This window comes from Natrix helvetica (genome assembly GCF_964273705.1).
Source record: "Natrix helvetica genome assembly, chromosome: 7".
Classification (NCBI taxonomy): domain Eukaryota; kingdom Metazoa; phylum Chordata; class Lepidosauria; order Squamata; family Natricidae; genus Natrix; species Natrix helvetica.
Window position 1 is genome coordinate 31225895 of NC_138558.1, and position 566269 is coordinate 31792163.

The window sequence follows — 566269 nt, forward strand, 5'->3', positions numbered from 1 at the left end:
TAGCACTACCACCACTGTCCCTATAACCATTGACTCCTGCCTCAAACATCACAATCTGATCATACACATACATACATAAACACACACCAACACACATAGATAAGTTTCGTTGCCTTGAATTACCTTAGATTAGTCTGTGACTTGTTAATGAATTCCAATTAAGAATGTATACAGAATTTTGCTTTGGTTGCTTTTTCATTTGCCAGACAATTATGTGCATTTTTAATAGAGCCAACTTTCAAATTCCCCCTCCCCAGATTTTACAGGGCTGTTCTTAGCTGAACATTCACATACAAAAATACTGTAAGCCATACAGAATTGTACATTAAAGGAAAATCTATGTATTAAAATCAGTATGGTTTTTTTAGTATCTTTACATAAAAATGATACTTATATGCAATTCCTTTTCTTCTTGACCAGATTTTATTTTGTGGAAAGTGGCCCCGGATGCACCTCTAAGAAAGCGCTTATAGTTTCCCCCTTATAGTTTTCCCATTCCTACCCTACTAACCCAATAGTCTGAGTTAGTATAAGGCAGCTTGTATGTTTTAAACCAGGGGTCTCCAACCATGGCAACTTTAACCCTGGCAGACTTCAACTCCCAGCTGGCTGGGGAATTCTGGGAGTTGACGTCTGCCAGGCTTAAAGTTGCCATAGTTGGAGACCCCTGTTCTAAGCAGCTTGTGGGTCTCTGGTGGATGTTTTCCCAAAATCTCCTTGAAGTGCATTAACATTCTCAAAGATGATGTTAGGTCCCTTCTCAAAGGGGGAAGTAGATGTCTATTATTATAAGAGCAACCCTTTATGAAAAAAATTAAAAATTGAAAAAGTTGTTTAAAGAAGAGAAAATACGTTTAAATTGAGAGGCAGATTTAAATTATAATATGGTGAAGTTACTATTTTTATACCTACTAACCAGAGGTGGGTAGCTCCCGGTTTGGCCTGCTTCGGCTGAACCAATAGTGGAATTCAGGCCTGGGTCACCTGGCACGCCCCCAAACTGGTTCTCTCAGTAGTGGAATTCCCTGCTGGGCTACCGCCATTTTGGTTTTTAGTGACTGCGCGTGCGCAGTTCACTGTAAATTGCTCTGCGCATGCGCGAAGAACAATTTACATTGAACAGCATGAACGCAGTTTGCACGCAGGTTGTGTGCGGGTTGCGAACCAGTGGTAAAACCGGCAGCAACCCACCTCTGCTACTAACCCATTTTAAAAAAGCAGATGGAGTTTCTCTTGCCAGAACAAATGACTGGAGATAGGAAGAGAGTCTTTCAGCAGGCTTATAAGCAAAATCTCCAAAATCAATTTTCAGTGTGTCTAGATTTTTACTGATGTGACTAACTGTTCAAAAACTGAAATAACTATTTGGGCTGTGAGATGCTTAGCCTTACATTCAGTTGAGTCACCCTGTAAAAATATCTTCTCCCAGTCCTGCTTTTAAATTATCTTGTCATTTAGGGCAGAGGTGCAAACTCAAGGCCCAGGGGCTGGATCTGGCCTGTGCGGTGCTTAGATCTGGCCCGCAGGGTGCCCTGGAAATCATGAAGGGCTGGCAGTGCCCTGGAAATCATGAGAGGCACTGGCGGTGCCTCTGCCAGTGAAAATGGAGCTCGGAAGGGCTGCACGTGGCCCTCCCAAGCTCCATTTTCACTGGCAGAGGGTTGCAGGAGGCCATTGCAGCCAAAAACAGAGCTCGGGAGCCCGTTTGCTGCTGGCAGTGTTTGGGCCACCACAGGTGCCCCCTACAAGAGTGATGTTGAACTGGTCACACCCAACCTGGCCACGCTCACTCCGGCTCCTCGAGGTCAAACACAACCTTAATGAGGCCCTCAATGAAATTGAGTTTGACACCCCTGATTTAGGGATACCTGAAATGATTTAGAAAGAGGGGCATATCGAGGGTCTTGACTATTCATTTAGACTTTGCTTTAGGGAAGCTGAAAGATAACAATAGCAATTCTTTTGTCTACTTCCCTTTGCAATTCTCACTCAAACAGTTCTACTGGTATTAGAGTTTGGGATAGAATGAACAATAGAAGTAAAAGTAGGAATTGATTTACTTACAGTTTTTGCAGGCATAAGAAATTCTCAGTTGTTGCCTATTTGGCTGATTTTGAGAGAAATTGCCTTGTGCTTCTCCCTTTTGGTGTTTCTTCCTTTTGCCTGTCCTACCGATGTTGATTACCTCATGCAGCCTGTAATTTCTTCTCCTTTCCTTTCTTTCTGCCTCTCTGCTGCCCTTCTTTATTGATTTTTCCATCCAGCATGCTGACAATTGTGTGGATAGCCTGGACAGTTAATATAACCTTCTATGTTATCCTATAAACAGCATATAATGGCCAAAGGCAAGGACCACCTACAAATTGGATTTAACCAATCACTCTCTTGTTCTACCACCTGCAGCGATTAATGGTAAACATCTATTCAACAAAAAATATTAAGAAAAACGAGGGAGAAAAAAATACATGATTGAATGCCTGGCACAATTTAAAACTAAGAAGTTTGAACCTTGAATCATTTATTTCTCGTGGAAGAAGATTTTTGAAACTAGCAGCACTTCTTCCTCAGATTTGGGGAAGGGTGGGGGAGACAAGGGAATTAAATTCTTAATTGTGCACCAGCAATTATTTATTGTATTGCAAAATTGTAGACCCTGATTCTTTTGCAGCCTGTGAAAGGTCACAGGGGTTTCCAAATCCTTCTGGCAGAATAGGCTTGCAATGGTTCAAGGATTTGCTTTTGGAACTCCCCAGCTTTTGACTGCAGAAGTCAATATGATCAATTAGATGGAAGCAAAGAAATACGGAGTACTTTATCTCAAGAATTAAGGTGAATATACCCAGAATAATATTGGAGGATCTAAACTGAGTCAGTCACTGGGACCAGAGGATTTGTCTTTTCAGCTTTTGGACTCATGCTGGAGTCCATCCTTGGGGAACTTTTTGGTGTCTTCTCTGAAGAGGTTCCCAAACCTGTTCTCTGTGGGAACACAGAGAAGTTCCCCGAGGATGGACTCCAACACGAGTCCGAAAGCTTGGAAGACAAAAACCTCTGGTCCCAGTGACTAATCCAGATACTAACCCAGATGCAATACTTTATCTTTTTTGCAGTCATGAATGGTCATCCAGTGTTCCACAAATGGTTATCCTATTGTTAAAAGATAATTGCAGTTACTCAAGACACAATATTAGGAAGATGTGATGCAGAGGTGGTATTCAGCTGATTCGGAGCAGTTCAGGCGAACTGGTAGCACCGACAATCAGTTGGCCCCGCCCACCCGCTCCCGCCCTATCCTGTCCTTTCTTTCCTGCTTTCTAGCTCATCTCAATTGTGCGGCACAGCTGAATTCCTCCCCCTCGCTGTTCTACTTACCACTGCTGACTTGGAAGGTAAGCAGCTCAGCTTCTAAATGCTCCATTTTCAGTGCTGCGCACAAGCGCTTTAAGTGGATGTGGGTGCACTAAGTGCACGCTCACCTAACTGGTTGTTAAACCGGCAGCATCTCACTGATGTGATGGAATGTATCTATGAATGGGAAGGTGATGCGATAGACTACGGTTAACATAAAAGGTTCCCAGGAATTTATTTATTTATTTTATTTTATTAAATTTGTTAGCCGCTCCCTCTCCACAAAGGGACTCGGGGCGGCGTACAATAAATAAAACACATAATATAAAATTACACATTGTGCGGAGGAGGTATAAAAACACAATACATCATTATTACAACATAGAAATATTAAAATAAGTTAAAATTAGATACCCCATGGAGATTACAAAACCTTTGGTCCCAGTGACTAATCCAGATACCAGGAAGGAGGGAGCACATCCAAAGGAGAGAGGCAAAAAGAGACAGTGCAGCCTGGAGCTGGATCATGAGAACAGGAAGAGATGTAGGATAGTTCCTTCCTAAAATCTCACTGGGTATATCCATTAGCTTAGAGTGTTATAGGTTTACCTTGGCAAGTCTCTGTCAATATGGTATAAATAAATGTAAAAAACAACCATGAACTTTGACTGGATTGTGTTATGTTGTTCTTGGGCTGGGCCTGACAGAAAAGCTTTCAATGAGCAGTAATCATGCCTTGGATAAATGTCACTGATTACAATACTGCCACTGTATAAAAATCATGTCAGATGATATGGCATGCTGACTGTATCCAAATAGAGGAATACAGTATTACCACTATCATGTCTTTCATTTGCCAACCGAAATTTCCTATTACATCAGTAAATCTGGAAGATAATCTGGATCTGGACATCTATGCTGGTTTGTTTCTCATATCTATCATTTCTATTTGATAATAGTGATTCATTCAAGGCTGATTAATAAATGACAGAGGAACAAAGGAATATAAAGGAAAATATACTCTCTTGGAAAGAAAACTTTGATTTCACTTTCAACAGGAACACACAGAAAGCCAAGCTAGGTTTATCAGCTAATCCAAAGGTCAGAATTTTGTGGGGGCGGGGGGGAGGTTTACTTGAGCAAAGTACGGTATATAGCAATATCAAAGTAGGGATCAGACAGTTGTTTCCAAGAGAAAGATTCAAACCTGCCCCTTAAATCAGGCCACAGCCAGCTTTTAATTTAGACAATTACTGCCTTGCCTAGCAAGGAGCTTCACTGAGCTTCCTTGCTCTGCTCACAGAGTCCAAGACTTTGTGACTGTGGCTCATCATCTTAATGCTCCAGATGTTCTGATGGTGGTTGTGTATGATCAGCCTTAAGTAATTCCTGGCTCGGCGTTTCCTGAGGCTTACATTCCGGTGGAGCAACTTCTTCAGAGTCAGAATCTGAGTCTCGGTTCATGACAGAATGCAAGAGAATAGTAAAGAAACTCATTTTGGGGAATGGAGAACAGAATGAGAAAGAGTTTGAAGATAACTCCATCTTGTTTCTGCTTTGTATAAGAGAGGGCAGAGAGACACATTAGCAAGTTTTCAAGATTCTGTTATTATATCCTTCAACAATAAAGTAGAGTTCAAGTAGCACTTGCATTACATGACCTGTCCTGCCCTCAAAGACTGACACAATACCCTCATGGCAATTTTGCTTCAGGCTGCAGAAGAAAGTGAAACCTTAACGTTTAAAATAATATATAATCGCATAGTGCCTTAGTGGTGCTTTCTGAAGCACTTATTAAATGTTATAAAGGTAAAGGCAAAGGTCTCGCATATATGTGCTAGTCATTCCCGACTCAGGGGGTTGTGCTCATCGCCGTTACAAAGCTGAAGAGCCAGCGCTGTCCAAAGAAGTCTCTGTGGTCATGTGGCCAACATGACTAAATGCCAAAGGGACACGGAACAGTTACCTTCCCACCAAAGGTGGTCCCTATTTTTTCTACATGCATTTTTTACATGCTTTTGAACTGCTATGTTGGCAGAAGCTGGGACAATTAACGGGAGCTCGCTCCATTATGCGGCGTTAGGGATTCAAACCGCTGAACTGTCAACCTTTCTGATTGACAGGCTCAGAGTTTTAGCCCAAGCCACCCTGTCCCTTATTAAATGTTATGCAGGCTCATTATAAACCAAGGGTTATCATTTATTCGTTTAACAGCATTTATATACTGCCATAATATAAAACACCTCTTTTAAAAAGAGAACTAAAGCCTCTTGCTTATCTGATAGCACAGGAAACCAATTGATCAGAGAGTTCGGAGAGAGCTGCAGGGTTTAGCCTTGTAGATGAGAGAACATTGTTCCAGTTAATTGCTTCCCATTCCCATTCAAGTAATAATTTCCTCTCCCCTCTCTCTATGATTATATGCTGTTTTATTATATACTGTAAGTAATTATATAAAATTGTTATATGTATATAGATAATAGAAGATTATGAGCCATTTTTGTGCAGTAGTTAAGGCATCAGGCTAGAAACTGGGAGTCTGGGAGTTCTAGTCCGACTTCAGGCACAAAGCAAGCTGGGTGACCTTGGGTCAATCTCTCTCTCTCTCTCTTTAAGCCTTAGGAAGGAGGCAGTGGCAAATCACTTCTGAAAAGCCTTGACAAGAAAACTGCAGGGATTTGTTCAGGCAGTCTCCAAGAATCAAACATGAGTGAATGGAAATATATATTCATGTCACCTTACAACTGCTCCCCATGCCCCCACCAGCCACTCTGGCACCATCTTTTATACGTATATTTAGAGTTCCTCCCGTTCTACTTTGGAACAGCATAAATACATAATCAAGAAGAACTTACAGTTCAGTTAAGGAAGAACCACTGGACTCAGTTTTCTGAATCAGTGCCGTTTGGTTGGATTCAAGCAATATACCAAGATAAAAAGAACATTGTGGCTCAATATTATATGTGAAGCAGTGGTGGGTTCCTACTGGTTTGGACCGGTTCAGCCGAACCGGTAGTAGCTTGGTGGCCTGGGTCACTGGAACCTGCAGTGACCCAGGCCTGCCAAGCCCCTGAACTGGTTCTCCTGGCAGCTCCATAGGCGCCAATATCTTGTTTTTTGCTTCTGCGCATGCACAGAGCAATTTTAGTTGGACTATGTATGCGCATGTGATGCACATCAAGTGTGCGCAAAGTGCGCAATCGTGCGGCGCATCCCTGAGCGAATCTGCAGTCATCTCTGTCGGAACCCACCCCTGATGTGAAGCCAATCTGTGGGAAGGGCAGGGCAAAGTATTTGGAACACAAACATCTGGGGAAAGATGTAAAACTACTCTCCTAACACACACATTAGTCCTGATCCAAGCTGCAGCTCATAGGCTTCCTTTGGACCAATCTTGGCTACTTTAAGATGTCTGAATTCTGAGAATTGTCCAGATATCTTAAAGTTTCTAAGGTTGAGAAACACTGTTTTAGACTTTTGACCTTAAAAAGAGACGATGCTTATGTGTAATTTACATTTTGGAACTCTTCACCAACTACTCTACTAGGAAGAAGGTGTGCATTTTGGAATTACATGGAGCAATGGAAGAACTTCCTTTGATCCATCTCTGCTCTTTTGCATGTATAGCATGAGTTTCTCTGTGCAGTTATTCTGTGCAGTAGCAGGTTTAAGTTCAGCCTCCCCCTTCCTTTTATCCTTTGAGTTGACTGTAGCAGGCCAAGCATCACAAAAGCTGATTTATCTTACGGTGGTCATGTCAACAGTTTTCTATAGTGATATCTGAACTGTCAGCTCTTATTTCCTATATAAGTGTTCTTTTTTGCTAAGCTACCAGCAGATCCTGGTATTACTGGCCCCATTCTGTCATGCCTGCGGTATTTCCTACTGTTCCTTGTTCTGCTGCTGTCTTGGTGTCCCCTCCCCAACTTCACTCCTTTCACAAAAATTATGCAGTCAGCACATTATTCCCTTAATAGGACTTGTATGTGGAATTTTCCAAGTATGTCTTTTCTTAAAGTAGAATCTTGGCACCAAAGCATGCTTGTTCCTCAAAAGAGTAGCTCTTTGCATTTGGCCTACATGTGCATTTCCATCTTCACCATGTCATGAAGTGCATCAAGTTCTTTTCATACTGCATGTATCTACCAATGGGACAGCTAGAGTAGTATCTTCTTTAAGTCTACTGATTATGCATTTGTACCTAAAATAAGTTGGATGATATCCCACGATCCTTGCATTAGATACACTATGCTGATTTTCTCACCCCCCCCCCCAAGCGTATGGGTAGATAACACAGGCACGTTTCATCACATAGTGATATCTGGGTTAGTGGAGCTGCCATAAATGCTGCCAAAATGTGTTCTGTTGCTAGATAAAACTAAAATGTACCGTAATTAAATAGGATTGTCAGATTGAACAATACAACATAGTTCAGTACCTGTATTTTTTTATATAAAATATTACTTTTCTTGTTTATTTTTTTCCTAATAGATCCAACTGAAAATAATTTCTATTGCATTTAGTCTATTAGGAAAAAAAAATACGAAGTGTTTTGTGGTTCCTTTTTAACAGTTGGTACTTCCATGGCTGAAACCACAGCAATATGACTAATGTATGAATCTTTTTCACTAAAAATTGAGTTCGCTTACAAAAAGCTTAATCAATGGTGTGTCACCATTGCCTTTCTTTCTTTCTTTCTTTCTTTCTTTCTTTCTTTCTTTCTTTCTTTCTTTCTTTCTTTCTTTCTTTCTTTCTTTCTTTCTTTCTTTCTTTCTTTCCCCCATGAACTGAAGCATACATGCGTAATTCAAAGGTGGACAACATTTTTAAAAAATGTAATTTGCAACTTCTGACCACTTTAGGTTATCCAATCTGAATTGTAACCCAGATTCAACATTTTTTGAAATGGATTCTTCCTAAATGGCATGACTGAAACTGTGCAAATAACATATATGTGCATATAACTATTTCAGGTGGTTCATTATTAGTATAATGTTATCAGTATATCTGTTGAAGAAAGAAACAAGTTATTTTAAGTATTACTGCAATAACCTGTGTAGAAGGTGAAGGCAGCTATTTTAATGTTAACACAAGCAATATTATTGAAAGAGAAACACACAGTAGTAAACATTCAAGAGTTAAAGATCTAGTTATTAAACAGGGAGACTTATGCACTTTATCAGAAAATACTGAAAAATCTATGGCTATTGCTGTTCCTTAAAGCCCATATAATGAAATGCACTAATCCAAAGATTAAATTAGATTATTTCATATCAGAACACTAAAGTATAAAAGTTCCTCATTAATGTTGTTTTTGTTCTTATAATGGTAGTCAGCTGATATTTTGGGAAGTTTTAATTCACAATAATGAAATTCACATTGTCACACCAGATGGCATCACTTTGCAACTTTGATCTTGAAAAGTCAGTTTTGGCTATTATCTGGGTTGGAGAATTCCTAGAGCTAGAAAGTTAAATCTGTCTGTCTGTCTGTCTTTCTGTCTCTTCCTCCCTCTCTCTCTCTCCCACTCCCTCTCCCTCCCTCCCTCTTCCAGATTAAGACAAACCATTGTTTTCATCCTCCTCCTCCTCCTCCTTCTCCTCCTCCTCCTCCTCCTCCTCCTCCTCCTCCTCCTTCTCCTCCTCCTCCTCCTCCTCCTCCTCATCATCATTATTATTATTACTATTATTATTATTATTATACAATTGTATCACAGCAGCCAGTTGTTTCGCCAGATTTGGCATCGATTACTAGTCGGGCCCCACCCAGGGGCCTAGGACGTCGTAACGTATTTTCGGAATATACGTGCAGATCCAAGCAGTGCAGCCTTTTGCATTTGACTGATGGTGATTTTGTCAAGTTTTAACTGTTTTAAATGTAATTCCAGTGCTTTTGGAATAGTACCCAGTGTGCCGATTACCACTGGAATTACCACTGATGGTTTGTGCCATAATAGTTGAATTTCAATTTTTAGGTCCTGGTATTTCGCGATTTTTTCATGTTCCTTCTCGTCGACCCTGCTATCACCTGGTATTGCGATGTCTATGATTGTAACCTTATTTTTCTCAATCAGTGTGATGTCTGGTGTGTTATGCGCCAGTATTGTATACGAAAATCCCACAGGATCTTGACCATCTGATTTTCGGTGACTTTTTCAGGCTTATGTTCCCACCAGTTTGTTGTTGTTTTAATATTATAATTTTTGCACAAATTCCAGTAGATCATTTGTGCTACTGAATTGTGCCGTAATTTATAATCAGTCTGCATAATTTTTTTTTCAGCAGCTGAGTATGTGGTCAACAGTTTCATCAACTTCTTTGCAGAGTCTGCATTTGGCATCATCAAAGGATTTTTCGATTTTGGCCTTAATGGCATTTGTTCGGATAGCTTGTTCTTGCGCAGCCAGGATTAGTGACTCTGTTTCTTTCTTTAATGTACCTGTTGTTAACCATAACCAAGTTTTTTCACTGTCCACTTTATCTTTTATTTTTTCCAGAAATTGACCATGTAAGGCTTTGTTCTGCCAACTCTCCATTCTTGATTTTATCACATCTTTTCTGTATTCTTGTTTCGTCTGTTGGGCCTTCAGTAGATTTTTGTTCTTTACTTTGATTAATAGATGTTCTTGACTTTCTTTTAAATAATCAGCCAATGCATGTTTTTCTTCTTCAACTATTTGCTTCACTTGTAATAATCGTCTTCCACCTGATTTTTGGGGCAGGTATAGTCTATCAGTGTCACCGCGTGGATGTAAGCTGTAGTACATTGTCATTAGTTTCCTGGTTTTTCGGTCCAAAATGTCCAAATCAGCTTGTGTCCAGTTAACTATACCAGCTGTGTATCTTATAACTGGTATTGCCCAGGTATTTATGGCCTTGATTGTATTTCCACCATTTAATTTAGATTTCAAAATTTTCCTAACTCTGTTGGTGTACTCTCTCCTGACAATAGTTTTTACTTCTCTATGTTTGATGTTATCCAACTGCAGAATGCCTAAGTATTTGTAGGCTTCATTTTTGTTGCATTTAATTAGTTGGCCATTGGGCATTTAAATTCCCTCACACGCAATGATTGTGCCCCTTTTTATGGATACAGTGGTGAATTTTTCCATGCCAAACTGCATTGAAATATCGGTGCTGAATACTCTGACTGTGTTTGTCAGTGATTGGATTTCTATTTCTGACTTACCACAGAGTTTCAAATCATCCATCTCTCTCCCTCCCCCTCTCTCTCTCCCCCTCCCTCTTCCAGATTAAGACAAACCATTTATTATTATTATTATTATTATTATTATTATTATTATTATTATTATTATTATTATTATTATTATTATTGGTTAATCGCAGTCAGCCAATGTTCAGACTAGATTTGTCATTTTTCCCGCTACACTAACCCTTACCCTAATCCTAACCCTAACCCTAACCCTATCCTAAGGACCTGGGATGTGGATATTTGATGTTCTTAAAGGTATCATTGCAATGTATAAGCTGGTCTGAGCAAGCTACTTTTGCAATTGACTGATAGTGATTTTGTCAATGCCAATGGTGTTCAAGTGGTGCTCAAGATGTTTTGGGATTGCACCCAAGGTGCCTGTTATTATTGGTACTATTTTTGTTTTCTTTATCATCATAGTCTTTCTACTTCTATTTGCAGGTCTTTGTAGTTTGCATTTCCCCCCTCTTTTCATTCAGCTATCTCCAGCTATGTCCACATGCACCCTTTTATTTATGTATAACCCATCTTTATTATTTTTACAAATAGCTCAAGGCAGTGAACATATCCACTACACTTTTCTCCTCTTATTTTCCTCACAACAACGACAACCTGTGAGGTGGGTTGGGCTGAGAAAGAGAGTGACAGGTCCAAAGTCACCCAGCTGGCTTTCGTGACTAAGGCAGGACTTGAACTCATGGTTTCTCTTTTTTAAAGCTACATGGATGTGTCAGAGCTCTTATTTTGCATTGCTTTAATGATTGTGTGACATTTTCTCTATTCCTGGATTTAATAAGGATCTGTAAACTTCCTAGAAGTGTCAAGGATATTGGCTGTCTCCACACTACATGATTGTGCGCATATATAAAATGTGCACATTATTTTGCTCCAGCACTTTTATTATCTATAGCAACCAGTAGTTTTTCTCATGTTAGTGATAGTCATAATCCTTTTCAGTTTCCTTCCCAAAAAACCTTAATTGTCCTGGACATGCACACAGATGTTTCCTGTATCTGCAAGTATATTTTTAAAAATGAAAATAATATACTCTATATGGATGTCTGTACTTCCAAGATTTTAAAACATTACAGCTGCAGTTTTGTACTTTAGAAATTCTGGAATTTCTGTGGGCTGAAAAAGAAAAAAAAATACAGTGGAAACAATATTTAATTCATGCATGTTTGCTATCATTTTAATTATAATTATTTTATAACATAATTATTATATTTGTAAGCTGTCCAGAGTCACCTTGAAGTATGATGGTCAGCAAAGAGATCCAATAAACAAACAAACAAATAAATAAAATTTTCTGGATGTTGAAATGATTTTTAAGATTTTTATGCTGAAATTCTGAATTCAAGAAATAAAAAATGGGAGCATATCTGCTGGTTAAAATGATTACAGAATCACACAATATCAATTCCATGAGGATCACAAGTATAATTGTGGCACATGAGCTGAAATCTGCTCACACAAAGCAGGAATTTGAGGGATCTTCAGAGAAGGCTTTTAGGACAAAGGGGAAACTGAATAATTAAAGAAAATCCCTGTCTTTCTATTTTATTAGACAAACTTTCTTATTTTTCTACAAATATACAATTGGGCTGTACATATCAGATGTGGTATTCAGCAGGTTCTGACCAGTTCTGGAGAACCGGTAGCGGAAATTTTGAGTAATTCAAAGAACCGGTAAATACCACCTCTCACTGGCCCTGCCCCCATCTCTGCCTCCCAAGTCCCAGCTGATCAGGAGGAAATGGGGATTTTGCAGTAACCTTCCCCTGTCACGCCCACCAAGCCATGCCACGCCCATCAAGCCACACCCACAGAACTGGTAGTAAAAATGTTTGAATCCCACCACTGGTACATACTGTATGTAACTAGAATCACTGTAGCCTGTTAGTATTAATTCAGATTAACTAAATATTCTATAATAAAAAGTGGTCAGGAGATTTTGATTTCTCAAGTTGCAGGTCTTCTTCCTCAGGGATAGCTCTTTTCCTCTCAGAGACAACACAAATTGTCTCTCAATTTGCAGTTGAAACTTGCTTGGGTTCAGCTTAGCTGGTTTTATGTCATCAAGACCTTCCATGCTGACCTCTTCTCCCCCACATCAATTGGAATTGCCTATTGAGTAGGAATAGAATTGCCCCAAAATAGTGCTCAGCAAATAATCTAAAAGAATAGCCTGGTCAATGGTATCAAAAGCAGTTAACAAATCTAAATTAAAAAGCAAGGGTATACTCTTCACATACAGATTCCAGCAAAGATTCACAAGTGTGATCAAGGAAAAAGTCTAGATAATATGGATAATTTGTCCACAAAAATGAAGCTGCAAGTATAATAGCTAATAGAAGAAACCTTCCCATTAGAAAATGGGCCACAGAAATCTGCCTCAAAAAATCCTCCCTTGATTGTAGGTGACAAATAAGAACGCTGAATTAAATGGCATGGAAAAATGCTGCACTAGTTTGAACTGTTGAGGCAATAATTTGTTGTCCATCAGACTCATGAGGCTTAAGTAATGTTTTGTGAACCATATCAGCTAGAATATCCCATTTCTTCCATGATTTCCAGCCGGGGTGGGTTCCTGCCAGTTCTAACCTCTTCTATAGAAGAGGTTCCACAAATCTAGAGTGCCGTTTAGAACGGTTCCAGCTCCCTCCCCCCGCCCGTCTGCACATCATCAAGATGAAGAACGAGAGGAGGAATTCTGGGAGTTGAAGGCCACAAGTCTTAAAGCTGTCAAGTTTGAACACCCCTGGGTTTTTTTTCTAAAGGGTTAGGGGTGCAAGGATCTTGTAACTTGACAGCTTTAAGACTTGCACACTTCAATGCCAGAGTTTCTGAGCCAACATTTTGGTTGCTAAGCAAGAGCATTAAGTGAGTATCACCACATTTTACAAGTTGGCCACGCCCACCCGGTCACATGGCTGGTAAGCCACTCCCACCCAGTCACATGGTCGGAAAGCCACTCCCACCTGATCACACGGCCGGCAAGCCACTCCCAAAATGCAGGCCACACCTACAGAAGAAGTTCTTAAAAATTTTGAAACCCGCCACTGTTTCCAGCTGGTTAGCTTTTGACAAAAGAAAAAGTATTTTCAGTAAGGTAAAAATTCTGGAAGCCTTAATCAACTGACACATCAGAAATCTCTTCTGCAGTTCTCTGATTCATGAGGCTATATCTTGTCAGTATCATTTTCCTGTTGGAAGGGAACATTACTTTTCATTGTTTAATCCCCCCCCCTTTGTTTTCTATATTCACATGCAGAAAATAATGGGTTATTGCAGTTTCTCATTGAACTGTAGCTTTACTAGCAGGCTGGAGCTGATACCTCAAATGAAAACCTCTTTTTAAGGATGTTGTCAGTGTGGTCATTTAGTGGGTTGTTGCACTAGGCAAAATCATAGTGATTGTCTGGTTTTATGAACCCAGAGAATTATGGCTTATTCCATAATTTAAGGTGTGAACCTATTCCTATAGGGGAGAAATCTGCTTTCATACATTCGAATTGCATTATTGAAACCTGTTAATTTTTTAAAGTTTTTTTTAATATAATTATTTGACAGCTGTAGTCTCGAGTGAATACAGACAGAAGTACTATATCATTTTGAAGAACATACCTTTCAAAACTGTCTCGTAAAAATAGGACTCATATCATAGCCTGGACTGTAATATTGTGGAAGACCTTTCATGTGCATAGGCTAATAAACAAAATTCATTGTATAAAAATAAGGACAAATTTCCATCTTTATGGATGGTAAATGATATTAAATTTTTATTTAGGGGATTTTTTTTTTTGCCATGATGTGTGATGTTTCAAAACCCTCCCACCAAACTCCAAACTTCGAATTAGAAAGCATACATTTTGAGGATAATACTGTTGTTAAACATAATTAATGTTATTGTGAAATTATTTACAGTGTATATGAATGTGCCAATCTGAGAATAACATTTATTATGTTTAACAAAGTTTTTGTCAACAGCAGTATGCTCACAATCCATGCTTTCTAATTTGGAGTTTGATGGGAATGGTCTTCTATTATAATATGTCATGGTAATACCACAGATATGCAGGATGCCACTTAGTGCAAAGCTGTTCATAAATCAATCCACTTAATCAAGTGAACATAAAATTCAGGTGTTATTGTAACTCAAGAAGTGATACTTTCAGAAGAAATCTACCTAAGGTGGGGCCCAAAAACATCACAGACATCATGATATGATTGTGCAAATGTAAGTTATATCAGTTCCTCAGCTGATGCACATTATATAATTCACATTATTTGTTTCTACCATTTGCTTATGTCATTCACCTGCTAGGATGTAGGAATGCAGATATGAGTGAAGATGAAATAGTTAAAATTCAGTATGGAGTTGAGCCTCTATCAAGAAGCTGGATCTCTTAAATAAGCAAAACTATTGCAGGGGATAAACTTTTCACAGTCAATAACTGGATTCACACATTTCATTACTGTATTTTTCAGAGTATAAGACGCACCAAAGTTTTGAAGAGGCAATTTTAAAAAAATAGTAGGTAGGTAGATAGAGGGATAGAGAGGGAGAGAAAGAGAGAGAAATACAGTAGGTAGGTAGGGAGAGAGAGAGAGACAGAGAGAGAGTAGGTAGGTAGGTAGATGTTTCCAGGTGTATTTATCCATGTGCTGGTGAAGGAAATCGCTGACAATCTACAGCACCTAAGACTTTGTTTCTGCTGGCACAGCACTTGATCAATGTAATTCTCACCAATCAGTTAAAGAGCTTTCCAAAAGGAAAAAAAAAGTTTTTCCACTCTGCAAACCTCCCCAAAATGGCCCATTTTTTGTGAAAATGGACTCGTTTTTTAAAAAAAGGCATGAATAGTTGTGTGTGGGGGGGGCTTGCAGAGTGCTCCTGGGAGGGTGGGGGCCCCCAAAATGAGCAAAAAATGGGCCCATTTTTTGTCAAAAAAATTGCATGCATAGTTTTATGGAGGCTTATAGAGTGCTGCTGGGGGCTTGGGGAAGGGCAAAAAATGGCCCATTTTTTTGCTCATTTCTACCCTCCCCAGCCCCCAGGAGCTCTCTGAAAGCCTCCATAAGGGTATGCACGGCCATTTTGGTGAAGGGGGCGGAGCTTCGGGAAGCAAAAAATGCTGTATTTGATGTATAAGACGCACCCAGATTTTCAGCCTCTTTTTTGAGGAAAAAAGGTGCATCTTATACTCTGAAAAATATGGTAAGTTCAACTTTCTTTACTTGGGCAAGACATAATGGCTTGATTGACACATACCACAACGTGACCTATCAAGCCCCACTACAGTTAAGCACAGTACATAAGCCCAGCTCTTTAGGCACCAGACTATTTTTATTGCAGGAAAGGAAGAAGCAAAGATCCTTCATATTTTCCCCCTACTGCTGGAGTTACACCCAAGATACCAGAAATTCTAGAAAGTATAATTTCTGGTTATCTTGAGGAATAAAATGGAAAAATAAAGCCTTTTTAAAAATTTTTTACATACATTTATGAAGTCTAAAGGTGCTTTTGTAGATCTGTAGTAGCAAATGATTCTACTAGAACTCTTGTTAATAATAATGATAAAATTTGGGAAACACAGTGCAGTTCTAGATAGAAGGAGAAGAATTTAGGGATGTAAAACTGCACAAAGTATTGGCTGGTAAATATTTCAAATTGAGTCTTCCATAAAACTTTTGCTTGGCTTGGTCTTGCTTTTCTTTGCTGGGACATAGTGTTTTATTTTGTACTATAGATTTTCCATACATTAGCTTTTTCTCATTAAATAAATATTGCATTTGCCATTTTTTAAAAGAAAAAAACCACAATGCACCGAAGACCTTTTCTTTTACGAATTTTATCTAATTTGGAAGGACATCTTCTTTTGCTAGATGCAAGATAGTTTTGTGCTAAATGCTTTTACAGTTGGGATTCTTCTGACTTGCTAACTGGTAGTATTTTTGGGGTGGTGGTGGTTTGAGTTAATAATTTATATAAAGACTCTTGATAACATTTCTGCCTTAGCTTTTAACCAACATCAGACATTATTCTACATATGTAGATGTCTATTAGAATTCTAGCTTGTTCTCTAGCTTTTCCTGCAGGTATATTTGTTATAAATAAAAATCTTCAGAATTTAAGACAAATTGTTATGAATTTAGGCATAGATAATGTTAAAAAGCTTCTAAAAGGTAAATGTTTAATTATTCATTATGACATTCTATTCCAAATAGTTTTATTCAACCATTCTTTTACTTGACGCTTCATTTTCAGTTACTAAAATTAATTAAATCAAATGTAATTGATGAAAATGAACACCCAATTTGGCGTCGTGGTTAAGACATCAGACTATTTAACTGGAGAACAAGTTTTAATCCATTTTAGATATGAATGCAGACAATGACTTTGGAGCAGTCACACTCTCTCAGCTTAACCCAGCCTCACCTCACAGTGCTAGGTATGTTTGCTGCCTGGAGTTACTTATAAAAAGAATAAAGGTGAAATAAAAATAAATAAAATAAATAAACTGGCTGTATTCATGCAGTATACTAATCCCGAAGTTCAACTGAATTAACCCAACTGTCTGGTTCACAGAACGATCTACATTGATTGGTTTCAGGCCTTGCAAACCTGGCAAATTCGGGAAACAAGAAGCACTTGGATTTTTACTGCCAGTAGGGTAATATAACAGAATCTTGAATGCCTACAAAAGAAATTCTCTTACACACTAGTGTAATTAAAGCAGTTGTTCTGAATCTCTCAGTCTCTTTCTCATGCTTCCCTCCCTCTCCTGCTCTTGGTAATCTCTTCTATAATGGGCCTGTTCCCTCCATTAACTGTCTTAATGTTTCACAGTGGTTCCAAGGTCTATTAGAAATTCCCTCACAGTAGACCAGGCACAGCACTGTAATAAACTAGCCAAGCATATGTTAGCCTTGCCCTAGTATGCTGTTCTGAGCTCAGCCCAGAAGAAACTTTTCTAGAATTTGATACTTAAGATTCAAACCTTTATTTCTTTCTTTTTAAATCTTGTGTATATTATAATAGAACTAACCTATGGTATTACTGTAACATATCATAACTGCAGAGTTGCTTAGCAAGCGGGGGTTTCTTCTAGCATACAAAGCAGCAGATTTTGTCTGTGGTAGGCATTTTCTTTAAGTGTACAAACCAGTTACATGCGTTGTAGATATCATGATAAAAATATAAGTTATGTAGACTTATTCAAGTCAAATTACCTCTTGTGTGTTTGAGCATGATGTAAATATTATGCAGCTTGTTAATTATCCATATTTCAAGAGCTGTTTTTTCCTCAACTATTCTATTGTGCAGCTCTGCATTAGTTGTATATTAATAACACACACAAACATGCACACACATAAACAAAAAAAACACACACACATTGTAAACCTTCCTTATAAAATTATGTTTCACTTTTAACATACACAATTCATTTAAAATGAGAGAAAAAAGGTACTTAGAGTGAGAACCTATTATCCCTGATCCTAGTTTTACTTTAGCCCCCAAAGATTAGCTGTTTTACACTCTGGTGTTTCCAGAGAAACAATTGTTCTATTATCCAGATCATCTCATTTCATTACTAAAATGAAGCTGGGATTAACTGTGCTCCCCTAACTATTTCCACATCTGTTAGGTTTCTTAAAATACATCACTAAGTGGAAAGGTTTACATTTAGTCATAGAAGTCATAGAGAACCAACAGCTAATCAAGACTTAGTAATAGTTGCTCATACAGAAGTAGCAGTTAAGAGCTAGTAACTAATGCCTACTTCTGCTCTCTAATATATATTGCAAAGCAACTATGTTTCTTATAAAAAGGATGGTTAGGAGAGCAACCCAAATGCAATGTTTCTATAATGTAAGTATAAGGAAGAAAGAGGGAGAGGCAGAGAGGGACAGAGAGAGAGAGAGAGGAGAGGGAGAGAGACTTAAACTCACTTTTATCTTCTGAATTTGTATCCAGAAAGATATCCAGGAGCAGATTCATGACACCATTCAATAAAATTACAACAACTGACAAAGCAGATTTACAACCAGTCCTCAAATTATTTCTGACTGTTGCAATATCCACATGCTGACATGATCATGATCTTTTCTAGGCAATTGGCACACATCCACTATGATTGCAGCTTCAACTTTTGGGAATTTCACAGCTGGATTATGACAAAATCAATGGGAAAGTCAGCAGTAAGTCATGAGGTACAGTCACATGATCTCATTCTAAATGACTCATGATGATTTGGTTCATGACTGCAGTCAGAACTAACATAAAAACTGCTGTGGATTGTATATTTCACATGTCTGGGTTGTTAGTGAGAGAGTTCCTGGTGCCTATTGCAATCAGTAAGTTTGGACCCTCTGCATTATAGATGGCCCATGAAATAGTGGAACATTTTACTTCAATGGAAACATTCACAGCTAGGAATTTTCTGTTTAACCAAAAGTTTGAGATTACAATGATAAGTCATTTTGTTATAAATTATGAATATGCTGTAAAAGTGGGGGATAAATGGGGTTGTGAGAATTATTTCAAGAAAATTGCTGTCCCTCAAATATATCTCTGTCATTTTTTTAAAAAGCATTTGTGCATCTTCCCATCTTAAAATAATTTTGGGTGGCTTACAACCTAATAAACAATATAAAACTAACAGCAATAAAAACAGAAAAAGCCCTTTCTGTTTCAATTGGGCAATTTGGTGAATTGTGGATGCCTGGGGACTGCTTGGTTGGCTTAGAAGCCCAGAATTATTTTCCACCTTAAATCAAATGGAAACATTGATGATCATTACATATGCCATGTACCTGAAGAGTGTATGTGTAAGTATTACAAGCATTTGGGTAGACTGACGAATTCAAAGAAATTACTTGTATGAAATGGGCAGGCAAAAAAATTGAATGAATCAATGAACAAGCAACTTAAAGAAAAGTTCAGTGGATGCATTGACTAGGTCCGTGATGGCAAACCTATGGCACGCGTGCCAGAGGTGGCATGCAAGCCCTCTCTGCTGGCATGCGCGCCATCGCCCAGGTCAGATCTCCCTGGCATTTCTTTCGTGAGCTTCTGTTTCCCTACAAATGACAAAACAGAAGCTCATGAAAGAAAAAGATCTTACCTCTTGATGCGCTGCCAGTGTTGGGATGCCCATCTCCCGCCGCCAGCTGGTCTTTGAGTCTCTGTTCGTGCGCACGTGCATGTCCGTGCATGTGCACATTTGCGTACGCACACACCTTTCCGTGTTGGCATGCATGCACGCAGTTTGGGCACTCGGTGTCTAAAAGGTTCTCCATCACTGGACTAGGCAGATCTGATGCTAAGGAAAACCAAGCATTGTCAGGACCTTGGAGAGGTCATGAATGTCAGTATAAGAGGTGTTGTTTCTGGTACATGTCTATTGTCTAAGCTCTATTGGAGACATAAAAAACCTAATAGTCAAGTGATTTAGTGATTTCCCTTATTCTACATGGCTTATTTCTTATGAATTTGAGTAGTGATGCAATATAGTGAATTTATTAATAATTTTAATAATTAATACACTACGCCATTTAATAAATACATCTGTATCATTAATGTGATGCACAGTATGAATATATATCTAGTGAGAGACTATAAAATTGTAATTTTTACAATAAATACATATTGGGCTGTGCAACCAGCTATGGTCAAACAAGAGAAAGTGATTAGGAGCATCACTGAACTTAGGGCATCTTCTTAAATCAAAATATGTCTTTCCCTGAGGTTATGTAGAAGTAGCTATATAATCTCCAAAGCACACAGCTTTTGAGAAATTATCAACAGGTGCAATATGAGCTCCAATGTACATTCTGGTTCAACTTTTCAATCCAGATTGCTACAGAACTTTACAGCACCCCCAACCAATCAAAATAATAGTAAAAAACAGAATGGAGCATCTATTTTGTGTCATTCAAATCTAACATCAAGCTACTCTTTAAAATACTATTCGGCCTCAGATATAAAAGAATTACAATTTTGCACAGGGTAAAGTATGGAAATGGTTCAAGTAATAATCTATCAAAACGAATTGAAAAATTTGCTCTAAATATTGTTAGGAAAGTTTACTAACACATGATTACATGACACTGAATTACTAGAATGATATAACTGTGGTTACTGGAGTCTGAAAATCTTGGTGAAAGTATTATATTTCTTTTGTCAAAACAAGCTGATTGCATAGATGACATGTCATCAGTCTTTGTTATTTTGATTGCTTTTTTAAAAAAAATCTTTCAAATTCTTTTGCATGTTTGATATAACTAATTTGCTAACAAATGAAAATATGTTCAGCCAGTGAGAATATAGCACTTTTGTGATTTTTTTAAACTATAAATATATAAATAGTCTTTTGCTGTTAGCCATGGCAAAATTATAAATCAATATTCAATATTCAATATTCATTGACTTCCCTGGTGCTACCCCCCGCCGCGAGGAGGCGGAACCGGAAGGTATTAGATGGTTCCGCCCCAAGCGCCTGATGGAACCAGATAGGTTCCAGACGGAGCTTGGGCCACCTCCTGTGGACCTGACCCGCCCCCGAGTGGAGGACCTGGTGGACGCATGGAATAGTGCGACTACCGGGGCCCTAGACCGGGTGGCGCCTTTGCGGCCTCTCCTGTGGCGACGAACCACCCTGGCCCTTTGGTTTACCGAGGAGCTAAGGGTGATGAAACGCCACAAGAGATGCCTAGAGAGTCGTTGGACATCCTCCCGTTCCGAATTTGACCGAGCACAGGCACGAGCCTATTTGAGGACGTACCTTGTGGCATTAAGAGCGGCCAAACATCAACATTGCGCCGCTCTTATTGCGTCCGCAGATAACCGCCCTGCCGCCCTGTTTCGGGTGACTCGCTCCCTCTTGTTTGAGAGACCTCGGGAAGCCCCTTTACAGGGCAGAGCAGAGGAGTTTGGGAAATATCTACAGGACAAAGTCGCTCAAATCTGGATGGGATGGGCCCCTTTCAGTGGTCCAGTAGAGACGCCCGTGGCGAGTCTTGAGGGACCGCTTTGGGAGGAGTTTGACTCGGTTGCCATCGAGGATTTGGACAGGTTGCGTGGACGTCTGCGACCCACCACATGTTTATTGGACCCGTGTCCCTCCTGGCTTGTACTGGCATCCTGGGAGGTTACGCGCAACTGGCTCCTGGGCCTAGTGAACGCCTCGTTGGGTGAGGGGTTTCTACCGGCCGCCTTGAAAGAGGCGGTGGTGAGGCCCCTGCTCAAGAAGCCTTCCCTGGACCCAACGGACCTAGTCAATTATCGTCCAGTCTCCAACCTTCCTTTTTTAGCGAAGGTTGTAGAGAGTGTGGTGGCACAGCAGTTCCCACGTCACCTGGAGGAAAATGATTATCTAGACCCGCGCCAGTCCGGCTTCCGACCCGGGCACAGCATGGAGACGGCCTTGGTCGCATTGGTTGATGATCTCTGGAGGGCCAGAGATAGGGGTTGTTCCTCTATCCTGGTCCTATTAGATCTCTCGGCGGCGTTCGATACCATCGACCATGGTATCCTGTTGCACCGGCTAGAGGGGCTGGGAGTCAGGGGCACCGTTTTACGGTGGTTTGGCTCCTACCTCTCTGACCGGATGCAACGTGTGTTGGCAGGGGAGCAGAGATCGACCCGGAGGCCACTCACATGTGGAGTGCCACAGGGATCGGTGCTCTCGCCTCTCCTGTTCAACACATACATGAAACCGCTGGGCGAGATCATCCGTGGTTTTGGGGTGGGATATCATCTGTATGCTGATGATACTCAGCTATACATTTCCACCCCGAACCACCCCAATGAGGCCGTCGAAATGATGTCCCGGTGTTTGGAGGCCGTACGGGTCTGGATGGATGGCAACCGACTAAAACTCAACCCTTCCAAGACGGAGTGGCTGTGGCTTCCGGCCTCCCGGTTCAACCAGTTGCTTCCATCTCTGGCCATCGGGGGCGTGCAACTAGCCCCCATGGAACAGGTGCGCAATTTGGGCGTCCTCCTAGATGCCCGGCTGTCCATGGATGACCATGTAACAGCCGTGGCAAGGGGGGCGTTCCATCAGGTTCGCCTGATGCGCCAATTGCGCCCCTTATTGGACCGGGATGCCCTACGCACAGTCACCCATGCGCTAGTGACGTCTCGCCTGGACTACTGCAATGCTCTCTACATGGGGCTTCCCTTGAGATGCACTCGGAGACTGCAGTTGGTCCAGAACGCGGCCGCGCGGGTGATTATGGGGAGGACTAGATACTCCCCTGTAACACCTCTCCTGCGCGAGCTGCACTGGCTTCCTGTGGTCTACCGAGTGCGTTTCAAGGTTTTGATTATGATCTTTAAAGCGCTTCATGGCACAGGACCTAGTTACATGCAGGATCGCATCCTGCCCCACACATCCCTACGACCAATTCGCTCACACAGAGAGGGACTTCTCCGGGTGCCGTCCGCCAAACAGTGTTGGGGGGCAACACCCAGGAGCAGAGCCTTCTCTGTGATGGGCCCAACCCTCTGGAACGACCTCCCCCCTGATATTCGAACTACCACTGACCTCCGTTCCTTCTGTCAAAAGTTAAAGACTCACCTATTTCAATCAGCTGGCTTGGCACTTTCTTAGTTTTACCTCCCAGGGATTTATTTTAATTGGGTTTGGGGTTTTAATTGGGATGTTTTTAGGTATTTATTTCTTGTACAGTCTATCTCCCCCTCTAATGTATTTTAAATGTATTTTATTGTTATGTCTGTATTTTATGCACTGACTGTACACCGCCCCGAGTCCCTTTTTGGGAGAGGGGGCGGTTTAAAAATCTAAGAAATAAATAAATAAATAAACTTCCGATCTCCGCTCCTTCCGTGTACAGCTGAAGACCCACCTCTTTCAATTATCTGGCCTGGCTCAACCGTAATTTTTCTTACTCCTCCTGACTGTCTTTTTAAATTTTAAATTTTAATTGTACATTGGGTTTCTTACAATTGGGGTATTTTAATGGTGATTTTTAACTGTCTAAATGTTGTAATTTGTTACCTCCTCCGTGCATGTGTGTCTTTGTATATATGTATGTTTATGTGTTTGTACTCATGTTTTATGTTCTATATGCTCCATTGTACGCCGCCCCGAGTCCTGTCTGGAAAGGGAGCGGCTAATAAATTCAAATTATTATTATTATTATTATTATTATTATTATTATTATTATTATTATTATTATTATTATTATTATTATTATTATTATTATTAGAATCTTCCTCTTTTAACTTTTCCTAAATATTCTCATGCTGACTTTCTTTATGGAATATGACATTTATGCAAATACTGGATTATTTTGTAGATTCAGATAAAGCTTTTGTTATCTATATGGAACCCAGAGGTCTTTTTTGAAATATTTTATTTGGTGCTTTGGTTTATAGATGTGTACAACTGAAAGAATAGAAATATTAGCTTATAAAAGGCAACTCAATCCAGATGTGGAGAAATCTGGGGAAAAATCTTTTTTCTTGTTTTAATTTTATTATTCAGAATTTTACATGAAGTAACAGACTAATCTAAAGGAAAAGAAATAACAGTGATGGAAAAAAGTTCCAGGAAAAGAAAAAAGAAATTAAACTTATGAAATTTAATAACTTCCAACCTTCTCATCAACCAATAATTATATTGGTTATCCCTCTTACATATTATATAAATCCCTCCAACCACTCATTTAGGCCACTTCTTTTTTAATCTTTATACCCATCAATCATATCCTTTTTTCTTCTTTCAGTAAAAAGCCCATAAAAGTCTGCAGTCTTTTGGTTTCCAGATTTTTTTGTTAGAAAATTTTAAGAGTTCATTGGATTGACAATCATCCAGTTTACCCAGATGTCCCACTACAGGCCCATTTATGACTCAAATAAAAGTTTATTTAAGTCTGAACGGCATTATAAACCACTACATGAAAGTATCCTAGACCAAAATGTTATAGAATTTCTAGAAACCTGGCACTCTGACAAATTAGTCATCAATAACCATAGACATAAACAGTACATACTGTGCAAAATAGACAATCTACAAACCAAAAAGAAAAAGAAACAACCTCAAACCAAAATACCACCCCATCAACAATCAATGCCCAGATGACCATAGATTAACTCCAAGATTAACATCAGACCAACATCCAATACTCCAATCAAGGAACTGCCAAACAAGCTAACAATAAATAGCCCAACCCCAAAAACCTACAAGACCACTCCTACCAACACTGATAGGGCAAGTCAGCCACTAGCAATAGCAATAAGACTTATATACCACTTCTCAGTGCTTTTACAGCCCTCTCTATGTGGTTTACAGAATCAGTATATTGCCCCCAATAATGTGGGTCCTCATTTTACCCACCTCAGAAGGACGGAAGGCTTAAATCTGGTGAGATTCGATCTGCCAAATTGCAGTCAGCTGGCAATCAGCAGAAGTAGCCTGCAGTACTACATTTTAACCACTGTGACACTGTGGCTCACTAGAATATAATCTGAGAGCAAACCCCACTCCTTGGTAGAATTGATGGTGTTATCTAGTTTGGATAATGAACTGCCTGCAAGAAAACAACCAAGCTGATATATATATACATACATATGTAATATATATGTATATGTACATGCATGCATGCATGTACATATATGTGTGTATGTGTATATATATGTATATAGGATTGCATACACACACACATATTCACACACACAGTGTGTATATGTGTGTGTGTATATCTTGCCTTTATTATTTGTATAAATAATTCAAGGCAGTGAACACACTTAACACTTCTTCCTCATCCTATGTTCCCCACAATAGCACTCTGAGGTGGGTTGGATTGAGAGTGATGGGTCCAAAGTTACCCAGTTGGTTTTCATGACTAAGGTGGAACTAGAACTCACAGTATCCTGGCCTTCCTGGATTTACAATTACTAGTGAAAGAGAAATATCTTTTGCAGATTCAGCTAATGTGCCAGTTTCCTTTCTATCGAGTGTAGGAGGACATTAGTAGGGTGATTCATGCCTTCAGCACCAAATATACTCGGTGTAGGACTGTCTTTATATATCATTAAGTAACTGTAACTTGTATAGAATACAGTGATCATATGTTGTTTTTAATGTGTATCATGATCAATGCTGTAGGACTTGTACTAGTTGCATGTAAGTTTCAGAGTACAACTTAAAATGTTGATTTCAGCTTATAGCAACAGCACTTAGACTTATATACAGCTTTATAGTCCTTTGTAAATGGTTTAAAGAGTCAACATATTTTCCCCAGCAATCTAGGTCTCCAACTCTTTATGGCCTTGACACAGAGGTGAAATCAACACCTTCGCTACTGGTTCGCAAATGTGAGGGCACGTGCCACCTCTGTGCATGCGCAGGGCCTTCTGAGCATGTGCATAGCATCAAAAATAGGACATGATGATGTCTGGGCAGGTGGGCAGAGCCTCCCGCCACCACTGCTACCGGTTCACCCGAACCCGATAGAACCAGCTGAATTGCACCTCTGCCTTGACACCTGGATACATTGAAAACTGCTTTCTACATTAAACAGTAAACAGTAACAGAGTTGGAAGGGACCTTGAGTTCATCTATCCAAACCCCTGCTCATGCAGGAAACCTGTACTAGGGAGTCGAACAGCCGAACTGCCGACCTTTCTGATTGACAAGCTCAGTGTCTTAGCCATTGAGCCACCTAGGTTTGGACCTGCTTGAAGTGGTCTCCCATGAGAAAGCTACTTACACTGCTCCATTTTCAGAATGAGAGGGACTAAATCCTGGAAGTGCATCTTTTCCATTATGGTTGCTAATCTGAAACAGGAACATTCTTCTCTTGGAAGTAAAATTGACTTCCTTAGTACCGGTACTAGCCTATGTATATGTCAAATTGTTCTGAAAACCTTCCAGGAGTTAATGGTGATATCATCAATGACCGTTGTCATATGTGTAACTTCTAATTTCATGTAATGTATATGGCAGGGCTGTCAAACTTGCGGCCCATGAGCCAGATATGTCACATGCTGGCCACACCCACGCCTGGTTTAGCAAAGGGGAAAAAAGTCACGATATGTCACATCACGATGCCATGACGATGCACGTTTGACACCTCTGGTATATCATATTTTAACCTGGACATTTTAACTGATGTGTTTCCCAATGGCCATCAGGTTTTCAGGAAGTAGGATGTTATATAAATTTGATAAATACATGCATAGACAATGTTTATTAAGTACATTTGTACTGATAGTCCTTGACTTACAGCCATTCATTTAGTGACTATTCGAAGTTACAACTACACTCAAAAAGGAGACTTATGACCTTTTCTCACATTTACGACCATCACAGAATTCCCATGCTCATGCGATCAAAATTCAGATGCTTGGCAACTGACTTGTACGTATGACGGTTGCAATGTCCTAGGCACATGTGATCCCCTTTTGTGACCTTCTGATAAGCGAAGTCAATGGGAAAGCCAGGTTCGGTTAACAACCCTGTTACTGACTTAAAATCTGCAGTGATTCATTTAACAACCGTGGCAAAAATGGTGGTAAAAGGGGGAAAACTCACTTAACAACTGTCTTGTTTAGCAACAGAAATTTTGGGTTCAATTGGCTTTGTAAGCCGAGGACTACCTGTATCTGTATTTTTTATATAAGCTTATATATGAACATTCCCAGCAGACTATCAGATCCCAAGAAGATTTACTTTAACTTCAACAAGCTATTCAAAAAAACCTGTAGCTCGTTTGACATTTCATATTGCCCCCTGCTGCTAATTTTATCCTTAAAATTCACAGCCCAGTGCTGCGTATATCTCATTTAATACTGTTTGACAACTGACATCTCTTATCTGCGTACAACTCAGCAGGAAAGGAAATGGTTAGGCATATAGCACAGACCTTGCAAAGATATCTGCCATTTGTTCTTTAAAGTGTGTATGTTGGTTTGCTTCTGTAATTTCCTTTGGTAATCATTAGTTAATAATAAAAACAAGAATTGGATGCATTAGATAATCTAAACTGTAGACTTTATGCTATACAGACTTTTGAACAAGAGAACAGCAATTTTTTGCATAAATAACACTTTCTTTGGTTAATTGATATTAAAATAATTAGGTATGAATAAATGTTATTTATTACAAATTTCACAGAGGACCTAAGTGTAATAATATGACAAGCTTTCTTTAATTATCTGACAACTGAAGAACTGTAGAACAATTAGGTATTTTCCTTGTCTTATTTCATTACCATATGAGACTCATATGCAAAATATTCTTCATTCCTTAGGAAAGTATTTGAATTCTTGAGATTTTTCATATATATCTTTTCTTTTGTATTTTTAGATGAAATTCAGATTAGCTTTCTTGACTGGCCAATAAAATATTCCAATAAAAACCACAATGATACAATCCCTGATATGCAAATTTAATTATATATATAGTGTTTGTGCTGATAAATAAATAAAGGGAGACTTTTATCAGCACAAACACAAATGTAACAAAGGCAACATTAAAAATATGTTTTTCTGCCTGGGTGGTCTCCTGGAGTGAGCCGAAGGTCAGAAAAGGAAAGCAGAGTGATCCCTCCCATATTTGGGCATACTAGGGGTTGTGACACTATATATCCGTGATGGCGAACCTATGGCACGCGGAGCCATTTGTCAGGGCACGCGAGGCGCTGCCCTGTCAGCTGGCCAGCGCATATGCGCGTGCTGGCCAGCTGAGTTCACCTTTTTAAAAGCTATTTTTCGCCTTCCCCAGGCTCCAGAGGCTTTATAGGAGCCTGGGGAGGGCGAAAAGAGCCTCCCCTGCCTCCCCGGAGGCTTCAGGGACCGTCCCTGAAGCCTTCGGAATGCTTAAAACCACCCTCTGAGCAAACCGGAAGTGACTTCCGGGTTGCTCGGAGGGTCGTTTTAAGCGTTCCGAAGGCTTCAGGGACCGTCCGAGGCTTCCCTGATGCCTTCGGAACACTTAAAACCACCCTCCGAGCAACCCGGAAGTCACTTCCGGTTTGCTCGGAGGGTGGTTTTAAGCGCTCCGAAGGCTTCAGGGACCGTCCGAGGCTTCCCTGATGCCTTCGGAGCGCTTAAAACGACCCTCCGAGCATCCGGTTTGCTCGGAGGGTGGTTTTAAGCACTCCGAAGGCTTCAGGGACCGTCCGAGGCTTCCCTGATGCCTTCGGAGCGCTTAAAACGACCCTGCTTGGAGGGTGGTTTTAAGTGCTCGAAGGCTTCAGGGAAGCCTCCGGACAGTCCCTGAAGCCTCTGGAGGGTCGGGGGAGGCTCTTTTCGCCCTCCCCAGGTTCCTATAAAGCCCCTGGAGCCTGGGGAGGGCAAAAAAAACATGTAAAATGGGGGGGGGTCACGCGTTGTGCGCGCATGCGCACTGGGGGGGGTTGCGCATTGCATTATGGGTGCGGCACGCCCGCACTTGCCCCCCCTGCGCTCCCCCCACTTGTGGCACGCGAGCCAAAAAAGGTTCGCCATCACTGCTATATATATACATACATACATACATACATACATACATACACACACACACACACACACACACACACACACACTATGGTGGCACAGTCATTAGAATTCAGTATTGCAGGCTAATTCTGCCCACTGCCAGCAGTTTGATTCTTACCGGCTCAAGGTTGACTCAGTGTTCTATCCTTCTGAAAATGAGGACCCAGATTGTTGGGGGCAAAATGCTGACTCTTTAAACCACTTAGAGAGGGCTATAAAGCATTGTGAAGTCTTATATGTCTAAGTGATGTTATACCCAGTACAATATAAGTGGTAAAATATTAAATTAAGATAAAACCATAATAAAATCACCATGATATGGAACTATAGAAATGCAATGGGATTGATAAGGAAGGTCTCCATCCTTATGTATGAAGTATAAGAAGGGGTATGCAGTGTAGACAACCTTCACGATGTATACTGCAGGCAATGTTCTATCTTAACAGAGTGGCCGAAAGTCTATATACAGAGTGGCAGAATTGGATATTGCATCCCTCATGGTCAAAAACCACAATTCGACTGCAACATTTCTTTTAAGAAGGAAAGATATTGGTTAGATTAAGACATTATAGAAAGACATAATGTGATTTTGCTAGGTTTTTTCATTGTGGTTCTCATCCATCATACAGTAAATGTACAATTATGGTTTATAGCCTAGAATGGGTCAGGCAGATATTTCTAAGTGTGGTGTTTGAGTCCTACTACTGAATCCTTTTTAAAAAGTCTTGGTTCTGAATTTTGTATTTCTACCCTGAATCCCCTTACTAATTGCCTCCTAGCAGTTAAGATACACAAAATAGTTTCCAGTTATCATATCTTGTAGATATACACTGGTGATATTGGACTTCTACATTCTGGGCTCTAATTTGAATCCTGGGTTTCAGATTTAAGTCCTTTTTAAGCTAAGCAGATCCTTGGCTCTGCTCCATCCTGGGCAAGTGGCCCTTGTCTTTGGACTCTGCTTTATAAACAAATATTCCCACTATAACTGAGCCCAATTTTTAAAAGTATATTAAAGTGTTTACCAGCATAACCTGAAGAAAGACTCGAAGAAAGCACAAAGTAACTTATATGTCTTAAAAATCTGTCAAGAGGTGTGTTTTTTGGGGGGGGGTGGGGGGTGTCCGGATATGTCTTTTATTGTTGCTTGAATATCTGGAAATTACAGAATGCAATTATAGTAAAAAGACACTAGGGCAATATAATGCTATGAAGGATAGTTTCAATTTTTATTTGCTGGATCGCATGGTGAAAAAGAAGTGAAGCAGAGAATAAAGGTTTGGGGTATATTACTCTATAGCAGAAGAAACTCTAAAACAAGCCTGTTCGACATGCAGTCCACCCAGCAGTCTTGGGCAGCCCATTTGGGTTTTTAAAAAAAGCACTGGAACACATGCATGGCTGTCAGTGCCCTGAAAGAAATGCTGCTGAGTGTCATTGCTGTTCCACTACTATAGGCACCAAACAGCGGATCAGCAGCCCAAGAATTCTTTTGAGGACCATAAGGATTTTAAATTTATCAATTCGGTCCTTTCTTCTCTACAGGCTTGCTGTAAAAGTAGCAAAGAAACAAAGATGCTTTGGCCACTATCAAAATAAAAAAATAAAAAATCAAGGCATTCTGATGACCAAATTAATGCCACCTTTTAAATTGTGTGAATAGTGTAAAAATAGTAACTTTCAAAAGCATTTTTTGCAAATATCAGTGAACAATTCTTTCTTTCCTGAAAAACACAAATTCATGCATATTATTTCCTTTTAAAAATATCCTTCCTTCCTTCCTTCCTTCCTTCCTTCCTTCCTTCCTTCCTTCCTTCCTTCCTTCCTTCCTTCCTTCCTTCCTTCCTTCCTTCCTTCCTATCCAGCTAAGCCAGTAATACGAGTCCAGCTAGGATGATCAGTGCTGGCACCCTTTTCAGTGCTGTCAAGCTGAAGAGTTCTAAGCAGGACAATTTAAATGTTTGTGAAGAACCTGATAGACTAAGATATATTTTACTTTATACATTTACATTCCCTAAATTTCACTTAGGGAATTCTGAAATATTAAAATTTAAGTGGAACCCAATGTTTACGTTTACAGTGTTTGCAGTGTCCCTATGCTGCCCTAAAATAATACTATTCTGGGTTAAAGGTAAAGGTAAAATTATAGATCACCGCCACATTCAAAATAGTTGTTCATTCATGGAGGACATTATTCTAACTAACATGTTAGTTTATTCATCAAGATAAAAACTGGTTTATTATTATTATTATTGCAGCCAGACCCTACCCAGCTCTTCTTGCAAAACTGCATTTATTTACATATCCTCATATCTGTACCAGTATATACTTAAGATAGATAGACTAATACCAGGTTTAAGATAAATAAACAGGCTAGTCATACACTTGCAAGTAATAATAGAACAGAATAATAGAACTACCGACTCCATACAACCCAGCCACCGAGCACTGAAAATTCTATATGATGAGGTTTGATTGCTTTCTCGAAGCCAACGATGTCCTGGCTTCATTTCTGAAGGCTGGAAAAAGAACATGTTCCTGAGCTACTGTGGACCAGAGGTGTTCGAGACGGTGAAGGACTTGTCCGAGACAATGCCACTCCAATTGGTCGCTTGGTTGGTTCTACAACAGATGCTGAGGACACACTACGCTCCCAGACCGTCTAAACACATCCGGAGGCATGAATTCAACATCCATAACCAGAAGGAAAGGGAATCCATCAATGAATATGTTGCGGCGCTCAGAAAGGCCGCAGCGTACTGTGAGTTTAGAGACATTGATGAACTTCTACTTGACCGCATCATATGCAGTGTTCGGGACATTGGCCTGCAGAGGAGGTTATTAGCAAAAACTAATCTTATTCTCCAAATTGCCCTCGACGAAGCCAGGGATACGGAGTCCTCAATTAAATCTACAGAAACCCTGCAGCACCAAAATAATCCAAAGAGCATGCGGAAGAGCGCAGGTGTGCATGGCGAGGCTACAGAGCCTAAAGGCTTGGAGGGCGAAGATGACAGCTACTCCATGTGCAGTAATTGCACCAAGCCGGCACAGAAATTTTAACCGTGTTTCCCGCCTTGTGCCGGTTGTGGAGAAAACCACCTCAGAACACATTGCCATTTCTGACAACGATGACATCTGTCAACGCTGCAAATGCAAGGGGCACATCGCCAAGGTCTGCAGAAGCGATCGCCCCGCTACAGCCTGGAAGCCCAGAAGTATACCTAACCGCCAGCAGAGGCCCAACCAAGGGGCATGGCAGCCGCCACCATGGCGAACAGAAGGCAACACCAAAGTCACCTTAAGCCAAGTCTGCACGAAGCGGCCAAAAAAGCTGAAAGTCACAGTCTTCATTGAGGACTCTCCATGCAATATGGAGATTGACACGGGGTCATCCTTGACCATCATGTCTTGGGCAGCGCTCAAACGGGCTATCCCTAGCCTTAAAAAGTACCAGCTGTGGATTCCAGACATCCGCCTTTGCGACTACAAGGGGAACTGAGTCTCCATTGTGGGCCAAGGCACCTTCCGGGTGAGGTTCAAGACCTTCTGCGGCCAGCTACCAGTGACGGTAGTCAACAGAGACCTGCAGAGCTTCCTGGGGCTTGACTAGTTCAAAGCCCTGGGCCTAGAAGTGACTGGAATCAATGCCATACGAGATGAAAGCACTGAGGAATTCCTTAAGGAGTTTGAGGACGTCTTCGGCACCGGTCTAGGTAAGTATGAGGAGACTCCAATATTTTTTAACTTGGACCTCAATGTAGCCCCCATCAGCCTAAAACTCAGGAGAGTACCTTTCGCTCTCCGCCCTAAAATTGATTTGGAACTTGATTGGCCAGGGAATCCTAGATCACGCACGCTGGGAGACCCCTATAGTGACACCTGTCAAGCCTGATGGGTCTGTCCGCATCTGCGCAGATTACAAGTGCACATTAAATAAAGCTTTACAACAAAGCGCTTATCCTGTACCCATTGTACAGCATTTACTGCACTCATTAGGCCCCGGAAAAGTTTTTGCAAAATTAGATATGGCGCAGGCATACCAGCAGTTGCCTGTAGATGGTGCCACAGCAGAGGCCCAAACCATCGTGACGCACAGGGGTGCATTCAAATGCACCCGCCTTCAATTCGGAGTTAGTATCGCCCATGGACTGTTCCAAAGAGACATGGAACGGCTTTTGCAGGGGATCCCAGGAGTCGTCCCCTATTTTGATGACATATTGATATCGGCTGCAAATAAGGCACAATTATTTAAAAGATTGGGAACTGTTCTGGCCAGAATCAGAGACAAAGACCTCTGCCTCAAAAAAGAAAAATGCCAAATTAACGTGCCAAGGGTTGAATTCCTAGGGTACTTCAGAAACAGTACTAATGGTTTTCACCAAGGTACTCTGTTCTGGCCGGAACAGAGATCCAATCTGATTGGTCGAAGGGTCTGACAGCTCCCTTTAAAAGGACTGCTTTCAGACTGAACCTTCGCTGGATTGTACATAGTTGACTTGTACTAATAAAGAGCTGTTCGCTACTCTGAAGCCTGAGTGTGCCTTCATTTACCCGATCTAATAGTATGATATTCAGACTGATTTGCAAATAGACTATCTATTTTGGCATTTATATGAGAACATTCATTTTAGCCTGAATACGAAAGATGGAAATATTGTGATTCTTTGAAATCCCAGAATTCTGATGTAAAATTAACTAACCAACAATATACACACCTGCATACACTTCAGAAAACCTATAAGATTTAGAGGAATAGATGGAAGAGATTAAGGATAATAAATGTCCCTATTGTACTGTACTGGCTCTTCCGGAAACCTTTAGCAACGCCTCAATATCTTTAAAAAATATTAGAAGCAGAATAGTAGTGTCGGGGGGCGACACCCAGGAGCAGAGCCTTCTCTGTGATGGGCCCAGCCCTGTGGAATGACCTCCCCCGTGACATCAGGATTACTTCCGATCTCCGCTCCTTCCGTGTACAGCTGAAGACCCACCTCTTTCAATTATCTGGCCTGGCTCAACCGTAATTTTTCTTACTCCTCCTGACTGTCTTTTTAAATTTTTTAATTTTAAATTGGGTTTTTTACAATTGGGGTATTTTAATGGTGATTTTTAACTGTCTAAATGTGATGTAATTTGTTACCTCCTCCGTGCATGTATGTCTTTGTATATATGTATGTTTATGTGTTTGTACACATGTTTCATGTTTTATATGTTCCATTGTACGCCGCCCCGAGTCCTGTCTGGAAAGGGAGCGGCTAATAAATTCATATTTATTATTATTATTATTATTAGTGTTGGGGGAGACCTTGGAGGTCTTCTAGTTCAACCCCCTGTACAAATAGGGACCCTATATCTTTCTGGATAAATGGCTGTCCAATCTCCAGTGATGTAGCACCCCCCCCCCAACTTCTGGAGGTAAGTCATTCTACTGATTAATTATTCTGTCAGGAAATTTCTCCTTAGTTCTAGATTGAATGGCAGGAAAAAAAAGAGTCGGAAAGCACTTTGAAGGTCTTCTAGTCAACAACCTACATAAGACTTTCAGCTATACCATTTCAGACAAATGGTTGTCCAATCTCTTCTTTAAAAGCTCCAGTGATGGAGCACCCATAACCTCTGGAGGAGAGCTGTTGTTTTGTCAGGAAATTGCTCCTTAGTTCTCCTTAGTGTGGCTACAGTGAGATTCAGACATGCCGGAGGCTTTTTCTCATGAGCAACAGCCACAGTTTCCTGCTCTGTCTGAAGTGCTCCAGGGCACTTATCAAGTCTTTCTAATTCATCATCGCCCTTGTTGGATAATAAGCGGAAACAGAGCTCAAACACAGGCTGAAGATTCATAACAGACGCCAACACATGAATGCCCAATGCAATTATCATAAAAGAAATCCACCTGAAAACAACCTTTACTTCGTTTATCTCGGGTTTCATAAAGGTTGTTCAGAAAAATATTGACAAGGTGCGGACATATAGCTGCCTGCCAGGCAACTTTAGCAGATCATCACGGTTAGTCATTACTATTTCAGAAAAGCACGCCTCCAGCAGGGGTCTTCAACCTTGGCAACTTTAAGACTTGTGGACTGCAACTCCTAGAATTCCTCAGCCAGCTTTACTGGCTGAGGAATTCTGGGACTTGCAGTCCACAAGTCTTAAAGTTGCCAAGGTTGGAGACCCCTCGCCTAGGACACCGCCACGAAAATAGGAACTCAAGAGGCGGTGAAAAGCATTTTCTCCTTCCCGTCTTTGCTGGTCCAAAGAAAGCAGGAGCGGAGCTCCCTCTCGGCACCGGGAGGCAAATGACAAGCCTCCGCTTCTTCCTGTTCCTCTCCCCCGACTCCGGCTCTTGCACCAACGGCCACCTCAGAGAGCTGCTTTGCAGAGCCTACGAGAGAGAGAGAAAGCGAGGAGGAGGGTGGTGGTGGTAAACAGCCGAGCGCAGCGTGGCGCACCCGCTTTCCCGTCTCCTAAAGCGCCTGCGCCTTTCAAGCCCCTTCGCTCCATCCGAGCTCGGGAGACTCCGGCGGGTTGCGGTGACATTGTCGGAAGGAGGGGTGGGGGAAAGGGAGGAGACTTGGGAGGGTGGAGGCGGCGCCGAAGGGAAGAGCGCGCGCCTTGCTTTGCGCCCCTGGCTCGAGCGAGCGGCAGCTGCAGCAGCTGCGGGCCAGGAGGTAACTTATCCTCGCGGCGCGTGCGGCGGCTCCGGCGCTCGGGGAGAAGGCTCGGAGCCCGTCGCTTTGGCGGAGTCCTCCCATTTCCCGCCAGCCCCGCTTCCACTGGCCACTTCTCCTGCCCCGTGCTTGGCCGGAGTGCGCTGGAAGGAAGCTGCGGACTATAAATAGCTCCGGCTACGGACGCTGAGTGCAACGGACTGTCTGGGGAGGCACGGCTGACCGTGACGTCTCGGCTGGAAAGGAGGAACCGCCAGGTAAAAAAAAAAAAGTCAAATCACAGAAAAAGAAAAGAGAGCGAGAGAGCGAGAGCGAGAGAGCCGGGAGTTTGCTTTGGCCCTTTTCCCTCGGAGGACGCCCAGGTGCGACTTTGCACGAAGGGGCGGCCAGCTGTTGCTTCTGCAGCCGGCACCGTCTCTTTTAGGGCGAAGATCGTTCCCTCTTTGCCCCGACGTCGCTTCTGGATCCCCTTTCAAGTTTCTTCCTGTTGCAGTTTCGCTGGGAGCGCAAGTCTGGCTGGAGTCTGGGCTGGCGGGAGGGCCGAGGCGGCAGGCGGATCCACCTCCCCTCCCCATCCCCGAAATCGGTGGAAGGCTTTCCTTGGCGGAGGCGGGAGGGGAGTTGCGTTGGTGCCCGTGTAGGTCGCGGGCGCGGTTTTCAGTCGGAGACCGAAGGGCAAAGCGGGGCGCGGGTGTCTCGGCTTAGTGTTTTCCAAAGCTGGTGCCGGTGGTTTTTTTTTTTTTTTTAGTGCTTAGAGCTTGTTCTCCTTACCTGCAGTTGCTCTTTCCAAGGCGATCGTTTTTGTAGCTGCCTCCTCCTCTCTGGGGGGGAGGAGAAAGGAAGGGGCGAAGGAAGAAGGGAGTAAGCCTTGCCATCCTCTTTGATCCTCCGACTGCGTTGGGTTTTTTATTTATTTATTTATTCCCCTCCCCTCGGTCCCTTTGCCCAAGAAACTGCGCCTGTATTGAAGCGGAAAAGTCGCGGAGGTAAGCTGTTGTCGCGCAACTCTCGCGCTGAAACGAATTAAGCTTAACACGCTCAAGAAGGATCCTGAATTGCTTTCTAATAAGGCAGGATGCTCCGCGTGTCGGTCCTTTGTAACTGCGTTGTTTAAAAAAAACAAAAAAGCCAGCACCACCAGCAGCAGCAACACAGCAGCTGCATTTCAGTTCCTTTGGGTAGGCATGGAAAAAGAAAGAACAGATTGCTAATTCTGAAGTCTCCGCGTCTTGCTCGCTTGCTCCCCTTGATTAAGATATTTGGAAAAGAATCTGTCAGCAGCAGTGAGAGAGAACTAGAGGTAGAACTGAAAACAATCCCTTTCCCTTCGTTCTGGAGAATCTTGTGCAGGGGATTCAGGAAGCAAGAGTGGATTACTTGGTGCATACCTAATTTTTACTAAAAATCCCAGATGAAATCAACTAAAGGAAAAAAGATACATGCCCCTTCCAAGGACATGCATGCTGAAGTGCTACAACTGATTGCTCTGGAAGGAAAGTTAGAGATGACACTTGATGTGTCATGCTCTAGAATCTAGAAGCTCCTTATCTCTCCATCTAACCTTACAAGGAAATATTGCCCTGCATATATTTAGATATGAATCCATAAAGAATTTTGTGGCTACATTTGGGGGGAAAGTTGCTAGGTGAATCTCCATTATACAGTGGCCTCTTTGAAAAGCATCCATACTTTTCTACTGGAGTTGGACAGCATAATAATTGAATAAATTAAATAGTACTTGTTAATTGGGTAAAATATATGTTCTTAATACTAAGTATAGATTGCTAATGGCCTAATGTTGCATTGGGCAATAAACGGTATTCACAGCATTAAATGTCATTGTTTTATTCTGAAAGTATGATAGATGATTAATGTCATGGTCTGCAGTATTTCTTTTGTGGTTTCATAGCTGAAAGCTGCTTCACTGTAGTCTCAAAGCTTCTCAACCATCCTGGGAAAATGGTTTTTAAAATTATAATGATTTTGAGTAATAGACATTTTCTTCCAAATAAATATACAGGGTCAATAAATTATTACTGAGTACTAACAAAAAATAAAACATAATAACAAGCTGTTTGAAGTAGAAGCATGTCTGTGTTTGATCTGGACCTTTTTGTACATGGGATGTTATATAACCATTCATAAATATTCATTTGCAAACAGGAAAAACCCTGAATTGGTTCAAATAGATGCACACAAACAGGCTTATTATTGGAGTGAATATCATCTAATACTGGAGTCAAAGGCGGGATGACTCAGGGCATCAGATTAGTCATGCATAAAAAATCTATAGAATTGGGTTTTTAAAAAGCCATGGAAAGCACACAGAACGTGGTTTCTTAAATCCTTTTAAATCTTTTTAATAACAGCTCTATAACGTCATGCACCTGAGAGGGAGGAGGAGAGGCTTAGAATAAAGGCTTGGGCAACATTCCGAGCTGTTACCAACTTTTCCTCCTCTAGAGCAGATTCTTCAACCTTGGCAATTTTAAGACGTGTGGACTTCAGTTCCCAGAATTCCCCAGCCAGCATTCTGAGAATTGAAGTCCACATATATTAAAGTTGCCAGAGTTACAAAATACTGCTCCATGAATACATTAGCATGCAAGGATATTATTTTCCTCTGCAACCATCAGGATTCTGCCCATTTTCAAACCTAATCATTCTTTTGGTGCTTCTTCCCCCATTCTAAATGTGATCCCATTCTGTTTTGTTATAAAACAATTGTCATGCTAATAGGTAAAGTTCCAGCCCCTTTATTCTTTCACATTATCTATTGGGTTGGAAAGTATATAGGTACTCTTTGATTTATGACCACAATCGAGTCCAGAATTTCCATTGCTAAGCAAGGCAGTTGTTAAGTGAGTTTCCCTCCATTTTACGACCTTTTTTCTACAGTTGTTAAGATAATCATTGCAGTTGTTAAGTGAATCAGATGGTTGTTAAGCAAATCTGGCTTCCTCCACTGATTTAGCTTGTCCAAAACTGGCTGTGAAGGTTGCAAATAGTGGATAGTTTCCAAATGTACTAATTTTGATCATGTGACCATGGGGATGCTGCAACAGTGGTAAGGTGGGACACTCAGTCATAAATCATTTTTTTCAATGCCATTGTAACATCTTGCCCCCTGAAGTAAAGTTGGCCCAACCCTCCCGACCTTCTATAAGAGCCTAAAGAACTGGCTCTACCAGTTGGCTTGGGGGCTTCAATGGGGGAGTATCACATCAGATACCATTTCTCCTCCCGATTCATATTTTTATTGGGCTGCTGTCTTTGGCTCTGTGTAGTATTTTTATCATTTCATCTTTGCAGTTTTTATTTTTTATGATTGTAAGTGGTTCAGGGTAACCCCGAGGCACGGTGGGTGGCCAATACATTTTATAAATAATGTTAAATAAATAAATAAACTTTGAATTGTTGTAAGTCGAGGATTACCCGTAAACATTATGAATGAGTTTCTAGATTTTCTTCTGGAGTGCAGATAAGCAGATATTATATTCTACGTAGGACTTTATATCTAATATACAACTCTACATTTTAATTGTTAAATTGCATAGAGTGAGAAGATGCTATCATGCAAAGAAAGGGAAGCAGGATCTGAAAGTTCTGGGCTTTCATAGGGATGCATATGCTCTTTGGTACATTTGTTAAGATTTTCAGGGGAAAAATATTTTCTCTACATATTTTCAAAGCTACCTGGGAAAGTGTGTAGCTTGCATAGCCATCCTATGGGAACTGTAGCTCTTAGAATACATTGTTGTGTCTCTCTGAATATAAATCGGTATCACTGTCTATATCTACATTAATATAGCTATAGATACGTGGTTAGTATTTGGAGGGGGGAAAGAGAACAATGAAGAATATCAGAGGACCAGCTTTAGCGCAGCTTCTTCCAATAAGATGCTCTCTAGCTGGTTTGAATTATGTCCTATAATCTCTGGTCATGATATCCAAAAGCTGCTTTATGGATATCTGTCTAAGCCCATATGATGTGTGTATATATGCCCATCTCCTCGCTACTGGTGCTCCAGAATGAGACAGAGGTAGCATTAAGGGCATTGTAGGGCTTAGTTTGCATTAGGCCTGCATTCTTGTATATTCTTAGTTCTCTAAAATGAGAACTATTCTTGTCCTCATGCTAAGTACAGCTTTAGTATGATCCAGCAGGAAATACCTAGCTCTGAATGTGACTGTACTGACTGTACAGTGCTGCAAAGTAAGTAAAGTAAGTTTGATTCATCTTTGAAATGCAGTTTCAGAGGATGCAGGACTCATTGTAATGTATAGTTATTGTAAAGCTGAACAGTGAAGAGAAATAGTATTTTCACACATTGCTACAGATCATTTTCTTTTTATCTGTTCCTTGTGATACTGATTTAAGTATTCTCCATATATGAGAAAAAATTAAATTATGGGTTTTATTAAAAGTTTATAGCTCATATTACATAATAAAGCTGTTCTGAGACATTCTGGGCCCTGTGATTCAAAATAAGTTAGAATAGATTCAAAAGATGAGTAACAAGGTCTATAAACGTTTGAAAGAATTGGATACATTTAGCCATAAGACGATTTGAAGGGCAAAAAAGATACATGACAGCGCTCGTCAAATGACTGCCATAGAAAAGAGACCCTTATTTTTTCTACTGCAAGAATAGCAAGACTTAATTTAATGGTACTACGTTAGACGACAGCAGATTGTGCAGTAGTATAAGGATAAATGTACTCAGTCAGATGATTGAACTAATATGATGGGTAATGGATTTCTAATCCTCTGCCTTTTACCAGACAGATGTTAACAGTCATCTCTTGGGTATACTTTTAATTTGGAATTTGCTATACGGAATAGAGAATAGATAGTATGGATCTCTCCATGATCTTTAAATTTTCAACTGAATTTAGTACAACACATATTAAATAGTCTATGGCCTGGACATTGACTGCAATAAAGATTTTATTTGGTTCTGTTCTATTTCAAAGAGTTATTAGTAGTAATAGGCAATAGCTAGAAGTAGTTCAGTTGGTTCTGACCCAGGCTTTAAAATATGGGTTATGTCCCAAAAAATTAGGATCATGATGTGCAGGAAGAAGGTAGGAGTCTGATCCAGATGCATATTATTGATTATTACTATTACTGTTAATGGTTTTATTTTGATTGTCTTGTGTCTTGTGCCATCCAGGGTCATGTTGTTCAATTTGGAGGCCATATAACATTTTTAAAGAAACAAACAAAAACATGCAGTATTACACTTCTTTTTCTTATTCATACGTCTTCATTTTATTTTATGGTTAGGTAAGTCTGCAAATGAAAGAAAAGTTTCTGTATATTTATTAAAGAGTAAAACTCACATTGCTTAGTTCTTTTACTAAGATTTCAGCCTAACAGAATAAAGCTAAATATAAAGGTTGTTTCTTGGTAAACCAGAGCTTATAGAGCAGCGGTTCTCAACCTGTGGGTCGGGACCCCTTTGGGGGTCGAACAACCCTTTCATATTTTCGATGGTCTTAGGAACCGAGACACCAATTTGATGGTTGGGGGTCACCACAACACGAGGAACTGTATTAAAGGGAACCTTCCCAACTGCATTGGGAAGGTTGAGAACCACTGTTATAGAGGGTGTGTTTTACATAATGTATTTTGCAAATTAGATGAGCATTGCTAATTTTACATATTAGATGAACAGACAGTGGAGACACAGTTATTAAACAATAATTATAATTTTAGTGAACTAAAGAGACTAATCATAAATAATTGAAAATAAACAAATCTGTGGCTCTCCAGAGTTGTTGAGAACTTTCACAATCTTTTCCTACTGGGTTTGCATGGTTATCATTCAGGAATATCTGCATAACTGCAGGTTCCTATATCGGTTTTAAAAAATTCGGAGCTGATGGTTTGTTGTTTGTTTTTAAAGCTAATTTCATTGTGACATTGTGGGGTATTTTAAAGAATAATTAACATCAAATTAAAGACCAAATGTCTCAACCATAGCTGAAAGTTCAGTATGAAAAAGCTCAGATGTAAATCCAATAAAACTGCTTCTTAATAATTAAGTTCAAAACATATTTTAAAAAAATCAGCTATTAAAACCATTAAAATTAATTTTGTTGTAATTTAATTTATAATAACTTAAATTAATTGAAATGTAAATTGTTTAAGTTACCATAAATAGTATTTCTCATTTTGTTATTAATTTCCACATGAAGATTTCATATAAAAAAGTCCTATGGTATTTTTTTACGCAATGAAAAAACCTTTTTTATTACAATATAAAATATTAAGTTCAGTATGAAAAAGCTCAGATATAAATCCAATAAAATAAACAAATACTGCACTCTCTGATACACATAAATTCCCAAAATAATTACAAATAATTTTCCATTTTGATGGTCATTTTGAAATTATGACCATGCCAGTAGTTTTCTGGAATCAATTTTTAAATCATTGCCTATTTTCTAGACTTAAAAAATCTGCATATTTCAATGACTATTTTGTAATTTTTGATTAATGCTGATTCATAAAGGCCGTATCTTGCTATTTTGATTATTTTATTCTATTGGCCAACCACAGTTGAAAATGTGTAATTCAATGTCAAAGGGTTATTTTGTTGGTGGTCTTTCTTATCAGTGGTCCCCAATATGCTTACAGGAACAATGTTCTGTTGCTAGTTATCTTAATTTGCCATTTTTCTTTCTAATTGAAAGAAAAATCTTTTTTAAAAAGCCATTGTCCACTCCCATCCTAATTATCATGTGCTGGTTAAGTTTTAGAAATGCTGTATGAGATGTATGACTCAGCCAGGATTAATTGCGGTGCACTTCAATGATTTACTTTTATAGTCATTTTTTTATTAGAAATTCATGAATTATTATGGATTTAACTTGGAGCGTTATGCTCCATAGATAGAGTACCTAAGGGGCTGTAATTGTAGGGATGCCTACAGCTTTTAATGAAAGATAACAGCGTGAATAAAATGTACAGGTCAACGCACATTTTATCATAAATATATTACAAGTTTTTTGTAGATCTGGGAGTAATTAACAGATGAAGATATTTTTTGAATGTAGCATTTTATAATACTCTGGGGCAGATAAGGGTTCGCGTTTTCCCAGATATTTTATTCACGTATATTTTAGTATTACAGATGTTGTAAGTAGCATTAATTCTCTTACCCCTGACTTTGGTAATGGTATTTTTATTTGCTTATAGAAAAAAAGAAGGGATTGAATTTTTGTGAGAATATTATTTCATTGTTTCTAATACGTTTATACCTTTTGTCTGTGTAACTAGCAAAATTGAATATAGAGTATCATAAACCATAAAACAATAGCAAATAGCAATAGTCATAAAAATTATAGTCATAAAAAACATTAATCCAAAAATATAATATCACTAACAGTAATAAAGAACAATGAAGATGTTAAAAGCATTTTAAGAGGCCAGAAGCAAAAGTCCGATTCTTAAGGCCTTTTCTAAAACCAAAACTTTGGGGCAATTGTAACTTTTTCTCTCTCGTGTCTGATTATATTTCACTTGATTTTATTTATTTATTGAATTTATATGACTGTCCATCTCACACATACAACTTTCGATAGCTGCCATAATTGAAGAACACAATAGAAACAATAAAATGTAACAAAATTATAAATAACATGCAGGAAAAAACAACTAACACAGCATGAAAATAGACTTACCCAAACCCTTAGGCTGGAGAGCTTTGTGGCAAAATCTTGTCTTCAGGGCCTTACAAAAAGTTAGCAGGGTTGGATCAGCTCTAATATGTGGAGGAATAAGTTTCCAGATGGCAGGTACCATGACAGAAAAGCTTCCTGCCAGAGGATCAGATCACGGATGAAGCCAGCTTCATTATAAACTTGACCTGGTGTTCAGTAGCAGCAGCCCAAAATCCAGCTCCTTGAAGGATTGCTGACTGGGTCCACTGTTGATGCCAATTGGCTGAAATATGCCAGTGGAGTAACATTCCCAATTAATAACCCAATTTCATAATGAAACAGATTTTTAGATACATAAATATTAAAAGCAACACTCTAAATTAAGTCCTAAACAATTAGCAATCACTGGACTTTCACTATTGAGGTTATATAATCTCAGTGTTGTGCTCTGAAAGATTGCTGCATTTTTTACCAGTTGAAACGCTCAGATGCTTTTCATGGTTGCAGTAAACTAAACATGGGTTGCTGCAGTATAATAATACTTTTGTTTCAGTAAAAAAGGAACAACTAAAGAAAGCAGTTATCCAGGAAGATACTGTTTAACAAGTTCAAAAAATAAAATTCAGAAGAGAAGAAGAGAACAACTCACTACTCTTCCTGAATATTCTCATCGATTAGAGGAAATGGTGGCAAATTAGAAATACAAGTTTATTGAAAAACACCCACACTAATCAAGCTCTCCACTACCAAATTAACAATCACATTTCTCCCAAGAGCAGCTGTGTAAGAACATTATTCAAACAAGCACAAATCCACTGCAACAATCCAGAAGCCCAGAAAAAGGAAACAGACTGCCTATACAATATCTTCCATCAATATGGAACTTTTTCCCACGCAACTTTATCAAAAAGTGCCACCTAGCCCATTATAGCACTACCAACACAAGTTATGAAAAGGCTAACACCCCTCAAACATCTCAGAAACAATCAACAGACTATTACAACCACATGGCATAATCAGCACAAACCAACCAAATCCCACTAAAAACCATCTTAAGTAAAACAAAAGTAGATTCAAAAGCCAAAGAACAAAACATGTAAATATTTAAAGAATTATAACAGCCACTATGACAGATAGAAGATTGGAAGAGTGCATCCATGAACACAAACTAGCAGTCAGAAGACACAATGAAAACCATGATTTCAACTAGGAGACTGTGACTATCAAGACCAAGCTAAATCAAAAAATGCTAAAGAATTTCTGGAAGCCTGGCACTCTGACAAATCAGCCATCAACAGTTTATCTGTTGAAACTACATCTACATACCATTCAAAAGAAACAATAAAAAAGCTGAAAAGGAAACAAAAAGACCAGAACATCTCTTCATAAGTAATCAATACCCAGATAACCCGGGGATTAACAGCAATGTTAACATCAGATAAAGAAATAGGAAACAATACCCTAATCAATTAACAATTGCCACAGACAATCAATCAAGCAGTAAACAGCCTCAACAAGGTACTACAGGTAGTCCTCAACTTACAACCAGTCACTTAGCAACCTTTCAAAGTTACAAATGACCTCCCAAAAGGTACTTATGATCTGATTCTGACAGTTCTGACAGCAGGGCTGCCCGCTATAGTCACATGACTGCATTTCAGGCACTCGGCAACTGGGCCAAATTTACAGCCATTTGCAGTAGCCTGCGGTCACATGACTATGATTTACTATGTTTTTGCTGTGTTACTTTTGTTTTTTGGCAAAAGCACCATATAATAATAGCAATAAACTTATATATACCTCTTCATAGTGCTTTACAGCATTCTCTGAGCAGTTTACAGAATCAGCATTGTTGTTGTTAGTTGCAAAGTTGTGTCTGACTCATCGTGGCCCCATGGACGACTTCCTGCCCTCTAATCAGCATATCGCCCCCAACCATCTGGACTCTCATTTTACTGACCATGGAAGGTTGTGTCAACCTTGAATTGGTCAGGATTGAACTTCTGGCAGCAGGCAGATTCAGCCAGCAGTAGTATATTTTAACCACTGTGTCCCCATGGTTCTGGCCATGAACAATAGCTTCACTTAACAAACACGGATCTCTTAAGTGATTCACTTAATGATTGCTGCAAAAACGTTTTAAAATCAGGTCAATCATGTGATGACTCCCTTTATGACAGGGGTGTCCAAACTTGGGAACTTTAAGACTTGTGGACTTCAACTCCCAGAATTCCCCAGCCAGCATGGCTGGCTGGGGAATTCTGAGAGTTGAAGTCCACAAGTCTTAAAAGTTCCCAAGTTTGGACACCCCTGCTTTATGACTATCATAATTTATGACCATAATATCCAAGAAGAAAACAACATGACATTGACAGGGTGCGTTACTATATAAACAGAGCAAATTCTATTCCCTTCTAGCACGGAAGAGGTTTCCTAGTCTAGTAATGAGATGTCTGCAAGGAAACAACCAAGCTCAAAGAACCCCATTCTCCCTATTTTCAAGCTCAGGCAGGATTCATAAGTACTGAATTACTAGTGTTTTTAAAGCCCTGCTTTAAAAGTTCTGAGTGACCATTTCCAGTAGTTTCATGCAGAAATGGAAGAGCATAGAGGACATGATACAATCCCGTGGAACTGTCAAATCCCCTTTTTAGGTGGCTTAGCATATGCAAAGTAGACAGCATGGTACAGCTAGTGAAGAAGTTTTATTGCACACTTGAATTAAGCCTCTTAAATATTTGGTTACTGTCTGCTAAAATGAGGCTGAAATTCCACATTAACCACTGCAGGTAAAAGCCACTATTTTCTTCCAACTTCTTCCATGGTTTAATGACTACATGGTTTTGCATTTTTCACACTCGTTATGACGAAGCAATTGGTCACTTGATATAGTCAACCTTTCCTGGGTAAACTAACTTCCACTGTGTCTCTCATAGATTCCCTTTGTCACAAGTGGGACATTACCTGAATGACTGCATACCTTGGTTTATTGTTCTCAGTGCCGTTGCTTTGTTGTCAGTGTTGATGATGATATCATGGGGGGGGGGGGATTGATGTATTCCTAAAACCTTTTTGCCAATTTAGGCTGCTGTAAGCACACCTCTTCTTCCTCCATGCTACCTGAGGAAATGGTTCCTTAGGTAGCATGGACCCATTCCATGTAAAGTTTTAAATTGCACCCAGAAGCAAACTGGCAGTCAGAGTATCTTGCAGAACAGCAGTGTAATATGGGCTAAGCTAGAGGCCCCAAGAACTGTCCCCCGATGTTGCAGTCTGCACTAGTTTTAGCTTTTGAATACTCCTCATGAGTAGCCCCAGGTAGAGCTTATTAATGGAAGCAATTGGTGTTTCTTCCTCCCACTGGCAGATGACACTGGATGGGAATGCAAAAAAATGCAGTCAATACACCTTACCAATTACATGTGTAAATTGTCATACATTAAAGCTGTTAGAAACAGCTTCAATAGCTAGCCTTGTAATTGAGACAGAAAAGAGTCCATCTGTTGGGGCAAAAGACTGTATGCTTTTCTGCTAATTGAATGGGAGATTACACATTAACGTGGCCACGAGGAACAGCGAAGGAAACAAGTAATCCACATTTATTGCAGTGCAAATATTTATTTACTTTCTGATGTGGAAGGTCTTTCTTTCCTCTGAAGATGTGCTTTCATATTGAACTAAGTCTAATGACATGAGAGATTTGTACTTAGTGTGAATATTTGTAGAGAATCTACATGTTCTACAGGTTCTTCCTCCCAGCGTACCAGTTTTCAAATAGGTGGACCATTACCAGGAGAAAAACTTCGTCACTTAAAACCCCCAGAATTTTGCTATATTATTTGGTTATCTCTTCTGGATTTTAATCCTACTATATTTTAGTGGGACGAAATTGATGTTATAGTTGACATGCATAGGTAGTCAAATGGGTTCTTAAATTTTGCAAAATAAAATATACAAGTAAATCCTCCCTGTAATATCTGCTGATTTCTTTCAAGTTTATGTTGTAAAGCCTTTTTGAAGCTGTCTAATTGTAACAACTATAACAATGACATGGTGTCAAGTTTTTGGAGATACAGATTTGATCACCTGGTGGTTTGTAGCTTGGCACGCTGTATAATCTATTTTTGTTTCTTTTACTCTAACCTGAAGAAAAATAAGAGATGTAAAATAGTGGCTAAGATAGTGAACTATAGAGTCAGAGATTCTAATTATTTTTTCTCAAAAATAATTGAACTTGGTCGTCTAGCCAGAAATGATAGTGAAATGCCAATTCCATCCCACTACATTAGACCAGAGGTGAGTTGCTGCTGGTTTGGCCTGGTTCAGCCGAATCGGTAGTGGAAGTCAGGTCTGGGTCACAGAACTGGCAGTGACCCAGGCCTGCCATGCCCCCAAACTGGTTCCCTTGCCACCGCTGGGCTGCCACCATTTTGGATTTTAGTGACCGTGCGTGCACAGTTCACTGTAAATTGTTCTGCGCATGCACGCAGAACCATTTACATTGAACAGCGCACACGAGGGGCTGCGAACTGGCAGCAACCCACCCCTGCGTTAGACCCAACAGTAATGGAACAAAAGGCTGAAACTGTCAGAAGTATTGGTAGATATTTTACTTTGGATACTTTATTCCTGCTTTTATGTTCCATAGATTTTCCTGTGTGAGGATTAAATTTCATTTACTTTGCAGTTATTTTATAGGATGTCTCCTTTTTTTAAATAATTTTGTGATGAAAGGTAAAATTAAAATTCAGATAGGTTAACATTTTAAAATAATGTCAAGGTAACATTTCTACAATAAAGTGAGTTGTTTATTTTTACCAGAGCAGTTGCATTGCAACTGTTATTTGTTTAAAAGAAAGCAATTGTGATGTACTTTTGTGGTCACTTCCTGAGTTGATTACTGCAATGCACTCTATATGAGACTGTCCTCAAAGAACATCTGGAAGCTTTAGTTGGCCCAGAAAATAGTAGGAAGAGCAATTATAGGCATATCTAGGTAAATCTATGTTATAACCTTGCTTTGTGAACTGCCTTGGCTTCTGATAGGTTTATATATGCAACTGTAAGTGCTGCTTGTTATCTATAAAGCCTGAAATGACGCTGGAATATTTCATGGACTCTCTTTGTCTAATTGTCTCTATCCTCCCCATGAAATCTGGAAGAAAGTGGATCTTATGGATCCTGTCAATTAAAGATTACCACGTGGAAGGACCCAAGAAGTTGTCTGTTGCAATGCCTTCCATGCATTCAACCTGAAATTAGATTGAGGCGTAGTCTGTGGCTTCCTCAAAGCCTTTAAGACCTGGATCTGGCTCTCCATAGGGGTCAGGAGATAGTTAAGCAGCTGAATTGTATGAACTTGCTGTTATCATATATGCCTGTGGATATATGGAGTTTTGGGGCCGGTGAAGCTTATTCCAGGGTGGATTTGATTTAAATCATGATTTAAATCATTAGTAAAAAGGCTTGATTGAAATCAACTCGATTTAAATCATAATTTTTAAACAGCAACTGTTATCTCTGTCCCGCAGCGGCTCCTCCTCTAATCCACTGTTGACTCACCAACAATCCCAATATTGCAGAATATACAGCCTCATGCTACATAACTAATATCCATTTCATGCTGAATAAAATGGATTATTAATGTATCTTAAACAGAAAACTATCTTTAGATAGATTTTTACTCCAAAAGCATTTTATTGAAATAAATTTAATAAACAATAAATAAATTGTTTTAATTTTAAAAATCTGATTTAAATTTTTTAAAATCTTTTTTTAATTTTTTTTTAAAAAATCATTAGTTTTTATCCACCCTGGCTTATTCAGAGGGGGCACGTTTTTCTTGGCATTTTGATTAAGAAATTGAGGGTGGCTTATTTGCAGATGGGCTTATATGTGAATATAATGTATACTCTTATATTCTCCTTAGTTGCCATCTTTTTCATTTTCTTTTTTCATTATTATGGTGTTGTGTTATTTGTTAATATATTATGTTTTTATTAGGTTAGTTAATCAGAGTTGCTTTATGAATTGGATGGCTGTTATGTATCCAATAAAACAAACATACACTTTGAGGATTCATTAAGTGCCCATAATATTAAATAAACATTATAAAGTGGAAATTCTTTACTCTTTTTCTCTTCGCAGTTTGAAATGTTATTAACCCTCCAGTCCCATTCTTAATTTGATAAGGCAAGATGTAAAAACTGCAGGACAAGATAGACTACAAACGATTGTTTCAAATGAAATGAAATCATGTTTAAACAAATGGGCAAATCATGAACAGGCTTTTTAATTGCCTTTTATTTTTACATTTAAGGTCTATGGTGGGCAAGATGGGGCTGTAATTGTTATCATCAAAGGAGAAGCAAATGGGATTTCTTTCTCTATTTAATAATTTTGCAAGGATTGGGAGATGTTTTTTTCTTTGTGAAAGTATACTAAGCATTAAGAAGCTTATCACATCTATTTCCTTTACTCTTAAGCTAAAATTGATTAGAAATTGCAATAGGAGATTCTAGAGCAGTGGTATCAAACTGGCAGCCTGTGGGCCAGATGCATCACCCACAGGCCACGCCCACACCAGCTCCGTGAAGAGAAAAAACGTCACAATACGTGACGTGATGGCAATGTGATGCAGCGAGTTTGACACCCCATGTTCTAGAGTTACAAGTTAGGGATGCTGGTTAACTGTCCCTTTAAGGATCCTTTGTCAGGGAGTATTTTAAGTAGAATATGATTAAATACTTACTAGATACTAGATGTATTACTAGATACATATGAATAATTTAGTAAAGATTACATTTCTTCATGAATAATTAGTAAATAGAATTAAAATGTTATAGTTTTTCCTAGCAATTACATTATGTATCACATAATTCTGTATCTAATTCTAATTATGATAGTGTGAAGTAGTTCAGGTAAGTTTCACTTTAGCAATAAAATGCTTTAATTTGTTGATAAAATAAAAAGAGGTAATATTTCTTCTTTTCTTCTTTTGTGAATTACTCAATCTGAGCCTGAGTTTCATGGAACAGATTCAGATCTATGGGAAAAATATAAGAAAGAGAAAATCACGTTGCAGTATCCAAAATCCACTGGTGCAGTACATAGATAGTCCTTGACTTACAACAGTTCATTTAGTGACCATTCAAAGTTAGAACGTCACTGAAAAAAGTGACATGAACATTTTTCACCCTTGTGACCATTGCAGCATCAAAATTCAGACGCTTGGCAACTGATTCGTATTTATGAAGATTCAGCGTCCTGGGACTTTTGCAACCTTCTGACAAGCAAAGTCAATGGGGAAGATAGATGCATTTAACAACCATGTTACTTTCTTAACAATTGCAATGATTCACTTAACAACAGTGGCAAAAAAATCATAAAATGGGCAAAACCCACTTATATGTTTCACTTAGCAACATAAATTTTGGGCTTAATTGTGGTCATAAGCCAAGGACTACCTGTAATCAAAACCTTGTTGCTATATTAAATATTTTATGAACTGTTTTGCTCTTTAAAAAACTGTAAACTAGATGGCAATATACAGTACTTAACAATCTTATAGAACAGTGATGGCGAACCTATGGCACACGTGCCACAGGTGGCACGCGAGGTGCTGCCCTGTCAGCTGGCCAGCGCACATGTGTGCGCTGGCCAGCTGAGTTCACCCCTTTTTAAAGCCGTTTTTCGCCCTCCCCAGGCTCCAGAGGCTTTATAGGAGCCTGGGGAGGGCGAAAAGAGCTTCCCCCACTCCCCCGGAGGCCCTCCGGAGGCTTCATGAGCTTCCTTGATGCCTTTGGAACGCTGAAAACGGCCCTCCGAGCAAATCGGAAGTGACTTCCGGTTTGCTCGGAGGGTCGTTTTCAGCGCTCCGAAGGCGTCTGGGAGGCCTCCGGATGGTCCCTGAAGCCTCCGGAACACTTAAAACGACCTTCCAAGCAAACCAGAAGTCACTTCCGGTTTGCTCAGAGGGTCATTTTGAGCGCTCCGAAGGCGTGTGGGAGGCCTCCGGACGGTCCCTGAAGCCTTTGGAACACTTAAAACGACCCTCTGAGCAAACAGGAAGTCACTTCCGGTTTGCTCGGAGGGTCGCTTTGAGCGCTCTGAAGGCTTCAGGGACCATCCGGAGGCTTCCCTGATGCCTCCGGAGGGCATCTGGGGGGGTGAGGGAGGTTATTTTCACCCTCCCCAGGCTCCTATAAAGCCTCTGGAGCCTGAGGAGAGCGAAAAAAGCATGTAAAAATGGGGGGAGCACCTGTAGTGCGTGAATGAGCACTGGAGGGGGGTCGCACATTGCATTATGTGTGTGGCACGCCCGCACACAACCCCCCTGCGCTCCCCCCACTTATGGCACGTGAGCCAAAAAGGGTTCGCCATCGCTGTTATAGAACTTAAGTTGTTGGAAAGATACACACATACACAAACAAACACACATACACACATTTCAAATAATGAAAATATATATTGATAGAGTGATGTAATGTAATGTAAAAAGGGAAATTGATGTAAATGAGAGCCATGACAGAGTTTGTGTAATCAGTGTGCCTCTTTCTTGACTTATGATATTTTCTTATTTTGCATGTATTGTTGTCACAGAAGGAGAAATAACTAGAACAAGATTAGATAGAAATGCGTTGCAGCAATAAATAATAGAATACTTCCTACTTTTTATGTAATTCAAGAGATATTCTAATAGGCAGTTTCACCACAAAATCCATGCAGTAAAAAGAATTTATTAAATTATTTTAATATGGGTAGGGTACTTCTCTTTTTCTCTATATTTGCCCATTTAATTTTCAAATGCATTAGGTAGGATTAGTTCAATATAAGAATCTGAAAGAAAAAACAATTTTTTGAAAGCCAGAATTTGAGAACTCAGATTTCTGAAATTGAGTTACCTATTCAGAAATAAACAAGGTGTCATGAATTATCAGTAGCCTAACAAATATTATGTTGTGCTCTGTTGCTAAAGGGTTGGGTTAACAGAGGTGTTGAACTAGCAACCCATGGGCTGGATGCGTCACACGCAGGCCGCAGCCACCCTGGCTCCCCAAAGGCAAGGAATGTCCCAATACATCATGATACATCATGTGACGTGATCAAGTTTGACACCCGTGGGTTATATTTCCATGTTTCTTCATTTTTCTTTGTAATTAACTGGCAATAGCTTTTTAAATTAAGATTTATTAACTCTTACCAATGTAACAAACAGAAATTCCTAACCAGAATACACAATAATTAAATCTTCAAATTTTATAATTGGGAAGCTGAACTTTAGTTTTTCAATCACCTGTGTTAAACAAAAATGCATTTACATAGCAACAGTAAAATGCTTAAAATGCAAAAGGTTTTATCAATGTTGAATAATATATTGCTCTTGTATTTGCTTGTGAATATAATTATACTAAAAATAGTGTTTGGTAAAAGTGAATTCCATTTGATGCTCAGTTAGAATGAGCTGAATTGTTTACAGAGCCTTCTCCAATTTTATCCCTTCCAAATATACTGGAATTAAACTCCCATATCCTCCAGCTAGCAGAGCCAATGACAAGGTGCCTAAAGGAGTCTGGGAATTGAAATCAACATATTTGAAGGACATCAGAATGGGAAAGGTTGACTTAAGCAAATTTCCAATACAACATATGAAGTTATTCTGCAAATTTTATTAAGAGTAATCTTACCCATATAGAGCTGGTATTGTTGGCTTGAATATTTAAAATAAAAATGCAATATAGATTTAGCCTTTGCAACACAGTTGTTTTTCAGATTGGAAATACAAATGAAACTAGTAAAGTACATTTGTTTTTGTATGTGTGAATAAATGTTTCATATTGCATTAGGAGGCTACAGTAATTCATTACAGTTGTTTAATTCAGCATTTATTCAACTTGTTTAACAGTTCACTAATGAGATGTCATGGAGCTATTCATGAATATTTATTAGGCTTTATAGAAATAAAGAACAGATTAGTAGACTATTAAAAATGTGCCTTTTTACTTTTAAGGTATGATACAATTGCATCCTACATAGTTACTTTTGATGTGTTATATTGGAATATGTGGTTGGACATCTCTCTAAAAGCTGTGTTATACCTCTACCCCACTTTCTTATTTTTGTCCTTTCTTAGTTGGTTAATCAGAACAGTATTTGTCTAGTAAAAAAATAAAAGAATAATTACTGCTGAATTTGTTATGGAATGTGTACTATGAAGAATTCTGTTTTTATATTTGAAATATATTGTGAGTATGCCGTTAGACTACAAATAAAGTTTGCAGTTTCATTTTTGGGATATTTTGAGAACTGCACCCACCCTTCTGGCCTTCTGGAAGGGCATTAAAACTTAGTTTTGCTGGTTGGGAGCCTGAGGAGGGCGCTCACTGGCAGGTCTTAGGATATCCCTGTATCTTCTGTCTCTTGGTTCCTGGATTTATGCATAGTTTTTTTTAAAAAGTAATTTGTATACAATGGCACCTTACTACTCGTTAATTGGTTCCAGTAGGCCTGATGAATACTAAAACCAATGAATGCCAAATAAATCACATGATTTACTACATGACCCTTTATTTTGGCTGGGAAGGACTTCCTATCTGTCCCTTTTCTCTGCCAGCGACCTTCCCAGCATGGGTGATTTTCTGTCCACCCTCTGCAGCTGTCCCCCTTATCTAGATGAGCCTATATTAGCTTACGATGTAAAGGATTTATAATAACATAATCACATAAAAATGCAAACATTAAAAAATAAAATCTACTTTAAAAAAAACCACAGAAAAATACATTACAGTTAAATTTTGATATAAGGTGATCCTAAACTACCAAGGCTGTTTTAGCAATGAAGGTAATTATTGGATTGGCAGAAATTGATAAATCATTCTCTTCCGTCTTCGTGGTTTCCTAAGCCATATAGTCCAACTACATTTTCCTCCTTGATATTTCCAATTTTGGCATCCCAGTCTCCAACCACAAGCAGCACATTTTGCTGGCACATTGTATTCTGTTGATTTCAAATTGAATATCATCATAGAACTCATCAGCCACCTCTTCTTCTGCATCAAGGACAGGAGCATAAACTTCGTATTAAAGGATTATCATAAAAACTAACGTAATGTTTTTGCATCGTAGCCAAATACTGTTCCTTCCTAATTATGAAAGCAACATTGTTTCTTGTTTGGTAAACAAATGCACAGATATGTAAACACACACAGACACACATTCCAAAGGTGGTCTTTTTCCTCCTTCACTTTTCAAGTCAGTGAAAATTTTTGCTGTTCCTTTTTTTCTGATGTCCGATTGGGAGTTCCTGCTCATCATTTATTTCATTTTTCAAATAAAAGCAAGTGTCTGCCTATACGCATGTATGTGGAGAGAGATGAGATCAGCTATTGAAGTATTACTGCTCTCTGGTTAGAGAAGGAATTCTGGAGCACAGAGACGTTTTGCGAAAAACACACATTTTCTTAGTACCTCTTAACATATATTGCTAAGGCAGCTAGCTTTGCTTTTTCTATTCCTATTGCTCTTTTGCCTGATGCAGTCCAGATGTTATAAAGGTTAAATCTTTCCTGGCTAGAATGTTTAATTCAAAAGCATAGGATGGCAGAGTGGATTCTTTGGACCATGCCTTTCATGCCTATGGCAATTATGGTTATAAAAGCTAAAAGACTTTGTCACTGGATGACTCACTCTTCTCTAAAAGCTTCCGTCATGGACATGACCTACAGATGGGGAGATGATTTGTAGACTCTTTGGTCCCATTACTTTCTGAATTGCTGAGAAGGCTGAGGAATTATTCCCATGGCTGCCTCTAAAAATGCAGCTTTAACATTAAAAAAACAACAACCTCTACACAAGCTAATCCTCCCAGTACATCTGTGCAAAAAAGCAATGCTGAACTAATTCTAGAAAATCACTTCATTGGCATTTTGGCTCTGTTTATCTTCTGCTGTAAACATCTATTTGTGTATGTCATAATCAGAATAATCTGATTATTCAGATGGGGTTGTTGTAGTAGTCCTGCCTTCTAGAAACACAACATTTTATAGCTGAAGAGCAAAGAAACTAACCTGAATGCATTTGCACTCATAAATTATAAATAGGACATTATTATTTATTACTATTATTTATTTAGCTATGATAGGAGGACAATAATCTGGGGAACATATAAAGTCAGCAAAAGAAAGTGCAACATAATCAACAAGAAATAAAATAACATATAGGTAGTCCTTGTCCTATAACAGCAATGAGACTGGATTTTTACGTTACGACTGCATCGCTTAGTGATGGCAATTCCTGAAGTTCTAGTTGTCTTTGTTAACTGATACCATATTATTAGATGAGACAACTTCCTACTGGCTTCCCAAATCCAAAGTCAGTGGGGAACTTGGCAGGAAGTCGCAAGTGCCAGGCCTTCAGGCAGGTAAGTTTCTCCTGCCTGGTAGGAGAGTTTATGTGGGTATGAGGGGAGAGTCTGGGAGGCTGTGCAAGAGTGCGCGTGAGATGCTATCCAAATTGGGGAAGGTGCATAAAGTGCGAAGTGGGGCATGAGAGGTGTTAGGCGGGTGAGGAAGGGTGTGAGGAAGCAGATGATAGGCACTGCACGGTTCAAGGAGGTCATGTTGAACACACAAGGGTGTGTAAGAGACATAGCATTGATGGTCAGAAAGGATGCAAAGGGATATGCAAGAGGAATGGGTATGCAAGGAGCTTCATGAGAGACATAATGTGGATCCTGGAGGATGTGCGAGAGTTTGAGGGGATGTATGAGGAGTGCAGATTGGGAAGGGTGCGAGTAGGTGCATGAGAGATGCCATGCAGGTCAGAGAGGGTGCATGACAAGTGCCATATAGGTTAAAAGAGTATGTACAGGAGTGGAATGGTTTGGAAAAGGTATACGGGGATGCAGGAGAGTGGCCAGTATAGCACATCTTCAAGTGTCTGAGGGAGTGTGTGCCAATGGAAGACTTACAGTCAGAGTGTGCCAAAGTGACTTTAAAGACTTTAGAAATCATCTCTGCTTCCTTCCCTATTGATGTTCTGGAAAAATCAGCAGGGAAGGTTATAACTGGCAAACATGTGATGTGGGCACTTGACAATTACTCGTAAATGCAAATAGGTTGTTAAGCATCCAGATTGCAGTCACATGATAGTAGCAATAGCAATAGCAACAGTGCTTTACAGCCCTCTCCAAGTGGTTTATAGAGCCAGCATGTTGCCCCCATCAATCTGGGTCCCTATTTTTCCAATCTTGGAAGGATGGATGACGGAGTCAATCTTGAGTTTGTCAGGATCAAACTCCTGGCTTTGAGCAGAGTTAGCCTGCAATACTGCATTCTAACCACTGCACTACCATGGCTCTTGTATTCTGTAGGATTACCAGAATGGCTGGAACTCCAAAGACTTGTGATAACTACCATTTGTTGAATCCTGCCACAACCTGAAACAATTGCTTACCAAATACAAGTGGTCCTCGGTTTATGACCACAATTGAGTCCAAAATTTTTGATATTAAATGAGACATCTGTTAAGTGAGTATTTTATGACCTTTCTTGCCACAGCTGTTAAGTGAATCACTGTAACTATTCAGTTAATAACACGGTTGTTAAGTGAATCTGTCTTCCCCATTGACGTTGCTTGACAGAAGTTCGCAAAAGATGATCACATGACCCAAAGACACTGCAACCATCAAGTATGAGTCAGTTGCCAAGTGTCTGAATTGACCATGCTGCAATGTCATAAATAAAAAACAGTCACTTTTTTCAGTGTGTCTGTAACTTTGAACCATCACTAAATGAACTGTTAAAAGTTGAAGATTACTTGTAGTTGTAGGTCAAGAAATATTGCTACACGCAGTAGCAAACATGTATTCTGATTAATAATCTAGAGTGCAAATGAATACAATCTCACTACTCTTCCTAAATTTTCAGTTGATTGATCTGCTAATAGAAAGATTGCATAACCTTATATGATCTCCCTGGCTGGTTCATTAGGAGAGACATTAATACACTGAAATAGACTCAGCATCACAATAGTACACAGGAGATTGATTCAGTTGCCTGCTTTGAGAAATGGTCTTGTAAAACAATGTTGTGTTTCTTTTTCAAGTTTCCTTGAAGTCAAAATAATGCATCTAGCCAGGGGAAAGCCTCTCATTTTTGTGTCAGCAGAATATTTATCAGATATTGGTAAATATGAAGGATTGAGGTCCATAAAGCGGGACCTGTGATAAATGGCTCCAAACCTATATATGATTCTTCCCAGCAGTTTCATGTGGGTTATTAAATAAAACGGGACCAAATTAAACCTTGTGCAATTGTCCAGGAAAATTTCACCAAGCTGCAAAAAGCCTGAAATAGTGATTCAAACTGAAGCTGATGCATTTGGTGTTTGAATCAATATACTTGTATATTGCCAGAAAAATTACCTTTGCAATAAGCTCCTCCTTTTTTAAATTCTTTTTTTTTACTAATATATTCAGATTGAATGAATGGCAGTGATTAAAGCTTCTTTAAGATGACTAGTACAATTAACCATTGCATACTAAAAAAAAGCCAATTTGGATTGGCTTAGTATAATAGATTCTGAATTTCTGAAACTATAAAGTGACTGCTAAAATGTGAACTTTATAATTTGGCCAATGCTATGTTTTTTACTCTTGTGTTATCTTCTGCAATCCTCCATTTGGCTTGCACTCATCTTTTAATATAAAAATAAAACAGTCCCTGCAGGACATTTTTAAAATGGCTATTCCTGCTGATATGATACACTAAAACAAAACTAAGGAAAGACAAAAGGCAAAAACAACTCTGTTTAATTTTACCTTGTAAAAGTGATTTACCAGATTAAAAGTGATTTACCAGATTAAAAGTGATTTACAGGATTAAAAATGAGGTTATCAATTTTTGCTTAGATACTATTCTATTGATTTTCAGTACAGTACTATAATTGGGTAATTATGTTGGCTACATAGCTATCCATTTTTTTAATAGCTTGCAACCATGCAAATGTTCAAATAGCTTTTGAATACACATATCTCTTGGACCTTAAATCTTTATTTTTTCCCTCCTGTTAATGTTTCTTAGATTGTTAACTGGTAACATTTGGTTTCCTTCTTTAACATAATTGTGATAGAATTGTCAGTTTCTGAAGCTGTTAATACCTGAATACAAGTTGTGAAAAACTCTAATAAGACGGTCTCCATACAGTTAATTTACATCTGTGAGGAAATAATATTACTGGCCTTGACTTTAGCCTGCAGAAGGATAACTCAGCAATGAGATCAAAGATTTCCTTATGTCCTATATATATAATTTAATAAATTTGACTTTCACCTTTGCAATCTTTTTCTTTCATCAGCGTCAGGAAAAAAAAATGTTCAGGTTTTCATTCTTCCTGGCATAGATTTCAAATTATTTTTCTTCCCTAATGAAAGCTCTGCAACCTGAACTCATTACCAATCCATATCAATTTTGGGAATGTCACAATTATATTTGGATAGAAGGCTAAATCTCCATTCTTGCCTACTTCCCCCACCTAAATATTATTCTTTTTTTTTAACAATACGGTGATATCATTAAAAATACTTCTTTCCAGTGTGCCTTTGGTTTTTCTAATTAGTTACTTTGGTTTCATATCTGAGATAAAAAAGTTTATGCACATGATGGTTTTTCGAAAGGGTGTCACCTATGGAATTCTCCTCCTAAAGATACTTCACTAGTTTGCATACACATGAATAAATAGATATTTATCATCAATTTTTCTGTGCTGTCAAGCTTGGCAGCCAGCCAACAAGATAGCAAGCCAGATGCCTGCCACAGTTCAATGATAGGCAAAGCTCAGGCAGAACAGACTTTAGAGGAATCATAAAATGATAACTGAAACATCGTCAACAACCTTGGCATAGACTGAGACCAGGAATCCAATGAACAAATGACTAATCCAACGGGAAACACTGTTGTGAAACAGAATCCACACCACAGCAAGGTAAACGTGACAAAGCTGAGAATTCAAAAGTGATTTTTAACACCCGCTCTCATGGAGTGAGGCCCAAAAAAATCAATCATGCTCAGCCTCCACTAATACCCAGCTGAGGCACTCTACATCTTGGCATTGGTTGTTTTGTTAGCTTGTTTCTTGGCAAGTTTTTCAGCTCTCTCTTGTTGAATCTTTATCTCATAGCCATAGTGGGACTGGGTGCCTGAATTTCAGAGTCTAAGAGGTCCCAGGACCATCAGCCTTTCGTGACAGGAACCGTCAACAATCCTTCTCCAAACGTCCCTATCGCGGAGGGTCCAATTCCAGACCCTTCAGATGCTATAAGTGACCACCAGCAGATGGCTCCCATAGGAGGGCATCTACAGCTGTTCCTCGCCCAATGGAAGCAGATCACGTCAGACCAGTGGGTCCTTCAGACGACATGCATAGGTCTAACATTAGAGTTCATTTCTCCCCCTCCCCAACACTAGGTTCGGTGTCTTGACCCTCCTGTCCGGTCAAGAAGGTTCTCATGGAACAGGAGATCCTTCACCTCAGAGACATAAATGCCATAGAACCGGTTCCACCAGGTCAGGAAAGGACAGGGTTTTATTCAATACTCTTCCTTGTCCCAAAGAACTCCTGGGGTGGAGGGGGATCCTTGACCTAAAAAAGCTAAATCATCATATAGCATACCGGAGGTTCAAGATGCAGTCCCTTCAGTCAATTCTGGGTTGCATCAGGCCGGGAGATCTCATAACATCCATAGATCTCAAGGAGGCCTACCTCCACATCCCCATTCGCAAAGCTCACCGCAGGTTCCTGAGATTCTTTTATGCAGGCCGCCACTACCAGTACAGGGCTCTGCCATTCGGCCTGTTTTCGACACTTCGAACCTTTACAAAGATCCTAGCCACGGTGGCAGCTTTCCTGAGATATTGCCCAGTGCGCCTGCATTGCTACCTGGATGACATCCTCATCCAGTCATCGTCATGGCAACAAGCGGTACAGGACCTGCAGCACACTCTGCGAACCCTCCAACATCATGGGTTCTCCATCAACAAGGAAAAGAGTCATCTGCATCCGACCATCAGGCTGCAGCACCTGGGTGGCATCATCGACACCACCAGCTGCCAGGTCTCCCTGTCTCTGGAGCGCTTGGCAAGCATTAGAAGCCAGGTATTGCAGGTACTACACTCGTCAAAGGCATCGGTGGTGCAGCTGTCACAACTCCTCAGCAAGATGATTTCGTGCATGTCAATAGTTCCTTGGGCATGCTTTCATTCTTGACACCTACAATGGCTCCTCCTGCCCTACCAGAGGGCCAACATGAGCAACTCTCAACAGCTGATTTGAGTCTCACTGAAAGTACGTCAGTCCCTCCATTAGTGGCTGTCCCACGCGCTGGCGAAGGGCACCCTCTTCAAAGAGCCAGACTGTCTCACCATCACAACGGACGCCAGTCTATTTGGCTGGGGCGCTCATCTTCACAACCAGATTGCGCAGGGCAGATGGTCACCGCCTGAAGCGTCCCACAGTATCAACTGATTGGAATTGAGAGCTGTGTGGCTTGCACTCGTTCACCTCCGAGACCACATCAAGGGGCGTCACGTGAGAATCCTAACAGACAATGTGGCCACAAAGGCGCACATAAACCACCAAGTGGGCACCTGCTCCACGTCCCTGATGGAGGAATCAGAGCGCCTGGGAAGGTGGGCAGAAAGATACCTGTGCTCGATCCAAGTGGAGCACATCTCCGGGGTCCACAACATCCAGGCGGACTATCTGAGTAGGCCACTCAGAGTGGCGCCTGCACCCGGACCTGTTCCACCAGTTGTCTCAGAGGTTCGGCCGTCCTCTGGTCGACCTGTTTGCCTCCCCGGAGAATACACACCTCCCCAGGTTCTTATCCAGGTTCCGCATCCCACAAGCCAAGGGGCTCAACGCTCTCCACTCTCCGTAGCCACTGAGTCTGATGTACGCCTTCCCCCCATTTCCTCTTCTTCCCAGGGTGATTCGGAAAATTCTGTTGGAGGAGGGAGAAATTCTGCTCGTGGCTCCCTACTGGCTCAGAAGGACCTGGTTCGCCAACCTGGTGAGTCTCTCCATCAACTGTCCTTGGTGGATTCCCCGACATGAGGTCTCTCTCAGCCAGGGGGCACTTCAACATCCAGAGCCCCAGTGGCTACAACTAGCCGTCTGCCACTTGAGAGGGACCTCCTAAGTAGGGGTAGCCTTTCCACCATGGTCATTCACACCATTCAGGCATCCAGGCAGCCTTCTACAACCAGAATATACGATGCCACGTGGAAATCCTTTGACAGCTGGTGCAGAGAGCACGAGGCTGAGGTGACTAAGGCTACGATTTACCAGATCTTGGACTTCTCACAAGACGGACTTGACCAGGGCCTGGACTTGACTCTTAGATGGCAGGTGGTGGCCTTGTCCATGATTTTGACGGTAGAAGAGCACTCTTCCCTTGGTCATCATCCCATCATCCGCAGCTTCCTATGGGGTGCAACCAACCTGAGGTCTCCGGTTGTTCACAGATACCCCTCATAGGATCTCAATGTAGTGTTACGGGCTCTCATTGCCCCGCCCTTTGAGCCCCTCCGTTCGGCCAGCCTCAAACATCTGACATTTAAGACAGTCTTTTTGATTGCCATCACGTTTGCATGGCGAATTTCCGAATTGGCAGCACTGTCAATTCGCGAGGACTTGTGCTTGATTCAACCTGATTCAACAGAGTGATCCTCTGTTTGGACCTGGCATTTATACCGAAGATCAACTCTTGGTTTCACTGGGCCTAGGAGTCGTACTCCCGGATTTTTGTCCATACCCCAAACATCCCAAGGAGAAAAGGTGGCACATGCTCGATGTTCGTAGAGTGATACGTAAGTACATGAAACGCACAGCTGCCTTCCGTCGCTCTGAATCACTTTTTGTCGCGTTTCAACCTGCTTCCCTCGGCCGCAAAGTTTCTTCTCAGACCATCGGCCGCTGGCTATGGGCCTGTATCACCTCAGCCCACATTCTTCAATCTATTCCAGTGCCACGCCATATCACCGCACATTCTACAAGAAGCACTACCACTACGGCGGCCTGCCCAGGCACCGATAGATGAGATTTGCAAAGTTGCAACGTGGACTTCCTTGTCTCCCTTTGTTCGAAACTACAGACTGGACAGATTTGCTTCTGCGGAGGGGGCATTTGGGAGGCTAGTTCTCTAGGGCATTCATACCAGCGGAGAGACCCTGGATGCTTCCGCTTCCTGCCCTAGTGACACTTAGCTTGAGTATGTCCCATGCTTGGACTCTCCAGAGCAACACCCAGGAATCTTTCTTATTGACAATTGTTAAGGAGAATTGTTAAGGCCATGGTGTTATGTAGAAGGTGCTTGTCTGTCTGAATTCTAAAATCCCAGTGCAATTTAGCTTCTTCATTTTCTAAGACTTTCTCTGTTTTATGGTCCCACCAGTTCTTGCTTGCAGGTAAGTGATATTTCTTGCCGATCTTCCAGCACACTATTGTTTTTACTTTGTCATGCCATTGCTTGTAGTCAGTCTGGGCGATCTTCTGGCAGCAGTTAACCAGGTAGTTAGTATTATTTCAGCTGTCTTTGCAAAGACGGCATTTGCTATCTGTTGCTGTTTTCTCAATTCTGACTTTCTTTGCATTCGTTCTTAAGTCTTGGTCTTGTGCAGCCAGAATTAACCCATCAATCTCTTTCTTCAACTTTCCTGCTCTTAGCTGTTGTCGGTCTTGTTAGTGTTTGCTTTTCTTTTCTTTTTTTAAATTGGCTTTGTAGTGCTTTGTCTTGCCATGCTTCCTTTCTATTCTTCATTTGATCTTTCTTGTAGAACAGGTTGATCTCTCTAGTACTCAGTATGCCTTCCTGGTATACTAGTTTGAGTGCATCTTCACTGTCCTTCAGGTAGTTTCCAATGCTCTTTTCTTCAATCATCTGATGTACTTACAACATTCCACACCCACCTATTTTTCTTGATAGGTAGTCTGTCAATGTCACTGCGAGGATGAAGGGCATCATTCATTATCATTATATTTTTGGTCTTCCTATCCATTTCTTTTCATTTTTCTTAACCCCAGTCCGCTATTCCAGCTAAGTATCTAATGACTGGAATTGCCCATGTGTTTATAATGCCTGTTTGCATTTCCTTTGATTTGTACTTTAAGATCTTCTTCCCTCTCTTGATGTATTCACTTCTAACCTATTTCTTGACTTTAGTGTGTTTTATGTTATCTGCTTGAAGGATACCCAGGTATTTGTAGTGATAAGCTTCCATCCACTCTTGATGTTATTTCCATACAGCATCTTGATTTCTTCAGTTTTCCCTATTTGATGGTGAGTGTGGTGCATTTGTCCAGTCCAAACTCCATTACAATATCTTGGGTGTATATATGGACAGTGTTGAGCAGCAATTCTATTTATATACAGCTTCAGATCATCCATGTAAAGTAGGTAGATAGCCTGGTAAATGTTTGATATCTGTCAGTATTGCTGACAGAATAATCAGTACAATGATTTATTTATTTATTTATTTTAATTGGTCAACAAGTACAAGAAAATAAGTAGGAAAACCATATGAAAAAAATGGCACAAATAAATGGATAAAAATAAGCAAAATATAGCCATGAACACATAAAAAGAGTACATATACGTGAGACAGAAGAACAGGGACGGTAGGCATGCTGGTGCATATGCATGCCCTCCTTAGGGACCTCTTAAGAAATGTGTAAAGTCCACGGTAGACAGCTTAAGGTAAAAAGTATGGGGGCTAGAGGAAGTAACAACAGGATTGGATGATGATGATGACGATGATTAGCGTATGGTATTGTTACACTAACCAGGAAACCACAATGCTATTTCATAGTACCATGTTTCCCCCAAAATATGACATGGTCTGAAAATAAGGCCATGCCAGATTTTTGGGGTGGGCAAAAATATAAGCCCTCCCCCCAAAATAAGTCCCTTGGACAACCCCCCTTCCGGCCAGGCAGAGCGCCACTCACCGACCTAGCAGTATCCCGAAGGCGCCAAGGGAGCCCGAAGGGAGCTGGGGGGGGGCAAAGGCGCTCATGTGGCTTGGTACCTTCGGGATACCGCTAGGTCAATGAGTGGCGCTCTACCCAGCTGGAGAGGGGAATTGCCGGGCGACTGCTCATGAGTGTGGTCACCCCATGGCTGCTGTGTTGCACTGCTGCAACAACGCAACACAGCTATTCATCCCTGACGCTGTGCCCAGCTCTTCAGGAGCCCGCTCGCAAGAGAGCAGCTGCCCAGCAACCCCAAAACAATAAGCCCCCCAAATCTGTACTAGATTTGATCATGCTTGGTAACTTATTTACCAAGCTATTTTTTATTTTTTACTATTTCTCTGCCTGACTGATATCAAACTTGTCCTCACCTCATATTTGATGCTATTTGTGTAATAATATTTAATATTATGTTTCATGTGTATCAATAATAAAACTATATCTGGCAGTATTTTGGGATCAACAAGGAAAGTCTGTTAAATAGGACTTATCTTGTGAGTCATGTCAGAAGGTGTTCTGTCCTTGGGACATCAGTATATAATGATCTGTGTTCATGCTTCCAGAACACACTAGCTCATTAATTTAAATGCAAAGTTATTCCCTGTTGTTGGGGAAACATAGCAGCACTATTTTGCACAAAACAGTGAGCCTTAAGGTAACCAAAGGCATTGCAGCCCAGCATATTGTGTCAGTTCTGCCATAATTTTTAAAATACGTGGCAAGATGACCTTTTAAGTGATCTGACTTTAGAAATGTTCTTTAATTTATCTGTCTTTGGAAACCCTAATCTGGTACTACGAATTTCAGACTAAAACCTAACATAGCACTTTTAACATTTAAAATCAGTGTTATTTGTGTGAAAAAGCTTGAAAAACAGAATGTAAGGCAATAAGAAACTGGCAGTCACATGCATGTTATATGATTGTGTTCCAACAACATACTTGATTCAATCATCTAGCCAACCTAATGAATTTTCGTGAACAAAAAATACACTAATTATGACAATTCACAGTTTGGAATTTACTTAATCTCTTGCAGCAAGGGAGTGCTGCAAGGATATATCACTAGCTCCTTCTCCAATGGCCAAGCAGGAAATGCTATCTGAAAAGCAGGTTAACAGGAAGAGAAATAAAGTAAAGGACCCAAGCCCAAAAACAGCAGCAATGAAAGCACTGATCCAAAGACCAACAGTCTTCCACTTATTCACCAGCGCTTTGGGTTCCCTCCCATCATGCAACCCCTACTGTGCTATGTAGCTGTCAAGACTAATTCAGTTAAAAATAAAATGTCCGGTTCCAATAAATTGCCCATTTAAGGGGTGCCTTGATTGAGTGCTTGAGAGTGAATTATATAGCTTTGGCAAGAATGGAGGTTATCCGTTATTAGGGACAAAAGATTAGAGTATGGGATTTATTGCCATAGTGATGAATTATGATGAGCAGAGAAGTAAACCCTAAGAGAAAATATGTTCTAGCTATAGCGTTGATGGAGCAACCCAATGTGCTTGGAAGGGAGGAATTCATAGTCATGGAGACTGGAAGGTATTGCTAAGCCAATACACAGTAAGTGTCATTAACAAATATGGGTGTCATAAAGGGATAAAATCATCTGGAGATTTTTTAAAAAAAGACTTTTAAGAAAAGATACTGTTGTAGCTTGCTTTTTAAAAAAAAATCTCTATTTTGACTGCATCATCAAATAATACAGTGCAAACTATAGCTCACAGCTGTTGTATAAAAATCAGGAGTCTGAGCGCACATTTTCTAACCAAGAAATTTTATTAAAAGGTATAAAAGGTAGAAGATTCCATGAGGCATGTAACAAAATCGTTAGTCAGAAAAAAATGCTACCATAGACTAACATGGCTCTCCTTCTCCAAGGTAAATTTTATAACATTACTGAAGAAGAAGGTTTAAAGAACCACTGCAAAATTCCTTTTTCTATTTTTTTCCATAGACATACTTTCTTCCTCTCTCTGCCATCCATCATTAGTGCTACTGCATTGATTAGTTGTGAACGCTGCAGATCATGTAGTTTATTCTATAGAAGAACACAGGTTTTTGATTTTTTTTAGAAAATTGCATGACTCATTTTACTCTGCTAATGTAAGAAAGCAGTTTTAAAGCAAAACCAGTAATGCTTTCACTTTTCTTGCCGTCCTCCCATTTGGAACAGAAAAATTAAATTAGTATGAATCATGAGGAAGTGATCATTGTGGGGAATAGCAATCTAGCAAGATCTTTTTTGTTTATCTTGTCCTTTATGGGACTTAAAATATCCTATTACTATTTTCTGTCTGTCCTGAGATTTCATTGCTACTTCAGAAGCCTTCATTTCTTTTCATGTGTTTGAACAGTTGAATTGCAAATGACAGAAACAAATGGAATATATACAAAGGAAAAGTGGGGGAAGTGTACAGTTTGCACGTGAACCATGAAGGTAAACTTACAATTATTATAACTGTCACTGAACTGAATGAACAAGCCCAGCACTTCAACGTCAAAACATAATGACAGTTCTCTTTCTTTTGACATTCCGCTAGCAACATAGAAGCTATTTTAGAAGCGTATTGTTATTAACCAATATATAAAGAAAAACACTGAGGACTTGAATTATTCAATTAAATGTTTAAAGAGATTGTTTTTGTTTTTGAACATGTTTGAATGTTGCAATGCATAATTTTATGCTGCCTGCCCAACTGCGGTTCGTGCTCCCACCCACAAAAAGGGTACCTAACTTCAAGTGCTGCAAACCGTGTTACGTGGATTTATGCATGGTGTGAAATCATAATTTACAAGATTCAATGGCAAAGCCAAACAAAAAAATTGTACATTCTTAACAAGCGCAGTGTTTTTAATCCCAGGTTTATGGGATGCTGAATATATGAATTTAAAAAATGTGCCGATTGAAAGAAAATGTACTTATTAAAGTTATATGGGAAGTACGGGTTATTATGGGAAGTACTCGTTACTCCCACGTAACACCTCTCCTGCGCGAGCTGCACTGGCTACCTGTGGCCTTTCGGGTGCGTTTCAGGTACTGATTACCATCTTTAAAGCGCTCCATGGCATAGGACCTAGGTATCTGCAGGATCGCATCCTACCACACACGTCCCTGCGACCTATCCGCTCACACAGAGAGGGGCTCCTCCTGGTGCCGTCTGCTAGGCAATGCCAGCGGGCGACACCTAGGAGTAGATCCTTCTCTGTGATGGGCCCAACCCTCTGGAATGACCTCCCCCCAGACATTCGAACTACCACCGACCTCCGTTCCTTCCGGCAAAAGTTAAAGACTCACCTATTTCAATCAGCTGGCCTGGCACTTTCTTAGTTTTACCTCCCGGGGATTTATTCATTTTAATTGGGTTTGGGGTTTTAATAAGCTTTTAATGTACTATATTTATTATTCTATATACAGTCTTACAACCTCCTTCACCTACGTATTTAATTATTTAACTGTTTTATGTATGTATTTTATAACGCATTTTAATGACTGTACACCGCCCCGAGTCCCTTTCGGGAGAGGGGGCGGTCTATAAATATGAATAATAAATAATAATAATAAATCAGTGTCTATGAATGTAACATTATTGGAACCTTTTTGTATGTTACTTCCTTAATTAAACAAAGGGTTATAATTAGATAAAAAAGTATTATCACACCTTTTCTTTTGCCATGTGAACCCTCATATGAGTGACTTTAAAAAGCATTTTAAAATGTTTTTATTAACTGGTAAAACCAGGATGTTGTGTTTTAAACTTAACACTGAGTGCAACTCAGCATTAGGGCTAGAACAATCTAGGTCAGGGGTGTCAACCTGGCAGCTTGTCCGCTGGATACGTCCCGTGCAGGACACGCCCATCCCAGCTCGTGGGAAAAACATCGCGAAATGTGACAGCAACATGACGCTGCAAGTTTGACACCTGTGACCTATATTGATCCTATCTAGGGTATAATTGCACTGAATTTCTCACAATATTGCCTCTAGAACATGGGTGTCAAACTCGTGGTACCATGTTTCTGTCATGTGATGTATCGTGACATTTTCACCTTGCTGGGGTGGGCGTGGCCTGTGCATGCCACCAATTTGACACCCCTGCTCTAGAACTACCCCAACATTCAAGTTCTCAAGCAGATATCCTCTTTTTTTAGCTTTAAGAGAGGACATGTATTCATTAGTTATCGTACTTTCATGTTGTTCTCCTAGCAACGTTAATTGGGGAATTCTGGGAGCTGATGTCTATGGATCTGATGTCTATACAACTGAAAGTTGTCAAAGTTGAGAAACAGTGATCTATAGAATGAAGATAGCAGCTGGGATGCTGCTTAGTTTCAATGCTTGGAGCTGATTTTGAATACAGCAACATGGAAGTATAATAATTAATGAATAAATGCCCACTCTTAAAGCTAAAAACAAAGAGAACATCTACTTGATAACTCAGATGCTGTGACAGTTCTGCAGGCAACATTAGTGACTGAGAGATTCAGTGCAGTTGCGCCCTTGAGTAGGAATGACCTGGAATAGGAACTTGTGGTTTTGTGGTTTAAGATATTATTGTGAGGAATTTGAATGCCAATTCTGAGGAGATAAAGCAAGACATTTGCTTGTAACCATGTTGATTATGTATTATATGTGTTCGTAGTGTAGGGTCTAAGGCAGGGGTGTCAAACTGGATTTTTTCGAGGGCTAGATCAGCATCGTAGTTCTCCACGGGCCGGGGGGGGGGAAATGGGATAGACACCTCCCTGCTGGCCAAAATGGCACCACGGGCCAGTCTTATTTCCAGGCTGGCCCCACGCGCCAGATTTAAGAACCTTGCATGCAGGATCTGGCCCATGGCCTTGAATTTGATACCCCTGGTCTAATTTGGTAGTACCGTAAGTGGTTTCTATTATTTTAGGTTCAAAGATGAGTTTGGGGCACTTTGTTCTTCTGACAGAAACACTGGTTCCTTGTTACTTATCTTTTACTGTCATGTCAATACTACATTGCAATGATTATCTTAACAAATGAATATCATTATTGTTTACCTACTCTTCAGTTTTATTTAGCGAGGCCTTTCAAAAGCTTGTTGATTTTACTACCTATTGCTCTGCTGCTATTTTTCAGCTAGCTACCTTAAATGCTGTAAGATTAATGGACCATAGGTTACAAATAGAAATAGTCATTAAATAATAACAATGAACAAATGCATGCATAACTGGCCATTGTGTGTTTCAAATGTTTTCTAAAATTCCAAATTTTCTTTCTAGTGATTTCCAGAGGTTCGAGGTTTGAAAATTCAACTATTCTTGCAATTGATAATGCTTTTATCATGCCTATTAGACATTAACAAATAAATAATAACTTTAAAATATTGTTAGCCTTGACTATTTAAGTTTTAATGTCTGAAAACTAGAAGAGGAAAAGGACAGATAACAACTGTTTACTTGCTATATTTTTTTGTTATAGCAGCTCTAAATTAGCAAAGTTGGTATTGCTGAAAAGAAGAAATGCTGATTAGAGAAAGATTTCCTAATGTTTATGAGATGCAAGAATCTTTATAACCTAAAAAAGACATTTGCAGTAATGTTAATACCAGATTTAACTACTTTAAATTAAACTTAATGCTGATACAGCTCTAAAATGTTGTGATCCAATTTTGTCAGAGTTGAACATAGCTTTAAAGTATTTGATGTGAAAAATTGAAAGGCAAATGTCTAATGCTTTTTTATAATTGCAAATTATCATGAAAAGCAGAAATAACATTTGATTCTGTCCTTGTCATTGCTTTTCCTACCTCCCTGAAGAATTATCTTTAATTTTTAATTTAAATCTCTTACAGTTTAGCTGGAGTCCAGAAATCTTTTTTTGGCTTTATTGGCCAAAACGAACTCATGTTAGCCAACAAAAATGTAATAAATATGCCTCCTGATCCCTAGTAACTTTCAATTTTCCCCAGTTGGTGGAGACAGCAGTCAGGATGGGTTGTTTCTGTCCATTGACCAATCGGACTGAGTCTACAGATGTGACATCACTGATACCACTGGTGGCTCCTCCCAGCTTTAGACTCAGTCTGATCAGGACTCGATGCATAAATTTGTTCTCCCCCAAATTAATTAGTTAATTAGGTCATTTTTCCAAATTTAATTCTCTACAATTTTAATTGGTTTGTCTAAAGTTTGGCTGCTTCTCTTCTTCTATTGCAAATTGTAAATGACTTTACTATGCCTTCCTGACTTCGCGGGTGCCACGAGGTAACTCTGGAACACTCCGCGACTCCAAAGCGTCGGGCAAGCCTGCGGGCTGCAACCCAAGGGCCTCTGCCCATCATGAAGGCCACCTGTTCAACAATTTCATCGTTGTGGCTCGTCCGACGTATTTCGGCTGTGAAAAGCCTCCAGAGCAGTTTTTTCTCTTTTTGAAGCTCCGGGGCCATTTTAAAGTGTGCCAAAGCTCCGTTGGCCATTTTGAAGCTTCCTCAACCATTTAAATTGGTGCCAAACCTCTGCTCAGCTCCAAGCCTCTGCGGGTCCGTTGGAATTGGCACCAAACCCCTCTTCTGCGGCACAACCCTGTAGGGCACAGTGCAGCTCCTGGTGTGGTGAGTCACTGAAGCACCAATAATTATGGCCTCTCCAAGGGAGGATCAAAGCCAGACTCTCCCAGGCATTTCATCTCCTGATAGCCCAGTAGCAGGCCCTTCTGAGGTAACAACCTCTAAGAAAAGACAGGCCCCAGAACCTCGCCTAAAAGGCAGGCCTCCCAAAGTCTCCAAGGCTTCCCAAAAGGCTGAGGACCACAGGTTAAGCCAAGCTAAAGACATGGCACATATACAGTATTGTGATTGGCCATAACTGTTGGCTTTTCCTCTCTAAGACTACACTAGCCAACCAGTATCTCTAAGTAGTTGAGGGCCTAGCATAAAATCCTAGACACATTCATATTGGTAGCAACTCCAGAATCCAAGGAGTTATTTGCTAGCCATACAAATCAGGTAGAACAGCAGAAAAGGATGAGTAGACCGGTTCTCTGTCATTTAGAATCCATTGAAGTGTCTTGTGAACACCTGCACAGGAAGGAATGCTTCAATGTTTGCCTTGTTTTTAAATATTTTCATGTGTAATTTAACATTCAAAACCCTGTTGTTGTTCTTATTTGCAATAAGCCAAGATGCTAATCCACAAAAATAGACAGTAAATGAAACATATTGTTTAGGATGAGTATGACAGTTCTAACAACAATGTTGTACTTTAATATATATGGATTGTATGATTATTTTTTTTAATTTTTTTAATGCTTACTTTTTTATATCCTTAATTGTTATGGCCTCCCAGAGACATATATTTGAGATGGGCTGCTATATAAACTGAAGTAATAAATAAGAACAATTTTTACTTTATGTTGTAGTTGATCTTGCATGTTTTCAATCAACCCACTGTAATCTTTCTTTTAGTCCGAACTTTCTAACTCCTCTTCTTGAACAGCTGATTTATTTATTATATGATATGAAATCATTTTTGACTCCTAGAAACCACAGATATAGATTTCAGACAGTCTGTTACTAAAATTGATTTTGAGGTCTTCTGGCAATATCCCCTCGCCACTGTAACTCAGTGTATCCACTTTGCTGCTGGTTGTTCTCTTCCACTTTCCCAGCATTAGAACCTTTTCCAAAGATATTTGCATAATGTGTCTGAAGTAAGCAAATGAAATAAGCCTAATCACTTGTACCTATAGCAATAATGATTTTGTTAGTGATCCATTTGTTTTTGTTCACAATACTTTCAGGAGCCTTCTTTGACATCTGGTTTCCTTGGGAGGTGTTCGACATATAAATTGAATAAAGGAGGAGAGAATATACAGGTTGTTTCACTCTTTTACCAACCTGGGGTCACTCTGTTTTGCCATGGTTTGTTTGTCATTTGGCTTTTTGACCTGTGTATGGGTTTCTCATGAGGACAATGAGATGTTCTTGGATTTCCACTTTTCTAAGCACATTCCATAGTGTCTGATTTTGACAAGGAAGGAAATATGTAGAGGAGATATGCAGAATATTCAGGAATGGCAAATATAGAAGTAAAAATAACAGGCGATTACCAATTGTCTACAAACATGTGTTTGGCAGCTCTTGTCAGCTTACAGTCTTATTATCCACAGATTTCTCAGTATAATCCATTTTCTTCTTTGCTAATGGTTGAGTGCTGCTAAACATCTTTGAAGTGATTGCTCTTCTGCCATAGCTGTGGTGAATTAGGCTCATGCTGGCAGATTAGTCCTGCTATTATTGGCTGTTAACTGGATTATTATATATAGGTGAAATTTTTTTTGTATGTTTAATTTAGAAACAGAGTAGTCATATTCCCTGACATGGTTTTTAATGTAGGGTAGAAACAGATTAATGAAGCTAGAGGTACCCGGCTGAAGTTGTTATCTACAGGCAAATGTGTAGTTGCACAACTGAATATGTGGAACAAAGGTTAGGAACCTCCTCCAATCTTAAAATTAGTGTCTCTACTTAGATTTTTAGAGGATTTTATTATTTAAGTTATTGGAGCCTTGCTTTGCATGAAAAATGGCTACTTTTTCTACTGATTGCAAGCAAGAAGAAAATGTCCTACTTTGTTCAGTGAATAGATATGATTCACATATAATATACAGCTATAAAGTAATATTTTAAAATTTTAATTCATTGTGATATGTGTGGTTTGGAGAATCTAAATGCTAGCTTGGTGTGTAACAAAAGTGCCTCCTCCATGATTTTATCTTGGAGGAGGTCACAGATCTGACAAATTTTACTGATTTGGTCTAGAGGAGAGGTTACCCTCTCAGAAATTAGGTTCAGGTTTCCTACTTTGCACCAAACAAGAGTCCATGATGGGGAAGAAGGATGGCTGTTGTCATCCATGAATTGTTATAGGTTTTACTCATTCTGGCTGAAGTTGGACTTAAGGGAACAATTCATAGCCTCCATGGCCACCATGGACCTGTCCTGAGTCACTGATTATTCAACTTATACTACAGGCCACACATATTTATTTTTTTCTCAGGAACTTTGAGATATGATCTGGTAGTCGTCTTCTTCCTAGTGTACTCCTGCAAGTGCAGTGTCTGCTTTTCAGATAATTGAACACCACTTTGCACAGTCAGCTGTGTCTCCAGGGTGCAAACCCACAACTTGCATATCTTTAATATGATCTGGTAGTGGAGTATATTAATATTTGTCCATTGCCATGGACAAATTCCATTCTGGTTTTCTTTTAACTCACTGGTGTCATGCCTTCCTGCAGAGAGACAGGGCTTTTTTTGATCAGCCTGCTCTATACAATTGATGGATCAAATGGGATTCCAGAGAAAACTTGGGATTTTCCCCAGAAGTTCTGGTGGGCAATTTGGTTGAGGCCCTAATCTCTGCCTGGGATGGGTAAGTGGCAGAACCCTTGGATCATATTGCTCCTGTGTAGCCACTCTCGGCATGCTGATCCTGAGGTGCTCGTTGCCTGCAAATTAGGGACCACCTCAATAAGGATGGCAAAGCATCAATATTTCTTCAACCTTATTGCATCCACTGATAGCCATCCAGTAGCTTTGTTTAGGGCACCTAATCCCTATTGGGTATCTCAAACAAAAATGGACAATTATTTATGAGATACAAAAGGCAGAATTTGGGGGGTTTGGGGTGGGGTTTTTTTGGTAAATAAAGGCATTTAAAACCAGCCTAATGCCATACAGTCATCTAATTTTGCAAATATAATTGTTTGGTGGGGGGAGGTGTTCTATAGAATGGGATGGTAATAATAATAAATATTGTAGTGGACATATCACCTTGCTATACTGGATGTCATATTCATTCTGCTGCATAAAAGGCCTATGTAAAAATGTATCGTATATCAGCTACCAATGAAGCATATTTTTAATTAATGATTCCCCAGTTTTATTATTTTTAAGAATCAGTGCATCAAGGAAGACTATTCAAGCTGAAACTGTTTTTGTTCTACACAGAGCCAGAAGAGAAATGGTGTCATCTGAAAAGAAAACTGATCTTTCTAATGAAAAGTAAGCCAAAGGTAATTTATGTGACTTACCAGTTCATGTCTGTGCTTTTCCTCTGAATTCACCAGCTTCTTTTTATCTTTTTATCACTTGGTTTGTTTTTCTTAATAGAAAATTCTGCACTGTCCCAAAAGCTTTCCACTTGACTTTATAGTTGTTTTATAAAATGTGAGAGAATCTTCAACAGTATGTCTGGTCATTTTGAACAGTTTGTATCAGTAAAACAAAATAAACCACCACACAGCTATTTCCATAAAATAGCTACAAAATCACAATCAAATGTAAGAATTATTTTTAAGCACATGCAGTTGGACTACTACAGAGAGAAAGATATCATGATAAGCCTGACCCTAAGCTTTGCTTCAAAGGAGGAATTCAAAGTCTTTCTTTTTGGATGGAGAGCACTGAATAGGCAGATTCTATCTGAAGGTTTTTGGATAACAGGGAGCCAAGGCAGGTAGGAGTTTACAGGTTAAAACCAGCATTCAGTTCTATTCAGAAACCTGTTGATAAAAACACCATCCATGAAACTTTTGTTACCCAGACAGAGTGGCTTCACTGGCTCTCAGGTAGATTGCTCTGTATATGCTTGATATACTTCTGACTGCCCTTGAAAAACATTAAGAAACTTCATTGTAAAATAAAACTTTGAGATTATGAGGGCATGAGTCACTTTCAGCTTACCCTTAAAAAGGATGCAACTGATAAATTAGTAGAAGCTGGACAAACACTCCTTTTGTCTGCTGGGGTGAAGAAGTTGTGAATCCAGAACCCAAGTCTGATCCCATTCAGAATCCCATGAATGGGAACCTGATGGCATTTTGAATGTATGATAACATCACTGGCCCATCTTCTTTGCTATTTTACCAAGAATAGAGGTCCTCAATGGAATTATCAACCAGTATCACTTGGTAAGTCCTCCAGTCCATTCAGGAATAATTCCTTAGACTCCATAATTCTGTAAGAGCAGAGTATACCGGAGTTAGTATTCACTTGTGCAGGATTGGTTAGCCGTAGTTAACTCAAATTGAGTATATTCTGAACTACCCTTGTATGAATGCTTTTCAGATCCAACCAGTGATTTGAAACGTTATAGGAAGCATTTTCCATCAAAATCCCTATTCCTTGAGCCCAATCCCTATCGTCTTCAAAGAAAAGACCACTGAATCTGTAAAAACTTGTAGAGTCTAAATGGGTGGATTTACCAGAAGGAGCATACATTGTTTTTATTTTAAATGCTGGGTTGCTGTCCATTGTCCTGATCTTGAATCCTGAAGTTTTTAGCAGAATTCCTCTAATTCAGAATTCTGAATAGTCCTGGATGTATTGCTATTAGCTCTTCTACTTTGTCTCTTTTTGCCTGAGCCTTTATTATTTAGAACGCTGGAAAGTAAGCAGTCTGTATAGAAGACAATTTTCTTAAAATCTGTTTTTATATTTATAATGCTTTTCTATATTTCTATATTTTATTATATTGTATACTTCCCAGAACCACTGCAAAATGGTGAGATGGATCGTATATAAATGTAATCAATAAACGAAATAAATAAAAACTAAAACCTGGAACTATTCTCATATTATAGGGATTCCATTCTGTCTTCTGTTCAATTTCAAAATGGTTCACAGAGTTGTGTTAAGTGACATTAACTGATGTTTTATAAGCAAAAGGAATAGCGATACTAATTCTGTTTTTTCTACGAATTAACATCTCCTAAAACTGTTGTAATCTGAATAAACATACATTTGGAAGTGCTTTTTAAAGTCTGCATTTAATGCTTTACTTAACAGTAGGCTTGTGATTAATAGGCTGTAGTTACTTTTAAAAAATCGGCATTATTGTCTGTTGCAGTATATGTTTCTTAATTTTTAGCCAAATGATGTAATAATTGGAACTGATCTCATCTATTAGATCAGTTTGTTCCTTGTGTGTATGCTATTTTTATTTTGCTTATACCCTTCACTTTTGATTATTTGTACAGAGATAGAAAAATATTCTAAAATTGCATATTTTATTCATTCACTATAAAATATTTTTTATGAACTGCAAATGTCATAATAGGTTGCCATTATTCTGAATTAACTTAGATGAGTTTTACTTTAGGTTTTCAATACATTCATGAAGCTGCTCAGCATTGATTTTTACCAGTAACTAGTTGAAAATGTATCCCCAGAAAATAACTTTTTAAATTATTTTAAAAAACTTGCCATAATCTGCAGCACACATAAAACTATTTATAATGATTATTAGTTGATAGAAAGGCATTAGTAAAATAGTCCATTAGTTCATAAATCAATAACTATAAACTGTGTGTAGAACAAATATAAGTAAAATGGCTTATTTTAAATGTTGTAATTTCACTCCCATGGTAATTCCCAAAACAGATATGAAAAGAGTGCCAGCTGTTATACTATACTATGAAAAACATATGGAATTTATAGACTAAAAAGTCATTTAATCTATCTGGTTAGCAGTTTAAGGTGTACTTTGATTTCCTAGAATTAAAAACGCTGGTGGCATGTTGAAACATAGATATAATTTATATAGCTCTAAACTATGGATTATGTTGAACTATGGATTATGTTAAACTCAAAGAGTTATGAAATTTTGTGTGTAATCACATCAATAAAGTTCAGTTCCATCTGCTTTTCCTCTCCTATGGTGTGACTGAGAAAAGACACAAAGCTCTCCATATGCAACTAATTGCTTCCATATGCAACTAATTGTAGTTTAGCTTTGGCTGAATTCACCTTTTATGCTAAGCTAGTCTTTCTAGGCACCAGAATTTTCTACATTGTGATCTATTTGGCTGAGGAAATCTGCAGGTTAAAATCTATAAACCTGCAAGGTGCCTGGGTTAGGAAAGCTGTGCAGTAGAGCAGTTGAGAGATAACAAAAATGCAAGTGAAAAGGGCCTCTTGGTCCAGCCATTATTTAAACTCCAGACACTTGTGATTTCTTATTTTGACTAACCTAATTATTTATAATCCCCAGTTAATTTACAGATGGAAGTGAAATTTCTGACCTTTTGGCTATATTAGAAAAAGGGAATGCATTATCCCTAAGGCTCATTGACATAAAAATTACAGGTATTCCTTGACTTGTGACCACAATATGCTCCTTATTTCATTTAGTCCAGGGGTGTCCAAACTTGGGAACTTTAAGACTTGTGGACTTCAACTCCCAGAATTCCCCAGCCAGCCATGCTGGCTGGGGAATTCTGGGAGTTGAAGTCCACAAGTCTTAAAGTTCCCAAGTTTGGACACCCCTGATTTAGTCTAAGGATATGTACATTCAGTTGTGCCTGATATCAAATCATGAACAACGAATGAAATAACTATATTTCGGCAGAAGAAAACTTTAATTTCTATCCTTCATGGACTATAGTACCCATTGTTTACAAATAACATGGCCAATGAGCAGCTTATAGGAGAGTTACAATCCAAAGAATCAAGAGGAAACCAAATTATTGCTCTAGAGCAGTGCTTCTCAATTATTTTCTGTCATGCCCCCCCTAGGAAAAAGAAAACATTTCGCGCCTCCCGCGCGACTGTAAATAGTATCATTTGTCTATAAAATTGTTATAAGTACACCTCTGCATAACACTGTATCCTTACTAACGTATAAGAGAATAAAAAAAGAAAGAAATGTGGATCAATTTACAACAAAGAATAGCTTTATTAACTGTAGCAGAAAAGATTTAAAGGAGCACAGGATTTAAAGGAACACAATATTTAAAAAAAACTTTAACCTGCAAAACAAAAATATATAAAATAATTTGAGCTGAGCCCCCCTTTACGGAGCCTCGCGCCCCCCCTGGGGGGCCCGCCCCACTATTTGAGAAGCACTGCTCTAGAGCAGTGTTTCTCAACCTTGGGGACTTTAAGTCCTGTGGACTTCAACTCCCAGAATTCCCCAGCCAGCTGCTGGGGAATTCTGGGAGTTGAAGTCCACAGGACTTAAAGTCCCCAAGGTTGAGAAACACTGCTCTAGAGAATAAATACAAAGTTTTTTTCTGGTGGTTTGCTTTGGGAGAAAGGTACCTGTCCAGTAGTGGTTTTTGGCTCCCGTTGCAACCGGTATGCTGCAACGGGAGCCGGGCGTGCACCACAGGCACGTGTACTGCGCACCCGTGCACACCCACCACCTGTGACGCGCCAGCTGCTCAGCGGAGGGTTGTGCAGGCGCCATACGCTGCACGTGCATGCGCAGTTGGCCCGTATCCTTCAAATACATGTAAGGAACGGCGGCGGGCGGGCCCTCCAAAGCACCGTTCTGGTACGGTGGCTGCTGCTTCCAGCAGGCACTGGTACGCGTGTACCGGGGCGTACCGCCTGCAACCCACTACTGTACCTGTCCTTATTTAAGGGGCTCTTTCATAATCTGCTGTGTCAGGCTTAGAAGTTCTACTCTAATGACAACACTGATAAAGGATTTCTTTATGCAAGCTTTGCTCAGGAAGAAAACAGCATGGCCTAACTGAGGTAATTGGAGAGCTTTATAGAGGAGAAAGGAAAATAGTTCTTGTGTTGTTGTTTTTTTAAAAAACTAGCCTGGTAACATTTACTTCAAATAGTTTTCCGCTGCATTCTCTCGCTAGTGCTTTTTTCATTTCCTTCCTTTATTACTGCAGTGTTTTTATACAAGTCAGACATCACCTTTAGTTTTCTGTCTGTGTGAGTTGTAATTGCTGCTATTCTAGAGTGATTTTTTTCAAACCTATGCCTTTAGTGATAAACAAAATGCCACTATGTTATGAATTTTATTGCCAACATGTTTACAGTGATACAAGCTTTGGTATAGTAAAAGATATTATATAAACAGTAAATAAAATATATAAATTTATGATAGTATAGCAATATAGTAAATACAGTATATAAATGGTGTAGTAAAATATATATAAAATATATTTTTCCAGATCCTTATGTTAGCTTCAATTGGCAGTTGAGCATGCATATGACCAACAAGGGAGGTTGACAGCTGGGTAGGAGGATATTTTATGACATCGTAATGCAAACTTCAAATCTGAACATTAAAATTATCAACCAATCACAACACAAATTTCTGTAACACAAACTTTCAAATTTCTGTTCCAAAAAAGAAAAGGTTGGGGTTTTTTTTGTTTTTTTTTTTTGCTTTGGTTGAGCACTAAATAATGGGATCACGTTTTTTCTAAGATTTGGGCTTTATGATGATTTTGAAATGAGCAGGAAAACGAGGGAGAGCAAATTGGACACATCCAACGTGAAAAATCATTTCTTCTCATAATGTCTCACTTTCCTTCTCACAATTTTATTCTACTATTTCTCACCATATTCTTTTAAGTAACTATTTACTTGCTGAAAATTGGCAACAGTGAGAAAGGGCTGCAGGCTAGAGAAATATCTGGCAGAGATCTACATTCATATCGTACTAAGTCAGGGATGTCCAAACTTGGCAACTTTAAGACTTGTGGACTTCAACTCCCGGAATTCTGGGAGTTGAAGTCCACAAGTCTTAAAGTTGCCAAGTTTGGACACCCCTGTACTAAGTAGAATAATGCCAAACAAGCAAACACAGGTTTTAAAAGATGATAGAAGTACATTCGAATATTTAAACAACTATACTAGGCATGGAACGGTTTCTCTGCTCTGTGGCCCTTGTTCTCCCTTGCCCTACTTTTTTTCTTGTATGTATGATTGAAGAAGACTGGGAAACACATTGCCCTGCAGCTATGGCTGAATTACAACTTTCAGCAGCCTCAACCAGCATGATTAGTGATGGAAATGTATGGAAGCCTTAGCTGCTAATCTTTATCCACTATGACTCTTGGAGCTCCCCTGCCCCCACCAAAATACAGAGGGTCACATGTAAGCATGTAGTTGCCTCTTAATAACTAAATCTAAGTTATTTATCACATGATCATCTCAGGTTTTGCATGCTTACAACTACAAAAAAGCAGTGGAAATACAATGTGTAGTCTGATCGTGAATGAATTATTTGTATGTCGCAGCAGTGAGGCATGGCAACTCTGAATGATTTTGTAATCCTGATGTCAGTGTACTAAATAAGTTTCAAATAAAATGCCAAACATAATCCAAGTAGTTAGTAATTTGAGAAGTATTTGGCATAAGTAATAAGTACTATTTGGAGTTAATAAATATAGGTTGAAACTAAAGGTAAACTGGTATACTCTAATGTAAAAGAGAAATAGAATTTGTACATTTAGAAGGAATAGATATAGTTAGAAAAAGCAGTTGAGGAAGAGAGAAAAACAGGGGGGAAAATTGACCTCAAAGGAAAAATATGAGCTTACTTTGTCATTTCCTATTATCTGTTTTTAACAACATGGCTTTTATAGTGTATCAGAAAAAGAATCAGTTTGATTTAGAATGATGTATTCTCATTGATTTAGAATGTTGTGTTCAAATATGACTTGGCAATCTCTAAGAGATCTTACCTATTATCAGCAATTAATATAAGTCATTGTAAAATGAAATTAGAAATGAGAGTGCTGGCATGACAAATGGAAGACAGAATCTCTGGGAGTTGGGCAGCATAATAAATGTATTATTATGGCTGGTCATACAGTCCAGGTGCCTGACTTGAGAATAAGAATGGTTCAGTAACTATTCTAGTCTTTTGCTATTCCCTCCCTCTGGTTTGTCTGAGCTACTTCTGCAAGACTTCAGTTTCTTTGCCCGAGTAGACCTTTGCAGGTCTACTAGACCAATTCTGGTCTTGTAGACCTGCAAAGTAGTAGACCAATTCTGCTTCTGTGAATATTTTGTCCTGTTTTTTTCTCTTCTTTTCTCCTGTTTCTGGATAGCCCTGGTCACTATCCAGACTTTTTGTCTTTTTTTATAGAAAATGGTCTGAGGGGTTATGTGGCAGTCTAAAATCCCAGAGCATTTTAGCTGCTTCAGATGATATTTGCTGCAGATATTCCAATATACGATTATTACTATTTTGTCACATCATTTTTATAGCAAGTCTGTGTCTTCTTGAAGCACCTAACTAGGTGGTCCATAGTTTCTTCAGCTTCTTTGCAGTGGCAGCATTTGCCGTCTCTTGCTTTCTTCTCAATTCTGCTTTCTGTGCATTTGTTCTAAAGACTTGGTCTTGTGTGGCCAGAATTCGTCCCTCTGCCTTTCTTCAATTTTCCTGCACTTAACCATTCCCAGCTCTTGTTGTTATCTGCTTTGCCTGCATTTTTTGCATATGTGTATTATCCTGTCTTGCCATGTCATTTCTATTCTTCATTTGGTCTTTCTTGTAGGCCAGTTTGGTCTCTCCAGTACTGAATAAGCCATCATGGCATACTAGGTTCAGTGCATCTTTTTTACTCTCTTTCATATACTTTTCCAGTGCCATTTTTTCCCCTTCAACTATCTGGTGTACTTGTTACATTCCATGCCCATCACTTTCCTTAGTAATTAAAGTCTGTCAACATTGCTGTGTGGATGAAGGGCATTATTTAATTGTCATTATTTTTTGGTCTTCCTATTCAGGGCTTTTAGTTTTGCTGGAATCCAGTTCAGTATTCTAGCTGTGTATCTAATAACTGAAATTGCCTAGGTGTTAATTGCCTTGATGATATTTACTCCACTAAGTTTGGACTTTAAGATCTTTTTCAGTGTCATGATGGATTCACTTCTAATCTTGTTTTTGACTTTTGTGTGGTTGATGTTGTCAGTTTGAATGATACCCAGGATGTAATATTTTTCACCCAGAGTTTGGACTATTTCCAAGGTTTTAGATATATAGATCTAAAATTGTATGAATCAAACTTGTTGAATCAAGCCTATTTAGCAATAGCACTTAGAATTATATACTGCTTTACAGTGCTTTACAGCCCTCTCTAAGTGGTTTACAGAATCAGCATATTGCTCCCAATAATCTGGGTCTTCTTTTTATCCACCTTGGAAGGATGGAAGACTGAATCAACCTTGAGCCTGGTGAGATTTGAACTGCCAAATTGCAGTCAGCAACAATCAGCACTAACTTTTTAATTTTGTTCTTTGTTGTTTACTTGCTAAATTGTGTCCAGCTCCTCATGACCCCATGGTCCAAGCATGCCAGCCCCCCTTGTTCTCCACTGCCTAAACTCATGCCCACTGCACTGATAACACTATCTAACCATTTCATCCTCTTTTGTCCTCCTTTTGCCTTCAATCTATCCCAACATTAGGGTCTTTTCTGATGAATCTTCTCTTCTCATTTTGTGGCCAAAGTATTTGAGCTTCAGAGTCAGTATCTGACTCTAAAGAACAATCAGGGCTCAGGGTTGATTTCGTTTAAGATTGACCGATTTGATCTTCTTACAGTCCAAGGGACTCTCAAGAGTCTTCTCCAGCAACACAATTCAAAAGCATCCATTCTTCGATGCTTATGGTTCAACTCTCACATACAATTTTACTGGGAAAATTATAGCTTTCACTATGTCGACCTTTGTTTCACAAGGTGATGTTGCTGCTTTTTAATATGCTATCTAGGATAGTCATAGCTTTCTTCTCAAGTATCTTTTAATTTCATGACTGCAGTCTCCATCTGCAATGATCTTAAGAACCCAAGAAAATAAAATCTGTCACTGCTTCCATTTCTTTCCCTTATATTTGCCAGGAAGTGATTTGATTTAAAGTATGTATTCAAAGAATGCACAGAGTTTTATTTTGTTTGAAACTCACAGTGGATAAAGAAAGATTGAAACCTTGAGATTTACCGTATAGTGTTAGACTCACTTTGAAAATATTTGGAACTTACCTACAGTACTTTTAACTTAAAAAAAAAAGCTTCTTTGAAAGCATGTCAGAAAAAAGACTATTTTTCATTTTTATGTGTTAAAAGTGAATTGGATTTTCTATCTGCTCATGATATTGATTCTTTATCTCCCATAAACTCTGGGGAACCTTTAAATTGTTGGTGATCTGATGATTGCTGTGATTGAGATATATAAATCACAGTCTAGTGTATTTTTGAATGCTGGCTTGAATTGGTCATATCTTTGGGCAGAGTAAGGAACCCATATTGGGCATAGTTGCTATGAGATAGAAAGCAGAAGAAAGTATTGGAGCTCGATAAATTAACTCTCATAGTATTGACCATGGTGTGGGCTTTTTTTGTTTTAATGACAGGGCTTCGGGATTCTTATTTCTTCTCAGTGTTGGAGTGTTTATGTTTCCTGCATTCTACGGTATTTGAAAAGCATGTCAGTAGTGGTTTGTATTGCCTCCTTCCACTATAGTCCATTACAACAATAAGCTGTCCTATTCCCCTACCCAATTTCAGAAATGCAGCAATATTTGTATTTCCAGAAATTTAAATTGACAGGTATGCCACTTTCATACAGGAGCCAGTAAAGAATCATTATAAATAATATCCATGTAGGATCACACAATATAATATTTAAAGGTCACACAATAGTCTTAAAATAAAATGACCTTGATAAGAAATTCTCAGCCCCAAGTTCAGAGACATGTGTAATTCGTTCTCTGAGTTGATACAATGTTATGACTGGTTAGTATTTTTCTTACTTAAGATTAAAAAAAAGCAAAAGTATTTTGAGCATTGAGTCAAAAGAAAAAAACACTCAGGAAACCCTTTTTTCCTGCTTGTAGAGTTACAAAGACCAAACATGTATAGTTGGAATAGTTCTTTGTGCACCTAAAAAAAATCTGTTTTCACTGACAAACCTGACACCATGATTAAAAAACACATTTAAATTGATAGGACAGTCAATTTTTAAAAAAGATTAGTAGGTTAGTAAATTAGCTCTCTTATCAACCCTGCTAAAATAGATATGAAAAACCCTAAGCTTTGGAAATGTCTGCTTTTTATGCATTTCAATCCTTATATGATCCGTTTATTATATTCTCTGCTTGAATAGTTTGATTTGCCTAGAATGTATATTATGAATGATATGAAAAGAATATACTTCCTTTTCTTATTTTTTCATTTATTGATCTTTCATGAAGTTTGTACTAGTATAAGAGTACTGCTTATATAAAGGTGTTTTTGGGAGATTTATTTTTACTAGCAAATTTTGGGAGATGAATTTTAAAATCAGTTAAGAAGGAGTTAAATTTCCTGGGAGGAGTAAAATATGCTTCAGTAGTAAATAATGAATAAATATTCTAAGGCAGAGAGTTACATTTAAAAGGGTTTTTTGCCATATGACTGAAATGATACAATTCTTCATCTTAGAACAGTGCTTGTGGTATAGGTTGTATTATTACATAAACAATGTATTTTTGTTTTAGAATATGACTTTAATATGTTGTAAGCTTCCCTGGGAAAATCTGATTAATGGCAGTGTTGGGAATTGTATAAATATGCACCTACGCAGAAAAAAAGAAGAGAAGAATGGGAGGAAGAGTAGGGACATTTAAAAAAAGATTGGGAAAAATAAATTCTCCCTCTTGAGAAATAAAGGACTAGAGAGAACATAGAAGTAAATATGCTAATATTTTCAACTACACTACAAATAAAGGGGAATAAAGAAGGATAAGAAATGAAAGTTGGAATTAGAGAAAATAAGGACAGCAAAAAAACTTGAGTGAGAAAGAAGGGTAAAATATGAAGATTAAACATCAGGTAATGACAGAGAAAAACGTGAAAAATTAATTTGTTCTAATTATAACGTAGCTCAGCAAATCCTGAATGTAAATATATATTTATATAAGCTCCATGAATTATCAAATATTCTCTGGGCAAACACAATGCTTTAAAGTTGTCAATAAATGTGTGTTTAATTTATTTAGGACTTCAAAGATTTATACTATTGCTTCATCATGAAAGTTTTAGCAAAGTCTTGCAGATTGTTTGAAAGATCTGACTAATTGCTGTGTGATTGGCATTTGCTTATAGCAATAAACGGCTAAGAAATGTATTATTTTTTCTCAGAATGCATCTAGTTCTATTTTTCTCATACTAAAGATAATGTAAGTGTTAAGGGTATGAATGATTATTTCATATGGTTGGATACATAACTAAATAACGAGAAACTAGAACAGTTTATAATTTATATTATTTGGCAATAATGTATATCCTAATGCAAACAAAGTACGGTGCTAACAGTTACTCTTTTCTATTTGTATGACCTTATAGCTTCCATTGTACTAAGATAGTCTTGACCATACAATGAACTACAGTGTAGTGTATTATTTTTATAATTGCAGTATCCAATTATACATGATCAACGTCCACCTGCAGCAGCAATGGGGGAGACTTTTGGCAACATAGAACTTTCCCAAAAAGCGATCCTGATTAAAGGACTGCCTCTCCTGAGATGGGTGAGCAAGGGGAAGAGGTTCAGGGTAGCCTTACCCTAGAATTCCTTAGGATAGATCTAATTATTAAAAAGTTATAGCTTTAGTTTGGCAAGATTCTGTCCACTAAAGGTAAGCTAATAAAGGATTGAACTTAATTGGATTTTGCTGCCTTGTCTCTGGTCTTGAGCTGTCAATAATGTAACTTTACATTATATTCAACTATTATATAAGACTAAACACGTGGTTTGTCCTTTACTCTTCATGAAATGAGTTCTCAGACTGATATTACTATTTGTAATATAGAATTTACTCGAACTTTCCTGAATACTTGAGTATTAATAAAATTGTTTGACAAATGAAAACATTTTCTGTTGTCCAGGTGCTCAATTACTGGAAGGAAGAAGATGGGCTAATTTCCCATCATCTTAAATATCACCACTTTGGTGCTGATTAGCAGATGGATTGTGACTCAATTAGCCAAATAATCTGAGATTGGAAAAAAGAAAATTATGATTTACACTCATAGTGGAAGGATTTCTGTCTCTTTACTGTTAACCATGTCAATGCTCTAGGTAAGAATCTGAACTACTAACAGTCAAAGCAAATTGGAATTAGATAAGAATCAACAGAATTCAAGGTGTGCAGGGCTTAGATTTCTTGTGGATGCAAAGGGACTCGAGACTGATCATGCGCTTGACCCTCCCTTGTGCTCAGCCTAGTCAGCCTAGTCTAAAAATGCTAGATGGCAACACAATTAAACAGTGGCATTGCACACACGTGCAAAGGTAAAGGACTTTGATAGCACATTCACTGCTGTCAGCATTTTGACCCCATCCACCAGCATCACCCACCCACCAGCCCCACCCACTAGGCACCGTTGGCTTTATCAGAGCAGATTGTGACTTCTTTGAAAACGTTAGCCATAAAATTAAAGTAAATAAAGATAAGAATGATTGAGGCAGGAAAGTCAAAAGACCAGGGTTGGGTAGCAGTAATTCAACTTTAATAGGGCTGGAAATGTTCAAGTTGAAAAAAAGGTTTTAAAGCTAATTTCCTAAAATGGCATAAAACCAAACAGAAATAATGAGGTCAAGAAATTGTGGTATTTTTGTGTGTATGTGCATGCTAAAGTGCTACTGGGATTTGTTTTTATTCTCATAACAGATTATAACCATAATTAACTTCTCCAATATTAATACATTTTGCATAATTATTTCTCTTTGTCTTAATCTACACTAACAGAAAAGATTGTCATGAGCTTTAAAAGTAGTATATTGATTGATTTTTTCTTTTCCTGACAGTTATATAAAATGAAGGAAGATTAAATCTTGCTTAGAGACAGCTTGGCTATTATGATGTATGAGCTTAAGATACTTGATTTATTACATCTTTTGTATATTAAAATGTACACGTTCGGGAAAGATAAATTTTGCAGTTCTAATTCTGGAAATATAGCTTTGTAGGTCTATTTAATCCAAATTAATATTTCATATATAAAGCTCAAGAATTTTTGAACTTCCTTCAATTTGTTTAATAAACCAACAAATGTAAGCCCATGAAATTGGGTGATACCAGACCATTTAGTTTGCTAATAGCACACATAGAAGGAATAACTTTCAAAGAAAGACATAATAGAATGAGCTTTTCTTCAGTGATACCATATTCAATAGATACTGATATAACAAAATCTCTTCATGTTTCATAGGCATTGTGTCATGTACAGATATTTCAGTTTTGGACTTTGAAGCATTTTAAAGTAGAATTATATTTACATCTTAGCCACCTAACAAATTAGTGTCTAATTAGCTGCAGTACCTTAATCAGCTAGCATTACATTTGAATTGTTATCTCAAGACACCAGAGAAGAAAATCTCTTTAAATATATATTAGCCTATATTTGAGGATTTTATTTTAAACCATGTTGATGGTTAAGTGCAAACTTTATGTGATAAAGAGGTATGGTCAATAATAAGTGTGTGCTGAATGAATATGGATGTAGTGCATAAATGAATGGCTGGTATAAAGGAATGAGGATCAAATCTCAAAATAAATATACGAATGAAGATGAATGGATCAAGAAGAATAGGTAATAATGAAAGTTATGAGAAATTATAAGATCAAAAAGGAATAGTCCAGAGAGCAAAAAGCAGTAGGTAAACACTGTCTGGAAGTGGCGGAAACAAAAATGCTTCACAAGGACAAAAGGAATGAAATGATATAGTGAATTGTATTAGTAAAAATATTTCCAAGAATACATTGTTTTCTACTCTTATTTTTTTATCCTTCATTTGTGACTTTTTCTTGTTTGTGATTTTTGTTCTACATTATTCAGCTTATCTGAAAATACCATGCCTATGTAAATATCCACCCATCTTTTTCCTTTAGTTATTTTTTTCCCGCCTCTTAAAAGAATTTGGGCAAGAAATTATATAAAGGGTTCAGGACTTTCTCTCTGTGTGTGATTCCTATTCTGAAGAAAGAATAGGAATAAATTTGGTGTAGAGGAAAATCCAGAAAAACGTCCCTATTAAAATCAATTGCCACCCTTTGGAATGCTACGGACAGCTCCTATCTTAAGTCCTTTTTTTCTCTTTTCCCCTTCTCCCAGAGTTAAACTGCTATTGAGGAGTTGTATAAAATTCTGAATGCATTCTGCATGTTTTTCCTTCCTTGTCATAGTACCTATTTCAATTTCATAAGACTTTGAGGATAGGTCTAAGAGATACACACACTGCTGCAACCTTATAGTGTGTATTATTCTGATTTAGAAAATGAAGAAGAATTAGGTATAGGTACGTGCCTTGAATATATTTCTTTATTACATATTCAAGAATAGGAATACGTCCATAGGTGCAGAAATATATTTGACAGACAAGAAGAGCACTTTAGAATGAACAGTGGCATTTATTATGCACGCTGTTTAAGTATTTCCTTTTCTCTCAAGAGCCTGAGTGGTGTCCAGTACAATAAAAATACAGAATTACTCTGTAAAGGTAAAGACAAGTAAAACTCCTGGTGACACATGCTACTATGTTCTGCTGGCATCTTTCAGCTCCCAGATCTAGCTGACAACTGTAATATTTTTAGTGATCTTGCATCTAAAACAAACCAAGCTTGCTCAATTTGCAATGCTCTACAGACTAAGCCAGGTGTTGCTACTATTACTGTGTAAAATTTAAGACATCTTGTCATTTAAAAAAAAAGTCAAGTAGACTATTCAGCAATTAAACTTAAAGTGTATATATATGGTGTATGATATTGGTCCAATCTTACAACATATAACTATCTTTTCTGACTGTAGCAGATATTGGAAACATACAGTACCAAAAAATATTAAATTTAGCTAATGCCTCTGAAATAGACCTTGAGTTACAAAGCAATTCCTTTTCCAAATACTTCTCAAAGGGTGTTTACCCAAATAATAATGATCAGCCTTTGTTTATGAACTCAAATAAGTTCAAAATAGGAAGATTTACTCCTTCTTAATTTATCTGCAGTGCTTGTTTGAATGTTTGTTTGTTTAATACCTCTTCAGAGGTGATAATTATAACTTGTTCTTTACTCTAAAACAAATATGAATGCAGACATTAGGACATTGTGTTCTAGCACAGGATGTTTGACCTTCCATTTGGCTTCTTCTGCTTGTGAGAGGAATTAAGCAAGCCAAGGTTTGTTTAGAATAACTTGTAAACAAGTAATTGTATACATTTTGGCTTGCTTCTCCATTATATTGTGGAAACTGGAACAGTTGGAAGCATGTCTGTTTACAGCTTACAATTTCAGACTAGCTTGAGAGTGAAAAGCAGCTTTCCCAATTTGCACATGACATTAAATCAATCAAACATAAAAACTTCTTAGGGATGCGGTGGCTCAGTGGCTAACACGCTGAGCTTGTCGACTGAAAGGTCAGCAGTTCAGGGGGTCGAATCCCTAGCGCTGCGTAACAGAGTGAGCTCCCGTTACTTGTCCCAGCTTATGCCAACCTAGCAGTTCAAAAGTATGTAAAAATGCAAGTAGAAATAATAAGAACCATCTTTGGTGGGAAGGTAATAGCAATCCATGAGCTTTTGGCATTTAGTCATGCCGGCCATATGACCATGGAGACATCTTCAGACAGCACTGGCTCTTTGGCTTTGAAACAGAGATGTGCACCATCCCCTAGAGTCGGGAACGACTAGCACACATGTGCAAGGGGAATCTTTATCTTTAGTTAAAGACTTCTTGAATGTTTAAATCCCCCCCTCCCAAAATTAGGATAAGCAACCACAGAGCAAAGCCCACTAACATTTCTGTATAATCACAATTAGATGGAATTGTAAATGCAGGCTTGTTATTAATTGGACTGTTGTGAATCATATAATAAATGCTGCTTTTTATCATATTGAAAAACATGCAGAGTGTAATTTACTGTTCTGATTTACTGAAATACACACTTTCTTTTTCTTTTTTTTGCCAAACCATTAAATTTCTATACTTAAGTAGATGAGATTATGACCAATGCTGATTTATCAGAACTGCATCCATCTTCTTGAAACATCGTATTTCTATTGTTAATTTTAATTACCACTGAATCATCCCTAAAGTTTAAATCTTATGTCAGATACTTACAAAAATTAAATACACATAATAGAAGAATAGAAAGGCTTCAGAATTTATTGGAAATATAATTATTCTTTTCCGGATATGCTTTGATCCTACTATTCTCTGTCTTTTGAATCCTCTTACGGTAATTTGAAATTTAATGTATCATTTTTCAAAGTCTGGACATCAATGCCAGTTCTAACAAAATATCTACTAGCTTATTTTCTGTTTTTTTTTTTAAAGACAACCAATATAATATGGAAGAAATACTAGTTTTTTCTGATGGACCCTGTAATGGAAATCAGCATGCCATAATTGTGTGGGTGTAGTTTTCACCCTGAGGAATTTTAATACTTGAAACCATTTTGCTATTCATATGGATCATTGCCTTCTGACAATATAATAGTTTAAGCATTGCAATTTGGGGTGGGAGTGATACGGACACAGTGACTCAGTGGCTAAGACACTGAGCTTGTCTATCAGAAAGGTCAGCAGTTAGGCGGTTCAAATCCCTAGCTGCGTAACGGAGTGAGCTGCCGTTACTTGCCCCATCTTATGCCAACCTAGCAGTTCAAAAGCATGTAAAAATGTAAATAGAAAAATAGGGACCACTTTGATGGGAAGGTAACGGCGTTCCGTGCGCCTTCGCCGTTTAGTCATGCCGGCCACATGACCATGGAGACATCTTTGGACAGTGTTGGCTCTTCGGCTTTGAAACTGAGATGAGCACCACCCCCTAGAAGACTAGCACATATGTGCGAGGGGAACCTTTACCTTTAATGCCATTATATTCTTCATATTTAGTGGAATAGGTTAAAAAAAGAATTTTTGAGACATTTATTGCTTAGGGACATAAATTCTCATTTTAAACACTTGTTCTGTATCAACGTCTAGCGTGCATAATGACTTCAATAATACAATACCAGTCATGAATGAATAATCAGATTTAAGCTGGACAAATGCATAAAATAATAAAATAAAACAAAGCAGATGATGGATGCATTTATCGTCTACTGGGACCATAAAGAAACTACATGAGAGCCAGGGTGATTGGGTTGTTCAAAGCAAAAGATACTCTGTTAGTATATCTCAGAAGACAAATGACTTTAGAAAGGCATCCATGTGAAGAATCATCTCTCTAGTTCAAGAAAGATGACTTCTATCAAATATAAATGATAAAGCTTCCTTCTGGTGATTTCTTAGACATAGTCTAAGTCATAATTTTCTTGTCAACGATACAGAACTGGATTGTTGTTGTCTTATTCCAGTCCTTTATCCTCTACTCACTTTCCAGGATAATGTACAGCCCTGGAACTTCCTTGTGGGGATTTTTTAAATACAGTTATTAATACAGATGGTCCTCGACTTACAACACTTTATTTAGTGACTGTTCAAAGTTACAATACCATTTGAAAAAAGTGACTTACAACCATTTTTCACACTTACGACCATTGCAGCATTCCCTTGTCCATTTGATCAAAATTCAGATGCTTGGCAACTGGTTTGTATTTATGACCGTTGCTGTGTCCCAAGGTCATGTGATCACCTTTTGCAACCTTGTGACAAGCAAAATCAATTGGGAAGCCAGATTTATTTAACAAATAAATAAATCTGCAGTGATTCACTTAACAACAGTAGCAAGGAAGATTGCAAATTGGGGCAAAACTCACTTAACAAATGTCTCACGTAACAACAGAAATGTTGGGCTCATTGGTGGTCATAAGTCAAGGACTATCTGTATTCACCAGGAGCTGAGGTTAATCTGAGAACATCTTTACATTTATAAGCAGTATATATAATTATAATAACAACTACAGTAATGAAGGCATTTATTGCAATGTCCTTTCAATGAAATCTATAAATAATGGTAAAAATATTCTGTTGATTTAAATGTTCCTTTTGATCTGCACTGTATAGATTAATGTTTAAACTCTATACCTGATTTCCCTACTCTTATGGATGGTAACTCTCACCATATGGAAGGCACCAAAATTGTTGGAGGATAGCAAATAGGTTTCAGTGGTCCTCAAGCTTGCCTATTAGTAAGCTCACAATAGATCTTGGTCAGAAAGGCAAAATACTACATTGAGAACTTTGTTTCCTAAAAAGCATGGATTATGTTAAGTGCTATAAATATTCAAATGCAGGACATGTTAGGGTGGGAAGTCAATGAATCCATAGATGTCTTTGAGTTATTTGCACAACATTCTGTGGGTAAATTGGGTGTGGTCTGAAGACGTGACAGGAGCAAAACTTTGTGGGCTAGATGCATGCTCCACTTGATTCCTTTGCGTTTGGCAATGGGAGATGAATGCCGTATTTTTCAGAGTATAAGATGCACCAAGGTTTTGAAGAGGCAATTTTTTTTAAAGTAGGTAGGTAGATAGAGGGAGAGAGAGGGAGAGAAAGAGAGAGAAATACAGTAGGTAGGTAGGGGGGAGGGAGAGAGAGAGAGAGAAGGTAGGTAGGGGGGTAGAGGGATAGAGATAGAGAAATAGGGAGAGAGGGGAGAGAGGGAGAAATACAGTAGATAGGTAGGGATAGAGAGAATGAGAGTAGGTAGGTAGGTACATAGGTAGATAGAAGGGGGAGAGAGAGAGAAATACAGTAGATAGGTAGGGAGAGAGAGATGGTAGGGAGGTTGGTAGGGAGAGGGATAGAGAGAGAGAAATACAGTAGAAAGGTAGGGAGAGAGAGAGAATAGGTAGGTAGGTACATAGGTAGATGGGAGGAAGAGAGAGAAATGCAGTAGATAGGGAGAGAGAGAGGGTAGGTAGATAGGTAGAGAGGGAGAGAGAGAGAGATGCGGTAGATAGGAAGAGAGAGAGGGTAGGTAGGTAAGTAGAGAGATGGAGAGAGTGAGAGAGAAATACAGTAGGTAGGTAGGGAGTGAGGGTAGGTAGGTAAGTAGATGTTTCCAGGTGTATTTATCCATGTGCTGGAGAAGGAAATCGCTGACAATCTGCAGCACCTGAGACTTTGTTTCTGCTGGCACAGCACTTGATTAATGTAATTCTCATCAATCAGTCAAAGAGCTTTCTGAAAGGGAAAAAAAGTTTTTGCACTCTGCAAACCTCCCAAAAACGACCTGTTTTTTGCGAAAACGGACCCATTTTTTAAAAAAGGCATGAATAACCTTGGGGGTGGGGCTTGCAGAGTGCTCTTGTGGGATGGGGGGCTACAAATGAGCAGGAAATGGCTCGTTTTTCGTGAAAACGAGCCCGTTTTCTGTCAAAAAATTGCTTGCATAGCCTTATGGAGGCTTATAGAGTGCTCTTAGGGCCTGGGGGCGGGCAAAATTGAGCAAAAAACAGCTTGTGGTTTGCTCATTTCTGCCCTCCCCAGCCCCCAGGAGCTCTCTGAAAGCCTCCATAAGGGTATGCACAGCTATTTTGGTGAAGGGGGCAGAGCTTCAGGAGGCAAAAAATGCTGTGTTCAGTGTATAAGACCCACACGGATTTTCAGCCTCTTTTTTGAGGAAAAAATGTGTGTCTTATACTCCGAAAAATATGGTACTGGGATTTGGGAGCTGATCAGTGCTTATTTGGTAGAATGCGTGGTTTTAGCAGCCCTGAAGAATACTGTAGTGCACTGTATCCTGAAGAGGTTTGCCTCGGATCCAACAATATTGGACAGCTTTCACTGTATCTCGAGTTTTGCCTTCAGTGGAAGTTGGTGGGAAACATAGTTGGACAAGGATAATGGCCTACTGTTACAAATGCAACTAGCATGTTAACAATTGGAATTATTAAACTTGATCACTCCTGAGTGGACAATGGAGATTTTAGTAGCATATGTGAGAACAGCAATAATTCTGAGTCTGAATAGAAACAAGTTTTGCTTTCTTATGGGAAGCTTATACAGTAGAACCTCTGGTCATCCCAACCAGAATTCGTTCCATAACTTTGGTTGCAACCCTATTTGGTTTGGTTTGGGAATTTGGCGCTTACAAAAAAAATGGTGCGTAATGGGAAATTGGCCGTGAAATGTTTTATTTTTTAATTTTTAGGTCGGAACCCGATTTGGTCGTGGTCACAAGCATTTATGACCAGAGGTTCTGCTGTATTGGGATAGCTTATATCTAGGGATAGTCTAGGGAGAAAGTGCAGTTGTGCTGTAAAAGGGATGAGATATTTGGTTCTATTGTTTTAGATATCTAGATCCTAAATCCTCTGCTTAATTCAGCCAAGGTTTTATCAAGTCCCACAGCAGGGAGTGCTGACAAGGTGAGACTGCAGTATGTCAGGACATCATTAATTTGTCTCAAGATGGAAGACAGCCTGTCTAGCAAGATGAAATGGGTTTACAGACTTGCTTCAGTCAGAATCTAAGATGGCAAAATCTTAATCAGGTCCCAAGGGAAATACAGTCTAATTCTAGTTATGTTAGAACATGAAAAGTTGAAAAGGAATCTGTAGGAAGATTTGCAAGTATTTTGATTGAATTGCTTCTAAACTAGAACTAAACTTGTACATGCACATCTGAGCACCATACAACATCAAACCCAGAGCTGTGGCTTTAAATATTTTAATAGCTTCTGGGACATAATTATTACAAAATTGATGTGCAAATTTAGCATTTGCAAGGAACAGTTTTGGGGCTTTTACTAGAAACTCTTTTGCTTGAATAGATTATCAGATAGAATACTGAAAACTGATACCTAGATATTTAAGGGATTTTATTTGTTCATTCATTTAATATGCCACCCATCTAACTATCAAATGTGGCTCTGAGCATCTTACAAAGCCATAAAAGCATAAATATAAAAAAACATTAAAATTAAAACACTTAAATAAACTCTAAAAGCAAGAGAACTAATGTTGATTGTCTATATCAGGGGTGCCAAACTCATAGGATGGATGTGTCACGAGCTGGCCATGACGACCCATGTTTTCGTGAAGGGGGGGAAGTTGTGATACATCACATGACGACAAAATGTCATTGCGAGTTTGAGACCCCTGGTCTATATAATGAGGGCCTTGAAGTACTTTCTAAAAAATACCAATACTTCTTGTTTTGTAGTTTATTTCAAGGTGATCTCTTGAAGAGAAAAATGATAAAGGAAACTCTTTAAAGTCCTCTTTAAAGGTCTACTGCAAAGGCATCTTTAAAGGTCTACTTTGGTTACTGACTTTATGGCTGGATCATCAAAGGAGAATAGGGAGTGGGCAAGGCAGGGGGGATGGAATTCTGGCTTAGCAAATGTCCATCAATAGTGCTAATATAAATTTTAAATAATAATAGTACAATTACAGCCTCACTTAATACCTTTGCTAGTAGTTGTGCTGTGATGGACAGGTTTATTAGTTTAAGAACTTAACTTAACTTAACTTTATTCAATTTCTAGACCGCCCCTCTCTCAGAAGAGACTCGGGGCGGTGTACAGTCACATTAAAACAATAGAACAATAAATATGCGCTGGTGACGTCTCGCTTGGACTACTGTAACGCTCTCTACATGGGGCTTCCCTTGAAATGCACCCGGAGGCTACAGTTGGTCCAGAACGCAGTCGCGCAGGTAATTATGGGGAGTACTAGGTACTCCCATGTGACGCCGTTCCTGTGCGAGCTGCACTGGCTTCCTGTGGTCTATCGGGTGCGTTTCAAGGTTTTGATAATGATCTTCAAAGCGCTCCATGGCTCAGGACCTAGTTACTTGGGGGATCGTATTCTGCCCCATACATCCCTGCGACCAATCCGCTCGCACAGAGAGGGTCTCCTCCAGGTGCTGTCCACCAGGCAGTGCCGGGGGGCGGCGCCTAGGAGTAGAGCCTTCTCTGTGGCGGGCCCAGCCCTGTGGAATGACCTCCCCCCGGATATTGGCATTGCTTGGTGGACGGCACCCGGAGGAGTCCCTCCCTGTGAGAGCGAATTGGTCGCAGGGATGTATGTGGTAGGATGCGATCCCGCAGGTAACTAGGTCCTGTGCCATGGAGCGCTTTGAAGATCGTAATAAGCACTTTGAAACGCACCCGAAAAACCACAGGCAGCCAGTGCAGCTCGCGCAGGAAAGGTGTTATGTGGGAGTACCTAGTACTCCCCATGATAGCCCGCGCGGCCGCATTCTGAACCAGCTGTAGTCTCCGGGTGCATCTCAAGGGGAGCCCCATGTAGAGAGCATTGCAGTAGTCCAGACGAGACGTCACCAGCGCATGAGTGACTGTGCGTAAGGCTTCCCGGTCCAATAGGGGGTGCAATTGGCGCACCAGGCGGACCTGGTGGAATGCCCCCCTTGCCACGGCTGCCACATGGTCATCCATCGACAGCAGGGCATCTAGGAGGACGCCCAAATTGCGCGCCCGTTCCACAGAAGATGGCTGACTGTTGATCCTCTAGAACCTTGTTGGCAAACCTATGGCACATGTGCCACGGGTGGCACGGGGAGGCCTGTCTGTCGGCAAGTGAGCCCTAACTGAGCTGCAACAAGCATGCACTGCTGGTCAGCTGATTTTCGGGTCTCTGCAAAACACTATATAAGCTATCAATATACATCCAACAAGAACAGGAAGTGCCTCACAGGAGCAGATAGAGGTAAATCCTAGAGAGGCAGGAAATGCATCACTGAACAATGGAGATGAATGCTAGAGAGGAATAAAGCTGCATACAAGGCTGACATAACTTCTGTAACTGCATAGGAATGCCCGGGGGAGGAGGGGGAGCGTGGGAAGGGTGCGGCCCCCTGCATCCAATTTTTGGTCCCATGAGGCTTCAGGGAGGCCTGCTAGTCTCATATTAAGGCGCTGGGAAGGGGTCGCGCACGTGTGTGCATGCACATTGTATTATGGGTGTGGGCACATGCGCACGCACTGTTGTGTGCACGCTTTCGGCACGAGAGGACAAAAAGATTAGCCATCATTGGTCTAGAGGCATATTTATGGAACAAAATCAAAGGCTGTCTTTGGGTCTCTAAAGATTATGTAATGGTAATGATGATGATATTATCCGTTCAGTCATGTCTGATTCTTGGCGATTCTATCAGCCAGATCTCACCACAACTTCCAATCTTATACTACTATTTTGAGTTTTTCTAAGTAGCACCAGCTTTGATGATAACCAGCCACCTTGTTCTTTGACAGCCTGGTTTCTTTTTACTGCTAACTCTTCCAAACATAATTGCTTTCTCCAGTGAATTCTCCTAATGGTATGACCCAAATAAGTAAGATGCAGCTTTGTGATTTTGCCTTCCAGTGACACATCTAGCACCCTATTACTTGCTTTGCTGTCCAAGGAATACATAGCACCATAGCTTAAATAAGTCACTTTTCCTCCTGCCTTGCTTTTTTAAGCTCCAACTTCCACAACCATAGGTAGTTACAGGTAACACAATAGCATGGACTAACCTACGTTTGGTTGCCATTCTGATGTGCTTGCTTTTCCATATTCAGCTCCTGTTCATCATTGCTGTGTGACCCAGTGCAATCCCACAATTTATTTCTGTGCCCCATTCAACCCTTAGAGCTATCCGTGATTCTAGGAAAGTGATCTTTTCCATGTATTCTATTGCTTTACTGTCAATTTCTATTTTGATGTTTCCATTCCTTGTAGTTGTCCTGAGCTTGGTCTTTTTGATGTTCAGAAAGAGACCAAAATTCTCACTTTTTCCTTTGATTTTCTTGATCTGATATTCCAAGCTTTCTTTGGTTTCTGAGAGTAGAGTTGTATTATTAGCATATTGAAAATTGTTGATCCTTTTTTCCTACAATATTTATTCCATTTTTTGATTATTCAAGATCTAGCTTCCTCATTATCATTTTGGCATACAGATTGAATAAGAAGGGGGAGAGAATGCAATCCTAAACCAATCGGTGTCTCCATATGGTATTTGCACAGTGCTTTCCTGATTTGTCTACAGTGATTGCACCAACTTGACTAGATGTGCTGGCAGCTGCAGGTTTTGCAGGGCTCTTCATAGCTTCAATGCGATTAACACAATTGAAGGCTTTCTTGAAGTCAATAAAGTACATGAAAATGATTTTTGGGCTGACAGTAATATTTACTGTCATATTTACTGACAGGTACAGTATGATATTGATCCATGGTTAAAAGTTTGGAGCTACAGCTTGCTTGCCTTAGGCCAAAATGTTTCTGGCGGACATCCAGTCCAGAAGTTTGTTAATATAGAAATGTAGCATGTAATATATTATTGGAGACATATTGGATCGCATTTGATAAATTTCTTGTAAATAGGAATAATGATAGATTTAATTCATCTTTGGAGACACATAAGAAATTATTTATGGATGTGAAGGTGGAAGCAAGTACCTATGTCCATCATGTAGTGTTTTAGGAATGCTGATAGGTCTAAATATTTACCAGAAGCTTTGATATTTTCCAGTTAGTTTTTGGACTTCTGGTGTAAAAACAAAGGCCATCAAAGAGAGGTTCATAAGATAGTTAAAAGGAAGTTTAATGCCTTCACATGTGGTGTATAAATTACAGAAATATCCAGTCCAAGATTCAAGAGAAATTAGGTTGTTGCTGCCAACAATGGTTTTGGATGACAATTGAGATATTGTCAGAACAGGCAATTTTCTTTGTTGACTACTTGTTGGATTCTGATTGTTATTAAGAGCATAATTATGCTTTTTTCTTTTAAAGTTTCTTATAGAACTTTTAAGAAAGTAAACACTTTCATATGAAGGAGAGTCATCATAGATACGTTCTTCTGGGAAGAATTGCCATGTTTTTGCTAAGCTATACTCTGTCAAACCAGGGTATGGATCAGAGGTTAGACTGAGGTTTAAAAAAGAACCTGAACATGCTGTCTTTTTGACTAAGATTAATGATTCTCTGGTAAAGTGAAGTTATCAGATTGCTGACTATCACTGAACCATGGTGGTGCAGTGATACTGCAGGCTACTTCTGCTGACTGCTGGCTACCAGCAGTTTGGCAGTTCGAATCTGACCAGGCTCAAGGTTGATTCAACCTTCCATCCTTCCGAGGTCGGTAAAATGAAGATCCAGATTATTGGGAGCAACATGCTGACTCTGTAAACCGCTTAGAGGGGGCTGTAAAGCACTATTAAGCGGTATATAAGTCTAAGTGCTATTGCTATTGTCATATGGACTGTCTCAAAGTGAGAGCCAAAGGGCAAAAAAAAAAAAAAAGATGAAATCATAAGCAGTCAGTTTGTCAAGGAAAATGCAATAGGGAATAAAATATAAGCTGGTAATAATTGGTTTAGGCTGATAGAGTAAAACCAAATGAATCCACTAGAGATTGGTCAGCTCTGATTAAAAGTCATACTAAAATCTTTGCATTGGTAGCAAAGGTGTGGTAACTAGCATGTAGTCCACTCCTGAGTGTTGCAAAAGGTGAGATCATCCTTTGGATTCATGGCATAGATATATTCAGAATCCTTAAGTAACATATTATTCTCAATAAGACAAGTTAACATGCCTGTATAATCCTTGGATTTCTGGAAATTCTAAGTTGAGGAAGAAAAGGGGACATTTTGATGCTATAAGACAGCATTTTCTTTACTCTCCAATTTGTCATTGAAATTATGATTGAAATCAAAATTATTACTATAGAACTGAAACATTAAATTCAAAAGCCTCCCTAACATTCAGAACGCTCTCTAATGGCCTTATAAGACAATTTCTTTGACAATATTTTCATAAGACTATAACATGTACTGTTGTTATAGCCTTAGGCCTTAATGGTTAATGGTGGATGTTGCTCAACATAAATCTCCCTACTTTAGGCCTCCTACTAGAGAGAATTTTGGGAAGACATATAGTAATGGAGACTACTGGAATAAATTTTCCTCAGGTTGATCCTTTCATGCTTCCCAAGAGACCCCAAGTTTTAGGCCACTTTCAAATATCAGCTCTAAAAAGATGAAGCAAAGTGCAGGTGTTCACAATGAGTACTTAAATAAAATAAAAGAGCAAACAGTGAACAGCCATGTTGATTTTTATCTTGCAAAAAGTGTGTTATTGCGGAAGACAGAATTTCAGAATTTAGGTTACTAATACTATACTGTAGTTATTCTCTGTATACTGTGTTCCGGATTTAAATCTTCTACGCCCTGAAATGTGGAATGAATTTACATGCGCATGTGTGTATAGCCTTCAACACTGACCAAAAAATAACCAACATCTTAAGAAACCCCAAAGACAAGATCCAGCTAGAAAACCAAGGAGTCTACGAAATACCATGCAAAATCTGTCCTGCAACATACATAGGACAAACGAACAGGAGAATAAATGCATGCATCGCAAAACACAAGAACGCAGTAAGAAAAAAAGAAAAAACTTCCTCCCTTTTCCAGCACCTTAAAGCTATAGGACATGAAATTAATTTTGAAGGTTAATCTCCAAAACTGAACACTTCAACAAGAGAATAATTATGGAAGCTATCGAAATAGAGAAACACACCAACAACATGAATAAACGTGATGATACCTCCTGCCTACCAGACATCTGGAAACCAGCCCTAGTCAACAAACGAGCCCCACCCACCACCCAGGCCGTTACAACACAAAACAACAACGGACACACAGCCAGCACCAATCAGCACCAATCTACCAATCATGATACAACCACACAACCAATCATTCCACTTACTGAAACAAAGCCAGCACTCCACACACATCCCACCAAGATTTATAGAAAGACTGCAGCTCCGACCACGTTTTAAGCTCAAAACCCAGCCTGAAGATGGCGAGTGAGACCTCACCGAAACGTTGCCAAGACAATCTCAATCATATATATATATATATATATATATATATATATATATATATATATATATATATATATATATATATATATATATATATATATATATATATATATATATATATATATATATATATATATATATATATATATATATATATATATATATATATATATATATATATATATAGTATAATGTGTAATATTTTGGAAGCATGCCCAGCGCCTGTTCAGAATTCTACTTCAGACTCCCAGTCTCCAAATAAGATTAACTGTTCTATTGGCTCTAGACCAAGGACATATACAAGATACAGAATTGGTTGTTTCACTGAATTTCCCAAGAGCTCCATCCCTTTAAGACTTTACTTTGAAGAAAGCACTAAAATATATGATTTTTGTTTAACGAGAATCCTAGTTTATGTTCTCATTAGACTTGCAAATTAGATGGTAATTTATACTAGGCCACTAAAAACACCCTAGAAGTTAATATTTTTAAGCTTCCATTGCATGTGGTGAACATCACGGCAAATATATATATTCTCTTGCTGTCCTCAGTCCTCTGTATAATTTTAAGAAGCTAGTAGTCACTTGCAATCATTCTTACCTTCCGTGCACACATAATTTTGAATCTTAACAGGTTACTAAATGCAGCAGATCCTGAAAAAGGCCTCATGAGTTCTGCTGAATTGATTTCCTGGCTTTTGGCATACTTGAAACAGCACTCTTATAGGTGAACAAAATTCACTGGGGAAAAATGTCTAGATAAGCCTTCAAGTTTCAACTTTTTTTCCTGTCAATTTATGCTGGAAGCTGTAAACCGGCCTTTTATTCTGTCCTATACTTCTGGTTACTTGAAGGTCAATTTGAATCACAGGAACTCAACTCTTGAACTATTTCAATGTGCTAGTTTCAGATCTCATATTTTGTCTAAAGAGTTTTATTGGAACACTGACTTTTTTTCTGATATGCATTTGGCTTTTTGAACATTGTCATTTGGTAATAACCATTTCTACAAAACATCTACAAAACTCCACAATTTAAACTTAAATTTTATCCTAATGTATCGAGCATAAAAAGCTTTTATATCAGATCATGTAAAGATACCCACCTAGAGAAAAATATCTACACCATACACAGAATTATAGAAACTGTAGAAAGGATTCCAAATCTAGGCCAAATTCTGCATTTCGGAATTAACAGAACTGTTGCAATTTTATGCGTTCCTTTTCTTCTTTCTTTTCAGATACTAATCACTTCTATTTCTGATTTTTTTCATACTCTATAGGAGTTAAAAAATTTGCAGTTAGTGCTATCTTCAATTCCATAATTTCTAAATTTCAAATAATAGAGCCTGAAATGCTTTATAAATCAGATAATTAAAAAAATATCTTGAACTTTATTGTCTGAGGATACTGTAATTAATACGGGTACTTAAAATATTCTGGCCATTTATTCAAAAACAAATGCAAGGATGTAAATGTATGTCTTTGAGTTTATTATGCATATAATTTTCTGAAATTTGGAAAGGCAGATTCTGTCCTGTCTTCCTTACTGTACTATGTAAAGTGAATATAGATTTCAGGATACTAGGTATAAATAGTAATATAAAATACAAACATTTTTTTTGTGCGTATAATACAGTTGGCCTCCTTATCCCCATTAAACATAGACCTATAGAGGAAAGTTGACTTACAAGGTATGTGGGTACTATTAATAAAGCTTAAAATATTTGGATGTCCATCATGTAGAAAACAGGATAGAATTACCTTTTAGAGATGATGAACTTTCTTTTGTTATTTTTTAAACAGACACAAAGTGGAACTGTTTAAAAGCAGAACTTTTCAGGCTAGATGAGCATTATTATGCATAGCAGAAACCAAACATGATCGCAAATGTCAAGCATGGAGTTGGTGATGTTTTAGTTTGGAGTTGAGTTGCTGCTTTTAGATAGGGACAGCTTGGCATCATTTGTGAATTCTGCTACATAGCTAAAAATTCAATAGGAGAGTATCAGTCCATTTGTCTGTCAGTTGAAACTGAAGAGTAGTGGGTCATTGGACCAGACATAGACCACAGCCTTATAAGCAAGGCTTTGAAAAAAAATAGCATTTTGGAATGGACAAGTCAAAGTTCAATTGTAAATCTTACATAATGATTGTGATAGCATCCAAAACACAAATGAATCTAGAAAACTGTCAAGTGCATTAGCTGAATGCATTTGCTATGGAAAAGTAAGCTGAAATTCCTATCCAGCACTATGAGAGACTGATTGTCAATTAAAACTAGATAATTTTAGTTGCTGCTGTTGAAGATGGTTACGATCATTTATTGACTCTTAAAGGCACAGTGACTTTTATAATATCCATATGTTGAATTATTTGGTTTATGAAATAAGACAAGCACCAATTTTGGTGTTACCTCTTTACTCAGGTGTTCCAATAATATTCACTGATGACAATATGCAGACATTCAACAAGTATGAAAGTTGGCAAATGATTTTTCATAAAATTGTAAACTCTGCATAACATAATTCTTTTTATAAAGATGTCAGGCTAGAGTATTTGTTGAAAGGAATTTGAAAACTCCCAAAACTTATTCATGATCCTAATTTGGATTTGAGGACTACTAATTATAAAATTTTGATTTCTAATGTTTATTTTCTTTTGTCAAAAATATTCTAACTGCGCCTCTGTGTTCCACACTTCCCTTCATTATGACATTATGGATAAAAACCAAATAAGCTCACTGCTAATGAGTTGCTAACTAATAAATATATCTATTTGTAACACACATTCCAATTATAATTTAATGAATATAAAATAATACTTTGAAAACATTTAAAAGTTTAAAAACATAACAACAGTTCTGGATGAATTCAGAACAGCTGCAGACTCATTTTTTATAGTATCTTCTGTTAGTGTCTGCACAAGATCATAAACCTCTTATGGGGCTATAAAGTTATCCAAACTATGAGATTATATTACAAGATTTTAGAACCATGGAGCCAATGGTAAAATTAATACCAACCTACATCTTATCTGTAGTCAGCTTGATAATTTATATTTTTCAGATGAATTAGTGTAATATATCTGTTGAACACTAACAAGTATGGAGAACAATTGTAAAACACATCTGTCAAATGGTTGAACCCAAGAGAGTTATGCAGCAGTGTAATATCATCTAATGGAAATAAATCATAGTGGCACCAAGTAATTTATGAATCAGAAGGATATTTGGTTTATTCCTATATTTATAACCAATTATAGGAAAACATTCATCTGTATAAGGATGGACAGATAGAGCTATTTGTAATTCTGTATTCTTACAAAGTTGTAACTAGTTTATTTTTGTCTGATCATTGGGGTGATAACTGCAGGTTTTGCTAATGGAAAGGAAAAAGGGAATGGAGTCTCTGCGAATCATAATCACTACTCGCTGGTCATAACTGACTATAGGGGGCAGTGTTCATCTCCATTTCAAGGGCCATTGAGCCTGCGCTATCTGATGACGTTTCTACGGTCATGTGACCAGCGTGATGTCTACGGTCATGTGACCAGCGTGATAAATGAATGATTGTAAATTGGGGACTACCTGTAACAGAAAGACATCTGAGGAGATCTTGTTTATTCTACATTGTTAGTTCTACTAAGAGTACATGTACATTATGTAAAAATGTTCATAGTCTACATAATAAACAAACATAGTTCAGGTGACAGGTGTAGAAAAATAAAATAAATGCCAAACTAATTGTAAAACGAATAGGAACCTTTAAAAACATAAGAAACCTTAAAATATATGATAAGTCATTTAATATTTCTTGACCAGCTGACAGAAAACAGCATTGAGTAATTAGCTAGAGTCGGATGGGAGACAACCATACTCGTCTTAGGAAAATTTAGACAGTTGATACTCAGGAGTGGAAGACCGGCCAAAAACCTAGAACTGATGTAGAATAACTATATCTCCACAACATAACTGAATAGTATCTCCTCCTAGGTTTGTGCAGATTGCAGTTGTGAATTAATTTATCGACTGACATATTAACATATGAAAGAACAGATGTTAAAAATAGCGTAACAGTCAACGTGAATAAATAAATTAATGAATGTAATAAACCCACATACACTTAGTGCAGATAATGTTACCTAGTCAGGTAATGAAATCTCTCCAAGCAAACAACGAAGCCCAGGGTTCAACCCTAATAGATAGATAAATAATTAATTAACAATAAATAAATAAATAAATAAATAAATAAATAAATAAATAAATAAATAAATAACAATACCAAGGAAATGTTGCGTGTGTATATGTGTGTGTATATATGTTTTGTGTGTGTACACACACAAATATATATATACTACATTTCCTTTGTATTATTTATTTATTTATTTACTTACTTACTTACTTACTTACTTACTTACTTATTTATAGATCAGGGTTGAACCCTGGGTTTCGTTGTTTGCTTGGAGAGATTTCATTACCTGACTAGGTAACATTATCTGCACTAAGTGTGTGTGGGTTTATTACATTCATTAATTTATTTATTCACGTTGACTGTTACGCTATTTTTAACATCTGTTCTTTCATATGTTATACACACACACACACACACACATATACACACATACATACATATATACACACACACACACACATATATATATATACACATATACATACATACATATATATATTCTATTAAAACTACATTTCCTTTGTATTATTTATTTATATTTATTTATTTAATATGCTGTTCATCTCACTATCGGGCAACTCTGGGTGGCTTACAATATCATAAAAGCAAAAGTACTAAACACTAAAACATTAAATATTGAAAGTTAACAGAAATCAAATGTTAGCATTCAGACTACAACAGAGTGGAGATCAGCTCTTCTTCCTAATTCATTAGCTCCAGTGTGGTATCTCCCCATTGGGTTTCCAGGTTAATCTGCAGACCCAGGTTTTGTGGTTTTGTATTACATGCTTTACACTAAAATACGATTGTCTGAACTTTTTGATCTTTCTCTCTTTTCTCCTTTTCTGTTTCTTTGTTCCTTTGTATAGCTCACTAGATTGTAAATTGAGGGCAGGACTTATGATATTTTCTATCCTTATGTAGACCTAGGAATTTTCTAGTCGTGTACACCGTTTCAGCAAAGCAAGTTAATGGTTTCTCTTAACCAATAGTTTAAATGTAGGTATGATATTGATATTATATCTTACACTGGCAAATGTGTTTAGGATGTGTATTATAAAAGTATTTGTTCTTTATAGTTTGAATATTAGCATGCATATAATTGATGCATCAGCTATCAGACTGTGTATTTGTTTAGTGAGTAATAAGGAAAAAATGGGAAAGCTGTGCTTTCACATATTTTATCACACATCTGATTGTTTAGCTTCCTTTCTCCTGCAGCATCAGTATACCCTGACAATCACATACTTCATTTGATGTTTTTATCTCACAAATGCACCAACTGTTGGGTGGTTTTTTTAGTTAACTATATCTCAGAAAATTAATAGATATAATGCAATGGTTATTGCAGCTGATCTTTTGCAACAAACTTTGAACATTTGATTTAGTTTGTATATTTTGCTTTCTCCATTAGCCTCCTATTGGCATCGTAAATAGCTCTGGCAATTGCTCAGTTGGCGATATTGTGAAAAGCATAAAATAACTTTTTGAGTTCGACTTCTGGTCTACCATGGAAAAAATAACTTGGGGATATTCCAGGAAATAATTTTCAAAAGTAACATTCAAACTTTTAAAATTGATATTCGGATTTTACACTAGGTATGGGAGCCTGAAGCCGTACTCCATGAAGTCTGTTGCATTATTCAGCGTATGCTTAGCAGTTTGTTTGATATGTAAATTATCCAGTAAGATCTCTTCTGGTCCCCAGGAGGAAGGGAGTGCATTCCAAAGAAGCAAAAGACAACGCAGCTTATGTGAGTTTGTGTGAGAGTCTCAGAGTATGTTTAATGGTGCAAGTGGTCTCTTTCAGTTTGCCAAGGTTTCTATCAATAGGTGAGGCACAATAAAGGAAACTGCTTAGCAGAATCTCAGGAGGGTTTTTTTTTCTTTTGGAGCCTGACATCTATGATCGTATGAAAAACTTTACCTCTGTAATTTCTATTTACAACTTGGCAACAAAGAAATCAGCCTGCCTACTGTAATGCCAGGTAATTTCAAATAGGCTATTGGCATACTCCATATTGTCCTTTTCTTGATTAGTTTCTCCGGCTTGACTTCCCTAGCACTACCCCCCACCGCGGGGAGGCGGAACCAGAATGTCCTAGATGGTTCCGCCCTAGGCGCCTGATGGAACTGGATAGGTTCCAGACGGAGCTTAGGCCATTTCCTGTCGACCTGACCCGCTCCCGGATGGAGGACCTGGTAGCCGCATGGAATAGTGCGGCCGCCGGGGCCTTAGACCGGGTTGCGCCTTTGCAGCCTCTCCTGTGGCAAAGATCCACCCTGGTCCCTTGGTTTACCGAGGAGCTGAGGGTGATGAAACGCCACAAGAGACGCCTAGAGAACAGATGGAGATCCTCTCGTTCCGAATCTGACCGAACACAGGTAAGAACCTATTTAAGGACATACCTTGTGGCATTGAGAGTGGCCAAACGTCGATATTGTGCCGCTCTCATTGCATCCGCAGACAACCGCCCTGCCGCCCTGTTTCGGGTGACCCGCTCCCTCCTGTCACAGAGGCCGTGGGAAGCCCCCTTGCAGGGCAGGGCAGAGGAATTTGGGGAATATCTGCAGGATAAAATCGCTCAGATACAGAGGGAATGGGTCTTCTTCAGTGATCCAGGGGAGACGTCCGAGGCTAGTCTTGAGAGACCATTCTGGGAGGAGTTTGACTCTGTTGCCACCGATGATTTGGACAGGTTGCGACTGCGAGCCACCACATGTTTACTGGACCCATGTCCCTCCTGGCTTGTACTGGCATCCTGGGAGGTCACACGAGGCTGGCTCTTGGGACTAGTGAATGCTTCATTGAGCGAGGGGTTCCTACCAGCCGCCTTGAAAGAGGCGGTTGTGAGGCCCTTACTCAAGAAGCCTTCTCTGGACCCAACTGAGCTAGCTAATTATCGTCCTGTCTCCAACCTTCCCTTCTTAGCGAAGGTTGTAGAGAGTGTGGTTGCCATACAGTTCCCACGTCACCTGGAGGAAACTGATTATCTAGACCCGCGCCAGTCCAGCTTCCGACCCGGGCACAGCACAGAGACGGCCTTGGTCGCGTTGGTAGATGATCTCTGGAGAGCCAGGGATAGGGGTTGTTCCTCTATCCTGGTCCTATTAGACCTCTCAGCGGCTTTCGATACCATCGACCATAGTATCCTATTGTGCCGGCTGGAGGGGCTGGGGGTAAGAGGCACCGTTTTACGGTGGTTCTGCTCCTACCTCTCCGACCAGATGCAATGTGTGTTGGCAGGTGAGCAGAGGTCGACCCTAAGGTCGCTCACTTGTGGGGTGCCACAGGGGTTGGTCCTCTCGCCCCTCCTGTTCAACACATACATGAAACCGCTGGGTGAGATCATCCGTGGTTTTGGGGTGGGATACCATCTGTACGCTGATGACACGCAGCTGTACATTTCCACCCCGAACCACCCCAACGAGGCTGTTGATGTGATGTCCCGGTGTTTGGAAGCCGTACGGGTCTGGATGGGAGACAACAGACTTAAACTCAACCCCTCCAAGACGGAGTGGCTGTGGCTACCGGCCCCCCGGTTCAACCAGCTGACTCCATCACTGGCCATCGGGGGCGAGCAACTGGCCCCCGTGGAGCGGGCGTGCAATTTGGGCGTCCTCCTAGATGCCCGGCTGTCTATGGATGACCAGCCGTGGCAAGGGGGGCGTTCCACCAGGTTCGCCTGGTGCGCCAATTGCGCCCCCTATTGGACCGGGATGCCCTTCGCACAGTCACTCATGCACTGGTGACGTCCCGTCTGGATTACTGTAATGCTCTCTACATGGGGCTCCCCTTGAGATGCACCCGGAGACTGCAGTTGGTCCAGAACGCAGCTGCGCGGGCAGTTATGGGGAGTACGAGGTACTCCCATGTGACACCTCTCCTGCGCGAGCTGCACTGGCTTCCTGTAGCCTTCCGGGTGCGTTTCAAGGTGTTGATCACCATCTTTAAAGCGCTCCATGGCACGGGACCTAGTTATTTGCGGGATTGTATCCTGCCCCATACATCCCTGCGACCAATTCGCTCTCACAGAGAGGGACCGTCCACTAAGCAATGCCAGAGGGCGCCGCCGAGGGGTAGGGCCTTCTCTGTGATGGGCCCAGCCCTCTGGAATGACCTCCCCCCCGACATTAGGACAACTACCGATCTCCGCTCCTTCCGCACGAAACTCAAGACCCACCTGTTCCAACTAGCCGGCCTGGCTTGAATTATAACTACATTCTCTAATCCCCCTGGACAATTTTAAATTTAAATTAACTCTGATTTCTTGGGTATTTTAATTGTTTTAATTTTATTGTGTTGTTTTTAACTTATGATTATTTATTTATGAATTGTACAATGTTTTTGTATTACCTCCTCCTTGTCATTTATTTGTATATTGAGTTGTACGCCGCCCCGAGTCCCTTTGTGGAGAGGGTGCGGCCTATAAATTGAATTAATTAATAAATAAAATAAATAAATAGTTTCACCTCTAGACAACAAAATAGTGACCAATAATTCCTCTTGATATTTTTTTGGTTTGTTTATTTGATAGCTTAGAGTTAATATTCTTTTGGGGCATTATAGGCTGAGCCATTGATAGCCATTACTGACTTGAGCAAGACTTGAGCAGGGACAGTGCCAGTTCGCTTAGCACATGGAAGGGTGGTGAACCTCTGAACCTTTCATGAAATTACCCCCAAGGTAATTGGGGGTCTTCACAAGGTATTTAGAAAAGATTGGCAAAAGAGAAGAGGTAGCTAGTAGGTACTTGACTTCAACCTTTGTTGGTTGTATTAAGCTATAGTAATTTACTCAGTGCAAGTAGGAGAGAAAAAAAAAGAAAACGTCAAGAGATTAGGAAATTCATAAGCACCTAACACAAATTCCTGAAGTTCAAAGCCCAGTAAATTAAATTATTCTGGCAAGTTTTGTAATTCCTTTTAAATTGCCATAACTGATAGTAGTGATGATGGGAAGATGGATATTCTTTTCCCAAGATCAGACATTAAATGGACAAAAAAGCACTAATCCCTCCAGTTCTATAATCGAATTCCTTATATTTCTGAAGATCAAAGATCTTGTTTTGCTTGTTTTGTGGAAACTGAGACAAGGGAAGGAGGAACTGTTCCAGGGAAGGTTTCAAGTGTTATAATGCCCAGACAGTCTGACTTTCATTGACAAGGTTAGGGTTAGCAGAGGTCTGACAGGAATATATACAACTTGAAATGTATAGCTTTAATAAAAACAAATAATGAATGCTTGTTTCTCAAATGAATCTCAAAAATCCATTTGATTAATTCTGTTCAGACTACAAAATAATTTTTTAAAGTTAAAAGCATGAACAAATCTCCTGCTGAAATTCTAAATACGAAACTTGGTTTTTACACGGTCAAAAGTAAACAACTCAAAATAAAATTCAGTTGTTACAAAAACAAAACAAAGAAAACAGGAATGGATGGAAATTGTATTTCCTACCCAAAGAGATTTTTTTTCTAGCCCTTTACATAAAGTGGACAGGAGAAATAACAGGAAAAAAATTGAACACTGATCGTTACACATTGAGCTTGCATTTTATACACTGCATTTGGTGGAATTGTTTTGTAATGATTTTATAGTTTTGCAACAGTAAATCTACTCATCTGAGCTTTTACCTCCTGGGAAATATGCTTTTGCAGTTCTTTGTCTTGCCAAGAGAGGACTGAAAAAATGTACCAAATAGAGCCATGATGGCGAACCTATGGCACCCAGGCCACAGGTGGCACGCAGAGCTCTCTTTACGGACATGCGAGCCATCGCCTCAGCTCAGTTTCACCTTGCATACGTGCGCGCCTCCCGCTAGCTAGCTGGTTTTCAGGTCTCTGCTGCGCATGTGTGGGGGAGATGGGACATATGTGGGAGATGCGCACGCATGAGTGGTGAGTGGGGATGCATGTGCAGTCACAGTACATGTGCCGGGATGAGGCGCATGTGGGGGTCACATGTGCATATGGAGGGCATATGTGAGAAGCGTATGTGTGAGGGACAAGGTGCACATGTGGGGGTCACATGCACTTGCACGGGGTAGGGCACATGGGGGGGTCACATGCACATTGCATTATGGGTGATTGCGTGTGCATGCGTGCTTTTGGCACTCGACAAAAAGCCATCACTGAAATAGAGGTTTCACGCTGCCATCTGCTTCTAGGATTGGTTATGAAACACCAACTTGATTATTTATGTTTTGGTAACAGGAGGGTAATATGTGCAAAATTGTTGCTAGAAACACATCATGTTGATAATTTTCAAAAAGATGTATGGTAAAGTTTGGATTAATGGAACTTCATCAAATGTTTTCTTTTTCTTTTCTTTTTTTTTTCGTCAAATGTTTTCTGAACACAGAATTTCAGCCTGGAGACCCAGATCTTTAACTTAAAGCTGCACCAAGGACTAAGGCTGCTGGTGAATCTTGGTCTGTTGGCACCCAGGCAAATTCTGAAGAACTGTGAATTCAAATTTGGTGGCTCGAGAGATTGATCATGGATATCAAGGAAGAGAGAGCACCAGAGGAAGAACAGCAGTTTATTCCATCTGCACAAGCAGATAATTTTGCAGAGTCTAAACTCACACGTAAGTAAATCCAGTACTTTTTGCTGTATCATGATCCGTGAATTGTGTTAGAAAAACTCATTCTAAATGTGTAGGTACTCACTTTCATAAAATATCATAGGTAAAAATATATTTCCATTTTACAAATTGGCAACAGGGTTGGGAGAATGGTTAGCTCCAAATCTCATATCTCAGTCTGCTGAACCCTGTTGATTGTACTTCTGAATCATTAGATATATAGCTTAGTGTGCTCATCATTGCTCTTATTACTATGAAACTGCTTCAAAAAGCTTTACAACAGTTAATGATGTAGTAACAGCTGCATTTGCTGTTCTAAATGAAGTAGCAAAAGTCTCGATATCCTAAATTAAGCATACAAAATTAAGCATGCTGGCTTTGACAGCAGCCTTCCACACACTAAAAAACAATTCATTGGAATTTATGACATTTAGACAAACAAATTTCATTTTAAAATTCTTCATAATTTAAATTGTAACCTTATTTTGCCTTGTAATATTTCTCTATTAGATTTATGTGCCGCCCATCCTACTGTAGCAGTGACTCTGAGTGGCTTACAAAATGGTAAAAAGATAATATAAAACAATTAAATTAAAATTACAAAAGATTAGTTAAAGAGTAAAAACCAAGAGGACAGGCAACATGGTGTGGGAATCCTCTCTCTACTCTGTCATCCACCCCAGCAAAGAGCATCCCTTGCAGGGCTCCATCCCAGCTGGCAGAACAGGGTTTTAAGGCTCTTCCTGAAGGCCAGGAGATGGGAGCCAACTTCATATTTGGTTGTAGAATATTCCACAGGGAAGGACCACAGCAGAAAAGGCTCTTCTTCTGAACCATGCTAGCCAAAAAAAATTGGCAGACAGGATTTGAAGCAGGTTTCTTCTGCAGGAGCAAGTGAGAAGGGCTAATCCATTAAAGAATATAAATTACTTTAACATCTTTATACCATTCAGTATGTAGTAATACAACCTGCTGAAGTGAAAATATGTTTTGCTTTTCATTATAATGGGGAAGGAATGAGCATGTACCCTGAATAGTGAATGGTGTGAATAAATAGTGGTGAAAAAATGTGTTTGTTAAGTATAAATAATTCCAGTTAGTAAAATAGTGATAGATTTAAAAAATGGAGAAGGGCAGATCTTGTGTGATAGTTTAAAATGCTGCTGATGGAATTCTTTCCTTAATGCTGTAATTACTGTAATACAATATACACATTCTCATGTATGAATACTTTTATAATGCAATATAGTAATGTAATGTAATATATGCTTTCACCAATAGGTCTCAAGAAGTTTGTTAATGAACCAAAGTTTGAATTCAGTCTTGGTAAGATTAAGTGTTCAATCTATGTTAATATTTCTAAAATGTCTTTTTATTTTAGAAAGTCTGAAAATGAAGTGATGTTTCTGAAATAATTTGTAACAAATCTTGAATTATTTTTATGAGATCTTAGATACAGTTTCTGTCCATAAGGGGCGAATTTTTTTTATCAGTAGAAAATGCAGTAGCACTCTTTTTTATTATAGTTTCCTTCTCTATACAGAGAAAGAATGTAGTATTAACCTTCCTTCCTGCCTGCCTTTCTTCCTTTACATCGAAGATCAGGTAGAAGAAATAAATCACCACAGTAGGTGGGACATTCTAATTTATTTTTTCCTATTTGTGTGCCTTCTAAGAGGAGGCAATTATCAATGACAAAGCATCCCAACAGCAGAAAACGCTTTCACAGAAAAATTGTGTTGTACTCCAAATGTATTAGATGTTTTTTTCTTCAACGTTTTCTATTAATAAGCCTTGCTCTGATTTTGACAAATGCTTTTGTTTTTCTGCTGAATAATAATATCCTGAACCAGTTAGAGAAAGAGCTCCGAAAGAAATAGGCCTTCTTTATAGACATATATAAACATAGTTATCACATAGAAATATGATATCATTTCCCCCCAAATAATCCTTGGCAAGGGATCTTAAAGTTGCTGGAAAGAACAGAAGATGCTTAGATGCCGATAGCCAATGTGGTAAAATAGTTATGAAGTTATGATCCATGTTCACACTCCCAGTCAGTCATGGAGGCTCTCTGCTAGGGTTGGGACAGTTATTACCTGTTATTCAACAGAATTATTCTTTGGAGAAATAATTCTTGAACTTCACTTACATATAGGCACATATCAAATAAAAACAATAAATACTGGAACAAGGGCCAAGCAGATACGTAAAGGGTTGTACATGTCGCTGTTGCAAAGGATAATCCCTTGAAAGATTAGTTCTTGTTTAAACAAAGTGTTTGCCTTTTTCAAACACCTAAATAGGGCTTTCTCTCGTATTCCTTTTCCCATGACCTCCACTCTAGTTTTTCTCATTCTCTTTCCCAAAGCTACCTTTTCTAATACCTTCAGATTTTTCCTATTGTTTTACTTTTTTTCTGTGGAAGAAAAGGTGTGTGTGTGTGTGTCTATGTGTGTGTACCTAGGATTATTTGCAAGATTTTGTATCTGAGAGGAGTTTATTCATGAGACAAAGAATGATTGGTGTATAAAGATAGGACATCAATTTAATTTTATAAAAGAGGCCCTTAATTTTACAGATAATAGTAATTGCTACTATTAAGGTTAATTGAATTAACCTGTTTTACTTCTGGGTTGTTGTTGTTTTTGGTAGGTAGGGTTCAGGGGTGAGTTGCTGCTGGTTTGCTTTGCTCGTGCGTGCCCAGTTGACTATAAATTGTTCTGCGCATACGCAGAACATGAAAAAAAAAAGCCAAAAAACACCGGGGAACTGGTTCGGGGGTGTAGCCATCCTGGGTCACTGCCGGTTGTTCGACCCAGGCCAAAATACCACTACCGGTTTGGCCGAACTGGGCTGAACCAGCAGCAACCCACCTCTGGTAGGGTTTGTCCTGGCCCTGCCTTTTTTCTTTCTGGTAGATATATATATATATAGGCCACATAGTTATATACAATAGAACCTCTGGTCACGACCATAATTCATTCCATAACTTTGGTTGCAAACCGATTTGGTTGTGATCTGAACCTAATTTTGGAAAATTGGTGCTTACAAAAAAAAGGGGAAATCTGTGGAAAAAAAGTGATATTTTTTTTGGGTGGAATCCAATTTGGTCATGTTCAGAAGTATTCGTGACCAGAGGTTCTACTGTATCAGTCACATGAAACATTGGTAAAGTTGGGTGAAGTATAAGGTTTGTTCCAACTGGAATTCACAGCTTTGGATAACAAAGGTCATGTGGTTAAACTATATATTAAGTTAAAAATAAATCTATGGATATCTGAACTTATAAATTTATTTAAGAGCTGAGTGGATTCTGTCACTCAGATTACCATTTTTAACAAGCACAATTTTAAATTCTTCTTTTACAGTATTAATATATTATTTTATTATTATAGTGTATTTCTGACTGAAAGTATAAACAACAAGGAAGAAGAAGCTATGTATTTTGAGGATAAGAAGTATGAAGAAGTTTTAAATCTAAGTGCATTAAGTTATTTAAGATCAGGTGGTTTTCTGAACACCCTGTCGTGTTCCGTTGTTTGTCAATTTTATTTTGTATGCTATTAGTAATGGGATTTCGGTTAAGTTTTGCAACATTAAAGATGTTGAATATACTTCTTTATTAGTTCGTGCCATGGATGTAATCTATTTTTATGCTTTATGTTCCAAGAACAGGATATTAGGTTGACCGCTAAAAACCAGTTTGGTTTTAATGATTAAGGCCTCAGACTAGTCTTGCCTTAGATCAGTGCTTCTCAATTATTTTCTGTCATGCCCCCCCTAGGAAGAAGAAAACATTTCGCGCCTCCCGCGCGACTGTAAATAGTATCATTTGTCTATAAAATTGTTATAAGTACACCTCTGCATAACACTGTATCCTTATTAACGTATAAGAGAATAAAAAAAGAAAGAAATGTGGATCAATTTACAACAAAGAATAGCTTTATTAACTGTAGCAGAAAAGATTTAAAGGAGCACAGGATTTAAAGGAACACAATATTAAAAAAAAACTTTAACCTGCAAAACAAAAATATATAAAATAATTTGAGCTGAGCCCCCCTTTATGGAGCCTCGCGCCCCCCCTGGGGGGCCCGCCCCACTATTTGAGAAGCACTGCCTTAGATGCAAAGCCAGATGGATGATTTTGGATTAGTCACTTCTCTTAGTCCTAGAGAGGCAGCAAAATAAAAAACAACTGATTGTTAGGAATAAAGCTGATTTGTTACTATTAGAAGTATGTATGATTTTTTTCCTCTTATGACATTTGATCAGGTATTTCAAGAGTATTATTATATCTTTATAATATGTATATATAATATATAGATTTATAATCATATATATATTATAATTATATATACGTATATATTATTTCTTATTTCTTGTGGGATTTTTTTCTCTTTCCATTTCACAGAATTTCAGAATTCTGTGCCTGGAACCAGGAAGCCTACTTCCTGCAGTCTGGGAAAAGGAGAATAAAGTGGAAGAGTTATTCCCCGTTACAATTTTGTCCAGGCTGCCTAAAATTTCATTTAGCTTCAGAAGTTTTATCCTATGTAAAAAACAATGAGTACAATAAAAATAAAATGATTTGAATATTGGTGAATCGAAAAAACAATATTGGGGTTTCCTGCATAATGTTTGTTATGCTTAACATAAGAAGAAATATATGTAACTTGCATACAAAATACTGTATTTAGCATAAGAGGTTTCACAACCAGAATATCTTTTGAAGTACAGTATATAATTATTATTCAGCAATAAAAATTAACATTCTGTTCTGACTAGAAAATTGGGGTCACTAGTCTAGTATGAACAAATCAAATGTTTCTTAATCTTTAAAGGAGAGTGAAGCAGATTGTGACATGTTATATAAATGGCTTAAGAATATAAGCCTTTCTGAATGTGACATTAAAGATTCACCTATGCTATTGATTTTGCAATTTTTTTCAGTCTTATGAAATGCTTTTTATGTTAGTTAACGTTCTATGTTAGTTAATTGAGAAGCTTTGAGATAACTTTATTATACTTCAAGCAGAAGGAAAATTACTGAAACTTCAGAGAATGGGTCAAAATATGAGCATTAAAAAGACTGAACCATGTTGAACATAATATTTGTTCAGGTATAGAAAAACCATATCTTAGTATTAGATTCCTGGAAAGTTTGTTTATTCATAGATTTGTGCTTGAAGAAAAGATTCTTGAATGTTTTTGATAGACCTTTGCATGGTTTTCTTTACCTCATATTAAAACTGTGGTAGTTCTGACTATAGATGTTTGAGATAATGAAAAAAATATTAAAATGAAAACCTATTATCAAGCAGCATTTGGCAAATCTTTATATTGCTTGTTTAATTTTTCTGTTTATCAACAGTCTGTTTGAATGTGCTTGACATTACATAGAAGTGGCAAGATGATGATGGAAACTATTTTGGCAAAGACAATTTGTAATAATTGTATAATTTCCTCACTTGCCTTGGGATATATTTAAGCAGGCTTATGTAATTTCTAGTCCTGACATATCATTGGCGGGCCATCCATGCTATGCTCTTATCTCAATGGAAAATTTTAATGTTCAGCAAGCAGCTAATTTTAGCTAAGTAGTTTTGCACTACTTTAAACTTTCTCTATTGTAGAGAATGAAAAGTCATTTAAAGTATCGTTGCTACATGGGAAAAGTAGCAATTTTAAGGGTCACTGCTGAGAAGGGATAGGCTAACCACCCATCCTTCCATTAAAACTTTAATGTTATTGCTTTTATTTTGTCTATTAATCTTCTTTGCTTTTCAGTATTTTGGTAATTCTATCAGTAAACGTATTAATTAAAAACATAAATAAGTTTTAAATTCTAATTGCCAAGTAGAAAGTGTTTTTGAGAGAATTTTGTAATTTCCTAAGGAAATGAAAAAAGATTACCATATTTTTCAGAGTATAAGACGCACCAAGGTTTTGAAGAGGCTTTTTTTTTTAAGTAGGTAGGTAGACAGGGAGAGAGAGGGAGAGAGAGAGAAATACAGTAGGTAGGTAGGGAGAGAGAGAGAGAGAGAGAGTAGGTAGGGAGGGAGATAGAGGGATAGAGAGAGAAATACAGTAGGTAGGTAGGGAGAGAGAGGTTAGGTAGGTAGAGAGAGAGTAGATAAGTAGGTAGTGGGATAGAGAGAAATACAGTAGGTAGGTAGGGAGAGAGAGAGAGTAGGTAGGTAGGTAGATGTTTTCAGGTGTATTTATCCATGTGCTGGAGAAGGAAATCGCTGACAATCTGCAGCACCTAAGACTGTGTTTCTGCAGGGACAGCATTTGATCAATGTAATTCTCATCAATCACTCTAACTAAAGAGCTTTCCGAAAGGGGGGGAAAAAGTTTTTGCACTCTGCAAACCTCCCCAAAATGCCCCCTTTTTTGCGAAAACAGGCCCGCTTTTTTTCAAATAAAAGGCATGAATAGCCTTTTGGGGGGGCTTGCAGAATGCTCATGGGAGTATGGGGGGCCAAAAAAGAGAAATAAATGGCTCGTTTTTCGTGAAAACTGGGGGGGGGGGTTGTCAAAAAAATTGCATGCATAGCCTTATGGAGGCTTATAGAGTGCTGCTGTGGGATCGGGGTGGGGGGAACAGCCTATATTTTGCTCATTTCTGCCCTCCCCAGCCCCCAGCAGCTCTCTGAAACCTTCCATAGGGGTATGCACGGCCATTTTGGTGAAGGGGCGGGGCTTCGGGGGGGGGCAAAAAAAATGCTATATTCAGTGTATAAGATGCACCCAGATTTTCAGCCTCTTTTTTGAGGGAAAAAAGCTGCGGCTTATACTCTAAAAATATGGTAAATGAAAAAATAGTGTGTCTCCTTTATGAAAAGGATTTCAAAATGTGCCTATCTGAACTGTTCTTAATTTAAACAATATGTTTCCCATAACTTTGCACTTTTCTTGTAGAAAAACTCATTTCTCAAGGATATTGTTTAGGGAATGAGTGACAGAATAATATTTGCAAAAAAAAGTCAGGCTCCTTCTGCCCTTCCCCTCTTTTCCCTTTTGTTGCTTTAAAGGACTGTTGACTGGAGGTGCTATATGTTTTGTTGCCCCCCACAGCAACCACCACCTCCTGTCTCCCTCCCCAGCACCCAAGGTGTGCCCCACCCAGCCATCAGGAGGTGCAGCTAATTGTTCCATGCAGTGAATTGTCCAAGGACAAGTGTTCCTTGGTGAATCTCCCAGGACAAGGGAGTGAGGGAGGAGCACCAGCAGACCATTGCCATGGGAGGAATGCCAGCAGAGAATCAGCCGAAGATGAAAGCCTCCAATGTAATGGCTATGGTGGAGAGCCCACAGTGAAGTGGGTGCAGCAATGTGGCCTCCATCAATTGTTTCATGTCGCACACCAGATATGGTGAAACAGGAAAAGCTAGAAGTGGATAGCTGCTGAATGAATGTGGATCAATATACAAAGAGTAACAAGTATGAAAGATGTATAGTCTCAAGAATTAATTAGATCATATCTCAAAAGAAATATATGATACATATTATGAGAAAAGAAGACCAAGAAAGTCATGATTGAGTAGAGTTGATCAAGTTCTGAAAAACAGTGAGAGGAAATGTGTGAATTGTTCTAAATAATCCATGGAAATAATGGGTGGTTTGCAATTTTAGAGAAGTTTGAAAATGATAATGAACTTTGTTATGAAGTATAATGTTAATTGTTATGAACAATATTTAGCTATATTTCCGTACCTCATTCTTAATTTCTTGGCCTCATTGTTTCTTAATACTTTTCTGAGCTACACATAATGTAGTTGACATGGCAAAGAAATGCCTGCCTGCCTGCATGCATGCCTGCATGCATGCCTGCCTCCTTCCCTTCCTTCTTTCTTTCCTTCCTTCCTTTCCTATATCACCCAATTTGCCTAAGTGACTCAGGTGGTTTATAACAGTATGATGGGTATATATATATATTAATTTGCAAAAATTGAAATGAGCTCTTAGAAAATCTTTGCATGAAGTGCATAATGGCATAGTTGAATAAAAAAAAATAGATTGCAGCATGTGATTTCCTATTTCTGTGGAGTATTTCTAAGAGACTTCCTTTGCTAAACAAGCTTAAGTCTCTAGAGCTTCAAAACATTATTCAATCTGCCTCTCACACAACAATGTGCTCATTGTGATTTAGTTTTTTTTTTTAAATGAGATTTTCCCTTTTCTTTCTCTTCCCTCCCCCTCTGTACCATTTCAGCATGTAAAGATTTAGTGGCTCCTACACGGGATCGAAAACTGAATACGTTTGTGCAGGTCACTGTAGTGCATCCAGGGGAACAGAACCAAACAAGATACGCAAGCACGGAAATTGTGGAGGTGATTCTTTCCTCTTTGCCCTTTCTCCTTTCCTCTTTTTTCCCTTCCCTTCCCTTTTCTTTTCTGTCCTTTCTTTTTTTCATTTAACCAGTGTGAATAACTGCAGTGTTTCCTGTACAAATAAAGTTATTTTTGCAGAGGGACATTTAAGAGCGGTGATGGTGCTGTGGTTAGAATGCAGTATTGCAGGCTAACTACTGCTCACTCCAGGAGTTTGATTCTGAGCAGTTTAAGTTTGATTCATCCTTCCATCCTTCTGAGGTTGGTAAAATGAAAACCCTGATTGTTGGGAGCAATACGCTGACTCTCTAAGCTGCTTAGAGAGGGCTTTAAAGCACGAGGAAGTGGTTTATAAGTCTAAATGCTTTTGCTATTGCTAAAGATTGCTTGCATTTTAAGGTATAGAGTGGTGTTTGGATTCTTAATTATTGACTAATTTGAATTTTAAAAATGCAAAGGCATTGTTTTAAATTAATATAAAAATTTGATTACTGAAATGTTAATTATCTATGAGTTCTATATTCATATATTATGTACAATAAGGCACTTTGTTCTTTATAGTCACAATACAGATTACATCTGTATTGTGTAGATAGATGTACAGATTACATCTATCTTTCCCAAGTAAGTTATTTTCAGGTGTGTTGGGCTACTAGTGCATTGTCTCCAGAGGCTGTTTTATATTGGCATACTTTATAAGCAAATTGAAGTAAACAAGGCATTTTCTAATTTAACTTAGTTCCTTTCTGTTTTGTCTACTTCTTGTCATGTTTGTTAAGAAACAAAAAAGATTAATCTTAAAAAATTAGCAGAGTGCATATTGAGATGTATTTACCTTATTTCCTGGGAGAGAAAGCAAAACACTTAGTTGCACTCAACCGCATTCAAATTCACTTCTAAAAATTAGGTTGTCAGATTCATCCATTCCTGAACAATCTTCTGGATCGCTTCTTAGTTTTTTATATAAAGTGCCGAAAACTGACTAAAATATATAACTGAGTGGAAAAGGTCAGTGTAGACTGAGAAGCTGAGCTTTGGTTTTCAGAGCAAATCATTTAGGCACAAGTTGGATCCTTTCCTATTCTACAGTTAGCTGATATTCGTAACAGAAATACTGGGCAATTTTATGTTTTTGTATTTGCATGCAAGTACAGGTAATCCTCAACTTAGAACAGTTCACCATTTGAAGTTACAACAGCCCTGAAAAGGGTGATTGTAAAAAGGCCAAAATTCATTTAACAAATGTTTCACTTAGGAACATAAATTTTGGATTCAATTGGCGTCATAAATCGAGGATTACGTGTATTTGCCCTCCAAATAGCTAATATACAGCTGTTAATCTACAAACATAAGTTACAAAATATCTTTATAATAGTCATAAATTGGACAGGTAGCTTTGCTGTGTGACTTATGCACTATTATGGATTGCTTCTGAATTTTTTCCCATTTTCATAATTAGTTTGCAACATTGAAAATGTAAAAAATACATTTTTGTTCTATTGGCTGATAAAATTAGCTAAACTTGTGCTTCAGATCCCACTCCAAACCATATTATACTACTTATTTTAAAAATATTTATTTTACTTTTTTATTTATTTATTTATTTTACTCTTTTATTTATTTTATTCCCCAAACTGTTTATAATTCTGGCACACCTGTTTTTGGTTTAGTTTATGCCTCCCACGTTTTTACATTTTATGGCAGTGCATAAACTAAATGTGTGCAAAATTACATGACTTCAATAATGGATCAGTGGATGAACTGCTCCTCCTGGTTAGTATTTAAAAAAATACTGCATATTCTAACACAATCATCTGTAATAGTTAACTGTTGCAAATTTAAGTTTTGCTTTCTAAAAGGTTCGTCTATGTTTTGAGAGCTTTTATAGTTTGCATTTTTGATTCAGTTGGCAATCAAAATCAGTTTTTTCCTATGTAGAAGTACTGCATTTGGAAATCTCTGTAACTATTCTGCTCTTGACCATAATTGAATCCAAGACTGTACACAGCTGCTACCTAGCTAAATCTGAATTATGTCCTTTTGCTATGCAGGGAACAAAAGACCCACTGTTTTTGACTGGTGTGACGTTCCCCCCAGATTATCCTATCTACGAGGAGACTAAAATAAAGCTCACAGTCTATGATGTCAAGGATAAATCTCAAGACACAGTAGGTATCTTACTACTACTTTTGCTAAGATCTTTTAATGGGTTCTCTTTATTATTTTTTCATTCTTTTATTTCTTGGCGTTCCATGTTGCATTTTGCTGAAGCTATTATAGGTTAGCTCAGAAAATACAGAGTTAATACTTTGTATAACACATCCACCTAATGATGGATGACCAGCATATGGACTGGATCAAGTTAAAATGTCTAGAAAGAAAAAAGAAACCCCCGAAATCTGTTTCTGATCATTGAATGTTAAGTAACATTGAAAGGTCAGTCTTGAAGAGAAGAAAAGTAATATCATTGCGGTATTCTGATAGTGAGTCTCACATTTTTGCAGCCGCATGGGTAATGCTTTAAAATGTGTATACATTATGAAAAATAATTTAAAGCACAAGATTTAAAGTATTTATGTAGAGTTTGTATAGATCTGCTTGAAACTTCATATTCGAAACAACTGTATTGTAGTTACTTTTAGGATTTTTTCCCCCCATGCCAAAGATTTGAAACAATTTAGCATATTTCTGCTGAGTTATAATTTATTATTTGTTTTATGTTCCAGTGTATTTTTAAACAATAATTGATGAAGATTCTACATATTACATAAACTTTATGTAATTTATGGTATTTTAATTAAAATTCTTTAGGTTCAGTATGATTTTGTTGCTTTTGTTTATTTTTACTATAAATCACCTTTGGAAGATTATGGACCTTAAAGACAGCTAAGAAATAGATTTTAAAAATAATATTTTTAAGATCTAAAAATATTAATGACATAACTCCATATATGGTATCAATAGGATAAACTTATAGATTTTATTTCATAGTAATTGAAAAGGATTTGTATTTATTTTCTCATTCTCATCAATAGTTAGTTTTGTAAATGATTAATATCAGTATGTATTGGGTTAGGAAGGAATTATAGATCAATAAGCTTTTTTTCTGTAGGATTTTATATTTCCATTTGGGAAGATTGCTTTCGGTGTGGTAACATTTTTCTGTTGTCATTGCAGCCACAATACCTTAATTTAGAAAAATAAAACTAGATTTATATAAATGATTCTTGAGGAATAGAATAGAAAATCGATGAAATGCAGTTGACTTCTGCCTTAGAAGATTAATCTGGGAAGTTTTTGAATAGACAAATTTTAACTTGTTTTTCTCTCAGCGGGAAAATACATCATAGAGACTTCAGCTTTGATGTGTAATTTTAGTGATTCCTTTTCTGTGGTTATCACTTTGTTACTTTATGGTTTTCTTTTTGGTACTTGAGGGTATGTTTCAGGGGTGAGTTGCTGCTGGCATTACTGCCGGTATGGTGCGTGTGCAATTTTGCACACGCTACTTGCTTCGCTCATGCGCGTGCTAGATGCACACTCTGCAGGTGTGTGCAGTTGCCTATAAATAGGTCTGCGCATGCACAGAACATTAAAATTTAAAAAAAAACATTCCGTGCTGATTGAGGAACCGGTTTGGAGGTGTGACAGGTCTGGATCACTGCCGGTTCCGGCGACCAGACTGGCATACCACTACCAGTTTGGCTGAACCGGTCGGAACCCACCTCTGTTATAATACAAATAATACATTTGTATTATTGTTCATTTTCATTGCTTCAAGAGCAGGAATTGAAGCAAAAAAAATTTTTCCATGTCCTTTCCTAAAGTATAGCAAAGTATACTTTATTTTAGAATTGAATTAAATATTTTTAAAATGTGTTTTGTGAAATGGTTTATGAATATCTACTTCATTTTCTATAATTATAATAGTTAGAGCAGAATAATATGGTAGAAAATCCGTAAAAGCATCTTGGAAAATAATATGTAAGGGAGACTGGGACATGCATTTCCTGTGACTTCAACCTCAGCATCCCTATGGCAATGAAGGGGAGTAAAGTTTGCATGGACATATTGTAATAATTCAAGTTCTATAACTGTTTAACATAATGAAATTGCAACTTTATTGAAGACCTTGTCAGTTACCAAGCCAATATTTCTGTCCCCACATCATTTGAAATATTTTGGAATACCTGCAAGGAATTATAAATGCCATATCAAGAAGGAAGAGTAAATATTATGTAGTTGATGCATGCAATTAGGCCACGAAATAACATACAAAGTTATTTTCCTTAGTTTTAAATTCCCAGATGCTCTCAAGTTTGCAATTACTTATATACCAACTACCATATTTTTCGCTCCATAAGACACACCGGATCATAAGATGCATCTAGGTTTAGAGGAGGAAAACAAGAACAAAAATATCAGGCGGAGCCTGAGAGGACCACAGATAGGTGTCCTCTCATGTACCACCTCTGCCTATTGACTCTGCACTGCGGAAAAGAGACAGAAGAGGCGGGCAATGACAAAGACAGAAGAGGCTGGGTTCAGCACTGTAAAAGGTCCTCGCCGCCGTGGCCTGGCTGCTATTCATCAAAGGACTGACATCGTTTCCACCCACTTTTGGGGGGAGGGTAAGTGCGTCTTATGAAGGGAAAAATACAGTATATTTTATCACATGGGCGGTCAAAATATTAACCCATACTTGATCTAATAAGTTGTGTGACTTTCAGTTATACTAGTTATACTTGCTGTGATCTCTTCATTTTTACAATTTTATGTGTTTAATATTGCCATTGTTCAATGGCTGTTTAATACAAGAAGATATTATTGTTTAATTAAGATTCTTTATTTTTTGCTCCAAGTGACACACACACACGCACACACAAACACAAAAGTGGGGTTTATTCCACACCACCAAGCCCCTTTGGCATTCCTCAGATCCCAACTGCCAGTGCAGTTCTTCCGGAATCTGCTCCCAGCAAAGTCAATAAAGTCAAAGCCCAACAAAGTCAATAACTAATCAAAGGCACAAGGAAGTCAGCACTGAATCAATTGGAATACAGCACAACAGAGTCTATACAAGTCCATAGGCCTAAAACATGAGGATTCAGAGGGATGATGGCACTGTGAGGACAATGCAAGTCTATAGGTCCAAAGCATGGATTCAGAAGAGTCAAGGCACAAGAAAGTCATTAGGTCCAAGGAAGTCAAGAGCACACATAAAAGACAGATTGTGAACAGTTGTTTCTGAAAAACCTCAGACTCCAAACACTAAACTAAATATGTCCTGACCAGTGCATCTCATTAGGAAAGGTGAGGCTGCCTCCTCATGAGTAGCTTCGCTAACTTCCATTGACTTCCATTCTCTGCTCTCTCATGACCTAGGATCCAGTTGAGGAGGCCATTCTTTATCACTGACGGGCTGCAGCTGTGTGTCTTTTTTCTGGCTGTGTGGCCAGCTGGTTGTCCACGCTTACTAGCTGAAGTTGGCTCTATCCTGCCTGTGCAACCGGACGTTCATCCAGTCACTTGCTTGCAGATTCCCTTGACCCTCCTGACACAGTTTCACCTTGACCATCCGAACCCACCCCTGAGCCTTCTATGTCTCCTGGGTCCCAGTCAGATGTCCTCAGAGCAGGCCTATTGTTCGAACTGGCACCTGAGGGAGCCATTACACCAGGGGTGTCCAAACTTGGGAACTTTAAGATTTGTGGACTTCAACTCCCAGAATTCTATGCTGGCTGGGGAATTCTAGGAGTTGAAGTCCACAAGTCTTAAAGTTCCCAAGTTTGGACACCCCTGCATTACACTTTATTAAAATAGGTAACATTGTTTGGGCAACTTAGAAGCAAGGTTTGTTTAATTTCTGTTAATAGTTTATATACGTAAGCTTGGTTTATTTGGTCATTTGGTTTGGCTCATTGGTTTCCTACCTTAGTTCAGGTGAGACACTTCTATCTTCCCTTTTAAATTATTCTTCCTTCTTTACTTTCTCAGCTTGTGTTTTATAACTGCGAGGTATAAATGGGTCAAATAATGATAAAGTGTCAATTAAACTGACAAGCTATAATTTATTGTAACCATATTTTGTCCAATTTAGTCTGGTAGAAGGCAATGGTTCTCAAAGTTGTGTATTATGGCATTAAAAACATAATGTGGCATTGGAGATAAATGATGCTAGAATCTTGAAAAATTTGGCTTTCTTTTGAGATTTAGAACTTTTATCTTTAAAAATCTTGGATTTGACTTTTACAGAAGGCTCCTCTGCAATGTCCATATAGACCACAGTAGGTTTCTAGAATACTGTTCATGGCTTTAGAGCATTGGTTGTGAAACTGTAGCTTAACATGCTTCCCACTCTGAGAACAATATGAAGTTTATGATTAGCCATGCCTTCTCATGGAAGTAAGAAATAAACCCTTTTCTAACAGATTAACTACTTGTCTTATCAAGAGTCATGCTTTATAAATGGCTTACTAAGCAGTAAGCTTCAACATAAATGAAACTCGTATTTACAAAATATAAGTAGAAGAGGGTTGATCATGTGTCCATCCTATGTAGATTCAATTTTTTAAAATTAGTATGTTTGCTCTGTTCTAGCAATGATTTCCATCATCCCATTCTACAATTCAAGAGGAAGCATTCAGCTATCTATATTGTCTCACTAGATTAATGTGTTTTACTAGAAATTGTGTGCCTTTTTCTGCACAGTAGTTGTCTTTTTTCTCCTGATACATTATGGATCAAACATTTCTGCGACAGAGGATCTGTAAAAAGCTTCTTTGTGCAAAGTACATCAAAGACAGCTACATGGCAATAGACTTTGTTATGTAAAGTGCTTTACAGGGCACAGTTGTAGTAGACAACAGCCAGTAGTTATATGAAGTAGCAATTTTCTGCTGCATTTCAAATTGCACTATTACAAATAAAGACACATAAGCTCAAATAACAAGTGTTAATATTTTTCCAATACATTTGTTGCATTCAATTTGGTCAAAGGATTACTGTGATGATGTAAATATGTATGTTATTTAAAAGAATGTTTGATATAAAAAATTGCACATATAGAAAAATTGCTCAGATATTGAAAAAGAGGGTTACTGGATAGGCCTCATATGTTTTTGTTGTTATCATATATATATTTTTTTAAAAACAACAATTACATCCTTGATCTGTTCTAGAACCTGATGCTGCAATAATATAGGAAAAGTTTCTTATTGTCTTCTTGTATCTACTGTATATACAGTTCATGTACCATGTTTGTATGATACCCTTGTTAGAACAACAGAGACTTTCTGAAGCAAACATTCATACTCTTTAAGTATAGGCCACAAACATGTAATACCTAGAAAAATGTTGGTGACTATGCTTTCTTTTCTTTTTCCCTCCTTTGTTAATTTTCTTTTCTGATGTTCCATACTGACGTTTTTCACTTGGCTAAAATGATGGATGGGTGAATGAGGGATGGGTGAATGAGATTATTTCCAATTACTGTATTGATTCAACTAACAAAAATGCACACATGCTATTATTATATTTATTAACTTCAGTTTTATTTATCAAATTGCTTGTCCATGGTGAGAAAATATCTATCAATAAGTTAATTTCAAAAATAAATAATTTAATAATACTATGTGGATGTGAAGTATTTGTTGGATCGGGTGAATGAAGGCACACTCAGGCTTCAGAGTAACAAACAGCTCTTTATTAGCACAAGTCAATTATGTACAATCCAGCGAAGGTTCAGTCTGACAGCAGCCCTTTTATAGGGAGCTGTCAGACCCTTTGACCAATCAGATTGAATCTCTGTTCCCACCGGAACAGAGGACCTTGGTGTAAACCATTACCAATGTTTCTGGTATCTTAACAGTATTACTTTCACCAATGTTATTTAGAAAGAGATCTATTCGGATTATTTTTATTGTGGCATATTATTCTGATTTCCATTCAGAAACTCACTAGGCTTTATTCAGGCTAAAAAAAGCATAGTGAGTTTTTCAATGGAATGAAACATTATATTTTAATTCATCTTTTCCCATGTATGGAAGAACTATTCAGCTTCAACTATAATAGTTCACAGTTTGCTGGTCTTTTATGAGAGCTATTCCTAGTTATTTGGAGAACTGAAATTTCTGCCTGAACTAACAGTTTTGTGTAAGTCAAATTGCCCATCCGTTTTTTTAAAAAAAATTAAATTTAAAATTAAAATTTAATCTTTACTTAATCTAGAAAGCAGTAAACTTTCATCCCCGTCTTTCAATATATGACCATTTCTTTACCCAATTGAAGTGTTTCAGTGAATTATCCAAGGTATCCAAAAACTACCTTACCTTATGGCATTTTATTGAGTTCTGTTTGTTTCATTTCATTTCCCTATTAAGTTGCCCATCAAAGTGGTACCGATCTATCTACTCGTGGTTGTCTGCTTTCAAACTATGTTGGCAGGAGCTGGATGGGAGCTCACCCTCACCCCACGCAACCGCAATTGCGTCTCAAATGTGAGCCTGCCAGTTTCAGTCCAGTGCCCTAAACATGTGAGCCACTAAAGAACATTCCTGTCATGTCTTCTTGACCTTGCCTAATTCAAGGGCCTGACACCAGGAGACCAACCTCCAAATAAAAACCAATAACAATAACAAAATACATCCATCAATTTCAGTTCCATGCAGTTAGAAGACATTACTGTCATGCAGATTTCTTCCAGCTTTTGAATAAGAGTTAGGTCAAGTGTCATAACCACTCTGCTGATGAAGAAGATACAATCTTTTACACCATGCAGCAGAGAAAAGCAGGGAAAACACAAGAAAGAAATAATTATTAATATTAAAATGATTGTCATATCCACTTAGAAGAATTTCTGGCCCCAAAAGAAGCACATTCATCCCAATTCTCCTTACTTTAACCATTGGCTCCAAGAACCCAGCATTAAATGGGTTTTATATACTATAGCTATGGTGTTATGTAAACCTTAGATGATTTATTTGGGCAGATTCCATTGCAGGGATCTACAATGATTTTTTTTTCAAATCTTAACTATAGCTGTAATATTATAGGTCAGTGATGGCGAACCTTTTTTCGCTCCCGTGCCAAAAGTGGGGGAAGTGCAGAGGGGTTGTGCGCAGGCGTGCCACACCCATTGTGCTATGCATGCGATACCACCACAACCGTGCACTTGCGCAAACGACCAGTATTCCCCCCCCGCTTTTGGCATGGTTTTTTCACCCACCCCAGGTTCAAGAGGCTTTCTAGGAGCCTGGGGAGGGTGAAAACAGCTTCCCCCCCCCCCGGACGCCCTGCGGAGGCCTCAGGGAGCTTCCCTGAAGCCTCCAGAGGGTGAAAAACGGGCCTATGGGGAACCTGGAAGTTGGGGAATGGTTTTTCCGTAGGGCCGATTTTTGACCTCAGGAGGCTTCCCTGAAGGCTCTGGAGGGCAAAAAATGGCCCTATGGCCAAACTAGAAGTCCGTTCCTGAATCTCTGGTTTGCCCATAGGGCTTGTTTTTCGCTCTCTGGAGGCTTTAAAGAAGAGTCTCCGAGCAGAAAATATGCAACTGTCAATAACGGCTCATACAAGAAATGGAAGGCATGAATTCTGTTTTGATGTAAGGAAAAAAATGCTGGGTATGAATATAGAGGAAATACAAGTTATTAATCTCCCTTGTATTACTCCATAACTATCAACTATTTGTTATGACTGTTGTTCCTGGGTTACAGTAAGGATTTGGTTTAGAACCACATTATTGAAATATCTGGGAAGCTTCTGCTAAGTTTAAGATGCTTTGGGAAACTTGACATGAGGTCAGATAGAAGATTCTAATTGAATTTTTCAAATTCCTCTACACAGTATTCAGCTTTTGCTTTTTATTAGAGTATCTGTTATAATTTATTTTATTCCATCTGTGCAGCAGCTTTGTTTAAATTGAGTTTCTGAAATGCAGATAATTTATGTACTTTTGTATAAATCTATTCTGATTCATGACATTAAAAATCAGTATATTGACATAATACAACATAGCTCTTAACTGTAGACATAAAAATAATAATAGATGGCTAAGAATTTCACCCTTAGTGAGATATATAAACAATCTTTGTTTCCTAATAATTTCTTTTCACCTTTGCACTGTAGTTTAACAACAGATTCTTCATTAAAGTGATTCAAAAGTATTTGTGCAGAAACATGTTTGCATTTATTCTTCCAAGATTTTGTGTCTTTTAACAATGGCGTCAGCCTGAATAAAGGATTTTTAATTTAATAATTTTAATGAATTACAGCTACATTAAGTGCACATTTTTCAAGAAAATATGTGTTAAATTGTGGCCCATTTTTTGCTGGATAAAAAGCATCTAAAATAGATTTTCCTTGCTGCATGAGTAGGGAGGAGGAAATGCCTCTTCTACATTGGCATTGGTAACATGCATTTCAACAATTCCAGTCCTCATGTAAACATGATATTGCACTCTGGTACGTAATCTAAGTAATACGCCTTCTGGCCATTTCTCAATGGCTGGTTTCTTACATTGATGTTAAACTGGTTTGCCTTGAATAAATCAGTTGGCTAAGTCAACATCCTGAACAAAGGCAAATAAACAACATTATCCCTTAGTGGAGTGTTGAACTTAGTGCAGCTTAGAAACGGGTATCACTTATGAACATGCTGTTTCATGTTTAGCTTTACAATTTTAAAAAAAAGTGGGAAGGAAAGTGGCTAATGTAAAATAGCAGCTGAACTTTAAATATTCCCACCCATCTTTAACATAGTCTAACATTTTGGCGCCTGAATTTATTCTTAACTGTACTGCCTAATTACTGTAGTTTAGCAGCTTTCTTGTCAGTTAGAAACCATTTTAATTAATGGATTAAAATTGCTACCCATAAACTCTATAGCCTTGTATAAGCGCTACATGTATGTAATTCAACATCATAAACTCTTGATAGGGTTATGCTGTAAAAAGTTGGAGTTCAACTTTTCATCTAGCAAACTTGTTGAATACGAACAAAAACACAAACCCAACTATGAAGTTTTAGCTGGTTGGCTTTAAGCATATTTTAGCATTAGTTCATATCATAGAGTAAGCAGACCAAAGGGTCTGAAATTGCTAAATGCTGGAAAAATCATAATCTGGGCATAGCTTAAATTCTGGTTCCATGAATTTAGATTGTAAAAAGTTATATGTTTCTTAAGTTATCCTTTCAGTTTGTTTATATGCAAGTATCACAAAACTTACCTGCCCATAATATAAAGAACCTATAGTACATTCATGGTGATTGCAGTTCTGCAGTGATAATGCTTAACATGTCTGCCAGATACAGAATTCCTCTAAATAAAAATACTCTATTATTTTGTCTGCTGAACACTGCTTTAAAATACTATTACTAATAAAATCTGTCTCTGTTCCTCTCGAAATTCCTGATGTTTTGCATTATATCTTGTATCTTCCTTGAGTTTGACAGTGCGGGCTGACGCTAAGGAAAGTTCTATAGACTGTAAAAGGATATTCTAATTAGTCCATATTTTATATTTAGCAATGATTGATGATTTCAAGAAACCAATAATTAATGTTTGTCCCTTAGAGATATATAGTCAGTGGTATACAACTTGTGATTATGGAAAACGTGAAGATTCAGTGCAGCTACCTGAGAATTTTGAGCTATACATGCAACTCAAAGTCTACTTTGCTACAATTGGCTGTGCACAAGTTGTACTTGAAGATTATTATCCAAGCACACTTTACAGATTACTATTTACTACTAACTTATGTGTATTGCTTGGGCAGGGCAACCTTTTTTTTCAGTCATGTTGAGATAGAAAAGAGAAAAAAACATAATATAAGCTATAAAATGGACATACCATACAGAGAACATACCATACAGAGAAATCTATAAAGTACCTCCAGAAGCTACCTATTTCATATATAGGGTACCACCTCACCCACTTTGTTACCATAGATCCTGAAATGTTATTTCTGATAGAAGAGAATATATGTGGCTCAGGGTTGAACTGCGGGGTCCTTAGTGTTTTCTGAGCTTGGTTATTTTCTTGCAGATGTTTCATTATCAAACTAGGTAACATCATCAATTCAAGAAAACAACCAACCAAGCTCAATCACAAACTTGCTTCTTGACTACCTAGTACTTAATTGGTCTCTAGTAAAATAATTTATAACCTCAAGAATTTCTTAAATAAATTAAATGGTGAAACTATGAAGTTAAATTAGAACCAGAGGAAGATGGAGTCAATGTCAATTATAATTTATTATTTCCTTTTAAATAAAATAGAGGAGAAGGACCACTTTTTTTCGTTCAGGAAAGAAGAGATTCTAAGGTTGAATTACTTTCATTAACTAAATTGTCTTTAGTTTAGTTTCCCAAATAATAACTTTAAATTAAATTATTTGTTGATTTGTCAATTGATTTGTCTAGGTTCGGACTAGCATCCTGGCAGAAAACAAAGAGCCAAGGACAGACAGTGGGGTAGGTTAATTGTTGATATATGTGTCTGTATATATTTACATTAAAACAGATAATGCTAAAATGATGTTAACATTGTGATGCTTAGCTATTCACAACTTTCATAAATTACATTTGTGCAAAATATTCAAGAATTGAATATATAACCATGGCAATTCCTAGGTACTTTTGTTTGTATGTTGTTATAGTCAGAGGTGGTATTCAGCAGGTTCTGACCAGTTCTGGAGAACCAGTAGCGGAAACTTTGAGTAGTTCAGAGAACTCTCAAAATACGATCTCTGACTGGCCCCGCCTATTCTCTGCCTCCTTAGTCCCAGCTGATCGGGAGGAAATGGGGATTTTTGTATTATCCTTCCCCTGCCAAATGCCCACAGAACTGGTAGTAAAAAATTTTGAATCCCACTACTGATTATACTAGGAAGTAATCCAGACTCTGTAACAGTTCTATAGTACCTTTCTGTATAGACATAAAATTGATATTTTCCTTTCTAGTCCTTTCCTTTCCATCTAGTTCAATCTGAAGAAAGACTCCAAGTGACATTTTATTTTTCATTGCATTACATTTGTTAATCACTCTTGCCAAAATTGTCTGCATTGAATACCACAAAGCTTTTCTATGAATGATCATATTATTTTGAGAATTATCAGTGTCTGTACTTTCTGTACTTTATAATTCTGTTGGATTTTTGCAGTCCTCTTTACAATGTCACGAGTGTATAACTAAGCCTCATTCATAATACTTCAGATAATCAATAACCAACCACAATAATTATTTTCAGATTCCTAATATACCAGTGTCAATATAATAAAGAGTTTTACCATGTTAAAAAGTATGTGCATCTATTATTTATAACTTTCATCTTAATTATTTTAGAATTACCTAAGCTGCCTCGAAACCTATTTGTCTGATAATCGTAATATGTTATTTTGACTGTTTTATTTATTATTGCTTTTAATGCTTTTATTTGTAATGCCGGTTTGTGACCACAATAACATTGGCTGATATTATCAACTTTTTGCTTAGTTATTACTATTTTAAGAACTTTTAGAGAACGTATATTTTAATTAGTAAAGTTTTATTTACTAATTAGTAAATTAATAAAGTTTTATTTACTAAAGCTTTATATTATTATTATAGATTTATTAGTGCTAAGTAAATAAATATGTTGTTATTGTATTAGGGTATTCAGGGTATACCATATTTGATTTATTTTGTAGTAGCCAATTTATAATTGCACCAAATTCTCCCTATTAGTCCAGATTGTAATTGCTGTCTTTTCTTTTTCTTTTTTCATGTTGCTTGTAATTGACCAAATAAACAAATAAAACGGCACAACAACAAAAAAGTGTGATCAATAGAGTTGGATAAATACATTTGCTTGCATCTACAATAAAAAGAGAGAGGGAAACAAATGCTCCATATAGTGTGTTGAATTAATAAATGTAGCATTCATTCCCTTAATACCATATTCTATTTTCTATATGCTAGACACAGGTTGATGCAGTGGTTAAGGCACCAGGCTAGAAACTGAGAGACCAGATGTTCTAGTCCCTCCTTAGGGGCAAAGTCAGCTGGGTGACCTTAGGTCAGTCACCATCTGTCAGGCCTAGGAAAGTGGCAAGGACAAACTACTTCTGAAACATCTTGCCAAGAAGAGTTGGACTAGTCCAGGTAGCCGCAGGGAGTCAACACTGACTCTTAAAAATAAATAAAATGGCTACCATATTTTTCGAAGTCTAAGGCGCACCGGAGTATAAGACGCACCAAGGTTTTGAAGAGGCAAATAAAAAAAAAGTTTTTGCACTCTGCAAACATCCCCAAAACGGCCCATTTTTCGCAAAAACTGGCCTGTTTTTCCTCCCAAAAAAGACAGGAATAGCCTTTAGGGGGGTTGCAGAGTGCTCCGGGGAGAACGACGATGAACCAAAATGTGAAAAATGGGCCGGTTTTTCGTAAAAAAGGGGGGGGCATGGATAGCCTTTAGGAAGCTTATAAAGTGCTCCTGGGGGGTGGAGGGTAAATTTGAGCAAAAAACGGGCCATTTTTTGCTCATTTCTGCCCTCCCCAGCCCCCAGGAGCTCCCCAAAACCTTCCTAGAGGCTATGCATGGCCATTTTGGTGAAGGGGGCGGGGTTTAAGGAGGCAAAAAATGCTGTATTCAGTCTATAAGACGCGCCCAGATTTTCAGCTTCCTTTTTGAGGGAAAAAGGTGTGTCTTATACTCCAAAAAATGTAGAAATACCTCTGGAAAATAAATATGTTCATATTTGGCAAATAACTGATACTCCCTGCAAGCCTGACTAATAAATGACAGCAGCAAACATCTACATAGTTAACCTTAACTGTGATATCAAAATAAGTAGACCTAAAAAGATACCTTCTCTTAATAGCTTTATATTTTCAGCATGTAATTTTTCAAGTTGTCAATTCACTTTGTTTTTAGTGAAAAAGAAATTCCTGTTCCAGTTTAACCAATGATCAAGAATAGCATCATTGATCTGTGAAAACATTCAGTGGTGAATAAATGTTCAGTTTGCTGCTTAATATTTTTCTTTTGCCATCAAGGTTATCAAGTGTTTGCTTCTGGCTGAAAGAGAAACCATTACAATTTGAGAAACTCTGTGTTTTGTACATCTCATACAACCCTTTTGTGTTTTGTGAATCTTTCTATAGCTAATCTTTCCTTTGGTTTCTAGCGAAGTTTCCTGGGTTCTGCTACTTTTAAAGTAGGCGAGTTGGTGAAATCAGAAGAGCAACAGTTGACTCTTAGCCTCAGGTAAGTCTTCCTGTTAATTACAAATCTTGTCAAATTAAGAAAACTGCCATCAAATGACTGGTGCTTTTCTATCTTTATTTAAAGTTAATGCAAATTTTACCTGATATGCTGGAAGATTTTATTCAGTCCCATTGGGAGATTACTTGTTCTATTTCCTTTTGCTGTATACTTGAATTATCCTTTTATCTTTTTAGGTAAACAAATCATGTGTAATAATGTTATCTGGTTTTGTTTTGTTTTTGAAATGTAATCAGTTTAAATAAATAGTATGTGCAAACTTAAATTGGAAATACACGATCACACCCACAACCCTACAATCTTGTAGCAAGCAATGAAAAATGAATACATTGAGCAAATTTCATTTTGAACTTTTTGGAAGCAAAACACATAGTGGTAAAAGCTTTAAACTCCTGTGTGCAAAGTTATAACTACAGATCTGCAACTGAGCAGAATAATGCCTTCACAATGACAGCAGAGGTACACAAAGCATATCTGCAAGGGAAATTTGGGTATATTTGTCCTATACTCCAAATCATTATTCCTATCATGAACAAATCAAATTTTGGAAGAAGATGCTTGTTATTTGTTTAGGTCTGCACGGAATGAATTATTACACAAATAAGTGTTAATAAAGGATACATGGTACTTTCAAAGGATGAGATATTTGACTTTGAAATACTGATCTATAGTTTTAAATCTGATGATCTCGGATAGCGTTTCTCAGAGAAATTTAAAATTGGAGATACAGGATCTGTGTCAGATCAAGCGTGTACATATGCAGATCCATAGTGGGTAGATGGGTTTTACTTGGGAGTAGCAAATACAAGTAAGAAACAAGCAGTGTTTCCACAAGCAAGTTTTCAGGAAGTAAATGAACAGAGCACTGGTTAAATGGAGCAGTTGTCCTGAACAAAACTTACTAGGCAGTGATGGTTCTTAAATAGAGCTGCCTATTACAACAGGTTCTCCAAGGCACCTGTGGACAGAACAAGAAGCAATGGGTGGAAACTAATCAAGGAGAGAAGCAACTTAGAACTGAGGAGAAACTTCCTGACAGTTAGAACAATTAATCAGTGGAACAGTTTGCCTCCAGAAGTTGTGAATGCCCCAACACTGGAAGTCTTTAAGAAGATGTTGGATAGCCATTTGTCTGAAACGGTATAGGGTTTCCTGCCTAGGCAGGGGGTTGGACTAGAAGACCTCCAAGGTCCCTTCCAACTCTGCTATTGTATAGGTAATCAAGTTCAGAAACATAACAAAAGACAAGAAGTCATACAGAATGCCTTTGTGCTGCTTGGTGTTTTGAGTTCTTGAGCTAGAGGGAAAGTCATGTATTCCATCTCTTATCATCTGATGCTGCCGGCTGCTCTACATATTGCTTATCTACCTCAGATTTAGGTGCCTCATTGGTAGGTTTTCCTTGAGGATGGCATTCTCCAGGGACTCTGGAGTAGCTTTTTTCTAGCATTCATCTGGGCCACCAGGAGCAGCATCTTGTAGCTCAGACTCTTTCCAGTTTGAGCAGTCCATAATAGTACCATCCATTACCTGAAACACTCAAGGTCATGTTTCATGGTTGCTCAGGTTCAGGTTCCATGAAGGAAATAATACTGCGGACAAATAGCAATAAAATACGTTGGAATTTTGATTAAGAATTTTGAGGCAATATTAGATAACAGCATAGGGCCTGTAAAATGGTGAATAGCTGCCATTTAGTCTCTCTCAGAAGATCCTAATGGGTAAATAATGGGTAAATAATTGTTTTATATCCTGCTATATAAATGCCAGTGGCTGAATGTCACCCTAAATTTGATATATATTTTGAAGCTCATGCAGGGACCTGTGTGTTTTTCTATGACCCAGTCTAAGTCTATGATAGAAACAGAGTCTAAAAAATGAACTTTAATATTAAAAATGACCAAAATTGTAAAACATTTATAAAATTTGTAAAGGTGCACAGATACCTCAGGCATATAAGCAATAACAATACCAACATGGTGCAGAATAAAAACAAGCCATATTGCTAAGTTCTTTTTAAATGTGCCACAGAATAACATTAGGCACACATTACCACATAACCACATAACCACATCTGAACTCAAAGGAATTGTTCATATTTCTTTTTATGCCCTTTTGTGACATTTCTGCATATAGGTATATTGAAACAAGCCAGCTCAACCAATCTATGTGTATTCATTATCAGTTTTACCACAGTTTATACAAAGTTGGAATTATACAAGTTCCTGGAAGGTGAATAGTGTCATGCCTTTTCATGGATCAACTGTCTTACATATCCACTATACTCTTTGGAATCATGAGAGATGAAAGTACATCCTGACAATTCAGATTTTATTTTTAAAAAATCACAAACCTAGCCTGGTACACAACACCATAATATTCCCATTTCATGACATTGTAGTTATCCTCTCTAATGTATGGCTCAGATATAATTTGGTATGTGAACTCCTGTTCCATGACTACTATATACTTCATACCTGTTTCTGGCAGGGACAACATATTCACATAACATAAACTCCCTTTCACCCTTTTCATATTACTGCCGTTTTTATTGTATTTGTGGGAATTTAAGACACAGACCCCACATTTGTGACAGCATATCCTTTGGAATAGTTTTGAATAGTTCAGCTCTGACAGTCTGAGCTGAAGAAGCTTCTTGGATGAGAAGTGAAACGTCTTCAAAGAAAAACCAGAAAGTCCAATCTTGAAAACACAACTTTGAGACTAACCATTTGCCAGGTTACAGAAGCTATATAACAAGGTAGGAAAAAACCAACCTGCGCACTTTCCTCTAAGAACCTGCATGTTTCAAAAGTGTGGGGTCTCTTCTCCTGGCTTCTCACTTTGGAAGCTTTGAGGGTCAATTTAATATCAAACAGTTTTCAGGCTGTTTGAATAAAGGCCCATTCCACCTAGGGATAACATGCTATGTAACCAAGTCCCCCCTGTATATATGACAGATCCTTATTCATGCAGAGTGTACTGTACACACTAGTGCAGTTACTCCTAATGTGCCCAGGCATGTTTCTGACTTCACTTTGGAGGGCATTTTCTAAATATGTGCAATAATTATAAGGGCCTAATTTTGCATAGTTGCAGACCTATTGTCAAATTTGTGCACCAAGGCTTATTACTGTTTTGTTTTCCTTTAGAAAAGCTCAAAATAGAGTTGTGTTAATTTTTTCATACCTTGATGAATAGAGGGTCATGTGAGTGCTTTCAATTAAGATTTGCAAAATATGTGCATGTATTTAAGTTTTTTTTGGGGGGGGGAATCTAGTCTGTAGTTGTAAAAGTTCTACTTTTCCTGCTGGTTTAAAAAACAAGAAAAATAGCATGCACTAGGCCAGGGGTGTCAAACTCAATTTCATTGAAGGCCACATCAGGGTGATGTTTGACCTCAGGGGACTGGGGGGACATGACCAGCTCAACATCACTTGGGTTGGGGGCTCCTGTGGCAGCCTGAGTATTTTGCCAGCGAAATCGGGCACCTGAGGTCTGTTTTTAGTTGCAACAGCCTCTTGCAACCCCCTGCCAGCAAAAATGGATCTCGAAAGGGCGCATGCAGCTCTCCCAAGCTCCGCTTTCGCTGGCAGAGGCACCGCAAGCCGGTCCTTCACTGTTTCCAAGGCAGCCTCGTGGGTCAGATCTAAGCACCCTGGGGGCCCAATCCTGCCCACGGGCCTTGAGTTTGACACCCCTGCCCTAGGTCTAGCTCTATCATATATAATAGATTTTGTAACCTGATGATATCTGCACTAGGTGGATATTTAACTTTACTCTGATGATGTCACTGATTAGAGCAACTGACCAGCATAGCTCTAGTTCCTTACACCATAGGTAGAACTGATCTTTATGATATATGAGAGGCATCAATTGGGATTTAGAAGAAGTATTTCTTGTGGTGACTCCCCACTTTATGTCATAAGCTTCCTCCAGAAGCCAGGTTGGCACTAATTGTGTTGCCCTTTTGTTAAGCTGCAACATGGGGTTGTTTAATGGGCTTTTGCGAATTGATATTCATTCCATAATATTTATCGTTTTTATGCTGAATTCATATTGTGACTTTTGAAAATATATTATCATAGTGGTAGTTTGCAGAATTGTATTATTTTGGCAGTACATAAAATGAAAAGGTAAGATGTATCAAATCTGCAAAATTCTAGAACTGTAATTTTTTCCCCTTGAATGTAATATCATGTGAAACACAGGGTAATGGTCTTGCAAATTCGGATTTGGAACAACACATCACAGGCTAACAAAAGAGATATTATGCTTCTTGCATGCACTATAGTGGTCAATATTTAAGGACAGTATCTGTTTTAGCTCTCGGTGGATATTTTGCATATAGCTTTATTCGCTTCAGAAATTATTATAGAGAACAAGTAATGAATATATGCTGCAGCATTTCAGATTGTAAATGTGATGATTGATATACTGTTTGCTTAAATGCCAGGATCCACTAGAAATAAGGAACAATCCCATGATTTGTGACAGTGATTACAAGACAGTGCGTTGTTCTTAATTGCTTTTAATAGAGAATGAAAATTATTTGGTTAATGAAACTGCTATGAGGGATGTAAATGAAGTTCCCTTCTGTTTTCCATATCAGGAGTTTAGATGGTGGGAAGCCATTTGGCACTATAGATGTCAGATTTATAAACATGGGGAAGAATGAAGATGGGGAATCAAATCAGATCACAACAGATGGAAAGGAACAAAAGGTAAAAACCCAGGTCTGTTCACAAATTAGAATTATCAATTATTTCAGAAACCTATATGAAAAGTGTGTAACTTTCAAAATAGTATATCCAAAGCTATTATCTGGTATAGAAATTTAACATAAAAGAAAATAACTTTGAAACAAATGAAATGTAACTAACTTAGTGTGAATTGGGCTGCTATCCTATTTCTCCCTAGTTCTATTTAACACAGAAACGGAGCAGATTGTTTCAAAGATGTGCTGTTATTGTTATTGTTATTAATAAAAAGGCATGTTATTGATGAATGTATGGTTCTTCTGCTCTCATTTTGGTTCATCCTAGCCAGAGGTGGGTTGCTCCTGGTTCGGCCCACATCGGGCGAAGCGGTAGTGGCAGCGGAAGGCTCCACCCAGCCGCAAGCTTCTGTGCATGCACAGAAACATCACGCACGAGCACACGTTCACGAGCAAACTGGTAGTAAAAAAAAAATGGAAACCCACCACTGATCTTAGCCTCACATATTTTAAAATACTCCACTTTTCCTCTACAAGGAATACAACTATGAAAACAAAGGAGGGCATTTTAATCCTCAGTCTTAAGAATTGGCTTTCTAGCGTTTGCTATTTTAGGAAAGAATTGCTCTAAGATGCATTCCTGTGATTGACAGACACTATGGCAAGAAAGTTATAGCTAGTTACTTTTCTCAATCTCTACATTAACGTTCCTGGATTGACACAATAACTTTTGCATAGGTGCTAATATGTTTCTTTTTGCTACTTTAAGCCGATTTATTTTGAGACAGTTTAATTAGAGAAGTCATTGTATCAAGCCTAGCACATTGATCTACGGCCACATAAGTTAGATTATTTATTTAGTCAAGGACTTTTAAGGCACACTTTCTATGGTGAGCAAAAAGCAGGCTGAATATGATATGTGAGTTTGAGAGGGAGAGGGAGAAGGGGGTGAATGGAGTAAACCGAGATGAAAATAGTGTGTTAATAATATGTATTGCTCCTTCCTGGGATGGGAGGAATTGGTCTTCTCTGGATGCTGTGTAGCTTCCAACTATTGCTCAAAAACATAAAAAATTATGGATACTATCGTCCAAAGGAATAACAATAATTCTTAAGCATCTTGTGAATAAAGATAATAGTTTTTCTAAAAAGCCTTTAGTTCATTTTGTAAGAAGTTAAACATTTTTTCCACTCAAACTCACAACAATTTCAACATTTTAAAGATAATAGAGTAAAGAGTATGCACTTTGGTATTTTACCAGGGTGTTATATTATCCTGAATATGGTATGATTACTTTATAGCTCTTATTTTTACTCTGTATTATGAATTCTCGTTTACAGAGAATTCCGGGGAGAGGGGGCGGTCTAGAAATTTAAATATTATTATTATTATTATTATTATTATTATTATTATTATTATTATTATTATTATTACATTTGCTAATTTTATCTTTCAGTGTGCCTTGGTTTCTTCATGTTCATCTCCAGAAAACATAATTAATAAAGATAATTTACCATTATTAAATGCAGGTATGTACGTTTAATTTATAATGGTGAGATTAACTGAATGCTTAATGCTAACCTTATTATTGAATTAAAAGGGTGAGCTAGCTTCAGGCTCATATGATTTCTGCCAGCTTCTAGTAAGGGTCAAAGTGTATATGCAAATGTTTTGCTTACTGTACAATCATCTTTCCACTGATATGCAGTTACCCTAGTTTTTAAAGCTTCAATAAATGTTGTCATCTAGAATTTCTTTTTCGGAAGCAGTAGGTCCTATTACAGCAAAGGATAAATCATTTGAAAAACTGTTGGAAAATGTGTTCATCCCCTGCAGAAATTCCATAAAATCATTCGTCTATTTTCTCTGCTGGTTTTACATTGAAGGTCAGAATTGTACTTAATGCATATTAATGTAATCTGGAATGTATATGATGGCAGATGTATAGGCCAAACTATTAGCGGACAAGCAGAATTGTTAACCGGAGTTCCAATTTAAACCAGTCAAGCTTTCTGGGTCAAAGCGGGATTTTCCAGCAAGAAAGGTAGATCACTAAGATTTTCAAGCTATGAATTTCAAGCAGAGCTCTGTCCTTCCAACACTGTTCTCTTGACTTGAACTTTCCCCCTAAAGTATCTTTCTTTGATAGTGATTCAGTGTATTGCTCCTCATCCAGCCAAGTTATTGGACATGTCATTAAGATTCTTCCCAACAAAACAGCAGTGTCACGTGACATATCAGGATCTTTTTCCCCTTTGCTAAATTGGGTGGGAGTGTGGCCTACCGGCCGGGAGTTTGACAACTCTGGCCTAGATCATTTGGACAGTGCATTTAATCACAGTCATATGATGAATGTGATAAAATGTGTTCTTTTATATAGATATCAACAGGCATTCAAGAGACTTGTGGAATCCATGCGCGTGCACATACATACAGTACATTTGTTTAACTTCTGTATCTTGAACTGTTCACTGTATCCTTTTTGGATGCAGCAATTCTGGATATAAAATGAGGGAATTGAAAATTGTGAATTATAAAATCTCTAAGTGCTGGAAGATTATTGTCTTTATTCTTAAATATCTTCTTAGTATACAAAGCTCAAATACTTCATTAATTATGAAACCTTTATTGTGAAATAAGCATGATTGATGATAATAATAATAATAATAATAATAATAATAATAATAATAATAATAATAATAATAATAATAATATACTAGTATATTGCCCAATTTGTTTTTTGATCTACCCTGACAATTAGCTTATCTACATGCTTTTTATTTTTATTTTTAAAAAATCAAAGTCAATCAGAGAAGGTTCTATAAGGATAATGACCCTATAAAGGAAATAAGGGACTTTTCTTACTATTTTGACCTTCCAAAAATTAAGTTTCTGTTCTGTTTTTTACTAGCAATTTCTCTTTATGAGCGATATTATTAGAGCCACTACTGCAGAGGAAATTTTAATTATCTCTGCTCAGAGGTTTTCTCTGAAGCATAGTGTAACTTAATATTTAATTTTGGATTGTATCTTCCATAATCCCCCAGACAACATAATAACAAAATTGAACACATCTGAATGGCACAGATTGGGAAAGACAAGTTCATACAAATCACAAGTCTTTTGTTGCAAAGTTTTCATGGATTTATGAACAAATATTAATATAAAATGAATTCTTTTAATACTTGGCAATAAAAAGAAATGTAAAACTGAGATATTAAAAACAATTAAAATAGCAATTAAATGACAATAATTAAAACAATTAAATACAACAATGAAAAACAAAGACAAAACAATGTCTTTTAAAGGCTTTTTAAATACTAATAATGATACTAGGTTCCTCAGAACTTCAGGGAATATTTTTTAAACAGTTGGAAGGACAATATAAATATCCTACTCCCAAGTCATGGCATCTGGAGGCCAGTGTCCTCATAAGATCTCAGTAAATATGACAGTTCATATAAAAAGGGATATTCTATCAAAAACCTGAAGGATGTTTAATATAGTAATCAGCACATGATATTTTCCTGGAAATGAACTATAATCAGTGAAGTACTTTTATCATAAATATAATAAGGTCTGTTTACTTCTTCCAAAATCAACATGGCTGCTGAATGTTGTACCAACTGAAGTTTCTAGATTTAAATGAAAGCAGTCCCATATAGAACATTGTACTCTCGTGAAGCATAGAAATTGCGAGCATACACATCACAGTTTTAAGTAATTATCTTCAAAAAGTTAGCATATTTCCTAACAATTGTTGACTGCTTTAACAATTTGGAAAAGAGAGACATTTGAATCCAGAAGATCAGGAGAATGAAATCCTGTCTGGAACAGGCAAATTTACCTCCTCTATGGAGTTATGAACATTTTCATCTTGTACAAATTCAATTTCAGCTCCTTTATGAAGAGCATGCCAAGGAGCTACACCATTTCCTAACATAAAAAAGATCCTCATGTGAACAATTGTGGCTATATAATTGAAGAGAAAATAGATATAAACAAGTAGGACATGGAAGCTAAGTACATTGGTAATTTAAATGGCAATTTAACTCAGGGGAATAAAAAAAACTCTTGATAAATGTTTCAAATTAATAAAGAACCCTGCCTTAACACACTTATATTAATGAGAGTTTTAAATTCCTATTGTCCATTTATTCCAAGTTTAATATTAAATATATTTTACTGACATTTGTGTAATTTTGCTTTATTGATCTCACCCAGATCTATGTGGAGTTTGACACTTGGTGTAGCATCCAATATTAGATCTCCTACTAAACTCCCCCAATAGTTTCAAGCGGATTCTGAAAAGCAGTGGTAAACCAAGGGCCAATTCCATGTAACAATTCCCATTTTAAAAAAACAACAACTGTCTCCTAGTGGCACCATATGAAACCTGACTGAAAAATAGTATAATGTACCAATGACTCTAATTTTCAAATCTCTCAGACAATTCAGAAGGATAACATGATTGAATTGAAAGCTACCCAGAGGTAAAAGAGGATAATCAGAGTACATTCTGTCTGCTGATTTCCAAACAAAAATAATTCATTGGCTTACTAGTATAATTTCAACTTTATGGTACACTTTTCAAGTACAAAAACAAATGAGTGGAAGCTTTACAGTCAGAGATTCACAGCTGAACGAAGGAGGAATTTCCTGACTGAGATTTATTAAACAATAGGACAACTGCCTCTTGAGGTTGTGGGTGCTCTGTCACTGGAGGTCTTCAAGGAAAGATCGGACAGCCCTTTGTCCAGAACAGTCTGAGGAGTCCTGCATTGGGCAGGGGTTTAGAGTCACCAACGTTTCTGGCTCTGTGGACTGGCAGGAAGTGGGGGGAGAGGGCATGGTTCCATGTGAGTAGCTGGCAAGTGTGTGTGCATGTACGCAGTTTCATTTGAGCGAGCGGCATGCACACGGGCCTGCCACTTGCACAATTGGAGTGCATGCACTCACCCTGCTCACACAAGTGGGGATGTCAGCGTGCTCATGGGCCATTTCTGTGGCCCAGTTGCAATTCCCTCACAACCCACTAGTGGGCCACAGCCCATAGGTTAGGGATCCCCAGACTAGAAGATGTTCAAAATCCCTTCAAACCCTTCAAATCAGCACTGTTATAGCCTGAGAAAACTCAGCAGGCAATAAAATTGTTGTATAATATGTGCAGGAAAAAACTGCTTCTTTGCTGAACATTGTCACTTCATAGATCTTCCATGATTGTTCATGCTGTGCCATCCCAGATTAAAGTGAAGACTTTCTCAATCCACCTTTATTAATTTATCTTGCCCTTCAATTTGCACAATTCTATGTGCCAAGGGACTGTTATTGAAGCAGATTGGAAAAAATAGTTAGGAAAAGTTATATCCTGGCAAGTTCCCTATTGCAGATACTAACAATAGAATTAAGAGAACCATTAATAGAACTGCCCTCCACTATTGGCCCACCATCCTAATATTTCCTCATGGTCATTTATTTCTTGAGTGAGAACTCTATGTTGACTTGTTTGATTCATGATTTATTTTCTTGGCTGTCTACTGTCTACGCAGTATTCTCCAATACCAGAATTCAAGTGTCACTACTCTTTCTGCTTTTCAAACTACAACTTTCACTTACTTGGGAAATATACACTGCAGTATTTTGAAAAAATGTAAGCTGCAGTTAAGCCATCCCATTCTTTCTCTTTTACAGTGTTAAAAAACCCAATCTGTAAATTATATACGTTCCCCACTTCTGACAACAAGTGGATGTATATACGAGAACAGATGTTTGAGAGCAATCTTTCTTTTCATATTCCCAAGGAACTCATCAGCCTACACATAAAGGAAGATCTCAGAAGGTAAGTGAAATGAAAATGTTAAAAAAATGTGCTGTTAGAAAAGTCTTTAGAAAACTGCTGGTAGAAATTGACTATTATTCTTATTCTTATTCTTATTCTTATTATTATTATTAATTTGATTTATCAGTCGCCCCTCTCCGCAAAGGGACTCGGGGCGACGTACAATCAAAACACATATACAGATGTGGCATGGAGGAGGTGACATCAATGCTTAACAGATAAGATTCAAATAAAAAGCCACTAGGTTAAAATAAATAACAAACAATTAAAACAGTAAAAATAATTTAAAACCCCAAAATTTACATTTACCGTACTTAAAATTGCCAGGGAGGTTAGAAAGTTCTAGTTAAGCCAGGCCGGCTAGTTGGAACAGGTGGGTCTTGAGTTTCGTGCGGAAGGAGCGGAGATCGGTCGTTATCCTGATGTTTGGGGGGAGGTCATTCCAGAGGGCTGGGCCCTACTCCTGGGCGCCGCCCTCTGACACTGCCTGGTGGACGGCACCCGGAGGAGTCCCTCTCTGTGAGAGCGAATTGGTCGCAGGGATGTATGGGGCAGAATGCGATCCCGACTAAAATATTGATTATAGTAATCAACTAAAATATGAGGAATTCAGATTTTCAGTCTGCTTGCTCCAGTGGAGGTAAACTGGAGATAATGTAAAAGAATCAAACTGTTGCTAAGGGGACATAACAGGCATTAGAGCTAAAGCAGAAAATATTTTATAGCATTTCCTGGAGAATCTAGTGGCCTACCTATACTAAGTATGGCCAATCCAGATCTGAAATTGCTTTACAGTTCCTTTACAGTATTTTCTGAATTAGTATTCAGTGGAGAAACATAGTAGAAGACTTCAAGAAGTTTAATCACATTATTCTAGCTAGCCAGATTTTATATATTTATATGTTACAAGTTAAGTTTTTGACTTAACTGGTCTGATAATCAGACCATTAATATTGCCCTAGGTTTATTCATAAAGAAAATAAAATGCATTATATATATGGAATAATTGAGGATAAATATCTAACTTCAGCCAGTTTTATATTGTAAATAAACCTTTGTCTAAAATTCATTTCACCATATCCATATTTATATAATAAACTTCATTGATGGTTTTTCAGGGTTTTTTTTTATACAAGGTATTTTGCTTATCTATGTATTGATTTTGGACATTCATTTCATTCCACACCCACTTGTTTAAAAGAGCTATTTATGTAAAAAGTATATATTTGTAGAAATGTTGAATTCTGAGTAACCATTCTTTGAATTAAGTAAAGCAAATGAAAGGAAAAGAATATAAATAGATACATAAAATAAACTTTATGCTAGAATGAAGGTGGAAATAAAAATGCAATAGATATAAAAATTATTAAACTATTTTTTTAAAGGAAGGAATGCCTGTAGATTTTACTCTAGTTGTTGCCAACTATAAGGGGTGGCACTCATCTCCATTTCAAGCACATGAGTCAGCACAGTCATGTGGCTAGCATGATGTATGGAGCCCTGTTTTTAAAGGCAAAACAAACAAACAAAAAGATAAACCAGTAAAAAAGTATAAAATATGTGGAAATGACCTTGAGAGTTAAGGGGAAGAGATGCTGCCTAGGAAATGAACAGATAAAAAGCAGCAGGGAGCCAGAAAATATTTAACAAGCAAAGAAAGGAACTTAAGAAGGATGTCTCCTGATGTATCTGTTAAAAGTGACCATAGATGATTTGTAATTTCAGACTTCCAAGATTCTGTTAATGTAGTCTGACAGGAAAGTGGAATTAGTTCATGTAGTCATGTTTTCCTGGGAAGGCTAAGATCAATCATGCACATCTGAAAATATAAAATGAGATAAATAATAGAAAATAACTAATAATTTCTTAGCTATCATCTCTTCCATTGTAACAAGATAAATAAAAAAGTATGCAAAAATGCTAGTCCCCCACTTTTTCTCTCCCTCCACTTCTCTGTTGCTACTTAAAATATTTTTATGCTTTTCCTTGGAGATTATTACTCATTTCTGTTTTGATCGTTTTTATTATTATTGTTATTCTCCTCTGAAAACTGGGTCTTTTAACTGTTCCTTGTAAAACTTGGTTTTTAGTAAATTCACCATATGGTAGCCTTTATTTGGCGATAAACTCTTCCAATTTATAAATGCCCTTTTTAAATTGAAGTATGTAGAAGTGAATATAATAATCCCAGTGAAGCCTTCCAAAACAGAATAGAGCAGGATAGTTATCTCTCTAAATCTGGATTTTTAATGACTTTTAAGATGCTATTTGTCTTCCTTGAACAGTGTTGGATTATGCTGTTCAACATAATTAGCTTATGAACCACTAGTACATACAAGTTCTTCTTGAATGTGCTGTTCTTGAACCAGATTTTCTCCATTTTGAATGTGTGTTGTTGTTGTTTACCTATGACTTTATACTTCTCCATGTTAAATTTCATTTCATTTGTTTCCATCCACTGTTCTAAGCAAAATCTTTTTGAATTTTCCCCATCTCTTTCTAAATATTAGTAAATGCTCCTAGTTTTGTATTGCCTGTAAATTTGGTATGCATTCCTTTAACTGCCTCCATATCATTTTAAAAATGTTGAATCATAACAGGATCTGGACAGATTCCTATGACACCTTACTCAATATGTCTCTCCAGGTAGATTTGATGCCATTTATAACTATTTTTGAGTTGTCCTTGAGCCAATTGTGGATCCGCATAATGTCTGAGTTGTCAAACCCATATTTTACTGTTTTGTTAATAAAGATGTTATAACAGCATGAAAGTCTTGCTAAATTCAAGATATACTCTACTACAGCATAGGATCATCCAGTCTAGTAACGGTATCATTAAAGAAGAACAAATTAGTCTGACATGATTTGTCGGCATAAATCCATATTGGCTCCTATTAATTAATGATTTCCTGTCTTACAGTGCTCACAAATGTCTTTCCATCATAAAAGAACAATTTATTCTACATCCCATGTTTAAAAAATAATTCCTCATATATTTATACATTCCAAATTTAAAGTACTGTACATACTTCAAAATAAGCTCAAATATTATAATGAATTTAAGAATGTCAAAATGAAATGAAAGGAAACATTCATGTGCCCTTTATTATCTTACATTTCCAGCATAATGAAATTGATAACCTTGTTATACCTTGTCTGAGATATAAATGTTAAGAAGGATGGGAGATGTTAAAAAAAAAACTTGTAGAATACTATAAGCTCCTAGAGATAAAAACTCTAATATCCCAGTATGAGGTAATGTCCCCCTAGTTGATGCAAGCAGTCTGGAAGTTGATAATATAGTTGCTAGTATCATATTTTCTCCTTTTTGATACATATCCTCTGTCATGGCAATCAAAATTGCCTACATCTTCATCTAAAATCCAAGTTTAAATAAATTTAGATGAAACATTAGCACTTCTAACTATAAACCATAAATGCCTGCAGATAGTAAAAAAATAAAGACACCCAGAATTATTATTTTATATGTATTATTAATTATGCAAATACCATAACTTGCAACAAACACTGGGACACAACTATATAAAGGTAGAATTTACATCAGTACACGTATCATCATTTTGATGTAAAGTTGATTTGCTGCAGAGTCCCATGCCAACACATTGCTTAAATAATCTAAGAACGAAAGGGCTAAGTGAGGTTATTTTTTCAGCAAGAACCTTGAAATTTTATGGTTTTTCTGTATTTGATAATCTCAAAATGTATGAGAATTAGCAGTACGATTCTATTGTTTTCAGCAAGGTTGTACTAACCATAATATCTAACATCAAGGAGAAACAGAGGTATGTAGTATAAAACATTTAGCTTGAATTAATATATGTTAAAATCAAATTTCACCCAGCACAAGAGGAATTACTGGAGTTTTCTATATTCAATGGAACCAAGCAGTTGTAGGTCTAACAATAAAAGTTTTCCATATGTTTTCATTTAATACTGAGATGAATTCTGTTTCAATTATGTCAGTCTCCAGAGTTAGTAGGAAGCTGGCAATTTGCTAAAGGATTTCCTTTTGTAATTTTGTGAATTGGCTATCTTTTTATTAGCTTAACATTTTCACTTAGCAGGTGCACTTGCCAAGATGATTAATCCAGACAGATATATCCTGATAGTACATATTAAAAGTGAAAGTAAGATTTTCTTTAAGTGGTGTCATTAAAAATTGAAAATCTCAATGTGCCATTCTCATCATCCAAGTCAAACAATTTTAATTGGGGAATTCATTATTTGTTGAGTTTTCGGAGTCTTGTTACTGATGCTGGTGGATTTGTTGTTTTAGGTTCAATATTTTTCAATATAGCATATTTTTCAGTATTAAAAAATGCCAATCGTTGCAGTAAACACAGATGGAAACCAGCTTATGTTCACATAAAAGCTAGAGAAGAAAATTAGAATTGCAAAAATTGCTAAGATGTAGAATTTAAAAGATAACATCTCTTCAAATGTTAATGTAAATGGAAGGAGGTGGGACATGGCTATTAAGAGACACTGACTCAAGGCTTACTTCCATTTATTTCATCTGTATTATATTTCTTCAAATATAGTTCTATATTTCTGTAAAACATAGAAATAACAGACCAACATTTGTTTGTCTAAGATGGTCTAGCAGCCTTTTAGAATGTAGATATATGAAGATTTTCATTCTTAGAATTCTTAGCCATTCTTAGCAAGACATATGAAGGGCACCAGTTTAAGAAACCTTTTCTACGACTGCCTGGACTCTAGCATTTCATTACCCTATTCAAAGTTTCTCTGAATTAACTAAATTCATTTCTTTGCAAAAAAAAGTACTTTATTGATTAGGCCTAGGATAATATTATATATAAATAAGAATAGTAAAACTGGCTGTTATACTATAGCTGTTTAACCACTTAATTTGTACTAATATTTTTGTAGCATTGGATTTATAAAATAAGTTTTATTGTTATTTTGCTACAGGAATCAGGACCTTAAAGAACTTGGGGAGCTTTCTCCACATTGGGACAATATGCGTAAAAATGTTATTGCACACTGTGATCAAATGTTGATCCTGTACCAAAATATGCTTGCAGAACTTGGAAAATATACAGGTCAGAAAATGTTTAATAATTAAATATATGGATTTGTGAATTTTTATTCTATACAAGTATGTAGTACATATGACCTTTTCCTTTTCTCTCAAATGTATGGGGGGGAAATTACAGTATTTAATCAATGATATTACTTGAATGTAAGATTTCTCAGAGTTTAGATCAGGGTTTTTCAACCTTGATTATTTTTAAGCTGTATGGACTTTAACTCCCAGAGTTGTGAATTTGTCCTCACATCTTAAAATTGCCAGGGTTGAGAAACACTGCCCAGATGATACCAAGAATCTCCTGTTTCATTCTCTGGTTATCGGGGTTGCAGAAATACTGCCAAATCAGGGCTTTTTAGGTAAAGATATTTTTTTAATAGATCGTCCACAAAGCCTCTTCATCTTATCAGTTATTTAACAAGTTCAGAATTGAACACCTCAAATGAGCAATGAGTTGGCCTGCAGTACTGCATTCTAACCACTGCGCCACCGTGGTTCTTAAATATTAAGAGTTATTATCGCTGTTTGTGCCTCTATTATTCTTGACTGTTAATCTCAGTTATTTATCTGTATTTATTCCTTCTATTTCAAGATTTCTAAAATACTTATACTAATTTCAATTATGTCTTAGAACAGAGTTAGTTCAGGTTTGCTGTACATACACAGTAGCAGAGTTCTCCATAATTGAGGAGAGCAATGGAGAGGTATTGATCAGGTATTTGCAGACATTTTGCACTGAAAATTCTAGAACTTGGAGATGGGCATTCATCTCCCAAAGCCAAGGATATCCAACTGCTAAATAAAGACTAACTACAGTACATGACTATAAAATGAGAATGCTACAGACTTTTAAAATGATTTTTGCAGTGGTTGTTTAGATGCATTCATTTCTAGGTGAGAATATGTGGGTTTTTTGCTATAAACATTATTGTTCATTTTATTTACTTCTAACGTTACTATTTATGGACATCACCTCCCATAAAAGGAGAATGTACACACTTTAAATATTATAGATCAGATAATGCTTTAAAAATTCTTTAAGATGCCACAAAGGTTTTTTTTTAGTAAATATATATAATAAATATATCACCATTGTCAGTAAAACCATATATTAATTAAATATGCTGGCCTATGGCCTTAATCACAGTCTGATTGGTTGCTGTTAATTAAAGTGGGTGGTTCTCTGGATTTCATATACCATTTAAAAAGAGACAATCCTTTGATTACAATAGTGTAGATCAGTGGTTCTCAACTTTCCCAATGTCGCGACCCTTTAATACAGTTCCACATGTTGTGGTGACCCCCAACCATAAAATTGGTGTCTCGGTTCCTAAGACCATCGAAAATATGTGTTTTCTGATGGTCTTAGGTGACCCCTGTGAAAGGGTTGTTCAACCCCCAAAGGGGGGTTGAGAACCACTGGTGTTGAGAACCACTGGTGTAAATAGTCTTGAATAATGATATTAGGAAATTTCCCTTCCTAAATTTCTCTTTTCCACTTCTCACATCCAATTCATATCTTGTAGACATTTTGGATATGGGCATCACAGAATCCCTATGGTGTGAACTCTTACAAATTGAAAATAGAGCAGTATTCAGATTAAAAGAGAAAAATGTGACGTGGCGCCCAGCGCTGTCCTGTAGGACTAGTCAGCAATTCTTAAAAGCAGGTCTCTTTTCCTGAGATTGTCTGGGTGCCAATTGTAGCTGCGGCACAAAGATTCTTGATACCCAAAAATGTTACAGATAATATCTTCAAAATATCTTCCTAGGTTTTAATAAAGAGGAGACATCTGGATCCTAAGTTAAGGATATTTTATCATTTTTTTCAGGCTCTTCTTTCAAATCAAGTTGCAGTAAAGGAGAAAAAACACTTGAATTTGTTCCAATAAATCTACATCTGCAGAGAATGCTTGTTCAGGGTCCTTGCATAAAAGGTAGGGTTTATGATACCATATGGTTCACTACCTAATAATTTAACTTCAGTCATGAAATATATTTTTCTTTCTTCTCTGTTGGTTGCACTTTTAGACTTGGGTATTTCTGCTGTTAAAATGTACAGAGCTGTATATAAAATTGTGTTCCTTCTTGAAAAACAAGTGACCGCTAATTCTGCTTTTTCCTCACTATCATCCTAAACGTTGTACATGAATGTTTTATATTTCATTTATATTTATCTATCATTATTCATTTTCTATATACATACCAAGTGTAGCTTTAATTATGGAATTAGTTTCAGCCTGATTTGGATGCATATTTTTAAGTTTGCCAAACTTAGAATTTTTACTTGAAATTACTTTTGATGAATAATTATTTATTCAACTGGAGGATTTATAATTATGTAGCTCATGGGAGTTTTGTTATAGTTGTGTGTTGCTTTTCTTACAATAGATATGTTTATTGCTATTGTAATTGGATAGAATGTACATTTAAAAAAAATAACAAAACCTGGAAAAATCTTAATATTATATTATTTTTATTTATGGCCAAAGACCAAAAGTAAATTAGAAACTTATATAAGGAAGGATAAAAGATAAGGAAAAAAGTAAAGCTAAAATAAATTACTTTAAATAACATATCAATATAAATTATGCAGTAGAAAAGCTGCAGGTTAATGGAGTCTCCCACAAATTCCTAATGCCTCTGGCGCTAAAAGACCCATCAGACATTTAAATCAGGAGCGTTAAATTTAAGGCCTGCAGGCCGGATCTGGCCCACAGGGTGCTTAAATCTGGCTCACAGGGCCAGCCTGGGAATATCAAAGGACCGGCCCATGGTGCCTCTGCCGCCAAAAATGGACTGCAAACTCTACTGGCCAAAAACAGGCTCCACGGGGGACCCCATCAGACCTGTTTTCAGCCAGCAGAGTCCTTCAAGAGACATGGAGGGTGAAAATGAGGTGATGGGGGAACATGCAGGACCCCATGTCCCTTTGCGGCCAGTAAAGTTCTGCAGGAGGTCATTCAGGCTGAAAACAGAGGGGCCACCCGTACTACCCACACCCCATTTTGGCCAGCAGGGTGCTGCAGGAGATGTTTGTCCTGTCTCCCCCCTGGTCCCCGCCACTGGCCCACGAAGGAGAAGTACAATGCAGATCCGTTCCTCAAAAAAATCCAGTTTGACACCCCTGATTTAAATACAAATAAATTCAACATGCAAATAAAACTATGGGAAAATGGCAGATCCTTTACATTGGCCACCTCTAAACATTTTTAATGTATCCAAGATTTGGACCATTGTTTTTACTACTAAACAGAAATTGATTTCAATTAAATTTATTGCAGTCACATAGTGCATATAATAAAATATTATTTAAAACAGAGTTAAAATACATTTGTAAAATATCATACTAATATCTGCAAGCTCCACGGTGCAGCCTATATTAAATTATAATGTAAGGACTAAAATTATATTAAATATGATAATATCTAAAATTACAACAAAGTAAAAATAGCTAAAATATTAATATCAACAAAGTAAACAGATTAAAATTAAATTGTTTTAGTGGCCATTGAGAATAGTCAGTTTTAGTAGAATTTTTAAGGTCTTACTAAGATGCTAAGATGTTTGCATATCCGCTTGCATTGTGACTTCTTTGTTTTATTTACCTTATCTCTTATCCTTGAGTTTTCAGTGCTGAAGTAATTTACTGTAATTTACTGTAATGATATAATGCAGCTTGCATGTCATATTTGAGAAGACTGAAATTCACCAACTTGTGTATATGTGTATTTTAATTCCATTGTTTATTTTACTGGTAAATTTCTTACAAAGAATTAGATTGGTGAATCTGAAGTACAAAAAGACATGTTTCCTATTGCAACCAGAACATCTATTTAATGAAGCTGGCTACCTTTCTTGTGTTTTAAAGTTACAACAGAAATTATTCAAATGGTTTCTGAAATACACAATTCTAGGTTCTGATGATCAAAGATATATATTTTTTTGTAACCTTGAAGCATTTTATTATTTCTATTTGCCTGTTTTATTTTATTTACCTCTTTGTAATGCTTTGATGTCTGGTAATTACAGTTCTTGCAATAAGTCTTGAAATTTCATGGACTACGGGGAATAAAGGGTGTTGACTATACCCAAATATCTATTAAGGGGCAAATGGAAATGAATGCATGCATAAAATAATGCTAATACAGACATAAATGCTAATATAGACATTCATAAAATTATGAATAGTTTTTATACACTGCTTCCAAAATAAACAGAAGTCTATTAAACCAACTGCATGAATTAATACAATGTTAATCTTTGTTTCGCTATGTAATATACAAAACAAAGATTGAACAAATAATGTATTATATGTATGAAGAGTGAAGCAAATTCCTAAAACATTAGGAATAAAAACATAATAGAGCTGGTTCCAGTGAGTAATGGTGAATTGATGTCCTGTGTACAGTGGGAGACATTACAGTCAAAAAGCAGATGGATACTCCAACTGGACTTTAAAAAATTATCTCTGGACCAAGGAAAAATCTTGAGGTTACCCATATGTAAAACATATGTAACATATGAAATACAACTGGATTTTTTTTATAAACACGTACAGAAATTGACATTTTTGCTAACTATTGTATGGCAAACAGCTGGGACTAGAATTCAGCAAGCTCAGAGTTGTTGATGTACCATTGTATGGTCTCAAGGTTTAAACAAACCTCTTATTTAATCATTTTGGAATTTCCTTTTTTTACTGCTTGTTAAAGTTTGAAAATCTTTTAAAATAATGGATTGCTATTTTTTGTGATATTTAATATATTTTTTCTGATTGGAATTGAACTTCTACTATTCAAACAGATACCCCATACAGCATATGTTCAAATAGAAATGAATAGAAATGAATAGAAATGAAGATCCAAATATAAAGTGAAAGATTCAAACTGAGTGTATTAGATAAAATTGATAATACTTACATAGTGTTTTTGATAACCCTTACTGGACCTTTGCTGATTAATATGTAGAAATGAGGTTTCAGGGATGGACTTATAGAGAATGTAAGGTATGGGAATAGATGTTTGATGATATTTTAAGATGATGATAAATTGGTAATGTTGATTAGACTTACTGCAGATGAAGGGGGAGGCTTTTTCTAACTTTTCTCTCCCTTTTTGCATTTTCTGCACTTTCTTAATTTTTATTTTTAATATATTTCTGTAGTATGTAATAGTATTAATTGTATCTGTATAATATAATATTTAATAAAATTATTGAAAAAAGGAAGAAAAAATATATGTACCTGTTCTGACCCCCCTCTCCACGCCTGTGAATAAGTCAGAACACAAGCTTGGCTGTTTGCCACTATTTAATGAAGGAGATAGCAAGTCCTTTGGCTGAGAGCCCAGACTACTCACGTGCCAACAGAACAACATAGATAGTCCCCAGGAACAGACACAACTGGAAATACATAGAGCTTCTCAATCACCAATTTGAACGGTTGTTTCCTGCAAATGTCCCATCCCAACGCCTCACCTATAAGCTCTCTTGGGAGGGGCCAATCTACAACCACCTATGCTAATTATCATCTGTGAGCCTGCCTACGAAATTGCTGCTTTCATTTCTCAGCCCTTCTCACTCTAGCATCAGGGACTGACTGCCTTTGATCCTCCCCACTGCTCCATGCCTCAGCGCCTCCTGGTGGCCAACCAGCCCCTCTGGTCCCTGGTCTGAATCTGAAACCTGCACAGGGTCTTCCCACATCATCCAGGGCAGACTGAAATGATCCCTTGCTATCTGAGTCCATCAGCAGCTCAAACTGATCCTACTGGGCTACAACATGTACCTAAGTAAATAACTACTAAAGTTAAAGGAACCAATAATTGAGTCATGGTGCAGTGTTAGAATGCAATATTGCAGGCTAACTCTGCCCACTGCCAGGAGTTTGATCCTGACTGGTTCAAGGTTGACTCAGCTTTCTATCCTTTTTGGGGTTGGTAAAATGAAAAGCCAGATTGTTGGGGGCAATTGACATTGAAAACTACTCAGAGAGTGCTGTAAAGCACTTTAAAGTGATATATGTCTATGCAACTGCTATTGCTAATAACTGTGTTTGAAAAAGTTGTCTTTTCTGTTATCATTCCATGTAGTATCATATGGATTTTTTTTCTTATGAAATTTCTAAAACTGTCAAGAAGCATATCCAGTAATGCTATCTTACCACAATAAAACCAATTGCTAAATATGTTCTTAATAATAAAGCATGATCACAATAACTGGGTAAATAAGCAGGAAATATGTTTGATTCTTTGTTTCCTGTTGTAAAGAATGTCTCCTCAGAATATTTCCTAGATGGGTTTGAACGGATATAGTACAGTAAGCTCTTGACTTAGTTTAACAACTGGTGAAGAAGCCATTAAAATATAAGCAGATGAGACAGTAAAAAAGGCTTTTAGGAGGGAAAGTAGAATCCTGGAATGGTAAAGCTGGTCATTTGCAAGTGGTTGGTATTTGATGGTTGGTGAAATTCATTTGCAGAGAGGCAAATTCATTTGTATTAATTAGAACTATTAAAACTACTTTTCATTGCTGTAAGAATACAATGCATCCCTATATGTACAATTTAGCATGTAATCTTTCTCTTGCAGATGTTCTTTATGATGTCATCACTGTGGGAGCTCCTGCAGCACATTTTCAGGGATTTAAAAATGGTGGTCTTCAGAAATTATTGAATAAATTTGAGGCAGAACGACGAAAGTAAGTACACCACCATTAATTTAGAAATGGCCCAGACAAACTAATTTTAAATTGTATATCAACATTTCTAGCAATTTTTCTCCTTCAACATTATTAATTCTCTTTTTTATTGCTTTTCCTAAATGAGTATATGGTAACACATTAATATGTATTTGTTCAGAAAATTAAATAATTATATACCTAATTATAAACAATTATTTTCATTCTTCTAATTTTATAGAAAAGGAACTGAAAAACTATAAAAAACTAAGCATATAAAATTTCTTTAAGAATGTAATTACAAATCACAACATAATCATATGTACTTAAAAAAAGAAATGAATGGAAGGGAGTGAATTAGTATATGTCATTCAGTTGTTTCAATCATAAATTCATCAGTGAAAAGTTAAATCATACAATGTATGCATTAACTGTATGCATTTCTGGATACAATAAATATTTATATTTTGGAACAAGATTGTTTTTGATGCATTTTATATATAGTTTTAGATATGAGTCATATGCCATACTACAGAATTTGGAAAACTGTATGAAGATTAACTATATTCTAAATCGTATATTGGCCTCAGAAGGTAATTAGTTTAGTTCGCTTAAAAATGTGATCCAAATAAAACCCAATCGGTTCATCTGTATTAGTTTTGTAATTTTGAAAATGAACATGTATTTATTTCAAATACTACAGTTACCTAACTAAGCAGCTACATACACACATACATAAGAAAGCACTACTTAATTGTAGAAAAATTATAAATACAATAAGAGCATAATAAGATGCTAGGAAAGGGATGGCTAACCTTTTCGGCACCAAATGCTCAAACTGAAACGTGTGTGCGCGCATGGATGTATGTGCGCTAGAGCCCCGAAAACTCAAAGACCAGCTGGCCAGTGTGCATGCACACGCCAGCTACCTGGTCTCCTGGTTTCTGGTGCAAGCATGCATGCTGGCCAGTTGGTTTTTGCGCACACTGGAGTGCCAGAAATGCGAAGACCAGGTGGCCAGCATGTGCATGTGTGCCAGCCAACTGGTCATCAGGCTTCTGGGGCTCTGGCATGTGCGAAAATCAACTTGCCGGCACGCATGGGCGCATTGGAAACCAGAAGAACAGCTGGCGACAGCCCGCTTGCCCACAGAGAGGGCTCTCTGTGCCACCTCTGGCAGGAGTGCCATAGGTTTGCCCTCACGGGTCTACTAGGATAATTATTTTCTTGTTCCATCGACATATGGCCCCTTGGTTTTAGAATTATATATCAGTGTTATTAATTCTATTTGTCATAGCACAGGATCAAAAACCTGTAAACATAAGTCATGGTCCTGGTTAGATAAAAGCAGTGAGATATAGACATTGTGCTCTTTACCAGGATGGTTTTTTTTAAATGGGATAAATGTACCGGTACATCTTCCTTGATTCCTATAGTGCAAGCAACAAAGAAGCATATGGCTTAGGAATTCTACAAAGCCATTTCCACATGGACATAAGCACTACTGAAAAGGGATATTTTTTATACTGTCCCTCTAGAACAGCAGAGAATACTGTGTCCATTCTGTCCAAGGTGAAAGCCCAACAGAATTTCAGAATTAGAATTGTAGAGACATATGATGATGACACATGCCTATTTGAGAAGAATCCATAAACTGTATGGTTGGATATTAGGCTTAAACATGATTGTAAATCAATATCCCAGATGCATTGTTTACATCCTGGTACTTTCAAGCCCTAATAGACAAAGACTTTCCAAAGAAACTCCTAAGGAATAGAATTTGCTATTTTATTTTTTTTAGCCAGTTTGGTTTAAAACAGTATCTGAGAACCAGTAAAGCCAGACATTTTGAAGTGTCCATTTCACCCAGGAAACAAGGTGATAGAACCAGGCTCTGCACTCATAGAAACCAAACATGTCTTTAACTATAAAACAGCATTGAACCTTGAACTGTGAGTATTATTAGTATTAGATAGTATTTTTAGATGAGCATAAGTACATGGAACTTACAATCAACCACACTTGCTCCGTTGGATCTCCAGAAGGTTAATTCCACATTTAAGTTTCCTGTAACAGAGTTATTTAGTATGACTATAGACTATCTATATAAACTGGACCAGTCGGAAAGCTGCCATAATACAGGTTTTGATTGTCAAACCTGTAAAGAGCAAATTATTTTATTTGAGGGGACAGACTAATTAAAATGAACTTGTAAAAAAGCATCTGTATCTCCAATATGAGCTGTACAGTAAAATTGAGACTGTAGTTCTTAAACTACTATTCACAAGAAAGGACATCATGTAGAAAATGTTCATTGCCAAATCACATTTGTAAGGCGGGGGACTCTCAGAAAGAACACTACTAGCACATTTTGACTAAGTAGATTCTGCTCGAAGCAAGCAATTTCAAAGATAGTCAGTCTTCAAGCTGCATAGGAATTTTAAATGATTGCCATCATCTTGAATTATACCAGAAACAAATCACCACCCAATGCAGTTTTACCAACATTTGTGTTTCATGGCAGTGTCTGATTCTCCCAGTTAACATTAAGCCCAGTGCATTTTGTACTAGTTTTATTTGCCTGGAAGCCTTCAGGGGCAGCTTTGAATGTAGGGTCTATTGCAATAAGTCATCAGTGACAATAACCAATTATGTTTTTGTCCCATGGCTAAAAAGGGTCCAGGCCAGTGGTGGGTTTCAAAAATTTTTGGAACCTACTCTGTGGGTGTGGCCTGCTTTGTGGGAGTGGCTTGCCGGCCATGTGACCGGGTGGGAGTGGCTTGCCAGCAATGTGACTGGGTGGGAGTGGCTTGCTGGCCATGTGACCGGGTGGGAGTGGGATGTTAGAAGATCCCAAATGAAGTTAGAAAGGCTGGGTCCCAAACCCAGCTGGCTTAACTGGGATAGGGGGAATAGGGGGTAGAGGTTCACAAAGGACCCTCCTCTCCTTTTCCCCCAAAAGCAGAGGGCATCAGTACTTAGAGGGAGGTCTCCCAACTTCCCCCCTTTGTGTGTCACTCTTTCTCTCTCTCTCCCCCCCCCCCCCGTTTCTCTCCACCCTTTCCTTCCTCCTCATTTTCCTCTGCACGGTTCCCCCCAGTTTTTCACTCTGAGCCATTGGAGGAGGTCAGAGGGAGAGAGAGACGGATTGAAGGGTGCAAAGAGATGGGGGCGTCCCATTTTGAGAAGCCTCCCTTAGCAAAAGATCACTGAGAGGAGGAACGGGAGGATTCCCCACCCCACTCAGCGCTGTTTTCAATGGGAGGCTTTTCCCCCTCTCAGTTCTTTCCCTTCCCAAAAGATTGCCGAGAGGAGGAAAGGGAGGATCCCCCACCCCACTCAGCGCTGTTTTCAATGGGAGGCTTTCCCCCTCTCAGCTCTTTCCCTTCCCAAAAGATCGCTGAGAGGAGGAACGGGAGGATTCCCCACCCCACTTTTCCCTTCCCAAAAGTTCGCTGAGAGGAGGAATGGGAGGATTCCCCACCCCACTCAGCGCTGTTTTCAATGGGAGACTTTCCCCCCCTCTCAGTTCTTTCCCTTCCCAAAAGATCGCTGAGAGGAGGAAAGGGAGGATTCCCCACCCCACTTTTCCCTTCCCAAAAGATCGCTGAGAGGAGGAAAGGGAGGATTCCTCACCCCACTTTTCCCTTCCCAAAAGATCGCTGAGAGGAGGAACGGGAGGATTCCCCACCCCACTCAGCGCTGTTTTCAATGGGAGACTTTTCCCCCCTCTCAGCTCTTTCCCTTCCCAAAAGATTGCTGAGAGGAGGAACGGGAGGATCCCCCACCCCACTCAGCGCTGTTTTCAATGGGAGGCTTTCCCCCTCTCAGCTCTTTCCCTTCCCAAAAGATCTCTGAGAGGAGGAAAGGGGGGGTGAGCGAGCAATGGAGTGGCTTCTGGACGGACAGGGGCGAGCGAGTGAGTGATAGGGGTGGGGCAGGAACTTACTTCCGGGTTCATTGACCAACAGGTTCGCCCGAACCGGTGCGAACCGGCAGGAACCCACCACTGGTCCAGGCAATCTACTTCTTCCATATATTGTTGTTTCAACTACAATAATTTGAATGTGCTGGACAGTGTGTGCTCATCTCTGCATGAGCATTCCTGGAATACATAACATACTCCTTTTTAAAATGTTGACTGAAAATTGATTTAAGAAAACGTTTTATTTTTTTTGTAGAAAAGTTTTAGGATTGCAGGTTTTAATCTTTTTGGGTGTTTCAAAAATGTTTGACGTAAATTGTTAATGGATCATCTGGCAGGCTTTTATTAAATTATTTATTTTCCAACAATTATCCTGACCCAATCCTAATTGACTGTAGGCAGATAATAAAATAAATTATATCATATTAAACCAATAAATAAAATAGAAATGCATAAACAAGGGACACAGAAACAGCATACTACAGTACTTCCTTATGAAAAGCAGCTTGTTTTGGAAGATGAGATTTCAAAGGATAGTCTATGTGGAATGCCGACTTTGTTGGAGAATCAGCAACAAGGAAGTTAATACATTTATATTCTCTCTCAGTGCATCTGTCTACTACTTCCATACGTTATGTGTCCAAAATCAATAACTTGCTTTCTCATCCAAATATTTTCCTCTGTAGTTTCATAATGTTTAACTCTACTTACCTGGCCATTGTGAAATGTGTATATAGAGCTAAAGACCAATTCCTCAATTAGAGTTAATTCGTTGAAAGATAGCTGTTTAATATATTTTTAACTGAAGTATTTTTAACCTCACATAGTACTGAATTTCTGATGGGGTGGGGGGAGAGAGAGAGAGAGAGAGAATATAGAAAATGTTCTTCATTTTTGGATTAGTTTTGTCATTTTTTAAAAGATACATAGAATTCCTAGCGGAAAAAATGTAATAAATGTGTTAGTATTCAACTGATTTATTATACCATTAGCTTTCCTTGGCAGCAAACTTCATAATCATGCATAAAGTAAATTGTTTGGACTTCATCTTAATTTATTTTGTATTGCTACCATATAGAACATTTCATCTTCACATAGAATGAATTATTTTTGTTTTCACTATAGAAACATTATTTTAGATTATTACTTTTTAAAACAACATAATGCAGGCACCATAATAGTTGATGGCTTTTAAGTTAAATTTATACAGCATTTCAGGGTTTCAAGGATCCATAAATCATTTTCAGAATACTGTGCATGGAGGACTTTTCCCTCTCATTCAAAAGCTAATCAGATGAGATGCACTGAAGGAAAACTATGCAGGCTTCTCATTATGAGGTTTTTAAATGCCCCATTACAAACCCAAAGGAATCCAAACTGTCCCTGAAGGCTTATTACGAAAATGAAAAACAAAAACCATGAACAAAGAAGCAAACACTAATTTTGGTTCAAGCTGCTATGCCTTAATGCTACAATTGGCCTCCTAAATCAGTCGAAAGTCTAAAACGTGATTAAAGTTTAAATCACTTGTAGAGTGATTTTAATTAATGAAGGTAATTTAAACACACTCCGTTATTTTTTAAAAAGCTATTTTAATCTGCAGATACCTGTACACCTATTACTGTAGTAGGAAATAAAAAAAAATTGAACAGACTTTCCCTTAACGAATGGCTCAATTAAAGAACACATCTTTGTTTAACGAATCTATTTTACTAAAGATAAAAGAGCCTGTTCTCCTTCCTGTTCCTAATGCACTTATTAGGTTTATAGTTCAGATGAAATTAAAATTTTTATTTAAAAATAACATTAAATTGTTATTTACTTTAGCCAGAATTAGTGGACCAGAAAGGGCAAGAAGTGAGAAGAAGCAGGAAAGTGTTGTCAGCTCATGCTCCCGGATAGTTGAGGCATGTTTAGGGAAACCGTAAAATATAGTCAAATTAGTCCAATGAATGTCAGTTTTTAGTGTTCCCTTTACTACGTAAATCAGCACAGTAAACTCTTGATTTAATGGATTAACAGGAATGACTTCTAGATCCAAATACCTGTTATATCTGACTGTATTATGCACCTATAAATGGGGAATAGGATATAGGACAAAAGGCAAATGGATTTTAAACTCTTTGTAATGTGCATTTACATTAATTTATTCAATTAATTAAAATGCAATGAAATCAAAATTCTAAAAAGTTACTTGATAAATATTGAGGAGAATATTTATTTCCCTTTGAACAAGTTTCAATGAAATGCTTGGAAAACCTTCCAGTTCATCATCTGGATATTACATCAGTGGAAGTCCAATACATTTGGAAAGATTTAGGTTCAAGAAAACCATTCTAAGCCTAAGACTGAAAATTAATTAAATATTTCCCTGAACTGCTTTTCTGTGTTAATGCTAATAACATGTTTTTATCTGCAACATTTTTATCCACTGTGATTATAAACTTTCATGTATATTTTTCTTTCCCTATATTGGAGTGAGTAATCTTGTCCTTTTAAATGCCTGTATTTGATATTTTTTTTATTCTGCATTGTATTATGCATCAAACTGACCCAAAGACATCTGTCACCTTTTTCTGCTCAATCTAATTATAGGACTTGTTGCATTAGAGACCACTTGGCGCTATCTTTTAAACAGCTGGTTAAAATATAGGTTTGCTGGAGAAAGCTTGGTAATCTTCTGGAAGAACAACACTGATCATAAAGTTCCATTCTTACAATTTTCCTGAGGATTTATTTTACCTTCCTCTCTGATAACACTGAAAGAACTATTAGACAAACGATTTGAGACATGGATCTTCAAAACACAGAAGGCTAGATTTCCAGCATTTATATGATGGTTTTTCCAACATTTGTAGCCTTGCCTCTTCTTACTCTAAAATTATCTGAATATGTCTTGGCTCAGTATAATACATTTCTTCTACAAATACTTGAGTAATCCCATTCAAAATTGACTGTGCCAGTGTGGATGAGGAAATGCAGAGTTAATAGCCTATATTTTCCCCTTCTATTCTCCTAATAAAGAAATTCAAGCATTATGAATTATACAGAATGACAGAGATCTCACATCTTACATGCTTCATCTTTGATAAGGCCAAAAACCAACTATTTTCCTTGATACTGCTAAAGTTTGCTCTTTGTTCATGGCACAATAAGTGATCAAAAGTAAATTAATATTTAAATGGGTTTTAAGCCAAAGTTTTATTTTATCTAATTTATGCGGTTGATATTTTTACTTTAATAAATGCATTTTAATATATAGATTTTAATTTAAAAATGGAAAATTAGCATGGGTAAATCAAAATGGCAGAGTTTCATCCTCATTTTTATTTCAAAAAAGATCTTAAGCTAGATCTCATCAATATGTCTAAACAGAAGAAAGCCGAGTTTCACTTATTTACTTGAAAATTTGTCCATCTCTCATAGAAATGTAATAGTTAAGTTGAGAAACAATAGTTAAGTTGTAGAAAACATAGGTGATGCAACTAAAGACTTAATGGGCAATATTCAGTTGTCCTCTGATAAAGGTACTTTGTCATTGAACATGTAGACTACCATAACAATCATTTTGTGAATAGTCATATCAGATACTATGCTCTGAATATTCTGAATGTTCCCACTAGTACAAAATGATTGCCCACCATTGCTGAATTGAATATAAAATTGATGCCATACATTACCCTGTTTCCCTGAAAGTAAGACCTCCCTGGATAATAAGCCCAATCGGGCTTTTGAGCGCATGCACTAAAATAATCCCTCCCAAAAAAAGATTCCTTCCCTGAAAATATTGCACCTCAGCAGCAGCCATGAAGTGACCACGCTCACCGTCTCCTACACCTCAAAAACAATAAGACCTCCCCAAAAATAAGGCCAAGTACTTATTTCAGGGTCAAAAGAAAATAAGACCCTGCCTTATTTTCTGGGAAACATGGTAGTTGTTTTTTATTCTATTGTATTAGGTAGGTAAATAGATAAATTGGTAGATAGATAGATAGTATAAATGCATTCAAAAATCTTTCGAATTATCTTCTGCTTTAGCTTCTGCCATCGATTCCATAATCTTGCAATTGATTATGTCTTCCAGTTGTTTCAGAGTACCTCTGTTAAATCCACTTGTCCTTTTTAATTTCTCATATAAAAAAAACTGTTGTTTTTAAAATGTCTTTTAAGCTCCCCACCTTCTGGGACTTAATGGTAGTTTAGCTTGCCATATCTATACATTTAAATATGTGATTATGACAACTTACATATTGTGTATCCAGAATACATTTTCAGTAGCATGTAACAATGTATTAATTGCAATAACTTGGTGACTTAATTAGGATACATAAGTTTTAGATAACTTCTTAGATATTTTATCACAAAATCAGAATTAACAGACTTAATTTCTTTTTGCTCACTTGCAAGAATTTCTAAGCAACATTAGACAAAGTTTAGAAATGAAGTCTTAAATGATAAGGCAGAGAATTAAAGGAATGAGTTTAATAAAAGTAAATTCAGTCAATCTAATGTATAACAAAAAAACACATTTATTACCTCTAATCCCTCCATTCTTGTCAATGATCTGTATTTCAACCATGCAATGCTTCATACAAGATCATTTGTTTTTTAGACTTATATCTCTTTTTGTTAAGAACTTCTATCCAAATACCATGTTCTTAGTCCCCCCCCCCCGCTTTTCCCCTTTCTTTCCTCTCATCCTAGTCACATTTTATGTATTTGTTTTTTTAAAAAAAATTCTGGCTTTATATATTTTCTAGATATGACTAGATCATTGCACAATGCTTCCTTAAGCAGATCACTTACTCTTGTATTTAATGTACATTAAATACATTCATTATACATTCATTATTTATCATTATACATAAATACATTCATTTAAGAAGATGTTGGATAGCCATTTGTCTGAAATGGTATAGGGTTTCCTGCCTAGGCAGGGGGTTGGACTAGAAGACCTCCAAGGTCCCTTCCAACTCTGCTATTGTATTATTGATATTTGACACACACACATATTTTCATTCCAACTTCCCAATGTACCTTTACATTTCCCCTGACATACCTCTTTCTTATATAACAAAGTAGGCAGAAGTATGTACTTCTTTCACTTTTTAAGGCATACATTCTATCTACTACTAGCATTTGCACTTCTTAAAACTTTTTACAACTATAACGGCTTAACTTTACTATTTGAATCCAAACAATACACCAAAAATTTTTAATCTTTTTTATTTATTTCTAAATTTTATATAGCTGCCCATCTTATAAAACAAATGACTTTGGGCCCCTTTCCTACAAAATTATAAATTTGTTAATTATGATAAAAATTGTTGATTTCCTACTTCATTGCTTAAGATTCGTCTTAGCCAAACACAGAATCGTCTGTGTATTCTTTGCTCAATATTTATTATTTAGTTTATTTCATTTATAGTCAAAGCCCCCCAAAAGCTAACTGAGAATAATTTTATATAGCAAGTAATAATAAATGGAATTGAGCACAAAGAATGAAGTAGCTCATCAATAGAGGAAGAAAAGCCAGGAACAAGAATCTTCCTTTAGGCTATTACAAATTGCCAAATGTTTTTGTTGGAGCTTGTATAAATCTCTGTTTCCTTCACAATTGTCAAGATAAGGCCTGTGTCTGCTTTGTTTTGATGTATTTCATAATGGAATATGCAACAAATTATTCAGAAAACTTCAGAGAATAATTAATTTCAGCAACACCGCCTGTAGCATTCATCAACAAAAGGTTACCATATTTTACAAGGCCTACAGTAAAATTTTCTAATCTACAGTAAATTGAGTTTTAAAATAATGTCTATAAATGTGTGACAGTGAATTTTATAATACCTTTCCACATTCATTATAAAACTAATGAAATCCTTTATGTACATAAAAATATTATCCTTTAAAGCTGAAAATAGTTAATGAATTATTTGGTGTCATGTCTTACCTTGCAGTACTGGTTACCAGTGTATTTATTATTCACCTGAAAACACTGCCAAGGCAAGAGAAGTTCTCAGTAACATCAATCAATTACAGCCTCTCATATCAAGTCATGCAGACATGTTACTTAATTCGGCCAGACAGCAGTTGCCAGAAAGCTTGAAGAATTCCTTAACGATGCTTTCAGAAACTGTAAGTTTTGAAAATAATCCCTACCGTGGAAACTAGATTATCAGATGCCTAAATATTGCTTTGGTTTGTGGAATCTGTCTTCCTCTGTATGAGGAACAGTTGACTAGTTACAAGCTTCAGATGATTATCATATTCTTTTCTTCTCTGTTTTGATTGTTATCAAGCAATGTTATAGATATTAAACTTGATGCTTTTAATATAAAACAGACAAGTCTGTAACATATTACATTTAAACTAGCAACTGATGAATAATAAATCTTTGCTATTTTTGAAGAGTGAGAACTCTCATTTTCATATATATCATTAATAGTGTATTCTTCCCTTTATAATTTATTTGTGCCTGATGTACTGTGGCATAACTATAAAAGAAGGAAAATTAAACAGTGATGGAGAAACAACTTTCAACCTGTTATAACTTTGAAGTGCCATTTACTGTTAAGCACATTGCATACCCATATATTTTGTTTTAAACAAATCTTGGCCTTTTCTGCTTTATTCATTAAACAGAATTTGACATTTTGAATTCAGACATCTTTTGGTCTATTGGTCTTTGGAATAAGGAAAAGACAAAATGCAGAGCCTCTAATATACTCCTTTGCCAGTAACTTATAATGACATTCATCATATTTTAATGGTATGAAATTATAAATTTGCATTTGAGATAATGAAAATCACCTGGACTAACAGTCATTGATAATCTCATGCCCATTCCCCATTAGTTGATATATCTGATGGTATATGTTTTTTTAAAAAAAGTTCAATTATGTGTTATGTAAAGGAATACTTCCCTTTACCAGTTATGAATGCTTCCAGATTTCCAAGGAATAATTCTGAATTCTTAGAATGTTAATATGTTCCCTCACTCATTAATTTTGAATTCTCAGAATTCAGAAATAAGGAAGAAACTTTTCCTATTTATTTTTTCCACATGAACCATTGTTATATACTTTTAATATGCCCCCACTCATGTTTTCATTATGATTAATTATTAAATTTATGTTAAACTTAATTGCATACAAAAAACCTAGACCCATATAGGTTTTTTTTCAGGAAGCTTCTCAAGGACTTTAATTATTTTGGTTGCTATTTCCTTCAATTTATCATGCTCTACAGCAGGGGTGTCCAAACTTGGGAACTTTAAGACTTGTGGACTTCAACTCCCAGAATTCCCCAGCCAGCTGGCTGGGGAATTCTGGGAGTTGAAGTCCACAAGTCTTAAATTTCCCAAGTTTGGACACCCCTGCTCTACAGCAACTTTTAATATTTTTGATATGTAGTAGCCAGAACTATACAGATAGTCCTTGACTTATTACCACAATGGGGGTGGAATTTTGGTTGCTAAGCAATGTAGCTGTTAAGGGAATCATCACATGTCTGGACCTAATTTTACAACATTTTTACTACAGTCGTTAAGTGAATTATTACAGTAATTAAGCAAATCACATGGTTGTTAAGTGTATTCATTCATTAAGTGATTCTGAATTCCCCATTTGACTTTGTTTGGCAAAAACCAGCTGGCAAGGTCATAAATTGCAATCACATTGACCACAAGACACTGCAACCAGTTCCGGTCAGTTATCAAGTTCCCAAATCATAATAGTACAATTATGGTGGTAGTACAATGGTTATAAATTTGAGAACAGGTTGTCACTTTTTCAGAGGCCATCATAATTTCAAAGTGTTTTTAAACAAATGGTGGTAAATTGAGGACTACCTGTATACTATAGTTCAAATGCAATCTTGTTATGCTTTTGCTTCCGTTTAGCTCCTTATGAGTCTAAATATTTGCCTTTTTTTTTAACAACGATCACACAAAAGATGTTTTATTGACTCCATAACATAAATCTGTTCAAAAATAAGCCTCACTGAGTTTGATGGTGTTTATTTTTATGTAAAAATAGAGCTTTTAGTCTTAAAGTTTATAATATCCATTGGGGTATACAAGCTTTGAAAAAGATTTGGAATAAGTACTTTGGATCTTATGTAAGATCAGCACTGCAGTTCTATCATATTTCTGGTTTCCATGCAAGCATGAAAAAAATTACAAAAAAAATTCAGTGTTTGAACAAAACAACTAATGAATAGCAGAGGTGTCCTTTGCTGATGAGAGATTCTAAATCATGCTTTGCAGCACGAAGAGCTTCAATTTTCATACATTACAGAAATTCACATAGATAAAACGAATTGCATAACGACTAGGTTATATTACTGTTTTTATCCTGCAAAATTGTGTTTTAACTTTCTTAGCTATGTACAGTGGCTTGATTCACGTGGCTGACTTAAGTTTCGAGCCATGATGATTTATAAGCCATAATGACAGGGTTCACACAGCACATACCCAGATTCAACAAGTCTTATAGTGCTTAGCATATCATGAGTGCCAGAAGAATATATTTTATTATCTTAGTTCTGTGGCTGCATTACCTACCTTTTGTTGATTGCACGCTCATCTTAATTTTAGACAGAGTTATTTGTGCATGCCTTTAAGGATCAGCTTATCAGAAGTGCCCTTTTAGCTTTATACACAGCCCGCCCTGGTTGTGTCTTAAAAAAACCAACTTTGCCAAGGAATAACACTGAAGAAAATAGCAAACAACAAAATCAGGATCATCCATCACAAATCAAGAGACAAGATTCCATACCTCACCACTCAGAATATGATGAGGAAGAGTGGGTAAGTAACCTCAAAATCACATTTTTGTCCTCTTAACTTTTGTTCAATTGCAAATTATTTATATTTAAAGATTTGCCAGTTTAGTTATGTCAATAATACTGGATTCATGTGACACTAAAGTAATGATTGACAGATTTTGATTGGAAAAAGTATGCTTCCGGTATAGTATACTTCGTGTGATATTAAAGTAGACACAACCTTTATTATGCCTTCATTCAACTACATATTAATATTCAATATGTATTTTAACTTGAATGCTGATACCATGCACTAGCTGTAGTTTGCATTTTTTTCTGACACTAATTTATAAATATACTATGAAAAGGATTTCAGCAAGACTAAATGCCTGTGGTTCAGAACTGTGACCATTTCTTTTTCCAATGTAACATGCAGTTTTTCAATGATTAATAGTAATTCTATACATTAAACAAAATACTTTATTTCATTACAACTGCCATAGTTCCTCTTTACTCATTTTTATTTTTTTCTTCTTGCATATATCCTTTTTATTATTTTTCTTCTGCTCATCAGGAGTTGCCTCCTAAACTCACCAAGCTGCTTTGTAATCATTTTTCCATTGTTCTAATCCTCATAATTTTAATATATGTACACATATACATTTCAGAATTATGACATGAAAGTTATGAGGTTTCATCTCCTATTCTAGTAAAAGGCCAGTTGAGCAAGAAAGATCCAAAATATTGGTACTATTCTGTCTCAGATCCAGGAAAGAAATGCAAATGACTTCTGATCTACTCAGAATATGCAGAGGGCTTGTGCTTTTGTTTTATTTAAGTGGTGTTTCTTGTTTACAAAGGGTGTATATTTAAAGTTTTATAAGTAGTTTAAGGTTTTATAAGTATGAAGTTGGAGTATCTATTTTACCCTTATATTTTTTGAAAGATATGACTTAGAATTCTTAAAAAACTATTGCCTAACCTAATGATCTCTTGAAGTAACATGATAACAACATAGAACAGTGGTTTCAAATCCAGAAGAGGAGCCATCCTAATATATATGTGTGTGTGTGTGTGTGCGTGCATCCATATGCATATATATATATATGTATATATAAGTTTGGCTATTGAGAAAGTGTATTTTTGTGATTAAAAATAATTTAACTGAAATTGAATTTTAAAAATTCAGTTTTATTCAAAGTTATAGAAATCGAATCTTTACAAATATCCAGACACTTCTCAATCTGAAAGTGTTACCTTGTAGTAGTTGAAACTAAAAACTTACTTTTTCTTTTGCTCTATTTTCACCATGTTTCAAACACAGTATTTTATTTTTAGACAGATGCCAAAATTTAGCTTGTAAGATACCTTGAACAAAATAGCACACTAGAAAATCCTGCCTATTTCTTCATTTTGTATTATAAAATTCTGTTTAGCATTCAACTGAAAGAGTAAATACAGTATGTCCTAGCATACAAATTTCTTATTCTTATTCTTGTGCCATATCCATCATTGGATGTTGGCGATCATGTTGGCAATCCTATTTTTATCAATAGCTGCACAAAAAAGTGCTGTTGAGTTTTGTCCAAACCAGTCCCTTAGATTTTGAAGCCATGATGTTCTTCTTCTGCCTGGACCTCGTTTGCCTTCAATCTTTCCTTGGAGGATTAAGTGACGTATGCCATATTTTTCTGGTTGTTGCATCACGTGTCCAAAATATTCTAATTTTCACTTTTTTATGGTTTTGATGATTTCCCTTGGCTTTCCCAGGCAGCTTATCACCTCCTCATTTCTGATTTTGTCAACCCAACGTATACATAGCAGCCTCCTGAAAATCCACATTTCAAATGCTTCTAGTCTCTTCAAGTGGCTTTCTGTCAGAGACCAACTCTCCATTCCGTAGAGCATACACATTTGTTTGATCCATTTAAGTCATGCTAATTCATTTTATAAAGTATGGCCTGAGAAGAAACTCTTAAGCATAATTATTCTCAATCCTCTCTCCCTCTTTCTTTTTCCACCAGCCAGTTGTCTTTGAGCCTATTTCATTCTGGACACATTCGCTCTCCCTCATTACACTCATAATGTCTATTTAAATGTAAGTCCCACTGAGTCCACAAATACGCTAACATCTAGTATCAGATTTCAGGATTACATATCATAATTTTGGTTTGTCAGCCTTGCAAACATCTCTTCACAATAGTTCTTTAAAGATGATCTGAGTGAGAGCCACTACTATGCATGGAGAGAGTGGATGAATAATCATATCATTTCAGGTCTGATAAAATCAGGATGTGGAGTATGAGGTTAAATACAAGCATTTAATGGAAGAAGCATTTAGTGGACAAAAAACAAGGGGAAAAATTTGTGGGAAATGAGTGTAGAGTAGACTACTTTGAGAAGATTGGTCTATTTAGATTATGGAATAGGAGCATGGGATAAATGAGAAAAGTGGTTTGGGCATAAGGGTAGGATTCTAGTGCAAGTCCTCTGCTGTGGAGGAGATCTGTGAGAAATCTGGGAAATAGAGGATAACAGGGAGATTTTTCAAGAGACTTCTAAAAGGAGATGTGATGGGAGGTATAAGGCAGATTGTTCTAGTGGGGAAGTTGCCTTGCAGATTGGTGCTGGGCACTTTTAACTCAGTGTCCCAGTCTAGGTGCCCAGATTGGCAAAAGCATTTGATCTGTAAGTACCAGGATTGTTGTTGGAAGACAAAGTGTTCATCCATTATTTGCCATAAATAAATAAACAGACCTATATTATTCTATATCTCTCTTGGAGACTATTCAGAGACTGAAATTAATTCATAACGTAGTAGCCAAACCTAGTTAATGAGAGCTGCTATATGAACATAAAACTAAAGTTGTAAGGCCTGCATTGATTACCAATTAACTTCTGGATACAATTCAGAATGCTGATTTTGACCTATGAAGATTTTGACATCCACTGTCTCATGACTAGGTGATGTATGTACTGACAATTACTGGCTTCAAAGCATTGTGCTTTTTAAGGTGTGTTATATGCCTAGTACACATGTAAAAAGAGTAGGATTTTGTTTATCCAGTTTTTCTTGTCATTTAAAGCCAGTGATGGCTGCTTCAGATGTCCTCTCAGAGTCATCTACTTCAGGTAGAGCCTAGCCACTTGATCAGCACTTCCTGAGTAAAAATGTTGAAGGTTATCTCAAGTATGAGATTTGGCAGGAATTTCCTTTCTTAGAGATGTTAAAAGCCTTATGGGAAGAAAACTTTTTGTGATTTTAATTTAGTTTTGTAATCCGTTATTTTATTTTCTATGATCTCAATTATTGTGTTGTTGATTTTAATATATGTTGTCAATTGGCATGAGTCTCTGAGGAGCACAGGTATATAAGAAGATAAGATATTATAGGTAGTCCTCACTTAGCAACCATAATCGGGACCAGCAATTTAATTCCGAAGCCTTCTGGAAATTCATGTGACCACAATTTAGGATCTTTATTACTATTTTCTTTATTAATTCTGCTTGTTGCAAACTGTGTAAATGGCAATAATATGATTGTGAGACATTAGACACCTATAAATGCAAATATTGGTCACAAGATCGTTATACAGTATGTTTAATTCAAATAATCGCTGCACCAAGCAGTAAGTAAGGATTATCTGTAATACATGGTTTTACATTTGCCGCCCTCTGTAATCTTGAGACAAACTTTCTTGTCAGTATTCTCTAATTTTATTCCCCTAGCAACAGTCCTTGTGGGGTGGGGTTGGTCCACTGTTCCTGGATGGCTCAGTGCTTGAAGGGACACTTGAACTTAAATCTTCCCAATCCATACCCAGCACTTTAACCACCACAGATAAAAAAGAACCCAGGTGAATTAAAATGTTCTGCAATTAAATTGCAGAAATAATTTTTTGTGTTTTAGGGGAACAATTCTCTAAATGCAAAAATGGCATAAAAGGGGAAAAAACACTTTTATATTTTTGCTCATAAGCAGCAAGGGGACTTGGTGGTTTGAAATCTAGTGTAGTTTCTCTTTCTTCATTTTCCTTCTCTAGACAGAACAAACTTAATCTTGGTTTGCATTCTGCTGAGCCAGAACTTGTGTGCCTTCCTAGATCAGATTAGAAATCCATCAGTTTATCTGGAAGTTTATGGCAACAGTAGCCAGAAGGATACCCATTACTGTTTTATCAACACAGTATCATTTTTCTACATTTGTTTAATTTTCTTCTTCAAGATGTAAATAATGTAAATGAATATCATTTACATCAAAGTTCTTGTATGATATTCAGTATTATGATAAAAACAGTAAATATGTAAATATAACAATAGAAAGCAGAAAAAAATAAATATTCAATCCTCTGGTCGGGCAAATTGTTCTCTCTTTTTTTCCCTTGGGAAAAGCTAATTCAGTATTCAGTAAATTAATAACTCAGCTAGTATTTTCAAGAAAATTGACATAAGGAACATTGCCTGACAGAGGTATTCTAAGTATTCATATTAAATGTTACTCTTTCTACTACAAAAGCAATTAAAATACTGACAACTGGTTAAGATTTATTCTATATTGAGCTGCTGAGTAAAATATAATTGCTAATAACATTCATGGGCTATACAAAACAATGTTAACATTTTAAAACTGATTGTCACAGTTTCAGAATGGTTGGTCCCAATTTTTTCTCGCCAGCTGTTCTAAAACCTTCCTGTAAGGAGGGTTACAAAAAAACCCACCACATTATATATAATGCAAGCATTTGGTGGGCAGCAAGCTGCTTGGAAACCACAGTTGTTTATTTCAAACTAGGTAATATGACTTGTTATAAAGAACTATCTGAGCAATAGTCAGCAAAACCTAATGCTAATTTTGACCACAGTTCAGAGGAGAAAAGAGTATTTTAAAAACCAATTTATTCCATATTTGTTTGTATTTTGGGAAATGATGCATTTGATTTGCAGAAGCTGCACTTTTAAGATTTAAGGCACAATAATTAAGTAACATTCCTAAATACATTTTCTGTGTGTCGTATTCTTTAATAGATTGAGTGCATTTTAGATGAAAAGCAGCATATTTAGTTCACCGATGGGAATGAATAATCTAGTATACGGAGAAGCAACTCCTTCCTGGAATGTGAAGAAATGAATGTTTATCAGAAACACTTCACTGAGAATAATTCAGATCTTGTCATATAATACTGGAGCTAATATAAAACTGTCCTCCTCCACTCTGCCTGCCTTATACCCAAAGGCAAAAGTTAGCTTCACTGTAACCCAGTAGGCAGTTCTAATAGTAAAACAATGTCTTTTATTCTGCAAAGTGTATCTAAATGTTTAGTGCATGTTTTCATATGACTGGTCCAAAATCACCCAGCCAGATTTCATGTCTAGAACCCACAGTCTCTTGGTTTCTAGGTCAAAACCTTGGCCATTACATCAAACTGGCTCCAATGATGCAGCTCTTCTGCAGTTAAAATCTGTCACATCCCTTTTCTAGGCATAAAACTGTATTCTTTGCTAACCTGAAAATGGAATAAACATGCTTCTTGGGCTTCTAAAATTCTAATTGCCTTTTATAATTGTAGCTGTAAGTTCCTAGAGAACAATTGGTGTGCGTGCGCGTGCGCAATTATGTGTGTATGATCACATAAAACATACAGAAGTGTTAAGTATTGAGTAAGACTTTGTGGTCAATTCTATAAGTTTATTATGCACATACATTTCATTTTGAGGAAAGTTACAATTGTCTATGTATAGTTCATTTATATGATTCCCATGTACTTTTTTAATGAATGATTGGAACTGCTAAGGATATAGGGAATAACTTACATAAATATATTTAACTTAAACTTGTAAAAGCTGAGCTCATGAAGATCTATGCCAAAATGCTTTAATACAGTGATAATGTATATCGATGTAGTAGTAGCACCTCTAAGACACAAAGAATCGGGATCATTTCTAAGGTTGAAGCATGGAAGATTTATTGAAGTCTATCTACAAGAATCTGATCAACTAAAGTTCAGCACTAATTTGGTGCTAGATAAGAGTCAATGGCAATGGCACTTAGACTTATATACCACTTCACAGTGCTTTACAGCCGTCTCTAAGCGTTTACGGAGTCAGTGTAGTGAAATTCGAAGTGCTGGCAGTGAGCAGAAGCAACTTGCAGTACTGCATTCTAACCATTGGGTCAATGGAATTCACAGGAGACTAGACTTGGATGTCTGCAATTCCACCCCCAGCTCTGTCTGTTCTTATCCTATAGCATTATCTTAAATTATGTAACATTTTTATTCTAGAATTATGCTTTAAAAATAGCAGCAAAGATCTGTTTAGGATTGATGAATGCAGGACCCTGTTCTTCGATATTTTACTCACTGCTGTTCTATAATATACCCCTATAAACTAAGCAATTATACTTTTTCATGCATCTGTTAATACTGAGTAATGATACTGATATTTTTTTCAGGATAGGGTGTGGGCCAATGTAGGGAAGAGTTTAAACTGCATTATAGCAATGGTGGACAGATTGCTTGAAAAGAAGAACACTCCCAGCATCAGTAAGGAAAAAGAAAAAGAATCTTCATCAGAATCTCAAATAAGTGGTAAGGAATGCATTTTTATTGTTGCAAAGGAAAAATAAAATAAAACAGAACAGTAAATCACATACTCCAGTTCTTCACCTTTTATATTAGAAGGCTGTATTCCAGATTATGTATTGGTAACATAATCTGATATTGCCTGGTTATCAATTTGACAGCTGTCACCTCCCAGTAAATTGCATGCTGTTTTCAAAATAAAGGTGGTATTATTATTATTATTGCATCAACAGAATTGTATCACAGCGGCCAGTTGTTTCACCGGATTTGGCATTAATTACTAGTCGGGCCCCACCCAGGGGCCTAGGACGTCGTAATATGTGTGCGGATCCAAGCAGTGTGGCCTTTTGCATTTGACTGATGGTGATTTTGTCAATTTTTAACTGTTTTAAATGTAATTCCAGTGCTTTTGGAATAGCACCCAGTGTGCCGATTACCACTGGAATTACCACTGCTGGTTTGTGCCATAATCGTTGGATTTCGATTTTTAAGTCCTGGTATTTCGCGATTTTTTCATATTCCTTCTCGGCGACCCTGCTATCACCTGGTATTGCGATGTCTATGATTGTAACCCTATTTTTCTCAACCAGTGTGATGTCTGGTGTATTATGCGCCAGTATTTTATCCGTTTGTATGTGAAAATCCCACAAGATCTTGACCATCTGACCCTCGATGACTTTTTCAAGCTTATGTTCCCACCAGTTTGTTGCTGTTTTAATATTATAATTTTTGCACAAATTCCAGTGGATCATTTGTGCCACTGAGTTGTGCCGCATTTTATAGTCAGTCTACGCGATTTTTTTACAGCAGCTGAGTATGTGGTCAACAGTTTCATCAACTTCTTTGCAGAGTCTGCATTTGGCATCATCAGAGGATTTTTCGATTTTGGCCTTAATGGCATTTGTTCGGATAGCTTGTTCTTGCGCAGCCAGGATTAGTGACTCTGTTTCTTTCTTTAATGTACCTGTTGTTAACCATAACCAAGTTTTTTTACTGTCCACTTTATCTTTTATTTTTTCCAGAAATTGACCATGTAAGGCTTTGTTCTGCCAACTCTCCATTCTTGATTTTATCACATCTTTTCTGTATTCTTGTTTCGTCTGTTGGGCCTTCAGTAGATTTTTGTTCTTTACTTCGATTAATAGATGTTCTTGACTTTCTTTTAAATAATCAGCCAGTGCATGTTTTTCTTCTTCAACTATTTGCTTCACTTGTAATAATCCTCTGCCACCTGATTTTCGAGGCAGGTATAGTCTATCAGTGTCACCGCGTGGATGTAAACTGTAGTGCATTGTCATTAGTTTCCTGGTTTTTCGGTCCAAAATGTCCAAATCAGCTTGTGTCCAGTTAACTATACCAGCTGTGTATCTTATAACTGGTATTGCCCAGGTATTTATGGCCTTGATTGTATTTCCACCATTTAATTTAGATTTCAAAATTTTCCTAACTCTGTTGGTGTACTCTCTCCTGACAATAGTTTTTACTTCTCCATGTTTGATGTTATCCAACTGCAAAATGCCTAAGTATTTGTAGGCTTCATTTTCATTGCATTTAATTAGTTGGCCATTGGGCATTTCAATTCCCTCACATGTAGTGATTTTGCCCCTTTTTATGGATACAGTGGCGCATTTTTCCCTGCCAAACTGCATTGAAATATCGGTGCTGAATACTCGGACTGTGTTTGTCAGTGATTGGATTTCTATTTCTGACTTTCCATAGAGTTTCATATCATTCATATATAATAAATGTGAAATTTTTTCAGCTTCTTTGGCTGTTTGGTAGCCTAATTTCATTTTTACCAAACATCATCATCATCATCATCATCATCATCATCATTATTATTATTATTATTATTATTATAACATTGTGATAATTTTTCTGAAACTTCTAAAAAATAGTGACCAGTGGAAAGGATAATGAAATTTCAGAAATACAAAAAAGGCATGAAGATTTGAGGGACAAGCCTCTGAATTGTCGCAGCTATTATTTCTAATATCATAGTGTATAACTTATTTTGAAATACTGTATGCCCCCCCCCCCTTAATTCCATGGAGTGTAGTCAATGTCAGGTTTTATAAGTAATTGAGTTGTAATTAACTGAATAGCATGTTAAGGCTATCATTCTATGAGTGTTTATAACTAAGAAGTGGAAAAGACAGAGGCCTTCAATTTTTGATGGACACATTTTTCACAGTTCAGACAGTCATTCTGAAAGACAAAGTATCTGGAGGAAAAATGCATGCCAAAAGAATTAGAATAAGTTAGAAATGAAGTTTATAATGTATATATTGATGATTATATTAATTATTTTAAAAAAAGGAATTTGGGGAAATTAGCTGTCTTTATTTTTGATAGCTCAAAAGTAGCTCACTTTTTCAACTTGGTGAAGTTTTTTATTCTAATTTCATTTAACTGGATTGATGCATGATCTTTCAATGCCAAAAAATTTGCAACCTTTCTAGAAATGCAGTTACTGAATGCCAAAACAGATGGATTACTAGCCATATCATGAATTTCTACAAAATGTAATCAGTTTTATGTTTTATTTTTTAATCTTTGTTAAATTCTAATATTAATATTTTAAAAACAAACAGCACAGATTTCATGCATGCAATTGGATACATTTCCTGAAGTGATGAATTGTGAAATGCAGATAGTTTAATATAAGAACGTGTATCACAGACTTTCACATAAACCTTTCACCTCAGGGCCTTAAGGCTGCATTTCTCAAGTGCCAGCACTGTGAAAGCAAATTTCCTTACTTTGGTTTTTGTTTTTGTTTTGTTTTTGCCTTGATGTAGTTATGGAGTACACTTGTAAGCACTTTTGTTAGACTTTTGTGAAATAGGCTCATTTCAGCAATTCTTATTTGTGAGACCTCATCTTTAGATCCAGGGTCCCTTGGACATTAGTAGCTAATAAATTCAAACCAATCAATTCAACAGTTCTCAACTGACAGAGTGTTTTTTACTACTATGGATTGCAGCGACATTTGCCATTCAATTATGAGCTTGACTGATAAATATTCTGGTTTAGTATGTGCAAAGTTTATTTTTTTCATACAAATGTTATATTTTTGAATAAGTGATAATAAATTATTTCAAAGTGCCTCTACTCATGTATGGTTGCCTTGATGTATGATGTGATTATAAGCAGGGATTGCAACTATTATAAATACCTAGCAAAATCCTTCTCATGAAAGTCCATTAATGCATCTGTAGTGGCAATAAAAGTCTCAGGGCAAAATTTTGTTTCTAGCAGAGTGAAACAGTTACATGTAGTTATTATTCAGATATAGACTTCTCTGCATTTTTCATACAAACTGGGGAAGAAGTTCTTTCCCCCCACAATTGGGACTAAAGGAGTTTTATTCCTATCTATTGAAGCATCTAGGGGGAAACAACATATTGTAGAATACCTTGTCTCAAGAAAAATAACTTTCATATTAATTTTATATTATTCTGTGAATATTTAGCAATATGCTCCAAAGACAAATTCCTTGTGTGTCCAATCACACTTGGCCAATAAAAAATTCTGTTCTGTTCTGTTCTATTCTATATGAAAAAGAATAAAAGAATACAAAATGACTACACTCTGTATTTTACTTTGCTTATCATGAAATATTGGTTCTTAAACTTTAAAATATTAATAAAAAGCATCAGCTTTGCAAATGATTCAATAGCAAACAGGAAATACAAAGATGTATAACATTCCCTTGGTTGTTTTATACATGTGTATTAGATTGTAGAGTCTGGAATGACTAGCACATATGTGCGAGAGGAACCTTTACCTTATTAGATTGTATGACTGATCAGTAAATAATATGTATAGCTAAATTAATTATCAAAAATCAAGATTGTCACATTGGTCAAGGAACATGAACTGCAAACTTCAATGTACATATAAGTACCTAAAACAACAGCAAATATATAATTTTTTATATCTTGCTAAACTTGGTAAACATGGAGAAAACTGAAGATACTCAATCAAATGTGCATAGAAAAGTAATGGGTACTATCGTCTGCTGAGAAACATGAAAGTTTGTCAAAATAATGGAAAATGACTATACATGCTTCTATCTATTTAATATACAGAAGTGTGAGTTAGCAATGTCTGGGAAACATAAAAGTACAATAAATGCTATGAGAATAGGTTATTTAAATATGTGTGGTAAAATAAGAGATTGTTAAAATGAGTGAATGTGGACTGAATACAAATATTAATGACTATTATGAAAAATAAAACATAGAAGTGTAGAAAAAACATAGATCATGTAGAAAGAATGAATGACCATCTCATCATAAATCAAATATACAGTATAAACAATTGAGAAGAAGGAGATGGCTGATAAACATACAATGGGCTTTCTCAAAAAGGATAAAAAAGAACATTTCAAAAGGAAAAAGCAATGCATGAAGCAGTATGAGGAGGCAAGAGGTTTTTGCAAGGATGGAAAACGGAGAGGTAGAGTGAATGGGAGTAAATTATTTTCAACTCTATTTACTATTTTATTTTCTTCATACTTTCAGTTCTTTGTCTTACTATTTCTGATCCTTTTATTCTCCTGAATGTTTCTTACCTCAGAAGAGAATCCTTTGATAGTTATGTATGCTTGTTTGTGGAACAATTTTGTGTAGTTCTGTCTTTGGTTTATATTTATTTTGCATTAAAATTTCTCTATATTTCCAATTGCATTAAAAAAAATTCCCTATATTGCCAATCTTAAACTGGAAAAATATATTCCCCTTATTTTTCTTCAAATTTGATGAATATCTTTTAAGGCTGGATTTCAGATCAGTTTCCATAGCAACCATCTATGGTGTCATCAGCATTATGATTTCATTGCAGAGTAAAGCAGGTACAAAATATTCCTTTTAAAGAATGTTTTTATAAAGCAATTATACAATTGTTGTGCTTGCAGTAGAAAGTTTGAAATTCATATACTATATGTCCCTTTTTTTAAAAAAAAAAAGTCCCTGTGCACTATTCACAGAAACATGTGTATGTGTTCACACATATACACATATATAAAAATACTCACAAATCTCCAGTATAAAGGAATTTATTGATAGGATTGATTATATTTGTTATCTACACATATACTCAGTTTATGGCATGAACAAACAAGATGGATAAATGACATAAAACTTAAAGCAAACAGCTTACTTTTTTTCTTGAATATTAAATCAAATCAATCTCCTAATTTTCTCTGTTCTTTGATAAGCCATTTGTAGATGACCATTGATGCCGTATTTATTGAATTAATAACAGTTCTATTTTCACCCTAGCTCATAAACTGTTTATGAAACGGGATTCCTTTATCAAAGAGATTTGTTATTGTCATTCATGCAACAAATTTTGTCTGGGGTAGTAGCAGGATTCATGATCTGGGCAGGATGTTGGATTAGAAGACTTCACATATCCTCTAATGTTATCTATTAATTAATTTTATTTGCGGGGGGCACGTATATGGCCACCTACTCGCTCACAGCACTCTTGGCAGCCTTCGAGCAATAAAAACACAGTATAGAAAATAAAATAAAATAAAAAAGAAAGGAAGGAAGGAAGGAAGAACAATAACCCCACCAATAGCACACTGTCCCCAGCAATAGCACACAGTCAAATGAGTCATTTCATGGGCTCTGTCCCACTTCTGAGTCTTCAGGGCTTTATAAAAGAATGTCAAATTGGCGAAGGGAAGGGAATTCCAAAGGGAAGGAGCCACCATAGAGAAGGCTCTTCTTTTTAGGGGATGGAACCTGTAACAGTCCTCGCCTCCCCTGCTCTAGTCGGTCAAGTAGATGTGACCGGCAAGAGACAGTCCCTTAGATAATCCAGTCCCAATCTATGAAGGGCTTTAAAGGGGACAAACCACACCTTCAATTGCAACTGGAAGCAAATCTGCAACCAATGCAGTGTCCTCATGTGCACATCGAGGTCTGCACAAAATCATGCAGGCTGCTGCATTTTGAATTAACTGTATTTCTGGATGCTATTCAAGGGCAATCCCATATAGAGTGCATTGCAATAGTCAAGACAGGAGATGATTAGGGCATGAAAGAATATGAGTAGGGATTATTGGTCGATATTGGTGCACAACCTGCAGTTGCTCAAAAGCTTTCCTGGCTGTGACTGCCACCTGTTCTTTGAGCAGGAGTCATGAATCCAGGAGAACCCCCAGATTACCCATTGGGTCTGTTTGGCGCAGTACTACCCTATCCAAGACCAAAGGTGGCAAAGATCCCCAAAACCAAAGACCACTCAGTCTTGCCAGAATTCAGTTTCAGCCTGTTGCTGCCCATCCAGCTCCTAACAGCCTCCAGGCACTGTGAGAACCAATTTCGTTGTATTTAAGTACAATGACAATAAAGGTTGCACTTATACTAGAAGGAGGTTATGGCATCACTTAACTCACCATGGGCTAAGACATACAGCTGAGTATCATCGGCATATTGATGATATCTCAGTCCATGTTGACAGATGATCTCACCCAGTGGCTTCATGTAGATGTTAAATAGAAGCTAAGAGAGTACTTACCTCTCGCTACCTATCAACACTGACTGAGATTGGCAAAAGAGGAAGGAAGCATCTAATTGGGAACGAAGCTGAGAATTTTGTCTTCCAGAAAATCTGCACATTTCTCAGCACATACCTTCATGTGGACCTCTATATCTTCCTTTATAATTTTGTTGTTCTAATTGGAGTTCATCATGTGTACTTATTGCTAAATCTCATAACTATTACTTCAGTCTAGTTAGGGTCCCTGAAATATAAATATTCATAATACCTTGGTAAAGAAGCTACTATAATACTTTTGTTGCTAGTTAATTCTAAAGGTTTGATGGATACAGCATAGTACTTCTTTCTAACTGTATCTAATTGAATTTACACTACAACTTGCACTGCTGGTGAAAGTGCAATTTATTATACACACATGCATGAATAATGTGTATACATGTTCAGAATTTATTCACATTCCCAGAAATAAAATAAAAAATTCTATATCAAGAACAGAAATATCAAGGGTTAAACTGAGAGACTTTCCAACCTTCTTAAAGAAGATAGAAAGATTTCCAATTCTTCTTCACTACTAAAATGAAATTGACAATTATATCCAGTTTATGTCAGTTTCAACTGTGCTTCTCATGGCAAACAAGGCAGTGTTTTTCAAAATTATTATTAATTTACATGACATTGGTCTGCATGGCTACCTGTCCCATATAACAATTCTACCAACTCATAATAATTCATAAAAACATGATTTAAAAATAAAACATCCCTTCTCCACAGGCACTAGACCAAACATTCTTCCAGTTAATCCCCACCCAAGTCAAATTGTTTGGGGAAAAGTCTCATGTTCACAGGTCTCCTGAAGATTAAAAGATTTGGGATCTCTTGGAACTCAGGTGGAAGGCTGGGTTGGCTGCTGAGAAGGCATGTATCAGGTCTCATTTGGAGACAATATTAAAGGGAGATGTCAGCCAGGTAAATCAGACAGGAAACATAACTAAATGAGCTAACTCTACTTTACTGAAATGATACATTAACAGAATCTTGCAAGTCTGATGGTACAGACTTCCTATCATCGCTTCCTAAGTTTCTTTCTCTGACCAATAATCCATAGGGAATTCCTGCCTCTCTTGTCTGATTGTTTTCTAGGCAACATCTCTCCCCTTGTGCTCCCAAGGTCATCCATTCTGTTACAAGAGGTAACCTAGAGCGTTTCTACTCTACCTGACCTAGGAGGATGGCAGACTTTCTGTTCTAAAGATTGTAATAATGGTTGGATCATAGGACACCCAAAATTAATTCTACCATTGCATTCTTAATCAGTTGCAGCTTCCAAATAGTTTTCAGGGACAGTCCCATACAAAGCATGTTGTAGTAAGCCAAACAGGAGGTGACTAAGGCACGAATAAGTGAGCAGAGTCTTTCCACAATTAAATTCCACTATGAATTGATCTTGCAGGTTATTGGGGGACTGCAGAGAGCAGAGGTGAAATTCACGGAAAAGGTTACTTTTCTGTAGATGTTTTTATTAAGGCAAAATGAGTATCACCTATTATTAGTGTTCTGTGCAAGCTTTGCGTGAAAAATAGGTAATGTTTATGAGCTTAAATATTTGGAAATGCCAACTTGTACAAGCCAGCATGCATTGACAGTTTATTGAATTTTAGAAGCTGGTACTACATACATTAGGGTTTAAGAAAGTAAAAGTAATATGGAAGGCATTTTGACAAATTCTTTAAAGTGTGGCATATTTGCTGTCCCAGATGAATTAGGCTTGAGAATAAAAAATATGATAAAATTATCCTTAATTTATATAACCAATAAATATTTTTAAAACTAAATTTCTATCATAAAATAATTATCAATTCCTTAGTTTCATTGCACTGGTTTCACTGCAGTTTTTCATCTATTCTTAAGAACTTACAATAATGTTTTCTAACTGGCATCACATTCATGAAGTAATTCATTGAATTTATATTGTTCTACAAGATTTATAGGTTGGGGGGGGGGGTTATACATTTTAGATTTTATCCTTTCACAAATTTCACATTATAAATTCAGAATATAATGACTAAGTATTTTATACTGTACTGGAATCTATTCCAGCTTTTTTCCTTGATATTTATTTCATTTATTTACTTTATTGATACACGAGGAACAATTTATTCCATAATTTCTATCCTTTTACCTCATTAATTTCCTGCTGGTTAATATTTTGACACTAGCTGTACCCAGCCACGCGTTGCTGTGGCCCAGTCTGGTTAAACGGAAAAGGAAAAAAAAGAGAAAGTGCAAGTCCCCTGGCAGAGGCGGCCCCCACATGGAAGTGAGCCACAGTGGCCCCTGCAAGAGCCGCCACGGAGGATGCTCCCACAGGCCCCGGCCTGGCCGAGCTGAGGAGGAGAAGAGGAGGAGGAGGCCGCCGCCCCCGACCTGGCTTCCCTCAGCCGTGGCGCCGAGAGGCGGCAGCCGGCGTCCCCTGAGGAGCAGGAGGAAGGAGCTGTCCCTGGTGACGCGGATGCGAGGCATTCCCCGCTGGCCGCGGCCCCATCCAGAGTCACTGTCACTGCTGCAGTTGCCCCTTCACGGGGCACCCAGCGGCCGCCCCAGCCGTGCTGCGCCTCAGGCTGACACCACTGCCGCCCCGTTGGAGCCGCCTTGGCGAGGCCGTAGCTGGCTTCCTGTGAGGGGGGTGGAGAGTGCGTGCAGCTGGCCGGGCTGAGGAGACGCTCCGCCTCCACCTCCTCTGGAGCTCCACTGGGCTGGGCAGGGGGAGGCCGGCTTAAGGGTGGGAGGAGGTGGCCGAGGGATGGGGCAGGCGCCGCCACGCTGCAAACAGCAAAGGCCTGGTGGGAGAGGAGGAGAGAGAGGGGAGGGGGAGGCCGAAAGGCTTCAGCTCCCCTTGGTGAAAATGGCGAAGCTCGTTGGAGGAGGGGCGGAAAGGGGAAAGGATGCAGCCGCAGCCCAGTCACACATATAAAGGGACCATCAGGACGAAGCTGGAGAGAGTCCGAACTGTTCTGAATATACTATACTCAAGAAATGAACGCTATGGTATAGCGTGTGTTGTCCAGCAGATGGCGCTGGTTTTCAAAAAAGCATGTTTTTACCTGTCACAGGTGTGACATCTATATAATATACGTATATAAAAACATGCGCGTAGTCGAATGCAACATGTCAAAATTTTAAAGCAATCTGTGAAGAACTTTCGGAAAGTTGAGATTTTGAGCAAACAAACATTACATTTTTATTTATATAGATTATTAACATATATCTAAATTGAAGATTGTTAATAAAGTGTAATAATTTAAACATAGTCCATTAGATTCTATGCAGTTTCTTGTTTCCTGTTCTTTGATTGGTTGTTGTTTTTCTTCACATGTACAAAAATATATTGAAAAATACAACATGGTAATGCTGAAACATTCCAATAAATCACCAAATTTTTGAAATTGCAATTTCAAAATATTTAAGTTGATGAAAAGTATGGATAGGTTAAGCTTGCATGCTATCAGTCTTTTTACATATTAAAAAAAAACTTCATTTTCAATAGATGAATACTATATTTTTTCTTGAGTTGTAGTGCTTCAACCTGGAAATGGATTTTGAAAACTGACTATGCTCCCATCTAAAAATAGGGTGGAAAACAATGTGAAGATATAAAGTCAGATGTCATTGAGATTTTTGTCCCAATCTCCCTGTCAAGCTAGTTTCCACTTAGTAAGATTTCTTTTTTACAATTTCCCACTGTGAGAGAAAAACAATGTAGAATTGCCATTCAGCTGTAACCTGCAGTCACCCATGAGATATGAAATAACAATCTGAGAAAGCAGCAACTGCTGTTACCTAACGGGTTATTTTGACCTGGATTTCTTTTATTCTCAGGTAGAAATCTATAATATGTAGAATTTCTCCCTGTGGAACATTTTGTCAGGGACATGAAGTTGATGGGTTACGCTTTTGGATGGCATCCATCTTTGGACACTAAACAAGCTTTTATTTTAAGATGCTGTCACAAGGCTGCAGGAATATATTTTCCACCATTATGTCCAAATGAAAAAAGCATGTTTATCGTCTGTTCACTGCAGTTATGATAGAATTGCATTCAATAATTAAATGCCTCTTTAAATATCTCAATAGTTAAATATCTTATGGTTTCCCCCTCACTCTTAGTTTAATATGGATAAGTAGGAATTTTGTCTGTTTTTGTCTCTGGTGTGGGACAAGATTCTTGGTTGCTGCTCCCTCTAGGTACACTTGTTTTATTGGTTTTATTACCAATTTTATAACTATTGTGAATATCAAAGCACCCAGAATAATGGACTCATGCAACCTAGAATTTAATAAGTAAGTGCCTTGGTAAGGCCACACTTGGAATACTGCATTCAGTTCTGGTCGCCACGATGTAAAAAAGATGTGGAGACTCTAGAAAGAGTGCAGAGAAGAGCAACAAAGATGATTAGGGGACTGGAGACTAAAACATATGAAGAACGGTTGCAGGAACTGGGTATGTTTAGCTTAAGAGAAAGAAGGACTAGGGGAGACATGATAGCATTATTCCAATATCTCAGAGGTTGCCACAAAGAAGAGGGAGTCAAACTATTCTCCAAAGCAACTGAGGGTAGAACAAGAAGCAATGGGTGGAAACTAATCAAGGAGAGAAGCAACTTAGAACTGAGGAGAAATTTCCTGACAGTGAGAACAATTAATCAGTGGAACAGCTTGCCTCCAGAAGTTGTGAATGCCCCAACACTGGAAGTCTTTAAGAAGATGTTGGATAGCTATTTGTCTGAAATGGTATAGGGTTTCCTGCCTAGGCAGGGGGTTGGACTAGAAGACCTCCAAGGTCCCTTCCAACTCTACTATTGTATAAGTATTGTATATTTTAGAGATACCATTAACTCCTGGAGTTCTGTTCAGTTTCAGTTTTTAAATCGCTTCTTTAGTTTTATTTTCTGTTATGGCTTAATTAAAATATTTTTATTGAGCTTTAATTTTTATAATATTGTATTCAAGTATTTTTCCAAGTTTTGTATGCCAGATGTCTATTTACTATATAATATTGGATAGTATTTACCAAATTGGTCCATCATGTCTATCATAAATACTTGTCTAGTTCCATCATGTTAGTAATATTTCTCTTGTATTGTTCTTTTTGCAATTGTTGGGTTATATTTGTATCATTTATCTTTTGAAAAAAAAGTTTCTAGCATTTATTGAATACTCACAAAATTGTATGTAGGCAGAAGTCATGTGAAATGATATGACAGTTCGGAACTATACAGTCAAACAGATCTGCCTATATCATGAGATCATGAAAATAAATGGAAGTGAATTTAATACTTAATAGATCAGTAGTGTACTGCAATTTATTGGAGTTAAGAGAGAGGGTGGAATTCATGACAAAATGATGTATAGATATGATTTGGTATGTGATGATATCACTAAGATAGAGCAAGTCCTTTCAAACTGATGCACTTTTCAAATACTGAAGGAGCACTAGTGAGTAACAAAGTGGCTTTTAATATTTAATGGGAGTGAATTCTTTTGCTTCAACTCTATTTAATTTTTTAATCCTTTTCACCCGGGGGAGGTTCACCTGACAATATAGAGTAGGAAGATACAGAACATTTTATGGACTTGTTTTAAACTCATTAGATAATGCCAGCACAAATGATGCATTGTTCCATGACAAGTTAAATATAGTATCTATAATAACGGTGCTTACAATCCAGTAAAGGGTTGAGAAAGAAAGATGACCATTTTCTGTTTTATTCTTCTTTTTCCTTTTTTCATCTTTTGAAGATAAAAATAGGAAATTATTTGGAACTGAAAATATGATTAAATATGGTACACATTTTTATATTATAAAATAGTTACAAAGTAAAATTTGGTGATTTTTTTTCATGAATGTTGGAACGGAAATTATAACAATTTCCAAAGCAATAGCACCAGACTGAGGAAAACTGCATTTCGTTCAGGTTTTTTTCTGAAATAAATATGTTAGAAATGTTACAAAATAGTTGAAGATAGCCACATGTACAGCATATCCACATGAAATCAATCAAGAATATTTAGTGCTACTTTAAGTTATAATAAACTACAGTTTATTTTGTTTCTATAGTAGTTTCTATATAAAAGCAGAAGACTATATAATAAGCTACATAGGAAAATGAAGTTTTCATAATCAGGCACATAACCTTAAATCAGTATGTACATGAATTAGATATGATAGTTGAATATGTTCTGATATATTCAATTCTATTTTGATGGTCACTGTCAGTGTTCCTCATTTTTTACAGGTGACTGGTATGAACAACTGTACCCTCTCACAGTTACACTGAACGACTGTATCGGAGAAGTGGTGACTAGGGCAAAGGAGTCAATGTCTTTTGTTCTGCTTCAGGAGCTTTCATGTTGTTTGCCACAGTGCTTAATGTTGACATTAAGAAGAGATATAGTCTTCAGTCAAGCAGTAGGTGTTTTCTTTTGATAATCCGTTATTTTATTGAAAAATAATAGATGTAAATCATGTAAGCATTAATTGAATCAATTTTAAGGTCAGCAAAGAACATCTTCGTTTCTCTGAAGCGTCCTTCAACCTGGTTTCATATAACTGTGTTTAACTATAACTCTCAACAAGTTAGTTGGGAATTTTGAAAATTGTAGTACAACACATCAAAGAGTTCAGTCTGTCCAATGACATGTTCTTTTTGCTCTCCATTCATAGTTCACTGGCCTTCTTGCAAGACACAATCTGCTTATGAGCTATATTCAACCTGCTTATGAGCTATATTCATTGCAAGAATATTCTACTGGCAAAAAGTTAGTCAGATGTAATGCATACTATATATTTCAGATATTCAGGCACAAGATTATTTTTTTATAAAATGCTCATTTGTCAATCCATTTGAAGCCAACACTCATGTCTTTGATGGCTTTCTCTGGTATGTTCTGCAACAGTGCTTGTTTATTTACTTCAAGAAGTTGCTTTATTTCTTTTTGTGATGATTAAGTAAATACATAAATAATCAACAAACCATAGATATTATAAATAGTATTACAATTAGTACTTTGTATAAGTACTAATATGATTAGTATAATTAATATCTACTATCACTATCTAAGCAAGGATCAGTCTTTTGTCTAGATAGTGACAAATCCAAACGGCAATGCTTATGTTGCTTAAACATGAGGCTTTTCAGTCTATTCTTGTTTCACAATAGCTGTGATCAGCTTCCAGCAGCATTATTGAAACCTGACACGTCAGATTTTATAAACCTGCCAATCTCACAGAAGTGGTTCTTTGTTTAAAAAATCACCTGTTAGTTCATTCCCAAAGAATTATCCCTTACTGTCACAGCAACAGAATCCTGGCCAACAATAGCTTAAAGGCAGCAACAACTGGAGGGGCACATAAGCCTAGCAGAAAGAAAGAAGCGCAAAATTTGACTGTTTCCTTTTGTGTACTTTGAGGATTGATTACTATTTTAATTCAATTATTTATTTATTTTGTTCAGTAATGTACTAATAATTAATTATAACTTGAATTTTCTAAATGAGAAAAAAATTCTATGGAAAGTATTAAAATTGACAGTGAAAGCTTTGACACTCCTTGACAACAGAATAGCAGTGAAACAAAAAGAGGAGAAGGCATAAGCTTAGCTCCTGTTGATGAGATAGAAAAGAAATCCGTTTAGTATTATTGGCAAGACTATATACTTATCAGATCCAATATTACTACAGCCACTAAACTCACAAATAGCAACAGCGGCAAGCTTGCTTATTGGTCTGATGGATTTATTTTATCATTGAAAATAGAACAGCCAATAACCAAACACACAAAGTACCTAAAAACAGAACAATAAGGCAACCAGAACTTATTTCTGTTCAAAGAATGAATTTATCTAATGCTTTGGCCCAGTGCGCAGGAATTTCAGAAGGCCAACATGGTCAAAGACATTCAAATGTTTTTGAAATCAGCCAATGTCAGCTAAAGGAAAAGGAAAACAAGAACTAGAGCAGGGGTGTCAAACTCGAGCCGTCACAATATCGTTACATGTCATATTGCAACTTTTCCCCCCTCCTAAATTGGGCATGGCCAGGGTGTGACTGCAAGTTTGACAGCCCTGCACTAGAGCAAGAGCTCCATTATTGTCTGATCTGTGGGTCTATGTTACTCTCAGCATAATGAAATAGGATCCTTGGCTAATTGATAAGGCTGCTTTGACTTTCCAGGTCCAATCTGTATGTATAATTTACATAGAACTATATCTTCTTTTAAGATGTCTTTTGTACCTTTTATTTTTTAATCTGGAAAAAAGGAAGATATTTAAGCAGATATATAATTGTATGTTTTAATGATCTAGCATAAGACTGTAGGGGATCATCTGCAGCAATAAAAACTCTGTAAGTTACATTGAAGCAGTCATTTGTTCTCAAGACAGTCTAACTAATGAGTATATTGTGTGCAAATTTGGAAAAAGAATGCTAGGCCTGCATAATATACGGTCCGTGGGCCACATGCAGGCCACCAACCAACTCTGTTCAGCCCACTTGCACTTTTTTTAAGTTTACATCATACACTAAGAAGTTTACATCATACACTAACATTTGTTACGAATCACAGTCTAAAACCGTGATGGCGAACCTATGGCACATGTGACACAGGTGGCACGTGGAACCATATTTGCCACCACATGTGCCAGCCAGCTGATTTTCAGCCTTTTCGGGGGCTGGGGAGGCCGTGTTTGCCCTCCCCAGACTTAAGGAAAGCCTCCGGAGCCTGGGGAGGGCGAAAAACAGGCCTAATGGGCCAACCGGAAGTTCATTTCTGAACTTCCAGTTGACCTGTTGGCCCCGTTTTTTGCCCTCCCCAGTCTTCAGGAAAGCCTCCAGAGTCTGGGAAGGGCAAAAACGCCCCTCCGCACGCATTACATTATGGTGTGGGCATGCATGTGCACACTATTGCGCTCTCACACACAATTTGGGCACGCCTTTACAAAAAGGTTCACCATCACTGGTCTAAAATATCAACTGTATACAGGTGAAACTCGAAAAATTAGAATATCGTGCAAAAATTCATCTATTTAAGTAATGCAACTTAAAAGGTGAAACTAATATATGAGCTAGACTCATTACGTGCAAAACAAGATAATTCAAGCCGTGATTTGTCATAATTGTAATGATTATGGCTTACAGCTCATGAAAACCCCAAATCCACAATCTCAGAAAATTAGAATATTGTGAAAAGGTACAATATTCTATGCTCAAAGTGTCCCACTCTAATCAGCTAATTAAGCCATAACACCTGCAAAGGGTTCCTGAGCCTTTAAATGGTCTCTCAGTCGGGTTCAGTAGGAATCACAATCATGGGAAAGACTGCTGACCTGACAGTTGTACAGAAAACCATCATTGACACCCTCCACAAGGAGGGAAAGCCTCAAAAGGTAATTGCAAAAGAAGTTGGCTGTTCCCCAAGTGCTGTATCAAAGCACATTAATAGAAAGTTATGTGGATAGGAAAAATGTGGAAGAAAAAGGTGCACAAGCAGCAGATATGACTGCAGCCTGAAGAGGATTGTCAGGAAAAGGCCATTCGAAGGTGTTGGGGACTTTCACATGGAGTGGACTGAGGCTGGAGTCAGTGCATCAAGAGCCACCACACACAGATGGATCCTGCACATGAGCTTCAAATGTCGTATTCCTCTTGTCAAGCTGCTCCTGAACAACAAACAACATCAGAAGCGTCTTACCTGGGCTAAAGAAAAACAGACCTGGTCTGTTGCTCAGTGGTCCAAAATCCTCTTTTCTGATGAGAGCAACTTTTGCAACTCATTTGGAAACCAAGAACCCAGAGTATGGAGGAAGATTGGAGAAGCACACACTGCAAGATGCTTGAAGTCCAGTGTGAAGTTTCCACAGTCTGTGTTGATTTGGGGAGCCATGTCATCTGCTGGTGTTGGTCCACTGTGCTTCATTAAGTCCAGGGTCAACACAGCCGTCTACCAGGAGATTATGGAGCACTTCATGCTTTCTTCCGCAGACAAGTTTTATGGGGATGCTGACTTCACTTTCCAGCACGACTTGGCACCTGCCCACACTGCCAAAAGCACCAAAACCTGGTTCAATGACCGTGGGATTACTGTGCTTGATTGGCCAGCAAACTCGCCTGACCTGAACCCCATAGAGAATCTGTGGGGCATTGCCAAGAGAAAGATGAGAGACATGAGACCGAACAATGCAGAATAATTGAAGGCCGCTATTGAAGCATCCTGGTCTTCCATAACACCTCAGCAGTACCACAGGCTGATAGCTTCCATGCCAGGCCGCATTGAGGCAGTAATTGCTGCAAAAGGGGCCCAAAGTACTGAGTACATATGCATGGTTATACTTTTCAGAGGTCCGATATTGTTCTATGTACAATCATTGTTTTATTGATTGCATGTAATATTCTAATTTTCTGAGATTGTGGATTTGGGGTTTTCATGAGTTGTAAACCATAATCATCACAATTATGACAAATCACGGCTTGAACTATCTTGCTTTGCATGTAATGAGTCTATCTCATATATTAGTTTCACTTTTTAAGTTACATTACTGAAGTAAATGAACTTTTGCACGATATTCTAATTTTTCGAGTTTCACCTGTACTAAACTATACATTCATGAACCCGATCAACACACACTTCTACTGTTATTAGAAGCATTTCACCTACATGCAGAAATGCATTAAGCAACCAAAAGATCATCAAACTAACTTGACTTTCTCCCTGACTAATGTAGAACCATTCATTAAATGTTCCATTAGCTCTCACACGTTTTGCTTTCATTGTAAATTATTCTTATTAAATTTATCAATCAACTTGCATGCCCAAATGTACATGTTTTCAATTATCATTTTAAGAATGAAAAATTACATATTCAATCAAAATAGCATAACAATAACTATATTTATAAGGAAATAAATAAAATGCACATCTTAAGATTAGATCTGGCATCTAATATCCCTACTGAAGCTCTGCTTTGTAACTATCATAAGCTTTGTTAGCCATATTAATATAATCTGATGGAAATTTGTTTTTAGACTTGCAGCCCCTTTTCCAGTAATTCTGAATGGCATACATAGCACTCTTGTCTGCGCCATCTGCATGAACACTCCCTCAAATAACAAACCTGTGATACTTCTGGTGGGAAATTATTAACCCAAAGTTACCCAGTGAACTATGGTTGAAGGTAGACTTTAGCCTGTGGTTCTGAATATGATTTTGAATGTTTAACATCAAAAGGATACTAGCTTATGATCAATAAACATCCAAGAACCTATGCCCTCTTTCCTGCCTCTTATCCATATTTTTCAAGACTAATTTCTGTGGCAAGAATATACTGAGCATTGGATCCAGTGGTTCTGCTTTGATTTACATAGTTACAATAATTATAACTTTTGGCTGAAGCAATTAATATATCTGTTTTTGTGTTTATTGTTATTAACCTAGCTTGCTGGATTGATCTGTGGATTCATCATCAAGTTACACTCCAGTTTACGCGATCAAGGCTTCCTCCAGCAACTTCATTCAGTGGGCCTAATTGTTCAGTATGAAGGACTTCTCAGTACATATAGTAAGTATGTACCTCAGATAACTATTCACTCCCTGAATGGACTTTACTTTGAGAGCACCTAAGAGAAATGAAATGGAAAGAGATACCTAGAAGGGTGCTGAAGGGTGACACATAGCAAGTCTGCTAAAAGGTGATTAGTAGCAAATCTGATTAAACATGAGTTAGAGTTGTAGGATCTATCGCATGGTAGTGGGGTGGCAAAATATTTTTATTTCTCTGCCTTTATGGCACCTGCATTTAGCTATCCAGCAGCCTATTTAGAGCATCTCAGTCTCTCCTAGTGGGAGTCACTCTGGAGGTCACCATCAGGTTTGTTGTAAAGATTATGCTAGCATCTGACAAAGTCAATCATCTGCTCTAAAGTTGGACTCTGGCCTTGATGCAGATCCTGCGGAAGTTACTGGGGTGTTGCTCAGTTATCTGAGGATAGTTTGATCTGTTACACTGAGAAAGTAGACAGGGTCCTCAGGACTATTAGTGCAACCACCTCTCTATTAAATTTATTCGGTCTTGGCTAGTTTAAGCCTTCTTTGAAGAGATGTACACTTGGGTTCTGGTAGTGGTTAATTCCACTTTGAAGGAGAAGATGGTTCAGATGTCTTTAATGAAACAGTATTTCACCCCTACTTAAGGTGCCATCATTAGACCACGATCAATTGAGATAATTTTTGTCCAATTTCCAATCTTCTGTTATAGAGTCTCCCCATTCCTCCTTTATCCATAAGAGAACTAAGGAGGGTCAAATCTGAGAATTCTTTTTTCTCAAATTACATTTCTGTTTAGGACACATATTTTTCTTATCTAACCATTGACTTGGTTTAGGCTCTTTGCATTGATTGCACTCTTGAATGGCAGGAACAAGATGGGGGTAGTGTATCCACTCTTGACCTTTCAGGTGTTTTGTTATCAACAATCTTAGTATTCTTCTGAGAGGACTCTGGGAAGTCAATGACATCATGTTCCATTGGTTGTCTTTCTTCTTCTACAACCGGTTCCAGTTGCTGTTGATAGAAAAAATTCAGCCTGTGGCCCCTCCTATTTAACATCTACATGAATCACAGAGTAAGGTCATCCAATGGTTTAGGGTGAGGTATTAATAGTATGCTGATGATACTCAGCTTTGTATCTTTACCCCAGGTCACTCGAGTGATGCCATGGAGATTCTGTCTCAATGCCTGGAGGTTGTTTGGAGCTTGGATGGGGCACAATAGTTTTCAATTCAACCCAAACAAGATTTGAGTGCTTCAGATTTTTGGACTGCCCAATTCCAGAAAGCTTTCATCTTTGATTTTGGAATGGATGTCACTAACCAGACAGAACCGCTTTGAAATCTGGGTATTCTCCTGTACTGATAACTTCTTGTCAAGGAGCAGGTGCAACTATGGCTGAGAAGACCAGCTACAACTTCAGGCTGTGCATTATTTGTCCCTGATCCTGGATAGGAAGAGGGCTGCTCATCATCACTAGTGCCCTTGTGACCTCTAGACTGGATTATTACATTGTGCTCTACATGGATCTGCTCTTATCATCAATGGGAAAAATATTGAAGGAATCTAGATGCTCCATGAAAATAACATAAAGAGATTGAATGAAAAGATCAGTAGAAATACTAGGGCATGCTTTAGACCAGATATGTCAAACATGCAGCCCACAGGCCAGACTGAAAACGGTGAGGGACCAGCCCATGCCGCCCCAGCCACGCCCACCCAGTCACAATGACCAGGCCACGCCCACCCCTGCTCCCCAAGCGCAAACAAAATCGACCCGCAATGAGATTGAGTTGACCCCCAGATTTAGACTAAACATAAAGCATACCAAAATCGATAAAGTTATTAGTGAACTCATCAAAAGAGGAAGAAGATCTTAAACTACAAACTCAGTGGTGGTAATCTATCAAAGCAATTAATACCTGAGCAATTCCAGTCATTAGATATACAACAGGAATAATGGATTAGACTCAAGCTGATCTAGAAGCCTTGGATAGAAAGATTAGAAACAGCCAAAATAGTGCCAGCCAAAACTGCTGCAGGAGGCCGTCCAGGCCGAAAATGGTGGATGCGGGGCCCAGCACACAGCCCCCCCCTGTCCGTTTTGGCCGGCAGAGTGCTGCAGGAAGCGTCTGCCCCGCTCCTCCTCAGCCGGCCCACGTATGAGAACCACAATGCTGATGCAGCCCCTGAAGAAATCCAGTTTGACACCACTGCAATATGTGGACAAAAAAACCAGATCCAGTCTAAATATCTGGCTAACTGTGCCACCAACCATAATAAAAAATTTTTCCATCTGTCAGTTACAAAAGGCCATATCATTTGGATCTGAAAATGTACGATGCCAATATGTTACAGTCTCCTAGATTGTTGGAAAGAACTTGATGCAAATGAAAGCCAACATCAGCCAAAGAACTGCAGCTATAATTTTATGATGTTGTATATAATAATATCCTAAAAACCTGAATGGTTGCTTTTATGCAGTAGTGAGGAAAAAGATGGATTTATTCACAAAATGTGCACATAGTGGGTTCACATAACATACCCTGCCAGATTAAACAAACATTATTTATGGCTTGGTGCAGTAATGCTGCACTGCAGTATGTTAACCTCGATCTAGGTCTGCATCTGCTTTTGTGAATAAATATCTCCAAATATTGCTACTATGTGGTAAATTAGGAATTTACATAGAAGTTGTAAAACATAACAAATATCCAGAGACTTCTAGTTAATATGCAAATAAAGAAAGCCGTAATAAGCAAATAATTAGCGGGAAGAACTATACTTTTTGTAAACACATGGTAAATGTAGATATAGTTTAATTTTAAAAACTGATATCTATGTTTGATTTACATTTTTTCCTTTAAACTAGGCAGTCATATATATTTTCTTTTCTTTTTTATTTAAAACTGTTTTTTTTTCACTATAGGTGACGAAATTGGGATGCTAGAAGATATGGCTGTAGGAATATCAGACTTGCAAAAAGTGATGTTTAAAATAACTGAAACTAAATCAGATGACCTTCTGCCTGCTATAACTGGAAGACGGTATGTATTCTGTTCTTTTTAAAAATGCCAACTTGATGTAGTGCAAAAAAAAACTGAAGAGGAAGTTATGTAATGTTTAAGAAAGAGACAGAAATCAGAATGAACACCTTTTAAAGAAATTGCAGATGACATGATGTTCTGTTTAAGGAAATTGCAGGTCTCATTAAGGAGAGAAACTGCTTTGATTTTAATTGTGTAATTTTATATTGTCAAAAATGAAGAGGGGAGAATAGGTGTCTTTCTTTTTATATGAAAAACACTCAGCAGCATGTCTTCTGATGCTTGAATATAGGTGTTTCTTTGCTATCTAAGACCAAAACTGGCATAAACCCAACAAAAGATTATAATTAGAAGAATACAGGTAGTCTTCAAGATGTAACTATAATGGAGCTTGCCCATTTTAGTTGCATGTTGCAATGATGGTTAAGAAAACTTCTCTAATAACCCCATCACTGCTGTCCCCTATGCAATTGTTGAGCAAACCTGCAGGTGGAGCACTGAATCCTTCAGGGTTGAAGTGGGGTGCTTAGAAGCCTAGTACAGGCCCAGGCTCACCTTCCTGGGCCTCTGAAGCCCCCCCCCCCAAGGCACCCATGGTCTTCTCCCTGTTCTTCAGGGTCTCCCTGGCTTTGGTCTGCTCCAACTGGCTATTCAGCCAGGGAAGAGAGCCTAAAGCTGGTCAGCAGAAGCAACTGGCATGTAGTAGGCAGTTACAGCCTGTAGGCCGAGCCATCTTGCCGATCCACCTGGCAACCCCAGGGACTTGCAGGATTCGATCTGCTCCTCGACCAACTTCAGGGCCCAGAAGTACCCAACTTACTTTTTTGTTTTTTGCAGAGAGTCCAGTCGATCCAATGTGAGACTCAGTTTTCTTGTAGAGGCTGCCGACCTCACGGCAACTTTGTGCTATTCTCCTAGCAAGTAGTACTTAAACTCCACAAACATAGGGACCCTCCTTACAAAACAGCCTCCGCAAACAAACGGAGCCTCATTAATTTAGTGACCGATAGTAAGTTGAGACATTGTGCTATAATGTCTACATTAAAATATGACAGCATGCCAGAAATAAATTTCCTGCATTTTTCAGACTCAGTGACTCTGTGGCAAAGGAAGAAACATTATACAAAACATTATTTTAAGCATAGTCCATTTGCCAAGCAGACTTCTTAATAACCTTATCAACATTACCAACTCAGGGTACAAAATGTTGGGCAGAAAGTTTCTTCTAATGAAATACGCCATGGTGTGGGGGAACAGAATAGCCACAAGAATCATGTCGAGAGATCTTCTGGCAGTGGAATTCCATTATTTTTTGTAAAATGTTCTGCTTCTGAGGGAGCCGTAGCTGTCTTGCATCCCAGTCTATTCCATTCAGATCCCCGTAAGAGCAGTTATTTCATCAGTGCAATTAAATATTATTACAGAGTTTCCAAACTCTACAGTGCCACAACCTTTGAAAATGATAAATGATTTTTGTGATTCCCTCCATGAATAGAATTAATGAGCCATTTCTCTTTGTTCCAGTGGAACAGGCAACTATCAGTTTAGCAGGGGTTAGTTTAGCATTACGTGAGTTTCCTCTCCCATCTATTATTTCCTGTACATAAATCGGACTCCTGCTAGAACTCAATCCCAGGAGGAACAAGTTCTGGCAGCAATTCAGCTTTGGATGCACAACCCATGCAGAACTCTGACTTCGTGTGTGAAAGCTTGATGCCTCACAACACAGATTATTACAGGAACTTATTTTCATAGCTGGCTTGTCCACACAGATTAAACTGAGTTCTCACAGGGCTAAAGCTTTGTTTGCCTAAGGCCTAGAAATCAAGATTGCTATGTGGAGTATCTACAATCTACATGGAACATAATGCATATATCTAGGCAGTATTCCATCTTCAGAAAATGGCACTGGTCAAAACTAGATACTGTGGTGAGACCATAGCATGCCAAACTATAAAATAAAACCCAAATTAGGCCTCTTGATCAAAGCAACAGTCCTCCACATAAGCAGAAAGGAAAAGAGAAGTACAGCTCCGGGTTAAGAAATCCCCACTCTCTTCCCTCCCCCCATACCTGCTATACTCTGTCTCTTTCCTTCTCTCCACTTTGAATCTCAATGCATTTTGAAACTTATGCAAGATAGTTTCACGCTCATAGGATCATGGAGTCTATAAAGCTAGGGGAAAAGTAAAAGGCAGAGGCTTCCAGAAATTCCCTGCAGATTACTCTTCCTCACTGCCTCCCAGATCTCCCCTTTCTTCCACACCCATCATTACCATTCTTCCCATTACCCTTCACTTCTATCTCCTTTCTACTCTCACTCTCAATTTTGCAGACTCACTCAGCATTACTCGATGTCTTCCAAATGTAAAAGAACCAATTCTGCTTTGCAGCACATGTGTATTTCCACACATACACAGTACAGGGTATTTAAAAGTACAAAAGAAACAGAATTACAAGAACGTTAGCAGCAGTATGCATTCAGAATACTATATAGTTAGAGCTGAATAGAGTAGAATAGAAAGTTTGTTCAAATTGAATCTGGCTCTTGATGTCTATACGAATATGCCCATGAAGTTTTCTGAACAGTATTGTGGAAGTAGTTTGTTTAGCCTTAGGAATTTTTTTTTTTTAATTTCCCTAATCCAGCCTATCAGTCAGGGACACTGCTCATTTCCTGGTCATCAGATCCAAACATAGCACTATTTAAATGTTTCAAGATCACAATAATATTGTAGATGCTACCACATACTTTGTATGAAAAGGGACAGAGAAATAAACATGAGTTAATGCTGAAAATATGTAGGGAGGGGAGAGACAAAATGGAAATATTTTTGGCTTTCTTGGTTTTATTTTAAATTTACATTTTTTTCCTTGTCTTCAATTTCTGTTTCTTACTATATATGGAAAATATGTTTGATGAGGTCAAGTATAATAATAATGAAAACAATAGTCTTCAATAACAAGGAACTTCTTATAACCTTGAAATTGCCAAGCCTTTATAATTAAAATTTCTTCATTGTTATCCACAAACAAACTGTGGATAATAAACAGATTACTATGTTTGCATCTATAAAGATAATACTATAAAACCTTTACTGGCTACAGTAAGTGTTGCAATTGTATTTATAATTCAAATGAGGAAATGCTGAGTGTCTTGGAATTTCTGCAAAAAAACAAAAAATAATCTCAGTCATGAAATAATATGATACTAGATATTACCAGATGATCGGATCAATATTAATAGGAAAAAGTATTGAAGAACCCCATTATCACTCTCCAGTTCTGCAGCCTATAGTTTACAGACTACCTGATGACATTTCTTAGATTTTCAATTGAAAATAATCAAAGTGCACTTATGAGAAAGGGAAACTTTAAAATCAGTAGTCAGTGAGTGTTTTCAAGGTCTGGTTCTTGGCAAATAAAGAAAAAATCTGAAATACCGACTTCATTTTTCTAATTGTCTTCTTTGTCTGTATTCCAAATAGTTTGAAACTTGTTTCCGTTTCTAAAGTTACATGAGATATATTACTGCACTGGGCTCTAGGTGCCTTCAAGGAAATAAACATGATTGTTTATACATTGCATATAATTTCTTTCCTGTGTTCTATAAATGGACACTAGCTCATACATATGCTAATATATCCCTAAAATGTTTTTCTAAATTATTTATGGAGTGTAGACACATTGCAACTTTGTGTTTTCTATAATTCTGGGTACCTTTCTAATGGTTTATTATTTTGCAGATGTACACCAGAGAATGTGTGGATTTTTATATATTTGATTTTTAGAAACAAGGATTTTAACAATAATTATTCCCTAGGTAACCTACCTTTTCTAAATTTGCAGGAAGCAGCAAGCTTTTTTCACACATTTTTCACTGGATTTAATTTTCCATCTCACTATATTTTATTCTACATGCAGTCCTTGACTTACAGTCATTCATGTAATGACCATTCAAAGTTGCAATGGCACTGAAAAAGTGACTTATGTCCATTTTTCACACTTAGAACCATTGCAGCTGCCCCATTTGATCACTACCCCACGTGATCAAAATTTGGATGCTTGGCCACTGGCATGCCTTAATGACGGCTGTAGTGTCCCGGGGTCATCTGAACAGCTTTTGCAACTTTCTGACAAGCAAACTCAATGGGAAAGCCAGATTCACTTAACAACCATGTTACTAACTTAATAACTAAAGCGATTGACTTAACTACTGGCAACAAAAGTCATGAAATGGGGCAAAATTCATTTAACAATTTCATCTTGCTTAGCAACCAAAAATTTGGGCTGATTGTGGTTGTACATCAAGGACTACCAGTACTGTAAACAGTGTAGTGGTGGCTCCAATTATTAGTAGAAGCACTATATAATATTTTAATTTTAATATTTTATTAGAGGTCTTTTTAACTTTAAAAAATCTTATTTATTTACTGAATTTATCTAATAATTTTTTCTAAGCTGGATAAGGGTTCTGAATTACAGACCAATTTGTTTTATAAATGTGGATAATAAAACATTAATTGCTCTGTTGGCTTGGAGCCCTCAGGCTGGATTTATGGAACCATCAGGGAATTCATAACACTAGACTATTAATTGAGGCAATGGCTTTCTCTCTCAAAATAGGTAGAGAATATTTTATGATATGGTGTGAGCCCTCAGCTATCCCTTTTCAAAATCATTTGTGACCTTTGCTCCTTTTTTATTTAAAAACACTTATATGCTGTCCACTCCTTTAAAAAAAACATAATAAGGCAATAACAATTAAAACAAGAAATCTTAAATACTGAAAAATAAAGCAGCCAATGCTTAATATTCAAAGAGTAAATTGTGGAAAGAGCTGTGTTAATAAATATAGTTTTAGTTCCTTTTACAATGTAACAAGTCTTAATCCATACTGAGTTCAGCAACACGGTATGTATCACGGAAAAAAGCAAAGTTAATTGTTAATGTCAAACATATCCAGCAGGCACCTCATTCCCTATCTGAGAGGACACGATGAATATGCAGGAGTAGGAGATCCTGTAAACAGCTTGGAGCTAAGCAAGGAAAGGTTTTATATGTAAATTTCTTAAAATAGGTCCAGCAACTAGCAATTAGTGAAACTGTTTCACTATTGTTTCAGTCTCTGAAAGCAATATGACGGGGTGTCCAAACTAGTCTTAAAGTTCCCAAGTTTGGACACCCCTACAATATGAGTTATAAGCGCTGCCTCATGTTTCGACTACCTTGAAAGATCGATCCACAGAGCATATCATAATAATGCAATTATAAAGTCACCAAGCCAAGTATTTTGTCTCGGATGTCCATGATTTATTACCAAAATCACCTAGCTTATTCCTCCATATCCACCCCTTATAATTTGGAGACATTCAGAGGCTCTAGAATTGTCCAAACTTACAAGAAAGGGGAAATATGACTAAGGTTATTAATGGCAAAGTGGGGCGTCAGGTTATTAATGGCAAAGTGAGTGAAGCAATATAATTTTCCCACAGTGTAGTAAGACGTAGGCTGTAAAACAGTCACTCCAAACTACAGCTCCCTTAAGTGCTCCTGAAAGTTATCATGTCAAACGGTATCAAAAGCTGCTAAGAGATTCAGAAGTGCCGATAAGATTGCATTACCCATTTCTCTCCCCTCGTTCATGAGGGGAAACCAAGCTGTCCTGAATGTAACAGGAAACTTTCTTTGCAATATGGAACTATTAGCAGTCTGGAAATAATTATTCCAGACACTTCGCTGAAGTTCTAATAGCTTTATGTTATTTCCTTGATGTGGCATTTGCTAAATCACAAATGTTTATAGTTTGGATTTTCCCGATAATTACATTTTGATATGAAATCTACAATCTATACTTGTACAACAATTACTACATTTTGAGTGGTACATTTTCTTTTGGAGTCTATTTTTAGAATCTAACAAATAAGAATTTTTTTTTATATTTGTTAATTCTTAAATCTAACCACTAAATAAATATAGAACATAAAGTGTTATGGACCTTGATTCACGAGGGGTTGCCAAGAAAGTTATCCAGTTTTGGAAATATTCGTATTCAACAAAGCAGTAAAAAAAAAAAGGTCAAATTTTTTTTGAACGCTTGATAAATTGCCAAGTTTGCTTTTTTGTCACTATTTTCTTTTCTCTTTTCTCTTTCAAATGCTGCATCTGCTTCTGATACCTCATTCTTAACCCTGATATTTTAAAGAAAAAAAATGGTTGTAGGTGGTCATTTTCAGAAGGATCATTGATGTTTTAGGAAATTATGCTCCAAATATCAAAATATTTACTATTGTTTATGGAAGAAACTGTAACATCAAATATATAGAAGTATATGATTGTGATTCATTCTGACTGGGTTTAATAAATAATATATGAAATAGTTAGCATTTAAAAAGGCTTGTAAAACGAGCAATACAGTTACAAATGACATAACCAGAAATGTGCCCATCTGTGTTTGGGTTCTGTTACCAACCAAGGCTGCAGAGCAGGAGAGGCAGAGTGGCAGTTGTCATTCAGGAATCTCTATTGGCCTTCAGGGGCCCCAAACTTCTGGAAGTGAGACTGTGTCTGAAATTGGGTTTGCAGGATCAGTGGGGAGTGTTGCTGCTTTTGTAGGTCATCTCAGGACTAAGAGTAGAGTTTGCCAGGCTTATGGTCCTGAGAGACTTAAATTTGCCATCTCTGGATTTGGCCTTGGAAATGGCTCTGGAGTTCATGGCCATCATGACAGCCATGGGCATATCCCAAGTAATCCCAGACCCAACTTAAGATAGTAGTCATATTCCAGATATGATCTTCCTGTGGGAGTAGTGGTGGTGAATATTCAATATCCCTCTGTCGTGATCTCCATCACTCAAACAAAGGGGTGTCAAATTCGATTTCATTGAGGGCCTCATCAGGGTTGTGTTTGACCTCTGAGGGTTGGGGGGGCATGGCTGGGGTAGGCGTGGGCATGGCAAACATGACATCACTCAGGAAACCTGTGGTGGCCAAGTGCTAAGGCAGGACTTCCCTTCCTCACTCTCATTATAACCTCTTTCCTTCCTTTTCTTCTTTTTCCTTCGCTCTTCATTCTCCTTTCTTCTTCCTTTCCCCCTTTCCTTATTTTCCTTCCTTGCTCTCTTCCCATCTTCCCTTCTTTTTCTTTGTTTTTCCTCTTTCCCTTTCTCCTGTCCGTTCTTGCATGTTCAAATGCAAAAGGGGAAACATTTCTCCTTTTGTTTTGTTTTTAGTTTGTTTTGATAGCCTTCTGCCAGCAAAAACAGAGCTCAGGTTTTCACTGCCGAGGCACTGCGGGCTGGCCTTTTCCTGTTTCCAAGCCAGCCCCACAGGTCAGATCTAAGCACTTGAGTCTGTTCAAGCGGTATCATTCAGCAGGCCTTTTCCAACTTAATATCAGGCCCATGGAACAGCATCCACATTGAAACTTCCAATTCTTCCGGATTTCTTTCTGAGGTATATTGGGTGTCCTGATGGATTTTACAATTTTTTTTCAATTAGAAAAGATTTTTTTTGTCATTTATGAAAACATCCTGCTCTTTAAATATAGATATTGTCTACCAGCCTAGGAGTAAAACAGACTGAAAATGCAGTTATTTTTTTAAAAAAAGTGAAACAACGCAAATTTAATTTTGTCTTTTTGTTTTTACAGGGAACATTATATAATAGAAATAAAGCTTCCAGAAAAGATGTTTGAGTTGCTTCCTCAAGAGATTAAAGATGGGAAACTGCTCTATGTCTATCCAGTCCTCTTTAATGTTGGAATCAATGAACAACAAACACTTGCAGAAAGGTAAATCATCATCATGTGTTGTTTTATATACCCATATGTTAATATCCCATGAAATAATTAAATGATTGGTTATTATAACTTACCTGGAGAAGATACAGTAAAGTAAGGAGAAATGATAAAGTCATTCTGTTCATATCTATATAAACTATAGCTGTTTGCAGGAGACTCTATAGGAAGCCTGGGACATGCTGGTTTTTACAGAAACTATACAGTTTGAAACTCAATTTTTTTGATATACACACACACAAAATTATGCACATTAAAAATACATAACATTCTATATATTAGGAAAAGAAAATTGGAAAATATCTACGAAGTGTGCATATTGGGTTTTTCTATTCATAAACTGACATTAAAATAGTGAGACAAATACACAATTGGGAATATATAACTTTAATAAAGCAAACCAAGTATTTATTCATGCCTACCAAGAATCCACTGGCTACATAGTTGTAGAGGCACTATTTCATTTTTCAGAACAACCCATCCCATGAAAGATACATCCTCGTTGTCGGGAACTGTGGTGCTTGTTAATGACTGGAATAGTCAAGGTCATTTGAGAGAGAGAAAAGGACCATCTCCTCAATATTCTATCTGAACAGCATGTCTGGCCTAATAGTTCCTCTTTGTGTCTCAGCAACTGATTGGTCAGCTACAGTGTATCTGAAGAGATTTTTCCATTTTTAGGTCCAAATAAATGTTGACATCTTCAGCTAAATATAGTCAACTTGTAGCCATTCCAATTAACTTCTTCTATGTAGGTACAATTTACCACTACAAGATTAGGATTAAAACAAATATTTTATCATCAAAAATTTAAACCAAAATATTATAAACTCTTTAAGATACACATAATTCCACCAGAAATCAAACAATTAAAAAAGAGCTATTCATTCAGAGGGAGAGTTTTAACAACCCTTCCCCCCAAAACAGGGTAACATAGCCAAGGCTTAGCAATTTTCTAAAGATCCACAGGGATTTAGTCATCCAAATTACTGATGAGAAACTATTCCAGAGAAGGACAGACAAAAAAGCATGATTGTAAGCTCTTGATTGAGTGAACAAATAAAAATTGCACATAATGTATATGCTATTATTGTATCGATAATAGTGGACATTTGAAAAAATAACCATTAATAATGTCTCTTTAATAGACTGTGATGGATAAAGTTGATCCAATTATAATGATTTTTTAAAACTATTTAGACATTTACTTAAGTGCATATATTATGAAAAAAATTAATACTTCTGAAATAGTATTTGTTCATCTTCAGCTTAATTCAATATTTTAAATGCTTTTAAAGAATCAAGATGCATAATAGAAAATAATAGAATAATCTAGATGTTGTTGTAATGTGCTAAGAAAAGAATCTATGTAAAAATAAATGTCAAAATTGTCAATCCTATAGAGTAATAGTGAAATTAAGATTTTCAATGCAGAATAAAGCTGAATAAAGTTAGGGTTAGAGTGCATTTTTGAGGCAAGGCATTAGGCCAGGGTAAAGCAAAACAAAGCATACTTTGTGTATGACTGGTATGACATCCAACGAATGGCTTTTATAGGATATGGTCATATCCTCTGATTCTGACTAAAGCCAAGGTGTTCTTCAGCCATGTCGGAATTGGAATTTAGCTGCTGTAAATTGAATGGTTTTTCTATGATTTGATACTTCCATAGAAAATTACTTTGAATAGCACCTAGGACTGCATGCTAACCCACCTTACTTCCAACCTTAATTCAGAAGAAGATGGCTAGGAATAGACAGAATTTGCAACAAATAAATAATATCAGGGAAGACTTCATTTTCAATAGATCCTTATTGACTAAAAATCCCTAAGTATTTCAAGAGAACTCAGTAATGTGCTTAACAACTATAACTGTCTGTTTTATTCTCTTGTTTAGTCACCTAAACAAGAGAATATTTGTTACTGCTATTGGATAGGGAAAGTAATGATACATTCAGACAATTCTCTCCTGGTTTGAGAAAGACAATCTGACATTACATGTACTTCAAGTCAACAGCAATCAAGAGTAGGTGAAGGGCTTTTTCAGTGTGGCTTCATTTGATAGATCATTGACCAAAAAAACCACTCTATAAAACAGCACAGATAATATTTGTAATGGTTAGAGACTGGAATCTGGAGCCCACCATTGGATAAAACTGGCAGAAGTACTGCATATTGGAGCTTTATTTCATCAATATTTCCACAGACATAACCTATGCTTTACTGAGGACTTTCCAGCAGTTCTCAACCAATTTTTCAACCAAGGGCACTACCGTATTTTTCGGAGTATAAGACACACCTTTTCCCCCCACTAAAATGTTGGTACGTCTTGTACACCGAATACTCCCAAAGCCTCACCCCGCATCCCATTTTTGTGAAAAATGGGCCATTTTTCACCAAAACGGGGGTGTTTTTGCCTCCCCCCCTCCCCGCAGAAACACTCTTCAGGCTTCAGCAGGGCTGGGGAAAGGGAAAAATGCCCCTATTTCGGTGAAAAACGGGGGCATTTTTGCTTTACCCCAGCCCTGCTGAAGCCTGCAGGTGCTCCTGGAGGCCAGGGAGGACAAAAGCTTTTTTTTCTTACTTACCTCTTTTGAAATCTTGGTGCGTCTTATACACTGGTGCATCTTATAGTCCAAAAACATGGTATTTGTTTTTGTTGTGATACCCCCAGTTTCAAGTCTACTATTCAGTAAATATCAGAATGGGCAGCTATGCCATCTCAACTGATAAAGTAAAATCAAAACTATAAATACTGATGTCAGATTATTTCCATGACCCATGTTATGTAGCACGGGTGTCAAACTTGCCACGTCACATTCCCATCATGTGATGTTTCATGACATTTTTCCCTTTGTGGAATTGGGATGGACGTTCCCTGTGCATGACGTATCCAACCCTTAGGCCATTAGTTTGACACCCCTGTTATAGAGCCTTTTTCTTAAGATCTTTAAATTGTGAGGGCATTTTATACTATGGCTGGTTTAAGGAGTTACAGATATGATCTATACACATACTACAGACCATTTCTTTAGAATGCTATAAATAATTAACCCATATTAGTAAACATAAAGCTGAGATTGTTCAGTTTCTCTGATTGAATCGTGTTTACATGTTCATTACTGCATTTATGCCATTTTTGTTCTTATTTTTTCCATATATATTTTGTGATTCTTTAGGTTTGGGGATACCTCCTTGCAAGAAAGCCTTAACCAGGAAAATTTGGAATTGCTAAAAGAATACTATAAGTTATTAATGGAAAAAATGCCTCCTGATTGTAAGCATTTTAATAGAACTTCATTATGTTGAATTTGTTACATTTGTCACATAAACCATAAGGTAATATTGTTCCTACGGAGCCTTTTTTTAAAATAAACTTGAGGTTTTTTATTATCTTATTGCAAACACTGCCCTTTCTGTCTCCCAAATTTCTTTCACTTGAAATAGAATTTCCCATCAGTATTGGTGGAACTGACTGAAGGCTTACATGGAATAATGGTGAAATAATATCTTCATAGGTTCTAATTGTAAATAATTTTCTATTTCATGTTTGTTTTTATTTTTACCAGCAAAGTATAACAAAGACAATAAAATATTAATCACACAATGATTAAGTTATATAACTCTCATAATAGCTCAACAATCCCATTGAAAAAAAAATGTGAGAGTTAAGATGTGTTAACAGGACATGACAAAATTCTTTGTAGCACCAGTGTACGCACTTTTGCCATTTTCTTAACTCAAGTTAAGTTAAATGATAGAAGAGCTTATTCAGACATTATGTACAAAGAGCAGGTCTATGAATCTTTTTAACTCAAGTGTCCATCTTCTGGGATTGTGTAATTGTTGTTCAATCCAAGAAAAAGACACAGCTATGGCAGATGGTGTGTATCCACTGTCCCATATCAGACTCTGGATGACTTGGGATAGTACTGTGGCTATCATGGTCACCACTCTCCCAATGGAGGTAGATTGAATTCCCCTAAAATTATAAGTCTAGAGCAGAGGCCCCAACCTTTTGGGCACCAGGGACTGGTTCCATGGAGAAAGGTTGTCCATGGACTGCAGGGGGCATGGTTTCGTGTGTTGCCTGCATCCCACAGATGGAGCTTCGCTTGTTTGTGTGGCCCAGTTTCTGGTATGCCGCGACCCAGTGCCAGTCCATAGACCTGAACTAGAGAACTCTGCTCCTAACCCAGAATGGATTCAGTGAGCTCAGTCTGGGAAGTTGCTATGCAGAAGAGAAGTTAGTACAATAGCAACAAGCACAACTTAATGAACATATCTCATATATGACAGCCTATGTTGCACCACTCATGAGACTAAAGGACTTTCCTAGATGATAATCACCAATTTATTTCCTATACATCTCCCTTTCTCTTCAGCATTTGAGAATATCTGTCTAAATCCACACTGACGCCTGTAGATGACTTTATTTTTCTTTGTAATATAAATATTTTGCTGTTGCAGTTTCAGCATTGTGTTTTACAGAACTTTCCATCCTTCCCAGACATATTTCTCCTTCAGAATTGAAATCTATTGGATTTGACTTACCTTCCACCTCAGTTCATTGAAATCTGCATCTGCTTCTCTGAAAGTTAGCATAAAGGTTTGACTTCTCTCTATTCTTCCTTCTCTTGAACATGAACTCAAGGATCGCATGATCCATTTCTCCCATGATTCCAGTTACTTTTACTTGTTCAACCGTCTTCAGTTTCTTCTTGGCATTTGTGTAGACATTCCTTAGACTGTAAGTACTAACTCTACTAGCTTGCCATTGTAGTTTTCTACCAATCTCTTAAGTCTTTTTTTTCATGCTTATCTTTTGTATTGTTCAACCCAATTTTTGGCATTATGTTCAGTTCTGAGCCTTTGACACCTATCATTCTCTAGTCAACATTCTTCCAGATATATCCTTCCCAGGCTTTGTGAGATGTAGGCCACCTTTTGCCAGGGTTTCTTCATGTAGGTATGGATGAAGAATATAAATCCAGAAAAGGCACTCAAGTACAAGATCTTGTTCTTTTTTCTCATGTCTTGACCCTCTACTAGAAGGATTAACAGAAGCACTTTCCTGCCCAGGCTTCATAATTTAGGCAGATCTATTGGCATTGTCATCCATCATCACATGAATTATTAGTAAGAAATAGATATTGTTGATTAAGGAAACACAGCAAATTGTCTGTCATAATCAGGATAAAGGACCTGGAAGATAACACACCTCCCATGACATCACATTAATCTGCATAGTCTTAATGCAGTATCAGTTCATTTCACAGGAACTGCGAAACATAGCAACAGCATTTCTCTTTTCTCAGACTTGTTTTTCTTCAGCTCCATGGTTGAAGTGTTTTCCACCTTGTTCTGATAAACTAGGTTGATGAGACTTATCCAGCTATGTATGGGGTGTCCTCAAGAGCAAGAAGCTGATACAAGGCTTTGAACTCCATCGCTGAAAACCACCTATTTCTCTTGCTTTACTGGGTAACATACTTCCCTTACTTTCCCCCACTAGCTACTCCAGCTTTCATGTCTCTCTCTGCTTCTCTTATTCTGTACAGGAACTTTTCACCTTCCCTGGTATGTGCAAGTACCTCTCTCTTTATCTTATTTTGCCTTCTATTCTGGTAGAACCACAGGAATGTTGGTTTAGAGTCTCTTCAAGTATTGTATGAACATCACCACAAGGGTTCCTTCTGTCTTCATTCTGTTCAGGGGTAATTGGAATGGATGCCCATATTCCTTCTACCAAACTCCATGTTAAGTTCCCTTAATTACTCTCCCTAATTGCACTTTCAGTGAAGTTTTCTGGATGTAACCAGTGTTACTTCTTTCTCTTTGTCTCCTTGCCACTTTGTTTCAGTGCTGAATATCTCATGAGAGTAAATTTTACTCATAAGAACTGTGGCTTGTAAGTGAAGAATTAAAAGTCCTATCTCCACATTCTGTGTTGAAAATTGGAGTGGAATCACATCTAATATTAAAATGTTTAAACTTATTGTACAAGAACATCAAATGTAATTTGATGTAGGTATTCCATGTATTAAACTGTTTCCATGTTAATATTCAGTTCCTTGCCCCCAAATTTCCTTTTCTTCTCTTTCTGCTATGCATTTTGTTTTATGACCAAATGCTACAAATAAAGGAAAATATAATTTCCTATTTTTGTAGACTGACTTTTGGGCTGCTTATTATTTCTTTGTCCTTGTAATGAAAAAGCATTTGCTCATTGTACCCTGGAAAATCCCTAGTTCAGGTTAAGTCCTGATTATACCTCCCATCAAAATATAAGACGACCTCAAAAGAGGGACTTAAAATCACTGTTGCTATTCAACAAAGATTTATTTATTTCAGGTGATCTTTAGTTCACGGCAGCATTTTTCCCCCTGGATTTTCATGAAGACTATTGTTATTTAAAATTGCTTTCTCCCTAGGATATAAGAGATTTTAATCAATATTGTAGTGCATTTCCAGAACAGATGCAAGCCTGTCTTTTCTGGCTGATAACAATGTTATTTATGGGATTTTATTTGCTGAGTCTCTTGAAGCTACTGGAATTAATGCTAATGAGGTTAAACCCGTGTTTAACTATGACAGATGATCAAAAAATGTTCTAATGCTGCTCATTTTTTGCATGTTAAAACACTCATCCTTGTAATTAGAAAAATCAAAAATATTTGAGACATCAAGCACTTTTTCTGACTACAGCTAGAAAAATAACTGCAGTAGGTTAGAACTAGATCTTAATAATATGTTAATTCAATATTTATCCCAGTCACACCAGTCCCTAGATTTCCAAACAACCTGCAGCTTTGAATTTTAATATCTTTTCTAAAATGTCAACCTGCAAATACAACTTCTATGTGATTTCTTAAGAAGACAAATGTGATATGAAACAAAGATGTTTCTTTTTTTATTACTTTTTGTTTTTGTTTCTTACATTTAAAACCTAAATTTATGAAATAGAAATTCAAGCCTTCATCTGTTTAAACCTTACCTTGCCCCACATTTGGTAAGAACTCAAAGGAGGCAAGATATCAATATAGTTATCTTTTTTAGTGTTTCACCAAATATGGAAGGACAGATAAATTTTCCTTTTTTCCCTCTTACAAAACAAAAGCAAATGTAGAAAATTAGACGGAAAGATAGCAAAATGCAAGAGACAGACACAGTGGCTTACCACTATTTGAAGGAAAGTTTCAGATATTATGATAGGATTGAACTAACCCAATCAAAAGAATTCTCATCATCACTATAACATGAATAGCCAGTGTGTTCTTTAGTTTTTAGATAATTTCTTTGATTAAAGCTCCATGTCCACAAAACTCAGTAGTAATAAAACTATTATAAAGAGCCTACATTTGACAGTGATTTAAATTAAGATCTTTGTTGTTGTTGTTGTTGTTGTTGTTGTTGTTGTTGTTATTATTATTATTATTATTATTATTATTATTATTTTCTTAATTCCTCGTGTCCCCCTTTCTCCTGCCCATCAAGGGTGCTATGTTTTTTATTCACCTTTGTTGCAGTTACAGAAAAGCAGCACTCGGAATGATTACAGAGAGGAAACAGAAATAAATTCTATTGTGGAATGCTTATAGTGTTTGTTCAAATCACGAACACTGGGTGCTTTGCAATTCAGAAGAAACTCATAAATAGTAGTATCTATATTAATGAACATAGTTATGGGTCAGTCAATATATCAATAGTGATATAAGATGAAAATAATGCATTTGAAAGGACAGTGTAGCTACTTCTTTAATGAATGGGAAATATGATCACTAGCTGCTTCCTTCTCCTTTTCAGGCCTACCACATTTTCAGGACCAGAATGATTTAAAAGGATTACTAGAAAATCTTCATCAAAATATTCAGACTAAAAAAAGAAAGAATGTAGAAATCATGTGGTTGGCTGCAACGGTAAGAAGCCTCATCAAACAGCAATTCCATTGAAGTCATTCTGTCTTGTTACATTAAACTTTGGGTCCCCAAAGAGCTAATGAGTTTATTTTTTTTCCTAAATCACTCTAATTTTGTTAATTACAAAATATGTATATTTTTAGATTCCTTCCAAGTACTTTATCAAACTAAATCAGCTGCACATGCATGCTTTACCCAAGCCAGTTTTTCGAGTGCCCTGTTTGAATTCTGTTGATGCTAAATCCCTCCAGATACATTGATATTACATATTCTTTTGAAAACATTCTCTGTATATAATGAATCATAGACTTTAAATTACTTTTTCTACCGGGATTAACTATTTTAGGTTTTGGCTGGAGGTTTGTTTTGAAGTTAGGAAAGAAATTGAAATGATTCTGTAGCCATTTCATGAATATCATTTATTTATTATTTATTTTATTAAATTTATAGACCAGGACCAGGATGAAAATTTGCATTTTCATCTCATGAGCATTTGAGAAAGACAGAAGATATACTGTAATAGAGAAGTTTGACACTAGGGGTGAAATCAGGAAGTGTTGGGATTAGATTTCATTTTCATTAGTAAGATGTACTAAGAAAATAGTTGAAAATAATTAGGCTTATTTAAAGGACAGTTCCTGTGGCCAAACTATATTAATATAATTTTGCTGTCTGATCTAAGACGCAAAAATAAATATTAGAAGAGTTTATTCAGACATAATGTACAAAGAGCAGGTCTATGAATCTACTTTCTTATTTATTTATTTTGTTTTTTACTATCTATGGTTCTTGATACATTCTGTAAAATAATGGGCTGATTACATAGCACGCCCAGATACCATCATAATTGCTGAATAATGGATTAAAAAAGTATTTCAGGATAGAATAAAACTGAGATGCAGCTTGGTGGTACTGGAAAATAAGGGAGGAAGCTTGCATTCACTCACTGGTCTGCCTGAGCCTCACTGGCCACTCAGCACAGGAAAAGTATTTGCTTCCATACCTTCCTTTATCTCTGCTATTTTTGTATAGATTTAGGGGATACAGACCTTGCAGTTTTACACTGCTAATGCAGCATCCTATGGGTCTAATTCTTAATCGCCCACCAGTTACTTAGGAAAGATAGTAAGTAAGCTCAGCACTTCACCAATAAAGTTTTTGGGGCAAGAGCCTCTCGTGTTCCTTCCAGACACCTCTTCAAAAGCCAGGGGAATAAGCAGGGCATTGTCTCTACAAGCAAACCCTTAGTAGAGTAGAATAGAATAGAATAGAATAGAATAGAATAGAATTCTTTATTGGCCAAGTGATTGGACTCACAAGGAATTTGTCTTTGGTACATATGCTCTCAGTGTACATAAGGAGAATAAAATACATTCATCAAGAATAAAAAAGATGCGACACTTAGTGATAGTCAAGGTTGCTAATAAGCTATCAAATCGTACTAATAAACAAATAAAACAATATAAATTGAAAGATACAAGCAACATGTTTATAGTCGTAAGTGGGAAGAGATAGATACTAGGAAGATTCTGATAAGCCACATAGTGAGGATAGACTTCCTCAAACTCAGCAAATGGCTCACTGTGCAAGCTATCCATCCAAGATCTATGTGAAACCAGAAAATCAATCAATCTTCTTGTCAGACAGGATTTCAGTTAAGGTTCCCTCTTTTCCCTGCTCCTGGAATTCAATCTTGGAATGCAAGGTATACAACTATAGCAATCTACATTGTCCTGATCTTCTCCTCACAATTTCATTGAGTTTCACAAGAATAACAATGATGTCTGATTTCAGGTTTCCAACTTGAACTGTGAATCTTCAAATATATGTATATATATTAGCAAACTATTCTGACTTTTATTTTATACTAGAAGTAGTTTGATGCAAAGAACTTTTCTTTGTTAAAAGCCAAAGTTTAACCACAGATTCACCTTATATTACCTCAAATTCACATTGGTGGAAATCAAATCATAATTGTTATAAATGATTCTACTCTAATTATGTAGAAGCCCTGAGTTTTATTCAAGGCATACTTGCTCAATTTATTTATTTATTCCATTAATCTGACATCAGCTGCTTGATTTATTTATTATTATTATTATTATTATTATTATTATTATTATTATTATTATTATTTCTTCTAGATTGTTTTTATTTTTTCCTTGGTAAGATAGATATTAAGTAGCCCATGGACCGTGTAATATACTTGGTGAATTTCCTAATAACAGACAGTTACTGATTTATTAATTTTGTTAATAACAGTAAAACATCTATAGTAGATAGATTATTTTCTCCATAAATGGCTACATTTATTTTCAGAATACATCGGTCAAGATGGAAAATTAAAGACTGGAGAAAACAGAATACTAATATATGTATCTTGGTGCCACTTCCATTCTTTCTTTTTATGAACTGCTTCAGTGTACTTATGTTGGAACAATGACGGTTGTGAGAAGTGGGAGTCACAGTAGTAACCATCATTGCTATATGATGCTCTTGCTAATATGTCTTCAACTTAATTGATCAGTGGTACACCGCTTCCATTTAACACTGCCTCATGTCAAGGGAAGCAGCTGAATTCAGACAACAATTTGCACATTGTGTTGTAACAGCTAGCTTTACACACACAAACACACACACACACACACACACGTATATATCACCATGGACTTCAATTGGGAAACAAAAGAGCTAGTGTTCTGGCAAGCTTTAATATTATAACTTCCTGACCTAAATAATTGAAAGAAATTTTCAGTTTGTTTCAGATAATACAGAGGTTACCCAGCAGGCCTTGTCTTTGGAGACATATTTTTTTCAACAAAAACCTCACCAAGAAAATTCTATGGAAAGAGTCTCAAACATGTCAGACTGGGAGCCCAACAATAGGTCAACAGGAATCCCAGTTGCTGAGGCAACTGGTGACGTAAGCAAATGTCTCAGTTGTACAGAGATACATCAGATAGCCACATGGAAGGTCATAGGAATGAGTCAGGGTAAATTAGATATTGTCAAACGAGAGATGATCACTGTTATCTCTCAAACGAGAGCTACACTGTTATTTTTTGGACTATAAGATGGACTATAATATGCACCATGATTTTGAGGAGGTAGTTTTTTTTTTTTAAAAAAGTTAGCACTCTGCAGGCCTCCCAAACCCTTTACATGCCTCGGTTTTTGAAAAAAAAAAGGGGTGGTGGTATGCAGAGCTTTGGGAGGCTTGTAGAGTGGTCCTAGGGGCTGGGGGGGATGATTAAAAAACTGCCCATTTTGGGGGGGGGCATGCAGAGCTTTGGGAGTGCTCCTGAGAGCCGGAAGGGGGGGCAAAAATGAGCAAGAACCGGCCTGTTTTTTGCTCATTTTTGCCGTCCCCAGCTCCCAGGAGCATTTTGCAAGCCTCCTAAACCCTCTGCACGTTCATTTTTGCAAAAGGGTTGGAGTTTCGGTAGGCCAAAAATGCTGTATTCAGTGTATAAAATGCACCCAGATTTTCACCCTCTTTTTGAGGGGGAAAAGGTTCATCTTATACTTCAAAAAATATGGTATATTGTACATAGATAACTTAACATAACTTAGAAGGGTGAGCCTCATCCCTTGCTCCATGCATTTTGAAAGTTAAAGTTTTGAAGGTATCTTAAACAGAATTTAGATGCCAGTTCATCCATGAATGCATATTGATTTATTCTTGCCTGAGATTTTCAGCTAAATGTAACTTCATTTAAAATATTTTTCTTTGAAATTATTGGAATGAAAGTTTTATCTATTGTATATCATTACGATAAATTATGCTACTAAACATATTACAGTTCTTCAAATACCTGGAAGTTAGAAAGCCAAAAGTGTACATTAGAATATTGGATAACCATTTGTCTGAAGTGGTGTAGGGTTTCCTGCCTAAGCAGGGGGTTGGACTAAAAGACCTCCAAGGTTCCTTCCAACTCTATTATTCTATTCTATTCTAATATCCCAGGATCTTCTCCAGATCCTGAAACCCCTGCCCACTCTAAGCTTTCTCAAAGTTGTCCTCAAATTGTTTCAATGTGAAATAAATGTGAATAAATAAATGGGGAGTAATTATGTTAATTGTTTAATTTTTACTAATTAAAATGAAAGTTTGGGGCTTTTTTCTGACCTTTGCTTCTTTTTTCTTTGAACATATCCTTCAATCTATCATTTGAGAATTAAGTATAAATTCTGATATCATGTAACGTTTTCTGTTCTTTAAACTCTAGTTGAAACTTGTGCATTTCTGCTTTAAATGAACTCAACTGCAATGGCTAAAGCAAATTAAGGTCATTCACAGAAAACTGTCTTATTTAAAAGCAAATACAGTGTCTGAAGTAGATGCAAATAGGCTGAAATAGTGCTTCTCAAGTGGTGCCTTCCCTACTGCCACCATCTTTACTCAAAGTTAGTGGAGAATCCACAATTATTTTAACATTTGCTCAATATTAACTCTTAAGAAAAAAAAATGGTAAGCACTACTGTCTCCTGAGCTATTCCAGTGACAAAAAATAAGTTCTCAAACCCATGCATCAAGCTAATGAGAAAGTACATATACATTCTTACATTGTGTTGAATCTTATCACTACATTCATGATCTGGCTGTCTGCAAAATAATCACACTGTTCTTATAGGGCAATGGTTGTTAAACTTTTTTCTTTCAAGATGCCTTCCCACTTTGAAAAGTTATGAAGGACCCCAATAGAGGTTTTGTTTGCACTGATTATATTTATAATTATTTACTGTGCTAACAATTAAAATTGAGTTATTTCCTTCTGATAGTGCATCTCATGATTATTTGATGGGATTTTATTATTGTATTATTTTTCAGTATAGGCTGGCAAATATTTTTCAAACACTAAAATCATCAGACCACTAAGCATTAAGAAACACTAAAAAAACCAGTGTTTTTGTTTTCTTCAAGATCCCCTTCCTGTTGAAAGATCTAGTGGTATAGCTAGTGTGGAGAAAGCAAGCATAAATAGGAAAATTTATATTTAAAAATTTTAAATTCCATCTATTTACATTCATTTACAAGATTCGTAGAGTCACAGCATTCAAACTAGGTTTGGAGATGTCTCATATAACCCCACTTTAACTGGATATAAAATCAGCTCATATATCAAACAGGTATACCATCATGGAACTGCACAAAGTCTGAGTCAGTCCACTAGGATCCCAAACACGGTGTACTGAGTTATTCTGAGTTAAACAGTATATGCATTATACCAGGGGTGTCCAAACTTGGGAACTTTAAGACTTGTGGACTTCAACTCCCAGAATTCCCCAGCCAGCATGGGGAATTCTGGAAGTTGAAGTCCACAAGACTTAAAGTTCCCAAGTTTGGACACCCCTGCATTATACAAAGGCAGCCTTATTAGTCTATGATAGCCAAAACTGAGGAGGAATTTGGTAGCACGCCCTCCAATTAAAATTTTATGAAAAGCGTAAGCTGTCATAAGGAGTAGCTCACTTCATCCGATCTCTGAAGCATTAAACTAACATAGGATTTGAAAAGGTAAAGAGGAAAATGCTTGGGGAGAAATGATGATTATGCAAATGCCATTACATGGGTAACATGTTACAAGTATTTCATCAATTAGCCATTGTAATGTATAAAAAAACAGATTCTGTTTCTGAAGTCCTGGGATCTTCTGATGCTTTGATGATCAGTTTGACAGGCTGTCTATAGTTCTGTTCTGAGTTTTTTAATCTGTAATTGAGTGCAAGTATCATGTTCTGTTACTTGTTGCATGTACCATTTCTTTCAGATATAGCAGTGGTTCTCAACCTTCCCAGTGCCGCGAGCTTTTAATACAGTTCCACATGTTGTGGTGACCCCCCAACCATAAAATTAGTGTCTCGGTTCCTAAGACCATTGAAAATATGTGTTTTCCTATGGTCTTAGGCGACCCCTGTGAAAGGGTCGTTCGACCCCCAAAGGGGTCCCAACCCACAGATTGAGAACCACTGACCTACTCAAGTGTAGATCTTGCTAAGAAACTGCAGTGTCCTTGTCCAGCATCATTTGTATAATTATGTTGTTGTGTTATTAATAGTTACATGTTACAAATCAATAACAGTTATACTTTTAGAATATCAGCTGTGCCGAGGACCACAAAGCATTGGTCTCTACTTATTCACATACAGAATATCTGATATTCTAATTTCTACTACTGTATATGAGATGGCACTACAAAAGAATTGTCGAGGCTTTCAAGTTTGTGCTTCTATTTTTAAAAATTAGGTTCAATTCATTACAGAATTTTGACCGGGCTTTTCTGAATTAAAATTAGAACTTCAAAGTAGTTATAACTGAACCAAGCAGATGCTGAAGAACAAAGAGTTTGGCAACAGAACAGAAAAAAAAAGATCAGAAAGATAAGACCCATGAGGAGAGGTTGTATAAACTGTACTTTATTAAAAGCAGATAAAAAGACACGGAAAATGTCTTGTACGGAAACAACTGTCACTTAGCTTATGGAATCTGCCATATAATATATGAACACCCATTTCCCAGTGAATACACCTTTTCGAATCACTGAACTTTGGAGATCCTGTGGAATTATAATTCTTAAAAAGTGCATATAAAAATAAAAATATGCAGTAATCTTTGCTGCCTACATGTCTTTAGCAAGCTAACTTACTAAATGAAATAATGCTCTTGCAGGGGCAAGTAATTTAATTTAGTTTTTTATAAATTTATTATTTAATGTATCTTGAAATATATTCTGTTGAATTATAATACAACCATCTTACTGAACATATTAGATCCAAGTTTCTTACAGCTATAAATTAGTAATTAGTAATAATAAAGCATTAATATGACAGTGAGATTCAGGGACTTTTGATCAATCAATTAATCTAATTTGGAATCTAGCTGAATTTTCTAATGGAGATACCTACTATTATCCATGTAATGGCAACATCATACTTGGCTTACTGCAGAACACTTAATCTGGAAGTGGCAGCAGTTGAGAATGTGACAGTCAGTGCATGTTACACACTTCTGTTGAAGCACTAAAGATTGAATACCAATTAGCTACTGAAACACATGTATAGCTTGCTTATAACATGGAAGGACAGATATAATTTGGGGAACAAAATACCTGATGAAATGCCTTCATCGTTATAGATGTCTTCAATACTGAAACCATTGAGAAGGCCCTTTAAATCATAGAGCATCATTTTTGGTCATCATTGAGTGACTTTTCAAAGCATTCTTGCCCCCTGGTATGTTCTGCCTTTTGAAATGTGTGAGGTACCCGTGTACAATTTATCCAGTTCTTCTCTGAATGCTGACTCAGTGGTTAAGTTGCTAGGCTTTACAGCTGGAAAGCCAGCAGCCCAGGTTCAAGACCCAAGCTCCACGTGATGGGGTGAGTTGCCATTCTCGCCACAACTCCTGCCAACTTAGCAATTTGAAAGCATGCAAATGCAAGTAGATAAATAGGAATCAATTTGGTGGGGAGATAACAGGTGTTCTGTGATGTCACGCTGGCCTCTTGACAGCGGAAATTTCTTCAGGCAGCACTGGCTCAATGGACTTGAAATGTAGATGAGCACTGCCCCTATAGATGGCAACAAGTAACCAAGTAAAATCTGCAGGGACTACTTTACTTTTTATAAAAAAAACTTTCTCTGAGTGACTGTTGGATGAATAGTTTTTAATGTTGCTCCTGTTTTCCTTCTCCCCAATGTTTTTAGCCCTATGTGTGCCTATGTTTTTTTGTGTGTGTGTGTGTTTGAATTTATTATTTGTGACGTATTTTTCTCACAGCCTCAAAATTCATTTGCAAGGAAGTAACATTGACATTATACTAAATATAGCATAATTATCTGGATTATTGATTTGAAAAATAATCCTGAAGGATTTATGGCATTTTTGCATGCAGGAATTACATGAGCCGCCTTCTTAAAATCATCTCAGATGTAAGGTGCAGTAGAATCAGTTTATTTTCTTTTATTCTATTTTTCTTTCTTATTAGACACTTATGAGGCAGTGAAAATATTTTGTGAAAATTGACCACAGTGATGGTCTCAACTTTTATTTGAATTGTGCATAACACTGAGAACAGTGTTAACAAGCTAAACGATGTCTTATGAGGCATTTGCTCCTACATATGGATGAAGAGAAAGTGAGCAAAAGACTACACATTACGTAGTTTTATATTCAGCTCAGTATGTCACAGTATGTCATATTTTATTTCAGGCCCTAAAAGTGACAATGATTATGTGAAACAACATTTCATATGTTCATTTCTCCTGAAGGTTGATTTAAATAAAGCTTCATTTTAAAATTCATGTTGAGATTTAGGTTTTAATATTCCTTTATCTAAAATAGATTCTTGGAATAAGTTTCACCAAATAGTAATACTACTATGTGGGATCTTGTGAATTGAACTTGATTCATTATCTTCAACAAAAAATCAGCTAAAAATTGCTTTTGGGTTAGAGAGATCCTCCAGAGCATATTTTGGGCAATTAAATGGAAAAAGAGAAAATACTATTGTTCTTTCACTTTATCAGTGAAAGCTATTCCATACCTTTTGTAAATACACTATTTACAAATACGATATGATACAAATTGCAAATATATATTACAATATTACTTTTGAAAGTATACTATCCACATTATTTCTAGATCATTATAGTCAATATTTGTTATTAAACTTATATCCTGCCTGAATTCCGGATACTCTGAACAGCTCACAACAATCAAAAGATACAAATTGCAATAAAATCAATTAAAAAGAAAAAAGAAAGATAATGATTTCAAGAAAACAGACCCGTTGGGAATGAAGTAAAGGGTCTCCCTCTCCCTCATCCACATGCAGTTTTAAACAACAGCAGAGTTGTTTAATTTTCTTTGGACATTTGCTATTGAAGATGTCCTGTTATTATGCATTAAGTCAGGGGTGTCCAAACTTGGGAACTTTAAGACTTGTGGACTTCAACTCCCAGAATTCCCCAGCCAGCCATGGCTGGCTGGGGAATTCTGGGAGTTGAAGTCCACAAGTCTTAAAGTTCCCAAGTTTGGACACCCCTGCATTAAGTGTTACAGATTTTTATACTGTATATAGTACATATTTGAAATTTATTTAATTAATATGAGATAATTCTGGCAAGTGAAAAACATTTCATTCTTATTGGAAAAACAATTACCAATAGGTCTATTAAATGTTTCAAATAATACTTATCTGTGACTTTTTGTTGCAAAATATGGGTCCATATACAAAGAACTTTTAAACAGTGAAAATATGCAGGTGAGAGAAATAGTCTGTGATAGACCAGATAGTGGCTAATTGAGATTCATCTCATTCCAGTTCTGCATTGACAATGTCATTGTATCTGGATTATCAAGTTTGAGAAATTCCTGGAATTTCTTCTTAGATTGCTCTCGCAGCTGTTCTGCTGTTTAGCTATTTTGAAAGCAAAATGAAATAGTCTGCATATAAGAGTCAGATTATCTAGGTTTTATATTCCTTTAAATTGCTGTAAACCCAAAGAGAAAATGGAGCTTATGGTAAAGCTATTTATACTTATCGTTAAGATCTATAATACTATCCAAAATGGTTTCTAAGCATAATGAAAGACTGCTGCTTGCTATATTTTACTTTCTTGCTACTTGCTGTCACCTGCATATATTTTAACACCAGAAGATACTAGGTTGGTAGATTCAAGATATTGAGTCTTTTTGGAGCAGCATCTAGTTTGAACAACTTACCTTGACAGTCAGGTCCAATATCATAAATGTTTTTTATTATAAATGGGCACTAAATACTTCCACGGGTATATCTTGTTGATAGGTTTTTTTTCCCTATTTTTAAACTTTGCTGAACCTATCACTCATTATATAGCTTTTTGCGTACATAAAATAATAGATATAAGTGCAAAAGTACATTCATTGCTACTTAAAATTTTTATAATATAACATAAATATCCATCTTCCTTGTTTTCTTCCTTGTTTTCTTAAAATACAAGAAAGAACTGCTAATTCCCATATCCTGTGTCTTATCTATAAACAAATCCTCAAAACGTAACATTTCAGTCCCGATCACCAAAAGTCCATTAAGGATAGATAGATAGATAGATAGATAGATAGATAGATAGATAGATAGATAGATAGATAGATAGATGATAGATAGATAGATAGATAGATGTATTTGTGTTACAACCCCTGGTATGCCTAAATATGGGAGGAAGGTCACTACTCCCTCTTTCTGTCCTTCGGCTCCTCACAGAAGACCATGCAGGCAGAAAACCATATTTTTATCTTTAATGTTGCCTTTTTATATATATATATATATATATATATTTGTGTTGTATTTGTACTGATAAATAAATAAAGGGAGACTAGTATAGATCTATTTCGAGCTAATTAGCTCTCATCAGCTAGCCATACCCTTACTGGGATTTGAACCTGGGCTGTATTATGTCTTAGGCAGGAGTCTTAGCCACTAAGCCACAGGCTCGCCTCCTTATCAGTTGAGCCAGGGAAATAGGTATGTATTTGTATACAAATGTATGTACACGCACGCACGCACATACATACATACATACATACATACACACACACACACACACACACACACACACACACATATATATATATATATATACATATATACACACATACGTGTGTGTGTGTGTGTGTTTATATGTATGTATGTATGTATGTATGTATGTATGTATGTATGTATTTGTGTTACAACCCCTGGTATGCCAAATATGGGAGGGAGCTCACTACTCCCCCTTTCTGTCCTTCGGCTCATTACAGAAAACCATCCAGGCAGAAAACCATATTTTTTTATTTTTAATGTTGCCTTTTTATATTTGTGTTCTATTTGTGCTGATAATTTTTTTAAAAATAAAAAATATGGTTTTCTGCCTGGATGGTTTTCTGTAATGAGCCGAAGTGCTGGCTTTGTTTCAGTAAGTGGAATGATTGGTTGTGTGGTTGTATCATGATTGGTAGATTGGTGCTGATTGGTGCTGGCTGTGTGTACATTGTTGTTTTGTATTGTAACGGCCTGGCTGGTGGGTGGTGTTCGTTTGTTGACTAGGGCTGGTTTCCAGATGTTTGGTAGGTGGGAGGTATCATCACGTTTATTCATGTTGTGGGGGTGTCTCTCTATTTCGATGGCTTCCATAATTATTCTCTTGTTGAAGTGTTCAGTTTTGGAGATTAATGAAATTGATTTTGAAGCAACCAAATTAATCTCCAAAACTGAACACTTCAACAAGAGAATAATTATGAAATATATATATGCTGGTCTTGTTGTATTCAGGTCTTTTCCTGTGTAAGATTGAGATTGTCTTGGCAATGTTTCAGCGAGGTCCCACTCACCATCTTCAGGCTGGTGTTTTCTGCTTCGTGCTTGTGCTAGTAAAGCATGGTCAGAGCTGCCGTCTTTCTATAAATCTTGGTGGGGGAGTGTGGAGTGCTGGCTTTGTTGCTGTAAGTGGGTTGATTGGCTGTGTAGTTGCATCCTGATTGGTAGATGGAGTTGATGTTTGTAGATTGGTCGGCTGTTTCATATCATCCTGTGTGGCTGAGGTGTTGGCTGTGTGTCCGTTGTTCTTTTGTGTTGTAACGACCTGGGTGGTGGGTGGGGCTTGTTTGTTGACTAGGGCTAGTGTTGTTTTATTATATTATTGTGTTTTCTTGCTTTTATGATGTTATGGGAATAAAAATGAATACCAGGTAGGCAGAATTTTTCCCCCTATTTTCCTCCCCCAAAACTAAGGTGCGTCTTATACTCCGGTGCATTTTTACTCCGAAAAATATGGTAGTTTCCTTTCAAAAGCAGGCCAACTGTAATTTTCTCGGATAACTATTCCCTCATCTTCCAGAGTTCTAAACCCACCAGAAATCATTGTCTTGTAGTCTCCTCATGAGGAGCAATTGTCTAGAGCACTTGAGGTCACTTTCAAGTCCTATCCATGTCCGAAGAGGAATTACAAAAAATTCAGTTGTTCGATAACTCTTCATTCGGCCACAGTCATTAGTTCCATTTTTGTGAACTGTCTTCAATTTGCCATTTATTTCCATGAAGTCCAGAACCAAAATCTCAAAGGAAATCCAGCAATCCAGTCTTTAATTATCCAAAAATTATGAATTCTAGCTTATGTAAGGCCCATTCATAATAAAAATAAATAGCATATGAAAACTACTACCACCATTCACAAAAGCATAAGTTAAATTGTTAAGCACTGTTAAGTGAAATTGTATTATTTAATGTCTACATATTGGGCCACCTTGACTGCCATGTCAAATGGCTCCCCTATCATGACTTGCTGACATTTAATTAAACATTTCCCTATAACCATAGAACAGGGGAAGAGTGGATATAGGAACGCAAATGAATTTCCTGTGAGACTACATCTTGAATTGACTTACCAACTCGAAGTCAAAACATTTCTTTTTGTCACTGGTGTCTGTCTTCCACATTTTGATGCATTCAGCCTAACGATTGATATTCATTCTATATATTAATAGAACTTGATTTTTATTTATTCATTTATTTATTTATATTCTTATCTAATTTCTATACATTTGCTTGACTATAGACAATTATTGTAAAAGTATTATTTAATGAATAAACTATATTTGTGTTATCAAAAGAACAAAGCTGAAAATATTTTTGAGACATGCGATGTATTGGTTTCTCTACAGCATATGGTTACATATGCTAGATCAGCATTCCTCAAACCCTTCCGGCTTGTTTGAGGGGACAGTGGTGGGTGAGAGAGAGAGGATGGTTTTGCACAGGTGCACGGACCACAAATGCTGCTTCACATGCACACACGCTCACCCACCATTTCCACACCTTGGTTCCAAACAGATGCAGCCCAGCACCAGGCCACAGACAGGGTTGGGTACCCCTACGCTAGATAATGCAATATGCCTGTAATTAAAATGAATATATTACTTGGTTTTCTTTGTGCATTATAAACAATCCAACAAAAACTTTATTATGCCCCCCAAAACAGCACTTAACAATAGACTGTAAAAATGTATAGACGTGTAAAATTATAATATGAAAGAAAAGAAATGATATCTTCATTTTGCACTATAGATTTGCCGCAAGTTAAATGGTGTACGGTTCACCTGCTGTAAAAGTGCCAAAGATAGGACGTCAATGTCAGTGACGCTGGAACAATGTTCAATTTTAAGAGATGAGCATCAATTGCACAAAGATTTCTTTATTCGAGCACTGGACTGCATGAGGAGGTATGTTCTTAATCTTCACTGTTTGTTATCCATTTACCATATTTTCATATTTTATCTATTCACCATATTTTCAAGTTTGCAGATAGCAATAGCACTTAGATTACGTACCGCTTCACTGTGCTTTACAGTCCTCTCTAAATGGTTTACAGAGTTAGCATATTGCCCCCAACAACCTGGCTCCCCATTTTACCGATTTCGGAAGGATGGAAGGCTGTGTCAACCTTGAGCCGGTGAGACCCAAACCGCCAAACTTCTGGCAGCCGCTGATCAGCAGAAGTAGCCTGCAGTACTGCATTCTAATCACTGCACCACTGCAGCTCTTAGGTGTGTTTTAATCTACGCTTCCCTGACTAAGTCAGGGTACAGTTTGAAAGAAGTACATTTTCATTACTTTCCCAAGCCAGGATCATATTTCAGATCTTTCATAGATATATTTTTTTCTGAAATATGAATTCTCACAAAGATTGTCAGAATACTGCTAAATATATATTACGTTTTAACATACTTTATTTCCCTTGGTTCTTTTATGAGTTTCTTCAATTAAAGACAAATAAAGTACAGCAACCAAACTTAATTAAGCTGGCACTTGATTTTTTAAAATTAAATTACTTTGCAATCAGTTGTAATTATACAATGAATCTGATTAAATTAATCAAGCTTTGTAATTAGGAGTGGTGGCTTGATTTCCTTATTGGCAATAATTTTAAATGAAACAAAATAATAGCTTGTAAAGGTCAGATTTATTATTTTCAAAGGAACTTGCATTATGTACACTTGGTAATTTGGACAAGTGCTGAAAAACACATTTTTTAAATTAAAAAATAAACATTGTTTACACTTGGTAACTAACTCTTTTATACTGAATTCCAGATATCTTCTTTCATGAATAATTATTTGGCAAGAATTAATTGATCATGCTTTGAAATCCAGTAGAAAATTAAAAAGTCTAGACATTTATCAATATTCCTTGCTATGCAAAGAAAACATAACAGTTCCTGTTTATAAATTATTTGAACTGCATGCAGATGACTTGACTAAAAGAAATTAGATATTCTAATAATGCCCTTCTATTAAATGGATGAATTACACTTTTGGAAAAGCTGCTAATGACTATAATAATAAATCAGTGGGACCATAGAACAATTCAATTCTTTAGCTCTTTTATAAATTGCTAATGTTGCATGATACTATTTACACTATTTCACATATTCCATTATTGTCCATATATCCTATCCCTGTTTAGTTTTTCATTCATGATTGGCAATGCATGTACTAACTTTCATGTTGAATGTGCTTATATTGATTATTGGTGTATTTTATTTATTTAATCCTAAACTCTATTCATTTACAGCTACTCTGCTTTTCACGATCAGTTTGTAATCCATAAAACAGGATATCTACTGTGGCGGAATAAAAGCATTATATAGCTGCCCATCACACAAAAAGTGACTCTGGGTGGTATATAACAATTAACTAAAACAATAAATATATAAAACTATCATCATTAAAATATAAAATATAAAAAACCACAAGAGAGAGTGGATGTTAACCATTATAGTGGAGCCATCCTAGAGTCATATTTTCTCCCATTTGTGAATCAAACTAAACTACATGGTTTTCAGGAATTACTCCTGATGGAATGCACATAACACCAGAATAAAAATTTAAGTAGCACCATTTTCAAGTAATAGCATAACCAGTCAAAGAACTTAAAAAAATAATCTCCTGTCCATTATAACCTTGTATTAATTTTTAGGCTTTTTCTATTAACAATAATACTAAGGGGGACTACTTTAAATAATCCATTAAATCATACAAGGTTACAAAAAATGAAGCTCTGAATAATGATCTGTCAGTAAGATCAAATTAAGCCAATTGTCTTTACTTTCCATAGAAAAAGTGCTCCCATTATTTATTATTCCACAAAATATAGATATAAGGAACATTTTTTTTTAGTATTGGGGGGGAAACTGCCATGAAAGTGTTTTCACTGTTTATGAAAATGATATCAGCATATCTGCCCAGAGTTGATGCAACTAAATAAAGTTATAATTCTTCTGAATTTATTGCAATTTTTTGGAGATGTTAAAAAGTTAGAGCTCAAAAAAAGAAGAAAATTTTGTCTATATCTTTGAAGGACTTCTGCATTTTTAAACAGCTTTCATTTAAAAATATTTTATAAGTATGATCTAAAATAAATGCTACTAGGTAAAATATATGTTTCTCCATTTATATGATGGTTTGATAAAACATTCCTTTAAAAAGTTACATATTTGAAAATGCAGGAACTTGATTTGAGGTTTTTTTTAAAAAGCCTTTGGACTGTGCAGTAGGAAAAGCTTTTCATTCCCTGAAATACTTGAAAGCGTTCTAATGGAATCAAAGCCAAAGCAATGCATCATTTCTTACTTCTGCAATGTGAAATGGTGTCAAATAGTGATGATTATATTGACTAGGCTAACAATGATCAGTTGTAATTATTGTCATATGCTGGTCTTGGCATTTTGAAAACGGCATTGCAAAATGAACCCTCTCTTGGCACTAAATGCTAGCTTACATCAACAATATCACACAAAGCTCAACAATCGTAACATAGCACTTATTATGATTTAATGATAAATTATCAGTCTTCAGGGTAGACCAGTCTTGATATTTGAATGATAGCTTTTTAACCCCATGAATAATGTATTAATCTTTGGTAATTTTGGAGTTTGCAGTAGTGATAGAAATAAAAATTATGCAATACAGTATAGAGAAACACTAAAATTTACAAGATTTTTTCTGATTGTTGAATTGCAAGGAGAAGTCTAAGAAGTCACCATGAGTAAAAACTGACTCAAAAGCACACAAAAAGGAGAAAAGAAAATATAGCATTTTCCCAATTTCTTAGAAAATAGCTTCTAGAATCACTGCTATTGGAACTAGAATTAAGGGGAATTAAACGGTTCAGCAAAATATTTCATTGTCAGTAAGTCAGATATGAATGTCATTGGCAAAAGAAATGTATAATAATGTATGCTACTTGGTTAAAAAGCTATCTACATTTGGTGACATTTCCTGATTGATGCAAATTAAAATATATACTTTGGAATAGAAATAATACAGTTTAGAAGGAAAGTGGAGAAATGAGAACTTAGTGAAATTTGCATTGCATACAAGCCTGCTATAAACGCAACACAAGTTTGGGAATTAGACATAGGCAAAATCTGCAGTTTGGCATCATCCAAAACTAATCTTAATGAAAAAGCACCTAGTTGTTTACTAGCTACAAGTTAATTCTGAGTATCCAGAAATGGATTTTCTACACTTGTATAGATGACATGGCCCAGAGAAATCAGGAGATTCAGGCAGTTCAAATGAGCATAAAGATTTATTGGAAGCTACAAGAATCTGAACTACTAACTGTCAAGGGGAATTAGTGGAAGTTAAGAAAGGAATTCAAGATGGGCTGGATTTAGTTCTCCTTTGGACATTCAAAGATTCATGATTGATGATGAGTTTGACCCCCCTTGGGCTCAGCCTGGTCATTTCCTACAATGGAAATCTGAATACCAAAACAAGCTGGATATAGATTCAACCCTTCAGGCACATTCTCTGAAAGATAAAAAGCAACACAATCTATTTCATTAAACGTCAATATAATAAACAAGCATGTGTTTCCTGTATGATATTTATATGTAGAAGTAATACTATTTCCCGCATTGATCTAAATTCTATTCTAATTTAAAATACGATTTATGTAAGTGTTTTATTCAATAGTAGCTTTTATTAACTATGCTATTATTATTATTTCACAATCAACAGATTGGATCAAGCAGTTTGGAGTTCTACAAATTTGGGGAAGTTAAAAATTGTTCCTCATGGTCAAAAATTTGGAAACCTTTGCTCTAAAGTTGCCTCATCAATACTATCAGGAGCCATATGCTCCAAGTATATTTAATACCATGAATGCACCAAATGTTATTAAGAGAGTAATTGAAAGCACTGGTAGTCTAATTCTCTTTCCTGTTAGCTGTTGATTCTAAATAGTCTATTGTTACTATCTCCTTGACACACATGAATCCTAGTTTTAAAGATTTCAGCATTTTTTGAATTTTATTTCTGTCATTTAAGACCATGAAATTAAAGTTTATGGAAATTCTCAGTCACCCAGGTCATAGTTGTCCCATAGGTGCTTTTTCAAGAGGCATCTGGACTTTCTTGTTTTTCTTTAAAGATCTTTTGCTTCTCATCCAAGAAGAAGCTTGGATGAGAAGTGAGATGTCTTGAAAGAAAAACCAAAAAAAGCACCTTTCGGACAACCATTGAAATTAACTTGTTCCTACTGTCCTAAAGAAATATATATTGAAACAACCCTGGTGAACTTGCAATTCAGAAATCAATTAAGGAAGAGCAGTTCAATGAGCTTTTAAGATAAAGGAGATTCTAAGGAGGGAAGTTTATTCCATTATCTCTTTGGGGGTTAGAATAAGAAACAGATGTGATAGAGAGTCTGTCCCACTCTCTGCTGGAAGACACCAATGATTTATTTGTTTACTGACATTTCTATGCTGCTCAATTCCAGCAGGCTCTGAGTAGCTTATGAAACTTATTTATTCATCATGTTTATGGGGCCACCCATCTCACAAGAGCGTAACTCTGCCTGGCATGCAACAATTAATTAAAAGAAAAACAAATATATGAAGAACACTCATCATTAAAAACTTTTTTAAAAAACTACTTAAAAAGCACACAATCAGAGATGATAAAGTTAGCCATAGTAACGGGAGCTATTGCAAGATATTCCCAATCCCTGGGAATCCCCAGGCTTGAAGGCATGGCCATATCTTGAGGGACTTGTGGAATGTTATAAAAGATGAAGCTAACATCATGTTTGGGAAGTAGAAATGCCCTTGAAAGAGAAGGCCAGTCTCTTGAGACTTGCCAAGTGCAATTGTCCTATGATAATCAAATGTTATACTATATTTGAAGGGCAAAGAAAGTTTTCTAAAAAAGTAAAAATATAATCCAAAACCCTCATTCCCAATAGCTAGATACATCTAAATACAATCAGGTTTCTGTATTCTCACTCTGTTACTATAAGTATAGTTCTATTTGCTCTACAAACTGAAAAGTCTTCCTAAAATGCCAGGAGACAATGTACTGTACATATTTACCCTAGATTTTGTGCTAACATTTATTTAATGGCTCTCTGTTTCCTTTGCCAAACCTGGCTAGTTACCTTATCTATTTATTCAAAACAAATAGCTGAGACAACTTCATATGCTAAGATAGTAGAATATGAAGCCACATTTATAACAGTCTTGTTTGATATATCTCAGCTTTTCTATTAAGATCCCTAGAACTATTCAGCTATATATTCTTTGGGGAGTTGAATTTTGAAATACTTCTCGGATCTCTTGCTTAAATATCCTTGTGTATGCATCAGCAATTCTTTTCACAATTTTGTATCCTCTTTGAAGATTATAAGAAAAACCTGAGATTAATGTCAGATTAGTATGCCATCAGAAATACGTGCTTGCACAAGAGATTCTATGATTCCATATTCTATTATTTGCACCAGATTTGACCATGATAAAAATATTCTCATTGTTTTTAACTGATTAATGTATAAATAAGAAAAAGTTGAAAAGTAGAATATGAACATTTTTTTAAAAAAATCCTCTTCTATCACTCCTCTTTCATGGAATGATTTATTGTATTAAATTGGATCTTGCCAAAACTCAATTTGTGATCAATTTAGCACATACTTGTTAAAGCTGTTCAACATGCAGCAGAAAATTCATTGATCTAATCTTATCCTGTTCAGCAATTATCTAGTTAGAATTTAAATAAATTTTTTTTGTAATACAATTCAATATTGATTTTATAAGTTATGATTAATGAAGCTATGTATGTTTGTATCTTTGTTCTTTATTTAAATAACAGTTCTTAGCTTGTACTTCAAAATATATGGTTCATATTCTAATAATTTACTTTTGCAAGCCAGCAAATTGACTGCACCAAGATCAGAATTGTAGTCATACATACTGTACATGAATAGCAAGTTATCAGTTTTCAAACTTAGCATCTGTTTCTATTGCTGAGCTATAACATTGCACCTTGACAGTCTATTTCTTATCTCTTCCTCATACTAGCTAGAGATGAAATTACCTGAAATTATGATGTACCATATTTTTCGGAGTATAAGACACACCTCTTTCCCTCAAAAAAAGAGGCTGGAAATCTGGGTGCGTTTTAAACACTGAATACAGCATTTTTTGCCTCCTGAAACCCCACCCCCTTCAACAAAATGGCTGTACATAACCTTTAGGAGGCTTATAGAGTGCTCCTGGGGGCTGGGGAGGGCAAAAATGAGCTATTCCCAAGCCCCCAGGAGCACTCTATAAGCCTCCTAAAGGCTATGCATGTCCTTTTTTTTTTTACAAAAAACGGATCTATTTTCATGAAAAACGGGCTGGTTTTGGGGGGTCTGCAGAGTGCAAAAACCTTTTTTTTAATTTGCCTCTTCAAAATTTTGGTGCGTCTTATACTCCAGTGCATCTTATACTCCTAAAAACATCGTATTTAAAAAGGGGTACAAAAAGGGGAGGAGGATGGCCATACCTCAATTCTTAATCCTATAGTATTTTTGTTATGTGATGTAGCTTTGTTGAAAAGCAGTACAAACTAGAAAGTTGAAAAGCAATACAGACTACAAGCAAAGAAAAAGCTGCATGTTCCCCAGTATATATCTAATTATTTTTTGTGCTGCAATCTTGTGTTTTAGACTGATATGCTTTATTACACCAAAAAGCATCAGCTTAAAATAACATAAAGATGAAGTAGCCATTAATATAATTTTAAAAAGAAACAAATTAAAAAGGATGTGAGTTGAGTACAATAACTGAAGATGATAAATTACAAATTTTACAGTATGTAAGTTCCAATTAAGCCTAACGGCTTGCGACACAATAGTCAAATTTTAGCCACTTTCTTGGAAACATCAGTGAGTAAAAACCACATTTTCTGTTAGCGATGTTAGTTAGTGAATATTTTGCAGTTAGAGAAGTTATCAGTCCTACTGTCCAATCTCTTTAATGATATATTGGCCAAACCATGAGTTTATGAACAGCAATCTCAATTTCAATATCCGAACAGATACATCAACTACTTGTTTATTCTGCTTCTGTAATTGAGATGTTCTTGGAAGAAATCCTTGTAACATTTCCCTATTAACACCATCAAGGAGAAGGCAGCTAGGTGTACCATAGTGAATACCCCTTACTATGAAAATACAAAAATCTGGAATATATGTTTAGAAGTAGATAAGCTTGAAACAGAAGTATTGTTAATTTGTGCTCAGTTGCAATAGTTGTGAGGGGGGGTTAAGAATCTAATTTTCGTTAATTATTTGGTTCTTGAATTTATTTCTAGTCTCTTAAGGTTTTGATTTTTAAATGTGTGACATTTTTATTTTCTTCCTTGATTTTAATTAGAAGCTTCTGAATTTATTTTACTACAGCCTTAAAAATGCATACATTAAAATTAATATAAAATATATTTATGTGTCCATATAGATCTATTTATATACTTGCATGTGTGTGTATATATACATGTGCACACACACAAACACAGATTATAGTCATTTCTTACACACAAAACCAGTAGGGTAACTTTTACGTCTGTCACTCTTGCGAAATCTCGGGAAGAAGGCAGTGGCAAACACTTCCAAAATGTTGCCAGGAGAGAAAATTGTCTTGACTTGTCCATACAGTCACCAAAAGTCAAGTTTGACTTGAAGATATATATCGTCTGTCATATTCCTATTTGTGATAGATTCGCTTAAGTGATTTTTAGCCCTGTCAAATATGTCCTAGTAATAGAAATCCTGAGAAATCCCGATTTAAGTAATCAAGAATTGATTTTGCCATTAGGGCCTACTCAGATTAACTCTAGGATTTAAATTAACAGTGCAAAAAAATTACTATGTTAATTATCTATTAACCCATTAACATTTGCCATGTTGGTTAGCAAAATACCATATTCTTCTTACATTCTTTCTGAGAAAGTTGCTCAGCTAGCAGATTTAATATCATTTGTTTGCAAGCGTGCCTTGCAGAAACTAGCCATTGTGAAGAGATTAATTGCTGTGATCCACCATAAATCCCGCTAGCTTTGAAAACTACAGTGCTTTCCTTTTATGGTACTGGGAAAATGTTCATAAAATATTCCAGATTCTTACTGAAAAGAAATAATAAGAATTCTGGAAATATTTGGAATGATCTAATTTTGACAATTATGGTCTAAGTGGGAATGATTTCTTTTATTAAAATGACATCATAACAATTATTCTTAATAAGGTTGTTTATTCAATATATATATAATTGCAATGCTGAATTTCAAAGTGATTAAAGAAATTTCCAAAGATAAACACAACAAACTACATATGTAAAAACAGATACAAAGCGCCAACTGAAATCTGTTGTCCATAAGCAACGGTGACAATCCTTACAGATCCAAAGCTTGGTGGAACACTAACCCTTCCTAAATACCTACAAAGAGGGCACTAAATGAACCATACATATAGAAATTTTAAAACCATTTTTACATGACAAACAAATGGGATCAGCCAGTCCCATTCACTAGAATAATTTTTAAGATATCCTGGCGCCAAGCCATGAAGATTGGTTCGTAGGGTAGAAAGTGGTCCCCAGTCTTTCCAGCTCCACAGACCTGGAGCAAGTGGCAGTGGCAGGGGGATGGTTTCACCTGCGCAACCTAATCTTAGGCATTCACAAATTGAGTTTTGCATGCTGGTCTGCCGCTTGTGCAGCCCAGTTTTCAATGGGTTGCAGATCGATACTAGTCTAGAGACCAGGGTTTGGGGACCCCTGGGGTAGCATTTTACTTTAAATTGTATTTGGAAACCTATTGGCATTAGTTGCAAAATTAATGTTACATAGCTGTAATAGTTTTGACTGCCAGAAAGTGGGCTACTGCAATTTGCACCAAATAAAGTTTCTGTTTTTGAAACTGAATCTTGAAAAACACCCCTTTATGACATACATTGCGATCTATTCTTAAAGTAGTTAAAAGGTTAAAAACGAGTGTACACACAAATATTTTGATTAAAGCTTCTCACTGTCTACTGATACGCCAGAACTAGGAGTCCTCTGCTTTATCAGATAATACCTAGGCATTTGAATACACAGTGGTGTGGGGCCAAACAGCATGTCAGGCTCCATACACTGGTTTCTAGCTTAACCCAGGATATAATTTTATTTCTGCATATCATTGGCCTATAGATAGCAAAATTATAATTACAGCATCCTAAATTGCCCCGAAGTGAAAATTAGATCTATGATATGATTACCGTCAGTATATGAGTCGTATGAGCCAATATTACCTGGGACAGATCCATCCTTCCTAAGGTATAAATATTGAAGCTCCTCAGCACAAATAACCAGAAACATTACAATAAAAATTGAGCAATAATTGTTGAAGCTCACAAAGCTAGCCCACCTTATAGCAAAACTGATAGCAGATCAACAAGAATTCCAACTCTGTAAAGCCTAGCTTCAAATACAGGAAGCCTGTCGTCTGTAGCTTACGTTTCCTGATTACCGCCATAGTGTCCATAAAGTATCATTACTGTCCTTACGTCCCTATCCTGTGGAATCATGGCTCAGAAGAACTCAAAACCTGGGAGAGCATATTTCATACAGAATGATAATTTTAGCTTTCCTCACAAAGTTTCACCACAGGACCATTGGTTCATCCAGAACTAAGTTGTGGAAGTTCTTTTCATAAATAGACGTGGAATAACCAGTGGCAGTCTGAGTTCAAGGCAATCCAGCTCCCTGACTGTTGTCCAAGAAAAGGAAACTGGCACAAATTCCTGGGTTTTTTTTCTCTTTAAATGACCAATCGCTTCCCCTTCCTTTTAGAAGCTAGACACTCAATGGATAGGAATGGGAACTTAAGAAATGTACCACCACATAAGTTATTTTTTTTCCAGTGATTCCTACATGGCTCCATTACTTCCAGCACATTATCCAAGTATGTTATTAATAAAAATTAAAATGTCAAAATATATGTGGAGCATATGTTGTCTTATAAAGTATTTTCTTTGAAGGTAAGAGAATTGGATCTACTTCTACTTCTTCATATTTTCATACTTTTGCTGCTTTCTCCTTTACTTTGCAATAAAGCCACATTGTACTAAACAGCCTGCAAATCTCCAGGAAGATTTTCCAGTGAGGGGTCTCTGAACTGTAAAACAATTTCAAAAACTTGCAATCTTTATAAAGAGTTTTCTTGCAATGAAGCAGGGCCCTGAATTACAGATAGTGCTCGACGTTTATTGCTAAATATGGCAGTGATTAAGTAGGTTTGCGCCATCTTATGACCTTTTTTGCCAGGGTTGTTAAGCAAATCACTGCAATTCTTAAATGAATCATGTGGTCATTAAGTGAATCTGGCTTTTTCCATTGATTTTGCTTATCGGAAGCTTATCTGGTAAGGTTACAAATGGTGATCACATGACCCTGGGATGGTGCAACCATCATGAATCCCAGCACAAGTGGATGAGGCTAGATTTTGAATGGCAAGTCAATGATTCAAGGATATCCAGAAGTTCAGGATAAGTTAAGATTTGTGTATAAAGTTCCACTAGACAAACCAGTATAAAAACAAACACTATCCATCCATTTTAATTCTAGGTGATGCTGAAAACCATGTTGCATATGACATTTTTCCCCCCAATATTGAAAATCATACAGTACCTTTATCTTTTATCTCCAGTTCATAACATTTCAGATTTATTTTACTCATTTGGTGTGAGTTATTTCATTTTGAATTACAAATGCAATTGTAATGTGGCAAATAATACCAGTGGGAAGTTTTGGATACTTGTTTTTCCTTTTAAAGAATAGCCCTAACGTGTGATTTTAAAAAAGAATGATGGTCAAGCCCCAAAATAGAATTATGTAGTATAGATTTGTAGTCCTGCATGGCCATTTTGATGTTGGAATACCAAAGTATTGCTTTTCTCTCCTATTAAATGGTCTTTTATTTGTTCCTAACTTCCCCTGTTTAACAGCAGACAAACCCAGGGAGCACTGAATGAATCGGATGATCCCGAGACAGGCTGTCTAACTGATAACAAGCCAACTTCTCGTCACTTCTATCCTGTCGCCTTGCTGCTTGTCAGCTCACACTTGCTGGTTGTGTGGCTTATTTTAAGTCTTGCTTTACTATTAGCAAAATATCAGTAAAGTTCACTTCTGTTTGTTGCTTTTTTTAAGGAACAAGAACACTTTAAAATTACCCATTGTACTATATTGTACATTCTTGAACCCTCAGACTAGTTCTTAAGAAGCCAATGTCTTGAACTGCATACATTCTCCTTTTCGTCCCAGAAATCAAGAAAGCATACTGTGCTGAACTGATTTAATCTACCGTCTAGCTCTAGCAAATCTTTTCATGTTTCATTAGTTCCAAGACAGCCAATAGGGTTTCTTGATCAGATGTGACCTAGTCATGAAATGTGATTCACCCCCTTCTAATCAAATTCCAATTTAGGGGATTGTCAGCACTTTATTTTAATTCAGGACAGTTTTGCAGGAATAGTTATTTTTCCCAGCATATTTGTACTCAGGTGTGAAAATTGCCAAATTCTACTTTACTAGATAGAATCATTCCCTTTAACAGTGCTATCTTTGCAGTTTTCATGCCAGGAGCCACATAAAATGATTCCTTGTATGAAAATGTAATTATAAAACCTCCAGCATGATTATATATTTTTTTTTCTGTGGCGATTGGTCAAAATATGTAAGAAGATAGAGGAAAGTATTTACACATTGACATTTAAAACTAAGTTAAATGTTCTGGGTAAGGTCAAAAAATTAATTTTCAGTGTGCTGTTTTCATTATTTCTTACCAATATCGTCTTTCTGTTTTAACAAATAATTTTAGTATTCCTTTTAATTATTTGTTGCATAACTAACTTTTTTTGTCAAGCTATTTATGGCATACAATAACTTATGTTGTGTAACATAATTAACCTGTTTGTAATTGTTGCTTTTGCTGCCTTTTCTTTACAAAATCAGTCTATATTATTTTAAACAAGGTTTTCTTTGCATTTTGTTGGCTCTTGTGAATTTTGTACTATGTATGAATCAGCATCCTTTCTTTGTACCACAGAAAGATGATTTGGGCTCCACAAAAGCCATTTTTATTTTCTTTCATCATAAACTTAAACATGAGACAAAGGTGGACCTTTTCTTTGCAAATTTATAGGGCCAGATTTCATTAAAAATGCCTTATTCATGGAAACTGCACACTTACAGTTACATGTAAACTTTAACATGTACGAATGAGCGAAAGAAAACCAATCTGAAAAAAGTAAGATAATTTTTAAAATAAATATATTTCTAATGCTAGAGTAAAATATATCATAAAATATAATATCTAATTAAGCCACAGTGAGAAGAAATATATATAAATATATATATACCTAATTTTGAGGGCAATAACTGTATTGGCCTGGCCTTGGATCTAATTCTGTAAGATGTATCATCACTTGTGGAAAATATATTGTAGATTTATCTTTGTTATTTTTACTTCAATTGTTGCTAAAACTCTGCAATGTACAAAATAAAACATATTTATTTATGACTTGTTTCACGAAGTTGTCTTTTTCCCCCCCTCTGCACTAGACAAGGATGCCGCATAGAAAATGTCCTGAAGAATATCAAATGCAGAAAATATGCTTTCAACATGATTCAGCTGATGGCTTTCCCCAAGTACTACCGGCCACCAGAGGGAACATATGGAAAAGCTGACACCTAACCTCTTAGACAAAAATGCCCTTTTGAAATTTTGCAGGATTACACAGCTCCACTCATTAGTTAACACACATATGTGTTGTGTGTTTTACAGATTGGGAGAATGCCTTTAAGCAGACATACCTAGGATTTGTTTTACCAAACTGTACCATCACTCAAAAGAAACTTCAGTATATAATGGTAGATTGAACATCCAGGCATTGAGTTGTCTGTTCAATAAATACAGAATTTCCATAAAATACGATGTATATCATAGGCTCACTAGAGTTAAAGGTTTGATCCACAGTGCAATAGAAAGGTAAATCATAAGTCTGGACTTAAAATCTAGCTCTTGATATTGCTTGCTGGAAGTAAGAGCAAAGTCAAGTTGCTACTTTGGTGTAGCATATATAAAATTCATAATGGAATTTGAAGAAAAATACTATTTTATTACTTTGCCTTATTAAATATGTGGAGGTATCACATTTTCTGGGTTATTTATGCAGTTCCATCTATATTTACTTCCAGTTTTTTCTTTTAAGTTCATTCATGTTGGTGGCATGTTGCAATCACCCTGTAAGCAGAACTAGTGTTTCTTAACTAAAAGAGCATTAAAGACAGTCTATAAGAAGATACTAGAAACTATTATTTGAAAATACTGAAAGCAAGAAGGGAAATACTGTAAAGAGCCTTTATTGGTAGCTTAAAAGAATGTTTACATTTGAATAAAAGTTATAGGATTTCAATACTGTTGGAACTGTTAGAATTAAATATTGATCAGAATGAAGGGTTGATTAGTTGACATTTGGGTTAATCTATTGTCATCCATGCAAGATTAAATTTTATTTTTACATGCTAAAGGGTAAGATTTATTTAGAAATTAATTTGTGAATGTTAATGCAGAATTGGGAAAAGTGCCTTTTGTGTAAAATACAAAGTTAGTGTATTAGACTCATAGTTGCTACAATGAAAGCTATCATTTATACAAATGGTGCTCTTTAAGAAATTTAGACTGATGTCATGTTTATTATGAAACAGTGACATTTGGCAAATAAAAATTTGGCCAGGATGTTGAAGTATATCCAATTCAAACATTTAGAATGACTTTGTCCAGCCAAAACTTCTATTATCTACAGGCAACACGATGATACTTCTTGGGGTTGTCCAACTGTTTTACAAAATGAAAGTTAATAATTTTTTGCAGAAATAATAACCTGGAACTTGAATCAAACGTCGTGAAGTATCAAACTCCAAGTTGATTTTCTTCTTTTTCATCTCTTTTTAAGGTCAGAGCTCTGTGTATAATATGTCAGAACAATATACTTTAAAACTATATTTAAAAATGCTTTAGGGGACTGTAAATCCATTCCTTTGTAAGAAGCTTGCATGATCCTTTAGGAATCAAAATTGTTTTGAGATACAAGAAATTGGCTTCTCATTCTTTATAGTGCCAAAAGTATAGTGTTAAAATGCTATGAGGCACCCCATTTTAATAATACTGAATGATCAGTGAAGTAAATTTCCTATTCTTTGCTTGCTTTAAATAGGAATGAATAATTGAGTCCATAGTCAGTTTTTTTATTAAAGTAGCACATTCCTGAAACACAGATCCTGCAGCAAAATATCAAAGCATGTTTAGAGAGCTAGCTACACATGAAACTTGAATACGAGATATCATCAAACATTTGCATATAATGTAATGATTTTGGAAGGACCTGTACATGAAAAAATTACATTATGTATCCATTAGAATTGAAAAAATATAGCAACATATTCTAATAACAAAGTGCATTTCTTGCTCAAATGAACAATATGGGGATATTTTTCATAAAAATGTGAACAGCAAGCAATACCATCTTCCAAGTACTCTTTCTATACATGTTGACTGAAGTGAGCAAAGGCTATTCAGGATTGCTACTATTTAATTACTTCTGCTGGGCAGGTCCTGAAGAATTATCCACTGAAATGTAACTTTTCTCCACTTCAATTTTATAGCCCTGACACTACAACTAAATACCCCAACAGTTTTTCTTAAGATCATTATATACAACTCATTTTCAAGCTGTTGCTACTATAAATGATTTTGACTTGTAGAAAGATGAAATATTTTAAGAATTTATTCTCTAGCCTAGGTTGTATGGCAGATGAGAAAGAATTCTATGATAGCCAGGATAAGCTGATATACAAAACTATCAATATAATGCAGTTTAAATTATAGTCCCATGAAAAATGTTAACTGAACTAGCATATATACCTGGCATTTTTAATACACAGAGAGAGAGACAAAGACACACACACAGAGAGTGCGTATTTGTCAAAATACTTAGATGAATGCAGAACAGATATAAAAAAAGTGAAGATGGTGGCCATGACTAAAACTTTCCTCTTTGTATGTGTATACGCAAAAGAAAAAGGGCATCAGTTGTGTGATTGCAGCTGCCATCTTGATCTTTTACCCACCTCTGCAAACATCCCTGAAAATAATCTCTATTTTAATAATTTTAAATGGTAGTACGACACACTAGTATAGGCTCATTGTTTTATAGCATTACACTGTTTAGAAGAATCTTTTTCTTCTCTTTACTCTGTGGCATTTTCTTTCTTGTTTCTGGAACCGTATGAGGTACCATTCATTTTCTGATACCAAATTCCAAAAAAAGCCATAATAGGTCTTTTTTGTGAGCAATCATTGATCATGTAAAAAATTTTTAAAGGCAGGTAATTATGACCATTGAAAAATATTGCAAATAAAATACAGGGTCTGATGTATGATTCAGTGTCATAGGAAAATGTTTGTTTATAATTGTAATCCACCTAAATTCCAAGTCCCTACAGGTACAATCATATTTGTACATACTGCATCTAACTGTTTTTGAAAGTGGATTTTCAAAAACAGTTTGTGATACCAGATAGCAAGATAAGTATGTGAGAAATAGAGAAATGTTTCCTCAGAGCAAAAATTTAAACAAAGTTTATTAGCACATTAATAACCTTCAAGCTTGGTCAGAAACTTTACTTGACTGTGGCTTAGTATACAGTTTCAAAATTATTACTATTACATATGTGCTGTTCACATGAAGAAATATGAAGAAGTATATGGAAACATTTAATTAAATTGTGGAACAACCTGGATGTATTTTTGGAAGCCTGCTTGATTTTTATTAAATTGGGCCATAGTTTATAAATATTTTGCTTTTATGCATGTCATCTGTTTTTTTTAAATCATTTTGCCTATTATTTTAGAAAATGTAAGAATTCATGTGTGTAAGCCATATCCATTGTACATTATGCGTGCATGTATTTTTATTTAAATAAAACTCATATTTTCATATTATTGCCTGAGTTTGAATTGTTTCCACTGCCATAAAACAGGCACCATAATGTAAGTGATTAAGAAGAAATGTGACAATTAAAGCAATATACATGTATATAATTTATTGACCTTATTGAAGTAATTTAGGTAACCAACCATATAACAATGACACAGTGATTAAAACCAACAATAAATCAAAGCACCCAAGGTAAACAATACATCCTAATCATAAAACCATAAGACCAGAACTTGCCTAACCTTTTGGCCAAAACACATGCAGCAAGCTTATAAAAAGTTAACAGGGTCATTGCCATTCAGATTTCTGATGGGATGCTATGCCATAAGGCAGGCACTGTCACAGAGAATATATGGCTCCTGAGTCCAATAAGATGGCACTGTTTAATAAAGGGGACCTAGAACATGTTGCTTCTACATCTGGTGATGTGAGCAGAAATAATGGCACCAAGTCAGTACTCCAAAAAGTGTGGCCTTAGGGGTTTTTATAGATGTCAACCAGCAGGACCTGAAATTGCTCCCAGAACTTCTTAGGAGCCACTGCAGCTCAAAGAGCAATGATATTATGTAGGCATAGTGAGAGATGCCCAACAATTCCTATACCACTCCATCCTGAACCAAATGCAGCTTCCAAATGCTATTCAAGAACAGCCCCGTGTTGTAGAATGTGGTACAGTAATCCAAATAGAAGGTGATGGCATGAATCATTCAGAAATGGGCACAGCTGCTGCATAACCTGAACCTGAGCAAATGCCGCCTCCAGATTGTAGTGCTTTGATAAGCCAATGGAAGCTGCTTTGAGAAGTCTTGAGTAAGAGTATAGCAAGAATGATAGGTATGTATTGCTTTTTTGCTGCTTCAGCATTTCTCCATGATAATGGTATCGCAGCAGACCAATGTTTCATTGTACACTGCCCAGAATCACTCAATGAGTGAGCTTGATGGTTTCTAAATTATATATGTATATATAGTGTGTGTGTGAGAGAGAGAGAGACTGTTACCATAATTATGAATTTAGACATTTAGGAAACCACAAACTGCAAACATTCTTCAAAATAAAGTTTGGAAGTCATGTTTGCAAATTATGAACTATGGCCGTGGTAGTGGGCATATTCTTGGAGATTATCTGTTTATATATTTAGAAGATCTACAATATATTGCCAAAAGTATTCGCTCACCTGCCTTTATTCGCATATGAACTTACTGTAAGTGACATCCCATTCCTAATCCGTAGGTTCAATATGACTTCAGTCCACTCTTTGCAGCTATAACAGCTTCAACTCTTCTGGGAAGGCTGTCCACAAGGTTCAGAAGTGTGTTTATGGGAATTTTTGACCATTCTTCCAGAAGCGCATTTGTGAGGTCACACACTGATGTTGGATGAGTTTACGTGGCCTACCACTTCATGGCTGAGTTGCTGTCATTCCCAAATACTTCCACGTTCTTATAATACAGCTGACAGTTGGCTGTGGGATATGTAGGAGCGAGGAAATGTCATGACTGGATTTGTTGCACAGGTGGCATCCTATCACAGTTCCACTGAGCTCCTGAGACTGACCCATTCTTTCACAAATGTTTGTAAAAACAGGTACTTGATTTTATACACCTGTGGCCATGGAAGTGATTGGAACACCTGATTCTGATTGTTTGGATGGGTGAGCTAATACTTTTGGCAATATAGTGTACATAGCTCTTCACCTCGGCTATAGTGAGAAATAATGAGAGCCTTCCCTTCATTCCATCAGTTCTGTCATACTTGCCATCTTTTTTATCTTTTATTGATCTTATTGTGATCTTTTTGTTAGATCTTTATGAATCAGTGTCATTGAGAGTAAGGTGGCATACAAGTTTAATCAATTATTAATCAACATTGAAGCTCATAAACACAGAGCTCACTGTTTTTATGTGTATTTCTTAGCAGTTCTTAATGCTATGAGAAAAGGAAAATTATCTTTAAAAATGGTTGAGTTCTTGTCAATCTTTTTCCTCTTGGAGTTTTTCTTATTCTTCTCATCCAAACAATTTGTAAACATATACAAACATAATTCACTGACAAGACAAACAAAGCTAAAACAGATGTCCCAACCAGATCCAAATTCTGCAGCAGAAGCTGACCTTTCATAAGATGAGATATTGTAATTACTAGTTACAATGAAATACAGGCTTGTTCTAAAAGCATTCTGATTACAGTTCAAAGACAAGTATCAGCTTTTTTTTAAATAGATGACTGGTTTTTGGTAGCCATATTCATCTGAATCAATGGGAATTATCTGCAGGATCAGACTTGGACATCAACATTCTGGCATTTAGGGGGTTATGCACAATGCAGGCATGATAAAATGATTTATAACAAGGGAGGCAAGAGGGCAAGTGATAAAACACACACCACAATATTGGGATGCAAACACTGATCTCTTATCAGCTGAACAGCATTGCTTCAAAAGAAAAGCTTATTCCCACAGATCTTATGCACCTGGTACCCAGGCTACTAATGTGTTGATATGTATCTCTTGAGATTGCCATATAAAAGTTGCCACTTAGGGCTTCTTCTGCAGCTGAGAGCTGTATCAATAGCTGTAACTGTATCTATATGTCTAATATATATATGTGCAAGCCATTTCTATTTGCCACTAAGTATACACTGACAAACATGGTGCTTGGCAAGAAGCAGCTCTCATTGTTACACAATTATGAAATATCTTCTCTTTAATATTCATAAAACGCATGTGCTTATAAGGAGTATTGGTGGGGGGGGGGGAGCTAATGAAGTTAAAACTAAATGGTGGGGATTATCCAATGATGGGGAACTGTGTGTGACTTCTTTGCAGACACACAGATGCGCAAAAGAAAAATAAGAGCCATTTCAAACTGTTGTTTAAAATCACTTTATCTTGATTTTCTGTGGCACATGGTACGGAGCTGTTTTAGCTACATGCAAAGCATGCCTGAGTTTTTTTTTAAATCTGAACTCCAGCTATAGTAATCTTCTAAATAAAGAAAAAACAACAACCAGAGATTGGTTAAAAAAGACATGAAACACCAATTTGCATTTATATATTCATGGATATGTTAATGGATACCAGCAGGGAGTATAAGCTGCTGCACTTTCTAGAAACCAACAGGGAAGCACTCTATGTGCATTAGGGTTCCACTTTGCATTAAACTGAAGTTATGTCAATTTTACGGGCATGTAGACTGGGACTGGCACTCTTAACACTGTCTGCTCTCTTAATTCTGTGGAATTTTCTCACTGTGTTCCTGAGGCTTATTTTTAACAGTTAATTTGTTTGGACACCATTAAAAAGAACATTCCTTCTGAATTCTACAATAATAAGGGATTAAACTGTCTATTCAACAGCAAAGCCTTAGACAATAATTTCAGGTCTCGGTGGAAATGAAACACTGACATCTTCAAAATGTAGAGAGAACCATACCTTGGAATTGATTGTTACAGTCAATTCTGCAACCCACCTCACTGATTTACTATCCAAAAGGAATCTCTAAATTGTCATAATTCTAGAATTCAATGAAAAAAACTTAAGCCCAAAATGTATTCTTAATTTATTTGTTTTTATAATCTAAAAGTATTAAAACTATCCCCTAAATTTGTATTTTCAAATGGAAAGAAAATAAAACGTGTATCTCTTTTCTTTCTCTTCTGTTTTCTTCTCTTTCTTCATTCTTTCCTTCCTTTTCCTTTTCCTTTTCCTTGGCAAGGCAACGCTTTTTGAAACAATGGCATCCTGTAATGCCTGACTGAAAAACTATGGTATAGGATAGGAGACTAGGAAGAAATACTGATTTATAGGCAACAATTAAACAGGTTTTCCTTTTCGGTATGATGAGAAACTGTAGGACAAAAAGTGGCAGAATCTGGGGATGGAGTCAAAAGAGGAATCGGCCTAGAGCAGTAGCCCCCACTCTTTTGGACACCAGGGACCAATTCCATAGAAAGAGGTTTTTCTGCTGACCAGAGGTGCTTTCATGTGTTGCCTGCATCCCACAGATGGGGCTTCACTTGTTTGTGCAGCCCGGTTTCTGGCATGCCGTGGCCTGATGACGGTCCAAGGACTGGGGACCCCTGGCCTAGCCCAACCCCTCTTGAATTCTATTGACCCTTATCTAGGGCCAGAACAGTGCTAATTCTTAGTTGAATATATTTCTATGCATAAGCATGAATAGTAGTAAATCAGTTTAATTTGAACTTCATGTGTGGTCCTGATCTTTCACACCTGGCAGAACATGGTCTCATGGCTCCCAATGGAAACACACACACACACACACACACATGCACACACACATGAGAGGAAGAGGATAGGATCTCTAAAAAAAATTATGGTTTAATAATCCAGAATACTATATCCCAATACGGGTGCAATAAAAGTGCTTAGATAATGGCAATAAAAGAGAATTGTGCCATCATAGAATCTATTAAGACTTACAGTCATTTCTCAGGTTATTATTTGTTCTTCTTCTTAAATATACATTTTCATTTCTAAACCAAAAAAAAAAACCCTGAATACAGGTTGCCTCGATTTACAACAGTTCATTTAGTGACCATTCAAAGTTACGATTGCACTGGAAAAAGTGACATCATGATTTTTCACACTCATGACCATTGCAGCAAACTCATGGTCATGTGATTTGCATTCAGATGCTTGACAGCAGGTTCATATAATGACAGTTGCAGCCTCCCAGGATAAGGTGGCAATTTAATTTTCATGATCTTTTGACAAGCAAAGCCAATCGGGGAGCCAGATTCACTTAACAACCATGTTATAACATCTGCAGTGATTCATTTAATAGATGTGGCAAGAAAAGTCATAAAATGGGACAAAATTCTGGGCTCCATTGTGGTCGTAACGTGAGGACTACCTGTAATGTATTGGGATTAAAGGTTAAAATAATTAAGGATAATATATTTCAATTTAGATTTTAATAAAGATAATCACAAATTAAGCATTTCCAGTATTTTGCAGAGAAAATCAGATTCTATGTGCTATCATTCAAACTAGAACAAAAGACAAGAAGTGGAAGAGGAGACTTCAGGCCAAAACCTTATGAATGAAATATTCTTTTGCAAAGGCATTTCAGACCATGACTCAACTCCCGCTTTTCCCAGGTAGCTATATGACTCAATGCATCATGAAATGGTACTTGGGAAGCTAGCTAAAAAAGAAGACCTGATATTCTGATGACTCATGAGCTCAGGGTCCTCTTCCAGGTAAATAGATATGCTTGTAACTCATGCTCTACTGCATCAATCTTCTTGAGGTTTTGGACTGTTCTGAGATCTGCTGTAGAAGTTTGTGTTGCCATTCCTAGTAACTCAGTCATTCATATTAGGAGCTTTTCTGTATACAAAAGGGGGGGGATTAATTTTGCAGCAAGATCATCTTATTATTGGATTACAATTGCTCGCATGCCCAAGCAGTATAGCAAATGGATCTCTGTTATATACAGGAACTTGTGCTATTGAAAACCTTGATGAAACATCAGAGCACCAGAATATAGTCTGGTCCCTATAAGGCAATAAACCACGCTGCATCAGAGTGGACTTTAGCCATGCCCTAGCAGTTTTTATTTGTTGATTTATTTATTTTCATTACAATAATTATTAGCCCTGGGCTCTTTTAAGGCTTACGTCTTCGCAGGAAGCAATGCAAAATAATTCTTTCATACACAGCACATTACTTTAAAATGTTCACATTAAACACGTAATTATTGTAATGTTCTTCCTCAGTAACCAACTTTAAAAAATGAGTCAGGAAATTGCTTTAGTATAGGAAGGAGGGCAGAAGTTGTGGCTATAGATCAAGTTAAATGGTAAACACCTTTTGATAGAGAATAATGAATCCTAGATGTGACTCCTCATTTTACATATTGTGCTGAATAAGGTGAAATGTAGGAATATTTTCGTAGATTTTCACGGGTGTAGGTATGCTGGTCTTGTTGTATTTGGGTCTTTTCCCGTGTAAGATTGAGATTGTCTTGGCAACATTTCAGCGAGGTCTCACTCGCCATCTTCTTGCCAACATTTCAGTGAGGTCTCACTCGCCATCTTCAACCCAGCCTGAAGATGGCAAGTGGGACCTCGCTGAAATGTTGCCAAGACAATCTAAATCTTATACGGGGAAAAGACCCAAATACAACAAGACCAGCATACACACACACACACACAGACATACATATACATATATATACACACTACTTGCTCCGTTATATTTAAGGAAAATCAAAGCCTCCATTTCACATTTATCATAAATCTCCTCCCTATTACCATGTATACATTTTAGAATATGTGTTGTATGAGCATCAGTGGTTATCTTCCAGCCTTTGGCCAGGAAATGGTTCAATAGTTTATGGAACTGCAGTCTGTCATTGCCATGAACTTGGGCTTCAGGATTACAAGGCAAATTATGACTAAGGCATTAAAAGGGAAGCTTTTCAAGCTTAATAGCATGTTCAAGCAAAATTATCCTAAATTGTCCTAACTGCTAGAAGTAACAAGTACATCACAGATCAATATGGGGCAGAGAAAAGCCATCTAATACGTGATCAAATGACTTAAGGTATTCTTTTTTCAAAGTATCATTTCTCACCCTTAGCCTATTAATTGATGGTTTTCATCCTGTGGTACAATTGTATAGCACCTACCTTGGCTTGATCCAACGTATCATTTAGCATGTATAAGGGAACTTCTATGCAATCAACAGAAAGTTTCTTGTGAAATACAGAACCACAATTCATTTGTCTATTGACTTGTTTATAATTGCAAGAAACATCATAACATATAAAATATAAACATGTTCAAGGCACTTTATGAAGTATCATAACAAGAAACATCATAACATATAAAATATAAACTTATAAAATATAAACATGTTCAAGGCACTTTATAAAGTATAAATAAAGAGATTCTCGCTCTGATGGAATTGGAATCCAAACTTTAACAAATGGGAAATAACAAAAAAAAAAAAATTGGAACAGCTAAGCAAGAAATAAATAGGGTTATAATATGTGATATGATGGATGAACATGTTATTTATTTGTACAAAGACTGTGTCCCATTTGGGGAAAAATGCCTAAGGACACTAGTTTATTAGGTTTAACTTACTGTAGTACCAGTCCCATCAGACTCCAGGAACAACAAGACTTCAGATGTCAATGTTAGATCATTGTATAGTGTAGAGTAGTTGTACATGGGTCAATTTTGAGGATTTCAAATCCCAAAATTCCCAGCTGCTTTTCATGAGAATTCTGAGAGTTGAAATCCACATATCTGGAAGATACCAGATGTAGTGGTAGTGTGGTTACAGCTGATGTACTTCTATCTTTTGCTTTGATACTCAACTTGCTACAAATAATTTAATTCAAATGTAAGAAGGTAATATAAACAATAGTATTCAGACACTAACAACTTGATAACTGTAATCCATGTCAAGCTCAGTTGTATCAGTCACAACTAAATTATATGCTTCACCCATAGTTTAATAATTTTTAAAGTGAAGCCCCATAATTTAATTTCTTTATTTGTTTGTATACTAAATTTATCTGCCACCCACCTTGCTATTGAGAGCAACTCACATCCTCAGCATTATTTGAAATGATGGTTAATCTTGATGTCTGACTGAGTAAGAATGGAAGATTTCTTTTTTTAAGTATAGATTGCTGTTTTTTTTCTCAGGCAATATAAATTTAGGATATGCTGCTCTTTTCAAGAATCTGTCCTATCCTTGCCTACACTCCTCCCTTCTCACCAACTGCTCTGTCTGGGTAAGAATAGCTAGTGTTGATACTAGAAGAAACTACCATTCTTCAGGGACTTTCTGTTTTCCCCCATGCCTCTTTTTTTAAAAAATCTGGCCACATAGATGTTGTTCTTGCTATTATTATGAAATAGGACACAAATGGGGTGCTTACAATCCCATACAAGGTGCTTCAGGAGTGTCAAACATGATTTCATTGATGGCTGCACTATGTTTGACCTGGGGAGGGGGGCAGGGGGGCATGGCCAGCTCAATGTCACTCCTGTTGGGGATGCCTGTGGTGGCCTGAGCAGTCGGCCAGCGAAAGCAAGCTCACAAGCTCAGCTTTCACTGGCAGGGGGTTGCAGGAGGCTGTGGCAGTGAAAATGAAGCTTGGGAGCCTGTTTTTTCTGGTAGAAGCACTGTGGACACCCCTGAGGTGCTTCATATATGGTTAACTTTGCTCATTCGATTGCTAAGGCCAAGACCATATTTACATAATCTCCAATCATAAACCTCTAATAGGAGATGGTAGGGAGTGCCTGAAGGATTTCTTCTATACATAATAGGAACTCCAACTACTGAACTACAAGCTCTTGTAAGTGTAGCAAGTTTGATTCAGTAGCATTTAGCCTCTTCAGCATGTTTTAATGCAGTTTTACTGAGCCTTCAAAGATGGCTAACACATCAGATCAACCTTTCTGGTATCCTGCCCTGCAGATATATTGCAATGATTTGCTACGTCTGGAAGACACTAAGTTGGGAAGTAGCATGACCGTTTTATTTTCCCAACATCAGTTGAGTTAGCTATTTTATAGTTCTCCTTTAGTTAGACGCTTTAATCTCCATTCCCTGAACACTGGTCTACAGAGTTAACAAAGCTTGATGAAATATTTGAAATGTTCAACACCATTACTCCAATTCCTTCACATTCACTGAGCACACGCCTCTGGTGAATATGTAGCTGACAAATCAAATGTAAAAGCTGCACTCAGCTATCAATATTTAATATGTGGCTCAGTTCATGCCCTTCTAGTTCCCTCACTGATATAAACTGCAGTAAATTAATATACTGATATAATTTAGAAGCAGAATAAAAGTAAGGGTATTAGGGTATTAGTCTCATCAATTCTTCCCAAACCTGTCTTTGGCTAGGTGTTCTATTTTAGTACAATCAAGTTATGTCTAAAGGTTTTATTATAACTTGTCTTTGATATTGAATGATTTTTTTAAAAAAAAAAACCTTGTGCAATGGAGAAATCATTAAAAGTTAAATCAGAGACCAGTTTCATTTTTATATCCCTTAGGGTCAGAGATGGTATTCTACTGGTTTGGACCAGTTTGCCCGAACCGGTAGTGGAAATCGCGCGTGGCCCCACCCACTGGCCCTGGTTCTACAGCATCCCATTTAGGCCTTTTTTTCGCCAAAAGGGCATGCGCAAAAGGCTGTGGTGGTTGGTCCGAGCAAAGTGAGCATGCAAGTGCGCTCACATTTGCAAATCGGTAGGGAAGGTAAGTGAATACCACCCCTGCTTAGGGTTAAGATTGCTATGGTAGGCGATTTGCCTTCAATGTTGCTAACTGGTAGAATCAGTAGTGAGTTGCTCCTATATATTTTTTTCTCAATACTACTTTTGATGGTTAAAGTGCTTTATGCACTTTATTCACAGGATATCATATACCCCATGCAGATAGAGTATCTATATCTGTTCAAAGCTCTCAATTGGATCTTAAAAATACTCCCAAACTTTCAGCCAAATCCACTTCACAAGTTATGAGAAACAATAGGATGAAGTGAGGTGGGGATAGGAAGCATGTACAGGTAGTCCTCAACTTAAAATCGCAATTGGGAATAGAAAATTCATTGTTAAGCAGTGTGATTGTTATGCAAGGATCCCAATTTTAAAACCTTCCCTGCTGGCTTTGCTTGTCGTAAACTGGTTGGGAATGTCACAAATTGTGATCATGTGACTTCAAGTAGTTGTAAATGTAAGCCAGTTGCAAAGTGTCCATCGTGTGATATGTGGATGATGTTATGGTTGCAAATCTATGCATGTCACTTTTTTGGATGCCATTGTAACTTCAAGCTAAATGAATTGCTAAATGAATGGTCAAGGACTATATCTACACAGCTTTGGAATGCACATAGAATTTAAAAATACACATGTGGCAAATAAATGGAATAAATAAATGTGCATGTGTTGTAAATATAGCCTCCTTTTTAAACATTCACAATATTGGAGGCTGCTTGCCAAACACAGAATAAACATTCCTCTAAGAAAGAGATGTTCTTAATTACTTAGATAAACCAGTACTTCCCACTTTTACAAATATTAATCTTTTTAAAATTTAAGAGAAGCTGAAAGTGAAGGATGGAATAGAATGAGGTTTACTATTGTTCCATAGCATACTATTAAATCTTGGACTCACTGTAAAAAAGCAATAGCAGTAAAAAGAAGCAGAGTAACTTTGCTTCAACCTGATTTTATTTTATTTATGTAGAAATATGTTGATTCTGGACAATATAATTTTCTTGTGATCTGCAATAAGACAAAGTGGGTGAAACCCAACAGTTATTTTTAAACTAATTGAAGCCTTATCCATTTCCTTGTTTAGCAGAATATACTCCATATTTTGAGGGGAACAGAGAGGGGGGGGAGAGGGAGAGAGGCTTAAATCTCTCACCCTCTACAAGAAGCCTGTTTATACTGCTTCTGCATTGAAACAAACATTCAAACCAAAGAATTTGATCAAGCTAGAGAAAAGGGAAGACTAGCATATGTACATCTAGTCCAGGCTGTCAAACACCCGGCCCGTGGGCAGAATGCATCATGCATTGGCCATGCCTACGCCCAGTTTAGCGAAGGGGGAAAAAACTCCTGATACATCACATGACGACGCCGTGATGATGTGAGTTTGACACCCCTGGTCTAATCCCTTTCCACATTCTGATGTAATGTGGAAGAGAGATAATTGATATACAATTTAAATTAAAATTCAACAATTTAATATTTATCAAACAAATGACATACATACTAAAATTCCTCAAAATTCTCCAGGTCACCCTAAATGTGATCTAGAGCTTACATGTACAGTAGATACATCCAAGGCTACATACAAGCAGGAAGAGCAAAAGAGGAAATCTCCTAGTACAAACTGAAGTCTGTATACAATAACTTTGTGTGGAGTTATATTGTGAATTCTAACCCAGCAATTGCTTTGATCTATGCAGTTTAATAGGCTTGTGTGCTTTTTGGCTATTGCTGTTATTGAAAAGAACTTACTGTTCCCTGCCAGGTTTAGATGTAATTCTATTGATATATTTAAGTTCTGGGGCTTTAATGCAGTTCTTCCAGCTTCTGTAAACCAGTGTTCTCTAGTGTTCAAATCAGGAAACACAATAGCCAATATTTATAACCAGAGTTTAAACAACAGCTGAAAATAAAAAAGAATATTTTTTTATTTAATCAATGTGGAAAAAAATCTGATATGAATCAGCTGCTTGAGGTAATTTTATCATAATTCTGATATTAATTTGTCAAATAGGAGATAGCTAATAAAAACTAAGTCCTATTAATAAACTGGCCCTAGTATTTTTTTTTTTAATCCCAAATCTCTGCTTGCATTGCTAATAGCTACCAGTGAAGGCCTGAGCAAGCCGTGCCTCTCTTTGGGGATCCTTCTCAGCTGGCCTTTGGTTTTTATTTCCACAATAGAAGATCTGGGTTGACCTATTTCTATAAGGCAGTGATGGCGAACCTATGGCACGCGTGCCACAGGTGGCACGCAGAGCCATTTGTCAGGGCACACGAGGCGCTGCCCTGTCAGCTGAGTTCACCCTTTTTTAAAGCCATTTTTTGCCCTCCCCAGGCTCCAGAGGCTTTATAGGAGCCGGGGGGGGCAAAAATAGCCTCACCCGTCCCCCCGGAGGCCCTCCGGAGGCTTGATGAGCTTCCCTGACACCTTCGGATTGCTCAAAACGACCCTCCGAGCAAACCAGAAGTCACTTCCTGTTTGCTCGGAGGATCATTTTGAGCGCTCCAAAGGCTTCAGGGACCCTCTGGAAGGCGTCTGGGGGGGCGGGGGAGGCTGTTTTCGCCCTCCCCAGGCTCCTATAAAACCTCTGGAGCCTGGGGAGGGCGAAAAAAGCATGTAAAAATGGGGAGTTGCGCCTGTAGTGTGAGCATGCGCACTGGGGGGGTCGTGCATTGCATTATGGGTGCGGCACACCCGCACACGCCCCCCCCTGCGCTCCCCCCACTTATGGCACGCAAGCCAAAAAAGGTTCGCCATCGCTGCTATAAGGCAACACTGAATCTTTTTTCTAACTCCGTCTAACTCAGATCAAAACGCTTAGAGCTATAGGCCATGGTTCACTCACTCTCAGAAGCCAGTTCTCGGCAGTCAGACCATAAAGTTTGGGGAAATTGTTTTTTTCCCCATGAGCTTTTTGTCAGGGGCAATGGGATTTCAGAGCATCTTCTTAGGTTTCCTAATTTAGAAATAAATCTTCAAGAGCCAGCACAGCCTCTAAGATAAGTGAAAACCTTGCTCAGTGATGCAAAATTGAAGGAGGTATTAGATGTTGTGACTGCTGTTAAAGGCTTCTCAAACATGACCAAGATACCTACAAAAGCATCATGCCTGAGCGCATGGAGATGCTGGACTCCTTTACCGGAACTGCTCAGTTTCAGGCAATTCTGTGTTAGAAACCTATTCAGACTTCTAATTGTAATGTTTGCTTCCTCCAAGCATACATTTTTCTGTCATTCGTAATAAAGGGTTTGCACCCTTGATCATTGGCTTATAAAAATCAGGTTTTTTCAGAACCCTTATTTTCATATATTTTTTCTGCCTGCCACGTAGTAGCTAATTTTACACCAAGGACCTAATTACTTGAGTTTTCCTGGCATTTTTCTTTTCACTGTAACAAAATGTATGAGTATGGGATTGTGCCTGCAGTTCTCATTAGAGGCGCAAACAAACAAATGCACCAGCTAGTGAATGGCCACTAGAAATATTCTAGATAACAAATCCACATTTTGTTTTTTATGAGACTTCAAAAATTGTATACAATACCTTATTTTCAACATCTGGATGAGTTGCTGATCTGGTAGAGGCAATGCAAGGTAGAGAGATCCTGTGTTTTTTTGAAAACAGAATTTTCTCAAGCTAATTATTAGGGCCTTCTGCTTTGAGATGATAAAAAAGTTCATGTTTTATTATTCACCAAAGAATAAATAAGAAGAACAGCAAATAAGGATGAATGTTATCTATTCAGTTTTAATATATTTCAAACTTCTTTCAAAAATTAGAATAAAATTTAGCATGTTTTGTATATTGTACCTAAGCATTCCAGACCATGTATCATTGGTTTCAACTGATTTTACACCTACAATAAAATACACCTATAGTAATGTTGTATTTATTCTAATAGATATAAGGTGCCATGCGTATCTTACTTTTCTTGCATGTTTGTTAGTGTGTTAATTTATGAGACTGTAAACTCAAGCAGTTTCCAATTCAACTGTATACAGAGCAAAAATCAAAAAATAAATACAATGGTACAGATAGTACAGACAGTTCATTTAGTGAATGTTCAAAGTTACAACAGCACTGAAAAAAGTGACTTATGACTATTTTTCAAAGTTGCAACCTTTGTAGCATCTCCATGATCATGTGATCAAAATTCAGATGCTTGACAACTGGTTGATACTAATGACCATTGCTGTGTCCCAAGGTCATGTGATGACCTTTTTTGACCTTTTGACAAGCACAAAGTCAATGGAGAAGCCAGATTCGCTTAACAACTAAGTTACTAACTTATCAACTGCAATGATGCAACTGTGGCAAGAAAAGTTGTAAAATGGGGCAAAACTCACTTAACAAATGTCTCACTTAACACCAGAAATGTTGGGCTGAATTGTGGTCCTAAGTTGAGGACTACCTGTATAAGTAATCATAAATAATAAAGACCATAATATCATCCATTGACATCCATTTATTTGTATTGTTCTCATAACAATATGATTTCCAAAGCCCTTCTGGAAAAAAATGAATTTAACAAGCCTTTGAAATACCACAAGAACACGGGCTCTCTTGCCTTTAAGGAAAGCTGTAAGAGAGGAATCTTTATGGAAAGTGCTGACTTTGAAGTCTTCTCTCATTAAATATCCCAACATGTGAGGATTTCCAGTAGGCACTTTCTGCTTGCTTCCATTGGTGATGGATTTTACTCAAAAGCAACAGTCTCAAAAATACCCAGGCACCAAGGTCAATGTGACTTTACTAAACAGTGCTTTAAATTGCACTCGGAAATAAACTGGCAAATAAGGCAGCTACTTCAGCAGTTAGTTCACATGATAGTGATATTCCTGACTTGTAAGACTTTGTGCAATCACATTCTCTACTAACTGGAATTCCATCCTCTCCCTTTGTTGTTTTGCTCGATATACAAAGGTGAACAGAAGATCAGCCTTTTTATGCCAGATGTGTTTATTAAGAGTTTTGTGGCCTGTTCTTCAAGATTCCTCTTCTCATAAATCAGCTCAGAATAAAAAGTAATATACATAACAAAATGTCAGTCTATTAAAATACAACCAAATAACAGGAATAGGACAATAAGACCAGTGGTGACAGATAAAGTAATTAAATACAGAACCACAAACATAATTCAAGTCTGAACTGGCAGAAGTGAATCTGTGCAACTCTCCAATATAGCAAAAACAAAAGCATCTTTTCCTGGTAAAGGAGTATCGATAATCTATATGATTTTTGCACAATTCATAAGCTTTCTTGAAGCTCTCCAAAATGCTTACATTAGCATGCAGTTTCTTTTTGTTGCTGTATTAATTATTTTAATGATAAGATACTTCAGAAGTCACATTAGAATTGCTAATATTTTTCAGACGATGATGGTTGTTCAATGAGAAATAAGACTGCCTTTACAAATGTTGTCTTTATATATCATGGCTTTTGAGACAGATGTCTCGTGGAGTCAAACTTAATTCCCTTTGAGTACTCCATTTCAGTATTAGCAACTCTTTTGCCTGAGGACCGGATTTCTATTAAGCAATTGCTATCCACATTTTTTTTTCCAGTACATAATTTCCAGTGCATAATTTTCTAGTTAATTTATTTACTTACTTACTCCTGTCTCGTTCTTTCATTAGTATTTTTATTGGCTATTAGGTTTAATTGGTTCTTTGCAAGCAAGAATAGCTGTTGGGGTCCAGCAGGAAATCCCAGAATATAGTTGTGAAGTTCTGCAAATGTGAATTTCCCAATTGTGGTATAAGTCAAGGACTACCTACAATTATTTGAGAAGTGAAGTTCCCAGGCCACCATAAAGAGATGACAGTTAAGACAAATCTCTCCCTTTCCTGCCTAGGTTGGCTGAGCTGCATTTCAAATTTAGTGTACAGATTTATTTATCTAGTCAATATCAAAATGCTAGTTGCAAAAACATTCTCTTGTTTTAGTCTATGTTTTTCCAAAAGCAGATTTAATCACATCATTTGGATTTGGCTGATCTTTTTTAAAAAAAAAAAACCTCAATTTATTTAATTGCCCTATGAAAGTTATCATGTATCATTGGCAAAGGGAATGAAACAATCACTTTTCCAACCTTGTGATATTATTTTTATTCAGGTTTAGGTCATAGAGTTTCCTCACATTTCCCCCAAACAACTTACTGTATTTTTCGGAGTATAAGATGCACCTTTTTCCCCCAAAAAAGAGGGTGGAAATCTGGGTGCATCTTATACACTGAATACAGCATTTTTGGCCTCCCAAAACCCCATCCCTGCACATCCAATTTTTCGCAAAAACGGATGTGCAGAGGGTTTGGGAGGCCTGCAGAGTGCAAAAACTTTTTTAAAAATTTACCTCTTCAAAATCTTGGTGCATCTTATATTCCGGTGCGTCTTATAGTCCTAAAATACGGTACATTGATTCAAAAAGGTGAATACTGTAACACCCTACTCTCTCCTTCACTTCTATGAAGAAACAGAAGCAATAGACCAGGGGTGTCAACTCACAGCATCACGTTACGTATCGGAACTTTTCCTCCTTCACTTAACCGGGCATGAGTGTGGCCATCGTGTGACACATCTGGCCAATGGGCCAGGAGTTTGACAGCCCTGCAATAGACTGTTCATTGTAATTGTGTCAGTCCTGTTCTAATCAAATTGTCAGATCAGGCTTTTTCTATGCAAAATACTGTTTTTACAGAAACACGCTGAATCACCTTATTGTGATTTCACTGCAGACTCTGTGAACGGAGTTGGTTGATCCAAAGTATAGATAACACAGTACAGAATAGACAATACTGGTGTGTTGGGTGGAGAGAGAGGGGGGGGGGTTCTTCCTTGCACTTATGAGAATTCAAGGGAAAATGAGGGGGGGGGGAGCCAAATATACTGGAAAAAGGGATGCCCCCAACAACACTTAGCTGATTATTTGGTTGTGGTGAAAGGCAGAGGTTTACATTCATTCTTCCAAGGCTGTGCAAAATGTCTTCTCAGAGGCATGTAATTCATTTGAACAGCTTTGACTGGTATTGAAAGCCGGCTGGGCTTTAAAAAGGCACTAAACTGGTTGAAATAAATAAAAAATAACCTGAAAATGTACAATGAAATTTAGTTCCACTTCACAGGTTTTAAATTCCCTGAACTGGATTTGTTTTTTCTGATCTTAGTGTTCACTTTCTTGTTCTCCTCTGACAGACTTTGGCAGTGGCATGGCTCAGGGGTTTTAGAAATGAAGAGTTTGATGGGGATTCTTTTTGAATGGTTGCAAGCATATCTTAGACACACACCATTCTACTGTAGAAAACACAAATATATCTTAATGGGAAAATTAAGGGAGAAGCATATAGATGGAATTGTGGATGTGTCTAGTTGCACGCTCTCTGCTCAAATCCATTCAGGACTTTGTGTTGGCACATTTGCTGCTCCCCCATCATCTATCTCCATCCTTTTATTCCCCAACTCCAAAACTACTCCAATGTACAACTTTAAAAAGTGATTTTTTTGTTTTCAATCTGTGTTTATTATAGTTATAATTAAAAGGGAAACTACTCAAAAGATATTACATCAAAAGAAAAATAAACCCAACAGTATAGTTGTTCAGATATCATAAACTGGCTAATAAAATGCTTTATAGCCACCTAATGCTTATGAAATCTCATTAAGGTGGGAAGGCAACAAAATTAAATAATGAGGATTTGCTTGTAGCAGTTTCAATTTCTATACTTCAATTTGTAAATAAAAATAACACTAAAATAAGACTGATGAAATGAAAAAGCTAGTTGTTTCAAGGTCAACATTGTTAAGCGTCAACACAATTTAATTATAAAGCGATGCCTTTGGATATTTTTCTAATGAGAAAAATGTCATGGTGCCAATAATCTTGTTACATGATTGATGTGTATGCATAAGCCATTAATATCCAGTGAAATTATTATATTGTCTAAAGACTAAAAAAAAGGTTGTTCATTTGTGACAGCAATATCTGAGGACATATTCCACAGGAAATGGAAAAGACAGACAGAATTCTACTTGTTTGGCTTATTCTCAACCAATAGATACTGCGTTGATTATATCCCTTTGGAGATTATTGTTGTTATATATATATCAGTTACTGTGTCCTTGTCTCTCTATGAATGGAATGCTGCTAGAAGAATGCCTGGATAGCATTACAATTAAGTGCTTCTAAAACTGGTTTGAAATCCATACTGAGACAGTACTGATCAATAGTTCCACAAAGAATGGACTGCAGTATTGAGTGGAATGCCACCAAATTCAGTCCTGGGCTATATACTATTCAGAATTTTATCATTTATTCTTTATATCAGTAGAGGATTATGAAATTTGCAATGAAAAAAATATTGGATTCGATAGCTAACACTCTAGAAAACAGACATACAATAATTTCTCGATAGGTTAAATGGATAGAAAATAACAGAATGGTGTTTAATATAAATAAATGAAAATGTATTCAAGCTTGGAACTAAATGAAATGTATATATTATATATAATACCTTGCTTAGCAATAAATGGATCTTGAAATAGTTGATCACAGATTTAACGAAGTCAGTGGTGTTACTTGACTGCTAAAAATATTTCCCATTTTGGGTTGCATCCAGGGATGGGTTGCTACTGGCGTTGCTGCTGGCTCTCTTCGCACACACTTTTTTTAATGACTAGGTCACTAGCTTAATGGGCAAGAGTAAGGCTACCACAGAAGTCAGGTTTGCTTAATTCATCACCTGTATAGTTAAAAATTGATTGAACACCATTCACAAAACACTTGAGCCCCATCCTGTACTTCAGAAAAATATTGCAGATGGACATTTCTCACAGCTGCCCATTTATAACTAGATAATATTTTTCACAATCTATTGATCCAGGTGTGACCTTCAAAATATGGAATACCTCACCATATACTATCAAACAGATGTCCTGGCTGTTTCGAATTTAAATAAGGCTCTTTATGAAATCATTCTGTTTCTTTAAAATTGTTCTTGCAATTTCATGTCTGTCTGTCTGTCTGTCTGTCTGTCTATCTATCTATCTATCTATCTATCTATCTATCTATCTATCTATCTATCATCTATCTATCTTCTATCAATCTTATTACACATCGTCTTTAGTGACCATTACTTTGAACACACAAGCATGTAACTGCACTATGAAATTGGCTTTCATAGCCAAATCTTACCACCATTTTATTGGCAGTGTCTTGTCTTAAGTAGTATCCTGAAGACTAGGAAATATAATAACGGGGACTAATGCGTTTATTTCTTTATTATCAAATTTGGACCCTCACTAAAAAAATAACAAAACCCCACAGCAGTTTATGAATTTAAACAAACTAAAACTATCAACTTAAAATAATAAATCTAAGCAATACATAATAATAAAACTACTTAAGTATCATTCAAATCTGCATAGGCTCTGGATGCTCCCACTTGCTTTGCCGATAAGCTCATCTAATGACTGGCAATGGGAAACTTGGATTCTATTTTATTTATTAAATTTCTACATTACCCAGCTCACCTAAGGGAGGCTGGGTGGTTTAAAACAGTGCAATAAAAATATAAATACCTGAATGAAAGCAGACATTAAAAACAGAGTAAAGAAAAATTTAAAACTTACAAGTTAAAAGTAAAAAATCAAAATTTAAGAGGTTAAGAAAGCAGTGGGAGTGCCTTCAATCCACTAGCTATTCCCAGGGTTGTATCACACTCTCAGATGCCCCATGCTAATTGGAAGAGCCAGGTCTTAACACTCTTCCAGAAAACCAGAAGAGTGAGGTCCTACTTCTGAGGATAAAATGTTCTAATACAGGGGTGTCAAACTCAAGGCCTGGGGGCTGGATCCAACCTGCGGAGTGCTTAGATCTAGTCCATGGGGCCACCCTGGAAACAGCAAAGGACTGGCCCGTGGTGCCTCTGCCAGCTAAAACGGAGCTCCATTTTCACTGGCAGGAGGCCGTTGCAGCCGAAAATGGAACTTGGGACTCTGTTTTCACTGGCACAGCAGTTGGGCCTCTACAGGCACCCCCAACATGAGTGCCATTAAACTGGCCATGCCTATCCTGATCACGCCCACTCCAGCCCCCCAAAGTCAAACACTACCCTGATGCGGCCCTCAATGAAATTGAGTTTGACACCCCTGTTCTAATGGATGAGGCAATAGCAGAGAAGGGCCTTCTTCTAGAACCCACCAGTCAAAATGTCTAATCTGATGGGATATGCAGCTGGTGTATTTACTCAATTTACTAGAATCACAACCTAAATGGGCAGTGGGATTTTATACATGGACATCTGCACAAATATGATGCCCAGTTTCATATTTTCTGACAAATGTTCCCAGCAGAGCTTCATATAGTTACAGTTTTCCAATGATACAGTCATGGAAAAGACTAAACAGTGTGCTGACTATTTAATATCTAGGCATTTTATAAAATAACATGGATCTCAGACTTGTTATCGGTTGGATTTCTTAAACACCCTAGTCCTTAAGAAATCAGATAAATAACACTTACTCTAACCTTTCACATGATAACTGTGCCAAAATATATTTTAAAAAATCCATTCTGCTGCTTGATTTAATTGCCTCTGCAGAGTTACATCAGAAAGTCATTTCAAGAAAATCCTTCTGGAATTGAAATTATGTCCTCGTTGAAACTGTAGAACATGTATTGAAAAAAATGTATTTTTACTGTAATATTAGGAACAAGCACTACTTTAAATCAAAATTCCAAGTAAGATAAAAATATGCATTGCTGCATACTCCTCTCTCGTGTTTACAAGGCAATAGCTGTACACAAAGCTAAATGTCTTGTTGCAAATAAGTCATATATAGTTAAACTACACCAGCTGATGTCATGTATGTTTTATTAATTATCATATAAAATTGTGAATTTTCCTTATTTGTGAACTGTGTGGTGGCCTTCGGATCTTGTGTGATGTTCTTAAATTTACCTATTCTTAGTTTTATTCGAAAAGTCTGTTGACTGAATTTTAACTTCAGTAAACAAAAATCAATAAAAATCAATTAAGTTTCACTGTTATATCTCATCATGCTCCAATAATATTGTCAATGGTATTTATGAGGATAGTTCGGCATAACTGGTGTAGTCATAATCGTCTGTGCAACTCCTTGAGCATTACTAATCAATCAAGGTCAATCTGCCATTTAAGGGCATGCTTCAAGGTTCCATCCAGCTTCCTGATCTGTTCTGCTGGTTTTAAATTCCTACAGCCTCCAGGCTCCCTATCCTGTAGACTGATCAGTAGTTTTTGACCTCTGGATTGGATTCAGCAAACTTCTGCAGTTCTGAACTTTTGACTTTCAGCTAATAGCTTGGGCGTTTCTTCCCTTTAGCTATTTCCATAGACTGGCTTACTCTGTTCCTGTCCGCAGGCAAAGAATTCTTTTACTAGTCTCTGCTTGAGTGAATGTAAACTTCAATTTGTAACCTTCTGTCTGAGTTTTATCTATTTAAGCACTGAACTGATTTATGGTCCAGTTAATAAATAAATTAGAGCAACATACCAATTATTCTTATATAATTGTTCTTGTCTATTCACAGCTCAACTTTATATAGAATTATTAAATATTTAAATTTCCTTTTCCAAAAAGCACATTCTTTCAGATAACAAATTCATTAGTTAAATGTCTGTGAGACATTAATTAGTTTGGGGCTAGTTTACTGTACATAATAGTACATCTTGTATTGGAAAAAAAAAGATTCTCAGCATATCCCGGAAAAGGGAGTACATATTGGGGGGGGGGGGGGGGAAACCAGGTAATTAACAGGCTACTGGAATATAACAGCCGCAATAATATAATGTAACAGTAGCTCATTCACAGTTAAATATTCAAAGGGCAAGATTCAAAACACACCCACCCACGCAGATATAGAAACAGGGAGATGGTGAATCTTGCCTTAATCTTCATGAGACTCTCTTCCTCCAGGCCTAATTTCCTCCATGCCTGACTCGGGTATGGTCCCCTTTGGTTTCTTGCTCAGGCAACATCCCTGTGCCCAAGTCCTTATGTTCATTCCTGTTAGTAGTCCCAGAAGAGAAGAGTTGTATTTTGGAGTCTAATGGGAGTTATTTTATTTCTCCTAACCATGACCATAACTTTCTTTCCATTGTCAGTTGTTTTGTAAAAATAATTCATAGGTGAAAAATTATTTTGCAGATGAAAATTTGAAATACTACTTTGGATGAAATCGTTAGTTGAATAATTTTGTACAGCCCTATAAGTGTACTTGTATTAAATGGTAGTGTTAACTTTTTGAAATAAAGCGAAATAATATACTGAAGATATACTAAAGACAAATAGTAGCATTTATGTATTATATTACTTTTGTTACAGGATTTTTAAATTTCATTTTCCTGCCTTCATATAGCCACTGAAGAATTAATGTTTTCCCAATTTGTTTTACAAGTATGATGAAAAATTTTAAGCTACAATTCTTCCACTGACTCTAAGGATTTCACCCAGGGATAGGGTCGACGTATTTCTTTTTGTCAATGTTGTTTGGTAAATACATTATTATATATGTACGTTATATATGTCCCCTCCACACCAGATTAGATTAGAGGGTTATAAAAAAGGGTAGTTTTTATATGTAGGTTTTCCATGACACAAAGGAACAGGAAGACATCCCCCTGCTTAGGCTTTTTAATTGGCAATTTACACTTTTATTGCTAAATTACATAAACTATTATAAGAAAAGCATTACTTCTAGAAAACATGTAAAAAAATAAATACACATGAAAACATAGAAGGAAAAAAATACCCAAAGAAAACCCAAATAAGTGTCAATATTGCAAATTATATTTTATTCATACAGAATTGTGTTAATCAGTTTATCATTATGTGATAAAGATCAAGATAAAGGCTATAAATGAGCACATCTTTAATACATTGTTTAAAAGTAAAAATTAAATGGCCAATTTGTCTAATTGAAATAGAGTATTTTTTTGCTTTAATCTCTCAGGTAAAAAAAGAATACTCATTTCTTTTACACAAGGTTTTTACAGGAATATCTTTGACAATAATTACATCTGTATTATCAATCTTCAGTGTTGCGTATAAGGCTGATGCAAAGCTTAATATCTTGTCTTCTTTTTGACAAAGGACCTCAAAACATCTCTCATAATATTATCACAAATCTTGTTTTTATTCTATAAATCATCAATTTCTACAAATTATCTCCTCATCCGAATCCAAAACATTTTCTAAAAATTTAGCAACTTTTTATAAAATATTTTCATTAGAATCCTCTGAGTGCTGTAAATGTCATTTTTTCCCTCTCTCAATGCCAATGCTAATAGAATAATCTTATTGTCTAGTTCTCTTTCTAATTATCTCTAATTCTTTTTCTGCAATCTCTCTCTTACTCTCCAGAATTTCAATTTTGTTATTGTTTTACTCTCCAGATACTTGTTTTTACAGAACTGTTCTCCTGGACCATGGCAGTTGCAATTATTTGGCTAACAGGACCCACATAGGCCTTTCCCACTGGAATGAGCTGAGTGGGCTAATGCCTTTGGGATGAGATGGTCTTCATATGCCCTGGACCCATGCCATAAAGGACTTTAATGGTGATAACCAATACTTTGAATTGAACATGGAAGCAAACTGGCAGCTAGTGAAGCTCACATAAGAGTGGTGTCACATGTACCATCAAAGGTGATTCCAGAATGTTCCACACCACTACATTCTGTACCAGTTGTTGTCAAGGTTGAACCGCTTTTTAGGTCTTATTGCTTTCAACTTTCTAAAGAACTGGTGGGAGGGAAAGGTGAAAGAATAAAGATCCTCCAGAGGCAGACCGTGAGAGCCAAGATCTCACCAAGGACATTGATGCAGGTGCCCGACAGAGACATGAACTGTTCTCAAAACAAAAGGATGATTCATAATTGGACAATGTGACCAAACCCGGGTAGGGAGAAGAAGCTATTATTTAACTATACAAGCATTGGACAGGAAAAGTCAGAGTTGGTTTTGATTCTTCAGGGCTGAAATGCTTTATTCAATATTTGGTTTTGGGATTTAAAAGTTCCTGAGAGTGTCTACTTTTCTTGAGTTTGCTAGTCAGACCGTTGACATTTGTAGTTTCTGAATACTATTCAGGGGTAATCCCATATAGAGAATATTTCAGTAATCCAACTGGGAGATAACGAAGGCACGAGTGATTGCATGCAGGACAGCATTATCCAGGAAAGGGGGCAATTGTATGAAGAATCTCCTACCATGACTGCCACCTGATCTTCGAACAGACGCTGCAAGTCTAAGAGCACCCCCAGATTGTCCAATAACTCCAGGATGATAAGATTGTTTTAAGCTTTTATATATAGAGATCTTTGATAAAAATAATTAAGAAAAGATCCTATTAGATTTGGTAAGTGTACCTCTTAATACAGATATATGTGCATGCAATATCAATGTAATATCCTATGGTGTAACATCAAATGATATGTGGTGCCGCCGGATCCTTCAGGAACCCAATCAGATGAGGAGATGTGGGAGTCAGGGTCAGCATCAAGGAAGCCTAAGAGCTCTGAGAGGGAAGAGGGAATGGAACTGTCAGAGAGCGAAAGACAGAGGCGGAGCCTGGGCATCCATCAGTCCTCAGATGGAGAGTCAACAGCTTCCAGGTCTGGAGGTGGCTGATGAGGAACAACTGGGTCCAGTGCCTGATACACAGATGCACAGAAGGCAGAGGAGAGGAGAGCAGTGGAAATCTGTGGGCTGATCCTTGGGACAGAAGAGCTACTGCTGCTAGCGAAGCTCCACACTTTTTGCCCTTTTCTTGTATAAGCAGGTTTGAATTGCTACATCTTGTAAATTACCAGGTCTTTGGCTGCTATGCTATTCAGCATGTCTGGATTTCATGAAGTCCATTTCATGACTTCAATGACAATTGTGTGTGTGTGAATCTGCATTGATTTTTTTTCACATTTTCAGTCACTGTCCAACTCTATCCTCATGTTCCCAATTTCCTCCTCTTTGGATTCTCTTTCTCTTTTCCAGCATTCCAGTATATAAATGTGATCTCCTCTCTTGAAGCAGAAAGCAAACTCCTTTTAAAATTGGCACATAGGTGTCGTTCAGCTAATTTAGTTACAGGTAGTATTTGTTCAGCTATCCCAATTGGGACCCGCAGTTGTCATTAAGCAAAGTAATTGCTAAGTGAAAATTCAACTGTGCCTATGATCTTACTTAAATTTCCTTTGCTGTACAGACCCATGAAACTCGTGAGTGCAAGGATTGGTTGCAAAGTTACTTTTTCATAACTGTAGTCCCAAACGGTCACTAAACAAGTCAGTCACTAAATGAGGACTACCTCTACTTCAAACTCCCAGAAGGGAAGAAAAAAAAAAGAGAGAGATGGGATTAGGCTGACCATTCAGAAACTATCTTTCCAAGGACGAAATAAATTATTTTTTCCAGCTTCAATGGAGTATCTCAGTGCACTACTTTCATTTTTTTCTTCTCTTCTTGGTTGATCCGCTGTATAACAAACCTGAAGCCTGTTATAAAGTCTGAATATTTTTTTTCTTTATATGTTTCACATCGTTGGCAGGTCTGTGTGTCTGTGTTCTTCAAAAATGAAAGATAGGGGAAAGTACAATAAGCAACTTGCTGAAGTAAAGACACATGATATATGTGACATAGATTCCTGATAGAAAGATTTCTATTACAGTTAGAGTTTAAAAAAATATTTTTTTAAACCTGCGGTATGAGATCCAAAACCATCTTTGTGAGTAGATGGCTCCAGAGGAATACAGGTAGTCCTTGACTTATGACCAGAATTGAGCCCAAAATTTATATTGCTAAGTAAGACATTGGTTAAGTGTGTTTTGCCCCACTTTATAGCCTTCCTTGACTCAGTTGTTAAGTGAATCACTGCAGTTGATAAGTTAGTAACCAGATTGTTAAGTGAATCTGGTTTCCCCATTGACTTTGCTTGTCAGAAGGTTGCAAAGGGTGATCACATGACCTTGGGATACAGCAACGTCATAAATATGAACCAGCTGCCAAGCATCTGAATTTTGATCATATGACCATGGGGATGCTGCAAAGGTCATAACTGTGAAAAATGGTTGTAAGTCCCTTTTTTCCATTCCTTTGTAACTTTGAACAGTCACTAAATGAACTATTGTAAGTGGAGGACTACCTGTACCAAAATATTGAAATTAGCAGAGTTCAGTGACTAAGTTTTCCTTTCTCTTTCACTCTACTGCAACAAACAGACAATCTATTTTAAAGCTACTAGCTTATATATTTATTTTTTTACTTGTTATTTTAGTCCTGTAGCCACTTGCAACCTACAAAGAATTTAAAGCTAACTGTTTAGGCTTGCCTAGTTTCTTACAGGTTCTTAAACTCCTTTAGACATTCTTCTGCAATTTACTCCTATTATCAATTCAATTCATTCCTGAGATCCTCTTAAAACAAAGTTGGACATTGCCAATGAACTAAATATACGTAGTCTAAAGACCTTTTAGTTAATGTATTGAGTAGTACAGGAATGTTGGAAGGAGAGGGTTGTGGGGGCAGGATATTTAACTCACAATTCACTTCAATATTGTTCAACCTATAAAATATATCAACTTTACAAAGGGAAAAATGTACTGCCCCACTCTGTTCTTTGGAAAAATATTTGTTCTCCTTCTCCATGGACAGTCTGCTCTGTTGCATGGGTATCACAGAGAGGAGAGGAAGCAGAGATTTTGATGTGTATAGTTGTGTTGTGAAGCCACTCTTTCACAGTGCTCCAACTACCAGCTTCCAGACAGAGGGCAGACAGATTTCATCAACGTCTTTTATCAAGTATGATCTTTAGCTCATAGCAAAAGGCAGGTGGATTATTTCAAACCTCCTCTCGATGTGGAAGAGAAAAATGATTTGCTTGTTAAAAACTAGGGCTGAATCTGGGGATCAAGAATGAGAAGAAAAATGGCACACCATCCATCTTTGCAGAAACATCAGAATTAACTGACTAGAGTCCTCTGGCTTCAGCTGTTAAATATAGATAATACGCTAGTATTTCATGTACTTTGTTTGAAGGGAATATGTTCATCCAAAGTGGACTCATCCCATGTAATTCACCCAAAGTTTTGAATGTGTGTATCAGACTAGGACATGCAAATTCTTGAATAAGTTCTATTTTTCAGTTTTTGAACCATGCCAATTTTGTTTGGTTTGTTACACTACGTTGTTACAGTAAAACTTTCCTTTCTTTAAAAGAACGATAGAAATCTTTTATCTTTCCATCTCCAGACTGAGACAGAGGTAATAATATTAAGGATGCCACAACATCCTGCTCTTAAAAATTAAAGTAAAGGCTCTCTGTGGACTTTATTGTTACTAAGAAAAGGGCCCATCTTATTTATTTATTTGTTTGTTTGTTTGTTTGTTTGTTTGTTTCGATTTATCAGTCGCCCCCTCTCCGCAAAGGGACTCGGGGCGACGTACAATTAAATCAAAAATATAAGTGTGGCATGGAGGAGGTGACATCAATATTTAACAGTCAAATACAAGTGAAAGCCACTAGGTTCAAATAAATAGCAATAAATTAAAACAGTTAAAACAATTTAAAAACCTCAAAATTTACGTTTAAAATATTAAAATTGCCAGGGAGGTTAGAAGGTTCTAGTTAAGCCAGGCCGGCTAGTTGGAACAGGTGGGTCTTGAGTTTTGTGCGGAAGGAGCGGAGATCGGTCGTTGTCCTGATATCTGGGGGGAGGTCATTCCAGAGGGCTGGGCCCATCACAGAGAAGGGGAAACATACTCAGCTTCCTTGGAAATGACAGAAATATCATAACTTTATCTCTGATGTGTGGCATTCAGACATGCCATCCAGTGGTGGGTTTCTACCGGTTCGGCCTGGTTCGGCCGAACCAGTAGTAATTTGGTGGCTTAGGTCGCTGGAACTGGTAGCAACCCAGGCCTGCCACACCACCGAACTGGTTCTCCTGGCGGCGCGGTAGGCACCACTATCTTGTTTTTGGCTTTTGCGCATGCATTTTTATTGTACTGCACATGCACGCGCAGTGCACATCAAGTGCACACGCTGCGCGACCACAAGCAAACTGGCAGTAGCAACCGGAACTGGTAGCAACCCACCCCTGATACCTTCTGAAAAATCTAAATTATGCTAGGTGTGCCTGCAACATAATTTTATTGGTTATGTAAATAATAAAACAGTATACATGGAGCTCCCTGCAAAGCATTAGCAGTTTACTGAGCAACCTGAACAAAAGAAGAGCCAGGGCTTATATACCGTATTTTTCAGACTATAAGATACACCAGAGTATGATGCACCAAGATTTCAAAGAGAAAAACAAAAAAATAGTTTTTGGCCTCCGCGTGTCCGGTTTTTGCTCTCTCCACCCCCAGGAACACTCTGCAGGCCTCCCAAGCCTTTTGTGCGTCCTATTTTTTGCGGGAAATGGTTGAAAGACGGGCCTGTTTTTGGTCTCGCAAAAACCCCAGGAGTGCCGTTTTTGCTCTCCCCAACCCCCAGGAGCACTCTGAAGGCCTTCCAAACCCTCTATGTGCCCTGTTTTTGCCAAAAATAGATGTGCAGGCGGGGTTTCAGGAGGCCAAAAATGGCATTATTCGGTGTACAAGATGCACCAACATTTCCACTCTCTTTTAGGGGGAAAAGTGTGCGTCTTATACACTGAAAAGTACCGTACCTTTGACCTACTACATTACAGAGACAAGACAAAGGGAAAGGTGTACATTACAGCATGACATCGAAATGTTTTTGATAACCCATCTGGGTGACATTATTTCTTCTTCCTACTGGGCCGGCATCTTTGTGATTTGGTCAGTGAATTTTAAAAAAAATGGTTTACTGGGCCATTGGTCTCTGTCTGGTTCTACCTCTGTTGCCACTAAAGGTCAATTCAACTTGCTATGTACATTTTCTTTCAAGTGGGCTTTAAACATTCCATATATGTGTGTTTGTGGGGGGAAGGAATTTTCTTTTACTGAATATCTGACAAATGAGTTGAGTAATTTTTTAAACGAATAGAAGATTTTACAAACTCCTTGTACACCAGTTCAGTGCAAGGTGTAGTTTAACCCAGGTTGGACTTACCATTTCAATGGGTAGAAAACTTGTAAGAAGTCTCATTATACGTTTCACACTATTATGAAATTTTTGACCCTCAAATTTAGATTCATACGACACTACATTCATCTCAAGCTGAAAGCATTTTATCACTGATAGATTACAATGACTCTAGGAAAAACAAAAGAAAAAGAAAAAAAAACAATAGATTTGTGTAAATAAATGTTTCTAGCCTCATTCAGACATTACATTTTGCATATATTATATTAGAAGTGGAGAGGTTATGCTCAGAAATGTGTGTGTGTGTGTATGTGTGTGTGTTGCTATATATTGATTACAATGGTGCACAAAGTCTGAAGAGATTGAAGTTCAGTTTTTCACTTATCTTTTACATCTTCTTAAGTTATTAATGTACAATTACATAGAATGGACTTGATATTCATTTATTAATATAAACATTATGTTCTACAATTACATATGATTGAAATAAAATATAAAATACCATGATTTTCTACCTTCTAATTAATTTTAATTAATTACAGTCTGATAAATATGCTAGCACAGTTCGTAAATTCCCCTATGTAAGAGTTCTAAATCTTGGGTGCAGTTGCTGATTTTTTTTTTTTTTTAGTCCCAACCGGACCTATTTCTCTTATAACTGGAACAGACAAAATTGCTTATGAAAATAATCTAAACAGGCTGGTAGATGTACACAGAAAACTAGGACGATAAACAAATCAGTACAGTTTCTACAAGTAAGCAGCAGGCTCTTGAAAGACACTTCGTTAATAATCTGATTCTCACATTGTAGATCATGTTTCAGAACACTTTCAAAGAATATCTCCTAGAACAAGGATCCCCAACCCCTGGTCCGTGGATCAGCATGAGTCTGGGGCATGCCAGAAACTGGGCCGCACAAACAAGTGAAGCCTCAACCGCAGGATGAAGACAACCCATGAAACCGCACCGTCTCTGGTCCGGGGAAAAACTTCTCTCCATAGAACCGGTTGGACCTTACCGCCCAAAAGATTGGGGGGGCGCTGTCCTAGAATACTGCTGTATTCCATAAACAGTGGAATATGATAAGATGCTGCTATATGTAGAACGCTGTGTAGCTGTTCTAAAAGGTTGGTGAATTGCAGATTTTAAACTGTCTACAATATATTTTAAGAGGTATTCAAATTTCTGAAAAATAAAACATACTCACGGGGTAATCTAAATCTGCAGTATATAAATAGGCATCAATCTAAAAGAAAAAAGAAAATTGTTATACAATCAGCAGTTTTAAAACATGTTTTTCCTCAAAGCATGAGATTAAAAATCATTTAAAAATGGCTCGGCATGTTAAGAACATTAAGCATCTAGAGAGGATGATTTGGGAACTGTTGAAATTAACAGTAAAATTTATTTTTTCCAAACTATGTACATTGGATAAGGCTAAAGGGTTTTTGTTTCAACAAATCTGCCTTACAATCATTGTAGAATCAAAGAGACATGATTGTGGGAAAAGTAGTATTTGGTATATATTTTCAGTTTAATTAGAAATGCTTTAAAGTTTAAAATGTCTTCAGATAATAGAAAATAGAAAGGTGAAAAAACTAAAACCAGTCATGACAGAAACACTCAAATATTGTCAAGCAATAACCCAAAGGTCTTTTTTTTCAAAAGGCAACTGGACTTCCTTTGAAGATGTTTCACTTTTCATCCAAGAAGCTTCTTCAGTTCTGACTGAATGGTAGAGAATGGAATAAAAAAAACACCTTTGGGACAACCATGATCTAGATGACTGAGAATCTTCACACACAGACAGGAAATAAGTTAAAATAGTACCAATATATTGGACTTTTGGTTATGTGGACATTTGTATTCATTTCTATTTTAAGTTACCTCAGAGCTGACTTCAATCTTTTCCAAGTCCTTTAGCACGGCTTCCAAACGTTCGATGGCTTGTGTATATAGTAGATGTAAGCTTGATTGAAACAGAAGAGTTAACACAATAAAACTATCAGAATACTTCAATGGTATCATAAAACCTGTCAACCGTATTTCAATTATTAACCATAACGAAACATCTATGATCTCTAATGCATTGTGAAATTGTATGTTAAGTTCAGAGAGGGATTATTTCAGCCCTAGTATTTTCTATATATAATATACATTTTTCTGAGATGTTTGCCCATAATATCATTTCATTTTAAAGAGAGAAGTTGGGTTAGCAATACTGCACCATTCCACTTCTAAGATGCTTACAATGGGGGAGAGGGATTGGGGAGGAGAAGAGGATTTGGGCCAGGAAATAGAAATTCATTCAACTGAATTTCTAGGGAGGAACAAAGCATCAAGAAAACAGTACACTTTTGCACATATTACAAATGTGCATTTTATTGCACAATTTATACATTACAGATATGAATGTGCAAAGTGATGGATACCCAATAGATTAAAAAAAAATTCAGCACTTTCCTTGACTCACCTCAGAATAAGGTAAAAAAACAGAAACTTATTTTTCAGATTTTCAGGAAACTGAAGGACAGATTTCAGCACAGCTTCAGAGACCATGATTCCCTTCTGAAATATTTCTTGCCCCCATACTCGATGAGACTTAACAAGCGGTGAGGAATACAATCCTTTTCCTATATGTTACATGTGTTTAAAAATATTACAAATTTAAACATATATGTTTATTATATAAATATAATATTATAAAAAACTAATATCACTTGTATCACTGTAACCATTATTGTAATTCTAATTAATTACTCACTCCTGGCATTAGCCTCTCATTTATTAAGAATCCTCCTGATGCAGGGATTTCAATTTCCAAAATTCTCAGCCAGCATGCTCTTACATTTTCTGGGCACTGAAGTCCACATATCGTATCTGAAAGTCACACTGGTTTAGAAAGCTGCACTAAAGGGTACCTGAAAATTAAATGATGAATACATATTTGTCCATAATGTTTTTATTCATGATATATTTCATGAGCATGATGACTTTGTTATGAAATAACTGAAACAAAAGATCACATTTATTTCTTCACTTAGAAATAATCAGTGTGATTCATCATCACTGTGATTTGCATGGATTTTTTTAATAACATTTTTATAACATTTATAATAATATGCAAAAATTCAAAAAGTCTGAATTAATATTATTCACAAAACAGAGGCTGAAAAGGTAGAACCTTCTACTGATAGTATGGAAACACTATATAAGGATAATGAATTAACATTAGAATCCATTCATCACAAAAATGTTGAAAGAGAATATAATTTAGTATTATATACTTTGTAAAAGGGAATGATTTCTTAAATGTTTGTATACAGCAGCCTAATAAAGGTGGGATACAAATTAATTAATTAGATAAATAAATAAGTGGGATAATAGTAATCATTGTCATCTATTTAAAAATAGAAATTGGGATTTTCCTATTCTATTTTACATTAAGCATGGAGTTTTTCATTAAGTTTATTTCAAATAAAAACTTATGTGAGTTTCAACTAGGTCTTTATTATTATCTTTAATTGATATTAGTTAGATTCACACTTAATTGATAGATCAGGTAAGAGGAGCTGAATTGTTTTCTTCATATTAAATTCCTTTCCTAGAGGAAGCCTTATTTACTTGATTAATCAACCATAAAGCCAGCAGTTCATATATTGGTTCACTATCTTAAGAAATAACATTTGATTTGTTGACAATACCAATGCTCCAGATATGAGAAGAAATAAGTATAGTCTATTCTCTTGAACAATTATACGAGTTATTAATGATGATTATATTCCAACGGGAATGGGGTATTTTTTGTTGTTCTGATATTGCAATTGCCATATTCTGCAACAATGGGGCCTGGCATGAATTATGATTAGATGAGGAGATGCAGCATTTATGATGATTTTTTCAATGGTTTCAACTTCATGAAAACGGAGGAAAAGAGTTATAACTATAGGAGACAATGTGTGGTAAAAAAAAATACTGTGCCCATGATTAGGATCTTTGCACCAGGAGCTGCAGACTATAAGGCTTGTGTGTTAAGTTGAGCAATAGGAATTAAAAGGACATTGGGTGTCCTGCTTGAGTCCTGGATGAATTTCTCCTGAAGCTCCTACAGAGATCAATTCCCTGGTCTGGTTTGTAATTACTTCACATACTTATACTCCAGGCCTGATTTTAGGATCTTACGGGTTTCTATGACAACTGTGGGCTTTCCAAATATCTAACCTGAGACACACACTCAAATGGACACACTCTTGTTCTCTCCTTTAAATCGAAGTGTGATCTAAGTATGGAAGACTTTATATTGAATCTTTTGTCATCACCAGACCATTTCCTAATATAGATGGGAATAATAGTGACACATTATCATTTTTCCTATCCACTGTATATGATAGGCATTTCCACTAAGCACTAGATTGTTAACAAAATCACTGAAATTCATTGTAATCTTGGCTTCACAGGCTGAATCAATAGATTCTAAGCTAAATTTTGCAAAATATTTTAATATAATTTTTATTCATAATTTTAATTGCAATAGTAACTATGTAATTAATTTAAAAAACTAATTAATTAGTTTTATTAAATAAAACTAAACCGAGAGAAAGAAAATAGAATGGAAAGTAGAAATAAAAGATTCAGAAAAAAAGAAAGAAATAAGAGAAAACAAAGAATATCATAAAGGGAGAAAGATAATTATATAAAGAAGTGATTTCCAACCTTCATGCCATGTACCAACAATTTTAATAACTCTTCATCCCCTATAAAGTTAAATAAGTTACTTTTCATCTCACATCCCATCCGTTGTCTATAAGCAAATCCATAATATCAACTTTTTAATCCCAGTGTCAGCAAATGTCCATTAAAATATGTTGCTAAGTGAGATAGTTGTTAAGTGAATTTTGCCTGATTTTATGACATTTCTTGCCAGAGTAGTTGAGTGAATCACTGCAGTTGTTAAGTTAGTAACATGGTTGTTAAGTGAATCTGGCTTCTCCACTGATCAGAAGATCACAAAAGGTAATCACATGACCCCAGGATATTTCAATCATAAGTATGAGTCAGTTGCCAAGTATCTGAATTTTGATCACATGACCATGGGGATGCTACAATGGTTGTAACTGTGAAAAGCAATCATAAGTTACCTTTTTCAGTGCTGTTGTAACTTCAAACTGTCACTAAACTAACTGTTGTAAATTAAGGACTACCTGTAAATAATTTTAAAATAGTGTAAATGTCCATATACACAAACTTTACAAGCACAAATTGCCATATTACATACAATCTAGGGGCTATTTGTTCTGAGTCATATAAATTATTACCTGCTAAAATATGGCCAGATAGATTCCATCACTGCGTACTAAATGTACTAGTGAAGACAATTGCATAAGTTTTTGAGAACGTCTGGAAAGCCAATAAAGTTCCAGATTAGAAGAGAACAAATATCACCTTCAAAAAGGAGCATGAATCAGGAAACTACACCCATCAGCTTGACATTTATTTTAAGCAAGATCCTTGATTCATAAATGATCAAGCAGTGCATTTGTGTACACTACAATGGGGTTCTACAATTAACCAGAATCAATCTGAGTTTGTTGCTCACAAATCATGCTATTCTAATCTTACCTCCTTCCTTACTACTTTAGGACAGCAGGGAATTAGGGGGTAGGGACCTAGCAGAAAGTATACCAAAGTACACAACAAAGCCTTCATCATATCCTCTTCAATAATATAAATATAGATTTGATTACGGTATTATTATCTGGACTTATAGTTCACAAGAAGTCATCAAAGTGTGCTATTAATAACTTTACTTTTGGCAAGGAAGTAAACTGCCATTGAGTTCTGCTTTGGTCCTGTGCTGGTCAACAGATTTTTTTAAAAAACTAATGACTTAGTAGAGTGAGCTGAAGAGACACTTTTGTAGATGATTCAAAACTGGGAGGAACAACTAATTTTTCTGATGAAAGAGCAAAGATTAAAGAAGAGCTAATGAGACTTCAACAGTGAGCTGAAATAAGTAGAATGAAACTTTAACAGGAAAAATATAAAGTTTTGCACTTGAGTCTGAAACATGTAAGGTACAAGCACAGGATGGGAAAGGCCTGCTTGGTAATATGTATGAAAGAATCTGGATGCCTGGGTTGTCTTCAAGTTAAACATGAGCCACTAGTGTGGTACGGGTGCTAAAAAGGCAAATGATATATCAGGGAGAATTAGTAAGAACAGAATCCAGAACATGTAAAGTAAATGTCCTACTGTATTCCATCCTGATCAATCCCAAATTGAAGTATTGTCCAGTTTCAGGTGCTCTAAGGAAAGTGGCAAATTGGAGCATGATCAGAGCAAGTCCACAACATGATGAAGGACAGGGGTGGGTTCCAGTGGCTGCTACTGCTGGTTCACTCAGGAATGTGCTGTATGGGCGCGCTTTGTGCGTGCACACTTGATGCATACTATGTGTGCAAACGCAGTACTAAAAATGCTTCTGTGCATGCACAGAAGCAAAAAACAAGATGGCAGCGCCGATTGTGCTTCCGAGAGAACCAGTTCGGGGGCGTGGCAGGCCAAGTTACTACCTACTCGGCCGAACTGGTCCAAACCAGTAGGAATCCACCTCTGGTGAAGGACCTAGAAAACAAATTCTGACAAAGTTAAAATATCTGACTGTTAAATATAGAGAAAAATAACTAAATATGTTAAATATATTATGATAAATTATTTTCAGTATTTTGTTAGAAATCATGGCTGCCAATGGATAGCGGAAAGCAGAAGGGATTTCCTTTTGCAAGAGTTTGTGTTAGAATTATCTGTATTTACATAACCAAAGAGTTATTTTTTTAAAAAGCCTATAGTTGGTGTTTGGTTTTTTGGGATAGTACAGGTAGTTTCCTATTGGTCGTAAAGTTACTTTTTCATCACTGTTGTAATTGTGAGCTGTCACTAAATGAGGAAGTCATTAAACTTACAAATATTCAATCAAAGTTTTGATAGCACTGAATGAATGGTGGTTACGTCCAGTCCTCAGAATTTAGGCCATCCAGTACCACCATGATCACATGATCGCAATTTGAGCACTTGGCAGCTGACTCACTCTTATGACCAGTTTCAATACCTTGCTATTACATTTGCCATTTGCAAACTTGCCTGCCAGCAGCCTTGCCATGCCTCCCTTCCACCCTCCCTGTACCTTCCTTACACCTCTGCATACTCTTTGTGTCCCTCATACACTCCCTCGCCTTCCAAGCCTTGCTACACCTCTCTTGCCCTCATCCCCATATAATCCCACTTACCTATTTGCCAACCTGCTTGCAACAAGCCACCTGGATTTGCAACTTCCTGTCAGCTTCCCTACTGACATGGTTGTGGACAGTCAGCAGGAAGTTGCCTCACCTAAAGACCACAGGATTTTTTTAACAATGGCAAGCCAGACTGCTGGGATTGCCATTGCTAAGCAAAGTAGTTATGTTTTATGGTTGCATCATTTTGGTCCCAATTGCCACTTTTGATATTGTCTTATATGGGGGATCAAAATGGCAGTTTGGGATCAGTGCCCTCTGTATATCTGCTAACGCCGCATTAAATTTAAACAACCTTATACCCAAGTTGCAAGTCTAACTACACTTATGTGTATACTTTCTATCAAAGAGAGTGAGGCTTTCTCCTTACAAAATGTCTAACCCTGCCAACTTTTGGATTACTTAAAGGTAACAAAGCATTTTAAAATGCAGTCAAAACACAAAGGAGAAACAAAACCTACAATTTGTTACAAATCCTCATTTTCTCAAATATATGACACTTGGCAGTTAGAATTAATTTAATCCTAAATGGGTATTTCTTCACGAGAAACAATAGCTTTTTGTGTATGTTAAGTGAATCCTTTATTTTACAGTGAACTATTGTCTAAATTACTCCTCGTGCTTTATATTAAGATTCATAAGCAACATATTTGAGACAAAAGAAGCCATAAGGGACATCTGTTGTCATTTCATGAAACCATTTTTGATTGCTAAAAAACAGCATCTGTAATTTCTTTCCATTGTTTTATGTTTTTATACTGCTAATAAACATAGCAATTGTTTCCTCTGTCTAATGAACACTTTAAAAAATACTACTGGCCCGCTTTTAGCACATGAAATAAAGCAGAAATTCAATTTGCAGCACATTTTTTGTGGGTTAACATACACCAAGAAATTTGTGAAAATCAGCAGAAATATTTGAGAGTCTATCACTTGTCAGGAGGAAATAGATATATTTAAATCATCATCTATCCTGACAGCTTATTACCAGCAAGTAATAAGATTGTGTGTCATTACAAACCCTTGTGCTGTATTTGACTTTACAAATGACATTACAAAAGATTCAGGTACATTTCCAATGACAGAAGAATGACTGCTTAAAGGTGGTGATTTATAATGACTTTATAATAGCAACAACCTCCACTTGAATAGCTCAAAAGTTATACTTCTAGGAAATACTAATAACAAAGAGCTGATTTTGACCGAGGCAGTACTGTAAGAATCCCTAAGGTCCTTCCCCCACTTTTTATTTAATTCTATACAATTATCTCTACAAGGAGTCACACTGGCTGTAATAATGTCCAATCAGAAACACTTAAAGTGAGTTCAGAAGATTATTTTTGAACAAAATGTATAGCCCATGCTATAAAGGTTATTTAACATATGTTAACTAAAAATGAGGCCATCTTGGTTTGTTATTTTTTAGATTTTTCAATGTACATATTTGTTTTAACATTGGGTTTTTTTGGTTTTGTATTAATTTTTCTTTTTTCTTTTAATCTTGTATCTGGTTATTTTCCTTTCTCTTTATATAATAAAAGCATTTTTAAAAATACAGGAAAGATTGTTTAAAATTTACCTGCATTAAGTACTACCTCCTCCCGCCCCACCCCCCGGCCAAGATAGCGAAACCTAAGAGCACAGAATGTTTCTTTATCTGAAGCAAAACTGTATTATTTGCATCAGGTAAAAGAAATGAAGAAAGGAGAAAACAAGTTAAACAATTCAAGACATCCCATTGCGGACTTTCATCCACAATAAAGTGACACTGAATTATGTAACAAGATATCTGCACAAACAGGCAGTTTTCCAATGCAGATGTTTGGCTTTTTCTATCTTTCTATCCATATCATAATGGAACTCTAAAAGTTTAATGTTCTGTATATTTTAAATTCCTCCAGTTTTCTCTTGGATTACCATGCATTTAAACAGAAGAAATACAGAAGAAATATGAAAAGAACGAGGCATGCAACTTAGTTGATGTCAAATTTTCCCCTCAGTTTGTGAATTTTTTTGAAGAGTCAGCTAAATGCTTTACTTCAATAATTAAATTCCTTGTGAATTCCATTAGATTAAAATACACTTATTAAAAATTTAACTAACCTATTAACTGGGATGGGTCAAAAGGTATAGTTATGTGTCCGCAATAATAGAAAAATGTACGGTATATTAAACAAGTACAGTACGAAATTTTGCTAATGCATTCATACATTTTTGCACAATCCTATACTTCCACAAGTGGCTCAGTGGCTAAGATGCTGAGCTTGTCAATCAGAAAGGTCGACAGTTCGGCGGTTCGAATCCCAAGTGCCGCGTAACTGAGTGAGCTCCCGTTACTTGTCCCGGCTTCTGCAAACCTAGCAGTTTAAAAGCACATTAAAAATGCAAGTAGAAAAATAGGAACCACCTTTGGTGGGAAGGTAACAGCGTTCCGTGCACCTTCAGCATTTAGTCATGACAGCCATATGACCACAGAGACAACTTTGGACAGTGCTGGCTCAACTCGAGCCTTGAAACGGAGATGGGCACTGCCCCCTAGAGTCTTGTGTGCAGCTTTTAAGATGTAGATTGAGGAGTTGATGGCTAGCTATTAAGTGGTTCTCCGTTGTTTCCTTGTGCTGCTTAGCCCTTACCTCCTAAGTATTTGATAAGCTGGGAGTAAATCAGCATTCCTGTTAATTGAGGAGGGGCCTGTTTTTCCCAGGCTTGAATCAGTTTTCTGGCTGTTTTTGCGCCACCTGATCCAACAACCTCATTATGTATTGTCTTCTGGACTAGCTATTAACTGGGGAAGCTTAATTACATTTAATAGTGCCCTCTTCAAGCTTAAAGGTCAAAGAAACATCTACTCATGCATAAAGTAACCACCTATATATTGGGAGAAGTAAGATCGCTGACTTCAATAATGCTAGCTGAGAAACTCTGGGAGTTGAAGTCCACACAACTTAAGTTGTCAAAAGTTGGCAGGCAGAACTAAGAGCACAGAACTTGGCAAGCATCAGCAGGGCCTTTTCTGCAATGGCTCCACTGACTCCAAAAAGACCCTCAAAATTCATGTATGTATTGTAATCTTCTCATCAATTGTTTCTATTGGGACAGAATTCTTAAAAATAATTATTGCATAATTATTGCTTCAAACATTCCTTGAAAGAGATCAAAAATAATACACAGTGCAACATTCTATATCTATGGAATTAATCCCTATATTTTAAAATATACTTTATAACTGTAACTTACCTAATCACATTTTATGGCTACAAAAAATATTTTAAGCCTGAATTTTGAATTCATCATCTGCTTGTTCTTATTATACAATAGCTGCCACTATGCCTCATTATTTACTCAAAATAAAAGATACAGTGTTATTAGATATCTGCAAATTGCATTTTGGTTAAAAAATTAAAAGCCATCTCTGTTTAAATTAGGAAGTCCGAGGAGTCATAACTGGTCAGTAACCCAATTCCAAGCTACTAGCTGCATCGTTGCAAGGATTTTTCTTTTAAAAAGCACAACGGACTTTTGAAAGTCACCGACCAGACAGAAACTTTACCGTTGGAAACAGGGAATGCCAAAATCAGCAGAAATAGAGGGAGAGGGGCGGGGGGACGACGACAGAAGCGGGAATTTCCGAAAAACAGCCGCCCTACTGAGAATTAAGCTTAGTGTAGTTATTATAATTTAGAAATGCTGACAAGCCTTGAGCGGAAAAGAGGAGGGGAGGAGAGAGTGAAAAAGAGGCAGCGGACGACAGAATTGCACGACGGATTGATTTTTAAAGTCAGATTCAAGCAACACCAACCGGTTATATAGTGACTGTTTGCTACACTTAAGGGAGGCGGCAATATCCCATAGGAACTTGCTTCTTTCTATGTGCAGTGAAACTACTCGCCTTCCTGTTTCCTCTTCCCTCCCAGTAAAGAATAAGAAAGAATAAGAAAGCCAGCACCGCAACTGCGGCGTTGCTGCCGAGTTATCGCTTGACCCACACCAGGCATGCCGTCCGCCCCCTCCTTTCGCCGGCGTTAGTCCGCTGCACGAAGCGGGAGAAAGAGGGAGGGGGGGGGGAAAAACCAGGGGGAGATACCTGCCAAGCAGCAAGCACGCAGCAACCTCGGCGTTTAAGCGGGCGAGTCCACAGCATGTACGCCCGTCCGCCCGCCCGAGACAGTGCATAAAAAGGGAAGGAAAGGCAGGGAGGAGACGACCGGACCCAACCCCGTTTTCAGCCGCCGGCTTGCACGCAAGCGAGTCCCCTGGCGCAGGGTGGGGGAAAGGCTTTGTTGACAAGTCCGAAGCGCGGAGAATCGGGAGGTGCCACGTGCTGCTGCATAATAAATCGCACCAATTCCGCCTAAAGCAGGGGTGTCCAAACTTGGGAACTTTAAGACTTGTGGACTTCAACTCCTAGAATTCCCCAGTCAGGCTGGCTGGGGAATTCTGGGAGTTGAAGTCCACAAGTCTTAAAGTTCCCAAGTTTGGACACCCCTGGAAAGTTTTAAAAACAAATGTTGCTGCGGGTATTTATAAAACGCGCGTCCAAAACTTTCGCAATGCCTTCCTCTCCCCCCCCTCGCCCCCGCCTTGGGGAAATATTTTGCCGCCTGAAGAATGCAATTGCCTCAAGGCCGGGCTGTCGCAGAGAAGCAAAGGCTGCTCCCATCAGAAGCAAAAGAAGGACCTGCAACCCCTTGGCCCTCTCCCGACCGGCGGTGCAGCGAGGAGTGGGCGTAGTCGAAACCCGGAACCCGCAGCCAAGCTCACCCTCGATGACAGCTAATTTCGGGGAGGGGGGGGGTGCTGTGGCAAAAGAGCTGCAGGGTCAATCGATCCCACAACTCACAACTGGGTAAATTATAAACCACAGATTTTAATCCTATTTAATTTTTAATCGTATCAAATTTAGCTATAACGTGGTCTTATCTACTATTCTGGTCCCTGAGTTAAATGCATTCTGGACTGGGTTTTCCTATTGTGCAATTTGTGGCATGGACTCATTTTAAATTCCATAAAATACCATCCAACCAATTTCTGAGCCTTTCCTTTTTCTGTCAGGAAGAATTGGACTCTGTCAGGAAGAATTGGACAAAGCATAGCTACTGCTGTGCTCGAACATCACTTGTTCGAGGTAATATAAAATCCTTCTTTTGGTCTCTAGACTGTACAGCAGTCTTGTGGCAACTTGAAGATGGATGGATTTCAATTCCCAGAATTCCAAGGGAATTGAAGTCCATACATCTTCAAACTGTCACCATTAAGAAAGACGGCTGTGGAGAAAGAGAGGCATGCAGAGGAAGCCAACTGCCACCCAGCCTGCTCATTCTCTTGTCACTCACTTGTCTGATAGCAAGGATGCTTGGTTCAATCATGCTGCTGAGAGAAAAAGTTCAGGCAACCAATTAAATGGTGATTCACTGTCCTTTAAGGCAGGGGTCCCCAAACCCTGGTCCGTGGCATGCCAGGAACTGGGCCACGCAATCAAGCAAAGCCCCATCCTCAGGATGCAGGCAGCATGCAAAACCACAAACACCCCAGTCTGTGGAAAAACCTCTCCAAGGAACTAGACACTGATGGGTGCCGCTGCTTTATGCCATATCTAGCACATTGTTTCAAAAATGGGTTACTGGTATCACTTGTAAGTGCTGTAAAATGATAGGTTCTGTGGTTGAGATGCTTTCAAGTTTCAGCTGTGCTTTTGTTGTCCTTTACAACATATAATATACCTAGCAAATGCTGGCAATTAAAGAAGAATATAAATAGGTCAGTAAAAGAAGGAGAGTATGGCTAAAGATTGATTTAAGGTTTTCCGCAACTGCCCGTAGCTATCGCCACATAGCTTTGCTACACATAGATCGCGGAAGGCTGCATGCGGGCTGACATGCACACCCACAAATCCCGACTGCATGTTCTGTGGAGGTGCATGTGCTTATAGGTTGATCTGAGTTCCTGTTCTCTGCTTTGTTGTGCCCCCCAGAATGTTACATTTGCAGAAAAATAAATGGAACATCTATGAAACTTCCTGAATGACAAATGCACATGTTTGCTCAAACCTTAAATGGGCTTCTGAAGATAAAATTTAAATGATGTCCATGTGTTATCAGAAACCAAAAGCCACATAAAATCAACAAACTGTTTAACATAATAGTTTCAAATACACAGAAAAAAATGTTAATCGCCAACTAACAAATGCTTTTTACTGGTGTGTTGTACTTAGGTACATTGTAATGACAACAATTTCAGCCTATGATCACGCTCTGATATTGTTAAAATGAAAAAAAACGAACAAAATTCCTGAATTAAGTAACTCTTTTATTCCTTTGGTTTTGTATAATTTAATACTCTGTTTTGTAATAATAATGGTGCAATGTTACCATTCAGTTATGCACAAACAAATGTCAAGTTTTATCGATCTATTAGTAACTTTCAGATATGCTTTTTGTATTACATCTAATAATGTGCACTATTCTTTTTAGAAGAGAATATGTTTGCTCAGGGTTGAAGATCGCACAATGTTCTATTTAAAATATGGATTAGAAAAACAGATTATCTTTTTTAATGACTAAACTGTCTGTATTGATTGTTTTTTTTATCACAATGGCCAGAGATAGAAAATTCAGAACTGAAAACTCAACTGAAAAAACCCTAAACTTTATCAAAAAAAAAAAAAAAACACACACCAAAGGAATAAAAGTGACTTATCTGTTACTTATTGACTATTGCCAGCAGGAAACAACTTTTCCTCTATAAGGTAATACTTAATAGGTTAAACTGTGCTTTCTTTTTAATATTAGAATAATATATATTCTAATATGTATATATAACTTACTAGTAAAAATAATAATGTTTAACTAGAAAGTATTTAAATTGAATGCAGCACTCAGTATTAGGCTAGGGAAAACTTTGTGGTAGCACCTGCAATCATCCATTAAATTCACTTACATTTACTTAATGACAGGAAGATCTGCTTCCTAATTACATTAGGGACACATAATAACCATCAAAATACCACTAACCACAGCAAGGTGCTTATTTAAAATATAAATTATTTAGATGCATTTACCATCCATGAAATAACTCTAATATATGCAAATTTCATTTCCAGTGATCACAGCCTATTTAGCAAGATATAAACAATTACTATCACTAATGAGCAACTAAATTACAATTTAGGTATTTAAGTACAATGACAAACAAAGCAAATGGCTTACAAGAGCCAAATTCTATCCTGACTTAACCTAAATTTACAAGCAAACATATTTGTTAAATAAAGTGTACCCATCTTGATTAAAATGGAAAAATTAAGGCAATAGTATCCAATTTGCAACAGTTTAAGGGTTTGGAAAATAATGTATGACATCAATAATATTAAGGCATTTAATATTTTCAGACAGAACATAAGAGATTGGCCACATGTCTAAAATAGTCAATACTACTTGGAACAGAAAAATCATTTTTCCTTCTTCCTGTATAATTGCAAAACATGATGTTAAGCGCATTGCAGAAAAAAATAGAAACTTGTCTGATCATGAGAGTCTATCAGGCTAGATTTTCCAATAATGTGAATAATACACTCCGTATTTCTGGCTTAATAAAGCTTAATTATTTTTAAACAAAGGGGGGGGGGGGTTGGTAGATGCTTACTTTTGAACCTTCTGCTGCTCTTGGTCTTGACAATGTTTAGCTCAACCTGTTAACTCAACCTCCTCCATGCCACACTTGTATTTTGATTTAATTGTACGTCGCCCCGAGTCCCTTTGCGGAGAGGGGGCGACTGATAAATCGAAATAAATAAATAAATAAATAAATAAATAAATAACTGCTTTTTCTTCTTTTTTCTTTTGTGTCTCTGTCTGTGTGTATGTGTGTGTGTGTGTGTGTGTGTGTAAAAGGGGAGGAGAATTTATTGCTCTTTCTTTTCTTCCAACACTCAGCCAGGGTACATGTTAATGTTAAATTTAATTAACCACTTTTTCGTCCTTTTTGTACACTATTTTTCTTTCTTTCTTTTTTGTTGCTGTTAAATGTAGAATGTATGTTTTGTTTCATTTTATTTGTTTTACTGTTCCGTATTTTATTTTTTATGCTAAAACAATACATTTAAAATGAACTAAGAACAAATTCTGTGTTGCCCACGGTCTGTTTCTATGTGATGGTAGATGTAACTATTTTGGGATGAGTGGAACAGTGTGTCCTCATATATACTTCCTCCTTGATCAGCTACTGTAGGGATATGAAAAAGAGCCTAGAGAGAATATATTTGAAAATATTAACTTTTCCCTGTCCCTAGTGGATGATAACATTATGATGAATATTTCTAATGTTGTAAATATTTGTTTACATAGTATGCTACTCACAGATCCATTACAATGAACCAGTGTAGAAATGTTACAAATAAACAAACCAATGAATACAATCTAGTACATTAACCCTAATTTTTAATACATTGAGAAGTTCTAGAGTGCAATGCTTTTCCTAGAACAGGTTTCCTTTTAAGATCATCAGTACCAACCTTAAATTCACATTGTATGCATTTACCCATAAAAGAGGCATTACAAAGAACCCAGCAATACAGGAAATCTATTATTTATTAGATCTCAAAGAGAACAAGCAAATCATCCTTGAACAATTGTTCATTGTTTTCTCTCCAATGTATTGTCAGTCAACCGAAAATATCAGCCCATGCCACTACAAATGTACAGAGAAAGGGAGTTCTAATTGATATAAAATAGTACAAGGGGAAAAAAACCAAAACGGATATGTTAAAAGGGTAGCTAAATTATTTCACACATTTTAAATCGCATATTGATTAAAAAGCTAAAGTCCCCCTTAGAATGCTGTGAATATTTGTTTTTTATTTAATGTTGAAGCACTGCAGTCATTCTACATGTTGTTCAATCATGCACAACTCTCCACAATCCCATGGACCACAGCATTCCAGGCCCTCCTATCCTCCACTGTCTCCCCAGGTTTGCCCAAACCCATGCCCACTGAATTGACAACACACTTAACAATCTAATTCTCTGCTGTCCTTTTGCCTTCGATCTTTTCAACATCAGGCTCTTTTCCATTGAGTCCTCTCTTCTCATTCTCAAAGTATTTGAGCTTCAGCTTTAGAATCTATCCTTCCAAAGAACAACCAGGGTTTAATTTCCTTTAGAATTGACTGATTTGATTTCCTTGCAGTCCAAGGGACTCCCAAAGGTCTTCTCTAACACCACAATTTGAAAGCATCAATACTTCAGTGCTCAGTTTTCCTTGTCCATTTTCACAGTCATACATTACTATTGGGAAAACTATCGCTTTGACTATATTTATGTCAGCAAGGTGATGTTTCTGCTTTTTAATATGTTGTCTAGGTTTGCCATAGCTTTCCTCCAAGGGGTAAGTATGTTTTAATTTCATGGCTGCAGTTGCTGTCTGCAGTGATCTTGGAGCCCAAGAAAGTAACATTTGTTACTGCTTCCATTTCTTCTGTTTGCCACGGTGTGATAGGACCAGATGCCATGAACTTAGTTTTTTTTTAAATGTAGAGTTTTAAGCCAACTTTCACCCTTGTCATTCTACATAAATATCCTCAAGTCAAAAGTCATGCATAAAATACCCTAACCCATGGGTGTCAAACTCTTGCCATCACATGATGTATCGCGATGTTTTTTCTTTCACGGAGCTGGAGTGGGCGTGGCCTACATATGACACATCCAGGCTGCAGGCCACCAGTTTGACAGCCCTGCCCTAACTGAAAGTCTCCCTCCAAAATATATTTCATATTCCTGCTATCCACCAATGTCTTGATCTGTCTTTGTTCACCAACAATTTTCACATCATAGTTTTCACTCCATACCATACTATAATTTTGTATAAACCAGTTGTAGTTTGTAATTGATTTTTTTATCATTCTCATTTTTGCCAGCCTCAAAAAAAGCAGCCATGAATTCATAATGTATCTCTGAAGTTGATTGATAAGGGAATCTCAAAAACGATTGTTAAAGAGTTCTGTGCCTTGCTGCGGCCCTGCAAAATCTGCTTCCACCCGCAGCCTGACATTCACTGATTTCCATCCCAAGCAAGTTCTTGCTTGATGTCTTCTGCATCCCAGTTGCTTGGAAGGAATACAGACAACCTGATTAGTGAATCTAATTATCTTAGATTTGAAGTCAGTTTCTCAGTCCTCATCTCCCCTTTTTTAACTGTCTGGTTTGGTTTTTATCTGCTTATTTAAGCAACATGTATTCTTCCTAAGTAATATAGCAGCAAAAGAGCAAAGTTAAGGGAAGGAATACTGCAAACTTTTCAAAAGAAGTAAGTAAATTAATCTGTCACGTATCTTCGTTTTGATTGCAGCCTTCTTTTTTTTAATGTGATAAAACAGAACAGAAGTTAATTGGGTGTATCTTATGCAAACAGATAGAATAAAAGATCAAGATTGTTCTGGGAAGGTGTTGCAATCTTCAATTAGCCTGGTGCCTTGTGGAGACATACTTCGGTCTCAATATACAAAAGATACACATACAGACTTCAAAGAAACACATTTCTCTCTCGCTGTCCTTAAGCAGAGAGGGAGTCCATTGCAGATAATATTTTGACATTCCTTTCCTGCCCGTAATGAAGGGGAGGTTTTAGAATAGGCTTTTATCTTTAGGTGCGATATTTCTGGCTTGTAACTACTTTTTATAATCACGTGTAAAGTGTTGCTATGTATGAAATCATAATCTTCCTTTTGCCATTCCTTTGTTTGCATTCTGTAACCACCCACTTTTGTAACCAATAAAAGAGACGTGTAGGTTTAGACTTATGCGCTCTCATCCTGAGAAAACTTGTCTCATTATTTGGTCTGTTTCATGGGAGGCCCTCTGGTGATTCTTACAGGAAGGGACTACACATTGGTCCAAATGTGGCCAAATGCAGTTGGCAAAGATTTATATTACTATAGGGCTGGGAACTATAATTTGGTGAACTTTGGGGGAATGAGGAAGTGCCTTGCCAAAGTTTGGTGATAGCAAATGAGGATAGGAATTTTATTTTTTGAGACCATGGAAAGCTACCAGAAATGCAGTTATCCACAGGGAAGTCACAACATCTCAGATATAAAAACAAGTTTTAAAAAACCACACCTTGACTTCCAGATACAGGTGAAAGTCGAAAAATTAGAGTATCGTGCAAAACATTTATTTCAGTAATGCAACTTAAAAGGTGAAACTAATATATGAGATAAGACTCATTACATGCAAAGCAAGATAGTTCAAGCCGTGATTTGTCATAATTGTGATGATTATGACTTACAGCTCATGAAAACCCCAAATCCACCATCACAGAAAATTAGAATATTACATGCAATCAATAAAACAAGGATTGTACCTAGAACAATATCGGACCTTTGGAAAGTATAAGCATGCATATTTACTCAGGTTACTTGGTTTGGGCCCCTTTTGCAACAATTACTGCCTCAATGCGGCGTGGCATGGAAGCTATCAGCCTGTGGCAAGCTGAGGTGTTATGGAAGACCAGGATGCTTCAATAGCGGCCTTCTGCATTGTTCGGTCTCATGTCTCTCATCTTTCTCTTGGCATAGATTGGGTGAACTGGATGCTAATTTTACATCTGGTTTGCCCAACTGGTAGCTGAAAGGACTGGCTGGCCCCACCCACCCCTCCCCTCCCAGGAGTTTTCATGCGGCCCATTTTGGATGACAGGTAAGTGCAGGGACCATGCAGAGGCTCTGGGAGGAGGAAAAACAGGCCTTCTGGAAGTCTGGGAATGGGCCCATTTCCGGCTTCTGGAGGCCTTTTTCGCCCTCCCAGATGCTCAAGAAAACGCTCCTGAGCCTGGGAAGGTGAAAAATGGGCTTCCCGGAAATCCGGAAACAGGCCCATTTCTGGCCTCCAGAGGACCTTCAGTGGGCCTCCATAGCCCAGGGGAGACCATTTTTGCCTTCCTGGAGGCTGGAGGAAAACCTCTGGAGCTTGGAAAGGATGAAAAAAGGGCCTCCTGGAAGTTCCGGAAGTTCAGAAATGGGCTGTTTCCTGCCTTCGGAGCCCAGGGGAGGCTGTTTTCACCCTCCCAGCGGCTAAAGCAAAGCCTCTGGAGCCTGGGGAAGGAAAAAGATGGGCCTCCTGGAAGTCTAGAAATGGGCCCATTTCAGGCCTCCAGAAGAGCTCCAGAGCCTGGAAGGCCGTTTTTGCCCTCCCGGAGGCTGGAGGCTGGAGGAAAGCCTCCGAATCCTACTCCTGGTTCTGTTAATTATATGAAGGTGATTAGTCTGAACACATCATACCCAGTTAGGGTTATGACCTTGTGACTCCTGCATCGTGTAGGGATAAAGGTTATTTATGTCATCCATGGGAGGAGGTTAATGTGTGTCATATCTGGAAGAGGGGTGACATGCACATCGCATCTGGTTAGGGTCATGACTTGATTACATCAGTGATTAAACCTACAGATACACTACCATTGAAAAAAGTATACACCATTACTATACCTCCGCTCATATAAAGGTATGAGATAATATATAACATTTATGTCTCTCTGCTTTGAGAGTTTAAGGGAAGGTGGACTGCATATATTATTCTGAGATCTCCTGATTTCAAGGGATAAATCGAAGATATGAATTTATTATTTATCTCTGAAAGTCTTTGAGTTCCAAAAAATGAGACTAGGACACAGTATATTGCTATGTGCCTTACTTTCATAAGGTGCTGTTGAATAATTAATATGGATCTTTCTGTTATGGACTTGTACTAATATAGATCTTTCTGTAAATTAACAGCCTTTTTGATGTTTAGTTAGTTTTAATTAATATAACACTAGTGTAAACTCTGAATGTTTTGTAATATAGAATTTTTTTCTTTGTATTTCACCATTTTAACAAGAGAATAATATATTTTTTTAAATTAAAAAGTTTACATCCCCATAAGCTCTGAGATCTCTTTTTGGAATCACAATGAAAGCTTCACATAGACCTTCTTTACTATTCTCAATCTCACAGGAAGCTAGGCAAACCAATTGCTGCTTGCTAGAGAAAAGTTATCTATTTTGAATTGACAAATATCTGTCCACTCTGTTCTTCTGATAGTGGAATAAAGCACAGCTAAAAGTGAAATGATCTTCTCTACATGCACACTATCTCAGTGTAACTATTCTAGAAACAAGTATGCACTGAGCTTTTGTATACTGAACACACTGTGCACCTAAATGTTTCTGTTTATGAGGAAAAAATAATTGAAGAATGGTTTTAGCTCATAAAAAATTCATAAAGGAAATAATATGTTGATTTCATCTATTGTTGAAGAGGGAACATTGTGGCAAGTCAAATTCCTGAAGGAGAGCAACAAAAGAATTACAGAAATTCTTTTTAAAAACTGACAGCTAATTTGTATGTCAGAACTATGCAGACTTTGAAGCAGATATATGAGGGTGTGTATGTATGTATTTTGTCTACTGCAGTCCTCAAAACAGACAAATTAAAATTAGAGCAGCCATTCTTCTCACAAGAGTCCCATAACATTTGCAGAATGTTAGACTGGGAAAGATCTAAACTTATGTATAGACTGAATGCTACATACGTAATGACTTTTTAAAAAATTCAGACAGAAAATGCAAAATAATGATAGGATATTTTTTTTTGTCAAAAATTTTCCTTTATCCTTCTTGATAGAGGGAAAGAGAGCCAGTTTGATGTCGAGTGGTTAAAGTGCTAGATTAGAAATCCATATCTATGGAGACATTTCACTTCTCATGCAAGAAGCTTCTTCAGTTCTGAACTGAAGATGTTACTTGGATGAGAAGAGAAACGTCTTCAAAGAAAAACAAAGAAAGTCCAGTTGCCTTTTGAAAAAGCATCTTTGGAACTTGCTAAGAAAACTGCAGCTCACCCCTCCTAAAAAAGATGAAAAGTTCAATAATAAGCATAGAACTCTGACGCTGACTTTTGTGGGTTTCTTAGCCATTTATAGCCAAATTTGGTGCCCAAAATGTAGTGGCATTTGGAGGGGGATTTTCATGAAATATAAACAAAGTTTCCAGGTGAAACATAACCCAGAGACTGTATCCTTGTCATATATTATTTCATTCATGGTACAGCTAATGATCATGGATGCTCACCTTAGACTAAATACCAGTACAAGAGATAAAACCACAAAAGACAGCTGGAACAAATCATGACTCTGAAACATACAAAAATGACGATGGCCACCTTCAAGATTGCTTTTCTATGACATGCTGGGGGAAAAAACCCCATCTCTAGACCTAATCTACTCAAGCTAAATCTAGGAGGCAAAATATACTTAAACTATAATAAGTAATCATCATGTCCAGCTGCCCACTATTCATCATAGAACACAATATCAAACAGAAGGACCTCAACTATAACATAGATGATACTAATTAGTATTCTTACAAGCAACATTTAAAACCACAGGACAATAATGCCACAGATCGGAAGAATAAAGAATCCGCACCAATTCAAAGCAGAGGATGGAGCAACTCTCAGAAACCTAAAGAAGGACCGAACCATGACTTGTCCTCCTAGCAGACAAAGGCCAAACCATAGTTATCATGGTCAAACACAATACATACAAAAAGATAAATAATTACTGGAAGGGAAAGAAATCTACACCTTGTTAAATACCAATTCAATACAGAAATTTGATAACCTGATCAAGGAAATCCATAACAACCTAATTAAGAAAGATCAAATCCCAAAAGAAAAACATGCTTCTTCCCATGCTTCCATGCTTCTGTAGAAGCCCCAAAATACATAAGCCGATATAGCTGTTCATCCAATTGTATCATTACCAGGGTTCTCAACATACAACATAGCGAAGACCTTACAAGAAGCTTGGACATCTCACAGAGGGAATATTTTATCAACTCCTTACTAGTGTCTCCAGAAAAACAAAAACCTAACAATAGAAGATGAAATTATGGTTTGAAGTATTCCACGTCATCCATAGTTCTGAACTAGTGAAAGAATCCATGACAATAGTAATATACAACATACCAAATTTAGCTAACCAAGTGTTCCATTTTCAAAGTAACAAGCCAACCTCCCAAAAAGGAGCTGTGTAGGAACATTATTCAAATGAAAAGAAATGCACTGCGGCAATAAAAAATAAAAAATAAAAAAACCAGAGAAAAAGGAAACAGATTTCCAGGGCCGGATTTAGATGAAAAGAGGCCCTAGGCCAGGCATGTCCAAAGTGTGGCCCGGGGGCCAAATGTGGCCCTTTTTCAAATTTCAAGCGGCCCGCAGCCTCTTCTCCCCACTGGAGTTATTTGTTTAGTCTTTCATAAAATACCGTATTTTTCAAAGTATAAAGATGCATCTTTTTCCCCTCAAAAAAGAGGCTAAAAATCTGGGTGCACCTTATACACTGAATACAGCATTTTTTGCCTCCCAAAACTCTGCCCCCTTCACCAAAATGGCTGTGCATAGCCTTTAGGAGGTTTTCAGAGTGATCCTGGGGGCTGTGGAGGGCATAAATGAGCAAAAAACGGGCCATTTTTTGCTCAACTTTGCCCCAGGAGCACTCTAGAAGCCTCTTAAAGGCTATTCATGCCCTTTAAAAAATAGGCCCATTTTTGTGAAAAATGGGCCATTTTTGGGAGAGTGCAAAAACTTTTTTTTTAAATTTGCCTCTTCAAAATCTTGGTGCGTCTTATACTCTGAAAAATACGGTAGTTAATTCACATTTAATGTTAAGGGTTCAAAGAATGTCAGGCTGAATGATCGGCCCCAGACATTTTCACATCACCAAATCTGGCCCTCCTTGCAAAAAGTTTGGACACCCCTGCCCTAGGCTATTCCACTTATGGGGTCCTTTCACCTCCCATTTTTAAGTTTGTAAATTACATGAGAGATAATAAAATACATCATTACTGTGATATATTTCAATATATTAAATGAAACATGTTGTAATTGGTACTAACCTGAGAGATAATAAAATACATCATTACTGTGATATATTTCAATATATTAAATGAAACATGTTGTAATTGGTACTAACCTTTATAAAAAATGTGGCACGGATAATAAATAAAAATAAAAGGCCCCTTCTGATCTTGAGGCCCTAGGCTGAAGCCTAGTTAGCCTATAGGAAAATCCGGCCTTGCAGATTGCCTATACAATATCTTCGAATAAAATGGAACTCCCCAAAAGCAAAAACATGTGTTACAATTTTAATCAAATAATTGCCTGACAGTTTGAGAAAGGGGTATAAGAAGAGAGGGAAATGAAATAAATCAATTTCCAGTACCTGATGAATTTTATTCCCTCAAAGCAAGCAAGAAAACCTACACATATTTTCAAAAATCCTCATTTGTTTCTAGGAGTTTAGCTTTAAGCTGAGTTAAATGAGATGTTACATACTGAAAAATCTCCCAGACAGTTGTTTATAACTTTTTAACATCTATAAATATAAATTTTGTTTCAAATCCTAAAGTTTCAGTTACACTTTTTTCTAGTGATGATGTATGTTCAATTTTATAAATATGGCTTATTGTGTGCAGATTCTTATTCATTTATCTTCACAGATAGACTGATTCCCATTGTATCATCACTGGAATGGACAGGAATCTCTCTGAGCCCTTGTGCGATGTTCACTTTGTGACATCAGCTCCCCATGGGAATTGTGACCTTTGAATCTCCCTATTCATATGTTATACCTCTTCAGGTGAATTAAGCAAAGCAATCAGGTGAATTAAGCAAAGCAATTTGAGATCTTTATAAAGGACACCTAATACTTGAGAAGGGTATCATTGGGGGAAAAAAGAAGAAAAGGAAAGGAGAAGGGAAATGAAAAGTATGAAAAATTGCTTCCAGTTGTAATGTGTACCAGTAACAGGCAGTTTCAGATAGATGCAATATAGCCAGATGTTTTAGATTCTTTTCTCATAACCAATTGGTGCAGTTAGGACAATGTTTTTTTTATAAAAAGGAAGTCCACAACTGAACTGATGAAATCACCATGTGTTCTGTTTTCTCCTTTGCCAAAAGTCTGAGATGAATGTGTTTGCAGTTACTCAAATACATAGCTTTGCTTTGAATTAATAATAATTCATTTATAGTTTGCAGTTCCAACTGAACCATATTTTTCTTATTTAATCACAGATTTGAGTATTCTATCAAGTATAATTCCAATTTACCATCACACATGCATTTTTGTACGTATCAATTATCTGTAGATATATTGTATACTTTGCTTATAACCCACTCATCCCCCTGAATTCATGAAGTATGCAATGTTGTTTGATTACAGGTAATTATGTCCCTAATTATGTGGCTGGACTCATAAATTGTATTCATTCATAATGTGGTTCATTTGGATTTTGCTTAGTGCCCAATGTGAATCCAACCTTGGTTTATTGCAGGTGACCCCAACTTTTTGCAGCTGGAGTATACCTGAACCTTTCAAAATATTGTTATGTGCTCTCAAATAAAACTGTGGGAGGAGAGGATTTCCCTTTGTCTAAATGACCATAATAAGCAACATAATTAGGCCAAGAACACTGCTTTACCAGAATGCTGACTGCCATCTGATCTAGCCTCCTTATGACAACAAACTGGTTACTATCCATGCCAGATTTGCAAATAAATGAGTTTTGAATCCTAAACCAAAAGCTGCATGGATTTTGATATTCATGTAACATTAGCAATATGCCAAGTGCATAACTGATAGATTCTATGGCACAATGTTGACCTTTATGATTAGAAATCATGTTTAGTGACACAATGAAATACCAGCATTTTAAAAAGAATGGTCACTTCAGATCAACATTCTAGTCAGCAAACTACTACTGCTACAGAACAGTGGACTGTCTCAGGCAATGAAGATGTTTGCTGGCTATTAATAAAAAAATGTCCTAAATGGGATTTGTCAATGATAAAATGATTATCTGCATAGATGACTTATCAGTATGATTAGGATGAAACCAGTATCATGCAACCTTTCCAAAGAGGAAAGATCAGGCAGTTGACAAATTTCAGTCTACTTCCCAAACTTCGGGTTTATGTGAAAATTTAAAAAACATCATGCACAATATCATCATAGCTAAAACAGCAGTAACAAAAAAGATTAGTCATGACCTAAGAATCTGAACACAAGGACAAACATTTAATTGAGCCCACTATTTGCTCTCAGATTACAGCCCAAAGTATTTTTTCTTCAGAAAGTAAACACCTTAGAGAATAACCATGTTGTTTTAGGACAGGATGCCTGTGGTTTTCAGGTAGGGTTGCTCACTTTTGTTTGAAGACTTTAACTGGCTTGGTTCCTGTGTTTTTGCACAAGTTCATCTTTACCTGTGTGAAACTTTTGGTAAGATGCAGTGCACCTTAGAGCCATGATGGCGAACCTGTGGCACGTGGAGCCATTTGTCAGGACACACGAGGTTTGCCCTGTTAGCTGGCCAGCAGGCATGCGTGTGCTGGCCAGCTGACTTCGGCCTTCTTTTGAGGCCATTTGTCGCTCTCCGGAGCCTTCAGGAGCTTCTCTGAAGCCTCCAGAGCTAGAAAAACCGGCCCTATGGGCAAACCAGACGTTTAGGAATGGACTTCCGGTTTGCTCGCAGGGCCACTTTTAGTCCTCTGGAGCGTTCAGGAGCCCTCATGAGGCTTCCCTGAAGGCTCCGGAGGGAAAAAAACTGCACTACGAGCAAACCGGAAGTCACTTCCGGGTTGCTCATAGGGCCGATGTTAACCCTCTGGAGCATTCAGGAGCCCTCAGGAGGCTTCCCTGAAGGCTCCGGAGGGCTAAAACTGGCCCTACGAGCAAACCAGAAGTCCGTTCCTGAACTTCTGGTTTGCTGTAGGGCCGTGTTTTTGCACTCCAGAGGCTTCAGGGAAGTTCCTGAAGCCTCCGGAGGGCCTCCGGGGGGGGGCTGTTTTCGCCCCCTGCCCACGCAGGACCCTCCTGCACTCTCCCTGCTTTTGGCACGCGAGGCAAAAAAGGTTCGCCATCACTGCCCTAGAGGTATATGATTGGCAACTAGCAATGGGTCTTTTGCTGTGTTGGTTCTTATGATGAGAAATGTTGTATTTCTTGAGAGCCTCTGAATGTTGATAATCGACTAATTCTGTTTGCTTCTTCCTTAAGTGATCTTTATATTAATGGGTTTTATTTATTTATTAATTCTTTCTTACACTTATACCCTGTTTGCTCCAATAGTGTCAGCGGATGGTAATGCCCAGCTGACCGTCTGGCTTTAGAAGCAGAGAACAGGCAATGTGCCAGAAGGGAGTAATGGAAAGCTACCTCTACATAGCTGGCAATAAAGCAGCCTGATTTTGTTGTACTCAGCTATATTTTATCTTTTTCTATGCTTTTTTTCTCTAAGGAGCTTGAAGCAGCATACATGAGTTATTACTCATTTTATCTTTACTGGAGAATTCTGTAAAAATGGACTGAAAAGTTTTCTCTCTTGAAATTTCTCAACTTATAAAAGAGTCTGATTTTAATGGATATACTTAAATGAAGGTGAAAGTTCATTATTCTGTTTTAATATATTTTTCAATATTTATAATCTGTATGTCTTTGTTAACTGGTTCAAGTAACCTTTTTGTTGGAAATAAAGTGAGATATTTTTAAAGTATAAAGAAAATGAAAGTTTCTGTATGTAAAAAAAAAAAAGCTACATAAGAGTAACTCCGACATTTTCTACAGCTTGAAGGGAAAGGGAATTTAATGCTATAAACAGCATGTGCATCCTGTTTCATTTTTTAAATGGGAGAATATTTGATGAAAAGTGTAACTTGCTAGCTGGCTATTTCCCCATTATTACGGCCTACAATTCACATATTTCCCATTCAGTAAAGCCATTACTCATGTTACTGGAAATTTACTGAACTTTCAAGCACATCTGGAGTTTAGCATATCCAAAAGGAAGAACTGCAATTCAAAATACTATGTGCATCAGACTGAAGGAAGCTCAGCTAAAGAATTTCACTACAACCTTTAGAAATAACATACATGCAGAATTCTCAGGCTTGTTGAAGTTAGTAAAGATTTCTTAGAATTTTGGCAAAGCAGCCAACTATAACGGATAATTTAGTTTCAAATGGTCTGGCAAAAAGTAAAAATGTAAAGGCAATCCTAAAAAGACATTTGTTTAAACACTCATGGGTATGCAATTATATTTTAATTGATTTTTAGAAGACCATTATATACCTCTTTGCTCAAAAAAGCAAACTGAAGCATTGCGTAGCTGTGGCAGCAATATGCAAAGTTCTACTATGATATAGCCCTGTGATGGTGAACCTATGGCATGTGTGCCACAGGTGGCACGGAGAGCCATTTGTCAGGGCACGCGAGGCTTGCCCTGTCCGCTGACTTCGGCCTTCTTTTGAGGACACTTTTCACCCTCTAGAGGCTTCAGGAGTTTCCACAACACCATGAGCAAACCAGACGTCCGTTCCTGAACTTCTGGATTGCCCGTAGGGCCGGTTTTTCGCACTCCAGAGGCTTCAGGGAAGTTTCTGAAGCATCCGGAGGGCCTCTGAGGGGACGGGGGAGACTGTTTTTGCCCTCCCCAGACTCCTATAAAGCCTCTGGAGCTTGGGGAGGGAGAAAAAAGCATGCCAAAAATGGGGGGAGCTCTGGTCATGTGCGCATGCACGACCCCCCCTGTGATCCCCCCGCTTTTGGCAAGCGAGCCAAAAAAAGGTTCGCCATCACTGATATAGCCAATTAAAATATTTATTGATTTTGTAATAATCTCATGTATTTTATTTTTTGTTATTGTTAGGATATTATTTTGATGTGCATTTTCCTGTAAACTGTTTATGCTTGCTCTAATTGCTCTTATTATTTTTACTTATATTCTTAATATTGAGATTTTAAATGTTTTTAATGAATTTTAAATGAAAGTTTCATGGTGTTTATTGTAAAGTACCTGTACTTGATTAGGTAGGATCACATGACATAAATAAATAAAAATTGAATATATTGGCAGCCTGTCACATTCCTAAATTGCTGGGCATATTGGAATAGGTTCTCGTGGAATCGAAGCCTATAGCTCAATTATATAAACCACATTAATCGTGTAACATAAAGTTAGAATGTCTTATTTTACTAGTTTTCTCACATGCTGAAGAATATAAGTGGTTATGATATTTTCAATGCATATTTTTGTTTATATTTATTGAATTCCCCAGTGGGTATTCAAGAATTTTTGGGTATCAATTTTCTTTATGTTGAGGTATAAAAATACTGAGGGCATTTTTAACATGTATCATTTATATTTGTTTTTTGGTTACTCTTATTTGGTTTAATATTTTCATTGATAAGATTATGAAAAAAAGAAATTTGCTGATATACGAAGAACTTAGGGAATATGGGCTTTCTAGTGTAGCTAGGGTGATAATGTGCAATTACAATCCCAGGTGTAAAATCTTGTACTGAGGAAACATGTTTACTTTCAGGTTTTGAATTTTCTTTGTATATATACATAATGGAAAGATTAATTATTATAATTCTGGATGATCACGGTTCAGTGTGTGTAAAGTGAAACACTTAGCCATGCCGTTGTGTTTCATATACACAGGGTAGTTTTTTCAATTTTAGTTCTACTTTATTCTTATTTTTATTTTTTTGTACTTTAGTAAATAAAATAATAAAAATATTTTAAAATACACAAAGTACTGTGAGAAAACGGTTGCGCTGACCAGAAGGAGAAAACAGTTTTTCCACCACAACAGGAAATTTGTACATTTCTTCGATGCTTGTTCTAAACCAGTAATCCAGTTTTTTTTCCCAGTTCACTTTTAAGCAAATGCAGGTTGATTTTCGAGTTTTGCCAGTGTGGTGCAGCAGTTAAAGTTAGTTCTGGTCTGTCTGGCATTGAACTCAGAGGTCAATCACCCTCTTTGAGCTCTACTTGCCTTAACAGGGTTGTGAGGTCAATTGGGCTCCTGAATGAAAAAGAGGCTATGCATCAACTGAAGGAATTTGTGGTGCATCATCTATTCAGGCAAATCATTGCTTGATATTGCTGCCACCAAGTGATGGGTATTTATATCTGAATAAATATTGAGTCACGATCAAACATTTTAATCTTTCCTTTATATTAAGAAATATAAAGCTAAATAAGAGAGAGTAAAAGCATTATTTCCCCTAGGTTTGAAAGAGGAAACATACTCTATGTTTACCTTATCCAAACAAAGCAGGTGTTGGCCAACTGATTTTTTTTATTTAACTTTTATGTAAATGTATTTATTGAAAAAATGCATAATCCAAAATAAATAGCAACCTAATGTCTTCGTATTCTATACCACACTCCTCCCTATGCCAGAACAAAGCCTTTGACCTACAAGGTGTCATATCACAGAATATAGAATAACAGGGTTGGAAGAGATATTGGACGTCTTCTAGTCCAGTCCCCTGCTTGAGCAGGAGACTTTATGCTATTCCAGACAAATGGTTGTCCAGTCTCTTCTTGAAAACTTCCAGTGATGGGAGAACCCACGATTTCTAGAGACATCTGTTCTGCTGATTGTTCTCACTGTCAGGAAATTTCTGCTTAGCTCTAAGTTGGATCTCTCTTTAATAATCTTCCGCCATTACTTCTTGAACTGCTTTCAGGTGCTTTGGACAATAGGTCATTCTTTGTGAGAGCCCCTCCAGTACTGGAAGGCTGCTATCATGTCACTCTGGCCTCTTCATTGGAGTAGTCAGACCTTGTTCCAGGGGTGGGTTCCGGCTTCTGCTACTGCTGGTTTGCTCAGAGACGTGCTATGCACGCATGCGCAGTAGTAAAAAAAAATGCTGGTTTTGGACTATTAACTGCTGTTTTAACATGCTGGCTTCTAGTAATCACTTTGTTTGTTTCTAATTGCTCACAAATCTACTGCTTGATTATCTGTTTCTGGACTTTTCCAAATATTGCTGTCAGAGGGACTGGTCTGTAGTTTCCTGGCTCCACTTTTTTTTTCATTTTTGAAGATTGGAATCACACCAACACTTTTCCAGTCCTCTGGTAATCCCCCATGTTCCAGGAGCTCGGGAAGATTTTGTTTTGCGTTTCCAACATCACATCTGCCAGCTCCTTCAGAACTCTGGGATGTAATCCATCTGTTCCTGGCAATTTGAACTCATCTAGAGTTGATAGGTGTCTTATAATCTTCTTGCCTATTTTGATTTGCATTTCTGTTCTGTCTCCTGCAGTGCTGCTTTTAGTAGGTTGGGCTACTTTTCTTTTTACGTGAAGACAGATGCAAAGAATGAATTAAGCAGTTCTGCTTAATTCAAATACCTCTTTGTCATTTTCCTTCACTAGTGGATTGTTTCCTTGATTTTTTTCTTGTTTCTACATATTGAAAGATATTTTTAAAAATTATTTCTGGTATTTGTTAGAAATCTTAGTTAATTCTAAGCATTAGGTTTCCTAACTCAATCCATGCATATTTCGGCTATTTGCTGGTATGCTGCTTTAGTTATTTGTCCATCTTTCCATTTTTTATACTTGTTCTTTCTCTCTCTCTCTCTCTCTCTTTTGTCATAGTTCTTTATGCAACCATGCTGCTTTTATCCGGGGTCTCTTGTTTTTATTTTTCTATACTATGTGTTAGATTGGGCTTTGATTTTTCAATTTCTCAAGCATCTTGAGTTGCTTTCTCCTTTAGAATTTTCATCCATGGAATCATTCCTAAACTCTTACACTATATTGCCAAAAGTATTTGCTCACCTGCCTTTACTCGCATATGACCTTACTGTAAGTAACATCCCATTCCTAATCCATAGGGTTCAATATGACTTCAGCCCACCCTTTGCAGCTATAACAGCTTCAACTCTTCTGGGAAGGCTGTCCACAAGGTTCAGGAGTGTGTTTATGGGAATTTTTGACCATTCTTCCAGACGCGCATTTGTGAGGTCACACACTGATGTTGGACAAGTTTACGTAGCCTACCACTTTGTGGCTGAGTTGCTGTCATTCCCAAACACTTCCACGTTCTTATAATACAGCTGACAGTTGACTGTGGAATATTCAGGAGCGAGGAAATGTCACGACTGGATTTGTTGCACAGGTGGCATCCTATCACAGTTCCACGCTGGAATTCACTGAGCTCCTGAGAGCGACCCATTCTTTCACAAAGGTTTGTAAAAAGAGTCTGCATGCCTAGGTACTTGATTTTATACACCTGTGGCCATGGAAGTGATTGAAACACCTGATTCTGATTATTTGGATGGGTGAGTGAATACTTTTGGCAATATAGTGTAGTTTGTTGAAGTCAGCTCTCTTAAAGTTTAAGACACTAGTTTGACTTTATTCTATTACTTGTGTCTGCATTATGTTGAATTCCCGTACGACATGGTCACTGTCCCTCAAAGTTCTTGCAACTTCAAATCCCTTTATCATTTCATCTGTTAGTAAGAATTAGTCTGGTATAATTCATCCTCCTTTACCTTTTGGATGACAAAGTTGTCAGCTAGACTTGTGAGGAACTTATTTGATTTCCCACTTGCTGCAGTTTGTTTCCCAGTTGATGTCATAGTAGTTAAGTCCATCATTACTGCTGTGATGTGTTTACTGTACACCTTAACCAACTGGTTAGCAAGAGGTTCCTCCATTTCCTCTGCTTGGTTGGGTGCCTTGTAGTATACATCTATGTCAATGTCATTCTTCTTTCTTTTTGTATTAACCCAGTTGCATTCAAGACGGCTTTCATCCTTGGTTTTGTACATTTCAGTGGAGGTGTAATGACTTCTTACGTACAGTATAATGCACACCTCCTCTTTTTTTTCTTTTGAACAACTTAACCTTGATTATAACCATCATTTAACTGAATCCTATCTCATGGTTTGGAAATTATTTAAGATTATTTTTTTAAAAAACAGAAGAAACCCACTCCACAAATTAATTAAATAAATCTATCTCTTTCCTTACCTCAGATCTGACTGATTGATGCTAACGGGTAATAAATGTTGTGTGTGGCACCCATGAAAGATAGGATTAAAAACTCTGAATAGAAGGGCTATTTTTATCAAGACTATCAAGGATATAAATTAGAAACAAGATAGCAATTCTTAATACTTGTTAAACCAGTTATTGCTGTGTACAGTGGACAAGTTCCAATAGTCAATAAAGTATGTCTGTTTTATTTTTCATACTCCAACCTCCCCTCCACATTGCCACCATTGTTTTGCTCACATCTCCCCAAAACCTTTCAAAACTGAGTTACTTTTGTTCTCAGCCTTAGGAGAACATTTGCAAACAATTAGTTCTCCTACACACTTTCTCATTTGCCTGATAATTTGTCAAAATCACTGTGGTTGCTAAAAATAGGAAAAAGTTACCATGGCACTATTGTTCTCCTCACAATTCAAAAGTTGGTGAAATGTTTCACTATAGGTAAGTTTTCATCATGCTGTCATATAGCTAAACTTCTAGTTGGGAGAAACAGAGGCCACAAGCTGTGAAGTAGAAAATTATACAAATATGAAAACAGCCAAATCTCCAAGCTCTGCAGAGCTCGTGTTTCAGCTGGAAAATTGGATTTGCAACATTTTTGGCTGTCCCAAGAGTTGAGCTAGAAATAAATTGCTTCAGCAGACAACAGTTGAACAGACATTGTGCAATATTTCTGGAGTGGTGCCATTTATAGAGTGAGTCCAATAACTATATTGTACATTGTACACCATGACAAATCCATTGTAATTTGCATCCCATGATTTATGATTTGATGACATATTCAATAAACGACGTTAGTCAAACCATTGTCTAATGTGATCCATAAACACAAAATTGGACCACCCATAAACATCACAGTATTAAGAGAAGAAAGGTTGAATGTAGCCGATTGGGTTATCTCAATTTTGACAATGCTGGGATCCTTTTTAGGACCCCCCCCCCTGGCCTTAAGAAAGCATTATGATTCCTTGCTCAATGGTACAAAGATTATCAATTGGAGATTACTAATTACTCTAAAACTAAGATTGTGGTGTTTGCCAGGACTAAAAACTGTTCTTGGCATATCAACAAGATTTATATTGTGCAGGTTTCATGCTTTAAGTACTTGAGGATGGTACTTTAGCCTTAAGTAACTGAAAGGTACATGGCACTTATGCTAAACTGTGCACAAAAGCCAACTTGTATTTTTACAGGACAAGAGGGGAACATTGGCTTCCAGCAGCTGTTAAATTATTTCAAGCCAAATCTTGTCTCAACTCATCTACAGAGGACAACCTGGGTAATTTCCCAGCTGTGCCCCCATTATTAGTCCCATTAAAATTCTCTAAGGTGTTCCTTCAGATGATGTTGTACCTCTAACATATCCCCCCTCTCTGTCTTGAATCAGATATGATGTAAGTAATGCCAGTTGGGTTATTTTTTTTTTCTCCTAGTTGAAATGTCTCCTTACAAGGCCCTCGCCCCTTTGATAATGCTTAAGTTTCAGTGGATGAAATCTTTATAAACAAATTACGAACATATGGTCTTTTTTTCAAGAAGAACTGAGGAGGGGCCGACTCCTACATTACTTATTAATATATTAGGCTGACCCAAGCAGAACTCCTAAATTACTAATAGACCAGTCCCGATTAAATAATATATTATGCTGATCTAGGCAGAGCTGGTAAATTGCTAGTTGATCATCCCATAAGCTATTTTTATAAAATGTACCTCAGACCTCACAGAATTGGTTTACTCCAGACATAGAAGGACCTGGAACAATGTGATATTATTCCTTTAGCAGTGCCAGAGGGAAGACTTTTTTTTTAAAAAAATGCCTATCCTTAAGAATTGTGCTCCTGACGGGATAGGCAGGTAGAAGCTATTTACATGCGTAGAAGTCCTCATAATTGTAATGGAGCCTGCCCATTAGGATCATAACTTGTAATGGTCATAAATCAGGTAACCACGGGATCGTGGTTATTTATGATCTTTTGGGGGGCGGTTGTTAAACAAACCAGTGTTCGCTATGGGCCAGTTTTGCTGAAACGTCAGTGCCAAACATTGAAATGAAATGCCAAAATGTTTTGTTGTCTTACGTGGTCATGTGACTGTGGGATGTCACAAATGGCCATTCATACACCCTGGATGCCAATAATCTGATCAAGTCATTGTGTTGGTGGGGGAGGGCTGTTGGAACTTCAAATCCAGGTTGTAAGTATCCCAGGAAGGTCTATTGTAACTTTGAATGGTCACTAACTGATTGGACATAAATTGAGTACTACCTGTACTTATTGATTTTGATTTCAAGGCTGCCCCCAACTCCTCTGCAACTCTAGGCAGCTTTCAGATTAAAGAAACTATAGATATACTGTATGCCTTGATGACTTAGAAAGCCCAATAGTAGTGATGTGAAACTCTCATCTTTCTTATTGCCCTACAAAAGCCTTACCATAATGCATAATGTCTCACACTAATTTTATTCCGCTTTTGATTTTCAACTACAACTGTAATTTTGGCTAGTTGCATATTGGAATTTCTTCAAATAGCAATGCCAATGATGTAGATCTCCACTGTGTGCATAGCACACCTATGAAGACTCTTTTGACAGACTCCATATACATGTGAGTTTGGATGCACACAGATAGCAATGGGTTAGGGTTAGGACAGGACAGTTCTTCACAATGTTGAACTTTCTAGACGTATTGTATTTCATTTTCAATCACATTGGTTGAAAATGGCAAGAACTGTAATCTAATCTATCTCCCCCATTGCCAGGTTGGAAAGGCCAATTTGTCCATACTAAATATATATTCATGTTTTATCCCACGCTTTCATTTTTCATTCTTTTACTGATTTGAGAGCTCTCATCTAATAGCCACGGATTCACTGCTCTCTTGAAGCAAAGTAGAAAAAAAATATAGAAAGTGAATATGATTGATAGATGCAGTGTCAGTTTTATGGTGATAAATAGAAAATCAAAAATTTTATTTAGATCACATTGCAGGTGGCTGCAAATTTCCAATTAATGTATAGCATGTCAAAATGGAAAGAACTGATAATGTTACAGAAGTAAATTGCAAGGAAAAGTATTGATCAGCCTTGCTGACACAACCAGCAAACTAAATTTAATTTCAATTTATATATTCAACTATATTAGCTTGCAGCAAGCATTTCCCCATTGCCAAAGCTAGATCAATATTTATGAGAAATCATTTGCACATGACAGGAAATAACTTTTGATACAGAAAAACTGTAGATGTTCCATTGCCACTGATTTTCTTAAGTTTATGGAGCACAATGTCAAAACCAACCACCAGAATTACTCAAGAACTTCACATTTGATGATTGCATGGAAGCAAATATTGCCTTGATCTCCTCACACTTTTGTCCTGAATGGGCAGAAAAAATATGAGCTCCCCTAATATCATGTGATTACCCACACAGGATGCTCCATTGGACCATCCAAACCGTTCCTTGGCCTCATTCAACTGCTCCATTCCTTTATTGCCTAATAAACTTTCCTATCCAAAAGCCTCCCTCTGTTATACCAATGCCACACATAAATTTCACTAAGCACATACAGAGATCTTCTCACTGTTTATTCCTTTCCAAGCAAGGCCTACAACTAGACCTAAGCACAGATCTTACCCCAAAGGTAAGTACTACTATGTTCAAGGGGACTTAGCTCTTGCTAAGTCCGCTAAGGACAATAGCCTTATTCAGCAGACTCTTCATAGTGTGCATAGCCACTAGCGTAGGTCCTTCCTAAATTCAGGTTGCTGAACACATCAGTTGCCTCTGATTCTGAATCTCTCCCTCCTTCCTCATTATCCTCATCTTCATCATCCTCTGCCTCATAATCATCATATTCTTCATCATGATCTCCAGTATCAACACCTCTGCCAGATGAAAGATTCTTCCAATAGGCATCATAACCAGAAGCCCCATCAGCTTCTTCACCTCCTGTTTGACGGCCAAATCTCAGAGAGCGAGCTGGAAAAAGAAATGGAGAAAAGTGCAGAAGTTTCCGTTACATTCTGCTTATCTATATACATCAAGGAAAGTGCTATAGATATTGGTTATTCCATGGAAAAGCGTGAAAATTAATCTTACGTTTTCTATGGAGCATCATGGATGCGCCAAAAATTTAGAAGAAATCAACTAAAGAACTGATGTTCTTGGTTGTCCTTGCTTAATGATGCTAATTGAGCCTGGAAATTCCCTCACTAATTGATGTAGTCCTAAATCAAAAGATCATGTGAATGTGCTGCTTAGCAACAATTCTGGAAGTCATCAATAACCAAGGACCTCGCATACCCCAACTTGCAACATTTTGCTGGCTTCCTCATTATATTTGCTTGTTGGCAGCCTGCAGGGAAGGTTGCAAATGATGATCATGTGATTGCAGGATTGCTATGATGGTCATAAGTATGAGGAATGGTTGTAAGTATCACTAATTCAGTACACTTGTAAGTTTGAACAGTCACTGAAGGGTCATTAAACCATGGCTACTTGTATTGCAACAGATTATGAGTTTGTAAGAGTATGACAAAAGCTTCCACTAAAGGCAAAAACTACCTTTAGATTCAAAAGAATCTAATAAATAAATAAATAAATAAATAAATAAATAAATAAATAAATAAATAAATAAATAAATTAAGCATTTTTAATCCATTGACAGTACAACGCTCTGTTATCTCAGCCAAATCTTAAGTAGATCATTACTTCCATTCTATTGGGTGTGAAAAGTACAAATCTTGGAAGGCAAACTTACTTGACATGCTCAGGTCCTTGGTTTGTTGTGTTTCATGCCCACACTTTGGACACGGAGGCTCTCTTCCCTTTTCATGTTTGAAAACCTTGCTGCGTGTATGATCATCACAGAAGCATGCCTGTAGGTATAATTTATATATCAGTAAAAATGAATGCTTGGGTGACCAATGAAAGTAAAAACAAAACCCCACAATTATTTAAAAACCTATTGAAAAGTAGCTCTCAGCTCCCAATAAATCTCACATCCATAAATAACTATCCATTAATGCTAGCTCCATTAATATCCCTCAAGTCTTTATTTTTTTCCCTAAAGATCACAAGGTCAGGGCCATCATTATCTGTGCGGGGAAGCTGTCCCATAAGGCAAGCACCAAGACATGCTTCCAACCAAGGCAAGCACCAAGACATGCTTCCAGTAATACTCGTTTATTGAGAGGCCTTGCCATCCCTGCTGGATCTAATGAGACAAGTAGAAATAATTGCGAATAGGCAATGTTGCAAAAAAGCTGCCACATACCATGTAGGCTTTAAAGGTGATAACTAACACCTGGGAGCTTGTGTGAGCCACACAGCAGTGATGTTACAGAAGTATACCATAATCTGCCCAATACTGCCCCATGCTGTTTCATCATGAACCAGCTGAAGCTTCTGAATGCTCTTTAAGGGCAGCCCCCATATAGAGCAAATTACAAGTCTAATTGGAAGGTGACAAAAGACAAGGAAAGACCATGAACAGTGCCACTCAAACTAGGAAAGGACACAATTGGTGTACAAGTTATATTTATGCAAAGGGTCTCCTGGCCATGACTATTACTGCTCTTCAGGCAGAAGGCAGAGTCCAGAAGAATCCTCAGATTGTGAACCAGCTCTGACTGTGGAGTGTCACCCCAATCGGAGGTAAAGATAGGAGATATACCTAGTCCTTGACTTATTACCAATTGCTTAATAACCATTTGAAGTTATGACGGCCTTACTCTTCCTATGATCATATGATTTTGGGTGCCTAGCAACCAGCTCACTCTTATGGCTGTTTGTCTTGTCCCAAGGTCATGTGCCTGCAATTTGCAATGTTTTTGGACAGTTCCCAGTGTCCATTTCTGATTTCAACAAAAATACCCATTTGGGGGAAATCACTTAACATCCAAGGGATTCACTTAACGAATACCGCAAAAAATTTTTTTTACAAATTGGGTCTGGTCATGTGTTGCAACTGATGATCATGATGATAACCATAATTTCAGACTCAATTACAGTTGTAAGTTGAAGATTAATTATGATGAAGTGTAGGGCTGCACTGTCAATTGCAACAATTGGTCTTTTGGATCAGTAAAATAATGACATTCACTAAAAACACAGAATAAAAGCAAGTGATAGCGTTCTCCCATCAAATGACTGCACGTATCTAAAGACTGATGTCCTGTATATTCATTCTGCCACTATTAACAAATGCTGAGGCTACAAAGCCAACCACCCTGCAGGGAATCTGATCACTTTTAAATAGCTGGAGACTTCAAAGCAGTATGGGTACCTGAAGACAATGAAACAATTCATTTACCAGAATTCCCTAAAAGGTAGTACCAGTAGGTGTAAAAAATGGAGGAGATGCAGCATAATGAGGTCTGATTTTAGCAATACCATTTATAAGCAACTGGTGCAGAAACACCCAGGTTGATATGAAAACCTACAATGCTTTGAATGAAAGGAAACCAGCAGATGGTAGCCCGAACAATAATCCAGGGCAGGTGCTGGTGTTTTATGGTGACTGGAGGGAAAATTTCAGCATCACATTAAAATCACAGCATGAAAGTTAATCAAAGTATAATAGAAATGGGACACAGACCATTACAAAACACACACCACCACAAAGCATTTTTAATGTATTATGGAAAATGAATGATGAGAGCTGCCAGCAGGTTGAAAGCATGTGAATACGAAATGTGATACATTTACTTGGGAATGTTTTTGCTTGTACCTTACAGCGGAGACATGAATGCTGCCCCAGTCGATTGCAGGAAACACCTAATAGGCAAGATAAAAGGCATGGCTGAATGAGGAGAGTTTCTGTTGCTTTGCCCTCTTTTTCTTTTTGTCTTTTAAATCAAGGTCGACTCTTTACTTCAATGGATAACCTTAGGCTCTCCCTCAGCAAAGTACAATGGAACTGAACATTTAGAGATGAGAGAAAAGGGGGATTTTAATGAGGTACCAAGAGCAGTTTCATTTCGGTAGCAAATTGCAGGAGTCCTGATCTAAGACCAAAGACTCCAATGATCACCCAAAGGCACCTCATGAGAAGAACTGCCCAACAAAGCATGAACACTGCATTGTCCCTTTCCCATTTCCAATTTCTGGTCTCACTATTCATGCAAGGACACACAAAAAAAATGCAGCACTGGACTAAACGACAAGAGATGCGACGGTGATAGAAAAATTCAGGCAGTGCTGGATGAGACATACAAAAGGAAAGATCATAAACCTGGTGCTTGGGCAAGGAGTGCCCACATAGAGTACCAATCATAAGCTGTACTAGTCTTGCATGTACTAATGTACAGGAAACTCAATTAATTGTAATACGTCCTTGAATGCATTCTGATTCAGGATATTACAGTCTATATTCAGTTCCCAGTGACAGTATGCTGGCACCAGAATGTAATGTTGTAATGACATTGATTGCTTGTTTCTGCACACTTCTGCAATCTTTAGACTCCCAGTGTTAATCAGTGACTAAACATCTATAATATATAATAGTATAGAAACAAAAATAAGTGGGGCATGAACAGAACAGATTTAACAAGGGCTCCATAAAGCAACAGAAACTAAAGAGAAAACAGAAAAAAAACCCACAATTTCTATAGTTTTAAAACAATGGAATAGTAGAGCAAACTACTCACTTTTTAAACAAGGTTAAACTTAGACCACACAGAATTCATAAATCCTGGTTTGCAAACCATAGCAGGTTTACATAATTTGCTAAGCCAAAAATGAATAAAGCATTTTATGCCTAATGCAGTGTTTTACTAGATCCGTATGAAATGGCCATGTTTTTTTTGTGCTTGGCTTCCGGTACAGAAACTGCAGCTTTTATAAAAAGGTGATCGACTCTTCCAAGACCAGAATCTGCAAACAGTAAGCTTCAGTCATTTTGCTGGCTTAACACCACTTATCTCAAACTTGGGCATTGTGCATACAGATTTGTTTCAAATGTAGCAAGCACTTTATATTAGAAACCGGATCAATCTATTCTCCAAAGCACCAGAAGGCAGAACAAGAAACAATGGATGGAAACTAATGTAGAAGAGAACCAATCTAGAACTAAGGAGAAATTTCCTGACAGGGAGAACCATTAATCAGTAGAACAACTTGCCTCCAGAAGTTGTGAGTCTCCAACACTACAAATTATTAAGAAGAGCCTGGACAACCTTTTACCTGAAATGCTATGGCATTTCTTGCTTGAGCAGGGGGTTGGATTAGAAAATATCCAGCGTCCCTTCCAACTCTATTATTCCGCCATGAAAGTAACAGAGGCCAATAATCTTCCACTCCATGCTACTTTGTAAATTATCAATTTGAAATTTATTATTGAACTACCCTGTGGATTTGAACTAAATCACAGAAACAGTTAAAATAGTGCTTAATTTGATAATAGAGTCATTAGGAATAAACTTACATTTAAAGGTTTCAGCTTCCAGAATTTGGCAGCTGGCTTGATGCTCAAACTGATCATCCTCACAAAGGAAATTATGGCAAAAGGAGCAGCTAAATATCCTGCCACCTGTAGGATTCAGTGGAAAGAGTACAGATTGATCAAAACCAATTGTAGCCTATCCTACCAAGACTGAAAATTGAAGACAAAGAAAATCTGAACTTACCCACAAAGAAAATACAAAAAAAACCAATCAACTTTACCACAGAACATTATCCTAAAGCTTCCCTTGTATGTGTGCGTGATAACTCACATATAGCCATACATGTACAATAAGGAACAGATAGAGAAATTGCAAGAATACAAGACAGATAATTCAGATTAATTTGGTTCCTTCTCACCAAGAAACAACTTACCATGATCCCAGACACCTCTCTCACATTCAATGCATTCTGCATCAGCCAGAGGACAGATGCAGGCATGGGTGCTCAAACATTTTCTGCCATGGCAAACCCAAGCTTCACAGAAATCACATATTGCACCCTATGAAAAAAGAGGTAACAGATTTATTGTCAACTATATCTGACTTCTAATGAAAGACATTTACCTTGTCTACGCATGCATTTCCAGGGACAGTAAATCCCCACCAATGTACTCCTTGTTCTCATGCTTTCTCAATTCTCAATCTTCAGTGGCACCTTTAATTTACTATCAACTCTACTTCCCATTCTTGACACAAAGCCATAAAACAGAATAAAAGGTGAAAGATTCATAGGATCCGAAAAGAAACCAGAGTACCAAAGGAGGAGCCGCTAGGGATGGAACATGCTTTTAGGACAAATGAAAGCGCCAAAGCACACCAAGAGCTCTGGGCAACTTTCCCAGGATAGGGAATCCTCCTACACTTCCTGCCTAACGACAATATGTAAAAAATGGGAAGAAACAACTTTATATCAGGCCAGTTTTCATCAATCACTTTCCGGGGCTAAATGCCAAGATCTTACCAAAAGGAAGGGAACATGCAGAAACCCATCTATTTAATTTTGTTTTATTTCCATTTTAAGATTCCGTGCTTGTTCAGTCTTAAAGCAAAAATAGGTAGTCTTAGACTTATGACCACCACTGAGCTCAAAATGCCTGTTGTTAAGTGAGGTTTGCCCCATTTTACAACTTTTCTTTGCACAGTTGTTAAGTGAATAGCTGCAGTTGTTAAGTTAGTAACACGGTTATTGCGTCAATCTGGCTTCCCCAATCAGAAGATCGTAAAAGGTGATCACGCTTTTAAGACACTGCAACTATCATAAATATGAGTCCCTTGCCAAGCTTCTGAATTTTGATCATGTGACCATGATCATGTGACCATGGGGAAGCTGCAATGGTCGTATGTATGACCATGAGTTTTTTCAGTGCTGTTGTAACTTCAAACTGTCACTAAACAAACCGTTGTAAGTCGAGGATTACCTGTATGTTAATATTTTCATAAGGTGGACACAATCCAGTCCATTCTAAATGCAGCTGAATTGATTTCATTGAGATTTAGGCATGTACAAACACCCATTCAAATATTCTAATCCTACATTTTGCTACCCAGAAGTCACCAATGCCGCAAACAAGTCCTTTCTACAATAATTACTTAACCCACCATAAACCTTAGTCATGCAATTGACTGCAGATACATACCACCATTGCAAGCCCTGTGCTATACACTCCGGCATGTTTTATGACACAGTCTGAGGATTTCATCATACATTTTGTCTTTCCTATTACAAAGGACACAACAATATTGTTTTAGAAGTTAAGGATTAATGTCATTCAATTAATACATTTCAATTAATTCTATGAACTTTTAGTTGTTTACATATCAAATTAATAATTTTGGGAAAGAAAGATTCCTTGTTTTAAAAATGTGGGATTAATGATCCACAAGAGGAATCAATCTAGGAGCTAAAGGTACTTTTTCAGCTCTCTGAAGAAGCTTCTTAGATGAGAAGCGAAACGTCTTCAAAGAAAAATCAGAAAAATCAGTTGTCTCTTGAAAAAGCACCTTTAGGACAACCATGACCTGGACGACTGAGAATCTCCATAGACCAGGGGTGTCCAAACTTGGGAACTTTAAGACTTGTGGACTTCAACTCCCAGAATTCCCCAGCCAAGTATGGACACCCCTGCCATAGACAATCAATCTAGGAGAGATACTTGCTTTCCTCTTCCTGAAGTTTATTAGCACTTTTTTTCCATTGAACAAGTTTTATTAAAAGGCACAAGCTTTCCCAAGTTACAGTTTACTTCATTAGAAGGAAGAAGTGGCTAACACTGATGTAGGATTTAAAGAGGGGTAGAGGTGGGATAACTGGCTAGTTAGGCATATACAGATTACATTTGAGGCAGATTGCAAGTACCTTATCAATTAACAACTCTAGTATTAAAAAAACCCACCTGAATTTGACATTTTTAAGAAAGCTGAAACCTTTTGATGTACATAAGACTAGCAATATCTCACTCAATCATGCTGTTAAAGTCTGTTTTTCCATAATGGTCACTTTGAGTTTGGCAATGGATTGTCCTGGCAGGTTGAAATGGTCTTTGTTTTGAGTCTTGGTGTCAAACTTGTGCCCATTAATTCTTTTGGGCAAAGATTGGCCTCTCTGTCATACAAAGACTCGAGCGGGGCACTTTTGACACATGATGATGCATGTCACATTAGAGCAGTGCTTCTCAAATAGTGGGGTGGGCCCCCCAGGGGGGGCGCGAGGCTCCGTAAAGGGGGGCTCAGCTCAAATTATTTTATATATTTTTGTTTTGCAGGTTAAAGTTTTTTTTAATATTGTGTTCCTTTAAATCCTGTGCTCCTTTAAATCTTTTCTGCTACAGTTAATAAAGCTATTCTTTGTTGTAAATTGACCCACATTTCTTTCTTTCTTTATTCTCTTATACATTAATAAGGATACAGTGTTATGCAGAGGTGTACTTATAACAATTTTATAGACAAATGATACTATTTAGTCGCGCAGGGCGCGCGAAATGTTTTCTTCTTCCTAGGGGGAGCATGACAGAAAATAATTGAGAAGCACTGCATTAGAGGAAGAACAAGTGAAGTGCTTCTAATCTTGTATAAGAAAGTGCAGTCTTAACACCCAATAAAGGTGAAAAGATTGTGTTTGAGAGATTTGAATTGTATATGACAACCAGTGATTCTGTTTTTGTGGGTCCACTTTTTAGTAGGTTCTCTACTGGTGTGTCTTCTGATATTGCTGGCGAGTAGTTCAGTGTCCTGATTGTCCAGCCTAAATCCATCAGTTGACTATCTCTGTCAAATGAGTCAAAACAAATGTGGTTGCAATATAGAGTCTATCTACAGACAATAGATTTGGTGGTAAATTTTGCACACCAGAACTCTTACTGATTTTTCTTTCTCCTGCCATCTGAAAATTGGTCTTAATCAGAATGCACATAAAATAGAATAAATAATAAATTCTGCCTCGTGTGCACATGAAAAAAATGTTAGAGGCAGAATTCAAATTCTAACCATCACGTGATACTTTATGCTCTGAACAAAACAAGGGAAAAGAAGTTCTCTGGTGCTTGTAGCAGTCATTTTTTAATTATTTATTCACATCCCATCTTCATTAATTTTACAAATAACTCCAGGTAGCAAACATACATAATACTCCTTCCTCCTCCTATTTTCCCCACAATTAACAGCCCAGGTGGTGAGTTGGGCTGAGATAAAGTGACTGGTCCAAAGTCGCTCTTTCATGCTGAAGATGGGCTAGTAATGTAGTGACTATTACTAAAAGTAGTGACCATTGCAGAAGATGGGAGCTAGAAAGTTGCTGCCAGTACATTCTCAAAAGATGGGTTGATCTTTTTCACCAAGAAATAAAGATTCAATAATGGCATGCAAAAGAAGAAAGAAGGGTGCACCATAAAATCTACAACTCCACATTTCACAAAGGAGAAAGCCCTTCTGAGATAACATATTTATTTTTTGACCTGATTATGTGCCTGGAGTTTCAAGTGTGTCAAAGGCTTCCTGGTTATATTAACATTTATGAATAATTGCTCGCAGCCTCTGTGTATTTTTTTTAAATTATGTTTCATTTTAATTGATTCTTATTAGTGTTTCTCCTAGAGCAGGGGTGTCCAAACTTGGGAACTTTAAGACTTGTGGACTTCAATTCCCAGAATTCCCCAGCCAGCTGCTGGCTGGGGAATTCTGGGAATTGAAGTCCACAAGTCTTAAAGTTCCCAAGTTTGGACACCCCTGTCCTAGAGTCACTTGTTCGAGATAGAAGACCATGGAAACTGAATAAATGAATACAAAATGAAAAAGAAAAGGAGAAAAAATAAAGGAAAGCAAGGAGGAAAATCTTTAGAGCAAAAAAGGAACAGCCAGAAAATGGCACAAGCCTTTTCCCATTCCAAATCATATTCCACCAATCTCCATTAAAAGTTCCCTTTCCTGTTTTGATAATTTCTGTATTTCTTTTAATGACAATAATGCTCAGGGACTTGTGCCCTAATTCTGTGTTAGAGGGGAACTTTGTGTTCCTACTGCCATGGATGCTTCTGCACTTTCCCCAAACAACACTGCTTCTGCATTCTTGGCACTCCTTTGCATAGCAGGCTGCTGAAGGAGTTTATTGCACAGAGGAAAACTTCTCGGAATATCCATATGATGCAATTGGAAAACAACATGTGGTCTTCCCCTATATGCACATACACTTCCAAGCTACTGCTAGACCCCGGAATTCGCTTCATCTTAACTCAAGTATCTCATAATACTTAAATAGGTAAAGGTTCCCCTCGCACGTATATGCTAGTCGTTCCTGACTCTAGGGGGTGATGCTCATCTCCGTTTCAAAGCCAAAGAGCCTGGGCTGCCTGAAGATGTCTTTGTGGTCATGTGGCTGCCATGATTAAACACCGAAGGTACACGGAATGCTGTTACCTTCCCACCAAAGGTGGTTCCTATTTTTCTATTTGCATTTTTAATGTGCTTTCGAACTGCTAGGTTGGCAGAAGCTGGGACAAGTAACGGGAGCTCATTCTGTTACATGGCACTAGGGATTTGAACCGCTAAACTGTCGACCTTTCAATTGACAAGTTCAGCATCTTAGCCACTGAGCCCCATACTTAAATGATTATACCTAAAACCACTATACTTAAAGAAGCAAAAGAATGAAAGCCTGAGCACCCCTGAAACGTGAAATCAAAAGAAACTAACCCCAAGAAGAAATCTACTGTTGCAATCCAGTAATCAAAACGTTAAATCAGGCACACTTACCACACTGTGCACAAATGGGTAATTTTTGAGTAGAGTTGCAAAAGTAGCAAAAAGCTCTATTTTTCTGCCGCCTGTTAAAATAAAGAAAACAGGATGAAACAAATAGCTAAACAAAATGTATTTAAAATTGTGCATAAAATCCTTAAAATGAATATTTACCTTTGACATTTGTCACATTCCTGTAACAGAAAGAAAGAGGGTTTTTATATCCATATTTTACACTTGGCAAGTTAAAGGCAGTTTGTAATGCAATGTACATCATACTTTGCAGAGGAAATCATAAGAAGAGCCAAATTATCTATTATCTTTGATCTTTCTATATCATTCATTACTCTGACTGGACCTGTGCTAACTTCTTGGTATTGAATATGTTTTAGTTGTTTCATTTCTACTGATTATCTTTAAGGTCCCAGCAAAGTGGTGCAGTGGCCTAGAGGTGGAGCTCTCACCTCACAATCAAGAGGCTGTGAGCTTGATCCTAGGTAGAGGCAGATATTTCTCTCTCTGGGTAGAATGAGAATATATCTGCTGAACAAAACTCCGCACTGGCGACAGGAAGGGCCTCCGGCCAGTAAACAATCAGCTCCATTCAGTTGCCCAGACTCCACCCCGCAAGGGATTATGGGGTCATTAAGATGATCTTTAAGGTCCCTGTAGGTAAACTTTGCTACAAGAACACACATTTTGCCTGTGCAAAAGAGACAAGATTTTCCTGAAATATTTACAGCAAAGAATTTCATAATTTGGGAGTTCAACCTTTTTTAAAATTGCTAATAACATTTTGCAATAATCTAGGCAGTTTCTGCCTCTGCCATCTTAAATAAGAAGGTCTGCTCCATCCCCTTTCAGCCACACCCACAAAACATGAAGTAGATATCACAGCCAACAATTGTATGTTTTATAATTACTAAACTTTTAGACGACTATAGGACAGAATACTTTCCAAGCTTCTGTAAAGGGTTGGAAATATGACCAAGGGATGGCAACTGAAAATGTCCCATAAGGATATTGGCTGACCTTATTAAGTATCTTCTAGGTAATTCCTAGTATATCTGTTTAGTACAAGACCAAATAATCAAAAAATCAGTTCTGGAATATGGATTCAGGCAGGTTTGAGTTTGACCATCTTTATACACATTTCTTTTTAAGTCAGGGAAATGAAGCCTGGATCCCTCATCTTTTTCCCTCTTAAGTCCTCTATATACCAGAAACCTTTCAAGAGAAGGTAACAAGATATTCCTTATCTATTGTAATAGTTTTAGATATACTTTTCTTATCTGTTAAGATTAGTGAGTTTTATAAGGTTACACATGTGTTTTCCTTAGTGCAAGAAAGTTTGAAAATATTTGACCCAACCATACTTCTGTGCAAGACAAAAGAAGATGACTTTTAGCATTCTATTATTTTATCAGACATCTGACACTGAAAAAGCTTTTAAAAACTAAATATTACCATTGAAGCATTGCAGGGATGTTTGGCCAAATCAATATTAGCCCTTGAAGCTCTAATTTGTTTTTCCCGTTCCTTCCGACTTTCAGCTTTCTTGCGTGCACCTGTCTTCTTCTTAGGCATTTTTCACTTTCTGGAAAAAAACATTTATCAGGATTAGTCTACTCCATATTTTCCATCCAGAATACGTGCCTCTACTTATGAATTTTTATTAATGAGTCCATAAAAATGCTCAGATACAAAGGTGTAAAACTGTTAAATTTATAATGGTCATTCCTGGCCACTGGTCCCCAAATGGTGATAGATTATTACACTCCTCAGCAGCCAATAACTACTCGTGTCTCTAAAATAGGAAAAGCTACTCTTGTTCTTAAAATTATGAGCCACTGGGACAAGAAGTGAACATAGAATGAAAATAAATTGTCTAACAGAAATAGAAGGGATTTGACTACATCATACAATAAAATATCATTTGCTTAACAATATGTTGCCAGATAAAACAGAACTGACTGGATTATACAACATGCTAAGCAAAATCAAATAAATCACATTATGGTTAATGTCTTGTGAATCCAACTGAAATATGCTTGTAATCTGAATACCAAAGGTACTAAAATTACCATTTTGAACGTATTGGAAGAATTTCTCACCAACTCATATTTAAATATGTCTTGTTTTGTCAGCAAGAAAATTATGTAGTTTTTAATATATTTGTTAAGTATACTTGTATGTATTCTAATGAGTATATATAAGTATGTCCAGAATCAGGATAATTCTAATGAAATTTCCTGCATTGGAAAATAGGCTTTATTTAGAAAAAAGCTATCCATTGTTTTCCAGTGCTCTCAAGAATTATTGTGCCACTTTTTTATATCACCAATACACCAATGTACAATTTATATACAGCTTCACAGTGCTTTACAACCATCTCTACGCCATTTACAGAATCAGCATATTGCCCCCAACAATTTGGACCCTCATTTTACCGACCTCGGAAGGATGGAAAGCTGAGTCAGCCTTGAGCTGGTGAAGATCAAACACCTGGCAGTCAGCAGAATTAGCCTGCAATACTGCATTCTAACCTCTGCACCATCATTGTGCTTACTGGCCAACTGTGCAAGCTAAGATAAATCAAGTTAGCTAAATCCTGAAAAACATTTAATTGCAAATTCAAGAATTGGTTCAGAGGAGAAAGCCCAGAGTCACCGAGAGAAGAGAAACAACTGGAGAAAATCACCCCACCCACCCACCCCACCCCCACCCCTCAGATTTGCAAATAGAAATAGAATGACTATTGCAAAAGAAATAAAAGATAATATCAATAGTAATAGGCTCCTTGGGTGCAACCCCAAATATCTGGTGCACCACTTGAACACCATTGTTCAAAATCCTCACCAGTCAATTACAAAGGGCAGCTTTATTTGGAACAGCTTATACATCCTGCAACAATACAACATCTACCTACCTATCCTAGATCCTTAGTAAAGACTTGATAGTTGGATAAAAATGCCAAAATCTGTTTAAATATCTGGCTGATTGGGTAACCAACCAAAATAATAACACATGAATGAGCAGAGAAGATTGAAAACAAAACAAAAAATCTATTTTCTTAATAACAAATCAGAAAAAAAGTTTTAAAACTTTTGAGGCAATCATATTTTTATATTCACTGTTGCATGTACACACTTGACATTTAAGTGTCCAGTTTTTCCACAAATTGTCAACAGTTTTCAAAGTATACAATAAAGAAAAAGTCCACTAAAATACTAATCCCATTTTTTAAAAATAAAAATAAAAACATTTAAAACCATAAGCAGGCCACGCTTACTGTGACTGAGCAAGATGTAAATTACATATAATTTATACGATTTAATTTACTCCTTAGCTTTCCACACTGAACCTAGTTCTCATTAAAAAAATAATCTTGCATAAAAATATTATTAACTAAAATTAAAATTTTTAAAAAATGCTAACTATCATTCTGGGGAATATATAATATAAAAATTCAGGCTTTCTTCCTAATTAATAAAATTTAACAATAAAATGTCTAACAGTATTAAATTTAGGTTATTATACATGGTTTATCAGAACTGTACAGATGGGCAGGAAGTTTCATCCTGTATTATATATTCAGGGAACTAACAAACCTTATTAATTTGTTATGTGATATTCCTTTCCGCAAAATACTGGGAAGCACCAAACTAATCCCAAACCATGGATTATTTTCAAATTATACAACTATATTACAATGACTAATAATTACCGAAGAGAATAATGAATAAAATAGGGAGAATTAGTTAGCTTACTAAGAATTTTTAAGCCATAATATATAGAAAAGGGGGAGAGGTGAATGCTTTTATTGTTATTGAGAGAGAGAAAAGAGTGTTCAATTGATAAAATAATCTTCAATCCAATTTGTGTCCAGGCTCAATTTTAGGTTTGAAATCAAAGCAGCCTTTTACAGCCAAAGTTATCAGCCAGCTCCCTGCAATATGCTGACCTCTAGATGTGTTTTGTTACACTCTTAACTTTTGAAATGGCCAGTAAACCTGACCAGGCCAGACTACGTTATGACCCAATAGGTCCCAAATGATTTATACTGCTTGAAAAGACAACCAGCATGCAGAATGACAAAACGCACTTCGTGCCAGTAAATAAATAATCCAAGAGCACAACAATTGCGCTCTATAACTACACTCTTAACCACCTAGGACGTTCCAGAAAGAATTCACTGGATAATAAAGAATATCTTCAGATGCCACATGCTGCAAACTTTCAAAGCATTGTCCTGAGTTACTCCGGTCTCAAAGAAACTTCCGATTCAATCCTTTGGAGGCCTAACCTCCTGGCACAACTGGTTTAAATCAAGCACAAGGCACAGGCACTATCATCGAAACTCCTTGAAAAACGGAAGAAGTAAGAAAAAGACAGGTGGGGGAGGGGGGAGGAAAAGTTGATGCAACTACTTCAGATTTCAAACCTGTTTGCAATAACCAACCATGCAGCCCTGGAGTGGGCTCCAGGCGATAGTCCTTTCCAGTTGTGGGAACCAGAAGAGCTGCTTCTTATTGTCCCCCCGAAACAGATGGCATCCGTTGCTCCTCCAACCAGGCGCTCTAGGCGCTCCGGCCTACAACTCCCACAATCCTCAGCCAGCGCATTTTGCAGGGAATCGTGGGAGCTGTAGTCCCCCACACCTTGCCGGCCATGGATCTGGAGAAGGCTGCTGCACCGCCCGCGTTTCCAAGCACACACACACTCATTTAATCCGCCTGCCTGGGTGACCGCGGACCCATCCCGATTCCCCGCCTCGGGAGTCCAGTCCCCGACCCGCCGCTTACCGCCTTAAGCTCGCCTCCCCAAGGCCCTTCTCAGCAGCCCAGAGAAGACGAAAACGGCGCGTGGGCTCCGGCCTCAGCTGCTGCAAAAGGCATTGCTGGCGCTGGCTGAGCATGCTCGAGGCCAGCGAGCAGGCGCGGTTGGAGCCGCAGCTTGCAGCTTCTTCCTGCTTTCGTTTTGCCCTCAGTCGGGAGCGGGGCGGTTCGTGGCGAAATGGTGGGCGAGGCGTCCCCGAAGCCTCAGTAGGGCGGGAGGGTCGCTTGGGTGGTAGGCTGAGAAAATGGGTTTAACGCGTGAGGTGGGACGGGTCGAGCTTGGCATTTTCACCTCCCTGCCTTTTGCGAACTCCTGGCTGCCCGTAAGGAAAGCAGGCTCAGCAGAGACCTTGCCTTGTTTCTCTCGCCCCCCCCCCCATCTCCCCACCCAACTCCGCCAGAAATGGGTCTCCGGTGGGTCTTTCCTTCCGGACATTAGCCCTGGTTGTGATAAAAACAACGCTTTTTTGTTGTTTTAGGGAGATCCCTGTTGCACAGGTAGTCTTGTGGCACCTTAAAAGTTTAATATGTTAATATGGACAGACTGACACTAGAACTTAAAAATAAAGAAGAGACAATATCATGAAATTTGTATCAATGGTTGGAAATGATGAAATGGAGTCGGAACAGAATATACTGAGGATTGCAGAATTGAAACTGGATAATACCTAGACACACATACAAAGGAGGACAAGGGATATGTTTATAATATTAAAGTAGCTATGTACCATAAGTAGGAACTGTATTTGTGGTTATGTTAAAAGATGTATGGAAATGACAAAGCCAGAATGGTTGCTCTGGGTCCAATATTTTAATGTTTATTTAATAAAAATTTTTTTTAAAGTTTAATAGGTTAATTGTGGCGTAAAAGCTTTTGTGGCTAATGGCTCATATCTATCAGAAACAAAATATCTTATGCACAAGGTGATGAAATAGCCTGAAGCAGGATCCATACATTTTGTTAATTGGTTATTTGTGTACGGTAATATCCATTTGATTAGGCACTTCATAGAACAAAGAGGGACCAAGTCACAACTCCCAAATCCCCTGTTGCCATAATTGTTGGAAATGGAGGGGGTGGAATAATTTTTGTTGCCGTTTTTAGGACAAAGTATACATGAAAATTAAAGTAAGCTCTAAAAAAAATCAAAAACTGCAATGCCTGTCCCATGCTATACCATTTCCTGCAGTTCTTGAATCCTCAATAAAAAGAGATAAATTATTCACTTGCATTTTCATTCTTTTGAACTGCTGTTCGTAGGAGCTGGGGAGCTCACTCTGTCTTGTAGTACTTGGGTCTCAAATTGTCATCAAATCCAGCATCAATCACTACGCTACCATGCTCCCTCTGAAATATATTTGCCTCAAGCTAAATCATAATCCACCTTGGTTGGTTACATTCAACTTCCAAACCTAAAGTAAACCTCATTGGTGAATTTGTACATCTTATGACATCAGAATAAGATTTGACATAATATGAATTCTTCAATTATGAGTTGTACAACACAAATTACTGAATTGTTATATACAAAAAGTCTACATAAATATGTGCAGAATCCTATTTAATTTACTTTTGGTACCAATATAAAGGTAAAGGTTCCCCTCGCGTGTATGTGCTAGTCGTTCCCGACTCTAGGGGGCATTTCAAAGCCAAAGAGCCAGAGCTGTCCAAAGACGTCTCCGAGGTCATGTGACCAGCATGACTAAATGCCAAAGGCACATGAACTCTATTACCTTACCACCAAAGGTGGTGCCTATTTTTCTACTTGCATTTTTATGTGCTTTCAAACTGTTAGGTTGGCAGAAGGTGGGACAAGTAACGGAAGCTCACCTCGTTATGCGGCACTAGGGATTTGAACTGCCGACCTTTCTGATTGACAAGTTCAGTGCCTTAGCCACTGAGCCACCGTGTACCTTGTGTGTCTGTGTGTGTGTGTTTGTGTGTGTATGCTTAAATTGTTCTTTTTTCATGAGTTGCACTTAACTTGATCAAAACTTGGCTAGGTATATATAAATGCATAGTTCAAAACTTGGTTAGGTGTATGTAAATGCATAGTTGGATAAATTAACTGTAATAAAATCATTCCAAATCAGCTCACTGACAATTATTCAATATTGTGATGTTTACTCACCTGTAGTGAACAGCAAATATATGCAATAAAATAAGTATATCTTAATATGTGATTAAATAATTTTGCCTTTATTTTTCTAAATGAAATATGATCCAAACCAAATAAAATCTGAAATTAACTTATTTAAGGCTTCTAAAAGAGAAAAGGATGTAGTGATTAAAGCACTAAGCCCTATCCAACAAAAATGCAATTCAGTGGCAAGCAAAGTAAGGTTTTACATTTAGGCAAGAAAAACCAAATGCAGAGGTATAGAATAAATGGTACATGGCTCAATAGCAGTAATTGTGAGAGGTATCTAGGAGTCCTATTGAACAACCACTTAAGTAGGAGTTAATATGTTGCAGCTGCCAAAAAACCCAATGCAATCCTAGGATACTATTCCATCAACAGTGGAATAGTATCAAGATCACATGAAGTATTAGTACCACTATACTGTCCTGGTGACAGCACACTTGTCAGGTTCTGGTCGCCAAAATATAAAATAATGTTTCGTCTCCAGAAGAGTATAGAGAAGAACAACGAAGATGAATAGGGATCAGGAGGCTAAAACGTGATGAATGGTTGTGGGAACTTGATATGTCTAGTCTTAACGAAGAGAAGGACTAGGAGTGACATAATGAAAGTCTTCTAATATATGAGAGACTGCCACAGAAAAGAAGGGAACAATTTATTATCCAAAGCACCTGAGGGCACAACAAGAAGTAATGGATGGAAACTTATCAAAGACAGATGCAACCTAGAAATCTTCTGACAACAAGAACAATTAATCAGTGGAATGGCTTGTCTTTAGACATGGGTGCTTCCACACTGGAGGCTTTTGAGAAAATATTGGACAGCCATTTGTTCAGAATGATATAGGATCTCCTGCTTGGGCAGGGGGTTAGACTAGAAGACCTCCAAGGTCCCTTTCAACTTCGTCATTCTGTATTGGGCTAGGAACAACTCGCCTTCACACAGAAATGTTTGATGGCCAACTTTAAAATTGTCATTCTGCAAACCAATCTACCTGTGGGATTATTATATAGGAAAAAATAAGGAGGGAATTGTATAATGCCAGCTTAAAGACCATGGATAAAAGGTAAGATATAAATGTTAGATATTTGTTCTAACTACAGTGGTTTCCACCAAGGTCCTCTGTTCCGGTGGGAACAGAGGTTTTATCCTATTGGTCGAAGGGTCTGACAGCTCCCTATAAAAGGGCTGCTGTCAGACTCAACCTTCGCTGGATTGTTCTCACTTGTTGTACTTAATAAAGAGCTGTTGTTACCGTTAAGCCTGTGTGTGCCTATCCATTACCCAATCTAACAATAAATCTAATGTATATTATCCAAACTGCAAAAAGAAAAAAAGAAAAAACAAAGGATTTTAAAACATGCTGTGCCTTTTTGCTACCCTCTACTGGTCATTCAAATTTTTGTTGCCTAGATGTCCCTTATGATGAGCTTTCCTCAAGCTATGTTGGGATTTATAATGCCAATGCATTTAGAGTGCATCAAATGTAGAAAAGATATGCCATCCTAAAATATTCCTAACAATATATTAGCGCTGCTAAAAGTGTGAGGACAAAGTGCATGGGCACTATATGAATTGGGTTTGGCCCATTACAATCTCCATCCAAGTGCCTTCCGTTTCTAAGGCAAAAAATACCATTCAATTTTGCTACACTTTAATAGGAAGTAGATAGTTTACCTGGCTAACACTTTGGCACTGGCCCCAACTTCTGCAATTTTAAATATAAGCTGAAAATCATGTTATTATCTCTTTTCACCAGCCCATGTGAAATGAAGAACATTACTGTTAAAATATTCTGCTACGCAAACCTTTTCCTAATTGCATAATCACAGCTAGGCCATATATCTAGAATTAGGAGAAAGTGCTACCATAGCAACATTCCTTGGTCAGCTTTCCCATTAGAATCCACTGTGCCATCAGGCTTATATAATTAGCTAATTGGTATTTTTGCCCTGCGTAGTATTTTCAAACTTGGTACCTTCTGTGTAAGGTTGACCACTCATTCATTAGTAGACAAATGGGTAAGGATGTTCTTCACCCATTTGTTAATTCTCCAAGATTACACTATTTTTTTTCAGGTCAGAATATTTTCTAACAAGTAATATGTTGCAGTTTCTTTCCGTTTTTGTTTTTCAAGAATGTATGTGAGAGAACCAGGGGTGTATTTTAAAAGAAACACATGCTTCAGCTGATATTTTGGATTGCTGCATGTCTCTTTACCATCTCATTTCTACAAAAAAAAAAAAAAAAGATGGAACAGATAATGGATAAAAAATAGTGGATGATAGTTAATGATCAGTGAGGAAGTAAGAAAACTCTTCAATTTTTCACTTATACTCATTATTTATAACCTGTAGGCATTAGAAAAGACTTCCATCCCGTAAATGCTCAGCTCCATCCAGTTGCCCCAACGCTTCCCTGAATTAAGAGACTACACTACAGGATCATTTTTAAAAAAAACATTATTGCAGGCTAATTCTGCTGACTCCCAGGAGTTCAGTTCTGACTGGCTCAAGATTGACGCAGTCTTCCAATCTTCCTAGGTCGGTAAAACGAGGACTCAGATTGTTGTGGAGAAATAGGCTGATTCTGTAAACTGCTTAGAGGAGGAAAGCACTATGAAGTGATATATAAGTCTAAGTGCTATTGCTATATACTTCATATGTATATGAGTAGTTTAAATCCTTTTAATAGATGTTTTCATAAATACTGGTGAGAGTTAAGTAAATGATTTATATATCCTGCAAATCTGACTGCCAAAGATTTACAGCATTCATGGAATAATATCACCCTCTACTGGCAATCTTGACATTAATTCTCTTGTATATTAGGCATGTTTATTTTTCAAGAAATATAATGTTAGCCAAAAGACTTCTTACTGTAGCCAGAGTAAAACACAGGAGGAGCCATTTGTTTTCAGTCCAGGCTTAATGCTCAACCAAGCATTTATACAAGTAAAAATAGTTACAGTTAACTTTGATCTTATTCTAAATGTAGACAATATATAGCTATTATTACTTGGCACAACATTGGTCTGCCAGGCCTTTAAAAAGCTCACTGTTCAACATAGTGCGTCTCATACTTAGATGCAGAAGAGAATTCCTTAACTTGAACTAATTTTACAATGCAAAAATATGCCTTAAAAATCTGGATTCAATTTTCACTCTTCGTTTTTCCCTATTATTTGGCAACCATTGACCGGCTTTCTAGCTACAAAATCAGAGCATATACTATACATCATGGTATTTTTGAAATTTTTAAAGGCCTAAAATCAAATTAAAAGGTAGCATTAGAGTCTTTCAATTCATAGGAAATTGATGAAATGCTATGGAATGCTTGCTGTGTATTATTTTCAAAAATAAAAATACGTTCTTTTTATATGCAATCAATGCTCACTAATCTGTTCAGAATTTTACCTGTTCCTGTCACAAGGACCTCTGCAACCTTGTTGCATTTTTCTGGTCATTTTCAAAGTAACCCACCATTTTTGTTTTCTTTTTTTGTTTGTTTTTTGTTTTTTTTCCCCAAAAAACTTTATTGGTTTTTTAAAACATTTATAAGGAAAAGGGTAGGTGGAATGGTATACAAATTTTGGCAGTTGCAAGTATGGCAGACGCCCCCTCCCTCCAAACTCATAAGATACATCTATGTATAAAACATTAATACAAAATCGTATAAAATCAGCATATTAATTCTATAAAAAAATTTCAATCAGCTTTTATATTATGATATATAGTCTAGATATAATTTCATTATTACTTTCGGTCTGTTTATTACAATGTGATTTTCTTATTCATTTTTGTGATCTGAGCTTTCTTAGTGTTGCCCCTTCTCCCCCCGCTGGCAGAGCTCCGGCCCCTCCCGTGTCCTGTGTGACCGTTGTAGAGTCTTCGGTTTTTTCTAGGTTCGCTTTATTTTTTTCCATAAAGGCCTGTGCCTCTATGGGTGTATTGATTCTGATTCTTGTCTCCTCCCAGAATATCAGCATCCCTTCAGGCATCAACCATCTAAACCACACCCCTTTCTGGTATAATTTATTCGCCAATTGCGAATAATTTTTCCTTTTCTCCCTAATTTTTTTGGGGATCTGCTTCAAGTTGGTTATCTCCCTGTCGTGATATGTCAATGCTTGCCCCCTTTGTACACCCAGAATTATGTCTCTTGTGCTTTTCCTAAGAAATTTGATATGGACCTCCCTGGGTACATTGTGTGTTCTGGCATATGCTGAGTTCACTCTATAGACCAGGTCTATCTTCCATTCCATCTGTTGTTTATCTTTGTGTATATATTCAGCTAAAATATTAGTCATGATGTCCCTTATGTTTTCCCCATCTGCTTCTATAACATTTTGAAATCTAAGATAAAAGGACATTCTCTCAAATTCTGTTTTCATTTGTTGTATATCAAGTTCTTTGTTACCCTTCTGCAAAGCTTCTACCCCCCCTCGCCTCCGCCACCCCACCCTCCACAAGGTCCAGTCTCTGTGAGTTCTTATAAATTTGGACTTGATTCTCTTTAATTTCTTCCTTCATTTCCTTTAATTGTTTCTTAATTTCTTCCTGGCCCTGTATGAGTTGCTGAAGCATTTGTTGCAAATTTATCTCTGTACTCTTAGGTTGCATCAGTTCTGTAATCTTTGACTGTGTGGCAGGACTGGATGTTGCAGATGTCGGTGCAGAGGTAGCAAAGCCAGGTTTTCCAGGTGGTGGTCTTTTTGGAGACATAGTTTATAAAGCAGAGAAATCAGTCAGTGTAGAGACTGGACAGGTGAAGAAGTAGAGCAGGCAGATGAGTTCAGGAGGCAGAAGATCCAAGCAGCTGGGAGTTTCTTTGGTCAGTCTAGCAATAGAGGGAAATTTTCTCTCCAGAGGGTTCAGGAAATAGCAATCCACAAGAGATTCTTCTGGGTGACACGGAGACAAAGACCGGAAGCCTGAATTTTAAAGGTGGAGTCAGGTTTCACAGTTCATGAAGACAACGGAAGTGTGCCATCTTGCCCTGCCAGCTTTGGGCTCAGAGGCATAATAAAATTTTAAAAGTTCAGAAAATTCTCAGTTCACCCATAAGTTCTGGAACTAAATCCAATGAAAGTCACTTTTACAGGGGTGAGGCATCATTAGTTGGCTCTCCCCCCTCCTCCTTCCCCTGGGGGCGAAAGCAAAATCTTCTCAAGCTGCTTGTCCAAGGGGGGGGGGAATCCCCCTCCCTCTAGCCGCACCTCCAGCAAGAATCCGAAAGTTTAACTTTTTAAAAACGCTGAAAAGTCCATCATTTCAAAAGGAAGGGAATGAAGAAAGGAAGCCTCTCACCATACCGCCGCTGCTTCCTTCAGAAGTACGTTGTCCGCTCAGCATGGAGCGAGACGCATGCGCGCCCTCCAAAACTGCTCCCCGGTGCCTAGAGCGAAGCGGAGAAGCCCCCACCAGCCGCCGCCGATGCAGGGGCCCTCCGTGAGCCGCTCCCTTGGCAGGACGCCTCTTCGGGGCGTCCTGTGCCCCCCCAGAAGCGGGGGAAGCCCACCGGGAGAGCGGGAGCAGGCAAAAGCTTGCCTGTCGCCGTAGCCGCCGGAACCGGAAGTCCACCATTTTTGTTTTCTAAGGATACGTACAAGACTATTTATAAAGATAATGGTGAAAGAATGCCTCGGTATGCACAGTCTATTTAATTATTAAAAAATAAATGTAAGTCTGAAAGCAGAACCTGGTTGGGCTTGCAAGCATGATGTTTATAGAGTGATTTTGCAGGGGCTGGGGTGTAAATTCTGACAACTAATCTGAGATCAAAGCCTTTGTATACAAGAACATTCATGGATTTCCATGAATTTCCTACAGATGCAGATCCTAATTTTGAATGCCAAAGACTAATTATGACTAATTTAAGCTCCATCTGAATACATTTATGAATCTTACCTAAAATAAGCATTATATAAAGAAATAAACATTTTTAAAAGGTATGTTTATGTATACTTATGACTGAATAGATGCCCTAATCCAGGAAATATGACGTTTCTAGTTACAGGAAATGTAGTTAAATGACAACAGAGGTTTTCCTGGCACAAATTTGGATGGAGCAATAATTCATCTCAACTGCCTACCACTATCTACAACTTAAATAAAAAAGGAGCTTACACCAACGTTCCCTTCAGATGTACAGAATTACAGTTTCCATAGTTTTGAGTTAGTTTGACAAAGTAGATCACAATCTACTACTTGGTAAGCTAGAAAAATGTGGAAAAGAAAACACCACCCACTAAATGGATTTGTAGCTGGCTGACAAATCATACTCAACGAGTAGTCCTTAATGGTAGTACTTCCACATGGAGAGAAGTAAGCAGTGGGATACTACAAGGCTCCACCTGAGGCCCAGTACTCTTCAACATCTTTATAAATGACTTAGATGAGGGAATAGAAGGGGAGCTCATCAAATTTGCAGATGATACTAAACTGGTAGGAATAACTAACACCCCAGAAGACAAATTCAGAATCCCAAAAGAACTTGCCAAATTGAACAATGGGCCCTATCCAACAAAATGAATTTTAATGTGGAGAAAAGCAAAGCTTTACATTTAGGCAGGAAAAATCAAAGATACAAGTATAGATTAGGCGAGACTTGGCTCAAAAACAGTAACTGTGAGTTACTGGAGTTCTAGTGGATGATCATTTAAATATGAGCCAGCAAGGCGTAGCAGCGCGGAACCTCTGCAAACCGGTTGTTAAACCGGTAGGATCACACGCTTGGGTCCAGCATTTCTATTTTATACAGTAGCTGTTGCTCTGCCCATTCATGTTCTACATCAGTGAGACATTGGTAAGAATTTGAGGAGGTCATCGTAAAACCAGACAATTTTTGTAGCAAATAATTCCTTTAGTGTCTCCAAGTGAATTTATTGTAGTGCATTGAATATGAAGTGATATAATGGGGAAAGCATCTCTTAGAGCAGTGCTTTCCAAGCTTGGATAAATTACCCAAAATTGGGTAAAAGTAGTTGAAACATGAAACCATTACCCAATCATAACAGGGACATTAAACTGACTTAAACTGTTTTACCCACATGGGGTGAAAAAAAGGACTTTCTGATCAGCTGTTATGTGTAAGTAAGGAAAAGGTTTGAGAAACACTGTCTTAGAAGTTGTTAGGAAAAAAATATCCCTAGGCCAAACATTTCCTTTTTCTTGTAAAACCACATTTTCCATTTACAGGATTACAAACACTATTGTCCACAATCACACTTTCTTGTCTTTGTTCTGATTGTGACAATGTGCTGAATAGGATGCAGTGGGAAATAGTTTAAGTGCGGAATAGAATGCAGTGGGAAATTATTTAAGGGAGCAAAGCAAGCTCACTTGTTTACCTTGAAGTTTCTTTCTCAGAACTCAAAAGTCTACTGCAGATACAATGGCCTTCTTTTCAAAATCATGGAAGGATTCCACAAAGGAAAGCACATGGAACACAAACCATCAGTTTCTATTTTGTAAAAGGTTGGAAGGGGAAGTGAATAGGCTCAGAAAAACCCTCTCATAAGCAAGTATAAAGACTATTGATCTCAATTGCGGACACCTGCAGAAACATTCCTTTGCTATAACACTCCAATCACAAGTAGCTAAAATTTATATTGCCCTACTGCAGCATGTCTTAATCCTGATGTGTAGACTTCAACTCCTAGAACTCTTTAAGGTCTGTGGGCTTCAACTCCCAGAATTCCTCAGCCTCCACGCAAAGCCAGAAATGGGACTAATTTCATAAACTATGTGTCAGGTTCCAAGTAATGCATCCATCACAAATTGAACTGCGAGGCATTCCATTTTCTCAAAGTACAAATTTATTTAGATACACCATATTGGCACTAACTGGTGAAAAGCCAGTACTAAAGTTCCTGGGCTTTTCACCCCAATATAAATTTCAGATTCTCAAGTTTCCAAAACAAACTGTCACGTTGTCCAACCAAGATGGGAGGTGATTGCTTGGAGACTTCTATCCTCCTCGGGTCACTCAGCCATTGGAATGTGCTTGACTCATTGTTAGCTATGATGTTATGACTGAAGCAGAGGTGGTATTTAGCCAGTTCGAACTGGTTCACACGAATCAGTAGTGGAAGGCATGCAGAAATCGTCTGTATGCCATCCTATTTGGGCATGTTTTTGAGGCCAGGTACACATGCGCAAAGCGAGCGGGCATGCGTGGGGTGAACCAGTGGTAACAAAATGTGCAACCCACCACTGGACTGAAGACTCTATCCTCCTTCAGCTCCAAACTGTGTCAAACTGAATTCATATTAGAATAGCCAAAGATACAAATAATCCCACATCCAAATCAAATTCAGGCTTGACACCATGGTTAAATTAATAACTATTTTAGGAGGGACAGCATTGGTAAAGTGTAGTTTTGCTTTCATAGAGCCAGCAAACAGAGCAAAAAGAGTGGAAGAGACTAGACTGTCGATTTTGGAGAGTTAAGGGGCCAGATGGACTTAAAAGAACATTTCCTCTGGGTGTTTTAAAATTTTATAGAGAATATATAAAGATTTTAAAATTAATTGTAAGAAATCCTCCCATGGGAAAGTTTTGTTAATTGAAAAATAAATAGATAAGATAAGAGGACTTTGAAGGTTGACTAGAGAGAACCATAAAGAGCTAAAGTTTACAATTAAAGGAGAGTCAACCCATTAATACAATAGAGCAGGGCTGCTAAATCCCCAGCCCTCAGGCCAGATGCGTCATGTGCTGGCCACACCCACGCCTGGTTTAGCGAAGGGGGAGGAAAGTCCCAATATATCACATGACACCGCCATGACGGCTTGAGTTTGACAACCCTGGGATAGAACAATACTATTCAACTATAGAAGAAATTAAATCTGTTGGGAACAATGTCTTCAGAAATTACTTATAGGTTTGTCTGATATTTTATAATGGGATATACAAAAACCACAGATTTTATTAGAAAAACAGTCTGATTTGAATCTGGATTTGAATTTCAGAAAAACATCCAGATTATAAAAATGATATGGAAAAAGATGCCGCAGTGGATTTGGATGACATGAAACCAGTGTTTAATTCAAATCATAAATCAGCAGAGTACTTGGAAAGTCTTATCTTGGATTTACAAAAGGGACATGAAAGTAATAAAACTGTTCTGGAGAGGAAACAAAGGAAAAATGCTAAGATATCAGCTTATGGGACAATATTCAACAGGATTAAAGATCAAGAAAAGTAAACAGAAAGAAATGACTTATCTGATCAGGTTTAATACATATGTTGTGGTTTCTGATAGTTACTAATGGTATTTCTTTTTGAACAGGAACAAACAAGACTTCAAAGATCTTTTTATAGATGGGGAGATATTCCTTTTGCTTTAGAATAGGGGTGTCAAACTGGTTTTCTTCGAGGACTGGATCTGCACTGTAATTCTCCGCGGGCCAGAGGGGAGGTAGAGAGCAAGATGGGACGAATGCCTCTTGCAGCACCCTGCTGGCCAAAATGGGCCATGTGGAAGCCCCAGCGTGGCCCCTGCATGGCCCATTTTCCACCTCCATGGCCTCCAGAAGCACTCTGCCAGCTGAAAACGGGCCTTGCGGGGGCCTTGCGGAGCTTCCGCGTGATCTGCTTTTGGCCAGCAGAGTGCTGCAGGAGGCCAGGGAGGAGCCCCCCATGCCTATTTTAGTTGGCAGAGGCACCGTGTGCCAGTCCTTCGATATTTCCTGGCTGGCCCCGCAGGCTAGATTTAAGCACTCCGTGGGCCCAGATGTGGCCCACAGGCCTTGAGTTTGACACTCCTGCTTTAGAACATGGGTGTTAAACTCACAGCATCACATTGCCATCACATGATGTTTTACGATGTTTTTCCCCCTTCATGGAGTTGGGGTGGACATCGCCTGTGCATGATGCATCCAGCCCACGGACTGCCAGTTTGACATCCTTACTTTAGAGAAACAGATAAGTTAGGGGGAAAAAAAAGGGGGGGGGGGGAAATCAGTTTCTGGTAGCTGTGTAGAGCTTTAAAGGTGATAACCAACATCTTGAAATGCACCCAGAACATACTGCTTATATTTTTGGGGTGGTGAGAGTTTCAAATCACTATTGATTCCTTCCAATTGCCTAGATAAGTTCTTGTAGTTCTTGGTAAGATTTCAGAAGTGGTTTTCTATAGCTTCTTTCCTAGGGTTGAGTAAGAATGATTGACCCAAAGTCACCCAGCTGGTTTTGTACCTAGGCAGGATTAGAATTCAATGTCTCCATGTTTTTAGCTTGATGCCTTAATCACTGCACCAAGCAGGCTCTCCCTAAACATAATTAATCCTCAATCATACTTAGCAAGCTGTAAATCCCAGGTGATACCTTGAAACCAACTTTATGTTTATGCATGCATTGTGTTGTCAAACACAAAGAGAACATTAATCCTGCCACTGGGGCATTCTTTTTAGTAAGATGCATATATTGTACATCAAAGATAGTTTTTATCAAAATCCTAGCACAAAAGTTTGTAAGAGAGAATAAAAGGTAACAATTTCCATCAACTCAAGCCACTGTAGCAAAGTTGAACTAGATTTTCAGAAACTCTTTTCTTTCTTGAGTGTTTGCTCTTAGACTATAATTGGAAGGAGTTCAGGAATTGTGGATTCGGACCAAATATTGGCTCACAATTCTTCTACAGCTGTGTTTGATAATATTTTGGCAGCTGAGGAAGGACAGTCCCAGTCTTAAAATAGTTCACCAGCTGGGATTGCAACTATATGTTTTGATTTTGGAGTTGTATGCTTATGTGAGCCCAACTTTTGTGTCTGTAAATCACAACTGATCATGTAGGTGCACAGCCTTGGTTGCGTTGTGGGTTGACCAGGCCTACATTTTAAATACGAGAGAGGCAGTTTGTTTTCTTTACGGGACTCACAACAGTTCATTTAGTGACCATTCGAAGTTACAACAGCACTCAAAAAAGTGATTTATGACCATTTTTTCACACTTACAACCATTGCTGCATTCCCCATGGTCTTGTGATCAAAATTCAGACGCTTGGCAATTGACTCAAATTGATGACGGTTGCAGTGGTCCGGGGGTCATATGATCAGCTTTTTTGACCTTCTGACAATAGTCAATAGGGAAGCAAGAGTGACTTAACAACCGCCTTACTAACTTAACAACTGCAGTGATTCACAACAAATTTGGCAAGAAAAAAAATGGGGCAAAATTCACTTAACAATGTCTTAGCAATAGAAATGTTGGGCTCAATTGTTAATAATACAATATAAATCCGTTTGTATTTTCTGTTTGGGGGGGTCAATTAAGGCAAATGGAAGGTCATACTTCATAATACAGGACAGCCACATATGCTGATTTTTAGAGCATAGTATATATTATAGACAGTCCTTGCTATAGATAGAACAAGGCAATTGACTATGGAAACAAGAACGCGCTATGGCTAAAGGGCCTATATTGCCTTGCTAATGTATCAAGCAGAATCTTCCCTCCAGGGGGATACATACTATGGTTTTTAAATCAAGATGTATAGCTTATCAGGTTGCAACCAGCCAATTGTACTGTAACAGTTTAATATTTTGATAAACCATGGGACCCTTGTTATTGTATAAAATAAAATAATGTAGCTCAGTCTCTTGCTTATAGAGAGAATCAGAGTCAATTAGATATCTTTACATACTCCTATAAATGTTATATGGGTAGAGATGATCAGATGTCTTCAATATCTCGCAGGACTACTAATAGTTCTGTGCTATAATTCTACAGCTATATTTATAATTAGCTTATATAAAAGGATACCAAGTGGAGGCAGCTAGACATTGTGGTTTTATGAGAATATCCTTCAATTTGCTTCATTGAAGAAATTTAGGATCCACATGCAGCACAATTAATTTATGTTTGCTCAGAAGCAAATCGTATTCAGTTAAATGGAAGTTTCTCACAAGAATTGCATGAAATTGTGTTAGTAACTAATGAGATTAAAAACTCCCTGATACCCTTTCTAGACTGACAAGAATGAAAGCAAGATTCTATTGTTTGAACAGATCTTTATCTTCTCTTTAATATTGGATTATAGTATGGACCTCATACTTAATATGTTTTCTCAAGTTGTTTCTAACACAGTTTTAAATTTGTGCTAATCTCATTAGCGCTACTTGAATTTTTAAACAGATAGCTAACACTTTGATTTTGTATTCACATGAAGTAACATATACACTATGCATTTAACAGATTGAATGGTTGGATGCTGCTTCTCAAGGACTAATCTACACATTATCACTGGGTGACTCAAAACTGGTGTTTCGCAGAAAAATGTGAACATGTCTGCATTTAAGGCTGTTCCTTTGAAAAAGGAGCTGACATCGTGACGATATGGACGTGTGATCTCGGAGCTCTGAGATCACAGCCGATACCTTTACCGCTGGGTGGTCCATCTGGACTTAAGCCATCCTGAAGGACGGTAACAGGGAAGCGTACATCTTGCTGATCTCAGAGACATCGCAAAGTCCCTGATTGATCCAAGAGAATCTTTTCTAGCCAGCGATAGAAGCACAGCCCCAAGCTGCTGAAGTGGGGACAGCTCTGCAACCGGAGGAAAGTGGAAAGAGAAAGTGTGTCCATCTGGTGAGGAAATTTTATTTTTACAAAAGAGACTGCCCAAAAAAGATTAAAACTAAATTAAACTTGTAAAGAAAAGAAAAGAAAAGAAGCAGTGAATGTAAGCTATTTTGGACAGTGTGTTATCCTTTTTTTTAAATTGTCTTCTATGGATGGAAGTTTTGCAAACACTTCCTACCTTTTAAAGTGAAAATATTGGCTTTTCTTCTACTACTTTTTTTAACCTATGGATTAATTCCCCCCCCCCCCCAATACTGGCTTGGATGGGTTTTTGTTTCTTTTTATTTTGTTCCATTTAAGAGTCTTGTTTCTTTGGAATATAAAGAGGATATAAAAGGAATATAAAGATAGCAGTAATATCAGAGGGAAAAGAAGTTACACTGCCACTTGGAGGTTGGAGGCTGAGTTCTGAAAATATTTCTCTCTCTCTTTTCTTTGATCATTTTGACCTTGCACTTCAAAGGTTTTAGCTTGTAAAGAGATAAAATGGGTTGTTTATGCAGGTGCCCTTTGGATGTCTCTTTGGCAGCGAGAGAGAAGTGAAAAACAAAGCTTTGTTTTTCAACTAGAGTGGCAGTGTTTATAAATTGGACAATGACACAATACCAAGAAGAACCCATAACATTACAACAGATTATGTTTGAAATTCAAAAACTATTAGAAATATCAGAGAGAATTGAGAAGAAATTAGAAAATATAGATGGTAATATAGCAAAATTTGATGAAATTAAAGATAGCCAGCTAATGGAAAAAGTGGAGGTTAGAGTCTCAAAACCCCAAGGGAAAAATGAACAAAGAGGCAAGATAACTGTGGATATTGACAGTGATGTGAGCGTGGTTGGAAATGGAAAGAATGGAACATAGAAAGGAAAGAGAGATGGAAAGGAGCTCTATCCCAGATTTCAAGGTATAGAAGGAGAAAAAAGAGAAGAATTGATAGATTTAGGGAGAGGAACTTTGACAAAAGCACTACTGATAACCAAAGATAAGCTGATTAAAGAAGCTGATGGAGGGTTTCGAGAATTTATAAGACATGCAACAAGCAACAAGGTGCGAAGAGAAGTCCACACAAAGTTGATTAAGGAAATAACCAGAAGATTAATCCCACATAAAGCAAAAGAAATAAGACTGTACTACTTCTGGAAAGACACAGGTTGAGATATGAAAACTATTAACAAAATACTAGCTAAATAGTTAAAATTAGAGCATTATGTTAAAAATGAAGTGATAATGGACATAGCTAGATAGATACTTGATAATGATATAATGTATACATGACAAGAGAAAATTTGGTATAAATTTTTAAATGGTGACCATGAAAGGAAGTTTAGAAATTTTGTTATGTATGAAAGCCTATAATATTGAAATTGGATTGATCATGGATATAGTTAGATAAATAATTGATAATGATATAATGTATACATATATATTGGTTCGACAAGAGGAAATTTGGTATAAATTTTAAATGGTGACCATGAAAGGAAGTTTTGAAACTTAGTTATGTATGAAAGCCTATAATATTGAAATTGGATATAAATCGTAAACAGTGATTAAGAAAGGAGGTTTAGAAACTTTATCATCAAACATAATTAATTTTTATTTAGAACGTTTCACAAAGATAGAATGTTGTTGGATGATATTGAAAATAGACAATGGAACGCCATTATGTGGTTTTGCTTTGGATTTTGGAATATTTGTTATAAAGGGATGTTAAAACAACTATAGTCATATGAAGGATAGGTATGATGATAGTAATATATATAAATATATTTGATGTAAAATATATAATTTGATATGGATTATAGGTGATGACTGTGGAAGGGATGCACGAAAGTTTTTTGTAACCAATTGACACACTTTTTATAATTTGTAATGGAATATGTTTTTATGGCGTTCGTTGTGTCTCGTTTGTTTGAGTCTATTCAAAAAAATAAAAAACTTTTTTTAAAAGGTTGTTCCTTTGTAAGTGAGAGGCAGACAAAGTAAGCTCTGTTGGAGATGTTAGATTTGGGATGATTGCTCCAGGCTTGCAATTCACAATCTGGAATGTGTCCACACCTGTTTTTTATACAGCTCCTGTGCATTCATTCCTTCCCTTGCAGGAGTCCCTTTTTAAACAAATGCAAAATATGTTGCAGCATCTTGAACTAGTCACAACTCATTGTTTCCTTTCCTATTTTGAATCAAGCTAAGAGCTTTGTTCATGTAAAACGCAGAACCATTGTGTATTTTAGTTACTAAACTGAGCTCCAGTAAACCAAACATACAGCATGTGAATCAACTCACTATGTAATCGAAATCCATCTCTTTCTTGCGCATAACAGTTAAAGCCATGAATACTTTTATTTAAAACATTTGCTAGTCAGTTTTGTGCTAGTCAGTTTTTTTTCTTAATGATCAAAATAAAACAAAGCATAAAACAATTCAATAACTTAATTCAAGTTTTATGAAAGAAGTTTTATTATTGTTTGTATGTCTAAATTTTTTACAAGAACACAACATAGTATGTGTGAAGGCTCTGCCTTACTTTTTCTCCCAAAAATTTGGAATGTGTTGGGCTGAAAGAGAATGGCTGATCTGTAACTTAGAAGTTGCCATATGCTCTGGAAATAAAATATTCAAGTTACATTTGATGTCTGATGACCACATTGGCTACATCAATGTAGTTTGCTTTACAAAAAATCAGAATGGGTGTGCTAGTTGCTTTGTTTTAGAATTTCCCAAATTATTTAGTTAATTCCACAGTTTGGGATTTTCTAGTGGGTTCTCATTCCCATAAAAACCAGTTCCAGTTGAGATTTTTCAAGGTTAGTTGGATGTTGCCATTGGCTAAGAGGCAGTTATTGTTTGCATGCTGCAATTTTCTGTTGTCTCCAGTGATATCTCTTGATGAGGATGGCACTGTCCCTACAGGAACAATTTCGGTGGGGGGGAGGGCTCCTACTGGATTCAGAAGCACTATTTGATGGACATATGGAGGTCAGGAAATATTTTTTCAACTCAAGTGGGTGAACCTTGGGATATGATGTCACAACAACCTTCTGCTTTTTTCTTGGTAGTTCCCATCTTAAGCCATGTCCAGGTCAAGTTGTCATCACATTTCCCTTCAATGTTTTTCAGGTGCCTTCCATGCAAAGCTTTGGTTTTCCATCTATTTAATCTGTCATCCAGCTGTTTTCCTTATATTCTGCCTTTGTTTCTGTTATTTTTATGCTGTTCTCCGTTTTCACAGCCTGCAGCAATTTTTCTGTACTTTGGTTCACATAATCACTCAAACTTCGGTTTTCTTCTTCTACCGTTTGATGGATTTGCAATAGCCCCCCCCCCCGCCCCTATTTTTCTTGGCAGGTACAACCTGTCGCTGTCACTTCCTGGATGTAAAGCGTGGTACATATTCAAAAGTTTGCGTCCAAGTTTTCCAGTTCAGCCAGAGTCCAGTTGATGATTATTATGGCAAAGGATTATCAAGCAGCTCTGACCATTCAGCACCCGAGGATTCCACTATCTAGCCAGGCCAGTCTATGAGCCTATCGGGACAGGAATTTGGAGACGGGAATTGTCTCGGATTCGAGCCAGGGCTGCCTCGGCGCTTCCAAGGGCTCACCTTGCCGGCCGCCTCCCGCCTTAGCGCGTCTTGGCCCTGCCTTCTCCCCGTCTACCGGCAGAGGTCGAGCCTGCTTCTCCGGCACCGAGCGGGCTCCGAAGCGGAGCGGCGGGAGCTCTTGACATCACATCCAAGCTCCTCCTGCGCACGACCCCTTCCAGCTCTTCCACTCCCCCCTTTTCTCTCCCCCAAACAAAACATTTCCGCTGGCGAGAGTCGGCCGTAAACCTAGCCGGGCAGGGCTGGGGAGGAATGGGAGAGGTCAAGAGCAGAAGTCGACTCGACGCCGCCGGAGCAGCGCGCGGAGCCCGTCTCCCCGGGGCTTTTCCTTCGCCTGGCAGGAGGAGGCAGAAGCCGCTTCTCTCTTCCAGAAGCCCCGCCGGGACCGAAAAGGCGCCCTTTTGGCCAGGCGCGCCAGCCGAAGCTTCCCGTCTTCCCTGAGCAGCCGGCGGCTGCAAGAGGCGTGAGGGGGAGGCAGGCGGGCCACGGCTCGGGGCCCCGATTCGCGCCGCAGAGGCGACAATGCCAGCCTTCGGGTTGCAAAGGTGAGAGGCGCTCGCCCACCTTTGCTCGGCTTCGCGCGGGAGCGGCGTGTGTGTCCCCACGCGCCTCCCCGCGCGCGCTCGCTCGCCCCCATGCAGACACGCGCACGGGGGGGCGAGCAGGAGCCGCCGAAGATGGCAATGTCTGTGATACAAGCGTGCCGCAGTCTGGCTCTTTCAACATGGCTGCTTTCCTTTTGTTTCGTGCATCTGCTCTGCCTGGATTTCACCGTGGCCGAAAAAGAGGAATGGTACACGGCCTTCGTGAACATCACTTATCCGGATCCCGGCGGGGGCAGCGGGGGCGGCAGCGAGCTGCGTAGCGAAAAAACGGAGTGTGGCCGCTACGGGGAACACTCGCCCAAAAACGAGGTCTGGGGGCAGGTGGTGATGACCTCGGCGACCGCTGACAGGCAAGCTTGCGACCCCAACTCCAGGTTCGCCGTGCCGGGCTCCGGCAAGCTCTGGATCGCCATGGTCCCTAAAGGGAACTGTACTTACAAGGACAAGATTCGGCACGCCGCCTCCCAAAACGCCTCGGCCGTGGTCATCTACAACGTCGGCTCCAGCAACGCCAACGAGACGATTACGATGCCCCCCGCAGGTGAGTGGGAGGCACAGTCTCCCCCCCCCCTACACACACACACACACACGTTCGCCTGCACGTCTCTGTCGGAGGATTTCACTTCTGGACTCGGTTAGGCTGCCAAATAGCCAAGGAGGTTATTAATAGCCTAGGCTTAGCCGGTCTTAATATCCTGAGATCTGGCTCTGCGTCTGTCATATTACAAGATTGAAAGATCTAGTGACCCCCTTCCTGTCTTCAGTGTTATCTTGAAAAGTGGAGCAGTGAAAGTGGGAGAAATTGACCAGGGAAAGTGTTGGGTTTGAATGACAGTAGATGCAAGGGAGGCTTTTCAATGGACAAAAATCATCAAAAGAGAGCAAGGTCAGGTGGGGAAAGGGAGAGGTCGGTGGTTGCACAATAGGCTAGTGTGTCCCACAAGATGCTAGCACGTACCAAAGCTTGGTTAACTGACTTTGCACAATGCAATGAGCCATCATGTTCATTCATAAATATTGGTGGGATAGCACAAGGTACTGAGTCACAAGGGAGCCATACATATTTTAGCTGAATGTGTTGGACAAATCTTGTGAATGTCCTTGGTTTATGGCTCCCTAGCTTGTATAAAACTACATTATATATTCTAATCAATCACTGCTCATTAAATGTTGGTAGGATGTGAACACAGCCTTTTAAAATGTTGAAGAGACATCAGAAGCTCACCAGGAGTAGATTGAACAGGAAGTAGAAAAAAGTAGAAGCTTTGATGGAATATCGTGCACTTTATAGTGGAGTAGAGGGAACATACATCAAGGTTAAGATAAAGTACCTATTGGAATGTTGGAAATGTTGGAAAAGCTGCAGAATCCTTCACTGTTTTATCCCATTGTTTTCAACCTCCCCTTCAAATGTAGTCAATTGGTCTGTAAGCAGTAAGCTGATCACTAGGATTATTGTGCTAAATTATTCTCTTTTTTAGGTTGTTCATCTTCTAAAGTATTTCCCAGCTACACAGAGTTGTAAATCTCAGTTCCAGAGATCAATAAGGAGTAGCTGTGTTGACTGATACTGTGCTTTTTGCTGCTACATGGAAAGTTTGAAAGTTCTGGCCACTTCCTGAGTTCATGGGTTTGTGGTTTTTATGCAGAGTAGCAATAGTGTAAGCAGTTTTAGTGGCTTCTTTGGCTTCTGTTACTGTAGTTGAGAAGCAGCTGTGCTAGCCAGGAATGCAATTAGATTAATTACTGCTGCAAGATTTTACTTGGGAATTGAAATCTTAGTATACAATACCTGTGATTCAGGACCAGAATAATTTATCTAATTCCATTCACTCATACACACACACTCATTCACACACACACACACACACAAACTATATTTATATTTCCCATCAAATATATCCATATATAGTGTAAGCCTTTGTGTTATTTATCACTTACAACACAATATTGAAGTTATGTGATAATGCTTCTGGACATAGTCTAGTTTGCTGTAGTGTTAGAAAATGTTGCAAAATAGTTACAATTTTAAAAGGTATGTAAGTCATAAAAGGTCCATGCATATAGTGCTATGCATTTACTTAAGCACTGTTCTTTGGACAAACTGGAGCTTACATGTATACTCAGATAACTCAGCAGTCCTGTGATTGCTTCTTCAGGGACACTGTCCTAGTAAGCCAAGGACATTTTGCTTTTTTATCATTTCAAAAATAACTTTCTATTGACAGTTATATGCCATTTTAAGATATTTTTCAGATCCTATTTTCTTGCCAAACCTGTTTCATATTTGTTTGTTTGCAAAATAAGAGTAAACATGGTTTCTTCAATGGTGAAATAAAAAAGGTACTCAGTAAAATAGCCTTCCACAGTGTTGCAGTTATTCTTCAAATTGGAGAAATCTATTAGACAAAATTATATATTTTTTCTTTTAAAACAGAAGCATTATAGATATAGATCTCATTGGAATTATTTCCAGCTAAATGACTTCAGAGGCAGGTAATAAAATTTCCTACATTACAAGAATTATTGTACAGGCAACATGAAGGTATTTTGTTGATTCAGTCTCCTGTTTTCCTTAGAAACTCAAAAGGTGTGTTTTAGATAAGTAAATTGGGAAGTACAGTATTTTTTTTAAACAAAACGTATCACTTTTATTCTTTCTAGGCATAACTGAAACTTTATAACAGCAATATATTTTTATATTACTAATTTCAATAATTAATATAGCAAATGGAAGAATGCTACATCACTCCTTTAGGTTAATCTCTACCATTTGCATTTGTGACAAATTTTTAGACATTAAAACCTGGTTCAGTTCGTTGATTTTAGATTATAAATTGAATACTTTGGCAGATACTTATACAGGAAACCATGTGTGCTGAGAATATTTAACAAAAATATAGGTTTAAAAGTTAGAGTGATACATTTTTTCCAAATAATTTCACATTGCTTGTATTATAAGAAATATTTCACAGTTTCTCTTAATAGTGAACTGCCATTCAGAATTCACAGCTTTTGAATGCTTATTTTTAAGCACTGAAGTTAATCCTTCTTAATTTTATGGACATATGCAAATATATTTAGTAGTTCTCTGCTTTAAAAAGGGATAACTATTTCAGTGACCTTCACTGTAATCCTGTAGCACAGATGATGTTACATTCATATTGAATATTTTGAAACAGTAGACAACAGTGTTATTACTTAGAATCTAAAAGAACACAAGATTTATACTTCTGCAAGTATAAATCCTAAATTCCATAACTCCTCCTGTCCGTTCCTGAAAGGCTTTCACAAGATTCAGTCCAGTCTAAAGAGCTGCAGTAGCTGGAAAGGAGTTTGAATTTGTAAACATCCCAAGAGCAGGAATTCTCACAAGTATCCCAGCATTACTCTTGAATAAACAAAAAATGACTTGTGAAATTATTCATGGGTGGAAAAAAAAAGACTTTATGTTATTGGCAGGATCAGTCACCAGTACAACAATTGCACAAGCTGGGAAAACTACATTAATCTATGAAAATTCAAATACATTATAGTAGTGTTGTTCCTTTGAGGGAAAATCCTATTAGTTACATAATACTGTTTAAAGAATAAGACAAAATGTCTATCCTGTACAATTAAAGATGTTACAACAGGATATCGGTGTGCAAGATGCTTAACCTGCTTGGATAGATGGGGAAAATTAGATAAGGATCAGGCTTGAGATACTTAAACCTATCTCACTTTGCTGCAGTCCTAGTGAAATTTGCTGCCTTAAATGCTGTTGCTTATAAGAGAAAAGCTGCCACTGATAATCAAAATGCATTCCTAGAGGAATTAGTTTCAGATCAAGGGAGGGAGGAAGAGGGGGGAGGGAGAGAGGGAGAGTGATTGACTTTCTAGGCAAAGGCTTAGTTGCCCTTCGTTGCTAAGACTGTTATAGATTGTTAGTGATGTCTGATTTTAGGCATTGTGATTTGCTAACCACAGCTTATGATTAACTTTCCTGTATGACTCAGGCAATTATGGTTTATACAGTAAGTATGAATAATATAAAAACTAAATGTTGTTGTAAAGCCACATTTTGAAGAAGAAATGTCTTCTGAAGTTTCTTGTCAGTTTCATCTTGGTTGTAAATGTTCTTTTAGTCTTGAAGCAAAGCTGATTGTCATTATGCCTATTTTACTGCACTCATATCCTAATTCCTGCTTTTTCTAGATAGAGCTTATATCACTATCATTTGAATTGCTTTAAAAAAATAACAACCTCAGACAGCATTTTCTACCATTCCTAGCATTGTCTGTTTTTGGCATTTTTGATTATACCAATTATCATAGCTACTGGTGCTGACATAATATATTGCAGACTTATTCTCATATGGAAAGCATTACAGTGGAATGTTCTTCCACATTTTCCCTATTTCTGCCAACGACTCCCCAGATAAAAACAATAATGCTGTCTCTGAAAATGTCTAGTTGTGTTGTGCGGCATATTTGTGTATGGGAAAAGAAAACTTTATGTTCACAGGGTTGAATACTTTAGTCAGTTAACTTTGAATAGTAGAGCAAGCAACTGCATCATGCCAGATTAAAAAAAAATATCTTAAGCCTTTTACATGGACAATGCTATATTTGTGTATCTTTTTACAGATCACTTCTTATATAGCCCTGGAACTAGCTGTTAGCTGTTAAAACTTGTGAATTATCCAGCTTCATCATCCTACAGCAGTGGTTCTCAACCTGTGGGACGGGACCCTTTTGGGGGTCGAACGACCCTTTCCCAGGGGTCGCCTAAGACCATCGGAAAACACATATTTTCAATGGTCTTAGGAACCGAGACACCAATTTTATGGTTGGGGGTCACCACAACATGAGGAACTGTATTAAAGGGTCACGGCATTGGGAAGGTTGAGAACCACTGTCCTACAGGATTCCATATCATCTTGATATGGAAGAATTTGTTAGCTTCATTGAACCTGGAAGCCAAGCTGCCAGAAACTTCCAGTAGTGCTATTTTTCCTGGCAAGAGAAAAGTGAAGCTAAAATAATCCACAGTAAAGTTGCAAAATGTTTTTTTTTTAATCAGAGAAATCTCAGGGCAATTTACAGCTATGATAAGCAGGAGTGGGCTGCAACCAGGTTAACAACCGGTTTGGTGATTGCACGCTTTGTGCACGCATGCACGCTTCATGCACACCTAACACACTTGGGCACAGCGTTGAAAATACAGCAATTTGATGCTCAGCTGCTTACCTTCTAAGGCAGCCCCAGTAAGTAGAACAGAGGAGGCGCGGAAATCAGCTGTGCTGCGCGAATCAGCTAAACCAGAAAGAAGGTAATATAGGACAAGATAGAGTGGGGACAAGATAGGGTGGGGGCCAGCTGATCGTCGGAACTACCGCTTCACCTGAACCGGTCCGAACTGGCAGCAGCCCACCATTGATGATAAGAGTATTTGAATAATCATGAAAGACATCTAAGAGAAGCGAATGGAATTGAAAGATGAAGGAAACTCTTTACAAATGAAGTGGGGGAAAAACAAACATTTGCAGAGAAAGAGTATATTTAGGAACTGAGTGCACTTAAAAGTGAGATAGTGTAAATAATAGACCAACTGTCAAATAGAAAAGCACCTGGTGCAACTGAAATGCCCAAAGAACTGATTAAAGCTGCAGGAGAAATGCAGGTCTGAGTCAGCAGTATGGTGTAAGACTATAGGGTCCAGGCCTTGGAAATGATTAGGGAGTAGAGTTAAGTGAAAGAAGGCTGATAATAATAATAAATAATAATAATAAATTTTTATTTGTTAGCCGCACCCTCTCCCGAAGGACTCGGGGCGGCGTACAATAAAAACACATAAAATATACAAATGAACAATACATATACAGATAAAAATAAACACATACATGTACGTACACATATACATGGAGGAGGTAGCAAATATATAAAATAGAATTTAAAATTGACAATTTAAAACACCCTCAATTAAATTACAAGATTTAAAAAACCCGTCAGGAGCGATAAGGTAAAACTATGGTTGAGCCAGGCCAGCTAATTGGAAGAGGTGGGTCTTGAGCTTTGCACGGAAGGAGCGGAGGTCAGAGGTAGTCCTGATATCAGGGGGGAGGTCATTCCACAGGGCTGGGCCCGTCAGAGAGAAGGCTCTGCTCCTAGGTGTCGCCCCCCGACACTGTTTGGTGGACGGCACCAGGAGAAGTCCCTCTCTGTGCGAGCGAATTGATACCAGAGATTGTAATTGACTAAACTATTCTACTAATGTCTCATGCAAGCTTTTGATTCAGATAAATTCATGGAAGCTATTCATGGGAAGAAACATTCCAAATGTACAGCCTGCTTTCAAAAAAGTAGAGAGGCGTGGTCAGGTAGTTAAGGAAGAAATGAAGAAAACAAAACCAAAAAACATTTTGTACCTTTATTTTTTAATTGAAAATAAAGGCTTTGGTTTTATATATTATGCCATAATGTAGATTATCTATGACACTGATAAAATGCCAAAACACAGCTGTAGTTTTCCAGAGAATCTTTACAATGAATAATTCCTTTATGAGCTAAAAGAGAGAAAGGGAGTAAGATAAGACTGCCTATTTCCTGTTTTATATGTCACATTTATCATAAGAGTGACAGAATTGGAAGAGCCAGAATTAAAATACAGAGCCAGATCACTAACAGTGTGCTAGTGTTAAATAGTTGGGAGATGCTAGGTTGAATGGTGTGAAGGCTAATAATTAATGACTACAATTCTTCTGCTTATAAATTTGGTTGCATTCTCAGTTCAAAGAAATATACCATTTATGACAGCAATAGGACTGGGATTGCTGTTGCTAAGCAATGCAGTCATAAAGCAAAGTGTCACATAACTGCGTTGCTTTGCTGATGACAATCCTGGCAGTCCCAATTGCTGTCATTATCCAAAGATGTGTGAGTCATTAAGTGAGAAGCGGTGGGAATCCTAGGTGATCAGTGTGCTGGTGCACACCACACTGGGACTGCCATGGGTGCTATGGAGGAGTGTGTGCTACAGGGGAAGGTCCAGGGTGCAGGAGGCATTTGAGTTGAGGGAGACAAGGGAAGATTTGGGAGGTCTGGCATAGGATATGCAGGAGGGCAGGAAGGCCCAGGGGTAGATGGCAAGGCAAGATGAATAGCGCAGGAAGTGAAGGAAATTTACCACAACAACTTGCAAACTTTCCTGCTGGCTTCCCCATTAGCTGGCAGGGAATGTGGCAAACAGCGACGGTGGGAAGCTGCAAACATTGTAAGTGCCAAATGGTGATCCCACGATTGCAGAGGTACTGCAATGACCAGAACTTTAAGGACTGTTCATAAGTATTACTCATTCAGCACAACTTTGATTATTGATGACACCAAGGGAAGAAGTACAAAGTATAGCAGATGTGTAACATAGACCTTCTACTATATACAGCATATCACAGAAGTGACTACACTCCCTCACATTTTATAAATATTCAAGTATATCTTTTCATGTGACAACACTGAAGAAATGACAATTGGCTACAGTGTAAAGTAATGAGCATATCACAGTATAAATGTGCTGTAAAAGACAACTGTTAATTTTTTTTCCTAAAATCTCATAAAGGTCCTTAAAAGAGTTAGTGACCATTCAAAGTTACAACTGCACTGAAAAAAGTGACTTACGATCGTTTTTCTCACTTAACAACTGTTGCAGCATCCCTATAGACATGCGGTCAAAATTCAGATGTTTGGCAACTGACTCATATTTCGCATTGTCCCGGGATCATGTGATCCCCTTTTGCGACTTTCTGACAAGCAACTATCAATGGGAAAGCCAGTTTCACTTAACAACCTTTTATCTAGATTTACAACTGCAGTGATTCACTTAACAACTGTGGCAAGAAAGGTCGTAAAATGGGGCAAAATATATTTCATTCTGCTTAGCAAGACAGAAAATTTGGGCTCAATTGTGGTTGCAAGTTGAGGACTACCTGTAGATGAAGATATAGAGATTTTATTTTGTATGTTCGTTCATCTAGTGTGCTTGCTTGTTTGCAACACTTGCAAAATTTTGCTTCTGATATATGGTCATGTGTTGTTTTTGCCATAGCTTACAACAATAAACTTTGTCTTGTAATGTTTCTTGATGTATTCAGATATCTTTAGACAAATATTTCTTAGTAATGTCTGAAGTTTTATCTGAAGTCCTTAGACAATCCTAGCTGGTTGTCTTACAACATTTGCATAGTTTAGTTGTGTTTCATTCTGTAAACTGTAGCTGACTGAGTTTGTTCAATACATGCAGCCCAAATCAAACCACTTTATGATTTTGCATGTTGTGTAAAACAAACCATTCTAAAAGTTCTAGATTTATGTAAACAAAATGTCTTAATTATTAACAGTTTCTACAATAGCCAAATTGTCTAAATGTTAATTTTTCCATATCGTTTGCCTGCAGCTTGAAAAGGGAGGATGAGTTGCTTCAGAGAATTGTTTATGCCATTCATCTCTCTTTTTTTTATTTTTAGCTCTTCTTTGCTGTTTTTGCAAAACTGTAGTGAGTGAATTTGTCTTTGCAAGGGAACCGTACTTTCTAATGATTTACAAGCTGACTGCTCCAATTCTCCTAACTATTGCATAATTGAACTGGATTTTTATCAGCTAGATTAGAGTTCCTCAACTCTGGACACTTGAAGAGGTGTGCATTCAACTCCCAGAATTCCGCAGCCAGCCACCTATTCTGGGAATTGAAGTCTACACATCTTCAAGTTGCCAAGCTTGAGAAACACTTGAGTTACGTTGTATTGTCATCTCTATGACTTTTGCAAGGTTAACACTATTCATTGCAGTCTTTCAGAAAGTTCTTTCTGTAAAATTCCAAACACCACTGCTAAGGTGTTAGTCTTTTTTTTAAATTGGCCAACAGACAGTATCCACTCTGTTCAACTGAGCAACAACAAATGACTCAACAGTTTCTCAGGATCCCGACAATTCTTCTTCTTGTGCCATATCCGCATCGGACTTTGGCGATCATGTTGGCAATCCTATTTTTGTCAACAGTCGCATGAAAAAGTGCTGCTGAGTTTTCTCCAAACCAGTCCCTTAGGTTTTGAAGCCATGATGTTCTTCTTCTGCCTGGACCTTGTTTGCCTTCAATTTTTTCCCTGAAGGATTAAGTGAAGGATGCCGTATTTTTCTGGGTGTTATAAACAGCATTCCCATTTGGGATGAAACGGAGGCTTTTTTGGGCTGAACACTCATAACTGTGCTTAAGGTTCTTTTAGGCAGCATGCAAACATTGTCGTCATTTTTACCTATAGGACAAGGAAATGAACTTTCCTCTGCTAATCATTTATACATATAGAAATTGGGATCCCAGGCAACATTTCAAACCACCCTGCAATATTATGAAAGATTCAAGTTACAAAGAACCATGCAATTTTCTTTACCTAAAGAAACTATAGGTTTAAAGCCTGTCTTATAATGCCATGGTATGGGAGCTCTAGAGCAGGGATAGTCAATCTAAACCTACAGTGACTCAACAGATACACACACACACACACAAAATCAGGAAAAGTTTATATTTCAGCCAGATCTATAGCTAAAATGGATACAAGAAAAAAGCAGTGTGCCTACATTAGCAGTTGTGAAAAGTGTGAGTCAATTGTGACAATAAAGAGGTGAAAATAATGGAAGCATATTGAAGTGAAAAAGAAGAGGTTACTCACTGAAAGAAGTACATTATTGACCTCTTTTCTTATCTTAGATCCATTCAGTTAAATTTTCTAGGCTCATTGAAGTATTTGTCATTGAATGGAGAACATATCCCTCTAAAGTTTTCAGTTGCACATTTCCTTTCTTTGTGGTTAGAGAAGACTTTCTGGTATCTAGTTTCTCATCTTCTTTCTTCTTCTCCATATATAGCTTTAAAAATTCTCTGGCACAGAAGATTTTTTATATTGCATTCTGTATGGCAAATAATACATTCCTGCTGGTAACTAAGACAAAAATTTTCAGTAAAGAGAAAAAGTTCTACTGGGCAGAAAGAATAACAGTGCCACTCCTGAAATTATTACTCTACTAGCTCTCTTCTCTTCTCTTCTCTTCTCTTCTCTTCTCTTCTCTTCTCTTCTCTTCTCTTCTCTTCTCTTCGGTTAGAATAAATAATCCCAATGGTTAATTGAATTAGTAAGTAGAGGAAAATACATACTTTTCTGTACCCTTTACAGAAGTGTATATTTCATCTAATATATATACAGGAACAAAACTGCTATTTGTAGCAATAAAAATTGGCAGGGAATTTTATTTTTCTTCTGAATGTAGGACCTGGCTAAAGAAAATATTTTGTTGAACATAGCATAATTACGGGATGCTAATTCTACAGACCTCACTTTCAAAGCAGTAAACACAGTTTGCATTAATGATGCACTAAGGTGACTGGAATTACTTAGGGGTGATATTTTAAAATTGTTACCTAAAAAGAAAAAAGGTTCATACTTCGTTAGGCTGCTTCACCTGACATGAACTTAAAGATTGTAAGCACACTGAGGCCATTTCAGCACTTCCCAAAGAGGTTAGTGTCGTTGTGACTTTAGTGTAGACTTGTACTGGTCAATTAAATACCTCTTTGCTGGTGCAGAGTTTAAGGGAGATGACCTGGAAAAAAATATGTGAGCACCATTATTTAGGCAAAGGGGGCTAAAAAATTATTTAAGCTGGGAAATGAGATAATATTTGGATGTGACTTAAACAAATACCTTCCTAATTCATGAAGGGTAAGAGGGAGAAGGATGGGCAGCACAATCATATTTGCAGGATTCTGTTCTTATAGCCTACCTTACAGTGGTGGGTTCCTACTGGTTCCAACCAGTTCAGTCGAACTGGTAGTGGTTTGTTGGCCTGGGTCGCTGGAACCGGCAGCAACCCACACCTGCCATGCCCCGAACCGGTTCTCTGGCCGCTGTAGGTGCCGCCATCTTGGTTTTTGCTTCTGCGCATGCGCAGAGCAATTTTTATTGCACACACAATTTTTATGCGCACACGCGGCGCAGCCATGAGCAAACCAGCAGTAGCGACTGCCGGAACCCATCGCTGCTACCTTAGTAAAGTATAATTTTGGTCTTCCTGTGAAGTTGAATATTTTGATCTGGTTTATCTAGAGGGGTAGATACTATTTACTACATTTCTTCAGGTGGGGGGAAAAACTATCTGGAGGACAGAATATAATTATGATTCACCTTCTGCTGTTAGTTAACCTAGAATAATTTATATTACTCTATGATCTGGAAATAAGATAGGAGATATTGATGCTATCTTTTCCAGAATTCTCAGCCAGCATAACATACAGTATTTTGAAGGGGGAAAAAACCACTGCATATATAAGTAGATACGATTTGTTCAGTTTATTTTTCTCACAGGAAATTTTAATATCTTGCTGCACTGTATGTAGCATGTTAATTCAATACAATAAATGGTTAATGACTAACACATAATTATCCAATGATTATCATGATTGCTGGCAAACTGAATGTGGTTTTAGGATGGTAGTAATTGGACAAATTTATCAACTTGTCATAATTTGATTTGACTGTTCACATTTGTGTATCTAGCTACGTAGGTATATATGGGTTATGGATTATGGTTTGATGAGATGGGTGAGTCCATTCACTGACATATTCAAGAAACATTGGCTAAAAAATAATGGGTATGCGTATGATATACAAACCTAGGCATTTTAACCATTATATATATAATCTATATTTCTCTTTGCCACTAATGTGTTTTCCGTATGTAGCATTCCTGAATTTGTACATTTAGTAGAAGTATATACTCACAGAATGACAGGGTGGCTAGTATTTCCAGAATCTGGAAAACCAGACTGTCTTTGCATTACTTGGTGAGACTCACTAAATTGAAACTCTGCTTTGCCAGATGTTTTCTTAAACTCTCCTTAAAAACCAAGATAGAGGAAATTGTTGGATTTTCAAGCTCTAATAAAAGAGTATTTTTTAAAGAGTATGCTTTCATGGGAGAAGAATGAAATGTATTAAAGCCCACAAAAATACTAAGTAAAGTTAAAAATGTTCAGGAGTAGAGGTTTAATTCCAATGCCATTCATTTCGTGGTAGAATTTTTCATCCCACATAATGTATAATACATTACAATTGCAGGCAACATTATCCATCTCCTTCTTGTATCTCATTTTGCTTGTAAACAATGTTATATTGTATGAAAATATGAACATACGTAGCATTTTGGAGAACTTATTAAATGCAGTTATCTATATAGTACAAGCAAATCTTGTTATGCTCTCCCTTTGATTATATGGAGCCACATACTGTGTTTCTCCAAAAATACAACATGTCCTGAAACTAAGGTCATGCCATATTTTTCGGGTGGGCAAAAATATAAGCCCACCCGAAATACCCCCCGAAAATAAGCCCCCTGGACAATCCCTGCACCACTCGCCGACCTAGCGGTATCCCGAAGGCGCCAAGCTGCGGGAATGAGATGGGGACAAAGGCACAGTGCCATTCACTGACCTAGGGGTATCGCCAAGCCGCGGGAGCGCCTGTTCGCCACCTTCCGGCTCCCGCAGCTCGGCACCTTCGAAATGCCCCTAGGTCAGTGAATGGGTCTCTGTATGGCTGGAGGGGGGGGGTGCGTGAGCAGCTTTTCTGCTCCCCATTTGCACAACTCCCAGACTCGCAATGCCCTTGGCTAACTCTCCCTTCAGAGCCAGGGCATCTCCGCTGCTGCCGCCGCCTGCCACATGGCTTTTTCTGCGGCTTCCAAAGCACGGAGGTAGGAAGCCGAGTCTTCCGGCAGTTGCTGCTCTGGCAGTATGCTCTATGGTTGAGGGCTGGCTGCCGGCAGAGTGTACTCCCAGAGCATACAACCATAGAGCGTACTCATGGCTGCTGTGTTGCTGCTGCGACAGCACAACACAGCTGTTTGAGCCTGAGGCTGTGCCTGGCTCTTCGGGAGCCCACTGGCAAGAGAGCAGCCTCCCAGCAACCCAAAACAATAAGCCCTGCCCTGATAATAAGGCCCAAGCTATATTTTGTGGGTCAAAAGAAAATAAGACCCTGTCTTATTTTCGGGGAAACACAGTATTTCTTGAGGGTAAAGCAGCTGAAAGTTTTTCATACCTATTTCAGTCTATTATTTGTTTAGCACAATGTTGTCATTCCTATGTGGCAGCAGCATTTAAGTAGTTTAACTAGATGCTTGAAAAAGTAACTAGAACTCAATTCTAGTTTTCTTGAATTAGAATTAGAAAAAATCTTGAATTAGAAAAAACATGTTCTCATCTGTGCTATGGTCTTCTACATGCAAACTGAATTGTATAACATTGTATAGTATGGTTACACTTAATCCATAAGGTGCCTGGAATGGATCAAGTTCACGGGTGCAGATATCCTAGGAGGTTGCAAAGCAAATGTGATCCTATCAGAACTAATATTAATGTTCTGCATTATCAGATCACAAATTAGTCATTATGAAATGAATACTAGCTTCTGGGTGTGGTTTCATATGAGTCAGATCATGCTATCTATGGACAAGTCTATGGTTGCCATGGCAGTCATGAATTCCAACACCTACCTGTATTCAATGATAGTAACTGAAGTTCTCCTGTATATGCATAATGAAGTTTTTTTAATCATTAGCCCAGCAATGAGGACAATAAGTCTGGGAAGGGATATACTTGGGTAGTTGGGAGATGGTATGCAGCAAACCTTCCAGATTGTCCCCAGCATCAGTGGCACAGTGGTGAGAATCTAGTATTGTAGGCAAACTCTGCCCCTAGTTTGGAGTTTGATCCTGACTGGCTCAAGGTTGACTCAGCCTTCCATCTTTCTGAGGTGAGTAAAATGAGGACCAAGATTGTTGGGGGCAATATGCTAACATTGTAAACATCCCATTGTAAACATCCCAGGAGTGCTGTAAAGCACTATTGGGGCAGTATAGAAGTCTAAGTGCTATTGCTATTGCTAAGTGCTATTGGTGTGTCACATGAATTCCAGTTAGCAGATTTTGGACAGAGGAATCCCTCCATCCTTGGTCTAGATAAGTGATGGTGAAACATGCAACATCTACTTACTCTTCCACCTTTAGATTGTACAGGAGCAAGGAATTATTACAGATGGGCGTAGCATTCAATAGTTCCAGTACACATTTAAGGTCTCCAATGATCCAGCATATAGGACCTTAGATTGAGGCCAGTAGAAAAGACCACATCTCCCAGACTATTATTTATAAAAAATGTCTTCACCTCCTGTAAACTCCTATTACTCTCATTGTTTCTTCATTCTCCAGACATCCAAAAGCCCTAGCAACTCTACCCCTCACCTACTAGTTGCCTGCATTTGCAAAAGTCTTATAAATGTAACTCAACAGTCCGCCTGCTGTCTAGGCAGGATTATTCCAACAAAATCAACTGAGTCAGCATTTGTCAGTTTAAATGTTTTCACTAGGTTGTCTCTCCTCATTAACCTGTCTCTCCTCCCTAAGTCTGTTGTCCTGTCATTCTTTTTTTTTCTTCCTCATTCCACCAAACATAAGGCAGTCTTTTTTGACTGTCCTGTCTACTTACAGAGGTGTTCTCTGTGTTGTTATTTAAAACTCCAGTTATTTTGCTGCCTGTCATCAGTAGTTCTAAAACCCATATTCTTCCACCAACTATGTACTCTGCTACCATGATAGTAGAAAAAAAAACAACTTAATCTTAGCCTCAGCAAAATTACTGAACCTTTTAAAAATAATTCTACAATGCTATTCGCACCAGCAGAGATGTCATGGTAGAGAATAATAATAAAGGGCATCCTAGTGAAATTTGAACAGTGTCTCCCATTGTAGCTGTCTTCACTAGACTAATGTCCTCCAGTTGTGTTGGGCTTCAATTCCCACTTCCTCAGTTAGTATTACTGAAAGTGTTGATCTTGATTGCTAAAGGAGTTGGTTCCACACCTACTGATGGTACTTGGTTGGCAAAGGCAACGTTATAATGTTAGACCAGTGGTTCCCAAAGTGAGAGGTACTGCCTCCGGGGGGCAGTGGGATGACTTAGGGGGGCGCTAAGAGGCAAGGGGGTCAGCAGGGGGGCACTAAGAGGCAAGGGAGGTGGCAGAGGAGTGCTGGAGGTGGCCCCCTCACGGGGCACAATTCTGCCTAGGGCTCTGTTGACTGCCAGACAGCTGAGCACTTCCGGCAGGGGTGAAATTCAGCCAGTTCTGATCGGTTCTCCTGAATGGTAGGACAAATTATGTTCGGATTTTACCAGTTTGGAGAACTGGTAAAATGCACCACTGACTGGCTCTGCCCTCACCTTCCACCCCTCCCACTCACTCATTTTTGTACCTCGCCTGCCTAGAGGCACAGGTGCTGCTGCTGCTGCTCCCTGATTCCCTCGCTTATCTCAACCACACAGCCCAGCAGATCTCTGCCCAGTGAGTCTTCCTTTGCTTCTATTCTAGCTACCTCCCCCACGCCCCAGCCAAAGTATCTATTCTTTTCCCAAGCTATTTTCCTCTGTCTGGGCTCTCCCTTGCAGGAAGAGAAAGAGGAAGAGAGTAAAGGAGAAAGAGGGAGAGAGAAGGGGAAGAGAGGGAGGAAGAGAGGTAAGAGACAACTGAACTTTACTTATGAAAAGGTGTTAATTATGTCAATGGAAGAGATAGAAAACTGCATTAGTGATATATATGTCAATGCGTTGATTTATACTAAAAATGTTTAGCTTAAAGAAGTTATAAGGAATCACAAATATGTAAGTTAAAAGTGTGGAAAATGTAATGTATATGTGGATGACCCTTTGCATGAATTGTATTGGGAAAAATTATATATATAATAATTAAAAAAAGAAAATGATTCCCCAAAGAGGTAAAAGGCTACATTTTGCTAGAGTTATTCTCTGCTTCCAATCTGTTGAGGAAGGGGATTGGACTCCATTGTCTATATTTCCCTTTCCATCCCCATGGTTCTTTAGTGAAAATTATAACCCAAGAACATATAGATCTGTTACAATGTTCCCATTCTCACTTTCCATATTGGGAATCCCTAGTTACCATGCAATAATCTCATCAAATAATTCAAGCAAATGTTGGTGCTTTCTTAATTACACCAATGCAAACAATGTGCCCACAATGACTTTATTTATTAAACTTTATTTGATTGGTCATCTCATCATGCTTCAGAATCCCAAAGGTGCTTTTTCAAGAGGCAACTGTACTTTCTGGTTTTTCTTTGAAGACACTTCTTGGATGAGAAGCAAAACATCTTCAAAGAAAAACCAGAAAGTCCAGTTGCCTCTTGAAAAGGCACCTTTGGGACAACCATGACTTGGATGACTGAGAATCTCCCAGTAGACATCAAGCTCCAGAATCCTTGTTTTGCTGCAGAATAAAGAACAACATCCTGGTTTATTTGCACAGAGAAGGCAGGCAGGGAGTTTATTTATTCACTTAGCAAAGCCTTAAGCCAGATGTGAACACGCACATATTGTAAGTATTCTGATTTTCAGAGCAAAAATGGCAGAAGCAGAAAAACCAAAGAAGAAATTTACTGAACAGTGAAGTAGTTACTAAATTTTACTGAGTTTACTAAGTTACTAGTCACTAAGGTTCTCGATAAATGACCATCAGACTTTGAAAACCTGGTATCACTGGATCATGTTCAACAATTTTGTTGAACTAAGATTAACTAAAAAGATTTTTAAATTGGATTTTGAATAAATGTGCAATTAATTGTTACAGTTTTGAATTTTACTGTTACTATCTTCCTTCCAAACCGCCCAGTCACATGACCCCCCCTAGCCACGCCCACCAAGCCATGCCCACAGAACCGGTAGTAAAAAAAATTGAATTCCACCACTGGGTGGGGGGCATTGAGGATCAGTTTGTAGTACCAAAGGGGCAGTGGACTGAAAAAGTTTGGGAACCACTGTGTCAGACTGTTGGTTCAAATGTACGTAATCTATAGTTGTTGTCAAGCTAATTCTATAATATAGGTTTATTGATTTACATTTCATACGTGTAAAAACAACCTAAAGATTTAGTTAATAGTTGCAATGTTTTATTGTAAGTCATTGTAAGTTATTGGAATTGACCAACTGGATGCTGTGGGCTGAGAGAAAGTCACTGGCCCAAAGTCATCTAGCTGGCTTTCATGCCTACGGGGGGGTGAGGGGGGGAGACTAGAACTCACAGTCTCCTGATTTCAAGCCTGGTGCCTTAACTACTTGACCAAAGGACCATATAAACAAGTGATAGGACTATATTCTAACACTGAAGTATTGTGTTAAAACCAGAGGTGGTTTTACATTTAAACATTTAAACACTTCTACAAATATATTTTCTTCCATAGTGAAGTTCCATGACAAATCTTGTGGTATACAATGCACTTAGCATATGATTCTTTTTTCTAGATGTAACAGTGAACATGTCGTTGATTAAAAGCAGATACATGAATGGGGTCACAAAGCACAAAGAAACAAAGAGCCTTTTGTTTGCAAAACCAAAAAAAAAAAAAAAAGGACTGAGTAATCAATTACAAGGAATGGGTCTATTCAGGTGTTCATTTGACTTCACTTTCCCCCTTTCTTGCTGCCTGTCTACCACGCCTGGGAGCTAGACGAAAAGAATTTCAAATGCCTTCCCCACATTCCAATACCTTTTGCATGGTCATGCTAAACAAAGACAGTATTCAGTCTTGTCAAGGTGCTTCCCTTCTTTTTCATTTCATATTGTAGATTATTTTGCTCTTGAAGTTCACAATGCATTCATTGATTTATTGCAGTGTGATATTTAAAAAGTTCATTAACTTGTGTAATATTATCTCTTGATAATGGAGTATTACACATACCCTGGTCCTTTTGTATCACTTCAAAGCATCTATATCACTTCTCTATTAGCAAGAGTTGTTACTAAGAAAAGAACATTGTAGACATTATCATGTATCTCACAACTACAAGCCAATTGTATTATCACAGTATTGCCTAGGCCTGTACAGCACTTCAGATTCAATTGTCAAATGGTCACTTGAAGGAATATAAACACAGCACATTGAAGCAACCAATTAGATCTTAGCTAGTTCCATCCTGGAATTTTATAGAAAAATTTCAATATCACTGTTGCTTCATCTTCAGCCAGACTAACCCAAACAGTCAAATTGGTTCTCAAGGTTAGATGCAAATAGCCAAAATATTGGCCTGTGGTCAGCAGTGTCTAAAAAGCACATATTGAAAGCCAACATGTTTGAATCCTGGGTACTTTTATAAGACTACTTAAATGCTTCTACTAATTCTGGTACTGTACAGTGTTTTAGGTGTTGGGCTGACATTAGAGAGACTCAAATTCTAATCTATTGTCAGCCATAGGAGTTCCCTAGGTGACTTCAAAGCTAAGCCTACAACACAGGATAGCTGTTGGGTATATAAATAGGAGAGGATGAGTGCATATCTTTCCTTAAACTCTTGACCAAGAGGCAGGACAAAATCTAACAAATCATTTAGTTCTGCATATGCCCCCTGATCAAAGATTACAATGTTTGTATTAAAATATTATAATAAAATATTATAAGGAAAATGTCTAATTAAAAGAGATGTATATTCACCATGTTTGTGAATCCTACTGATTTAATAACCTAATGTAGAATCCTTTAACCTTTAACCTGATGCTCTACGGATGTGTTGGCAGGCTGTTCCCAGAGTAGGAATTCTATAAGTTACAACACATAGAAAGCACATTGGACCAGATAAGACTGATTTAACATAAATGTAAACATTTCACAATTACTAACATCCCAGTTTTTTTAAAAAAAATAAGATTTTACTATAAATATTCAGCAGAGACATCTGCTTTCCATAACTCAAAATTAAATGTTAGCTTCTGATCTGCTATCCCTGTTAGCATTGGCATCTTTCAGTCTCAAAGGACTATGGTATTGTGCTCTGGAAAGAGTTCAAAGCTGGAGTGCCCTGTCCAGCACAAGATCTGGATAGATTAATATGGAGGATAGACTGTTACCCAAGCAACAGATCCCCCCTCTCCACTTCGCTAAAATAGTCCAATGGAACAGCAGAGCCAATACAATTGGTTCCAGCTGCATTGAAGGAGTTACCAGAACGTGGTTGTACACAGTCACGAACTGTTTGCGGGACTCTGGCTCCGGATTTTGCCTCAAGGTTGACTCCTGAAGGCTTTTCCAGTAGTGGATATAGCCACAAGGCAGTGGAGGTTTGTAACCAGTTTCCCTTCTCCTAGAAGATGGTTCTGCCACTTTATGTGCCGCATAGAGCCCTCTTCCACCTTCAAAACTGTTGACCATCTTCTTCTGTAACCCTGGAAAGGGGCTCTTACGAGGTGCTACCAGCCAGGCCAGCTGGACCAAGGTTTTTTAAGGAGGTGATACTCCTTCATCACTCACCCTTTGTCCTGGCTTGCGATAGGCAGAGGCTGGCTTCCCAAACGTTGGGGCCTAGATGGCCCTGTTAGTATTAAGATTGAGTATAATGGTGTTAGTCACCATCTTTAAAGCGCTCCATGGCACAGGGCCTAGTTACTTGCGGGATCGCATCCCTGCGACCTATTCGCTCGCACAGAGAGGGACTTCTCCGGGTGCCGTCCTCCAGAGAGTGTCATAGGGCGGCGCCCAGGAGTAGGGCCTTCTCTGTGATGGGCCCTACCCTTTGGAATGACCTCCCCCCAGACATTAGGACAACAACTGACCTCCGCTCCTTCCGTATGAAATTGAAGACCCACCTGTTCCAACTAGCCGGCCTGGCTTAAATTTAGAGCTTCTCCACCTCTTGGGCATTTTTAATTGTTAATTTTAATTTAAATTTTAACTGTCATTGGGATTTTAATTGTTTCAAAGTACTGTAATTTATTTATTTATTTTCTACCTCCTCCATATTATATTGTTGTGATTGTTGTTATTGTACGTCGCCCCGAGTCCCTGGGGGGAGAGGGGGCGACTAAGAAGTCAAATTAAATAAATAAATAATAAATAAATAAATAAATATAATGACATAATAACTAATATAGAGCAATTGCTCCTTGATGAAGTTGGTCCATATTAGCTGTCTCATGAACTGTAATTGTGTACTTTATTTCCTAGGCCTTAGAGTTAGTTACGAGATTGTAATAGAGCCACTGCATTTTCATGTTTTGCATGGCTTCTGTTGAGCAACAACCCAATGCCCAAATTCTACTGTGAATTATTATTCTTTAATTGCCTTAGATTCCTCTATGCTTCTAAAAATAAATCACATTTTAAAAATGGAAATCATTAAAAATACTCTTTTAGATTCTTTTTCTCACCGATATCCCAATGAATAGCTGGGAAGGGAAATTCCCTCAGATCCGAGCTCCTTGCTACTTCGCAAGATTCCTTAACTACAGTTTCCTAATCTTTCCCAGGTTTGTAGAAAGAAGTTGGCAGTAACAGCTAAAGATAGTGTAAGAAAATCTGCTTAATAAAAATCTTGAATATCATATATTAAGGGAGGTGAATCAATAGTCTGATTTAGTGTAAGACCCTCTCCAAATTTATTTTTTTCCTAACTTTTGAGATAATGTGAGGTAGTATGGATAGGGCTGCGGAGAGTTAGTGTGCTTAATTTCTGAGGAGCGATTACATTTTGTTTTATTTTTAATGCAGTATCAAATCAATAGAATATGTATGCATACATACATACATACATACATACATACATACATACATACATACATACATACATACATACATAGTGTACACACACACACACACACGTATAAACAGTGTGTCTCTACTATATTCTTAATAATTAATAATACAAAATTACATCAAAATGAATTAAATATTATGATTTTTGTGTTGTGTGTTAGTCTTGATTCCTGGCAACTGCCTGGACTAGTACCTGTAGGTTTCTTGGCAAGTATTAAAAACAAAAAGTGAGGACAATAGAAAAAGTCCAAATACATTTACCATATTGCTCAAAAGTCTTGCTTCTTGCCCTTTGGTAAACACAAACACCTCTTCTGATAGTTAATAGCTATCAAGTCATTTTTGCAAATCTGTTCTGAATATTTTTTGTTGCATGTCCTCTCAGGATTAGTGATCCACATAACTCTTGGTGACATTTTGGCATAATCTGATTTTAAAGAACTGGAGACTTGAGGCATTTGTCTTGAAAGAAGAGCTTATGTAATGGTGAACAACCCTTCCTCTTGCTGGTCACTTAACTTGCCTCCTCAGATTTGCATCCAGACATTTAACATTGTATGGTGAGCAAAGTGGCTTCCTCAAATGCTCAATTTTATGTGAAATTTTTGTCTATTTCAGTTCTGTGTCTAGCTAACTGATTTACATCCTTTGACATTCTGCAGGAATTGCTCCAATGTCCTCTCAACCATGTATTAATAGCCCCTAGTATCATATTTTGTTTCCACTTGTTAAAGGGTTCTGTTCATCAGTGATCATTCTTAGCTGTTCTTCAGTCATAGAATTTTATGTACAGTATATCTCCTATTGAAAGGGCTTTCCATTTTGCTTGTAGAATACAAGTTTAGAATAGGTTAGACACAATCTAATTTGCTGGACAGAATCCAGAGAGCAGTAAATTGTGTATCATTTTGCTGAGATTCCCTAATTTATCTTTTGGGGAAAATATTTTTCTTTGACTTTGAATCAATCAGCTATTATATTTCAGCAACAATTATTTGTGATGCGTATTAAATCAGTCAAAAATTGTTATCCATTAAGTATTAGAAAATGAAATATAAATGGTTTTATACCGAATTTTAAAAAAAATTATGTAGTCTTGACTGATTCTGATATCTAGACAGGCTCCTTTTCTTAACAAAGTTTTGCCATTAACTCCTTCTTAGGACTGAGAAAAAGTGAATGGCCCAACATCACCCAAATGGTTTTGAACCTAAGGTGGGACTAGATGATTTGATTTTTGCCTGATGCCTTAACCAATACATCAACTAGCTGTCAAATCAGACTATGATCTGTCTAACTCTAATCCATCACTGTCATAGTCTCCGGGGTATCATGCAAAATATGAGAATCAAAACTTTTGATGCAAGTATTCCTGTACCACTGAGCAACGCCTCTCCATTGCTCCTAGGCTTCCCTACTATGACTTCGCAGTAAATCAAAATCTCCTGATGCTTCAGGGATTAATTTATTATTTTAGGTAGACTTGCTAGGAACCTCGTGGTCTCATAGGCTTGGCTTCATTAAAATCTTTACTGTAGACAAAAATGCAGCCATACATAATAGCTCATTGCTTTTGAGTCTATGTTACAACTGTTGGTCAGGATGTGATCTTCTCCTTGGCAGATCCTTGATTAGGGTATTGCTTTCTGTTTGATTGTCTGGTGATAATCCCTTCTCAATATTGGAAGGGCAGGATACTCTATAACCATGATGGCAAACCTATGGCACACATGTCAGAGGTGGCACGCAGAGCCCTCTCTGTGGGCACACACACATTTCCCAGCTGCTCTTGTGGTTTCCAGTGCGCCAGATGGACTTCATGCACCCAGGAGCGTCAGAAATTCGAAGACCAGTTGGTCGGTGCACACCTGGTCTTCAGGTTTCCAGTGCTCCAGCGTGTGTGAAGACCAGCTGGCCGACGCACATGCACGTGCTGGAAACCCGAAAACCAGGTGACCGGTATGCACCCCGGCCAGCTGTTTTTTGTGTTTTTGATTTTCCTGCATGCACATTCCAGTTTGGGCACTTGGTTCCCCATCACTGTTCTATAAAAACAGGAAGCAAACCCACACTTACTAGCACTGATGTTACCTAGTTGGATAATAAAACATCTGCAAACAAACAATCAAGCTCAGAGGGTACAAAGGATTCTATAGTTCTACCCCCTCTACCGCTCAATAAAAGTAATAGTCGTACTGTATTTGTAAGCTTGTCTTTCCATTCATTCTGCTGGAAGATTATTTTGTTATCTAAGACATTTTTATGCAGGACTCATATTTTCTCTTCTTGCACTCATTCTGATTTCACTCTAGTTTCTCTTATGTTTTCTTTCTGTATCCTTTTTCCTGCAACTCTAATTTAGATTTAAAGTTAGAAAAGGTGCTCTCAGGTTCCTGATTTTTTGGGTCACCATAGAATAATACTACTCTTCCTACAATACCAAATAGTTGTTATCACTTTCTGTAAATAATTCTATATTTTTACATTTTTATTTCAAATTAACATATGAACAACAGATTTAAAACATTTTATAAGGCTTTTTTCCAGTGGTTATTCTCATTTGTGTTGCATCTTTGATTGGCACAGTAACTTTTTCTGTATATTCTTATTTTGTTTCTACCCATCCATCCATTCATGTCATGTAATCAAATCATAGATCCTCTGGATTACAGTATATTACATAATTGTTGCTAAAACTCATCTCTGGTTCTTCTGTTATTACCGTTTATTGGAATATAGCATGCCGCTGTAGCCAGTTCATGAGTTTCTAATTTGATATACAACACAATAATTGAGATACCAGTAATGTGCCTTTTAAAACATGTAATTTAGCCTTTTTCTTGGTGTCTTCGTCTACAAGATCTGATAATTTCCTTTGCAATATAACCTTCCCCTTTCTCTTAAATTGACAAACAGGCATCTATTTTTATTTCTTTCATTAGTAATACATGCTCTTCAGCATTTATTCTTCTTTCATTCCAAATTACAATTTTCCATATGCCATTTCTGTTACTAGATGGACTTCTAAATCTTGGTTTCTGCTGCATATTAGCCTTGTTCTGTCAAGTTACAGACTACCCTTACACAAGCCCATCCACATGCCACTTTCCCTTCTAACAGTAAGGAAAATAACATAAGTTTGGGTATGTTTGTCTAGTATGTCATTAGCATATGCTGGCCAGGAATGTTAACACTGTTTTACACAAGCTGAAAATTCTAATCTCACAACTGTTTTACAAGCTAAAATACTGTTGTCCATATCACAGGATATAAGTAGAAGATGGAAGAGTGTAGCTCTGTTCTAGCAAAATTAATATTTCATTATTTTTCATGATGCCTAGACATTGGTGGCATTGCATGAGAATGAGGGATGGAGTTATTTATTTAGAGTAAGAACTTGAGAATGCATGCTACCAAATGTAGAATATGAGAGAGAGTTAGTATGCAGCCAACTGCAACTTGGATAGAAGCATTAGAAAAGCATGCTCTATGACAGTGTTTTTCAACCTTTTTTGGGCAAAGGCACACTTGTTTCATGAAAAAAATCACGAGGCACACCACCATTAGAAAATGTTAAAAAATTTAACTCTGTGCCTATATTGACTATATATAAAGCAATTCTCTTGAATAGGAATCAAATAAACACAAAGAAAGTATTTTATAATTACTTTATTATGAAATAGTAAGTAAACAGAAATATGAAAAATTATAAAATACTTTATTCAGTGCGCAACCTGGGCAAAATTGGCTCTTAAGACTGGTGGACTTCAACTCCCAGAATTCTGAGAATTGAAGTCCACCAAGGGCATCAATCATATTAGCCCAGGCAGGGATCTGCAAAATTGGCTCTTATTACTGGTGGACTTCAACTCCCAGAATTCTGAGAATTGAAGTCCACCAAGGGCATCAATCATATTAGCCCAGGCAGGGATCTGCAAAATTGGCTCTTAAGACTGGTGGACTTCAACTCCCAGAATTCTGAGAATTGAAGTCCACCAGTCTTAAAACAGCCACCTTTGCAGACCTCTGTGTTAGCCCAAAGCCTGGCGCTGGGCGGGCCTTGCTCCCCCATTGGTGGAGCCCCAAGAAGCGAGGAGGGAGAGAAAGAGATGGAGGCAAGGAGCTTCTCCCCCCCCCCGCAAAAATCTTATCAGGGAGCCGGCGGGCAGTAGCAAATTAGCTGATCACGCGGCGTGATCGGCTAATTTGCTACTGCCCGCCCGGCTCCCCGGTTAGATTTTTGCTGGGAGGAGGCGGGGGGGAAGCTCCTTAGCCTCCGTTTCTTTTTCTGCCTCCTCGCTTCTCGTCCCCGCCAGGCGGATCTGATCGGAACGCCCGTGTGCAAGAGGCGAGCCCTTACTTTTATTATTACTTTTCAATTTTTCCCACGGCACACCAGGCAACATCTTAAAAAACACTGCTCTATGAGAATAGGACGATTTAGGAAAACTGCATTCCAGGTATGTGAGGAAATTTTTTTAAAGTGTTAGTATTGTTGTGATGCAAACTTCACTGTAGAAACCTAACAGTCTTCTTACTCAAGAACGGATATTACAAATACAATGATTGTATCAACTTTAATATCTTGGGCCTATCAAAAATATTCATACAACAGTCCCAGGAACCAGGCTTTAGACCCCTAAAATCAGGTGACATAATATTTATGTATCTTCTTCACAAGTACCATAACTCAAATTTTGCAGCAATATGGAAAGAATGAAATATTGTGTAAGTATATGCTTGGGTAAGATAATGAACAACATGCACCAAAATTCTTTCCTTTGTTTATTCTCACTAAGGATGTCATTTGAAATTAAACATATTGTGCTGCAGCAAACTCTTTGTTATAATTAATTGTTCAAGCAAAAACCAAACAAGTTTAATAATTTCATTAGTGTCATAAACACGGTTTCTCATAAATTAAAACTGACAAGCTATATTAGCAATCTACATATTTCAGGAAATTGCTACTATTTGATTGGCTGATTGTTTTTCTAGATTACAGTGGTTTGAATTTTCTACAAAATACTCTGTTCGAATAATACATTTTTAAAGGAAATGGCGAATTATGATTTTTTTGGCTTTAATATCCACAACATCACCAAAATGAACCTATCTGGGCTGGGGAGTGGGTGGGCAAGAGGGAACAAATGACAATATTTATGTGATGACACCGTCATTGAAGTGCTGTAACATTTGTTTGGTTCAAATCTCATAGTACTACATATAGGTTTCTAAATGCTCTTATGTGATGTTTCATACATCGAGTTCATTGCCATTTTAGAAGAATCATTGAAGTGCTACTTTTGTAATAGTGGTTAAGTGTTATTATCAGTCCTTGAATTACAGTAAAGGAGCAGCAGTTGCCTGAAGTACTCAGAGAAAACAAGTGTTTGTAGTTTAAAAATGCCAGTGCTACACTGAGATTTCCCGGTATTAAAAAAACCTATTTTATGAGACCAAAATGGACTGGAAAGACAGGAAGAAATTAACAACAATGTGATGCAATCATCTATGTTTCTGTAGTTAACATTGCACTGAATCTTTCTTTGGTGTAGGTGAATGTTACATACATGTATACATATACATACACACACAGACACACATTTTCCAACTTTGGCGACTTACAAACATGTGAACTTTAGCTCCTAGCAATTTCAATAATAGTCATGCCAGTTGTGAAATTCTGAAACCAGAAGTCCGTGCATCAGAAAGGGCGTCCATGCATCAACATGGACAGTTTTGAAAGCCTCCCTAGGGTGGTACATGTAACACCACTGACTACCGATCTGCTTCTGGGTACAATTCAAAGTGTTGGTTATCACCCTTAAAAACTCCTATGGCATGAGTCCAGGATATCTACAAAACTGTCCTTCCCCAGTGGGATTGGCCACTCCATGCATGCTGGCAGAAAGGGTCTACTGCAGATTCCATCAGCCAAGGAATTTTGCCTGGTATCTCCAAGAGAAAAGACTTTTCTGCCTCGGCTCCTGCTCTTTGGGCAGCGCAGTGGCTCAGAGGTTAAGATGCCAGACTTGTTGTCTGGAAAGCTGGCAGACTAGGTTCAAAGAGTTCAAGCAAACTAAAAACCATAGAGCACTGTTACCTTCCCACTGGTGGTACTTATTTATCTACTTGCATTTGTATGCTTCCAAACTGCTAGGTTGGCAGTTTGAGCGCCATGTGAAGGGATGAGCTCTCATCTTTGCCCCAGCACCTGCCAACTTAGCAGTTTGAAACCATACAAATGGGAGTAGATAAATAAGTACCATCGGTGGGAAGGTAACAATGCTCTATGACACCATGCTGACCACATGACAGGAAATGTCTTTGGACAGCACTGGCTCAATGACCTTGAAATGTAGAGGACCGTTGCTCGTTAGATTCAGCAACACAGAGACTGCTTTTTAGCTGCCCTTTGGAACATCTTGCCACAAGAGGCGAGATCTATCCCCTCTCTTTTAGTCTTCAGGAAATACCATACCTCAAAACCTGGCTATGCTGGTTGGCTTGGAGACATAAAAGAGAAACTGTTGACTGCAGGTGGTTGGTGCAGCAATAGAGAAGGCACCTCTATTTTTCTGCTCCAAACTCAGGGTTTTTGGTTTGTTTAAATTTTTTGTATTTTAATCTGTTTTTATATTTATAATTGTGTTTGCATATTTTATCACATTGTAAGGTGCTCAGAGGTGCCTCAAACCGCAAATACAATTGAATAATAATCATGTTCTACCTAACATTTCTGAAACAGCAGTGAAGCGAGCACTCATAGTGACTGACTCAATCCTCCTGCTTTCAATAACTGGAAAACAGCAGCCAGCCATCATTCCCTCTAAATCTGGAGAGCATCATGTTAAATGGTACCAGCTCACAAAGGAAAAGGAAGAACGAGAATATGTTTTAAATTATTTGCAACAACGTAAAACTAATTTGAAATGTTGTACAGAGTGGAAAAATTTTAAAGGCTGTAAATGTAAGGGCTCATAATGCTGCATTTCATTTTTCTTTGCCGACTGTTGTACATCAATACAGTATCCTAAAAAAGGTAGCAATGTTAATTCAACCCCACAGGAGATAATAAATTCAGGTAGTCATCACTTAATGACCACAAATAGGATCAACTATTCTGTTGCTAAGTGGCATGATCATTAAGAGAGATACCACGCAACCACAATCTGTGATTTTATTGCTGGTTTCTCTGTTGACTATACTTGTTGGAAGCTGCCTGTTAAGTGTGAAAATTGGCACCCTGTGACTGAAGGATGCTGCAACATTTGTAAATTTGAGGAGCAATCATAGTTACTTTTTTAGCACCATAATAATTTCAAATGATAGCTAAACAGGACAATCAACTAAGCAAGAATTACCTGCATGAACTTTAAACTTGTTAATCTGTCTTTCCTTGATTGCTTACTAATGTTGTGCAAACAATTTCCATTTAAATTGTTTTTAGCTTGAAATGCCACATTTTGAATTTAAAATGCCCTTCTGGACTTAATGAAGAACTAGCTTCACTTCCAAAGCAGTCAGAATAACTTATTTTAAATCTAAAATATTTTGAGTTTGGAATTTTTTATGCTGGTCCTTTTTGTGTACATGATGTACAATGTTTGACAGACCCCTGTTGTTCACAATAACTAACAACAAAACCAACATTCTTCCATCCTCCATCAAACTGATTTCCACCTGGGGGTTGAATTAGATATTGTAAGGCCTCAGGCTTTAAGAAAATGTAGAGTAGGGGTGTCAAACTCACATTGTGACTTTTCCCCCCTTAACTAAACCAGGTGTGGGCGTGGCCAGCACATGATCCATCCGGGGCGCAGGCGGTGAGATTAACAGCCCTGATGTAGAGGCCAGACCTGGCAAGAGCTAACAAGAAGTAACAACTGAACTTGGCAAAGATGCTGCCAAGATGTACAATTAAGTTGTAATCGGGTGGTAAAGGTCCTCTTTGAACCAATCAAAACATCTCTTAATTAATGAAGGTCATGTGAGTAATATTCAAAGAATTAATTTAATTTCCAACATGAGCTTATGATAAAATTGTAACAAATGAAAAACGTGAAATTTTGAGATTTCCCCTTTTGAGAGGCCCTAAGTACTACATTATTTAGCGTATGTCTAAATCTAGCCCTGCTTATCACTCAATTTATTTATTAATTACACACACAAAAACACACACTGATACACCATTAGTTATCCTGATATATACCTCCTGGTCTTGCTTTGTTTTAGTATAAACATTTCCTCATTTGGTTTTAGTTAAATACATTTTAAAAAAAACAGAAATGTTTAAATGAATTTTTGGAAAAAATGAAGTGCATGCAATACTTTATCACAAAAGTATGCAAATATATGTTGACAATAATACTTTAAGACTTACTGCAGGACAAGAATGGATCTCACAATCAAAAGTTACACAGTTTAAGTTGACTAAAGAAGGACTCATTGCTTCCTTTTTCTACGAAAATGTCAGTATTGCTTAAAGGAAGAAATATCTTTTCTTGCTTTTGAGCATTGAGCATCTATATGGTATGTTCATGATTGAAATGAATTGATATTATAAATAGTTGTCTCTACACCATTGTATTAAAATTTTTGGACAGCCAATACCAAATAGTACTATATGCATATCTTTAATTGTTTTATGAATCAATTTAAATTTATCTGAAATGCACAATGTAATATTTTTCCGAACTTCTCAGAAAACAACACAAATATATATATGTAACAATGAAAAATATTTTTCAGGTTTTTTTTTGTTATGGTGGTGGTTTTCCTACCCCTTTTGACACCTACTTAATCATACTTCAACCCATTTGTCTTTGTACAAAATACTAAAAAAAATATTCATAACCAGTATATTTCAGACTTCCATTGTTAACCCCTTCTTTGGGTTTCCATCTTTACCTTTTAATGGTCTTGATAGATTTTTTTTTTGCTTTTCATCCTCTTTTATGCCTCATCTCATCTCACCTCAAGGACACCAGTTGGTTGGAAATGTACTAGTCAGTTAGAAAATATACATTTCCAAACAACTGATGTCCTTGAGATGAGATAGAGGAGATGGGGCATAAAAGAGGATGAAAAGCAAAAAAAGACTATCAAGACCATTAAGTGCTCAAAAACTAACTTTTATAAATCCCAATATATCTAACAATTACAATACAGCTTACAATTTGCATTTTGTCTGTAAAGACCTATAAAGTATTGTATCTACTACCATGTTGTAGCTTTAAAAAAAGCCATCAAATAGCATATAGTTCCAATTGGCAAATAGTGTATGATGTTCTCTACCAGTTACCCAGCATTTCAATGGTTTTTTGCCAAATTTTTGATTTTTGGATTGCACTGCTAATAAAATAATTTAAGGAAATTATATACAATATAAATAGCTGTGCCTCACTCCAAATAACATGCACATAAAAATGAAAGGGGAATGGATGGAATAAATCTTTTTAGAAAAGAAGCCATAGCTATACTGAAACAGAGGTAGAGGTGGATGGACAGTAAAAGTAAAAACAGCATATAAAACAAGACATGAATCATGAACTTTAAAAAAATATGTATCACGTGATATGGGTAATTTAAAAGAAAAGGCCTAGCAATCTCTATAAATCAGCAATGTTATGCTTTCAATTCTGGTATAATAAGAAATGGGAATGCTAATCATTTACAAAATGTACTTTTTATAAGAACTGGCTATACAATTGGTGGTTATTCTTCTGCCAGATTTTGATAACTAACATAGTAGAGTAGAACATGTAATATAGAATAACAGAGTTGGAAAGGAACTTGGAAATCCTCTAGTCCAACCAGTGACGTGCAGTCAGGGGAGGCAGGGGAGGCACAGCCTCACCACTGTCATCATGAAAAGAAAAGAAAAGAAAAAAGGCGAGAGCTGAGGTCAGGCTGAGCTAGTTGCTGACTCACCTTGGATGACTTTGCTTAACTGTTTAAAAAAGCCTCTAAAAAGCGCCCTGTACTATGAGGCAGGAGAACTGCATGCCTCATCTTGTCTGACTTTAGGCTTTTTATGATCACTCGAGCAGAGTTAAGCATGGGTTAAAAGCCTAAAAATTCCTGATGTAGATGAAGCATGCAGTTCTCCTGCCTCATAGTAGAGGGCGCTCGTTTGGGCGGGGCTTCTTCAGAGGACCCAAGGCAAGAGCAGAGTTGAAATCCTCTCTGAAACAGCTGGAAAAGGTACGTATGGGTCGGAGGGAGGGGGAGGAATTCAAACTTCAAACCTCAAAGTGTAGTTTGATTGCAGGCAGAACCACATTGCCTTTTAAAACCTGTAATCAGTGAAGCTGGGCTGGATCTTTCTGGGGCTGGGGGAAAGTGTGTGTAGTCCAATCCAACTTCTGTGTGTGCTCGTGTGTGTGTGTGTTTGAGAGGGGGGAGGGAGGGAGAGAGGGAGGAAGGAGGGAAAGGAAGAAGAAAAAGAAAAAGAAGGAATCTTCTTTCGCAAAGGAGAAAAACAAATGCTTTAAATCGGAACTGAGCATGCCTGGCTGTGGAATTCTGGGAGTTGAAGTCCACAAGTCTAAAAAAATTTGAAACCCACCACTGGTTCAGTATCTCACCAGCCATGAACCTCACTGCACATCACTGAGTCCAACCCTTTGCTCAAGTAGGACACTCCATACCAGGGGTGTCAAACTCGTGTTGTTACGGCATTGCCATGTGACGCATCATGACTTTTCCCCCCTTCGCTAAACCGAGCATGGTCAGCACATGACACATCTGGCCTGCAGGCCGGGGGTTTGACAGCCCTGCCCTATATCATTCCGGACAAATGGTTGCCATAGAATGTGAGAATGTGAGACTTAGTAGAGAATACAGAGAAAAGCTGAAATCAGAACAAAGAAGCACAGAAGACGAAGCAAGGTATACATTGGTGACTAGAAGGCATTTTCTATATCTCCCTTGAATAATATTATTTTGAATATTTTAACTTAATTCTCCTTAAGTTAGAAATTAATAAGGAGCAGCAGACTCTGATAGTCACCTTAGGAAAGAAAGAAGCTGTTACGATAGCTGCCCTTCAGTTTGGTAATTGGGGTATGCTTGGTGACAGCTTTAATTCTTTTGCCTCTGATTCTGTGCATAAATAGCTTAGTACAGTGATGGAAAACCTTTTTTGGCTGACGGGCCAAAAGCGGGTGGAGTACAGGGGGGGCGTGCGCTGGCGTGCCACACCCATAATGCTATGTTTATGAACCCCCACAGTGCCCATGCGTGCGTGCGATCAGCGACACTCCCCCACTTTTGCCATGATTTTTTTTGCCTTCCCCAGGCTTTCTAGAAACCTGGGGAGGATGAAAACAGCCTCCAACACCCCCCGGACACCCTCCGGAGGCCTCAGGAGCTTCCCTGAAGCCTCCTGAGGGCAGAAAATGGATCTACAGGAAACCCTGAAGTTCAGGAATGGTGATTTCTGGTTTGCCCGTAGGGCCGGTTTTTTGCGCTTTGGAGGCTTCAGGGAAGCCTCTGGAGGGTGAAAAATGTCTTCAAAAGAAGGCCGAAGTCAGCTAGCCAGCACACACATGCATGCTGGCCAGCTGACAGGGCAATGCCTTATGTGCCATGATAAATGGCTCCGCGTGCCACATGTGGCACGCGTGCCACAGGTTCGCCATCACAGGCTTAGTATATAAAAGATTTAGTAAATGCACTAATAAGCCTCCTTGTATTCTCCAGTTTGATCACTCTAAAGAATGTTACATTTAAATTTGGAAGTCTGAACAAAATTAAATATGGCATTAAAAGGTTATAAAAGAATAAGATGCTACTATTGTGTCCTTTTGAGAAAAGACCATCTGACTAATAAGATTATAGTGTAGTGCTAAGTGAAAACTTTCACCAAGAGAATTGCCTGTTCCCAAAATATTTATGATATTTAAATGATTATGGTAGTCAGCTCCTTTGAGAGAAGAATCAGCATGTGGAAGAAGGAGCAGAGGATAATGGCTCCAGTTGTTTCTTCTGATCTGTTTATGGATGCTTTCAGCAGATAATTAAAGAGTGGAGCATCTAACAGTTTGTAGATCTGCTACCACCTGCTGTTCTTCTGCTTTCTTCCCTACACCAACAAGGGAATGGAGAGAAAGATGTTGAATTGGAAATCTAGTTGTCCTGGTGATTTGAATTTGTTTTGTTTTGTTTTGTTTTAAAGCTATCTAAAGACTTTGAGAACACCTGCTGATGACTTTCTTCCCAGTGTTTGATCCTATTCTGTGCAATTAAATGCAATGGCATTTTGACATTCTTGTCATTGTAATGTATCAAAAGCAAAACAACCTATATGTCTTGGAAATGTATAAAAACTTGAAATTTATTAAAAATCGTTATAAAACAATTGTAAATAAGGTTTAATTTAAATTAATTGTCAGAATATGAGCACATGAACCTTATACAATAAGATGCAATAACTGGTGAACACTGTCTTGCTAAATGCAAGTAACATCCTAAAATATCACTTTGTCAGATTTCAACATTTTTTATGGACAGCAACTCCAATTATATTCCGTTTCCATCCCAATATCTGTAGTCTGAGTGACTGTGATGATTAACTGTTCCCTATTAAAATTACTCTTTCACATTGTCTAGTATTAATTTTAGTACCCCAGTACATTTAAAAGACTTTGTACGAATGTTCACAGACTATCGCTATCCGAATAACAGCACAACAAACCAAACCAAACTGTGTGCTGTAGTTTCATAATGGCAATAGATTTGTTTGAAATGGAGATTCATTAGTTCAACAAAAAGCTCTAAAGGCACGGAAAATGTATTAAAAGAGGAAGGAGCATTAAGAGATAGTGCGGCTTTGATTCTAGGTTAAGCTCCCTTGGAATGCCAGAGCCCTCACTTCCTTGCCATGAAAAGATCCTGTCTCTTCACTTTGGTTGATTGCAGGAATAAAAAGGAAAGCTTGAGATAAGGAAGAGATAATGTGCTATAGATCAGAGCAGTGGTAAATAAAGACACACATTTATGTTGGATTAAGTCCATGTTTAAAAGGTTACTATGCCCAGATAATACAGAAATTGTGTGGAGTATTGTTTTCCACTGATATTTTCTCTCCCTCACACAGACACAGATACACAGCTTTAAAGCACTGAACAATTTATGAAATTGATTCTTCTCCTGCTTTTGTTTTGCTTTATTTTATTTTATTAATATTACTAAGGTTTGGTATTCCTCTCTAATTAATAAAAGTTCGGGAGAACAAGCCGGATGTGTGCTCATGCTGAAGCAGGGAATTAAAGGATTTTAAAGCTTTTGACATAATTACACATTTTTTTTGCATACATTATATATTGTGGTATCTATTTTAAGACATTCAGATTAGTTTTTTTCAATACACACAAATCAAGGAACAGAGAACATAGACTGGATTTTCTCTTTTCTGAATACATCGCAAAGGAAGCTTTTGTTAACAATAAGTACAGGGTATTATGGCAAGCGAAACAGCTATGTTATATACCAACTGGTATTTCGTGGACCACTGGTGGTCTGTGAGAAAATTTTGGTGGTCCACAGAAAAATCTTTGCATTTTTTACATTGCACTAGATCAGGGATCCTCAAACTATGGCTCCTGGGCTGGATACAGTCCACGGAACAATTACTCTACGGGATGGGGTCCTTCAGGCACTTATCTTAGCTGCCAGTTTAGTAGCTCCAGCCCTTCCCTCCCCTCCCTCCCTGGGAGTCCAGGTGCTTCAGAGTTTGCAGGGGCCAATCTATCGGCTGGGCTGGCTACAAGACAAACATTCATTCTTGACTGTATTTAAGATTCCTAGCTGCAATGGACAGCAAACCTAGGGCTGACCCGGGAGCTTCTCTTCACTAACAAGCGGCCAAGCTAAGTGCCTGAAGGACCCTATCCCGTAGACCACAATTCATATTAATGGTCTACGAGATTTAAAATTATGGATTTAGTGGTCCATGAGGTCCGAAAGGTTGGTGACTCTTGTTATATAGAGTAAATGCTTACATTTCTGCTAAAACGTATAGGAAAGATGCATACTTTTACAAAGCATCATTTTTAAAATCTTGATTAGGTGAAAGTTATGATTTTGAAATTAAAGTAAAAAAACCCATGAAATAAAATTCTTGGAAGAAGAGGTCTGTCTTAATAACAAAATACTGCAACAAGAGGACACAGACCTACAGCTCTGTAGTACTATGATCCCTATATAACTAGGGTTACCAAATATCTGAATAAGCAAAGGAGGATAAAATAACTGTTTAAGTTGTTTGCTTTAGCAACACATATTTCATTGAAAAACTGAAATGTACTTGTATACGAAATTTATTTTTCTCATATCTGAAAGACTGGATTTTCAGTTGCAGGAATGTGCTAGACTGGGTTAGGTCGGAGAGAAATGCTGTCAGTCTGAAACTGATTAAGGTCTTGTCAATTTCAAATAGGGCAGGAGGGCAACTGGCCAGAGGATACTAATGAAGTAATGAAGGTGACAGAGCTGGGTTAGTTAACTTGAAGTCTTTATTTATTCGGGAAGAGTTACCCTATTGAAAAAAAATTCTTTAGGAGTACATAAGCATGTTAGATATTTTTAAAAAGCCAGACAATGTTTGATTATATACCTACCAGATGGAGGAAATGAGGACAAAAAGGAGAATATATGACAAACTCTTAGGTTCAGGGTCCGTAAGTAATGCTCTTGGGTAACAAATCTTATTCTGAACCTGATAAGCATCTTTCTCTAATTCAAATATAACCTATAGTTATAATGGTAACCTCTCCCAACCTACAATTTACATTGTGAAATCTTGATTTTGTTCTTTCTTCAATTTCTCCCATGGAACTCTTGGAGCTGGAAAGGAACAAAACAGAATGTGACCCCTACATGTAAGCATAAGTACATATCCCTTAAGAAATGCCTTTGTCTCCCTTCCTTTTTTCCTGAGAACACAAGAGAGCTGTGCCAAAATAACTGGGTATCTATCCTTTCCTTCCGTAAGGGAGAACATCTTCTCCTCTGCCACAAGAATCTGCTAGCTGGGACATTTTGGAATACTTAAAAGTACTCATCTTGCCAATTATATTTGGTGAACATGCATTGGAGCAGATTCAATTTCAATTCAATTTATTAGCGCTTATAGACCGCCCCCTTTCCCAAAAGGGACTCGGGGCGGTGTACAGTCCATGTCAAAGAACACAATTAAAACAGTTAAAATTACTACATGGGGAATATATATATACAAATATAAAATGCATGGATGGATAAGAGGAGGATAAAAGATGTGCAGGACTGTATTGCTAATAAATAATTAAAATAAACAGACATTAAGATCCCAATACCCAATAAAATTAAGACTGTAGAATAATACCCTTAAAAACCAGTAAAATATAAATGCCAGGAGATAGGTGTTGAAATTATGCCAGGCCAGCCAGTCGAAACAGGTGAGTCTTTAGTTTCTGCCGGAAGGAGCGGAAGTCGGTGGTGGTTCTAATGTCGGGGGGGAGGTCATTCCAGAGGGTTGGGCCCATCACAGAGAAGGCCCTACTCCTTGGCGTCGCCCGCTGGCATTGCCTGGCGGACGGCACCAGGAGAAGCCCCTCTCTGTGAGAGCGAATTGGCCGCAGGGATGTATGTGGGAGGACGCGATCCCGCAGGTAACTGGGCCCTATGCCATGGAGCGCTTTAAAGATGGTGGTCAAAACCTTGAAACGCACCCGAAAGACCACAGGCAGCCAGTGCAGCTCACGCAGGAGCGGTGTCACATGGGAGTACCTGGTACTCCCCATGACCGCCCGCGCGGCTGCGTTCTGGACTAGCTGCAGCCTTCGGGCGCGTCCCAAGGGAAGCCCCATGTAGAATGATGTTAAGAAGGATGTTTCTTCCTGTCACAGTTGTCATTGTGCCAAATCTAAGTTTGGCAAACCTCTGTCCCATTTCATCTCCTCCTTTCACCAATTAGAATAGTGTTCCTTCAGAATGTATAACTGTCCTGCTACAAGACAAGGGTCTGTTCTAATAGTTGTCTATCTAGTTTCTAAGATCACTTCATCCATTTGTTTCTGATATGACTGCCAGTTTATTCAACAAATTTTCCAGAATCATGGCTTGCTCAGTCCCCTGATTTCAAATAGAGACCCACAATTCATAACATTTGAAGCAACAGTGAAACATTAACGAGAAAGCACTGAAAATAGTCTAAACATTCTTACAATGATTCTGGATCCAACATAAATGGGACAAAGAATGAGAAAGATTGTTCTAATTCAGCTTTTCTAATTTGACATTCACCATTTGAAAAGGAAAAGATGTATCATAAATTCACAAAGTTGAAAAGGACCATTTAGCCCACAGAAATCAACCTCCCACTCATACAGGAATCTGCATTAATGCCTCCCTGACAGATGGACATCTAGTCTCTGGGAAACATTTTAAAATACAAGAGAATCAGGAAACATTTACACTGAATAAATCCAGCTTTGGATACAGAATGTTTAAGGTAACTAGATATTAATTTGAGGAAACTGCAGGTTGGCTCCTTATCAGTAACATAATTCTGTAATAAATACTTATGTATACATGAGCAGTATCAGTTATTTTAATTGACCTTGCTAATGAGGACTCTTTTGAGTGGAGTTAAATCTTAAGGGGTTTGACTAACCTCTGTTCTTTATTTGTTTTATGCTGGTGAAGCGGACTTGTTTGTAGCCATTTAGGGGGGGGGGGGAAACCAATGTTGGCATTAAATATTGGTGTTGAGTACAAGTGTGTGGTCAGCTTAAAAAAATTCTGTCATTCCTGTTGAATGAAACCAGCTTCTAAATAAAAAGACTATTGTGAAGTCTAAAAGCAATGCCCCATTTCTAAACAAAAGTGAGCAGATGGTAGATTAGAATTTATTGATAGATCTTTGGATGATTTAAAGTAGATTAGTGAGGGTTTCTGAGTTCCAATTATTTAACACTGCGACTAAGATTACATTTTGGCAAGAAGAAAATGATGAGTTTCAATATGTATGGACTTAGAATTCATTTTATTTTTGACAAAACAAAATATGAGGCTCAAAATTCTTTTGCCTACCTTTTTGCGTTGGACTTCAGCTAGGATGTCTTGGAATTCTGTTAAAATACAAAATAGCTTTATAAAAACATAAAAGAAAGCTCTGTTGCATCAAGCCAAAGATCTTTCTAGTCATATGTTATATGTGTTATAAATTTGCTGATCGTGCAAACACCAAGCATGAACAGTGAACAAACCACTTTCCAGCTAATCCCTAACAACTGTTATTTAGAATATGCTGTTTGTGATTTGGGGATAGTAAGCAGCTATCAAGAGTAGACACACTTAATAGCTCAAGTTTATATAAATTTACCTATCCCTTTAAAAAATGATCTAAATTTGATGGCAGAAAATTTCAAATTTCACACTTTAACTCTACATTGTACAATGAAGCAGTTCCTTTATCAGTCATGAATTTTTCCACATTCCCTGCAGTTTCAGTAGATGACCTGGAATTAGAACATTGTGAAAGAAAGAGAAACACTTCAATCTATTCTCACTTTCCATTCCATGCATGGTTTTATTATACCTCTACTACATCTCCCTATGTACACCATCATTCCAGGTAAAGAGTTCTAATTATTATAATCTTAATTAAGTAATCATAAAGAGGTACCGTATGTCCCTAAAAATAACTCATCCAGATCTACAATTATAATACTCTTTTTATACATGCACACATACATAAATCATGGTCAGCACTTTCTAATTTAGATAGATAGTGACTCTAACATAAAGCGGTTGAAGTGTTTTTTTTTAAATTGAAATATGATGATGAGCTGAACATTTCTGGCTGCAGAAATTACTCTTATGTGATCCTTAGTCATGACTGGTTTCTGAAATAACATATTTCTCAGAGGTCTTCCTTTTCAGAAACCTGAGAGCCATTTCCTTTAGTTAGCCCTGCTGCCACATGGACCAATAGGATGACTGCCAATATGTTCAGTTGGGAACATGCTTATCCAAAGTTTATGAACCTTGCATTCTGTTCTATGTTTGCAGCCTGACATGACCATTTCAGTGCATTTTATAATCAAATTGAAACTGTAGCTGTTCTTGACAAAGTGGCCTTTATGATTAAATGGAAATTTAAGCATTAAATCCAGATATTTCAGTAGAACAGTCACCTAACTAGTATCAAGATCTTTCATCAACAGAAATCTAGAGGAATTCATAAAACAGATATAAACAATAGTTGTCCAACAATTGTATTCCCTAATTGAATAAAAATGTTTTCTAAATGAGAAAAGAGTCCAGACAATGTTATTTCTGGAGGCAGAGAATCAGGCATGAAATCCTCTTATCTTTGCTACCGTGCGCGCACCTGAGTTCTTCTACATATGCAGAAGGTCTGTGATGACATCAGGGTGGGTGAGCGGAGACTCGCACCACTGCCACTACCGGTTCGCCCGAACCGATGCAAACTTGCAGAATACCACCTCAGTCCTGAATGTGGAAGCTATTATGTTTTGTCTGAATCACATACACCTCATAAGGAGGCAAGATTCTCAACACGCCTTCTTTAGGTCATCATAAAAAGCCAACTGAACGATGCTTGATAAATTTCTAAAATGTATAACTTGTACATTTTCAAACAGCAAGCACTGCCTCTCAAAGTAACATTTGTCTTTATCAAGTTTAATTTAAATCTCTGATCTATTCAACTGTAGTTGTGCCATGTAATTGTGGCTCATTGTAATACTTCATCATGGCTTCCAAATACGTTATGGGATGGTGTTTTGTTTTTGTTAGATAAAATAATTAGGAAGTTGTTCAGATTTGTTTAGAGTTTAAAACTAATTTCTGCTATGTTACCAGCATAGAAACAGGTATAAAAACTTGAATATTACAACATGAATTGATCATTTTCATTATTTACTCAGTAAGTCTGTTGTCATTACCAGCCCTAAGACTGCATTGCTAAGCATATGATTTCTAGTCAACTGGGGAAATACAGGATAGGAATATGACTTATCTCTGACCTATGGTGTCTCTCAGGACTCTACCTATGCTGTTTCACTTTTACAGGAAACATCTGGGGTAAAGTTGCTCAGAACTTTGGATTAGGGTACCATGCTGTCAGGAAAAATGATGAACTCTAAAGTTGGATAAGGTTTATTTTGTGTTCCAAGCAAAGAAGTAAAAGTAGGCTTGTAGACGTTAATCTTTATTTAAAAAACAACAGTAACTGACTAAAACCAAGATACACAATCCCTGGCTGACAGCAATTTATACAAACGCCATCCGTCGGGGAACCAATAGGGTAATCAGGATTCTCCCACCGGATGTATGGGCCAATGAAAGGGACGTCTACGCAGCGCCACCTACTGGTGGACCGGCTCGGTACACAACAGTTTACTATGGTGGGATTGTGAGCCGTGGTGGCACAGTGGTTAGAATATAGTACTGCAAGGCTAACTCACTGTTCACTCCAAGAGTTCGATTCTGAGCAGCTCAAGGTTGACTGAACCTTCCATCCTCCCAAGGTTGGTAAAAGGTTACCCAGATTGTTGGAGACAATATGCTGACTTTGTAAACTGCTTAGAGAGGGCTGCAAAGTGGCATATAAGTGTCAGCTTGTGGGTGCAGGGGATGGATCTTTGACTTTCTTTTGGGTGGGGAAAACCTGGAACATTCAGATTCGGGTTTTCCCAGATGTGCCAATATGACATTTCTATTAAAATGGAACTTTGAGGACCTTCAAGCCTCGGAGTCTTCTTTCATTGGGGGTGTTACTTGAAACCCTGACATTAAGTCTAAGTGCTATTGCTACTGTATTGCTATCTTCCCAGAAGAAAGAGGTTCACAATTTGGGAGTGCCCTTGAATCCTGCTGCCATTTGTAACTGACAGTTCTGTGAAGAATGGATTTACACAAGTGTAGCTAATGTACCAACTGTGATCCTCCCTGAGTCATTATAACCCTCCTTGGCTACTGTGATGTGATGTGTATAGGAGTACCTTGGAAAAATATACATTGCAGTGACATCTAAATAACTCCAAATTTCATGGATCGTGAATCCACTAATACATTCTTTTTTACTGGAGAGGATTAAACAGACTGGATGACCATCTGTCAAAGCTGTTGTATTATAAGTAGTCCTCTACTTAATGACCACAATTGGGCCTGGAACCTCTGTCACTAAGTAATGCAATTGTTGAGTGGCACCTGATTTTTATGACCTTTATTGTTGTTAAACAAATGGTTGTAGATCAAGGACAGGATGGATTCCTATACTGAGGAAGGGTTTCATTTAGATTTCCGGATCTTATATTACCTGATAAATGTTTGTGTTGATCTCACATAGCTTGAGCCCTGACCTCTCTGTACAGCTGTCTCTCCTGCTATGAATTTGTGTGGCTACTTGAAACATCCTTTTATCTTCAGAACTTGGATCATCTAATATTTGGGGAAAGGGTTTTCTGCAGGGCTCCCAAACTGTGAAATTCAATCCCTGGAATAATGTGTTTGCGAACATAGTAAAAATGTATCTTTTCCATTAAAAAAATTAAGAGCTAATTTATTTGAATAATTAATTTAATTCAGATTTTTAATACAACAGCATAAATGTGTATAACCCTTTATATAAAAACAGTTTGTATTTTCTGTTTTTATATTACTCTCGCAGTTCAGCATATCTGAAGTGTCAGAGATTCGTCACAACTGGTTTCAATATAAAATTACTGAAGAAGCCTACAGCAAAGCTTACAGGCCAAATATATCCTCCGGGAATTCCATACTTTGTTTGCCTAATCTCTTCCAAAGTGTCATCCCCTCTCCCAGCTTCTGCCTGCTACATTCCCCAGGACATAAATAAATGACTTATAGAATGGCAAAAAGGTGATGGATTCAACAAGCTTCATTGATCCTACAATTAGAAGTACGTTGAAGGTAATTTAGTCCCTGCTAAGTCCAGATTTTGCTAAACCATTTGTGATAGGTGACTGTTAATTGAGTTTAAAGAATTCCAGTGAAGGAGAACATCCCATTTCAAAAAGCAACCTGTTCCACTAGAGGATAGTTCTTACCATCAGATTATCTCTCCGGCTATCTAACCCAAATCTACTTCCTCATGATTTGAATTTCAACCTAAGGATTCTGGACTGCTCTTTGGGGCAGCAGAGGACACTTCCGCTACTTCCTTTATATGATAATTCTATAATTTGGGTCTATGACAATTCGCCACAGCCAGCTCGCCATGACTAACCTACCACAGCCAACTCACCATGGCCAACTTGCCATGCCAACTTGCTGCAGGACAACTCGCCACAGCCATCTCTCGCCACAGGACAACTTACTGTGGGGCAAGAGTTATACTAATATCAAGGTGGAATAGAATTATTAAAGAAAGGATGCAAAAGGAGGGACAGAATGAAATGTGAATGGCAAAAATTAAAATAATTTTTATTTATTTTAAATAATTAAATAGAATTGTTAAATTGTCCCGCAATGAGTTGTCTTGCAGCGATTTGGTCATGGCAAGTTGCCCCTTTGCAAGTTAGCTGGGCTGTGTGGGCTGTGGCGAGTTGGCTGTGGCAAATTGTCCCATTCCCTTCTAGATCATGTCTCATCTGAATCTTCCCTATAGCATAGACATACCCATTTTGTTTAACTGCTCAACTTAGTGCCCTGACCATTTTGTTTAACTGTCCCTTGAACTCTAGTCTGTCATTGTCTTTATTAGACTGTAGTGCCAGAACTGGGGGGGGGGGGAGTATTTCAAGTGGGGCCAAAAAGGAAGTGTAGAGCAGGTCAATTGCTTTCTGTGATCTGGACTCTGCTAAGTCCCAAAATAGCATTTGCCTCTTTAGCAACTACAAGTGCTGTTGACATATTTTCAATTTGTGAGCTGGTAGAATATTCAGTTCCTTTCCCATGTACAACTGCAAAGCCAAATTGTGTATTTGTGCCTTTCATTTTTTACATTTCTTCATGCTGGATTTTATCCTGTTCATTTCAGCTCATTGTTAAAATCTCTAGATTTCTTTTAATCTTCTTCTTTGTTTGGGAGGACTGTATCCAATCCTCCTAGTCTGATGCCATGCAGATTGTATGCCAACTTCTCAAACCTTCTTTTAGATCATTAATAAAAATGTTGAACAGTACAGAGCTCAGAACTGAGCCAGTGGCGCTCCGCTCAACACTACTCCCCAAACTGATGGAAAATCATCCAACAACTGATAAAGCCAACTAACACTTGTATCTTCCAGCTTATTATGTATTTTAGCAGTTTTAATTAGGATATTGTGGGTCATTATTAATACTTGGCTGAGATCAAGGTACATTGTGTCTACAGAATTTCACCAAATTATTAATTTAGTAACTCTGTCAAAAACATAGATTAATCTGTCATAACATATTTGAGAGAAACCCTGATGGCTCTTATTAATTGCTGAATTTCTTTCAAGTGCTCACAGATATGCAGTTTTAATAATCTACTCATAGACATTGTCTAACTGACATGTCTGTAATTTCCTGGGTGGTGGTTGTCCTCTTTTGAAAATGGGGACAAGATTTCTGTTCTCCAGTCTTCTGGTAATTGCCCAATTCTCCAGGAGTCCTCAAAAACAGCAGTTAGCAGTTCTGCAGTCATCTCTTCTGTTTCTTCAGGTTTTTATGATGCAATTTATCTCATCCTGGGGACTTAAATTCTATTTACTTCTAGCTAAGCATTTGTTTATCTTCTTTGGTCTATCTTGAAATTTCAACTTCCTTCCTATTCCAGTAATGGTCAGCAAGAGATTTGTTTCCCTTCTGAAGGAAAATGGACATAACAAATAAAATTTAAGGCGGCCACCTGTTATCAGTGTGCCTCTTTCTCCACACAAGAGACACACAACTTTTCTGCCTTTTGTCTCCACATGAGATTCAAAGCCTTTTGTTTTTAGCATAATTAGAAATGATGTTCTTGTTGGTTTGGGCATTTCTTGTGAGCCTTATTTTCAGTTTAAGACCACGTGACACAATTCTTTCCATTTCTGGTAACTGTTATGTATATCCTCATGTTTATTCTTCCATTTCTATACATATCCTCTTTATTTTTCCGCATTTTATAACTACAGCATTTCTGATTCTACCTGGACTCCTTTCAAGATATTAAATCAGAGATATTATCTACTTTACATCTGAGCTCATCATAATCTACTCTTTAAGGATTCAGCATTTAATCTCTAGTCCTCCTTCCATAGATATCATGAATTCAAATGACATACTAATTTTCTACTAAAAGTTCTAATCTCAGGTGCAATATACTTAATATAGAGTAATATTTTTGTATTAGAAATGAAATGAAGAATTTTTCAATTGCAAAGGATTCCATCTGTTATTTTCAAGTGCCCAGAGTAAATATGGACTATAGTATGGATCAAAGCAAACAATATCTTAGTGATGCTATCATAATAACAGAAGTTGGGTTCAATATTTGCTTCTTTATTCTTAACAGAGAGGTTTAAGGTTTAAGGTTTATTGAATTTATAGACCGCCCGCCCACACTGTTTAGCGGAAGGTACCCGGAGGAGACCCTCTCTGTGAGAGCGGATTGGTCGCAGGGATGTATGGGGTAGAATGCGATCCCGCAGGTAACTAGGTCCCGAGCCATGGAGCGCTTTGAAGATGAGAGTGTTATGGCTTAAAAAAAAAACCACTGTTATAATTTATTTATTGTTCAGACAAGATCAACAAGCTGGCCACACTGGATAACACAGTAAATCAAAAGTACAAATTATGTGTTATTGGAGATGAACAACATGCTGAGTTTATTTCTTGATTGTCTTTAGTTGTTGTTTTGTTGGCCATTAAGAGCAGCTAAACAAGCCACAGTTATTTCTATAGTTTGCTTATAAGTTAAAATCTGGTTTCAAATTTACTGAAAAAGTAGAGCCAGAAGCCACAATACTTTCTTAGTCTTAAATAGAGAAACAGAATGAGCACAAGTGAGCAAAAACCATTAGGAGAGCAGCTTCTAAATTGCTGCAAACTTCCCGTTTGACAATAGTTGTGGGAAGCTGGCAAAGAACAACAAAATCACAATCACATCCCCATGGATGACCACAGTGGTGCTGCAACAGCTACAAGTCCTAGAATGCACCATTTTGGCTAATTGAAGGTTACAAACAGGATACTTTTATAGTATAAAGATTACAGTTAGCAGTTACAGTCACTTCAATGCCCATTTGTGGTTAATATCTTTTTTGAAAGTTTGAAAATGTTTTAAAAGTAAACATTTAGCAGAGCAAAAAGAGAAAAATCTGGATTAATTCTATTTCTGTATTTATACCAGACATTCAATATATTGCTTAATACTCCATGATGTCTTATAAATCATTTTTTTCTTTATATTAATCCGCATATATTCATACAGATCATTGAGAAGTCTTGCCTTTCTGTAGAAGTGCTGATTTATAAGGATTAACAATTGACTCCTTAATCCATATTAAGCAACTGGCATGGTAATACAATTTAAAATTTGGACGCATCAGTCTGCCTTAGTTTTTTCAATCATGTAAAATTTTGAATGTAGTCCTTGATTTTTTATTGGACCATATGTAGTTCATAACTTGTTTATGCCAGTCACTTAATATCTTGTTTTCAATATATGTCCATGGAAGACAAAGTTGTCTTTGTAAACAATTCATTTTAACAGTTGCAGTTATTCCTAACCAAGACAGTTTCAACTTTTTCCATCTGGAAATATGTACTGCTATATTTTTCCAAATCTGTGAATAATTATTTTTAAATAAATCCATATTTTTTGTCAAGTAAATTCCATATATCTGACCTTTTTTGCAGTAGTGTTAAACCCCATTATTAAATGCATGTGTTGTTTTTCTTTGTCTGTTTAAATACCCCGACAAAATTTTAATTTTACCTTTATTTATCATTTATACTGTGTTTTCCCAAAAATACGACATGTCCTGATAATAAGGCCATGCCACATTTTTCTGGTGGGCAAAAATATAAGCCCTCCCCCACAAATAAGCCCCCTGGACAACCCCCCGACTCTGACCAGGCAGAGCGCTGCTCACCAACCTAGCGGTATCCTGAACATGCCAAGCCGCAGGAACCGGGGGAGGCAAAGGTGATCGCGTTGCTTGGTGCCTTCGGGATACCACTAGGTTGGTAAACGGCACTGTGCCCAGCTGAAGAGGGGGGTTGCCGGGCGGCTGCTCTCTTGCAAGCGGGCTCCTAATGAGCCGGGCACAGCAGCCACTCAGCAAACCCCTTTTCCAGCTGTGCAGAGCGCCATTCACTGACCTAAGGGTATCACCAAGCTGCGTGAATGCCTGTTCGCTGCAGCCCAGCTCTTGCAGCTTGGCACCTTCAAAAGGCCAGTGAATAGCGCTCTGCACGGCTGGAGAAGGGGTTACGTGAGTGGCTGTTCTGCTCCTGCTCACGTGCCTCCTAGCCTCACGATGCCTTGTCCCAGCTCTCCCTGCAGAGCCAGGGCACCTCCGCTGCCGCCGCCGCCATCCCAGCATGCTTTTTCGGCAGCTTCCAAACTGAATCTTCTGGCAGTGGCCGCTCTGGGTGTTATGCTCTGCGGTTGTGTGCTGGTGGCAGAGCGCAATCCCCCCTCTCCAGCCGTGCAGAGCGCCATTCACTGGCATTTTGAAGGCGCCAAGCCGCGGGAGCTGGGCAGTGGCGAACAGGCGCTCACGCAGCTTGGTGATACCTCTAGGTCAGTGAATGGCATTGTGCCTGGCTGGAAAGGGGGTTTGCCGGGTGACTGCTCGTGAGCGTGGTCGCTTCATGACTGTTGTGTTGCACTGCTGTGACAGCACAACACAGCCATTTGCCCATAAGGCTGTGCCCCGCTCTTTGGGAGCCCACTCACAAGAGAGCAGCCGCCCAGCAACTACAAAACAATAAACCCTCCCCTCATAATAAGGCCCAAGACATATTTTGTGTGTAAAAAGAAAATAAGACCCTGTCTTATTTTCGGGGAAACACGGTAATAGCCTGACACAAAGCCATACTACTGTATATTTCACTATCAATATGTTTTTTTAAATTAAGTATCTATTCGTAAATTATCAGCATGTAATTTCAATTTGTGTTCTTATGTTTAGAATTTGACTCTTGGTATTTTATACTCTTGGTGTGTTTTCATTGCCCGTTGCTCTAATGCCAATAAAAATAAGTGGGGGAAAGGGGACAACCTTGACTTGCTCCTTCAATATGGGGCAAGTTTAATTATTACACAACAAAGGATGCAAGATGACACTGATTAATTATAATTCTCATCCTCATCTGCAGGAAAAATATAAACCCAAAATATTTGAAATAAATACATTTATGCATGTCCTGATACATTAGCAGATGAATTGTGATAAATGCAACACTTTTATACGATTACTAAGCTTCTATAAATATATAAAGAATGTTGAATCTCAGCACCAAGAGACAAAATAAATTAAATTTGATGCTACTCCTACCTAAAATATTTATATATTTCTTAAAGATAAACTTGAGTCTGAAAAAAAACTTTTTGCTTCTTTTCTTCTAATTGTGCCCCTGTTTTTTATAACAAGCCTTTTTACGTAGCAGGGAAGGGCTTGAGGAAATCTTGGGAGCACATCCATGCCTGAGAGAAAGGGTGTGTTCAATTTTAGACAGGCAGGAGGGCTGCAGAATTGCAGATAGCTGTTGAGTCAATTACCGCTGACAGTATGCACAAATGGTTGCCATCTTAATCACATATTAACTAGTATTACATTGCACTAGCAGAGATATACTTTTACCCATTTGCCATGGATAAATGTCTTCTATCTCCATCTTTACTCATAAGGTTGTTGTAAGGATAAATGCAAAGGATATAATTTTAAATAACAAAATGAAAATATTTGGCATGCATACATATCTGCATTCCACAACTAAAGGCTACATAGTTGTCATGTTTTACATAGAACGTACAAAAATAATTTTATATCTTGCTTTTATACATTTGTTTTTCTCAGGATAAAGGCAATTTTAAAAAATCCTCTTTAAAGGATTTCCCTTGAAATGCACCCGGAGGCTACAGTTGGTCCAGAACGCAGCCGCGCGGGTAATTATGGGGAGTACTAGGTACTCCCATGTGACACCGTTCCTGCGCGAGCTGCACTGGCTTCCTGTGGTCTATCGGGTGCGTTTCAAGGTTTTGATAACTATCTTTAAAGCGCTCCATGGCTCAGGACCTAGTTACTTGCGGGATCGTATTCTGCCCCATACATCCCTGCGACCAATTCGCTCGCACAGAGAGGGCCTCCTCCAGGTGCCGTCCACTAGACAGTGTCGCGGGGCGGCGCCTAGGAGTAGAGCCTTCTCTGTGGCGGGCCCAGCCCTGTGGAATGACCTCCCTCCGGATATTAGGAATACCTCTGACCTCCGCTCCTTTCGTATTAAGCTTAAGACCCACCTATTCCAAGCAGCTGGCCTGGCTCAACTTTGATCTAACCATATCGCTCCTGACGGGTTTTTAACTGGGTATTTTAATTATATTAATTATCTAGGGGTTTTTAAATACTGTATTTTAATTGTTTTTATTTATCAGCCGACCTCCTCCTTGTGTGTGTCTCGGTATATGTCTCTGTTATATGTTTGTTTTGTCCACATATTTATTTCATATGTTTCATTGTACGCCGCCCCGAGTCCTTCGGGAGAGGGTGCGGCTAAGAAATAAATATATTATTATTATTAAAGCACTTAGCTATCAATGCTCTTTTTATATCCACATTTATTTTTCTTTTCATCTAATATCTCATAACATTATGAGAAGACCAAGCAACATCATTCATTTTTCATTTGATAGTTCTTCTCCATTTACGAACATAGAAATTACTGCAGATCTTTCTTTGAACGGTTCAGGAGATTAGTAAATGGAACTGATTGTCCTGACATCATATCCTTTAGTGAAAATGTTACTCTTTTTATTGATGCATAATGTTCACACAAAAACCATAGATGTATATAAGTTGCCATCAGTGGTAGGTTGCCAATATTTTTACTACTGGTTCAAGTGCGCTCCTGCATGTGCTCCTGCACATGTGCTCCTGCGCATGTGCGACGCTTCTGCGCATGCACAGAAGCATCTGGGTCGGTGGGCGGAGCCTCCCACCTCCACTACTACTGGTTCGGCCAATCCGGGCTGAACCGGCAGCAACCCACTCTGGTTGCCACATTGAATTATATCCCTGTTTGTGATTAAAAATGTATAGCTTCACTGTGTTTGATCAGTTGTAACTATTACATACATAATGGCTAGAAGTGTTTGCTAATTCCCTTGATTGCTGAAATTTGTTCTCTGGAAAGCATACAAAATACAAAAGGATTATTTGAATTAAAGTTGCACCTTAGATTTTATGAATCTCAAGGTTGGGTTGACAAGGCTTTCAATTTTGATTTGGGGGCTAAATTCAATATTTCATAAGCAGAATTACATTCAGCAGAACATGCCTTTGTTTTCCTCTTCTCCTATACATGCTTGCATGCCCCAGATTTGCTTCAGATGATATCCCAATTCTCTGGAACAGATTTAGAGAATGCAGAAGGCTGGGTGGGGTGGGGGGGAATCACAAGCAGATGTTGCTTTACAGTGAAATAAACCAGCAAAGCTGACTCTACATGATTAAAAAGAGACTGAAGCACAATGGATGCTCTGTCTACAATTTTCATATCAGCAATGCCAGACTTGCTTCTTGATGAACTGAGGATCCTTCTCATGACTTAAGCTCAATTTGTTTTAACATTGTGAGATTTACGGAAAGAGAATCTGTTAAATGGGGGACGAAAAATAAGTAGCTGGATGAGTTTTCAGCAGAAGCACTCTTAGCACGTGACAATTATTGTGAATATTCTAGTTATTTTTTTAAAAAAGAAAAGGATTTGCAAAATTAAACTGAAGTCTTAATACTGTTCACATTAAGGCTAGGCTTCCACTAAAATAAAATAAAAATAAAAACACAGAGAAGACTATATAAACAAAATAAAAGTAATCTCTTAACATGTGGGAAGTAATGTTCTTCTGGAAAGCCCAAAGCAATAAATGGGAGCATTTTCATTATTTTGAATAGAGATGCTAATGCTTAGATATTCTGTGAATGCTTAACTTAATAGAATCAAAGTATATTTCATTTTGCACTGTAGTGCAAAGATGAGGAAGCATAAGATCATAAAAGAACACTTCCATTGATTATGTTTGTGGCATTTGCAAATTTTCAAAGGGTCTGCACGGAATTAAAATGGGCAAATTTGGAATTGAGGCCCTGACAATGATTTCAGAAACTTAAGAAGAAAATGTGACTTCTTTGCATTCTGTCTTGGTTTGTGCAATATTGGAAGTATCACAATCAGGTGTATTTTGTCTTGAGTTCTGATCTGAATTATAAAGGGAATCGTAATTAGCATTTGAGCAGTTTTAATCTGTACTGTTTGATTAATAGCTAAAAAGCAAATGCAGACTGTATTTTCTCCATGGCAGTATTAAATGAAACAAAATGTAATCAGCTATGATTACCATATTCTATTGTTAGACTTCTGGACTGTGATGCAGTTAATAATCCAAGAACAGGATCATTAAGAAGAGAAACTAGGATTTGAAAATATTTTATATAAACATGTTATCTTTCATCATAAAAATCTTCTCTTTTTATGTTCTGTTTCATATTAAGTTCTTTTTCCTGTAGTAACTCTCTTTGATTCCTTTCAAGTTGGATCCCTCTAATGCTCCATATTCCTAGTACTATTTATTATGAGAAGTCCAGTTTTAAAACAATAAGAACAACCATGTAGTCTGTACATTTAGCACTTTTGTTTCCACATTGTTTTTGGTAATTTAGTAGTTTGCCTTTCTTTCTTTTTTTTTTGAAGGAATTTTATTGGTTTTTAAAAAAATTTGGGGAAAAGGGTAGGTGGATATACAAAAAAAAAATTTTTGGCAGCTCCATTGTGCTAGAGGTAGGAATCTCTCCAATTCTCACAACTTTTTACAGAAAAAAAGCAAAAGATAAAAGATAAGCAGAAACAGCATCTTATTATACATTGTATCAACCATGTGTTCAATCATCTCTTTTGCCACTTTCTAATATATCAACAATTAAAATGATATTCCAGATATATTTATTTTTGTGACTTGAGTCTTTCCGTTATTCTTCCCTCCCCACTGTCCCCAGGCGGAGCCACAGCTCCTCCCTCCTTCATGTCTTGTGTTTTGTCGCCTTTTTCACTACTTCTTATATTTCCGTTCTCTAGGAGGGCACTATGTTTTTTAATGAAGGCCTCTGCCTCCACGACTGTGTTAATTCTAATTCTGTTTCCCTCCCAGAAGATCAGCATTCCTTCTGGCAATAACCATCTAAACCAAATTCCCTTATTATATAATTTCTTTGATAAGGAGGAATACTTCCTCCTCTTATCTCTTATTTTTTTCGGAATTTGCTTAGAATGGCAATTTATTTATCTTTGTATTTTAGTGGTCCCCACCCCACCCCCTTCTGAGCCCCTAGAATCTCATCCCTCGTGGTCTTCCTAAGAAATTTAACACGTACTTCCCTTGGAACATTATGTGTTCTGGCATATGCGGAATTAATCCTATAAACCAGATCCATATCCCACCACAACTGTTCTTTATCTCTCTTAATATATTCTGCTAAGATTGTACTCATAATATCCTTAAGATCTTCATCTTCTGTTTCCAGTAGGCTCTGGAATCTAAGAAGGACATTATCTCAAGTTCTATCTTTGCCATAAAATTTTCCAATTCTATATTCCCCTTCTGGACTGCCTTAATCTCCTCCCCCAGCCCAGCCGTGCCCTCCTCTAGCACACCAATTCTCTGTTTATTTTCTGTTATTTGTTGCTGCACACTTTTAAGCTCATCTCTAAAATCTGCTACCTCCTTTTTCAACTCATTTTGTCCCTGCATAATAGCTTGAAACATTTGAGTAACAGATAAATCCTTTGAACTCTCTCCAGTTTTTTCTTGTAAAAATGATGAAACTTTTGTCTGTTGAATCGTTGGACTGGATGCAGTAGAAGTTGGTGCTGAGGCTGCTTTTCCTGTAGGTCGTTTTCTGGGCCCCATTGTCTAAGTTCAGAAAGAGTAAAGATCTTTTGCAAAAGAAATGGCGTCTGTGAAGCGTGCAGCTGAGCGAGTCCGAGAAGACAGGCAAATCCAAAAGTGAAAATTAACCCTCTGTCACAGTTCCAAGCCAAGAAGTCACTCAAAATAAAAAAAAAGGAAATCAAATAGTCCAAATCCAGAAAGACCATGTAATAGGAGAGGCTCCAAGAGTCCTTCAGGGGGGATAATATAAAGCCAGACTTTCTTCAAAGGTAGTTTCAAAAGGCAGACTTCATTTATAAGTGCGAAAAGGAGCCCACCGGAGAAGCAAACAGCGGACCAATGTCCGTCGCCTTCGGAAACCGGAAGTCTATTCCAGTAGTTTGCCTTTCATGGAGACTTGCTCTTAATGTCTAACATGCTTCAAATAATACAAATGCTACATCTAGTCCTAGACCTACCAAACATTTGTTTAGTGGCCATTTAAAGTTAGAACAACACTGAAATGAAGAACATGACTTACAACCTGTCCTTGCATACACCACTGTCATAGCATCCCAGGGTCACATGATCAAAATTCAGGTGCATGGCAAAAAATGTGTATTTACTGTTACACTGGCTTGAGGCCAAGTGATTGCCATTTGTGACTTTCCCAGCTGGCTTCTGACCAGCAAAGTCAAGGGCGGAAAATCAGATTTGCTTAATGGCCATACAGTCACATAACAACTGCAGTGATTTATCTAACAACCATGACAAACAAAATTGTAAAATCAGGTGAAACTCGCTTTACTTCTTTGCTTAGCATGGAAATTCTGATGGTTATAAGTTGAGGAATACCTGTACTGCAGCTTTCTTTGAGTCCCCCTTAGGTTTTTTTTTTCATGAAAGTCTTGAGAGGCACTTGCATACTTGCATTTGACTCAGTCTAGCTCAGGACCAAACACTTGGACGTGGGGCTTAATGATATAATGCCATGTTAAGGAAAATCTTGTATAAGTTTCTCAGTGCATTTTAGCTTCATAAATATATCCACCCTACTCCCCCGCCCAACAAACATACCATACGCAACCCTAAAGTGGCCTAAAAGATTTTGCAGGGATTTCTGATATATGACCTTAATGAACAGAATACATTGTACACATCTTTGTGAGAAGTTGTATATTTTGTAGGCAGTTTTAATTAGATTACTGGCTTCTCTCTATATTAGGTGTGTGTCTCCATTTATAAAATAACCCCTCATTCTGTATATATTAGCCTCTTTTTATTTCTTTATAGTTTTTTTAAAGTTACTGAAAAAAGTGGTATGTTCTAAAAAGGGTCTTAATGAAGAAATACATGGTGCTAATTTTGCGTACCTCTGCTGCCAAGTTTCAGTTGGTAACTCGCATCTGAAAAGGATTTTGTAGATTATCTTCATTAATGTTTACATTTTATTTAAAAAGCTCTTTGTTGAGGACTGGACCTGCTGGTTAATCAGCCAGATTAAATGAGTTGTCTTCTCTAATGGATATTCAAAAGCATCCAACACTAGCATTTTCTGTAGATCCCAAATATCGGTATTAAAAGCTTTGCAACAAGCTACTTGATAACAAGGTCATTCTCCATTGATTGGAGCTTAGTTAACTTCCTTGTGATGCCTTTTATAGGAAGTCCTTCAGCTTTTTCACTGCTGCTGCACTCTAATTGAATTGGCTTGAGGTAGATTTACTATCTGTAGAGTCTGTTGGGCATATGATAACAGGAAGAGAAAGTGGAGGAAGTTTCTAATTATTTGCTTTTAATTTGAACCAGGTTTCCTATCATCGATGAGAAATGGAAGGATAGCCATTAACAAGACACATTGTGCTTATTTTGAGTATTTGTTTGATAATGTTGACATTCTTATCTTGATAAGAAGTCGAATTGTAGCACCTTTTGTTTTATATTCTTACATATCCATCACACCCTACTTTGGAGAAATCTCTATCATTCCAGTTACAATGGTTTGAGTCTACACTACATTATTTGCACTTAGGCTTCATTGAACTATTTGTTATAAATTAGTCATTACTCTTTTTTAGAGGCACTATTTCAATTCATTCTTAACTCTGGGTGACTACATGGACAAATCAATATTGTTTTGGGAAGCGCTTTTGAAAACATTTTGCCATTGCCTTCTGCTCCTAGTTAGCACCTTAATCACTAGACCAAATTGCTTCTCAATTATAACTAGGTTTCATTAATTTTAGAATAGCCAATTTTGTTTGGAACCAATCAATATCTCTCAACCAAGATTTCTACTCTAAATAATTTAATAGCCTCAATACCACAATAAGGAAAATGTAAGAAACCCAGGGGGAAGAAACTACTGTAAGAAGTACCAAATAAATTTGTGAAAATAACTCCACATTATATTAAAAAACGAGACAGGATTGGCTCACTGTGTAAATCTATCAGCTCAGGATTCTCTACAATTGCTTTCACATCTGCCTGCTGTAGATCTGGTCCTTTTTTTCAGCTAAGTAGCCTCACTTCTCTGTTCTGAAAAATGCCGTTGCTGACATATAAAGCACCGAGATAATTTCCGCCTTCTGTTATTGTAGGTTCTCTTTTTCTGTGACCAGACAGCCTGGGTTGGTTCCATGGAGTAATACTGAAAATGTAAATTGAAAGACATCATTTGGCAGAATCTAAGCGCACTTCAGGGTATCTGCAGGCCAAGAACCTGAGTAATACACAGGCAATTAGATATTCAAGTGTGGAACCACTATAAGGAAGGAAGGATTAACTCTTTTTGACTGTCAAGCAGGGAGTGAGGGAAACTAGAGAGGTACATTGGTAATAGCTAAGAAATGAAGCCATTCTTTTAAGAAGACAAGGTTTTTTGTTTAGAAGAAATAATAGACCCAAGAAGGCGAAGAGCTAAAGTGCTGCCAAGCAAGTTATAAATAACTAGAAATAGATCCGGACAGTGTTGTATGATGGCAAGCAGTACATTTGGAGGAAAAAGTTTGATTCAAGTGGAGAAAGAAAATCTGTTCACTAGGTTATCATAGTCCTCAAAGTCTGAAATTTACAACAGGAAAAAGGGGAGATGCTTCCTGGTTAGATGTCTCTGCGATTAGTTCTGCAGACAGAGATAGCACCGTGGTACAATTGCCAGCAAAGGGTCAATTCTGGCTGGCAGAAAATTTATCTGGAAGAAGGAGAAATTATGGTATTATCTATGTTTGTTCTGGAAGAGCTGCTCCTCTCAAAAACTGCAGGAATTTAGTTTTGTGGTTGTTGTTGATTGTGAGCTGAATAGTTTGCAGTGGAGTATTTACAATGTGCCTTAAATGTGCCCTAAATGCTGTGTGACCTTTTATGGATATTTGATGGGCAAAAGTCTCATTGGCTTAATCACTTTATGAGTTAACTGTTTTGCAACCTAAGATAGATTTAAAGACAAAAAGCTTGACAAAATTGTGATATTAGAAAACCTCAAACTGAAAACAATAATTTTTAAATTATTGTAATTTTTAAAAATCGGGGTTTTTCCCCTCTGACAAAAGTATATTTGAATATAGTAAACTTAATTAGATTAACAGACCGTACCTACTTGGGAAACCTGACTACTTAAATAGGCTAATCGATTCCAGACAGAAAAAAAAATGGAAAAAAACCTTGCCATTTATTCTCACCATAGTAACTGATATACTGTGCTTTGACTTTCTAACCATGGCAACCAATATATATGTATGTATGTATGTATGTATGTATGTATGTATGTATGTATGTCCCCTGGTATGCCCAAATATGGGAGGAAACTCACTACTCCCCCTTTCTGTCTATTGGCTCACTGCAGGAGACCATCCAGATTGTCTGGATGGTCTCCTGCAGTGGCCAATAGACAGAAAGGGGGAGTAGTGAGTTCCCTCCCATATATGAGCATACCAGGGGTTGTAACACAAATACATACCTATTTCCTTGGCTCAGCTGATAAGGAGGAGAGCCTGTGGCTTAGTGGCTAATACATCTGCCTAATATGTAATACAGCCCAGGTTGGAATCCCAGTAAGGGTATGGCTAGCTGATGAGAGCTAAATAGCTTGAAATAGATCTATACTAGTCTCCCTTTTTACTTATCAGCACAAATACAACACACACACACACGCACACATACTTATATACATACATATATATACATACATATACATATATGCACGATGGTCTTGTTGTATTCGTGCCTTTTCACATGTAAGATTGAGATTGTCTTGGCAATGTTTCAGCGAGGTCTCACTCACCATCTTCAGGCTGGGTTTTGGGCTTAAAGTGTGATCGGAGCTACGTCTTTCTATAAATCTTGATGAGGGTGTCTGGAGTGCTGGCTCTGTTTCAGTAAGTGGAATGATTGGTTGTGTGGTTGTATCATGATTGGTAGATTGGTGCTGATTGGTGCTGGCTGTGTGTCCATTGTTGTTTCGTGTTGTAACAGCCTGGATGGTGGGTGGGGTTCATTTGTTGACTAGGGCTGCTTTCCAGATCTCTGGTAGGCAACGTTTATTCATGTTGTGGGGGTGTTTCTCTATTTCAATAGCTTCCATAATTATTCTCTTGTTGAAGAGTTCTGTTTTGGAGATGGTTCCTTCAAAATTAATTTTATGGCCTGTAGCTTTAAGGTGCTGGAAAAGGGACGCAGTTTTTTCATTTTTTCTTACTGTGTTCTTGAGTTCTGTGATGTGTGCATATGTTCGTTTGTCCTATGGATGTTGCATGGCAGATTTTGCATGGTATTTCGTAGAAATACCTTCGTTTTCTAGCTGGATTTTGTCTTTGGGGTTTCTTAAGATGTTGGCTATTTTTTGGTCAGTGTTGAAGGCTGTCTTGATATTGTGTTTGTGGAGAATTTTGCTGATTTTATCTGTGGTGCCTTTGATGTAAGGGAGGAGTGTGATGCCGTTGTCCTGTTCTGTGTCTTGGTTTTTGGGGGGAGTCTCCCTTTGGATTAGGTTAGTAATTGTTTTCCTTTGGAATCCGTTCAAACTGGGGGAAGGATGCAGGGTTCATTAGAACAACTTGCCAGTAAGGGCATTTCATCAGATTTACTGTAGAAATTATTTGAATAATTTGATAAAACTATAACAATTAAAAAGGAAATGGAAGAACGTTTTGCAAGTATATAAAAAGATCTGAAAGAAGAAGTTAAGAAAAATGAAAAATCTGTTCAGCAACTTACTGCACAGCAAACTACTGAAAAAGTGGAAGACTTGAAAAGCAAAACAGAATTTATAAACAGAGAAATGGAGAGGACTTGGGCAACTTGGCATTTTTGGAACTTAGGGGCCAAGAATTTTCTTTTAAGATTTAGAGCAATTTCAGAAGAACATGTAAGGGATATTAGAGAAAAGATTGTTAACTTTTTTGAATTTCTGGACTGGGAGGAGGCTGATATTGATACAAAGATTGGTAAGTCTTATAGGATCATTATGCATTTTGCAAAATTAAGAAATGTTCCAAGGGATGTCCCTGTATAATTTGTAAGGAAGAAGACAAAACATGAAGTTCTACAGCAGCGTTTTAATACCAGATAGAGGAGTGATAATATAGATGTAATTGTCCTTAAGAAATCCCAATTCTAATATTACATAAAAGAAAAAAGTACTTTTTTGATAGACAATCTTAAACAGGAAAAAGATCCATTTAGGTGGGATAATCTGGAAGAATCTTTTCCTTTCAAACACCAGGCATTTAGGTTGAATTATGTGCAAAAAGCTAGGGTTTTTTTTTTTTGAAAATTTTTAAAGAAGACTTAGAGGAAATACAAAGGGAAGTGACAATGACAGATGAGACTGAACAAATGCTACAACATTAAAAAGACATTTAAAAAGACTCAACATTGGTAGAGGTATTGACCTTTCTAAAAATATTGGGAAAGTGTATCGATTATAAATGTTTAACATGGAATATAAATGGAACAACAGTAACAAATATTTCACAATTTAAATAAGTTAAAACAAGGTGTAATTTGTATACAAGGAATATATTTTAGGGAAAAAAGATATAAAACATTTAATTTACAAATATTTGGGAGAGGAATTTTTATTTAAGCAGATTTAAAGAAAAAATGGAGTTGTTTTATATACAACTATACAGACCTTCAACTATATCCAAACTTATATTGACTAATGATTATAGCAGATTTGTTAGGATGGAAGCTGGAGGGAAAGTAGAACCTATTACAGAGTGCTATTGAGAATTTATGTCCCAAATTATTTCTGTTAACAAGGAGAAGATGGAAATAAAGCAATGTTGTGGAAAACAAAGAAATTTTGAATTCACAAATAAACTAGGGAAATAATTGACATATAAGTTGAGGAAAGAAAAGTGATATTAAAGTTAAAAGAAGGGGATACTTTAATAACATATTATGTGTATATATGAAAAATATTTTATCAGTATATGTTTGTTTGTTTGTTTGTTTATGGAATTTATATTGCTGCCTTTTCGCACATGGCGACTCAAGGCGGTTTACAGAACATAAAACCTCATATAAAAACATTAAAACTAATAAATGATGAGTTATATAATAAATTAATATAATAAAATCACCCGCCTCACCCCAGCAACAGCCCATTTAATGGGCTCGTTACATAAATGTCATGAAATTTCCTTGGAATAGTCATATAACCAATAATTTACCTGCTAACAGACAATATGAGATACATTTTTATGGACTTGTAATAATAGGGGAGCTGTGGAAAAGTATCAAAAAGATTAAAACAGAAAAGGTACTTGGTTTAGATTGGCTGTTGGCCTCTTATTACAGATGTTTTGAGGATGTTTTCACAACTTTAGAATAATGAATACTATTTTGCAAAATGGAAAGATTCCTGATAGTTGCAAAGACTCTAACATAAATAGCTAAAGAGGGACAAAACTTGACTTTAACAAAAATGATTGACCAGTGTCTTTATTGAATAATGATTATAAATGATTTACTATGATTTTGGCTGAAAGGTTGAGGATACTTTTACAGAATTTTGTTCGAAAAGGTTGATGCAAGTTTGAAAGAGTTAATGCAAAGGAAAGGGAAGGATTGGGTTTGCTTAATTTAAAATTGTATTTTACTGCTTATTGTATGGTCTGGATGAAAAGAACAGACGTTGCTGAGAAACATGAGATGTCTACAAGTAGATGGTCACTACCTGATGTTGGATGGCATGGATATTTATGGTATGTTAAAGTTAATAGGGTCTTGAAAAATTACTTTTTTAGATATGCCACTTTGAGAATATGGAATAGATGTAACCCCAAGTTATGCTCAAAAACACCTTTATGGATATAAGCATAGTGTGCAGAAATAACAGATAAAGATAAATGATTGACATACCAAGATGTTGAAAAAATATGAAGGGAAATTTAAAATAAAATCAAGAGAACAATTAATAGTAGAAGGACATAGTTGTAATCATTCTCCTATTTACATCCGAATCTGAAAGATTTAAAATGAATATAAAGACTTAGGGCAGGGATCCCCAACCCCTGGGCAGCGGCCTACTATCGGGCCTTGAGTCTTTTGGAACCGAGCAGTGGAAATGGTGGGCAAGTGCATGCATTCATACTCTATTTGTGCAAGCAGTGGGCATACAGGTCCGCCACTTGTGCAAATCATGCTGTGCATGCACACCTTTCCGCCCCACGCATGGAACCATCCCCTCTCCCCCCACCTCCCCACTGGCCTGAAAAGGTTGGGGAACTCTGATTTAGGGCACGGAGCAAAGTAAGTCACAATTTGACAGTTGTGTACTGCTGAGCAAGTAATTGCATAAATGTATAAAATTAGATTTTCTGAGATGAGAAAAATTAATTATAGAAAAAATATTATCTTTGTTTACTGCTGACTAGAAGCCTCTTATAGATTTTTAGTGTAAGAATAAAAATAATTAATTTGGGGTATGGTTTTGATAAATAGACAGGATAGTTTATAGATGTAACTTTAGAGCAGTGGTTCCCACCCTTTTTTGGCCATGCCCCACCTAAGCATCTCTAAAATCCTGATGCCCCCCACCCCTGTGACATGTAATTCTTAGTTTACTCAAAAAGTGAACTCTACTCACGCGGAGGATGCCTAAAAGGCCATTAACTTGGTTCATATTGCCCTCATTAAAAATCAAATTGCCCCCCTGTGCAGCGTGGGCCCCACGCTGGGAACCACTGCTTTAGAGAGAGAGAGTTGGAAATATATTAGCACTTATAACTACTGCGAATAATATCAGAAGCCACTTCTTTATATTTTTGCACTTTTTGTTTTTTATTTCTGTTTTTTCCTTACTATTAGTTTGTCTTAGCTTTTATCTTCTTATTTTAAAATTTTACTAAAAATCATACTAGAAACATCACAGCAGGGAAAAAAACCTGAAGCAGACATTTTTGTACTTCTACACAGATATATCAGCAAAGATAAATTCTATTCACAAATTGATTTATGGGAACAAGATGTAACTCTTAAGATAGATCCCACATCTATGAACTATGCTTATTGCTGATCTCAGGATATAGCCATTCATTTTTTTTCACCTTTATCTTTGTAGAAATTGAACAATGTCTGTTGTCTTGAAGACATTATAAGGTTTTATATGGCAAGCTGAGAGCCATATTCCCAAAGAATCCAACTTTGAAAATATTTTTAGTGAGGCTTAAGAAATCCATTTTCCCTCTTAAAACTCATAGAAAACCACACAATTGTAATAAATGGTCTTATATTTTTATCTCACCCTTCTGGGGAATAAAAAAGGAAAGCTGGTAAGCAGCTGGTGACTTTTGGACTGTATTGTTTTTGTATTTTCTTTTCCACTGACAACATCACTCATGAAGAAAATAAAACTGTTTTGGGGATCACTTGGAGTATTTTTCTGTTAATAGTTCTTTCTTTTCTGATAGGTATTGACGATGTTGTGGCGATAATGATCCCTGAGCTGAAGGGAAAAGAAATAGTAAGCCTACTGGAGCGGAATATTACTGTAATGATGCACATAACGGTGGGAACCCGTAACCTGCAGAAGTACGTTAGTCGTACTTCTGTGGTGTTTGTATCCATCTCCTTCATTGTGCTGATGATCATCTCCTTAGCATGGCTAGTCTTCTACTACATTCAGAGATTCAGATATGCGAATGCCAGAGACAGGAATCAGGTGAGTGATACTTTTAAATAGATATCCATTCTCCTTTAAAAAAAATCAACATAAGTGGTGGTCTATATATGTTTTTACCTTCAGATTCCAGAAATCTGAGAAATACTGATTGGGGTATTGTTGCGAAATGTAACAGAGCCAGAACTGAATTGATTAATGCGCGGGGGGTGGGGGGGGCTTCAAAAATTTCAGCAACAGGTTCTCTGCCTGGTTACTGAGGGGCGTGGCCTAGTCAGCCTCCTGGACCATGGAGGGAGGGATGTTTTTGCCTTCCCCAGGCTCTGGAGGCTTTCCTCAAGCCTCTGGGAGGGCAGAAACGGCCTCCCCTGGACTCCAGAGGCCATTTTCCCCCCTCCCTGAGCCTCCGCGCGGGCCTTGCACTTACTTTGTATCCAAAATGGGCTGTGTGGAGACTCATGGGAGGGGAGTGGTGGGTGGAGCCAGGGGTAGGATTTAGAGGTTCTCCGAACCAGCTATAACATTAGCTACGGATTCTCCCGAACCCAGGCGAACCCATAGCAGCCTACCCCTGGGTTTATGTCACATTTATATTTTTTAGTGCCCATCATAACGAATATTTCTTAGAGTATTCATTATTTATTCAGGCTCAAGCTCAATCCCTCCAAGACTGAGTGGCTGTGGTTTCCGTCATCCCGATTTGTGCATCCTGTTCCATCTTTGATGATAGGGGGAGAAATTTTAGCCCCCTCAGAGAGGGCCCGCAATCTGGGAGTCCTCCTGGACATGCGGCTTAGTTTCGAAGATCACCTGACGGGCCGTGACCAGGGGGGCCTTTTACTAGGTTCGCCTGGTACGTCAGTTGCGCCCCTTCCTGGATCGAGATGCTCTATGCACAGTCACTCATGCCCTCGTCCTTTCTCGCCTGGACTACTGCAATGCTCTCTACATGAGGCTGCCCTTGAAGAGCACCCGGAGGCTTCATCTGGTCCAGAATGCGGCCGCACGGGTTATCATGGGGGTACCTAGGCGCTCCCATGTTATACCCCTTTTAGGCGGCCTGCACTGGTTGCCAGTTGTTTTCCAGGCGCGATTCAAGGTACTAATTATGACCTTTAAAACACTCCATGGCTTAGGCCCAGGGTACCTGCGAGACCACCTACTGCCACCAGTAGCCTCCCACTATCCAGTGTGATCCCACAGAGTTGGCCTCCTCAGGGTGCCGTCTGCCAAACAGTGTTGGCTAGCGACCCCCAGAGCCTTCTCTGTGGGAGTGCTTTCCCTCTGGAATGAGCTGCCCGCGGAGCTTTGCATAATCCCCGACCTCCGGTCCTTCCGACGCGCCCTAAAAAGTTGGCTTTTCCAGCAAGCCGGCCTGGCCTGTTAATTTTATCTAATTTTTTAAATGTTAGTGTTATATTAATTGGGTTTGTTTTTTGAATTGTTTCTAATTTCCTTTTAACTTTTGTAATAATGTTTTTTAATGCTGTACTCTGTCCTGAGTCCTTTGGGAGAAGGGCGGCATATAAATCCAATAAAACAAACAAACAAACAAACAATTTATATTTCCATAAGAAATAAAGAAAGATATATTTCGTACAGTTAAAGATAGAGACAAAGAACAAGAAGTTGATCAGCTTCTAGGTCCTTCTCTTACCTATGTTCTCCTTTGGGAGAAGGGCGGCATATAAATCCAATAAAACAAACAAACAAACAAACAATTTATAGGTAAGAGAAGGACCTAGAAGCTGATCAACTTCTTGTTCTTTGTCTCTATCTTTAACTGTACGAAATATATCTTTCTTTATTTCTTATGGAAATATAAATTGTTTGTTTGTTTGTTTGTTTTATTGGATTTATATGCCGCCCTTCTCCCAAAGGAGAACATAAGGTAAGAGAAGGACCTAGAAGCTGATCAACTTCTTGTTCTTTGTCTCTATCTTTAACTGTACGAAATATATCTTTCATAAGCTATCACTATGTTGTTAATATAGTTTTTAATTTGAAAAACATCAGTGAAGGGATTAATAAAATTCATATTCCATAATGCAGCCAATGCATTGAATTAATAAGCACCACAATATATTTCACTATTCCTTAACAGAGTGCAAGAATTTGCAGCTTGATGTGATAGTGCCACTAATATGGATCATCAAAATTCTGGGCAGTCGCACAAACAGGCTGAAGAACAGTTTTTATCCTTGGCTGTCAGACTTCTGAACGGAAAATAACTTTACAACAACATAGTACAATTGACTTGCGGGGCTGGTGTGACGTGAAATAAGTTGACATGGTGCAGTAGGATTGTGTGTTTGTTAGTAGGATTCACTGGTTTAGAGATTTTCTGTCTTTCACTGTGAGTTCAGTGGTGGGTTCCTACCGGTTCTGACCGGTTCAGCTGAACCGGTAATGGCATGCCGGCCTGGGTTGCCCGAACTAGCAGCAACCCAGGCTTGCCACACCCACAAACCAGTTCCCCGGACCGCCATCACCGCTGCCATCTTGGTTTTCAATTCTGGGCATGCATGCGCAGAACAGTTTTAATTGACTGTGCATGCAGCGTGCATCCAGCATCCACATGTGCAGCGCTCCCATGAGCGAACCGGCAGTAGTGCCTGCTGGAACCCACCGCTATGTCAGTTGTCTTGGGCCGGGGGGATGCACAAAGGGAGACTCATCCAATCTCATTGTACACATGTTGTACTCTGGCCATAAAGGTTTAAATTCAATTTACCCTTGTGCGGGAGCGGCATTGGATGCCAATTTGCTTTTGAGTGTAATTCAATGTGCTGATTGTCACCTTTAAAGCCGTTCATGGTTTGAGACCACATTATCTGAAGGACAATCTTTTGCCAGTCATATCCACCTGACCCACTAAAATGGGGAGGCAAGGAATATTGTGGGGCCCAACCCCTAAGGAGGTACATCTGGCGGAACTCAGAAGAATAACCACCTCCATGGTGGCAGTCTCATTTTGAAATATCATAGCTGCAGAAATTTAACTGGTCCCCATTTTGACAATCTTTTGTACGGCCATGAAGACTTGATTTTGCCAGTGGGCCTGGGGAACCCAGAGAGAGATGGAGCCTATCAAATGATTCATTTGACTGTGTGTTGCTGCTATGTTTGTTTTTTTGTTTGTTTTCTATACTATTTTTATTGTTTGTAAACTATCTAGAGTAGCTGTGAGCAAGAAGGAAGCCATATAAATTTCCTAAATAAATAAATTTTAAAAAATTATATGATATAGCAGCCCTCTTAACAATGGAGCCCACCAATCAATATGTTTCTTGAAGAGTTCTGGGGATAAAAATAATCTTATCTAGGTGCCTTATAAGAATCTAGAGAATGGCCAATAAATTTGATTTCTGACATTGACACTGGAGGCCAGGGAAGAAGGTTTTCAAAGGCTAGAGTATCAATAATTTTATGACATTGGGGACACTAGTTAGATTAGTAAGTACTTTTGCATATAAATCCTCCCAAATTGAAGCTGGAATGAGAATATTGAACTGGAATTTACGTTTCCTCAATAAACTTGATACAATAGCCCAGAAAAAAAAATGAATTTCTCCCTTCCAAATCTGACCATATTTTAATTGTGTAGGAAACTTTTTGAGAGGCTGTCACTTTCTTGTAATGACAACATATTTTAACAATTTAGCATGTTTTTTTACACCAGGGTGTCCCTGGACCTGGTGCATTACTGCTCTCAACTTTCTGGTATATAAATAGGCAGAATCAAACCAATTTGCATTTATTTGTTGTTGGTTTCTGGAAATTGATTGGTCAAGGATTTTCTCAGAGAGGCACAAATCAAGTGTAAATGAGTCAAGATTTTATCTGGACCTTGGATAAAGGAGAAAATTTTATCCAAGTCTGGACATGTTTTGTATTCAGAAAGGTAGATATTGCCTTACTTTTGCCTAATTGAGCTTTCTATTCTGCCTTACTTCAAGATTACCTAATAGGCTCTGTTCTGGAGGCATAGCTAATGTAGTATCAGATCTGCTTTGGAAATGGACTGTGATTACTTGATGATTGCTATTCCTCCTTAAGGTGCATGCAGGAGCATGTTTGAGCTGGGAACCAGATGTTTTGCAAATGAAAGCTTGTATGGTGCACTATAGCAGGGCTGTCAAACTGGCAGCCTATAGGGCAGATGCATCACACACCACCCCAGCTCCACGAAGGGGGAATACGTCACAAAAGTCACGTGATGGCAACGTGAGGTGGCAAGTTTGACACCTGTGCACTATAGAGCGTGAAAATCAATTACATACAAATGGCAAAAAAAACAAAACAAGTGGAGAAATGGGCGTCCTTTGAAAGAATGCTTACTAAACTTCAATAATCAAAATTTCTGTTCATAATTCAATACTTTTAATCTGTGCTATGTTGTACAGCGTTTGTTCCCTATAAAAGTTCTTACTTTTACCTCTTATTTCAACTATTATTAATTCAAGGAGTAATCTGTATGAAGGTACATCCCATAAGTATAAAATGGTTATGGTTTTTTTCCCCTCTTTTCAGCGTCGTCTTGGAGATGCTGCAAAGAAAGCAATCGGCAAACTCCAAGTCAGAACAATAAGGAAAGGGGATAAGGTAATTTTAAAAAATGCTTTCTCTTTAAAAATGACCACTTTGTTCAGAGACGATGCTGAGGACAAAATAGTAATTAAAAAAAAATAAAACTGGAAGTTTTTTTTAACTTGTAAGTACAAAATGTACTAGGCAAAGACTGGTCAGAAGACTGGATAAATCTAAAGAAGGCTCATGCCACCATTCATTTGCACATCGATATTGGCCACATCAACAAGGATGCATCTCTCTGAGTTTCAGGCAATTTGCATTTTTGTTATTTAAAAATATTAATGAGTATTATTATTGGGTTTTTTTTTAGGAAACTGAGTCTGATTTTGACAACTGTGCAGTGTGTATTGAGGGTTACAAACCAAATGATGTTGTCAGGATCTTGCCTTGCCGGTAAGTTATTATCATTATCCCAACAAATTTATTTTAATAAAGTAATTGATTTTAAGAAATAATCAACTATTTTTCCAAGCTTCATTAGATATATAGGTTTGTATATTTATTGTTCTGTAATGTCGTAACATTTGGAATGAGCATAAATGTGTCTTAATATTTACCACTGGTGTCACAAATAAAGTACAACGAACTGTTTCTTTATCATACTGGGACAAATGTTTTATTATCTATATCTGTTTGGAATTGTTGTTATGGATGGTGGATTTGTTCATTTATTTATGCTGTTTTTTACATACATCCAAAAGTGATGTCCGTATATATTTTTTAAAAGTTTCTATAATAATTATTTATAATAATGAAAAGTTATCTATCCATTTTTTTGTTCTTTTTTATTCTAATACTGCTACATAATCAACTCCAAAATACTTCTGTTTTTCAACTCTGACTTCATTTTTAACTTTTTCTATTGATTTAAAAGTTTGCTACACAAATATACTGTTATTTAAGATTCTTTATATTGCCAAACAAATTATTTCAACTTAATGTTTGACAATTTTGACCTGTAGGAAAAAAAAAAACCATTGAACTAAATATAATTTTCCTCCATTTCATAGGCATCTCTTTCACAAATCTTGTGTAGATCCCTGGCTCCTAGATCATCGTACCTGTCCTATGTGTAAAATGAACATACTAAAAGCACTAGGGATTCCGGTAAGCATGCCACGTAATACAGTAAGTAAAACTGTATTTCTGCAAATATTTTTTATAATGAAAAGCAAGTCACATATACTAATTTACAAGCAAAAGCACGTAATATATTACAATGCAGCATAAAAGACCCGAGTATTCTATGGCCATTTTGTGTACTTACAAACTTAAATAGAGAAACTATTTAAAACTGGTACCATTTGCATTGGTGTTGGTAAAACAACTGATACATTGTTTTTAAACACAACAAATTCCTTAAATCTTGAGTTTTCTAAAGCAGCGAAAGTTCAGGAAAAAGGAGTTGTAGAAAAAAATATAGAATCCCTTCAGCTGTATTGAGCTATAACTTTTCCTGATTCCCAAACAGTTTGGACTTGGTTAGTTTTGTTCCAGAAAAAACACTAGTTACTTATGCCTTTTAAGTGAGAAACACTGTTTTATTGTAGACTCTGTACTGGTATTAAAAAGTTAAAGATTGCATTTGCTTGATTTAAAGGGCCTCTTTTACATGTGTTTCTCTCTTAATATTTTAACTGAATCGATCCTTTGAAGTAGATGTAGTGTGTTATTGAGAAGAGATGGCCATCAAAAAAAAAAAAAAAGAATGGCCATAGTAAGTATAAAATGGTTTGGATTCCAATTCTTGTGAAAATGTTATTTATTGATAAATTGTGTTTTAATCCCAGGCAATTTCCCACAAAAATCTATCCTAGCAAATTTCTGATATGACCATTTATTTCCAGCTCAATATACAAATTAATATAGTCTCCATCAACTTTTATTTTTTAAAAAAACAAAATGAAAATAAATAGCAATAGGTTTCCTGATACTGGAATATATTAAGATGGAAGCACATATCAAATTGTAAGGAAGATTTGGGGATAGAGGGAAACCTTTTCAATTGATATTGCTTCTGAACAATATCTTTTACAAACTTTCTTCCCAGTTCTATGATTCTCTTCTTTTTCATTTCTTTTAGCCTAACGCAGATTGTGTGGATGAAATCCCTCCGGATTTTGAAGCTTCTATAGGAGGTCTTCCAACCAATCAGATTACAGGAGCTAGTGATATTACTGTGAATGAAAGCTCCATAGCAGTGGATACTCCTATCCGGACAGTTGGAGTATTACAAGTTATTCAGGATGCAGATCCTCTTCTGCAGGCTGGGGAAAGTAACAATACCACAAGCAGTAAGTCCCCATTGATCTCTTTGCTTTGAATAAAACGTTACAGATGCAATTCATAAAAGTACATAAAGTGGCTATTCTGAAATATTTTCGATTAGTTGATCCTCTGAATTCCACTTGGAAAACAATCAACAGAACTAGAATTTTCATAGGGGGTTTATAGTACGATTCTTTTTCTCTCTCTTGATATTAATTCAAAACCAAATTTCATTAGTGGCATGGAACCATAGGATCAACATGTTCAGCGTATGATTGCTGATTGGCTGGGATCATGCTGTTATATTGAAAAATAACGTTTTGCAGGAAGACATGGGGATGTAAAGGTTATAAATTACTATATTATGAACCGAATACTGCTTTCCCCTCAAAATATTTTCACATACAGACAAAATTCAATAATAAATTTTCTGCATGGTATGAGATATAGGTCTAATATCTGATATAAGTCCGTCTTGATTTGAAAAAAATACATGTTTAGTGACCTAGGTTTATACCTTCTTGAAGGGAAAACGGGTTTGTCCGACGTTTGAGATGTAAGCCCTATGCTTTCTGACATTTAGTCTACGTTATTCTGGATAGATCTGGAAACCAGTTGCAGATGTCTATGTTTGCAAATCTTTGCTGCTACCCCTAGTCCTCTTCTAATCTTATTGCTACAAATGCGCTCTTTTATATGCTGTGAGGGAAAACAACTAAGCTGAAGCTTTCAGGCTACAGTAGCTGGCTTCAATTTGAGCAATATTTGTGCTTCCAAGTTTTACTATTAAAAATGCAGTTCCAGGAACCACAACAGTTGTCCAAAGATTCCCATTCTCCTTTATTTATTACAGTCTTTAACATTACAGTTCCCAACATGCCAGTTAGCCTCATATCATTCTGTTTATTCAATGCAGGATCTGGCCTTACCAAGATTAGTTTATAACTGTTCTTGATTATCTGCTTTATCTTGCCAGATATCTTTTAAAAGTAAATTTTGTCTGTATTCTTCTTTGTCACTTATGAAATATTTTTAGAAATAGATTTCACTTTCATATACAGTATCAGGGCAGCAAGATATATTAAGATATAAAAAAAATTAACATCGTGACTAGAGTTGTGATATTGGTTAAACTTGGAACTGCCTGCAATAATTTGTAAAGCTTAAGAATTGTGACATGTTTTTATAAATACCCGATGGTCTTCTGCATCCCTGATCAAGGATAATCCAGGATCTTGCAATATAACGTATGTTGGAGAAAATAGAAATGCAAAGGGAATATTAATAACAAACACCAACTTTTTCTGTTGGTTCTTGGTTGTGATTCAAGTCAGTGATGAAGGACACATTTTGGCAGCAAGAGAACTTCACCAAGTTTAACTTTGTTTGCTTATTTATTTAAGGCAATGTTGTAAAACTAGAGGAAATCGTGGGTGTTTAATTAGAGCACCAGCATTGTAAGTCAAAAAGCAGGAAGAGTCAAAATAAGTGGTTGGAGGCAACATAAAAACAAATTTGAATTTATTGAAATTCAGGTAAATATAGTAGATAAAAGGATTATTTACTATTGTCCCTATCTTTCATATTCAAATATTATAATTGTATGGCTCCGATGTAAGAACTCTATTTAGACAGGCACTCACTATGCCAAGCCTGAACCACTGAAAAAGGAAATTTCAACAAAAAGTGCCTGACCAGTCAACCTAATATAGCACAACCAATACAAGCCTTAAAAAGAATAACACTGCCATATATCAAAAACATCCCAGAAACACCAATACAACCACATTGCATCAGCATAGCACACAAACCAACAAAAGCACTCCAGAACATCCTAAGTAAACCAAAAGAAGTAGAAGAAAAAACTAGAAGAAAAAAACAGGAGCCATTCACAACATACAATATAAAGATTGCAATAGCCCATGTAGGACAAACAGGCAGAAGACTAGCAGAATGCATCCATGAACATCAACTGGCAGTCAGAAGACATAATGACAACTCTTTAATCTCACAACCTATAGACAGGCTTAACCATAGTTTCAACTGGGAAACTGTGACCATCCTACACCAAGCCAAGTTCAAAAATGCTGGAGAATTCCTGGAAACCTGGCACTCTAACAAATTGGCCATCAATAGACATTGGCAAAAATAACATAGTGCAAAAAAGACAATCAACAAACGAAAGAGGGAATAAAAAGACCCAAACATCTCTCCACCAGCAATCGACATCGACACCCAGATAAGTATAAATCAACACCAAGATTAACATCAGACCAAAAATCAAGAAGTTAATATCCTAATCAAGAGCTAGTACTTTTTCATAGCTACGAATGATCATTGTCTGAGACGGTCATTAAAGGAGAACTACCTGCACCTAGTATCCAGTCATAAACATTTCCAGAATAATTTAAAGATCAATAAGAGATTGTGTTGATCCTTAGGCTTAAAATTAAAAACAAATGTTAAAAATTAGCTATCTGGAACTTTTAACAGCAATCTGTACAACTTTGATTCAGCTGAAATATCTTTCTCTTAAGTCTTCCTATGAATAGCTAGAATTTAAATAGCTGTAAGAGTGAGGAAGGCTAAATTTGCTGTGGCTTGACTTCCTGTATGTGACAGGATGATGCAGAGGCTGCTAGTTGAGCATCCAAAAGAGGCAAAGTCTGATGACTTTGCTGGCTTCTCAGGAGGACTGATTTTAAGTCCATTATGTGATCTACTGTTTTATGAAGGATTATGTTGTGCAACACTTTAGTTTTTTGCAATTAAGGTTTATTCTTTCCAAAACTGCATATTAGAAATACTGGACTCTAGCTACAGTAAATTGTCAAGGTTCTGACGGACGTCCTAATTAAATCATGAGCCTCGAGCCAAGCTTCAAAAGAAATCCAGTTATTTATTAGGATCTTCATGTCGGCATGTTCCCAAGTGAAGCCAGCTCTGACCCCACGTAATTTATGGCCCCAATCATGACCGTGTTTCCCCCCATCCTCCCAGGGTGTGTCATCAATCACATTTGCCAATGGGGCAATTTCGGGGGTTGTAGAGATCACTTCCCTCCGGCAACTGTAAGTAACCCTGGGATACAGCCTTGAGAGAGATAAGTCTGGAATGTGCATCTGTCTTTTGCTGCCATGGAGTTTCATTGGTTTCCCATCCCCAGTTTCCTATGGCAACTCGAGAGCAGGCCAGGGATGCTTTGCGAGTTGACACAAATATTTTAGTTTTTAACTTCCTGGAGTTTGTTGCCTATTTACAGTGCTTAGAGTTCAACACAAGTCATTGCCCTTCTAAAATATCACCCCAAGGGTGCATTCATTTTCAATTTCTGCTGATGTTGTCATGACATAATTTGGTTCCATCACAGTAAGATCAGAGGTTATATAGTTTCAAACTACAGGCTATGGGTTTCAGGTTCTTCCAGACAGTCCTTCCAATCTATAAAGTTATAATAATAGGATTGTTCGATGGTAGTTAGTTCCCTCCAATGGAAGTCCAAATATATTGCTTTTGAAGGCACTTTACATAAAACTAAAAAGTCTTTAAAACATATTTTCAGTGGTTTCTAATGGTTGCAGAGATGGTTTTCCTTTTCAAAGGGAAAAAAAATCCAGTTGAAATCCCACTTTGGAATTTCTTATTCTTGCTTTCCAGCTGCTCATACGATTAATAACATTTCCATCTGGAAAAATAAATTTTTAAAGAAAGCCTATTTTTAGACTTTTATAGGAAAAGCTGAAGTAATAAATGCAGCCTTCAATTATTTGGCACAAAAAAAATACATCTTTAAAAGAAAACTCTGCAATTGTTTTTTTTTTTTAAATGTGTATATAATGGGCCAAAATGCATTTTTAGGATCATTTCTCTGCAATCTTCTCATCTTGCTTATCTCCAGATGTGTTGAGGTATAACTTCCAAAATTCATAATAAGATGTTGGCTGAACACTATGGGAGTTCTAGACTTAACATCTGGAGAATGCTGAATTGGAGAAAAATGGGTGCATACGTACATCTTTCCTCTGTGTTTTTTTTTATTAAAATGACATTAACAAATGGTAGTGTTGTTGCATCTCTTTATAATGTACTCCTAAGAATGCTTACTCAGAAGGAAATGCCCCTGACTATACTATAATTGCTTAGTTATAAGTGTACTTTGTGGGGTGGGCTGCACTTACCTTTACTACCAGTTCGCTGGTTGTCAGTGCACATGCACAAATGCGCACACTTCGCTCACAAGCACCTCTTTGGGGATGAAACGGAGCTTCAAATCAGGCAGCTCCAGTGAGTACAACAGGCCCGGTGCGGGATGGAACAGCACATAACTCAGCTGGGCAGCATAGGCGGGGGAAATGAGCCAGAAAGTTAGCTATAAATGGAAAAAGTAGCATAGAGGCGGGTGGGCAGGCCTAGCCAGTGATCACAGCTAACGATTTGCCCGAACCGATCCAATCAGGCAGCAGCCCACCCCCTGGTGTACTTCCTATGGGAGATACACTGGGAACTAGACTTTCCTAGGACAAAAATGTTGATTTCGTAACTAACAAACTGTCAGTCGCACTACACAAAGCAAGATGTTCATTAAACGGAAAAGAATCATCTTGTTTAAACTTAACATTCTGCAAGAAAGGACGGTATGCTTATGTTCAATGATTTAATTGGCTATGTTTCACAGTGCAATATAGAGTAGATAGCCATTGGTAAGGTCTGGATAGCTTCTGACTCCAAATTAGCTAAAGGAGAAATGGATGGTGTCATTGGTCCCAACAATATCCCAGGTAAATAACAAATAAATAACAAATAAATTACCGCTCCTCTTTTTTAGTGATTTTTTAAAAAGCAGATAATTTTTCTCTCTCCTAATAATGCTCATAACACTTCAGAATATAAGGATAATTTAAATGGTGATTTGGTGCCCTTTCAAATACACATTAGAAACATTGTTCTGAAACCATTTATGTGGAGGCTTTTTGTTGCACAGAGAGATCTATATAAATACTCAAGGTTACAGAATGTTAAATTTGGCTCAGCTATAGTGTAATGTTAGCAATAGCTGCATTTGCTGGTTTGGCATGCAGCTCATACCAAGGTGTTCAGTTGTGCATCCATGATATAAGCTATTGCCAATTTACATGTCATTGCATTACCATTTCCTTTTGCTAGCTGTCAGCTGTAGTGGCATCGCACCATAAATCAGATCAGATGTCATTATACATTTACTTATATCAGATCGATTTTATTATAAATGTACCCAAATCTTATACAGAATAGAAATGAAAAGTGATAACCCAAAACTTTCATCCTTTTGCCTCCAGTATTCTATGCATATCATGTTTCTGTGTTTAAGGACCTTATAGTATTTGATGAAATTTTATGGCCTTCAAAATATATTAGCTTGATGTACTTTCTTGATGCCCCAACCTTTTGGGCACCAGGGATTGGTTCCGTGGAGACAGGTTTTGCCACAGATGGAAGGGGCATGGTTTCACGTGAGGCCTGCATCCATGGATGGGGCTTCACTTGTTTCTGTGGCCCAGTTTCTGGCATGCCATGGACCAGTGCTGGTCCATGGACGAGAGATTGGGAACCTCTGTTCTAAGGTACATAAAATCACCACAATTCCTATTAAATTGTACTAAATTAATAGAATAATCTCATGCATACAGAAATGGAGGGGGGGGGGAAATAGAGAATATCCTATGTTCAGGGGAGACTCCAAGAAGAGAAAAGATGGAAAAATATCTAAAGAAAAACATCAAAGGAGGAAACGTTATAACCAGTGTTTCTCAAACTTGGCGACTTTAAGTCCTGTGGACTTCAACTCCCAGAATCCCCCAGCCAGCATAGCTGGCTGGGGAATTCTGGGAGTTGAAGTCCACAGGACTTAAAGTCGCCAAGTTTGAGAAACACTGGTTATAACAATAGCACAGTGGAATAGAATGTTGATAAGCCTGAGAGAAGGTGAGAACTGACAATCAAATTGAAGAAGAAATAGTATGGTGTGATATTGGAAAACAAGAGAAACGTTTATAAATGTAACATGGAGTAGAATGATTAGGGAAAAAATAAAAATCAGGAAACATGAAACAGAGTGACTAGAATAAAAGACAGAAGAGCTGTGCACGGATAGAAACTGGAAACAACCATTACATAATATTGATTTGGAGGAGGGGAAGGGAAAGATGAATAATGAAACTAAGTGGGTAGAACACTGAGTATGAAAATTCCATATTGTGGCATTTTGTTCAAGGCCCACTTGTATATTCAGGATATGTGCATAAAAATTCAAATAATTACCTTCTGCTGAACTGTTGCATTTACATATTGACATTATGCATCTGGCATTCTGTTTTTCACTGTTTCAGTAACTATCATCCAACATGGGTACACACTGGTTAGTGTGTGGGTGTGCATTACGAAGACGGAGTTGTAGTTCTTGAAAATAGCATGAAGAGCTATGAGCGTAAATTAGTTTTGTCCTGAATATAATTGTTCCCAAGAGAAGGTTTTGTGGATTTTAAAATGAAATTCTGTTGCTGAATATTGACGGTTGGTAATTTTAGATGTAAAAAATTACATCTTTGCAATGGAAGTTCTAAAAAAAGAAACTATTAAAGGAAATTCTTTTGTTTTGAAACATATTTTATACTACTAATTTTATGTCCATTTCTAATGTAGATAGAATATAGAATCTGAGTCAACATAATGCTACTCCCTAACCATCTATATAAAAAGTGTGACCAAGTTAGCTTTAATCAAGACTTCCTTGCTTGGCAAGGAGCCTCATTGACTATTCTTGTTCTTAATTCCACTCTATTCAGAGTCTTGGGGTTCACGCCCCATCTTCTCATTACTCCAGCTGTTCTGATGATACCTGTGTTTGATCAGCTTCAATGGATTCCTGGCTAGGTAGTTTCTGAAGCTTACATTCCACAGGTTCAACTAGAGCAGCTTTGCCGGAGTCTGAATTCTGAGCCACGACATAAGGTGATTGTGTTGTAGCCTGTTTGGATGGGATAGCAAGCCCCCTGAAAGAGCAAGTACTGTCATTGGATTTGCAAATGGTGGCTGTGGCACAGACTTTAATTATATAATTACTGGTTCCAGCAGTAGCCAATTATAAGCTTAATCATTAATTTTACAACAATGAATTGTACAGCTACTGATTTACTTGTCATTATTTTCACCACTTGTAATTTCCAGATTTTTCAAAGCCAACTTCATGTAAGCTACATTGCTGGTAACATTCCATCCTGATTATTGCAAAATAGCCTGTGTGAGGTTGCCCTTGAAAAATGTCTAGAAATGGTGCAAATAATGGCAAGTAAACTAAGATGTGCAACAAACAGGAAATATATGAAGTTTGTACTGAAATATCTACATTGGTTGTTCATTAGGCATAATTACAGTTGTTAGTATTCATCATAAATGCCCTAAACCAAGGGTGTCAAACTTGCAGCATCATCTTGTTGTCACGTGAGATATCGCTACTTTTTTCCTCTTTGCTAAACCGGAGGTGGGCGTGGCTATCTGGCCTGTGGGCCGCGAGTTCGACACCCCTGCCTTAAACCATCCTTTTCAAGCATATTCTGCAAAGCACAATTGTTCCCCAAAGATTAATAGGTATTCGACAAATGCCTATTTTCTCTCCCACGATGGAAGAGAAAATGTTTTGTGAGTTTTGGAACGAAGTGGTTTAATTAGCCATTGAAAGGAGATGTCAGCATATTTCTTCTCAGACATCACATCAAATCAATTAGGGTGGGAGAAAATATTACATTGGGATAAAGTTTCACAGAGGAACTGAGCTTTTATGTGAAAAGGCATTGAAGAGCCTCTTAACTTTTCTATCATTAACTTTGTGATAATATTAGACATCAATCATCTTTATTAATTTACTACAGATTATGTCCCAATCTATCTCTGTCAATACTAGGAGACATTGATTAATTGGAGAAATCAGGAACGCCCAACCTAAAGATTCAGAAGTACGTGTGTTCCCTCAAGATTTCCAGTCACCTCCTCTTGCCACCAAATTGTAGCTGTCAGATGAGAAATTGAATATGCAGGAAGTAATCCTAATAATGTTTTGTCCTGAATCTATATACTTTTGGAAACATAGATTCTATGATGCCACTCAAATGCAAGAGCTGATCTTGTAAAACTATTGTAGACTTATGCTTTGACAGGTTTTCCTAATTTAATCAGAATAAAGCTGGAAGGGACCTTGCTCAAGCAGAAGATCCTGGCCCAGAGGTGGTTTTCTATCGGTTCAGACCGGTTCGGCTGAACTGGTACTGGTTTGGCGGCCTGGGTCACTGGAACCGCCAGCGACCCAGACCTGCCACGCCCCCGAACCGGTTCTCCTCCATCTTGATTTTCAGTTCTGTACATGTGCATAACAATTGTAATTGCACAAATGTAACCTTTTTCCTTTTTTTAACATTTTGCGCATGCGCAGACCTATTTTTGTTGAAATGCGCATGCGTCCGTAGCACAATTTTGCACGCACTGAACTGGCAGTAATGCTGGGAGCAACCCACCCCTGCCCGGGACTATACCATTTCAGATAAGTGACTGTCCAGTCTCTTCTTAAAAACCTTCAGTGACTAAGTGTCCACACTTTCTGAAGGCAAGCTGTTCCACTGGTTAATTGTCCTCACTGTTAGGAAGTTTCTCCTTAATTCCAGGTTGCTTTTCTGCTTGATTAGTTTCCATCCTGCCCTCTGGTGCTTTGGAAAATAAATTGGCCACCTCCTCTTTCTGGCAGCATCTCAAATACCGGAATACTGCTATCATGCCCCCCCCCCCCCCAGTTCTCCTTTTCTGTAGACTAGCTGAATCCAAATCCTGCAACCGTTCTTCATACGTTTCCATCTCCAGGCCTTTAATCATCTTAGTTACTCTTCTTTGCACTTTTTTTTCAAAGTCTCAACATCTTTTTTTTGTAATGTGGTGACCAAATTTAAAACCCAGCTGACAAGAACAAAGTAGAAGTGTGAAGATGAAAGACTGGCTCTAATCTTCCTTTCTTTCTTTCAGGTGAGCAAGAACCAGCAGTAAGTAGTGATTCAGATATTTCATTGATTATGGCAATGGAGGTTGGACTCTCTGATGTGGAGCTTTCCACTGATCAAGACGGCGAGGAGGTGAAATCCTGAAAAAAAGAAAACAGGAAACTATCGAAACATCCTTCTACTAAACGAACAGGCAGTAGCAGGAAGAAGAAATCAGTTGTGGTACACACGATATCCATATACATATGTGCACATATGTAAGGTTTGGGTCAGTTGTACATACATGAATACCCATATACAAACGTGCACATATGTAACCACAAAGGCATCCGGAACATTATGCGAACTCCAGTTAATTCCATTCTGGGATGGTCATGAAAAGCAATAGTTACAGATATGTCTGCCTGGATGCAGTTTCATTATCTATTACATTTGTTCATTTCATTGAAAATGGAAGTTGAAAATGTATTGTTCCAATCCATGTGCCAGAAGAATATGCCCTTGCTTGGTGGCTTAGAACCATATAATTGAAATGAAGTCCTCCCCACCCCCCCACCCCAACACACACCTTTGTTTTTGTTTTTTTTAAAAAAGAAAGAAAAGGGATACCGTTAGAGGATTATAGCTGACATTGATGGACATTATTTTCCTTTCTTCTCAATAACCCAAGCTTATTCAAGTATTCAGTTCAGAGATCTGAACATTATGGTGGGTCACAAAAATGTATGTATGCCAGGCATTTTCTACATGAAGAAAGCATGGCTTCAGGAAGAAATGGTGCTTCCAACTTTGACTTGATTTGAAGACTCTTTTTATTAAGATATTATCGGCCCTTGGAGATCTGTGCTTCCAGGGTCTTCCAGACAAGAGAACAGAGACTGGTTTGATTGAGGTTGGCAAATTGCTATTTAATCCTGCTGGGTCCCACTCTGAGCTTTAGGACGTTGATGGATAATTTCTGAGTGAGAGAAGAAGTATGAAGACAACAATCATGATGAAATTAAAGGTCAACCAATATATGTGGCCCTTTGTACCACTATATACTCTTCATGCCTTAATGGCTTTCACAGTGATTGGTTTTATATTAGCTTTACTTTAAAAAAAAAGCTTTCCCAAGAACTTTCTGACCTATGAATGAGTCTAATGTATTGATATTATTTGCAGTTAGATGGAAAGAAAATAGAAATGTTGTAGGAAGGCAGCAGGGGTATGGTAGTTTAGGGTAGATACCAATGGATTGTGATTGTTTATCATACAAGGTATACCTTGAAAATCACTTTATCCTGTCAAAAACATGAGTTACTCTTTATTTTACAAGTGACCGTTTTCCAAGTTCCCAAGGAACATATCAATGATTATGGTAAAGGATACGCAGACACAGCCTGATCTTTATTTAACTACATTTTAACATGGTTGGATAAATAACCAATAATCCAATTCAAGGAGATCCTTTCATTCCTAGAAAAGAGTAAAATTGTACTAAGAATGAACTGCTTTCCCAAATACCCCTTAATCAAATTGATTGTACCACATTTAAGTTCACCTTAAAAATTTTCAGAAAGTCTCAGGCATTTTTATTATGATGTGTGAAAATATGCTACAAACACCTTTTAATGTTGTTTATGCTCCTGATGTGGAGTATGTAGGCTAAACCTAGATAACTTTAGAAGTAAGTCAAAAGGTGGTTATTTGTAATCTTATTTCTGAAACACAATTTAAAACTGAAACATTCAAAACCAAATTCACTAAGAGTTGTGTGTTTTGCCCTAACTAATTTATGTTGAAAATAAGTGCCATTAGCTGCTGGAATTTAAGTGATCTTGTTTTATGCTGTTGCTTAATGGGGTGTGCTATTTATGCAGAAGAGCAATTTGTATTTTAATCAAAGGACTTAAAAAGGACTTTTCATCTTATTTTATGTCACAAAGTTAAGCTAATACTTCTGACAATAAAAATAGCAATTTCAACCACAGTAGATAAACAGAGGTAACAGAGTCACTTGCACTTATAAACTGAATAGACATAGACTGTTTTTTCTTCCTGTAGTAGAATAGTACTATAACAATTCATCCATAGGTGAGCAAAAAGTAGATCTAGATCTACTTAACAGATCCTGAGTAACTGGCTATAGATCAGTAACTACTCCTAATACCTGTATAATGACATTAGCTACAAAAGGCCCTCCCCACCTTAAATTGCCATTTGATCAAAGTATTGTTTCTTTATCAAAAGACACTGCATTGCAGTCTGGTCCAATAGTTGAGCTTTTAGTCCCATATGTTTCTAAATCTCAATGTCTGACTTCTGTATCAGCCTCCAGCTGGTGAATCCAAAGGCAGAAATAATGGCAGTAATAAATCCTTGAAAACAGAGATTTGCTAACTTCCAAAATTAGCCCATGTACTGTCTTCTTACTCTTCTTATATTCTGTTTCCCCCCTCTCTGCTGTTAGTTTTCCTAATTTGCTACTCTGTGAGGAAACTGAACCCTGGAAATAATTGGCAGGCTTTGTATTCAGCACAATGTACCATGTTCCACAAAAATTGGAAACTTTTTAGTGCAAATGTCATCATTAATGCCATTTCTTCCAATCCCAGAACACCTTTGGATTCCAGCATATTTTGCAAAATGCCACCTGGAACAGGCTAAGGACTGGCATTGAATCCAAAAGTGGAAAAGATTGAAGATATCATCTGCTTCCAACTTTTTTTGTTCGGGATGGGGATGAAAACATCTTATGAAATCTAATTTTGGTCCTGTGAATAGTGCAAATAGAAAGTGAGTTTACCTGGGAAAGGTTCAAGGTTGTTGTTGCATCTGATTTATTATAAGCACTGAAACTGCAACTTTGAAGGCAGATTGCTCTTTTCAAGATCATTACCTTTAACAAAAGATCAGTCTGCCCCATCTCCATGAAGCTTAATGAGGAATCTCCCCCAAACTGATGCAGTTCCGTTTGATTCTGGAATAACATAGAAATATTAGTATTCTCTTTATTGCTATTTGATTCAAATTGGGGAAAATTAAACCCTCCTCTACTAATACAAAAAGAATCTTGGCAAGTATAACTGTCAGATTATAAGGATGTGGTTGTTTTAATACTGGAAGAGGCTGCTCACTGTTCCAGTATATTATTGTCTAAAAATATAAGGCACCCCTGTCTTCAGTTCATTTCATTTCTATGACATGTGAGATACAGGGGTGGACTGCTGCTGGTGTTGCTGCCAGTTTGCTTCATGCACGCACCAGATGCATGCTGTGCACATGTGCGCAGTTGAATGTAAATTGTTCGGTGCATGCGCAGAACATGAAAAAATGATTAAAAACCAGAAACAGCAGCAGCAATCGGGGAACCAATTCAGGGATGTGGCCAGCCAGTCGTCCCTAACAGTTTGGCGACCCAATTCGCCCGAACTGGGGCGAACCGGTAGCAACACACTCTGTTGAGATACTGTATTAATTACCGGTAGTCAGGGGCAAAAGAATCTTGTAGGGCCAGCTTTCTTTACTACACGGCCACGTCCAGCTTTATGTTAACTACATGTTGCAGTAAGATGCAGTAAATATGCCTATTTTGCTGTTCTTGGTTCTTGACATGTTAAACCATGTTGTCCATCTGCATGCAGCCTATCTAGAAAGTTGGGTTATGATAATCAAAAGTAATATTAGCTTGTAAACTGTCCCTAGACCTGCCTGTGATTCTGCTGTCTCACTCCAACCACTTCCATGTTATTTGAGAGTCAACAACACTAATGATATATTATGTTAAGCAGTAAAAACCATTATGGCCCATATACTGATGGTAGGTAGGTGGTCAACAAGCAGCATGAGTGATTTTGCACTGATCGTTTTTCTTTTCCAAAGTACAAAAAAGTGGAAAGTGTGCAATACTCTAAGGAAGCCAATTTGGTGCAGTGTTTTAAGGCATCAGCTTAGAAACCAAAAGACCATGAGTTCTAGTTCCATCTTAAGGGCAAAACCCATTGAGTGATCTTGGGCTAGTCAGTTTCTCTCAATCCTGAGAAGGAGGTAATGGCAAAGCACCTCCAAAAATCTTTGCTAGGAAAACTGCAGGGGCTTATCCATGCAGGGTCCAAGAATGAATGGAAGAAAATATATGTAATTAGGAAGTATTGATATTGTCCTCTACTCTAGGAAGATGTCTTCTCCCTGTGTCATTAATTTTTAGACTAACAGTATTCAACTAAGGACATTCCTTATCATCTGGAACTTCTTTCTTTGAACTAAAGAAATCCATAATTAAATCTTGCTGATTTTTATTTTTTAGCTGTCCAAGAATGTGCTTAGTGCCAATGAACTTGAACTAAAGATACTGAGTGTTTTTGGATTTATTACTAATCTTCCAATTTACTGAAGACATCTTACCTAATAATTGATATTAAAAGCAATAGAATAATCCAGAAAATCAGTTTAACATTCTTTTTTAAATACAACAGCTTTCAAGCATACACATAGAAATGTATGTTAACGATCTGATAAAATTGCAAAGATAGACCACTGAGTAACAGTCTTCAGTCTGATATAATTTTCTGCACAGAATCAGTTTAGAGTTCTGGCAAGATAACCTGCCCCACCCAACCTAATAGGGTAAGTGTAGGGAGAGGGTGAAAGGGATATTTGAAGCTAATGGCTTTTTGCTCTGAAATGCCTAATGCCTACAGATTGCTTAAACCCCACCAACTGTTGAACAGAATGCAACGTAATGGAACTCCTAAAGTTCTTGGGGGCTGGCTTTCTACTTCCAAATAATCACTTCTGCCACCAAAAGCTTTGAGAAGAGAAATAATTATTATACTGTAGTGCAATGAGCTAAATGTGGACTGTATGTTAATGGGCATCCATGGGATAACAGTAGTAACGTGTTGGAAAGCAGAACTGCAAGTATTCTGAATGACCATGCTGTCCTCAAGTGGCACTATAACATTAAAATAAGACATGCTCATCATGAGTTCTCCAGCGTTCAGCTATTGCACAGGAAATGCAGGAGGGGAAATTCATTTACAATGTAGAGGGCAAAGTCTTTTGCTAGCTGTGTTGCTATATATAACTGGTTTTGTGAGAATGTACGCAATGTCACATTGGATTATTTAGTTAATCAAATTTAATAATGCAGAACAGTGTTTGATGATGCTCAATTCTAATAACTTCACTAGTATTAAAAACAGACTTTCTCGAGCTTGTATGAGCTTCCAGTAGTATTTATAAAACTTTTCTCTGTTCTTGCTTAACCGTGTAGGGAGAGTGCTTCCATTTTACGTTTGCACAGTACACAGTCTGTGAAAAACCGAGATATTATTTTTCAGTAGTTCTTTGAGAAATCATGCCCCACTAAATGCTTCTAGCATGCCATCGATACAAATTGTGTCGTGATCATTAGATGCAGTGTTGCTGCCAGTTTTTCACCTCGAGTTTATTTTTGCCAAGAAGTCTATGAAGCAGGCTCAAAGCAATGCCTTTTCCAGTATCTGCTTCAACATAATATGGGTTACAGAGAGCTGGAAGAGAAATCGTGCTTCTGAATGTGCTTCCATTGGCAACCGGATGAATCAATAATAAAGGAAAATACAGTTCAGAGGATAGAATATGTACAGACACGTAAAAACACCAGATATTGCTGGTAGTTATACAAAGACCCTCTCTATTTTACTGACAAGAGATGTAGTTCCATATTCACTGAAACGTTCCTCAAGTATTCATACGGTATACAGGATTTTTGAGAAAGCTTTAGTACATTTTGTTTGTTTAAAATAATGTGTGTTCTAAGCAGTCCATAGAATACCAGCAAACAGCAAAAAAGATTGAGCTTTAACAAACTTCATTTTCCTTTCTTTTTCACTGAAGCAATTGATCCATAATAATAAGAATAACAATAAATATAAGATACGTACTTTAGTATGTAGGTCTCTGCATAGCAGATCGTGTTTGCTAACAGCTGCATAGCAGAGGAATGCCCTCTGCTGTAAAAATCCCAGTTTTTAGAACTTCTCTCTTAATATAGTTGTTGCTTTAGTAGTTGGAAATTTATCTCACCAGTACAAATGCTGAATCATCCACAAGTGGGATTGAGGGGAAAGAGAGTGATGTCCATTATTATTTTTAAAAGATGAAAAGGAAGTTGTATTGAACATACTAAAAGGCTCCCCAAAAATCTAATATTTATAGCATATCATCCCCAGAAAATAATGTTTTGGAGTGTCTCTTACAAGAATGTATGTGTGGAAGACTACAAAAAAGAAAAAGAAATTGAATATTTTTCTTCCTGTTTGCTTCTCTTGTATGTTGTTTGGTTGTTTTGAAGGCATCAAATGTTATCCATTTCTTTTGCAGCAATGGTTTACTGATGTGAGATATCAAAATGTTTTTTACATGTACATAGTATCATTTCTTCTTCCCTTTTCCATGGCTAAACCACCTGATGAAGGTATTTTACCATTTTATAAGTAGAATAAAATGTAAAGCAGGAATTAATTTGGTGGGTGGGAAGGGCTGTTATTTTTATAGCAAGATGTTCCTTGTACTTATTAGCATTTTAAAATAATTTTGTACTTGTCAAACTGTACATTCCATCCGTTTCTCAAAAATATTTCTTATTTAAAGTACTTTATAAACACACAAAAACATTTGATAAAGAGTTTAATCAGTAAAGACAAAAATATTTGGATTACAGTAATAACTCTAAAGTTCTCTCCTCCTGTATCATATGGACTACCCACTATACCAGCAAATGGCAATTTTTTAAAAAAAAAATTAGAAAAATTCCTTTTAAATAGTGGTAATTAAATTATTTCTAATTGCATTTTTTTTTGCAATTTCTGTTTTTCAACAAGAAATTTGCCTCTAACTGCTGGATTTGGAATATTTCCCAATTTATATCTGAATGAGGAGCCTGCTTTGACAGCACTCATGCTGAGTTTTATTCAGGTGTTACTGTTTGCTCTTCAGAATTTTGCTCAGGAAAACCTTCGTTTTTCTGTTTAAAGCTGGAGTCAGCTCTGTCTATGCTGATTGCCTAGCGTTGTGTAAAGCCATAAGGCCATTTCCTCTTTCACTCATCTAACAGTTGTAGAATTAATTCATTGTTTAAAAATTTATAACTGTGCTCTGAAACCAGTTTAAAAATAGAGAATGGAGATTACACACACACACACACACACACACACACACACACACATGGATATGACACTGTAAACCAGAACTCTTCAGAATTTTGACTTATTAGCAAACAAGCATACTTACTACTACAAATGATGGAAGAAAACAAACTCCAAATTAAAAAGAAGACATGGCTTGGATTTGAGGTTTCTCTCTGCCTTGTTTCAGAGGACAAAACATAACCTCCAATTTGAATTACATCAAACCTGCTGATATCTTAAGAGCATCTGCCTAGAGCAGGGGTGTCAAACTCGCGACGACATGTTGTCACATGACGTATCACAACTTTCCCCCCTTAGCTAAACCAGGGGTGGGCGTGGTCAGCACGTGACACATCCGGCCCATGGGCTGCGAGTTTGACACCCCTGACTTAGAGGAAGAGCTATCAGAATGACCAGGGTCAGTGCTTATCCTGACCAGTTTCTTGATCAGTAGCAAACCAATATTCTGAAGAAGTCAGGGGATGGCTAAAATAATCAGTAGAAAGAGTACTGTAATCTGTCTTTGACATTCCAAACACTTGGAGCAGGCTGGCCTTTCAGTCATGCTAATATTGTGAAATGCTGTATAAACTGATTGTACGAAAAACCTAAGGCCGTGATGGCGAACCTATGGCATGCATGCCACAGGTGGCATGCAGCGCCATGTCTGTGGGCATGTGAGCTGTTGCCCTAGTTCAGTTCTACCGTACATGAGCGTGCGCCTCCCACCGGCCAGCTGGTAGTTGGGTCTCTGCTGTGCATGTGTGGGGCGCAAGATGTGTGCGTGTGCGTGCATGTACAGGGCAGAGAGGATGGGGGGGCACGTGCATATTGCATTTTAGGGGTTTGGGTGCGCACGCTTTGAGCACTCAGTCCGGAAAAGGTTAGCCATCACTGACCTAAGGTAATGAAATTGTTAGAACAGATTGCTTGTTTTGGGGGAGTTGTTTTTGTTTTCATGTGCTTTGTTTTTGTTGAGTAAGTCTCCTCTAAAACATACTAATCTTTTAAGTTTTAACTATTCTGTGTTTTTTTTTCCCCTTCCTGGTTTGACAGAGGAAAACAATCCAGCACAGTAACGTACAGCCTAGTTTTCAACTTGATTAGCAAAATAGAGAGGAAGATGGAAATCATCACGATCACCCATTTATATTTGCATAGGCAAAAGCTTTCTTTATAAACCATTTTTTTGCTATACTATGTGGAGTGTATGCCTATGCAAAGCACCAGTGGTTTGTGAAGAGTTTGTTTTCCTACAATATTTAGTAAAGTGTTGCAAATATATTTCAGTCACTAGTATATCTCCTGTTACTTTATTTCTGTATCTCTTTTATATCTCTCATCTTCCTTTCCAATGCACTTTATATCACTTGGAGAATGTGGGAGTCAGACACTATCACTAAAGGGACTTGCCTAAAATCAAGAGGCAGACATGTTGACTTTTTTCTTTATTGTTGTCCTTTCTGTACTTTTCAGTTGAGACAGTGACTCAGTGAGGGTCAGGAGAAATATTGGAAAAACATTATTTGGTAGTAAAACATGGCTATTTTTGTTATATAGAGGATTATAATGTAAATATGTGATACTGTGTTATTCTGTATTAGTAAAATATTGCAACTGTAAAAGCTGAAGGATTGTGAATTCTAAGCAATTTTATTGCAAGGATTTTTTAATAAAAATATCTGAGAAGTGTCATACATTTTTCTTAACAAATGTACTGGTTGAACTTAGTTTCTTAAAACAGCAACACTTGAAATCATCTCACATGCTACTCCTGGGTGCTACAAATTATAATCTACAAAAATCCATGGCATTTGACGAAATCCATTCAATTGAATCTTCACATTTTCTTCTGTTAGTATATTTTGTATGGGGGAGAAAGAGGAATTAAGAATTGTTTCTCAGTCACTACAGTAGAAGAAATTTAATTCAGCAGCCATAGCATTTTGTATTTTATAATACAAAAATGTATCTTATAATCAAGGAGGTTGCAGTATTAATTACAAATAAGAAACAGGTGGGAAAAAAACATACTTTCCTACCCAAATCCCAATGACCTCTTCAGTACTTTAAGTCTGGATCTCATCTATGTTTAAGTATTTTAAGTATTCAGAAATTAAATACAAATATTCACAAAGAAAAAATGCATCTGGAATAGGGAAAAAAATCAATAAAATGTTATTTAAAAACTACTTGGTTATAAATTTTATTATTTCCTCCCACTGTGCTCCAACTAATAATTACAATCAACATATTTATAAATATTTTTACCTATCCCCCCCCCCTTAGGAGTTGTACTCTTTAAGTATATGCTTGCCTTGTAGTATAATGTGTGATATATGTAAGCCATTCCTGCTTAAATTTAATTAAGCTTCTGTTAAGAATATATACGGTTAATTTTGCCATTGCTGCTTCTCTTCCAAGTTTAGTTTCCCAGTCTGATATCGCAAATGGATTGCATCCATTGATAACCATTCTGTAACTTTTAAAAAATTAAACAGGAATAATGGAAATAAGTGATAGGCCAATTGAAATGAATTGTATACATACCATAGGAAAGTGAGATGGCTGCAATATTGAAGAATCAAATATATAAAAACACACACATGCACACATACATACACTTCTATAACTTCCACAATCTGAATTTACCTTTTTTTAAAATTTAAGATTAAAAGCAATGACATGTTTTCTTCATTTAAATAAATATTTTTTTCCGGTGATCTCTTTGCAAAAACGCTTCTTTTACATTTCCATGGGAAAATACACTTTGATTGATAGGGAGAAATTAGATCTAATTTTTATTTATTCATTTATAAGCTCATGTCAAAAATAGCTGTTTTTCTTCCACATAAATTTTAAATGGGTACTCCAATTGACGTTTGCTGACATTCTGGCTCATTTAGTAAAATAGATTAACCTATCTTAAGAGTTTAAAAAAAAAGATATTCAGGCAGGGGTAAGTAAGGTGTTTTAATTAATTTTCTGAATTTCAGATCCAAGCTTGCTATACCAGTTCTCCATAATATCTCCTAGATGACAGTTCTTGATTACAAGGATTCCAATGAATTGAGAAAAATCACAAGACAAATGTTCCCAGTTCTTTAAAAACAGAGCAGAACTAAATCTTGTGACTAGGCTCCGTCTGATGATGCAGCAAAACTGCTAAAATGACTTTTCTTATAAGAGGAAAACACATTCATGAAATCATAAAGAGGAAACCACAGGTATTTTTATACATTTTTGTCAACAGTGCTGGGAAATGTTCTAATATAGCTGTACACACAAAGGGCCCAACAGGCCTCCTTTATAATCCCACTGTCATGATTTCAAGAATAGCCATTAATAATGTTTTCTTGATTATTATTAACCATTGTGGGAACAGACCGATATTAGTCTTCTATATCCCAACACCAGAAGGAATCTAGTGGCACATTTTCAGACTAACAGCACAAGCTTTAGATAACTCATAAAAATATATTTCTGTAAGTCTTCAAAAGTGATCCCGTTTGTTTATTTATTATGCCCCAGTACTTTCAGTTGTTCTTCCTATTTTCTTTCTTATTTCTTGTTGCTATATATTCATAAGATCTGTTAGATTGGATTGGGGCACACAGGCTTAACGGTAACAACAGCTCTTTATTCAATACAACAAGTGAGAACAATCCAGGGAAGGTTGAGTCTGACAGCAGCCCTTTTATAGGGAGCTGTCAGACCCTTTGACCAATAGGATCAAATCTCTGTTCCCGCCGGAACAGAGGACCATGGTGGAAACCACTGCAGTTAGAACAAGTATCTAACAAGATCCATTTAAAATATGGTCATCGGAGAAAATGAATAATGTGTTTGACACAGCTGGTTCTGCTGCTGTGATCTGTTCATACAATATGTCACTGATATTATAGGTCTTAAGGGAAAGAATCATCTCAAACATCTGAAGAGGAGTACATTTAAAAGCTAGAAAAATGGTTATCAGCATCTAGAAATAAAAATGAAAAACAGAATGACCAATTCCAAGATAAGCAGCATTCTGAGAATTAACCTAATTTGTTCAGGTCCATCCAGGCCTACAGTTCTTAACAAAAGACCTTTGATGCAAAGATGCCATTATATCAAATATCAACTCTTATTTTGCCTCAGCCTTCTCTGAAAATAATGTGTGTGTTCTGTTAGCAACTGAAGAACAAATGAAACTGATAGAATCATTGGTAAAACTATCTGTTGGGGCTGGGAAATGCATTCAGGCATCTACGTACATCTTTCAAAGGCTTAGTAGCCTGCTTTGAGATCTTTTCCAAGTTGTGCTACCTGTGCATATGTTACTTCGGTCCTGAGACTGATGGGGAAGCAAGCACTTGAACTAATGTGCAAATGCAGAGAAGATTGGGGAAGGTTATCAAAGCAGCCATGCCGAGCATCTGGAGGTTGTGCAGTTGCTTCAATCTTTCAAGGGTGGCTGCTGAAGAAGTGTGGGGAAAGACGAGGCTTGACGCACTGTATGCCCTGGTCTACCGCCCTGGCAAGCAGCTGGGGCACGCTGATGCCCTCAGCCGCTGCCCCTTGCCCGTCTCCAACCCTCAGACAGTGCCTTGCCTGTCTGTTTTGGCCATTGCAGACCTCGCCTTGCCGCTCTCTGCGGGCGATGTGGCGGCAGCGTCTCTGGCCGACCCCACCCTCTCCCAGGTGATGACCTGGGTTCTGCGGGGGTGGCCTGGGGGGCCGGTGTCCGACGACCACCGCCCCTACAAGGCCAGGCAGTTAGAGCTGTCCCTTCACAGTGGGTGCCTCCTGTGGGGGGACAGGGTGATCATTCCACCCACACTGCGTGAACAGGTGCTGTCTCGCCTCCATGAGGGCCACCCTGGCATAGCGCGCATGAAGGCGTTGGCGCGCAGCTATGTCTGGTGGCCCCGTCTGGACGACGAGATAGCTACCTGGGTTGCCAGGTGCTCGACCTGCCAGGTCTCCCGTCCAGCGCCTCCGGCGGCCCCGCCGCGGGAGTGGGAGATTCCTCGCGGCCCATGGTCACGCCTCCATCTGGATTTCGCTGGGCCCTTCCGAGGCCAGGTTTTCCTGATCGTGGTGGACGCCTACTCGCGCTGGGTGGAGCTCATCCTCATGTCCTCCACCACAGCGGAGGCCACTGTCCGAGCACTAACGCGCCTGTTTGCCACCCACGGCTTGCCAGACGTCGTTGTGTCGGACAATGGGCCTCAGTTCGCGTCCACCGTGTTCCAGGAGTTCCTGGCCTCCCAGGGCATCCGGCACGCCCCAGTCGCTCCCTATCATCCGGCCAGCAATGGCCGGGCGGAACGCGCTGTCCGCTCGGCCAAGGACGCCCTTGGACGAATGGACAAGGGCGACTGGCCCACGAGGGTGGCTGCTTACCTACTGGTTCAGCATTCCACCCCGTGTCCACTGACAGGGAAAACCCCTGCTGAGCTGCTGATGGGCCGGCGCCTGCGGACCACCTTAGATAGGTTGCACCCAACCTATTCTGAGGCACAGCCGAGCAACCTGGGACCCCCTCCCCGTTCCTTCCGTGAGGGCGATCCAGTATGGGCAAGGGCCTTCTCCGGGGATTTTAAGTGGGTGCCTGCCACCGTCACTTCTGTAACCGGCCCCTGCTCTTACAGGGTCCGGACCGCCGACGGTGCAGACTGGCGCCGCCACATGGATCAATTAAGGCGTCGCGAACCTTCGGATCCACACAACAACCCCGCAAGGTCGGCCTCGACAATTCCACCAGAGGCCCTGGGGTTGGCGCCGCACCCGATTCCCCCGCCGTGGCCGTTGCCCAGGCCGCAAGAAGTTTCGACAGAGACTGTTCCAGGCGCCTTCCGCCTTCCACAGCCCTCCATCGTCCCAGCCCCCGTTGGGCTACCAGCTCCTCCATTGCACCCGATATTGGCCTTCCCTCAATCAGGCCAGCCTGTCCCTAGTTGCAATTCAAAATTCCCTGTCTCAAGCCCGCCAGCGGCCGCGCCACCCCGGCCCTGCCTACCTGCTCCTGAGTCTCCGCCTCCACCCCCGTCTGGGATAGGCCTTCAAGATGGCGCCCGGAGCTCCACTCCCTTCAGGGAGGAGCTCCCACGGACACCACCTCCTCCTCCGGCGATCTGCCCAGTTCTGAGGCGTTCTGGGCGTGTCCGGCGCCGCCCAGCCTATCTTAGCGACTACGCATGCTCCGCTGTCACGCATGCGTCCTCGCTAGGGGGGAAGGAGTGTTATATTCCTTTCCTCCCCGACATACGACCGGGGATTCCCTCTGTTGTCAGCCAGCAACAGCCATGCTGCGCCTTAGCCAATCATCCGGGGTGACAGAATGGGAGGGGTCGGACGGTCACCGGCCAGAAGCCCAAGGAGCGGCTTGTGGTCAGTGAAGAGCGTCAAATGCCGTCCGTAAAGATACTCGTGGAACTTTTTAACCCCGGACACGGCAGCCAGAGCCTCCTTGTCGATCTGGCTGTAGTTCCTCTCCGCTGGAGAGAGTGTCCGGGAATAAAAAGCTATGGGGGCTTCCGAGCCGTTGGGGAGGACGTGGCTCAGGACAGCCCCCAAACCCACGGGGGAGGCGTCACACGCTAGAGTCAGGGGCATCCTGTCACTATATTGGACTAGGACTGCCTCTGACGTCAGCATGTCTTTGACAGCCGCGAACGCATGCGCTTCGCGGCTGCCCCAGCGCCAGGCTGCCGATCGGTCGAGCAACCGATGCAGCGGCTCGGCTAGTGATGCCTTGTGTGGCAAAAATGGCGCGTAGAAATTTAAAAGCCCCAAGAACGACTGCAGCTCCGCCTTAGAGGCGGGGGTGGGGGCGTTCTTGATGGCTGCGACTTTTGCAGGGGTGGGGTGGATTCCGTGGGCATCTATGGAGAAGCCGAGGAAATCCACTTTAGGCACAGCAAATGAACATTTGCTGCGCTTTAATTTGAGACCCACGCCCCTAAAACGGTCGAGGACCTTCTCCAGTACTTCGAGGAGTCCTGAGCGGCTGGATGCAGCGATCAGGACATCGTCGAAGTAGGGTACAACGCCAGGGAGCCCATGGAGCAAACGCTCCATGAGGCTCTGGAAGATCCCCGGGGCCACGGAAACGCCGAATTGGAGGCGGCGGCAACGGAAAGCCCCTCGGTGGGTGACGATAGTCTGCGCAGCCGCCGCTTCGTCATCCACCGGGAGCTGCTGGTAGGCCTGCGCCATATCCAGTTTCGCGAAAATACAGCCCTGCCCCAGGGAGTGGAGCAGGTGCTGTACGACAGGGACTGGATAGGGGTTTGCCTGAAGGGCCAAATTGATGGTGGATTTAAAATCGGCGCAGAGGCGTATGGAACCGTCGGCCTTCACAGGGACCACTATTGGGGTCTCCCAACGCGAGTAGTCAACAGGCTCCAATACGCCCTGCGCCAACAAGCGGTCAATCTCCTCATCAACTTTGGCCCTTAAGGCAAAAGGCACCCTGCGGGCCTTCAGCCTAATGGGAGCAACCTGGGGATCTAAGTTAAGAGAGATGGGGGTGCCCTTGTATAGTCCCAGCTGGCCGTCAAAGACGTCCGCGTAGGCGGAGATGACAGCAGCTACGTCAGGGGGCGTGTCTGAGATGGAGTGCACCCCCTGCACGGAGAGACCAAGGGCGGGGAACCAATCTAGCCCCAGTAATGCGGGGAGGGGCTTCTCAACCACTAGGACTGGCAGGCAACCCGAAAACCCCCCGTATTCAACCCTGACCGTATAGCAGCCCAGGGTTGGGATAAGTGACCCCTGATAGTCCCTTAGGGCCACGGGGCTAGCAGACAATTGGCGTTTAAGGACGGCGGGGCACAGTTTTTGAAAGTCTGCCCAGGCAATTATGGAGCGGGACGAGCCGGAGTCCACCTCCATTACGCAAGGCGCGCCCTCAATGAGGACTGACGCCTTGATTCTGTCCGCACCTGCGGAGGCCTGGTAGATCGCCTCAGCAGGGGCGGCTGCTGGGCCTGGCTCCACGGTGTAGCAGCTGGCTTTCGAGCGCGGCTGGCGGCGGGGCTGCTGCTGCGGTCCTGCTGTCATCTGCTGGCCTGTGGCTCCCTGGGGTGGTGGTGGTGGTAGCACAGCTCGGCAAACTTGGGCCAGGTGCCCTTTTTTTGAACACCGGCGGCAGATGGATGCCCGGAATGGGCAGGCGGACCGGTCGTGGCTGCCCCCGCAGCCAAGGCAGGTTGTCAAAGTCTGGCGCGGAGGTCGCGGATTGCGGCGTCTCTGCAATTCTGCCAGGCGAGCCACGAGCTCTTCCTCTTCTTCAGCCGGGCTCGGTATGGGCACCAGCTGATCAATGAGGCAGGTATGCGCTGGGGAAGATGGAAACGGGTGGCGGTCCATCTCAGCGACGGATTGCTCAGACAACTCCACCGCCCGTGCCTCAGCGACCGCCTCAGCCAGGGTGATTTCTGGCCGAGCCAGGAGACGCCTCCTCAGCCGGCGGTCCCTGATCCCGCTGACGAATTGTTCCACCAGGTTGTCCTCCAAGTCTGGGAACTCGCAGGGTATAGCTGTGGTCCGCAAGGACTGGAGGAACTGGCTGACGTCTTCGTGCGGCTTCTGGACGCACTGACGGAAAGCGTACCGCCTGGTAATTTTCGATGGGGTCGGGGCGTAATGTCCCTTCAGCTTGGCCATCAGCGTGTCCCAGTCGAGGTCGTGGACTGGCATAGGGGCTGCCAACGCCCGGGCGGCGTTGAACATCGGGGTTCCGCAGCTACTGAGGAAGAAGCTGCACTTCTCCTCCATCGGGATACCCCTTTTCCCGTTGGCTCGCAGGAAACACTCGAAGCGTTCCAAGAATCCCGTCCATCCTTCTCCCTCGGTTCCGAAGGGAGCGAACGGAGGAAGCGAAGACATAGCGGCTTGGAGTTGTGCGGCTCGGGGAGCTAAACTCAAGCGGCTGTGTGAAGAGGTTGGGTTCCGTCAGGGTCGTCGCCTCAGGAGGATCCCACCTTCGTCGCCAGTGAAGAAGTGTGGGGAAAGACGAGGCTTGACGCACTGTGGAACGTCCAACTCTATTTTATTAACAAATATCAACAGCAAGCAATACAGGAGAGAAGCCCCGTTCCTTAGCCTGACAGCTATTTATACGAAGAGCTGTCAGGCCGAAGGACCAATCAGGAAAGCGGAACAGCCCGCCTTCAGCCATGCTGCGCCTGATTGGCTAAGGCGCAGCATGGCTGTTGCTGGCTGACAACAGAGGGAATCCCCGGTCGTATGTCGGGGAGGAAAGGAATATAACAGCTGCTTGTTGTACCAGTTAGTTTGTGAAGCACTTCTTTTTTGCACAAACCTCATGCCTGCAGTATTTGTTTGAAATAAGATTAAATATCTAGGAAGACATGAAATTCTGAAGTTGCTGAATTTTTGCTGAAACATTTTATATTTGACAACTCTTGGAGAACTGGTGAAATGCCAGGTGATTACAGGAGGCAAACATCCAAAAGAGGAAAATGGAAGATCTAGACACCTACAGAACCAATTACTTTGACATCAATACTGGGAGAATTTCCAGAGGAAATCTTAAAGCAACTGGGCTGAAAGCAATATAGGCATTCTTCTAAGCCAAACAGGTAAGAATTAACTCCACCCCCTTCAATTTATTGAGAGGAACTCATTGTAAAATGTAGTACTCTTTCACTGTCTTCTGAGTCATGGGTTGCTTTGCACCTACACATCATACCTCTCACTATGGGATACTTAGAAGTTACAAGAATGTTTCACAAAAGATATTTGTGTTCCTTTTGCTAAATGGTTTAATAAATTCTTTACTTTATGCACAATACAAGCAATTAGATATGGTTTTCTTATTGATGTGCTTGGATTCCTTTTAAGATTTATTTATTTATTTATTATTAGCGTTTATATACCGCCCCCTCTCCCGAAAGGGACTCGGGGCGGTGTACAGTCCGTATTAAAATACAACAGATTAAAACGTAGAAATAACTATATAAATACATGTATAAGAGGAGGGTAAAATATGCCAAACTGTACAGCTAATAAATAAATCAATACAAAAGTTTAAAATATCAAGTTAAATTTAAAACAATATCCCTCTAAAAACCAGTAAGAATGTGTATGCCAGGAGGTAGACGTTAAAATTATGCCAAACCAGCCAGTCGGAACAGGTGTGTCTTCAGTTTCTGTCGGAAGGAGCGGAGGTCAGTAGTGGTTCTAATATCGGGGGGGAGGTCATTCCAGAGGGTTGGGCCCATCACAGAGAAGGCCCTACTCCTTGGTGTCGCCCGTTGGCATTGCCTCGTGGACGGCACCAGGAGAAGGCCCTCCCTGTGAGAGCGGATTGGCCGCAGGGATGTATGTGGGAGGATGCGATCCCGCAGGTAACTAGGCCCTGTGCCATGGAGCGCTTTAAAGATGGTGATCAGAACCTTGAAACGCACCCGAAAGACCACAGGTAGCCAGTGCAGCTCGCGCAGGAGAGGTGTTACGTGGGAGTACCTAGTACTCCCCATGACTACCCGCGCGGCTGCGTTCTGGACTAGCTGCAGTCTTCGGGCGCATCCCAAGGGAAGCCCCATGTAGAGAGCGTTACAGTAGTCCAGGCGAGACGTCACCAGTGCATGAGTGACTGTGCGTAGGGCATCACGGTCCAGAAGGGGGCGCAATTGGCGCACCAGGCGAACCTGGTGGAACGCCCCCCTTGCCACGGCTGCCACATGATCATCCATTGACAGCCGGGCGTCTAGGAGGACGCCCAAATTGCGCGCCCGTTCCACAGGGGGCAATTGTTCGCCCCCTATGGCCAGTGATGGAATCAACTGGCTGAACCGAGGCGCCGGTAGCCACAGCCACTCAGTCTTGGAGGGGTTGAGTTTGAGTCTGTTGTCCCCCATCCAGACCCCGACGGCTTCCAAACACCGGGACATCACTTCGACAGCCTCGTTGGGGTGGCTTGGGGTTGAGATGTACAACTGAGTATCATCAGCGTACAGATGGTACTCAACCCCAAAACCACGGATGATCTCACCCAGCGGCTTCACGTATGCGTTGAACAGAAGGGGCGAGAGGACCGACCCCTGCGGCACCCCACAAGAGAGTGGCCTCGGGGTTGACCTCTGCCCCCCAGTCAACACATATTGCATCCGGCCGGAGAGGTAGGAGCCGAACCACCGTAAAACGGTGCCTCCGACTCCCATCCCCTCCAGCCGGCGCAGTAGGATACCATGGTCGATGGTATCAAAAGCCGCCGAGAGGTCTAATAGGACCAGGATAGAGGAGTAACCTCTATCTCTGGCCCTCCAGAGATCATCCACCAACGCGACCAAGGCTGTCTCGGTGCTGTGCCCGGGTCGGAAGCCGGACTGGCGTGGGCCTAGATATACGGATTCGTCGAGGTGACGTGGAAATTGCTGCGCCACCACATTCTCAACAACCTTCGCTAAAAAGGGGAGGTTGGAGACTGGACGATAATTAGCTAGCTCCGTTGGGTCAAGTGAAGGCCTCTTGAGCAGGGGCCTCACCACCGCCTCTTTCAAGGCAGTCGGTAAGGAACCCTCGCTCAATGAGGCGTTCACCAGGCCCAGAAGCCAGCCTCGCGTCACCTCCCAGGATGCCAGTACCAACCAGGAGGGGCACGGGTCCATTGAACATGTGGTGGGTCGCAGCCGTCCACGCAACCCGTCTAAATCCTCGGGGGCAACAGAGTCAAACTCCTCCCAGAGTGGGCTCACAAGACTCACTGATGTCGGCTCGTCCGGTCCACTGAGGGGGGCCCATCCGCTCCGGATCTGAGCGACTTTGTCTTGCAGATATTCCCCAAACTCCTCTGCTCTTCCCTGCAAGGGTGCCTCCCGCGTCTCCTGCGACAGGAGAGAGCGGGTCACCCTAAACAGGGCGGCAGGGCGGTTATCCGCAGACGCAATGAGAGCGGCACAATGTCTACGTTTGGCCGCTCTCAATGCCACAAGGTAGGTCCGTAAATAGGCTCTTACCTGTGTTCGGTCAGATTCGGAGCGTGAGGACCTCCACCTGCTCTCTAGACGTCTCCTATGGCGCTTCATCACCCTAAGATAGATATATATATATATATATATATATATATATATATATATATATATATATATATATATATATATATATATATATATATATATATATATATAATACATTTTGAAATAAAATTGCTTAACTTTGCATCACAAGCAGAGAATGAATCTGCTTACAGAAGAAACATCTACCTCCATTATTGCTAATAGAGATGAATCTCCTCAAGATACACATTGAAGATACATACCTTCTTTCTTAGATTATAATTTTGAGGCATCTTCTCAGATTTTATATTTAATGAAATATAATTCGTGAACTCTGCTCTGAAGCACAAAAGAAGTCCTACCTCCCCCCCCCCCCCGATCAGTTGATGGTGCACATCATGAATTGGATAAAATGACAATGTTATACTGTAGTTGGACCACAGTATTGGATTAAGCTCCAAGAGACTTCAAGTACTTTATCAATTTTCATTTATTGAATTTATTGAATTTATTGAATTCAATGTTAGGTCCATTTTAACAAAAAATAAAACTGCTACCTCTTGTCCTACATGACCAGATGTGTGATATTTCAATTAGTTCTAAAAATAATGTAATGGGTTTTGATTTTTTGATTTTTTCTCCTCACCTCACATAATTGTTTTTAAAACTGGAGAAGGCTGGCTGAGAAAATATTTACATTGCCTTCTTTAATAAATGGCAGAATTTAGACTAAACAAACACCATTAGGATATAATTTCATATTGTGGGTTCTATCAAGAAAGTTTCTGTTTCCATCTAGTGGCTGATACTAGCACTTAATACTGTACGTTGTTTTATGTCATCCTTCATGCTCTTTGAATTTGGTTTCTGCACTTTTCATTACCCAACTAGGTAATATTATGAGTGTGGGTTTTGCCCTCTGTTTATATACAGTAACTTGCCCTACCAGTATTGGTGGGGGTGTAGTTTTCTCCTTGGTAGCATCTTGATTAGCATATTGTTTTCTGCTTGACAGTTTGCCTGATGTAATCCCTGCTTATCGGGATGATGGCTGTTGAAGGGGATGTGTTCTGGTCTTTCTGTTTCCTTCTTAGCTCTTTTACTTTTTTTAGTAATATGTACATATGGTTCATTTCTACGTGTCTAGGGGAGCCACCCCAAGATCTCTCAGGTCCTCTGGGACCTGCAGGTCTAATAGTATAGCCAGATCGTGAAGGACTTGCAGAATGTGAAATGGGATAGGGCTAATGTCGCATCTGGGGTAAGAAGAGTCCATAAAGCAGGCACCATGGCATAGAAGGCCTGCCTCCTGGACTCAACAAGCGTAGTTCCTTAACAAACGGGATCCACAGCATGCCTTATCTGCCAGATCTGATGGGATACTCTTCAAGGTGAGCCCCACATTACAGAAGTCCAAATGGAAGGCGACTAAGGCATGAGTGATTGTGAGCAGCAAGACATGACTGCCCCGTTCTTCAAGCATCCAGGATGACCCCCAGATTGTACACCAGATCTGCCTGACATAGCGCCAAACCCATTCAACACCAATGATGGCATCGTCCTAAAACAGAAGGTCCAAAGCCCCAAAGCCACTCAATCTTATTGAAACCTGTTTTTCCTCATTAAGATCCTCACAGCCTCCAGGCACTGGGATAAAATGTTTACAGCATCATTTAATTTACTAGTGATAGATAGATATATAATTATGTATCATTAGCATACTGATGATACCTCATCTCATGGTGATGAATGAGCTCACCTCGCAGCCTCTTATAGATGTACATGGAACCCTGCAGCACTTCATATAGTATATAGGCTTTCCTCTCCAGCAACCACAGACTGGAATCAGACCCAGAGAAAGGAGGTGAACCAGCACAGCACCAGAGGTGGGTTGCTTCCGGTTTAGCCCAGATCAGACGAACCGGTAGTAGCGGCAGCGGGAGGCTCCGCCCACTCACCCCGGTGCACAGAAGCATCATACGCCCGAACCGGTAGTAAGAAAATTGGCAACCCACCACTGCACAGCACATGCCACCCAACCCCAAATGAAAGATAGAGAGGCCATTCATCCTCTGTCAATTTTCTTCTGGCTCTCCCCTAAAGGAAGGAATCGACTCCCTCACACTCACTTTTACCCACTAGCATCTAAAGGCCCCACCACCCTCATGGAAGCCACCACCCTATTTACCTCCTATCAGTTCCACCTCACAGAGGAAGGAGAAAAAAGGAGCACCACAGTCCAACTGTCAAGGACTTCACTATTATAGATGGGAATGGCAGCATTTTTTTTTCATCTTCAGGGATACAGGAGGGGAAGCAAAAAGATATCTGCAAGGAGGGAGTCCACAGTAGTATGCCAGTTCACTGCCACCCCTGCCCAGCCTGGCCACTGCCCCACCTCCAAAGTCTCAGTTCAATGACAGAGCAAGTGGTGAAATAGAGGACTGTACCAGAGGATTATTGAGCTCCCAAAATGCAGTCAATATGGCAAGTGCAAAAGAAACAAAAATTCCTTGTCCTCTATTATAGTCTATTCCGGTGAAGGCAAACCTATGGCATGCGTACCAGAGGTGACACATAGAACCCTCTCTGCGGGCACACATACCATCGCCAGCTGCTCTTCTGGTTTCCAGTATGGGCATGCGTGCTGGCCAGCTGGTCTTCATGCACACTGGAGCACCGGAAACCCAAAGACCAGCTGGCTGGTGCACATGCCGTGTGCCGGAAACCCGAAGATTATGTGACCTGTGTGCGCATGCAATCCGGCCAGCTGGTCTTGCATGTGCAAGCATGCACACAAGTTTCCATTTTGGCACTCAGCGGTGAAAAGGTTCGCCATCACTAGTCTATTCTCTGGCCGTCTCCTCAGTCTACCATAAAACAGCCTGAGAGCACCCTAAACAGAGCAGTAGACCAGAGACGGGTTGCTCCCGATTCGGCCTCAATCAGGCGAACCAGTAGTAGCAGCGGCGGGAGGCTCCGCCCATCCGCTCGGACACTTCTGTACATGTGCAGAAGCATTGCGCGCAAACACACCCAAACCGGTAGTTTAAAAATTGGCAACCCACCTCTGCAGCAAACCCCTCAGGACCGGGGTTGCAGCCAAGCCAGTCCAAAAAAGTAACCCACCAATTTTTTTAAAAAAAGCCTGTCCAGTTTACAAGTGTGGCAAACACAGCGAACCTCACAAGACGGCAAATGTTCTCCAGCACAGTTCTCTGCTCAGCTGGCCCAGCAAAGATCCCAAAGAAATCCAAATGGATCTGAGAAGTGCAGCTACCTTCAGACTAGTGTCACTCCAAAAACATCCCTCAAACCATAAAAGCAGCATACAGCACACAGCATAAAATTACAAGAACAGCCGTTCCAGGGCTCTCGCTCTCTCCGCCATCTTAACCAGAATCCAATTGCTAAAAACCATGAAACTGTGTTGAATCTGACCAGGTGTTGTGAGTTTAAGGACTTTCATTGATCGTTTTCATTTCTATTCAATAAATGTACATTTAGCCGAGGCAATGTTTCTTAACTTCAATAACTTTTAAGAGTAAAGGAATTGTGGGAGGGGAAATCTATATTTTCTTAAAGTTGCTAAAAACACGATTCTAAGAGACTTTTTTTTTGAGAAAAATATATTCCATTCCTATCCAGTCACGCTTTTGCATTCATTGATGTCACAGCAGTGTTTTTACTTGATCTTGAAAAATAACTAGTTCTTCTGAGATGGTATCAAAGGATAGAAAGAACAAACTACTTTCCAAAGAATACCCTTTCCATGTCCATCTGCCTCTATACGACATTTCCAAGGTTGCTGTTAGCAATTAATGTCACCAATGCTTTCTTCTTAAAGATTGGCAGCCACCTGTGATAGAGTTAGCCATTGCTCAAGATGGCTGAATAATGGGTCTCTAAGGAGAAATGCAGAGTGGTGGTATCCTGTGACTTAGGCTACTTCAGAACGTGGTCTACTGGTTTTCTAGAAAAGTTCAGCTTACAGGGGTTTTCATTCCAGCCTGTCCACCATCTCAGTGACTTCTCAGCTGGACTCGTTTTGGACAGAGGTTTATCACTTCCCAGAACTCTAAAAAAGAGGCAGGTTTGCCAGTTTCTTTGCCTCAACACAGGAATAACTAGGAAGAAGCTACAGCAGATATTTCTGTACACACATTTCTGTTGTCTTATACCAGGGATGGCTAACCTTTTTGTCGTCGTGTGCCAAAAGCGTGGGCGTGTGTGCGACAGCACATGCATACCCACACCCATTATGCAATGTGTGTGCAATACCCCCCCACATGCTGGGCCCATGCGCATGCGTGTGTGATACCCCCGTGCCCTGTTTGAGTCTAGCAGGCTTCCCTGCAGCCTCCTGGGACCAAAAAAGGGACACAGCGGAGGGCACCCCTCCCCCGTGCATGTGCGCATGTCTGCCGCATGCACACACCCCCATGCATTCATGGCAGAGACCCGAAAATCAGCTGGCCAGTGGGAGGCGCACTCGCATGTAGAGCTGAGCTGGGATGACAGCTCACATGCCCACAGAGAGGGCTGCGCATGCCACCTGTCTTATACTTTATGTAATTTGTAGAACAGCATGATATTAACAAAAAGAGGCTTGGGAAATTGTAAACCTTTTTATCCAAACATGAGAAAGATGAATCTGAAATCCCTATTTGTTCATTTACACAATATCAAGACTGGTTTTAAGGGGCCCTCAATGAAATTTCACAGAAGCGTCTTCTCTTCATGACTCAGATTAAGTTCTGCTTAATATGCCTCAAGTTCTGCTTAATATGCCTCAAGTCCTTTTGCGGGAGAAATAAAACAACATGCCAAGAAAGCTACTGTGCTTCTCTAACAACTGTGCCAATCAGCTTTAACTCTGCACTTTGTATTTTAGTGGGTTTTATCCAAGGCTTACATAAAGCTCTGATATCAGTCCGCTGAGATTCTCAGCAGTTGTAACACAGAGCGGCTGACTCAGTTCCTAAATATAGCAAAATATGTCAGCTTAGTCCAAGGTGCCGACCTGATTACTAATGAGGTTTTTCTCAGTCCTTAGCACATCTGGAAATCATGACACAAAACTGCATAACGACATTGCAAAATAGGCAGGTTATTTTTTAAACAAACGATGAACAAACCAATTGTGTTCCTTTTTTGTGAAATAGTAACAGTAACACAACATCTGTGGTCACAGCCATGTTACAAACGTCAACCAATTTTAACAGTAATTTCCTGTTTGGTGGAGGCCTGGGAACTGTGGTTGTGGGAGATAGATGAAGTGAAGCTTCTATTACTTCAGGCTACTTCTTTGCCTTATGCTATGGTTACTAGGCCTGCATAGGATTTATGTTTATCTTTAAATATACTCAGTCTCTGACCACTGACATCTTCCCAGTTGAAATGTCTAGAATTTGCTCTAGACAGCGTTTACTTACAGGTTAACTCTAGCAGAAGCCAGTCTTTGAAACCCAATATTCCATAAAAGGTCTTATTTTCAACAACGTATCTTTCATCCTACAGATAAATACAGCAATCGTAGCTAGTAGCCAGTGGCAGCCTTAAATGTATATATTCCTCTTTTGAGTTGCTGGGGGTCTTCATGCACTTTTTAACAGATTAAATTCCTTTCATGTATGTGGAATATCCTAATATTTAGAATCGTTGGAGGACTAAGCCATTCCAGAACCTTGGCAGAATAAGAAAAATTTAGCTCAAGCTAATCTATCTTACTTGTTAAGATTCACATCATGAATTAACAAAAATCCTGGCTTAAGCAAATGCAAACAATGCCATATGCTTTAGGGAGAACACAACATGATGCGGAAGATTGGGGTTGATCATGTTTGAATGCAGCATCCATTTTTGCTGAAATGTATGGAAATATACACTTTTAAAAATTATAATAAAACAAACCTATTTTTTTCCGTTTCTCTTATAAGGCTAGTACATACAATCTGCATTTTATATTCACAGAACTTAGGATATGCATGAATGAATCTGTGTACGCAAATAATTTTGCTGGCTCTCTTTCCATTACGTGCCAAAGGCAAAAAATACATAATGTAAAAGTATGTATTTAAAACGATCTAACATCTTATAAAACTAACTTAAAAGGTAACTATTATTCATTTCTGCTATTATTATAATCAAATCTTTTAATATTGAATGATGTATTTATTTAAATAATAATAATACAGTCCTGCAACATCTAAAAGTCTACCTAAGGAATCAGATCTAAGCACAGTTAGAATTTTAAAAGCTTGAATGTCATCTTTTTGACCTCAATGATTGTTTTTCATTCTGAAGTTTATATTGTAGCATAGTGTGCCTATAGGTAAGCTACCTGAGTTTTATGCTAAGCTGAATACTAAAGATTTCAGTTGATTTTTTAAAGTACATAACACTTCCATTTTAATTATTCTGATAGAATAAGGAATTTGTTTCATAGGCATTTGTTGATAAAAATTGAGGAACAGGTGGCAGTTGTGGGCAGAAGGATCTTTGAATATCAGTGGGTCATGTGTATCAGTTACGCTCTTTCCTGGATCAACTAACTCTGCTCACAGTGACCCATGCCTTATCCCGTGACGACGAACCTATGGCACGCGTGCCAAAGATGGCACATAGAGCCCTCTCTGTGGGCATGTGAGCCGTTGCCCCAGCTCAGCTCCATGTCGCATATGCGCATGCCTCCCACCGGCCAGCTGCTCAGGGGGTGGGGTGCATGCGGGAGATGCACAGGCATGTGTGGGGGGTGCACACACATGCGGGGGTGGGAGGGTGCATGGGGGTGTGTGGTGCTCCCCCCTGCGGCCTGTTTTTGGTCCCAGGAGGCTTCAGAGAGGCCTGCTAGGCCCAAAATGGGGCCCGGGGAGTGTCACACACGTGGCGGTGGGGGGAGTGCAGGAGAGTCACACCCATGCACAGGGGGCATGGCATGTGGGGGTGTCATGCACCCATTGCCTTATGGGTGTGGGCACACAGGTGTGCGGTGGTGTGTGCATTCACACACTTTCGTCATGTGAGGACAAAAAGGTTGGCCAACATACCCTAGTCACTTCCTGTCATGACTATTGTAATGTTAGCCGCAGGAAGGAAGTCATCATAAGCATGAATGAAGCTTTGTGGCATTCCCTTCCCATCCAGTAACCTACTGAATACTGTTTGGGGATGATACAATAATACAATACAATACAATACCGTGTTTCCCCGAAAATACGCCAGGGGCTTATATTTTTTTGACCCACGAAATATGGCCTTGGGCTTATTAAAGGGGAGGGCTTATTATTTTTGGGTTGCCGGGTGGCTGCTCCCTTGTGACTGGGTTCCCGAAGAGCCGGGCACAGCCTCAGGGTCGAATGGCTGTGTTGCGCTGTCGCAGCAGCAACGCAGTAGCCATGAGGTGACCAAGCTTATGAGCAGTCGCCCGGCAACCCCCCTTTCCAGCCGGGTACAGCGCCGCTGACCGACCTAGCAGTACCCGGAAGGCACCAAGCAACGCGAGCGCCTGTTCACCGCCCTCCGCGTCCCGTGGCTCGGTGCCTTCGGAATGCCCCTAGGTGAGTGAATGGGGCTCTGCATGGCTGGAGGGGAGTTTCGCAGCGGCTTTTCCTCTCCCCGCTCGCGCGAAGGGCATCTGCGCTGCTGGCGCCGTCCGCCGCTTGGGTTTTTTTTTCCAAAGCACGGAGGATGGATGCCGCTCTGGAAGTACGCTCTATGGTTGTACAATCTGCAGCCCACAACCATAGAGCGTACTTCCAGAGCGGCATCCATCCTCCGTGCTTTGAAAAAAAAAACCAAGCGGCGGACGGCGCCAGCAGCGTAGATGCCCTTCGCGCGAGCGGGGAGAGGAAAAGCCGCTGCGAACTCCCCTCCAGCCATGCAGAGCCCCATTCACTCACCTAGGGGCATTCCGAAGGCACCGAGCCACGGGAGGCGGAGGGCGGCGAACAGGCGCTCGCGTTGCTTGGTGCCTTCCGGGTACTGCTAGGTCGGTCAGCGGCGCTGTACCCGGCTGGAAAGGGGGGTTGCCGGGCGGCTGCTCATACGCTTGGTCACCTCATGGCTGCTGCGTTGCTGCTGCGACAGCGCAACACAGCCATTCGACCCTGAGGCTGTGCCCGGCTCTTCGGGAGCCCGCTCGCAAGAGAGCAGCTGCCCAGCAACCCCCCCTTCTTCAGCTGGGCACAGCGCCGCTGACTGACCTAGCGGTACCCCGAAAGCACCAAGCAACGCAAGCGCCTTTGCCCCCACCTCATTCCCGTGGCTTGGTGCCTTCGGGATACCGCTAGGTCGGCGAGCGGTGCTCTGCCTGGTCGGAGGGGGGGGATTGTCCAGAGGGTTTATTTTCGAGGGTGGGCTTATATTTTTGCGCACGCGAAAAATGTCGCAAGGGTTTAGTTTCAGGACATGGTGTATTTTCGGGGAAACACGGTAGTAGAGTTGGAAGGGACCTTGGAGATCTTCTAGTCCAACCCCCTGCCTAGGCAGGAAACCCTATACCGTTTCAGACAAATGGCTATCCAACATCTGCTTAAAGACTTCCAGTGTTGGGGCATTCACAACTTCTGGAGGCAAGCTATTCCACTGATTAATTGTTCTAACTGTCAGGAAATTTCTCCTCAGTTCTAAGTTGCTTCTCTCCTTGATTAGTTTCCACCCATTGCTTCTTGTTCTACCCTCAGGTGCCTTGGAGAATAGTTTGACTCCCTCTTCTTTGTGGCAACCCCTGAGATATTGGAACACTGCTATCATGTCTCCCCTAGTCCTTCTTTTTCTTAAGCTAAACATACCCAGTTCCTGCAACCGTTCTTCATATGTTTTAGTCTCCAGTCCCCTAATCATCTTTGTTGCTCTTCTCTGCACTCTTTTTAGAGTCTCCACATCTTTTTTACATCGTGGCGACCAGAACTGAATGCAGTATTCCAAGCGTGGCCTTACCAAGGCATTATAAAGTGGTATTAACACTTCACGTGATCTTGATTCTATCCCTCTGTTGATGCAGCCTAGGACTGTGTTGGCTTTTTTGGCAGCTGCTGCACACTGCTGGCTCATATTTAAATGGTTGTCCACTAGGACTCCAAGATCCCTTTCACAGTTACTACTACTGAGCAAGGTACCACCTATACTGTACCTGTGCATTCCATTTTTGTTGCCTAAATGTAGAACCTTACTCTTTTCACCATTGAATTTCATTTTATTAGATAGGGCCCAATGTTCAAGTTTGTCAAGATCCTTCTGTATCTTAAGCCTATCTTCTGGAGTGTTGGCTATTCCTGCCAGCTTGGTGTCATCTGCAAATTTGATGAGTTCCCCATTTATTCCCTCATCCAAATCATTGATGAAGATGTTGAAGAGTACTGGGCCTAAAACGGAGCCTTGGGGTACTCCACTGCATACTTCCCTCCATGTAGATGCAGTTCCATTGAGGACTACACGTTGAGTGCGGTTGGTCAGCCAGTTACGAATCCATCTGGTGGTGATGCTGTCTAACCCACATTCTTCTACTTTATCTAATAGTAGGTTATGGTCTACCTTATCAAAAGCCTTACTGAAGTCCAAGTAAACTATATCAATGGCATTCCTCTGGTCCACTAATTTTGTTACATTATCAAAGAATGCAATAAGATTAGTCTGGCATGATCTGTTTTTGACAAATCCATGTTGGCTTTTGGTTATTACTTTGTTTGCTTCTAGGTGTTCACAAATTCGTTGCTTGATTATTTTTTCCAGAATCTTTCCTGGTATTGAGGTGAGGCTGATAGGTCTGTAGTTTCCTGGATCTAATTTTTTCCATTTTTTGAAGATAGGAACCACATCAGCTCTTTTCCAGTCCTCTGGTAGTTCCCCGGTGTTCCAGGATCTCTGAAAGATATAATTCAGTGGTTCTGAGATCTCGTCTGCTAGTTCCTTCAGAACCCTGGGGTGTAATCCATCCGGACCTGGTGATTTGAACTCGTCTAGGGTAGACAGGTGCTCACTTACCATTTTCTTCCCTATTTCAATTTGTGTTCCTAATCTGATTTTTGTGGTGCTGCTTTTGATAGGTTGGACTGTTTTATCCCTTTGTGTAAAGACAGATGCAAAACATGAGTTAAATAGTTCTACTTTCTCCCTGTTGCTTGTCACCTTCTTGCCACTTTCTCCTAGCAATGGACCAATTGTTTCCTTAACTTTTTTCTTGTTTTTAACATGTTGAAAGAAGCTTTTTTTGTTAATTTTTACTTTTGTGGCAAGCCTTTCTTCATTGTGAGCCTTAGCTTTCCTCACTTCATCTTTACAGGCTCGGGCTATTTGCTGATATTCTGCCTTAGTTATGTCCCCCTCCTTCCACTTTTTATACTTACCTTTTTTGTCTTTCAGTTTGTCAGATAGTTCTTTATGCAGCCATGCTGGTTTCTTTTGGGAGCTGTTATTTTTCTTCTTCATTGGTATTGTGCTAGACTGGGCTTTTGTAATCTCATTTTTCAAAATTTCCCAAGCTTCTTGAGTTGTTTTCCCCTTGAGGATTCTCATCCATGGAATTTTTCCCAAGCTCTCTCTAAGTTTATTGAAATTAGCTTTCTTAAAGTCCAAGACTCTAGTTTGACTTTGTTCTACTACTTGTGTTTGGATAATGTTGAATTCCAATATTGCATGTTGTTCCACAGCAAGAGAGCCACTATGGAGAAGGCCTTTTTTGGTCCCACGAGAGACATCTAGACGGTCCTCCGTAAGAGAGGAGACCTGTAACATACCTTGCCTCCCTTCTTTAGTGAGCTGGGAAAATGTAACTGGGAAAAGACACCCCTTGAAATAACCTGGTCCCAAGCCATGTAAGGCTAACTCCCACTAACCAGGCCACACCTACAGAAGAGGTTCCAAAAATTTTGGAAACCCACCACTGACGGTAATGCTCTCTCAATTTCTAACATTTACGTCTACATAGTAATTGTAATATATTATATAGCAGTATACATAGTAATATTTTTCCCATTTTTAACTTCTACCTCTATTTTCTAACTCTTAGTAAAGCAAGGTCTATATTATCAATAGCAATAGCACTTAGTCTTGTATACTGCTTCATAGTGTTTTACAGCACTCTCTAAGCAGTTTACAGAGTTTACAGAGTCAACGTATTGCTCCCAACAACGTGGGTCCTCATTTTACCCACCTCGGAAGGATGGAAGGCTGAGTCAACTGTGAGCCTGGTGAGATTTGAATTGCCAAATTGCAGGCAGCTGGCAGTCAGCAGAAGTAGCCCGCAGTACTACACTCTAACCACTGCACCACCGTGGCTCATTAAGAAGTATTCTGTATCTATCAGTCATATTTTGCCCTTTTTAGTATTTCAACTCTTACTGACTTTTTGACAAATCTCCCATGCTCCTCCCCTGGAATCTTGTTTCCCCTTGCATCACTTATATTTAATCTCAATATTTCATCTGCCTCTACATCTACCTCTCACTGTCGAATCTCTAGCACACCAATCAATGACTCTTTTATCACTTCTGGGAGCTCTTTCTTTGTCCTCATCTATATTTTACCCCCTTAAATTGTAATCTGCCTGCTCCATTTCAAGAATTTTTACTATTTCTTCCTCACCTTTTCCCGCTTGTGTCATTTGTCGATTTGTCTCCTCTATTCTTTCCTCTGCTCTTTCTACTTTCTCCTCTATTTCCTGGATTTCTTGTTCATTTTTCATTGTCATTTGCTGAGAGTCTCTAGTTTCACATCTGTATCATGCATCAATTTCTTCATCTCCCTAGGGTTCCTTGTAATAGCTTTCTGAATACTTTGAAGCATCAATAGTATTTTTTAAGATGCATTTGTTTTTTCCCTGTTGTAACATTTTATTTTAATTTAATGGGCTAAAAGTTACTCAATAGTCCACCAAAGTCCCAATGTGCCAATTGTCCATCACCCTAAAAAGCCAATATTAAACTAATTTGCTCAGTTCGGAACTGTTCCTCAGAATCCACAATGTTATAATCCTCAAGATCTGCCAATTTGCTCCCTCTAAATCAGCGATGGCAAACCTTTTTTGGCTCGCGTGCCATAAGTGGGGGGAGCGCAGGGGGGTAGTGTGCAGGCATGCCACACCCATAATGCAATGCACAACCCCCCCAGTGCGCATGTGCGCACTACAGGAGCGTCCCCCCATTTTTGCATGCTTTTTTTGCCCTCCCCAGGCTCCAGAGGCTTTATAGGAGCCTGGAGAGGGCGAAAAGAGCCTCCCTGCCCCCCCGGAAGCCCTCCGGAGGCTTGAGGGACCTTCAGGACGCTTCCCTAAAGCCTACGGAGCAGTCAAAACGAACCTCCGAGCAAACCGGAAGTGACTTCCGGTTTGCTTGGAGGGTCGTTTTGAGCACTCCAAAGGCTTGAGGGACCTTCAGGACGTTTCCCTGAAGCCTCCGGAGCAGTCAAAACGACCATCCAAGCAAAACGGAAGTCTGTTCCCGAACTTCCGGTTTGCCTGTAGGGCCGGTTTTTTGCGCTCCGGAGGCTTCAGGGAAGCTCATGAAGCCTCCGGAGGGCCTTCGGGGGGGAGGCTCTTTTCACCCTCCCCAGGCTCCTATAAAGGCTCTGGAGCCTGGGAAGGGTGAAAAATGGCTTTTAAAAAGGGTGAACTCAGCTGGCCAACGCGCACATGCGCGCTGGCCAACTGCCAGAGCAGCGCCTTGCATGCCATCACTGCTCTAAATTATCTAACTTTGTACGTCTTGTTTAACTTTTCTTCTTTCACCTCATAAGATGTTCTATCAAATAGAATTTATAGTCCATAATGGCCCACCAGATTCCCCTCTGTCTCATTAAGCCATATAGTCAGATGTTCAGTTTCAAGAGCAATTCCTATTGCTTATAATCCACACTTCTTTGAAGATCTTCAGAAGGCTCACCAGTTACTCCCAGAGAGCCAGAAAAGCAAATAGATATAAAACAAAAGACAACCCCCCCCCTTCCTGATGTTGTTTGCCTTTCACTCTGTTTCCCTTCTTCTTATCAATTCTGTCAAGATCTTTTCCAACCATACAGCAGTGTAGTATGGTATCTTTTTTTCACCAGTAGATGGTGCTGCATCCCAAAGTTCCAGCTTTATAACAAAGCGGAAGGTATAACAGCTGATTGCCAAATGATCACAAAGTCCATTTTTCTTTGTACAATTTCTTCCAGTAGTCAAACAATATTATCAGCAAATTAAAATCACTTTTCACAATACTGCAAATTCCAGTCTGGTCTTTCTATATTTTAAAACTGCATTGTCTCTCAATAAAATGTTATTCCTCTTCCGGATCTGTAATCTATCTTAATATGTTAGCTTGACGCTTTCTCACACTTTAGAGAATCTTTCTTTCAAAAATTCTTTTATTTGGGGATAGGTCTCTAATATAGGAGTTGAAAATTGCCTCACCCAGTTCCAATCCAATGTTCACAAACCGCTCCAGCTCATCTCTTTCTTCGGTTTCCCCAGCTTCGGCCCAGCCATAATGGCCACTTCTCTTCTTCGTTGATTGGGAGTGTGCATTGGATCAAGTGGAAGAGCCGCCACTCCCCAGCGATCACAAGGGATCCCTCCGTCACTCCTCCAGGGTGACTTTAGCTCCTTAAGGCCTCCCAACGAGGAAGGATTGACCCGGAATTTGCGCAGCCCCACTTTCCCAACCATCTTGCCGTGACGCCAAACTGGAAGTCCATCTGGGGCTGCATACCTTCTGTAGACAACCCACTTACTATTGCAGGTATTCTTTGGTTAACTACAGTAATTTGAACCGCCATTTTCATCATTAAGCAATGCAGTGATAACTGCAACATCACAACGGTTTCATTTAGCAATGGCAATCCCGGCATTTCCTAGTTGCTGTTGTTAAGTGAGGATGTGAGTCATCAATGACCTCTTTGTGACTTCTTGCCATAAGCAAAGTCATTGGAGAATTGCAAGTTGTGAGTCCTGGGAATCTTACAACCAGGCCAGAGGATGGGTAAATAGTTGCTACAGTACAAGCATGGCTGGCATAGGGTGAGTGCTCTAGAGGGCATGCAAGCAATTGTTGCAACCAATGTGAACGCAACCAGGTGTGGCTGCTGCTAGAGGCAGAAGGGTGTGCCAGTGGTTGCCAAGGTGCCACATAAGGCAGCCAGGCTGGCGGTAACTGGGAGGGTGTTCAGATGGCTGTTGTACCACCATGTAACCATGATCCCACATGATATCCCCAAGATCTCAATGTCAGGGTTCCAAGCAATAGATCCATAGCAAGCAAAACTCCGAGGCAGGTAGATTCCTCAAAGAATAGCTTTATTTGAAATATCATATTGGCACATATCTGGTGAAAACTGACTCTAAGGTGTCCCTCAGTTTTCACCTAATTAAAAGTGAAAGTTTCCCCCTCAATCCCAGCCCAATCAAGGCAGCATTCGCTGGTCTGGTTACTTCTCCTTCCTCCGGCCAGGTGTGAGAACGTCCTTGGTTCCCAAGTATTTAATTTTGACCACATAATCCCAGCTATCTCTAATACCCCCTCTCTATCCCTCTGCTGCAGTGTGGCAGCACTGATGCTTCAAGATGGCTTCAGCCAGGCCAGCTTTAGGGTTGACAGGCTTCCCCTCCTCAATTGAAGAGGATTTCCTGCAGGACAAAACAGTGGGAAATTACTCAAGGCTCATCTTAAACTCCTCCCTTCCTCCCACGGAGACCCCCTATTTTTTTAGGGAACTCATCGTGAAACTGTTTAACCAACCTATCTGCCTTCACATCCCAGCTCTTGACCCAGCTCTTGGCTTCAAAGAGGGTGTATCCCTTCCATTGCACAAGGTACTGCAGGCTGCCCCTATGCAATCTTGAGTCTAAAATTTTCTTTGCCTCGTAATGAGTCTCTCACTGCACCACTACTGGTTTTGGGGCTGCCGGATCTACTGATCTGCTCAGGGAGCCTACTACCGGCTTTAACATGCTGCTGTGAAAGACTGGATGCACTTTCCCTAGCAGGCAAGAGAGCCTAAATTGTACTGTAACAGAATTAATCACATTCTCTATTGGGAAAGGGCCTATAAACTTTGGTCTTAGCTTTATGCCTGGGAGTTTTAGTCTGAGGTATTTCATCGAGATGTAGACCTTGCTCCCAACACAAAATGGCTCTTGGGGTCTGTGGCGCTTGTTGGCTTGGGCTTTGTAGGTTTTTGCCATTTCCCGCAGAGCCCATTTGGTGTTTTCCCATTCCTCCTTCAAAAACTCCATCCATTCACTTAAGGACACCGATGAAGGGGGGTCCCTGGGGAGCTCAGGCATGGGGATGAGTTACATGCCGCTAGTGACCTGGAAAGGGGTCAGGCCAGTGCTGCTGTGTATGGCATTATTGTATGCCACTTCAGTATACTTCATACTCGGAGTTATGGGGAAGAAAAGCAGTGGGAATGGAAGCAACTTACGGCTTCTCTGTTAGCAACTTTGCTTGGGGGAAGACAGAAGTGAAGACCCTCAGTGGTTACCAGTTTATGTGACTACAGGACACTGGTGTGTGAGCCAGTGAAATGGAATGTAGGAATGATTTTGGGGAAAGGGGGGAATACATGCTTCCTCAGAAACAATCAGACAAGAGCAACAAGAGCCTGCAGAAACTTAAAATCAGAAAAAGAAACTTAGAAAGGACCCACCCAAATGGGTCAAGCAGTTAAAAATGGTGGTAGGAAGTTGTACTTTCAGACTTGCAAAATTCTGTTAATGTAGCTTTACAATAATGTATAGTTAACTCATTTATTCATGCCTCCTGTCCAGTTTAACTGAGAAGACTGACAACCAGTTGCCAAGTGCCCAGATAATGGGCACATGACTTCAGGGATGCTGGGACTGCTGAAATTTTGAGGACCAGTCATAAATATCAATTCGGTGCCATTGTAACTTTGAATGATCACTGAATGAGTGATTGTTAGCTTAGTACTGTCTGTAATGTAACATTCTTGAAAATCTATAGTGACAGATATTCTGCATTGACTTACAAGTGCATTTCTATGGTGTTAGTTTAATTTCTTGAATCTTTCTGTAACTTTTTAGCCACCTGAAAAACAAGCCATCACAGACTAAAGGGTCAAAGGTGTTTGCAAAGCTAGAGTGTGTATTACAACCAGTCATATCTACTTTGTTATTGCTTAGGTTAAGCTCTTTATCCACAATTAAATATTTTTAAGATGAGATGCACCAATCAAGAAGCAAAATAATAACAAATGCGGCCACCATAAACGGAGAGGGAAGGCATTCTCCATAAAGCTCTTAAGCTTCTAAATTCCACCTTCTACCTGGCAAGACCATGTTTATTATTAGGTTTTCTTTTCTGTCCTCAAAATCAAACAAGCGTAAGCCTCCAACAATCTTATGTAATTTTGATTTTCCAGTTCTTATTTGTTTTTGTTATTTACCTGTCTGATAATACTCTATTGGATATATAATTATGTACACCATTTCATTGGACTATTTTAAGCAGCGAGAGCACACAATTTTATTTGATCTATATTCAGAAATTCTTGTTACAACTATCTTAGTACTATAAATATGCAATATTTACTTTCTACAGGAAACTACAAACAAATGAATTTACTGTATAATTTAATCTCTCACAATATTTTGCTTAACAAGAATATAATTTTCACAGATCTATGAATTCTCATATATCTCCAATGAATTTTTTTGGCTTGAAATAATAGTTACGGAGCAATGGACATAAATTTGATGTAAATGTATTTCAGAGGTATATAAAGAACCATCTTTGTACTAACTCATTAACAAGCTGCAAAACAAATTATGGACATTTACCTAAGGTTTTTGAAGGAAGGCTAACATGTCACCCAATATAAACCTTAACGCATTCACAAAACAACCATAAAGCTGGAGCCAAAGTTAAATAGCTTAACCTCAAGGGTATCTCTTTTACAATGATTTACCTAGAGATAAAACTTCCCATAATTTAAAAAAGTAGCCAAATAAACCTCTTCCAGGATTGCTATAATGGGAGCTCCCTATCTTAAGGTAAAGGTAAAAGTTCCCGTCGCACATACGTGCTAGTCGATCCCGACTCTAGGGGGCAGTGCTCATCTCCGTTTCAAAGCCGAAGAGCCAGCGCTGTCTGAAGACATCTCCGTGGTCATGTGGTCAGCATGACTAAACACCGAAGGCGCACAGAACGCTGCTACCTTCCCACCAAAGGTGGTTCCTATTTTTCTACTTGCATTTTTACGTGCTTTCAAACTGCTAGGTTGGCAGAAGCTGGGACAAGTAACAAGTGCTCACTGTTATGTGGCACTAGGGATTCAAACTGCTGAACTACTGACCTTCTGGTCGACAAGCTCAGCATCTTAGCTCTCTATCTTATAAGAAGTATTATTGTACTTTAAAAAAGTATAAGAGTGAAATCTTCTCAAACATATGAACTATTAGGTACCGTGTTTCCCTGAAAATACAACGTGTCCTGAAACTAAAACCTTGCCACATTTTTTGGATGGGCAAAAATATAAGCCCCCCCCCCCCGAAAATAAGCCCTCTGGATAACACCCCCACTACGGCCAGGCAGAGCACCGCTCACCGACCTATCAGTATCCCAAAGGTGCCAAGCCACAGGAACCGGGGGGGGGAGGCAAAGGTGATCGCGTTGCTTGGTGCCTAGGTTGGTAAGCAGCTCTGTGCCCAGCTGAAGAGGGGGGTTGCCGGGCAGCTGCTCTCTTGCGAGTGGGCTCCCAAAGAGCCGGGCATAGCCTCACAGGTGAATGGCTGTGTTGCGCTGTTGCAGCAGCGCAACACAGCAGCATGAAATGACCACGATCACGAGCAGCCACCTGGCAAACCCCTTTTCCAGCTGGGCACAGTGCCACTCACTGACCTAGGGGTATTGCCAAGCTGCATGAGTGCCTGTTCGCCCCGCCCGGCACCTTCAAAATGCCAGTGAATGGTGCTCTGCATGGCTGGAGAGGGGGTTTGTGCGAGCGGCTGTTCCGCTCTCACTCACAGGGTATCGTGAGGCTGGGAGGCGTGCGATGAGAGCGGAACAGCTGCTCGTGTAACCCCCCTCTCCAGCTGTGCAGAGCGCCATTCACTGGCATTTTGAAGGTGCCAAGCCGTGGGAGCTGGGCGGTAGCGAACAGGCGCTCATGTGGCTTGGCGATAGCCCTAGGTCAGTGAATGGCGCTGTGCCTGGCTGCAAAGGGGGTTTGCCAGGTGGCTGCTCATGAGCATGGTCACTTCATGGCTGCTGTATTGCGCTGCTGCGACAGCGCAACACAGCCATTCGCCCATGAGGCTGTGCCCGGCTCTTTGGGAGCCCGTTCGGAAGAGAGCAGCCGCCCGGCAACCCCAAAACAATAAACCCTCCCCTAATAATAAGGCCCAAGCCATATTTTGTGTGTAAAAAGAAAATAAGTCCATCTTATTTTCAGGGAAACACGGTAGGAAGATTAGCAAAAGCACAGGATCAAAAATTGCTAGGTGTTTCCACGAAGAGATTCCTAGAAGCTGTTATCATGGGCTACAAGAACCGCAACGATTCAGACCGCCACCAGATGGCAGCAAAGAACTTGGGTTTCATATCTCTGCTTCTAGGGGGTGGTCTTAATTTTTCTCGTCCAGCCTAATAATGCTGATGAATTGTATTTGTGGATGATGAAGGTTTTGTGTGCTTATAGGGTTGTTTTTATTGTTGTTGCAGCTTTTCCTATGTCCATATATTTTATCCCTTGCCCACACCTGCTTTGAAGAACAGAAATGACTTCGGATGAATTCACCGGGCTCGTGACCGGCAACGCAGCCCGATTTAAGAAACTGAAAGGGGCGATTGCGTCCGACTCACTGCCGTCTCTCGCCCTCTTCTGTGCAGCAGAAGATGGGGGGGGGGGGAATGTGCCTCTCCTTCCGCATTGCCCTTCATGAAACCACAAGCTCCTGCCGGGGCTTCGCAGGAGGTTCTCCGGCCGACTCCCAGCCGCTTGGGTGGAGCTTACGGCCCTGGAAGTCAAGCAAGGGATGTGGAGACCGCGTGACCAGCTCCTGGGATTGCAGGAAGCGCCAAGCCAACCACCGGGCGCTGCGCAGGTTGTTCCAGCCGAGACCACGCCTCTTCGGAACCTGGCGCGTCAGCCCTCCGGAGACGATAAGCTCGGCCGGCGATGGAGATCCGCAGCGGAGCGGAGCGTTCCAGGCTGTCGCTGGTCGGTGCCATCCCGTCCGGACAGGGATGGGCGATCTAAGCGATCGCAACCGGCCGGAGGAGGCTAAACCTGTTTCACGCGCGCCCTTGAAAGAGGGTAGCCGGTCGTCTCCTTAGCCGCCTTGACGGCGTCCTTTGTCGGCCGGTGTTGGACAGCGTCCCCCTTTCGGGGAACGAGCTTTTGGGTGGCCAGCCCCGTATAGGTTGGTCGTGCGCCTCCCGAGTTCCTAAGCCGGGGGAGGTTGTTTAACCCGCAGAGACCAGTTTAGATGCGGGGGGCGATGGGACGTGATCGTCCGAAATCCCGGGGTGTTTTTGCGTAACCCGTGCCGGCGTTTGCCAGTTCCCAAAGGCGCTGGCGCACGGAGAGGTGGCAGAGGAAGGACGGCCCGAGTCGGGCAGCTCTCTAGCTTCCGTCCATATACCTGACTTCGCCTCCTTGGCATAAACGGCGGGGAATAAGCGACCTTTGCAGGCAAGGCGGGTTTTCTCCGGGTTTTCTTGGCTCAGGAGCTGATTCCGAACCGTCGCCCGATTCCCCCTTGTGGCTTTTGGGGGGGGCGGGTGCGGTCCTCGTCCCGCCAGCGCATCCTTCCCGGGGCTCGATGGCCATGAGTTGGCTGGGAGATGGCGTTACCGCCAGGCGGGAGTGAGGTTGGGCGGGCTCAGCCGCCGCGTCGCCCGCTCTGAGGTCACCGCTCGGCTCGTCCCCGCGTCCCCACCGACGTGACTGCCGTGCCTGAGAACTGCTCCCACCTCGGGCCGAGGACAGCGGGCATGCCGTGGCTCTTTCTTGCTTCCCTCCTTCCCGATGGTCCGTGCTTCCGACGAGCTGCTGGCGGCGCCCCTCCGGGCTGGGCAGGGCGCTGAGGGAGAACGGAGGCTGCGTTCCTGAAGAGCCTCCGCCGAAAAAGAACCCCCCCCCCGGCTGCCTTTTGTCTTGGCCGGGAGGATGTGGGTGAACCCAGAGGAGGTGCTGCTGGCCAATGCCTTGTGGATCACGGAGCGGGCCAACCCTTACTTCATTCTGCAGAAGAGGAAGGGGCACGGAGGAGATGGAGGCAGCGGAGGGATCACTGGTAAGAGCCGCGGGATTCCCTCTGGGAAAAGGGGCGCTCAGCCCTTCTTTATCAAGAAGACAAGCCGCCTGAATTCAGTGGGACTGTTCAGGAGTAGGCCCTTGTGGACTCCATATCCTGTGTTGATCTGGCTCTTTTTGGGGGAGAGGGAGGTTCTTATTACCATTGATGGTGGGGGAGGATGGGTACGTATGAGGAGTTCTTGGTTTCTCCCTGAGCTTGGTGTTTTGCTTGCATACCTTACATTACCCATTGAGGTAACAACTGGAGAGCAAACCCCACTCTCACTTGCACTTATGTTACCCAGTCGAGGGATAGAATACAATACAATACAATACCTTTATTGACACTTGGGATGTACACTAATCGGCATGCATTAATATGAAATTTCATTGCATACTGCTCTCAAAGGGTGACCACTTCCAATATACACTACATAACCATGACAGAATAAATAAATAAATAAATAATAAATAAATAAATAAATAATAAATAAATAAATAAATAAATAAATAAATAATAAATAAATAATAATAAATAAATAATAATAATAAAAAATGGAATGTCTACAACCTAACAATCAAGCCTAGACAGCACCAAGGACTTCACAATTCAACCCTGAGCTACTGAGCTGTATATTTTCTATTGGCTATATAAGATTTCAGCATTTCAGGTTGAAAAGGTACACATCTCTTAAACTAGAGATGAGGAACTATGGCCCCTTTATGACTTGTGGCCTTCAACTCCCAGAATTGAAGTTAACAGGTCATAAAAGGGCCATAGTTTCCCAATTTGTCTTAAATAAAACCGAAAATCACTGCTATGTTTTCTTCCATTATGTCTTTTGGATATATTTATACACTTTTCTTGAGCTTTGCTAGAATTTCTATAATCTAATGTCCTTCAGATATGTTGATCATGAAACTCCCAGCCAAAATCCAGTTGGTAGAGACTCTGGGAATTACTGTACAAAATTACAACCTTCCATAGCCTAATGCCTCCCAATATTTTTGGAAGGCATTAGGCTATGGAACCTAATTATGTACAGTAATTACTTGCAGTATTATTTTGGGCTGACAATTTTATTGCTAATTATTATTTCTTTTGTCATTGCACAGAAAAACATTGGGAGGGGAATTTATGACAATTCCATAACACTGCTGGGCTTGTTATTGACCTTTGTTAGATACTTATACCAACTACAGTGGTTTCCATCAAGGTCCTCTGTTCCGATGGGAACAGAGGTTTAATCCTATTGGTCGAAGGATCTGACAGCTCCCTATAAAAGGGCTGCTGTCAGATTCAACCTTCACTAGATTGTTCTTACTTGTGTTATAATAAAGAGCTGTTGTTACCGTTAAGCCTGTGTGTGCCTATCCATTACCCAATCTAATACTGGGGATGAAGGTGGGATTGGAAGGCAACAAGGCAAACCGAAAAGAGCGTAGCGATCCAGCAAGTACATCCAGCCCGGAGCTTAGTGCAGCTTCAAGCAGCCATTTTTGAGCGGCAAACTCAAAACGCCCTCAGAACACAAAATGGCCATGCACGCCCCACCGACTCCGTATGACCCAGTCACTGAGCACTGGGACTCATACATGCTACGATTTGACTGCTTCCTCGAGGCAAGCGACCTCATGGGCCTTTCTGAAGGCCACAAGAAGAACATGTTCCTCGGGATCTGTGGCCGGGAAGTGTTTGAGATGGCAAAAGACCTCTCTGAGCTGACACCACTCCAATCAGTTGCTTGGTCTGTGCTCCAGAAGACGCTTAGGACTCATTACGCACCTAAGCCATCCAAGCACATTCGCCGGCATGAATTCAATATCAGGAATCAGAAGGAGGGCGAGTCGATTAACGAATACGTTGCTGTGCTCCGTAAGGCCGCAGAGTATTGCGAATTTAGAGACTTAGACAAGCTTATTCTGGACCGCATAATATGCGGCATTCGGGACATTAATTTACAGAGGAGGTTGCAAAATCAAACCTCACTCTGAAGATTGCCTTGGACAAAGCCATCAAATCAGCCGTCAAATCAACTGAAACTCTGCAGCACCAAAGCATGCCCCAAGAAGCACAGAAAAGCACACGCATTCATCGCGAGGCTGCAGAGCCCGAGAGTTCTGAAGGAGAAGAAAATGACAGCTGCCGCATGCGCAGTAGCCACGCCCAGCCGGCACGCACTTTCAAACAGCGTCTCCCACCTTGTGCTACTTGCGGAGGAGACCATGTCAGATTGGCTTGCCGTTTCCGCTATGCAAATTCCCTGTCACTGCCTGGCAGCCTAGAGGCGCACCAAGCCGCCAACCGAGGCCCAGCCAAGGGGCTGGAAGAAGCCATCACGGCGCTCAGAGGGCGACAACAGAGTCAACCACCGCACATCAATCGGACAAGTCCGCACCAGGCGGCCAAAAAAGCTGAAGGTCACAGTCCTCATCGAGGACTCTCCATGTGAGATGGAGATCAACACCGGGTCATCACTGACCATTATTCCATGGTCTACCCTGAAACAGGCTATCCCTAGCCTCAAGAAGCATCACCTTCGCACCCCTGACATCCACCTATGCGATTACCAGGGGAACTAGGTCCCCATCGTGGGCCAAGGCACATTCCAGGTGAACTTTAAGCAGTTCAGCGGGAAACTCCCAGTGACAGTGGTCAGCGGCAACCTGCAGAGCCTCCTACGGATAGATTGGTTCCAAGCCCTGAGCCTAGAGGTGACCGGTATCAAGGCCTTGAAAGACAACAGCGCTGAAGCCATCTTTAAGGAGTTTGAGGACGTTTTCGGCACCGGTCTGGGTAAGTATGTGGGGACTCCAATTTTATTTAATTTGAGCGCCAACATAGCTCCAATAAGGCTAAAACCCAGGAGTATGTCTTTTGCTCTCTGCCCCAAAATTGACAGGGAAATTGACAAGCTCGTAGGCCAGGGAATCCTAGAGCCGGTCGATCACGCACGCTGGGAGACCCCTATAGTGACACCTGTCAAATCTGACGGGTCTGTCTGCATCTGTGCAGACTACAAATGCACAATTAATAAAGCGCTACAACAAAGCGCCTACCCTGTACCCATTGTAAAGCACCTCCCCCATTCATTAGGCTCCGGAAATCTTTTTGCTAAATTGGACATGGCGCAGGCATACCAACAATTGCCTGTAGATGGTGCTATGGCGGAGGCCCAAACCATTGTCACGCACGGGGATGCATTCAAATGTCACCGCCTGCAATTCAGCATTAGTATCGCCCCTGGACTGTTCCAAAGCGTCATGGAACGGCTTTTGCAGGGGATTCCAGGAGTTGTCCCCTATTTCAACGACATCTTGGTATCAGCTGCAAATGAGGTGCAACTTTTAAAATGAGTATGAGCAGTTTTGGCTAGAATTAGAGACAAGGGTCTCAAAAAAGAGAAATGCCAAATTAACATGCCAAGGGTTGAATTCCTAGGGTACCTGATTAACAGCTCTGGGATTTGCCCGACCACACAAAAAATTAAAGCAATTCAGGACGCCCCCACACCTCACAATCAAACCGAGCTGCAGGCGTTTCTCGGGCTCCTTAATTTCTACAACTCTTTCTTAAACAGAAAGCAACCGTTGCTGAGCCCCTACATCGACTCCTGGCTAAAAACGCGAAGTGGTCCTGGGGAAAAGCCGAGGCTGCCGCATTTGCCGCAGTAAAATGACTCCTGTCGGCAGATTCTTTCCTCATCCAGTACAGTCCAACCCTGCTGTTGGTGTTGACCTGCGACGCTTCACCGTTTGGCGTCGGCGCCGTCCTCAGCCACCATATGACCAACAGAACCGAAGCCCCTATTGCATTTTACTCCAGGACCCTATCCGCCGCAGAGCAAAACTACAGCCAGATGGACCGTGAGGCTTTGGCTGCTGTGGCAGGAGTAAAAAGGTTCCACGAGTACCTTTATGGACGGACTTCGAACTGATTACAGACCACAAGCCGTTGTTGGGTCTACTGGCTGGGGACCGCCCTACCCCCAGTGTCATTATCACCCCGCATGACCAGATGGACTATTTTCCTGGCTGCCTACTCCTACCACCTTATCCACTGACCTGGCTCCACTTTGGGGCGCGCTGACACTCTCAGCCGCTGCCCGCCTGAACTTCTTGCTGACCCTACCCCTGAGACACCAATCCTCCTCATTGACTGCCTGGAGACTGGGCCTGTCTTGTCCACTGACGTTGCCCATCACTCTGCAAAGGACTCCACCACCAAGCAAATTTTGAACTGGGTGTGGAGGGGGTGGCCCAAGGGGTCTGTGGGGGCTGATTTCAAAATGTATTTTAGTAAACGTGATGAATTATCGGTGGTAAATGGCTGTCTACTGTGAGGGGACCAGGTTGTTGTTCCACCCAAACTGCGCATTGCAGTATTAAGAGGCTTTACACATAGGGCATCCTGGAATAGTCAGGATGAAGTCTTTGGCTAGGAGTTACGTGTGGTGGCCTAACATGAACAGGGAGATCGAAGAATGGGTGGCTACCTGCACACCGTGCCAGGAGTCTAGACCAGCTCCCCCAGAGGCACCCGCTAAGGAGTGGGAGCAACCTCAAGCACCATGGTCTAGGGTGCACATTGACTTTGCTGGCCCTGCTCATGGCCAGACATTTCTCATAGTTGTGGATGCCTACTCGAAATGGTTAGAGGTAGTCCTGATGACCTCCACTATAACAGAAGCAGTCATCAAGGTGCTACGGAGACTTCTCCACACACGGCCTACCCGACGTCTTGGACTCTGACAGTGGGCCCCAATTCACGGCCATGCAATTTGAGACCTTCCTAGCAGCTCAAGGAATCAGGCATGCCCTGGTCACGCCATTCCATCCGGCCTCCAATGGTCAGGCAGAGAGAATGGTGAGATCTGCAAAAGAGGCCCTCTCTAGGATGGGCCCGGGAGATTGGCAAACACGGGTCGACCATTACTTACTAATTCAGCACATCATGCCCAGTGCCACTACTGGGAGAAGCCCCTCCAAGCTTCTCATGGGTCATCGGCTGGCTACACCCCAATTATTTTGCCTCATCACCCCCAGACTCCACAAACATGATTCGGACATTTAGTAGGGGATTCGGTATCCTCCGACAACTACACCAGGGGAACTCTGTGGATTCCTGCCACAGTGATAGGCATCACCAGCCCTAGCTCTTACCTCCTAGAGCTTGAGGATGGTAAGAATTGGAGAAAGCACATTGACCAACTCCGTGGCTGCCTCTCCAACTCCACTCTTAGACAACCAGAGGTAACTCCTGTATGAGTTAGCCAAAGCCCCACCCAAGCCTACCCAAACGGAGCAAACGCTCACTCCTTCCACAGTCAGCTCAAGCCCGAGGATACCGGGAAACCTATCTGGTTTTGTTGCAGGCCCGCAGTGAGCGCCGAGCAAACCGGCTCCAGAAGCTCCAGCCGTGGCCTGTGAAAGGTTCCAGGAGCTTCCACCAAGCGGAGCTGCGGAGCAAACTGGTCTGTCCAATCTGTCCAAGGAAACCCCTCCTACACAAGAGCTACACAAAAGCCTGCCTAACTGCGTGACTATGTTACCAGTAGAATTGTTCCATCTAAGAGGGGAGGGGTGTTAGATACTTATACCAATTTCAGTGGTTTCCACCAAGGTCCTCTGTTCCAGCGGGAACAGATGTTTAATCCTATTGGTCGAAGGGTCTGACAGCTCCCTATAAAAGGGTTGCTGTCAGACTCAACCTTCGCTGGATTGTTCTTGTGTTATAATAAAGAGCTGTTGTTACCGTTAAGCCTGTGTGCGCGCCTATCCATTACCCAATCTAACAACCTTGTGTAGAAAATCTTTAAAAGCTCTTTTGAACTCCTTGAGAGGTACTTCCAAGTACTTTATACAAAGAGTTTGGTGTACTTATTCTGCTTTGAAATTCTTTTGTAGTTTCACCTTCCAATGTTCTTTGTGAAAGTTCCTTGCCCTTTATCTTGCGGTAAATGTGGTGCATCGTGTATAAATTTGCCTGAGGTCACAGAATTAAAACCGCCTTGTAGAATAGACAAAAATCCGTTCTGAATATCAGGGTTTAAAATGGTTAGGGATATTTTCTGTTTCTGTTGCCTACACAAATAAATAAGGGACATGCTCCTTTTTTATGTCTGTAGTTGCAGTGGTGTCCCAAGAGTGCTTTTTCAAGAGGCAATTGGACTTTCTGGTTTTTCTTTGAAGACGTTTCGCTTCTCATCCAAGAAGCTTCTTCAGCTAAGAAGTGAAATGTCTTCAAAGAAAGTCCAGTTGCCTCTTGAAAAAGCACTTTTGGAACTGAGAAGTCTCCATAGATATGTAGTTGCAGTGGTTCAGATTCACATCTACACTTAGTTGGTGTTACAAGTGATAATCCATATCTAGAGAACACTTTTTGATTTAATAGTTTATTTTAGTGGTCGTCATGGCTACCATGTTTAGAATTACTATTTAATAATTTTGCTTCCAGCATTGGGAAGTCAGAAAGATAAATACATTTCGGTCCTCTTGTATTTATGTTCAGTCTTACATATATATTCATGACGTTATTAGCTTTACAATACAGAAAAAAGGAATACAATTGTCTAATTTTAGCCCAGATAACTTATGTAAGAGTAGCAGAAGCCTAAAGGAATGTTAATACTGTTATTCTACTGTTTTAGGTAAGGTAGTACTTGTTTTATGGATATGAGTGCTTTTTCTTTTTAAGGAATTTTAATTTGGGTGGAGTGGAAACCTTTTGTAAGAACATTCTTAATTTGCCCTTTTCATTTTGATATTACATGTTCTTTAAAATGGCTATATTTATCATCCCTTTCACTCAGTGTGTTATTGTTATTATGGTCAATTACCAGAATGGAATTCATGGGTATGCTTTAAAGAAGGGGTCTCCAACCTTGGCAACTTTAAGCCTGGTGGACTTCAACTCCCAGAATTTGGAGACCCCTGCTTTAAACTGTTTCTTTCTTGTTTCTTGAGCTGGTTTAGTTTATATAAAAACCTGAATGGTAGCAATAACGTCACATAATATTGCTGTTTTTTGTTTAAATCCTTTACCGCTTCCAATCATATCCTAAAAATGTGGGATCATCATAAATAATTCAAGGCATTCTTCAAGGTGACTTCAGATTCTTACTGGAAAAAGAGTTTTATAGCATTTGTCCGTATCTTAGATAACTAGCCAAACCGAACAGTGATTCAAACAGTGCCATGCCTGTAAATTAAAGAACAACACTTCTGCTGACAGCCGTATCTGCAGGCATTGTGTTTTGTTTTTAGTGTTTTATTGATGCATTGAAAATAATATAGAATTCTACAGGTGAATAATTTAGTCTATTTTTGACCATTATTGCATAATATAAAAAGGCTTGGAGACTCTGACTTTGCTTCCTTTTGGAAAAGAAAATCAGTGATATTCTAGAAGAACATACAGTGATTGTTAAAATAAGGGCTTACTCCCAGATAAATGTGTTTCTATGTTATATGAAAACATTGAAATATTTGAATGAATGAACTGAAGGAGGAATCACTGAATCTAAGACGTTTAATGTTTGGGAGGAATTTTTCAGAATTTCAACTGAAATAGGTCCTGAAAGTATAAAGTGCTTAGCTGTGGCATTTTTCATATAATTTTCAATTAAAATGCAAAAGCACTTGCTTTTCATATAAAATATTCCAGACTGATAGTTTCTAGTTAAAGAAGATCTTGGATAGTAAAAGAGACGAAGGTGTTTACTTGTTAGAGCTGCTTTCTTTCCAATAATTCTTAATAGTACATTCAAAGTAAAGTTTTAAATTGTGTAAGCTTTATGTTTCATGGAATAGGATTGAATTTTCAACATTTGGATTTTTAAAGGGTCTGTCTATCTTGTACATAAAGTGCATATTCTGTTCTGGTTTTATTGTAGTGGATAAAATAAATGAAGAATAATTGTACATATTAAGTCTGAGGTAAACTGGAAATTAAAATAAGATTTTGACATAGATATCTCATTGCTTCTATTTTAGGGATTCTCTGCTGCTTTCAAATATTGAGTACAGGCAGTCCTCGACTTATAACCAAAATTGAGCCCCAAATTTCTGTTGCTGAGATGGTTGTTAAGTGAGTTTTGCTCCAATTTATGACCTTTCTTGCTAAAGTTGTTGTGTGAATCACTGCCGTTGTTAAGTTAGTAACAGTTTGCTAAGTGAATCTGGTTTCCCCAGTGACTTTGCTTTTCAGAAGGTCACAAACAAGGGATCGCATGTCCCAGGGATACTGCAAACGTCATAAATATGAGTCAGTTGCCAAGGATATGAATTTTGATGGTGTGACCATGGAGATTCTACAATGGTCATAAGTATGAAAAAGTCATGTCACTTTTTTCAATGCCGTTGTAATTTCGATCAGTTACTAAATGACCTTTTGTAAGTCAAGGACTACCTGTAGTTTATCTGCCCAAATCTATGTCCAATTTAGACTCGGACAAAGGCCTCTATTTATAGGAGCCATTTCTTTGGAATGAATGGTCATATAAACTTCCATATATTTATGATAGTAGCTGATTCTCATCGTTTGGTCTGTGAAGCATTTTATTGCAAACTGGGTACATTCCAACAACTGACAGCCTGTGAAATTATGCCAGAAATCTTTCAAATGCATTGTGTAGGCATGAAGCGGTAATTAGGACTGAACTGTTTCCTTCTGTCTGTCTGTGGAGATTCTCAGTCATCTGGATCATGGTTGCCAGAACGATGCTTTTTCAAAAGGCACCTGGACTTCCTTGGGGTTTTTTTTCCCCTTGAAGATGTTTTGCTTCTCATCCATGAACATTCTTCAGTTCTGACTGAAGGGTGGTGGTTGGGGGGGGTTATATTCCTTGCAGCCCATCTGGTTGTTATCACTCTGGGAACATAATCATGTGAAGTTTTCAACACATGAAAGAAAGGTGAAATATTTATATGATCTGAAGAGAATATATGCTGCAAATAAATGAAATATCAATATTTGTTCCATTATGCAGTCATAATCATCATTTTAAAATAAATTACTAATTAACACTTAAGAAAAAAAATATCCAAAATTGCATGGAAGGATCTGCATCTCTAATTCTGCTACTTCTCAACCCCTGTAACTTCCCTTTTTCTGGGCAATCTACATAGTCTCTGAAGTTGATTTTAAAAGAGAATATGTGGGATTGAGAGAGAGGAGCAGAAGAAATCACTTCCTTACAGTTCTGCTGAGAGACAGCTATCACAGCAGAAGCTGACACTGCTTATTCCTGTATATTTAGTTTCCTTCTCCTTGCCTTTTTGAATTGTTTATATTGTCAATTGATAATATTCACTGCTCTTTAGTTTACTTGATATAAAAACATATGACTGCTCTAATCCCTCCTGCTTCTGAATAATTTTTTTACCCAGAGAATACACTAATTCTACTTTCTGCCCTCTCTATTCTTCTAAGAAAATTTTGAAATGCCTGTAAACTTTAGCAGAGAAACTCAAATTCTATGTTTCATAAGTCATTTAATCATAAAGGAAACCTAGAAAATCATAGTTATCCATATATTCCAACTGCCCTTTCAACCTTAGCAGGCACGATATTTTCACATTTTCACTGCATGATGGTTCCATTCCAAATTCTTTTGATTTTTCCAAATTCAGCAACGTTTAAAGGCAAAAAATAGATGTATGCGCAAATTGCTAAGCAATCAAATTTTGTACACATTTCTGTGATTTGTAAGGCAAATTATTTTATATCAGCTTCCAGATATAGTATATACCTAAAATCATCAAAGTGGAATAAATTGCTGAAGACTAAATAACATAGTCTGGCTGAAACCCCTGACGCTTTACACTTTAAAAGAACAGTAAAAGGATCTTACAGGAAATATTTTTTGTAACTTGTTTGTCTATTTCTTGTTACAAAATGTTGCTTCTGCTAAATAGCACATTTTGCAACCAGTTGTTTTTGCTTCAAGTAAAACCCAAACTAGCAGATTTGTCAGTCCTAGACATCATTCTGTTTTCCTTCTGGCTTCCCCATTGACTGCTGGTCAGTTACCCAGAACACTTCAGCTATCCTAAATACATGCCAATTGCCGAGTGTCCAAATTTTGGTCATGTGACCATGGGGATGCTGCAACAGTCATGTAAAAAGCGGTCATGTCACTTTTTCAGTGTTGTATCTTTGAACAGTCACTAAACAACTGGCTGTAAGTTGAGGAATACCTATAATAACTTCCATATTATTTATTCACAAATGAATAATATTCATATGGAATATTATATTTCATGTTATTTATTTCTTATGAATGCTCAGTACATTAGGAAGTTTCATGTATTATCCCATGAAAAGATGTCTTAAAGTTGCCAAGGTTGAAAAACATTAGATAAAATTTTCCTCACTTCTTATTTGTAGCTGAAAACTTCTCATGACGTGACATCACAATATTTTATGTTCATCATTCCATAAATTAGTAGTCAATAGGACTTTGAAATGCACATAAATGCTGATTTAAGACAGTTTTAAGTTTACTGGTTATTAAAACTAGAGTAGATATTATGGGGAAGGAATAGATCCGTGATGGTGAACCTATGGCACGCGGAGCCATTTGTAAGGGCATGCGAGGTGTTGCCCTGTCAGCTCCAGCTGACTTTGGCCTTCTTTTGAGGCCGTTTTTTGCCCTCCAGAGGATTCTTTTAAGCTTTCAGAGCTTGAAAAACTGGCCCTACTGGCAAACCGAAAGTTCAGGAACAGACTTCAGGTTTGCTTATAAGTCCGTTTTACACCCTCCAGAGCCTTCAGGAGGCTTCCCTGAAGGCTCCGGAGAGCAAAAAACAGCCCTACGAGCAAACTGGAAGTCTGTACCTGAACTTCCAGTTTGCCCGTAGGGCTGGTTTTTTGCGATCCGGAGGCTTCAGGGAAGCTCCTGAAGCCTCTGGAGCGCCTCCGGTTGGGGCAGGGAGCTGTTTTCACCCTCCCTAGACTCCTAGAAAGCCTCTGGAGCCTGGGGAGGGTGAAAAAAAGGTGCCAAAAGCAGGGGGGAGCTCTGGTCACGGGTAGATGTGCACGGGGGGGAGCATGCACATGCGTGCTGGGGTCGCACGCATAGCATCGGTGTGGCACGCACACGGACAACCCCCCTGCACCCCCCTGCTTTTGGCACCTGAGCCAAAAAAAAGGTTAGCCATCAGTGGAATAGATTATTGCTACCGTATTTCCCCAAAATAAGACCCAACCAGAAAATAAGCCCTAGACATGACATTAATATGACTAGAAAGAGTGCAGAGAAGAGCAACAAAGATGATTAGGGGACTGGAGACTAAAACATATGAAGAACGGTTGCAGGAACTGGGTATGTCTAGCTTAAGAGAAAGAAGGACTAGGGGAGACATGATAGCATTGTTCCAATATCTCAGGGGTTGCCAGAAAGAAGAGGGAGTCAAACTATTTTCCAAGGCACCTGAGGGTAGAACAAGAAGGAATGGATGGAAACTAATCAAGGAGAGAAGCAACTTAGAACTAAGGAGAAATTTCCTGACAGTTAGAACAATTAATCAATGGAACAGCTTGCCTCCAGAAGTTGTGAATGCCCCAATACTGGAAGTCTTTAAGAAGATGTTGGATAGCCATTTGTCTGAAACGGTATAGGGTTTCCTGCCTAGGAAGGGGGTTGGACTAGAAGACCTCCAAGGTCCCTTCCAACTCTGCTATTGTATTGTATTGTATTGATTGTCAGCCAGATGGATGCATTTAGTACTGTATTTCCTTGAAAATAAGAGCTAATTGTTGTTTGGAGCAACAATTAATATAAGACCCTTTGTACTTTAGACTTTCAGATTTCTTCTTTGTAAAAAAATATGTATGAAAACACTTTTACCTTTTTTTTAATATCCGTGGATAGATATCCTTCCTTTTATCTACAGTATTGTCTAACAATGCATAAACTGATAGCTTAGTATGAAATTATATGTAATATTAATTAGCTGCATGAATGTACAGCTTAGTAATTTTTTCTTTGAATACTTGGTGAATGTGTCTATGTGTCATGTGTTAGTTTCTAAAAATAAAATGTTACACACTAAAAAAATAAATGAGCAAGAAAAACATGTTTATCAGTCATAATCTGGATTTTGTGTATACTAATTATGTGTACAAAATAAACATTATGTGCAGCCCTCTCTTTGCAGATAGGCTTGAGAAATTACAAATAAAAAAGTCTAAATGTCAGAGCTAAATCTGTGCTGCTGCTGCAAAGTTCAGCCTTGGACACTCATATTCATCTGTATTGGAGGCAGTCACTAGAACAGAAAGAATGCAACAAATGTTATTCTTTCTTATTTTTCCCATATCTAAGAAAAAAACCGAAACCGTCCATTTTTTTTCATTCCATTGAAGATAAAGCTTCCCTCCAGTTAAGCTTAATTCTTACTGACTTCAAGTATTAAGTAGGTGCAAACCTGCTTAGTGGTGTTAGATAGCATTCCATATTTTCAGTGGAAAATAAAATGTGCTCACTTTGTTTGCCCTGAGCAACATAGAAAGGGCTTATGTGGTATTAAGTTGCTGTCTTTTCTCCTCCAAAAACCTGCTTAGAAATGCTAACAGTGGATAAGCCTGCAAAGAGGCATGTTGAAAGAATCTTTTAATCTTTGTTACACCTACTGCACACAGCAGTGGTGGGTTCTGGATCCTGTTGCAACCGGTACAGTACAGGCGTCTACCACATGCATGTGCGCAGCGTGCACACAGCGTGCACATGCGCACTTAACCGCCCGCGATGCTCTAGCTGTACACGCCGTGCGCGGAAGCCCAGTTCGGCTCAAATACAGGTAGGGAGGGCGGGTGGGCTCTCCGGAGCACTGTACCGGAACGGTACCTGGTGCTCCCAGCAGGCAGCGGTACACCCGTCCCAAGGCATACTGGTCGTATCCCACCACTGGCACACAGTAGTAAATGGTTGGGTTGGCTCCATCTTTCTTAGCCTTTCAGAAAGCTCTAAAGACATGTCTCATCTCTCGGGCATTTGACCAGGATGTTAGATGACTGAAGATATGAGTTATGTAGATAGTCTCAGTTATACTATGTTCTGTTGCTGATAGTTTTAGAAGAGAGTGTGTTTCCAGTTTTAATGAATTGTGAACTGCTTAGAGCCGTGATGACCTATGGCACACGTGCCGGAAGTGCCACACAGAGCCATCTTTCCAGGTACGCGAGCCACCGCCCTTTGCTCTTCTGGGTTCCGGCACGCCGGCCAGCTGGTCTTCATGCACATGGGAACACCAGAAACTGGAAGACAGACCCCCGGTATGCATGCGGGTCCCGGGCAGCTGCTCTTCCAATTTCCAGTGTACGCATGCGCCCCGTCCACCTGGTCTTCTGGTTTCTGGCACGCATGTATGCAAAAAGACCAGCTGGCTCATGCACGTGTCAGGAACCGGAAGATCATCTTCCTGATGCATGCATGCAAACATGGCAGTTGCTCTTCCAGTTTTTGCCACCCGCATGCACACCGGGCGGCTGCTCTTCCTGTTTCTGGCACTCAGTGCCAAAAAGGTTCGCCAACTACTGGCCTAGAGTCACATGAATAGGATGAGCAGCTATGTACATTGTTTAAATAGATCAAAAGCAATAAATTATTTAGCAATACATAAATGGGTGGGAATAGTCTCCATTTCCACTGTTGTTATTTTTTTTAATTAAAAAAATAATGCATATCAATTTTGAATCACCATGTAGTTCAATTTGGTAACAAGGTCTTGCCCAGGTTACAAGTGAGGGCCTCAGGGAGCTTTCCTGATCTGGACTGTATATTTTTTTCGGCCAACATCACCTAGTTTGTTGGAATCTAGCATTGTTGATGTGGAATAGGTGTTGGCAGTTTTTATGCCAGTAGCTGCCCATTGAAGTATTTTAAGAGGATTATGACCTTATGGTACTTAACATTGTATTTGACCTTCAAAATGATTTTGCCATTTTGTAGGATATTTTTTTTTGTAATGAATAGAACAATTGCCTAACAATTGCTCTAAAATAATTTCTTCGATCATTTCTTGAGAAGCCCCTGAGGCCAAACTAAATATTAGTTACATGTATACATTTAGGCAGCATGCTTAAATGGGAATACTGGGGAAAAAGCAGGCAGGGAGTTTGCTCATAATATCCTCTAGGACAGGATCCCTGCATCCGTTCTTCATTGTAAATAATTGCCTCTCGGTGTGATTTTTGCTGTGAAAATGCTGATCCTTGGGCACAAATAACTATCATATAAACAACTCCAAATCAAGAACTTGTGGGTTTTATGACATTCTTTACATCTGTACTAAAAGTTATCAATGCTCAAAATTTGCTACAAGATGAATGTACAGTACTCAGTGTCTCAGTGATCAAGGGGGCTTGTGGCAGTCCTTGCTGATGATCCGAGGCTATTGCGCGGTACTGGGAGGCAAAATCCGTGGGTCCAAACCTTTTTCTTTGATTTTTGTAAAAAAAAATCTGGAGAGCCAGAATGGTCAACTGTCCAGTGAGTGGACTGAGTCGATAACTGGGTAGTACCTGGTGACCAGTGGGCGTGCCCAAAGAGCTTATCTGACTCAGTCCAATCAATGAGAGGACAAGGTTAACCAGTCTGGATACTCCTCCTCCTCACTATGGAGAATCTCTCTGCGCTGGGAATTAAGAATATTCGGCGAAATCCAAGTTTTGCCTTCCCTTCCCTTTGAGCCTCATTTTTCTTTTAGCCATTGAGATCAGATTGCAGCCATAAAGCTTGAAAATTACTTTTTCAAGTGAAAGCTGATATTTTCATAATATTGCATAAGTGAATTAAATGTTTGGAGTTCACTCACAAACATGTAATCTATCTCAGGATTCTAAATAAATGGATTGTCTTGCTTGTATTTCTGGAACAGTTATCGACTTACTTATCCCATTGATTTCCAGTAAATCTACTGAAGCTTCTTCTATAGTCGCGATACACAGTAGCCTACACTGCAGCATGTGACTGTCCCTTATAATTGTTAGATTGTGGGCAGGCCAGTGACCATTGTTTTGGTTAAGAATTCTGTATGTGCCCAAGCAAAATGCTCTGCTAGATTTGGCAAACCACAGAATGGCATTTTATATGCCACATAATACCTAGCACCAGACAACTTCCCTGTTATCTTTGACTCATATATCATAGGGATATATGTAATGTGGGATCATAAATTGTTTCAACTTCTACCCTCAAAACGACGCTATAGGGCACTGCACACCAGAACAACTAGACCCAAGAACAGTTTTTGCCTGAATGCCCTCACTCTGCTAAGCAATTAATTCCCACAACACTGTCAAACTATTTACTAAGACTGTATTACTATTATTATTCTCATCCTTCCTATTCCCTATCTCCTCCCACTTATGACTATAACCATGTTGCTTGTATCTTAACGATTTATGTTGTTTTATTTGTTTCCGAGTATGATTTGATTGCTTATTAGTAACCTATGACTATCACTAAGTGTGGTATCTTATGATTCTCGATGAATGTATTTTTTCTCTTTTATGTACACTGAGAGTATATGCACCAAAGACAAATGTCTTGTCTGTCAAATCACACTTGGCCAAGAATTCTATTCTATTCTAATTCTAATTCTATTCTATTCGTCTTTACCTCAAGACAAATATCTCACATAAATCCACTCCCTAACCTCCATGGTAAGCTAGCTGAGACACCAACTGTTTCCTCATCTAGGCTGAGATGCTTGAGAGTAAGTAATAAAGAGTGGAGTGTAAATGGATGTTTTTCCACACTGCAGCTGTAGCAGTGGGTTTAAATTCCATAATGGCCTCCGTTTACCTCCTCCGGTGCCATCAAATATCTTTTTCTGGTTGGGGAAGAAATGTTGGTGGGCAGCAAGACTAGTTGACTTGGAATATGGAGGTGATGGTGTAGAAGCAGCAGCAATGATTTCTCTCTTAGGCTCCAGCAACACTTGCTCAAGTCTAGGTTAAATATCCCCTTGTTCATGACAGCCAAAGAGAATGGCCCGTGGAGCCACATTAACCTATCTTGCCTGATTGATAGCACCTGGTCTGTCCATCAGCTTCAAACTAGAGTTCTCATCAGTTCAAATTAGCATGGTGAATATGTTGGGAATTATAGTTTAGAATATGTGGGTACAATATCAGGTTGGGGTAAAGTGCAATGAAGAATCACAGACCTGAGGCTACTCATTTGAAGAGAAACAACTTTCAATAGAGGAGAGATATGCAAATCCCTTTTCTGCTCATTGTATGTAAGAAATGGGTATATGCGTAGGAGTGTCTGTTGCAAAGGTCATCTTGCTGTTGAATCAGATCTTTACAATTTGGTTTGATACCCAGTGTGATTCTTTTGTAATTAGATAAAAAGATAAAGACACTCTTCAATAGAGTTTGACTGTTAATGACTTCATGGAGCCGTTTACATTGTTTTTAGCAACAATATGGAAAAGGGTTGTCATTGCTTTCATCCAGGTTGTTAATTTCATAGCCTACCCTAGCCTATAGCCCTGGAATTCCTGGTGGATTTTCATCCATATTTTTCCAAATCCAGCTGGGCTTAGGTATTTTAGGATAGTTTAGGTTGGTTGTATGTTACCACCTACCATGATCTAAGAAAAATTTATATTGGGGGCATTCACTTTTCCAGACAAGCTTAGGTAAAATTATTAACTTCTTTTCCTTGAAAGATTTTTAAATAAGAGCTTTGGCTCTCATCTGCTGGTCCCACATCACTAAAGCCACGGTGGCACAGTACTGCAGGCTACTTCTGCTGATCACCGGCTGCTAGCAGTTTCGCAGATCAAATCTCACCAGGCTCAAGGTTGCCTCTGCCTTCTATCTTTCCAAGGGGGTAAAATGAGGACCCAGATTGTTGGGGGTAATACGCTGACTCTGTAAACTGCTTAGAGGGGCTGTGAAGCGGTATATAAGTCTAAGTGCTATTGCTATTGCTATCACGATCTATTGGTTATATTCTCTCTCCAAAATAGCTGATAGGAAAACATGGTCTCAAAAAACCACTGAGGGAACAGTGGGTTGTTCTGCTTTGCCATAGTTGTGATTAGTCCTCAATTGATATCACTACTTCTCAATGTTGGCACCAAGTGAGAAAAGAAATCTAGTCAGCACTTTGCCCAGGATATATCTTCTTGTGCTTTTTGCTGGCTCTTAAAAGTACAGTAAATTTCTAATAAATCTCCTCTCTAGAAAATTGCTGCCAGGAAAAAAAATGTAACAAAAGCTACAGATATACTAAAGACAGCAGGAGCAAAATGTGGGAAATGTTGTCTTTGCCAACAAGCTTTTATTACTGCACAGCTGACTCTGACCTTTACTCCGTAATAGATTGGTGGTATGTAGTAGTATTAAGTCCTTTGGTGGGATGTAAACTTGGGGGATTTTGTATTGTCTCAACACGCCAAGAAACTATGATGTCTGCATTCAACTACTGCATTGTCAGAATTCAGAAGTACTGTAAAGTCTCAGGAACTTCACAGGCACAAAAACACATTTAAAAAATAATTCTGTTAATTGCAGATTCCCAGACAATGATTTTAAAAAATGCTGCAAAATTAATTCTTTGGACATTTAGGTGGTAAACAATAGAGATTTATGATAGTTACAATGCCTTGTAGTCATTAGATTGTGATTTGCAACCTTCCCAGCTGGCTTCCAACAAGCAAAGTCAATTGTGGAAGCCGGATTTGTTTAACAACAGTGTTGTTCACTTAACAACCACGTTATTTGCTTAACAACCATGGTGACTCACTTAATGACTATGATAACAATGGCTGTAAAATCAGGTCCAGTCAAATGATGACTGACTTAATGACTGCATTACGTAGCCAAAATTCTGATCCCAGTTGTGGTTGTTAAGACTGTCTGTGAAAATAATATGCTCAGTTTTGGGGTTCAAACAATTTCAGTGTTGTCCTATGCCAATAAATGTAGATTAGATGTTCTAGTCACATTTGATGTTTTTAAAATCCATGTGGATTGAAGAATCTATCAGAATGCATCATTTGCTAACTGATATTAAATAATATCAGTTTAATATTTGGTCATGCGATTATTGTTCTCCATAAAGCAAGCAGATGGCAGAGGCCCTATACTAGATTTAAACAAGAAGGATGTGGCAACAATGACAGAAGAAAGAGAAAAGAAATTCAGTAAGAATATAGTTTAAGAGCTGGAGAATTAGGAAGAAGTAGCCCTAAATGCCCCGTATACTTATCAAATTATTACAATAGCTGACAGTTCATAAGATTGTTTCTTTTCTTTATGCCTCAATATAAAATGGTTTCAAATCTTGTTGGAATAAGAATCTTATATGTTGGGTATTTTAAGAATACAAATATTTAAGGAAATGAAATTTGGGGAAGTAGCAAATTCTGAAACAGAAATTATCTGAGGCTGAATGATTCATTCATTTACATACATACATCTGTATACATGTAGCCCTTGGCTTGGGACTGGGTTTTGGTTGCTAAATGATGTGGTCTATGAGGATGGGTCATAAATCACTATTTCCAAGGCTGTTATAACGTGAATGAACCATCCTTAAATGAATGGTTTTAAGTCAAGGACTAATCCGGTACGGCTTCATCTAGTGGCGTAGAATAAGGTTCTTCCTGTATTTTTCATAGTCTGAATTGTCTAAAAAAAAGGGAAAGAATGATAGGAGTCGATGGTGAGTTGTTAATGAAGTCACTCTTGGACTTTTTGCAAAAAACGAAGAGAAATGTAATTTTGATTTTGGGATTTGATGATTAGAATTATATGGGATTATAGATGCAATGTATATTGTTAATTTTAGAATAAGAGTGTTTTGTTCTTTTTTCTTTACTTTTTCCTTTGGTGTTTTTTTTTTTTTTGTACTTTTATCTTTTTGTCTGATTCTTTTTTCTGTTTTCTTTTTGCCTTGCTCATTTATTTTTTATTCGTGTTTTTGAAAGTTAATAAAACTGTATTAAGAAAAAAAGTACGTCTTACCTTTTATTTTAATTGTATTAAGAATAATACTGTAAAAATATACAGAGCTATTCCATAAATTATTCATCTGGCTCAGTATTGATCATCATTCATTCAACTCACTCATTCCAGTATCCAGTCTTTGAAAAGCAGCTTGAAGATTATTGGTGATTACATTGGCTGTTGGTCTTGAAATGCTGATAAGAACTACCGCTAAGCCATCAAGCTGCTATTCCTCCTGTGCATTGAAGTGATTATGTAAAATGAGTTCCAAAAGAGAGGAGACAGGAGACTCTGCCAATGGCAAAATAACCATTGTTGAGGAATCAGGCAAATCTAGAACTGATTCTGAACTGGTGTGAAATTCTCATATAGAAATGCCCTGTTTTATCTGAAACCCTACAGCAGGGGTGTCCAAACTTGGGAACTTTAAGACTTGTGGACTTCAACTCCCAGCAGAGCTGGCTGGGGAATTCTGGGAATTGAAGTCCACAAGTCTTAAAGTTCCCAAGTTTGGACACCCCTGCCCTACAGGATCAGTAGATGAATATTTTCACTTGCCTTCCATTTGAAAACTTCAGAAATCTATGATTGGCATACCCATTATCATATGGACTTCATTAAACTTACTTGCTAATTGGGCCAGATTTTTCAATAAAAAAATTTTTTTCAATAAAATTTCAATAAAGCCTACTTTATGTCCTTTATTCTTTAAGCTGCTCAAAGTATAGGTGTAATTTTACAATATCCAAGGCCAATAATCTAAGCACTGGACTCCAATACTCACATTTTAAATATATCTTTGTCTCTGCTATTTAACTCTTTCCACAGCTAGAGTGTGTTTTAATGTGGCACACACTTTTTAGTATACAACAAGTAATATTTGCATAATTCTTTTTCCCCCTCAGGACTTCTTGTGGGAACTCTTGATGTTATGTTAGATTCAAGTGCAAGGGTAGCACCATATCGTATTCTGTATCAAGCACCAGATTCTATGATATACTGGACTATTGCTTGTGGTAAGTATTTGAACCATTTTCAAGGTATTGGTTTTTTGACCAAAGATTATTGGATGCAAAATAATACAGTTACAATGTATCAATTTTCCTTTATAATGGTTATTTTATACTAAACACTGGGCCCTATCTAACAAAATGAAATTCAATGGTGAGGAAAGCAAAGTTCTACATTTAGCAAGAAAAATGAAATTCACAGCTATAGCATAGGTGGCACCTGGCTCAATAGTAGTAACTGTGAGAGGGATATTGGAGTCCTAGTGGACTCCAGTCACTTAAATATGAGTCAGCAGTGTGCTGCAGGTGAAGAAGTATTTGTCTGAAATGGTATAGGGTTTCCTGATTGAACTGTGAATTGAACTAAAAGACCTCCAAGTTCCCTTTCAACTTTGTTATTATGTTATGTGTTCCTTGTAGATGTATTATGCTTTGGTTTCCATAAGAATTAGCCAACTTGCACAGTAAATGTGGATCATTTTTTACTTTCTGTTTACTTTTTTTAAAATCTAGTTTTCCATCTAATTCTGCAGGTAGATGCAAAGATGAAATGTTGACTTACAGATCTATTTGTGGTGCTGCTGTAGTTGAATGGTTTCTCTGTGTCCTCTGTGCATCCCTAATAATTCTGGATTCTGGCCTTTATTTTCAATAGAGTTGAAATTCCTTGAATGAGAATGCATATTTATTCTTTGTAAAATGTGGTCCACCAAATCCGCAGGACTTCTCATGCTTATTTTGCTGAATGAGAAGTCCTGTATGATTGGCTTGACTTGTCTTTGGATAGCGAATAGTGGACATAGTTGTGAGGTATTGGACTAGGACCCAATAAGCGCTAAGAAATAAATAAATAGGACCACAAAGACCAAAGTTCAGCTGTATTCTCAGCTGTGGAAATTAAATAAGTGTTGTTGTAGGGATAAAATGAAGGGAGACTTCTGTGAAAAGTCCGAAGCTAGAACTGGAATAAAGATGAATTGTGTGTACACTGAACATGATAAAGGAAAATATTGAGTATTGAATGGAGACAGGGAATGGGTTTGAGGAGCATTGTCTGTATATCATTAAAAATCTCAGGTTTCCTTCATAAATATGAGGGGTAAGTCCTAGTTTTCTGAAAGCTGAAGTTCTAAACTGTCAGATTCATTTTGATGGACTGGATATCAGGCTTTTGATAAGTTCTTTTTTAATGTTTAATTGCTACTATGAATTTAATCACACCTACTTAGGTGTTCTGATATGTTATATGCTATACCGTATTTTTCGGAGTATAAGACGCATCTTTTACCCTCAAAAAAGAGGCTGAAAATCTGGGTGCATCTTATACACTGAATAAAGTATTATTTTGCCTCCCAAAACCCTGCCCCCTTCAACAAAATGGCCGTGCATAGCCTTTAGGAGGCTTCCAGAGTGCTCCTGGGGGCTGGGGAGAGCAGAAATGAGCTAAAAACGGGGCATTTTTTGCTCAATTTCCCACCCCCAGCCCCCAGGAGCACTCTATAAGCCTCCTAAAGGCTATGCATGCCCTTTTTTTGACAAAAAAACAGACCCATTTTTTCCTCTTTTTTGGCGGTCCCCACCTCCAGGATCACTCTACAAGCCTCCTACCCTTTTTTAAAAAAACAAACGGGCCATTTTTGGGAGGTCTGCAGAGTGCAAAAACTTTTTTTAATTTGGCTCTTCAAAATCTTGGTGCGTCTTATACTCAGAAAAATACGGTAAGTAGAAGATTCCATATTTAAGGGCCCATTCATGTACAATTTGGGATAAGTTTATTGCATGCAGATGGGGCAGTGGTTCTTTTACCCAGATTTCAATTTATATATATTTATATTTATATTTATATTTATATTTATATAATATATATATATTACTCAAATAATTTATGTTGTGAACATGGAATTAATAACTTACTAAACTATAGGACTTTCACGTTAAAATATTACAGATGTGAGGGAAGAGTTATTTTGGATGTTTGAGCATGCAAGCATATAGAAATTGGAGACAGACTAGCTCAGATTTCAGTGCTTAACAATATATTTTCATACATTAATTTCAAGCATAGTCCAGTGCACTTATCAGATAAGAGGGTCTGCTCCTCTGGTTCAATTATGCAGGCTTTTCAGAGTGAAGCATGTTCCAAGAAATGCGAAGCCTCTCTGGAAGAGAGACAGAATGATGTCATTCCTCATCAGCAGACCAGGATCAGATATAAGCTTATGCTTGCACTTCAGAAACAATATTCTGTAAGCTCTGTAGGAGGTTAAGAAACAGTTTATTTCCGCATTACATCCACCAGTGCCTTTCTGACAGAATTCTAATAGGCTTTTCAATGATTTAGAGAATATGTATTGCAGCATTCATATTCATTTCAAAATACTGTTATTGATTGCGAGCTCAATTCAGCTATGATTACACATACTCAACATACTATACTGTTTCTGGGTAAGTATCATTAGGAAGAATACAGAAAAAGGAGTAAGCAATAGTAAGCCAAAAAATGGAAGCCATGAAGTAAGAAAAATAGAATAGAATAACAGAGTTAGAAGGGACTCTGGAGGTCTTCTAATCCAACCCCCTGTTCAAGCAGGAGACCCTATACCATTTCAAACAAATGTCTGTCCAATCTCTTCTTAAAAACCTCCAGTGATAGAGCACCCATAATTTGTGAAGGCAAAACCTGTCCCTCTGGTTAATTATTATCACTGTCAGGAAATTTCTCCCTAGTTCTACATTGGCACTCTCCTTAATTAGTTTCCATCCATTGTTTCTTGTCCTGCCTTCTCTTGCTTTGGAGAATAGTTGGCCCCCTCTTTTTTGTGGCAGCCCCTCAAATATTGGAACACTTCCATTATGTCATCCCTAGTCCTTCTTTCCACCACACTAGACAAAACCTAATTTCTGCAACCATTCTTCATGTGTTTTAGCCTCCAGCCTCCTAATCGTCTTTGTTATTCTTCTATGCTTTTTCCAGAGTCTCGACATCTTTTTTATAATACGGTTACCAGAATCTATAGTTTATGCCGCCATCAGTCTCTATCTGTCTCCACATCTTTCTGTCCTTACAAATAATACTTTCTCCAGTTAGAATATCATGGCCATCAACACAAGAAAGCCTTTTGCATTTATAAATAAATGCCTGAAGTATAGATGCAGGTATCACACACCTTTGTTTGCATCATGATCAGTGCTGAACCACGCAGTGTGCATTTATAGAATGCTTCTTGTGTATGCTTTCCTTCCATCATTATAGTTCTCGTCCACTTCCCCAGCCAACCTTCACTTTCATATTTTTGTAAGACCTTCCTTGTAAAGCATATTCACTTTATTGTATCCTTTCTTTCAGTCCATAAGCATAAAATAAACTTTATCCTATTTATGCATTCCTCAGTGATCCAGGATGACCAATATTCTGCAAATTCAGCAGTTAGTTAACTCAGAAGGGCTCAAAAGTAACAAACCTGCTTCTTCGGTGAAAACCCTATTTCATTTAGGATGTAAATGGAAACAGAGAACCAGATGTTTCTGAAGAAAGAGCAGCTTTGTCTTCTTGTGATTTCACTTCAGCCCCTTTGGTCACAGGCCTCCACAGCCTTCAGACACGGGTTACAATTTCTATGGCATCTCCAGTCCTGCCTACGGTGGACATTGTACAGCTGGATATCATCCACAGATTGATGATACCTCATCCTGAACTACTGGGTGACTTTTCCAGTTGTTTCATGAAGATGCTAAAATGTAGGAGTGAGAAAAAGGAATCCTTCAGATTTATCCACTGAGCTGATTACGACCATTCATACCTATAACATCATTTCCCTTACCGTTAGTTTCACTTACACACAATGAACCTATTTTTTATTTATTAATTTCATTTGTAAATTCATGCTCCTTACCACTTACATTCCAAGTCGCAATTTTCATATGCCCTACTCATCACTGTGTGGTTGATAGAAGCTGATGATAATAGAATCTTGCAAGTCTGTTTTTGATGTTCTTCCTCTTTGTTCAGTGAATTATGGAGGTGCCTGCCTGAGCCATGTCATATATAATCAAGGGTCTCCAACCTTGGAAACTTTAAGACTTGTGGACTTCAACTCTCAGAATTCCTCAGCCAGCTTTGCTCCACAAGTCTTAAAGTTGCCACGGTTGGAGACCTCTGATATAGGTCAAAAGTTGCAAAGGTTGAAGAGAGTATCAGTAAGTTTTGGTTCCTGTTGGCCTGTATGTCACAAATGCAGTTAAAGTTCACTTTTACTGCTGATATGCTCATGTTGTTCTGGACAAACTAAGATCTCTTATCTACAGACTGCCTTGTAATCTATCATACTGTTACCCTGCCTTCCATCAGCCAGTATGTGTATGCAGTCTACACAGAGAGCACCTCCAAGGAAATTGAAACAGCTTTTTAAATCCTAATGAGAATAATACATTTTTGATATTACATGAAGTTTGGTAAGAGTATTGTTTAATAATTTGTAAGGGATAAACTTTTCTACATATCTATGTCTGATTCCATTTCCTATCACACTAGGTCAGAAAAAGAATAGGGGTCATTCTCCTGTTCACCTTTTTCGGTTTATATTGTGAAAATATTATATTAACTGTTTGCCAGGCAGTTATTTCTCATGAGTGTGAAAGAACATGAACTCTGCTTGGGACAAGGTGGAGAAACGATGCCAAAGAACAGTAACAAACAAGTCCTGAATTCTACAGATCAAAGACACAACAGCAAACTAATACCATACAAAGATGCCTTTCAGCAAAAACATCCCAAAGCTTTAATTTCCAGTATCAAATAATTCTCAGTTCTTCAGGATGACCACAAAAAATGCGGCTTGGTTAAATTTTTAATGAGCAAAACAGGGTTTATATTCTGAATTGCTGTGAAATTATCAAGCAAGGCATGGATCCTTAGTTTTTAGTTTAATCAAAAACTAGCTTGTTTAAAATGAGAAGTGAACCTCAGTGAGATGAGAAGGAAAAAAAGAAGACGATGACCTTTCCAGGCAAGTGCTACATCAGAAGGCAGCATTGAAAACTGTTTGATAATCACTAGTAATAGTTGTACTAAAACTTTTTGTGCATGTGTTCTTCATAATGGAGTAATTTTACAAATACCTCCTGTCCCTGCCTTAGGTTGCTCAAGAAAAGAAATAACTGAGCATTGGGAATGGCTTGAACATAATTTACTACAAACTCTTTCTATCTTTGAAAATGAAAATGATATAAACACTTTTGTCAGAGGAAAAATACAGGTATTGTATTTTTTTGCTCTGTTTAATATATATGTGACTAGGAAAAGCCAGTATATAATAGTACTTTATATCTGATTTTCTTGTGTGTGCATTTGTAAAAAATATGATTCTCATAAACAGTATAATATTGTTTGAACGATCAGAGTAATCAATGCCAGTATTAAATGATATCCATAGGAAGAGGTTCAAACTGATATTTTAAAAACATGCCAGTTCCACCACAATTTCTAAAATGTTGATGGAGTCATACTGTCACTTTCGCTCACACATACATCCACACATAACTTACAGAGGTTGACTGTCATTTTTCAAAAGCAGATTTGCCATGCAGTTTGGCTGTTTTTATGTAGACGAATGAATTCAATCTGGTTTAGCAGAGCCTAACAAGTTATGAGTAATACGAGGATTTGTACTTTCTCATCCAAAAATTTATTATGCGAAGGATGAATAATGTGAGGCTCTTGAGCTGAATGGCACTCACATGCCTGTGAATAGCATTAGCTTACCACCAGAATATCTTGAATAATGACCATAACAAACGTCTTGCAATGTTGTTATATCTTATGAGATCAAGCTATTCTATTTTTGTAGACAATCTCATGAAGCTCTGGCATTTATTTATTTGTTTCCTGAAACATAATATGAAATTGTGCAGTTATAATTATAATTATTTAAGATTTTTCTTGAATTCTTTTATTTCTAAATTAGTGGATCAGTATGTGTACATTATGATAGGGATCGTAATTTAAATACTAGAAGTGAAAGGCAAAGGGTATAGTTGCTTTGAGAATTCCAAGAGCTCCTGTATGATCTACTTCAGGGTATCATCGCAGAGTACAACAAAATCAATGGTATTCGGGAAGATGATGACACGGCTAAATTTAAGGAAGCAACAGTGAAGTTCCATAAATTGTTTGGGATGCCAGAGGAGGAGAAACTTGTGAATTACTATTCCTGCAGTTATTGGAAAGGGAAAGTCCCACGTCAGGGCTGGATGTATCTCAGCATTAACCATCTATGTTTCTATTCTTTTCTCATGGGTCGAGAAGGTAGGAATGAACGTCTTCTTATTGAATTATTAACAGGTTCATTTATACAAATGTACAGTATGTATGATTTAATGTTGTGCTTATTCTCATGTTCAGGAATTGGAGGTAAGAAAATAAGTATTAGAATAACAGGCATAAGGAAAGGTGGTTTAATAAACTGTAGAAACTACACTGTTATTTCACTGAACATTCTTCAGTGATTAATATTACCATATACAATATGTCATACAGAAGAAGAAGAAGCATACAGTATATATATAAAATGCTGAAGCAAAATAGTTAATTCATACTTAGCTGACAACATTATTTCCAAAGGATTTTAGGTTTTGCTCCAAGTAACTGCACATAATTCATGGACATACATGTGTGAACCCTTTTTTATTCATGTTAACATTTTTAAGAGGCTTCTAGCTTTGCATTTTGTCACTGATATTCTGTCACCAGGATAATTGCCTGTATTTTTACCGCCTGAATTGATTTAGCTCTATTTAAGACTAGTGGATCTTTATTTAAAATTTACATTGTATGAACTAATAAGTGCTTAAGGAATTTAATGTTTGTATCTTGGTTGTTTTTTTGTTGAGCTTTATTGGTTTAGTGTACAATTATAAAATGATTTAATTCTCTATCAGATGTGTGTAGGGATAGGTTTTTATCTGTAAAACAATTAACTAGTCAGATAGTGTGGTAAATATATAGATTTATCAGACAGTAGACAAATCCTTTCAACTGATAACTGCATAATACTAGTGACTCAATCAGTTGAAAGTACTGAGACTAACATTTGAGCAAACTTTCAAAGGACTTACCATAAATCTGTATTTAGTTACATATGCAAGTAGTTTATAAAATTTTTATAATGTTACCACCTGATTCCTGAATTTGGAACTATTGAATTGTTACTGTTTCTGCTAAAGCCACATTTTTCTTTAATAGCTAAACTTGTCATCCGATGGGTAGATATCACCCAGCTTGAGAAGAATGCAACTCTGCTGTTACCTGATGTGATTAAAGTTAGCACAAGATCCAGTCAGCATTTCTTTTCTGTGTTTCTCAATATCAGTGAAACATTTAAACTAATGGAACAACTTGCTAACATAGCTATGAGGCAACTTTTGGACAATGAAGGCTTTGAGCAGGACAAGTCACTCCCCAGACTTAAGAAGAAGTCTCCTAAAAAAGTATCTGCCCTAAAACGGTAGGATTTGGAATCAGTTGTTATAGTACAGCGCAAAGTAAGCAACTTGCCTGCTGGTTTAGCATTATGTTTCGGCCCACGACCACTACTATAAAAAGTCTAATAAACATGCAATCTTATACATTTGTTTTAAGCCCTGTTAATATAAATGTTACTTTATATATGTAAAATAGTACCATAAACAATATACTTTGTTGCTTATTTTTAACGTTAAAGTAAGAACTATATGAGATATGTGCATGCAACTGGAATATTGCCATTGAAATTGGAAATGCTGTTTTATAGGGATCTGGATGCCAGGGCAAAAAGTGAAAGGTACCGTGCTTTGTTCCGGCTTCCAAAGGATGAAAAACTAGATGGACATACAGATTGTACACTGTGGACCCCATTTAATAAAATGCACATTTTGGGCCAAATGTTTGTGTCTACAAATTACATTTGTTTCAATAGCAAAGAAGAAAATCTCTGCAGTCTCATCATCCCACTTTGGGAGGTCAGTACAAAACATGCTGGTTTTATTATATTGTGATTACTTACGAACATTCAAGATAGCTGATCAAGGCAGGGGCCCAGCCCACGAGCATGGCTTCATCAGTGATACCTGAAGTCTTGCTTGGAATCTTCTCTGGCATTAGAATGTGGTGCTAGGCCCTGGTCTCTTCTCCCCTGCTGGTCTGTTTTGGCTTCGTAAAGCTTTTTGCTGCTTGTGTGCGTCTCTTATGGTGGATCTCTCAGGGCCTACCCAGTGGTGGGATTCAAATAATTTAACAACCGGTTATCTGCCCTAATGATTTCTTCCAACAGCCAGTTCACCAAACTGCTCAGAAAGTTACCAACCAGTTCTCCCGAAGTAGTGCAAAGTGGCTGAATCCCACCACTGGGCCTACCCCATCCATGAGGTAGCCCATGCGCGATTAATTACTCACGTGTTTGTTTAAGGGTGTCATCAGAGAAAGCAGAGTGTGGGTTGTTAAGCAAGGCTGTCTCACTTAACAGTTGTCACCATTTGCAACCATAATTGGCAGGCTCTATTATGGTTGTAGGTCAAATATTACTTGTACACACGGCTGCTCACTGTTCAGTCAGTAATCCATATATTGTTACCTCACTTATTACCACCCAGGGCATCACCCAATTGTCACAAATTTTAATTTTCTCTGTGATCAGGAAATTATCATTTACCATCCGCAAGATCTAACTTGGACCAACAAGTTGTCATATTTCTTGCAATAGCTGTGATTCTTTTTTAAGAAGAATTTGAACACTGAATTCATGTTTATGGATTCATTTACAGACATTATTTATTACAGAAGGTCTCTGTATATTAGACGTACTATTTTATCAATAATTAGCAATTATGAATTAACTATTAATATTTAAATTTAAAATACATCTAAAAACTACTAAATAATGCAAAATACGAAGTGTAAAATAGGATGGCTATGGAGATGACAAAATATTACATATTTGGATGATTTAATCTTTCCTTATGCAATACTAAAACAAGTATGCTGAAAGTTTATAATGTTGCCTGGGTTTCTAGAATTAGCTTTTATAATCCCTGATCACTCATAACAACTTTATAGCTTTTTTCAGAATTTCAAAACTGCTATTATGCTGGTGTGTGACCAAATTAAAGATGCGGTTGATGGAGAACTACCTCTTCCAGTGTATCAATTCATTTAGACTTTATTTTGGTCCTTCTATTTCCATGTGTATCATTAGGTGACGATTGTTGAAAAGGCGGATAGCTCAAGCGTCTTACCTAGTCCATTATCGATCAGCACTAAAAACCGAATGACATTCCTCTTTGCCAATTTGAAAGACAGAGACTTTCTAGTGCAGAGAATTTCTGATTTCCTCCAGAAAACTACTTCCAAAATTTATTCTGAAAGAGAGATTTCTGGAAGTTACAATAGTTCAGATGATGAGGTGAGTCAATAGTCACTTTAAGTTTAACTTGATTATATAATTATTAACCCAGGTAAGATGGGTTAATCACTAAATCTTGATTTGCACTTTTCCATTCTTTGGTTTTGTTCTACGCCTTTGGGTTGATATTGTTTTCTGGTGATTGCCTATTTTCTCTCTCTTTCTAGTGACTGCAAATCCCTATTGTTTTCTTGGAAACATTTTTTGGAAGTGTTTTATCATTGCCTTCTTCCTAAGGCTGAGAGAGAGAGAGAAAGAGAGAGAGGTGGAGAGTCATTCAACTGGATGTTTTGTGACAAAGACAGGAATAGAACTCATGGTCTCCATGAGTTTCTACCTTGGTCTCTTTAATAACTACATCAAATTAGCTCTGTGTACTTGCCCTAACGATTTACCATTTTTTATAAGTTGGGTTGGGTTTTGTCTTAATGTGAGCTAGTTGAATATTAAAGTACATAACTATAAATACCAAATCATAATATTTGGTTTTGCTTAAAGGATTTTCAATCAGTCTGTACATCCAATCCAATTTAGTAGAGAGCAGAGAATCTTTCATATTTAATCTCAGCCTTAGAACCATTATTCCATATTACATATTGCTTCTATTTAAAAAGACTGTTTTAAGATTAAATCTAAAGAAAAAAACTCAAATTCACAAGCTATCATCTTGTCTGAATCCACAAAATGCCAACTGTTGAGTTTTGAATGTTTACCAGATTGCAAATAAAATGCAAGGCGGTAAAATTTCAAAGAAATATATTGGTCTAATGTGTATATAACATAATATTTCTAAAAGCTATTTTGTGCGCATTAAAAATGAATTTGAAACACAGACTTAATCTTTAACTATTTAAAATGTTTGCTTTTACTTAATTACCTGAATGATTTGTTTGCAAATGTCTGGCTCTTTCTGCATGTAGCTGATTTATCAGTAGCTGAAAGTTATAAATACTCTCTCAGTCAGGAAGCCATCAATAGCCCTCTGTTTCTGCTGTTGTCTCAACAGAACCATAAGCATCTGCCTAGCTTGTGATGCAGTAAGTTAAATGCAGTTCACAAAGCATGGTGGCAGATTAGAAGCTTTTTCATAAGTCTATTTTTAAGTGGAAAATGATCAGAGCACAAGGGTACTTAAAGCAGAGTTTTTACAATATGTAACAGGAGACCGTTTAATTCTGTTAGTCTTAAGATGTTCAAGTTTGTCATGGAAATGTCAATATAATAGTGTTTTCAATTTGGTGGTCTAAGTTGAACCATGATTCCTTTCCTCCAGTTGTCACTGAGAACTATGTAGTTCACATATTTTGTTAGAGAACTATGAGACAACTTGCTTGGTTAAAATCAATTCAGGACTGAATTAAAAGAAACCTGCGCTAGATCTCACTTGTAAATACTTTTGTAAGTCTTTCGTAGCAATTAGTGGCACACAGCATCTGCAACATCACAGAATGGTATCCATTGACTTCCAAAATAATGTAAAAATATTTTAATGATATCTAATTGTTATGAGATGGAAAACCTACAACATTTCCAGCTTTCATCAAATTTTAACTATGTATTTATTTTTAAATTTAAATATTTTGCTTAAAGGGAGAATGTGTGTTTCTTAAAGCTTTGTTTTAATGCCAGAACTTCAGTGCTGAAATCCTCTTTCTGCAGTTTATCTGATTCTCAGTGATTTTATATGGATCCATATTTATAAGCAATTACTGTGCATATATCTTAATTTGGATTAAAAGCTGCAGGCAGCTGATACAAAGGGTGGGGGGTGGGGATAGTCTTCCTGTTTTTGGACTTCAAACACATTTGGCAAAAGTGCACTTTTTTCTGCCGCAGTGCCTTTCATCCTCAGCTGCTTGAATTACTCAAGCTCAGCACTAAAAGTGGGAGGGAGGGAGGATGAGCAGTGTGATAAAAGTATGAGTTAAACTTGTTTCCTATCTTAAAGCTTTTAAAACATGGGCACTATTATCCTAGCAGAGGTCCAATATTGGTCCTCATGTTTTGGTTCTGTCCATTCTTGAGCTCTCTATGAAATATGTGGGCTCCCCATAACCAGCCCTCCTCCCCAGTTTCTAATTACATGAACAGACTGAGGAAGTAGTAGCGTTTATCCTTGAGAAGAGAAGCGCAATAAAGAATATGGTATCACTTTTAAAATATTTGACAGGCTTTCACAGAGGAAAGCTCAAAATCTTTTTTTTTTTTATGCCAGATAGCAAGACATGGAATCATGGATATAAGTTACAGGAATGCAGATTTAAATTGTGTTCCTGTGTTCAGACCAGAGGTGGTATTCAGCAGGTTCTGACCTGTTCTGGAGAACCGGTAGCGGAAATTTTGAGTACTGGTAAATACCACCTCTGATTGGCCCCGCCCCCATCTATTCTCTGCCTCCTGAGTCCCAGCTGATTGGGAGGAAATGGGGATTTTGCAGTAACCTTCCCCTGGAGTGGGGAGGGAATGGAGATTTTACGGTATCCTTCCACTGCCACACCCACCAAGCCACACCCATGGAACCGGTAGTAACAATTTTTGAATGCCACCACTGATTCAGACAAATATTAGCTGTTTGTCAGGGCTGCTTTAATTTGGAATCCTGTACCAAGCAGGGGTTAAAATGCTGTATGATTCCCTTCAGGTTTATTCAAGGGCAAGTAGCGTCCTTTCATCAAGCCCTCAGAGAAGCCTGAACTCTGAGGTGGATGGAGACCAGCACTTCAATTTGAATGGAAACAGCGTCCCAACTGTAACACAGGCCCTAATGACCATGTATCGTCGGCGTTCTCCAGAGGAATTCAACCCTAAATTAGTAGGCTGATTATTATTATTTTTTGCTCTTAGTTGTATAACAAAAATACTGTCCTTGTACATTTTAAAATATGTGAATGTAAATTATATCTACACCAATTTCTTGATTAGGATGGTGGGTGAAGCCAGTTTTGAAAAATATTTAACATCTTACAATACAATACAATAATACAATACAATACAATAGCAGAGTTGGAAGGGACCTTGGAGGTCTTCTAGTCCAACCCCCTGCCTAGGCAGGAAACCCTATACCATTCCAGACAAATGGCTATCCAACATCTTCTTAAAGACTTCCAGTGTTGGGGCATTCACAACTTCTGGAGGCAAGCTGTTCCACTGATTAATTGTTCTAACTGTCAGGAAGTTTCTCCTCAGTTCTAAGTTGCTTCTCTCCTTGATTAGTTTCCACCCATTGCTTCTTGTTCTGTCCTCAGGTGCCTTGGAGAAATCTTCATTAATTTAAACTTTGTAATATCATGTCTGCCTTTTTAATGCTTTGAAGAATTAAAACATAACTTACTCCAAATGAAAAAGAATAAGATATATCATTGACAAAAATCTATTTCATTGTTCTCTGAATTATTTATGTGTTTTTTATGATGGCAAGAATGATGTTGTACAGTGATGGTGAAAGTCTCTTGGTTGAAAAAGATTGTCACAAGTAATTGTTCCTCAGATTGTTTCCATCATCTGTATCCTCAGCTTACACAGAGTTAATTAATTATGTGGCATCAAAAATGTTTTGTTTGATCAAATAAATATGCTTTTGAAATTAACACGCCAAGAAAGCTTTATTGTAAGACTAGTCAGATGTACCATCCCCAAATAAAATTAAGGATCATAATTAAATGTCAGGATGAGAAGGGTTATTTCATCATATTTGGACACAAGATTAATTGATTTTTATTACACAGCATGGTTTCCCTGGGTATTTTATGCTATCATATCTATTACTTTTAAGGCAAAAGAATTTTTGAAAGAAGAAGCTTGGAAAATGCATTTTGCTGAGTATGGCCAAGGTATCTGTATGTATCGTACAGAGAAAACAAGAGACCTTGCATTAAAAGGTATTCCTGAAAATATGAGAGGGGAACTCTGGTTGCTCTTGTCAGGTAAGTGTCAGTGGGTAACATACTTCTAGAAGGTTTTATCAGCAATTGGTTTACCTCAGGGGTGTCCAAAGTTGGGAACTTTAAGACTTGTGGACTTCAACTCCCAGAATTCCCCAGCCAGCTATGCTGGCTGGGGAATTCTGGGAGTTAAAGTCCACAAGTCTTAAAGTTCCCAACTTTGGACACCCCTGGTACTTGCTTCTGGGGAATTCATCATGTACAACGTAGGAGATCCAAATGTTGACTGCAAGCAAATGGGAAGCAATAGTTGCATTGCTGAGCATTATTATTCAGGAGAACATTTCTCTGATTTCATCAAAGCTAATTTGGTGATACTTGCTTTTTTCAAGGGGCAAGTGGACTTTTTGCTTTTTTTAAAGACATTTCGCTTCACATTCAACAAGCTTCTTCAGTTCTGACTGAATGATGGGGAATGGAAGAATTTGCAGACATTTGCGTTCTTTTATAATAAATAAATAATAAATTTGAATTTATTAGCCGCTCCCTTTCCAGGCAGGACTTGGGGCGGCGTACACTAGGACATATATAAACATACATATATACAAAGACATACATGCACGGAGGAGGTAATAGATTACAACATTTAGACAATTAAAACCATTAACATACCCCAATAATAAAAACCCAATATACAATACAATTTAAAATTTAAAAAAGACAGTCAGGAGGAATATGGAAAATTACGGTTGAGCCAGGCCAGATAATTGAAAGAGGTGGGTCTTCAACTGTACACGGAAGGAGCGGAGATTGGAAATAATCCTGATGTCACGGGGGAGGTCATTCCACAGGGCTGGGCCCATTTTAGTGACACGTTAAGGTCACCTGGAGGTTTATCTGTGTCATCAAGGTCACCTGATGTGCAAATAGGTGTGTCGGCTTCTTGGAAAGGAATGTGTTGCAGACTGGAGATAGATGATGTCATATCCCCCCCCCTCTGTTGAGAGAGGGCTGTTCAATTTTGATATAGATGGGTTCTTTGACCCCTCTTTCAAACCAGTGGTCCTCTCTGTCCAAAATGTGGACTTTGCTGTCTTCAATAGCTTCTTGGATAAGAAGCAAAACGTCTTCAAATAAAAACAAGAAAGTCTAGTTGCCTCTTTAAAAAAAGCACCTGTGGGCTACCATGACCTGGATGACAGAATCTCCATAGACAGATAATTTGGGGATATATTTGTTTAGAAATAAATAGAAATAGAGATACCGAATCTAAATAATTAATTACTTTAAAATGTTAAGTTCCCCCCCCTTCCCAAATTATGGAATGAATAGTATAATTTAAGGCTCTGGATAAACTTTGTAGACTATCAAGAGAAAAGCACACCTCTTAATATGTGTTTACATTGGCTGTTGAAGTAGAGCTCTACTGTCATCTTTAAATGAATCCATATATACATATATGTGTGTACAATATGCACTCCCACATTAGTGTGTTTGTTTGATACATTGGTTCATTCAGAATAAATATTGTCATCTAACAAACTTACGTTAAGGAAAAGAAACAGATTAGCAATTCACTGGCAAACCAAATAGCAATAGTTAATCAATATGTAGGATTTTAATTAAAAAATATCTTTTCATAAAGTTGGGTCCCCCAAAAACACTTTAGAAGCACCCAGCAGTTTGGATATATAACCTTTTAAAAAACTTTATATAGTTAGCATCCTTTCATAAGACACAGAGTGTTTCTGTTACATCTTTAAAATGTGGGGGTGGGGTGGGTCAAACAATGAATTACAATATTCCTAAAAGTCAGCTGATCTCTTGAGCATGAGAATGATCTATGCAGTTAATTGGTGTTTTTAAATTAAAGTATAAAGTATTATAAAATGCAAAATACAAATGTAGATAAAAGAACAGTGAGAGGGAAGGGTAAGGGGAAAGAGAAGTGAGGAAAGGTAGGGAAAATAAAAGAAAAAGAAGCATTGTCTTTTGACTCTCTGTTGCAGTAGAATAGGGCATTAACATCAAATCACTGCCTTTTGTTTTTCCATAATAATATGAAAAAATCATTTCTATAAAGATCTAGCAATCTAATCTATAAAACCCAAAGTCCAGGTTCCATTCTTTTCCACATTAAGCACAAAATTCAGAAACAGTTTCCACGTGGAAACAAAAGTACTTGATCTGTGCAGTTAATTTGACTCTTATCCTACATCTATTATCTCTCTCTATATGTGTGTATATATATATATATTTGTCAATATACTCGTTTGCATTTCTAGGAGCAATTAATGAAATGGTCACCCACGCTGGCTATTATGAAGACTTGGTGGAGAAATCTATGGGGAAATACAATCTTGCAACAGAAGAGATTGAGCGGGATTTGCATCGCTCTCTTCCGGAGCATCCAGCCTTCCAGAATGAGATGGGTATTGCGGCTCTGCGGCGAGTCCTAACTGCATATGCATTTAGAAATCCAAACATAGGATACTGCCAGGTATCATAAAATAGATTCTTTCACTCACTAATGCTTTTCTTGTTTAGTTCAGTCTTTCTCAATCTTCCGTATGAAGCTGAAAACCTACCTGTTTCGACTAGCTGACCTGGCATAACTCTACAACCTCCCCAGCCCAGGGCATTTTTAATTGTAATTTTAGTTTTTAAGGGTTAATTTTACTGGGGTTTTAACTTTTTAAGTATTGTAACTTATTTATTTATTCTTACCTCTCTATACGCTATATAATACCTTTGTACGTCGCCCCGAGTCCCTGTGGGGAGAGGGGGCGACTAATAAGTTCAAGTAATAAATAAATAAATAAATAAATCTTGGCAACTTTAAGATGGTTGGACATCAACTCCCAGAATTCCCCAGCCAGCATTTGTTCTCAGCAGAGTTCCCAGGTGATGCCATTGTTCATTGTGAGAGGTCTTGTGCACCAAGGTTCAGTCAACCAGGCCCAGTTCTTGCTAGGACACCTGCTGGGGTTTGGGCAGTGGTGAACTGATAAGCTGCCACTGCCAGGCTACTCGACTTCTTGGATAATTTTCTGTGCTTAATCTGGTGTCCCTGGTCATGTTAGGCAGGACTTTAGCTCTCACAAACTATGATTTTAGGCTACAGAAAATAACTTAGAGGACTGCATGTTTCAGTCCCCTGAGCTATAGGATTGGTTAGACAGTACATATCAGTTATATACCGCACATTTTGGAATATAAGACGCACCAGAGTATAAGACGCAACAGGATTTTGAAGAGGCAAATTCTCACTCTGCAGACCTCCCAAAAATGGCCCATTTCTTTTCAAAAAAAGGGCCTGAATAGCCGTTAAGAGGCTTGTAGAATGCTCCTGGGGGAGGGGGACAAAATGAGCAGAAATGACCCATTTTTCATGAAAACAGGCCTGTTTTTTGTCAAAAAAAAGGCATACATAGCCTTTAGGAGGCTTATAGAATGCTCCTGGGGGCTAGGGGAGCAAAAGTGCACAAAATGGCCCGTTTTTCACTCATTTCTGCCCTCCCAGCCCCCAGGAGCATGCTGGAAGCCCCATAAAGGCTATGCACGGCCATTTTGGTGAAGGGGCAGGGTTTGGGGAGTCAAAAAATGCAGTATTCAGTGTATAAGAGGCACTCAGATTTTCAGCCTCTTTTTTGAGGGGAAAAGGGTGCGTTTTATACTCTGAAAAATACGGTAATAAAAATTCTGGGTAGTCTGGTGATCCAGGTAACAGATGCTTTAAAATAGAAATTATATCTATTGGAATAATTTGGGGAGCAACCAGTGGGTCACCTTATTCAGCAGATCTGAAACGTTTCTGTTATAGAGCATTTTACAATGTTAAGGCTGCCTTAAGTCTAACATATATTTTCTTGGACATATATGGGCATTGTTTGAGCCCCCAAAATGTTCATCTTTAAAGGGCAGCTGGCAGATAGGAAGAGCTATTCACACTGAATTGAAAATGCTTTCTCCCCTTTTGGACCTCAACATTGCATATCACTTGTATCTTCCTGTCTAGTGGAGGACGGGATTCCAGTCAGCCATGTATTCCTGGAAGGATCTTGTGATCTTTTTTATCTGCTCTCCTTTCTTATTTTCTTTTCTGACCAATACTTAATATTATGTTACTACTGAATATACTTTGTCTCCATGAGGCAGTTTCTGGGAGTTACCATTTTTATTATTTTATTTTATTATTTATTTTATATTATATTTTTATTTTATTTTATTTTTTCTCTGGTTCCCTTGAAACCAGAGCCTGCTGATACTATCATCCCATTTCTCCGCTGCCTGTTTAGATGAATGGCCCTCGATACTTGAAAGTTGTCCTGTTAGAAAGATTAACCTTGGAATAATTGAGTACTTTACAACTGGCACTAAGAAAATAAAAACTGTGGAATCCCCAGTGCTCTCTGAGCTTGATTGTTTGTTTGCAGACACTAGATGACATCAGCAAATCAATAAGATATTTTTCCTAATCCTGTTTTATCATCTCCCTCTAGCCTTTTAAAACTCCCCTCCTGTGATTTTCCTGTGAGAATGAAAGTTGGAGACTCTTGTTTTAAGTCTCATGGGAAGTATTTTTGCAATTTTAAGTCATAGCACGTTGCTCCTCATACGTCTATTGCTAGATAGAATCTGTGACGTAAAATGTATCAAATTAGATAGCTGTGTGTTTTAATTATTTTCTAGGCCATGAATATTGTTACATCAGTCCTGCTTTTGTATGCCAAGGAAGAGGAAGCATTTTGGTTGTTGGTGGCTTTATGTGAGCGCATGCTGCCAGATTACTACAACACAAGAGTTGTTGGTATGTTAATAGAGCTAATAATTGGGAAATTATTTAAAACTATCAAAAAGTTAAATTTGAGCTGCAGGTTTAGATGTTTGAATCCATTGATATGGAATAATAGTAGAGCTAGTTAAGTAAGTCGTGATCTATGTTACATTGTTATGCTTTCTTATTTCATATCATAGCCAACTATAAGGTACATGTATTTTGTTCCCAGTGTATAAATCCATGTTTTTCATAAAATGCAGATATTGCTAAAGTTGTGGTGATTGCCTGGTTATTTAAATTGGAAAACAATTATTTAAATAGGCTATTATTAATAATAACAGTACTTTTTTATTTACAGTTATGCAAATCAAATAGCAAGTTAATGCATGTTTTTAAAAGGCCTCTTTTCTGAATGAGAAAATAATGTAATTTATAGGTAGACAACCTCTTGTCCACAAGATGATTCAGTCTGTAGTTTCCACAATTCTTCCCATTGGTCATGTTGACTGAGACAGATGAAATTCCAAACACCTAAATGGACCACCTCAGTCCAATTCAACATGCATTAACTGGAAAATGCTTCTACTTTTGTTTTCTTGGATGGGCATGAATACATATTCTCCTGGCTCCAGTTTCGCTTATTAGATACTTGATTATGCCTTACAGGTGCTCTGGTGGATCAAGGTGTGTTTGAAGAATTAGCTCGGGATTATATCCCACAACTCTATGACTGCATGCAGGATTTGGGAGTCATCTCAACCATCTCTCTTTCATGGTTCCTCACGCTCTTCCTCAGTGTAATGCCTTTTGAAAGTGCTGTTGTGGTGGTAGATTGTTTCTTCTATGAGGGTATAAAGGTGATATTCCAGTTAGCACTAGCTGTGCTAGATGCAAATGTAGAGAAGTTGCTGAACTGTAAAGATGATGGTGAAGCTATGACAGTGTTGGGAAGGTGAGTACTCTAATTGCATATTTTCCTTCCATTCAATTACATTCAGAGCAAGTCACTTCCCTCCTCCTTCAAATTAGTAATTTTGCATTGCCAGAAGCTTTTCATATAACACAGCTTAGCTCTTAGCTCTTAGGCTCTTTTGGCTTTTAGTGTCCTTTCTTACTAATTAGTCTCTGCTAGCCACTTTACTCCAATGTTTATTTTCTCTCATTCTTTTGTAACTTGATTTAATTATAAGAGGCAGTTTTCTGCAGAGTAAAGTAATTCCTTTAGTGCAGCATTGTCATTCCTGGCTGCAAGTTATGCCCAAAGAGAAGTTTGCCCAGCCTTTTTAATAGAGGTTTTAAAATAAAAATTTCCTGGGATTTCATACATGCAGAGCAGAACTCAAACATACTTCCTTCAAATGAGTAAACTATGTTTTTTTTTTTAAATCTTTTTGAACAGTTGTGGCTTCTGTTGTATTTAATAGAAAATTTAATCACACATCGGCACCTATCACTGAGTTTCAACTATCTGTGCATCACTCTGGAGTGGTTTAAACCAGAATGCTATTTAAATGTGTGTTGTAAAGACTAAGCTTCAGCACTGACTTTTCATGTGACTCTCTAAAAATGAAGCATTTGTTGATATTTTGTTTCTTGAACCACGAGTACGTGTCAATACGCTGCATATATTTCCAAAATGATAAAATGCTGGCAACAATATTTAGATTGCAGGGAAATCCCTTAGTGTAGATTAGACACACTTAGAATAAAATTGGCCTGTTATTGCCAACCTGGCCCAAATCAGCTCAAACTAACTGCTACTGTCCTTATTGATATAGCAGGGAATGTTGTGGTTAGGTATGACAAAAGCACTTTCTCTGTCTCTTTACAAAGTGTTGAAGAAAGCTTTGGTTGAACAAATCCATGATGGCTGATGGAAGTCTGTATTTGTAGCCGATTTTGACCATGGCATATGGAACACTGTGATTTGAAATACGAGAGGATTAAATGAGCATGAAGTGACAAAGAAAAATAGATATGCATTTGCTTTACAAATGAAGAGGAAGGAAAATATAATAGATCTGAATGAAATTGGTGAACACTATTTGATGACATAATAGATGGGAAGAAGATGAGAGACTGCATAAAAGTAACTAGGTCATTTGGAAATCCGTGAATGAAAGATGAGTAGGGACTGCTTAGAAGAAGTCCTGTTTGTTCTGAATATATAATTTAAATATGACAAAGGAATGAAAACAAATCTAAAAGCTTAATTGATGTGGTCATTTATTAAAAGAATTGAGAGAATAAGTGAAGCTAGAATATTGATTTGAAAATAAATATACCAGAGACCAAAGTAATTGTAAATGACAGGAAAAAAATGGAGTGAACAACTTGCATGTAAATGGTAAAAAAGCTAATTAAAGATGCAGAAATGAATACAGAAATGTTAAGATGTGTGAGGGTTGATAGAATAATAGCAAATAGCATGTGGTCTGGAATGAACATTTGTCAAAATAGGCAAAATGACTGACCAAAATATCTTTTGTTTACTTTGTTAAATGGCAGCAAGAGTGGTATAGATCAAGGGAAACAGAAATGTAAGCTTCATGTGATGGAAATGAGTTAATAGTTAAGTAATATGTAGTAAGAAGGGATAGGATCAAGAATGAACTAGTGTTTGACTAATACAAAGTATGCTGAAATGGCTGGTCATATAAGAAGAATATATTAGTAAAAATGGAATAAGAAAGCAAGTTAATGAAGAAAATAGGAAGGAGGTAGATTTGGGTTTATAATTAGCTGTAGTTCTTTTTATTGTTCATTCATTTTAAATTCTTCAGTCTACAATTACTTGTTCTATTTCTCCACTGTGTATAAGGTTTACCACAAAAGAAAACAGCATGATGGGTATACATGTACCTTCCTTACTTTGCCCATTTTTCTTACTTTACATTTTTCCTCGCCTTACATATTTCTCCTCCTCTTCACTATCTCCTTCCATCATAGCATTCAAGAATCATTCAGGTGCAACTATAATGTCTATTGTAAAAGTAATACTGTAGTAATAATGCTCATTTTATAGGACTGGTGCAAGAATAAATATAGTGATTTTTGTGAAAATGTAGAGCTATTTAGGAAAAACATTTAAAAATACCCTAATCTATTCTCAACTTTTTGCAGTATGCCTATGTAAATAAATGTATGAGAAATTGGAAGTGGAATATCATGCGCTTTTACACTTGAATTAAAATGAGGTATATTATTGCTTTTTCTTGCCACCTGTAGGTATTTAGACAGCGTGACCAATAAAGACAGCACCTTGCCGCCAATTCCTCACCTTCATTCACTACTGAGTGATGACATAGGGCCTTATCCTGAAGTAGATATATTTAGGCTCATCAGAACTTCCTATGAGGTACCGTAATTTCATGAACATATTGGTAATTAAACATGAGCAGGAAAAAATACACCCACCAAGGAAATGATTTGTCAGATTCTAGCTTCCTCCTCCCTAATCCTTTGTCTCCATGATGTGTTGGAATATCATGGCTGTTATCTAATCTGGCTAGAAATTCTGAGACTTTTTCTGTATTGCCAACACATGGAAATGAAGTTGGGAAATATGCTCAACACAGAAAGAACAGGAATTACTTTTGAATTATATGTAGACAATCCATAGCCTTTAAGAGGTATTTCCTTACCTGAAGATATAAACAAAATGACCAGGGGGGGGGGGGGGAGCAGAGATAGTTGAAATGAGTTCTAGTTCCCTGTTGGTTTTCCTATTGCTTTTTTTGTAGGCAGCTGGCAGAGAGTGTTGAAAATCACAACTACTTAGCTGTGCCAATGTTGCAGTAGCCACAGTTTTGAAAATATATAACTGTTGTAAAGATCCTTAAGATTTCAATGATGTTGGAATAATGCACCCAGATTTTACAATACAATACAATAGTAGAGTTGGAAGGGACCTTGGAGGTCTTCTAGTCCAACCCCCTGCCTAGGCAGGAAACCCTATACCGTTTCAGACAGATGACTATCCAACATCTTCTTAAAGACTTCCAGTGTTGGGGCATTCACAACTTCTGGAGGCAAGCTATTCCACTGATTAATTGTTCTAACTGTCAGGAAGTTTCTCCTCAGTTCTAAGTTGCTTCTCTCCTTGATTAGTTTCCACCCATTACTTCTTGTTCTACCCTCAGGTGCCTTGGAGAATAGTTTGACTCCCTCTTCTTTGTGGCAACCCCTGAGATATTGGAACACTGCTATCATGTCTCCCCTAGTCCTTCTTTCTCTTAAGCTAGACATACCTAGTTCCTGCAACCGTTCTTCATATGTTTTAGTCTCCAGTCCCCTAATCATCTTTGTTGCTCTTCTCTGCACTCTTTCTAGAGTCTCCACATCTTTTTTACATCATGGCGACCAGAACTGAATGCAGTAAAGTGTGGCCTTACCAAGGCATTATAAAGTGGTATTAACACTTCACGTGATCTTGATTCTATCCCTCTGTTGATGCAGCCTAGAACTGTGTTGGCTTTTTTGGCAGCTGCTGCACACTGCTGGCTCATATTTAAATGGTTGTCCACTAGAACTCCAAGATCCCTCTCACAGTTACTACTATTGAGCACGGTACCACCTATACTGTACCTGTGCATTCTGTTTTTGTTGCCTAAATGTAGAACCTTACTCTTTTCACCATTGAATTTCATTTTATTAGATAGTGCCCAATGTTCAAGTTTGTCAAGATCCTTCTGTATCTTAAGCCTATCTTCTGGAGTGTTGGCTATTCCTGCCAGCTTGGTGTCATCTGCAAATTTGATGAGTTCCCCATTTATTCCCTCATCCAAATCATTGATGAAGATGTTGAAGAGTACTGGGCCTAAAACAGAGCCTTGGGGTACTCCACTGCATACCTCCCTCCATGTAGATGCAGTTCCATTGAGGACTACACATTTTGTCTGCATTCTTTTAAGTTGGCAAATCTGAGGTTCTTCAATTCAAACATTTGTGTGCTAGAATGCCTTGTTTGGGTTAGTGGAAGATTTCAAACAGACAAAAAGGAGAGTTTTAGTAGTATACATATACTAAATTCCCTTATCTGGATGAAATTACTGTTGAAAATAATAGCATGCATTCTTAAATATAGGATTGCATTGCTAGTGATTGCAGGGTTTGTTTATTCATTTATCTATATCCCATCATCATTATTTTTATAAATAACTCAGGGCGGTGAACATATCCAACACATCTCCCCGCTCCTATTTTCCCCACAACAATGAAGTTGTGATCTCTGGGATATGCATCTAGAATCCAAATGCTTTTAGGACTGAAATGTTTAAAATATATTGAAATTATGCCTAATTAATTTTGCCTTAGATATATGACCTTAGTATTGCTACTAAAATTTCCTGTCCTTTTCTCTTTATTTGATGATTTTTCTGGCATGTCAGAAAATTTTAATCTGCTATTTTAAAAAAGGAAGATGTAATCCCTGGTTTTACATTTAGTCATACCTTTAGTCACATTTTAGGTACTTTATTTAGGTAATGTCTAAGTGAAATTATCTTTTAGTGTATTTTGTATCTTACATTTTGCAGGAAGAATGAATGTTATTTTTTTTCTATTAGAAATTTGGCACCATTAGGGCAGATTTGATTGAACAAATGAGATTCAAACAAAGGTTGAAAGTCATTCAAACCCTAGAAGATACTACTAAACGAAATGTGGTAAGTTCTTGGGTGTTTTGTTCTTTGAATTTAAATATTAAAGATAAGTACATGTGTTTAGAATTTCTCCTTTTTATATTTTGAAGGTACGAACCATAGTAACTGAAACTTCATTTACAATAGATGAGCTGGAGGAACTTTATGCCCTTTTCAAGGTAACCTTCAAATAACTGTCTTACATCTATGTTATTTATAGGAGATACCACACTTCCTTTTTCTTACTAAATCCAATGTAATAGTTTCTAAAATAATGTAATGAGCCAAAAATGTGCTACTGAGAAAATGTTTAACTTATAAAGCAGAATGTTTTCATTTCCCTTTAATGTACAAGGGTATGGTACTTAAATTACACTTTAAAATGAATGAAATACTTATCAGGATAATAAATCTAACTAATTGCTATGAAGACAATATTTTTGTGATCATAATCAACAAAACAAAGGGGCCCCAATTAATTGTTTTCACCCTGAAAAATTATCATAGCTGCACACTTGCTATAAAACCAGATTTGAAGTTACAGATTAAATTGTATCCAGAATACTCACTGGACTTGGAGATTCAGCTTTCTTTTAAATCAAGTACGGTAGTAAATCTCAAGCAATAATATATCTGAGCAGATGGCAATTTTCTCTGTCTGTTTAAAAAGGCAGATATAAATATAATCTATAATCAGAAACACATATTTTGTTTGTTTATATGTATAAACTACCATTCCTCTAGGCTGGTGGCTAACTTTTTTGTGTGCTGAAAGCGGGGGCATGCACACCCATAATGCAATGTGCCCCACACACTGCCCCCATGTCCCCCTCCCCCCAATGCATGCCTCCACCGCCGCACGTGCGTGTGTAACCCCCTACCCCTGTATATGCACATGCGTCTCCCGCATGAGCCCCGTCCCCTGCACATACGTGGCAAAGACCCCAAAACCAGCTAGCCGGTGGGAGGCGCACATGCACGTGGAGCTGAGCTAGAGTGATAGCTTGCATGCCTGCAGAGACGGCTCTGTGTGCCACCTTTGCCATAGGTTCACCATCACTGCTCTAGGCTTTCTAGGCATATAAATTTTCTTAACTAAATAAATAAAATAAGCATACAATAGACTTCAGGATATATTCATAATAACAAATCTGGGGAATCAACTAGGCCAGTGGTAGTCAACCTGGTTCCTACTGCCCACTAGTGGGCATTCCAGCTTTTATGGTGGGCGGTAGAGGTTGGCTGTAACTCTGCTTTATACATTTTATAAAGTAAAGTTACTTCCCTACTTTATAAATCACCATTACTGTGGAACCGGTGGGCAGTTAGAAAAGTTTACTACTAACAGAGATACAAAAGTGGGCGATAGGTATAAAAAGGTTGACTACCCCTGAACTAGGCTAAGAGATATTAACAGGTGCAGAGTTATCCAGTGAGTTCCATACTCAGAGGGGGATTTGATCTTTTCATTCCAGACCAACATTTTAATGCTGGGTAACATGGGCTTCTAGATTACTCCTTGTCTCAGGTGTATGAAGTGACACCAGTCAGTGAATAGGAGGACAACAGTTTTGGAACTTAATAACAGAAAGGCCTGAGATGGTAGAAATATGTTGGTAGAAACATTTCTGGATGGAGTTTGTCCTATTTCTGTGTCTATATTTACTTCCAAGAACTGTGACACTGAATGAATTAATATCGTAGCTAGAACGTGCTTATCACAATACTAATACCAGGCAATATGAAAAACATTTTAATATTAAGGTGTTTTTAAGCTGCGTAAACTGTGATGGGGGAAGATGTTTCTGAAATAATTACAGAGATTATAATAATTTCACATGCCTTATTTTTCTATCAGGCAGAACATCTCACTAGCTGCTATTGGGGAGGCACCAGCAATGCTACTGACCGTCATGATCCAAGCTTGCCTTATTTGGAACAGTACCGCATAGACTATGAGCAGTTCAAAGGGATGTTTACTCTTCTCTTTCCTTGGGCATGTGGAACTCATTCTGATGTTCTAGCTGCACGTTTGTTCAGATTGCTGGATGAAAACGGCGATTCCTTAATTAACTTCCGAGAATTTGTCTCTGGACTTAGTAAGAACAAAACTGCTTATCTAATGGCATTTGGCTTTTTTAATCACCATTAACTGTAAAATTATTGTCTGTCGTGCAGCCATTCTTGAGACATTATAAAAGGTTATGTGTCTGGGTTTGTTTGTTTTTTGCCATTGTTTATATTCTTAGTTAATATTCTTCAAATCCTCCTATTTGTAATCTATTAGTAGAAATACATCCCCCTTTCTGGTGCTATGTAGTATGTGAGTCAATAACTATTGTTTTGGCTTTGAGTGCACAATTCATTTAAAGACATCACTGAATATATGTGTACAGACAGTCTCAAAATTTATTCTTCATGAACACTGAATTCAATTAAAGAACAGAAAATATTGAAATGGACCTCAAATCCCAGAATTAATCTGTATAGCAATGCCTCTTTAACTATATTAAAGGGACGTGTAATCAGCTGAACTTGCTTACAGTACTGTATATGCTGCCCAGTTAGCAATAGCAATAGAACTTAGACTTGTATACCACTCGTGTGGTTTTTAACCCATCTCTAAGTGGTTTTACAGAGTCAGTATATTACCCCCCAAAATCTGGACCCTCATTTTATCCACCTCTGAAGGATGGAAGGCTGAGTCAACCTTGAGCCAGTGAGATTTGAACACTAGTCAGCTAAAGCAGCCTGCAGTGCTGCACTCTAACCTCACCACTTCGGCTCTTGATCCAATATATCTTATTTTTCCAAAGATCAAAGGTTTACAGATAGGACTTTGTTACTGTGAGATAAAATAATGTTATTAGTTACTCTAGAGCAGTGATGGCGAACGTTTTTGGCTCTCGTGCCAAAAGCGGGGGGAGGGCAGGGGGGTTTTGCTCGGGCATGTCACACCCATAATGCTTTGCGCGCAACCACCACCCCGCTTTTGGCATGGTTTTTTCACCCTCCCCAGGCTCCAGAGGCTTTCTAGGAACCTGGGGAGGGGGAAAACAGCCTCCCTGAGCCCCTCAGGAGGCCTCAGGAGCTTTCCTAAAGCCTCCGGAGGGCAAAAAAAAGTTCAGGAATGGTGACTTCTGGTTTGTCCGTAGGGCGGATTTTTGACCTCTGGAACCTTCAGGAGGCTTCCTTCTCAAAAGAAGGCTGAAGTCAGCTGCCCAGCGCGTGCATGAATGCTGGCCAGCTGACAGGGCAACACCTCACGTGCCCTGACAAATGGCTCCGTGTGCCACCTGTGGCACGCGTGCCATAGATTCGCCATCACGGCTCTAGAGGAATAAGATACTGTGTCTTTCTTCATAATACAATTGTAGATTTTGACACTGAGCAAAATCCATCTCCTGGCATTGAAATCTCACCAGGCAAGGAGAGCATCTTCATTTGGATTTTGCTGGTCACTATTCTACCCAGATATGGTGGCAAAATACCTCCACCCAAAACTTACAGAAAGGGAGATAAGTGCTGGTTAGTGTACAAAAGGGTGGATGAAGTAATATTGCCTGAAGCTGTACTTTTAAGTCTAGATTTTGGTTGCGAATGGTAGTGTGTAAGGCCACATCATTGGAATGAGTATGCTGTGATTTGCTGGGCTTTAAAGGGTCTTAAAACCTGTACTAGGAATTTTGCACAGGGGTATTACGTCTAAGAGGTTCAACTATCTGGAAGCAAGTATCAATGATATTAATTGTTTCAGAAGAGCATATGTTATGTTAAATTGATGGCACTTAGTTGATGAATATATTTAGGATTACTACAATGACTCAATTACTTTTAGGTGCAGCATGTCATGGAGACCTTACTGAGAAACTGAAACTACTTTATAAAATGCATGTTTTGCCAGGTATGTAAGCATGGGGTAATTCCAGATAGCTTAATATGATACCTTTCATGTGAAATCCTCTGCCATTTTAGGTGATGGTAAGAGGAACTGTAGGGATTGCCATTGCTAAGCGATGCAGTCACATGAGATCGTGTTTTACAACCGCATTATTTGGTGATGAAAATTCTGGTTCCAGTTGCCATTGTAACTGGAGGACTACCTGCAGGGGTGGGATTCAGTGGTTCAGACCAGTTCGGGCGAACCAGTATCTCCAATGTTAAGCTGGGAGCGAACCGGTTTGCTCCAATGATCAGTTGGGCCCACCCACCTGCGCTTTACTTACCTATATCCTCTCAGCTAATTTGTGTGGCAGAGCAGACTGCCGCGCCTCAGCTGTGTTACTCCCCAGAAGCAACGGGGAAGGTAAGTTTTGTTAAAACTGCACATGCGCACGGAGCGCGTGTCAGGCATGGGCACACGCGAAGCATGCAATCACCAAACCAGTTGTTAAACCAGCAGGATCCCACCACTGACTACCTGTGTAGTATTCCAGCTATAAATGATAGATATGGGGATGCATGTGTAAAATATGAAATTCGTTGATGATTTCTCATACCTGTTTGTACAGATCCATCTTCTGATCCCGAAGAGCCAGATTCAGCATTTGAAGCAACTCAGTACTTCTTTGAAGACATTACACCAGAGTGTACACAGGGTAGAAAGATATGTTAGTTTTCTTGTTCCTGACTAAACGTATTGATAATTTTGTAAAGTCTCCCTTATCTTCAAAAGAAAAAACAACTAGCACATCTGCAGAGAGGAAAGCAACAATTTTAACAAGGTGTCTTTTAAATGTTGCATTATCAGATTCTTACAATGACAGATTCAGGAAGCAAATTTGTGAATGTCACATACAAACAGATGGCTTACCAACACAATTTATAATATTTGTTTCTAAACCTGTAGCTCATGATAGATCTAAAGCAGGGGTGTCCAAACTTGGGAACTTTAAGACTTGTGGACTTCAACTCCCAGAATTCCCCAGCCAGGCTGGCTGGGGAATTCTGGGAGTTGAAGTCCACAAGTCTTAAAGTTCCCAAGTTTGGACACCCCTGATCTAAAGGTACCACAAATTGGATCAATATATTTGTATTTATTTATTTGAATCCTGCCTTGTTGTTTTTTACAATCCACTCAAGGCAGCAAACATATCCAGCATACCTTCCTCCCCCTATTTTCTGCACAACAACCCTGTGAAGTGGGCTGGGCTGAGAGAGAGAGAGAGAGAGAGAGAGAGAGAGTGGCTCAAGGTCACCCAGCTGGCTTTCATAGCTAAGGCAGAACTTGAACTCACAGTCTCCTGCTTTCTAGCCTAATGCCTTAACCACTAGACAAAGCTGGCTCTTTCGTTGAGAGTTTTTGTTGAGAAGATAATGGTAGATTAAAATAATATCCATGTCGAGATCAATTTTACATGTAGTCATTTTGATAGAAGTTTAAATATCAAGCATGCTTAATAAAATTGTCTATGAACATAGATAAATATGAATATAATTGTACAAAAACAAACACACTTTCTTTTTAACGTATTTTCCCAAATTGCTGAAAATACAGTTTACACAGAACTAGTTATTAATTAATTGAGGTAGAAGAAGAACGTAAAACTGGAAATATTAATTATAGCTATTCAATAGTGGGGGGATATTAAGTGCAGCTTCATCTTCTGCAATTGATACGGTAAAATTCAATAGACTTATTGTTTGTTACAAACTAGTTATTAAGGCAGTGATCAATAGAGAAAGGTTGTTTCATTTTAATATGTAATTCTGGTACAGAGTTGTAGCTGATTCTTTTTCCCAAAGATTTTTCTTTTCTCAGATTTTTTTTAATTAGAATTCTTCCATAAACAGGGAAATTGGCCCTTAAAAACACAAGTATTTAGTCCTGGAAAACCTGCTAGATACACACTTTCCTAGTTTGCAGCAATGATCAACCTTGCTTGATCTTGAGAAAGAAAACCAGGCTCAGGCCTGATTACTATTTGAACCACCAAAAATCCCCAGGCATTAGAATTGAAAAGCACTGAAAAGAATCCAATGATTAATGCTGTAAACAACAATAGCAAACAAGGAACTCTAAAAGGTCAAGTTAACGTAGTAATCAGGAATTGAGTTTTACTTAAGAGAATCTTGACTGTAAATTAGGCTACTATAACCTTCACATTTTGAAAAAAGAGTGCTTATATATTCATTCTTTTATTAGTTGTTGCTGTAGAAGGAAGGAACAAACATGGCACTGAAGAGGGATTTGTTAATGTGAGTTTGAAAACAGAAAAAGGTATGCTGTTCATTATCTTTACCAACATCACGGCTATTTGGGGAATTGTATTTGCACCATAATCAGATAAACATTACCGTGTTTTGGATAATTGATTGTAATAGGAAAGAAGAACTCTCAAGAAAATAAAAATTGCCTTAAAATCTGGAATCAAGAGAATAAACCCAAAGCCAAAAATGCAAAGGACTTACCTAAACTAAATCAGGTAAGTGTTCTTTTGAAAAATGTAAAATTAGCATACGCATGATGCTAAAAGTACATGATCAGTAAAGCATATATAGTACATAGCTTAACCTTGGGATGGGGTTAAAGCTTGAAAGATTTAATTCCAATTGCAGAATGTCCAAATTAAAAGTGGAAAGTAGGACAGTGGGCTTCCTTGATATTCTTCTCATGCTCTGTATTAGAGGTGAGCAGCCTCTAATTGGTGGAGCTTCACTTTTTCATTTTGCCCTGCCTGGAAGCCTCATATGAATGGATGGGGCTAAAGATTTAGGACACATTTCACTTTTAATTAGGTAAACAAATTGCCACAACACTTGCTTTCAGAGGCTTTTAATGGGAGGGATGCAACAAAGCAAACTATCTGGAAAGATAAAATATTTTATCACTAGGAAAAGTGGACTTATTTCCCCTTTTTCTTCTACATCTTATATATGTTTATTAAAGATGAAAGGTTGGGAACTTGGAAGTGTTGTATACCTATCATGTGCCCAAGAATAGTATGCTTGAATTGGATTGCATGCTAAACAATTAAAATCTTTTAAAAAAAACTTTGCAAGATTGCACTTGTTATTGTTAAGCATTATCTAGAAGCAAGTACTCCTCAAAAGCATATGTGTGTGTATATATAAAAAAATAATCTCTGTAAGTTTTCACTATGGAGGTATTTCTCTTGGGCCCCAGCAAATAATCTTATATATAATATTATAATATTATATACATCTGTCCGGCTGATGACTGTCGCTTTCGTGGCTTCGTCATCCGGGAGCACGACAACATTTCTGCCTCCGCAGCTCCTGGGCGCGGCCGCCCGGATGTAGCCAGAGTGACGCCGAGGCGGTCCGGGCGGACGAAAGAGCGAGCGAGCAAGTGATGGAGGGTCAGGCAGCCTGATCCTTGGTCACTCCCCCGCCGGACTGCCTCAGCGCCACTCTGGCTACCTCCGTCCATCCGCGCCTGCGAGCTGCGGAGGCAGAAATGTTGTCGGCGCTCCCGGATTACGGGGAATGGGATCACGTGTGCTGGAGGCTGAGGAAGCCTCAGCCTCCAGCACACGTGGTCCCATTCCCCGCCTTCCTGATGACGTCACCAGCCTCACCAGTCATAAACCTCACCGCACGTCACTGGAACTCTTGATGTCATTATTGAAACTAGACAGGTGTTGTCTAGCGTCTGTTGGAAGGAAAACAGCTGGGAGCCCCATCTAATAGTTGGAGAATAGGATAAACAGCTGCTTACCAAAAAAGCATTATATTTATCTTTTACATCTAGGAACAATTTATTGAACTGTGTAAGACCATGTATAACATGTTCAGTGAAGACCCCAATGAGCAAGATCTTTATCATGCAACTGCAGCTGTGACAAGTTTGCTTCTAGAGATTGGTGAAGTTGGTAAGCTGTTTAGTGTCCAATCTATTAAAGAGGCTGAGAACGCCAGCAGAACCATTCAGAATGTGCTGATTCAGAAGAAAGGGAGCCAGCAGTGCCGTCTTGACCGACACGATCATTTTCAAAATGGTTTTCTTGATGAAGAGGAGAATATTTGTGGGGACAGTTCACAGATGGAGGACGTTAAACTGGAAGATTCTTCTCCTAGGGATAATGGAGCTGGTTCTTCCATGTTGATTTCTGATGATGATACCAAAGATGACAGCTCCATGTCTTCATATTCTGTCCTGAGTGCAGGTTCTCATGAGGAAGAGAAGCTGCACTGTGAAGACATCAGTGAAGACACTGTTTTGGTACGAAGCAGCAACCCAACTTCTCTGCCAAGAAGTAGTAGCATTGACAGAGACTGGGCTATCACCTTTGAGCAGTTTTTGGCTTCCCTGTTGACTGAACCAGCACTTGTGCGGTATTTTGATAAACCAGTGTGTATGATGGCAAGGATTACTAATGCTAAGAATGTGAGGATGACGGGAAAACCCATGATATCAGCAAGTGATTATGAAATCTCTACTATGTCGGGCTAAATGGACTGGATAAGTAGGGTGTCAACGCCTAAAGTGTTTCCATGACTACTAACAACTTGAGAGGGGGGGGGAATGCCATGCATATTTTTGGCCAGAGTAAAAGTCTCATATTTCTGTACTGGGATGTGAATGCGCATGTCCAGAACCCTGTCATAACGTCCTGTTGGAGAATGTGATTGATGATCTCAGCCAGAGGGGTGGGGAGACAGGGGTAAAGTTCAGACGCCATTAAGTAGGATTTAGTTTCAGCTACACAGAAGTCCGTGCCAAGATGTTAGTCCTAATAAATGAATGGGGTTTTTTTTAACCTTGTCTTGGGGCTCATAAATTAATTAGGGCAACTCTTGGAAACTTCACATAGGGTTTTTAAAAATTCTTTTAGGTTTTTGAAATATTTATTATAGCCTCCACAGGTCCACAAAATTTATTAGTTATTGTTTTTGTAAATATGTTGGGATGTACAGTACATCTATTTTATTTTGAATTATTATTATTTTTCAGTTATGGGAAATATCATTAAAATGCTTGTCTGAATCAGTCAAAGGGAAATCATTGTCATTGGTATACGTATTGTTAGTCTTGCTATCCCTGGATAAATAGTGAAAATTTGTTCAGTTCTAATTTAATGAACATTATGTATGTATGTTTCTCAGACAGATCTGAAATCTATGAATAAGGAAGGAACCTGAATAACTTAGAATAGTGCAAGCACAGAGTATGCCGCAGTGTGTCTGCAGAGTTCCTTTATAATATTTCCTTTTAAACTTGGTAGAATAGCACTGTGTTAGTATAGCTTTTGTGCATACAGAGTTGTTTCCCTCCAAATTAAATTAAGGGGAAAATGGACAGGAACTCCATGTCTGCACTGCAGCTGTTGTGCTTGTACAAAAATAAGTTAAGAAAGAAATAGAAAGGGATGCTGTCAACTTGTTTAGGATTGAAAAGAAAATTCTGCAGTTTACTTGGCAGGTTTCTCTCCATATAATTTTTTTTAAGGCGTTTTTATTTTTTAATACTTTTTAAGACATTCTTCAGGGGTACTGCCAGGAATTTTTCTTGATACCTGTCAACATCCTGACCTAAACAATTAATGGTACCCCTTTTTTAAAAAAATTAGACTTTTTAAAAATTCTGTAGATAATTCTATCTTATTGATACTTTAATCCTAAACATCATAAACTTAGTGTACTGTAGATGACAAATTCATAACCGAATTGCATAATCCTTCATTACAACAGTTATTAGCAAGAATGTAACCTGTAAAATAGCTGCAAGAAAATGTAATCAAATGTTTGAAAATCTTAATGAATGAAATTGTCACTTTATTTATAATTAACAGAATGTGTTGAATGACAAATGGAGCACCTGCACTTTGAATTCTTGATTATTTTTCAGAACCATTAGTTGGACACAACCCAGTAGTAGAGAACATGCAGTACAAGAAACACATACCCAAGTAATGACTGAATGCCAATAGAGATGTGTTCTGCTCTTTGCAACCTGTCTATTCAAGGAGGAGAAGAAATAATGCTTTAAGTAAACCTACACAAATACTCTCAATATAGGCCCAATTCCCATGTTAGGACAGGATTGTGTCTAGTCTTTTTACACATTCATAGGTGATTGAGTATGAGTAATTTTTATCTACTTGGACTTTGTTTGATGTCTTCAAAAAAAACCTCATTTTTTTCTCTTTATGTATTGTATATTATTGTAATTATCCTTTTTAAAATTAAAAACTTGATTTGATTTGATTCTTGTTTAGAGTACTTAACTGTCTGCAGTGGTTTTTTCAGACGGGAAAGCTGAATGTTAGATAACAATTCTGCTAATCTATTTTCCAACAGAATTTTAAGTTAGAAATTTAAATTTGGCACCGGACAGTGACAGCCTCTACAGCAGATAATTTGAGGAAAAATGGAGGGGGGAAGTCCGAGATGTATCACTGAATGATACTGCACATACACTAAGTTCGCAAATCTCTTGTAAGATCCACTACACAAAGGTGCAATTATCTTCCAAGAATATTGTATTGAGAATTTTAAAAACACAGTTTCTAATACATACGTAGTTTAGGTCCTTTTTAGTGAGCATATAGCGTTAAGCAGAAAGGATAGAATAAGAAAATAGGAATTTTAGTAGTTTATTGAATTACAGGTTATTTGTTAACTCATTTCAACTACTGAGCTGAAACCAGCCATTGATTTTTATAATGCTCATCTCTTACTTGAGGAATCAATTTAATGTTTTCTTCTAATTTTCTAGGGCAATTTTACTATGTTTTTATGTTATTGATTATTTTCAGAGATCAAGTTACTCACAAATTTCACAACATAAATTTATTTTATATCAAATTCTCCTTTAGGCCCACTTCAACCCACTTGGGCATTGAAAGAGATTTAGTTTTATCATTGCTCCACTGCATTGTCTCTTAGTCCTACCCTGAGTATATACACAACAATGATGTGTAAAATGCATTAGTCTGTGATGGGTTTCAATTTATTTTACTACCGGTTCGCTCGTGTATGCACGCATGTGTGAGACACTTCTGTGCATGTGTAGAAGCGTCTGGGCGGGTGGGTGGAGCCTCCCGCTGCCACTACCAGTTCACCCGATCCGGGCCGAACCGGCAGAAACCCACCTCTGGCATTAGTTGACCTTGCCTGGTTTATTTTTTGGCAAAGGCAATAAGTTAATCTCATAGTATAGTTCAAACTCTGACAATCATTCCAAACGGATTTAGAGAATAGCCTTTTAAGAAATATGTAATGAGAATGCTTTGTGCAAAATGAAGGAAAAATAAATCTGCCTGAAATTTAACAAGTACATACCCAATGCTGCAATCATTACTACCCCAATTTCATCACATTCTCTTAAATCAAAATGGCATGTTTCACTTTTTATAAAAGCTTAAAATCACCATATTGACTCCATATAGATCACTCTCCATATATACTTCAATCCCTCATAATGTCTTTGCTTGTAATTTACTCCAGTCCTATCCAAACAGAAATGTTATAGTTGTTTAGCTTCTTTCCATGCTGAGACATTGAAAGAGAGACCAATGTTTCTTGCTCTACATCCTGCTACATCAAAAATCATTTTTGAAAGCTCCAATCAGATGGACTTTGCATACCACTGATACAAATCAGTTTACTGAAAATTCTCTATTATAACTATTAGTAGCTGTAAAAACATCACACTGGGTGAAACAGCGTATAAGTTTGTGCCTTGTTTCAAATTGTACTTAATATTACCTTTTTTTCCTTTTAATATGAGCACTTCTTTGTATCATGAATCTAATGATAAACACTGGTTTCTGCTTTAACTATTTTAACATTTTCTTTATATTTCATTAAACATTATTCATTAATATGAGGATCTTAAGAAGTGAACATGAATGTTTCCAAGCACTCATAAGGAATGTCCCAATTTTGAGGTTTTGCTTTTAAACATTCATAAAGCATATTCAGCCATTTTTTGAAAACAGCCACATGTTGTCAAAATTCTATACGTCCCCAGGCTTACAAATGGAGACAAATATTGTTCTAAAGTTTTATAAGGATGGTGTTACAGCATATAGATAGTCCTCAACTTATAATTATTTAAGGACCATTCAAAGTTACCACTGCACTGTAAAAAGTGACCTACAATCAATCCTTGCTGTACTTATGACCCCACGGTCATGTGATGAGGATTTGGGCACTTGGCAATCGGCATGTAAATGGGCATGTATTTATGACAATTGCAGTATCCCAGAGAAACATAATTGCCCTGTGTGACTTTTCAAGGCGGCTTCCAACAAGCATGGCCAATGAGAGAAGCTGGAGTTGCTTAATGGCCATGAGATTTGATAAAATTAGGTGCAACCCATTTAATGACTGTATCACTGCGATGGAAGTTACAGTCCCAATTGTGGTGGTGAAGTCAAGAACTACTTGTAACTGGTTGCAGCCCTTCACACAAAAGTAGGCACTAATTCATATAGTTAAAACTATAGCAATGTTTCTGCAGTTGCCCAAACATTGCAAAAGATCAGGGACAAACTTTGCTTTTCCCCTTGAATTGATAGTGACTACGAGACAGTCACTCTGAATGCCTATATGTAAAAATAAACTTTGTTTGGGAGATCACAATGGCCCTTTCAGCATTCAGTATTTTATAATATCTAGCTTAGAAAATGTGATATTTTCCACTAAATAGTACCATATTTTTCAGAGTATAAGACACACCTTTTTCCCTCAGAAAAAAGGGTGAAAATCTGGGTGTGTCTTATACATTGAATACAGCATTTTTTGCCTCGTGAAACCCTGCCCCTTCACCAAACTGGCCGTGCATACTCTTTAGAAGGCTTCCAGAATGCTCCTGGGGGCTGGGGAGGGCAGAAATGAGTGAAAAAATTGGCTATTTTTTGCTCGTTTTCACCCCCCAGCAGCACACTATAAGCCTCCTAAAGGCTAAGCTTGTCCTTTTTTGGACAAAAAAACGGGCCCATTTTCATGAAAAACAGGCTGTTTTTGGGAGGTCTGCAGAGTGCAAAACCTTTTTTTTTTAAATTTGCCTCTTCAAAATCCTGGGGCATCTTATACTCCGAAAAATACGGTAAATAGTATTGGATCCCCCTTATTATTACTAGGCTAAGGAAGTTGATGGCACTTTTAACCATTGGAGAAAGATAAGCCTATAAAACCAGCAAATAAGCTTGTGAAGGCTCTTATAGAGACTGTGTGTAATCCACAACTGTAGTATAATTCCAATCAAAAACAGGCTAATAAAATAATTAGGATAGCATGGCTGCTAATATATTGCAAATTATCAGTCTGAAGATCTACTGTACTCTGAATTTTGGGTAAATTGACTTAGAATTTTTGGATTCCAATGTTTTGATGCACTTTACAAGAAACGTAATCTTTATATTATGAAAAATTATCTTATAGTTAAAAAAACATTTTAATCAATAATGCATTCAATCCCACCATATGCCATGAACAGTATTCTCATACAACCATGAGATTTTTAATTCTGTTTCACAAGAGGAATCCCTGATTTATAATAATTTAAAATGAAACGTTAATCTATTATATAAAATGAGAACTCTGTAGGACAGTGCAGACTATTTTTAATGTCCAGCATGCATTTTACACAGTATCTAATATTTTCTTTCAGCAATTTTTGAGATAAAATGAGTATTTGCTAGATAACTGTAAACACTAAAAATAAATCCTCTATTTCTTTGTCAGAGTCCAATCCATAATAAATTCTGCCCAAGTTTTCATACACAATTGTATTTTCTTAAAATATTCTTCAAATACTTTTATTCACTTTTTCTGGATTGGTGATGTAATTTGCACATACTTTTTTTATCCTAGTCAGCAATATTAAATATGCCCAATTCCAGTATTAAGTGTTATAATAGGCACATCCTAGAAGTTATCTAGAAATCAGTAAATTCCAGCTCCAGGGATGATACTCAATCGCTTTAAGTAAAAGGCACTTTAACAACCTTGATCATTCTGTCCATCTCTCAAATGTCAACAAGGCTAAATACAAATTTTAGGAGAGAAAAAAAGTCTTTATAGATTTTCAACATGAGTACAATTCTATTCCTTTGATTGTCTGAGAATTATATCCAATATGTAGTCCTCAATAAGTGATACAGGTATAGTAAAAAGAATGTACTAATTATTGATTATCTTCTATTAAATACTTTAAGTTCTAATACTCTAATTTATATACCTCCTAAATGTTGTTAATTGAAAAAACTGAGGGAGGGAGGACAGAGATCGATATTTGATAGCAACTGTAGTACAATACAGGCAAAATTTATTTATTTTTATTTTTTATGGCAGTGTATAATTTCTTTTAAAATGAAACGTTAATCTGCTAGTTTCTATCTATACACATCCAAATGGAGATAAAACAGTTTATGAATATGACTAAATGACAATAAAGACAGCTTTCATTCATTCAAGTAACATATTACTTATTGATGTATATATTCTTTTCCAAATCATAATAGAGCACTACATCTTCCATATTTCAAAAGAACAAGATATACAATATAAAAAATCTAGAACAAATTTTCCATTAATGGAGTATCATAACATCTTTTTCTGTAAATCAAACAACAAATTTGTATATGAAGCTATTATTGAGCAACATGATAAAGTTCAACAATTATTTTACACCTTCTACTAAGTGTAGAAAAAATGTGAGGTCCTATGATCCAATGAGGATCTTTATATTAAAAAAAATATCTTTAGAGTACAATGTTCAGTCTTAATTAAGTATTGATTGTCCAAGCATATTTTCTATAAAAATAATAACGGATGTATAAACCTTTGAGCAATAAACGGAGTTTTTGGTTGAATACCAGAGTTTCGAACAAGTGCATAATATTTATGTACAGAACTCAAAGAATCACACATTTCTAGTTTTCAGTTTTTAAGGCAAGGACCACATCATAATCCAGGAGTTGTCTTTTGATTTTGTCATGAAACTTTTCTCTATACTGATTGAAGTACATAATACTCTCCGGTTTCTCTTCAAACCAAAAGTTGTCAAATTCGTAAGTCAAATAACCTGTGAAAACCAAAAACAAAATCAAACACTTGTTGTGAGAATATAATATTAGAAATAAGTAAAATATTTTGTCCATTATTAAAACTAATTACTTAAGTACATTTGAATAGCTTTGCTGAATCAAGTCAAGGCCTGTCACGACTGGAAAGAATTGAGTCTCAGGATCAACTGTCCTTGACAGACCTGTCTTGTATTAATTTATCTAAAAAGACGTTTAAAACTAAACATATTACCAACAAAGCCTATGATAATTAATTCCACAAATTACTTCTGTGGGGGGGTGAAGAAATGCTATATTTTGCCTGTTCAAAATCAGGAAATCAATGGATTATACCCATCCAATTTTCAGAGATAAAGTTGTTCAATTTCACTATGTCACTCTTGATCATCTTCTCCCTGGTTACTCCCCACTCCCCAAGCTAAAGAGTCCTAAAATGTCTTTCTTAATGGAAGATATTTGATCTGCTAAATATTTTTGATTAGTTTCTTCTGCACTTTTTCCAGTTTTGTATTGCCACTTTTCAGATGTGGTAACTAGTACTGCACACAATACTATTGATGTGGCATACTATAAAACTAAAGGTTCCCCTTGCACATATGTGCTTGTCATTCCCGATAATAGGGGGTGGTGCTCATCTCCGTTTCAAAGCCGAAGAGCCAGCACTGTCCGAAGATGTCTCCATGGTCATGTCATCGGCATGACTAATGAGTTTTTTCATATTTTTTAATGTTGCTCCTTATCTTTATTATTATTTCTTGTTTGGTGTGTTAAACCAGGTTGGTAGCTGAGAGACATCTGGTTGTATCAAGGTAGAAATCTGACTTAGTTTGCAATAAACTTTGCAACAAAAGTGTTACACTTTTTCCAAATATTTCTATAACAATTTAAACCGAATGGTACTTAATATAATAAAAACTACTAATTACTAAGTAGATTGTAGAACAGCATCCTCCCAAAATATACGTCAGCCATATCTGTAAAGGACACTTATAGATACTCACAGTAAAATTGATGGAAATCGTTCAGCTGAGGAGCACCAGGAACCAAGTTGTAAAAGTGGCTTTTTAAAAGTCCTTTTATTAACAAACTGTAAGCCATCTCTGTCAAATTGATCCCAACAATTGCATAGGAGTATCTGCAATAAATAAATAAACAAATAACTAAATAAATGTTGTCGTCTTAATAGAATGAAACCATCTCCATCACCTTTCTATATTATCTGGGGGTGTTGCTAGTCATCCTTATCCTCAGCAATCTAAGTGATCTCTGTGCTAGGGCTTCCTATTGCTAATGTCACCACAATTTTCACTGGTTTTTTAAAAAATCAGTTTCTGTTATTTACCTCTGGTTTCCAGCAAAAAATTCCCGTTGAGGAAACCGGTTTGCTTAATGACCCCGTGGGCTTTCCCTTAACAACTATGGCATTCACTTAACAATTAGTTTGTTTAATGACTATGGCATTTCTTTAGCAACCACTGCAAAAATGTCATAAATTGGGTAATTCCAGAATCAGTTATAATCATAAATTGAGGATTATCCGTATCTCCTTCCCTGGGCAGAAACGGTCTCTCTATAGTGGTTCAAGCATTGATAACCTTACATTTAGAACACTGCTAATGCAAACTAAGTGGAGCCCATCCTTTAGTTGGTTTGAAAGTTCAAGATGGATCAGAATGCAGTGGCCAGGTTGCTGAGTAGGACACATGGCCTAGTACAATACACCTTTGTTAAAGCATATCAAAAGAAAACCATGTCTACTGTACAAATTACTGACTTACTTTTACAAATACACACACACACACACACATATTTTAATACAGATAGTAGCTGTGGCTTGAAATTAATGCTTGACAAATGAAATAATTATTACATGCAAGCTTGGTTTTCCTTCATCTTTAAAAAAACAAGTAACTGAGATGCCACTTACCCAAGTTTTGGATGATTTGAACGAATAAGGATTCGACGAGCTTCATGAGGATAATGTTTACTAAAATATCTGAAAGAGACACAAAAATATTGTTCATAATCATTGCACTGCAGTTAACTGCTCTGCAGTGTATTAAACTGAATTAAAATGTTTACATTCGCATTACCTTGAAGACAAGTTACCATATCTGATTTGAACAACAAATAGTCAATAATATGTCTTCCATTAACAGCAATAAATACATAGCCAATGTAATCCACAGAACTTTAAATCATGGAAAAGCATGCTTATATATTTTATACTTACAGAAGATTAGTTAATCCTAGCATTCCCATTCCTCTGAAGTCTGTTTTAGGATCATCACCTTGGAAACCAATATCACACCACTGCTTTGTGATTCTGGCCTTCAGTTTTTCATGGGGCATTAACAAATTCCAGAGCTGCACAAATATGCTTCTATTAATTATACTTCTAAGATCATTTTAAGTAATTTTAACTCGTATCAAATAAATTGATGCAATGTCTACTTTAAAAAGCAAAATTGTATCATTTAAGTACACACACAAAACAATCATAGAAACATTACCATAAGGTCTACTTATAGTAGTAGCCTGCCATACCTACAAATCAACTGTTGTACCTGTACCATTTTCTCATTTACCATAAAACGTGGCTCACATATTTATTTACTTTACTAATTTATACATTATCCATCTTACAACGATGCTGAGAACTGAGAGACATACCACATGGGCTTTGGGGAACTAACAAGGACTTCGTAATGTTGTACTTCCTATGTAGCATCAGTTTTCTTGTATTTTAATTTGTCTTATTTTTCATTTTTATGTGTAATGTTAACAATTCGCAAGAACCTTGCAGGCTGGAATGTAAAAAGCTTTTTACCTCAATAATTGGATCCTGTTGGTTCTGATTGTACAATGATACATTTAAACATATTCCTCCCACTGGACATAGCACGCCCAGTCTGCCATTGTTGCAAAACAGAAATTAATTTAATTTTATTAAATTTATAGACCGCCCCCTCTCCCCAAAGGGACTCGGGGCGGTGTACAGACCATAAATAAAACAATATTTTATTGTTTTAAAAGCTGTTTCACCCAATGGGAAAGAGCTGAGGATGAGCTGAGGAGCACATGGAGGCACATGTAGGGGAAGCTGAGAAAATTTCAGGTGCTTTCACATTGGGCAAAACCACTTCTTACATCACCCAAGGACTGGGACAAGGGATTTTTAAGCACAAAACCAGCCACTTAGAATGGCTTTGACTGGGGTGGGTCCTCAATTAACATTGGAGGAATTTGTTTAATAATGCAATGAGGTTTGTTGGGACTATGGTTACTAAGCAATGTAGCCGCATAATATCTTGCTTTATGACTGCATTGCTTAGTCCCAACTGTGGTAAGTCGAGGACTATCTATAGTAAAGGTAATATTTTATCAGACATGTATTTTTGTTCCTGCTATGACAAACTTCCACCCATGTATTTTTTTGTTCACAAATCAATTGTTTTATAAAATGTAATAAAAAAACCGCTGGGACTTGAAATTTCCTGCCAGCTTTCCCACTGTCATCTGTCCCAAGTAAACCAGATAGGAAACAGGCAAGATGAACTAGTTCTACTTGACTGTAAAGTTACATTAACAGAATTTTGCAAAACGGAAGAAACAAGCTTCACTTTTACCCGTCTGGTCCATTAGAGTGGATCCTTCCTAAATTCCATTCTCTGCTGGCTTCTTCCTTTCCTGTCTAATCATTCCCTAGGCAGCTTCTCATCAGTTTCTCCAAGGTCATTCATACATTCCATTACACCCACTGACTTCATTGTGAGAAGCTGGCTTCTATTCAATTATTTGATATTTAAAAATGCCCTTACACCAGAACCCCATATATATATATGGTTACATAGTCCAATATCTAATTATGTTAAGTACTTTTTGTTTGTTCTAGACAAGTTGGTAAATCAATTTTATTAAATGATAGTGTGTGTTAATAACTCTAGAATATACTGTACCCATATATCTTTCCCCTCTTTATTAATTCTTTCTATGTTGTCATTACTAACAAGAAATGTTGGGATTTACAATAAATCTTATATATCATTATTTCATTTTATTCTATAATTTTTATGTTTCAAATTTAAATTGCTTAATTATATAATACAGAAGTACTAAAACATTCACCTCCATTAATTGCTCTTCATGTTCTTTATTGTCTGAATTATATGCTTGTTTTTTGAGCTCTTCCACTGCCAAACAGAGTTTCTTGTAGCCTGATATTTGGAGCAAAGATGATTGTAGCTTTGAAGCAAATCTAAAATAAATGGAAAATTCAGAGAGGTCCAAGTAACATGTGATGCAATGTGAAATAATGTTCAACTGCAAAACAAATAGAACTAACAAAACCAAATATTCTACGTCAGAAGTGAAATATATAACTTTGATTTTATAAATACCATGTAACAGACGTACCCTATATCTTTCTGTACTTTAATTTTCTTTTCTTCTATTATGCATGCAACACATTTTTCCACTTCATCTTCAGTAGTGTTCAAAGCATATTGCAAGGACTAAACAGAACAAAGTAGAAAATTAAATTAAAATTAAACAATAATATATAACATTGGTAAGTTGCATTTAAAGTCTCAGAAAATATCTGAATATCATCAGTTAAGGTTTCCGTAGATTATAATGGTCATGAATTTTAAGTACTGGTTCAATTGGAAATTTTGACCATAAATGTGTGCATAAATTAATCTGTGTATAAAACAAACACTCCAAACAAAAGCAGGTTTTTAAATAGTACACCCATCTTTTAGTCTGAAGCACGTGTTCAGCTTGTATAAAAGTCTACCTTGGGACGCCTTCTCCTCCTGAACAGTAGGAATTTTTCTTTTTCCTGATGACAATCGCCAATTTTGTTGCCAAAGCTGATTCTTTGGCAGGGCTGCTTCCTGAATTTATATGAGAGCACTTAAGAATGACCCATGATGGCTTTTGGACAAACATGGACCCTCCTGGTAAGGGGAGCCAAAGATTCCAGTTCCCTTTGGAAGCAATTGGAAAGCCACTGGGCATATATCTTTCTCTTGACAGTTCATTTTCTTAAGCATGTTTGGGTTTTAACTTCACTTTTTGAATCCTCTGTGTTACCTTGCTTTTTATCTTTAAAAGTTGACTGATTGGTTAAAAGCCTATTTATTTTAAGCCCCTGCTGGATTCTTTTTCTTTCTTTTAATTTATGTAGTGGTTTTGAATAATTTTTGCTTTTCCATAAGGAGACACAGCATGCCTTTCAATAGTGAAAGTGCTTTTACTTGACTTACATTTTTATTGGTCATTCACTATCAATTTTATCAATTTGCAAAAGGTTTGGAGTATATCTTTGTTAATCTTCCTTTTAATCTTGGATTGAAATAGCCAGATAATATGTTCCCTGCTCTTTTGCCTTTTTTCTTGTTCTACTTTGTGACATAGGCTAAACTAAGTATGAGTGACTAGGTCAAAATTACCAAATAAGCTTCTTTGAATGAGATAATGTAACAATAATAATCTATACAGTTTTTCAATTGGAATGAAAAACATCAGAGGTTGCTAAAAAGTACCTTCCAATTATTTACATTTCCAATGTAATTTGACACAATGTTCTTTGACAATTTTACAGTTAAGCACCAACCGGAAGTTACTCTGGTGGACATGTAAGAGAGCTAAGAATTATTGGAATCAAATATGTATTCTAATTCAGAGAATTTTAACATTGAATGTATGTACAAATGAAGCGAAGGGATTTTCTTTAGGTTTAATGGAGGCAAATAAAAATAGAATTTAGTTTTTACATATGATAACAGCGGCAAGGCTTCTTTAAGTACAGCAACGGAAACACTCACAAGTACCTACAATGGAAGAATGGATGGTGAAACTAATGGAGTTGGCAGAGATGGCAAAATCAACTGCTTTGATTGGAGAAAAAACTTTGTCTAACTTCATCTCTACCGGGAAACAACTTAGCCTTTTTGCGTGAAATGGAAAGAAAAGAAAATTTAACTTCAGTATCTGGTGTCTAGATCCTTACAAGCATAGAAAGTAAAGTGACTTGAGATTAGAAAGGCACACTTATTGCAGAAAACCCCTTCCAGGGAGGTAGACTGGAAACAACATGGCAAAACCTTTGACTCCAATTTTCAAATGAATAAATATTGCAAAATGCAATGTTTTGAAGGACGAGGATGTACTCTATTGCTAAAGCAGTATTTTAGACATTACATATGTTGGAAATTGATTTTGAAATGCAAGTTAAAAACCAATTTTAATGGTTCTTTTCTCATAAGAAAAAGAGGGCAAAAAGCACTGTACACAGAACGTATATCCTACCTTATGCTTTGATGATTCCAGTGAATATTCTGCAATGATAAGTGTTATATTTATTAAAACTCTTCATGAAATCCCAAATATCATTTCTTATGTTTAAAAACACTAAATTAGTGAACATTATTCTGGTACTAACTAGCCTTGTGAATATTTTTATAACTCAGCAAAAACAAAAAGTTAATGAATACTCAGGAAATATGATAAGCAAACTACAGGTTTGCTTATTGTTTATTGTTATGCCTTTTGAACCATGAACTGTTGTTTGTTCTGGAAGCAACTAGCAGTGATCAGTTTGCATAACGTACCAAAATAAATTGTAACAACAATTGTCATAGTGTGAGAGTCACCTTTACTCATTACTTGAGTTTTGTACATGCCCATGTTACCAGTATGGAATGTTTTAGCATTATATGATAATAAACTGGGCTATCAGCAATAGAGCTAATGAGATGCAAAAAATGGGAAGGAAGTGGAAGCCCTAGAAAAGCAATGAAAGCACTAATGTAAGCCTATGAAAAGCAGAAACTAGAACTTAAAAAGAAATAACTCAAATTAAACAAAATGAGAAATGGGAATAATAGTTCCAAATTCAGAAAACTAAGGCGAGATAAAAGTTAGGGGGAAAGAGTCTAACGAAAAAAAACATAGAAGGATAAACCCCTTAGCCATTTGTGTAGCACCCCTTTGAGGGAAATGGGCAGTTTAGAAATAGGAAATGTAAATACAGGGGAAACTCGAAAAATTTGAATATTGTGTAAAAGTTCATTTATTTCAGCAATGCAACTTAAAAAAGGTGAAACTAATATATGAAATAAGACTCATTACATGTAAAGCAAGATAGTTCAAGCCCTGATTTGTCATAATTGTGATGATTTTGGCTTACAGCTCATGAAAAGCCCAATCTCAGAAAACTAGAATATTGTGAAAAGGTGCAATATTCTAGGCTCAAAGTGTCCCACTCTAATCAGCTAATTAAGCCATAACACCTGCAAAGGGTTCCTGAGCCTTTAAATGGTCTCTCAGTCTGGTTCAGTAGGAATCACAATCATGGGAAAGACTGCTGACCTGACAGTTGTGCAGAAAACCATCATTGACACCCTCCATAAGGAGGGAAAGCCTCAAAAAGTAATCACAAAAGAAGTTGGATGTTGCCAAAGTGCTGTATCAAAGCACATTAATAGAAAGTTATGTGGAAGGAAAACGTGTGGAAGAAAAAGGTGCACAAGCAGCAGGGATGACCGCAGCCTGGAGAGAATTGTCAGGAAAAGGCCATTCAAAAGTGATGGGGACTTTCACAAGGAGTTGACTGAGGCTGGAGTCAGTGCATCAAAAGCCACCACACACAGACGGATCCTGGACATGGGCTTCAAATGTCGTATTCCTCTTGTCAAGCCGCTCCTGAACAAACAACAACGTCAGAAGTGTCTTACCTGGGCTAAAGAAAAACAGACCTGGTCTGTTGCTCAGTGGTCCAAAGTCCTCTTTTCTGATGAGAGCAACTTTTGCATCTCATTTGGAAACCAAGGACCCAGAGTATGGAAGAAGAATGGAGAGGCGCACACTGGAAGATGCTTGAAGTCCAGTGTGAAGTTTCCACAGTCTGTGTTGATTTGGGGAGCCATGTCATCTGCTGGTGTTGGTCCACTGTGCTTCATTAAGTCCAGGGTCAACACAGCTGTCTACCAGGAGATTTTGGAGCACTTCATGCTTCTTTCCTCAGACGAGCTTTATGGGGATGTTGACTTCATTTTCCAGCAGGACTTGGCACCTGCCCACACTGCCAAAAGCACCAAAACCTGGCTCAATGACCATGGGATTACTGTGCTTGATTGGCCAGCAAACTCACCTGACCTGAACCCCATAGAGAATCTATGGGGCATTGCCAAGAGAAAGATGAGAGACATGAGACCTGTTCTGTCCCATGCCTCGAAAATATACTGACACAGACTTGGCTGTCTGCCACAACTAAGGAGGGAAATAAGCAACTCCTTGGCTAGGAGCCCAGAAAATTATCTCTATGAAAACAAGGCTTGAACTCACGAAATTCTCCCAATCTTCCACTACACCTGGATTAGTAAACTGTTGTTTCCTGCAAAATTCTCCCCCCGTCGTCCCACCTATAAGCTCTCCAGAAGGGGCCAATCAGTAGCCACCTGTTTCCTAGTTCCTTCTGTGAGCCTTTTTCCAAAGCTGCTCCCTCCTCCTCCTCTCAGCCCTACAAATACCTACATCAGGGACAGCCTCCCTGTTCTTCCTCACTGCTCCCTGACTCAGACGCCATCTGGTGGCCAACAGGACTCTCTAGTCCCTGCTCTAACTCCGAATACCTCCCAGAGTCTTCCTCAGCCTCCAGGGCAGTCCCATAGTGTTCATCGCTGTCAGATTCCAGCAACAGCTCAGCCGGCCGCTGTTGGGCCACAACAAGAACAATGCAGAAGAGCTGAAGGCCGCTATTGAAGCATCCTGGTCTTCCATAACACCTCAGCAGTGCCACAGGCTGATAGCTTCCATGCCACGCCGCATTGAGGCAGTAATTGCTGCAAAAGGGGCCCAAACCAAGTACTGAGTACATATGCATGCTTATACTTTTCAGAGGTCCGATATTGTTCTATGTGCAATCCTTGTTTTATTGATTGCATGTAATATTTTAATTTTCTGAGATTGTGGATTTGGGGTTTTCATAAGCTGTAAACCATAATCATCACAATTATGACAAATCACAGCTTGAACTATCTTGCTTTGCATGTAATGAGTCTATCTCGTATATTAGTTTCACCTTTTAAGTTGCATTACTGAAATAAATGAACTTTTGCACGATATTCTAATTTTTTGAGTTTCACCTGTAGATATATAAATAATCCAACTATTACTGTTCCAAACTATATGGAAAAAAGATCCAATGTAAAGGTAAGCTAATACATAATGGTTCTGTACCATGCAAATGAAATATTCAGCATGCTATTACAAATATTACCAATTATTTAAATGCTACTGAAGGACTTTCAAAAAGTTTTGAAAATTACACAGGTTTTCAGATCATCTTTTGGCCTGCATTGGCTAATATAAAAGACTGTCATAGTAATATATTTACACATTTATTACCTATTCGTAGTGTTCTTTTTGCATTTTTCCTTGTGCCATTGCAAATACGCTGCAGTTCACATTTTCCAGTTACCAGTCTTAAGAGCCACTTTAGCCAAAATCGAAAGATATTTGTATAGAAATATCTCCATAGGTCTATAATCATTTTCTATAACAACATAGAAAAGAGGAAAAGGCATCATAATAAGTATTATAAAACTTGATTACATTCTACAGCATTTGTGCAGCCTAATTGCCTTACTTTTTAAATAAAAACTGAACTGATAGCTTTTGTTAATGGGCTGATTTTACAGTAAATTGATTTATTTATTTATTTAGCAAACAGCATATGCATGTCTATTGAAAAGTAAAGAATTTCAGATACTATCCCTTGTTGCCTGTAAAGCTCTGGGGTTGATTTCATAATTTTGATTTGCTACCTAATTTTCTCCACAAATCACCCGCCTCCCTAAGCATTAATTCTGGATGCTAATCCTCTCTACAAGCCATAAAGAGAAGTTTAACAGAACAGCAGAATAGTACTTTAAAAAGGCAAGTCATTTGCATTGCCAAGATTTCAATAACCTACTTTCTGGTGCAATTTTTTTTTATTTATGTAAGGAGCCAGATGCCCATTTTTTTTCCTAATACGGTTTGAGCTAGCACCTCAATCTACAAAGCCAAATGTTGTACAAACTGCCTAATCAGCAATGCCTTAGTACTGAAAAAAAAAAAACGCGTATGTGTATCCTCCCTCCCTCCGCCTTCATAACGAGCCTTATCCCAGACGCTGATAATAGAGCCCTTTCATTGGGGAGCTAGCTGAACAGAACCGACTCCGTATGAGGATTTTCTCCACCGTCCCGCTCCCCGGGGCAGGTTCTCTTATTCCCCACCGCACCAGCCCTCGGGTGCCGGCCCCCCCTTTAACCGTTACCAGGCTGATTACATCATTCCAGCGAAACCCAGCAAAACTGGCCACAGCCTCGCTTCACCTTCCCCGGCAGTTCCTTCTGATGCTGAAAAGGAAGTTGCCTTGCCACAGACCCGGAAGTGAGATGGGGCCGGGTAGGAGGTAACGGCATTTATCCACTCCTGTCACTTGGGAGTGTACAATTCCCCTCTCTTTTGTTTCCCCCCCTTTTTTTTTTTTCCTTCTCTCATTCCCACCTCCCTTGAAAGGACTTGAACTGGCGCGTCGGCTTCCATGGAGACCACGGAAAGCCCGCCAAATCCAAAGAGGCGGATGCGAATCTCCCCTTTTGCGCTGGGCGCGGCTTTCAAGTTATGGGATCATCAGGGCGAGCAGCGAGAAGAGGCCGGGAACTGCCGCCGCCGCCGCCATTACAAGGCAACCGTTGCCACAACAGCTGAGGGGCGGTGTTACGCTCCTGCCGGCAACTGGAGGAGATCGGTCCCGTCTGCTGGAAGGGCGGGAGGGGAAAGGCGGCGTTCAGCGGCGTAAGGCCCCAATAAATCACTTAGCGACGGCGGGGATCCCTCGGTCGTCATAAAGTGTCTTTTTTTTTTGTGGTAGCGCGGCATCTCCACTCACGGCGATGAGGTGGTGTCAGTTGCGGAATTTCGTGAGGAGGAGGAGGAGAGGAGCGCTCAGTCTTTAATGAAAAGAAGGACTAGATATGAAAAGAAGGACTAGATGATAGCAGTGTTCCAATATCTGAGGGGCTGCCACAAAGAAGAAGGGGAGTCAAGCTATTCTCCAAAGCACCTGAAGGCAGGGCAAGAAGCAATGGATGGAAATTAATCAAGGAAAGAAGCAACCTAGAGTTAAGGAGAAATTTGTGCAGTCTGTTCTGCCCCACCCCCAAAGCCAGCCCCAAATCAGGAAACTGTTTGCTAAGAATATCATTTGTTGGATGATGAAAATCATGGAAGAATTTTCCCCCAAAAAAGTTTGAAAAATCATTAATTTCCAGCATCAAGAAGAAGTGGTGATTAAATGTAGTACATTCCCTCATCTTCCATCTGTCTGCATGTGTTACATTAGTTTCTGAGTCTAGTTAGTGCTCAAATCACAGAAATTAGCTGGGTTTATTTATGCTTACATGAACTTCCCAATATACCTGCATTCAGTTTATGTAAGGTTGATTTTGCCATTTCCTGTCCCTGTCTCTCTCAGACATAGATATATTCTCAAGCAAAGTATCCTGTGTCTTCTGCAGCCACAAAAGAAATGACCATGGAGGCACTGAGCCAGCTGAGAGGTTACCAGGCCATGAATCACCATAGCCAATCTAGCCTTATTTAGGAATAATAATAGGCATTGAGCAGCCAAATCTGGTAAGACATAATACCAGATGAAATGCCAGGAGAGTTTTTAAAAACCCTATGTATTTCTTCTTTCATAGATTACTCCCCCTCCCCAAATAGATAGGTAACTGATAATTAGATAAATGCCTCCCAGCAAAGCCTTACATTATTAACATCAGCTTCAGATGATGAGGAAAAACAGCTGGGTATCATCAGTATTTTGATAATGCCATTTTGACAGATAACTGATGACTTCACTCATTGGCTTCATATAAATGTTTAAATGGTTGAGGAATCTCACAGCACAGTACCATATGATTAAGTAGAACTATCACTATTCTATTCCCAATATGCAGAAATAATCCTATGGGAAAAGTCTGGTTTTTATTTTCTCCAGATGTCAGTATAATAAGAGTACTTTCCCCAGTGCTAGTCTTTCTAGTTTTGTGAGAGAATTTGTGAAAGAAAAAGGTCTAGTAGCTCTTACAAAATTTAATTAAAGGCTTGCTATGAACTAGGACAATATTTATGTTCAGATTATTTGCTAAATTCAGCAAAACCTTATAATTTCTATATGTTACACACACATATTTCGAAATTGTTCAGATCAAAAGTTAGAAATGCTTGGAGTGAAATTTTTCTCAGCTGACCTGTCTTCAGTTCTCAAAGCACATACTCAGAGTTGTATGATGTCTTCAGCTTCATCAAATTTCTTCTTGAGCATAAGATTTTTAAAAAAACCATTTTTCTATTTTTAATCTGATTTAAAATATTTTGTAGTGGATTTCTGATATTTATATACCCATTGTTCAACTTTAAACAGTTGTCCATCTCAGGCACACTTTATAATACTAATACATGCTGATACTACAAGTAATTCATAATATTATTAAGATTATTATGTTTATTTTAATGAATTAATAATTAATATTAAAAAGATACTGTGAAATTTTAATGTATTTTTTTCCATGACATTGTTTTAACAATTTTTTAAAAAAACTTTTCACAGGTTATAAAGTTGTAACAAGCATAGTTGCATTCGTGTTATCTACTTGATATTTCAGTCATTTACAATCCAACATACATTTGGTTGAACTACATATTATAGAAATACATTATTATTAATATGAGAATACACACACACACTCCATTCCACAATTTAAGTGCCTTATAACTTAAATATTAGTTTGATTGTTGTATACTAATAATTTTGTGTTTAATTATGAAATGTATGTCATGAACATCATAGTAGATAGATATCAAATAATATGATTCCCTTAATTTATCATGCAGATTTTTGTATTCTAGAAATTGCAGCACAAATTATATAGGAAAGGCAATTTATATTGCCACAAAAGTACACTCATTACACACTCTAGTACACTCATGGGTACCATAAACAAACAATCATGTATGATTCATAATGACTATTAAGAGGGGTAGTAAAACTGTCATTGTAAATTGTTAATGCAGGAAGATAGTTCCAAAACAAGTTAAGGATATTAATGTGTAGCATAAAGTGCCTGTGCTAAAAATCGTAATTTACATAAAACATTTTAGCTTGAATCCAAATTACTTAACACTCACATAGTTGGTTAGAATCTATAATGCCAACATTACATGGGAAGAACATATATGCATCTTAGTACTGCTCTCTACTTGTTTATAGTTGAACTTGAAGAAACAAAAATATGAAATTAATATGAGAAATGAATTAGAAATTGTAAATACAAATACCACAACATAACATTTTGTGAAAATCTAATGTATTTGAATTTAAGAACAAAACCTCTTATGATCCTCTGTTTTGGCATTCTTGAACAGTGATCTGTCAGGTACATCTGGCTTAACAGGACAGTCATCGTTCCATTATAGTAATGGGCAGCAGTTCAAAATGCATGTTGCAAACAATAATTGATCTTGGGAAACTAAGCTTCAAACAAGAAATGTAGGCCTTTAACCAGGTGTGAAATCCAGCAGGTTCTGACAGGTTCTGGAGAATCGGTAGCAGAAATTTTGAGTAGTTTGGAGAACTGGCAAATGCCACCTCTCACTGGCCCCAGAGTGGGGTGGGAATGGAGATTTTTCAGTATCCTTCCCCTGCCATGCCCACCAAGTCACGCCCACCAAACCACACCATGCCCACCAAGCCACGCCCACAGAACTGGTAGTAAAAAAAATTGAATTTCATGACTGCCTTTAACTCTTCTAATATTGTACTTGGCAACTTCCACTGGAAATTGTTATATTTCACATGAACTTTTAAAATGTGTGTATTTGTGTACATAAACTAAACAGATATTGCTATTGCTGCCTACAATTTTTATAAAATGGTATGCTAAAATGCTAAAAATCTTCAATTGGGTTCGGGTTGTAGAGTTATGAAATTATTTAATTTGATTAAGTGAACATAGAATAACTGAAACCTTCCATGAACGAATGTTCATTCAATTGTAAGAGTTGTTTTTTATTCCCGTCCAACAGAATGAGGGAAAGACATCAGGGCCTTGAAACCCTATTTATCTGTCCATTAATAGTATTTATTTATTTATTTGTATTTATTTATTTAATTTCCATAGCTGCCCATCTCAGTCAATGATTCTGGGTGGCTTACAGTTCAAATGCCTATCCAAAAACTGAACAAGAGGGCATTTCATGTGTGGGGAAGCAAAAATAAATATCACCTTTAAAAAATGAGCCCTATCAAGCCTGGAGAGAAAGTATTCCAGCAAGAAATCCACTCTGCCCCTATGAAAGAGGTAGTTAGGCAGTGGTTTCAGATGCTGCAACTTCTTCATTCCATGCCTCCCATTCCTTGGTCACCTGAACCCTAATGTAAGTAATGTATTCAATCTGCCCTGTTCTCTTTAGTGGCCACCTATGCACACAGATTTAGCACAACTGGATAACACATACTGAAATATATTGCTTTGTTATACAGAAGAAAATACAGATGCCTCTTAGATGGATGGGATTGTTGGAAGAGTACTGTAGTTGGAAATAATTCTAGAATCCATCCTATGCATATTTTCCCTGCCTTGTTTCTACAGAGTATAGACTGCATATGTGTTTCTATGTAAGGAATAAAGACTCATTTGATCTGCAATCCCAATGACTCCATGGAGGGTTCCATATATTTTTAATTTTTTTTAGTAATACAGCATTTCTGATCTTGCCACTGGCTTATTCTGGGATGTGCCTTTCTCTTTCTTAGTCTAGCCTGGACATTTGTCTCCTCACCAAGTAATAACCAGTTTGATCCTTTTTATTGATGAATCAAGGCTAGTGCTACTACCAGTGCTGAGTGGGCATATATCCAGATTTAATAAACACAGCAGCTACAATGCTAACATCTGTTGACAGTTTAGTTTCCTTTGAATCAACTGCAAAATGTTACAAGTACAAACATGTCTAAAAATCATAGGAATTTTATTTTAAAAAAATCTTTTTTAGAATTATCTTCTGCATATTTGCTCACTAAGATTACTAGTCAAATATTTTTTTTTCTAAAGGTAAGATAGAAAGAGGGGTAACAACTTGACACATTATGGGGAATTCTTCTCTGATTCCACAGACTCTCTTTGGAATGACTCCAGAATTCTACAGTTCAGTGGTCCCCAAACTTGGCAACGTCTCAAGCCAGCTATGAATTGAAGTCCACAAGTCTTAAAGTTGCCAAGTTTGGGGACCTCTGCTATAGTATATAGATAATACTTGGCGCAGTCGACCCTGGCGCCTGTGATCCAATTCCCAAAGGAACGAAGAAGCTACAAGGGAGTAACTGGTTGCTCGCGCAGCTACTTGGACTTTGGGGTCTCGCGGTTGCAAAACCCGGGATAGGAGCTCTCGAAATGTGATCCCAGGCAACACACCTGCGCGATCTGAGAGGCGGAATATCCAATAAGAAGCTGCCCTGGGGTGGGGAATCTCAGGGAAAAAGGCGCCCTAGCTGTGCCGAGCATCTTGGAGCAATCTGGGATCCGCCGGGAAGACGCGCGTTCCCTCGCTCCGCCGTTGCCAAGAGTCAGCAAAGGGACGACGTGCCATTATTGCGCGTGGCAGCCACGGAATTCCCAGGGTGGCTGGGAAATGAGGCTCAGGCTGAGAGGCGCCCTGAAGTGTGTCTGCCTGAGCGCAGCCTTCTTGGCGTGGTACCTAACCTTCCACAAGATTGAAGGTGAGAGCAAGAAAACCGGGGGTGGGGTGGGGGCTGTGTTACGAGGTCCCCAACTGCGCTCGCGTGGAAACGGGCTTTGCGCCTAATTTGTTGTTGTTTTTTTTCCGCTAGAGGGGAGAACTCCAGGAGGAGCTCAACTTTCGGCGCTCCAGCGCAAGGGCAGAGAGAGTTGCTTGCACCAACCGAGAAGGTGCTCCAAGTTTCAACTCCCACCGATGCCATCTCTCTCGGCAAGCAGCTCCCGAAGTTGCGCGCCACTGCCGACCGTGCGCTCTCTGCCCGGTTAGCTTTCGGGATCTGGGTTCCTTCGAGGCGGTGGGCGCTCTCTGCCTTTATTGTTTGCTTTGATCTTTATATACGAAGCTCTTTGCTTCTTGAAGTTGTGCCTTGGTAGGACTCTGTCCCTGGCATACGCCGCGAACTTGAAAGTACAAATTCGGGTTTGTTTCAAGGACGGACAGCGCAACACTTTTGTTCAGTTGCAGATACAGCACTTTTACATCCAAGCTTCTGTGGCTTTCCATTAAAATTTAAATAACGTTCAAGTACGGTAAAGCCCTTTCAGAAAGTAGCTTTAGAAAATGGCACTGAAAATTGAGTTGGCTCCTTGCTCTGTGCTTGTAACGCAGCCTATTTCCGAAGTGTCATCATTATCATTGCTGATTAGGGCTTCAACTTATATATTATTGTTGTTGCTGCTGCTGCTGTTGTTGTTTTAAAATACATTATAATAAAATTATAATACCTTGTATTGTAGTGTTATAAAAATTATATTTAAAAAAAAAAAAACTCAGCTTAACTTTGGGATCTTTGCTGCAGTTTCGAATTAGAACCAGCCAGTTCTCACAACTGCACCTATCATCATCATTAGGTCCTATGCAGAGCACATTGGGCAGCAAATGTTTTCCAGCAGTTTTGATCATTCGCATCGTCCCAAAGGACATTAATAATCTTAGGATCTTCTTTAAGTGTTGGGCACCAAGTTTTCTGTCCTAAATTCCTCTTTTCTCCAGGAGGTATCCAGTATATTATGCGGTCTTTAGGAATATGTAACATATGGCCAGCAAGCCACATTCAATGTTCATTCACAATTCTCAATAGGTGTTCTAAATCTGATATTTGTAGATTACCCTAGCTTTGGCATCCCATGGACAGCAGTCTTAGATTTAGATTTTGCAAATGACATCGCATTGCTTGGTGAAACAAAGAGGTGCTTGCAAGAAATGACCATCAGCTTTGATAATGAGGCCAACAAAATTGGCTTACATATAAATTTTGAAAAGTTATTAAGTCAGAAATGCTCAGGATAATATGCCTATAACAGTTGATGGTCGGGCTATAGAACAAGTCCAACAATTTACTTATCTTGGTAGCATTAGGTCTATCAATGGATGTACAGATAATGACATTAACCATCAAATTGGAATGGCAGTGACCATATTTCAATGCATGTGCCCAATTTGGTCTACAGCAGCTATAAGTATTACCACAAAGGTAAAAATCTTCAAGAGTATTGTTATACCAATTGCAATGTATGCTGATGAAACATGGAAGTGTACAACCAAAAGGATTAAAAGATTAAATGTTTTCTAACAACACTGCTTGAGGAAAATCCTCCAGATATATAGTGGCCATATCATGAAGAGGTATTACAAAGATCAGATTTAGAACTGTAACTACAGTATATTAGTGCATTGTTAGTTGAGCTGTAGCATATCTGAAAGTGCAACAAATCCATGACTTTTATCTCAAAACAGTGCAGAATAATCTGTTTTCCCAGCTGCACCCTTTCGTTCTTCATACTGCTTCCAAAACTCCTTAGCTGGAAATGTAGCTTTACAATGCATTATTGCTCCTTTCTTCCATCTTAGTGTCTATTTATTTTTGAGGTTGATAGCAATGAAGATTATTATTATTGTTTGGCTTCACACAGCTTTTTGAAGAGCTGGGTAATGGAAATAGCTAAGTATTTCTAATAAAATGTTTTAAAAACCTGAGTGATAACATTTAGTAGTTGCAAGAGAAAAGAACCAAACATTTCTGTGACATAGAAATGGAATAGTTTGCGATCAGCTACATACTTATACTGCACAAAAGTATTAAAGGAAAACTCAACCCTGCAATTCAGGCATTCTTTCCAATGAAGTACATTTCTGAGTGAGAATGAATGGTCTAAACTATTCTAAAATACTCTAAAGTATTCTTCTTTTGATGTAAGTTTTACTGTAATCAATAGACACTTTGCTACACACAATTACAGAAAGCAGTACAATTTCTGTGTTGTGTCAGTTATTTGATTTGAAGGCAATATATGAATAATATAGACACACTTTTGGAGCTATACCCTTTTGCAGCTCATATTATATCTTTATCATATATCTGCAGACATATGTGTCTCTTTCAAATAGTAGAGTACATGTGTGATCAATGGTCAGGATATGATCATGTACAAAACACTAGTCTATCTCATTTTAAGAGGATATAATTGGACACAAAGCTCCATATTCCTTTTTTCTCCTAATTTGGAATGATGAGGTTAAAGAAAATATGGCTTGATTCTTTTCCTGAAATGCATGAGCTAATTAAGGCTAATTAAGATTATTAGTTTTTGCATATAGCTGACTCCCCCCATCCCGCTCAGCAGGTAAGCTGTTTGACATTTCCCCCCTCGGAAATAAAGGGCCAAGGGGACATTTCCTTTGAAATCTACTCAGTAACTCCATATAAACAATTGTCTAATTCACCAGGTTTAAATAAGACACATTTAAATCATTTCCACAACAAAATAGATGCAAAATAGAGTGTGAGTGATCCTTTCTTGCAAGCATTGAAAACACCAGAATCCAATTACTGCATGGATCTCGCTTTTCAGGATCGATGATAATAGTCAGCTAAGACTATTATGTTACTTCAGCTTCAAAATTATATCTGCTGACAACTAATAATTAAGACATAATGTTCGTTGAACTGATTCTTCTTTGTACCAATGATGTCATATTCAGGCACACAAGCAATTTAACAGTGTGAATCATCTATTCCAATTATGTTACTACAGTCTAATTCCATGGCTGTTGGGGGGGGGGGGCATAAAACAATCCCTTTCATCATTTATTTGGCATTCTAATTTTTGTTTTGTTTTTTAATCTGTTTTAATGGATGATCTTTGCTGTTTTAATCTGTTAAATCAAGGGTTCTACTGTTTTAGGATGTTTTTGATCCTATTTTGTACTGTTTAACTTCACATTTTAAATCTTTTAAATGAATGCATTATTCAAAATACAGTAAAAAAAATTGGTGCTTACAGTCCTTTTGGGTCCAGCTGTGAGAAAATAGGCTAAAGTGAACCCAGGCAAGACAGAATTGTAGAAAGGATCACCGTAAACTGTGGTGATAGCCTTTGAAGAGACTTTCCCTTCAAAGAGCAATTCCATGATTTGTAGTTGAGGACATTTGTGAGAAGAATGGTCACTAGTATTTACTGCTTTATAGTTGTTTGTGTTTTCTTGGCTTTATTGATATTCTTATATTTTTATTCTGTAAACTGCTAGGAAACATTTCGGTTGAATCCAGGAGGGTATAAACACTAAATAAATAAATGCTTTTGTGAAAGGATTTCATTAATCATTTATGTAATTAATAGTTGCTTTCTAGTATTCAGGGGTTTTGCTCCCTAGGTTTTATATCTGAGATAGGCAACTCCCATGATTGCTTATATAAACAAAATATGTTTTCTTGCACTGAACTACGTATTTACTTAGAGGGAGAAAAAGCCATTGTAAAATTGATGTGCATTTTTGGCATATAAAATGAAGTCTTGTTTTCCTTCCTTTCTTTGTATTGTATAAGATCTTCAATCAACTAGCACCATTAGTTTCAAATGGATACACGGTGTGCTAGCATGGAAAATATGCATAGCCCATATTCAGTTTTACACGTAGAGTATTATTGCTAAGGGTCAATTCCATCAATAGAAAGGATTAAAAAGTATAATGTAAGGTCAATCTTAATGATGTGCCATATGTGAAACAGGACTAGTGGGTGGATAAATTTTAAATTTAACAATGTACTGAGAAAAGCCTGCCTAAAAATAGCGGCCGTATAATTTAATATCCCAATTGGATGTCCTCGGTTACAATGGTACTAAATTTGTAGAATTCCCAGTTTTCAGCCATGCTGCCTGTGAATTGTGGAAATTATAGCACTCAAATTTCTGGAAGACAGTAATTTACATATAACTCTGCTAAATTATCATAGTACACTTTACTGTTTATAGAATGCACCCTTGATATTTTGTTACGTTATCATATTACAAGGTTGGATCAGCGCTTTGAGAATGGCATCTTGATATTGTGGACAATTAATTGTTTATGTTTGGATTATCAGTATCTCCTTTTTCTTTTTTTCTTTTAAAGATTACTTGAAGTGGAAAGGCCTGAACCTTACTAGCAAACTCTCAATACATCCTGAAACTATCTATTACTATCTGCCTCATCTCCGGAAAAATAAAGATGCTATTTACCCGAAAGTCATAACTGGGCAGAGCAGAACTGGGGGTGAGAATAAAATTTAATGTAGAAGAGAAGAGTTTTTACATGTGTGTTAACTGTGTAATTGTGCAAACATCAACATTTCTGGGCAGTTTTCTTTAAGGAAAGGAGTGTTTCTACATTATTTATTTGAATGTGTATATCTGATAAAAACAAACCTGTGAACACGAGATGATACCGTATGTCCACATTTGAATGTATTTTGCACTTAGTTGCTTATATGAAGAAACCCTATCAGAGAATTGTTTAAAATCCTAAATTAAAAATGAAAACAAAATCCGTAAGCTGGACCGTTACAGTTTCTCTTTTGTTTAGTGCACTGCTTAGATAACTGTTATTATTCTATTGTTCTTTCACTAACTTCAAGTGAAAGTTTAACTGGAAAAATGGCAAATTTATCTTGGTAATCTATTGTATTTGACTCAGTAGCATACTAGTCCTACTTCTTCCAGGTGAGATCACTGCATTAGTTTACTAGTGATTAATTTCCATAAAAGTGTATGTTGTCAACAGCTTTGTACAAAGCTACTGCAGTATTCTATTGGGATGGTGGAAATATAGTACTATTAAGATACACATAATATTTCCTGCTGACATCTATAAGAAATGACAGAAACAACAACAGGTAGTTAAAAATACAGATATTCCTCTACTTATAAGGAGGTTAGGCTCTGAGAGGCTATTCATGTCCATTTTGTTTATAAGTCCAAAGAAGTATAAAAAACTTGTGCAGTATGCTGCTCTTACCTTACTTAAGCAGCAACAAACAGTATGAGGGAGGATCAGGAAGTGAAGTTGTGAGTGGAAATTGGAAGAAGGTGGCAAAGCATTAGTTAGTTTATGGTGCATCACAGGCATATGTGGTGTGTTGTAAACTAACCCTTTCCTGCCTTCTCCTAACTTTGGGAACTTCTACGTTGAATTGTTAACAGGTTTGTTTGTATTGATGAAAGTTTATAATTAGAAAGTTTGTAAGTAGAGTAATGTCTGTAAAGAAATTAAATGATACAAGATAGATTTCTTGGGTATATATAGCTTATAAATTGGGGAAAAATCAATGAATCATCTATGAAAAATGATATTATTTGTGAATTTTTGAAATAATCAAGATATTATACATACACTTTATATTCACTTCTTTCTACAGATAGTCCTCCACTTACACCCACAACTGAGCTCAAAATTTCTGTTGCCAAGCGAGGCAGTTAAGTGAGTTTTGCACCATTTTAATGATCTTTCTTGATCATTGTTGTGTTAAGTGAATCACATTTATTAAGTTAATAACATGGTTGTTAAGTGAATCTGGCTTCCGAATTGACTTTGCTTGTCAGAACGTCGCAAAAGGTGAGGTGATCACATGACACCAGGACACTCTAACTATCATAAATATGAGTTGATTGACAAGCATCTGAATTTTGATCCCATGTTTAAGGAAATGCATCAACAGTCGTAAATCTGAAAAATAGTCATTTTTCAGGGCCATTGTAACTTTCAGCAGTCACTAAAGGAACTTTTGTAAGTTGAGGACTACCTGTATGTGTTTTTCAAAAAAATATTATACAAACGTCTATATGTTCCCAAATGACAATGAGTTTTGTTATTTTTGACAATTGCTTATTTTAGATATTGCTATTATATAAAATAAAATACTTTCTGTATGTTAGCTTTCCTAGTAATTGGTATCTCATCAGTGCAAAGAAAAAAGGGAAGTTATTTGATGACTACATTGAATTCCCTTTTCAATGGAATATCTAAATATCAGAAGAAAAAATGTGTGATAATTGTCCTTATAGCAGAGGTAAGATAAAATGAGGTGATTCATTTAAGCTAACAAAAAAGGAAATATAATCATTTATATCCATTGTTATATTAGTACTCTGCAACTGAATATTAATCAGAGCTTATGGAAGTATTTTTAAAATCATTTTCTCCATCAACATGTTCAATGTCCTTTTATAAATGCTTTGTTTTCTCCCTTTATGTTTGTGCATTTGTGTGTGTGTGTGTGTGCTTTTGAGTCACCATTGATTCTTGGTAACTGCTTGATAATTCTTTGCAGTTTTCTTGGAAAGATTTCATAAGTTGTTTGGCATTGTCTCTTCACTATGGATGAGGGAAATGTCTCGTCCCAAAGTCACCTAGCTGGCTTTGAGTCTAAAGTAGAACTAGAATTCACAGTCTTCCAGTTTCTAGCCAGGTGCCTTAACCACTATACAAACTGGCTCTCTTTTTATATTTTATTATAGATTATATTATGATATTCAAAATCATTACAAATACGTAATTCTTAAATATGAAAAATGCATAGCTGATCTATCAGTTTTGAATTATTCCTCATCTGTAGATGCAGGGTTTCTATTAAAAATTTTGAATTGATGGATTATAATCTGATACCATATATTGAAATTATGTAGCAGGGAATGAGTATTTCAGAAGACGTGACAGTACAACTGCTATAGCAACAAGACATTATTCATATAAGGGACAGTTTTTATTTTATATAAATATTTTAATGTTTAAAATGACATGAAAATTATACTAATAAAATTCCATTACAGCCATCTATCTTTAGTAGTTATTTGAAAATAGACATTAAACACGTTATGTAATATTAAATTTATATCAGTTCATTAAAATCAAGTTATTATGAATGTATCAACTGCAGTAATATTCTGTATAAATTGCAATTAATTTAATAAGAAACTTTCCTTATTTAATAATTTTTATTTAAATGTTAAGAGAAACCACAATTTTCATGGGTAGAGTTACAGTCTAGGAAAGGTTTTTATGTAAATTCTGTGTCAGATTCATTTTTGAATATCAGGTTATTTTAAACATAGTACCACATACTAATAACTTAAGTTGCATTCTGTTGAAGGAATTGCATATATATTATGAGTTTGCCAATATAGTAATCCTTGCTTAATTACCCTAATTGGGACTTGGATTTCCACTGCTAAGTGATTATTAAGGAAAACATGACATGCTGGCATTGCTTAGCGATGGCAGTTCTGGTAGTCCTAGTTGCAGTCATTTGGCAAGGGCTGTGCACAGCGGTGGGATTCAATTTTTTTTACCACCATTTGTGGGAGTGGCTTGGTTTTGTGGACATGGCAGCGAAAGGATACTACAAAATCCCTATTCACTTGGCACTCCTGGGTGAAGGTTACTGCAAAATCCCCATTCCCTCCCCACTCCACTAATCTGCTTTCCAGCTCTGTTCTCCTGTTCAGGTCAACAAAAGAAGATTGGCTGGGAGGCAATGGGGTGGGGCCAGCCTATTTGCCGGTTCTACAAACTACTCAAAATTTCCGCTACTGATTCTCCAGAACCTGTCAGAACTGGTTGAATACCACCTCTGACTGCAGTAGTAGGGGAGGACCTGATGCTTCTCCTGCCTTGCTTCCCTCACCTCCACTTCAAGTCCCCCTACCACTGATCTCTCTATCTGTGTCCTATCTACCACCTTGAACTCTATCACCTCCCCCCCCCCTTGTCCTCCTTGAATTTTGCCATCTTCTTCTTTCTGCTGCTGACAAAATGTGCTGAGGCATCTTCTGGCCCTTCCGGAGGCCTTCATGGCAGCAGGAGTAGTTGGTGGTGGTGGATTGGAAGGCAGGTAAAACGGCAGAGATCAGGATGGGGGAGAGGAAAATGATTTGAAGTACACACTGTGCTTGTAAATGGGGACAGGCTATGAAGCATGAAAAAAATTTGATCATGTGGCTGCAGGATCACTACAATGGCCATGACGTAGAGCAGTGTTTCTCAAACTGGGCGACTTTAAGTCCTGTGGACTTCAACTCCCAGAATCCCCCAGCCAGCATAGCTGGCTGGGGAATTCTGGGAGTTGAAGTCCACAGGACTTAAAGTCGCCAAGTTTGAGAAACACTGACGTAGAGGATCAGCTGTCACTACCATTATTTCTGCACCATTGTAACTTTGAATAGTCACTGAATTAATGATTGTTAAGAAGGTGACGTATATTCTTCTTACTATGCTTTGATATAGGCATTAAGGATCTTAAATTTGCAGTTTATTGACCTTGGCTTTTTAGTGAGCTTTTAGCAAATTTGCCAGGATGTTTTCTGCATATTTTGCAGTCTAGCTATATTCTACAATCCTATACGTTTACTTTATTATTTTACTTTGGTTTTGAACCAAATACAGTGCATCGAGAAAGTATTCAAGCCCCCTTCACGTTTGTCAATTTTCTTCTCATTAATCTATGTTCAGTAACCTCATAATGACAAAGTGAAAACAGACGTTTAGAAATGTCTGTAAATTTATTAAAAAGAAAAGGCTGGAATAAATATATGGATTGGCATAAATATTCAGACCCTTTGCAACAATAGTTGAAATTTAGGTCCGGTACCTCCCATTCCTCTTGGTCATTGCTGACATGTTTCTACCCCTTGATTGGAGTCCACCTGTGGTAAATTAAATTAATTGGACATGATTTGGAAAGACACACACTTCTCTATATAAGGCCTCATAGCTGACAATGCAGCTATGTAGCAGAGCAAAAGCCATGAGGTCAAAGAAACTGACCGCAGAGCTCACAAATAGGATTATTGCAAGGCACAAATCTGGGGAAGGCTATGATAAAATTTCTGCCGCACTAAAGGTTCCTAAGAGCACAGTGGCCTCCAGAATTTTCAAATAGAAGGAGTTTGTTAAAACCAAGGCTGGTCACCAGGTCAAACTGAGCAATTGGGGGAGAAGAGACTTAGTAAGAGGGGTGACCAAGAACCCAATGGCCACTCTGACTGAGCTCTAGAGATCCTGTATGGAGATGGGTCAGTTCCAGAAGGACAACCATCAGTGCAGTCTTCACTGATCTGGGCTTTATGACAGAGTGACTAGACAGAAGCCTCTTCTCAGCAGAAAACACATGAAAGCCCGCTTGGAGTTTGCAAAAAAAAAAAAAAAAGCACCTGAAGGACTTTCAGACTCTGAGGAAGAAGATTCACTGGTCTGATGAAACCAAGATTGAACTCTTTGGCCTCAATTCTAAACATTATGTCTAGACGAAACCAGGCACCATTCATCACCCAACAGTGAAGCATGGTGATGGCAGTGTTTTTCAGCAGCAGGTACTGGAAGACTGGTCAGGGATGAGGAAAAGGTAATGGAGCAAAGTAGAGTGATATCCTCAATGAAAACCTGTTTCACCGAGTGAGCTTGAGAAGATTTGCAAGGAAGAATGGCAGAATCCAGGTGTGCAAAGCTTATTGTGTCATACTCAAAAAGACTGGAGGCTGTTAATTGCTGCCAAAGGTGCTTCAACAAAGTACTAAGTGAAGCAGTGGTGGGTTTCCATTTTTTTTATTACCGGTGTGCTCGTGCGCGGTCTCTCTCTCATGCACGCGTATGAGAGTGGGTGGGCATTGCCACTACCTGTTCGCCCGATCTGAGCTGAACCAGGAGGAACTCACCTCTGAAGTGAAGGTCAGAATGCTTATGCCAGGGGTGTCCAAACTTGGGAACTTTAAGACTTGCGGACTTCAACTTCCAGAATTCCCCAGCCAGCCACACTGGCTGGGGAATTCTGGGAGTTGAAGTCCACAAGTCTTAAAGTTCCCAAGTTTGGACACCCCTGGCTTATGCCAATGTGATATTTCAGTTTTTTATTTTTAATAAATTTACAGATATTTCTAATATTCTGTTTTCACTTTGTCATTATGGAATACTGAGTGTAGATTAATGAAAAAAAAAGAATTTCAACAACTGTATTTCTCTCCAGTATGCGTCAGTTTTGATCAAATATTTCAGTCTAAGAAGATAATTTAAAGCTATAATGCTATCTACTTTACATTTTACAATAATCATAATCATAATATAATGGAAAATTAGACACACTCTGCTAGAGAGATGTTCCCTGATGATGGACTCCAGCATGAGTCCAAAAGTTCAGAAGACCAAACCTCGGGTCCTGGTGACTGACCCAGATTGGATCTTTTATACATATTCTTAATGAAAAAGAAGGGACTGTGAAGAATAAATAAATTTGGTTTCAGAAAATAACATTTCTGAAATTTTCTTTAATTTTTCTAGGTGAACTCAACATATGTTAATAGCATTGCAGGAAGCATTAAAATAAGGTAAATCTTTTAAAATCCAAAAATGTGTGATAGATATTGCTTAAAAATTCACTAATATTAAAGTTTTGTAATGTGAAATTAATTGCATGGTACCTTTAAATTTTTTTTGAAAATTCTGTAAGTTGTACTGCTACCTTTACTTAAAAAATTACAGATGCTAGACAAAAACCGCTCCTGCCCCCGCTCCTCCCAGCCTCACGATGCCCTGGCCCACCTCTCCCCGCAGAGGCAGAGTACCTCCGCTGCCACCACTACATGGCTTTTTCGGCGGCTTCCAAAACAAGTCTTTTGGCAGTGGCTGCTCTGGGCGTACACTCTATGGTTGTACGCTTGGCCGGCAGCTGGCCCACAACCATCGAGCGTACGTCCAGAGCGGCCACTGCCGGAAGATTCAGTTTGGAAGCCGCTAAAAAAGCCATGCAGCGGTGGCGGCAACGGAGGTACTCTGCCTCTAACAGCTGCTCACGCAACCCCCCCTCTCCAGCCATGCAGAACGCCTTTCACTGGCATTTCGAAGGCGCCAAGCCATGGGAGCTGGGCGGCGGCGAACAGGTGCTCACACGGCTTGGCGATACCTCTAGGTCAGTGAATGGCACTGCGCCCGGCTGGAAAGGGGGTTTGCCGGCTGGCTGCTCGTGAGCGTGGTCGCTTCATGGCTGTTGTGTTGTGCTGCTGTGACAGCACAACACAGCCATTCGCCCATGAGGCTGTGCCCGGCTCTTTGGGAGCCCGCTTGCAAGAGACCAACCGCCTGGCAATCCCCCTCTTCATCTGGGCACAGTGCTGCTCACCAATCTAGCGGTATCCCGAAGGCGCCAAGCAACGCAATCACCTTTGCCTCTCCCCTGGTTCCTGCAGCTTGGCACCTTCGGGATACTGCTAGGTTGATGAGTGGCACTCTGCCTGGCCGAAGGTGGGGCATTGTCCAGGGGGCTTATTTGCGGGGGAGCACTTATATTTTTGCCCACCAGAAAAATGTGGCATGGCCTTATTATCAGGACCTGTCGTATTTTGGGGGAAACACGGTATTGAAAGTGGACTTATAAGTGACAGACCAAGAGAATGACTTCGTATACATTAGATTTTATTATTATAATCAAAATTCTTAATAAAATTTTATTTATTTATTTGTATCCTGCCTTTATTATTTTTACAAATAACTCAAAGTGGAAAACATATTCAACACACCTTCATCTTCTTATTTTCCCAACAACAGTAATCCTGTGAGGAGGGTTTGGCTAAATGAGAGTGACTGCTCTCATCTGAAAGTCACCCAGCTCTCTCTCTCTCCCTCCCTCTGTCTCTTTTCTTCTCCTATACATACACTCATATACATACATTCTTTCTGTGTGTACATGTAAATATGTGTGTGTGTGTGTGGTTTTGTGTGTGTGTGCGTATGTGTATGTGTACACACACACACATACTGATTTAGGGCAACTATTGCAGATATGTAGCTTTAAGTAATTAGGTATAAATATTGTAATATCATATTGGCACCATCTTCTGTTGAAGTCCTGTCAGTTGAAGTGCTTCTAATTATCCTGATTGAACACTCACTGGAAGAAAATGCTGTTCTTTTCTTTCTTCAGCTTTTCAAATGAAGTTGTTTCTGGTGCTCTGGAAGTTATTTCGCCCCATGAATCCTTTTACCCTGACTTCTCCAATCTTAAGGAAACATTTGGCGATTCAAAAGAAAGAGTGAAGTATGAAATATGGGGTCATAAGATCCTTGGATTGCATTTTCCTACGTATTTTTAAATTAGGATTCTTTTATTTCTTAAAATGTCATGTCCATTTTTGCACAGGCTCATTATACAATAACTTTATAATAAAACATAATAGTGAAACGTGTTTATGGTCTCTGATTAACACGTAAAGCAGCTACCAACAGAAGGCAGATATAGGGACTTTAATGAAAAGGAACTCATTACAGTCAGCTTTAGAATAACATCAGTTTTGAAAATTTACATTTGTATAATTTTAAAATAATGAATCCCAGTTCTTGTCCTGTTTTAGTTGGTGCACAAGAGATGAGTTGTTGGGGACCCCTTATGTAATGTATTCAAAATCATGTCCCTTCATATTGATGAGCTACTGGGTCCCTATTTTCTGGTAAGGGATACAGATATCAAAGCTATAAAAAGCATTATTAACCATAACTGACAAAGCAGTCTGGATCATATTGAGACAATTTTTTAAAGGGGAAATTAACCCTTTCCAGGAAAACATACATCAGAATATTGCCTACATTTCCAAGTAGATACAAGAAGCCATATATATGAAGATCTTTCTAGAACAACATGGTGAAATTCTGCCCACTATATATGTTAGTCCCTGGATTTAAATGTTTAGCATCTTCATGATCTTTTTAATGATACAACTGATCAATTCTAAGCTTGAAGGTTTCTGCTTTAGTTCCTTGTTTTCAGTCCAAGAAAATTTATTTGGCACAAGAATCAGAGACTACCACATCAGCTCTTCAATTCTTCCATTTGTTTTCTAGACTATAGATAAGACAGAAAGCTGGTTTATTTATTATCATAAAATGAGAGGCCACCCAGTATTTTTTATATAATTTTACTCTGTATATACAAACCATATATCACAGAAGATCAATGGAGAAATTAAACTTGAGGAAAATATGATAGAATAATTCTGAAAGATAATAGCTGGTGTATAAAGGATCTGTTTTCTGAAATGTCAAAGCCAGGTACCCTGTTTTCCCAAAAATAAGACCTCCCCGGATTATAAGCCCAATCGGGCACATATGCCAAAATAAGACCACCCCTGAAAATAAGCTCTCCCCAAAAATATTGCAATGCAGAAGCAGCCATGAGGTGACTACGCTCGTCGCATCCTGCACCTCAAAAATAATAAGACCTCCCTGAAAATAAGATCAAGTGCTTATTTCGGGGGTCAAAATAAAATATGACCCTCTCTTATTTGGGGGAAAACACGGTAGGAATAGATCCAATCTATCAATGTGCTTACAATTTTGGATGGAGCAAATATAATTCTTGATAGTACTCAAAGCTGCTTACATCCAGAATAATCAATAGGGTTATTTTCTACATTACTATTCTTTCAATTAGAAATAATGACAGCAATTTCCATTCTGAATTCTACCTAGCAAAATAATTCGAATAGGTTTCAGCAAAAATGTATCTGTCTTTGTCTATACAGAAAAAAAAAAGTAAGAATAGATTTGTATTTTAAAAATTTCATGATTTTTTTTTTGTTTAGGTGGCGAACAAAACAGAATTTGGATTATAGTTTATTAATGATGTATGCCCAAAAAAAGGGAACATATTATTTACAGGTATGTTTCATGACTATATGTGGTTATACTGTCTAAATTGTGCAAGATTATGTGCCTGGATTCTACAATCTTTAGGTGTCGATTGGGGTTAGGGTGGCCAGCGACCTCACGGGCATCCAAAACAGAGATGGCAAGACAACATCAACAAAGATATGCAAGCTGTGGGCCTGCACCCTGGAGATGTAGCTGACTGTGCAAAGTGGCATTCAATGATCTGAAAAGTGGACCCTGCACTTGTGAGAATACACTAGGAAGAGGAAGACATAGTTTGTCACTGTTTTTCCTTTACATGGGAAGAGAGATTAAAGGGTACTTATTCTCATGCTATATTTTCTTTAAATCTGGAATATATGTGTAAGTGAGAATCCTTTTTTAATAGTTAGGAGGGAAGAAGGGGGAATTGATCAGAGGTGGGTTGCTCCCTGTTCAGCCTGAATAGGGAGGCTCTACCCACTCACCTGGATGCTTTTGCATATGCGCAGAAGCGTCACGCATGCACACACGAGCAAACCAGTAGTAAGGAAATTCACTACTGGAACAGATCTGGTTGCTTCTTCCTTTCTTTCTAGTAGTGCTAGGAAGCAATTTAAGACAATTAACCCGCCTATTTGCTTCTCCCCCCCCCCATACAAGCTGTTTTTTTTCCTTTTAAAAAAAAACACTCTAGCAATTGCGTGATTAATCAATAAAAGATTGAGAGTGGTTTAGAGAAATTTGTGTCAATATTTTCAGTTCATGCAGTCATTCATATTTTCTTGACTCCATAGGGGCCTTTGAGAGACTTTTAACTCTGCCTAGGAATAGATAATGAGGGTACGGGAGCCATAAGTGCAAGCAACCAAATCCCTCATCACCTAGGGTGAAATGTAATTATTCTCGGTCTCCTTTCAGACCTCCCTCATTCTGAGATAATTGTGCATTTCAAAGCTGAAAGCATTTTTGAGGAGCTCTGATTCAGTAGGGCCTAGAAAGCGTTTCTTAGCAATGCTCAAGGGAGGTAAATGAAAACATTAAAAACTTCATTAGCTTTTAGTATCTAGATTCAGAAGGTGAGCCCACAGTCAGGAACATTTGAGTCGTATTTCATTTCAGCAGCTGACCTGACACACTATTTCATGAGAAGTTTATATTTGTGCAGTTAATGCACAATTTAAAATGTTAAGGCATTACAATGGAACAAATATTTTGTATTCAGAGTGGTAGTCAAGTCATGTTTGAAGCACCAGCCTTAGGGTGGACATTGTGGGATAAAGGGATATTATGGCACCAACCTTAAAGACTATCCAATTCATTGGACTGTGATTCACAAAAGCTTAGGTGATAAAAATAAACTTGTTTAGCTTTTAATATGCCACAGTATTCTTTGTTTTAAATACTATGGTAATTCAAGGTTGGGCTGATCAGGTGGTTAAAAATAACAAGCATTGGCCTGCAAGCATTCAATGCAACTTGTAATGGAAAAGATTGAAAGGAGCAGATTTGTTAAATAAACAGGACACATTTTGGGAAAGTAGAATAATATTGGCAACTAGGTTGGGTTATAATAAAAGATTTATCTATGGTATAGAGCAGGGGTCCTCAAACCTTTTAAACGAGGCCAACTCACAGTCCCTAAGACTGTTGGGCAGCAAGACTGGCTGTGTGGGTGTGGCTACGTGGTTATGTGACTGAGTGGGTGTGGCCAATTTAGCAGTCCATTAAACAATACACATAAAGTTTGTTTCGCTCCCTGGGGTGTTTTATTTGCTTTTACTTGTATGTTGCTCTTTTGGCTCATTTTTCTTTTTAATAGATCATTTTTTAAGTTGTCTAGTGGTCTATTTCAGGAAATTCAGTTTTGTTGCAATTCTTTTCAGCCTCAAGGAATTTATAATCAACAAGTCTCTCTCTCTCTCTTTCTCTCTCTTTCTCTTTCCCTTGAACTCTCTCTAACCCTTGAACTGGTGCTGAGTGGTGGGAATCTGATGTCTGGAGGCCGACTAGTGGCGTGCCAAAGACCAGCTGGCCGGCGGGGAGGTGGGGCAATCCTGTGGTCTCCCCAAAAGTAACAAATCTCTTTTGCTTGAAACTTGAAGACTAGTCCAGCCAGTGGGTGGGCAAGTGGACGACCCTCCTCCTCCAATTCAGTCCTCCTGCAGAACTCTGCCGGCCATGCAGAGACCCTGGGAGGCCGCTGTGTGCCCCATTTTTGGCCTTCCCCACCTCCAGTAGCTCTCTGCCGGCAAAAATTGGGCCAGTTTTTGGCCTCCAGATGTTGTGTCCATGGCAATCGCAAGGTGTCAATCATCACCGGTGGGTGCCAGGATTGGCTAGAACAGCGATGGCGAACCTTTTTTGGCTCGCGTGCCACAAGTGGGGGGAGCGCAGGGGGGTCGTGTGCGGGCGTGCTGTACCCATAATGCAATGTGCGACCCCCCCAATGTGCATGCGTGCACAACGCGCAACCCCCCATTTTTGCATGCTTTTTTCGCTCTATAAGAGCCTGGGGAGGGCGAAAAGAGCCTCCCCCGCCCCCCCGGAGGCCCTCCAGAGGCTTCAGGGACTGTCCGGAGGCTTCCCTGAAGCCTTCGGAACGCTTAAAACGACCCTCCGACCAAACCGGAAGTGACTTCCGGTTTGCTCGGAGGATCCTTTTGAGCGCTCCGAAGGCTTCAGGGACCGTCCGGATGGTCCCTGAAGCCTTCGGAACGCTTAAAACTACCCTCCAAGCAAACCGGAAGTAACTTTTTTTTAAAAAGAAAGTAACATAATAATAAGAAAGGAGGTTTTCAAAGCTTTTTCTGCATGTATGTACATTAGGATATTCTAACTTTGTATATATGTAAAGTCAGTTTTATGTATTGATTTTGTACACATATATTTATATAAAAATAGACATGTCTATAAGGATCCCCCAACAAAGAAGGTAATTGGCAATTGTTTTCCTAGAGCAGACAGGTTGGAAGGCACAACAGTAGGAGCACGTCCAGTGGGCGTATATGGTAACCTGTAGTCTGGACTGAATATCTTGACAGCTGTTGTGAAAAGCATCTCAGTCTGGACAAGGTTTTCTTAAAGCAGCTTAGAGTCAAGCCAGACTGAGCACCCAAAGGGAATATCTTAAATAGCAAGTGTAGATATGCTTCAGGATAAGAATATTCTATTTTATTCTTAAGGAAAATGGTACATTGCCAATAGAAATGCATTTGTGTAAGCTTTCATATAGATGTCTGTAGCCCGGCCAATCTGTGGTGGATTCTCTGTGTTGTTAATAATATTCCCACATGCTATTTGGCAGGGAAACCTTCAAGGATTGCACTCCTAGATTGCCTTCCTAGCTATCATGTCATTTCCATACTTGTACCTTTTCACTGGCAATTAATTTCATCCACTATAATTTATTTAGATTTTATATTCATACATCCATTGATGTTTTATTATTATTCTAAGTATTTTATCAGGGTATTAGTTGAGTCTTGACATAATAATCATTTTAATGGTTCTAGAAAATCAGCTTTATTGATAATGTACATTCTGGATCTATTTCCCAATATACAATAATGTTCCTTCTATTTGTAGATTTCTAATGATAGGTTGATGACACATAGAGCTCTCATATTTTCATAAATCTTCCTTACTCTAATCCTTTTCTTGTTGAAGTTTTAAGTTTCTTCTGGAAGAAAAATTCTATTAAGAGTCTTAGGATCTATGATTTTGCTAGTAAAAATAATCTATTTTTCAGCTAGAAGATGATATTGTGGCCAACCCTCAATATTTATATACAATAAATTATTTTATTGAACAAAAGTTATCACAGGAATGGATAGTTCTTGAGTTTTCTCAACTTGGGTTTATTGGTAAGTACAACAACGGTATATAAATATGATAAATAAATAAATATTGTCAAGAGTCCACAAAGATAAGACTAAATAAGAATATGTGGATACATTTTCTATCTTTCAGCAGCAAAATTGTGTTATTAAATATTTGATGGTGCCATTTTCCACAATATTTTTTTATTTATTAATAGAATTTGTATGGCCACCCATTTGACTAAAAGCACTCTGGGCAACAAACAACAATCCAATAAAATATTATTCCGAACCAGGTGTTTCTGCACTTAAATTACTTTTTCAGTCTATGTTATGTATGCATTACAGTAATAGGTAAATCTCATGGAATTCAATAAGGCTTATTCATAAATAAATAAAAAGAAAGGCTTTTCAGGTAAAAATCAATGTGCTTTTTACATGGATTATGGCATTTCCAGAAGATCATGAAAGGAAATAACTGGTGGAGTTGTTTAATGAATTGCCTAGATCTCATCCAAGCACTATAAGCATAATATAATACATTATTTTTAAAACAAGTACCCATCATTTAGGATTTATCCTTGTTGGTAATAGAGATTGTTTAATATTTATAGTTGATAAAATGACTATAAAGATAGGCTGAATGTAATATTTGCCTTTTTAAAGCCATTCTTATTCTAAAAATAATCCATGGTTTTAAATCTTACATGTTAGGAGAGAATTTTAAGTTCATTTAAATCTTCATGGGCTGGTTTCGATATTCATGCATTTGCCTAAGTGCTAAGCAGCTCATATGTGTTTGAGTGTCTTTCCCTGCTGAATAACCTCTAGCTTTCCTCTCATATTTCAGTTACGTACTAAGTGAAGACATTAGGGTACTGCTTTCATTTTTTTCTGTTTAGAAAGCAAAGGTAGTCAGAAAAGTTAAAAACAATGGAGAGAGATGTAATTAATTTTTTGAACATCATCTCGCAATAATAAAATAAATTAAACAATCTAAAGGCATCTTGAAAATGAGATAAAAAAAATCAAAGCCTCTTTGCATGAATCTGGGAAACAAGAGCTGCTATTTTAGCAAATAAAAATGTGAAACATTCTTTCAAACAGAAAGAAACGAGGTAAGAGTCAATACAAATGAAGAGCCATAAACACATGAAATTGTTGTGTTAATATTTCAATGCTTACTCAAATTACTAGTCATTACTATTTTCTAATTTTTAGACAAAATGTATTTTCTATAGACAAGAGATTGTTTACAGATTTTGCAATATTTTAAATAAATTATTAAAATCAATAGAACTTGAATTATGGATGTGAATTGAATGATGTAAGTGTAAATAATAGACTAAATGTAACTAAATCTTGATCCAAGTTGTTAGTAATGGATAGATCTGGACAATAAAGTTAATAAATTACTATGTTGTAAATAAAATTATGATTCTCTTTTCCCTTTTCTAAAAAAAATTGTATTTTCAGGAAAATTATTCCGATGCAAAGACTTACCACTAATAGTAGATTTTTTTTTAATGTTCTACAAAGATAAACCAATTGACTGGCTACTAGACCACTTAATTTCAGTTAAAGTTTGTAATCCAGAGAAAAATGAAGTAAGTAGTCTATTTATTAACAATAGCTATATGTATGTACACAAGACACAATGACACACACAAAACAAGAGAGAGACATTTTAAGGAGGAATTATAACTATACCATTTTGTATTAAAACTGATTTATAAATTAACCAGTGTCCTGAAATTTTAGTGCCAACAATTAAGTCATTCTATAATTAAAAATCCCTGCTTCATTATACTGAAAATATAAATACTGTATATTCTTGGCTACGATCAGGTTGTTTAATAAATTCCATTTTAATTTACAGTATTTGTTATTTGCAGTTATATAACTTCATATTATTTATTATTCCATTTGTACAGATAATCCTTGACTTACAACAGTTCATTTAGTGATTGTTGAAAGTTACAATGACAATGAAAAAAGTGATTTATGACTTGTTTTCACACTTACGACTGTTGTAGTATTCCATGTATATAGGTGATCAAAATTCAGAGGCTTGAAAATTGACTCATATTTATGACTGTTGCAGTGTCCTGTGGTCATGTGTTCCCCTTTTCTGACCTTCTGACAAACAAAGTCAATGGGGAAACCAGATTCATTTCACAATTTGTCTAATTTAACCAGAGGTTGGTTTCAGCCAGTTGGGCCCGGATTGGGCGAACCGGTAGTAGTGGCAGTGGGAGGCTCTGCCCACCCACAAAGCAAACCAATAGTAAAAATAATAGAAACCCACCACTGAATTTAACAGTTAGTAATTCACTTAAGAAGGGTGGCAAGCTCACTTAACAGATGTTTTACTTAGCAACAGAAATTTTGGGTTATAAGGTTTTTTTTTATCAAGTTTTTTATTTTATAATATATAAAAATTCCATTCTCAATTATTGTAAGTTGAGGACTACATGTATTGCTTTTAATTGTTGTTAACGTAGTTTCTTTAGAAAAAGAATGGATGTAAATATTTTAATTTAAAAAGCGTTTAAATCTGTTTTGTCTAAAAATGTGCATTCAATACAGTATTCCATTTAGATTCAAATAACTTGTTTTTCACAATTGGGATTGATAAATGTATTTTGTATTTTGTATTAATATTAATTTATATTCATACAAGATAGGACAGTTTTGATCTCTCATGGGCTTTTCAATTTTTTACTTTTAATATTTTAACTTAATGTATTGCTTGAGCAGCATTAACCCAAAAAACGTGTTTTGTTTTTCCAGCAAGATTAATTAAAATCAGGCATAAACCTTTAATACATTTCTGACATCTTTATCCCACCTCTACTTGGCTAATACTTTGCAAGTGCTAATGCACAAAACTAAAACATCTGTAGACCTAATATGCACTTCATCCAAAGTTCAAGATTTATGACATTTCTTTAGCACTTTTCTTATTACCTTCTCTTCACCTCAATTCCCCACCACTTCTCAATTTTTCTTTCTTCTGTTTATCTTTCCATTACTCATTTGAATGCCATGACATGATGATTTTACTGTTCCCCTCCATCTGTAAACACCACAATTGCATTATGCAGATGGCAAATCACTGCTGATCTGGTGCAAAATTCTATAATCTCTAAATCCTTGCCACCCTTGCTCAGCTAGAATTTGAATATTGCTTCACTAGCAATCTGAAAATCATTGATGGCCTCACTATCAGAGGACATGTTTGGCCTATTATTCTCTGCTGAGTGATTAAAGCAACTTCAGTCACACATCGCTTTTAAAGCACATGGGTATATAGTGCAGTAACCCATGTAGTAATTAAAGATAAAAATATTCTATCTTTCTAGAAGTTGATGACATTTATCCTACATATATATTCCATGTTTATCCTTAGACAAACCCTGCTTCTAAGTTTGCTTTCACATGGTTTTAATATTTCTGGTGAGACTTTAATTTTTTCCCCCTCACAAATTCTTCAAATCCACTTGAACATTAGGAATACTTATGATTATAGTCTGATATTACATCAGCTCTGTTTATTAATATCATACTAATACATTAGGCAGTTTCTTCTTATGAGAATGCATGTACGAGAATAATAAATGTTCAGATTAAATTCTGTTAAATATGATTGTTTGGTTTTTATGACACAAAATGTTTTCCTTTCCAGAAAGACTGTGAAAGCCAGAAGTCTAATATACGCATCCGTTATAAACCATCACTTTTTCAACATGTGGGATTTTATTCTTCTTTAAATGGAAAGACACAGCAGTTGAGAGTAAGATCTCTTTTTGGTTTATTTGCTTCTGATTTAAATTTTTATTCTTTCTGAAAATAATGAAACATTTCTTTCAGTTAAGTTTTTACAGAAAACTAAAATTAACTGTGGTTCCAGTCCAGAAGCATTTAAGTTGGCCTTTTAAAATTCCTATGGTTTGGTAGGAAGGAACTGCTAAAGAATTAGGGTTTTGTCTTTTCAAATAAAGCAACTTTATTAATTTGGAGCTTACCAAACAAATGGTCATAAACATAACTACACTGGACACGTGATCCCCTTGTATCCACGGTAGCTTGCTTTTATTTCTCATGCTTAATTTCCCTTTAATTTATATAGAAAAGTTATACTGGATCAGACTAAAGGCATGAGGACTCTCACAATTTGTTCTCACACTGTCAACTAGATATCTTTAGGAAACCCAGAAATGTGACACAAGTGCAAAAATAATCTCCCAATTGATTTCCCTTTAGTTCCTTGTGGTGTGAATTCCCAGGACCCTGAATGCAGTTATAATTTATTTGTTTGGTTATTTGTTTGAACTGGTTTTATCTCCATTAACCAATCATTTTTCCTCTGACAAGCAGAAACACAATTATATATGCATGAAAAGAAAGGGAAGGCAGGAGATGGCATTTTTTTAAAAAAGTGTAGCACCTGGAAAGAAAAGGATCCAGGAACAAAATTAAACATCCACATTCTTCAGCAGAAGTCTTTGCAGTCTATTGTACCGCTGCCTATTTCTTTGTTTCCAACAGCTGCTTCTGTCCTTATCAGTAGGACAAGCTGTAATTTGATAAATTGACAACTAATTATTTGGGATACTATAATTACTCAGTCAATATGGTACTATCACAGGCAACTATGAGTGTGTGGTGATGGGGAGTGGTGACACATAGATTGTGATGTTGCAACAAAAATCCCATGATTTATTTAGCCTGATATAAGGACATGAGGACACGTTGTGGTTTGGGTTGTGACATCACAATGCAGGTTTGATTGTTTTTTTCATTATTCTGGTTAGCAAGGTGTTACATACTGACAAACAGTATGGTAGTTTCCACCAAGGTCCTCTGTACGGGACCTTGAATACGGGAACAGTATTCAAATCTGATTGGTTGAAAGGTCTGGCAGCTCCATATAAAAGGGCTGCTGCCAGACAGAGTCTTTGCTGGATTGTATATATTTGTCACTTAATAAAGAGCTGTTTGTTGCTGAAGCCTGAGTCTGCCTCATCCATTCATCCTATCTTACACAAGGAATACTTATTTTTGTGTAAGTTCTGAATCTTCCCCATATTGTCTTTAGCAGGTGATTCCCAATTCTTGTTATATTCCAAGATTATAATTTGTGCTTAATTGTTTTTGACAAAACTTTGTAAAATAGTGTTTTTACATGTGAATAAACATCTATATTTTACAGGATGAAGATTTTGTTGAAACATCATTATTTAGGGAACATGTTAACCCTCCTGCAAAAATGAAAACAAGCTTAAAAGTATTTCAGCAGTTTACTCTAGAAAAGGCTTACAATGGAATAGAAATCTTTTGGGCTCTTGCTCCTAAAGCAGGAGATTATATTTTGTTCAGTTTTGAGAAACCATTGAAAATAATAAGGTAATTTATCACCTGATACAAAGTTGTCTCTAATGAAATGATTTTTCCACAACAAAATTTGGCCAACTAGCTTGCCTTAATTTTTCTCAAAGTGAAAAAAGTTCCAATAAGTCATTTGAATGGGGAAATTGACAAATGAGATAACATTAAGATTCTATTGTTCCTATCCTGTGATCTGAAATGTTTTTAACTAAAATAGCAAATGTAGGGAATGTTACCTGACATTGCTGGATAATGCTTAATAGTAGTTCCAATAATCTTTGTTAATGCTTTATTCCTAACTATGCATATGGAACAAACACATCCAAGACTTCTCATAACTATAATTCACTTTTTGTTTGTAAACTCTTCTAGAAGCATTTTCTCTAAACCATAAGGTGAACATATAATAGCCTCACAATAAAAGCCCACAATTTCATATTAAAGGTAAATTTTCTTATGCTTTTATGCAATTTGCTCTGCAGGTATTTATTCAGAAGTGGAAATTATAAGCATCGTAAAGACATATTGTTTAAAACTACTGTAGAAGTTTTACCTAGCAATGTAAGTATCTCTGCCCCTATCAATGTGAAGCTTTTCTAGAAAAGTAAGAAGAGAAGTTTATTTCTGCTTTATATTTCTATCCACTATCCCAAATCTATTAGGCTGCTATCCTCTAGATAGGATACAGTTTCTTCAACATTCTGATAAATGATAACCACTGGACAACCATTTGTCTGAAATGGTATAGGGTTTCCTGCCTGAGCAAGGTCCCTTCCAACTATTCTATTCCATTCTATTCATAATCATTTGCCTTTTAAAATTTCTTAAGATTTTTTTTCATTGTAGTAGTTGGATATCATGGAGAACATAATGCAAGTAATTATAGCGTCCCCTTCATTATTACTTCCTGCCTCTACTTTGTTTCTCCTTAAACAGCGATTTGACAATATTCCTCATTTGGAATAACCTGTTGGAAATTATGTCACCTATTTCTTCCTAGAGAGATTTGGTGGTGGTGGTATTTTAAACACACCAATAAGCACGTACCCTCGCTAACTAGTCAATCAGGGGAATTTTCACTGTGCTCTAGCTGAATTCTACATAACAGAAATGTGATCAAGAAGATGTTGCTTTCCTTTCCAAAGACTGGTTGAAATTTTACTCCTTTTATTTGTTTCAGGATATTAATTCACAGACTGTAGGAAACAATTCAAACAACATTACCATCATAAGAACTTGGGATGGATTTTTTCAGATAGGTAAACAATATATCTAAAATGCTTCTAGTTTGATTGCTATGTTTCATTGTTGTCTCAGTGAACAAGGGACGGGGCTTGTGGGAGTTGCACCCAAAAGTTATTTTCCACTGGATAAAGAATCATTTTTCTTTTCTTAGAATTTATTTTAAAAAAATGAAATGAAAACGAAAGGTAACATGAATTAAAAAAATAAAACAAAACAAAAACAAGGTTGTTGTAGAATTTCTCTATTTAAAATAGTGCATAAATTCATCTTAAAGGATTTCTAGAACAGTGTTAGCCTTTCTTCCTTTCAGTTTGGGTTTCTGGCTCCATCTGTGGAGGCACTGATCATAACAAAAAAAAAAAAAATGCTTTTCATGCAGAAGATTCAGGTTCTGCCCCAAACAATATAATAGATGTTAACACTTAGCCTGAATATTTTTTTTGGCAGTTTTCATGAAATTAGCCTCTCCTGTTGATGCGTACAGTATCTACTCATATGGACGTTGCCTTGTTGCCTCATTTCTTTAAAATGATATTTTTTAAATCTAGCTAGCTTCAGCTCTCACCCGGGGAGGTCTTATTTTCAGGGAAACAGGGGATGGCTTGATAGATAGATAGATAGATAGATAGATAGATAGATAGATAGACAGACAGACAGACAGACAGACAGACAGACAGACAGACAGATGATAGATAGATGATAGATAGAGATAGATAGATAGATAGATAGATAGATAGATAGATAGATAGATGATAGATAGATAGATAGATAGATAGATAGATAGATAGATAGATTACTGAATGTGACTCTGTGCACAACTAATATCATTTAAAAATACATAACATTAAAATAATTAATTAAAAATCAAGATTTCAGGAGAATAATAATCACTTAAACACAATAGAGCCACCTCTCAGACTTCCAATGGGACACCCAAACATGTTGGGGGGGGGGGGAATCACATTTTAAGGTCCTTCGAGAAAGGTAGCAGAGATAGAGCTAACTTCACCTGGGGACAGGATGATGTTTCAGAAGGTAGGAGCCCCAGCTAAAAAAGAATATTTCTGGGTCCCATCAGCTGGAGCTGTTGAATAGATGGGACCTGCAATATCCCCATCCTACTGGACCAGATGGGATAGGGAGATGTAATCAGGAAGAAGTGGACTCTCAGATAACCTGATGTCATGCCATGTAGGAATTTAAAGGTCAAAACTAGGGCTCTGAATTACACTTGGAAGCAGATCAGCAGCGAATGCAGCTTACAGAACAAAGATATAACATGCACCATAATAGAGAAACACATAATTGTCTAGGCAGCTACTTTCTGCACCAGTTGAAGCTTCCAGATGGTCTTCAAGGGGAACCTCATGTAGAGCGTATATTTCAACATCATTCAAATACATATATTACCTGGGTAATGATATAAATTAACATTACAAATGAAATACAAAATATAAATTATTCGGCTTTAAAGACAGATTATGTATGTTTATTTCTTCCATTGTAATAGAAGCAATAAGTATTCAGAAAGTAAAGTTGCATTTCATATTTATTTATTATTGAGCTCATTTGGATTTACTTTGGAGTAGAACTGTCCAGAATTATATTATCTTTTTAACAAAAGATTAAATACATTTGCAGGTGTATAAGCAGCACTGTGGAAATGGTGTGGCCTTTTGCAAGCTGCAGCCTTTTATACTGGTGTCCATTATGCACATTTGCTACTATGCTGTTTGAAATGTGCACCAAATTTCCATTTGGTGGCAATATGTCAGTTTAATTTCATCTGCAGTTTTGTATATTTTTTCAAGGCATACACATAGTGTTTCAAGGCATTGAATTTCTGCAACAGTGTCTATGAATCCTCATTATTTCATTTTTAATTTATTTTTTAATTTATTTGTATTCTGCCTTTATTATTTTTACAAATAACTCAAGGCAACAAGCATACCCACAACAACCCTGTGAACAAGTTAGGCTGAAAGAGAGTGACTAGCTAAGTTCATCTAGCTAGCTTTAGTGCTTTCTATCCTGCTATCTTAACCACTAGACAAACTGATTCTCATTAATTTTGGTTTGCAATTATTTTTTACTGAAAATGTCAGTTATCTTCACAAATATTTGTACTCTGATTTAAAGCACATCATTTTTGGTTCTTTATGGCAGGATGTTATGCTAAAAAATAATTTCAGAATGCACCAGAAATACTATTTTCATTTATTAATAGATAACTTTGAAGATGGAGTAGCAGAGGGTGCCATTCCCCCATTTTTAGGAAAGATAAAAGCTTTACGTTTGTTTATCCATTCTAATTCTTCCAGATGGATATTACTAAACGAGGTAGGTATAGATTGTTAGACTATCGAGATAATTAACTTACCATCATCTTAAGTACCATTGCAATAATTTAAAAAATATTTTTGTTTTAATAAATTTAGAAATATGTTTCTGTAATTAATTTGGAGTAAATAGAGCCTTTTCAAACTCATTCTGTTTCTCGCATTCACAATTCTTTTGAACTTCTGTTTTAGAGAGAGGTTGTAAGCTGTTCTCCATTTATTTAATTTTCAAAATAAATAAACATAATAATAAAGTAGCACTTTCAAAAATTTACCTATTCTTTTTTTAAAAAAATTGTCTCTTATTGATGTATCCTCAGTCAGAATTTTTGATACAATTACTGCATGAAATTTTACATTTTTAAATGGGTATTATTATGTTTCAAAGATTTCCAAAATACCATGCTGAGATATTTGGAGGAAAATGTGTAAAGATATTGAGAGAATGTGAATTGTAAATTGTACTTTAACCTTAACATGTTGAGAAATAGCTTCTCTTTTGTTCTAATGCAGATATTTATACAGACCTGAAATAAAGAATTACAGACTTCTTTGAGATTTTGAAAGTCTAAAATCAGTATGGAAACAAGGCCATCTAGTGGTAGCAAGAAAATTATCAACAATAGAATGCTATTTCTTCCTAATATCATACTGTGTGGTGAGACTAGGAGAGAGGTTAATTATATTATGCATAGAAAATATTGACTTTCATTAATTATTAATGTAATTAATAAATTAATAAATTGAATTATTGGAATTATAATCTATTGCCAACAAGCTCTTTATAAAAATGTTTAAATTGTCTGAACAAAAAAGGCTATGCTTCTGTACAAATAGAAGATAGATAGAAGAAAATGTGGTTATAGACAAAAAAATTATGAATAAATACACACATATACCAGCTGTAAAAACTACAGGTGAACAAATGCCTTGTCAATTAGCAATACATCAAAACAAATAAAAATAGCAAAACATGATGTTGCAAAAATGATATACTTTAACATTTTCTTTCAGATGACAAATTTTATTAAGTATTTGATTAAGATTTTAATTTTCCTTATTTTATTTTGACATTTTGTTGGGCTATGACCCCCCTAGTGTAAAATTGAATTGTCTTACCTCATGCTTCCATCAATAAAATTGACTGATAACTTATATTTATATATTATTGCATCAGTCATCACCAGCTGGAATAGCTATTCAGTTTATTTCCTTTCAAGAAGGAAGAATTGATGGAAGAAAAAAAGAACAAATTGTGTACTTTACATCTTCCATATTTTGCTAAGCTAGTTTACCAACTCCAGCTGAAAATAGTCCTATAGATTTTCTCCTTCCTATAACTCTATGCAGTAAACACATTTAATGAATACACTGTCCAAAATGAGACTGCAATCCACCCAGGGCTGTAGAGCTCAAATATTTCTTCACACATATTTCTTCACACATATTTCTTCATACTTCTTCATATTTCTTCAGAAAAAAATGTCATTTTTAATGAGCATAGGGTAGAATTATGGAAATGACAGATATACTCTTTGATCATAACTAAATAAAATCTGGAAGCATAATAACTCTTTTGAAGGGGAGGACAGCTATCAGATTTCAGGCAAGAAGGTTTGGATTTTTAAAAAAGAATATTCAGTATGGTTTGCTATGGAAATTTTATATGTGTGACATATACTGTATGTAAAAATGCTCCTAGCTAAGATTCCTAAAACTATATCAGAAGAGTAAATGTAGGAATTTAGTGTGCAAAGAAGTGCAGAATCATTTTACGGGACCATTGAACTGTTTATTTTATAGTTTTTTTACACATTATTCAAGTAACAGATACTGAACAGTGCAGAATAAGAAAAAGAAGAAGAAATTAACAAAAGAACATAATATAATAAATACTTTTGTCCAAAAGTCATTCAAGGAACTGAAAGCCTTTGGAAATAAATGAATGCTCAGGACTAGCTATACTTCTGGGCATAGAATATGTTATGTACACAGAATTCTAGAGTGTGAATGTCATTAATTAAAAAACTTATTCCCACTACATTGGTAAATTACTTCAGTTTCCTGCTCTCAAATGTAATGTTGACACTACATTATCTTGATGCACTGTGTATTGATTGAAGCCATACAAAATAATACTTAAATAATGATAATAATAAATAATTGAAATGTAGAAAACTGAAAAATATCATAAAAGCCCTGTCCAACACATTAGCACCGAAAAAGAAAAACAAGAAATCCAAGAAGAAACCACCATTGTTGCACAAAGATCTCTCTGATAAACTGAAAGATAAAAAGGATAAGTACAAAAAAATGGAAAGAGGGACATAGAACTAAGGCAGAATATCAGCAGATAGCCTGAACCTGCAAAGATGAAGCCAGGAAAGCAAAGGCTCAAAATGACTTGCAACAAAAGTCAAAGATAATTTTAAAAAAGTTTCTTTCAACATATACAGTAAATGACAAGAAAAAAGTCAAGCAAACAGACAATCCACTAAAGAGAGAAGATGGCAAGGAAGTAACAGGCAGTAGAGAAAAAGCAGAGTTTCTTAACTCATTCTTTGCACCAGTCTTCGCACAAAAAGAAGCTATAGCCCAACTACATAACTGTAAAAGACAGACTAGAAATAAAAATTAAAATAAGCAAGGAAATGGCAAGAGAAAACCTGTCTGACCTTGATGAACATAAATCACTGGGACCTGATGGATTACCTTCCCGAGTTCCAAAGGAGATGGCAGATGTTATCTCAGAACCATTGTACCACATCTTTAAAAAAAACTCCTGGAACAACTGCCAGAGGATTGGAAAAGAACTGATGTGGTTCCCATCTCCAAAAAACAAAAACAAAAAAACTGACCCAGGAAAGTACAGACCAATCAGCCAAACATCAATACCTGGGAAGATACTGGAAAATAAAATAAAAAACAGATCTGTGAACATCTAGAAACAAATGAAGTTATAACTAGTAGCCAGCATGGGTTAAAAATAGATCATGCCAAACCAATCTTATTTCATTCTTTGACAAAATGACTATAAACTAGTGGAGCAGCAAAATGTTGTGGACATAGTATACTTAGACTTCAGCAAGGCATTCAATAATGTAGACCACCATCTACTTTCCTGGTAAACTAGAAAAATGTGGGATAGACAGCATCACTACTAGATGGATTTGTAACTGTCTGACAAACCATACTCGATGAGTAATCCTTAATGCTATTACATCTACCTGGGGGAAAGTAAACAGTGGGATACCACAAGATTCTCTTCTATGCCGAGTACTCTTCGATATCTTTATAAATGTCTTAGATGAGGGAATAGAATGGGGACTCATCAAATTTGCAGATGACACTAATCTGGCAGGAATAGCCAACACCCCAGAAGACAAGGTCAAGATCCAAAAAGATCTTGACAGACTTGAACAATAGACCCTATCCAATAACATGAAATTTAAAGTGGAGAAAAGCCAGGTTTTACACTTAGGCAGGAAAAACTAAAGGTACAAGTACAGATTAGGCAAAACCTGGCTCAAAAACAGTAACTGTGAGAGGGACCTAGGATTCCTATTGGATGATCACTTAAACATGAACCAGTCACATTAAATTCCTTAGGAAAACCACAAGAGATGAAATTCTGGGTGCACAAAGGGGGCAAACACTGACATACCACGACAGGGAGATAACCATTCTAAAGCAGATTCCCAAAAAAATTAGGGAAAAAAGGAAAAGCTATTCGCAATTGGCGAATAAATTATACCAGAAGGGGGTGTGGTTTAGATGGTTGATGCCTGAAGGCATGTTGATATTCTGGGAGGAGACAAGAATTAGAATTAACACACCCATAGAGGCACAGGCCTTTATGGAAAAAAATAAAGCGAACCTAGAAAAAACAGAAGATACTACAACGGTCATACAGGACACGGGAGGGGCCGGAGCTCTGCCAGCGGGGGGTGAAGGGTCAACACCAAGAAAGCTCAGATCACAAAAATAAATAAGAAAACCACAATGTTATAAACAGACCGAAAGTAAAAATGAATTTATAACTAGACTATATATTATAATTATATAAATTGATTGAAAATTATTTTTTCTAGAATTAATATGCTGACTTTTTATGATTATGTATTAAGATTTGATATTTTGATGTAACCTAGGAGTCTGGAGGGAGGGGGCGTCTGCCACACTTGCAACTGCCAAAATTTGTAATTCCACTTACCCTTTTCCACATAAATGTTTTTAAAAAAACCAATAAAACTTTTTGAAAAAAAAAAAAAACTTAAACATGAACCAGCAGTATGTGGCAGCAGCCAAAAAAGTTAATACAATCCTTGGTTGCATAAACAGAGGCAAAAAAATAAAAACATGTGAAGTATTAGTACTGCTTTATAACTCCTTAGTAAGACCACACCTGTAATACTGCAAATACTGCATAGCAGTATTCCAGTATTTGAGGGGCTGACACATAAGAGGGGATCAACTTATTTTCCAAAGCACCAGAAGGTAATGGATAGAAACTACTTGAGAGAAGCAACCTGGAATTGCTTATACTAACAGTGAGGACAATTAACCAGTGGAACAGCTTGCCTTCAGAAGTTGTAGATGCTTCATCACCATAGGTTTTTCCGAAAAGATTGGACAGTCATCTGTCTGAAATTGTATAAGGCCATGATGGGCAACCTATGGTGTGCATGCCAGAAGTGGCACACAGAGCCATCTTTTTGAGCATGTGAGCCATTGCCCATTGTTCTTCCGGGTTCCGGCATGCTGGCCAGTTGCTCTTCATGCATGCAGGAATGCCGGGAAACTGGAAGAGCAACCACCGGGGCACATGTGAGCGCCAGGTGGCTGCCCTTCCGGTTTCTGGTGCACACATGCACACTGTCCAGCTGGTCTTGGCAGCCACATGTGCTCTAGAAACTGGAAGACCAGGTGGCTGGCATGCATGTGCGTGTCGGAAACCGCAGCTGCTTGATGTGTGCATATGCACCGGGAGGCTGCTCTTCCGGTTTTGGGGATGTGCGCGCATACACGCACTCTCTTTTCAGAAATTGGTGCCGAAAAGGTTTGCTAACACTGGTATAGGGTCTCCTGCTTGATCAAGGGATTGGACCAGAAGACCTCCAAGGTCCCTTCCACTTCTATTTTGATTGACTGATTCATGTAGTAGTGATATAAAATTCACATCACCTCATATTTAATTAACATGTAGTTAATAAGCTATCAATAACATGGGAACTTTCTGAAAACTTGGTTCCATCATTTAATACATGTCAGTGGAAACTTACCAATAATCCATTGATATGAGCAGAAATGAGTAGATATCTAATGCAAATGAAATATTTCTGATTCTTAACTTAAAGGTGTGACTAGTGATAAAGCAAAAGTAGATGAACAATTGCAGCTTTTAACTGATTACCTTAAATTTAAATGCAGAATTAATTGATGTCAAAATATATTGGAGACTTGTGTTCCCCATTCATGAATGTGATTACATAAAAGAACCTGTGTTAGATATCTTCATGTTGGTTTTAAAGACATCATTGTGATAAATGGATTCACAGCTAGACTTATATATCACAGTAAGCCAGAATTTCTTTGAACCATGAGCTATGGGGTTAGAATGCAATATTGCAGGCTTACTCTGCCAACTGTCAGTAGTTCAACCCTGACTGGCTCAAGGTTGACTCAGCTTTCTATCCATCCAAGGTCAATGAGTACCCAGATTGTTGGAGGCAATATGCTGACTCTGTAAACTGCTTAGAGAGTGGCTGTAAAGCACTGTGAAGCTATATATAAGTCTAACTGCTATTCCTATTACTGACTAAATCACAACTGAATTTGCTCAATATGCTAAACCATAAAACCTGATTGGAAACCACAATAACTACTGTATTTATTCGAGTATAACACGCACACGTGTATAACGCGCACCCCCTAATTTTCGATTAAAAATCGGTATAAAATTTTGTTTCACACCAAGCATTGTAATAGTAATGACTATTGCCGCTGGCGGGGCGGGAAGGGGGCGGAGGCGCGCCAGCTTTTGCTCTAGTCAAGACAAAATAAGACCAAACTCGCGGGAGGCATTGTAATGAGTAGGCGATTGCTGTATAGAGAAGAGGAAGAGCAGGCTAAAGGTCCAGCATAGAAGCGAAGCCGAAAGAGATCCTTGCGAGGCTCTGCAGGCTTCCTCGGAGTAAGGAAGGCAACAGCTCCCCTCACCCCCCAGAAAGCAGCGGGGCTCGTCGCGATGAAAAAGGCAGCCCTGATGCCGAGGAGAGCCTTGCAAGGAGGCGGAAAGGAAAAGCCCGAAAAGGCACCAAAAGAAGCGGGGGGAGCTTCGCCTGCCTGGTGGGCAGCCTGTGTGCGCCTGTTGCCAGCATTCGGCGGCAGCAGCGGCAGCAATAGTCGGAGTGCTGCTGCTGCCGCCGAACGCTGGCAACAGGACCGCCGGAGTGCCGCCTCATCTCTCCCAGGCGCCGCCTTTCAAAACGCCTCGATGGCTGCCCACCAGGCGGGCGAAGCTCCCCCCGCTTCTTTTGGTGCCTTTTCGGGCTTTTCCTTTCCGCCTCCTTGCAAGGCTCTCCTCGGCATCAGGGCTGCCTTTTTCATCGCGACGAGCCCCGCTGCTTTCTGGGGGTGAGGGGAGCTGTTGCCTTCCTTACTCCGAGGAAGCCTGCAGAGCCTCGCAAGGATCTCTTTCGGCTTCGCTTCTATGCTGGACCTTCTGTAGGTAGAACAAGCGACGATTCCTTGGTTTAAACGGCGGCAGCAGCGGCGGGGAGACAAAGGAGGGGAAAGGTGGCAGGCAGCTGAGTTGCGACTATTGAGCACGGCGCGGCGCCGCCTGAGGCCGGGATCGAGGCTGCAGTCCGGAAATTTACAATTTACAATTCGCCACTGCCACCCCAGCCCAGCCCTCGTTTATAACGCGCACCCAAACTTTGACTTCTTTTTTGGGTATAAAATTTTGCGCATTATACTCGAATAAATACGGTAGATTAACATGATACTATGAACCACATTATACTTTGTTTTTCAAACAATTATTTTTTTTTATTCTTTTACATACCATTTTAAGTATACATTCACATAATTGTTATTCTTCTTTACATTTATCATTCTTATACATTTATTATTTCATTTAATAGGTTATAATATAGAGTTTGGATTGCTTTATTTACCATCCCTTCCTCCTTTTGTAACACCACATTATACTTTAAAGAAATTATCACTCTAGCAATATTAACACAAGAATTTCAGTAGTAGTTTTAAAATATGTCGAGAGCCTGTATTATTGATGCTTTTGCAATCAAGTGTTTTATCTCAACCTGGTGTCAACTATACCATTTGAAAATTGTGAGTTTTAGAACTAACATATTTGGAGGCCACCAGATTAAGGAAGAGCATTCATTCCATTTCTGTGAGTTAATACTGATAGAAATAAAAAATATTGGGTTATTTGAAAAGATTTTAAAAAATAAGAAGGGGTAAACTGTCCAGTTTTAAAGATTGGGAAGTGGGGAAGGGAAGCCTATGTAAAAGAAATATTTCACTTTGAAAAGGGTGGGAAAATAAAAGAATATCTAAACAGTAATTG

General features: G+C 38.1%; 7 protein-coding genes across 24 annotated transcripts; 4 read left to right on the forward strand and 3 right to left on the reverse strand.

The window, feature by feature from the left end:
* The first annotated feature begins 35671 nt into the window (after positions 1–35671).
* On the forward strand, positions 35672–243214 carry INPP4B (inositol polyphosphate-4-phosphatase type II B). 6 transcript variants are annotated; one of them, XM_081959903.1, is made up of 25 exons: positions 35672–36002; positions 74425–74489; positions 111548–111775; positions 113054–113098; positions 119994–120112; positions 122164–122280; positions 132533–132583; positions 135278–135357; positions 139988–140111; positions 141550–141622; positions 145785–145932; positions 150891–151021; positions 152841–152945; positions 157599–157707; positions 167569–167746; positions 170208–170420; positions 176829–176964; positions 189771–189943; positions 194963–195086; positions 198003–198120; positions 205772–205912; positions 209098–209195; positions 213725–213837; positions 226920–227074; positions 239776–243214. In XM_081959903.1, exons 3-25 carry the CDS (start codon positions 111685–111687, stop codon positions 239906–239908), a joined length of 2775 nt encoding a protein of 924 aa, XP_081816029.1. In that variant the 5' UTR covers positions 35672–36002; positions 74425–74489; positions 111548–111684; the 3' UTR covers positions 239909–243214. The 6 variants fall into 6 exon arrangements, with proteins under 6 accessions (XP_081816029.1, XP_081816030.1, XP_081816025.1 ...); XM_081959904.1 differs by having other exon boundaries at positions 239781–243214; XM_081959899.1 differs by lacking the exon at positions 239776–243214 and adding an exon at positions 238158–239731.
* On the reverse strand, positions 116140–283145 carry IL15 (interleukin 15). 5 transcript variants are annotated; one of them, XR_014175929.1, is made up of 7 exons: positions 282814–282871; positions 274049–274208; positions 273463–273544; positions 272783–272821; positions 271603–271746; positions 267265–268091; positions 116140–116153 (listed from the first exon to the last, which is right to left on the reverse strand). XR_014175929.1 is itself a non-coding variant. In XM_081959908.1 (7 exons), exons 3-7 carry the CDS (start codon positions 274132–274134, stop codon positions 267957–267959), a joined length of 486 nt encoding a protein of 161 aa, XP_081816034.1. In that variant the 5' UTR covers positions 274135–274208; positions 274340–274496; positions 282952–283145; the 3' UTR covers positions 265576–267956. The 5 variants fall into 5 exon arrangements, 4 of the variants coding, with proteins under 4 accessions (XP_081816034.1, XP_081816035.1, XP_081816033.1 ...); XM_081959908.1 differs by lacking the exons at positions 116140–116153; positions 282814–282871 and adding exons at positions 274340–274496; positions 282952–283145 and having other exon boundaries at positions 265576–268091; XM_081959909.1 differs by lacking the exons at positions 116140–116153; positions 282814–282871 and adding an exon at positions 282952–283145 and having other exon boundaries at positions 265576–268091.
* A 23547-nt stretch (positions 283146–306692) lies between these two features.
* On the reverse strand, positions 306693–322410 carry ZNF330 (zinc finger protein 330). Of its 3 annotated transcripts, none has more exons than XM_081959242.1 (10): positions 322237–322410; positions 318899–319028; positions 317606–317625; positions 317447–317517; positions 313840–313919; positions 312576–312702; positions 312184–312288; positions 310489–310535; positions 308518–308635; positions 306693–307736 (listed from the first exon to the last, which is right to left on the reverse strand). In XM_081959242.1, the coding sequence occupies exons 2-10, from the start codon at positions 319016–319018 to the stop codon at positions 307459–307461; spliced, it is 966 nt and encodes a 321-aa protein (XP_081815368.1). In that variant the 5' UTR covers positions 319019–319028; positions 322237–322410; the 3' UTR covers positions 306693–307458. The 3 variants fall into 3 exon arrangements, with proteins under 3 accessions (XP_081815368.1, XP_081815369.1, XP_081815370.1); XM_081959243.1 differs by lacking the exon at positions 322237–322410 and adding an exon at positions 321894–322051; XM_081959244.1 differs by lacking the exon at positions 322237–322410 and adding an exon at positions 321603–321749.
* Positions 322411–340453: 18043 nt separating this feature from the next.
* On the forward strand, positions 340454–420861 carry RNF150 (ring finger protein 150). The gene is made up of 7 exons (XM_081959906.1): positions 340454–341750; positions 401881–402131; positions 406623–406694; positions 406993–407075; positions 407693–407789; positions 408766–408976; positions 417993–420861. Exons 1-7 carry the CDS (start codon positions 341240–341242, stop codon positions 418109–418111), a joined length of 1344 nt encoding a protein of 447 aa, XP_081816032.1. The 5' UTR covers positions 340454–341239; the 3' UTR covers positions 418112–420861.
* Positions 420862–456086: 35225 nt separating this feature from the next.
* TBC1D9 (TBC1 domain family member 9) lies at positions 456087–511278 on the forward strand. Of its 2 annotated transcripts, none has more exons than XM_081959343.1 (21): positions 456087–457371; positions 477252–477362; positions 482493–482611; positions 483432–483660; positions 484597–484858; positions 485144–485351; positions 486584–486790; positions 489432–489602; positions 490563–490713; positions 492957–493171; positions 495364–495481; positions 496118–496403; positions 498680–498809; positions 501019–501117; positions 501204–501272; positions 502952–503192; positions 504932–504997; positions 505605–505703; positions 507239–507313; positions 507418–507518; positions 508808–511278. In XM_081959343.1, the coding sequence occupies exons 1-21, from the start codon at positions 457245–457247 to the stop codon at positions 509507–509509; spliced, it is 3786 nt and encodes a 1261-aa protein (XP_081815469.1). In that variant the 5' UTR covers positions 456087–457244; the 3' UTR covers positions 509510–511278. The 2 variants fall into 2 exon arrangements, with proteins under 2 accessions (XP_081815469.1, XP_081815470.1); XM_081959344.1 differs by having other exon boundaries at positions 505605–505691.
* A 3272-nt stretch (positions 511279–514550) lies between these two features.
* ELMOD2 (ELMO domain containing 2) lies at positions 514551–526785 on the reverse strand. Of its 6 annotated transcripts, none has more exons than XM_081959523.1 (9): positions 525507–525617; positions 522408–522436; positions 521934–522045; positions 520509–520606; positions 520221–520350; positions 518326–518459; positions 518020–518088; positions 517094–517227; positions 514551–516091 (listed from the first exon to the last, which is right to left on the reverse strand). In XM_081959523.1, the coding sequence occupies exons 3-9, from the start codon at positions 522021–522023 to the stop codon at positions 515940–515942; spliced, it is 807 nt and encodes a 268-aa protein (XP_081815649.1). In that variant the 5' UTR covers positions 522024–522045; positions 522408–522436; positions 525507–525617; the 3' UTR covers positions 514551–515939. The 6 variants fall into 6 exon arrangements, with proteins under 6 accessions (XP_081815649.1, XP_081815648.1, XP_081815644.1 ...); XM_081959522.1 differs by lacking the exon at positions 521934–522045 and adding an exon at positions 526481–526565 and having other exon boundaries at positions 514552–516091; positions 525507–525654; XM_081959518.1 differs by lacking the exon at positions 521934–522045 and adding an exon at positions 526656–526785 and having other exon boundaries at positions 514553–516091; positions 525507–525654.
* A 4915-nt stretch (positions 526786–531700) lies between these two features.
* On the forward strand, positions 531701–559657 carry MGAT4D (MGAT4 family member D). Its single transcript, XM_081960326.1, has 15 exons — positions 531701–531933; positions 532045–532215; positions 536346–536486; positions 538145–538278; positions 542538–542584; positions 544177–544290; positions 545831–545906; positions 549628–549742; positions 551174–551304; positions 553386–553493; positions 554913–555106; positions 555571–555649; positions 556269–556347; positions 558561–558673; positions 559186–559657. Exons 1-15 carry the CDS (start codon positions 531846–531848, stop codon positions 559201–559203), a joined length of 1608 nt encoding a protein of 535 aa, XP_081816452.1. The 5' UTR covers positions 531701–531845; the 3' UTR covers positions 559204–559657.
* Positions 559658–566269: the final 6612 nt, after the last annotated feature.

What these genes read in the sequence shown, in the direction of transcription:
- INPP4B (XM_081959899.1), top strand. Translation starts at nt 111,685, where the DNA reads ATGGATATCAAGGAAGAGAGAGCACCAGAGGAAGAACAGCAGTTTATT. An exon ending in AGAACTTGGAAAATATACAG is followed by an intron (nt 151,022 to 152,840) that starts GTCAGAAAATGT and finishes CATTTTTTTCAG; the next exon opens with GCTCTTCTTTCAAATCAAGT. An exon ending in ATCAGAATCTCAAATAAGTG is followed by an intron (nt 176,965 to 189,770) that starts GTAAGGAATGCA and finishes CATTTTTTACAG; the next exon opens with GTGACTGGTATGAACAACTG.
- IL15 (XM_081959907.1), bottom strand. Translation starts at nt 282,862, where the DNA reads ATGCCTGGTGTGGGTCAAGCGATAACTCGGCAGCAACGCCGCAGTTGC. An exon ending in TTTTTTTACCTTATTCTGAG is followed by an intron (nt 273,545 to 274,048) that starts GTGAGTCAAGGA and finishes GTTTCAATCAAG; the next exon opens with CTTACATCTACTATATACAC. An exon ending in AGATTGAAGTCAGCTCTGAG is followed by an intron (nt 272,822 to 273,462) that starts GTAACTTAAAAT and finishes TTTTTCTTTTAG; the next exon opens with ATTGATGCCTATTTATATAC.
- ZNF330 (XM_081959242.1), bottom strand. Translation starts at nt 319,018, where the DNA reads ATGCCTAAGAAGAAGACAGGTGCACGCAAGAAAGCTGAAAGTCGGAAG. An exon ending in GAGAGGTGTCTGGGATCATG is followed by an intron (nt 312,289 to 312,575) that starts GTAAGTTGTTTC and finishes TGAATCCTACAG; the next exon opens with GTGGCAGGATATTTAGCTGC. An exon ending in ATTCATGTCTCCGCTGTAAG is followed by an intron (nt 308,636 to 310,488) that starts GTACAAGCAAAA and finishes TTATACCTACAG; the next exon opens with GCATGCTTCTGTGATGATCA.
- RNF150 (XM_081959906.1), top strand. Translation starts at nt 341,240, where the DNA reads ATGCAGACACGCGCACGGGGGGGCGAGCAGGAGCCGCCGAAGATGGCA. An exon ending in ATGCCAGAGACAGGAATCAG is followed by an intron (nt 402,132 to 406,622) that starts GTGAGTGATACT and finishes CCCTCTTTTCAG; the next exon opens with CGTCGTCTTGGAGATGCTGC. An exon ending in AAGTAACAATACCACAAGCA is followed by an intron (nt 408,977 to 417,992) that starts GTAAGTCCCCAT and finishes TCTTTCTTTCAG; the next exon opens with GTGAGCAAGAACCAGCAGTA.
- TBC1D9 (XM_081959343.1), top strand. Translation starts at nt 457,245, where the DNA reads ATGTGGGTGAACCCAGAGGAGGTGCTGCTGGCCAATGCCTTGTGGATC. An exon ending in TTGTCAGAGGAAAAATACAG is followed by an intron (nt 482,612 to 483,431) that starts GTATTGTATTTT and finishes GATCTACTTCAG; the next exon opens with GGTATCATCGCAGAGTACAA. An exon ending in TAAAATGCATGTTTTGCCAG is followed by an intron (nt 504,998 to 505,604) that starts GTATGTAAGCAT and finishes CTGTTTGTACAG; the next exon opens with ATCCATCTTCTGATCCCGAA.
- ELMOD2 (XM_081959518.1), bottom strand. Translation starts at nt 526,694, where the DNA reads ATGGAAGCCGACGCGCCAGTTCAAGTCCTTTCAAGGGAG. An exon ending in AAAAAGAACACTACGAATAG is followed by an intron (nt 522,437 to 525,506) that starts GTAATAAATGTG and finishes TTATCATTGCAG; the next exon opens with AATATTCACTGGAATCATCA. An exon ending in AAAGTACAGAAAGATATAGG is followed by an intron (nt 520,351 to 520,508) that starts GTACGTCTGTTA and finishes CATTTATTTTAG; the next exon opens with ATTTGCTTCAAAGCTACAAT.
- MGAT4D (XM_081960326.1), top strand. Translation starts at nt 531,846, where the DNA reads ATGAGGCTCAGGCTGAGAGGCGCCCTGAAGTGTGTCTGCCTGAGCGCA. An exon ending in GCAGGAAGCATTAAAATAAG is followed by an intron (nt 542,585 to 544,176) that starts GTAAATCTTTTA and finishes TTCTTTCTTCAG; the next exon opens with CTTTTCAAATGAAGTTGTTT. An exon ending in GGATGGATTTTTTCAGATAG is followed by an intron (nt 556,348 to 558,560) that starts GTAAACAATATA and finishes ATTTATTAATAG; the next exon opens with ATAACTTTGAAGATGGAGTA.